The following is a 438,608-nucleotide window of genomic DNA, read 5'->3' on the forward strand; positions in this document are numbered from 1 at the left end:
GTGTGAGCTGTTTAATGGCATAACTGATATGTCGTCGCCAGTGACTTGGAAAGGTCTTGTTGCCTAGAAGCTTGGTGCTGTTGTGACTTTCAAAGTTGTGAAGAAAGCAGTCCTAGTCCTTGAGGTTGTCAGTAAATCTGCCCACAGCAGATGGCAGAGTTCTGACATCACTTCTGCAGCAAGATATCAATGACAAATACAGGTATACTCTGACACAACCAGCTTGGATATACCTTCTGTTGTGACTGGGTATCTGCAGAGGTTGCGTCCTCATCAATTGGTCATCCTGATCCAATTCATGTAGCACAGTGGAAACAGTCAATGGTATTCCCGTTCTCCTAGTTTTGTTAGGTGCATTCCAGATTGTAGCAGCATTAAAAGTGGCCTAGCAAACTGAAGCTTCAGCAAAAAGATATAACACTATAAGTATATAGAAATGCATTAGCGGAAAAATGCTCCAGGCCAATAGCAACTTTATTTGCTGATCCATTATGGTCCATTATGGAGCCTCATGCCTATTTTATATGGGGAGATGAGTGGCGGTGATGTAGGTTGATTCTTAGTTCTGAAAATTCCTTTCTTAGAGTTACAAAGCCAATGCGCAGCTTGGGCAGGACAAGCCCTTAATCCAACTCATAGCTTGCTCCGAAAACCAATTCAAATTCAATTTTAATCCAATTCATGGTCCCCACAAAAGAGACATACTAGATCCAAGCTGACAGGAGCAGATGTTACACCCGACTTCACGTTTGACCCATGTTTGTTCTTACCCAAATTGGCTCAGCACTCGCTTTAATAGTTATACAATGTTAATGAGGGTCACCTGCAGTACGGTGTCTCTGCATAGAATTCAAGGCTCATATTTATTATTTCTTTAAGTTCTTTAGATTATAAAACAAATAACATTTTGAAAATAATTATTTGCAAAGATATAGGACGGGATTCTCCGTCCCACCAGAGCCGTTTTCTGGTGCGGTGCGCCCCCGCCAGCAGTGGGATCTTCTATCCTGGCAGCCGACCTATGGGGTTTCCCACTGTGGGCACCCCCGCGACATTGGGAAATCCGCCAGGTGTGAGTGCGCTGCCGGAGAAGCGGAGGATCCTGCTGAGGGAGAATCCGGCCCATTTTTCTTGAACACCGATGGGAGTCGATGAGCAGCTCAAATTGTTTGTAGAGATCAATCTGCTCATTAATGAAATGCATAACTGCGTTGCGCTGAATAGCTGAGATGGTTCTTGATGATGCAGAAACAGAGCAATCATTAATAGAAGGTTTTGAGTAAACTGTGAACAGGAGACATCATGGGATTGATTTTCAACAGCCATTACCCCCATCCTGAAATCAGGAGACTGACAGAGATAAATCAAGTGGACAACGTTGGACAACTCTTTGATGCTCAAGGGCCGCCTGATTCGAGTTTCAAGCAGGACTTGAAATGAACACCCACCATTATTCTCACACCAAATCAGCCTGTTCAAATATACAGATGTAAGTCCTATGCCAGTTGTGGGAGTCCAGTTGCCATTTTCATGAACAAATGAAGGGAGGGCACACGCTTCACACTTGACCCAGTTGAACCAGATGGGAAATTTTACGAGAGCCACAAAACAACAGCAGACTGCTCCTGCCCCACTCTTGACCGTCTACTAAAAGGCTTGACTTACAGCCTGGCTCCAAGCAGGAGAAGGCCAACTTTGCAGCCTTCAGGTGCAGCACGGTGGCGCAGTGTGTTAGCCTGCAGCCTCACAGCGCCGAGGTCCCAGGTTCGTACCCGGCTCTGGGTCACTGTCTCTGTGGAGTTTGCACATTCTCCCCGTGTCTGCGTGGGTTTCGCCCCCACAACCCAAAGATGTGCAGGTTAGGTGGATTGGCCATGCTAAATTGCCCCTTAATTGGAAAAAATGAAATGGGTACTCTAAATTTATAAATACAAAACTTTGCAGCCTTCAAGAATGATTGACATGCAATGCAGCTCCCATTTGTCACTCTCATCTCACAGAACCATAAAATGATGTAAGCCTCCCCAGGTGGCTTATATTAACACTGCAATGAAGTTACTGTGTAAAGCCCCCTAGTCGCCATATACTGGCGCCTGTTCAGGTACACAGAGGGAGAATTCAGAATTATCAGCTGGTATGGAAATTGAATCCACATTGTTGGCCTTGTTCTGCATCGCAAACCAGCTGTCTAGCCCACTGAGCTAAACCAGCCCCTGTTATGAGTGATGTTATCTTATGAGTAGAGAGTAGAGATATGGTCCAGACTGTGTAAGTTTAAAATTGATGGTCCACCCAAGAGTTAGATGTTTTTTCTAATGTCATAAGACCGATTATCAGTCACTGATTATGCCAATATTCATTCAGCTGGCGCGGTGCTTTTAGAAAAATCAGGCTGAGGAATTCCAAGTGCAAAAACAGGAAAATCTGTCCAATTGTTGATAAGTATGACTGATATTGTGAGCAGTTCCCGTTGGTATTTATAGTCAAAAATGGCAAAGATGTAAGGTTGAAAAGACAAAATTGGGAATGATCTATTTAGATTGATGTATGGAGCAATCAGAATCTCATCATCTTCCAGGTAACCTTCATTGTTGTAGAGTTGTCTACATCGGAAGATCACAATGTAAGAAGTAATAGATTGATTGGTGTCCCAATGATAACTGTAATCAGGTAGCAGCAGTTTCAAAATTCCCTCGGGTCAGGATCTGTCAGAATATGTTAGTTGTTTGAACTACCTGTGTCATCTGCACTATCAGCAAATATAGGCATGGTCTCCCAGACACAACAAAAGTACAAAGGAGAACAACAGTGATTATTCCTGATTAATTCCCTTGAGATCCGAGGTAAAACTGCAGTTATTGAATGAGCTTGAGTAATGTACCCCTCTTAAATGCTGAATTATGTTAGTACTGACAGAATCCCAATGCCTTCAGGGACAGTAATGTTGCAATGTGCTACGCTATATCATTTTCACAAGTCTGTGTAATTGCCAGATGACTTGTACCATGTCTGAGACAGATACAGATATAATTGACATATTTTGTAAACACTAATAGCCATTAGGCATTCCCTCATGAGGAAAATAGTTATGATGAATTGATCCTGGCATTCTTTTCTCTATAGTCAGAAATCTCCTGATAGTTATTCATATCATAAAGATTAGTGTTTTACCCTTAGAGGCTAATTTACATAACAAAGCGAATCATGCCTAAAACAACTTTTCGTAGTCAATTAATTTTTTTTTGGACACCTTGCAAAATGGCGAAGGCCAAGGACAGGATTTCTGCTCCTGGGTTGGGTGCGTAGGGATGGGATAATTCCCAGTTCTGAAAACTTGACCTCTAAAAATGTGTCCAAACTTCCGATTTGCAGTCCAAGGCTTTGGCTATAAGAGGCGTCAGGGCTGGCAACCCCAGAGGTAGTGGCTGGTTGGAGACAGGCCCGGTGCAGGTCAGGCATCTCAAGTGCTGGTAAAAACGGGCCTTCAGAAAAGCCCATTTGAGAGGTAGGTCATCAATGGTGACGTTCATGTGCCTCGGGGAGGTGTCAATTTGGTGAGTGTCCAAACTGTAGATGAACGGATAGTCTTTCAGAGGCTTTCCCTATTGGAGAATTGTCATTGTTCCTCCTTAATCAAAGTGTCTACTGAACCACTGAAAACATGGTGTGGATTCTCAGGACACAGCCATGGTGATGGCATCGTGTTGTCACCATCACCTGGTGCAGATATTATGCAGTCATGTCGTTAGCTGCCAAGACTGTAAGTTGATGAATGGTGAACACTGTCCTGCTCATTATTTCATCCATTTGGCCCCTTGCTACTCATTTCTTAGCATGCACCAAGACTGTTGATCCTTGACCAGGACCCTCAGATGCACACTCATGACATAAGAGTGTGACATAAGAGGAGGGAAATCAGGAGAGCTGTCAGGGATCATGGAGCACAGCATATAACCTTAAGAGTCACAACCTAGAGAGACACGGCACCAAGCATTTTCTCCAGCAAACCTCACCAGTAATCACTGACGATGTGGTGAAAATGTTTAGTGGATGTAAGCACACAAAAGTGAATGAGAGCACTGTAATTTGAATGACTTATGATAGAATGTCACTCAGAGGAGACCTGGGAGAAGGAACGGGTTCAGCTGCCCACAGCTTCCTGGCCAGGACTACACGTTTTGGTGGAAGAGGCCCAGAAGAGGAGACCTTTAGCTGCCATGATGCTCTTGCAGCAACTACAAAGGCCTGGATTCAAACAGTAGCTGCGGTTAGCACAGCCAGGGACCATCAGTGCTCATGGATTCAGTGCAGGAAAAGGTTAAATGACCTGCTGCGTTGCAGCAGCTTGCATGAGAATCCAAGGAAGGGTCATATCTACATTCCGAAGCTAAGGTGTGAGATATGGCACATACTTCTGCTTTAGTGCTGAGGCCTATATAAGTAAACAGCTTATGTTGATGCACACAGAACACATGTGAATGAGCACTATATGCAGAGGCACAGCGAAGAGCAATATCCTTCAATGCACTATATATTGGGCAAGCATAAATTCATGTTGTCTTTGCAGTTGGAAAAGGGGGAGAGTACCACAGAGATGGCCTGGACTCATCTGTGTTCTTTTGCACAAAAACACCATCATAGCTGAATCATAGAATCTCTACAGTGCAGAAGGAGGCCATTCAGCCCATCGAGTCTGCTCTGGCACTTGGAAAGAGCACCCTACCCAGGCCCATGCTCCCCACTCTACCCCTGTAACCCAGTAACCCCACCAACCCTTTTGAATACTAAAGTGCAATTTAGTATGGCCAATCCACCTAGTTTGCACATCTTTGGACTGTGGGAGGAAGCCAGAGCACCCAGAGGAAACCTACACAGACAGAAATCTGCTTCTGCAAAATGAATGATTACCTCACTATTTTACAACACCTTAATTATAGCTTCAGCAGACATACTGGCAGGATGTATTTTAAACCAGGGATTTTATTTCTTACATTCATCACAATGGGCAACAAAACTGCCCCGTGAGACAAGGATCCCCAACCTCCCTTGGGTTAAGGGAAGATAGCCGCATTTCGCTCTATGTCACAGATGGGACTGTGAATAATACTTTGAAGTAAATTGCACAAGGATATACTACCTCTCTAATGGTTCTCCTGGTTATCCAAGAAATACGCCAAGTTTATACTAGTTCTTACCAGGTTTACTTTGCACATTTTGGGTTATACACTCATGGACTACCAAAATCTGATGAAAACATAGAACATACAGTCCAGAAGGAGGCCATTCAGCCCATAGAGTCTGCACCGACCCACTTAAACCCTCACTTCCACCCTATCCTCATAACCCAATAAACTCTCCTAAACCTTTTGACACTAAGGACAATTTATCATGGCCACTCCCCCAACCTGCACATCTTTGGACTGTAGGAGGAAAATGGAGCACCCGGTAGAAACCCACGCGCACACGGGGAGAATGTGTAGACTCGGCACAGACAGTGACCCAGCGGGGAATCGAACCTGGGACCCAGGTAGAGTGGACGCTTCAGATGATTTAAATGACCAGCTGCTTCTGCAAAATGAATGATTACCTCACTATTTTACAACACCTTAATTATAGCTTCAGCAGACATACTGCCTGGATGTATTTTAAACCAGGGATTTTATTTCTTACATTCATCACAATGGGCAACAAAAACTGCCCCGTGAGACAAGGATCCCCAACCTCCCTTGGGTTAAGGGAAGATAGCCGCATTTCTTTCTATGCCACAGATGGGACTGTGAATAATACTTTGAAGTAAATTGCACAAGAATATGCTACCTCTTTAAGGGTTCTCCTGGTTATCCAAAGAAATACGCCAGGTTTATACCAGTTCTTACAAGGTTTACTTTGCACGTTTTGGGTTATGTACTCATGGACGACCAAAACCCGACTAGAACATAGAACATAGAACATACAGTGCAGAAGGAGGCCATTTGGCATATCAAGTCCGAATGAGATGATTGAGATGATTTAAATGGCCAGCTGCTTCTGTAAAATGAAATGCCCCTCTCTCCATTCCCACACAGGCAAAAATGGGCAGGACTTGCACTTTCTGGGCAGTTCTGCTATTTTTGCCATGGCGGAGAAGCTCTCCATCATTCTGAAAATCTGGGTCATTTCCATGAAAGGTATTTCAGCTAATTAGCATGGCCACAACACAGACATTTTTGATTATCAGAGCCAGCAGCTGGTAGGCAGGACTGATGTGTAGCATTAATCATGTACAGTATTCATACTTCTCTGAGTAACTTCCCTTCCACTAAGTGGGAGCTGGTCTACAGGCTGTGGCGATTCTGCTCAGGGTGATATCTTCTGAAGCACATTATTTAGAGAAGGACAGGAGTAGGCCATTCATTCCCTCAAGCCCATTCTACTCTTCAATTAGAATATGTCCATCTGTACCCCAACTCTCATTTATCCACCTATGATTATGATTTATATTTCTTGATACCTTTACCTGATTAAAAAAAATCTGTTGATATAATTTGCTTATCCATTTTGTGATTTTCCTGGTTGTACTGACAACAGTGTTTGATCTATTAGTGAGGAAATAAAGCCATTTTCGACTCCAAAAGTCTTATATATTTTACAAAGGAGATGGGTGCACAACTGGGATATAAGGCAATGGCCCTTTTCTGTCCCTTTTTCAACCTGGCATCATCTTGTCAGCCAAGCAGGGAACATCTGAAGATAAAAGTAAATTTCTGCGGATGCCAGAATCTGAAATAACAACAGAAAATACTGGTCAATCTCAGCAGGTCTGGCAGCATCTGTGGAGAGAGAAGAAAGCTAACGTTTTGAGTCTGGATAAGGCTTTGTCAAATGTGGCCTGATGGATATAATATGGGCCTCTGCTCCTTTTTGTTTCCTTTGTGCCTGGGAAATTGCAGTAACCCTTATGAGACTGACGGGTACACCACAATTGATCTCCCTGTGGGACTCGTGGAATTCGAGCTCCTCCGCTAGTCGGTAGAGGCCCCCCAGCTGAGGCTCATAAAAATTCACCTTATAGAAGCCGGCCCGAACTGGGACCAGCGTGATTGGTTGTTCCAGTTGGGATCATTGAACTGCAAACTGCACTGAGGCCCTTGATTTTGTTCTTGAATTAAACTTTGTTTAAATTTACCTTCTCGGGCCATTTGAGCTTTTATACTGGCGATAAGGAAAACAATGGTTGCGATCCTGGACGTCCTGACTGCAGTGGAGTACCCCAGCACCAGAGTGAGGTCAGCAAGACTTTAAAAATGCCACTTTTGGAAGGCTAGAGGCCTTTGATGCAGGTGTCAAAGACTGGGCCCAGTAAACTGAACGGATGCTGTATTTCTGACAGGTAAATGGTATTGTTGGAGACGACAGACAAAGGTAACACTCCTGACCGTCTGCAGGTCCCCGACATTAAATGTAACCAAGACCCTCACCTATCCGGTGGCCCCAGACTCGAGAACCTTTAGCGAACCCATGGAAGTTGTCGTGAATCATTATGACCCTAAGCTATCGGTAATAATGCAGAGGTACAGAATCAATTCAGCCAAGGTGAACCTCTGGGGAATTGGTTACGGAATTTCTGAGGCACCTTCGCAAGTTGGCTGAATATTGGGGCTTCGGCCCATCCCTCCCTGCGATGTTGACGGAGTGTTGATGTGTGGCATTAATAATATGGCGACTCAAAGGATGATATTAGCAGAATTGGCCTTGGATCTGAAAAGGGCCATACAACTGTGCAGGTTTAGCTCACTTGGCTAGACAGCTGGTTTGTGAAGCAGGATTGTGAAGACCAGCAACATGGGTTCAATTCCCGTACCAGCTGAAGTTATTCATGAAGGCCTGCCTTCTCAACCTTGCCCCTGGCCTGAGGTGTGATGATCCTCAGGATAAATGACGATCAGTCACCTCTCTCCCTCAAAGGGGAAAGCAGCCTATGGTCATCTGTGACTATGTGCCTTTACCTTAAAAATGTCACTCTCCCATGAGAACATGGAAAACAGGTTCCTGGAGCTCCACGCTTCAATGGATTATGGCACACATAGCGTTAGCCACCACCCATTCCAACGAGCAGCACCCCCCCCCCCCCCCCCCCCCCCCCCCAAGGATAGGGCTTACATGACCCAGTCACCACCAGAACTATGTTGTGGTCAGACTTGATGGCCAAGGGCCACCACAGCAGAATGGGACTTCTCTCCAAAGGACAAGGAGTACCCACAGCACTACTGCACTTGTGGACCCAGGAGCTGCAGCAGTCGAGGCTACCAGAATCAACATCAAACATGTCGCCTTGGCCAGGTGACACAAGTACCCCAAGCCAGGGTTTTGCATATTTCCCCACCCTAAGGAAGATGACTTTATGCAGTTAAACTGCATCACAGCCGCCAAAGTAGCTCCAATAAAAATAATGGTCCAAGTTAACATTCACTCCTTGGACATGGAAATTGATACGGGGCTGCTGTTTCAATTATTGGACAACAAATGTTCCATAAGCTCCATTTGGGAATCCAGCACCTTGTCTAGAAGGATACCAAGGCCCTGATGGCAACACACACTGGGGAACCATTGACAATTATTGGGACCACATTGTCCCCGGTCAACCATGGAAAGCTGTCAGTCTGGCTATCACTGATAGAGGTACAAGGGCCAGGGCCCAGTCTCCTAGGCCGTGATTGGTTATAAAGACTCTGCCTGGATTGGCAACAAACGTTCCAGACGGGTACTGGCGGTTTTTACAAAGTCCTCGGACATTTTCCAAGAAGGCGTAAAAAAATAAAGGGGGCCAAAGCAAAATTCTAGGTTGACCCATAGTCCCAGCCCAAATATTTTAGGGCCTGTCCGGTCCCATACACACTGCTCACGAAAATGGGTGACAAATTGAGTCGGTTGGTAAACTTTGGAATCATATGCCCGGTCCAGTTCGCAGAGTGGGCAGCGCCAGTTAACCTGACGCTGCTGCCAGACAAGTCCATTCTCCTGTGTGGCAATGACAAAATTACAGTCAACAAGGCCTCCTGCTTGGACAAATACGCCATGCCATGCATAGAAGATTTATACGCAAAGTTGGCCGCGGGTCACTCATTCACGAGGCTGGACATGAGCTACGCATACTTCCAGTTGGAATTAGGCACGGCATCTAGAAACTACATCACCATCAACACCCACAGGAGGTTGTATGAGTACACCCGGCTTCCATCCGGGGTGTGGTAGGGTGTACGATTTTCCAGTGAGTAATGGAAATCTTCCGAGGGTTCCCCAGGGTGGAAGTCTACCTGGACGATGTACTCAGTACAGGAGCCACCAAGAATGAACACTGGACAACCTAGAAGAGACCCTCCAATGATTTTCCGGTGTGGGTAGTCGCCTGACGAGGGGCAAATGCTTCTTCCAGGCGAAAGAGGTGACGTACCTGGGATACTGCGTCGATAAGGGTGGGTTGCACCTGGTGGAGGAAAAAGGCCAGTGATCAAGGGAGCCACGGCACCTGAAAGCATGGCAGAGCTGAGTGTCTAGGATTCCTCAATTATTATGAAAGTTCATCCCAAACCTGGCTACCCATCTGGCGCCCCTGCATGAGATTTTAAAGAAGAACCGGAAATGGACATGGAAAACACTGCAAGTAGAAGCATTTGCCAGACTGAAGCGTCAACTATTGTCTTCCGAGCTGTTGATGCACTACGACCCATCAAAGCCACTCGTCGTCACATGTGGCACCTCTCAATTTTGCATTGAGGCAGTGCCGTCCCATTGGTGGGATGATGGGATGTATCGGCCAATAGCCTACTCATCCAGAACTCTGATGATGCAGGACGCTGCTTCACAGATTGAAAAGGAAGGACTGGCTGTGATTTCTGCAGTTAAGAAATTCCATCAGTACATCTATGGGCATCATGCTACAGTACTTACGATCCATAAGCCCTTACTTGATCTTTTTAAATAATAAAAATTATACTGCCAATAGCTTCGGCCAGGCTCAAATGGTGGGTATTACTGTTAGCGGCGTATGAATACTCTTTTGAATATTGTCAAGGTGCACAGATGTCCTCAGCCAACTCCTGCTGCCTGTTATCCCACCGTCCTTGCCAGTAGCGGGCAAAGTCGGTTTGGCATTAAACCTTATGGACATATTACCTATCATGGCTGCATGTGGACCTAAAAGGACCCTACATTGGTAAAATAACACCATGTCGTCCTACATGACAGACTATAAGGAAACTCCCAGAATTTCTGTGGGCCTATCTGACAAAACAGCAGTAGTTCAGCGTGGAAGATGACATTCTTCTGTGGGGAACCTACATGAACCATCTTACAGAACTTGCATAACAAATGCCCGGGTGTTTCCAACATGAAGATGCTTGCTGGGAGTTAGGCATGGTGGCTGAGGCTCGACCGCGACTTTGAGCAAATTGAACAGCAATCTGCGGCTTGCCAGGAGTACCTGTAACCCCCTCCATCGGCCTTGGGAGTGGCAAGGATGCCCTTGGGTACGTTTTCACACTGACGTCGCCAGGCCCTTCATGGGGCTCAATTTTTCTGCTTCTGATAGGGCAGCACGGTGGCATAGTGGTTAGCATAAATGCTTCACAGCTCCAGGGTCCCAGGTTCGATTCCCGGCTGGGTCACTGTCTGTGCGGAGTCTGCACGTCCTCCCCGTGTGTGCGTGAGTTTTCTCCGGGTGCTCCGGTTTCCTCCCACAGTCCAAAGATGTGCGGGTTAGGTGGATTGGCCATGCTAAATTGCCCGTAGTGTCCTAAAAAGTAAGGTTAAGGCGCGGGGGGGGGGGGGGGGGGTTGATTGGGTATAGGGTGGATACGTGGGTTTGAGTAGGGTGATCATTGCTCGGCACAACATCGAGGGCCGAAGGGCCTGTTCTGTGCTGTACTGTTCTATGTTCTATGATCGGAAGCCACTCAAAGTGGATAGACATCCACTGAACGTCTTGCACCACTTCTCCAGTTACCGTGGAGAAGTTGCACCAGTCCTTCAGCATCCACGGGATTCCAGAGGTGCTTCACACTAACAATGGTACCCCTTCACCAGCGTGGAATTTCAAGGGTTTATGCATACTGGTGAGGGGAAACATATCCAAACCGCCCTATATCACCCATCTTTGAACTGTCTGGCTGAATGGATAGTCCAGACGTTTAAACGGGGCATAAAGAAACAGACTACAAGTTTTGTTGAAACAAAGCTGGCACAGTTTCTATTTAATTACAGGATCACACCACGTATTATAACCTGGGTAGCGCCAGCAGAATTACTGATGGACCGACCACTCCGGACCCACCTAAGATTGACATTCCCAAACCTTGGTGGGAAGATGGGAAAGAAGTAGGAGCTCCAGAAGAGGTATCACCATCATCAAACGAGTGACAGAGGATTTAAACCAGGGGATACAGTCCACATTTGGAATTTTGGGGAGGGTGCCCAGTTGATCCCAGGGACCATAGTGGAGAGAACGGGGCCAGTCTCATGGATGGATAGGAATTGAAAACGGACCATGCTAAAGCTCATGGACTACCTCAAGGGTAGGGAGCCCTCCCCAGAGGTCCCTTTCCTCCCCCATCTGCTATCCTTTAGCCAAGAAGAACTTTCCACTAGGAACTTGTGCCCAGGCCAGCAGGACATAGAGAACTCAGCATCAGATATGAACATAGAATACTCAGTGCTCTCAGAAAACAATGCTGTCAGAGATGGACATCCGACAGGACTCCCTCGGCATTTGGTGAGGAAAAGGCACTCACTGATATGACATACGCCCCCCCCCCCCCCCCCCCCCCAATATGGCCCCACGGCTACTGAAGCTCAGCCACAGGCAAAACGGTTAAGGAGTCCCCCTCTGCAACCAGTTACAAGGCCTTCAGACTTAGGGGGAATTGAGGGATGTGATAAGCCTTATCTCCCTGCGGGACTCATGGAATATGAGCTCCTCCGCTAGTGAGTGGAGGCTCATCAGCTGGGGAAAAAAACACCTTATAAAAGTCGGCCAGGACTGGGACCAGCGTGATTGATAGTCAGAGTTTGGACCTTTGGGCTGTAAGCCGCATTGCGGCCCTTCCTTTCGTTGGTGAATTAAACTTTGTTTGAATTTACCTTCTCGGGCCTCCTGGGCTGTTATAGAAATGCTCTAAGGAAATTCTGCAAAGTCCTAAACCGTTCCTTTTGATGCACCACAAACTACAGGGGCTCCTTGCTGCATCTACAATACTATTTCCTTTGGCATTTGAACATGAATTTCACACAAGTATATTTGAGCTGAGGAGAATTCTGACAAATCGATATTTAAACCCAGGGTGAAGGAGGAAAGAGAGGGATAAGGAAGTTACCGAGAAATTGTGTAAAAATTTTTCAAATTTTCATTTGTATGTAGATGAACTGTGCATATCAACTGAGCCTCAGAACAGTGTCAATTGAATCATGACAGTCAGCGTTGGATTGTTGGGTTAAAAATTTAAACCAGCTTGTTTATTTGTAGTCTATCAGGAAACAGCAGATGGTCATTCGCATCGTAAGCAGCTACCATCAGAGAACTCCATTTTCTTCAACTTGCAGCAGGACAACACAACACGACTTCAAGTCACTCTTTTTCTCCCCCCTAAAGCCATTCTGTGGAGGAATAGTCAAACGATCCTCAACTGGTGCAGGAATTGTATTATTCCCTCTAACCTGGAAATGTTTGTACAATTGAGAACTGAAAGCCGTGTTTGAACTTGGCTGCTGAATACATACCATGAGTTGAAATAATTGCAGCACTTCCAGGGTTCTCCTTGCCATGATTTGTTCCGACTAGAAATGGCATGCACCAGGTACTTGCTTTCCCTGGGAATTTCTGAGGGGTCTACACAGTGGTTTGGTCTGCCAGGCCTGGGGTTTGCATGTTCCTGTCCTTGTGGAGCATTTGGGTGTTGGTACACTGAGGAAAACCAACAACAACTTATGTTTATGTAGCACCTTCAACAGAACAAAACATCGTAAGTGCTTCACAGAAGCGTGAGGAAAAAATTAGCAGAGCCAACTTAGGAGATATTTGGAGAACTGATCAGAAGCATAGTCAAAGAGTGCCTTCAAGGAGGAAAGTGAAGCAGGAAATTGAAGGCATCACCCCCCCCCCTCCCCCCCCATCCCCACCCTCACTAACAGTGAAGCCATTATAAGCCCAACCCAATGAATGATGAAGCAGGAGATTCCAGACCTGAATCATGACTTGAAACCTTTTGGATCCCCTCCTCCCTTCAAAAGGAGTCCTGGGAGTAATTCTAGCTTCTTTCTATTAGGGATTGTGCACTCGGTCCATTCTGACACATTTTGCAGGCGGTTTGGGTGGTAAGACACGCCCTCGGGTGGTGACAGTGGTGACCTGCCTGGAACATTTAAATGCAGTAGCCTTATCATGGCCGGAATTTTCTGCTCCCATTCCCATTGAGCGCATTTAGTGACAGAACGGAAACTATCATTCCAAGTGCAGCGCCACGTTTTATATCAGTGTGAACACATGACGTGATGTCCCCTCCACCCATTCAACGTTGGGAACCTAATTTGAATACATTGACATGGCATTATCAGGCCTGTACACTGAAAACCACACACCCACTCCCCGTCAAAACATGCATCCATGGTGCGATGCCCAAGTGGTCTCTGAAGGTGTGCACCTGGTGAGCAGACCTTCCAGGGGAGCTTAGATGAGTGTAGTGCTCAGGTGGGTGTAGGCTAGTGCTCAGGTAGTACCCTGACACTGCACATGCACTGCTCAGGCACCAGGCCCAGTCACTACCGGGGGTGCGGGGGGTGCGGGGGGAGGGGGGGGGGGGGAGGGGTGCAGTGCTGAGAGTGCCTGGACAGTGTCGAAGGTGCCAGAGGTTTCCAGAGTGAATTGGTTTCCTCTCTGTGCAATGGAGCAGTCTTTAAAAATGTTTCTAAGTTGCTGGTGGGATGGGCAAATCAGAGCAGCCCCCCTCCCTCCAGCGATCTGTCATGGGATCTGTCACTTGAAGTTTTTTTTCCAAGTCTCGGACGATGTGGCAGAGGAAGCCGCATAGTGGATAGCACAGTTGCTTCACAGCTCCAGGGTCCCAGGATCGATTCCCAGCTGGTCACTGTCTGTGCGGAGCCTGCACGTTCTTCCCATGTCTGCGTGGGTTTCCTCCGGGTGCTCCGGTTTCCTCCCACAGTCCATAGATGTGCGGGTTAGGTGGATTGGCCATGGTAAATTGCCCTTAGTGTCCAAAAAGGTTAGGTGTGGGTTACTGGGTTACGGGGATAGGGTAAATACATGGGCTTTAGTAGAGTGCTCTCTGTAAGGGCCGGTGCAGACACGATGGGCCGAATGGCCTCCTCCTGCATTGTAAATTCTATGATCTAGTCTATGATCTATGACTTGATGGTGTGCCCATGCATTTTCGGTCGCACGAGTTTCGGAGTTCTGCTTACCATTGTTTTTTATAAACTGAAGACAACAAACGCCTCAGGGTATCAAATTGGTAGGTGTTCACTCTGAATCCATTGGAATGTTTGGAGAGGAGATACAGAAGCAAGCACAAGAATGCTTGGAATCAGAAAAATAGCTTTTACTGCAACTTGTGCTTTTGGATAACTCTCCAACCTTATTTTAAACTGATTAAAATACGTATCTGACTTTTTTTTTGCTTAACTGTACTCTGTTCTGTATGACTGCTTCAATGGAATAGTCATTTTGAAACAGAATATTAAAATGTTAAGCACTGTGAATACTGTTCAGTTTGAAGAGCCTATTATTCAAAATGCGCCAGTTCTAGCGAAACTAAAGATGGCAGGTAATCTTCGGCAGCAATTGGAAAAGCTTTAACAGAAAGTAGAAAAATGACAAGATTGCATCAGGTTTCATTAAGCAGTCAAAAGATGTCAGAACCTCTCCAGTAATTACCTTTATGGACGGAGAGACTTTGAAAATACTTAATGGATTTCAGTTGCAAGCATTTTGAGGCAGATAAAAGGCACAAGATTATTCCAAGTAAGAAGGAACAATTTTGTGGTCATAAGCCGCGTGAAAGCTAAAAATAATTCTGTAAATCTCATATAAATGCGATGCAAAATGGCATGTTGGAAAGAAAGAATGTGCTCAGCTTAGATTTGGAAGCATAATGAGCACTGACCACTAACGACAGAGGGTTTATCAAATTTACAAAGTAAGGCACAATAGTCAAGTGCCACCATGTCTTCAAAGAAGATTCTCTGTATCTTTAAATTGATCCCAACACTTCCAAGGTTACCGTCCAAAGAATTACACCCAGCCACAAAGGTAGTTATCCCCAAAATATTATGGGTCACAACCCCAAGAGTTATACCAGAATTGGTGCTTTCTAGTGCTAACCCACTGGGATACTTGTACTAGTATGGGGCCATCACTGGAGCATGATAACCCCAAGGACTGCTCCAAACACCTGTTACTGCTACTACATAAGCAAATCATTACTTCTGCATAAGAATACATAATGAGACTTGGCTGAAAGTCCAGACGTCTATTACTCTATTGAAACAGCTGCACCCGAGGGCAAAGATTCTTGATTGACAGCTCTTCCTTTCTTTTTTTTTATAAATGTTTTTATTCAGTTTTCATATTTTATATTGAACAAATTACAAATTGTTAGGAGAGAGAAAAAAAAAAACAAACACGCAAAAATTAACATACATATTTACAGGTAAGCATCTTCGTAGTAGTAACTGCGCCCCCCCCCCCCCCCCCCCCCAACATGTTTATTTAGTTTGGTTTTGGGCCTTAGCTAGCCATCGAACCCCCGTAACAAACCTGTAGCCCCCCCCTCCCGCTACCTTCCCCCGACTATTCTTCCTCTTGTACATTGGCCACAAATAGGTCCCGGAACAGTTGCATGAATGGCTCCCACGTTCTGTGGAAGCCGTCGTCCGACCCTCGGATGGCAAATTTGATTTTCTCCATTTGGAGAGATTCCGAGAGGTCGGACAGCCAGTCCGCAGCTCTGGGCGGTGCTGCTGACCGCCAGCCAAACAGGATTCTACGGCGGGCGATCAGGGAGGCAAAGGCAAGGGCGTCCGCCCTCCTCCCCAGGAATAGATCTGGCTGTTCTGAAACCCCGAAGACCGCCACTATCGGGCATGGCTCCACCCTCACTCCCACCACTTTGGACATAACCTCGAAGAAGGCTGTCCAGTACTCCACGAGTCTGGGGCAAGACCAGAACATGTGGGCGTGGAGCTCTTCCTTTCTGATCTATCCTGTCAATTATATAATTTTATTTTACATAAGATGTAGAGGTTTCAAGTACTTGGAATCTCCTGCTACTGTTACCTTAAAGGGTCTGGATGATTGACACTTTTATTGAGCATTTAATTGTTTTAAAAGATTCTTTATAGACGCTATTGCTAACTATAGAGTTCAGTGGTACATAGCATATACCAGGTAAATGGGCATGGAAGTGCCATAGGTTAGCATGGAGAATATGAGGGGCCATAGGGAGTAAGTGGGTGGGGGGCATAAGGTTGGCATGGAGGATGAAACAAGCACCATAAATGATGAAGTCCCCTGTTCCTTTACACATAACCTATTTACCCAGCATTTTGGATGGATTGGGTCTCCAGAAATATCAAGTTTGTATAGGCTTGAAGATATGCAGTCTTTCTTGGTTTGTTACTACCCAAACCTAATAACTGAATGCTTAATAATATAGATGCAAGGAATCTTCTATACAATCAGAAATATATGTGCCTTAATGGTTTTAAATCTAACACTGGGCAGAGCGAGTTTGTATTTCATTATCACTTATAATATCACCCAAGAGGAACTGTTCATTAAAAGTAGCATTACGGTTAATATTAAAGTCACATCATTTAAATATAATAGGGACTAAGCTCCTTTTAGAAGGTGATTTCCTCTGTTTAACATGGCATAGAGCTATGTCTCGAGGGGCTAATAATAAAAAGAAATTGAGGAAATTAGCTTGTTGGTGCCTACATTTTAATAAGTCTTCCTTTCCAAACTGGCAACTTTACAAAACGATTAAGCTGGTCTACATTTCAGACAAATTTCTGGCTGGAACATTTTGTGATTGTGCGACATGTGGTTCTTGTAAGTACCTTTATCCCTAATGAACTATTAAGTAAATACAAAATTGTTAACACATCCGATCCCTGTGTATTATATGCAATACATGTTCATAAAACCTGGCACACCAAATGAACTGTTCTCTCATTGAGTAGAAATTGGCTATCGAGATGATTTTCACCCGGGATCACCAGGAGTGCAAGTGGCATGCTGGGAAAGAGGACAAGGGTCAAAATCTCATGAGAGCGAGATCTCGATTTCCAGCTTTCCCCGCCAATCACCGGTGACATAATGAGGTCCTCACCTGAATAAATTTTAACGATTGTTGGACTTTCTGCCACATATTCCCCCCCACATTGAGACTCCCCCCCCCCCCCCCCCCCCCCCCACCGATATGATGTCTCGTTCCCCTTAGATTGGATTGGATTTGATTTATTGTCACGTGCATCGAGGTACAGTGAAAAGTATTGTTTTGCGTACAGCTCAACAGATAATTCCATACATCAAGAAAATAGGGCAAACATAAATACACAATGTAAATAAATAGACACAGGCATTGGGTGAAGCAGACAAGTGTAGTACTGCTCAGTAGAGAAGATGTGTGAAGAGATCAGATCAGTCCATAAGAGGATCGTTTAGGAGTCTGGTAACAGCGGGGAAGGAGCTGTTTTTCAATCTGTTAGTCTGAGAATACAGAGTATCTTCTGCCCGATGGAAGATGTTGGAAGAGTGAATAAGCTGGCTGGGAGCAGTCTTTGATTGTGCTGCCCACCTTCCCAAGGCAGGGGGAGGTGTAGACAGAGTCAATGGATGGGAGGCGGGTTTGCATGATGGATTGGGTTGTGTTCACAACTCTCTGTTGTTTCTTATGGTCTTGGGCAGAGCAGTTACAATACCAGGCTGTGATGCAGCCAGATAGGATGCTTTCGATAGTGCACCTGTAAAAATTGGTAAGGGTCAGTGTGGATGCCAAATTTCCTTAGTCTCCTGAGGAAGTATAGGCGCTGTTGTGCTTTCTTGCTTTTAGCCTTGACATGGGTGGGCCAGAACAGATTGTTGGTGATGTGTACCCCTAGGAATTTGAAGCTGTCAACCATCTCCACCTCGGCCCCGTTGATGCAGACAGAGGGCGATACTTTGCTTCCTGAAGTCAATGACCAGCTCTTTAGTTTTGCTGACATTGAGGGAGAGATTGTTGTTGTTACACCACTCCACTAGGTTCTCTATCTCCCTCCTGTATACTGACTCATAGTTGTTCGAGATCCGACCCACTACGGTCGTGTCATCAGCAAACTTGGAGATGGAGTTGGAGCCAAATTTTGCCACAGAGTCGTGTGTGTCTAGGGAGTAACATAGGGGGCTAGGTATGCAGCCTTGCGAGGCCCCGGTATTGTGGACTATCATGGAGGAGGCGTGGTTGTTTATCCTTACTGATTGTGGTCTATGAATCAGAAAGTCGAGGATCCAAGTCCTAGGTTTTGGAGCTTTGATATGAGCCATGTGAAAGGGGGTGGGAGGGTGGGGAGGGGGGGGGGGGGTTGGGGTTGCCCTGGTGCTTGGGGAAGGGGTGGGGGATGTTCCCTTTATCCATTGGGGAAGGGCAAATATTTTGTTTAGTGCGGATCAGGTCCCGCCAATATTACGGGGTAATAGATGCCTGCAGCATTTTAAAAATTGAAGTACTGCATTATCTGATGAGATAAATCGGCTGTGAAGCCAGGGAGCTGCACACTGGTTTCCTCGTCAGAGCCAGTACTTAGAGTAAAGGGCTGAATGTCTCATCCTATGGGCCGAATCCAATGGCCACGCTGTGCTTGAGAAGCAGCGTGCATTGGGCTGCGTGGCCGATAAAAGCCGGAAGACCCCGCTTCTGGGATGTACCCGGCTCGCAATGCCCAGCAACATCCAATACGATCTTGCGAGATGTTTCGATGTAAATCCTGCCATTGGAGGTGGAATCCCTCTTGGCAAATCTGCATATTAGAGTCCCTCTCTAATATGCAGATCCCTGAGATAATCCAGTCTTTGGGATTCATCCCCTTCCTCTTGGAAACCTTGGGCGAGCGCAATTTCAGCACTGGTCCCTACAAACAGGGACCAGAAGGGACAGCATTCATCGAGGTTTCCCAGGGGATGGGAAGCCCCTGGCTGCATGCTCTTTGGGCAGGGTGGTGCCATGGCACTGGCACTGGCACTGGCAGGTTGGCACTGCCAAGGTGTCAAGCTGGCATTTTTTGCATGTGCGCAATCGGACTGGGGGTTCCCTGCATGGGTGTTAAAAATGGCGTCCCGATCTCTCGCTACACTGGGCAGTTACGGTGAGCGGAGCTCCCCAGTGTACAAAACGGGGCTATGTGTGGCCTCAGCCGTGCACTGCCCCTTATACAACACAACCTGCGGTGAAAAGCCATGGGCTGGATTCTCCGTCCCTCCGCGCCACATTCCAGCTTCACCTCGCCGGCCTGATGCTCCGTTACGCCGGCTGGTCAATGTGGTTTCCCATTGTGCGGCACCCCACGCCGTTGGGAAACCCCCAGTCTGCCGGAAAAATAGAGCATCCCGCCGGCAGAAAATCCAGCCCCATGTGTTTCTCGGCACTACGAGCACTGGGAAACACAAGGCTAAACGTGCTCGCTATGGGACTTTGTCCCCAATCAATTGAATTGACCCCTGTATGTGTAATTTTATGGGTGGAATTTTCCATTTCAGGACTAAGCCCCATGGCGGAAGTGGGAACAGGGACTGTTTTCTGCCGCAAAGGCCATTGGGAATTTACGACACATCGTGCTACCCCAGACTCATTAATTATACGGTTAGGGGTTTCCCAAAATTGTTCGCAGCAGGTCGGGTAGGATGGCGCACTTCCCGTGATCATATAATAATAATATAATAATAATCTTTATTAGTATCACAAGTAGGCTTAAATTAACACTGCAATGAAGTTACTGTGAAAATCCCCAAGTCGCCACACTCAGATGCCTGTTCGGGTACACTGAGGGCAAATTCAGCAGATCCAAATCACCTAACAGCACATCTTTCGGGACTTGTGGGAGGAAACCGGAGCATCCGGAGGAAACCCACGCAGACACGGAAAGAACATGCAGACTTCACACAGATAGTGTCCTAAGCTTAAATTGAACCCAGGTCCCCAGTGCTGTGAAGCAACAGTTCTAACCACAGTGCTACTGTACCGCCCCGTCTATGTGCCGTATTTAAAATTCATCTGGACAGCAACATACTCACCATGCTAATTATAGAGATGTCTAGAAGAGGCTGGGGCCCCAAGTTCAGCGACACCTCCCTGGGCATTCTCCTTGACCAAGCAGTGGTCAGAAGATAAGTTCTCTTTCCAGTGGCTGGGAGGATGAGGCCACGCAGGGGCATGAACTCTGCCTGGGGGGGATGCCTCCAGCAGAGGTCTGCTCTCCAATGCTGAAACAGGATGAATGACCTCATCTGTGCCACCAGGGTAAGTGAAACCCTCAGCTGCTCATGCTTACTTCAATGAGCGGCACAGGGTACATGCGCCACAGTGGAACCGTGATTTGGTGATGCCCCACACCCCAAGGCAGTACATCTGCTCTGGAGGTGGAGAGGGCAATGTGACCTCCACATAGAGAGCTCACAAGCTATCCAGAAAGGGCCATGGCATTGAGGGCACCAGCAAGTACCACAAATGAAATGCCACTCTGAACATTATCTTTCGTTGTGCATGGACTCTCAAGGATGGTTGGCCCCTAAACTTTGTGGACAGCCATTAGTGCAACAGTCACATGGCACACAATCTAGTGGGTTATTCGCAAGACCGGAAGCGTGAGAAAGATACATGAACCCAATTGTTCTCACCCACCCTGGTGTAAATAATAATCAGAGAGAGCGAGAGGAGATCAAAGGGCATCAGTCACAAGTTAAAGAACTGACCCACTTGGAAGAGCAGACAGCCCAGCTGGTAGAGATGGGGCAAGACCGACCCAAGGGAAATGGTGAGATTGGCTTGCGGCTTCCAGCCAGTAAGGATCCATGCGTGTCATAGCAACTTCAGGGTCAAGGGTGCCTCCTTGGGCACGGCCCAAAACAGAGGATGCCCTGTCCAACTCGAACACAAACCTGGGACGTGGACAACGCTGAGGAAGAACGTGCACCTGTAGAGATGCCTCAGCAGACACTGGCAACCCTCTGCCAACCCAGAGATACACTGCTAACCTCACTGAGTGTTAGTCATAATTTAGGAAGGATCTTGAAATATTCTGTCGACTGGCCGATATGAATGATGCACCCAAGAACATCTAGTTTAAATAATTTATTATGAAACAACTGTGATGTAAAGTTAACTGGAATAAATAAATTACTCGCATAAACTAAATACTATAGAGTTACTGAAAAATACATCTATCCACCAACACGACTTACACCCAACTCTCCAGGCACAGAGCCGCATGGTAAAGCTACACTGCTATGCTGCCACCTGCTGGTTGGAGGTTGTGTACAATTTTACATACAGAATGTCTTTATGCATATTATCACAGATCTCACAATTTGATGGTTACTGCAAGAGCAGTGGTGGTCGCAGCAGGCGGGAGCAGGGTTAGCCAAGCTCACTGGCGCTTGGAAAACTACTGCGGAAAATCTGCGATACCCGAGTCTGATGAAAGACATCTGGAATAGGCCATCCAAGAGATGCTGCTGAGGCAGCAAGAGATGGGGCGTGTCAGGCAGGGATAGGAGAGGTCCTCACAAGGGGAGGCAGAAAAGTCTACCTGGCCTGCTGTGTGATTAAGTGGTGACAGTTGGTGCATGTGTGGAGGTCTCCATGGCAATGGTGGCACACTCCATGGAGAACCTGGTCCAACAGATTCTGCTGGTGATGCACACAGACCTGCACTCCATCTCTGTAACTATGGGTGAGCTTCCGCAGTGCTATGCCAGAGGGGATGGGGTACCTTGACCTCCCTTAAAGTGCCCCTTCCTCTCAAGGATTTGGGCACCTTAAAGGGAGGAGGAGTGGCAGTTTGACCCCCTGGGATGTCCACTTGGACTCTCTGATGGGGTCCAGCCCTTTGCCTCATCCTGTTTGATTGCAAAGGGAGCAGCTGCCCCACAGCAGTGCAACCAAAGTTAGCCGGAGCCCTCCAGACTTCAGATCTCCACAGGATGGTTGCCAAGGTCTTCGAAAGCAACAGGGCCACCAGGTCAGCAGACTGCCTCCACCCTTGCTGCAGATGTCAGGGGAGCACTTGGAAAAAGTGTTATTGAGAGAAAAGTTAATACATTCTGAATTAATGAATGGCTGCATGGGTACACTATTATTTATAAACTTGTTACACTTTTTAAAATACAGTTCACTTGCACCACACTCGTGTCTGATATGGTTTATTTTCCATAGTCCTTAAGGCTTTGTGCACAAAATCCCAATACCCCTCCCCAACTATCCAATCCTCCGAGGGACACCCCATGTCCCCCAGAATCAAGCATTTACAGGGACACAAGGGTATTTGCTAGCACCCTTGCAAACCATATGCCAACAATCTCCTGTGCACGCTGAGCCTTTACCCTTCACAAGCTCATCTGTCTCAATGCCGTGGCATTGTCTGTCCTACAGGCTGAGATACCTCTTTAGTTGTCCAACTGAGATACCCTGTATTTCTCTCCACCCCGTATAACCCAACTCCTATGCAGCATCTTGAGATCTCTCCCATGAGGCTCTGCATAGGCATAGTTGCAGCTAGCATGGTGGAAGTAACATACGAGGTGCAGTCTATCACCTTTTCCCCCTCTGTCTGTCACCCACAAGCTCCCTTGTCCCCCTCATATCCATTGACCCCTCCCCGAGGAATACTTTTTGACCTCATCTCAATCCTCTCTCATCACCTTGCATCCCAAACAGGTAAATGTAGAAATCCCCTACCTTTACGAAAATTCCACCCCGTAACCAAAGGCATGCCACCCTCATCCTTCCAAACTGCCCAAATCCACATTGCTTTTCCCATCCCCTCCAATAGAGCTTGACACCTCTTCACCTGACGTTGTCCTCAATCTCCCACCTGGCAAGCTCCCACTGCCCCTTTTAATTGCCACCTGTCACTGGTCCTCCTACCACCGCTACCCTTAGATTGCCCCTCAGGAATCCACCATTGACCCCACTGACCCCTCCCTCTCAATCCCTTTTCCATTGGTAGCCCTGCATGACCACCCAGACCTTTGCACAAGCCCCCATGCTCCTTCACACCAGCATAGCCCCTTTCCCCCACCTCCCACAACCCAACGGCCCATTCCATCCTCATACTCTATACCAACTTACCCATTGCAAGACCCCAGTTGAATTTTTCGATATTCCGCTACCACCACCAACTTCTCCCATCCCCCTCTCGGCCTGCACACGCACCCAATCTCTTTATTCCTCTCCTCCCCATTTTTCACCGCACATCAGGACAGACACTGGCTGCTCAGCGATATGTCCTACAACCTTTCACCTGCAGCTTGATGATCTGATCCCTGAAACGACTTGGACCCTGAGTAAAGTTTTTTTTAAATTTAGTGTACCCAATCATTTTTCCAATTAAGGGGCAATTTAGCGTGGCCAATCCACCCAGCTTGCACGTTTTTGGGTTGTGGGGGCGAAACCCACGCAAACACGGGGAGAATGTGCAAACTCCACACGGACAGTGACCCAGAGCCGGGATCAAACCTGGGACCTCAGCGCCGTGAGGCCGCAGTGCTAACCCACTGTGCCACCGTGCTGCCCCCGACCCTGAGCAAAGTTGATGCACCGAGAACAGTCACCTCCTGGATGCTGCCACCCAGAGAAGGCCCATGTGGCTAATTCTCCATCCACTCAGCTCAGGTTGTGGTGTTCCAGGGTGTGGTCATGTGAAGCATCCATCTTTTTTTCATTTCTGCAAACTTCCCTAAGCATTCTTAAGCTGAGTGCCGACTTTCGCACGGCAAGTTCGTCCAGTAGTTTCCTGGACCGGGGTGATTCCCTGTTGGCGACTTGAACAACCGGGAGTGGAAATGATTCCAGCTGGCCTTTCACCTGCTTCTCATTAACAAGATAGAAATCAGTTTCACACCGGCCTCTGATGGGAAATGTGATCTGACCTGTCAGGCGGGAGCTGAAAATCCAACTGTCACTTTATGCTGGCGGGGAACTGATTTTTGAGTTCCTGCCACATTGTCCCGCCATTTCCGCCATTAAAGCTATAGCAGGAAATTCCACCCTATGATCCTGTAAATTATGCTGATTGATGTTAGTAAACTGTTACAGGTTTAGGGACTTACCTTGGATAGTCGTTAAGGTGCTAGTTAACCGTATAAATGGATAGAGTATCTTAATGTTTAAGAATGTGCCCTGATTGATCAGTATTTTGGGTGGCAGGGTGGCACAGTTAGCACTGCTTCCTCACAGCATCAGCGCCCTGGGTTCAATTCGGGTGACTATCTGTGTTTTCACTTCCTCCCCGTGTGTGCATGGGTTTCCTCCGGGTGCTCCAGTTTCCTCCCACAGTTCAAAGATGTGCAGGTTAGGTGGATTGACCATGATATATTGCCCTCAGTATCCAAAAAGGTTGGGTGGGATTACTGGGTTACGGCGATCGGGTGGAGGCATGGGTTTAAGTAGGGTGTGCTTTCCAAGGGCCAGTGAAGACTTGATGGGCTGAAAGGCCTCCTTCTGCAATGTAAATTCTATGATATGTGTAACACACAGACATAACGATAGAACCTCCTTGTGATCTGAAATGGAAAAAAGTGGGATTTTTTTTTCATACATATAATCCCCTCTTCAATCCTTTCAAAGGTGAACTAAAAAGCTCTTTGGTAAGTTGAGGCCTGATTTGAGTTGTTTGTCTGATTTATTTCCCAGCAAGTGAACATATAGAGTAACAATTATAATCAAATCCATTCAATCAGTACGCTTGTCTTTGAATATGAACACAGAACACAAAATGCTACAAACTCCCATATCAGAGATGCCCGTAAACCTTCCCCATGCAGATTAACGTTTGAAGATCTGGCCGTAAGTGAATGTTTCTGTCTCTGTCTTATGCTCAAATTATTTACAATCAGATCAGGAGACCAATGTCAATCTGTCAAATGAACAACAACAAGGAATGCCTGACACAATAGGCGTCAGGTACTTTTCAATTATTGAGACAAGCACAAAAGTCATAATTTAGGGCGCTTTGTTATTTAGTTCATTAGCATTGTAATTGGGCTGGAGGAGGAGTGGGGGAGGGGGGTGGTGGTGCTGGGTTTAGGGAGACGGAACAAAAAGTGAGTGTTCCGCTTGTTCCTGCCCCTGCCACATCAGGTCGGCGAGTCAAACATCAAACTCTCAATTAATCACCACCCAACAGATGGCCAATTAGAAGTAAAAAGGAGGCCTTCACACTCACTCGGGCATCTAAGATGGCACCTCAGGCAAAAGAGGGGTCCTGCATTAACAAGGGGTGAAATTCTCCATTTCACAGGCTAAGTGTTGATGCCGAGACTGAACCGTGAGTGTTCTACGTTGACCAAAGCAGTGCCGGTCACGGAGTGATTCAGATCCCGTTAATAGGCAAACACAGCACCACCTAGAACTTGCACAATTCCAATGCATGTCAACCCTCATCCCAGCCAAGGTGATGGCACTGGTTGTGCTGGAGCATGGCCATCCTATTGATAAGTCGGATGGGGCCAGAGGATACCTAGGGGGCACCTATACTACCTGTGACGCTGATGCACTATCAATTACGACGAGGCGAGAGTAGAGAGTAATCGAGGCTTTATTACGCAGAGATGTGTAGCTTCCCGCAGCGGCGCCGAAATAGCTGCAGCTCGGAGAGCACACACATTTATACTCCACCTACTGGGTGGAGCCAGCAGGCAGGGATCTACCCCTGTACCTGAAGTACAGGAGCCTTATCGTAATACACCTCATATGCGATATATATACAACAGTGGTGACTACCACATTCACCCCCTGGTAAAAAAAAGAGTCCAGCGGGCGTGAAGGAAGACTATTTACATGCATATGTTAACACTTTAGGAAAAGTTTGCAAATTCAGACAATCGAGCACCTTGACCCTTCGTTGCGAGCGCCGCAGTCCCGGTGGTGATGCAGGCGCGGTTCGGTCGCTGGTGACTCCGGGAGCGTGTCGACCTCATCTTCATCCCCGGGTGGGATCAAGGGGAGGACGGATCGTCCTGGAGCGGGGGTTGTGGTGAGGTGTGCTGGGGGGAGGAAGGGTGGCGTCAGGGCAGAGGGGGGGTGGTGTGGGGACCCAGCTGGCACCAGGTCCCTGAGGGAGACTGTGTCTTGGCGGCCGCCGGGATACGCCACGTAGGCGTACTGCGGGTTCGCATGGAGTAGCTGTACCCTCGGGTCCGCCTTGTGGAACCGCACGTGCTTGCGGAGGAGAACAGGTCCTGGAGCTGCCAGCCACGTTGGGAGCGAAACCCCTGGAGGTGGACCTCCTGGGGAAGACAAAGAGAGGCTCATGGGGAGTTTCATTAGTCGCAGTGCAAAGGAGCAACCAAATGGAGTGAAGGGCGTCGGGGAGAGGACCTCCTGCCAGTGGGAGGCCGGGAGATTCCTGGACCGTAGGACCAATTGGATGGTCTTCCAGACCGTCCCATTTTGCTGCCCCACCTGCCCACTTCCCCGGGGGTTGCAGCTGGTCGTCCTGCTCGAGGCGGTGCTCTTGCTGTGCAGGTACTGGCGCAGCTCATTGCTCATGAATGAGGATCCCCAGTCGCTGTTGACGTAGGCGATGAAATCGAACAGAGCGAAGGTGGTGTTGAGGGCTTTGATGACGGTGGCAGACATCATATCGGGACATGGGACGACGATGGGGAATCTGGAGTATTCGTCGACCACATTAAGAAAGTATGTGTTTCGGTCGGTGGAGGGGCCATTTGAAATCCACTCTGAGGCGTTCAAAGGGGCGGGAGGCCTTCACCAGACGCGCACGGTCTGGCCGGTAGAAGTGCGGTTTACACTCCGTGCAGACCTGGCAGTCTCTGGTGATAGCCCTGACTTCCCCGATGGAGTAGGGCAGATTGCAGGCCTTAATGAAGTGGTAAAAACAGATGACCCCTGGGTGACAGAGATCGTCGTGCAGGGTCTGGAGTCGGTCCACTTGTGCACTGGCACATGTACCTCAGGATAGGGCATCGGAGGGGCGATACAAAATCTCATAATTATAGGTGGAGAGCTCGATCCTCCACCTCAAGATCTTATCATTTTTGATCTTGCCCCATTGTGTGTTATTGAACATGAAGGCAACCACCCGTTGGTCAGTGAGGTGAGTGAATCTCCTGCCGGCCAGATAATGCCTCCAGTGTCGCACAGCTTCTACAATGGCTTGGACCTCCTTCTCGACGGAGGAGTGCCAAATTTCGGAGACATGGAGAGTGTGTGAAAAGAATGCCACGGGACTGCCTGCCTGGTTGAGGGTGGCGGCCAGAGTGATGTCTGATGCATCGCTCTCGACGTGGAAGGGGCGCGTCTCATCAGCCGCGTGCATCGCGGCCTTGGCGATGTCGGCCTTGATACGATTGAAGGCCTGGTGAGCCTCGGCTGTCAATGGGAAAACGGTGGAGTGGATGAGTGGGTGTGCCCTGTCCGCATAGTTAGGGACCCACGGGGCGTAGTACAAGAAGAACCCGAGGCATCATTTGAGGGCCTTGGGGCAGTGGGGAAGGGGAAGTTCCATGAGGGGGCACATGCGATCAGGGTGGGGACCTAGAACTCTATTTTGAATCACATAGTCGAACATGGCTAATCGGTTAGTGCTGAACATGCACTTCTCCTTGTTGTACGTTAGGTTAAGGAGTTTGGCGATGTGGAGAAATTTGGAAAGGTTAGCGTCGTGGTCCTGCTGATCATGGCTGCAGATGGTGATGTTATCCAGGTACGGGAAGGTGGCCCACAGTCCGTACCGGTCCATCTCCCGTTGGAAGACCTGGACCCCGTTAGTGACGCCGAAGGGAACCCGAAGGTAGTGGTAAAGGCGGCCGTCTGCTTCAAACGCGGTGTACGGGTGGTCCACCTTGTGAATGGGGAGCTGGTGGTCGGCATATTTCGTGTCCACTGTCGAGAATACCCGGTACTGTGCAATCTGATTGACCATATAAGATATGCGTGGGAGGGGGTACGCGTCGATGTGTACCGATTGATGGTCTGACTGTAGTCAATGGCCATCCTGTTTTGCTCCCCAGTTTTCACAGCTACCACTTGGGCTCTCCAGGGGTTGTTGCTGGCCTCGATGATACCTTCCCGTAGCAGCTGCTGGACCTCAGACCTGATGAAGGTCCTGTCCTGGGCTTTGTACCGTCTGCTCCTGGTGGTGGATGGTTTGCAATCCGGGGTGAGGTTTGCAAACAGAGAATGCAGGTCGACCTTAAGGGTCACGAGACCGCAGACAGTAAGGGGTGGTAGGTGCCCGCCAAATGTCAGCGTTAGACCTTGGAGGTTGCAATGGAAGCCCAGGCCGAGTAGCAAGGCAGCGCAGAGATTGGGGAGGAGGTCGAGCCGGAAGCCGCTGAACTCTACGCCCTGGATGGTGAGGGTAGTGCTGCAGTACACCCGGATCGCCATAGAGTGGGATCTGGAGGCCAAAGAGATTTTCTGGTTAATGGGGTGTACCATGAGGGAGCAGCGTCTTACCGTATCGGGATGAATGAAGCTCTCAGTGCTACCGGAATCCAGAAGGCATGATGTCTTGTGCCATCGACCTTCACTGTCGTCGACGCGCTCATGAGGTTGTACGGTCGGGACTGGACGATTGTGATGGAGGCGAGACGCGGCTGGTGTTGGAAGGCCCCTGGCTGGTTGGCGGCGGTTGCAGGCGATGAGCAGCCCGATGAGCTGCTTGACGAGCGGGGGTCCTGAGGCAGGGAAGATGGCGGCGCCCATGGGCCGCACGTGTTCTGAGGCAAGGAAGATGGTGGCTCCCACGGATTGCACGAGGTCCGAGGCGAGGAAGATGTCGGCGCCCACGGGTCACATGCAGGGACTATGGGTCTGGTTACAGCGGCGATCAAGCAGGCCTGGCCCACAGCAGCAAAGTGTCCTTTCTTCCCGCAGGCCTTGCAGAGCGCATTCCGCGCCGGTGTTTTGTCTGTCCGCAGAAGTAGCACTTGTGTCCCCTGGGGTTGGTTGGCTGCCGCGCGGTGCAGGCTTGGGTTTGGCTGGGGGCAATCGCTGGTGGTGTCCACAATAGGGTGTTCACTGGCGGGGTCCATGATGTCCAGGAGGGGGGGGGGGGGGGGGGGCGCCGTGCGGTCTGGGGCGTACGCCTGTACATTGCGTGAGGCGACTGTGAGTGAGATTGCGAGTTTCTCGGTCGCCGCGAGGTCGAGGGTAACCTCTTCTAAGAGGCACTGGCGGATGTAGGCCGACCCTATGCCCGTAACCAAAGCGTCCCTAATTGGGAGTTCAGAATGTTCAACGGCCAAAACGGCTGGCAATCGCAGTCCCTCGCTAAGGCGTGCAGAGCACGCCAGAAATCTTCTACAGACTCACCGTGGAGTTGATGCCGCATGGGCAGGAGATGCCTGGCATAGATTTTGTTGATCTGCTGAGTGTAGTTCTCCTTCAGTAGCGCCATGGCCTCAGCATAGGTAGGCGCGTTCTGGATGAGGGGAGAGATATCGGAGCTCAGCCGCGTATACAGGATCTGGAGCTTCTGTGCCTCTGAGGGTGGTTCTGTCGCAGATCCGATGTAGGCTTCGAAGCAAGCTAGCCAATGTGCGAAGGCCGACTTGGCGTTGTCTGCTTGAGGGTGCAGCTGCAGGCGATCAGGCTTGATGCGGGGATCCATCGTTGTAAAATCTCTGCGTAATAAATTGACGCACTATCAATTACAATGAGACAAGAGTAGAGAGTAATCAAGACTTTATTACACAGAGATGTGTAGCCTCCCGCAGCTGTTGCCAAAATGGCTGCAGTTTGACAGCCCACACATTTATACTCCGCCTACTGTGCGGAGCCAGCAGGCAGGGATCTATCCCCTTACCGTAATACACCTCATATGCGATATATATACAACAGTGGTGACCACAGATGCTAAGTTCCCAGTGGACAGTCAGCAGCAGAAATTGCCGTGCTCGGCCCGTTAATGATGTGCCAATGAAGTTTATTCTACACTTTGCATGCCCACGTGGGTGTGGGGCTTCTAATGCCCAATCGTGTTTAGCAATTCTGATGTCAGCCTACAGAGAATTCCCCCCCCCCTCCCCCCCCCCAGGAAGTCTTTCATCACCACCAATATAAAGGCTACCCATATTCCTTACGGCAGGCTCAAAACCGTGAATAAATGAAGTCAAAAAGCAGGCAAAAGCTGTCTCCTTCATTACCAGCCTCTGCTGCTACCGTGCAGCCATGGCACATTTGCATATCTGTTCCATGGGGAACACAGGGTTTGGTGAGAGGGAGGAATTGAAGGAAATCTATATTAGTAAGAAAATAGTGTTGGAGAAATTGATGGGACTGAAGACCTATAAATCCCCAGGGACTGATAATCTACAACCCAGAGTATTTAAGGAAGTGGTCTTAGAATTAGTGGATCCATTGGTTGTCATTTTCCAAACTCTGGAACAGTTCCTACAGATTGGTGTGTAGCTAATGTAACCCCACTATTTAAAAAGGGAGGAAGAGAGAAAACGGAATGAGAGATCATTCAGCTTGACGTCGGTCATGGGGAAAATGCTGGAGTCCATTCTCAAAATCTAATAGAAGAGCACCTGGAAACAGTGGCAGAATCGGACAGAGTTAGCATAGATTTTCGAAAGGGAAATTATGTTTGACATGTTAGCTAGAATTCTATGAGGATGTAACTACTAGAGTTGACGAAGAAGAGCCAGTTGATGCGGTTTATTTGGACTTTCAACAGCTTTTGGCAAAGTCCCACATAAGAGGTTACAGTGTAAAATTAAAGTGCATGGGATTAAGGCTAGTGTATTGAGATGGATAAAAAACTGGTTGGCAAAGAATAGGGGTAAATGGCTCTTTTTCCAAATGGCAGACAGTGACTAGTGAGGTACCACAGGAATCAGTGCTACAACCCCAGCAATTCACTATATACAGTAATGATTTAAATGAGGAAACTAAATGTAATGGACGTGATCTACTGCCCATGTTGTGCCTGTAAGGCAGCATGCGCAATCAGTAGATGCCGATAAATTCCTCTTCTGGGATCTACCCAGCTCTCCACGCCTCGCTAGATCTAACATGATCTCGCAAGATGTCGCAATCTGAATCCCATCCATTGTGAGTGGGTTAATTATTTTGCAAATCTGCATATTAGAATGAGGCATCTAGTCTCACTCTGATATAGTCTCCCCTGATCTACCCGAGTAGCACGGTAGCACAGGGTTTAGCACAATTGCTTCACAGCTCTAAGGTCCCAGGTTCGACTCCCGGCTTGGGTCACTGTCTGTGCGGCGTCTGCACGTTCTCCCCGTGTCTGCGTGGGTTTCCTCCGGGTGCTCCGGTTTTCTCCCACAGTCCAAAGATGTGCAGGTTAGGTGGATTGGCTGTGCCCTTAGTGTCCAAAAAGGACAGGTGGGGTTACTGGGTGACGGGGATAGGGTGGAGGTGTGGGTTTAAGTGGGGTGCTCTTCCCAAGGGCCAGTGCAGACCTGATGGGCCGAATGGCCTCCTTCTGCACTGTAAATTCTATGATTCTATGAGCCATTGGGATCTATCCCCTTCGCCTCAGAGACCATGGGTGGGCGCCATTTAGTGCTGGTCTCCACAAACTGGGGCCAGGCGGAACGGCACTCGCGGGGGGGGGGTCTCCCAGGGAATCGGAGGCCCCCACATGATTGGAAAGGTTGGAAACCTATGAGGAAAGGTTTAGAGGGACATAGGCCAAAAACAGGCAAATGGGGTTAGATGGGCTTTCTGGTTGGCATGGACCAGTTTGGGCTGAAGGGCCTGTCTCCGTGGCATATTTCTAAGAATATCTCCAAATTTGCAGATGGCGCAAAGCTGGGTGGGAGGGTGAGCTGTGAGAAGGATGCCGAGAGGATTCAATATGATTTGATCAAGTTGAGCAAGTGGGCAAATGCAAGGTAGATGCAGTATGATGTGGATAATTATGAGATTATCCACTTCGGTCGCAAAAAAAGGAAGACACATTATTATCGGAATGGCTATAAATTGAGAGAGGGAAATGTGTAATGAGACTTGGGTGTCTTTATACACCAGTCACTAAAAGCAAGCATTCAGCAGTGGGTAAAGGGGGCAAATGATATGTTGGCCTTCATTGCGAGAGGACTCTTATACAGGATCAGGGATGTCTTGCCTCATTTATACAGTGCCTTCACGCGGACGCACCTGGAATATTGTGTGCATTTTTGATCTCCTTATCTGAGGAAGGATGGTCTTGTGAAAGAGGGAATGCAGCAAAGGTTTACCATTCCTGGGATGGCAGGACTAACATATCAGGAGAGATTGAATCAGTTAGGTCTATACTCACTGGGAGTTAGAAGAAGGCTGGGGTGGAGAGGGGGGGGGGGGGGTGGGGGTCGGGGTTCTCATAGAAACCTATAAAATTCTAACAGGACTAAACAGGAAAGATGCAGGAAGAATGTTCCCGATGGTGGTGCAGTCCAGAACCAAGGGTCAGCCTGAGGATACCACAGAATACAGTTGAGGCCAACACACCAAGAAGGAGATAGATATAGATATTGGGGATTAAAAAGATCAAAGGAGATGGGAGAAAGCAAGAACAGGTTACTGAGTTGGGTGATTGGCCATGAATGGTGGAGCAGGATGGAAGGGACGATTGGGTTGCTCCTTGCACCTATTTTCTATGTTTCGTGTTTTTTGAAATGGAGAATGGGATTCCGATTTCACTGTCCATTCATTGTGTGCAATATTGGAGGCTAGTGCAATGATGACATATGGCTGACCGGATGTCATTCGTCATATTTTACTTGCGAATGTGGTGCCAGGGGTGGCCCACCCACCCGATTTGCATCCGTAAAGTCCACCCTATGTTTCGTCTGTTTTATTACTAAGCATGCATGAGCAAAGATTGTTTTAAAATAATAACAATATTAGTTAAATACTTTTCCAAACTCTCCACAGAAAGATATTCAAAATATTCCTCATGTGGTACATGTCAATGCTGAACATTTTTATAAGAATTTAAATTGTTATTTTATTAACAGATCAACTGAAAGATAATTTGATCAAATTATATTTATATTCTAATGTCATGGAGCGTAAATTTGAGTCACCAATGTCAAATTCATTTATTTTTCTTGTGCGGAACAAATAATCCATAAAAAAATCATCTGTAGAATATAGTTGCTCGATTTATTTTAACAACCTGTGCCTAACCCATAGTAATTTTTGCAGTGACTCACTGACATCTGGCAAATAGCAATGTGGGTATTAATATAACAACAAAAATGTTGTAAGTACTCAGCAGATCAAGCTGCATCCATGAATAGAGAAAAACACAATTAATGGTTAAAGTTTTCCCAGGCAAGGGTTTGAGTGTATAGTGTTTTGGGCCAGGATTTAGAAAACACCAAGGTATATCATGGAGTTCACCTGACCTCTAACTGTTTATTGATTTTGGCTACAATGAGCACAAGAGCCTACCTCTCAGGTGTTATTCAACAGAGTTCTTTGGCGCTTTTAATAAAAAAAAAACAAGCTTTATTCTAAGAATTTAGTTAACATTTGTATAACCACACACAGCAAGAATTTTTATCAACTACAAACATAAAGACCCCACACAGCTACAGTAATCTATGTATAACCCTTAATGAATTCCCTCTTAACTGTTCCACTTCAATAACAAATCCAAGTAAACCCAGAAACACTTTGGCAAAGGTGTGGCCCAGCACACGGCACTCTCACTGTGTTTAAGACTTGGTATTGATACTCTGTTCCCTTTTTCAAACAGCAGATTTGAATTCCTTCCAGAAAGGAATTATCTCTTTTAAGTTACCAAGCAGTCTGGAAACTGCTTTTAAAATGAAGATAGAGAGGTAGGCCAAGAAAACTTCTGTTCTTTGTCTGAGTCCACAGAAGCCAAATGTGAAAGCAAAACCAAAAAAAAACTCCCAGAGTCAAAGCCCAGCTCCACCCACACAATGACATCACTGAAGCCATGTGATAAGACAAAGGGCCATCCACATGACAATAGGGTGAGTTAAATCCCCTAATGGTGACATTGGGCCAAGGATCCCAACATGATGGAGCCCTCTTCCGGATTTCAATGAGTCAATATTGAAGGCAATTGTGGAACCCTCATTCAGCTGTCAGGTAAGGCATTTAAATATTGTAATAGTTACTTAACTGCAGTTCCAACTTAGCATTCTGGCTTTAACAGCCAGGGGAACCTTTTCCCCAACATGTAAGCAGCTCACCATGTTCAAGAAGAGCTTCTGAGTGAAACTGAAAAGCTGTGAAGACTTTTATCAATTACACTGAAGAGTGTAAGCCATGGTCAGGTGAGAGGCTGCTGTTCAAAGCAATTCTCTGTGAGAGTGCTATCGCTGCTTGATAGGGGATTGCCAACTTATTGGATGGCACTGCCACCATCTTGCCATTAATTCACCTTCAGCTTGTGTTTTGCCAGGGTCACAGATCCTGGCCACCTTGCAGCCTGATTTCATGGACAAAAACATGGTCAAAACTCAAGAGGTGAATGAGAGTGACAGCCATAAGTCATAGATAGAGTCAAGGAGTTTTACAACTCAGAAAGAGGCTCTTCGGCCCTTCATGTCCATGCTGACCAGTAAGCACCTACCTATTCTAATCCTATTTTCCAGCACTTGGTCCGTAGCCTTGTATGCAATGGCATTTCAAGTGCTGGTCTAAATACTTCTTAAACGTTGTGAGAGTTCCTGCCTCTGCTACCATTTCAGGAAGTGAGTTCCAGATTCCAACCACCCTCTGGGTGAGAAGGCTTTTCCTTACATCCCCTCTAAACATTACCTTGAATATTTGACACCTGGTTATTGATCCCTCCACTAAGGGGAAAAGTACCTTCCTGTCCACCCTAGTTATGTTCCTTATAATTTTATACATCTCAATCTGGTCCCCTCTCAGCCTTCTCTGCTCCAGGGAAAACAACCCAAGCTTGTCCACTGTCTCTTGATAGCTGAAACGATCCAGCCCAGGCAACATTCTAGGTGAATCTCCTTTGCACCCTCTCCAGTGCAATCACTTCCTTTCTATTGTGTGGTGATCAGAACTGCACACAATACTCCAGCTGGGGCCTAACCAGCATTTTATCCACCTCCAGCACAACCTCCCTGCTCTTATATTAAATGTCTCAGTTAATAAAGGCTAGAATCCCATAGGCCTTCTTAACAACTTTATCAACCTGCCCTGCTGTCTTCACAGATCTGTGAACATGTACACCAAGATCCTATTGATCCTCTGTTCTTCCTGTGATCCGACCATTCATTGTATATTCCCTTGCCCTGTTCGTCCTCCCAAAAGGCGTTACCTCACACTTTTCATAGTTAACTTCCATTTGTCACTCTTCTGCTCATCTAACCAGCCTGTTTATATTATCCTGTAATCTAAAACCTTGCTCCTCACTATTTACCACACCACCAATTTTTGTGTCATCTGCGAACTTACTTATTATACCTCCTATGTTCACATCCAGTACCCTTGACATTAAGGCAGCATTTGAATGAATGTGGCATCAAGGATCCTGAGCAAAACTTGAATCAATGGGAATGAGGGGGTTGAACTCTACCTCTCAAAAAGGAAGATGGGTTTGGTTGTTGGAAGTCAATCATCTCAGGACACCACTACGGGAGTTCACAGACCCAACCATCTACAGCTGCTTCCTTCCATCATAAGGCCAGAATTTAAAAAATGTATTTATTCATTTTGCGGTATATGAATGTTGCTGGCTGGGCCAGCATTTATTGTCCATCGCTTCGTTTCAGAAGGCATTTGAGAATCATGTCAACCATATTACTGTGGATCAGGAGTCACGTTGAAGTGGCAGATTTCTTTCTCTAAAAGACAGTGGTGAACCAGATGGGTTTTTACGATAATCGTTTTATGGTCATCATTAAACATCTTTTAAATTCCAGAATTTTATTGAATTCAAATTTCACCATCTGCCAAGATGGTATTTGAAGCCGGATCCCCAGCGAATTGCCCTGGCTCTCTCGATTATCAGTCCAGTGATAATACCACTCTGCCACCGCCTCTCGATCAGGATGTACGCTGACGATGGCACAATGTTCAGCACCATTCGCAACTCTTCAAATACTGCAGTAGTCCATGTGCAAATGTAGCAAATGCTGGATAATACCCAGAATTGGGCTGACAAGTATCAAGTAAAATTTCAGCCACACAAGTACCAGGCAATGAGTACCTCCAACATGAGAAAATTTGAACCCCGCCTTGACAGTCAATGGCATTCCATCACTGAATCCCCCACTGACAGCATCCTGGGAGTTACTATTGACCCAGACACTCAACTGGGTTAGCCAGGCAGTGGCACCGTGGTTAGCACCGCTGCCTCACAGAGCCAGTGACCCATGTTCAATTCCAGCTTTGGGTGATTGTGTCGAGTTTTCACATTCTCCCCACTCTGCATGGGTTTCCTCCGGGTGCTCCAGATTCCTCACACAGCCCAAAGATGTGCGGGTTAGGTGGATTGGCCATGCAATCTGTCCAAAGGTTAGGTGGGGTTCCAGGATACAGGGATAGGGCAGGGGGACGGATCTAGTTTCGAGTTCTCTCGCGGGTCGGTGCAGGCACGATGGATCAAGTGGCCTCTTTCTGCACTGCAGGCTTTTTATGATTCGAAGATGATTTAAATACTGTGGCTATAAGAACTATTCAGAAGTTAGGAATACTGCAACGAGGAACTCACCACCTGACTCCCCAAAGCCTGTCCAAACACAGGTTAGGAGTGCGATGGAATACTCTCAACTTGCCTGGATCATTTTTAGAAAAGAAAAGGACACCATTTGTGGAGGGTAACTATGAGACTTTATCATAGAATCCCTACAGTGCAGAAAAAGGCTATTTGGCCCATCGAGTCTGCACCAACCCTCTGACAGAGCACTCCAACCAGGCCCCCACCCTATCCCTGCAACCCCATGAACGCATATTCCTGGAACCTAAGGGGGAATTTAGCATGGCCAATCCACCTAACCTGCACATCTTCAGACTGTGGGAGGAAACTGAAGCACACGGAGGAAATCCATGCTGATTAGGGGAGAAAGTGCAAACTCCAAACAGGTGGTCACCTGAGGCTGGAATTGAACCCGGGTCCATGGCACTGTGAGGCAGCAGTCCTAACCACTGTGCCACCACGCCACCCATCACACAGGGTGGGATAAGGTCACAGGATGAGAGTGTTGGATATCCAATGGAGGATGTGAGGTGCCTGCAGAGAGGAATGAGGTGTGTTGACCTGAAACTTACAGTATAACACTGAGGAAATCAGTGTGTGGGTCAACTGAAAGTAAATGTAAATGTCGCCAAAATCCCAGAGGACCAGAGGCCACTTTCCCCTTTGAGAGTTGACTGGTAGTGATTTAACCTGACAGTCACCACACCTCTGGTGAGGGGCAAGGTTGAGATGCTCTTCATGAATCTTTTTTTTTTTTAAACACATTTTATTCAAACTTGTAACAAAGTAGGTTACAGCAAATAAACACCCCGGGAAACATTCTTCCCAATAACCAACTATACAGTTTGTACAGATTCCTCCTCTCCATGAGCTCCGGCATCTCTGAAACCCCAAATATTGCCATTAAAAGGTCCAGGTCCACCTCCTCCTTCACTATCCTGGCTAAGACCACAAACAGCCTCGCCCAGAATCTTCCCAATTTTTCACAACCCCAAAACATATGCGCATGATTTGCTAGCCCCCGCCCACACCTCTCACACTCATCTGCTACCCCCTGAAAGAACCCACTCATTCTCGCCCGAGTCATATGCATCCTGTGCACCACCTTAAACTGTATCAGGCTCATCCTTGCACAAGAGGAGGTCCTGTTTACCCTTCGCAGTGCCACACTCCATACTCCCCAATTGATCTCCACTCCCAAATCCCCTTCCCATTTCTCCTTGATCTTCACCACCCGCTCGCCTCCCTGCTCTCCTAGCCACTTATATATATATATCCCCAATTCTTCCTTCCCCTTCCACATCCAGAAGCAGCAGTCACTCCAGCAGGGTGTATGCCGGCAATCTAGGGAACCCCTTCCAGACCTTTAGTGCAAAGTTCCCAACCTGTAGATACCTGAACTCATTACCCGTCAGCAGGTCTACCCTCTCCCTTGGCTCCTCCAGACTGGCGAACCGTTCCTCCAAATACAAATCCCTCATCTTGACCAGCCCCACTTCCCTCGACCTCCTGTATACACTATCCATCCCGCCCGGCTCAAACCCATGATTCTCGCATAGCGGCGTTAGCACCGACATCCCTTCCACCCTAAAATGCCTCCTCAGCTATAACCTCAGTCGGTATGGGAATTGAACCCAAGCTGTTGGCATTACTCTGCATCACAAACCAGCCATCCAACCAACTGAGCTAACCGTCCCCCCACCCCCCCCACCCCTCACCTAAATTTGTTATGTCGTCAGTCACCTGTCATGCCCTCTTGAGGTCTTAGATCCACTTAGATGCACATGCACTGACCAAAATGTTCTATCCCCCCCTCCACACCCTCCCACCCACCATGTGGAAACCTGCAACAGGGCCAGTGAGCCATTGAAATCTCAGTTCGCACCAATGGGACAGGAAGATCCCAATGGTGTGAAAGGATGGAAAATTCTGAGTCTCCAAGTGGGAAGGATCACACTTCTGCTGTTGACTTCCTGTACTGCTTCCATAATTTACAAGTAAATAAAAAGGAGGAGAGTAGCTACAGTAAATGTTGATCCTATAGCTGTAGAGACAGGAAAATCAAAATGGAGGATGAGGAATGGTAGAGATATTGAACAAAGGTTTTTGCCTGTCCTCACAATAGAAAGCGCAAGTCAGATACCAGAAATAGACAGTAACATAGGGGCTAATGTGAGTGAGGAAATTACAATAATTATATCAGCAAAATATTGGAGACCAAGAGTCTAAAACTCAACAAATCATAGAATTTACAGTGCAGAATGAGGCCATTCGGCCCATCGAGTCTGCACCGGCTCTTGGAATGAGCACCCTACCCAAGGTCAACACCTCCACCCTATCCCCATAACCTAGTCACCCCACCCAACACTAAGGGCAATTTTGGACACTAAGGTCAATTTAGCATGGCCAATTCATCTAACCTGCACATCTTTGGACTGTGGGAGGAAACCGGAGCACCCAGAGGAAACCCACGCACACACGGGGAGGATGTGCAGACTCCGCACAGACAGTGACTCAAGCCGGAATCGAACCTGGGACCCTGGAGCTGTGAAGCAATTGTGCTATCCACAATGCTGCCGTGCTGACCTTTTGACTTCCATCGTAGCTGCAGAGGCTGTGAAACTACCAGTTATGATTTTCCAAAATTTCCTGGTTTCTGGAACAATCCCAGCAAATTGGAAGTTCACAAATGTAACATGGCTATTCAAGAAAGGAGCAAGAGTGCAATTAGGGAACTACAGGCTAATAAGCTTGACATCAGTCATCAGGAAAATGTGGAATCTTTTATTAAGGAAGTCTTTCGTATTAAAAATTTATATACATCAGTTCAAGAATTTCAGCATAAGTTTAACATGGCGGTAAATCTTTTAAGTCAGCTGAGTAAAAATATGAATCTATTATTGGTGTGAAGGACTGATCCAACCAACATAAGTGAAAGCTGTAAATGTTCAATAATTACCTGGTGTGTGTTCTTGCGAGTCACACTTGAACCGGGTCTTATACTGTGCCTGTAGATTTGAGTCAATACAACTGCAGTCATTTTTAATACCTTTCAGAATGTATTAGTTAAAGTGTGTCCAGATGCCAGTCCGATTGCATCAAGGCCATAGTACTGATGCATCATCCCTGCCAATTTGCAATATGTGCAAGAAACCTTAATTCCATCACATCGCTGTAGTGCATTATTCTGAAAGCACTAGAATAAGTGTAGTGGAAATTGTTTCACAGTTGCTTCTGGCACAAGTCAAGACACCCACTATATGAATATATTAATGATAATTGAAATGTCAGGTTAAAAGAGTGTTGCATGCAACTAACCTTCTAGAAAGTTCAAACGCCGCCCTGAAATGTTAACTTCTCACATAACGAAGGGTTCATCCTGAATGTGAGGTGATGCATTTTGGGAGGACTAACAAGGCAAGGGGATGCACAATGAACGGTAGGGTGCTAGGAGGTAAAGAAGACCAGAGGGATCTTGGGGCGCATGTCCAAAGACTCCTGAAGGCGGTAGGATAGGTAGGTGAGGTGGTTAAGAAGTCATGTGGGATGCTTGCCTTTATTAGCCAAGGAATAGAATATAGGAGCAGGGAGGTTGTGTTGGGTTTGTATACTCATTAGGCCACAGTTATTATGTGCAGCTCTGGTCACCACACTATGGGAGGGATGTGACTGCACTAGAAAGAGTGCAGAGGAGATTCATCAGGATGTTGTCTGGGCTGGAGCATTTCAGCTATGAAGAGAGGTTAGATAGGCTGGGCTTGGTTTCCTTAGAACAGAGAAGGCTGAGGGGGACCTGAGTGAGGTGTAGAAAATTATAAGGGGCATAGATGGGGTGGATAGTGTTAAATAAAATTTTAAAGAACAACCAGCATAGCAACAAATCTACACAATATTACTTTATTTTGTGCTTACAATAGTCATTGGGAGTGATCACTAGGATTTGCACAAAGTTGTTCAGTTACAGCTGTCTTTTGTACAGATCCATAAGAACATAAGAACTAGGAGCAGGACTAGGCCATCTGCCCCCTCAAACCTGCTCCGCCACTCAGGTCCACTTACACAGTGATGCACGATCAATTACACAAAGATGAAAGTTGAATACAATCAAGACTTTAATACACTAAGATGTGTGACCTCCTACAACCGCTGGCAAAATGGCTGCTGTACGGGGAGCACACATATTTATACTCCGCCTACTGGGCGGAGCCAGCAGGCCGGGAACTACCGGGTACCTGTAGTACAGGGCCTTACCACAAATTACCTAATATATACATCAGTGGTGACTACCACATTCACCCCCTGTTAAAATTGAGTCCGGCGAGGTGGTGGAGAACTATCTACAAGTACATGTTTTAAAATACAGAGAGAGAAAAAATTGAGCTCAGCAGGGTCGAGGAGAATTATACAGAAGGATGATGTTTCAAGAGTCCAGATCAAGTTACAGGTTCAGCCGGTCCGGAGCCTTGATCTTCTGCTGGGAGCGGCGTAGTGGCGGCGGCGATTCCGGTGTCGGTCTTGTCCTCGGTGACTCCGGGAGTGTGCCAAAATCCTCATCATCCTCGGGCGTGGGCTGGAGGAGGACGGATTGTCCTGGGGCAGGAGTTGCGGCTGGGTGCGCTGGGAAAGGGGAGGGTGGCGCCGGGCCGGAGAGGTGTGTGTATGTGTGGAACTGAGGGAGACAGTATCTTGGCGGCTGTCGGAGTACGCTACGTAGGCGTGCTCTGCGTTGGCGTGGAGTAGCTGTACTCTTTCAACCAACACGTCCGCCTTGTGGAGTCATATGTGCTTACGGAGGAGTACGGGTCCTGGAGCTGCAAGCCAAGTCGGGAGCAACACCCTGGAGGTGGACTTCCTGGGGAAGGCAAAGAGACGTTCATGGGGTGTTTCATTAGTTGCGGTGCACAGGAGCGACCAAGTGCAGTGCAGTGCTTCGGGGAGGACCTCCTGCCTGCGGGAGACCGGGAGATTTCTGGACTGTAGGGCCAGCTAGACGACCCTCCAGACCGTCCCATTCCCCCTCTCCAACTGCCTATTACCCCGGGAGTTATAGTTGGTTGTCCTGCTCGAGGTGATACCCTTGTTGACCAGGAACTGACACAGCTCATCACTCATGAATGAAGATCTCCTGTCGCTGTGGACGTAGGTGGGGAAGCCGAACAGAGCGAAGATGGTGTTGAGGGCTTTGATGATGGTGGCAGACGTCATATCAGGGCATGGGATGGCGAAGGGGAATCTGGAGTACTCATCGACCACACTGAGGAAGTACGTGTTACGGTCAGTGGAGGGGCCCTTTGAAGTCCACGCTGAGGTGTTCAAAGGGGCTGGAGGCCTTCACCAGGCACGCACGGTCCGGCCGGTAGAAGTGCGGTTTACACTCCGTGCAGACCTGGCAGTCTCTGGTGATTGCCCTGACTTTCTCGACGGAGTAGGGCAGATTGCGGGCCTTGATGAAGTGGTATAAACGTGTGACAAAGATTGTCATTCAGAGTCTGGAGTCGGTCCACCTGTGCGCTAGCACATGTACCTTGGGATAGGGCGTCGGGGGGCTCATTGAGCTTACCGGGGCGATACAAAATCTCATAATTGTAGGTGGAGTGCCCGATCCTCCACATCAAGATTTTATCGTTTTTGATCTTGCCCGGCTGTGTGTTGTTAAACATGAAAGCTACTGACTGTTGGTCAGTGAAGAGAGTGAATCACCTGCTGGCCAGGTAATGCTCCAATGCTGCACAGCTTCAACGATGGCTTGGGCCTCTTTTTCGACAGAGGAGTGCTGAATTTCGGAGGCACGAAGAGTTCGTGAAAAGAATGCCACGGGCCTGCCTGCCTGGTTGAGGGTGGCGGCTAGAGCGACGTCTGATGCGTCGCTCTCGACTTGAAATGGTAACGTCTCATCAACTGCATGCATCGCGGCCTTGGCGATGTCAGCCTTAATACGGTTGAAGGCCTGGTGAGCCTCGGCCGTTAGGAGAAAAAGAGTGGATTGGATGAGTGGGCGGGCCTTGTCCGCATAATTTGGGACCCACTGGGCGTAGTAACAAAAGAACCCCAGGCAACATTTGAGTGTCTTGGGGCAGTGGGGCATGGGGAGTTCCATGAAGGGCGCATGGGGTCGGGATCAGGCCCCAATAGTCCGTTCTGCACCACATAACCGAGGATGGCAAGCGGTTTGTGCTGAACACACAATTCTCCTTGCTGTAAGTTAGGTTGAGGAGAGTAGCGGTAGGAGAAATTTGGCAAGGTTGGCGTCATGGTCCTGCTGATCGTGGCCGCAGATGGTGACATTGTCAAGGTACGGGAAGGTGGCCTGCAGCCCGTACCGGTCAACCGTTTGGTCCATTTCCCATTGGAAAACCAAGACCCCATTGGTGACGCCAAAGGGAACACTGAGAAAGTGGTAGAGGCGGCCATCTGCCTCGAAGGCAGTGTATGGGCGGTCCGCCTTACGGATGGGGAGCTGGTGGTTGGCAAATTTTAGGTCCATAGTTGAGACGACCCGGCACTGTGCAATCTGATTGACCAAATCAGATATGCATGGGAGGGGGTACGCGTCGAGCTGCGTGTACCTATTGATGGTCTGGTTGTAGTCCACGACCATTCTGTGTTTCTCCCCAGTTTTCACCACTACCACTTGGGCTCTCCAGGGGCTGTTGCTGGCCTCGTTGATGCCTTCCCGTAGCAGTCGCTGGACTTCGGACCTGATGAAGGTCCTGTCCTGGGCGCTGTACCATCTGCTCCTGGTGGTGACGGGTTTGCAATCTGGGGTTAAGTTTGCAAATAGGGAAGGTGGGTCGACCTTTAGGGTCGCAACGCCGCACACAGTAAGGGGTGGTAGGGGCCCGCCGAATTTCAATGTTAGGCTCTGGAGGTTGCACTGGAAGTCCAGGCTGAGTAGTAAGGCAGCGCAGAGGTTGGGGAGGACGTAGAGGTGGAAGCCGGTATACTCCACGCCCTGGACAGTGAGAGTGGCTATGCAGTACCTCCGGATTGCCACGGAGTGGGACCCGGAGGCCAAGGAGATTCTCTGATTGGCGGGGTGTACCGCGAGGGAGTAGCGCCTTACTGCATCGGGATGAATGAAGCTCTCGGTGCTCCCAGATTCCAGCAGACAGGAGATCTCGTGCCCATCGATTTTCACGTTTGTAGAGGCGGTTGCTAGGTTGTGTGGGCGAGACTGGTCAATTGTGACCGAGGCGAGACGCGCCTGGTCATCGATGGTGGCCGACGATGGGATGCCCGGGAGGCATGGGTCCTGGTACGATGGCAGCGCCCACAGGCCGCACGTGCCATGGGGGAGACAAGATAGCAGCCCTTGATGCTCCTGGGGGGGACAAGATGGCGGCGCCCACGGGCTGCACATGGTGGGGGTTGAACAAGATGGCGGCGCCCACGGGCCGCACGTGGTCCGAGGAGGGGAAGATGGCCCACTGTCCATGTGTGGTCCGGGTAGGGGAAGATGGCGGCGCCCACTGGCTGTATGTTGGGGGGGGTTTGAACAATAGCGGCGACTGTGCAGGCCAGGCACACTGCAGCGAAATGCCCCTTCTTGCCGCAGGCCTTACAAAGGCCGCTCTGGGCCGGGCAGCGTTATCGGGGTTGTTTTGGCTGCCCACAGAAGTAACATCTGGGGTCCCCGGGGCTGGTTATTGGGCGCGCGGCACAGGCGAGGAGTTGGCTGAGTGTGGTCCCCCAATGGGGCGGCCGTCTGCGAAGTCCATGATCCGTAGGACGGGGCCGGGCAGCCGGGGTTGTAAGCCTGGATGTTGCACGAGGCGATCGTCAGTGAGAGCGCATGCTTTTTGGTTGCTGCGAGGTCGAGAGTGGCCCCTTCTAAAAGGCGCTGGCGGATGTAATCTGACTCTATCCCCGTAACAAAAGAGTCCCTCATAAGCAAGTTCGAGTGTTCCATGGCCGTGATGGCCTGAAAGTCACAGTCTCTGACTAGGGGGATTAGAGCACGCCAGAAATCTTCTACTGACCACCAGGGAGTTGACAACAAGTGGAGAGGATGTGTCTGGCGTAAAGCGTGTTAGTCCGCTGAGCATAGTTTTCTTTCAGTAGCGCCATGGCGTCGTTGTAGGTCGGCGCATCCTGGATAAACAGAAAGACGCTGGAGGTCAGCCTCGTGTAGAGGATCTGAATCTTCTGAGCTTCCGGAATTGGGTCTGATGTAAGCTTCGAAACAGGCTAGCCAATGTTCAAAGTCCTTTTTTGGCGTTGCCTGATTGCGGATCCAGCTGCAGGCGATCCGGCTTGATGCGGAGGTCTATCTTCTGAAAACTTTAGTGTATTAAATTGATGCACGATCAATTACACAAAGACAAGAGTTGAATGCAATCGAGGTTTTATTACACTAAGATGTGTGGCCTCCTACAGCAGCTTGCAAAATGGCTGCTGTACGGGGAGCACACATATTTATACTCCGCCTACTGGGCGGAGCCAGCAGGCAGGGAACTACCCCTGTACCTGTAGTACAGGGCCTTACCATAAATAACCTAATATATACATCAGTGGTGACTACCACGCACACCCACTCATCATAGCCCTTAATTCCAATCACATGAGTATACTTAATCATATGAGTGTATTCAAATCTATATGTAGGCTCATTTCTAAATTAATGGATGTCCTATACCCATGATTACTTACGTGGTCTTAGCTTTTTTCCTAGGACATTCCATTTTTCTTTTTTACCCTCAACTTTCATTTTTCCCCTCCTAGTCACACTGGGGCTCTCACTCTGTAACCCCTGCCAAGTCATGCTTACCCATATTTTCTGAGTTAACCCTTTTTTTAAATTCTATTTTCTCAATAGAAAGAAACTTTTCCTTTTAGTAGTGGGGTCAATAATGGGGCCATAGATTGAAGGTAAGGAGAAGGAGATTTAGAGAGGATTTGAGGTAAAACCTTTTCACCCAGAAGGTAGTGGGAATCTGGAACTCACAACATTTCAGAAGCATTTAGATGAGCACTTTAGATGAGCCACAGCATGCAAGGCTGCGGACCAAGTGCTGTAAAATGGGAGTAGAATAGATAGGTGCTTGATGGCCGGCACTGACATGTTGGGCCAAAGGGCCTCTTTCTGTGCTGTAAATCTCTATGGCTCTATGAACTGGAATTGATGATGTGACAAGAGTGAGAAAGAACAATAAAGACACCGATGAGAAAACTAAGGACATGTTACTCCAACAATTAGAAAATTATGACAGTAACGGCTCAGCACATCTTCATTCAGAGGTGAACATAACTCACTTTGATCAATGAGTTGGGAAAGCAGAGGCTTCAATTCATTGGCCTAGTTGTGCTGCCCAACCATTATGCAGTCAACGACAATGGGGTATTCTCGTCCCAGGTTCTCAGTCAGCAAAGAACTAAATGCAGAGCAATGCACTGTGCTATAGGACACCTGCTGTTAATATGCACCTTGAATAAGCCTTGAATCGGCCTCCACCAGTGACCACTTAATCTAAAAAGTGCACTTAAAGGGATGGTGTCAAGGTGTGTTACAGAAAGTAGCTCTCGTCAAACGAAAAGTATGTCTCCTGGCAACCACCTCACATGGCGCTTTCAGCAATTCAACAGCCACCAAGCAGCAGGCAGTTCTTGTTTCGAGACGCAAACCTGCCCAGCCTTCCCTTCCCTTGACATTTCAATCATCTCCACCCTCAGCTCCGACAATGGTTGCTAACGAGTTGTGATACCTTTTGAGCCCTTTGAAAGGCTTTCAGACATTTAATCATCCTATTGTGATACTTCAATTTAAGTGCCTTCATTCCTTTAAAATTCGCTTATCTGGAATTTTCTCCTTCCAGCACAAGTTTGTTTCTTATATCAGCTCAAATCTACATTTGAATCTGCGAGTGACTAGACAATGGGCTGACATAATTGAGATTAGTTAGTACATTATCATCCTGTCATAATTAGTATCATTTCTTAACTATTTAGATCTGACTCACACAAGTAGACTAAAATTAGCTCCAATGCCTTTACAAACCGCTCTTAGCATCCTAATGAGGTTTGATGTTATCACAGATATATTTAAGTGACATCAATCGTATGGGAAATTTTATTTTAAAGAATAGAAATGAATTTCATATTCAATAGCCTGGGAAGACTCTGGAGAATGACTTTCTTTCCCCCTTATTGGATGGCTGGGACCACTGGGCCAATTATACTCAGGCTAAATGAATTCCTGTGATGGAGTTTTGCTTATTGTAGCCTTTCACACCGTGTGAAGGTCTTTAGTCCAATTGCAGAAATTATTACGGCATTTTTACAAATTTGAGAAAATGTTATTTGCATGTTTTAAATATGATTTGTGGCTAGATATTTTAAGACACTTTTAGGCTGCTAATTTTAGATTCATTCCAAAGCATCCAGTTATGCTTGCAGTCTCACGGAGAGAGCCAACTGTTTGTATAATAACCTGTTGGCAATCATTACAGTTGATGCCTCTGCAGCATTTCGGCAACACCTGCTTCCTAGTTGAAGAGTTTGACAAAATAGTTTGGTTCTTCAGGAGCGTTGCGTAGAGTAAATTGTTGGAAGCATTCATTTATAGAACAGTACAGCACAGAACAGGCCCTTCAGCCCTCAATGTTGTGCCAAGCCATGATCACCCTACTCAAACCCACGTATCCACCCTATACCCATAACTCAACAACCCCCCCTTAACCTTACTTTTATTAGGACACTACGGGCAATTTAGCATGGCCAATCCACCTAACCCGCACATCTTTGGACTGTGGGAGGAAACCAGAGCACCCGGAGGAAACCCACGCACACAGGGGGAGGACGTGCAGACTCCACACAGACAGTGACCCAGCCAGGAATCGAACCTGGGACCCTGGAGCTGTGAAGCATTTATGCTAACCACCATGCTACCCTGCTGCCCCATGATGATGCTGATGTAACCGCTCCCCTTGAGGGGTAGAGCTGACTGGTGGTGATTTAACCTGATGATCATCACACCTCAGGCGAGGAGCAAGGTTGAGAAGGTGGGGCCTTCATGATAAGGGTGCCAGATCACATGGTTGAGAAGTAAGATAGACCTGGAAGGAGGAGAGGACCCGACCTGGTATAAAGGTCCAAATGTGTAAACACTTGCTGTAAGTCAAGAGTAATGGCTTTAAGAAATTGTGGACCGGAGCAGCATGTTTTGGGACAATCCCCAAACTTCCCGTCTAGATACCAACCGCACAATAAAACATTGGGCGGGATTTTCTCATTTTTTAACTGCTCAGACGGAAAAAGCGTCGTACCGCCCGCCGGTACCACTGCCAGCTCTTCCCACCATATTCTTTTTAAATAAATGTTTTTTATTGGGTTTTTGAACAAAGTATGTTTACTGTTATGTACACAGGATAAGAGACATATATATACACATATGTAGAAGAGAAGGGCACACCCAAACATACCAAAGAAAAGAAAATAGTAAATAATAAAAGAAATACAATAAAAAATAAAATAGAATAACTGGTAGGGTATTGTGCACCAGCTCAACTGCAGCAACTCTATACACCTGAAAAAATTATTTACAACACATAAGTGGGTGACGGTTGGTGGGGGGGAGGGGGGGGTGGAGACTGGGGAGGTGAATATACATTTGGGTGCCAGAGAAATAATTACAGTGGGCAATACTTGAATGGGTTTGGTGTTAGCGTTGTCGCTTGCTTCTCCTGGACGGATCTCGCTGCCGTTGCCGTCTCGCATTCACCTCCGCTTCTGCCGTTCCTCCCGTCCTTCGTCTTTATTCGCCTCGTTCCCTGCTCCTGGAGATGCCATGTTCGTTTTTGTATCCCGTGCCTTCCTTCCGGCTCTCATTTCCCTGCCTCCCCCCTACCTCCCTGGTTCTCCTCTCTTGTTCCCTGTCTCTTCCCTCTCCCTGCCCCCCCCCCCCCCCCTCTCCCCCCTCCTGTGATTCGCTAAACCGCTAAAAAGCTAAACCGCTTTTTTTGAGACGCAGGTTCCACAACGTCACACTGGCAGGGCGGATTCTTGATGAGCCCACCCCGCCAGCGAGAGCCCACCCCATCAGCAAGCCCAGCCTCCGAGTGGGGGACGCCCCTTTAAAAACAGCACCCCGGTCTAAAAAGATATATACATAAGAACTAGGAGCAGAAGTAGGCCATCTGGCCCCTCGGGCCTGCTCCGCCATTCAATGAGATCATGGCTGATCTTTTGTGGACTCAGCTCCACTTTCCGGTCTGAACACCATAACCCTTAATCCCTTTATTCTTCAAAACACTATCTATCTTTGTCTTAAAAACATTTAATGAAGGAGCCTCAACTGCTTCACTGCGCAAGGAATTCCAGAGATTCACAACCCCTTGGGTGAAGTTCGTCCTCAACTTAGTCCTAAATCTACTTCCCCTTATTTTGAGGCTATGCCCCCTAGTTCTGCTTTCACCCGCCAGTGGAAACAACCTGCCCGCATCTATCCTATCTATTCCCTTCATAATTTTATATGTTTCTATAAGATCACCCCTCATCCTTCTAAATTTCAACAAGTACAGTACCAGTCTACTCAACCTCTCCTCGTAATCCAACCCCTTCAGCTCTGGGATTAACCTACTGAATCTCCTCTGCACACCCTCCAGCGCCAGTACGTGCTACTTACCCCCAATGGACATGGGAACCCCCTCCCTCCTCCAGACCATCCATGGACACGGGGAAACCTCCCCCACATTCCCCCCCCCATTTCCAATGGACTTCCGCTACAGAAAGTCCCCTCCTGGCACTGCCTCTGGGGGGGGGGGGGGGGGGGGCAGTGCCATGGACAGTGCAAGCAGTGCTCAGTCACTGTCAGGGTCCCGGGTATGATTCTCTACCCTCTGGGGTCTGTGTTAATTGTGCACCCCTGATGGGTTCTCCTCACCAGGTCGCTGCTTGTCAGGACCTGTTGCAAACTTCACTGACAGTGGGGGGGGGGGGGGGGGGGGGGGGCAGCGGGGGAGGGGGGGGGGCGACGATGACCCTCATGTGGGGGGATAATTCAGCTGGAAATCCCGCTAATATATGGTAATAGATTTCCCGCCTTTCACAGCAGGAACATGGAACGTCATTGATGGGGTAGCAGGGACATTCAGAAGGGGAAATCCTGCCTGCATAAATGCCTTTTGGGGAATTCCGTTGGATCCTTTTCCCCCACCAGCTTTCCCGCCCACTGAAAACAGGGGTGGAGAATCCCAGCCACTGTTTTTGACTGATTTTAATTTTGTGCTCTTTGCATATGATTATAAATTCGTGAGGAGAGAACATTAATTTCCCAAGCTTCCAATTTTAGCCAAGAACAGGAGTCACAGAGAAGGGCTGGGTATTAAATCCATTCAAATGATTGGATGGAGGAGATAGCAGGGCTTCAGCAGTTGTGCTTGAGTAGTTTATATGGGCTGAGCATAGGGTTAACAACCCTTCAGCGTTGGCTCAGAGAATCCAGGAAATGAAGTTCAATCTCCAGGACACAGTTCGATGCAATCCTGGAGAGAAACCTTTGGAAGATATCTGTCATTTTCTTTGAACGTTTTTCTTCATTGGATATAAAAATATCAAAAATGGAAGATTAAAGGCTGTATGGCTGGCAGTCAAGCATTCATCCAGTTGGATAATGAGTGATTCTGATTTCCAGTTGGCGTAGGAAGGCAGATTTCTGTGGACGTGTTGGCTGAGTAATGACATGTTTGTGGGGAAAAGTCATGTGATGAAACCTCCAGGAATACATTTAGTCAGGGTTGGAAACTTTAGCAGAGCGATCTGCTTTTATTGCCACAATTAATGCACACCTCAGCAACCATCAAACATCAACATTTTCAGGCAGCTGAACCTGACAAATCTTCAATTGCATTCCCAGTTGAGACTGAGGAATCTTGTTTAAGTGAGTCATGTCAATACAATCCAAAGGTAGCTTTGGGGTTTGTTAACTTCTAACATAACGAAGCGTTCAGCCTGAATATGGACTGTAATTGTTGAACTGCCAAAGATGGTAAAGAACAGGAGAGGCGCAGACAAGAAACCTAAAGACAAAAATGTTTTTCTAATTATTTCAACAATTAGAAAAATATAACAGCCCCTTCATAGGTGAATATATGTGATTGAAGGCTAACCTTCTGTTTGCTTGAGCTGTTGGATATCTCCTCCCAATATGGGAAGCAAACATTATCACTTTGGAGTACACAAATAAGGCATTATGTTCAATAACCGAAGACATAACACTGAGTCATCGGTGATTCTGCACGCCTATAACGGTCTGCTGTGAGAAGCTACATTTCAAAGTCGGGATTCACCGTCTCGGGAAAGGCGATTGGGTGGAGAATCGGTCCTGAAGCTGAAATCGTGGCCGGCACCGGGTTCATGCCAAATCGCGATTCTCCGGTGCCTCGACAGCAGTGTCAATGCATTCCACACCACACATACAATAAACACCATTCGCATATCATTAGCCCCTAAAAGGGGTTCTGAACAGGGGCCGTGCAGCGTATCACAACAAGGGCAGTGCCAGCTGATGGTACCTCAGGCAGTGGGGATGGGCACTAGGGCCAAAGGCCCCCCTGGTGCTGGGCACCGCCAGGGCCATGGGTGGGGAAGTGAGGGGGAGGGACATGCGGGGCAGTGTCTGCAGTGCAAACCAGGGCCACCATGTAGCCCGCTGGACCTGGTTGGGCACTAGGGTAGTCACCATGCTAACTTGTCGGCCTTTCACTCCCTGCAGACAATGGATATTGGAATTCAACCAGGAATGGTGGACTTCCTCCTAGTCACCGTTGCCCTGGAGGATGTACTGAGACTGTATGAACTGGAGCTGTTCAAAGAGGTGGACCCTGCAGCAGTGGAGCCTGTCCCAGAAGAACAGGTGGAAGCTGGTTAGGATGGAGAGCCGGCTGCCCAATAGGACGAGGAGATGGGAAAAAGGCACCCATGAGGCATTGTGCACCGATGGCGCCTGTCATTCAAGGAACTGCCGAACCTGGAATGCCATCGAAGACTCCAGCTGAGCAGGGAGGGCAATGTGACAAATCTGCCAGGTCATGGTGCACCTGGCACCGCGAGGGAATGGGGGACAACATCCACTCCCGGTGGTCGTCAAGGTGACAGTCGCCCATAACCTTTGAGCCACGGGGTCCTTCCAGGTGCCGAGTGGCAACCTGATCTAGATCTCATAGAGTTTGGTGAATCATAGAAATGTCCAGTTGGCGCAATTATCAAGTTTGATGAGGACCGAGCCCACCAAGATGCCCGGGCAGCGAGGTTCGCCGCCATCGCCGAGATGCCCTGGGTCGAGTAGATTATTCACGGGATGCATGTTCCCCTACGAGCACCTGCCAATGACAGGCCGGTCTTTGCAAACCAAAAGGGGTTCCACTCAATGAACTTGCAGCTGGTGTGTGACTTTGAGATCCACATCATGCATGTCTGTGCCCAAAACCCAGGCAGCGTACATAATACTTTAATCGAGACGCACTCCCAGCTGGAGGGTTGGCTCCTGGCGACAGGGGTTATCCACTGCGGTCGTGGCTGATGATACCTATACGGAGGCCACAGAAAGACGTGGAGACCTGCTACAACGACACCCATGCAGCAACCATGGGCGTGATCAAGCGATGCTTCAGCATCCTGAAGATATGGTCCAGCTGCTTGGACCGCTCTGGAGGGGCCTTTCAGAAGGAGGGTCTCCCACATTGTGGTGGCATGCTGCATCCTCCACAACATCGCACAGCAGAGGAGCAACATGCTGGAGGAGGAGGATGAACGCCAGTACTTGTTCGATGAGGAGGTTGTGGAGGAGGATGTGGATGGGCTGGTCATGTGGCCCAGGCAGGCATGGGACGCCAGGGCCGTCGTGGACGGGCACTCTAATTGCCTCCAGGTTCACTGACTGGGGTCCTGGCCAGCGGAACGGACATCGCATCCTAGCTGCACTGCCCCCCCTTCCCCAGCTGACCACCCCCTGCAATGAACACCCTCCCTTGCAACCCCCTCATGAATCCTACCTGCCTTACTACGAGGTGAGGGCCCTGGGTTAGCAGTAACAGTGGGTCTGGTCCACGGGATGGACGGTAATGACGAGCCACTCTGCGATGAGCTCTGGTGCTCTGTACCTTTTGCCAATGTCTGACTTCCATCCACGGTAGCATTTTCCAGCATCCACCTGGGTGATCCCTGCATGTGATCTGGCCATTCCTTCACACAGGCTCAGCGAAATCCTGGCGTGGCGCAGGTGGGGACGTGGGGATGGGGCTCAGAAGCGGTGAGCCCTGGCTGTGCTGGGGCCAATTGCCCAAGCCCCCCCCCAAACCCCAAACCTCCACCCAGCAGCCTTCCATCATTCCTAGTGCCCACTCTGCAGCCAGCCTAGCCCACCCCTCACACCCTTCTGACAGAGCACCAAGGCAGATTGTAACGTAATGAACATGTGTTTATTGTGAATATATACAGGTCTTTGCCCTATCCCCTATTGCTATCTCATGTGCTGCACCCATAACATAGGGTACAGCCTATCTTATGATGCCTAACTACTGTTTACCTTTCTGTTCTTACGGGCCTTAATGCTATCTCCAGTTGGATTCCCTGGCAGTACATCAGGAATGGAGACGACCTGCTGAGATTTCCACCCTATGATCTCATAGAATTATAGAATTTACGGTGCAGAAGGCGGCCATTCGGCCCATCGAGTTTGCACCAGCGTTTGGAAAGAGCAACCTACTTAAGCCCACACATCCACCCCATCCCTGTGTCCCAGTAACTCGACCTAACATTTTTGGACACCAAGGGCAATTTATCATGGCCAATCCATCTAACCTACACATCTTTGGACTGTGGGAAGAAACCGGAGAACCCGGAGGAAACCCACGCAGACACAGGGAAAACGTGCAGGCTCCACACAGACAGCGACCGAAGCAGGGAATCGAACCCAGGTCTCTGGTGGTGCGAAGCAGCAGTGCTAACCACTGTGTTACCATGCCGCTCCCTTCGGCGGCCTACTTCTGTGGCGACCAAGTCTGGATGAGCTCAGCTGCTGTGGTTGTGTCCCAGGTAATGTGGTGCCGCCGTGTTCCACCTGCTGCCATGTGAAATGGCAGGGACAGGAAGGGGGAGTCCGAGGCGCTGCGGTGTTCCGGCACCTCCCCTGCGGCAGGCATCGGCATGGGCCCCATCACCTCGGGGTGCCCAATCGCCCTCAAGCTACTCAATGGCACAAGGGTGTGAGCGGAGCTAACCCCCGAGTCTCCACTGACGTTGCCAGACCTGGAGGCCTGCTCTCGTCGCGATTAGAATTCCATGCTGATGACCATGCAGCACAAGGAGTGGACTACCTCCCTCTGGGACTGCACCACATTACCCTGTGACTGTGCCACCACCTTCTGGGTCTCTGCCACATCAACCAATGACTGCGCCATCTCCCTCTGGGACCCTTTGTATCTGTGCCATGTCAGCCAGCGCCCAGCAATGCCACTGACGTTCTCAATCATGGCCACTGTGACTGGGCCAGGCACTGGGATGCCACTGCAATGCTCAGGTGGCTCTGATACATAGCTGCTTGTGAGAGGGCAGCCCTGACTTGGGCCTTGGCCACCACCTGCACAGAGAGCCCCAGGCCTTGGATATGTTGATCTTTGGCGGAAACCTTTGCCCCCAAGGCCTCCACCCTAAATGCCACCCATGCAGTGTCGGCCTGGGCGGACACATGGTCGGCACTATCTCCTGCCCTTGCAGGTGGTTGGATTCCTCCAATTGCACCTGAAAGCAGTGGTTGTTCGCTGACAACCCCTCATGCAGTCCCTGGCTCTGCAACTGCATCTCCACAATCGATGGGACTGTCCGTTCCAGAAGCCCAAAACCCTTCTGGACGGCAGCTAGTCCCTGTGCTCGGCCCGCCCACCGACCGTCCACCCCCTTGGGGGTGCCTACCGCCACCTGCGGTACTGCAGCACGTGGGTGGTACACAGGATTTCCCCAGGAGCCTCTTCACCATAATGCCCAACAGAGGTGAGTGTTTCTGGGATGGTGGAGGGCGGCGAGACAGTTTTTTTTTTTTAGAACAGTACAGCACAGAACAGGCCCTTCGGCCCTCGATGTTGTGCCGAGCAATGATCACCCTACTTTAAACCCACGTAACCCGTATACCCGTAACCCAACAATCCCCCCATTAACCTTACACTACGGGCAATTTAGCATGGCCAATCCACCTAACCCGCACATCTTTGGACTGTGGGAGGAAACCGGAGCACCCGGAGGAAACCCACGCACACACGGGGAGGACGTGCAGACTCCACACAGACAGTGACCCAGCCGGGAATCGAACCTGGGACCCTGGAGCTGTGAAGCATTAATGCTAACCACCATGCTACCGTGAGGCCCCTAGGCCGTTATGACGGAAACTCGGTATCTTCCCCGTACTCGAACTCACAGGAGGGGTGTCACATGATGTGGGTCAAGGACTCCTGTCACTGTACATGTCCTCACCCTCGCTGCTCCCCACTTGTGGTTTTGGTTGGGCCGGGTGGGCGGGACAGCAGAAGGGCCTACGCCCTCACCAGGGGCTCCTGCAAGACACAAGACAGGACGCATGATTGCATCCTGTGTCGGGGGAGAGTGGGGGTGGAGGAGGGTTTGTGGGGAGGTTGGTGGAGGGGCAATATGGGGGGATGGTGGTGGTGAAGGGAGTGCGGGTGGTGGGGGGATGACACAACTGCCATTGGGAACTGTAACTCAACGGGGTCTCACTTCCTCGCCCGATGCTGACCTCCTCTTCAGCATTTGCCGTCTTTCTGGGCCCACCGACCAAATGCAGTGCCCTCTGTTCTGTTGCAGTGAAGTCCCCTCCCTGTCGTGGCAATTTTGAGGGGGCGGCAGGGACAGTCCGACGCATACAACCCAGGGGTTGGGTAGCTGGTGGCTTCAGTAGCCAGGGCTACAGGTCATGGTGGCTGGTATGGGTGCTGGCATATGGTGCAGAGTGGGGGGTGGGGGGTTGGGGTTACGGGTATGTCGGACAGGGGTTGGTGCTGGGGACACAGTACCACCTACTCAATAAGGCCGCCCTGAGGAGGTTGGGCAGTTTTTTACAACACTGCTGACCGGTCCTGACAGTGCTGCCCACGGCGCTCATGACCTCTGCCACCTGCATCCAGGCATGGCAACAGCGGCGACTGTCAGCCTCGTTCCCACCCCTGGATGCAGGGTTGCCCGCCTCTTCTCCACGGCATCTAGCAGGGTCTCCAGTTCAGCACCGGTGAAATAGGGTGGTGCTCTCCCTGCTGCCATCTCTTTGGCTGGGATGATCTGCATGGGGAGTGCATTGTGTATATGTGGCTGCAGCTTGTCAGCCTCTGAATGTCAATCCCAAACCCGGCGAATCCGGCACTGTTACTCATTGGAATCAATCGTGTTCCACGTGGCGCCTCTGCTAGTCCCTGAATAGTCGGTGAATTAGTCCAGGTGCGGCGCCAATTTTCCTGTTGTAGAAGTCCACTAATCCTGCCCTGGCATCAACACTTGGTCTGAAGAACGGAGAATCTGGCCCAATGTAATTTGAAGTATAAATGTAGTTCAGTCCAAACAGACAAAAAAGGCATTGTCACTTTGCAACTTAAGGTTGAATAAAGAGTATTTGTTTGAACATCACTGTGGATTGACACAAATGCAAATCAAACCGAGGTGATGTGAGAATGACTGCCCTTAACTTCAACAAATCATCCAACCGAGTGTAGAATCAAGGAACCCCAGGAAAATTGAAGTCAATCTGAATCAAGGAGAAAATGCTCCACTGGTTGGAGTTATACTTACCAAAAAGGACAATGGTTGTGGTTATTGGAGGCCAATTATCTCAGGCCCTGAATATCACTACAGAAGTTCCTCAGGATAGTGACTGAGGTCCAACCATCTCCAACTGCTTCATAAATGGTCAGAAGTGGGAATATTACTTCAGACTGCACGTGGGACAAGACAGGGTTGCCCTCTCTCCCCACTGCTGTTCGCGCTGGGTGTAGAGCCGCTGGCAATTGCTCTGAGAGCTTCAAGGGACTGGAAAGGGCTGGTTCAGGGGAAGAGTGGAACATAAAGTCTCGTTATACGTGGATGACCTGTTGTTATACGTATCAGACCCAATGGCGGGGATGGACAGTATCATGGAAATCATGAGGGAATTTGGCTGGTTTTCAGGATATAATTTGAACATGGCTAAGAGCAAGTTGTTCGTAATTCAGGCGAGGGGGCAGGAGAGTAGGCTGAAGGGGTTGCCGTTCAGGCTGGTAGGAGAAAGCTTTAGATACTTGGGGATACAGGTGGCATGGGACTGGGGCAAGTTGCATAAGCGCAACCTGTCCCGACTGGTGGAACAAGTGAGGGAGGAGGTTCGGAGTTGATATGCGTTCCCGCTGTCACTAGCGGGGAGGGTGCAGACTGTTAAGATGACAATTCTCCCGAGATTCTTGTTCAGTGTGTCTCCCCATTTCCATCCCGAGGTCCTTCTTTAAGAGGCTGAATAAAATTATCCTGGGATTTGTCTGGGCGGGGAAGTCCTAAGTGGACAGAAAACCTGTCTCCTAATCAGTTCAAGATTCTGTTCTCTGCACCTTTGAAGGAAATTCAGCCCCTGGACTCTGAACAGTATTCCATGTGCAGCCTGATCAAGTTTCAACTGAGATTGCCTGATTTCTGATTAATGAAAGGGTTATGGGGATGATGTGTGTTAAAGGCATTGAAATGTCCAATCAGCCATGATTGTATTGAATGGCAGAGCAGGCTCAATGGGCTGAATGGTCTTCTCCTGTTCCTATGTTCTTTTGTTTCTATCCCTTACACTTCTACCCCATTCCATTTCTTTTCAAAGATATTTCTGTTTATCCATGCCAAAATATATTACCTCACAGCTATCCATGTCAAATTATATGTGTCGTGAATTGCCCAGTTTGTGGGTGGAATTATTCCATTTTTCTGCGGTATCACATTGGGCAAGAAAAATGTTGTCAAAGCCGCCAGCCTCAACAACAGCTTTATCTGCCTTATAATAATAATCTTTATTGTCATCAGCCACGACTGCAAAGGGTAACCCCTGTCGCCCAGCAATCAGCCCCTCAGCCGGAGGGGGGGGAGTCCCTCGAAAATGGTGGGGATGAAAGATTGCGCTAATACGTATGAATCATGTATACTGCCCGGATACCAGGCGCAGACGTGCAGGATCCTCATGCGGTGGTCACAGACCACCTGTACGTTCATGGAATAGGTCCTCTTCCTATTCCTGAACACGGCCCTGTTATCCGCAGGTGACCGCACGGCGACGTGCATCCCATCGATGGCCCGCTGGACCATGGGCATCCTGGCCACAGCAATGAAGCCCGCTGACCGGGCATCCTGGCTGGCCCGGTGCACAGGGAACTGGATGTAATGGTCCGCAATGGCATAAAGGGCGCCTGTTACTGCCCGGATGCAGCGGTGCACCAATGCCTGCGAGATGCCGGACAGGTCCCCACTCGGTGCCTGGAATGACCCCGTGGCCTAGAAGTTCAGGGCCACCATAACCTTGACGGCCATGGGGAGAGGGTGTCCTACCTCGGTGCCACGCGGTGTCAGGTGTGCCATCAGGTGGCAGATGTGTGCCACGGTTTCCCAGCTCATCCGGAGTCTCCTCGTGCATGCCTGGTCCGTGAGGGCCTGGTACGACAAGCTGGGCCGGAACACACGGAGCCTCTTCAGGTGTTTCCGTCGCCGTGGCACCACTACCACCTTCTCCTCCTCCTCATCCTGTCATGCAGGCGGCCCATCAGCCTAGCAGCTGCCACCTGCCTCCCTGCGGCACATTCCTCCCCAACTCCCCTCCCCCCCTCCCCGGCACGCACCCTCCCCAACCCACACCCCTCCCCCCCTCTCCTCCCTGGCACGCACCCTCATCAACCCACACCCCTCCTCCCCTCTCCTCCCCGGCACGCACCCTCCCCAACCCACACCCCTCCTCCCCTCTCCTCCCCGGCATGCACCCTTCCCAACTCCCCCCCTCTCCTCGCCGGCATGCACCCTCCCCAACCCACACCCCTCCCCCCCTCTCCTCCCCGGCATGCACACTTCCCAACTCCCCCCCTCTCCTCCCCAACTCCCCTCCCCCCCTCTCCGGCACGCACCCTCATCAACCCACCCCTCTCCTCCCCGGCACGCACCCTCCCCAACCCACACTCCTCCCCCCCTCTCCTCCCCGGCACGCACCCTCCCCAACCCACACCCCTCCCCCCCTCTCCTCCCCGGCATTCACCCTTCTCAACACCCCCCCTCTCCTGCCCGACACGCACCTTCTCCATCACTCGCCCCCCCCCCCTCCTCCCCCCCCGGCATGCACCCTCCCCAATCCTCCCCCCTCTCCTTCCCAGCATGCACCCTCCCAAATCCCCCCCCCCCCTCTCCTCCCCGGCACGCACCCTCCCCAAACCCTCCCCTCTCCTCCCCGGCAGGCACCCTCCCCAAACCGTCCCCTCGCCTCCTCTGCTCGCACCCTCTCCATCACACACCCTCCCCATCACACACCCTCCCCAACTTTCCCCTCTCCCCCCCCACGCCCCTCCACCCTCCCCCCCCCAGCTCGCACACTCCAACGGCTCCTGCGACCCCCACCACCATCTGCGGCCGTGCCGTCACTTCTCCGGCGGCCGCCCCACGCCGACCCCTACCTTCGTGCTGGCCGGCGTCAACCAGCATGACTCGTTGACGCCGTTAAAAAGGTGGTTTGATTTATGCCGGCGTGACCTGTGGTCACTTTGGTGGGACTTCAGACCATCCGGCCCGGAGAATTGGGGCGGCCCTGCGGCCCGTTGCGTCGCGCCGGTCCTCGACATTCTCCGAGGTGCGATGCGCGATTCACGGGATTTGTGGGGGGGCTGGAGAATATCGCGGGGCAGCCGGGCAGGATTTACGCCACCCCCCCCCCCCCGGTGATTCTCCGACCGGCCGGCGGGGTGCCGAATCCCGCCCAATATGTTTTAGATATGGGAGTGGTGCCAGTGAACTCTTGGAAATGTGAAGCTTTTTATACCTTTGGTATCTTTTTCCTGTACTGTATTACATTTTGTGTGATTTCTGAATTCCTTTTGAAGTGCATTTTGTATCAGTTCCTGGTAGGTGAGGTGAGAGTGACTGCTCTCGACATCAAGGCTGCATTTGAACAAGTGTGGCATCAAAGGAGACCCAGCAAAACGGAAATCAATGGGAATCAGGGGGAAAGCTCGTCACTGGCTGGAGTCATACCTTGTACAAGGGAAGATGGCTGGAATTCAATAATCACAGTCTCAGGACATTGCAGCAGGAGTTACTCAGGGCCTACTATGCGGCCCAAACCCCTTCAGCTACTGAATCAATGGCCTTATCTCAAAGAACAAAGAAAAGTACAGGAACAGGCCCTTCGGCCCTCCATAAGTGAGGATGTTTGCACAATGTTCGGCACCATTCACAGCTCTTCAGACACTGAAGCAGTCTGTAACCATATGTAATATTCATGATTAGGCTATGTCGTAGCAAGTTCCATTCATGCCACAAAAGTGCCAGACAATGACTATCTCCACAAGAGAGAATCCAATCATTTCCCCTTGACAATCAATGGCAGTGCCATTGCTGAATTTCCCACTGTGGACATCCTGCAAGGTTACCGTTGCCCAGAAACTAAAGTGGACCAGCCCTATAAATACTGTGGCTACAAGAGCAGGTCAGAGGCTGAAAGCTTTGAGTAGAGTAACTCACCTCATGACTCCCCATAACTTTGGAAATGCAATGAACAATGAAGAGGATGGTAACAGACTTCAGGAGCATATAGAAAGGCTGGTGAATTGAGAAGACAAATGGCAGATGAAGTTTAATGAAGGAAGTGCAAAGTGGCATATTTTGCTTGGAAAATGAGGAGACAAAAGGTACATTTTAAAGGTAGTGCACCAATAGAGAAACCTGGGAATGCATGCAATTAAATCTTTAAAAGTGGCAAATTGGGACAAGTTGATTCATGAAATCCTGGCTTCATACTGGACAAATAGAATATAAATGCAAGCATGTTATGCTCAACATTTATAAATCCCTGGATGTCAAGACCTTGGGGGAAGAAGGGATTTACTGGAATTTCACCAGGAATGATGAGCGTCAGTTATTTGGTGTGACCAGGCAGGAGAAAGCTCTCCTTAGGCAAGAGAACAATAAGAAGTCTTACAACACCAAGTTAACGTCCAACAGGTTTGTTTTGAATCACTAGTTTTCGGAGTGTAGCTCCTTCATCAAGTGAGTTACTGATCTCACCTGTGGCGCTTTAAGGCAATTGATTCATTGTGTCTGAAAAGTCATCATAGGTTAATCTCTTCAGCTTAGTCGCCCTGATGTGAAACCATGCTTGTGAGGACTGGATACCAGTAGCTCTCATTCATTAAGATGAATAGATGAATGCAGGGAGCTTGGAGGCAGATGATTCATATACGCAATCTGGGGGTGAAGGCTCCACATTGGGAGATTAAAAGTGGAAAATTCATGCTGCTTTTAACATTCTTGGGGAAAATTACTTCTCACAATTTTAAACAAAATCTCAACCAGAAATTCTTTTTTTTTTGTTTTCTGTTTATTAAATTTTTAGAGTACCCAATTCTTTTTTTCCAATTAAGGGGCAATTTTAGCATAGGCAATTCACCTATGCTGCACATCTTTGGGTTGTGGGGACGAGACCCACGCAGACACGGGGAGAATTTGTAAACTCCACACGGACAATAATCCCTGGCCGGAATCGAGCCCGCTCCTTGGTGCCGTGAAGCAGCAGTGTTAATCACTGCATCACCGTGCTGCCCAGTAATTCCTTTTGCATCTGAACCAGGAAGTGTTGCCTCATCTGCCCAAGCTGCCTTTCTCCTTTAAGCCTAATTGTTTTAAAAGCACGATTGTCATATTCACACCTTCAAGAAAAGTTGATTTGTGTATTCTTCCTGTAAAGCCAAATTCTTGCTAAATCCTCCAAATAGCACACAACAGGTTGAATCTTACCAGAAAATGGCAGTGTCAGTCCTGGCAAGAAAAATGGCAGGATTTCTCATGGAATCGAGCCTCTTAGAAAAAAAAGTGAGAGGCCGTAGTTAATGCCATCATGCTGGCGAGGCGGGGATCCTTACAGCTGGGAGCCAGCATCAAACAGGTTGGGGCACCATCTTTAAAGGGCGCCTCGACCTATGCTATAGCCAAACGGCATGCAGGCCACATCTCAAAGGTCTCAGAGCTTCCATATTCAAACACCCCCCCCCCCATGGGGTTGCCCTGGCACTGCCAGGTTGGCACTGCAATGTTGGCCCTCAGTGTCACAACGGCACTCCCGGGCATGATCCTCTACACCCCCGGGGCTATACATACCTCTGTGCCCCAGAGGGATCCCTTCGACTGCTTCACGCCTGGCCAGACTTGGCGTAATTAATGCCGGCATGACATCACGCCAGTGTCGGGTCAAGATTCTGTGAGGGAGGAAGTTCCGGACAGAGTGCTCACCAAAGACATCCGAACAGAGTGCTCACTAAAGACATGCTAATATCTTAAAATGAGAGTCCCTGGCTCATGCCACACGACTCCACTTGGGGGGACGGGGGACGGGGGAGGGGGGGGGGGGGCTGCAGTGAAAGAATCCAAAAGCCAATCATGGCAGAGAGAATCACGTTTCTCATTTTGCTCCAGAGTTTGAGCCCGCGCCGACTTTCTCATGGGTGGATAGAGAGGGTTCACAATCACCACAATATTTCATCCACAGAACACAAAAGTATATGTTTGATCTTTATTGAGTCAGCAATTAAAAGAAAATCAGCAATATTGTTCAGATTACAGTGTTCAAAATGTTACTTATCAATGAACTGCAACTAGAGCCTCTCTATTAGCATTTCCCACACAATAATGGTCTGTTACTTGATGAGACAGATAGCAAGATGTGAGATAGGTTCAATGAGCCTGACTTTTTCATCATTTACTTGGCTGAGCAGAAGAGGGGTTATACAACATTCTCCCAGGAGAGTTCAACAATTCAGTTCAAAATTGAAGGAATTAAATGTGGGCCTTACTGTCAAATAGTTGACAAATCTATTAACTTTCACAGGCACCGCAACCAAGCTAATGTTGTGCCTGAGGATATCACATGGGGACCTCTCAGAAAACATCGAATAGCGACTCCAGCAGGAACCCTGGCAGGTTTATTTTCTACCTCCCTAATTTGGAAAAAAGACAACTCATTTCCAGCTGCCAATTGTCATCATAGTCACATGGCACATAAGGAGGTCAACTGTGTCTTTTCCCAACTGAGAATAGCACAGATAAAAAATCAAAACCTTGGGCTTTATTATTCAATTCGGCAGCGCATGATGCAGATACCTACTGAGCTGGGCAAATGGGATATCGATACTAAAATCAATATCATTATTTTCAGTTAGTTTCTTTTACATTGGTGTGTTCAGAGAACATTTATTCTAAAGATGTTCACTCAACATCAGTTTTTGTTCAAATTAGTGAGATTACCATGGGAAGTAAGACTGTGGCCATACTCTTTGAATCCTCCTTGAACATGGCAGTAGTGTGAGAGACACTCATGTCAGAGGGTGGCATGGTGGCACAATGGTTAGCACTGCTTCCTCACAGCGGCAGGAATCCAGGTTCAATTCTGACCTTGGGTGACCGTCTGTGTGGAATTTGCACTTTCTCCCTGTGCCTGCGTGTGTTTCCTCCGGGTGCTCTGGTTTACTCCCACAGTCCAAAGATGTGTGGGTTTGGTGGATTGGTCATGATGAATTGCCCCTTAGTGTTCAAAAAGTTAGGTTGCGGGGTAGGGTAGGCCCATGGGCCTGGGTATAGTGCTCCTTAAGAGGGTTGGTGCAGACTCGATGGGCCAAATGGCCTCCTTCTGCACTGTAGTGATTCTATAATTCTATGAATTGGGATCGCAAGTGTTATACCCTGTTCAAACCAAGGGGAAGAAATAAACCTGGTAGCTAAAGGCCAGTTAGCCTAATGTCAATGGTGGGGAACTTTAAATATACCATATTTTGGGACAAAGTAAATTGTCACCAAGAAACATGGGTCAACAAATAATTGCCGCGGTAGACTTGGTAAAACAAATCAGATCTGAGAAACATAATTGAGTTTTTCTGTGACATAACATGGAGAGTGTATGAGGGAGGTAATTGGTGCTGTGTATATGGACTTCCAAAAAGTGTTTGGTAACGTACCAGATAATAGATTTAGGTAAAATTGAGGTCAATAGGATTAAAGGACAGTGGCATTATGGATACAAAATTGGCTAATATGGAGAAAGCGAGAATAAAGGGCAACAGTTAATAATCAGACTGAAGGGGCGTATACTATGGTGTTCTCTAGGGCTTTGTATTGAGGCAACTGCTCTTTTTGATACCCTGAACTTTAGAAGATAGGGAAATTATTCGACAGTATATTTCCTCAGCCGCCTAAATAAATCATATGCTGGGATTTTCCTGCCCTGCCCACCAGCGGGATTGTCCAGCCCGGCCACAGGTGGTACCCGTTGTGCGCACCCCAGTGGTGGGGTGGGGAAGCCACACAAAATGCTGTAGACATTGGTGATCGGAAGATCCCGCCAGCGGCTAATAGTGAGCTGCCTCTGCCGTCAAAAAACACGCAGCAGGAGAGCCATAAAAATCCTTCCCATCAAGTCATTTATGGCACAAGTGAAGGCCATTCGGTCCAAATGAATTATAGAATCTATGCTAGGCTGAATGGCACACAGTTTATGGAAAGAACAGGTCCAAAATTCTGTTTGTGTTTAATTATATTGTTGTACTTAAAGGGTTTTCATTAACTATTCTCTGATTTAAAACTATCGTGAAAAACAGTTCATAGTAATTGTAGTTTGATTAATTTATGGGAAATGGAAACTGAAATGTCAAAAATGTCTTTGAACCCCCTTTGTTCAAAAGATTTCTCGGCACCTTGAAACCCAGATGAGGTTTCATAATGCATCTTGAATTAGGACTCTCACAGTAATCCAAAGGAATGACAACCATGAATCAAAAATATTCTTCTTACGGTTTTACAATTCTCAGAAAATCGGAGGAAGAAAAATTGCATATATGTGTAAAGAGAAGAAGCAAGGGAGCGAGAGAGAGAGTGAGAGAGAAAGGAGAGAAAAAGAGAATACATTGATTCTATCAGCCTGAATTGGATGTGGTCCAGACATGACAGGGAAAACTTCGATCCTACCGCAACTTCTATCCAACGATGGTGGAAAGGTGATTACGTGTTTTAGTTACTAACTAATGAGAAGTGGAATTTACACACGAGGATTTTATTGCATTAGCATTTAAAGTGTAAGAGAAGTAGCAGATCAATAACAATAATGTGCATTTATGAAGTCTTAGGTTTTTTTAAAGTAACAGGGATTTAAAAACAAATCTAAGCCTGCTTTTTGGGGCCAAGACTTGCTGCTGCAGAAGTGGTCAAGGTTAAGGTCCAAGGATTGCTCAAGCCTTATCTACAAATTCATGAAGAACTGCCATTACTTGTCATGCCTGCACATGAATCTCACCGAAGGGAAGGATCCAAGGTTGGCCCTTCAATTCGACAATTGAAGCCAGCAGCAGCCATCAAGATGGTGCTAGGAGGGCATTTTTATCAAATTATTTGGTGACATCTGCTTGCTATGGGCGCACTGAAGGCCAGAGGGCAGCTCAATTTAGCACAGGGATTGTTCAACAAATATTAGGGCCACCTCTTAACATGCGCAGGGGCCTAATTCTTGTTTTAGTTATAGCAAATTATAAATGGGCCCAGAAGGTTGGGAAGAAAGTCAAGCCATCTCACGGTAAAACTGACAGCATAACAGTTGTTTTATACATATAAACAGATGCAGTATATCCCAATTTCAACTTTTGCCAGAGTTTGGAAGTTGCACGAGGAATTTTAGAGACATGCATTGAAATACAAAACCTTAATCTGTAATAATCACTCTCTTTGGGCGCGATTCTCCGCTCCCCACGCCGGGTGGGAGAATCGCGGGAGGGCCGGGAGAATCACGCCACACCGGCCCGGCACCCCCCGCGATTCTCCCACACCCCAAAATGGCGTGTCGTGTTTTGCGACACGCCGCTCGGATAATTTTTCCCGGCGACCGCCGATTCTCCAGCCTGGATAGGCCGAGCAGCCTGACGACCCTGACGGGTTCACACCGGCGGCAGCCACACCTGGTTGCTGCCGGCATGAACATCGTGCGACAGGTAAGTGTGGGGCCTGTGGGGGGTGGAGAGAGGATCGAGCACTATGGGCGTGCTCGTGAGGTGACTGGCCCGCGATCGGTGCCCACCGATCGTCGGGCCGCCGTCTCTAAGAGTCGCACTCTTTACCTCCGCCGCCCCGCAAGATCAAGCCGTCACGTCTTGCGGGGCAGTGGAGGGGAAGACGGAAATCGCGCAGGCGTGGGTTGGAGCCAGCCAACCTGCGCATGCGCGGCTGACGTCACTTAGGCGCCGCCGGCCGCGTCATTCTCAGCGCGCCGCTTTGACGCAAACTTCAAGGCCCGGCGGCCGAGTTTCTAGCAACGCCTCTCCTAGCCCCCCCCCCCCCTCCCCCCGGGGGGGGGGGGGGGGGGGAGAATAGGGGGCGAGGAGCGGCCTCTGATGCCAATGGGTGCTGTTGATGCTGGGTCAACTGAAATTGTCATGCCTGAGATTGATAGATTTTTTACCAGGTAAACATATCAAAGGATATGAATCAAGGGCAGGTAAATGGAGTACAGATCAGTCATGATCCAACTGAATGATGGAATGAGCTCTAGGGGTTGAATGGCCATGCTCATTCCTGTGTTCCCAAGCCTTAATCAGCTTCATGAGACAATATTGAAGAGCTAAGTAAATTGAGAAACTAAAAACAAAAAGTGTTGAAAAATCTCAGCTGGTCTGGCAACAACTGTGGAGAGAGAAACTGAGTTAACGTTTTGTGTCCAGTGTGACTCTTTGGGGTTCAAAATAAGAATCACATTGGACTTGAAAAGTCAACTCCATTTCTCTCTTATACCTGCTGAGTTGTCCCAGCACTTTATGTTCTTAATTCAGATCTCCAGCATCCGCAGTATTTTGCTTTGATTTAAGTAAATTAAGATCCCTTTCCCCCAATTTAAACTTCATGTAGTAATTTACCTTTTACTGGTTACCTGTTATATACTTCCCAATCTCAGGGTGACAACTAATGTTGCACCAGCATTTTAACATATCAATGTAATTTAAAAATTGTCACATTTTACATTAGAACTTTCTTTTCCTCTGCCAAAATTTATGAGTGAATTTTATTGAAGGTGCAATGAGTACTTCTTTATCTTAAGCATTCCTTTCCCATGGCTCTATGTAATCCAAGTCCAGGTGAGCGAAGATTTCTTCCTCAGTCTTAGCTTCAAGAAATACTTTCTGTAAAAGGGAAAAGAGAAGAATTTAATGAACAGAGGATCAGACGTTGCATGGCATGCTGCATCAGCCATGCAGACTGTTTTCTTTTCGATAATGGTTACAGTAAAAAACTGACAGATTTCTCTGGCTAATATGTACTTGGGGAGACTCTGGACGTGATTCAGCAGACTTGAGTTGAAGGGCTGGATTCTTGCACCCCGCCACAGGATGGCCACAGGTGGGACGAAGACCATGTAAATGTCCATTGACATCGGACGGGAATTTCCAGTCGCTGGGCTGTTGCGGCTGGAGAATCCCACCCAAAGTTTGAAGACAACGCGCGCCGAGAAAAATCCCACTATTCAACATCACGTTGCCATTCTTCTTTGACCTCGGAGACATTCTCTCCACTGAGGCCGCACAGAGGGATTTCCTGCTGGCGAGCCTGGGGTGGCAATTTGTCCGGCAACCCTGATCTTTCACCCCTCTTCAGGTCCCACTCCCATTTTGAACCCTGCCATCACCCCCAATTTTTAACCCCCCCCCCCCCTCACCCCACCCAACCTTGGGGAGTTCCCCGGGAACCCACCCTCATCCCCCTCTACCTGGCAAGGCTCCCCCATGCCCATTCCTTGGCAGTGACAACCTGGCACCCGGACACCCTGGCACTGATAGCCTGGCAACCTGGTATTGCCCGGGTTCCAGTGGGAGAGTCGGTGCCACCCTGCCCTCTCCCCGACCACCCGGGGATCTCCAATGCCTCCCCTCCCCCCCACCCCCCCCACCCCCGCCCAGATGCCGTTGCACCTGGTCCACATTTCTGTGGACCAGTACCAAATGGCACCCTGACAATGTTTCCCAAAAACGGCCGTTGAGTCCAGGGCACAGGGTGAATCCAGCGAATATATATTTAAATGAGCTGTGTGGCTCATTTAAATATGCTGATCCAGGTCACGCCTCGTGCGGGCAAGATCCAGATCGCAACATCTCGTGCAATTCTGTTGAACCTCATGAGACATTTTGAGCATCACAAATCTCACAAGTGGCTTCTCGCAAGATTCAACAGCTTCATCCCAACACCAAGTCATGCCCACTATCTGATCATTTATGTTAATTTGAATTTAATTGTTCATTAATGTTTATTTAATATTGGCTACATGATAGAGGGGCATTTGTGTGAAAATGCTTTTTCTCATCTCACATTTGCTTCTTTTGCGAATCATTTTGAATCTGTGCCCTCTCTTTTTGATCTTTTTGTGAGTAGGAACAGTTTCTCCCTATCAACTCTGTCCAGTCCCCTCATGATTTTGAACATCAAATCATCTCTTAGCCTTCTTATCTTCAAGGTAAATTGTTCCAACCTTTCCATTCTATCCTCATAACTGTTTCACATCCCTGGAACCATTCTGCACTTTCTCCAATGCGTTCACATCCTTCCTAAAGTGTGGCACCCAGAAATGTACACAATACTCCAGCTGAGATTGAAGGTCCGATTCAGTGGCCTTGCATACCTGACTTGGTGTTGAGATTAGGCCTTTGAATTTCACAAAAGGCCTTCATCAAGAATTGCAAAGTTCTAAACATCTTGCGGGATTCAACGGAATCTCACAGCGCATTGCAATCTGAATCTCGCTCTAGCTGGATGATATCCAGGCGCGTCTATTTAAATGACCCATTAGGCTTGCCCATTCCTGGCCTCACCCTGGTACTCCCCTGGAACATGGGCACCTTGGCACTGGCAGCTTGGCACAGCCACCATGGCATCCTGGCACTGACAGGGTTCCTGGGTGGCTCTGTCAGGATAGCAGGGCCAAGGTACTCTTGCGGGTTTCCCGAGCCAAGGGTTGGGCCTGGGGAGGCCTTGCCCATAAGAGAGGTGGTGAGGGAGCGCCTCAAAGTTCCAGGAAGAGGTAGGTTGAGTGAAGTGGGGGTCCTCAGGTTGAGTGGGGTGCTGAGAGGGGTAAAAAGGTCAGAACTGCCTTTAAAAATGGGGCCCAGATCCTTGAGTAGTCTTCCTGCAGTGGCAGGAAATTACTTAAAGTGCGATCTTGACAGGTAGTTCCTCGCCCAGGCAAAACAAAAATGGCAAATTGCTGTTGAATAGCGAAGACTTTAACTTGAGTCTGCTGAACCGTGTCCACAACTATTGTCTTGTAAGTTCAGCATAACCTTCTTGCACTTGTAATCTGCACCTCTATTAATGAAGCCCAGGATACTGTACGCTTTATTAAATGCTCCTTCCGCCTGTTGGGGGGCAGCAGGGTAGCATGGTGGTTAGCATAAATGCTTCACAGCTCCAGGGTCGCAGGTTCGATTCCCGGCTGGGTCACTGTCTGTGTGGAGTCTGCACGTCCTCCCCCTGTGTGCGTGGGTTTCCTCCGGGTGCTCCGGTTTCCTCCCACAGTCCAAAGATGTGCGGGTTAGGTGGATTGGCCATGCTAAATTGCCCGTAGTGTCCTAATAAAAGTAAGGTTAGGGGGGGGGGGGGGGTTGTTGGGTTACGGGTATAGGGTGGATACATGGGTTTGAGTAGGGTGATCATGGCTCGGCACAACATTGAGGGCCGAAGGGCCTGTTCTGTGCTGTACTGTTCTATGTTCTATGTTCTATGTTCTGCTCCCTCCAATGATCTATGTATATATACACCCAGGTCCATCTGCTTCTGCACCCCCTGAAGAATTGTACCCCTTTATTATATTGTCTTTCCATATTCTTCCTCCCAAAATGCATCAACTGACAATTCTCCACATTGAACTTCATCTGCTACCGTTCTTCCCTTTCCACCAACTTACCCATGTCCTTTTAAAGTTCTGCACTGTCTTACTCACAGTTTACAATACTTCCAAATGTGGTGTTATCCCCAAACTTTGAAATTTTCCCCTGCACACCATGATCCAGATCATTAAGATATATCAGGAAAAGCAAAGGTCCCATTACGGACATCTGGGAACCCCACTACAAACCTTTCCACAGTCCGAAAAATACTCATTGACCATTTCTCTCTGCTTCTTATTATTCAGTCAATTTTGAATCCATATTTCTACTGTCCCTTTTGTTCCATGAGCTTTAAGCTTTCTCACAAGTCTGTTGTGTGGCACTGTATTGAAAGCCTTCTGAAAGTCCATGTACAGGAGGACCCCATTCTGTGCTGTAACACTTCTGTGATTCCTTGTTTTGTAAAATTGGCCGTACCTACAGCAACCAAACTTGGTTGGTTTATTATTGAGTCAGCAGGATCAGAACATCCTCTACCTAGTGGAGGAGACAAGAAGGACACGATCTCCAGAGCAGAAGATGAGTTCTTCGATGATGAATTTGGAAAAGGAATATCACCAGTAAACTGTCAGGTTTTTAGTAACAGGGTATGCATTTCCATCCTTAAGTTTCTGTTTGAGACCATCATACTAAAGTGACACTCCAGCATTTGTATTACTAATAGTGTCCAAAAATAACTCATACTCATTATATCATCCAGATCCTTAAGATATACTGGAAGCTTCGTCTTTCGTTGACTGTTTTTTTCCCTCTATACTGATATTAATTATAGCCTTTAATGATAGGTATTGACACTCAAAGCAAAGCATAGTTATCAAGCCATTAAGTAAATGCAATAACATTTGCAGACTGCGGTATGTCATGTAACCAAACCTCGCATTAAAAGGCCCCCTGAAACCAAATATGTCACCTGACTGAATTTCCAGGATTGGCGGCACTTCAGTGAATCAGTTACTGTAAAGATTCCCGCCAAATCCCTCTCAGAATCTCTGAGTAATAGCCGGACATCATCATATAGCAGCATCATTGTCATCCAGCGGTGATGTGACTTCCTTGTTGAGTAAATCCTGAAACAAAGAGTTTAGCTGCTCTATTTTTGAACTAACTGCAGTCACCTTCTATCTCATCACCTTCTTATAATTCTCCTATCACAAGCAACTACACCGTCCTCGGAAAGTTCATTTTCCAAAGATGAACATCAGTGTCAGTTTTATTTTAAATCTCTCACTCATTACGGTCTCTGGGGAGGCAGAAGACTGAGAGAAAATGAGGATAAGTATTGTAACAGCCATGAGAGTCACGGGGTGTGGACTATCAGGTCCCCATGACTACAGATGAATATGAACTTCCCTGTTAAGGGGGGGTGGGGGGTGCAGGGTTTTACCTTAACAAATGAAGCCAACGGACATAAAACCCCGACCCAGATGTAAGTCGGGGCGGGAGGTCCTTCAGGGAGTCGAGTTGTATAGTGTAGCTATTTGTGTAATTAAAACTTTTGTTGCTTTCATCATCGCTTCCTTGTGGTGCTCTGTCTGGATCTAACGCTGCCGACGAGACTGGGACGGTGTTCACCAGCACAGAATTTGGAGCCATTTCGTGGACGAACAGGATTTGACAATCAGAGTGCAACAACGAACAAATCAAGTGAGAGCACATCAATCGTGAACAGCCTTCAAGAAAATGACGTCTTGGAGAAGTTGACTTCAGATGAGAAGCACTAAGAACTCAACGATACATCGGATCATCCAGAAGGGACTGATGTCACAAAGCTCAAAGATACATCAGATCACCCACAGGAACCTGAGATCATAAAGTGCAGCAAAACTTCAGATAATATAAAGGACTCTGATGGTAAAATGAATCAGACAAGCCAAAAGGAATGGGTCTTGAGCACACAAAAGTTACGATGGAACAACAGACTGTACACAAAGGTATGGCTGTGAAACTGAAGGACAACTGAATAGCACAGTCCAATGCAATGACAAGAAGAGTTTGAACACGCAGTCACACTTGGCAAGTAGACCACACAGTATGGAAAGCAATTCAGATGGCAACCGAGCAAGGTACTGCAGGGCAGTGTGTGAAAAACAGCTACCAGTCGAAGTAACATGGACAAATGCATGTGTAGGTAATACAAAGTTCATGCATGATAGCACCAATGCCAGGAAGGACAGGACACTGTTTAGACAAAAAAAAAGTCATTCCAACAAATTCAATAAGTTGGTATTTGCTCAAAGGCCAGAAACCAAACCGGTTTCTAAGGAAAAGGACACACAAAATCAACAACACAAGCACAGAAAAAAGACTAGGTCAAACAAAAAAAGTGGTTCAACTTGAAAATGAAATGAAATGAAAATCGCTTATTGTCACAAGTAGGCTTCAAATGAAGTTACTGTGAAAAGCCCCTAGTCGCCACATTCTGGCGCCTGTTCGGGGAGGCTGTTACGGGAATCGAACCGTGCTGCTGGCCTGCTTGGTCTGCTTTCAAAGCCAGCGATTTAGCCCTGTGCTAAACAGCCCCTTTGTTGAACAGCTGATCGATTTGAGCTGATAACTTGTTAGTTATGTACCACACCACCAGAGTGAAGACTGAGTACAGACTCAAATTGTGGACTGTAAAAGTTTTTTAAAAATTGTTAACTACTGTACAATATCAGTACCCAATTACATGTAACATACAATGCTCTTACTATACACATGTTTGTAGAACTCTCCAAACATCTTTGAAAAAAGGGGGATGCAATGATATGTATATTGACTGGGATGTAAAGAGTCAACAAGTTAATGATAATGCTTCTTACCACTAGAGGGAACCACGGAACAGTCATATATATCATGTGACCTCTGGGATTCTGGGAGTCACGAGAGAGCTGGATAAGATAGTGAGGCATGAGAGAGAGAGAGAGCAGTTGAACTTGAGAAAGTCTGCTAGTTAGAGATAGATTAGTTTAATACAGAAGCCTTCCACTTTAGGAATGTGATCGAATCTTAATTAGTAGTGTAATGAATTTATAGTTTTGTTTGTTAACAAAGCTTTGTGCTCTTTATTCAACACTATGCATCCGAGCCATCCAGGTAAAGCAAAATTGAGAACACAACATCTGGCCCATTTCCACTTCTGTTACAGGGCTATGCTGCACTCCACCATGGGGGTGGCACCATCAGAGTTGGTCATGGGGCGGCGCCTAAGCCTGAGCCTCATGTTTTCAGATATTGGCAGAAAGGTCCGCAGTGGGCAGGAACTGTCCGAATTGGATTCAGACAGGCATTTGCCCCTTCGAAGTTTTTTGCACGGTGACGGGGTGTAGGTCCAAATTTCCGGCGATGAAGTCATACGGGTTCCGGCATTGTACTTAAGCAGATGGGGCCGGTGTCTTACATGGTACAAACGCAGAGTCGAGAATCGAATCGGCTGGTGGATCACCTCCACAGCCGCACTCCAGCATTGGCTGATCCTTGCTTGGATGAACCGTTGCCCTTATTGCCACTTCCACCACCATTTTGCCACCAGAGCTGCCACCATAGGTGCAAAACCCCCAGGATGCTTAGACGCGGTGGACTCAGATTCTGACTCTGATATGCAGACGTAGCTACCTGCAGCTGCCGAGGATAAAGGCAAGATTACCGGTCCACCAGAGGTGGCACCGTTTAGGTGCTCGGCAGTCCCGCGTGCGCTACATGCCACCGAGACCTGCAGACACTGCCTGAGCGCCAACCCAGGGTGAAGAGGACCAGACCCCCCCCACCAAAGCCCATCATGGTGGACACCATCCTTCACTTTGGGGGGGAGGGGGGAGTGTGGTAACCCCACAAGAATCACGGGGTGATGACTGTTAGGTTCCCTGACCATGGATGACTATGAGCTTCCCTGTTAAGGGTGCGGGGCTTTCCCTGAACAAGGGAAGCCAAGTGGACATTGAAAACCCCGCCCCGGATGTGGGTCAGACGGGAGACCCTCCAGGAAGTGGAGTTGTATAGTGTAGTTGTTTGTGCAATTAAACTTTTGTTGCTTTCCTCATCGCTTCCTTGTGGACACTCTGTCTGGATTTAACAGTAAGAAAAATACTGTGCGGAGTCTGCACGTGCTCCCCGTGTGTGCGTGGGTTTCCTCTGGGTACTCCGGTTTCCTCCCACAATCCAAAGATGTGCAGGTTAGGTGGATTGACCATGCTAAATTGCCCTTAGTGCCAAAATTGGGTCGGATTACTCGGGTTATGGGGATATGGTGGAGGTGTGGGGTTGGGTGGGATGCTCTTTCCAAGAGCCGGTGCAGACTCGATGGGCCAAATGGCCTCCTTCTGCACTGTAAATTCTGTGAAAGGTCCCTGGTTTTCTATCAGTTTTAATGCCCATCCCACATCTCCAGCCACAATGATGGTTTACACAGATCCTTGGTTCTGAAGATAGGTAAGAGGCAGCTCACATTATCGGCTCACTCGCGTATCTCACAGCACCCTTCAATGGCTCCATGTTCTTATAAATACATTTCAAAAATTAAATATTAAAATACATTTTTGCAACTAATTTTTACCGACTTTTGACTCTCATATATCACGTGGATGGGTGGGCAGTTTGCCAGGCGTCGACTAATTATGGAAATCCAAGGTGATTCACCTTCTAATTTTCTTTCTATCCCAGGTGGAAGATCTTTGCCTTTGCTTGCCACATCGCAGATGGTACAGCTAATGTTTAGAACTTATCTTCTGATGAATTACAGAACAAAACCTGCATTTCAGAATTACGTGACACAGCATACTGATAAGTTAATGCGCTTTGCTACCTGTTGTTAAATTATTTTGCGTATAAATAGTACACTCCATGGCAAACTGGGGGATATAGACTTAGTTCCAAAAACCAACAAAATCTTAATGACGTATAAATGTTGCCAAACACAATTCATAAGGTCCCCTTGTCACGGAACAGTTCCAATAAATTTCCAGTCTCATTTCCAACCCTTAATTTTCTTGAAGTGTTACGCTCTAGAATTTGTATTACTAATAGCATCTAAAATGAACTCATACTCAGTGTATCATCCCAGAAGCTTGTGTGCCTTTAGTTGACTGTTTTTCTTCCCTCTATAAATCTGATATAAATCAAAATTTATTAAGTTGCCACTTCATCAGAGCACGCTAATGGGATGATACAGATTTAATGATGGCAGTCTTCACAACTCTTTATTTCTTGCTTAAATGGAAGAACAGATAATGAACAGTCTGCCTCCTTCTCACCTTGGTAGTCTATTTATTTATTCTAGGCTGGACTCATCCAAGATGAAAACACATTATCTGTCAGTCAATTTCAATAAATGCAGCATGATCTGGCGTCATGTCATTGCAATCCAACAGTTAGTCACACCCCAACTCAAAATTTGTTTTTCAGGGCTCCAAATAATTACATTTGAGGCTTGAAACATTATCATTATCTCTGCTTAGCAAAAAGCAGCTGCAAAATGTGATCCATGGCTTTTTGTGTGCATCCTGTTTGTCAAATTACCATTCATGATCAATAACTATAATAAGAGTAAAAAGTGCCAGTTGACGTTTTGCCAGTAAGTACATTAGCATTTTTTCTACGCTTTCCATTGTGGTAAATGAAACACTTATTGATGTCACCAATCTGTTACATTGTAACCTTGCAAAATGCTAAGAAATGGCTTTTTAATCTGACATTTTATTGTCAACTTGCTATCATGAATTCCATACACCAAACTTTATGCAAAACAATTTGCATATCACTAGGTCTTCCACTGGGCATCATGTCAATCACCCACAATCCCTGATTAAATATAATTTATTTCTTCATCCGAAATCGACAGTGTGGGTTTCAGTCTCAATTTTCACTTTGGTTCCTTAACTTTTCACTGGAAAACATCTTGAATATTTAGACTGCTCGTCCACTTTCATGATTTTGTACAAGCAATGGAACGGCAGGCAGGATTCATACATTCATATGGACATGAAACGGCTGCAGTTCAATGAAGACTTCAAATATTACACAAAAGCAAACTTCAAGCGGAGTTTTCATGACTGCTTGGACCTCATGCCGTCAGGAGAATGCTTAGATTTAATAAAAAAATAAAATCAGACAAGGGGCGAATCTTGTGCTGCAGTCTTGCTGAATAACTCCAAGGAGTAACTGATGAGGAAAATAAACGAATGGCTAAAATATTGGCCGCAAATTCTGAAGGTGAATCTTTAGAACGTTGGAATTGAAAGCCAAAGTCTGTGAACTAGAGTCAAAGCACAGGTGAGATAGCCCTGCGAGACAGCCGTGGCATCGCATGCTCTCCCCCCCCCCCCCCCCCCCCCCCCCCCCCCCCCCCCCCCCCCCGCTCCCCTACTCAGGCCACCAGTATCTCAAATACCAGCCAATGATGGCTTGCCTGAGATCAGATACCTAATAGCGTTGGACTGCTGAAGTAAGGAAAGCACTTCGGAGATACCTAGGAATCCCTACAGTGCAGAAGGAGGCCATTCGGCCCAAGGAGTCTGCACCGACCCTTTGAAAGAGCACTCCACCTAGGCCCACCCCACACCCTATCTCCTCAACCCTGTAAGCCCACCTAACCTTTGTATACTAAGGGGAAATTTGCCATGGTCAATCCACCTAACCTGCACATCTTTTGGACTGTGGAAGGAAACTGGAGTACCCAGAGGAAACCCATACAGACTCGGGGAGAATGTGAAAACTCCATATAGTCATCCAAGGTAGGAATTGAACCTGGGTCCCTGGCGCTGTGAGGTAGCAATGCTGACCACTGTACCACTATGCCGTCGCTGCCCCCAACCCCCCCACCACCAAAAATAAATACCATGAAAATGGACAAAGGCCAGTGTACTATTTCTAAAACAAAGCATGGAAGTTGTGTGTGCTGGACACCTGTAATTTTCTGTTTTCTGGTGTGTGTTAACAGCAGTGAGATTTCTTGCCACCAGCCGATGTATGCTCAGTAAATTAGTCCTCAGGTCAAACTCTCAAAAATCGGAACTGTGGTGATCTGTGAATCTGCTGGTATGTAAAGGGTTAACAACTGTATCATAGTGTTAGACAACCACTAGATGGCAGCACTAGATTTGTGTATATAAACTGAACTCAGAGGATCTTCCCTCTCTTCAAACCAGGAGTGACTAGACAGCAGAGTGTTAGAGAGATATAACTTAGTAGGCACGTACAGTTAAACACAGTGAATACTTCTTCTGATTTACTTTATCATCAGTTATAATTGTAGAGAGTGAACAAACTCATTAGTATTTATATTTGTTATTCATTAAATGTTATTTGTGTTAAATTGAAGACTAATAGTTTCATTGAACTACAACCATCAGACCATTCTGGGAGTAAGCAAAGAGTAACGACATATTACAATCATGTAATATAACATGGTACCAGGTTTTGGCTTCGAAAAAACTAGCTAGAGTGATTTAGTTGCATCAGTAACAGGAGAAATCCGTAGCAGCTATTCAACTGGAGAAGCATCGCAGCAAACAAATCCTTCGAAGACAACCGCCTTGATGGACCAAGCACAAGCTCCATGTCACCTCAAGATTACTGGTATTTTGAACTCTAATTGAAAAATGTTTAAACAACAATTTCAAGTATATTTGGAAGCTACAGATTTAACTACCGTGACTGATGCTAGAAAAACTGCATTGCTCTTATCAATGGTAGGACAGCATACAATCGAAATATATAACTCCTTTCAGTACTCTGCTGGTCAGGACAAAGCTAAATTTGATGTGATTTTCAGTAAATTCGACGATCACTGCAAGATCCAAACAAATGAGACATTTGAACGTTTTATTTTCTACAAGAGATTGCAAAAATCAGGGGAATCGTTTACAAGCTTTGTGACAGATTTAAAACTTCTAGCTCAGTCCTGTAACTTTGCAGCACTGCATGATTCGTTAATTCGTGACCAGATTGTATTCAGGATAAATGATGAGCACCTCAGAGAAAGGCTTTTGAGACAACAGGACTTAACGTTAGAAATAGCGATTGAAAGATGCCTAGCAAATCAGCAAAGCAAAAATCAATATCATGAGTATTATACCCGTGAAAAAGGCGCGAAAACCACCACGAGGTTGCGTGTGTAAAAATGGTGTCGCAATCGATGGCAGCCATCTGAAACCAAAGAGATGGCGAATACACGCATCCTTATGAAATTAGACGCATCACAGGGATTTTGGCAAATGCAATTCGCCGACTCGAGCAGACAACTCTACACATTTAACATGCCCTTTGGAAGATTTTGTTTCAATCGTATGCCGTTCGGTATCATATCTGCATCTGAGATATTCCACAGGATCATGGAACAAATGACGGAAGGAATTGAAAGTGTGAGGGTATACTTTGACAACATCATTATTTGGTCTACAACCAGAGAAGATCAAATTGCGCATCTAAAGCAAGTGTTTAAGCGCATCAACAAATATGGCCTCAAACTCAATCAATCAAAATATACTTTTGGACAGTCATCACTCAAATTTTTAGGAGATACCATTTATCAGCATGATGTGCAACCTGATGAGGAAAAAATTGCAGGTATTCAGAACATGAAGATACCAGAAGACAAAAAGGGTGTACTCAGATTTTTAGGCTTCATCAACTTTCTGGGCAAGTTCATTTCCAACTTGTCAGCAGGAACAACAGCTTTAAGAAACTTAATTAAAAAGTCTACACCTTTTGAATGGATAGAGAACCATCAGAAAGAGTGGTAAGATTTGAAAGCTCAACTCATGACAGCACCAATTCTCAATTTCTTCGATCCTAAAAGAGCAACCAAAATATCCACAGATGCAAGTCAGGATGGGATAGGCGCAGTTTTCTTACAAAGTGATGACAATTCATATTGGGTTTCTGTGGCATATGCTTCAAGAGCAATGACAGCGATGGAATGCAGATATGCCCAAATTGAGAAGGAATGTCCAGGTCTATTGACAGGAATACTCAAATTCCATGATTATGTCTATGGGTTTCCACCTTCACAGTTGAGACGGATCACAGGCCATTGGTCCACATTATCGACAAGGATCTCAATGATATGACGCCAAGACTTCAAAGGATAATGATGAAACTACAACGGTATGATTTCAACCTAATCTACACACCCGGGAAAGATTCAATTATTTTCGGATACTCTATCACGCTCCATCACGTCTGTCAGTCAACCATTTGAATTTATACGTGATGTCGAAGCTCAGGCGCAATCCTGTGCGGAAAACCTACCTGCATCAGATCAGAAGTTGAACTTAATCAAGACAGAAACAAAGAAGGACGCTAGTCATTCACCATCTTCAAAATGGGTGGCCGAAGGGGCGATGTCCTCAGTACAGAAACATTCAATCCGATTTGACAATCATAGATGGTCTACTTTTGAGACTCGACCGAATTGTAATTCCACAATGTCTTTGTTCCATTATACTTGAACAGATTCATGAGGGACACCTTTGGATTGAGAAGTGTAAACGACAAGCAAGACAGGCAGTCTACTGGCTGGGAATAAATAGGGACATTACTGACATGCAAGCAGACTCTGCAATAACACAAATTAGTTATTTCTCCTTGGGCCAAAGTAGGAATTGACCTATTTTATTCGACTGGTTGAGACTATGTTTTAATTATTGATTGCTACTATAATTTCCCAGCAGTTATGAAACTTCCAGATTTGACTTCAAAATCAGTTATTAAAGTATGCAAGGAAATGTTTTCAAGGCATGGAATACCTGACACCGTCATGTCGGACAATGGTCCATGCTTTGACAGTTTTGAATGGACCGAATTCTCAAAGAAGTACAACTTCACGCATGTGACATACATTCCTCACTACCCTCAGTCCAACTACAAAAGGTAGAGAAGGGTGTTCACATTGTCAAACAGTTAATCAATAAAGCTATTGATTCGGTGTTGAATATCCATCTTGCGTTGTTATCTTCTAGAGCGACACCACTATCTTCTGGACTCTCACCGGCTCAAATGTTGATGAATCGGGATCTCACAACTACTTTACCATCCATTCGACTGCAGAATCCAGATCACTTGCCAGTATTGAAGAAGATAGAAAAGCAATGTTCATGTCAACAGTCATATTACAACAGAAATGCATCTCAACTGGAACCACTCACTCCAGATGACCTTGTAAGAATACAAATTCTGGATGGAGGTTGGTCTGCTCCAGCAACAATCATAAGGCGAGCAGCTCCACGCTCCTACATACTGAAATCAGAGGAAGGCAGGATTCTACGCAGGAATAGGTGTGCATTACAGAAAATTCAACGACACCACCAAATTTTTCCCAATTCAAATCTCACAGAATCAATTTTTCATGACACTTTGAGACATACCATAAATACTGATGACATGCACAAGCCAATGATAACATTGCATTTACCACCTCGTCAGCCCAGAAGATCAAAAGACGACGAAGGAAGCCAAACTTCTGAACTTGCAATATATTGATTGTTGTGTATAGTCATTACTTGTTTTTGCTTTGTGTAGATATACATCTCATAATTTATTGTCATTTAGTTGTACAATTTTCTTTGGTACACAGAAAATATGCTAAAAAAGGGGGATGTAGCTTAGTAGGCACATGTAGTTAAACATAGTTAATACTCTTCTGATTTACTTCATCATCAGTTATAGTTGTGGAGAGTGAACAAACTCATTAGTATTTATATTCGTTATTCATAAAATGTTATTTGCTTTAAATTGAAGATGATAATTTAATTGAACTACAACCATCAAACCATTATGGGAGTAAGCAAAGAGTAACAACGTATTACAATCATGTAATATAACAGGAACTGACTTCTCGCTTGGATTAATTTTTTTCAGTTTCAGTATTCAGCACAAATGGATAGTAGAACAGGTAACAATTCTCCTACTTGAGTTCGACTCTCCTGCTAATCTTGCTATACTAACTCAGTCTAACTAACCAGTCTGTTCTAATCCATGGGTGGGTGTGATGCTTCTGATCTGCCCCTGTCTCTCTGAGTGTCGCCTGTGGAAAAGAGAAAGAGCATGTGTGCCCTGTCCTTTTATATGGGCTGCTCCCTTGTGGTAGTGTCACCTTCCCATTGGTCGTGTCCTATTCTAAGTGTTCATTAGCTGTATGCCTGCATGTCATGATGTCTCTGGTGCTCCCTCTAGTGTTTATTTAGTTCTAATGTATCTACATTAACCCCTTGTGTATTTGCAGCGATGCATATCACCACATGCCCCCTTTTTTTGTGTTACATATTTTCTATGCAGTGTTAAAGAAAATTGAACAAAATAGGTGGATAATTGATGACATGTACAAATCATGATGACAGTGATGATTATATAATACCAAATAATATGTATGAGTCCAAAGTTCATGAATTTATATGGTCGAGTGGCTTTCTTGTTTTGTTATTGAAATGTAGATGTTGACGTTGTCATTCCCTAATGAATGCCATCAGTGTCCTGGTGTTTAAGGAACCAAGAAGTCATCATGAGGTGTGCAAATGGTCAAATCACATCGTTGTCTGATTGGGACTCTTTTTTTTCGATGCTTGTGTTAGCGATGCAGTATGTCATCTGTGTTGTCCGACCTGGACTGTTTCTTGTGATTGCGATATTGATGCAGTATGTCATCTGCCTTGAAATCTGGTTTGCTTGTTCATAGTGGAGCAAACTCATCTGCCTTGAAATCTGGTTTGCTTGTTCATAGTGGAGCAAACTCATCTGCCTTGAAAGCTGGTTTGCTGTGGAGCAAATTTGAATCAGTGAGATTTACTGTCATGCCATGGTATGGTTGTACTCTTGTCAGTGTTAGGAGCTGTGCTGTTACATTGTCCTCCATTTGCAGAGTTGAACCATGTCGCACCAGTCGTTTTTCCAATGTTGTTGGTTTTGTCATGCTTGTTGTTGACGTTGGTGCCTTTGGTACACTTCTTGTTGTCTTTGTTGTTGTTTTCGTAGGTTTTGTTGTTGTTTGTTGTGCTCAATGACCACACCGAGTGGAGAATTCGAGTCCTTCACAAAGTTACTTGTGTCAGTGTCCTTTGTGGTATCTGCTGTTTCATTGAGCGTGCCATCTCTAATTCCTCAGCACTCCCCATCTGGAATCATGTCTGGTTCACAGGAATCATCTTCGGCTTGTCGATGCTCCCCACCTGGAGTCCTTTCTGGTTCACCTGAATCAGCTTTGGTTTCTTGACACTCCCCGTCCGGAGTCATTTCAGTTTCACTTGAATCATCTGAGGTGTCACTTGAATCATCTTAATGCTCCCCATCCGGAGTCAAAACGTTCAAGAATGCATTTTCTTGTGGAGAGGCTCGAGTGGATGAGGTTTGAATTAATGTTGTGTCACTGGAGTCACTAGTAACCTCACTTTGATCGTCGAATGCCTCTGTACATATTAGCTGAGGTCTGTCAGTCTCGCTGAGATGTCGCACATCTTATATGGGAATTGCGAAGCCTTGGTCACTTGTCGCACATACAGTGGGTAGACCTTCAGGCAAGGACTGCGCTGTGGAGTCTTGTGTTGCTTCCATTGTGGAGTCTGTCAAAGAGCTCGCTGTGGAGGCTTGCACCGCTCTCTCTGTGGAGTCTGTCATCGTTCCCTGTCAGGAGTCTTGCAGTGGTCTCGCTGTGGAGTCGATCTGTACGCTCTCAACGGAGTCGTGCAGTGGTCTCACTGTGGAGTCTTTCTGTGTTCTCTGTGTGGAGACATGCAGTGGTCTCGCTGTGGAGTCTATTATCACTTTCTGTGCGTGGTCGGAGACACTTCGTGGTGCGTTGAGCACTGGTGTGGCATCAGGCGGTTCTCTGTGGGCTTGTACCTCTCTCTGTCTCAGACGATGCTCGGCACAACATCGAGGGCTGAGGGGCCTGTTCTGTGCTGTACTGTTCTATGTTCTATGTTCTAAGTACTCCGGTGTACGGAAGTCAGAGTGTTGTTTATCTTTACTCAAATCGGATCAAGTGTATTAAAGCTATTGGGTGGGTTTCTCTGTCACGCCGCACCAGATTTCTGGTGTGGCGCGCCCCTGGAATTCTCCATCTTGCCAGCCGGCCAATGGGCTTTCTCATTGCGGGCCGCCCCACGCCGTCGGGAAATCCCCAGGCTGCCGGCGCAACGGGGAATCCCGACAGCAGAGAATCCAGACCATTCTCTTTTGTAACATGAAAACCTGGCTATGTATGCTTTCTGTCTCAACTTGTAAACAGTTAAACACTCACAGAATTGACAAATACACTTGAAAAAACCTGTTGTGGTCAAATAAGGGAGTCATTCAATCCCGCCTCACCTGATCATAATAGAAATTATTAAAGAAGTGTCTTTGAATGTCTGTCAAGCTTAGGAATCACTGACTGTGACTTTAAATATATTTAGAGGGAGAAAGCAAAACTGTTGACATTTTGCCAGGAAACACCAGGGCGCAAAAACAAATCCGTGGAAGTTCAGCTTGGCTCCTACTCTTAAAGACTGGAAATGGTTGAAAATAAAGGATTACTCAAAAAAATTTCCAGTAGTTCTAGTTTTGCCAAAGGATATGCTAAAGATACAGTATTACTGTCCTTACATTTCTACTTTCATCTTCTGAGTTTTGAAGAGATTTCAAAATCGATTTGACACAATGAAAAAACCTGCAACGTTTGGAAATGTTGAAGCAAATTTAGCACATATAGAGTTAAACAAAATTGTATTTTATTTTAGATTGGTGTCTGCAGAATCTGTCAGTTACAATATCACAGAATGGAAGACAGACATTCATTTACATAAACTTTGGGTCTCTCAAAGTGCACTGCAATCAATTAAGTACTTTTGAAGTGTGGTCACTGTTGTAATGCGATTGGAAAAGTTAAAGCCATCTATAAAATGTGACGAGGCACAAAGGTAACATTTCTCACTTCTGTATAATATGTGTATTATTCAGTCACAGGAATTACAAAGGAATTGAAAATATTCAGTTGCTGCCTCCTCAGAGAGATACTAAGCAGAGATAATCTTTGACCCTCATTTAACAAAAGCAGTAAGACACAATTCCATTGGGGCACACAAGATTCTGCTTCTAAAATAGACTGTCAGCACAAACAGAATAAAAGGTAATTTGCAATGCCCATGTAGAAGAGAAGGAGGTGGTTTGTGCAAAATGGGTATTTGAGATAAACAAGAATAACATCTTCATGAATGTTGTGTATTTTACAGCAATGACAGCACACAATCAGAGGGTGAGGACCAGGATACACAGTATAGATAGTGAAGTCCCATGTTGAAGCAGCTGTCCCACTATGAGGGACAAGCCAAGTCATGTGTCAGGAATAGGTGAAGGTGAGTTTGGAGACAAGTTGCTTCCATTCATGTTTTGCATTTCCTTCAGTGACTGAATTGCTTCATTGTCACAGGTGGGATTAACATTGTTCAGCAAGTGTGTAATGCACAAAAAGGTTGAAATTCAACCCTAATGGTGCAAAAGACAGGTGTGTTAGATTAACCACTCATTATACACCCCATCACAGTAAGAGATTCCCAAGAGCAAGTGTGACATTCCCCAGACAAAACCATGTGAACTGAGTGGATAAGTCCCAATTTCTGCAAGGTCAGGACAAGATAAAATTGACTCAACAGGTTTCTCTGGTTATGGCAGATCTACCGCGAGTTGAAAATCCAAGACCTTTGAATGTACCAGCATTAGTCCATGACCCTCACAAGACCCACAGCGACGACCCTATTGATCTCCTTATGAGGCTGGTGGAATACGAGCTCCCTTGCTAATGGGTGGTGGCCCATCAACTGGGGCTCATTAAATCAACCTTTAAAAGCCAGCACGGATTGGGACCGGCATGATTGGTTGTCCCGATTGGGACGTATGTGCTGTACGCAGTGTTGCCTTTACTTTTGGTTAGAAATAAACTTTTGTTTGAATCAACTTCTCGGGTTGCCTGAAACTTTTATACTGGCGATGAGGATAAACTATGATTGCAATCCAGATCACACTTCCATTCCTCAGTATGGGAGCAAAGTTGGAGAGCATTTAAAAAAGTTGCTTTTTGGAAGACCTTTGATGCAAGTGTGGAAGTTTGCGCCCAACATACTGAATGGATGTGGTATTTCCTCCAGACAAATGCTATTGGAGGTGACTGTGAAAGGTAATAATCGTGACCACCTGCAGAGCCCCAACTTTCAATGTGATCAAAGGTTTTACCAACACGGCAACCCCAGATTTAAAGACCTTTCATGAGCTTGTAACACTTGTCACAAACCATTGCGACCTCATACCCTCGGTGATCATGCAGAGGTACCGGTTCAACACGGCCTGAAGAATCTCTGGGGAAATCAGTCACAGAATTCCCGCTGTGCCTTCGCAAGCTGGTTGAGCATTGTGACTGTGGCCCGGAGATGTTGCGAGACCATCTAGTGTGTGGCATAAATAACATGGCGACTCAACAGAAATTGTTGACAGAACTGTCCTTCGATCTAAAAAGAGTCATAGGACAATCCCTCTCACGTGAAAACACGGAAAAGGGAATCCATGAACTCCAGAGTTCTATGGGCTTGGATGTATTTAGTGTTGGCTGCCCCCATTCTGGCGAGTAACCCCCCCCACCCGTCCCAAGAGCAGGGTCCATGAGACCCAATTGCCGCCTGAGCAAGATCATGGCCAAACCCATTGGCCAAGAACCACTGAAGCCCGACAAGCCATCTCCCCTGAGGTCCAGGAAGAAGACTCGCAACAGTGTTGCACTTGTGGCCACAGGAACCGTCGTGACTCGGAGCTCCAGAATCAATAGCGAATACGTCACCCAGGTCGAGTGGCACACTACCCCAAGCCAGGGATCTATATTTAGCCCAGCCCGATAAGGATGATTGTATGCAATTAAATTGCAATATGGCACCAAAAGTAGCCCAATCAAGATAACCATCAATGTGAATGGCCACCCCTTGGAGATGGAAATAATTACAAGGGCTGTTGTCTCAGTCATTGGAGAACAAACGTACCAGATAATTAATTTGAGGATTCAGCACCTGGGCCTAATGGACACTAAGGCACAACTGGCAATGTATACCAGAGAACTGTTAACAACTACTGGGATAATGATGACTCTGGTTACCTATGAACAATAGTTGTTTTGACTGCCACTGGTAGTGGTGCAGGGACCCGGACCAAGTCATCTGGGCAGCGACTGCTTACAGAGACTCCGCCTAGATAGGTAACAGACCTTTAGAATGGGTACAGGCGGATTGTATAAGGTCCTGGAAAAATACTTGGAAGTCTTCCAAGGCAGCTGAGGGAAGATAAAGGGGCCGCCCAGATGCCCAAATAAAGTATTTCAGGGTCCACCCAATCCCAGATGCCCTGCTGTCACAGGTAGATGATGAGTGGTGGATGAAGGTAGATTATTCGCCCAGTCCAATTCGCGCAGTAGGCAGCACCAGTGGACCCAGTGCTGAAGCCGGACAAGACCATCCGCTAGTGTGGCGACTATAAAATGACAGTCAACAAGGCCTCCTGTTTGGACGGTACCCATTGCCACGTGTGGAAGTACTATATGTCAAGTTGCCTGGGGCTATTCTTTCTCCTAGCTGGAAATGAGCCATAAGTACCTCCAGCTAGAATTAGATACAGAGTCCAGAAAATACGTAACCATTAACACCCACAGGGGATTGTATGAATACACTAGACTTCCGCTTGGAGTATCATCTGCGTGTGCCATTTGCCAGTTGTTTATGGAAAGCATCCTTCAAGGGCTCCCCACGGTGGCTGTCTGCCTGAATGACGTGCTGATGACAGGAACCTCTGAGAAGCACCACCTAGAAAACCTAGAAGAGGTCCTCCACCGATTCTCAGAAGTAGGTGTCCACCTGGAAAGGGGCAAGTGCATCTTCCAGACGAGAGAGAGGTAATATACCTCAAATACCGGGGTGACAAGGACGGGTTTCATCCAGTGGAAGAGAAAATCCGAGCTATTAAGCGAGCCCCAGCACCAGAGACCACAACAGAGCTAAGGTCATTCCAAGGGCTCATTAACTATTAAAGAAGATTTATTCCAAACCTGGCAACCATACTGCGAACCTCTACATGCACTTTTTAAAAAGCACCAGAAATGGGCATGGAAAGCGCCACAAGAAGCGGCGCCAAAGTAAAGTGCCAACTATTATCTTCCAAGTTACTGATATATTACAATCCATCTAAATCGCTCATAATTACGTGCGACACCTCCCCATAAATCATAGTGTTGCCCATTGGTGGGAAGATGGAACAGAGCGGCCGATAGCCTACTGATGAAGAACCTTGGCTGATGCAGAACACACGTACGCTCAAACTGAAAAGTAAGGACTGACCATGCCCTTCGCGGTTAAAACATTTCATCAGTAAGTTTATGGACTTCACTTGGCAATAATCACGGACCACAAGCCGTTACTCAGCCCTTTCAAAGATGAAAATGTGATACTACCGATAGCTTCGGCCAGAATCCAGCAATGGGCATTGCTGTTGGCGGCCATGAATACATTTTCAAGTATCGGCCTGGCGGGTAGATTGCACACACGGATGCACTTAACCGGCTTCCTCTGCCTATGCGGCCCTTGTCTCCACCAGTAGCAGACAAAGTTATGTTGCTACTTACATTTATGGACACATTATCGGTCAGAGCCTCACACATTTGTGTGTGGACTGAAAAGGACCTTACTTTGGCAAAATGTGCCACATTGTCCTGCACAGGGGACTTCAAGGGAATCTTTCTGAAGGACAGCGAGCATTCGCAACTAAGCAATATAAGCTTAGTGTAGAGATTGGCATCCCCATGTGGGGAGCCTACGTGGTCATCCCAAGGTCAAACAATGATTTTGAAAGACTGGCACAGTGGACATCCGGGGGTTTTCAAAATGAAGATGCTTGGCAGCTGCTACGTCTGGTGGCCAGGGCTTAATGCCGATAGTGAGAGGTTGGTGCAGCAGTGTGCAGCGTGTCAAGAATATCAAAAGCTCCCACCATCAGCCTTGCTCCACCCGTGGGAGTGGTCAGGTTGGTCTTGGGTGCGTTTACACGTCAACTTCGCTGGGCCCTTGCTGGAGTCAATGTTTCTGCTGTTAATCGATGCCCACTTAAAGTAGATGGATGTATGCCAAACACCGTCCACCACCTGGTGAGCCACTATAGAGAAGCTACGCCAGCCATTCAGCATTCATGGTATTCCAGTGGGCTTCTCACCAGTAGTGGTACCCCCTCCACTCGTGAGGACTTTCTAGGATTTATGCAGCTGATGGGGTAAAGCACAGCCGATCCATCCCGTATCACCCTTCTTTGAACAATCTGGCTGAGTGGGTGGTACAAACGGAAAAAACAAACTACGGGTCAGTTGAAATAAGATTGGCACATTGTTTAACTATTGGCCCACGCCACATATGACAACTGGATAACACCAGCAGAGTTACTGATGGGTTGCTGGCTCCAAACTCATGGAAGCTTAACATTTCCCAATCTTGGAGGGAAGGTGGAGAAGAGACAAGACCTCCAGAAGAGGCATAATAACCAGCGGAAACAGGAGAGAGGGTTCAAGTCAAGGGACACAGTATACGTCCGGACCTTTGGGAATGCCGCCCGGTGGATACCGGGGACGATAGTCGAGAAGACGGCGTACGTAAGCATGTTGACCATCTCAAAGGCAGGGAACCAGCACCAAAGGTAGTCCTGCCAGATGAATCAGTTCCTTTTCCCACTTATCATCCGTGAGCCAGGGAGCACAACTCTTTAAGGACCAGGGCACAGGTCTACACGAGATTGAAGACTCTGCATCAGATATGGAGATGGAATCCTCCATAATTTTGGATGACAGTATGGTCAGGGACAGACCTCCAACAGGACCACTCATTGAAACATAGAATCATAGAATTTACAGTGCTGAAGGAGGCCATTGGACTCATCGAGTCTGCACCGGCCCTTGGAAGGATAGTCCTACCTAAGCCCACACCTCCACCCTATCCCCGTAATCCAGTAACCCCACCTACCCTTTTTGGACACTAAGGGCAATTTAGCATGGCCAATCTACCTTAACTGCATATCATTGGACTGTGGGAGAAAACTGGAGCACCCGGAGGAAACCCACGCAGACATGGATCGAACGTACAGACTCCGCACAGACAGTGACCCAAGCAGCGAATCGAATCTGGGACCCTGGAGCTCTGAAACAACTGTGCTAATCACTGTGCTACCATGCTGCCGTCGGAGTAGAAATGATGCACTGGCCTGTTATACATCCACCGATGCTGCCCCACAGCAATGGGAAGCATAACCACAGGCAAAGCGGCAAAGGGACCTCCGGACTTCGGGGTATTAACATTCATGAGATCCTCAGGGACCGACCCAATTGATCTCCCAGTGGGGCTGGTGGAACATGAGCTTCCCCACTAATAGGTGGAGAGCTATCAGCTGGGGCTCATGAAATCAGTCCTTAAAAGCTGTCTCGAATTGGGAGCAGCATGATCGGTAGTCCCAGTTGGGGCTCGGGAGCTTTGGAAAATTAAAACCAATGCAAGTGACTAGACACTTCTTTTAAGATGAAGTCCATCATGACCTGAGCTCTTTCAGCTGCAGCTCCAACAACGTATTCAGTTCCACTTCTCTGGCTGCAGGAAGTTTCCTGAGTTCCTCCGTCCCTTCAATTTTCTGGTTTCTAGCTGTTTCTGCGATGTTACTTGTATCCTCTATACTGAAGATTGATCCAAAATACCTGTTCAATTCATCTGCTATTTTCTTGTTTTTCATTATCAATTCTCCAGACTCACTTTCAAAGGACAAACACTCTCTTTGTTAACTCTTTTCTTTATAAAATATAGCTTTTACTACCTGTTTTCATATTTATGGTTAGCTTTCTCTCGTACTCTAATTTTTCCCTCCTTATTAATCTTTTAGTCATCCTTTGCTGCTCCTTATATTTTGATTAACCTTCTTCACTGCCACCTGTCTTTGCACAACTATACACTTTTTCTTTACGTTTGATGTATCTTTAACCTTTTTGGTTAACCATGAACGGTGTGACCCTTGAACGTTTCCTTACTAGTTGGAATGAATCTATTCTGTGCACACCATAATATGTCCTTAAATATTTGCCACTGCATCTCTATTGACCTATCCCTTAACCTAATTTGGCAATTCATTTAAGCCAGCTCAGCTTTAGGGGCTGGTTTAGCTCACTGGGCTAAATCGCTGGCTTTTAAAGCAGACCAAGGCAGGCCAGCAGCACTGTTCAATTCCCGTACCAGCCTCCCCGGACAGGCGCCGGAATGTGGTGACTAGGGGCTTTTCACAGTAACTTCATTGAAGCCTACTCGTGACAATAAGCGATTTTCATTTTTTTTTTCATTTCATGCCCTCATAATTGCCCTTATTTAAGTTCAAACACATTGCCTCAGAACCACTCCTCTCTCACTCAAACATAATGTAAGATTCAATCATATTTTTGTCATTGCTACCTAGGGACTCCTTCACTATTAATTATTCACATCAGTTTGCACAACTGGGTCTAATACAGCCTGCACCCTGGTTGGCTCCAGAACATGCTGTTCTAGCAAACTATCGTAAAAACATTCAATTAACTCTTTATCTCTTTTATCTTTGCCCATCTAACTTTTCCAGTCTATCTGTAGATTAAAATCTCCCATGATTACTTGGCAAGCTCCAATTATTTCTAAGGAAGCCTTCACACAACTCCCACAAGTGACACTTTGCCATTACCATTTCTAATCTCTCCACAAAACCACTTCCACATTCAGGTTCCTGAACTTAGGCCAACCCTTTCTATTGTGCAAATATCATCATTCACTAACAGAGCCACCTCTCCACCTTTTCCTCGCTTCTTGTCTTTCCTAAATATCTTGTACTTTTCAATATTCAGATCCCAATGGAGTTCCTGCTGCAGTCATAGCTAATAAATCGTACTTATTTATTTCTATGTATGCTCTCAGTTAATCTCTTTTGTTTTGAATGCTACATGTATTCAGATACAGAGCTTTTGGTTTATCTATACTCTATTCCTTCCTGTCATGATCTGTTTTTTATTTCCTGTAATAATAGTTTTCTTTTTTACCTCGTCTCTGCTCTTTGATTTACCACATCTTCCCAAATATAATCCCTTGCACCCCACTATTTGTTTTTAAACCCTGCCTAATTCCTTAGTTATGCGGCTGGCAAGAACATCTGTCCCAGTAAGTTTCAGGTGTAGACCCTCCCGTATCCCACTTTCCCCAGTACTGGTACCAGTGCCTCATGAACTGGAATCCACTGCTCACACACCAGTATTTGAGCCATGCAGTCATCTCTCCAATCTGAATATCCCTATGCCAGTTTGCACGTAGCTCAGGTAACAGCAGAGATTATAACCTTTAAGACTCTGCTTCTTAATTTGGTGCCTAAGTACTCATACTGACTATTCAGACTATTTACATCACACTGTGGGCGGCACTGTTCCCAGTCGCATATTAACCCTCGTTATGTCAGATATCCCTGTACTACACCTCTAATGTATTGACAGTACAAACATTATCATTATGCTACCCCTTCTCCCCACCTCAAACCTCCGTTCTTACAGTTTCAAGTGGCCTGGAGGCTTGACAATTCTTCCAGATCTTGTTCTATTAATATCTGGAGGACTGATAGGCTCTGTTGATTTGGGAAAATGTTGTTAACTTGGAGATTGCATCGTATTTTGTCTTTTGGCGTCTTAAGAAGGTTCAGGGCGGCAGAAGCATCTTTGCTCAGAGGAGCAAAAGATTGGTTACGGATGGCATACATGACTTCAAATATCTGCTTGCCTCCATATCTTAATGGTTCTGGAATCATGTCTGTAACCGGGAAGTCAGATTCCTCCAGACCCATAGACTGGTGTGTCTGTCATTTGTAGCCAGAGGTCACTCAGTCACTGTTCCTTCTTCAGGAGCACTGGCTCCCATAACCGATTTCACATTAGTGAGCTTACCATTTACTGAAATGTCTGTGTCCCAGAAAGAAAATCCAGAATCTCCTCACCTAAGAAGCACGGTTGGCTCCCTTCATAGTGTAGGATCACAATCTCGTTAATCATCTTGGGATCTTTTCTCTGTTTGGGTGTCAAGCTTTGCATAGCTTTGTTGTTGCCTCTTCTGGTTTCATCTGATGGACCAGATAAATCAGTCGTAATGTGGATTATACTCAATATAAACTTTATTTAATACAACTTTATTTAAGACTTCAGTTCTGTGCTTATTTGAACAGTTGCATAAGTTTCAATAATACCACCGAATAGATAACTGGCCAAGCCTGCTCTGGAGTACGTACTCTTTCCTGATTTTCCAAGCTCAGGATCTCTTCTCGCAAATGTTGATCCCAGGATTATCGCTGCTGAACCTGGAAGCTTCTTCTTTTTATCCTTTACCACGAGGGCATCAGTTGTCCTTAGAGAGTCTTGTTTTCACTGTTATCAGTGAAGAATCCAGTGTACAAGTTGTTGTTCTGCCTTTTCCCACCCAACTCACTTCACTAGCTAGAGCTTTTCACACAGAAGTCTGTTAGCCTTTTACCATCATGCCTCATGCACAATGTTAGCCATTTCTCTGCCTCAGCAGCTGGCCAAAGTATCCTGTGCAGTTGCAATTAAAACTTTGTGCGAAGATTTCCGGACATTGGTCACGCCCATGAGGTCATTTGGTTCATCGCACTGACATGGTTGCCCACCCTATTATGGTTGATTTGGGATATTGCTCCCATTGGTCTGGGTACCTCTGCCCCTTTGCTGCTTTATTAGCTGGACAGTTAAGGGTTGTTCTATGCTATGATTTGCTTTTGTCGTGTATAATGAATTGGTGCTGCAGATGGATTTCCGGTTGCATGACAATTTAAATGGCCTTTTCAAGGATCCTTCCTTGGCCTGAAGCAAATCAGAAAGGGCATCATCTCTTGCTCTGACAGCAATTATGTCCCTTTTATAAGTTATGATTTCAGGCTACTGTAGTCACAGCCTTCAGCCACTCTGTACAGTTCATTAATAAAAGACTCAACTGATTTCCTGGCTGTTGGTCACATTTGTTGAACTTTGCTCTGTCTATGATTTTGTTTCTTCCCATATTAAAATATGCATCAAATGATTTTAAAATCTTGTTGAAGATAGTTGAGGATTTATTGCTTCCTTGCCTTGCAATAATTTTGTCAACTGAACCAACTTAATAAAGTAGTGTTTTCACTTGTTCAGCTTCTGTCTATTTGTCTAGTCCTGAAGCCATCATACAACTAAGGATCTCTTCCACCAAAGCTCCAAGTTTTGTGCTGTCTGGGCCTTGAATGAGTCCAAACAGGATGGGTAAAGTTCATTTTTTGATCCATGACTTCTTAAAAACGTTTTGTGGATACAACTTTAAATACTGTGCAGGTCAAAGGTGTTGTCACAAAGTAAGGGTTTTTTTTTATGAGTCTTCCAGTTGTCATTGTGTCTTGGGATGCTCCCGCTTTAGCAGTGGTCTCAACTGCTTTGTCTCCCATTTTGTGCAATAATTCACTTGATGGGCTATTCTGGGCTTGCACTTGACTGTTGGTGGATTTTAGAATGTTTTTGTGTCTCCTGGCATGGGCTTGGCTTTGTAAACCGTTAATTTTCTTCCTGATTTGCAATGGGCTCGGCGTCACGTGGTATGACATCAATTCTGAACTTGGACTGGCCATGGAAACAGGCTGCTCTTAGTCATAAAACAACTGAGAACATTATTAAGCTAGTTCCGGTCAAGAACTTCATTTTTATTCACTCAACCCTGCTGGGTCCTTTGACTCTGCACTCTGTGGGTATTCAAACTGAACCTCCATGAGATCTTGTGGAGTCTTCAGCTGCACAGCTAAATTTGTTTCTCTGCCCTCCGCTTCCGATTCTGCTGAGGAGCTTCTCTCAGGTGATCTCCCTTAGGGTCTTCACTTCAGGTGCTTTCAGTCCAGTCAGAATGCTGCTTTTTTAATTTTCCAGCTTTTGAATATCTGTTCCAGCTTCTTTGAGATTCTGGGCTTTTCCAAAAGCAGCCACCATATTGTATATTCCGTAGATCCAATGGAGAGGTTCTGAGCCTTGTGTTGCTAAATATTAAGTGCAAAATTGTACGGCCCAATTGCGGCGAGGATCGGGCCATAAAATGCGGTAAGCCATTCAACAGTCCTTCAGTGGGACCGGAAAATAGGTTGGGAGGGGCCGTAAAATTTCACCTGAAGTGTTTTTTTATAGCACGTAGCTATATACATGGATACAGGTTTTAGTCCAAGCTGAGATCTAACTCCATCCTGGCTTCTGTACAGGTCTCTTTACATTACACTGTGGGCGGTACTGCTCCCAGTCCTCATTAATCCTTGCCGTGCCAGATGCTCTTATGCTGCACCCACTGATCTGACACAAATCCACCAGGTTTCACCTGACATCCTCGCCACTTGGCCCAGAAATCTTCTGCCATTGGTGGCAGGCGGATGCCCTTTGGTGGCTATTAATTGGTCACTTAGGGGCTTCAAATGGCCCACGGGTAGCTGAGCATGCTGATACCTCCCCTTCTGCTGATAAAATGCTGGGTTCAGTGGGTAGGTGACAGACATAATGCCAGTGCTGCAGCCCTGTGCCTGATTTACACACACACACACCTTGCTTGTCAGTCAATCTTAAAAAGTAGCATCCCTTATACTGACTGGAACTGTGAAAAATAATCATTTCAAAATGGCACAAGAATATTACCGTTTTCTAAAAGTAATTTTTATGTCTACATCGTATTCAACTTCTTCAGCCTATTTCAGCATCACAACAAATCTTCCATTTCTCATAAATGATCAAATAGGTAACACTGATATGGCTACAGACACAAAAAGACTAATAATAACAATTCGATTTGATAGAAATTCAATGCTTTATGAGAAACAGAAAATAGCTGGCAAGGTTTAGCCTCATCCAGCAGATTTTTATTTGCAGCAGATTTTATTTTCTGTTAGCAACAGCTCATCCTTTATCCACTACACTATATAGAAATGCAACAATCTACAAGTTGTGCTTCACAGCTAATTAAACTGTTGAAAACTACAATCATACTTATGTGCAATGAGATAAAACGAAATTATGATAATCAGCCGACACCACAGCCCCTTCTCTCTCCTCTCTTCCCAGTCCATTTTACACATGCAGAAATGCCAGTCTCTTGGATGCAATCTCTGGGTATATTTGAATGCCTGCCCAGGAGGTGGGTTTAATGGCGGGTGGGGAGGAGCATTTAATGAGGCTGGAGGGTGGTGGATGGAGTCCCCACGCTTTCCCTACCTCAGTTCTGATTAAGTCCATGACAGGAAGTCTCGTGGACGGCCTACCTTATCCACGACCACTTAACGGCCTCAGGGCATTGCTGTTGGAATGGTAGGTGAGAGTCTTGCTATGCAGGAAGCACTAAAAGCAAACTTTTGTCAGGTTTGCTAATAGGCCTTCGGGGGCTGGAGTCCCTTTTTCAAAGGCCCTTGGTGTGGTGATATGCCTGTGAATAGTTTTGCTGCAACCTCCAACCAGCTGGTGGCATCAGTCATCGTTCACGTGACGTGATATTCTCGCCAGTTGGTATTAAGGCATATAACAGGACAGTCACACATAGGGTAGCTGCAGGAGCGTTCACAAAACTCACTTAGTAATTATAGTCTGTATAGTAATCTGTTTATTATCTTTCCATCAATAAATCATTGTTCTCGTTAAACAACTAGATGTGCTGTCAACATCATTGTAACAGCAAGGTCACAGAACACAACACGTGGCGCCTACAAAAGGGCCCCAGCATCAAGAAAGGGAGTGGGGGTGGGGAAGAGTGGCTCGCTGAAAGCAACCCTCCTGCCTGCATTGCCAAAACCTCTCCCTCATGACTCCCCCCCCCCCCCCCCCCCCCCCCACCACAATCACTCACCTGTGACTTGGACCCTGAGGTAATCATAGGCCTCATTAAAGTCCATTACTGGCAGCACCATCGTTTACCCTGTGGCACTGCCAATCAATGCACAGCTGTCAGCCTCTAATTGTCCGATAGTTCTTGAAGGGCAGGATTTCCAACTGCCAGGTCCTTGACCCCGGGCAAGGCCACTGAATGCCCAGATTCACCTCCATTCCTGTGATTGGCACTTACTTTGGTGAGACTTCCCCAGAAGGAGGTGACACGGGGCTCTCGCCAGCTCTCTAGCTGGTGAGCTAGACCTCAGTCACCTCCATTAAATGCCATTCTCTCTCACAGACATAAGGGGCAGATATTTCAACTTTTAACCCTGGCTAAAACAACGTTAAATGTTGTGGCTCTTCATTTGAGCCATGACATCAGAATCTTGCTTTTGTGATTTTTGACCAAACCAAGAGAGTAGTCAGGATCACACACCAAATCTGTCAAAGGAAGGATTTCTAGTTTAAGGAATCAGTGAATGGGTTATAAAAACTCACCAATCACAAGAATGAAAGTGACGCCTGGGTAGGCTGCTCCCTCCATCTTTCATTCTTCCTGAGTGTCCTGCTGTGACCTGAGGGACTGCAGTGAGGTGATCCTTCCTCATGACAGGAAGAAGGCGGCAACATCTTCAGCCAAGCCAGAGCGGATGAAAGAAGCTGAAGAAGTCTGCAGCAGGAGTGTCCTCCCTCCAACATGGAGACAGGAACCGAGGTTCAAGAATCTCAGGAGGGTGGGAATGGTGAGACTGAAGTGTCACCCAAAAGGAAAAACAGTTCACATCAGTATTCTTATTTCCCCATTTTTATGTTTTTTTCCCACCAGTCAAGAGCCAAGAATTCTTCTGCTCAGGACTCCACAAAACAATAAAACCTTGGAGCGACAAGCATTTCTCTCTTGCAAGGCACCTCCTCCCATCCCTTCTGAACAGCCAACCCTCATCCTCATTTTTAAAACATCTTACATATAGGCCTCACAGTCACCCACGCCCCCACATCAACAAATGATGTCCTCCCCTCCTCCCCACGCAATCCATTTCTCACACCCATGATTCTCTGCTCTCACTCCTTGCAGAAAGAGGAAGCACACACCCTCTGGGCGGAGGCAGAGATCCAGGGATGGGGGGTGGGGGTGAGCCTCCACAATTTCCAATGCGTGCAAACCTGCTCCACTGGAAAGGAGGTCTTGTTCCAGGAGGCTCAGCAACAAGCTGACATGAAAACCAGATCTTCCTGAGGTACTGTGGCCAGATTGGCAACCGTCTGAATTGTAGGCCTGACACAGAATTGCACACTTCAATTTTAACCACAGCCAACAGGCAGCAGCCAGGCCTGATGGGAATTTAAACAGGCCAAGTCAAAGACACTGGTCACAGACAGGCAGCCAGGGCATGTCTGGACTTGTCCTGCAAACGGAGATCAGAGATAATCGACCCAATTCAGATAAGGACGATTGTTGTGTATTCCCCAAATTTGGCCAGACTTTCAAGCACCTCGGGTTCCTACCGTTGCCTTACATGGGATAAGGTCACATGTTGACAATGCACCAGAAGATGGTCTCCTGTAGGAAGGGAGTAGTTCTTGGTATCCTGCAGAGTTGGAATCGGCATCTCTATTGGGTGTTGCGACCTCTGCCCAATGACCTCATTGGCTAACATCAGAGAATCTTCTGGAAGGGCGTGAAGGTGGGGATAAGAAGGGACATCTAGAGACCACCCCAGCAAAGACTCGACACAGAGACTATGGACAAGATTCAGCAGCGAACCAGAAACTGACGGACATGGCATGTGAGAACCACTGTTGAGGTGAGGACCCTGTGACGATAGAGACTCAGAGAATTAGACCCACTGCTCGATCGAGTTCATTGGCATGGGTAGTTATAGAAACTTGGGCAAATAAGATTAAGATAATTTGGAGATAGTAACTGTTTGTGAACATTTATTGAACTTGTCAATAAGTTTGGGTTGAATCGTAATCCTGTTTTTGTCCTTTGTTCATCTGGTAAATAAGGGCACCAGGGTAAAATGTTTTAATAATAAACTAGTTGAAGTGTCTGATAATTTACAGGCAACAGTACAGAAATGTCAATGCGGCTGATCCTCAGCCTGCGGACAATATGTTGGAGATCTCGCCTCCTTCCAATTGGATCTCTATGACCATCCCCTCTATCTGTGGAGTGGCATGCAGCTTGTGCTGTTGTCTTCTGCTACTGTGCCTGCTCCTGTTTGCCTAAGTTGCTCCCATATTGTGGCGAAGGCTGACTGCAAGGAAGAGCAGCTGAAAATGAGTGAAGTGCAGGACAGGTGAACTGACTCCGAAGAGGTTGGCAATCAGAGAAAGAGCGCACTGTTGAGAAAGTGCTGTGAGCAGCAGCCTGGGCGTGGGCATGGCTTCAGAATTATTTCTGAGACCACGAGTTCCCATCGGCTGACAGTGTACCCACCTGGGAATGTTACAGGAAGCAACCTCCTAATTGACGTTTGCATCCTCCACCAATTATAGCAGGCAGGTGGGTTCCTGAGGTTGCAAGCCTAGCCAGAATGCCTTGAGCCTTGAAAGGGCAGTGGCCCCACTGGCAGAGGTGGGCACTATCAATGTAGGAGGGGAATTGCAAGGTTGCCTCCATCTTGAGGTGCCGCCTGAAACCATCATTATGGATTGGCGAGCTCTCCATAGGGAATACTGCTGCCGCAGGCTCAGTCAGCCTGGTAGGGAGGACCTGAAACCCTGTCTGGTGCTGCCCCCCCCCCCCCTCCCTCCCCCCAGGAGGCCATTTCCAGACAATTGCCCCCTTCCCCCCCCTCCCCTCCCCAGGTTGACTAGAAACTCCAAATAGACCTCTGTAAGACCAATTAACTCCCCTCAATTGGCTAGCTGGTGCTTGCAGGAGAGGAGTAGCTCTTCCCACTTCCATCCTGCCTCTGGAAAAATGGTCTGTGTGAGGCAGGTGATGCTGAGAAACAGCTATTCGAGCTGATGGTGCTAATTTTCGCCCCCACCCACCCCCATAATCACCCCATGTAGGGGCTAAAGCTCAGCCCATGGATGTTACAATATATTTTACAATATTTCAAGCAGTGTGAAAGGAAATTACTGTACTCTATTGGATCATTTTAATAATGTTGTGTTTGGAAAAGCACATTATTAAAGGGAAGGGACTAATTTGTAAATTGGATGTTTTTATGGGTTAAATGATTAGTGACAGGTTATAAACAATAAGGGTTATGGCTGGACACCATGCATTAAAATTTCAAGCGTCCCAATTCATGTCTGATCAACAAACTAAAAAATGCGCAATTAGAGAGGTTAATTTCTCATTGCAATTCAGAATAATTAGTTTAATTAAAAGATGCCCTGAGCAAAATAAAAGTCTGTGCTCATGAAAAACTAATTTGCTTTTTCTTCACTATGCAGGTTATTACTGTGAATGTCATATTATTGTGCAGGAAAATGGAGAATTTACAATGACAATAAAGATTTCCTATTAAATGTTTCAAGATTTCATAATTTGATATTAATATAAAATGTACAATGGCAGACACGATTTCCCAACTGGTGTAAAATTCAATGAATTCATCTGTACCTAGTTACAGCTTCATAATAAATCACAGATAATATATTATGTGCTATTCATAAGAGTACATGTCTCCCTGAAATGTCATTATTGCAGCATGTAATTTCACTGCCAAGTAATAGCATAAGTATTATCCATTAAATCAATGTCCTGAGGCACAAAACCCATGTACAGGCATTACAAGAAAAGCTACAGATTATGTAATGAAACTCTCAATAATATTTCTAAATATGAATAAATCTGAGACGTTAAATATCATAAATCACCTATTCTTAGGGTTCCTGAGTAGTTTTTGGATTGCACACTTTTTCAGTCCTAAAGAGCACGCTAAATCAAAAACGCTGTTGATATGTAGTAACAAAGACATTTAGAAAAAAAAAGTACAACAAATTTAAGTCATACAACGTGTGCGTTTTTATTGCACATCTCGTACAACTGTAGAAATGGTATAATAATAATTAGAATAATCTTTGTTGTCACAAATAGGCTTACATTAACACTGCAATGAAGTTACTGTGAAAATCCCCTAGTTGCCACACTTTGTCGCCTGTTCGGATACACAGAGGGAGAATTCAGAATGTCCAAATTACCTTAACAGCACGTCTTTCGGGACTTGTGGGAGGAAACCGGAGCACCCGGAGGAAACCCACGCAGACACGGGGAGAATGTGCACACTTCGAACAGACATTGACCCAAGCCGGGTAGTTTTAAATTCATTGATAAAATTTGACCAGCTACATCCTCATTCTCTGTAACCGAATATTTATGACTTTTTATCAATTGTTGACTGATACGGTGGGGGTGATTTTCCTCAGGACTTTACCGCTAAAGAGCTTTTGAGGTGGCCAAGATGGTGTCTTGATCACTAACAACTGGTCAGCTTGCCTTCAGCACAAGTCACCATCTTGTGGTAAAGGTGGCAAAACGCACACTGGGAATGGCCACCCTGATGAGAGGTGAGGACCTGATGACCAATGAATGTGACCCCTAACACTCATTACAGAGGCTAAATGCCATTTTTCTGTCCAATGCTTTAAATGCTGATCTCTCTTAACAACGACCAGCTGAGCAGAAGGAAATTAGTTATTGCTGAGGATTTCTTAAGTTGCTTAAAGCCACAATCAGCTTTCACTGTTCACTTGCTGCTGGAGATACACTAGCTTTGATACTGTGTCCTGTGAGAGTACCTTTAAGAAATGAATGTTTATAAATGGGTGTGTATATAAATATCTGTAGCGAGAGTACCTTTAAGGAATGGGTATTTATTACTGCAGTGATGTCAGAGAGTGGGTGGAGCTGGGCTGTCTGTCAGCTTTTTACTTTCATTTTAGGCTGTTTGCTGTAGGGTGTGTTTTAGTCTCGTTTTTAGAGCTGAATAGCTGCCGTCACAGCAAGAAGGCGAATGAGTCTCTCTCTCTCTGTAATCTAACAACTGTAAATCGATCCTTTGGTGATTTAAAATTAATTACTGCTCTCAGTAGTAACTTCAACCTGATGTGCTTCTGTTGAAAGTTCTTTTTTTAAGTCTTATGGATGTTAAAAGGAAAGCTTAAAGGATTACTTAGTGTTGTATTCTTTGGGAGTTGTATTTGAATTAATGGTTGCTAAGATGTTCACTGTAAGTTTTAAAAAGGTTAACTTAAGTTCATAGAATAAACATTGTTTTGCTTTAAAAAATACTTTTCCATTTCTGCTGTGCCACACCTGTAGAGTGTTTGTTGTACCACACCTGTAGAGTGGGCCATTTGCTCCCCATACCACAATCTATTAAAAGTTGTGGGTCAGGTGAACTCCACGATACACTTTGGGGTTCTCTAAAGCCTGGCCCATAACAAACTGGGGGCTCGTCCAGGGTAAAAGTCTATCTATTGGATTGGCTTAGTGAACTTAAAGACAGTGAGGGGTGAGAATATTGTGGTTGCTTTTCAGGTGTGGTATTCCAGTTTAAGTGGGGAGTGTGTTGTGGACAATGGCTCTTTTAGAGGCTCAGACGTTTTTGGGGTGAAGACGGTCACACGCAGTACCTTACGGACAAAGACTAAAAGCAGATGGTTAGATTTGGTAAAAACATTGCAGTTAACATTATCTGACAAAATGCGAATAGATGAGGTAATTATGGCGATGGCTAAGCATTTAAATTTGCCTGAGATACAGTTTGACTCATTGGAAATGGCAAAAATTCAGTTACAAATTAAACAAATAGAACATGAGAAAGAATTAAAGCAGCTTGAATACGAAATAGAGACGATAAAGAAAGAGAAAGGGAGTAACAGATCAGGGAAAAAAGATAAAGAGAGAGAGTTTGAACTTCAGTATATGGCCATGAAACATGAGTCAGTTAAAATTGGCAGGCGTAAAGGGAAACGTACAGTTGGATGATAGTGATGAGGATAGTGAGAAAGAGCATCATAGTCGAGGGCTTGGTGGGGATCTATTTAAATATGTCCAAGCATTGCCAAGGTTTGATGAGAAGGAGGTAGAAGCCTTTTTCATTTCATTTGAGAAGGTAGCTAAACAAATGAAATGGCCACAGGACATGTGGGTATTACTGATTCAAATGAAGCTGATAGGTAGGGCTAGTGAAGTGTTTGCATCACTACCGAAGGAGGCATCTGGGACATATGAGGAGGTGAAAAAATCCACCTTAGGTGCATATGAACTAGTGCCTGAAGCCTACAGACAAAGGTTTAGAAATTTAAGGAAAGAACCTGGTCAAACATACATACAGTTTGAAAGGATCAAACAGAGTAATTTTGATAGGTGGATAAGGGCTTTGAAAATAGACCAAACGTATGAAGCTCTCAGAGAAATTATACTTTTGGAGGAGTTTAAAAGTTAAATTCCTGATGTAGTGAGAACTCATGTGGAAGAGCAGAGGGTTAAAACTGTGAGATTAGCAGCAGAAATGGCAGATGATTATGAATTAGTTCATAAATCAAAGCTTCTTTTCCAATCCCAGTTTCAGCCTGTGGGGAATAGAAACTATGGACATGAGAAATACTCAAGTGGTCAAGGTAAAGGTGATCTGATGGGAGATAAAAGGGAGAGTGTACCCAAGACTAAAAAAGAAATCCAGGAGGGTGGAAAAGAAATGAAAAATTTCAAATGTTTTCACTCTAATAAACTAGGCCATGTAAAGTCACAGAGTTGGTGGTTGAAGAAAAGCACTGGGAAGGCTGATGTGGTAAAACAGGATAAGACAGTGGGGTTCATTAAAGTGGTAAAGGAAGGCCCAAGTGAAATGAAGGAGGTGCAAAAGATTGTACAGCCTGATCAAGTGTCCGATCTCTCTAAAGAATTTACTTGTGTGGGCAAAGTTTACTCATGTGTATCAGGAGGAGCAGGTAAAGAAGTCACAATTTTAAGAGATACGGGAGCTAGTCAATCTTTAATGGTAAGAGATGAGGAGTTATGTAGTTTAGGAAGAATATTGCCAGTAAAGGTGGTAATATGTGGAATTCAGGGTGAGCGGAGTAGTGTTCCATTATATAAGGTAAGGTTGGAAAGTCCAGTAAAGAGTGGTGAAGTGGTAGTAGGAGTAATAGGGAAACTATCTTGTCCAGGAATACAGTTTATCATGGGTAATGATATAGCTGGATCACAGGTGGGAGTGATACCTACTGTGGTTGATAAGCCAGTGTAAAATCAGACAACTGAAGTGTTGAAGCACGAATATCCTGGGACTTTTCCGGATTGTGTCGTGACAAGGTCGCAAAGTCACAGGTTAAGACAAAAGGAGAAATCAAAGAGTGAAGATGAAGTTAACGTGCAATTATCAGAAATGATTTGTGATCAGATGGTTGAAAAAGAACAAGAACAGGTGGAGGATGAGGCGGATATTTTTAGTTCAGGAAAATTGGCGGTGTTACAACAGAAAGATGGAGAAATAAACCGGATGTATCAGAAAGCACACACGGAAGAGAAATCTGAATGCATACCAGTGTTATAACCGTAAAAGTAATGTCTTGATGAGAAAGTGGAGACCTGTACATATGCAGGCGGATGAAAAGTGAGCAGAAGTTCATTAAATAGTATTGCCGGTAGGCTATAGAAAGGAGGTGTTGTGAGTTGCACATGAGGTACCAGTGGGAGGTTATTTGAGAATAAGGAAAACTCAAGCTAAAATCCAGAAACATTTTTATTGGCCTGGACTACATAAAGATGTAGTTAAATTTTGTCAATCATGTCACACATGTCAAGTGATAGGGAAACCTCAAGCAGTGATAAAACCAGTGCCCTTAATACCCATTCGAGCATTTGAGGAACCTTTTACAAGTTTCCGAATTGATTGCGTAGGACCGCTTCCTAAAACAAAAAGTGGGAATCAATATCTTTTGACTATAATGGATGTGTCTACTAGGTTTCCAGAGGCCATTCCAGTACGTAATATTACAGCTAAACGGATTGTGGAGGAGTTACTTGAATTCTTTACTAGATATGGGCGAGCCACAGAAATACAATCGGGTCAAGGATCAAATTTTACCTCAAGGTTATTCAAAGAAGTTATGGATAGCTTAGGAATGAAACAATTTAAATCAACTGCGTACCATCCAGAATCACAGGGAGCATTAGAAAGGTGGCATTAGCCATTAAATACAATGTTGAGGGCTTATTGTCATGATTATCCAGAGGATTGGGATAAAGGAATTCAATTTGTACTGTTTGCAATTAGGGATGCCCCTAATGAGTCAACCAAATTCAGTCCTTTTGAACTAATTTTTGGTCATAAGGTAAGAGGACCACTTAAATTAAGGAAAAATTGATGAGTGAGAAATTGGAAATTACATTATTGCATTACGTGTCATATTTTAGGGAACGATTGAATAGATCACGTGAATTGGCTGTACATTTGAAAGTTGCACAAAATGTGATGAAACGGGGAGCAGACAAGAAATCCAAAGTTTGCAGTTTTTCCAGTGGAGATAAAGTTTTAGTGTTGTCACCAGTGGTAAGGTTTTGTGGACCTTATCAGATTGAAAGGAAATTAAGTGAGGTGAATTATATGGTAAAAACACCAGAGAGAAGGAAGACTCACTGAGTGTGTCATGTGAATATGCTTCAAAGGTACTTTGAAAGGAAAGGAGAGAAAAATGAGGTTTTAATGATTCTAACTCAAAGTGACAAACCAAATCCAGATGACTGTGAATTTAACATACCTCAAATTAAATTAGAAAATGAGGATGTTCTTAAAAATTGGAATAAATTGTTGATTTACCTGCCAAAGGAAAAACAAACTGCCCTGAAACAGTTATTGATAGCACATGGGCAAGTTTGTGGAGATAAATTGTGAAGTACTAAAATGGCTATTCATGATGTAGATGTGGGAAATGCTGTTCCAATCAAACAACTAGACTTAACCCTTTAAAATTGGCACAGGTTAACAAAGAGACTGAGAGTATGCTTAAAAATGGTATAATTGAAGTGGGTTGTAGCCAACGGAGCTCACCCATAGTTATGGTACCAAAACTGGATGGTACCCAAAGGTTGTGTGTGGACTATAGAAAGGTTAATGCAGTTACAAGAATGGACTCTTATCCTATACCACGTTTGTAGCATTGCATTCAGAAAGTGGGACAATCAGCTTTTATTTCCAAATTGGATTTACTTAAAGGTTACCGGCAGGTACCTTTATCTGAAAGGGCAAAGGAGATTTCAGCTTTTGTGACTCCAGATGGTATGTACCAATTCAAAGTTATGTCATTTGGCATGAAAAACGCCCCAGTCACATTTCAACGGTTAACTAACAAAGTTGTTTCAGGATTACTCAATTGTGCGGTATACATAGACGATCTGGTAATTTTCAGTCAGACATGGAAAGAACATTTAAAACATCTGATGGAGTTATTCGATCGACTTCAGGAGGCGGGTTTGGTGATAAACCTAGCCAAAAGTGAATTTGGAAAAGCCCAAGTCACTTTCCTTGGCCATACAATCATACAGGGTCGAATGGTCACACGGGATGTGAAACCAACAGTTATTGAGGAGTTTATAATACCCTCAAGACAAAGGGAAATAATGTGATTTCATGGCATGAGTGGATTTGACCGGACATTTGTGAAAAGTTTTTGTCGCGAGGTTGCTCCACTGATAGACTTGCTGAAGAAACGTCAAAAATTTCAGTGGACAGCGGGCTTTCAACAGGCATTTGACGGCCTGAAAGCTGCAATAACCAAAGCTCCCGTGTTGGAAAATTACAAGGGACTCTGTGATCAGATTGAACTAAAGTATCTGACTATGAAGAGAAATGCCGAGGCATAAAGAAATGGATGGATCATGCAACATCATTCCCTGCACATGGTGTTTATTATCCCCCCCCCCACCAAGGACCCTGACATTTGTCGGTATGATAAACAATGTTGACTCCCTTGAAGGCCCATATTGCTGAAGCTCTTCAGCATGAAAAAAGTCCAAAGTGTATGAAGCAGCTAGAACATGTGTGTAAAAATATATGTTGCCAGAGCAACTCGGATTCCTCAGGGGGCTGGTTGGCTCATTGGCTGCTTGGGCGGTGTGGATCAGATTGGTGTGAACAGCATTGGGGTGCAATCCATGTTCCGGCTAGGAAGGGGGATTCAGGACCTGCCACTGACAGCAAAGGACCCTGACCTGGTCCCAAATTGCAATGCAGCAGTTGACGAGGCTTTGCTTTCAAAATGGAAGCCATTGTACAGACCAAGGAAATCATTATTGTCCATCTCCTGCCCGGTGTAAAAATTGACCTCAGACTATGCTAACAATTATGGGAGGAATCTTGTACCCTACCCTATGGTGAGTTTGGTGGTGGGGTCGCACTTGGTCAGTCAGGAGGGTGGCAGGGGAGGATTCGACCGCCTTCCTGACTCCACCCTAATGACGTTCATGGTGGGAAAACCTGTGGACGGCCTTTCTGCCTCATCACCAATTGAGGTCCCTAAATCGGCAATTCACGCCTAATTGAGGGCTGCATTCCACCACCAGCAGTGTTAATCTCAGTCCCTCGTTCAAAGGCAGTCCTTGCCATGGACAGAGCTGACATCAGGAAGCAGGGGCCCACTAAGAGCCACTGCATGCCCTTGCTGACTCCCCCACCCCTTCCTCTTTCCAACCATCTCTCACTCCTGCCCTTGGGGTAGGTCTTTGATCCCACTGGACAGCCCAATGCTGGCCTGTTAAGTGCCTGAGTGGTAAGGGATATACCATTCCTTCCCAAAAAGAGGCAATGTGGGTGTCGCCTCCACAAGATTCTGCCCTATGTTTCAGAACCATTGTACTGGACTGCAGTTAGCAATTACAGGTGGGTTAGACACGCAATGTATGAGCTTCAACAATAGCATCATGGATTAAGTAATTTACATTTTGTGTATAAATATCAAGAAAACCTTTGTTAAATTACTTTAATGGATAGTTCTGATCGGCTAAAAAAGAAGAAAACTTTCTTGGAGGACAATAATCTTTTCTTAAAACAAACATGAGACAGATTAGGATAATGCCTTCAGTAGTCCTCTTGTAAGATGGTCTGGTGACGGCATCTAAATTAATGTGTGTGGATTGATTTTTCTTAAGACGTCATTAACATGTCAGAATTATAATCATTATACTGTCAGGTTTTATTTGATGCTGCTCAAAAAACGTTTTTCCAAATCCTTCCCTTTATCTCTATATGAAGGCAACGGACTAAATCTATCGACTAAAACATGTCAAAGCGTTATCCTATTTAATCATATATTTCTATTCTAAACAAACTAAACTGTTGCAAAAGGGGCAGAACGGTAGCATTGTGGATAGCACAATCGCTTCACAGCTCCAGGGTCCCAGGTTCGATTCCGGCTTGGGTCACTGTCTGTGCGGAGTCTGCACATCCTCCCCGTGTGTGCGTGGGTTTCCTCCGGGTGCTCCGGTTTCCTCCCACAGTCCAAAGATGTACAGGTTAGGTGGATTGGCCATGATAAATTTCCCTTAGTGTCCAAAATTGCCCTTAGTGTTGGGTGGGGTTACTGGGTTATGGGGATAGGGTGGAGGTGTTGACCTTGGGTAAGGTGTTCTTTCCAGGAGCCGGTGCAGACTCGATGGGCCGAATGGCCTCCTTCTGCACTGTAAATTCTATGTAAAAAACTAAACTTTGTAATTGCATCTGACACTGTGGTAATGTATTAAATGCTTCCTTTTTAAATATTCAGAAAATGGATTTGTGCATAAGACCACGAGGCATAAAAAATGACACCAAATGAATAGTGCTATTCTTTCCAGTAGCACCAGAAAAAACATATTTAGGGGTAAATTATGCTCCTGTGTGACATATTATCTGTTTTTTTTATGGACAACTGTTTTGTTTTCGAAGGAAATTTTGATGAAAGGGTGAAAGCAGGTGCAAAGTGGATGTTGTACAAATGAGACAAGCCCTGATTTAGCCCACAATTTTGAGGCTAATTGATGATTATCATGATTTGAACATGCCTAGAGCTGCTAAAATGGACAGCTGCATGTTCACCATTCAAATAATGATTAAGTGCAATTTTCATGGAGCAGTATCTGTAGTGTCCACACAGCTGCTTCTACTGAAAGTGTGAAGTAAACTGGCTGACAGATGTGGAAGATAGCAAGGAAGATGGCACTGTGCCGATCACTAATACTGTTGTAAGAGCAGCTGAGAGACTGATATCACTCATAACTTATAGTCTAGCATGTGGTGATATACCTATGGGCAATATCGTAAATAGATGATGTGCGACCTCCAACCAACAGGTGGCGGTACAGAAATACCATGCAGTCTCAAGACCACCTCCCTTTTAAGGGGAGACACATCCAGCTATGATCCGAAGATTGCAGAGGGTAGTAAGACATACAAGTCTATAGTCGGTGCTAGGTGCAGTTCCAGAGGAGCAATAAGGAGACTCCATGATAACGTGCTCTGCAACAGATTGCTATCTTACCACACGAGACTCAATAAAGATCTTGGTTTGGACAAGTCAAGATGTTTGATGGTTTCCTTTGCAAGACATAGAAGACCAAACACAACATAGCGTATAACACATGACCTCACAGTTACATATACTGGATATTAGTGGGCAACAGCCACTTTGGGTGGAAGTAACATCACAAGATGGTAGAGAGGGGGCAAGTTTATATACTAGTTCTACTGTCAAGAAGATCTTATAGGGCCAATGTTCAGAAGAAGGCTGATGGGTCTGTCTAAATGTTTGAAGGGTTGGAGTAGACCATCTCCACCTTGATGATGTGGAGCCTGGAATGCATTTTCTCCAGTGTGGAGAGGTTATCCAATTCCATGCAGAGCCCTGTGGAGCCCAACATCTTGCAGAATCTGAGATTGTAACCTCTGCTGCTGCCATGGAACATGCAACATCAAACAACTTCTCTGGAATGACCATGTGCTGTAGCGCAAAGCCAGGCAGCTGCCACAGTGGCTCTGGGTGTCTCAGTTGAAAGGGCCATGCAGTGGCTCTGTTGCCCAGAGATCTTCCCTCCAACAAATCACTGGGCTGGCTGAACAGATGCCCTAGGGTCATGGCATAGCAATTATGGAGCAGGAACCTACTGTCACCTCTCTTTCTCTGTCCCGATGGCAGCATTCCTGCTCTGTCTCCTACCACTCCGCCATTGCCCTTGCAGTTGCCTGTAAGGTTCCTTAGACTGCTTGAGCCCATGTTGAAATGGTGCAGACATGAGGTGGGATGACTAAGGCACTGAGCCTCGTGAGGGGGTTGCAGGCGGACATTGGAATTTCCCTCATCAGAGTCTCAGCAACATTTCACCTCTCCTGCTGCTGCCAATGGGGCTGTACTTCATAGAAGCACCAGAGTTGACAGGAGTACCTATTGGATAGCCATTAATGGGAATCGGCAGATTTTGTAAATATTAGTAAGTGACGTTGTTTGTCATGGTTTCGTTGTTTTTTCTGTACATATAGAGTGATTATGCTAAGAATTTTTATTAATCACCCTATATGTACAGCAAAAACAATGATAATAATCTTTATTGTCACAAGTAGGCTCACATTAACATGCAATAAACTTACTGCAAAAGCTCCCTCATCGCCACAACACATACACAGAGGGAGAATTCAGAATATCCTAATTACCTAGCAGCACATCTTTCGGGACTTCTGGGAGGAAACCGGAGCACCCGGAGGAAACCCACACAGACACAGGTTAAACGTACAGACAGTGTCCCAGGCTGGGAATCGAATCTGGGACCCTGGAGCTGTGAAGCAACAGTGCTACCCACTGTACTACCGTGCTGCCCACTATGGTAGTGGTGAAATTTGTGTACTTCCTATTTAGATTTAGAACAGTACAGCACAGAACAGGCCGTTCAGCCCTCGATGTTGTGCCGAGCAATGATCACCCTACTCAAACTCACGTATCTACCCTATACCCGTAACCCAACAACTCCCCCTTAACCTTACTTTTTAGGACACTACGGGCAATTTAGCATGGCCAATCCACCTAACCCGCACATCTTTGGACTGTGGGAGGAAACCGGGGCACCCGGAGGAAACCCAGGCAGACACAGGGGAGGACGTGCAGACTCCACACAGACAGTGACCCAGCCGGGAACCGAACCTGGGACCCTGGAGCTGTGAAGCATTGATGCTAACCACTATGCTACCATGCTGCCCATTTGTGCTAATGTGACCTTCATGAGAAAAGAGTTAAAAGGATTCAATACAGATCGTCGACCTATTGATACAAGTGACAGGCAATGACTATCTGCAACCTGAGATAATCTAACCATCTCCCCTTGATTGAGAAACAATTGAGAAACTGAGAGCCATATTGGTAAGTGAACTAATATTGGCAGTCCCTGATTTTTCCAAATACTTTAAACTGGCCATGGATGCCAGTGACTTGGAGGTAGAAGCAGTATTCCTACAGGATGAGAGGCAGGAATAGAGAGATGGTGGGTTACTTTTCAAAAAAACTAAGTCCGTTGAAAATAAATTCCTTCACATTGGGTGGGAAGCCTTAGCATTGCTACTAGCCCTTCAATATTTTGAAGTACTATCTGGCATGACAATAAACAAAGTTTTGTCTCTACGGACCATAATCCGCTTGCATTTATATAAAAATGCAAAACTCTGAACGCAAGATTGTTCCATTGGAGTTTATTCTTGCAACCTTTCGATGTTAAAATTCCTGGAAAGGATAATATTATTGCAGACATACTATCATGGGTTTAAATGTTGATAAATGGCGGAATTGTGGGAATTTAGGTGGGAAATGAAGGACGAATGGATGTGTGCTTTGTGTTTTGTGTCATGTAACTTGGTATGAAACGTCCTTGCAGTAACATTTCAACCCTCTGAAGGGGAGGTATGTTAAGGTCCTTCCTTTTGTCATGTGAGAGCACCTTTAAGAAATGGGTATTTATAAATGGGTGTGTATATAAACATCTTCAGTGAGAATACCTTTAAGAAATGGATGTTTATTACCCCAGTGATGTCAGAGAGTGGGTGGAGCTGGGCTGTCTGTCAGCTTTTTACTTTCGTTTTATGCATTTTGCTGCAGGGTGTATTTTAGTTTCGTTTTCAGAGCTGGATAGCTGCAGTCACAGCCAGAAGGTTTATGAATCTCTCACTCTAATCTAAAAACTGTAAATCGATCCTGGTGATTTGAAACTAATAACAGGAGTGGCTTTAACCTGATGTGCTTCTGGTAAACGGTGTTTTAAGACTTATGGATGTTAAAAGAAAAGCTTAAAGGATTACTTAGTGTTGTAGTCTCTGGGGGTTGTATTTGAATTAATGGTTGTTAAGATGTTCACTGTATGTTTTAAAAAGGTTAACTTGAGTTCATAGAATAAACATTGTTTTGCTTTAAAAAATACTTTTCCATTTCTGCTGTACCACACCTGTAGAGTGGGCCCTGTGCTCCCCATACCACAAGCTATTAAAAGTTGTGGGTCAGGTGAACTCCATGCTAAACTTTGGGGTTCTCTAAACCCTGGCCCATAACACTTTTGTTTCCATTTCTTTTGTTTCAGGTTATTATTTTTGGTCCGTGGACTCATAATTAGAATGTGCCTTTAAGCAGTGGACTTAAGCTGAGGCAACCTGCTAACCAGGACAGTCCACTCCAGGACTTGTTTTTGGAGAGGAGAATACTTGTTGGTGCCGAGGAAATCTTAAGAACCAGCTTTGGAGGAAGTTGGTTCAATTGGCTGGCTGGCAACCTGTGGGTTGGCCAGGCTGACAACAGTCAGTGACTGAGAGAGCTGGGCAGAAGTAATTAGACCTTAAACGAAGACGGAACACATCCTCTCTCTTTGCTGCGGTAAAGGACTGCTTTATTGTTCTAAAACCAGTGAGTGCCTGGCACATCATTACTATATAGTTGAAATGATCTTGAATCTATTAAGAAAGTAGACAGCCTTGCCAGAGAAACCCCCTCAAGCTTAGAAGGAAGAAGCATCAAAGTGAAATCTTGAGCACCCGAAAGACTTGAACTGAAAACCATCATAGTGCATCGGAGATTCTTTTACTTTATCATAATTTTTTCTTCCCTCTCCACCATCCTTTCCCTTTTATGGTGTGTGTTTGTGTTTGGAATGGGGTGAGTAGGAAAGGAGTGTTAGGCAGTCAGTTAGGTATGACGTGTTTCAATAGAGGGTTTTACATTACAAAAGGCCTTGATGAAATAAATAAACATTATTTCCCCTGCTGGAGAATTAATGATGAGAGATCTTCAATTTAAAATTATTACAATGCAATGAGGTAGGGAAATCTCTTGATGCTGGGCATTATTGCTGCGTGGAATGCTTTGGCACAGAGAGTAGTTAAGTATGAAACAACTGCATGTTTTATCGGAAAATTGAATAGTTAGTTGCAACAGAGAACGACACAGAGAGAGATAGCGGGTGGTAAAGTATGTTCGTCCCCTTACCTGTGGAAGGGTATACTTGCTATATAGAGAGTGCAGCGGAGGTTCACAAGACTGACTCCTGGGATGACAGGACTGTTCTATGATGAGAAATTTAGGAGACTGGGCCTGGATCCTTGAGAGCAGTGTTTCGTAAACTGGGTTCTACTGAAATCTGCGGGTCTGCGGGATTCATCCAGGGGTTCAGGGGTCCTGCGGTAAGTCCAATCATTTTAAGTTTAAAAAACATCCATGGCAGGAGAGGACTTAGCCGCAGGGGCTGAAGGAGGCAGAGGCCAAGGCTGAGAGGGGCTGGGACCCCGGTGGCCCAAGAAGGGAAATAGGCAAGGATTCCCGAGAGAGATGTTTGTGGTGAGTGTGTATGTGGGAGGTAAGTGATGTGTGTGCACATGAGAGAGATGAGTAATGTATGCGTGCGTGAGAGGTGAGTAGTGTGTGTGAGTGTGTGTGTGCAAGAAATCTGTGTGTGTGTGAGAAGTGAGTATGTGTGTGTAAGAGAGGTGTGTATGTGTGCTGTGGGGCAAGTATGTGTGTGGGAGAGAGGGGTGCCTGTGTGTGAGGGGGAGATGTGAGTGAGTGTGTGTGTGTGTATGTGTGTGTGTGTGTGTGTGTGTGAAGTGAGTGTGTGTGTATGGAGGGGCAAATGATGAGTGCGTGCGTGTGTGGGAGAGAGTCATGTGTGTGTTAGAAAGGTGTGTGTGTGTGTGTGTGGGAGATGTGTACGTGTGTGCATGTGCAGTATGTGTGTGAGAGGGTGCGTGTGTGTGTGTGTATTTGTGGGAAAGATGGACGTGTGGGGGAGGGTGTGTGTGGGGCAGAAGGGTGTGTGTGTGTTGGAGAAGGATGTGTGTGTGTGTGTTTCTAGGAAAGTGTGAGTGTCGGCGGGAGAGGGGTGTGTGTGCGGGAGAGGGGTGTGTGTATGTGTTGGAAAGTTGTGAGAGCATAAGTGTGTGTGGAAGAGGGTGTATGTCTGTATGTGTTTGTGGGAAAAGTGTTTGTGTGTGTGTGGGAGAGGGTGTGTGTGGAAGAGGTGTGTGTGTGTTTTGGTGGGAAAGGTGTGTTGTGTGTGGAAGAGGTGTGTGTGTTGGTGAGGGGTGTGTGTGTGTTTGTGGATGTGTGTACATGTGGGTGTATGGTAGAGGAGTATGTATATGTTTGGAGAGGTGTGCATGCATGTTTGTGGGAAAGGTGTGTATGTGTGGGAGAAGGTGTGTGTATGCGTGAGGGTGTGTGTGAGAGGGGTGTGTGTATGTGTTGGTGAGGGACTCACAGACACAATTCCCACAACACACATAGCCCTCTCCTCCCCCCCACCCCCCCCCCCCACACACATCATTCCCACAAACACACACACCCTGCTCCTCCCCGCGCACACACCATTCCCACAAATACCCACACCCTTCCACCCTTCTCCTCACCACACATACACCCACACACATCATTAAATTGATGCAGTAAGAATGTTTCCCCTCATTACTGAATCTAGATCCAGGCGGCTCATTACATTATTAAATGTTGTCAATAGAAATTTCACGAGCCGAGAGCTGATGCAAGTTCCACTGAGGCTTGAAAAATCTCTCGGCCTTTCTCAGGTTTCGGTAATGGATTGGCTGAGGGTGGGTTGGTATGGGAAGAAAATATACGGAATGCTTTCCTTCATTGGACGCAGGCACTCTTTCCCAGGGTGGAGAGGTCAGTCACCAGGGGGCATAGGTTTAAGGTCCGTGGGGAAACGTATTGAGGAGATGTGCGAGGCAGGTTTTTTAGGCAGAGTTTGGTGAGTACCTGGAACGCATTACCAGGGGAGGTTGTGGAAGCAAATACATTAACGGCGTTCAAAAGGCATCTTGACAAACACATGGATAGGATCCGTATAGAGTGATACGGCACATGGAAGTGCTGAGCGTTTTGACAAAGGTTGGTATCATGACTGGTATAGGCTTGGAGGGCCGAAGGGCCTGTTCCTGTATTGTTCTTTGTTTTTTGAAGTGAACTACCTCTTTAAAAACCAAATGGCTCCTTTTTTCCCATGGAGCACTCTGCTTTTCACCAGTGGATTGGAGGATCTGCCTGTGCAAGGCCGACTGCCCCAATCTATTAATGGTCTGCTCCTCGTCCAGTTTGAGAAGCAGCTTCACTGATGGTTCAGAGCTGCACTCCATCATACTTGCACTGGTGGAGTGAGGCTTCTGGGTTTCAAGTGCATGGTTCCACAATTAAACAACAAAATTGAGCCAAAACGTTGCAATTTAAAAATGCAGCCAAATGAATAGTGCATCTTTATGTAGATTCCCCACAAAACATTCCCAAGGAAAATTTGTTTTGACCCTCAACATCAACTGTGATATCTTTCCAGGATTCCTTAATACACCTTTGCTAACCTATTACTCCACTATAGCCTCAATATACCTTTACTAACCTATTACTCCACTATAGCCTCAATACACCTTTACTAACCTATCACTCCACTATAGCTTCAATACACCTTTACTAACCTATCACTCTTTAGCACACTTGGCTAAATCGCTGGCTTTTAAAGCAGACCAAGGCAGGCCAGCAGCACGGTTCAATACCCGTACCAGCCTCCCCAAACAGGCGCCGGAATGTGGCGACTAGGGGCTTTTCACAGTAACGTTCATTTCATAAGTGATTTTCATTTCATTTCAATAGACCTTTACTAACCTATCACTCCACTATAGCCTCAACCTTGAAAAGTCCAAGAGGAACTGAATGAAATTTTTCTTCTTCAGCTAATTTTTTTCCTTGGCATCATTGAAACTGTCAAGTAAAGTGTTTCTTTTGAAGCAGTCTTGTGAAATGGATCGTGGCTGCTGAAATTCACTTCACTTGCAATTTAGAGGAACATAGCTATCAGAGGAGAAACTGTCATCTCTTTCTTTGGGCTTTATTAACCTGCAGATGAAAGGGTGGTCTTTAAAGTACATTTTTATGACTTAAAGGATCGAGTGGTATCGTGTTTTAAAACACTCTCTTCTTACCTCTGGGATCTGAGCACAAATGGAGCCCAGCATGAATCAGATGAAAGTCTTTGCTTTCTAACAGTTGTTAAGGCCCCCAAGATAAATGAGTTTGGGCATTCTCAACTTACTCAGCTCCCAGCAGATCTTAGCCCAAAGCACAATACTGAGTTTAATTCAGAAGTAATTGGTATGAATTGAACTATTACACACTTCAATCTGGTAAGGGTGATTGGTGTGCAAAATAAAAATGGTGCAGTTAGGGGTAGTTTTAGAATTTCACTTCAACGCATATTGTTTGGAGCGGTGTAGAGGTATTTCCAAATTTTATATAATGCAGATTGTACTTGGGGAATAATAGCTCGAAAGTTTAATTCCCCAACACCCGCTTCATTAACTTGGAAAGCATACAAATTTAAAAATACATTAAACTTTAAAACTCTGAATTACCTAATCCCTCATGACAATATGAGGTTTTAATATTTCATACAACAAAGAACATTACAGCACAGGAACAGGCCCTTCAGCCCACCAAGCCTGCACCGATCCAGATTCCCTATTGCCCAGATAATTTGTATCCCTCCATTCTCTGCCCATTCATGTGTCTCAAGATACATGTTAAACGTTACTATCATGCCTGCCTCCACCACCTCCAATGGCAGTGCGTTCTAGGCACCCATCACACTCTGCACATCCCGCATATCTCCCCAAAACTTTCCCCCTCTCACCTTGAACATGTGCCCCCTTGTAATTGCGACTTCCACCCTGGGAAAAAGCTTCTGACTATTCACCCTGTCTATATCTCTCGTAATTTTGAAGACCTCAATCAGGTCTCCTCTCAGCCTCTGTCTTGCCAATGAAAACAATCCTGGTTTATTCAACCTCTCCTCTTAGCTAACATCTTCCAGACCAGGCAACATCCTGGTAAACCTTCTTTGCACTCTCTCCAAAGCATCCACCTCCTTCTGGTAGTGTATTGACCAGAACTGCATGCAATATTCCAAATGTACCCGAACCAAAGTTCTATGCAACTGTAACATGACCTCACAACTCTTGTACTCAATAGCCTGGCTGATGAAGGCAAGCATGTCATATGCCTTCTTGACCACCTTATCCGCCTGTATTGCCACTTTCATGGCGAAGGTGTTGGGAGGGTTTATGGAACGTATGGGAATGGCTGACCCATGGAGGTTTAAGAATACAGTGGGGGGGAGGGAGTACTCCTTCTTCACACACGTGTACAATGTGATTTTGAGAATTGATTTCTTTGTGGTGAGTTGAGCGGTGTTGATGGGGGTGGTAGAGTGGAGTATGCAGGAATCATGATTTTGGATCATGCTCCGCATTGGCTCACGTAAAGCTTAGTTCGGGGCAAGTGCAGAGGCTGGGAACAAGGCTGTATTTGGATGTTTTGGCAGATAACGGGTTTTGTGAAAGGTGCGGTCAGTAATTGGGGAGTATGTGGAGCTGAATCAGATGGGGGCGGTGTCGGCGGCCACGTTATCGGAGGTGTTGAGGGGTCCGAGGGAAGATTATCTTGATCAAGGAGCATAGGGATAGGAGGAGGAGGGAGGAGCATGGATGGTTCTTCGACGAGATAGTCGAGGTGGACAGGCGATACCCGGGGTCTGCCATTAAGTTGTTGGCGAAGAGGAAGAGATTGCAGGGGCAGTTCGATAGGTTGATGACGGGAAAGGTTGTGGGGCAGTTGCAGAGGGAGTGGGAAGTGCAATACGAATATCAAGAGAAGGCAAGTCATATGCTGGCCCACCAGCTGCGGTGGCAAGCTACGTCTCAGGAAATTCGAAGGGTGTGAGCAGAGAAGGGGGGAGGTAGTGTCAGAGCCGGCAAAGATAGGTGAGGTGTTCAGGGGGTACTATGAGAAGCTGTACAAGGTCGGGTAGGGTGGAGAGGAAGGGGATATCGGATGGTTTTTAGATGGGTTGGAGTTTCCAAGGTTGGAGGAAGAGACGAGGCAGGCATTGGAGGAGCCGCTGGGGCTGGGGGAGGTGATGAACAGCATTAGCTCCGTAGCATTGTAGATAGCACAATGGCTTCACAGCTCCAGGGTCCCAGGTTCGATTCCGGCTTGGGTCACTGTCTGTGCGGTGTCTGCACATCCTCCCCGTGTGTGCGTGGGTTTCCTCCGGGTGCTCCGGTTTCCTCCCACAGTCCAAAGATGTGCAGGTTAGGTGGATTGGCCATGATAAATTGCCCTTAGTGTCCAAAATTGCCCTTAGTGTTGGGTAGGGTTACTGGGTTATGGGGATAGGGTGGAGGTGTTGACCTTGGGTAGGGTGCTCTTTCCAGGAGCCGGTGCAGACTCGATGGGCCGAATGGCCTCCTTCTGCATTGTAAATTCTATGAATTCTATGATTAGGGGGGTGAAGTCAGGGAAGGCCCCAGGGCCTGATGACTTTCCAGAAGAATTTTAGAAGACGTTTGCAGAGTTGGCACCGCTTTTGTTGGGGATGTTTCGTGAGGCACTGGAGAAGGGGAAGCTGCCAGACACACTGCCACAGGCGTCGATCACGTTATTCCCAAAGAAGGGGAAGTATCTGTTTGAGTGTGGGTCGTATAGGCCCATTTTGTTGTTGAACACAGATGTATAAAGTTCTGGCTAAGTTAGTAGTGGAGAGGATGGAGGGCTGTGTGCCAGGATGCCAGAGATTATTGTCTCTATGGATGCAGAAAAGACTTTTTAAATCGGGTGGAGTGGAGGTATTTGTTTGAGATCATGGGTAGGTTTGGGTTTGGCCTAAAGTTTGTGGCATGGGTGCATTTGTTGTATGTAGCCCTGGGTGCAAGCGTTCTTACAAATGAGATGATGAGTTCATGGAGTTTTGGACTGCACAGGGAACAAGACAGGGGTGTTCAATTTTGCCGTTGTTGTTTGCGCTGGAGATAGAGCCCATTTAGTGCATCTTCTAGATGGTACTCACTGCTGTTAACGTGCGCCGGTGATAGAGGGAGTGAATGCTTGTGGAAGGAGTGGCAATCAAGTGGCTGCTTTGTTCTGCATGGTGTCGAGTGACACTTTGTAAAATTAATTTGGAGCACACAATTCTTTTTTTTCCCCAATTAAGGCACAATTTAGCACGACCAATTCACCTATCTTGCACATCTTTGGATTGTGAGGCGAGTTCCAGACAGACACAGGGAGAATGTGAAAGCTACACATAGACACTGACCCGAGGCCTGGACCAAACCTGGGTCCTTGGCACCATGAGGCAGCAGTGCTAACCACTGCGCCACCATGCTGCCCATGACATAACACTTTAAGGTGCCAAATCCCACACGTTAACGTTCCCGGCATTCACTGCACAGCATTCCGATATCAACTTGTCTTCCAGCTCCACTCATTCCTTCTCTCCAGGCACTCGAATGGTCAACACCCACAATTGTCCTCAGCCTATTGTCACCTTGCACACATACCTCACAGTTACCATCCACAAATGCTGTCTTTTCCTCTATCCACGTAAACCATTGCTAACTCTCATAACTCTGCTTTCTGTCCTCGTTGGAGAAGAGATTACGTAAACGTGACGAGAGGCAGGGACCCTTAGTGAGGAGGCAGGAGGTGCACTATGGTGGTTGGCAGGGGGAAAGGCAATGGAGAGCAATTGGCCCTCCAGTGACAGGCACCTGATGGCCACCAGCCATCTGTGCCCTCCCGGGAAGGAGATCCAACCTCCCCGAATAGGCGGTGGAATGTGGCGACTAGGGGCTTTTCACAGTAACTTCATTTGAAGCCTACTTGTGACAATAAGCGACTTTTATTTTCATTTTATTTTCATTACATTTCATTCTTTTTCCATGAGGCTGCAGATGTCAGCAGCAATCCGCCATGAAAACCTGAGCCTCCTGAGGCACTGATGCCCCATCGTGTCGAGAGAGCTGATTGTCGACCTGTCAAACCCATGTTGGGTTGGAGCTGGGACTCTGTGTCTATCCCTGCTGCCCTGTGGAGACACATGCAGCTGAGGAGAAGGAATCTGGTGTCGGTGTTGGTGCTGATAACAGGGATATGAAGCTGAAGGTGAAGTGTTTCCCAGGAAATTGGCAACTGCCTGTCAGGCAGTGGAAGCACACTCTACAGGAGGTGTGTTGTGAGTAGCAGCCCCTCACTGGGACAGGTCAGGAGGGGCACTCGTCACTGTGCACTCAACTCAATGACCTTGGCATATTGCACACAGTTCGGGAAACAGGTGTGTTGCCTTATAAAAAGCAAAATCTTTGGTTGAAACAGAAATTAATTGCTTATTTGAATATATAAATGCCTTACCAGACACTTTCAAGATGGTTCCCTGCTTGTGTACAAACCCACCCCAGAAGGGGATGGAATATTAGTAGATTTCCACTCCATCGTCAGTTTCAGGGAATTTAATTACCCGCCAGCACACAAACCACTTCCATTTCCCTGTAAAATTCTTCCCCAGGACAGCGAATTTGACAATCGTGCTCTTTTAAAAATAAAATTTCCCATAATGGGGCAATTTGGCTTGGCCAATCCACCTACCTTGCACATCTTTGGGCTGAGGGGGTAAGACCCAGTCAGACACAGGGAGAATGTGTAAACTCCACAGGGACAGTGATCCAGAGCCAGGATAGAACTCGGGTCCTCGGTGCCGTGAGGCAGCAGCGCTAGCCACTGAGCGACCGTGCCGCCCTTTGACAGACTTGTTTGAATCTTCCTCAGAGGAGGAAAATACATCAGGCCTGAAAACAAGAGGTGGCTTGGCTCAATGCTGCCTACTGTTCCTTCAGGGCATGGGAGCAAGTGGAGAGGAAACGGTGCATAAGGAATCTACCAAACGGCAACAGATACCAGGGAGAGATCCCAAAATGTGACGCTCCACAATGATGCCAGTCAATTTGTTTCACATTTACTGACTGTCTAGATGTAGTCTGTCTAGATCTAGCTTTCACATAACTTTACAGCTCTCTCGTGATCTCCTGATTACTTGTCTCTCAGCAGGGCACACATTGTAAGATGTAAAGTGCAGTCAGAGCTTCAAATATAAAATCATTGCAGTAAAATTGAAGTGTATGATGTACAGCCACTCACTGACACACAGCTTGACTTGCAGGTACATGTATGTCTCTGTAATGGCATCTACTTTTTTAATGGCAAATTAAGATAGCACAAGGCTAAAAAATACTATAAAAATCATGCTCTTAGTTACATGCCAGATATTAATGGCTTCCAACTATTACTCCTTCTAAATAAATATACTTTACTTCAGACTGCACAGAAGATCACTGATGCTTGGTTCGGTGTATCTAAAGGGCAAAAGCTATCCCTCAGGTATTGCAAATCCTTTGATGTCCTTGCAGGGTACCTTGGTGGCTTATATCTCTTGTAAAGACCTTCCTGAAAAACCCTTGGGGGATTCTGCTGGTTTCCCCAGTGTAGCTCCAAGAAAATAGCAAAAGCTCAGTTAGACCGTGTCTCATTCATTTCCAGAAGATTCCTCCCTGTCTTTTCGGAAATGTATGATATATGTCACTACATACTCAGCATTTTTAATATACAAGTTTGAAGACAAATTTAAAAAGATCTTTGAATGGAGGAAGGTAGTACAGGTGAACATAGTAAAAGATGTTTGCATGATGCTGTATCTTTTCAGCATTATAACACGTGTAAAGGAGACAGACAATAAATAGAACATAGAACAGTACAGCACAGAACAGGCCCCTCGGCCCTCGATGCTGTGCCGAGCAATGATCACCCCACTTAAACCCACGTAACCCGTAACCCAACAATCCCCCCATTAACCTTACACTACGGGCAATTTAGCACGGCCAATCCACCTAACCCGCACATCTTTGGACCGTGGGAGGAAACCAGAGCACCCGGAGGAAACCCACGCACACACGGGGAGGACGTGCAGACTCCACACAGACAGTGACCCAGCCGGGAATCGAACCTGGGACCCTGGAGCTGTGAAGCATTGATGCTAACCACCATGCTACCGTGAGGAGTGTGATGGGAGGAGTGTTGAAGTGAAAGGGAAAATAACAAAGTTTCTAAGTCAGGACTTTGAACTTTGGCATGGATATAAGAAGAGCTGTACCAGACTACCCGTCCATTTATCAACCTGTCCACCGACTGCAATGGAAAGGGAAATTGGGAGGGGTGCATCATGGGTGCTGATCAGCTTCAACTCGTTTCATGCCCTACCAATATTGACAGTTCTGCACTTAATGATTACCGTCCTCAAGTATTCACTGGGATGGAAAATGTTCTATTAATTTCCAATTATTATAGTGCAATGAATACCAGAATTTTGAAATCAATGTGGATTAAGTACCTAATCAGTGAAGTGAGATGGTCAAACAAAGCCACTGATAATACTGACAGTGTTGAAGAAAACGAGGGAGCAACCATACACTGAGATGGCGCCGGAGCGAGGCAACTCTCTGCGAGCTCTCCCTAACAGATCCACTTTTTACTTAACTTACAATTGTTCTAAGTTTAAAAATTTAATTCTAAGACTAACATTATTACTAACCTCTCTCTTTTATCTTTTGAAGCCTTTTGTCAGGCTTGAACATCCTCCGAGGCTAGTGAAGTCCTTTTGACCAGACCCAACCTGGCCTCCACGACCTGGAAGTGGATCAGGCCCAAACCGGAAGTGAAGCCCCGACCTCGATTTGGAGCAGACCTGGCCCTCGGAGCTCCCAATCTGGCCTAACAACTGATGCCAGCCCACAGATTACCCAGCCCAGTCCCCTGAGCTCCCAACCCGACCCCCGATGACAAGAACCGGCCCAACTGGACCCCGAGAGGCCCGCCCAGCGACCGGACCCGGAGAGGCCTGCCCAGCAACCTGACCTACCTGGAGATGAAAGAAAGAAAAATCCACGTGGAGGCCCAACCGGACCTACCTCAAGACCCGACCCCAGGAGCGCCCAAGGAGGGCACAGACCACAGGACCCAGCCCAACCTGCCTCAGGAAACCCCTGCCCACGACCCACAACCCCCGAAATGGCGGAGACCCCAAGCAAGGACCCGAACGCGCCTCAAGGTATTCCCATGCCCACAGACTGCCAGGACCCATCCAGATCGCAAACATGACCCCTCAGCAACCCCTCTACCTCAACCAGCGTCCGGGACCCTGCCAGACATGATCCCAAAAACGTAACCAGCCCCCTGGTCCCCGCCAGTGCCCTGAACCCTGCCAGACGCAACCACCTACCTTCCACAAGGTCAGACTTCTCCCATCAGATCCCAGGACCATCCAGCCCAGGGGTGGGCAAACTACGGCCCACGGGCCGCATGCGGCCTGCCAAAGGTCTTTATGCGGCCCACCAAGTCATTCAAAAAAAAAATTAAAAACAATTTTTTTTTAAAAAATTTTAATTTTTTTTTTAAGGTTAATGGGGGGGGGGCTGTTGGGTTACTTACTGGTTTAGGGTGGATACGTTGACTTGAGTAGGGTGATCATTGCTCGGCACAACGTCTGTGCTGTACTGTTCTATGTTCTATATGAGACGCCCAGAATCATAACCGGGTGAAGTAATTATTTTACTTAATATACTATGCGGCCCTTTAAAATTGTGAATTTCTGAATGTGGCCCTTTCACGGAAATATTTGCCCACCCCTGATCCAGCCACAGCCTCCGAACAAGGAAGCGAGGGAAACATGGTGGTCTGCGGGTAAGACTGAAGCAACGCGGTTTCAAGACCCCTCTCCCCAGCATACTCCTGGTAAATGTCCAAGCGAACAAAAACAAGTTGGATGAACTTAACGCCAGACTTACCTCTCAGAGGGAAGTAAGAGACTGCTGTGTGTTCTGTTTAACAGACAAGTGGCTTACCCCCGCCTCACCGGACTGTGCCATACAACCTGAAGGCTTCTCAATTCACCGCGCGGACCGCAATGCGTCATCAGGCAAACAAAGGGTGGAGGGGTTTGCCTCCTCGTTAACTCCTCCTGGTGCTTGGATGTGGCGACCCTGGCGACCTACTGCTCCCCGGACCTGGAATACCTGACCGTGAAATGTCGTCCATACTATCTTCCACGTGAGTTCACTTCAGCCATTATCACAGCGGTCTTCAACCCACCCCAGACAGAAGTGAGGAAGGCGCTGGACGAACTATACACAGTTATAAATAACTACGAAACAGAACACCCGGAGGCCTTGTTCATCGTGGCCGGAGACTTCAACTAGGCCAAGCTCAAGAGTGTACTGCCAAAATTCCACCAGCACATCTCCTGTCCCACCAGGGGCGACAACACTCTTGACCACTGCTGCTCAGAAATCAAGGGCGCCTACCGTTCCATCCCCCGACCAAACTTTGGGAAATCAGACCATAAGATAGTGCTCCTTAACCCGGCTTACAAGCAGAAACTCAAGCGGGAGAATCCAGCTAAGAAGGTCATGCAGTGCTGGTCCGAGGAAACAGAAGAGCTCTTACGTGACTGCTTAGGGAGAGTGGACTGGTCCATATTTAAGAAATCAGCGGCCAACTTAAATGAGTATACCATCACCGTCATAGACTTCATCAGCAAATGTGTGGATGACTGCATGCCAAAGAAAGCAGTACATACGTTCCCCAACCGGAAACCATGGCTCACTCACGAGATTGACTCCCTACTGAAGGACAGGTTTGAGACGTTCAAGTCAGACGACCCTGCCCTACACAAGAAATCCAGGTATGACCTCCGCAAAGCCATCCGAGATGACAAGAGAGAATATCAAACCAAGCTAGAGTCACAGATAGACTCGCGGCAGTTGTGGCAAGGACTAAACAACATAACGGGCTACAAAGCGAAGCCGAGCAGTATCTCTGGCGGCAGCGCACACTCCGGCAGCAGTGCACCCCTCCTCGATGAACACAATAAATTCTGTGCTTCGTTCGAGCAGGAAACCAACAATCCTCTGTAGAGTGCCCCAGCAGCCCATAACTCACCCATACCCACCATCACAGCTTCCGAAGTCAGATCGGCCTTCCTGAAAGTGAACCCTTGAAAGGTGATGTGCCTGGACAGGATCCCTGGTCGTTCACTCAGAGCCTGCGCAGACCAGCTGGCAGATGTATTCGCGGACATCTTTAACCTGTCCCTACTCCATTCCGAGGTCCCCACCTACTTCAAGAAGACCACCATCATACCGGTGCCAAAGAAGAACAAGGCAACGTGCCTCAATGACTACCGTCCGGTGGCCCTGACTTCAGTCGTAATGAAGTGCTTCAAGAGGTTGGTCATGAAGCGCATCACCTCCATACTCCCGGAATGCCTTGATCCACTGCAATTCGCATACCGCCGCAACCGGTCCACAGCAGATGCCATTTCCCTGACCCTACACTCATCCCGAGAGCATCTCGACAACAAGGACTCCTACATCAGACTCCTATTTCTTGATTACAGCTCTGCCTTCAACACCATAATCCCAGCCAAGCTCATGTTAAATCTCCAAAACCTAGGACTTGGCTCCCCACTCTGCAACTGAATCCTCGACTTTGTGACCCACAGACCACAATCAGTCAGAATGAACAACAACACCTCCTCCACAATAGTCTTCAATACCGGGGCTCTGCAAGGCTGCGTACTTAACCCCCTACTCTATTCCCTGTATACACACGACTGTGTGGCAAAATTTAGTTCTAACTCCATTTACAAATTTGCTGACGATACGACCATAGTGGGCCAGATCACGAATAATGACAAGTCAGAATACAGGAGGGAGGTAGAGAACCTAGTGGAGTGGTGCAGCGACAACAATCTCTCACTCAATGCCAGCAAAACTAAAGAGCTGGTCATTGACTTCAGGAAAGTACTGTACACACCCCTGTCAGCATCAACGGGGCCGAGGTGGAGATGGTTAGCAGTTTCAAATTCCTACGGGTCCACATCTCCAAAAATCTGTCCTGGTCAACCCACATCGAAGCTACCACCGAGAAAGCACAACAGCGCCTATACTTCCTCAGGAAACTAAGAAAATTCGGCATGTCCACATTAACTCTTACCAACTTTTACAGATGCACCATAGAAAGCATCCTATCTGGCTGCATCACAGCCTGGTATGGCACCTGCTCGGCTCAGGACCGCAAGAAACTTCAGAGAGTCGTGAACACAGCCCAGTCCATCACATGAACCTGCCTCCCATCCATTGATTCCATCTACACCTCCCGCTGCCGGGGGAAAGCGGGCAGCATAATCAAGGATCCCTCCCACCCGGCTTTCTCACTCTTCCAACTTCTTCCATCGGGCTGGAGATACAGAAGTCTGAGAACACGCATGAACAGACTCAAAAACAGGTTCTTCCCCACTGTTACCAGACTCCTAAATGACCCTCCTATGGATTGACCTCATTAACACTACACCAATAGATGCTTCACCCGATGCCGGTGTTATGTAGTTACAATGTATACCTTGTGTTGCCCTATTATGTATTTTATTTTATTCCCTTTTCTTTCCATGTACTTATTGATCTGTTTAGCTGCTTGCAGAAAAAATACTTTTCATTGTACCTCGGTACACGTGACAATAACCAAATCCAATCCAATCTAATATATGGCACTTGCTGCAGTGCCTCCAATTCATCAAAGGAGGAATGATTTCCAGAGCACTCAACCTTGTCTGTTCTATTTCATGAACTTCTGCTCACTACCTGTCCCCTCCCTCCCTAAACCATGAAAGGGTTTCCCTTGCCTTCACCTTTCACACCCACCACTCTCCACATTGAATAGATCATCTTCTGCTACCCGCAAAGTGATTCCAGCATCAAACATATCTTATCATCTCATTCTCATTTAGCAGAGCCCCAAACATGCAATCCAAGTGAAACACTGATTTCCTGTACTTCTTTCAATATTCAGTATGCTGTATACACTACTCACAATGTGGTTTCTCTTCACTGGGGAAACTGTTATTTATTGTAACCTATGCCTTTCTGTCTAGTATAGAACATAGAACAGTACAGCACAGAACAGGCCCTTCGGCCCTCGATGTTGTGCCGAGCCATGATCACCCTACTTAAACCCACGTAACCCGTATACCCGTAACCCAACAATCCCCCCATTAACCTTACACTACGGGCAATTTAGCATGGCCAATCCACCTAACCCGCACATCTTTGGACTGTGGGAGGAAACCGGAGCATCCGGAGGAAACCCACGCACACACGGGGAGGACGTGCAGACTCCACACAGACAGTGACCCAGCCGGGAATCGAACCTGGGACCCTGGAGCTGTGAAAGCATTGATGCTAACCACCATGCTACCGTGAGGCCCGTGTCACATGATTACATGGTGACATCACCAGAGGCACTTGGGAGATTTTCCTTCTTCCGTCGTAGGCTGTGAAGCAAGCAACACCTCTGAAATAAACTCTGACAACTGGTTAAGTAGTCCACAGAGTGGCAACCTAGTTATCCTTTGTTTATCCTGTAAGTAACCCCCCACAAACATAACAGTATAAAGACAAAGCTGGTGATGAGAATGTTATCCCAGTAGTTAGCCAGGATCATGGATGCATATGTAATTGGACGTTCATCCCACCGGTGGGATAGCACTGCTCTGATGCCATTAAGGGGAGGTGGGCAAGTTGTCTCGGCGGATCACAGTCCATCAATAGTTTAGATGACAATAATTGCCATTTTACTCGGGCGAATACTTCCTCCCGCAGGCCTTTCCATGCTCATTTTTTGACCTTCAAGAGTACGTGCAGGGCCGCCAACATGATAGTCACCATGTGCAGTCCACCTTATCAATGCGGTACCCAAGGTACATGGTTATCTTTGCCTGGAAGACGCATTTGGCCCTCTTCAGTCAGATGTCTGCTTTGGAGGATGTCTACCAAGTTGCCCAAGTGCTAGTTCTCAGAGGTTCGTGCAATGAGCACATCGACCCTGGTAAACACTTGGAGGATGTTTTCTATCACCTGTTGAAAGACTGCAGACACTGATGACACCCCGAAGGGAAGATGAGTGTACTAGTACAACCCGCCGTGGGCTGCTGAGATGCCACATCTAACTCCAACTGGAGGTAGGCATAGCTCATATTGAGTTTCATGAATGAGTGACCCCCAGCCAACTTTGCGTACAGATCTTTTAAGCGTGGGTCAAGTGAGAGGCCCTGTTTACTGTTATTTTATAATCGTCACACAGCCGGACAGACTTGTCTGGTTTCAGCACCAGGACCACTGGCCCTGCCCACTGCAAACTGGGCTGGGTATATAATGCCCAAGCTCTCTAGTCTTCTTAATTCATTGTCTACTCTTGTAGGCAGGACATCTGGGATCAGTCAGTATTTAGGCTCGGCGTCCAAGTCAACATGAATTTTTGCTCTGGCCTCCTTTATTTTTCCCAGGCCCTCCTGGAAAACCTCCGGACACTTTCCGAGGACTTTGTACAGGCTGTCAATACCCATCCATAAGATTTGTTACCAGTCCGGGGTAGTATTTGTCAGCAATCGTGGCCCGGAAGACTGGGTCCTGGTCCTTGCATCACTACCAATGGGAGCCTAACTGCCTGTTGCCTATGCGGGACTTGAAACATTAGCCGAATTGGGGCTACTTTGGGGCAGTAGTGCAATTTAGCTGTATCAGGTCTTCCTCCTCAGGAGGGGAAATGCACAATGTTCTGTTGACTTACCAAGACGCGTTAGAAATTCAGTCAGATTTCCGCAGGCTTTGTCTGGCCATATTGAACCTGTACTTGGGCATTATTACAGATGGCTTGGAGTTGTGGTGATTTGTGACAAGTTCCATGAGCTTGCTGAAGGATTCCGAGTCTGGGGCCGCTGGGTAGGGGAGGCTCTTAATTACGCTGAATGCAAGGGCCTCGTAGACCTTTAGGAATATTCAATCAGTTGTATATCGCATCCGTTTGGTGTACTAGGCCCAGTTTTCTATGCCTGTGTCAAACGCCCCCAGGCTCTCAAAAAGTAGCATTTTCAAAATCCTGCTGCCTTCTTACCCATGCTGGAGTATTTCAGTGTGGTCAGGACATCCAGAATCACAGTTTTCTTCCTCGCGACCAGTATAAAGGCTCAGGAGACCCGAGAAGGTAAGTTAAATATTTAACTGGTTAACATAAAGAAAAGGCCACAACACAGCTACAGCACAAAGGTCCCAATCAGGATTGCCAGAAGTGCCGATCCCAGTGCTGGCTGCTTTTGGCGGCCCTATCCACTACCGCGGCAATTTACATTCTACAAGTCCCACAGGGAGATTGGGCATCCATGGTTAAAAGCAGATTACTGCAGATGCTGGAATCTGAAACGGAAGAGAAAATGCTGGAAAATCTCAGCAGGTCTGGCAGCATCTGCAGGGAGAGAAAAGAGCTAACGTTTCGAGTCTGATGACTCGGTCAAAAACCCTTTTGACAAAGAGTCATTGGACTTGAAATGTTAGCTCTTGTCTCTCCCTACAGATGCTGCCAGACCTGCTGAGATTTTCCAGCATTTTCTCTTTCGATGTGCATCCATGGGTCTCGTGAGGGTTATTATAAACTGGTAACTGCAGTGCCAGGAAAAGATGGTGCTATGAGCCATTCGATGAGAATGTGGAATCATGGAGTTCCTATGAAGAGAGATTCCAGTTGCTGAAAATAGGATACTGGATGAAATTAAAGTAGCAACTTTCTTGAATGTAATAGGGCGGAAATCCTTCACCGTATTACAAAGCCTTGTCCATCCTGCAAAGTATGGTACAAAACCTTATGAAGAATTAATGAAGACACTACATAGAATTTACAGTGCAGAAGGATGCCATTCGGCCCATTGAGTGTGCACCAGCCCTTGGATAGAGCACCCTCCTAAACCCACGCCCCCACCCTATCCCCGTAACCCAGTAACCCCACTTAACCTTTTTGGACACTAAGGGAAATTTGGCATGGCCAATCCATCTAACCCGCACATCTTTGGACTGTGGGAGGAAACTGGAGGAAACCCATGCATGATGCGGGGAGAACGTGCAGACTCCGCAAAGACAGTGACCTAAGCCTGGAATTGAACCTAGGACCCTGGAGCTGTGAAACAACTGTGCTAACCACAGTGCTACCGTGCTGCCCTTGAAGAACATTAGTCACAGTACAAAATTCAGATTTCATTGATGCAGTCAAGAAAAGGGTGAAAATATTCCACAATTTGCAGCAGTACTCTGGAAACTGGCCAAGAATTGAGAGTTTGGATTTACTCTTGAGGACAGGCTGCGAGACAGAATTGTGTGTTAATTGAGAAATGAGACAATGCAGCGATGATTGTTCACAGAAAGCTCTCTAAAACTCAAACATGCTGTTGAAATAGCAGTGTCAATGGAGTAGGCAGCGGAAGAAGCTTCCAAATTGGAGCTGGTACCAAAATAAACAAGATGCATTCTGAGAAAAGAAGATCTCTCAACATGAAAGCATGCCATAGATGTACCCAAGTGGAACATTCTCCACAGGAATGGTGGTGTCAAGACAGCAAATTTCATAAGGGTGGCAAGAAAGGTCACATAAAGGGAAGGACAAATCCTCAAACCTCCAAGATAAATAAAAACAAGAATGCGCCCAAATCCACAAATAGAGCCTAAAGTATCACCGAAAGACAAGGGGCGGTATTTCCATCCCTCCAGCCCCATTTTCCAGCATGGTGCGACCCGGCCAATAGTGTGATTCTCTGTTCCTGCAGCTGGCCAATGGGGTTTCCCATTGTGACCACCCCCGCACCTTCGGGGCACCCCTGGGCGTAGGTGAGCTGCCAGCGAGGCGGAGGATCCCGCTGGCAGAGAATCCTGCAGAAGATGTCTACGGAGATCAAAGAACTAAAACTTGTTGTATTATTGGGGCAGCACGGTAGCATGGTGGTTAGCATAAATGCTTCACAGCTCCAGGGTCCCTGGTTCGATTCCCGGCTGGGTCACTGTCTGTGCGGAGTCTGCACGTCCTCCCCGTGTGTGCGTGGGTTTCCTCCGGGTGCTCCGGTTTCCTCCCACAGTCCAAAGATGTGCGGGTTAGGTGGATTGGCTATGCTAAATTGCCCGTAGTGTCCTAAAAAGTAAGGTTAGGGTGGGGGGGGGGGGGGGGAGTGGGGGGGGGGGGGGGGGTGGGGAGTGGGGGGGGGGGGGGGGGGGGTGGGGGGGTGGGGGGGGGGGGTTGTTGGGTTACGGGTATGGGGTGGATACGTGGGTTTGAGTAGGGTGATCATTGCTCGGCACAACATCGAGGGCCGAAGGGCCTGTTCTGTGCTGTACTGTTCTATATTCTATGTTCTATTGATGCAAGGTGTTGCACAATGATTTTGGGTCTATCTGAAACTCAATGGGAATTAAATCAAAATGGAGGTAGATACAGGAGCCACTGTATCTCTTATCTCTGACAAGTTATATCAACAAGCTCAAGAACGTACCATTAAAACAATCTGATATAATCTTGAGAACTTGCATGGAAGAGGTGGTTCAAGTGAAGGATATATCTTGGTGCAAGTCGAAGGCCTCCTCGAACAGGCGCCGGAATGTGGCGACTAGGGGCTTTTCACAGTAACTTCATTTGAAGCCTACTCGTGACAATAAGCGATTTTCACTTTCACTTTCAATATTATAATTTACCATTTCATGTGGGAAACGGAAGGCTTGCTGCACTTTTCGGAAGAGCATGGATGAACAAAATGAAACTAAATTGGCAAGCTGTAAACTAATTGGTTGAGGGATAGAACACATTACAGTAACTCTTAAATACAATTCAGGGGAAAGGACTGGTGTCAAGGCACACCTTAAGATAAAACGTGATATTACCAATAAATGCTTAAAGGCAAGAACTGTGCCATATGCTATAAAATCAAAATCGAAGTGGAACTTGATAACTGATCAAAGATAGAGTGATCAAGAGTGTGATGAGAGCTATTGGGCAACCATAATTGTTCCAGTTATCAAGCTGGATGACTCCATAAAAATCGGTGGTGACTATAAAATGACAATTAACCCAGTGTTGTGCACCAATCGGTATCATTTACCGTGCAGAAGGAGGCCATTCGGCCCATTGAGTCTGCACCGGCACTTGGAAAGAGCACTATTCTCCACCCTCCATCCCACCCCCATAACCCAGTAACCCGACCTAACCTTTAGGACACTAAGGGGCAATTTAGCATGGCCAAGCCCCCTAACCTGCACAGATTTGGACTGTGGGAGGAAAGCTGAACACTTGGGAGGAAGCCCATGCAGACATGGGGAGAAAGTGCAAACTCCTCAGAGTCACCCGAGGCCGGAATTGAACCCGGGACCCTGGAGCTGTGAGGCAGCAGAGCTAACCACTGTGCCACTGTCTGGATTGCCAGGTTCAACAACAGTTCAAGAAGATAAATTTGTCCCAAGCATACCGCCAGATGAAGGTCACACAACCTCTTCTAACACACAAATCACTGTTCAAGTACAAGTGCCCTCTATACGGAATAACGTCTTCACCAGCCTATTCCAAAAGTGCATGGACCAAATCTTTAGTGGCCTGAATGGGTGTTCAATGTTATTTGGACGACACTTTAATTACCGACAGGACTGAACAGGGGCACTTAAAGAATTTAGAAGACACATTGTGTGTCTTGTGTCATGGGAGCGTCCCTTTAAGAAAGGTTTGTGTCTTATCACATGGCTTCAGTGATGTCATTTTGTTGGTGGAGCTGGGCAGTGGCTGTGTGAAGTTTTGGCTTCACTTTCAGTTTTTGACTGCTGTGGACTACAGACAAGGAGAAAGAAGTGTTTTGGCCTGTCTCTCTCTATTTTCATTTTAATTATCTGTTCCAGTTAAAAAAAAAACATTGATTTAGTGACCTGCTTTGCTCACTTAAAAGATATAGTTTGCTTTCCAGAAGGGTTTAAACCTGCTAGTGAGATGGGGGTCAGAATCTCAGGAAAAGCCAGTCTTCTTCAACTGAGAATGCAGAATGCTGGGCCACGCCCTTGAAAAGGGGTTTTTGGTTTATGGGATTTTGTTTTTGAATTGGAACAGTTAAGGGGGAATTCATTAAGTGTTATACATTTATTACTGCAGCTGTGTGGGGTCTTTATGTTTGGAATTAATAAAAATACTTGCTGTTTGTGTGTGTGTATATATATATAAACAATGTGTTAACTAAGTTCTCAGAATAACGCTTATTTTGATTAAAGTATCCAGGTGACCGTTGAATTACACATAGAACAGTACAGCACAGAACAGGCCCTTCGGCCCTCGATGTTGTGCCGAGCAATGATCACCCTACTCAAACCCACGTATCCACCCTATACCCGTAACCCAACAACCCCCCCTTAGCCTTACTTTTTAGGACACTACGGGCAATTTATCATGGCCAATCCACCTAACCCGCACATCTTTGGACTGTGGGAGGAAACCGGAGCACCCGGAGGAAACCCACGCACACAGGGGGAGGACGTGCAGACTCCGCACAGACAGTGACCCAGCCGGGAATCGAACCTGGGGCCCTGGAGCTGTGAAGCATTTATGCTAACCACCATGCTACCCTGCTGCTGAAGGGAAATTCTTATGTTCATCCTAGCCAAATTCAACAGACAGGTTGTAGGTCAGCTGGACTTCATAATATACTTTGGAATTTCTAAGCCCTGTCCCATAACAAAATTGGGGGCTTGTGAGATAAAAGTCTCTCTTTCGTGATTGGGGTTGGCTTTGTGAATGTAAAGACAGTGAGGGGTGAGCATATTTGTGTTTGCTTTTCAGGTGTTGTATTCAAGTTTAATTAGGGAGTGTGTTGAGGACAATGGCTCGTTCAGAGGCTCCAAAGTTTTTGGGGGTGGAGAAGGTCACACGCAGTACCTTACAAATGGAGACAAAAAGAAGGCTTTTAGATTTGGCAACAACATTACAGTTAACATTGCCTGACAAAGTACAGAAAGAAGGGGTAATTGCAGCAGTAGCTGAATATTTAAAATTGCATGAGACACAGTCAGAATCACTGGAAATGGCAAGAATTCAATTACAGATAAATCAGCTTGAGCATGAAAAAGAATTAAAGGAGCTTGAATTCAAAATGAGGGAACAAGAAAGAATAGCCCTAGCAGAACAAAAAGAAAAGGAGAGACAGGAAAGGGAAAAAGAACAAATAGCCCGAGCAGAACAAAAAGTGAGAGAAAGTGAGGTACAGATCAGGGAAAAAGAAAAAGAGAGAGAGGAAAAAGAAAAAGAGAGAGACTTTGAACTTCAGAAACTGGCCATGAAATGTGAACGTTAGTTAAAATTACCGGAGGTAAAGAGAAACTTACAGGCTGAAGATAGTAATGAGGATAGTGAGAAAGAGCAAGAGCGCCATAGTCGAAGGCTTGGTGGGGATCTATTTAAATATGTCCAAGCATCTCCAAGGTTTGATGAGAAGGATGTAGAAGCCTTTTTCATTTCATTTGAGAAGGTGGCTAAACAAATGAAATGGCCACAGGACATGTGGATATTACTGATTCAAACAAAGTTGGTAGGTAGAGATGGTGAAGTGTTTGTATCACTATCAGAAGGGGTATGAGGAGGTGAAAAAATCCATCTTCAGTGCATATGAACTAGCGCCTGAAGCCTCCAGGCAAAGGTTCAGAAATTTAAGGAAAGCATTTGGTCAAACATACATGGAGTTTGAAAGGCTCCGACAGAGTAATTTTGATAGGTGGATAAAGGTTTTGAAAATAGACTAAACGTATGAAGCTCTCAGAGAAACTATGCTTTTGGAGGAGTTAAAAAATTCAATTCCTGATGTAGTGAGAACTCATGTGAAAGAGCAGAGGGTTAAAACTGCGAGATTAGCAGCTGAAATGGCAGGTGATTATGAATTAGTTCATAAATCAAAGTTTGATTTCCGACATCAATATCAGCCTGTGGGGGATAGAAACTGGGCAAAAGAGAAATATTCAAGTGGTAAAGGTAAAGGGGATCTGATGGGAGATCATAAGGATAGTGTCAGTAATCCCCCCCCCCCCCCCCACAAACATAATAGAAACTAAACATAGATTGGATAGCCACTTTGTGGAACACCTTCATTTGGTTGCAAGCATGACCCTAAGCTTCCGATCACTTGTCAAGTTAATTCTCCACCCCACTTCCACTCTGTTCTCTCTGCTGTCACCTCTTACATTGTTCCAAACAGGCTTAACAAACATGCAATGGACAAAATCTCAGATTTTCATTTGGGAATTTTCAGCCTTCCAGATTCCTATGGAGTTGAACTCTTTCAGACTGTAACTACAGCACCCATATAGTTTCATTCTTCTGTCCTCGTTTTCATATTTTTTTCTTGGATGGCAACTGTTCATGTTTCAGCCATTCTCCTCCAGACAGATCCTTTGCTTCTCAACTCGTCACATTACCATCTCCTTTTTCCCTGCACCACCATCCCTTTTCCAATTGAAACCCTCCTGCCTTCCACCTTTTCAAAGACCTTATGGCCGTTCTTGTGGTGGGATCTTCCGGTTCTGCAGGCGGTGAACCTCTACCACAGGTTTCCCAGCAGTGGGGGGAGGGAGGGGGGGGGGGGGGGGGGGGAGGAGGGTACATAGAATGGGAAACCAATGTGGGAGTCAGAAAATCCTGCCGCCGACAAATGGTGGGCTGCCTCTGTTGCCATGAAACACACCACTGCAAGTGGGGGGGGGTATATTTCAGAAAATCCCACCGCGGTAGCCGCCGATTTGATGCCAAAATCGCAATTCTCCATTACCTCGACAGTGGCGTAAATACGTTCCAGAACACACGTACAGTAAATACAGTTTGCATATCATTAGCGGGCCTGACCTTGTATTCTCTTGGGCCTCCGCGATGATCTGCCTCCGATGGGCCAAGTTCCCGATGATGCAGTTCACTTGTGCTTTTAAAAATCGTGAAGCCAGCGTTGTGGCTGCTGAAGGAGAGAGGGGCAACGGAAAAGTGTCCACCACCGCCATAGTTTGCTAACAACTGTGCCACTGACCCAGGGCTTCTGCCAGAGCGAGTTGTGGAGTATAGCCAGGATGTGGGCTGTGGGGTCGGGATGGACGGGCACGGAACACCATTGCCGCAGCCGGCAAAGCCGCCATGCAGCTGCACACACTGCTGACTGCCCACTGTGAACCTAGGGTTACAGGTCATATAGGTGTCCCCCTAAGTGCCCTTTGGCCCCAGCTGACCCATCAGCTGTGTGGATACACTCCAGCACAGCCTTTGCCATCTTGTTGGCTGGGATGAGTGTGTGTTGAGATTGTAATGTGTATATGCCTGTCAACCTCCCGAGTGGCAATCATGGACCCGGCAAATACCACACTGTTGCATTCCACATGGTGCCTATGCTAGCCTCTCCACAGTTGCTGAATTGATCCAGGTTCGGCGCCAGTATTGCTGTCGTGAAAGTCCACAAATGCTGAGTCAGCTTCAACACTTAGTTTCAAAAATGGAGAATCCCGCCCCTTATCTTTTGATCTTTTGTTCTTCGACTACAACAGAGACCTGCACCATTGCCAAATCTCTGTACTAGCTTAAAACCTGTTACATCTCTAACTCCTGTCAGTTCTGATGAAAGTTAATCCACCTGGACCATTCACTCATTCATTTTCTGTCTCCCCGGCAGTTGCTGTTATTGGAAACCTTACTTTAGGCCAGGCTGCTGTCTCAGCAGCTTCACAATAAATAGCACAGCACTACAAAGGAAGATCCTGTATGACAAACATAGAGGAAGTTGATAAGTTTACTTGGGTCTCCAGAAAACCTTTGACAAGGTCATTCACGTCCATTACTGATAAAAGTAAAATCCTTGGGTAACGAAGCAGAGCTGAATAAGAAACTGTGCAAGAAAAATAGTGGGAAGAGAACACGCATGAGAGATGTCATGTCATGCTAGAGAGAAGCTGAGTGGAATATCTTTCATATTTATGTGAATGACCTAGTGGGAGAAAATAAATGATATTGAAATAGAGAGTCCAGAAAGGACAGCTCACATTTTGCAGAAAATTTCAGACCTGTTGCAATTGGGAAGACAAATGCTGAACTAGAATTAATCGCCAAATATTACTCATTAGGGAGGAATGAGTCATATAAATATACAACTAAGTTAATAGAATGACTGTAGAGGGATTTAGAAATAGTTGGCACATCAATTTTGAAATTAAGGCAATGAGGAGTAACTATTATAAAAACAAATTATCCCCTTGTTGTGGTGGAGAGGCTTGAACATTCCATTGATTCTGAGAGCAATGCCGTCAGAAGTCTTAAACTCCTGGCAGGGTCACCGATGACGGTAAGGTCGGAGGGGAGGAACCAGACAAAGCAAAATACGAAACAAGTCCTCAATGCTGGATCAGGTGAAGATTTAGTATTAATGGCTGCAGCAGTAGTGGGACCCCCAGTCATCAAGGTTCCCTTGTCACTGGAACTGGACCTACCCTCTGACATGGACTGTGTGTCTGTTGATGTGCAACAGCATAGCCACGTTAAAATATGTCCTGCACTCTGGTCTACCCAGAGGCAACCAACACAACCCCCCCCCCCCCCCCCCCCCCCCCCACAAATAAACAGGCCCTGTGGCGATCGGTAAGAGATTATTTGGGCAGCACAGTAGCATAGTGGTTAGCGCAGTTGCTTCACAACTCCAGGGTCCCAGGTTCGATTCACAGCTTGGGTCACTGTCTGTGTGGAGTCTGCATGTTCTCCCCGTGTGTGCATGGGTTTCCTCCGGGTGCTCCGGTTTCCTCCCACAGCCCAAAAATTGCAGGTTAGGTGGATTGGCCATTCTAAATTGCCCTTAGTGTCCAAAAGGTTAGGTGGGGTTGCTGGGTTCCGGGGCCAAAGGGATAGGGTGGAGGCGTGGGGCTTAAGTAGCTCTTTCCAAGGGCTGGTGCAGACTCGATGGGCTGAATGGCCTCCTTCTGCACTGTAAATTCTATGGTTCGATGATAGGACAGGACCGTAAAATCTGGAAATCCCTAGCTGCAGACTAGCACATATGCGGTGGAGCTTGGCTCACTTGTGTCTTAAGAACAGGTAAGCATTTCAACAGCGTTCCTCATGACTGAGCAGCCCTCTTCAAGATCCATTTTGCTCACCCCACATGGGGAAAGGGCTAAAAAAGGTCCCCCTAAAATAGTCTGTTCCCAACCTGGCTGCAAAACCGAACCCAGCAGGCTCATCTAAATTGTGGTCAGAAAATCAAAGTTAAACGCAATTTTGTAACCATTTAAAAATTATTTTTTTAGAGTACCCAATTAATTTTTTCCAATTAAGGGGCAATTTAGCGTGTTCAATCCACCTAGCCTGCACATCTTTGGGTTGTGGGGACAAAACGCACGCAAACACGGAGAGAATGTGCAAATTCCACACGGACAGTGACCCAGAGCCGGGGTCAAACCTGGGACCTCGGCGACATGAGGCAGCAGTGCTACTCATTGTGCCACCGTGCTGTCTTTCTCAATTTTGTAACCTTCATGGACAATGAGCAAAACAATTGACTGGAACAGAGAACTGCCCTTGTTGCTCGTGAACTCAGGAACTTCAACATTGATGTTGCTGCCCTTTAAGAGACTCGAAGAGCGGGCGAAGGACAGCTGAGGGAAGATGGTGGCTGTGACATCTTTTACTGGAGAGGAAATCCGAGGATCAGCCCAGGATGCATGGAACTCGTCAGCGACTCTCAGAGCTTCTTGTCAGCATCAATGAGCACTTCATCATTCTCCAGCAACAAGTTGCCAAGATCCAGCAGTAAATGGTGATGAGAGCCTATGCCCCAACCCTTGATGCCAAAAATGAGTCCAAAGAAAGCTTCTACTCCACCCTGGACACCGTAATCTCAAACATGCCAAAGGAAGATAAGATCATCCTCCTTGGGAACTTCGATACCAGGGTTGGAAAGGACATCCAACTCAGGTAAGGAGCTATCGGAAAGGAAGGAGTTGGGAATTGCAACTTACACGGGGTCCTCCTGCTCACCAAATATGTCGAACATCAGCTTGTCATCCCTAGCACACTGCTCCACCAAAAAGACAAGTTCAAATCTTCTTGAAGACATGCACGATCAAAGCACTGGTACTTGATCAACTTCATCAACATCCAATTCAGAGTCCAAAAGAATGTCCTCATCACCAAAGCGATGACCAGTGCAGATGACTGTTGGACAGATCACTGGCTCATCCATTCCTCTATGTCCTTCAAACTCTTACCAGAAGCAGTGAAAAATGAAGAAATAGCTCAGAAAAAAAGATTGAAGGAGAGCTCATCAAGGGTAAAGCATAGATCTGAACATCCAACAATTTTTTCAGGGCGGCACAATGTTGGCACTGCTGCCTCACAGCGCCAGAGATTCAGGTTTGATTCTGGTCTTGGGTGACAGTCTGTGTGGAGTTTCCACATTCTGCCATGTCTGGGTGTGTTTCCTCCGGGTGCTCCGGACTCTTCCCAACGTCCAAAAATGTGCAGATTAGGTTCCTTGGCCATGCTAAATTGCCCCTTGGTGTCCAAAGATGTGCATGTCAGGTGGGGTTATGGAGATAGTGTGGGTGAGTGGGCCAAGGTAGGATGATCTTTCGGAGGCTGTGCAGAATCGATGGGCTGAATGGCCTCCTTCTGCACTGTAGAAAGATTCCATTCTAATGGAGGAAAATTGGAAAGAGCTGAAGACAGCCATCGCCTCACGCTGTAAAGAAACCATCGGCTACAAGACAAGGAAACACAAAGACTGGTTCAACAAGAACGATGACACCATCCAAGAGCTTATCAACAAGCCATCCTCCAAAACAAAATAACCAGCAAGGCAAAGAGAAGAGCTCAGCAATCAGCCAAGGCAGAGGTACAAAGAAGAACTAGGGGAATTAAGAACCAACGGTGGACTGAAAAAGCTGAGAAGCTGCAAATCATCACCAACAAGCACGACAGTCGGGGAACATTCAGTGCCACCAGGGCAATATATGGACTCAATACCCGAGGCCTCAAACAGATGCGGAGTAAGGATGGAACTGTCTTGAGGGACAGAGAAATATTTGGTCTGCGATGGAAAGAACACTTCAAAGAACTCCTAAACCATGATACAACCTTAGATGAGGACATGTTTGAGGAAATCCCCCAACTCCCCATCAAAGATGATCTTGGACTCCCACCGAGTATGGACAAAGTCGAAGTAGGTCTCTTCTGAGCAAGGATGTCCCAGTCATTGCATTTCTTGAAGTAAGCCTAAAGGATGTCTTGGAAGTGCTTCCTTTGTCCTCCTTTTGTTTACGAGCCTTCCTTGAGCTGGGCAAAGAGAATTTGCTTTGGCAGTCAGGACTGACAACCTGAGCACAAGGCTGGCCCAGCGGAGTTGTTTTCAGATGACCATGGCTTCAAAGCTGCCATTAAATACATGAATCATGGAAAAGCTACAGGAGTGGATAGGATCCCAGTGGAGATTTTCAAACTTGGAGGAGAAGAAATCACCCATCATCTCCATCAGCTGTTCCTGAATATCTGGGTCAGAGATGAAATTCCTGCCAGCCTCAGGGCCGCCATCATTGCCACCATCTTCAAGCATAGAGGCAAACGGCCTGTGGGAACTACCAAAGAATCTCCCTACTTTGGGAAGATCATCGCCTGAATTCTGGTTTGACCACCTTCTCCCAGTCTCTGAAGAAATCCTTCCAGCAATCCAGTGTGGCTTCCAACCAAACCATGGAACAGCGGATATGATTCTCACTGCTCAGCAGCTTCCAAGAGAAATTCCAGAAGCAAAATCAATCACTCTACATGGCCTTCATCGATCTGACCACGGCTTTTGACCCAGTCATTTGGGAAGTGCTGTGGAAGACCTTGTCAAAGGCTGGCTGTCCAGAGAAATTATTCACTATTCTCTGACTCCTCCACCATAAGATATCAGCGACAGTCCTCATCGGTGGAAATAAGACAGAAACGTTCAAGATCAATATTGGTGTCAAGAAGGGATGTGTTCTCACCCCCACCTTTTCTCCATCTTCATTGCCACCATCCTTCACCTTGTCAAGAACGAGTAGCAGCCCAATGGAGTGGACATCATCAACAGAATGGATGAAAGACTTTCCACCCTCAGCCAATGGGAAGCCAAGAAGAAAATGACACTGACATCTCTGATGGAACTTCAGTATGGGGATAACATCGCCATCTCCACCCTCTCAGAAGAGGATCTTCAAGCCATGCGGAAGCAAACCAAAGACTTGGTCTCAGCCTCAACCTCAAGAAGACTCAATTCCTTTACAAACCCGTTCCAGGGCAAGATCCGGTCTCTTCCTCCATCAAGATCAACGTAGAAACCTACCAAACATGGAACATTTCCCCTACCTGGGGAGCCACCTCTAATCTGAGGCGAACATAGTTATGGAGATCCAACATCATATCCAATCTACGACCGCTTCCTTTGGATGCCGACGGACAAGAGACTTTGACAACTGTGACATCAATGCTCACACCGAGATTCTTGTCTACAAGACAGTCATCCTCCCTACTCTTCAAAAACTTGAATCATGTATAGAAGCCACCTCAAGTACCTGAAGAGGTACCATCAACGCTGTCTGAGACGGATTCTTTGCATCAGCTGGGAGGACAGGCAGAGTAACATCAATGTCCTTGAGGGAGTCAAGAGCACCAGCATCAAAGCCATGGTCTCCTGAAAACAACTCCGCTGGGCCAGCCTTGTGCTCAGGTTGTCAGTCCTGACTGCCAAAGCAAATTTTCTTTGTTCAGCTCAAGGAAGGCTCGCAAACAAAAGGAGGACAAAGGAAGCACTTCAAAGACATCCTTTAGGCTTACCTCAAGAAATGCAATGACTGGGAGACACTTGCTCAGAAGATACCTACTTAGACGAGCCTCCTGATTGAAGGGACACCCGACGGCAAGAAGAGGCCTGATAAAGGAGTCTGAGAAAGGAACACTAGTGATCTAGAGTACAACGACTGATCCTACCTCCCATAAACACCTTCCAAGTGTGCAGTCGAAGATGCGGCTCTAGGATCAGGCTCATCAGCCATGCAAGGATCCACTGAACCGTATGAAGTCACAGAGAGCCCACACCGATTTGTATCAAAGAAACTTAGGAATATTTACAAGGCTATAATACACAGCTCCCGATAGTGTCCAACCAGGTCATAATGGTATGCGCCAGACTGGTCGACCATATATACAACATAGATCGAGTTTCCCCTGCCCCTTTAACTAGGGAGCTTGCACTCTGCAAGGGACAAGGGGAGGACAATCATTCCCATCCTGTAAGTCCCATGTGGTGGAAGGAACCCTTAAAGGCCGTGGACAAGGAGGATGAAGAGGAGGATGCTGGATTCTCTTTGGTGCAGTTGGAGCATCGTGTAGTCGAGGCACCAGGTCTGGTGTCGTAGACAGCGAAGGGGAACGCCATTTCTTACAGAAATGCCGGGGCGGACGGTTGGCTGGTGGCAGCTGCACAGTGGAATCTGCACTAGAGTCTTCAGAAGCCTGTGTTTCCACATTGGAATACAAAGAGATGACATCCCGAATGTAGGTGTCAAGACAGCCTCGGGATGCCACAATGGGATCATCCGATATCGGATCAGGGCGAACCAGGTCAGGTTGTAATAAGAACCATTACAAAGGAGCAGTCTCCATGACCAAAGGTGATCCAGATGCCGTTCCATCAGTTGTCCGCGAACTTGAACCTGCTAGAAACCTCCCATCCAATAGAAGATAGTCCCTGTGCGCCATCAGCGAAGTTGCAGATAAATACCGTGTCACCAGGTGTGAATTGCCAGGGTGGTTGTCATTGAACAGGGCACGCCCTTGCAGCTCCTGGTTACACTGATATCGGGAAACAGCACAAGGTGGGTGCGAAGACGTCTGCCCATGGGCATCTTAGCCGGGGCAACCCTATTCACCACATTTGGTGTGGTCCAATAAGAGAATAGGAAATGAGCCAGCCTTGTATCCATTGAACCCGAAGTCTGCTTCTGGAACCCCTGTTTAAACATCTGCACGGCTTGCTCTGCCAACCTGTTCGACAACAGGTGGTACGAGGAAGTACGTACATGTCAAATCCTGTTGGTCTTCAGGAACGCCAATCACATGTGAAGGAAGCACCATTGTCCGTGAGGATGTCAGGACTGCCATGCGCCAAGAAAGCGATACGCAGCCACTTAACGGTCGCACAGTGGGCGATTGCCGTCATTTTGTGGACCTCTAACCACTTGGAATGAGCATCTATTAAAAGAAGAAACGTCGAGCCCAGGAATGGACTCGCAAGGTCCACGTACACTTGAGCCCAAGGGCAACCTGACCACTTCCAGGGGTAAAAGGGCACGATGAAGGAAGCTTCTGGTGCTCCTGACAGACCGAACACTGCTGAGCCATCATCTCGATGTCGGGATCCAAACCCGGCGACATCTTCGTTTTGGACGCCCTGGGTGCATATTTTGAATGTCTTTCAAGATGATCGCTTGACCCTTGGCCGGAATACAACCTGTGTGCCCCACAGTAGAACACAACGTTCCACACTCAATTCAGACAACTTTGAGAAGAAGGCCCGTAAGTTTCTCGGCAGCTGTCGATGTTGGCTACTATATACCGCACCTTGGCAAGAATAGGGTCCATCTGCATCCAGTCGTGGACATGCGATGCAGCGGCCAGCAGGGAGTCCATGAAATTCAACGCGGCAACCACTTTGTCCAACTGGGGAGGGTGGGGAAGCATTGGCTGGCAAGGGTAGATGGCTCAACACTTCGGTATGTGCAATATGGGTACCCAACCGAATGTGTACTCATAAGCAGCCAGCAACAGGGTTCAGCACTGGGTTCGTGCAGAGGCAATGGGTGGAATTGCCTTGTCCTCATAAAAAAGACCTAACAAGGTATTACACTCCTGTATCATCCTTTATTACACTTCTTTGTATGTTTTGATATACTACCGAGTGTAATATGTGTTACTCAAACCTTGGTTGCTGATGAGGTTTCCTGAATCTCAATGAAGAAGACTCAAACTTGTCCAGTAGTAACAAAAGGTTTATTGAGTAACTATAACAATAATTGCGTGAGTTCTTTACTTTAACATTGATACTAGTGATAAGGTTAACTAGATCTGAATACAGTAACTATGCTTAACTACACTAACCATCTGAGCTAATTTATATGCCTGTCTTGGTCACAGTGCATCCAAAAGAGAGAGAGAGAGAGAGGCACAATGCAGTTGCTTTTATACCCCTGTTGGTCCGGCCCTCTAGTGATCATCTGGTGCTACTGATTATACATGAACCTATTATGTACATGCACATACAGAGATCACTACAGGTGTATGCTCTGTAACAACAAAGAAATGGCTGCCATAGACGTATTGATTAAACTTTTTCACCCCGAAGACAACGGTCATAACCTCCTTCTCAATTGCACGTTTTTACATTCAGCCACTGCCAGTGTATGAGAGCCAAAAGCGATGGGCCGCTCCCGGCCATCCGATGGGCCAAGACGGCCCCAATTCCACAAGATGATGCGTCACATTTGCTGATCAAAGGTTTGGCTGGATTATGGTGAGTTAGCACTCGGAGGACGACAATCATCTTTTTCACATGCAGAAAAGACACTTTCTGGACAGTGCTCCAACCAGGCCAGGTGTTTCTTAAGGAGCAAATGCAAAGGAGCCAGCATGGCTGCGAGGTTCGGGACAAATTTCCCGTCATAATTAACCAACCCAAAAAACGAACAAAGTTCTGTGGCGTCCTTCGGGGCGGAGCCATCCCGATGGCCGCACTTTCTCAGCAACTCTGTGGAAGCCGTCCCAGACCATCCAGTACCCTAAGTAGACCACCTCCTTCATGTGGAACACACTTCGCATGGCGCAGGCTGATGCCATATCCTGAGAAGGACTGCCTCAAGGTTCTCCCAATGTTCCTGGTTGGTAGTCCCGGAGATCGGTACGTCATCCAAATACACTGTGATGCACAGTAAGTCCTGCACAATATTTTCTATGACTCGCTGGAAAATTGCACATGCCGATGACACCCCAAAAGGCAGCTGTGTGTATTTGTAGAGACCCATGTGCATATTTATTGTAACGTACTTGCCGGAGGACTTGTCAATTTCGAGCTGCAGATGCACATTACTCATATCTAGCTTCATGAACGAGCATCTACCAAGAGAGAAGACACTCATTCCCACCCTGTGCGGCGGGTTATGACAGAACACAGTAACTCAGAGTTTCTTAGGTGGACCATTATACCCGATACGAGTGATTGCCAAAGAACCAAATAACATTTTGGGGAAAATAGCTCACATAATATGGTATCAATCTACAATCTTCTGCTCTGGCCTTGCAATGCACTGATCAGTTGTTATGATGAAAATATCAGCCAGATGAGCAACAGTTTTCAAATAAGCTGGCCAGTCCCAATGTATATATTGCAACACCTCCCCATACGCCACCACCCTTACCCCATCAATGTTAACTATATTAATTGTGTACAAGTTTTGGGCATTAACTAAGGATTCATCGGACACCCACAGACCAAAATTGTGGTTGCCTCTTTAGGAGGTGCACGGTTGTAATGTGTAACTCCATACAAAAATACAGAAGTATGTAAAGATTGGCTCCAGTTCTATCCTTCACCAGCTGGCTTTCTGGAATAGAATATGATGGCAGAGGATGATTACGTAAATGTGAGGTTTCAAAACTAAAACATAAATTCAGGCAGAAAACTACAATCCTTGCATCCTAGCAACCATTGTGAAAAATGGCGGAACAAAATAAGCGTAAATTGACAGGATGGTGGTGTTTTGAAAGTCTTGTTGAGAGAGTGCGTGTTGATCCGTATCACCCATGACTGAGTGTGTGAGATTTGTGAAGTGGATTGTTGCTCGAGTACATGATGCCATGTTGAGAGTTTGATAATGGAGGAAGCTGAGAGAGAACTTACCCTGATGGAGCAGATACAATCATTCATCTATTTCCTGCACTGAATGGCGCTTTCAGGGTAGGTGGTAGGTGCGCCGATCTCATGGACAATGACCTCCCAGGCCAGAGAGATGAGGCTCATGAGCTTTCTCTCGGATTCCTTGAATAAGCGTCTCGAGGGAGCTGGTGGTAAAAACTGTGCTTCCTTCTTCATGCAACTACTTGCCTTTTCCCACTGGGTTCCAGACATGTCGCACAGTCTGGTGAAGATGGGCTGGAGAGAGTGATATGAGTGTACTGGAGTGCGCCCGTACCCTCAAAACCATTAGCTGAGAGGAGGCGGACCAATCAGTTGTCAGGTGAAACGGATGAGCATACGTTTGTGCATAGTTAATGAGGTTCCAAATGCAGAATCTGGTGCAGGATCAGTTAGCAGGAAAGGAGCCGCTGGAGCCGTCCATCGCCGTATTTAGGAAGAATTCTGCCCAATATTTCTTTCCTCAAGGTCTCTATACTGTAAATATTTATTTTCTTGATCCCTGCCTTTACCATCTGAATATGGAGGGGAGGCATCGTAAAATCTCATTTCATATTGAATGTGTGCAAATAAATTAACCCTTTGACTTCATCCTATCTCGTTTACTGTGGGGTTATTGATGGAAAATTGGATCACACCAACATCAAGGGGTTGGGAAATAGAGTACCATTTATAAAGAGAGAAAGAAATAACAGCTTCCTGTTAACGGGCAGGTGATGAGAGGAGGAATTAGTGCTGTTTAAATTAACTCCTTCCTGTCCGTGACATTTCTAAAAGATGCAAGCGTGCTTGATGTAGAGTATACATGGTTAATAGATGAGATTAGCGAGAAGTGTGAAATCTGTAGAATATCAGAATTCTATTGTAAACCTTGCATTGTCACATGACCCTAGTTACCATGGACCCAAAGATATGGGACAGAGACAGAACTATTTTAATTCTATGTAGTATAGACCTCTTACATTAACACAATGTAAGGACTAATGTGTTATTAGAGATAAAATGGCGGGGAAATGTTAGTCGATCAACGACACTCCTCACCAGCTAGCTTTGAAACCTGCTGTAAGTTAACACCCTCCCTATTGTAAAACGGGTTAATTGCCGTCAGTCAGTCAGTTGTCATGTGACTTGTTCCCACAAACTGTTTAGGAAAGCCAAATTCTTGCCTCAATGCAAGTTTCTTTTTTAAATTTAGAGTACCCAATTAATTTTTTCCAATTAAGGGGCAATTTAGCGTGGCCAATCCACCTAGCTTGCACATTTTTGGGTTGTGGGGGCGAAACCCACGCAAACACGGGGAGAATGTGCAAACTCCACACGGACAGTGACCCAGAGCCGGGATCGAATCTGGGACCTCGGCGCCATGAGGCCGCAATGCCAACCCACTGCGCCACCGTGCTTCCCTCTCACTGCAACAGTTTACTAGGATCTCGCGCCACTTCTATTAGCTGTTACTTTACAGATCTAAATTCATTCAATAGACTAGACATTAAATAGGAATTATTTTATTTTTATAAGCACTTATGCGTATCATTTATCCAGAAAAAATGTTGAACGATTATGACCTGGCTTGAATCTCCTTAAAACGCATCCGAGTCAACTAAAAATGTTATTTTCTGTGTTTGATTGTACCTTTTTTTTGTCATATAGACCATGGTTATCCAGCATCATGTTTTTCTCATGGTGGGTATATCTTCTCAAGTCTCGTTCAAACTGCTGAATAAATATAAAAAAGGAACAGAAGTTACTTAAACACATTAAGACGGAAGCTTGCAATTGACCAAAATGTTGATCCGAGGAAATCTTCAAATTGTTTCTCTGGTTGGTCAACACCAAGGATTGGCAGGACAATGTATAACATGGTGTGTGTCCACAAGTAGGCACTGAATAAGCACAGAGGGAAAATTTGCTGTATCAGCGTGGAGGGAGACAAAATAAGGAGCAAGTCACTCTGAATCTCCCATATGAAGCATTTTAGCTGTTCAGGAAGTGGAAATAGTCAGTCACACCCCTGAAGTGATAGTCAGGGATCTGACACAAACTCCACTCTAAACTCTGAAGTGGCAATCAATGAAATCAGTGAGAATTTTTATTCTCCCGCCCCATCATTATTTGAAAGCCCACAAAAAGTGAAAAAGATGTAAATCAGGTATAAGTAAAAAAAAGAGAAAGTCGCCATCGTCCCAGAATACCATACGCTGCTTTCCCCTTTGAGGGGGAGAGCTGACTAGTGGTGCTTTAACCTGAGGATCACCACACCTCAGATGAGGGGCAAGGTTGAGAAGGCGGGGCCTCAATGAATAACCTCAGGTGACACTGGGTTTTTAATGACCATGTGATTACTAAAATTTGAACCATACAAATGACTCTGAAAAGATAATTTTATAATCCCAAGGCTGGACTTTGCACAGCCTGTCAGAAATTTTATGTCAGGGTGTGAGGCCAATTAATTGCCACTTAAAGGTCTCATTGCACCCCTGCTCATATTTTTATCATGCTGAGGTGTGTCCTACGCCACACAGGAAGCACTCCTCCCCCCAGTCAACTAGGCCATTCTCCTCTTTAACCTTTCCTTCCATCTCTTGAACCCGAATGTCCACCCACCTCAGTCCCCTCACCAGACTGGGTTCCTCAGTGTGGTGACTGGCTGCAGTCCCAGCAATGGCTACAGAGCTGCCAGCCATCTAATTAGCCAACAGCTAAAGCAGACCTTCCTACCGAGATATGGGCAGAATTCTCGCCAGATGTCTGGCTAGGCCAAGTGTTAAATTGCTGTGGGGCAACCATTGACATGAAGATGGGCTCCCCCTACCTCCCACTCAACATGTCAAATCCAACCTGTGGAATGCTGTTAATGATTAATTAGCATCCATAGAATCCCCACAGTACAGAAGGAGTCCATTCAGCCCATTGGGTCTGCACCGACCCTCTGAAAGAGCACCCTATCTAGTACTACTCCCCTACCCTATCCCCGTAACCCCACCTAGGGGCAATTGAGCATAGCCAATCGCCCTAATCTGCACATCTTTGGACTGTGGGAGGAAGCCAGAGCATCCAGAGGAAATGCATGGAGAGAAGGGAAGAATTTGCAAACACCACAGTCACCAGAGGTCGGAATCGAACCTCGTTCTCTGGCGCTGTCATAGTCTGGTGTGCTCTAACCCAATCATTCTGGGCTATCATGCTGCGATATACTTGTCTGCTCTAACCTAATTATCCTGGAATATTGCATTCTGAGAGCAGTGGAGGCTGGGTTACTGGATATTTTTAAGACTGAATTAGTTAGATTCTTGATTGATGATGGAGTCAAAGGGTACAGCGTGTTGACGGGAACTTGGAGTTCAAGCCACAATCAGATCAGCCGTGATCTTATCAAATGGCGCAGCAGGCTTGAAGGGCTGAAAGGCCTACTCCTGCTCCTAATTAGTACATTCATATGTTCATATGGGAATGTGGTGGAGATTCAATTGTGGCTTTCAAAAGAGAATTGGACAAGCAACTTGAAGAGAAAATTTGTAAAGCAACCAAAACATTGGGGGAGTGTGACGAGCCGTGTTGATCTTACAGGGGTGTGACTGGTGGAATGGCCTGTGCCTGTGCTGTAACTATTTTGTATTATTCTATTTCTAAAAGTGATTTATTTTATTGCTTTTTTATTTTCCATTTAAGTGTCTTAAGAATCTTTAATGTGGTTGCTTACTTGGGCGGCCTTGTGATATCACTGCAGCTCCATGCTGTAGATGCCCAACAAAACGTGCAGGTTAGGTGGATTGACCATGATAAATTGCCCTTAGTGACCGAAAAGGTCAGGAGGGATTATTGGGTTACGGGGATAGGGTGGAAGTGAGGGTCTAAGTGGGTCGGTGCAGACTCGATGGGCCGAATGGCCTCCTTCTGCACTGTATGTTCTATGTTCTAAAAGTCATTGCTCCCAGTTGCAGGAACACTGCACAGAAATGGAGCTGAAATTCTCATCGGAGACACTGCTACATTTCTTAGTGTGGCTTATTTTGAGGTCAATGGTGAACAGCCATTGTCTCCAGGTCATTAACCGAGAATTTTGTTTTGTTCAGTCGTGAGAAGATCTGCCATCTTTATTTTAATATGACTTACATCATCCCAGTAGGTCATGAAAACAAACAAAATCTAATTTGTCAATGATTTTTGAAACTGTTGCATTTTGAATGGCATGTCCCATATAATTTGGAGCTGGCCCATCATGCTGAGACAAATAATTGTTGCAAACTACACAATAAAACACTATTTGACAAGAAAAGTGGCAATTATGTTAGACACTATGAAGATCCAGGATGCCCGAGAAGGTAAGTAAGTGGAAGTTTATTCGGGTCAATGGAAACGGCGTACACACAATACGTCCTGACCGGGACTACCAAAACGCTGGTCCCCTTCTGGGCAAGCTTTTACAGAACAAAGTAACAAGCCCAGCTGGGCGATTCTCCAGCCACCAATAGGGAAGCTCGTATTCCACAAGTCCCACGGGGAGATCGGTGTGCGCCTTGTGAAGGTTATTACACTCATCCCTACGCCCGTCCCGTCCGTAAATTTCCCTCCAGTGGCCAGCGGAGGAGGCCTTCTTTGCCACTTCACAAGTGGCTGCTCCTTTGCCGGCGGTGATGCTGGGTCAGGGAGTGTGTATCAAGCTGTCAATCACATTCCTGTACCGGCCTCCTCTAACAGGCGCCGGAATATGGCGACTAGGGGCTTTCACAGTAACTTAATTGAAGCCTACTTGTGACAATAAGCGATTATGATTATTACCTTTGATAGAGGGTCACTGCGGAGGCATAGCTCCGGTTGTGGCGTTGTCTGTAAGTGCTGATGCTCCCGTGTCCATGTCCATGACGGGTTGTATCAAGAGAGCCTGTATTCTGTTACCTCATGCCCTTTTTGAACTTTTGAACCACCGGTTCTGCCAAATAATTCAAAGACCCGTGCTAGGGAACAGTCTCGTTGTGCCTTACCACCTTGGCATGCATAAATGATTAGAATTCCTCATTCGTGAACGGGGTCCCGTTGTCTGTGACCAGACCTTCTGGTATCTTGTGGGTGTTCAATTTACCATCAATTCCAGGTCACCACACATAGCTCCTTGCGAACACCTTCATCTTCAAGTTCCTGGCGTGTCCACCATTCAGTTACTGTAAGATCACACGTCGACCCGGTTGCGGACAATCACGTAAGCTCCCCATAGGAGGACACCATCCTCCACATTGAGCTCCTGCCGTGCAGGATGATGTAGTGTAGTTCTGCCAACATGGGACCATTCAGGATCTGCGCAGCTGCCATGGGCAGAGTGTCCATAAAGTTCAGCGTTGCCAAGACTTTGTCCATTACTGGTGGAGAGGGAATCGGCTCAGGGTGTCTGCATTTTCTATCTGAATACCCAGGTGATGCTGAAACATGTATTTGTAAGCTGCTAATAACAATGTCCAGCACTGGATATGGGCTGAGAGTATGGGAGGAATCCCCTTTTCCTCTTCAAATTGGCCTAGCAGGAGCTTATGGTCAGTGATGATATAGATAGGGCACCGTTAGACATACAGATGGAGGGGCAGCATGATGGAGCAATGGGTTAGCCCTGCAGCCTCATGGCGGCGAGGTCCCAGGTTTGATTCCGGCTCTGGGTCACTCTCCATGTGGAGTTTGCACATTCTCCCCGTGTTTGCGTGGGTTTCGCGCCCACAATCCAAAGATGTGCAGGCTAGATGGATTGGCCATGCTAAATTGCCTCTTAATTGGAAAAAATTAATTGGATACACTAAGTTTTTTTTTAAAAATCAAAAAAAAGGCATAGGGATGGAATTATTTTACCGTGTATATCACAACCAATCCTTCTGTCTCTTGTAACAGCAGCATTCCGCATCGGCCAGCGTCCTAGATGCATATTCTATTGGGTGTTCGGTGCCATCATCCCACCGATGGTACAATACTGTTCTAATGCCATACAGGAAGGTATCGCATGTGAGGACAAGTGGCCTTGAACGGTCGTAATGTGTCAAAATCTGGGAGAATGGCTGCTGCCTCTTCGACATGGTAAACGCTTTATCCTGTGGCGCACCACAGACCCATTTATGGTTCTTTTTACGTTGACCCAGAGGTCCATCCTAAATACGACCAGTCCCCAACAGCTTGCTCACAAAAGGTAGAAACCGGATTGTGAGACAGCGTGTGTAGGGGTGCCAACAGAGTGACTACGTTTACAATAAATTTCCCACAGTAATTTCTCACGAGCCCCAAAAACAACCTCAGTTCAGTGGTGCTTTCTGGTCGGGGCTCCCTTTATGGTCTGAACGTTTTCCTCTACTCGATATAAGCCATCCTTATGCACACAGTTTCCCAGATACCTGAACGACTTCACCTAAAACGGACACTTCCCTCTCTGGATGCCCGTTTTGGAGAATCCCTTCCAAATTGTGGGCAGCACGGTAGCACAGTAGTTAGTACTGTTGCTTCACAGCTCCAGGGTCCCAAGTTTGATTCCTGGCTTGAGTCACTGTCTGTGTGGAGTCTGCATGTTTTCCCCGTGTCTGCGTGGGTTTCCTCTGGGTGCTCCGGTTTTCCTCCCACAGTCCAAAGATGTGCAGGTTAGGTGGTTTGGCCATGCTAAATTGCCCTTAGTGTCCAAAAAGGTTAGGTGGGGTTACTGGGTTCCGGGGATAGGGTGGATAAGTGGGGTGCACTTTTCAAGGGCCAGTGCAGACCTGATGGGCCGAGTGGCCTCCTTCTGCACTGTAAATTCTATGAGTAAACTACGAGTTGTCCAGGTGTTTTTTCTCATTGGCTCCTAAATGCATCTGTGATCCAGGTATACCGTTTCTTTGGCCAATCCCGAGAGGATTCCTTCCATTACTCTTTGAAAGATCGTGCATGTGCATGAAGCTCCAAAAGGAAGCTAACTTTACTTGTACAGACCCCTGTAGGTATTGATGGTAATGTACTTCCATGATTCTGCGTCTAGCTCTCGTTGGAAATAGGCATGGCTCATGTCCACCTTCATGACCGAGTGCCCCTCCCCGCTCGCTTCGCATACAGGTCTTTTACACGTGGCATGGGCTACAGGTCCAGATGGGAGGCCCTGTTCACTGCCAATTTATAATCACTGCAGAGGCAAACCAACTTAGTGTTTGTAGCCAATCATGGTCAAATAGGTTGGGTCCCAGCCCTTATACACTATCAGTGGAAGCCTGACTGTCTGCTGCCTGTCGGTAACTGGGGCCATGGTGGTCCCTATGATGTTCAACAGCTCCATTGACTTAAAGTTTAATCTGAATCAGAGCTATTTTAGGGACAGTGATGCAATTCAGCTGCATCAGGTCACCTTCCTCAGACTGGGCCACATGCAAGGCCCTGGCTCTGGATAACCTTGTCATCTTCCCAGGGCAGTGTGTCCCTTGCCACTTCTGGTGGCCTAGTTGCCGTGCATTCTGCAACCTCTGTTTCGTTATGCTTTTGATGTAGCATAAGCTGCTTCCTTGATGTGCACTCTGACAAAGGAAGGTTCAGACTTGGAGATAGCTTTAACACATTTATTAAACTGTTAACAATTCTCCTACTTGGATTTGACTCTCCTGTTAATCCTGCTATAGCTACTCAGACTGACTAACCTGTCTGCTACAATCCACATGGTGGGTGTGATGTGTTTCAATCAACCCTGTCTGTACTCACTAAGTGTCTCCACTGGAGGCTTGTGTCACTCCCTCTGTGGAGTCTTGCAGCGTTCCCTGTGTGGAATCGTGCGTTGGTCTTGCTGTGGAGACTGTCATCACTTATTGTTCATGCAAGGACTGTGCTCTGGAGTCTTGCGTTGCTTCTATCATGGAGTCTGTCCATGAGCTCACTGGGGAGGCTTGGACTCTTCGTGGTGCTTGGACCACTCTCTGTGTAGAGTCAGGGACTCTTCGTGGTGCATGGCCCACTCTCTGTGGGGCAGCAGGCTGCTCTCTGTGGGCCTTTACTGCTCTCTGTCTCTTGGTGTCAGGCCGCAGCATAATCCTGCATTCACAAGTTGGGAGTCATATATGCTGGGCTGAGGATTCCCCAATCCGAAGAACTCATCGTCGGGGTCTTCACGGTACAACACCTCTGGTTGCAGTTTGGATTTGGTACTGGGGTAGCCATCTCCCAAGATTAAATCTTCGTCTGAGTCATTGTCTACAAAAAACATATTATCTTCTTGCGTGGTGCTAACCGCTTGTTGCAGGATTCTGCGGAGGTTACTTTCAGCTACTGGTCGAATTTCAGGTATTGTGCTGTCGTTCCAGGTGAAAGAATCCTGTTTTGAGGCTTTAAATTTTTTTTCTTGTTTTGGGATATTTCCCCTTTAAGTGGGTGTGGTCCGGGGCCTCTGAAGTAAAAAAGCTTGTGACGTAGAGCATAGGAAGCGATAGTGCATGCGCGCAAATGGACCTTCCCGTTGTGTGCACTCTTCGCGCAACTGTACATGTGCAGCTCCTTTTCCAAGATGGCTGCAAATCAAAACTGCCATTTTCTGCAATTAAAAGCCTACCTTCGCCTCATGGTCAGTGCTGGCGCCTCTTTTCCTCTTTTTCTTGTATGTTCCTCGCAGAATTCTTGGAATTTCTCCGGGACGGCCTGGAAGTCGCTCTTGTTTTGCCCCTTTGAGTATTTGAAGGTCTGGAAGATTTCAGCTGCTCTTGGACCCGCGATGGTAAGTATAATTTTTATTATCCCTGCATCCGCCACGCCATCTAGGTCGGACGCTACCAGGTAGATCTCAAATCTCTGCCTGAACGCACGGCAGTTTGCACTGAGATTGCCATGGTACCTGAGGTGCTGTGGAACCGGAATCATTAACATCATGCCTGGGTGCTGTGGCAAGTTGTCACAAATTTATTGAGTTGAGCTATAGGGATTCAACAGGTCACTCCTTGGTACCATGTTTTGTTATGCTTTGACGTAGCATAAGCTGTTTCCTTGATGTGCACTCTGACAAAGGAAGATTCAGACTTGGAGATAGCTTTAACACATTTATTAAACTGTCAACAATTCTCCGACTTGGATTTGACTCTCCTGTTAATCCTGCTATAGCTACTCAGGCTGACTAACCAGTCTGCTACAATCCATATGGTGGGTGTGATGTGGTCTGTACTCACTAAGTGTCTCCACTGGAAAGAGAAAGATAATGTGTGCTGTGTCCTTTTTTATGGGTAGCTCCCTTGTGGTAGTGTCACCTCTATGTGTGTCTTGACTGCCCATTGGTCGTGTCCTATCTTACTGACCTATTGGTTGAATGTCTGTGTGTCATGATGTCTCTAGTGCTCCCTCTAGTGTTTATCTAGTCTACGTGTATTTACAGTGTATATCACCACAACCTCAAGAATGGTAATTGCGCTGGTGTTCCCTGCCAACCTCTAAAGAGGTGTCACGCTAGTCTGTGGTGCTCCTTAGCTATTGAGTCTGGATGCGACATTGTGTACTTGGTTGCTGCTTTGGTTGCGATCAGATTGTGCGAGCATTGTCCTGAGAGGGCGCTGAACTTCTGTAAAGCGGCTGACCAGCGTTATGGACACTATAGTCAATGGAACTCTGGAGCTCCTGAACCATCTTCTTAGCTTTGTCATGTGACTTGGTGAGTTCAATGTCTCTTTTCATGTCTAAGGTTGGCTCTGCCAATAACTTCCTCGGAGTTGCCGCATTGTTGATCCCATACACCAGTCTCAGAGGAAGATGAACCTAACTCACAATGTTCTGCCTCTACCAGCATTTGGAGCCATGTCAGAAAGTCTGTCACTGATTCCCCAGAATGCGCACAGCGATATTAAACAGATACCTTTGTATCATCACTAACCGTTTTTGGTTGTAATGATTCACCACTAATTCCACATGTTCATCAAAGGACTTTGAGTCCGGGGCTGCTGGGTAAGTGGGACTCTTGATTATGGCAAAGGTTGAGGCCCCGCAGATGGTCAGAAGGATTACCTTCCGTCAGTCCTCTCCACTTATGCCATTTGCCTGGAAGAAATACTGCGTTCGCTCAGCATATTGGGTCCAATCTGCCAGGCCTGCATCAAAGGCCACTAATTTCCCAAAGAGCAGCATTTTCAAAACTCCTCCGATCTCGTTCCTGTGCAACAATATTCCAATGTGACTGGGACACCCGGAATCGCAATCGTTGTTTTTTCCTTGTTGCCAGTATGAAGACCCAGGCGGCCTGAGAAGTAGTTAAATGGAAGTTTATTTGGACCAAAGAAAATGACCACTATGGCGGCATGCACAGAATAAGTCCAAGCTGACTTTTACAGAGCAAGATAACGAGCCCCAGCTGTGCGGATGTCCACTCACAAGTGGAGAAACTCGTATTCCAAGTGTTCCACGGGGAGATTGATTAGTATATTATTAGTATATTATTAGTAATAAAGATTATTACAACGCAAAAATGCCTAGGCCAAAACTTTCCGGTTGTTCACACTGGTGGAATCTTCCACTCCTGCCAATGCCGCACCTCTGCGAGGGGTTTCTCAGCAGCGAGGAGTGGATTCAATGGTGAACCGTAGAGACAACAGCGGAACCAGAAGATCCCACCACTGGCCAATAGTGGGTTGCCTCCCTCTGCAGCGAAACACATGATGGGTTGTGTGGTAAATCCCACCAGCATTTATTCCCTGAAACACCCTTAAAATGAATGGGTTGAACTTTCCACTGAATTGTAGAGAAGTTTGAAATACGTTAAACATTCAGAGCATATGTGATTTCAGGGTTTGCTGTCTCTTAGGTAAAAGTAACACCTTCGATGCATTTAGTAATATTTCAAGGAAATTGTTGAATTAAACCCCCGATGGGCTCAATTGAAACTAGTTAAGCTTCCTACGGAGCAGTGTGAGCACATTTATGAATATTTTGGATGAAGTTCTTGGAATGGGCAGAAAGAGAATCTTTCAAAAGCTCTGACTGCAATTAGAAGTTCAAACTGCAGCAGATGTTACAGATAAGGTAGCACAACAACAGAGTGCGGCAAAACACAACTGGAACCAGAACAGATGTCTCATTAAATCGGGGCTGGTACTTAGTCAGAAATCAGGGAGTTTTGGAAAATTTGAATTGGCTTACCAACAGGCAAGTGACAGATTGCACTTTTGCAAAGGAATGCTCCAGTAACCCTGCTTCAAGTGGCGACTAGGGGCTTTTAACAGTAACTTCATTTGAAGCCTGTTTGTGACAATAAGCGATTTTCATTTCATTTCATTTCAGCAAACGGTGACTAAATCTGCATTTAAACCTCCAAATACACGAGACACAATAGCAGGATTAGCTGTGCATGGATAAGTGTTCATACATACAATACTATATGAAACATTGCTGCTATTATGTCCAGTACATTTGGACAGATGCCAAATACCATGAAACTATTTTGCCCTTGCTATTAATTTTGCTTAAATGCGAGCAACTCTTGTGCTAATTGCTGTGGTTATAATTTTGTACAAAATTGATAGTTTGCCTTCGCCTCTTGTGGCAGTAAATACAGCTTGGACATTTGACCATTGACTTTCAGTCCCACCATTGGGTGGATAAAATGATAGAAGAAGAACATACTTAAGGTGTTTCCTTCCTTTGTTTGGCTATTTTTGTTTGGCTATTTTTTAAAAAAGTATTTTTATAGGAATTTTAAATTTTTACAAAAATTGCTTCAAAACAAACCGAAAAAGAGGACAACCAGTCATAGGTATCAATGTTCAACACGTCCAGCATAGCACAGTAGTCGCCACAAAAATGGGAACAAATAAGATTGGATGAATCAGGGACAAAATCCCCAGTATGGGCAGGATTTACCCACCAACCCGCCACGTGTTTTTTGGCGAGGAGGCGGCCCGCCAATAGTATCTACCGGTCCCGCCGTTGTCAACGGGCTTCCCATTGACTACACTCCTCGTCACCAGGAAACCTGTGCATGGGACCGGAATATCCCGCCCGCATGAACAGCCGGTAGACCCCGCCCCATATTCCCTTCACGGATATAGAAACCGGCTGCACCAAAACAGGATACAGACAACATCACAGACCTACATCACACCCAGAGCTTCAAAACAAAATGACAGAAGGAAGCAAACAATATCCCGATAACCCCAGGACTAAAAGGGAAACGGGCTAACACTCACAAGGCAAATTAAACTCTTCTCCAGGCCCAGGCCAGAACAGATAGAGTGTAATATAACTGCAGAATGACATGGAGAGGACTGGGAACCACCAACAATCCATTCCAGCCAAACAAATCCCAGTCGTCAACAGGATAACACGCAATCTGCCTGAGACTGAAAAAGAAAAGGGCACTAAATTGATTAAAAAAAAGTAGATTAGCTCACACTGGGGGGAACCTTCCTCAAACTTAATCAGGACAGAACTAATCGCACCAACCCAAAACCTCCACCACCCCTCTTCCCACTCCAGCTCTTTTCATCATCTCCCCCCCCCCCCCCCCCCCCCCCCCCAGGACACATTGGGATAAAGATACTTTGCACAAATCATGAATTCAATGTCCAGTATAACATGATATAAAATTATAAAATCAGGATAACCAGCAGTGCAGGACATCGCACCTGAATTATTCACTTGCCTATAAACAAATAAATTGACAACATCAACAGGCAGCAACATAATTATTAGGAAGAAAAGTCTAGGATTACAATGAGATGTGAGGCAGTTATCAGAGTAAAGACCTTTCCACTGGTGCACGAAGAAAGCAGAAATCAAAGATTAGACAGGATCAAAGAAAGTGAGCACTCTTCAGGATCTTTGAAGGATTCCAACGATCGAAGACAAAACCTCAATGCTTCCTGCATGCCGTCTCACCTAAACCCAAGTGGTCAACAACTATCAGGAAGGGGAAATATCCAGCCAACTTGGCCATCCCCAACCCCTCTTGACCGACATCAAGAACAGGATAACATTGGACCAGGGGACAGGATGCCAACCCACACCCAGGCCTCAGAGACAGGATTAAATGTGCTCACTCAATCCACCAAGGACAATATTCTCTCCATTACAAGAACCTCCTCACGCGCCTCCACTGCCCCCAAGAAAACTCAATGCAACTCTTGAAATCGGGTTTTGACAACCTGCATCATGTGCACAGCAAGCTCCCAGAAACAGAAATATTCAATTGACCAGGCAATCTGTTTTAGCAATGTTGATTGATGGGATTAACATTGGATGGGCATGGGGAGAATCCCCATGCTCTGCTTGGAAATATTGCCATTGGATATTTTGCACCCACTTGAGAAAGCAGACTGGGCCTCAGTTTAAAATTTTGTCCAAAAATGACATCTCCAACTGCACCCCTAAGTATTTAATAAAGCAACAATAATGACCTTTAAAGTCTGAAAACTTTTTATTCTGGCATAATAATATCCAGGTCGTTTTTCAGATCTGCTTCTTCTTTGCAGGTGTTGTCTTGCTGTGAAACCAGCAGAGTGAGAGCAGATCCTGGGAATTACCTTGGCCAATGTTTGCTTCAACAAAAACAGTTAGGAGCTGGTCAGCCTCAATCTGAGGCCAACACAAACTGCGGACTTGATGCAGAGAATCATATATTCACTGTCTATTCCTAGAACTGAGCCTTTGACTGACCTTATGTATTTACTGTACAGTGATAGCTGCATGGAATATGATGCTTGACATTCTGACAGAAGTAGATATTACTGTTATCCAACGTGTTGTAACCCAAGTTAAGGACTCCACACGTAGCCAGACAGACAGGATACAACTAGGTTTATTCCACTACTCCTCAATACGATACTCTCCACTCCCCCTCAGGTGCCTTTTCTCCAACTTGTTCCCAGGCCGGGGTTTATATCCTCTGAGGGATCCTCCAATTGGATGAAGCTCTGCCCCTAATCACCTGGGGAGCTCGTATTCCAATCCAATACAATGCAGATGCAAACCTCTTTGGGGGTCGTAACACGAAGATTCATAACTTTCTATTTTCAGATTTATGCCTTTGTTCCTTAAAAATACATTTAAAATTAAAAAAATTATTTTGCTATTTTACATTAGTGACTGTAGCTATATAAAGAGTTAATATTTATTTCCCAGATTACCCAGGCATATAAATCTGGAAACAGAAGATTCTATCCCGCCCATCCAGCCAAACTGAATTCTGCATAATTAGAGATCTGCAGCTGCCTGTACCTCCTGCTACAGAAGCTTCATTGACACCAGAGAGGTAGGTGCCTGGAACAGTGCATTAGGAATTTAACATTAAAATAAGCAACTCCACACCTCAGAATTTTCAAAGAACCTTTTTTCTGTTTCTCACCTACAGCATGTAAAACACAACTACCTTAATATTGTGCAAATTAATGCCAGAAATTATGTAGGAATATTTGATGGGACTGTTCTTTGTGACCTGAAAGTGAGAAAATATTGTGAAAAGAAAGAATCAGTGAAAAAAAAGGTAAACACAAATCTATTCAATTTAGATACAGGGGGGAGGGAGAAAAGATGTAATCCCGATGTTGTGTGGGTTAGTAGTGCAACCACCACCCTGCTCCAAGAATGCAAACCCTGCACATTTAGGTATGTAGACAGACCCAAGTGCACGTGGTGCTGAATTCGCAGCTCCGCAGGAAATAATTTGTTGATTTGAGTTCACACTTCAAGTTTATGTTATTGTCATTACTTCCCCCAGAATTATTGTAATTATGCAGATTTGTCCACCAAAAATGTATCTTCCTGCAGTCTTTTGCAACACTCTTCAATTACTGAGTGCCCATTTAGAGAGGCCAGTGGGAAACCTCCATGTTATTCTTTGTCGAACAATACTTTTTAAGGCAAGGTTGGCTGACTTGTGATATTTGAATTCTTCATGTTATTTATGCAAAACTAAACTTTGAGTAGAATGGATAATACAATCATTTTTTTCTTCTGATTGTTGCTGTTTGCTATATTCACCATTCCTTTTGTTTCACACCTCCATACTGTATTCTTGTTGACATCAGTTGAAATTTAGCTTGGTACTGTAATGTTCTCTGTATGCAGGGATGGGAGGCCTTTGTAGTTGAAGTGATCAGAGAACTTATGGCTTTGTAAATGAACAAAACTGTTTATTGTTTGGGTTTCTATGATATCTACTAAGATTACTGTTGGATATGATGGCTAAATACAAACAACTATGATTAACTATTATTAATTACTGTTGACTCAGGAGCTGCTCGATATGCGACTGCACTCTGTGCTTGCTGTCCAGGTTCTGTCTCTGTGCTGTCCAGGTTCTCTGTGTCACATGTGGGTGTCTTCCCGTGACATTCTCCTCTCACCAACACCACCTGTGGTCGGATGCTAGAATGCATCCTGTCTCACCATGTGGGTGTCTTCCAGTGACGTTCTCCTGTCGCCACGCCACCTGTGGTCGGAGGCTACAATATCCTGTCTCACCATGTGGGTGTCTTCCAGTGACGTTCTCCTGTCGCCACGCCACATGTGGTCGGATGCTAGAATGCACCCTGTCTCACCATGTGGGTGTCTTCCAGTGACGTTCTCCTGTCGCCACGCCACCTGTGGTCAGATGGTCGAATACTAATCTATACATACAGGCATGAATGTTTACATATGGTTTGGTTATTATATTATATACATAGATGATCGTTAATAATAATAATCTTTATTGTCACAGGTAGGCTTACATTAACATTGCAATGTAGTTGCTGTGAAAAGCCCCTAGTCGCCACATTACGGCGCCTGTTCGGGTACACGGAGGGAGAATTCAGAATGTCCAATTCACCTAACAAGCATGTCTTTTGGGACTTGTGGGAGGAAACCGGAGAACCCAGAGGAAACCCACACCAGCATAAGGAGAACATGCAGACCCTGCACAGACAGTGACCCAAGCGGGAATCGAACCTGAGACGCTGGCGCTGTGAGGCGACAGTGCTGTCCACTTTGCTTCCCACGTAGGTCACATATCATCACATCCTTCTCTTTTTCAAAATGATTGTTAAATCATTGACATGCACATCTAAACTATTTACAGATAAATGAATTTTAAATGGGTCAAATTGAATGTATGCAAATGTTAAATGTCCATCATTTAAAAAAGTCTGTATCAGTCTCTTGGCTGATTCTGCTGTTTCACCTCCTTCTATGTATAGGGTGTTCCTTGTCTTGAGCTTGTGGTGTTTAAATATCTTACCGGCTTTTGCTGCCAGCACAACTTCCTGATTAGGTTTTGAAGGAAGTGGATCCATTTTATTTGGCTTCAGGGATTTCCTTGCTATACCAGGGCTCACTATTGTGCTGTTCAATATCGGCTGGTGTCTACGTGCTACAAGTCATCTCAGCGTTTTGCTGCTTCATGATTAGCTTATTGTTTTCTATGATTCTTTTGTTTTGGTTTAATAGTTCCTGCCCTGTTGAGATGTGCGTTGCATTGTGATTATTATCTCATTTGACTCACAGTTTTGTTCACTGTGTTGGTGCACGCTCTCAAGGCAACCGTGTCTTCTAGGCCCACCATGCTTTTGGTAGCATCTTGAAAGCGTTTGTTTATGAGCAGAGCTGCGGTCTGAGCTTTGGATTTGTTCTCTGGAATCTGTTGTGTCTTTTCATCTATGGCTGCTGTGTGCGCCATCTGTATGCAGTCGGTGTCTGTGTCTTGAATTTCTGTATCAGCGATTGCATAGTCGCCGAGCAACTTGTCGAGTAGGGCAGCACGGTAGCATGGTGGTTAGCATAAATGCTTCACAGCTCCAGGGTCCCAGGTTCGATTCCCGGCTGGGTCACTGTCTGTGCGGAGTCTGCACGTCCTCCCCGTGTGTGCGTGGGTTTCCTCCGGGTGCTCCGGTTTCCTCCCACAGTCCAAAGATGTGTGGGTTAGGTGGATTGGCCATGCTAAATTGCCCGTAGTGTAGTAAAAAGTAAGGTTGGCGGGGGGGTTGTTGGGTTACGGGTATAGGGTGGATACGTGGGTTTGAGTAGGGTGATCATGGCTCGGCACAACATCGAGGGCGAAGGGCCTGTTCTGTGCTATACTGTTCTATGTTAAATCGGCGTCTTGGTCGTATAGTTGTGGACTGGTTGTAGTGCCTCACATGCTGTCATGCCTAGCAGTGATCTCTTATCCACCTCAACAACCACAAATTCCACCAAATATTATTTGTTGTTAACTTCTATTTGCAGAGTGTATTTTCCAAGCATCTTAATTTGTGCATCATGTCTCATTGTCTGGCTGAATGTGTGACTGAATGCACATTTTCTTGAGGTCTGCCTCGTTTATTAAATTTGCTCTGGCACCAGTGTCCATTTTGATGAATGTGCTAGTTTGATTTATCATTTGCTGAATTGTCCAATTGTCTACCTGGCCGGTTCCCATTTATCTCGTAGAATCATTCCACGTCTTCCTCGATGATATCGCTGAAGAATTCATCTTTATCGGCATCTGTTGCACTAGTGTCCTCATATCGCCTATTCCGTTCGGCATTTTGCAATGTAGAAGCGTTGTTTCTCGTTTCATTTTCGCAGTTGATGTTCCTCAGCACCTATGTTTGCTCCATGGACTAGCATTGCTGGGAAAATGGTTGCGCTTTCAGCATCTGGCACACGTTTTGCCATATGCAGGGCATGTACGCGGGCTGTGCGTTCTGCCGCACAAAGCGACGTATTCCGACGGTCTTTTAAAATGACTGCCCCCACGATGACCATGTTGGGTGTTTTGCTGCTGGCGTCGGTCTCGGTTTTTCATTTTGCGCCACTTCCCTGTGTTTGGATTTCCATGAGTTGTTGCAAAGCAACTTCGCTGTACTTGCATATCTGTATTGCATCGAATAAAGTCAAATCTCCTTCGCGCAACAATCGTTCGCGTAACGTGCCGCTTTTAAGTCCATAAACAATTTGGTCCTTGATGAAAGAATCCTGCAGGTCTGCAAAATTGCAGAATTGCGCTTTAAGACGCAAGTCTGTTACAAAAGAGTCGAATGCTTCGCCCGATTTTTGTAACCGCATACGAAAGACATATCACCCAAACATTACATTTTTCTTCGGATGGCAGTTGTCATCGAAATACTTGATTATTTTTGATTATTTTATCATAGCTTTTCCTGTTGTCTTCGAAGGCAAACTGGAACGTGTTATATAAGTTAATTGCCTGGGGACCAGCTACAGTCATCAGTAAGGCTACTTTCCTCTGATCTGAGCCTCCACCTAAAATTTAAATTGTTGTTTAAGAGCATGCCAGTTGACATCAACGTTACCAGTCATGAGGAGTGGGCTGGGAGTCTTTAGTGTTTCCATCTCGCTTCACCTGGTCGTCCCGAGTTTCGCAGCCGATCTTTTTCTTGTCCTTTTCGATTTTTCTTGCCTTTTCTACTTTTTCCTAACTGCACCCATTTGACATTCACTCCGTGGTACCATGTAATGTTCTCTGTATGCAAGGATGGTGAGGTCTTTGTAGTTGGTGATCAGAGAACATACGGCTTTGTAAATGAACAAAACTGTTTATTAATTAACTAAAACACTCAAGGGTTTCTATGATATCTAGAAGATTATAGTTGAATACGACGGCTAAATACAAACAACTATGATTAATTATTATTAATTACTGTTGACTTGGGAGCTGCTCAAGGGCAGCACAGTAGCACAAGTGGCTAGCACTGTTGCTTCACAGCACCAGGGTCTCAGGTTCGATTCCCTGCTGAGTCACTGTCTGTGAGGAGTCTGCACGTTCTCCCCGTGTCTGCGTGGGTTTCCTCCGGGTGCTCCGGTTTCCTCCCACAGTCCAAAGATGTGCAGGTTAGGCGGATTGGCCATGATAAATTGCTCTTAGTGTCCAAAACGGTTAGGAGGGGTTATTGGGTTACGGGGATAGGGTGGAAGTGAGGGCTTAAGTGGGTCAGTGTAGACTTGATGGCCGTTGAATATTTCTGGCTACATTGAATATTTCTGATCAACAGGAACTCTTATAGGGCAATGATGTCATGTCAATACAACACTCAGGTCTATCTCTGGAAAAGGCATAAAAGATGTTGCAAAAAGAGCACTTTTTACAACAGTAAGGAGGTGGTGAAGGCCGAATGGCCTCCTTCTGCACTGTATGTTCTATGGTCTATATGCGACTGCACTCTGTGCTTGCTGTCCAGGTTCAGTCTCTGTGCTGTCCAGGTTCTCTGTGTCACATATGGGTGTCTTCCAGTGATGTTCCCCTGTCGCCACATCACCTGTGGTCGGATACTAGAATGCGTCCTGTCTCACTATGTGGCTGTCTTCCAGTAATGTTCTCCTGTCATCACGCCACGTGTGATCGGATGTTAGAATACTAATCTATATTTACAGGCACAAATGTTTACATACAATTTGGTTATTATATCATATACATAAGCGATTTTCATTTCCTATTTCCTAGGGCTTCCAAATATTACCCTGGGTCAAATGCAAGAAGAGCAATCCCAGAAAAGGAAAGGCAACCTTCTGGCAATTTCAGTCACAATCTTAACATCAGTGATCACTGAGTTGCGCATTTTTAAAAACGTGTTCATGGGATGTGCCTGTCCAATCTAATTAGCCTGGACTCCTAACAACACTGAAGAAGCTCAAATCCATCTCAGACTAAACCTCCCACTTGATCAGGTACCCGATCCATGTTAAGAATTCATTTCCTCCACCACAAACATACCAGCAGCAGTGTGTTCCTCCTACAAGATCTACCGCAGCAACTCACCAACTCTTTGACAGTACTTTCCAAAGTCATGCACTCTATCACCTAGGAAGACAAAGGCAGCAGATGCTTAGAAAGACCACCAAATGTATATTCCCCTCCAAGTTGCACACCATCAGATTTGGGACTCGCTTCACTGTCACTGAATCAGAAATTGGAAATTCCTGTCATCACCATGGGTGTACCTGCATCATATGGACTGCAGTTGTTCAAGAAGGCAGCTTAATAAAATCATCTCAATTAGGTACAGACCACAAATACTAGTGTTGCCACATCCAAGGAACAATTTTTAAAAAAGCTGTGGTGGGCTTTCACTTCATGGTTTAAACAATGAACAAGGAACCACAGAATCTCTTGAGTGCAGAAGGATGCCATTCAGCCCATTAAGTCTGCACTGACCTTCAAAAGAGCACTCTACCTAGGTCCACTCTGCCACCCAACCCCGTAACCCTGCACATTGATCATGGTCAACCCACCTAACCTACACTTCTTTGGAAACAAACGGGCAATTTAGCACGGCCAATCCATTGAACTGCACATCTTTGGACTTGGACGGAAACCGAACCGGATGAAGTCCATGCAGACACGGGGAGAAAGCGCAAACCCCAAACAGGCAGTCACCTAAGGCTGGAATCGAATCCGGGTCCCTGGTGCTGTGAGACAGCAGTGTTAGCCTCTGTGCCCCCTTGATACTTTGTTGAATATTTCTGGCTCCATTGAATATTTCTGATTGACAGGAACTCTTATAGGGCAATAATGTCATGTCAATACAACACTTAGGTCTATCTCTGGAAAAGGCATAAAAAATGTTGCACAAAAAGCACTTTTTACAACAGTAAGGAGGTGGTGATTTGGCTAGATGCTTGCCAGGCAGACCTCTGATTACGAAGATTGATCGTCCATATGGCTATCTCTTGCAACATTATTGGCATGCTGCTCATATCACAGTATTTATGAAACTAATTTTAGATTATGTGTATTGATGAACTTCAATCTGTCTTGGAAAATACAACAAAAGGTTGCAGAACCTGCGTGCCCTTTGTAACTTTTCTTAAATATCAAGGAAGCAATCACGTACATATAGGGCAAGATCTTCGGGCTGTTCGTGCCGACGGGATCTTCCGGTCTGCGAGTGTGGAGTGGATTCAGTTGGAAATCCAATTGACAGCAGAAGATCCTGCTGCCGGTCAGCAGCGGGCCACACCTCACCGCCAAGAAATATGCCACGGGGAGGCCAGAGAATCTCACTGATAGACTCCAGGATTGAGATTATACTCCACAGAATATTCACCCCCTGATCTATTGACTAGAATTTGGTCTGGAGACCAGGGCCGGGATTCTGACCCCCTCTCCCCACGTCGTGTTTTCTGGTGGCGGAGGCAGATCACCGTTGGCCGTCGGAGGGGTTTTCCAGTCCCGCCGATGTCAATGGTCATTTTTATTGCTCGCTGGCTGCACATTAAGAGGTCCCATCAGCAGTAAAATCCCAACCTAAATATTGGGATCAGAGATGAGGGATAGTTTTGCCATTGCAGTGAAAGTCATCATTAGATTAAACTATGTAACACTTTATAATTTATTTTAAACCACTGCTGGTAATATTTTCCAGATCAGTCAGTATTTGGTTCTGTGATGCCTCAAAACAGTTGGAGCCTCCAATAAGCCAGCAGCAAAAGGCTCCCTAACACTTGTACAAGATGCCTGAGCTCCCTGAAATGCATTGATTCCTTTAAAAATATTCTTTTATTCTCCTCCTTTTTCACATTTTCTCCCAAATTTTCACCCAACAATAAACAATCATCAGTAACGAATGTAATGTCAATCCCCATATCAATAACAACAATCCCATTCTCCCGCCAACCCCAAAACATTGTCCGCATGTTAACATAAACAAATGACAAAAAGGAATCCGGAATCACCCATAGTCACCCTGAAATGCATTGATGACACCCATTTAGCCACCTGAGCTTCTAACAACATGTATGAATCACAATGGGCACCGTTTCTTTATGGACCAAAAGGTCTTTAAATAAATACAAATAAAAATCAGGAAAGATGTTAAACAGGCTGCTGATTCGCTATCAACCAATTTACATGGGGGTTTTGTGGCTCACGACGTAACACCCCTGTCTCTAAGATAGAAACTTTGGGTTCAAATCCCACTCCAGAACTTGTTGGCCATGGAACAAGCATTCATGATACAGTTTGAACAAATTGGTTATGTTATGGGCCAGGGTTTAGAAAACTCCAAAGTATATCATGGAGTTCACCTGAACCACGACGCTTAATAGATTTTGGTTATGAGGAGCACAAGGGTCCACTCTCCAGGCGTTATGCAATAGAGACTTTAAGTATTTTTAAAACAAACAATGTTTATTTTATGAGCCCAGTTAACGTTTTATAAACACAGTAAACATCTTATCAACTACCAACACATGTAACCTCACAGATACAATACTCTACAGGTAACCCTTAATACCTTTCCCAGCAACATCCATAAGTTGAACCCATTTAACAAAGACAGCAGGTTTAAATTTGCCCCAGAAACAGGTATTACTTTGAAATCATCAAGTGATCTGGAGACATTCTTTAGATTGCAGAGAGAGATCATGACACATCTGCTTGCTTTGAATACAGCTCTCCAACTCTGAAAACAAAATCAAAAACACAATGCAGCTCCCAGCTCAAAATGAAAGTGAAAGACAGAAAGACAACCCAACTCCACCCACACACTGACATCACTGCAGCTATTTGATACACGCATTTCGTAAAAATACATCCACCTGACAGTTATCAGCCTGATAAGCCTTCCAAAACTTTCCAACACTTGCCCACTATTGCCTAAAGGGGAAATAGTGTGCACGGAAATACAAAACAAACCCATTTTATATTTTTTACAAAACATCAAGATTTATCATTAACTTGCAGGATAAATTTCAAATATATGGGAGTGACAAATTTGGTGCAGGCTCGAAATCTGGTGAGAAGCAAAAAGAGAGATTCCCTCCGGCATGATCAGGTATCAGATTCCAAACCCTCTGCCCCACCCCCTACCTCCACCCCCCCGATGGAGTAGTGAGAATCGCGCCAAGGGAGCTCAGAAATCTCTTTTTAATACCATGTCATTAGCAAGCACTCTCTACAGACCTTCCTCCCTCACGGAATCCTGCCCCTGCACCACGTCCTGTCGGCGTCATTGACAGCAAGTCTGGCCAGCATGAGACAGTCAAGGGATCCTCCAAGGACACAGAGGTAAATATAGCCACTGAGCGGGTAGAGGGACATGCCCAGGCATGGCACTGGCATAGATTGGTACTTCCAGGTGCCAACCGACAGTGCCAACATGGCAGAACCAACCTGTGCCAAGGGGCAGTGCTGGAGCAGGATCCTACTGGAAGCTCCATGGGTGGTGGTGCGTATATGCGTGGTGGGCAGGGAGAGCAGACATGAGTGGGGGGAATCTGCCAGCGATGACTGTCGGGAGAGGGGGGTTTGTGGATCTGCTGGTGATGACTTTTGCGAGGGCTGGTGGGTGACCTGCTGGCGAAGACTGTTGGGGGGAGGGGCCTGCTGGGCTGACTGTTAGCAGGTGGGGGCGGGGAGAGGTCGGTAGAGAGACCCCGAGGTGTGGCTTGCTATTTTAAAAAATACTTTTGCCTGTTCAAAAACCCACAGAGAACAATTTACAAGTAACATTTCTTGTCTTTTTTTAAATGTAGTTTCTTGTTAATCACAAATTATTTTAACTTTTCTCAGTTGCGAGGACACAGGATTTTAAAATCTCTATGTTCTAAAATGTGTGAAGTTATGGCTTACTTTGCTCACCTTGACATTCATTTTAAGATTGCAACTGTTAACAGTTACTGCTTGTCTGATATCTTTGATTTCTGTTGATCCTCAGTGCCTGAGGTCACAGCAAGTCTTTAAAATCTTCTTGGCACATTGAAGAATTCATCTGACATTGGTTATTTTTAAAGAACTAAAATGAATCCCATTTTCCCCTTTGTGTGATATGGAATGCTTTGAAGCCGATAATGATGTGCTTGCACCAGGTGGCAAAGAGGAGGAATCACTGCAATGAGTCTACCTTATATCAGCATTGTGTGACGGGAGGTGCTTTAATTTGATATAATGAGCCTTTCCTGTGTATTCCAAGCGAAAGTAGGGAATGGGGAGCTGATTAAAACTTATACCTAGCTAACTACTTTAATATGCTCGTGGGCATCCAACCTAACAAGACAGACAGCAACATTCATTACAAGTGTCAGCAAACGTATAGATTGGCTCTTAAATAAATTATAGTTTTGTTAAATAGCTGATGAATTTTGTCTTCACACACTTAACATTTAATCTCCTGACATTGTAAGAAGTACCATCCTGAAGATCAGAATGGAAACTCGGTTTAGATGTTTCTGATGCTGTGACCGTTTTGTCTTATTTTTTCCAAGCCATTTGTTCAGCGCATTCAATAAATGTAGACCACTAGTGTATAAGGATCACAAAGACTGAAAGGCATAGCATAGGAATGTATACACTATGTCATCACTCAAGGTCTATGAGTCCCAAAGCAATCAAGGACCTGAACATGTTGTACTTCATCTCTTGACCATCTGTTATGTCGTCTTACAGGTACCTTCTCCTTTGTTGCCTTTGCAAATTAAAAGTGAGCCAAAAATAGGGATGTCAAGGTGAGCTGACTGGACAATCTGTGTACCTGGCACAAGTCCCAACTTTCACAGCAATCATCAAATTCATTGAACTACCTCTTTAAGTCCTTTCTGCTTTTAGACAAAAGGACCCAATTGGCAGTTTCTGGAATATCTGCGAGGAGGAACTCAGCTATTAGTGGAGACTCAATCTAAACAGCCACTGGAGTTTCCTTAAGTGCCTCAGACATTCCCAGGTTGCAGTTCAACATCATATGTAACCAAAAGTTTCTCATGCACTTAAAAACAACATTTTGTATATTGGTCAACTGATTGAGAATGAAGAGAGGAACAGAGAAAGCAAAGAGGCACAGAATAAATATTTTTGCAATAATATGGAAAAAGAAAAGTGCAGATAGAATCAATGTGACATCATTGAAACATTTTTAAAGGGAGGCTGAATAGATTTCAAAGCGAAAGATATCTGAAGAATGAATTCAGATAGATGGTAAAAACAAACAGAAAGAGATCGAGGGAGAGAAAGGAGTAAGCGAGAGGGAGATTGCTGAGAAGGGGCGAAATTCTCCGACCCCCAGCAGGGTCGGAGAATCGCCTGGGGGCGCCGAAAATCCCACCCCCGCCGTGGCAGAGATTCTCCGCCACCCGGGAAGTGGCGGGGGCAGGAATCTCGCCACTCCGATCGGAGAGGCCCCTGCGGCGATTCTTCGGCCTGGATGGGCCGAAGTACCGCCGCTGGGAGGCCTCTCCCGCCGCCGAGGTTTAAACCACCTCTGGAACGGCGGGCTCAGCGGTGCAAGCGGGCCCCCGGGGTCCTGGGGGGGGGGCGGGGGGGGGCGGGGGGCGATCGAACCCCAGGGGGTGCCCCCACAGTGGCCTGGCCCGTGATCGGGGCACCCCGCTCAGAGTCCGGGCCAGTGCCCTGGCTGCACTAGTTTCTTCCGCGTCCGCCATGGCCTCCACCATGGCGGACGCGGAAGAGAACCCCACATCGCGCATGCGCGGACCGGTGAAAGCCTTTCGGCCAGCCCCGCTGCCGGGGGCGCCGGTTCTTTGCGCCGGTCTTCTGGTGGCAACCGCTCCGGCGCGGGGCTCGCCCCCAAAGGTGGGGAGAATTCCCCACCTTTGGGGAGGCGCGACCCCTGAGTGGTTGGCGCCACTCTCCTACTCCGGGACCCTCTGTCACGCCGGGTAGGGGAGAATCCCACCCAAGACATTCAAACAGAGAGTAAACTGATGCAGACAGAGAGTTGCAAGGATAGTGTGGAAAGACCAAAGTGTAGATTAAGAATTAAAATGAGCAACATTGGCTCGGAAAATTAGAAAAATAAGCAAGAAAGATACAAACTGTAATTTCCTTTATACATGATGGGCTGAATTCTCCGAAAGTCCGCAGCGAAACCGCAAAACGCGATCGGCCGGAGAATCAGCTCTGATGCCGGCGATTCCCGATTCTCCAAACCCCTCAACACGAGGAATCACGGCGCTCGATGGCCAATTCTCCAGGGCTATAGTGAAGTCCCGACGGCGTGGTTCTAACCACGTATAAAAATTTGTTAGCTGCTGCGGCAGTGGGAGGAGATAAGGGTTGGCATAGGGGGATCGCGGGCTCCAGAAGGGGACACTGCCATGGCTACTGCAGGGGTGGAGAGGGTGGGGGGAGGCCTGCTGGGTCCGGGGAGGGTCGATGAAGGGGGGGGGGGGAACAGGCTGAGCAACCGTGGACCCCCAGCCATGACAGGGTGCTGCCCACGCAATGGACGTCATTACGGCGGCCATGTTGATGGGCATCCACCCCCAGGCGCTGGGTCAGCACAGGCTTCACGGCCGTATGGGTGGGTGCGGCCCCCTCCCCGTCCACCCTACACAACCGGCGGCACCCACCGGGGAGAGACACAGGGCCACACCCTCGGCAGCCCCCAGTGAGGGCAGTGCCATCAAACGGTGGCCCTGACAGCCGGGACGGGCGGCAGGAGCGGGGGCACCAACAGGGCGGGGGTGGGGTGCATGCGTGGCTGGGGCGCACACTGTCAACCGTGGCAACCATGTAGCCCATGGCACCTGGTTGGGCGTGGGTGTATGCGCCATGATTACATTTTGTGTCCCCTCACCCCCTGCATATCATATTTGGGCACCACCCAGCGATGTTGGCCGCCGTGACGGGGGCCGCTGACCTACATGCAGCCCTGTGGGAGCGTGAGCACATGCAGCACAGAGGGGAGGTGGCAAACACAGCAGAGGGGTGGGATGCAGAGGGGCAGGTGGCAGGCGCTCAGGCTGGAGGGCCGCCTGCCCGAGGAAGAGAAGGAGGAACAAAACGAGGAGGAGCAACAGGATGAGGATGAGGGGGAGGAGGGGAAGGAGGAGGTGGTGCCAAGGAGGCGCCTGATGAGACCCCGCATGTACCGACGTCACATGCGCTTTCAGGAACTCCCAGACCGGGCATGCAGGAGGAGACTGCGGATAAGCCAGCAAACCGTCGCTCACATTTGACACATGATGGCACACCTGGCACCGCGAGGGGCTGGGAGGGGACACTCGATACCGGTGGCCATCAAGGTGATGGTTGCATTCAATTTCTACGCCACGGGGTCATTGCAGTCGCTGAGTGGGGACCTGTGTCTGATGGCGCCTATATGGAGGCCACAGAGCGATGCGGAGAACCACGACACTGAGGCCTTTGTGCGAGCAGGGGTGTGGTGGAGAGGTGCTTTGGGGTCCTGAAGATGCGCTTCAGGTGCCTGGACCGCTCTGGAGGGGCCCTCCAGCACGAGTCAAGGAGGGTCGGCTGCATCGTCATGCCCATGGTAACACCTTGCACCTGGGTGGTTCCTGCATGTGAGCTGGACACTCCATCATATGGCCTGCCATTTCGCTGGGGACGGGGTGATGGGGACGTCCGGCAGGGGCAGTTTGGGGGCCCACCCGGAGCACCCACTGGGGTTTGGTCTTCCATCACCTGTCACATATGTGTTTAATGTGAACAATTATATACATGTGCCCTAGCCCCTATAACTGAACTGTGCCCTGCACCCGTGGCAACTTACTTAAGTGCCTATCTTTCTGGCCCTATCACCGTACCCACGTGGTTCCCCAGATGGCACAGTAAGAGTGGAGGTGGACTGCTGTGAGCCCTGCCCTGCGACTAGGGCCCCTGTTGATGTACGTTTCATGGGCCTGGATGGGCCAGGCTGCTCCTTGGGCGTCCCGGCTGGGTGGTGCCGCCCTGTTCTGCCTGCTGCCCATCAGATGCATCAGGGACAGGAGGGGGGGACGCCCGAGGTGCTGCGGAGATCCGTGACCTCCCCTGCAGGATTCATCGGCACGGGCCCCAGCAACTCCTCCTCCCTTGGGGTGTCCAATGGCCCCCTGGCTTCTCCATGGAATGGAGGTGCGATCGGAGCCATCCCCCGACGCCCCCCGACACCTGACGCTGCCAATCCTCTCTGGTATCAACCAGGGTCTGTATGTTAGCAGCCATAGAGCTCAGGGAGTGGCCCATCCCTGACTGGGATTGTGACACCTCCCTCTGGGATTGTGACACCTCCCTCTGGGACTGTGCCACCCCCCACTGGGACTGTGCCAATTCCCTCTGGGACTGTGCCATCTCCCTCTGGGTCTGTGCGACATTGGCCAGCACCTGGGCAATGGCGCAAATGCTCTCAGCAATGGCCTGCTGAGCAATCTGCAGCTGGCTCTGGCACATGGCTGACTGTGAGTGGGCAGCCATGTCCTGGGCCACGACCCATGCCAGATAGCCCCTGGCCTTGTAGAACCTCAGGGTAAATTCCAACAGGTTTGTTTCAAATCACTAGCTTTCAGAGCACTGCTCCTACCTCAGGTAAATGAAGGTATGTTCCAGAAACACATATATAGACAAAGTCAAAGATGCAAGACAATGCTTTGAATGCGAGCATTTGCAGGTAATTGAATCTTTACAGATCCAGAGATAGGAGTATCTCCAGGTTAAAGAGGTGTGAATTGTCTCAAGCCAGGACAGTTGGTAGGATTTTGCGAGCCCAGGCCAGATGGTGGGGATGAATGTAAAGCAACATGAATCCAAGGTCCCGGTTGAGGCCGTACTCATGTGTGCGGAACTTGGCTATAAGTTTCTGCTCGGCGATTTTGCGTTGTCACGCATCCTGAAGGCCACCTTGGAGAACGCTTACCCGGAGATCAGAGGCTGAATGCCCTTGACTGCTGAAGTGTTCCCCGACTGGAAGGGAGCATTCCTGCCTGACGATTGTCGCGCGATGTCCATTCATCCGTTGTCACAGCATCTGCATGGTCTCGCCAATGTAGCACGCTTCGGGACATCCTTTCCTGCAGCGTATGAGGTAGACAACATTGGCCAAGTCGCACAAGTATGTACAGCATACCTGGTGTGTGGTGTTCTCACGTGTAATGGTGGTACCCATGTCGATGATCTGGCATGTCTTGCAGAGATTGCCATGGCAGGGTTGTTTGGTGTCATGGTCGCTGTTCTGAAGGCTGGGTAATTTGCTGCAAACAATGGTTTGTTTGAGGTTGAGCGGTTGTTTGAAGGCAAGTAGTGGGGGTGTGGGGATGACCTTGGCAAGATGTTTATCTTCATAAATGACGTGTTGAAGGCAGGGAAGAAGATGTTGTAGTTTCTCCGCTCCAGGGAAGTACTGGGTGATGAAGGGTACTCTGTCGGTTGTGTTTGTCTTATGAGGAGGTTGATGTGTTTTTTTGCTGTGGCACGTTGGAACTGTCGATCGATGAGTCGAGCGCAATATCCCGTTCATATGACGGCATCTTTCAGCGTCTGTAGATGTCTGTTATGCTCCTCCTCGTCTGAGCAGACCCTGTGTATACGGAGGGCTTGTCCATAGGGGATGGCTTCTTTAATGTGTTTAGGGTGGAAGCTGGAGAAGTGGAGCATCGTGAGGTTATCCGTGGGCTTGCGGTAAAGCAAAGTGCTGAGGTGACCGTCCTTGATGGAGATGAGTGTGTCCAAGAATGCAACCGATTTTGGAGCAGACTCACCATCAGACTCACCATGGGGGCGGGGGGCGCCGGATGGGCCAGGACCATCACCGGCTAGCCCTGCAAGACACATGACAGCATGTTTGCTTAGACAGACAGGGGTGAGGCGTTATGTGGTGAGAGCATGGGGTGAGGGGGGTGGGGTGAGGGGGTGGAGTGAAGGGGTGGGTGGGCGGGTGGGGTGAGGAGGTGGGGGTTGGCGCACATGTGTTGTGAGGGGCAGCAACCAGACAGGGGGGTCTCACTTGGTGGCGCACCTCCAATCTCGGCATCGGCAACCTCCCACACCTCGGGTCCGCCAACGACGTCCAGTGCCCTCTGCTCAGGCACGGTGAGGGGACACAGTTCTGGCGCTCCCCCTCTGGTTTTCTCCTGCTCCCTACGGTTATGCGCGGACGTCTCCTGTGGGGGGGGGGGGGGGGGACACAAGCAGCAAGAGTGTTAGACGGTCCGACGCATGCAGCTCAGGGGGTGGGTCTATGATGGCATCAGTGCACAGGGCACCCGGCCATTGTGGCTGGCATGGGTGGGTGCAGCCATGTGGGTCAGAGTGGGGGTGGCACAGTCCCCCTGGGGGGGGGGGGTCACATGTGTGTGGAGGATAGGGGGGTTGGTGCCAGGGGCACAGTGCTGGGTACTCACCCTGGCTGGCCTGAGTAGGGAGTGCAGCTTCCTCCTGCATTGATCAGCTGTCCTCGCCATTGGGCTGACTGCACTGATGCCTCGCCTACCTCTACCCACGCACGGCGAATGATGGCGCCTGGTGTCCTGCGGCCGGGCCCAGGGCACAAAACCACCCTCCTCTCCTCCATGGCGTCTGGGAGGGTGTCCAGTTTGCTGCTCGTCTGGTGGCCATCTTGCCTGCAACGGCTGTGTGATAGGGAAGAATGGTTTTCAGCTGCCGCAGCGTCGTGTCAATGACGCAACCCGCGTATTAGCGGCCAATCAGCAACCGCTCCCTCGGCGCTTCACGTTGCACCCGTGCTGGCCGCTTGGGGGCTGCTGAATCGATGCACCTGGGGGCCCGATGTCGCCGTCATGAAACGCAATGGTTTTTATAACGGCGTCAACGCTTAGCCCCATTATCGGGGAATCCCGCCCCATATTTATAAAATATTTTCCCAACTTCCATTTTTTCTGAATTCTCCACATCCTGCACATATACCTGTTCAGACTGGATGCAGGTGACACATTCCCAGGGGTCAAACTTGTTACTCCATTACTTACCATTTGGGTATGTTGCGGGCAATCCTGAAAAGCAGTGATCTTTTCTGATTTTTAGAGGGGGTCATTTTAACGCTACCCACCTGGTGGAAACTGGGTAGTGAAGTTAAAGATGTTATGTTCCTGCACACATTCTAAAATTTACAAGGTTAACCTTCTGGGATTTTGATTCAGGTTAGGCACTTGCCTAATTCAAGAAGAGGTCTTAAAAATGTATGTAAATTCTGCTTCTATTATGGCAATTGTTCCCCAATACAATTTTAACTGAGTTCTTAGTTGTCTTGACATTTCCATCGACATAGGCCGGTGTGTAGCAGGTTTAAAGAGGCCCACGCTCTCCCGTCCCAGACACAAGAACCTCCTGAACCTTCTCCCTGTCACTTATCTTGCATTCTATTTTCCTCTTCTGAATTAAAGCCTTTGTCCTCCTTTGCTGAATGTTAAATTTCTCAGAGTCCTCAGGCTCCCTGTCACTTATCTAAAGGAGGTGTAGCCACCTGGGGTGGCCACTGCCCAACACAAAATGGAAGATTACAAAGAATGCAGGGAAAATGGACATGTTGCAAAAGCAAGCAGCTTTCAAAAGCACTTGTGTGTTCTGACTGCTGCAGAAACCAGACAGCACTGTGAAAGAAAACAAGGTAGCATACTAATGAGGTGATACTGGGTGATTCCCAGGTACAATGGAAACAAGTTAACTCAAATTGCTACAGTGAATAGAAGGCCAGACTTCTCGGCGCCAAGAGAAGTGCAAAACAATAAGCCCCAAGAACCGCCCAGTGATCGAGGGACTGCCCCGTTCTTGGGGAAATTCAAATCAATCGATTGGGAAGAGACCCAATCGATTGCGAGTGTATAGAGGGTCCGGCCAGGTGGGCGCGAGACCTTGGGAGAGGTATAAGACAGAGACCCCGACCCCAGCTCTCTCTCTCTGCCAGCCTCTCCTTGACCAGCCAGCCCTCCCAGCAGAACACCGTTGCAGCAGAAGACCTTGAGAAGGAGAGGCCTGGACAGCAGCCGCCATCACGTAAGTGTCATACAACGCACGCTACGAGAGTACACTCCTGACCCCCTTTAGTCCATAACTACTGGAAGCCTGCGGACCCAGTGCAGAGCAAGAGACCATTGATCCCTGATCCAGCAGTTCCCTTATCCAGATAAGTATTGGCCTGTTAGTGGTAGGATTAGCCTAGTCTTGTAGTTCTATATGCATGATTAGAAGATAACTGTATATAATAAACGTGTCTTGTTTGAACTTATTGGTGTATGGAGTTATTGCTTTGAACTTGAACTTGAAACTTGTGGCGGTATCTTAACGATAAAGCTAAGGAACGAAACAGAGCCAAATTGAGTGTAAGGCACACTCACCCAGAACGAGCAGCAGAGGGAAGGCAGCTCTTTGCTTATCTGTGAAAGCTCTTGGAGTTGAAACTGAACCAGCAGCTATTAGGTGAGATCTCACAGTTAAACTCACTGTGGCTTCACATTGGGCTGGAAGTTATTTGGTTTCCTGCAGGAGACCTGCTCCATTTTAAAATTCACCAATAGTTTATCATGCACTATGAGCAAGTGCGTGTTGTCTACTCAGAATCTGCTCACAGTGGTACAGATGAGACTAGTAACTCCCAACGTGTGGAAATATTGGCCAATCCTGTGACCTTGGAGCATTTATTTGTGCAAATAAGTTGCGAAGGCAAGCCAGTAAGAAGTTGATGAAGACCAATAGCTGTCTGATGTCACTGATTTTAGGAGAGCAATGTAGCCCAAATTGCAACGTCTACAGTAGAGAAACATCATCTTCACGAAAAAAATTTTGGGGGAAAGAAGAGATTATTTGTAAATTGCACTAGACAGTATGCACATCCGGCGCCGCAAACTGAAATCTTGATTGCAAGATGCAGGAGTGCTTGATAAAGAATACGGCCAACTTATTAGTAAGTTACGGCTCAGTGACATTTCTATAAAATATGGAAAGACACCGGCCGGGATTCTCCAATCCTGCAGCCAAGTTCTGATGCCGGTGTGAAAAGCGGCGCGAGCCACTCTGGCGTCAACGGGCCTCAAGTGGCAGGTATCCATCCCTTCTGAGGGGGCTAGTATGGCGGCGGAGTGGTGTCCGCTGCTCCAGCACTCAAAATCCGGGGCGCCACGACCGGCGCAAGTCCACGCATGTGCCCCATGGCCGGAGCGAGTTTGCGCATGCGCACCAGTGCCGGCACGTGTTCGCGCATGCGCACCACGGCCGGTGCGAGTTCGCGCATGCGCATGAATTCGAGTCTCCGCGCCAGCTCCTGGGCAGTATATCTTGTGTTGCCCTATTATGTATTCTCATGTATTTTCTTGTATTTACTTGAATTTTGTTTAATTCCCTTTTCTTCCATGTACTGAATGATCTGTTGAGCTGCTTGCAGAAAAATACTTTTCACTGTACCTCGGTACACGTGACAATAAACAAATCCAATCCAATATGGTGGAGCCCTATAGGGGCCAGGCGTGGAGGAACATAGGCCCCAACGGAACTAGCCCGCCCGCCGATCGGTAGGCACCGATCGCGGACCAGGCCACTGTGCAGCCCCCCCCCCCCCCCCCCCTGGAGTCGGATCCCCCCCACCCCCCCACTAGGACGGCCCCCGCAGACAGAACTCCGAGATCCCACCGGGTGGGACCATACATAACCCACGCCGGCGGGACTCGGCCGGCTACGGCGGGCACTCGTCCTGTCGAATCACCGGGGTGCCGCTTTCAACGGCCGCCCGAAAATCGGCGCCGGAGAATCGGCAAGCCAGCATTGGGGCGGTGTGGCGCGATTCTCGCGCCCCCCCAGCGATTCTCCGACCCGGCGCGGGATCAGAGAATCCCGGCCACCATGTCTAGTTGAGAGTTTGTCACTAGCCAGGGAAATTAACAGCACAGTGGCAATGGGACAAAAATACAGGTTTTTTTTGTTACACTGTATACAGTGACCAGATTTAAAAAATAAATAAATTTTGAGTTCCCAATTCTTTTTCTCCAATTAAGGGGCAATTTAGTGTGGCCAATCCACCTAACCTACACATCTTTGGGTTGTGGGGGCGAAAGCCATGCAAACACCGGGAGAATGTGCAAACTCCAGACAGACAGTGACCCAGAGCCGGGATCGAACCTGGGACCTCGGCATCCCGGGTGGCCCCCTCTCCTGCCTCCCAGGAGAACACCTCGGTGAGAGCTCCGAGGAAGACACGATCAAAGCATTACAGCTGTCATCCCCACCTTCCACCAGCGTAAATACAGGAAGCGTGGTGGGAAATGTTAGTGGTCAGGCTTCTGGGGCACAATCTGGTAGGCACCACATTGCTGCTGATGTACACCAGGTGTAGGCAGGAACCCCCAGGCGAGACAGCAGTCGGACATCAGCTGGATCCCATCACCCAGCTGGATCCCAGCCTGATGCTGAGCTTGTGGAACTGGCTATCCTGGAGCTAATGGAGGTGTAAGTGAGCGGCCAGGACATTCAGAGGGAGATGTCAGCGACACTCCAGCAGGTCCATAGCCGCTTGGAGGAGTCCCAGAGGCTATGAGTGCAGGATATGTCGCCGACAATGCATGGCACTGAGGCCAACACTGCTAGGGTGGTGACGCAGTGGAGTACCTGGTGCACAACTTCGGCACCATTAGTGAAGGTGTACAATGCGTTGCACAGTCGGTAACGGCCATGGCTGAGGGTCTCGGTAGACTGCCCAACTCGATGAGGACTTGACCCAGTAGCAGGCTGATTTTGATGAGGTTCTGAGGCACGTGTCCCGCTCTCAGACGGGAATAGTTGAAGTGCTGCAGAGCTTGTCCCAGTCGCAGATCAGCATTGCCCCAGTCACTGAGGAGCATCGCCAAGGCTGTTGACACGATGGTGTAGACATCGGGGAACTGTCAGGGCTGGCAGAGGCAGATGATGCAGGGACAGCCGGGGCTTGAACCAGCTCCCCTCACCATCCCAAGATGAAACCCAGGTTCCTATGGACACTGAGCGGGAGGAGGGGGTGCCGGTGCAACCCAGACCCATTGCATGGAGTGGAGACGGTGGCCAAAAGCTGCCCCGAGTTCCACCCCTCTGATGAGGCCGCGTCTCACAGCCAGGACACAGGAAAGGGTGACAGAGCTGTCCATGTGCCACCGGCAAGTGAGCCGGGGCCCTCCGGCCCAGTGTTCCCAGAGGACGCCCGGCAGGGGTACCGAAGGCCACGGGACAGGGTAAGCAGCTGGCTGCCTCCACATCTGATGTGCATCCTGGGAAGACACCTAGACGTAGTGGTAGAGCTGGGAGGACCAAGCACATCAAGGATCACTGAAGACTTCGGGGGGGAGGTGGGACAAGGTGGTGGAGAGTAGGTAGGGGGTAAGTGGGGGGGTGGGTGGAAGGGGCGGCACCATCGGGAGACCAGGGAATTGTTACACACAATGAACACCTTTGTGCACAAATAGTATGATGCCTCTGTCACTTTTTTCCATAAAACGGGCCTACCTCCGAACCCTTGGCCCATCACTCGAGGCACATCCTGTCCCCGTGGCACACACCCACCCTCGGCCATGGCCATGCCTTCAGAGCTTTTCCCATCCCCTGGGTGTCTGGATATTTGCTGCTGCAGGTGTGTTGTTGCCTCCCGCAGTGTCCAAGCTCAGTGTCCAGGCATCAAGCTGTGATTGGGATGCTACTCAATGATTTGCACATGCTAAATGGCCCACCCACCCACAGGAATCCACTTGGGTTGTGAGAAGTGCTCACTTAACTACGATTGCCAATTCCCTATTAGCAATAGCCTTCAGCTGCATGGCCAGAGGCCTCGGCAGTCGGTGGGGGTTATAGGTGGTCAGTGGGGCAGATGGGCAGGGACAAGGGCTGCCCTCAGAACGGATGCACACGACCCAGGGGTTGGCATGGTGGTGCCATGCGCGGTTGCTCCCCAGTTGCTCCGTCCGTGTGCCGCCCCCCCCCCCCACTCTCCCATGGTGGCCCACCCCTGCGGAGGGTCCCCCACTGCCAGCTGAGAGTTCCCCACCCCTGCCAAGCACTGGCGTGGCAAGCCCAGCACCTCTGGGCTCTTTGCCAGTGAGCAAAGGTGGCTGCTCCTCCTCGACTCTCCACAGAAGCTCTCCACCAGGTTCACGTTTTGGCGCCAGCGTGAGCACTTGCTGGAGAGGCCGCTGAATCATGAGAGGCCGTTGGATATGGGGTGGCTCCCATAATTGTACGGAAATAGAGTTTAAGTGGTGATAATTGGTTTCTCACCACGCTACGGCAAAATCCCGATTTTGCAAATGGGAGCGGGCTGGTTGCATCGCAAACTGTTTGGTGTCTGGCCCAGTTCTTGTTTTTGGCCTCTCCCACTATTCACCTGCCTAGTTTTGCTTGAGTGAGAGCGTAACGAGGCCGGAGAATGGCTCCCAAGGTCATGGAGAAATGGGTTATTTCTATAACTTAGTAAGGTGTGCGAATCATTTAAAGTAGTGTAAATAAACTAGCTTTGTTGAAACACATAGCTTGATGTTCTTTATCAGCACTCGGACTTTTGGCCATCTTGAGGGCCTCAACAGAGAACATCACAAGGGTTACAGTCCACACAAGGTGGTGTTTGGCAGGAATCGGAAGTGGTCCTATGAGATGCTCCACCTGCTCTAGAAGAAACTAACTCTACATTTTCTGCTCATGTGAATGCCTTGCACATAAGCAGAAAGTATTTAATTAAAGCTGAGGTTTCTGAGAAGTTTATGCACTGCGTAAGGCCATCAGAAGCAGAGTTTAGACTGAGAGACCTGGTACATTACAAAGTAGATGTTGAGAAAAGAATGGAAAGGCCCTGACAAATTGATAGCAGTGAAGGAAAAGTAGTAACTGCACAACACTGGAATCAAACTGTTGTTCATTCATTGAGTCTAGTTGGCACTCACTATAGATTTGAAACAAGATATAGAACATAGAACATACAGTGCAGAAGGAGGCCATTCTGACCACACAGTCCTTATGGAGACAAAGACCTGTTGTTATATTGAGGATATAAACTGTGTTGTGTGGCTCTTCCTCTGTGCTAAATGGGATAAATTTTGAACACATTTAGCAACTCAAAATTGGGCATCAATGAGGTGCTATCGGGCATCAGCAGCAGCAGAACTGTACTCAAGCACAATTGGTACCCCATGGCCAGCCATATCAATATGGCCCCCCATTACCATGACCATCAAACCAGGGGGACAACCCTGGTTGAATGAAAATTGCAGAGGGCATGCCAGGAGCAGCACCAGGCATATTGAAATATGAGAGAACCAAGTGAACCCACAACCAATGGATCAGATCTCAGCTCTGCAGTCCTGGCCTATCCAGTCGTGAATGGTGATGGACAATTAAACATCGAACTGGAGGAGGAGGTTCCACAAACGTTCCCATCCTCAATTTTGCGGAGCCCAGCGCATTAGGATTAAAAAAGCTGAAGAATTTGCAACAATCTTCAGGAAGAAGTGCCAAGTGGATAATGCATCTTGGCCTCCTCAGGGTTCCCAGCATCACAGATGCCAGTCTTCAGTAATTCGCTCCACATGATATCCAGAAATGGCTGAATGCATTGAATACTGCAAAGGCTATGTGACCTGATAATGTCCCCGCAACAGTACTGACGACCTGTGCAACAAAACTAGCTGCGCCCTTAGCCAATCTATTCCAGTAGTTACAAAACTGGCATTGACCCAGCAATGTGGAAAACTGCCCAGTCATGTTCTGGCCACAAAAGGCAGAACAAAAAGCAGTGAGCATTGCTGCCTCATAGTGCCAGAGTCCCGGGGTTCCAGCCTTGGGTGATTGTCTGTGTGGAGTTTACACCTGTCTATGTGGGTTTTCCCTTGTCTATGTGGGGTTCCTCCAGGTGCTCCAGTTTCCTCTCACAGTCCAAAGGTGTGCCGGTTAGGTGGATTGGCCATGATTTTTAAAAATTGCCACTTAGCACCTAAAGATGTGAAGGTTAGGTGGGTTTGCGGGGATAGGGTGGAGGATTGGGCCTAGGTAGGGTGCTCTTTCAGAGGCTCGGTGCAGACGTGAAGGGCTGAATGGCCTCCTAGGGATTCTATGAAATACAACCTGGCCAATTATTGACACATCAGTCTACTCAGTCATCAGGAAAGTGATGGAAAGTGTCATCAACAGTGCTATAAAGTGGTACTCAGCAATACCCTGCTCACTAACAGTTTGGGTTCTACCAGTGCCACTTTGCTCCACTACAGCCTTCTTCAAATATGGACAAAAGAACTGAACTTATGAGGTGCGAGACCTTGATATCAAGGTAGCATTTGGGAGAATGTGGCATCAAGGAGCCCCAGCAAAACTGGAGTCAATGAGAATCATGGAGAAAACTTTCCACTGGTTGATTGCAGTCATATTTAGTACAAGGGAAGATGATTGAAAGTCAATCATCTGAGTGCACGGGTTACTCAGGACCCATCATCAAGCCCAACCACCTTCACGTTCTGCATTGATTGACCTATTCTCCATCATAAGGTCAGAAATGGGGATGTTCATAGATGATCAGCAGCATTTGCAACTCCTTCAGATACTGAAACAGTCAAAGAACAAAAAGAACAAAGAACAAAGAAAAGTACAGCACAGGAACAGGCCCTTCGGCCCTCCAAGCCCGTGCCGACCATGCTGCCCGACTAAACTCCAATCTTCTACATTTCCTAGGTCCGTATCACTCTATTCCCATCCTATTCATGTATTTGTCAAGATGCCCTTAAATGTCACTATCATCCCTGCTTCCACCACCTCCTCCGACAGCAAGTTCCAGGCACCCACTACCCTCTGTGTAAAAAACTTGCCTCGTACATCTACTCTCAACTTTGCCCCTCGCACCTTAAACCTATGCCCCATGGTAATTGACCCCTCTACCCTGGGGAAAAGCCTCTGACAATCCACTCTGTCTATGTCCCTCATAATTTTGTAGACCTCTATCAGGTCGCCCCTCAACCTCCATCGAACCAGTCATTTGCTCAGTTGCAGCAAGACCTGGACAATATTCTGGCTTGGGCTGTTAAGTGGCAAATAACATTCATGCCACACAAGTGTCAGGCAGTGACCATCTACAAAAGAAAATTCAACCATCTCCCCTTGACATTCAGTTACATTACCATTGCTAAATCTACCACTGGTCAATCCCCTACCAGCAATATCAAAAGGTTCCCAACTACAAGGCGCAAGTCAGGAATATGATGGAATACCCTCCGCTTGCCTGAATAGAGTGCAGTTCCAATGATACCCAAGAAGCTCTGAACCACCCAAGGCAAAACCATCTGATTAGCACCACATTCATATTCACTGCCTCCACCAGAGACACACATTGATAGCAGAGTGTACCACCGACACAACACACTGCAGCAACTCATCAAGCCTCCTTCAACAGCACTTCCCAAACCCACAATCTTTACCACCAGCAGATGTATAGGAACACCACCACCTGAAAGATTCAATCCAAGCCACACATCATCCTGACTTTTGAACTGTATCAACTACAAGATGCACTATGCAAACTCATCAAGGCTCCTCAGCCAGCACCTTCCAAACCCATGACCTCTACCATTTAGAAGGACCAGGGCAGCAGTCACATGGGAACACCACCACCTGGAAGTTCCCCTCTAATACACTCATCATCCTGACTTGGAAATATATCCTGTTCCTTCAATGTCGTTGGGTCAAAATCATGGAACTCCCTTCGAAACAGCATTGTGGGTCTTCCTACAAAACAGGGACTGCATTGGTTCAACAAGGCAACACATTGTTGCCATCTCAAGGGCAGTTAGGGATAGGCAATAAATGTTGGCCTAGCGAGCAATGCCCACATCACCTGAATTAATTTTAGAAAATTGCCATGTCTCTAAGACATGAAAGGGATCATAAAACTGTTATAACAAACTTTACATTTTGCTTATTTTAAAAATAAACTTTGCTGTACCAAAAGATGGCTGCTGCAAGTCATATGATTCACATGTTGGCTATAGTTACTGGAAATTTTCAACAGCAATTACAGGGTACCATCTTCAGCTTCTCCATCAATGACCTTCCTTCCATCATAAAGTCAACCCTTATCCTTATGAAATGTTAAACTTCTCACTGTGAGGACACAATCATCAAAATCTAGGAGTGTTCACTGCCATAAGGTAAGGCCTACACCCTCATTCGGGAGGAATCAATCAGCAGATTGGGCAGCAGCTCTCCAGTCCATCCAGGTACAGCACTGCCATGGCTGGAAGAGGCACTGCAGGGAACTAACTCCTGTGATCTGGAGGACAGGTAAGTACGAGCAGCCCCAGGGTGGTGAGGGTAAGAAACATCTGGGGGTTGTAAAGAGGACATTTGCGGTCTTGGGCAATAGGCCGGGAGTGGGGGAGGGAAGTCTGGATATCACCGGACCTTGATGGGAAGGCCTTTCCCACCCAAGATCAAATCCTTGAACTGGGAGGGCCCATAAGTTGCAACTTAAGGGCCGTAATGCGGCAAGGGCAGGTTTGCGTATGAGGCCCTGCTCATCCCAGCATAAAATCAAAGCCAGATAAGGGCAGGTGGAAAACTACAGATAATTCAATCAATGCCATTTCCCACTCCCCGCCTTCTGGGCCAAGGACCAGCCAATAACCTGTCTCCTCAGCCTGGTCCTATGACACAGGGGAAGCCATTGCAACTCACACTACCCTTAGTTCCTGAGGTGAACAATAGATTTTGACCAGAGGCATAGAAACTGCTTGTTAGCCTACAACTATCTCATTAATGGACAACATTGCATGACCTAAGCTTCTGGCTTTTGTAAATTTTTAATACTACATTTCCAGACTCAAATCATGTTCTGCAGACATCAAAGCAGGACTCCAGGCTGATCATCAGTCTGAATCAAGTCTAAGCCTCCTCGAATATTGTTTCTCCGGAAAATTCCTGCCATTCCCTGTTGAGCAGGCCACGCCCCTGGTTACCAACCTCCGTCTCACTGCATCACTCAACTTTCAAAGAATTCTGCTAAATCCTGCTTCTGTTCGCTGAACTGTAACTCCTCTTTCTGGAATCTGGCAATCATGTGAACTAATATCCCTGTGAGTGGTGCTTTTCCTTTTTATTCACCATTGTAAAAATCCCTCTTTTCCTATTTTATTTTTCTTTGTATGTAGTAATCACCAAAATAGTTTTCCGCAAAAATTGACATCAGATACAGAGGGTTTGGGAAACATGCCACAGCCTTTTTCAAAACTTAAAACTTCTCCTTCTTATGAACAGTTGGTGAGGAAATAAATGAGTTCAGTTTTGCCTACCCTGAACAATTCCCATGACCTATTCCTGGTTTAAAAAGCCTAAGTAAACAGTTTCAGAAAAATAAGGGCCGGGATTCTTCGATCCCGCGCCAGGTCGGAGAATCGCCGAGGGGGGGGGGGACGTGAATTCCGCCATGCCACTCCGACGTCGGGCCGCCGATTCTCCGGCCAATCACGCCGGCGCGATCAGCGTGGCATCGGTTGGAAGCCGTTGAAAGCTCCCCCCCCCGCCGACGATTCTCCACGCTCAACGGGCGTGATTTACATATGGTTCTACCCGGCGGGACCTCGGTGCTCTGGCTGCGTGGGCCGTCCTAGTGGGGGGGCGGGGGAGCCGACTCGGTGTGGGGGGGGGTGGGGGGGGGCTCCACGGTGGCCAGGCCCGCGATCGGGAGCAACCGATCGGTGGGCGGGCTCATACCGAGGGAGGGGGAGCGTTTGTTCCTCCGCGGCGGGTCCCTGTAGGACTCCGCCATGTTTCCCGGGGACCGAAGCGGAGCTGGCCGTGGCGCGCATGCACAGACCTGCGCTGGCCGTGGCGCGCATGGGCGGACATTCGCCTGCAGTGGCGTGCGCATGCACGGATTCACGCTGGCCGTGGGGCAGCGGTTTTCGGCGCTGGAGAAGCAGACAGCACTCCGACTCCATTCTAGCCCCGTAGGAAGGGGTGAATGCCAGGGCCTGGAGGCCCATTGACACCGGCGTCACTCATGCCGGTTTTTGGAAGGTCTAATGCAGTTAGGGAATATACAGTGAATGGTAGAACCCTCAAGAATATTGACAGTCAGAGAAATCAAGATGTACAGGTCCACAGGTCACTGAAAGGGGGAACACAGGTGGAGAAGGAGTCAAGAAGGCATACGACATGCTTGCCCTCATTGGCTGGGGCATTGAGTATAAAAGTGGGCAAGTCATGTTGCAGCTATATAGAACCTTAGTTAGGCCACACTTGGAGTATAGTGTTCAATTCTGGTATCCACACTACCAGAAGGATGTGGAGGCTTTAGAGAGGGTGCAGAAGAGGTTTACCAGGATATTGCCTGGTATGGAGGGCATTAACTATGAGGGGAGGTTGAATAAACTCTGTTTGTTCTCACTGGAAGAACGGAGGTTGAGGGGCAATCTGATAGAGGTCTACAAAATTATGAGGAGCATAGACAGAGTGGATAGTCAGAGGCTTTTTCCCAGGGTAGAGGGGTCAATTACTAGGGTGCATAGGTTTAAGGTGCGAGGGGCAAGGTTTAGAGGAGATATATGAGGCAAATTTTTTACACAGGGGGTCGTGGGTGCCTGGAACCCGCTGCTGGAGGAGGTGGTCAAAGCAGGGACGATAGTGACGTTTAAGGGGCATCTTGACAAATACATGAATAGGATGGGAATAGAGGGATACGGACCCAGGAAGTGTAGGATTTTAGTTTAGACGGGCAGCATGGTCGGCAAGGGTTGGAGGGCCGAAGGGTCTGTTCCTGTACTGTACTTTTCTTTGTTCTTTGACACTCACTTTATTTTGTATAATTTAAAACCTTGAGGGCAAGATTGTTAAAAACCACGTCATCTCCTCCTAACACACGTTATCCGCTGAGATTCACGCACACACAGAAATCTAATGATGTCATTTGCTTCACCCAGTCTGCCAGAAAGCTTTAATTGGCAATGGGCAAAATGGTGGCAATTTGATTGACAGGCACAGAGATAAATACATAGGAGCAGGAGCAGGCCATGTGGCCTTTCGAGCCTGCTCTGCTATTTATCACGATCATGGCTGATCATCCAACTCAATAGCCTAATTCTGCTTTCTCCCCATAACATAGAACATAGAACATAGAACATTACAGCGCAGTACGGGCCCTTCGGCCCTCGATGTTGCGTCGACCTGTGAAACCATCTGAAGCCTATCTGACCTACACTATTCCATTTATATAACCTTTGATCCTATCTGCCCAAATGCTATATCTCGCCACCTCGTGAATATATTCAATGTTTTAGCATCAACTACCTCCTGTTGTAATGAATTGCACAGGCTCACCTCTCTTTGAGTGAATAAATTTCTCCTCATCTCTGTCCGAAATGGTTTACTCTGAATCCTCAGACTGTGACCTCTGGTTCTGGACACACCCACCATTGGAAAGATCTTCCCTGCGTCTAACCTGTCTAGTCCTGTTAGAATTTTATAAGTCTCGATGAAATCCCCCCTCATTCTTTTGAACTCCAGCAAGAAAAATCTCAACCTAGTCAATCTCTCCTCATATGACAGTCCCGCCATCCCTGGAATCAGTCTGGTAAACCTTCTCTGCACTCCCTTGAGAGCAAGAACATCCTTCCTCAGCGAAGGAGACCACAATTGCACACAATATTACAGGTGTGCCCTCACCAAGGCTCTGTATAATTGCAGCAACACATCGCTGCTCCTGTACTCGAAACCTCTCGCAATGAAGGTCAACATAACATTAGCCTTCTTTGGCGCCTGCTGCACCTGCATGCTTACTTTAAGCGACTGGTGCACAAGGACACCCAGGTCCCGCTGCACACTCCCCTCTCCCCATTTACAATCATTCAGATAGTAATCTGCCTTCCTGTTTTTCCTTCCAAAGTGAATAACCTCACATTTACCAAATTACACTGCATCTGCCATTGATTTGCCCACTCACCCAACCTGTCCAGATCATGCTGTTGGATCTCTGCATCCTCATCACAGTTCACCCTTCCACCCCTTGCTATCATCTGCAAACTTTGAGATGTTACATGTTGTTCCCTCATCCAAAAATCATGAATATATATTGTGAATAGCTGGGATACCAGCACCGATTCTGTGGCACCCCACTAGTTACTACTGCCTGCCAATTTGAAAAGGACCCATTAATTTCTACTCTTTGTTTCCTCTCTGCCAACCAGTTTTCTGTCCACCTCAATACACTTCCCCCAATCCCATGCACTTTAATTTTGCACAATAATCTCTTATGCGGGACTTTGTCAAATGCCTTCTGAAAGTCCAGATATACCATATCGACTGGCTCCACCTTGTCCTGGTTACATCTTCAAAGAATTCCAACAGATTGGTCAAGCATGATTTTCCCTTCATAAATCCATGCTGACTCTGACTGATCCTGCCACTGCTTCGTAAATGTTCCGCTATAAAGTCCTTGATAATAGATTCAACAATTTCCCTCACTATCGATGGTAGGCTTACTGGTCTATAATTTCCTGTTTTCTCTTTACCTCCATTTTTGAATATTGGAGTGACATTAGCTACCCTCCAATCTGTAGGGACTGTTCCAGAGTCTATAGAATCCTGGAAGATGACCACCAATGCATCCACTATTTCCAGAGCCACCTCCTTAAGCACTCTGGGATGCAGATTCTCAGGCCCTGGGGATTTATCCGCCTTCAATCACATCAGTTTTCCCAGCACCATTTCTCTACTAATGTTGATCTCCCTCAGTTCTTCCCTCTCACTCAATCTTTCATTCTCCAACATTGCTGGTCTCAGATTTGTGTCCTTTTTTGTGAAGACAGAACCAAAGTATTTTTTCAAATGCTCAGCCATTTCTTTGTCCCTTATTATACATTCCCCTGTTTCTGTCTGTAGGGGGCCTACATTTGTCTTTACCAATCTCTTTCTCTTCACACATCTATAGAAAATCTTAGTGTCAGTCTTTATGTTCCCTGCAAGCTTACTTTCATACTGTATTTTCCCCTTCTTAATCAATACCTACATCCTTCTTTGCTGACCGATAGCCAGGCGTGGATGTCACCAAGCTCCCCAGTTTGGCCTCAGTCATTAGTTTGTCCTGAACAATGATTTTAGAAAAGCACTGAGGTGGATGGCCTCACCATGTGTTCATGGGGCAGGGGGCGTTTGTGAGTGAGGTACACCCTTCCACCCGTGCCCTGCTGACAGGTGAATTTGAGCCTCAGAGGTGAACTTCACTCTGGGATGGACGATGCCGAAGGTAGGCCTCGGGGGTGGAGCGTGAGAGAGAGAGGCTGAGGCTTCTCCACAAATAGGATGAAGAGAGGAGGAACATTCAAGTAACCTGAGCTGTGTTTCCTTAGATACGTCAAGTGCTCCTTGTTTATTTATGGACACTGTTCTCTGGAATTGCTTAACAGAGTAAAACTGTAGAAATGCCATGTACAGCATTGGCAACAAGCACAGCCATTTAAGTGTCAGCCAAATGAACCTTTGGGATTTATTTTATTTAGTGCCGATGAGAGAAGGAAGCACTTCCATTTATATAGCATCTTTCACAACCACTGAACATCACACAGCACTTTAAAGCCAATGCAGCATTTTAGGGTGTAGTCACTGCTATAATGCAGAAAACATGGGAAGCCAATTTGCAATCATCTAGCTGCCAAAAACAATAATCTCATCATGACTAAATAATTTGTTTGTGTGATGTTGATGGGGATAAATATTGACCAGGTCACCAGAGATAATTCCCCTTTGAATTTTTGCCATGAGATCCACCCAAGCAGACAGATGGGACACATCGAAAAGATGGCACTTCCAACAGTCCAGTGCTCCCTCAGTACTGCATTGGAGTGTCAGCTTTGGGTTTTTTTCTGCTCAAGCCCTGGAGTGGGATTGGAGTCCAGAATCTTTGTGATTCAAAGGCTTCACTCAATGGGTTGTGAATCTTTGGAATTCTCCTATCTCAGTGGATTTTGGATGCTCCATCGTTGAATATATTTAAGGCTGGGGTAATCAGATTATTTGGTAGCAAGGGATATGGGTTGTAGGCAGGAAAGAAGTGTTGAAGCCTCAAACCTGTCCTGATCTGACTGAATGCTGGAGCAGGCTTGACGAGCCATATGGCCTATCCGTGCTCCCATTTCTTATGTTCCTATGTTTACCAATTGATCCACAGCTGACGCTGGAGCCTGGGAGTTCGACAGATGTGGCTGTGGCTGGCTGCATTGCAATTATTCGCAACAAATTATTCGATGTGACTATCTGCCCTAAATGGATTTTCGCTGGAGTTTCAATCCATATCTAGCTGTCAGAAAATACCGATTTACAAGGGATTGCTACTTTTATAAATTTGTCATTGTTCTGGCACTCTGAAAATGTAATTTACTCTGGTGTTGGGAGTTTGAACCAGGTGAGCTGGAAAGGTGGAAATGGCACTGAGAAAAGATACATTTCATTAGCCATTAATGCATTTATTGACTGTGATGTGAGAAAGCTTGGGTCCTATTCGTTAAAGACAATTTCCAAAGAGAGAGAGATATCTATTCCACCACTTACAGGCTCTTAATACAATTTGAAAAAAGTTCCACTCACTCTTGATCCAGTCCATCCTAAGAGTGCATAGGCGAACTGCTGAGCAGGCACAACAACCAGATCCACACGGATAGCCTTCCAATCTTTAATCTTGGTATTCACTTCAGGTTCTGCCTCCTTATTGGTTGGCCTCACCGCGGACACGGAGGGCACACTGAGGACTCTGTTGTTGACAAGTGCTTTGTTTAATTTTAGAATTAGAAAGCACTTTTGAAAATGATCCATGGCATCATATTGTTTGCTCGGTAGTTTTCTTTTTTCCAATGTGGCCTCCATAAAATCGCTGTGCAGAAGCAAACCCTGAGAAAGGGGGAAATTATTTGTGAAAGAATTATTGACCAAAATCACAAGCAGAGTTGTCCAACGTAGAATTGTCAAATTTACAAAATAGTGCATCGCACACACCAAGAAAGTTATACCCGTTCATGACCTTCAGTTCAACATTTTTATAGCATCTGTCAAGCCACTGAAACTCAATTTTTTCCTTCATACTTGTGACAGTTCACATGTTATTTGACAAAATAGTAAAAAAAAAGAAATGGTTTTGTAAAAGCATCCCAAGTGACATATCTCATCTTCCACAGAGAAGGCCAGAGCTGCAGTATCAAGTCACCCTAATTGCTAATGCTAAATCCTTTCAAGATGTTAGTTCTTATGACAAGGTTACGATGCAAAAGTCAACCTGTGCTTCCTTCAATTTATCATTGGTTCGCAGGCCGCCAGAGGACCGTCACACTCTGAGCTGACTGCAAAAGGCAGCTGAACAAAAATGAGAGTACCATAGTTATATTTCTGCAGGTGAGATACAAAAGTAAAAAGGGACTATTCCATAACTTTATTGTAATATGTTTGTACTAATTACATAACTAAACGTGAAAAATCGTGAGAGAATAGTATGGTGGAAATTAATGCAAGATATGAATATCTTGATCATAGGGAAATAGTGCGGAGTTGCAGTTAGAGTTTGTTTTTCCTCATAATTTTGCTACCGTATTAGGGCATTGATGAGACCACAGCCAGAAAACAGTGCACATTGTTAGGTTTCCTTATTAAAGAAAGAACTAAAGTTTGTGATAAGCAGTTCAGAGAAGGTTCACTCAACTGACTCCTGGATGAGGGGATTATCCTGTGAGGAAAGGTTGCACATGTTAGACCGATATATATTGGAGTTTAGAAGATTGAGATGTGATCTTACTGAGATTTAGAAGATCCTGAGGGAACTTGACAGGATAGATGCTGAAAGCATTTTTCCCTTGTGGGAGAGACTAGGGGTGGAATTCTCCTATCCCGCGCGGCATCGGGAAGGCCGTCGTGAACTCGGCCGAGTTTCACGACGGCCTCGGAGGCCGCTCCTCGCACCCTATTGACCCCCCCCCCCAGGGGGCTATGAGCGGCGCTCCGTAAATCTTGGCCACCGCGCCTAAGTGACTTTAAGACAGAAATGAGGTTGGTGTGGTTACGGGGATATGGTGTAGGGTGGAGGTATGGGCTAAGGTAGGGTGCTGTTTCCAAGGGCCAGTGCAGACTCGATGGGCCGAATGGTCTCCTTCTGCACTGTAAATCCTATGATTCTATGATTCTATAACAGCCAGAGGAAGAGAGAGTTTGTATTTGCAGGACTAACTGGCTTCCCTCATGCTCAGGGCATGAAAAATTGCTGAAAGTAATCACCCACGCACCAGGTTTTCCAGCACATTAGGCGCACAGGAAAAGTTTCCATGCCATCTGTGTTCAACTGGTCAAAGAACAAAGGACAATGCAAATCTGCTCTAAATTCACTGGCAACTAATGATGCATTCAGCCGTTCAACAGCACAGTTAGAATTGGGCAAAGAAATCATTGAATGAGTAGGCCGCACAAAGTTGGTTTGATTCTTGCATCGCAATTACTGGTTTAGGATTAATCACTCATTGCAGTCACCGTTGTTTGGAATCTAGAGAAGTAACATGCCAAAATTATGTAGAATCTGTCACCAAATGATCAACTTATGGGGTGGAATTTAATAGGAGTGATGTGGGTCCTGTCCATGGATTGCAGAACTGTGGGGTCCTGTGTTGTCATTCCATGAGAGGCTTGGTGATATTCTGAGGTAATCGGGCACTTAGCTGGGCAGCATCAGGCCTCCTAGTGTGGCAGAGATCCTGCCACCGAGAACTGCTGGCCAATCAAAGACTGGCAGCTCTGCAGTACGGGGAACGGAAGCCACTGCCAATATTGCACTGGGGTCCACACAGATGATCAGCAGTGGATCCCCAGGCAGAGATGAGTGTGTGCAGGATGGGAGCCACAGGGAGCAGGACATTGGCTGGGAATCGGGGGAAGGGGGGGGGGGGGCGTGAGGAGCAACATCAGCAAGGGCAGAGATGTGGCGTCCTGCAGGCTCCCTGCTTTCCGATGCCATAGGCACCTCGATAGGGCACAAATACCTGAGAGAACAAGGGAGTACCCTCTCCCAGAAGGCCACAGGCAAACTCAACAGCCAGGAATAATAAGTACCCCCACCTGCTGGCGGTTGAATACCAGTGGCTGTGGGATGATCTCCTTACAGTAAGACCACCTAAAGCCTTCCCATTCTGGACATCATCGGAGGGAGATGGCAAGGCATTGGCATCTCCACCCCACATATTCCCGCCTGATCACACAGTCCATCCCCGACCGCCAAGCGCCCTTGCAGGGGAGAGCATTAAATTCCATCCATAGATTTCTTTCATGAAAAATAGTTTACTAATTCTACTACACCTCAAAAAGGTTGGTGCAAGGCTGATGATGATGTTCCTTATGTTTGTACAGGCCCAAAAGTTTGTCACATTACCTAAACCTTTGGTTGACCCACCAGGAATTCTGCTATGCACTGGTTTCCTTGTGTGTCAGTAAATTGCATGGGAAAACTACCCGTGTGATTCCTGGGAGGTAAAATAACTAAGCCTCTGTAATATCCCGCAAGGGACCTACCGAATGCTTGTTTACCCCGTACTCCTTTCCCAGTGTATATAAGGTCAGCCAGTAAGGCACCGCAGAGGCGAACCTGGTCGGGGTGTACCAGGAAGTGTACATATCTCGCCAGCCCCCCCCCCCCCCCACTAACAAGGTCGAGTAGCATTTAAGCTGCACTTGCTCAGCCAACCCAAGATTCGGGGCTGCTGACCTGGAGAGGCTGCTAGACGCAGTGAAGGCCAGGAGAGATGTTCTGTTCCCCTGAGGGTGCAGGAGGGTTAGCCATAGACAGCCAGTACTGCCTGGAACGAGGTGGCGGAGGCTGTGAACATCAGGAATATGAACAGGAGCCTGGCTTTCAGTGCAGGAAGAAGTGAGTAGACATCATAGTGCCCTCCCACCCCCTGAGACCTCTCAACCACCCACAGAAGCATCAACCCCCCGCCCCCCTTCAACACCCCCAACTCTACCTCCAACCCACCCTTTAACTCCCCCAACTCCTCCTTCACATTCCCCTCCCACCACTGTGACCCACGCATGTGGCTAATGATGCCCTCTCTGTGTCTCCTGAGGAAAAGTTCTCCCCCAATCACCGGGAGAGGGCCCAGGCTGGCAGTGCCGTGCCGGACATATGAATCCTCACCTTGTTCGAGGAGCGGACCCTGGAGGCGACTGGTATGGCTGAGGACAAAGTGGTCATCAACGCGGAGGCTGGCAGACACTGCAGGGATGAGGAACCACTGGGCCCGACCCGGAGAATCTGTCAAATGTGAGTTGTTATTGCCTTACTGACTGACCCATCCCTCCACTGACCACATATCCATTCTACCGCAGGAGATACCAGCATCACTCCAGAGATCCATAGCCGCTTCGAAGAGTCACATGGCTACGGGCGCAGGAGATGTCACCGTCAATGTGTGATGCCGAGGCCAAAACTGCTAGGTTGGGGACCGTAGTGGAGAGCCTGGTGCACGACATTGGCACCATTAGTGAAGGTATCCAAGGTGTCGCGCTTCGATGACGGCTGAGGGTCTCAACAGAATGGATGCCGCGCTGGGGGATGTCACACAGTGCCAGGTTGACCTTGATGAGGTTCTGTGGGACATGTCCCTCTCTCAGATGGGCAGGGCTGAGGCGCTGAGAGCATGTCCCAGTCACTGAGGAGCATCGCCGAAGATGTCGACACGATGGTTCAGATCATGGAGAACTGACAGGGCTGGCAAAGCCAGATGATGCCGGGGCAGCCGGGGCTCAAACCTGCATCATCTCCGTCCCAAGGCCCTATGAGCAGGACCCATCACATGGAGTAGTGAGAGTGGCCACCAACTCCCCTGAGGTCCACCCCTCTGATGAGGTTGCATCTCGCAGCCAGCATACGGGACAGGGCGGCACGGCTGTGCATGTGTCGCCAAGAAGTGAGCCAGGGCCCTCCGGCCTCAGAGCTTCCAGATGACTTCCACCAGGAACGTCAAAGGCCATGGGACAAGGCAAGCAGGCGTCTGGCTCCACCTCTGATGTCCATCCTGTGGACACACCTCGACATAGTGGTAGAGCTAGGAGAGCAAAGCACATCGAGATCGAGGATCACTGAGGGGAGGGGGGTGTGGAATGGAGCTTTAGTGGCGATAATTGGTTTCTCGCCACGCTAAGGCAAGTACCCAATTTCGCCTACGGGAATGGGCCAGCTGCATCGCAAACTGATTGGCATCTGGTACGGTTCTCGTTTTTGGCCTCTCCCAGTTTCTTTGTCCAACCTTTTGGTTCATATTTTTACTCAGTGTAGACTCCTCATATCCCTATTAAAGCTTCTTTTCTTGGACCAGCAGACGGAATCACTTAGAAACTCACCACCAACTTGGCTGTTTCAGTTAGATTCAAGTGTTCAACTCAAAATCTTTATGTATTCTTTACAATAATACCCCTCATAAAGCTGTTCCAACTGGAATCTAATATACAAACATTCCAGATGCTCTGGTTGATTTTTGGCAAATTTTTAGCTTGCAGTGGTTCTTCCTTTTCCATTACTTGTTGCCATTAGTACAAAGTAAATGGCGTGCGGAGGATAATGTGAATTTGCACGGTCATTGCTACAACCCGATAACTTCTCATCGGAGACATCTACCTGAATGTCCAGTTTTCTGACTGTTTTATGAAGAAGGTCTTCATGCTTTCCTTCCTTGAGGCAGCTTATCAGAAAGTCCACATCATGGCCCTTCACTTTACCTCTGTAATAACAAAAATACCAAAGATAGGAACTGTGAGTAATTCAGCTATGTGATTCTTATACAAATTATCTTCAAAAATGGCCAGAAAGCTCTGCCCCCACACGATGCGAGGAAGGAGGCGGGTGGGCCTACGAATTTGGCGGTCACAACATCCTGGGCTAGTGCGTGGCCAATTCCAGCCCCACTTGACCCGGAGTCATAACACAGAGGAAATCACAGATGAAAGGGACTGGTTTCGCACAGTGGGCTAAACAACTGGCTTGTAATGAAGAACGAGTAGGCAGCGCTAGTTCAATTCCCATACTGGCCTCCCCGAACAGGCACCGGAATGTGGCGACTAGGGGCTTTTCACAGTAACTTTATTGAAACCTACTTGTGACAATAAGCGATTATTATTATTAAAGTTACTTAAATATCCAATGGGCGTGATTCTCCCAAAAGGGAACAAGGTCCCCTAGCGAGTGTGTTTAGCCGCATGTTTCCTGGCACTCGCAGTGCAGAGGGAACCCGCGGCCGAGACTGCACATAGCCCCGTTTTGTATAGTGGGGAGATCTGCTCGTTGGATCTCACCAAAGTAGTGAAAGACCGGGTCGCCATTTGTAAATGGTGTCCCGATCTCCGAACCCCCTCGCCCCAGCCCAAACGCACTACGGGAAGGTCTCCGGCCCTGCCCCCCAAACACAGTAGGGTGGAACAGTAGCACAGTGGTTCGCACTGTGGCTTCACAGCTCCAGGTTTGATTCCCGGCTTGGGTCATTGTGTGGAATCTGCACGTTCTCCCTGCGTCTGCGTGTATTTCCTCTGGGAGCTCCGGTTTCCTCCCACAATCCAAAAAGATGTGCAGGTTAAGTGGATTGGCCATGCTAAATTGCCCTTGGTGTCCAAAAGAAAAATGTTAGGTGGGGTTATTGGGTTCTGGGGATAGGGTGGAGGTGTGGGCTGGTGGGGTGCTCTTTCCAAGGGTCGGTGCAGACTCGATGGGCCGAATAGCCTCCTTCAGCACTGGGATTCTATGATCTATTAACCATAGCCGGCACCCACGGCTGATCACACACGCGCAAAAGGTACCAGCTTGGCAGTGCCTACCTGGCAGTGCCCATGCCATCTGGCAGTGCCACCTGGACACGTTGGCAGTGCCAGGCTGGTACACATGTGGCACTGCCAAGGTATATAGATGGCACCAGCAGTGCCAGGGCACAACCTTGTCGAAAGGGCATGCAGCTGGGGCCTTTGATCCATTGGAAGACTCCGACAAGTAACGTTCCATCTAGTCCCCATTGTGGCAAAGGGGATGAATCCCAAAGCCTCAGATATCATGAGAATCTGCACATTAGAGTGAAGCTAGCTGTCTCGTTCTAATATGCAGATTTCCCCAAAAAAATGATCCCGCCCACGATTGCCGGGATTTATATCGCAACGTCTCACGAGATCCCGTCAGATCTCTCAAGGCATGGCGGGCTGGGTTGATCCCAGCAGCTGGGTCTCCCGGATTCCATCCGCGCCACAGCGACTTGCTTTTCCGGTGCAGTGTGGCTGTTGGATCCTGGTCCGATGTCTATGGTTTGATCCCGAATAAATGCAACTAGCAGGTTTGTAACTTTTAACATAATTAACCGTTTATTATTTCACAGTAATTAGTAGTAAATAGGCAACAATACAACTGGTTAACTACTATATAATTCCCTAACCACCCCCCCCCCCCCCCCGCCCCTTTGTAATATATATGTAATATATACACACAGGCAACATAGAGGGAAAGGATGGTGGAGAGGCCTTCAGTTGGATATCATGGGCAGGATTCTCTCACCACGGGCCGGGCCGGAGAATCACCAGGACGGGCATGAATCATGCCACGCCGCCTCGATGCTGGTCCGCCGATTCTCCGAACATCGGGGCCCCACCGGCGATTCTTGGCCTGGGTTGGGCCGAGCGGCCACGCAAAAAAAGCCGAGTCCCGCCAACGCCGTTCACACCTGCTCTTACCCGGCGGGACATCAGCATGGATGCATCACGAGGGCCTCTGCTGTGGTCTGGCCCGCAATCAGGGCCTACCGATCAGCGGGCCGGCCTCACAGGCTGGGGGCCACTTTTGTTCCATGCTGGCCCCTGTAGCCCTACGGCATGTTGCGTCAGGGCCGGCGCTTTGCGCGCATTGGCGCCAGACCCACTGCGCATGTGCAGACCAGCAGCGCCCATCTGACGCCGGGGATCGGCAGCTGGAGCGGCGTGGACTGCTCCAGTGCCGTGCTGGTCCCCTGTAGGGGTCAGAATTGCTGCTCCTGAGGCCGTGTTGGTGCCATCGAGAAACGCAACGGCGTTTACAACGGCATCAACATCTAGCCTCAGGATTAGAAAATCCCACCCTATATTTTCCTTCAGCTTGTACTGGTCTTCGTTGTAGACTCACAGAGTCATGCAGCCAGCAGCCGAGAGACTGAAGCCTCATTTCCATTGCAATCTTCCCTGCCACAGGTGACCTGCTGTGTGGTCTCCATGTCAGTTAGCGGGGGAGGGTGTGTTTGGGGATGGGGTGCAGGTCGAACAAGGGCATCGACACGGGGGTGTGGCCACTGACAGCAATCTCCTCCTGCCCTTGTTGCCAATGCTCATATAGCTCACCTCCCCATGATCCCACCCCACAAGACCCCCTGCCCAAAGCACTTACCTTTCTCCTGTGGGTCATGTCAAGATCCTGTGACTTGGTTGGAGTCTGGGAGGTGGGGTGGGGAGTGTTGTTCCAGCAGGAGAAGCCTTGGACTCCTCTGTGGCAAGCCAAATGTACGAGTTGCCTGCCTCTGATTGGCCAGCAGCTCTTCGCAGGCATCTTACAGGGTCCTCAGACTGGAGGAAGGCCTGCCGCTGCCCATTTAACTGCCTGATGGGAGAAAATATAGCAGCGGGCTTTCGTGCTCAGAGCCAGCATAAGTGTCTTGCCACTTGGTTGGAATTTCCACCCAGTGAATGCATGATGAAATCATTCTAAATTATTCTTCTGCTCCAGATAATATCCTGGATTATTCAAGAGCGACTGAGCCATGAACCATAGCTATGAATTTATTATGAGGCAGGGCAAGGTGACAGGCCCCAAGGTTACCTCAACCTGAACAGGAACCGAGCCTCATGCAATTGCCCTTTTTCTGATGGTCATTGCCAGGCACTTGTGTTGCAAATAGCACTTGTCACTTATCAGCCCAAACCTAAATGTTGCCCAGGTCTTACTGCATATGGGCACCGAATGGGGAACAGCGAACATCCCCACTTCCGCCTTATTTTCTGCTGGATTTAAACTCACTAATATGTGAAAACTAAAAGGTAAGATTCTACCTTTCACCCTAACTGAATACAATCTCGACATTACAATTGATATTGCGTAATATTGCCTGACATGAATCTAATTCTGTTATCTCTTAAAGCATTAGCCATACCAAAATACATTGGCTGGGATTCTCTCAGCCCTCGCTGGGGCGGCCTCGCGCAATCGCGGTCCGCCGAATTGGTGCCATTGGCGCCGGCGCATTTGGCGCCTGTCGGGGGCCACTCTACACGGCCCCTCTCCCCGGCGATTCTCCACCCGGGATGGGCCGAGCGACCGCACAAAAACTCCGAGTCCCACCGGCGCCGTCCACGTGTAGTCTCACCGGCAGGACCTCAGCATTCATGCATCCGGGAGTGGCCTAGTGGGAGGGGGAGGGAGATCCGAGCACGGGGGAGGGGCTTTCCGCTGTGGACTGGCCCGCGATCGGGGTCTACCGATCGGCGGCCCGACCTTTCGGGCTGGGGGCCTCTTTTGCTCCGCACCGGCCCCTGTAGCCCTACGCCATATTGCGTTCGGGCCAGCGTGGAGAAGGGAGCCACTGCGCCCATTTGAGGCCGATATCGGTGTGTTGTTAACCACTAATGTATATACTGTATATATAGATTTACGGTAAGGCCCCTGTACTATAGGTACGGGCTAGATCCCTGCCTGCTGGCTCCACCCAGTAGGCGGAGTATAAATATGTGTGCTCCCCGTACAGCAGCCATTTCGTCAGCTGCTGTAGGAGGCCACACATCTCTGTGTAATAAAGCCTCGATTACATTCTACTCTCGTCTCGTCGTAATTGATAGTGCATCACTTTATTACACAGAGATTTTTCAGAGATGGACCTCCACATCAAGCCGGATCACCTGCAGCTGCATCTTCAAGCAGACAACGCCAAAAAGGACTTGGAATATTGGCTAGCCTGTTTTGAAGCTTACGTCAGGTCTGCGCCAGACTCAATCCCAGAAGCACAGAAGCTCCAGATTCTGTACACGCGGCTGAGCTCCAACATTTTTCCCCTCGTCCAAGACGCGCCAACCTACACAAAAGCCATGACGCTACTGAAGGAAAATTACGCTCAGCAGACCAACAAAATCTATGTCAGGCATTTCCTATCCACGTGGCGCCAACTTCCCGGTGAGTCTGTGGAAGATTTCTGGTGTGCCTGCTCGCCCGAGTTAGGGACTGCGGCTGCCAGGCCGTTTCGGCCACTGAACACTCGAACCTGCTGATGAGAGACGCGTTCGTTACGGGCATAGGATACTACAGGTACGGGGGTAGATCACTGCCTGCTGGCTCCACCCAGTAGGGGGAGTATAAATATGGGTGCTCCCCGTACCGCAGCCATTTCGTCAGCTGCTGTAGGAGGCCACACATCTCTGTGTAATAAAGCCTCGATTACATTCTACTCTCGTCTCGTCGTAATTGATAGCGCATCAATCAGCAGCTGGAGTGACGTGGGTCACTCCAGTGTCATGCTGGCCAGTGTCAGAACCGCTGCTCCTGAGGGCATGTTGACGCCGTCGTGAAACGCGACGGAGTTTACGATGGCGCAAACACTTAGCCTCAGGATCACAGAATCCCACCCACTGGAGATTAACAAGCTCTACTACCTGCTTCTACTATTGTCACAACACTGAAATAATTATATGATAGAACACTGCAGACTTTTGTTTCATACTACCTGGTACTGATAAGAAAAGCATCATTGAGAGAGAAACAAAATGAATATCATCGTCAACTGTTTCTCTATCTTTCAAAGATTTTGAAATAAAATTACTTTACTTGGACTTTCTGTTGAATGCATATCACTTGAAGTAACTGTCTTTATTATTTTGGACTCATATTTTTGGCAATTGATAAATGTATTTATTTAACTAAAAAATGCCAAAGTGTTAAACCGGCCATTCAACCCAACAGGCCTAGGCTGACACTTATGCTCCACACCAGCTTCCTCTCAAACCTCTTAATCCCCATCAATATGTTCTTCTATTCTTCTCAGCCCCTCATGTGTTTATCTGACTTCCCCCTAAATGCACCAATGCTATTTACCTCGCATACTCCGACTTCTACCTTGCTGTAATGGCTGGAATCTCTTTCGTGGTATAAAATGAATTTTTAGCGAATGATTTTGATCATCGTCAACTGAAAACAGCTCAATCAGATTCAGTTGGAATATTAATTGTATGTCAGAGATCAAAGCGAGCACAATGTCCAACCATCTTTATAAATATAAGTTTGCTTTATTTTTAATTAACTGGTAAGGCCAACAATTATTGCCTATTCCTAGTTGCCCTTCAGAAGGTGGTGGTGGGTTGCCATCTGAAGCGCTGCAGTCTTTGAGGTGTAAGTACACCCACTGTACTGTTAGGAATGGCGTTCCAGTATGTTGCCCCAGCGACAGTGAAGGAATGGCGATAAATTTCCAAGTCAGGAAACTTGGAGGGGAACCTCCAGGTGATGGGGTTCCCAGCTCTTGTCATTCTAGATGGTAGTGGTCATGGGTTTGGAAGGTGTGCTGTCTAAGGAACCTTGGTGAGTCACTGCAGTGCATCTTGTAGATGGCAGACACGGCTGCCAGTGTTCATCGGTGGTGGATGGTTTTAATGTTTGTGGAAGGTGGAACAATCAAGCGGGCTGCTTTGTCCTGGATGGTGTCAAGCTTCTTCAGTGGTGTTGGAGCTGCACTCATCCAGGCAAAGTGGAGAGTATTCCATTACACTCCTGACCTGTGCCTTGTAGATGGTGGACATGCTTTGGAGGGTCAGGAAGTGAGTTACTCGCTGTAGGATTCCTAGCCTTTGAGTTGCCCTGGTAACCACAGTATTAATATGGCTAATACAGTTCAGTTTCAGATCATAGAGATTTTGCATGTCAATGAAGTTTTTGCCAATAATGAAGAGTGAGGTAATGTGCCCAATTCACATGTTTTTCCAGGGCTGCATCTGTAATTTTAACAGCAGTCTCTGCTTTGCTATTTGATCGAGGAGCTGGAAACATAACTCAGAACATTGCACAAAATGTTGCAATTCTCTCCAGTGAAGTACAGTCACTTGTCTGAAAAAGGTTATTTAGAATACCAGAGGCATGGAAAATGAGCTTTCACGTTAACTATGACATCTCTGTCCCCTACTTAAAAAGTTAAAGACAATTAGCTATTTCAAACAATTCAGAGTAAGCAGGTTCTAATAGTTATCACTCATTTATCCCTCAGTGCCTTTCTGGTAGCTGTTGGTTAATAAGTGGTTCCCTTTGCTCCTTGACCTGTAGCTGTTGGCATACATCGCGGGCATGATTTTCCTTCTAGGCTGCATATCAGACATCAGGCATGTTTCTAAGTCCCCAAACCCTGAAGGGGAGCAGTCATAGCCCCAGGTTTTCATGGAGTCAGACTGATAATTGGTTCGCAATGGGTTCATTGGCCAATTAGTGGCAAGTGGGGAGGATGCAGTGGAGGAGGCAGGGGAGGAGGTGGTGATGTGAGAAATGGAGGCAGGACTGTGTGTGCCCGTTTAAACTTACAGCAGCAGCTATTACTGCGGATTCTGTTTCATTGCATTACCTGTCAGTAGAAAGATGCCTCAGGAATGTGGCAGAGGACGTGAATACTCGGGCAGGGCCTGTCAATTTGTCAAACCAGGCCTGGAGATCTTCCTTGGAGCTAGCAGGGAGGAGAGAGAGGTCCTTTTCCCGGAGAGTGATAAAAGGTCACCCACCCAAGCCAAGCAGTCCTGGATAGAGGACATTGATACAGTCAGCAGAAAATGTGTGGTCCACAGAAACTGGGTCCAAGAGAGGAGACGTTTCAATTATCTGATTCACGGTGGCAAGATGTGTGCTACCCCCAACCCGCAATACCAATCTCTGGGTATTCAATCTCCAACAGAAACTGCAGCTGCGGATTCTCAGGGTGAATACTGCTCCTGAACATGGCAGGAATGTGTGCCCAGAGCACTTACTGACCTATCACAGAGGCTCCGAAACATGGTGCTGCTGAGGACCTGCTAGCATTGAGATGTGCAGTTTCTATTAACTAGAATGGAGAAAATGAATGTTTGGCTGGAAAGATGGTGCAGAACAGGGTGTGTTGGATTCCTGAAACAGTAGGCCATGATCTGGGGATGATAGGACCTGTGCAGACTGGACGGGTTGCATCTAAATGGAGCCATGACCAATTTCCCTGCGAGGTGATTTGCCAATGTTTTGGGGAGAGTTCAAACTGACTTGGCAGGGGTATGGCAACCAGGAGGTAATGGTAGAGAGGAATACCAAGGTGCACATAACACTGAGAGGGACAGTGCTTTTGTTAATCGTTAATTGGGCAAATCCGGGTTAATTAAGGAAAGCCAGTAAGGCGTTGGTAAGGGAAAATAGTGTTCAACTAATTTGCTTGTGTTTTTCAATGAGGTAATAATCAGGGTTGATGAGAGTGATCCTAATGATGTGGCATACATGAACGCCTGGAACGCATTTAATTAAGTGCCACATAACAGACGTCTGAGCAAACTTAGAGTTCATAAAATAAAAGGGACAGTAACAACACACTTAATGACATTAGTCAAGTGACAGGAAACAGGGTAGTGATTAATGGTTGGTTTATGGGAAGTTTCTCATGGATCACTGTAAGGACCCCTGACCTTCCTGATATATATTTATGATCCCAGGCATTGGTGTTCAGGGCACAATTTCCAAGTTTGCAGATGATACAAAACTTGGAAGTATTTTGAACTGTGAGGGGGATAGTGTAGAACAGTAAAAGGACACAGAAAGGCTAATGGACTGGGCAGACACGTGGCAAATTAAATTTAATACAGTGACGTGAAATTATTCATTTCATTAGGAAGGACATGGAGAGAGTATAAAATAAAGAGTGTAATTCTAAAGCATTGAGGGGAAAAGGGGCCTGGCTGTATATGTGCATAAATAATTGAAGATGGCAGAAGAATTTTGAGAGAGTGGTTTGTAAAACATATGGCGTCGTGGGCTTTATAAATAGGGGCATGGAGTGCAAAAGCGAGGATGTTATGTTAAACCCGTACAACATACTGGTTTGGTCTCAACTGGAATATTACATTCAGTTCTGGGCACCACACTTTAGGACAGATATGAATTCATTGGAGATGGTGCAGGAAAGATTCAGGAGAATGGTTACTTCAGCAGGAACTTCAGATAGGTGGATAGATTGGAGAAATTGGGATTGTTTTTCCTTGGAGAAGATCAAGTTGAGAGGAGATTTGATAGAGATATTTGAAATCAGATGGTGTCCGGACAGAGTAGATAGGAAGAACTGCTCCCATTGGTGGAAGGATCGAGAACGAGAGGATACAGAAATAAGGTAATTGGCAAAAGAAGCAATGACAACATGAGGAAAAATATTTCTCATGCAACAAGTGGCTAGGATCTGAAATGTACTGCTTGATAGTCTGCTGGAGATGTGCTGAATTGAGGACTTCAAGAGGCAATTGGATTATTATCTGCAAAGGAAGAAAATGCAGGGCCAGAGGGAGAAGGCGGGGGAGTGGGGGAGGGGGTGGGGTTGCATTAGGATTACTCCGTTATGGAGACAGCATAGATAGAACGGATCAAATAGCCTTCATCTGTGCTGATAACCATATTATGATTCTATGACAGACATAGCCATGATCAGCAAGGCACAAATGCACAGTCTAAGGGGTCACAGGATAGGAGGTTCTACTTAGACCAGCAGTAACAGATGTGCACCTACATGTCGGTGCTCCGTGAGGCAATGTGGGATCATGGATTATGAATGCAGGAACCCATGCAGCTTATGTGTGCCACAGTGGCTCAGGGTTTTGAACACATGAGATCCACTATTGGGAATGTTTGCCACCCTCAATGGCAGCCATAGGCAGCATATGTTCTCATGCAAGACACACTATCGGCCATTGCCAGTTCGTGGCACTGATGGTGTAGGGATGTTTGGCGGGATTGCAAGATGTTCCCCAACTGGTAGCTCTCTCTGCCTATCGTGAGCACCTGCCAAGGACTGTGGTGGTCACAGAGGAGGGTGAGGATGCAAGCCTCAACTGATAGACCAGTTTTGTACCAGGGTCCAGTAATGGATACTGTCCCTACAATAATGTTGGTGCAGCAGCCTCCTTAAGTGCTCCCACTGGTACCTCCACAATGAGGATGACTGTCACTTGCATCTCAGCCACAAATCGAGACAAGTGAACAGGCTGCCTCCACCACCTCAGTGGCCACAAGGGGAGCACTACGAGAAGTGGCTAAGAGCGGAGGCCACCGTATTGGGCAGAGCACTGTGTGGATTACTAATGTTTCTTTCACTTGCAGCTCTGCACATTTTGTCTTTTCAAGCAATATTTTGTTATGATCCCCATAGGGGAACCATAAACGAAAATAACCAAGTTTACCAAAGGGCTCCCAGCTGAAGAAATTACCAACAAGACTTCACTATTTTGATCCAAGCAAGTTTTCGATAGTTTCCTATTCTTGCAACTAAACATTCCCAAGTTATCTGTTAAAATAATCATCACCAAGGAGAGTTATAAATACCAGATTTAAAAAAAATTAGAAACACATTTAGATAGCTATTTCATAAAAATTGATCTTGAGAAAAAAATGTGTTGAATCGATCAAGGTTGGGAGCTGCAGGAGTTCTTATTGAGCTTCATGTGGCTCTGGAGATGTAAGGTGCTGACGTCTGCCCTCAGTCAATTCATTCTCAGATAGGTGTACTCATTTATATTGCAGGGCACTAACTTTGATATATCAGTAGCCATCACTTCCTGTCATCATTTCGATCGTACCTGATCAAAATATCAGTAGGAAATATTTCCTTGCCTTTCTTGTTGATAACATTAATTTATGCTTTGTTGCAGTAATTCTATTCCCTAGAACATTTTAGGTTAGTTTCTTGTATTATCTTTCGAGCGGTTTCCTGACTAATGCATTTGCAAACTCTCAATACTTTCCAAATGGCGTTGAAAGGGCAGCTAATGGACTATCTAATGAAACATATCAAAACCCATCCCTTGCAGTCACAATACTGAATATTTTTGTTTTTGCTAGTGAAGGCAGAACATCACGTATGGTTTGCAGTGTGTAATGATTACATTTAAGTGTTCTGATGCAGATTCGCATCAACACAAAAGAGCACTTTATCTGCCCCTTTCAATAGCAATACTATTGGGGCACTTTCACTCAGCTCATTAACAGTAAGTTCTTTGACAACTCGGGGCAACTTGCTGACTGAAGATATATTGCTCAATTAGCTTCAGGAAATGTCAGAAATTTCACTAAGTTTTATTTTCATCCTCCAGATCCCCAGTTTTTGTAGAAGAATGAAAAAAGGTGAGGGCAGAGATAATAATGCTGCAAACTATTTGGAGGAGCGTGCTTGATGGGTCGAATGTCTTTTTCTCATTTTACATGTTGTTACTTCAGTTGTTAGAATGTAAAGCATAATCAGCTACTCTGAATGGAATAGACAGAAACCTATCAGCATAGAGAATATACACCATTATATCTCCTTACATACAAGGACAAAGAAACTGACAAAATGGACCAGTCACATCAAATAATTATTAGCAGAATTTCTGCTTAGAAATGTTACAAAACACAGCTCTCTTGTCACAAAACAGACTGACAAGCCAGTCAGCCTGCAAACACTGCAGACAAGCACTCAATGACAAATCAAACAGATACTGGGACACAAGAGTGCATAAATCATAAGCAAAAATAACTTTGAAGCTATTATATTCAGCTCTTGATGCGGCATTCAGCACACTCAATGAAAAACAGCAGAATCACAAATTAGAGGCACTAACATATAACAAACCTAGAAACCTGACTTCGACTTCCACCCACACAAAATACAAAAACATTCAACAAAAATCAATGCATAGATTTACACCTTTTAAAAAATATATATATTCTGCAGGCTGAAATAGGAGCTACCCATCTCTAAAGTAAGCAAAGCCACCATAGCCCCAGATGACCATAGGCTGCTTTCAAGGTTGCGAAGGTGGGGCCTCAGCCGGTACAGGAATTGAAACCCCCTGCTGTTAAACTTGGTCTACACCACAAACCACCTGTCCAGCCAACTGAATTAAACTAGCCCCCGGTATTTATAACTACAAGCCAAACAGTTAGCAACAAAGGAGTCACAATTCATAGTCTGGATAATTTTAGGGAAGATAATGCACAACCTGCCAATGTATTATAACTCAAAATGGAAATAAATAGATCACCAACTTTTTTTCTTTTCACACAAATACAAGAATGAACAGAAAGAAAATCTCCAAAAATCAGTTTCCTTGTCTTGTTTGAAAAGATATTCCACAATACATCAAACACTTACAATTCCTAGCAACAGAACAGGGAGAATTCTATAAACCCTATGGCCCCAGGGTCTAGGCCTCTTCTGCTTGGCAAACACCACACGCACCACAAAAACCCACTGAGTTGATATACTTATGTCTAATGTCCTTCCGTGAGTGTCAACTATGTCTCCACATTCATCCACATTATATCAATTATTGTCAATTATGCATTCCATGAAGCAGTGAAACGTACAGGTCCTGTTGAGGTAAGTAGTGTATACAACTAATGTTGATGAATGGACAAACGTCTCCTGTTTATTTCATTGATTGTATGTAAAGAAAATAGGACATAGTATCATTTACAATATGGAAGTAAGCCATCAGTCCAACGAGGCGATGCTGGCTCTGCATGGAAAAATCCAGCCAGCCCCATTTCCTCCACACTATCCTGTCAACCTCAAAAAATTATAGAATCCCGACAGTGCAGAAGGAGGCCAGTCTGCACTGACCCTCTGAAAGAGAATTCTACGCCCACTCCCCCGCACTATCCCGTAATCCCATAACCTTATCTTCACATCCCTGGACACCAACGGGCAATTTTGTTTAGCATGGCCAATCCACCTACCCTGCACATCTTTGGACTGTGGGAGGAAACCAATGCAGACACAGTGAGAACATGCAAACTCCACACAGCCAGTCACCCAAGGCCGAAAGAGAACCTACGTCCCTGGTGCTGTGAGGCAGCAATGCTAACCACTATGCCACCTTACCACAAGTTTATTTCATTCAAGTGGCCATTAAATTTTTTTCTGAAATCATTGATCATCTCTGATTCCATCATCCCCTTGGGCAGCACATTCTATGCCATCACCTCTCATTGCATAAAAATGTTCTTCCTTTTATTCCCCCTGCGCCTCTTGCAAAAGAACCCTGGGTTGAGATCATTCAGAGCACGTGTAAGACGGAGACTTGTGCTGCATGGTCAGAGGTGACTAAAGAGGTTAGCGGTGTAGATGTGTTGAGGCAGACCTAGTCCCAATGCCACAAAATATTAAATGACCTCATGAAGTCGGCAAAGGTGAGTATGGCATCTGTATGAGCAATATTGTTCCAGTGTGATACAGGCCCAGAAAGCGAATGTTGTAGGTATTAAAGATTAGCTGCTCATCCAAAGTTGCATGTATCCACAAGTGCACAGCTGTCCTAAACCATGCCATTGTGCACGGCTTGCAGTTAAGAATTGAAATGTTTGGTAGTTGGCAGGGTGACCTTCTGATACCTGAACGTAGGCTTGAGTTGGGCACGTGCTGATCTGATAATGGGGTTGAGACATGACGTGACAGTTTGAGATCGTTCATAAAACCGTTGTGTAAAATCTTTTCAGGAAAAATTAACCCACAGTATCCAAGAGCGAGCTTTTACATTCGATGGTGTAGCTCAGTTAGATGTCCTGACACCTCATGAGGAGCAAGTGCTGGCCTGATCAAGATTACATGTATCTCAGCAAGAGTCTCCAGGTGTGGCCGGCCCTCAAGGCCTAAACCACTCAGAGGACACCCACCGAGGACACTCGGCACAAGGGATGTGGCAGATCAGACACCAGAAAACTGCATCGAAGCACTCAGAAATGTTTTTGTACATACTCACATTAGTCACGAATAGAAACACAAGGCTGACATCTCTCTTAAAGTATGTTGGTTTGCCTTTGAAGGCTTATGAATAAACTCAGAACTTGCATTCCCTTATGTTTATGTTATTTTTGATAGCTATGGCTATGTGACAAGTGGCTGAAGGTGGAGGTATGATATCAAACGTTGAAGGAGGACTGGAATAGTTGGGGATCGATGGAGAAGAATTGTATGTTAGGACTTCAGGACTTGCTCATTGCAACTGCGAGATAGAACATAGAACATAGAACAGTACAGCACAGAACAGGCCCTTCGGCCCTCAATGTTGTGCTGAGCCATGATCACCCTACTCAAACCCACGTATCCACCCTATACCCATAACCTAACAACCCCCCCCTTAACCTTACTTTTTATTAGGACACTACGGGCAATTTAGCATGGCCAATCCACCTAACCCGCACATCTTTGGACTGTGGGAGGAAACCGGAGCACCCGGAGGAAACCCACACACACAGGGGGAGGACGTGCAGACTCCACACAGACAGTGACCCAGCCGGGAATCAAACCTGGGACCCTGGAGCTGTGAAGCATTTATGCTAACCACCATGCTACCCTGCTGCCCCCTAGTAATTCTAGTAATATGAGGGACATATTACTAGAAACATCTTATGTAGGCAAGGCTAGAGGATGTACAGAAACTGTTGGCATGTCAAGGCGCCCCTGGTGTCATGGCCATACTCCCGGTCCCAAAAAGGGACATTCTCTGCAGTATTGCCGTGTTCCCTGGCCGTATCCTCGCCATTGCCCTCAGAGGATTGGTCTCTTTCTGGTCTGAGGTCACCTTCCATCTGTGTCCTCTTTGTACGGCGATGTTGTGGAACACACGGCAGACTATGACCATCAGGGACACGTATGAGAGGGAGTACTGCAATGCACCTCCGGAACATTCCAGACATCAGAAGCACATTTTGAGGAGGTCATGGCCCTGGTGCTGGTACAGCTCTCTTTGTACCTCCTCTCTTCCTGGGATCCGAGCATCCTGGGACCCTGACGGGTATCACGAGTCATCTCTTGAGAGGTTAGCCCTTATCACCCAGAAGCCATCCATCCAACACATCCAGGCTGGTGAAAAGGTCAGGAATACTCAAAATCCTGAGACTATAAGCATTGTGGCTGCCTCAACTATACCTGAGAGTTGACACTCTTCATCCCTGGGTTATGGGTAGTAGAATAGTTTCCAAAGACCCCTCTCAAAGAGGGCAGAAACCTGAAGAGAAAATGCCCCAAATTCAACTCTGCCCAGTGAAATGAGCATTCCCTGCAATCAAAAGTTTTGGAACTGAAAAGCTGAAACTCTGCTCCCAGCTAAAGTTTAAAAATCCATCCAAACAACCTTTCCTGAAAAAAAAAACAGGTTACCTGACGTGAATCTCACCTTGAAGGCGTATTATTGCCTTCTGCCTATGTTATTTCAGTCAGATTGTTCATTGCCTCAATATTTGAATAACATAGGCAGGTCAAAAAGATATTAACTGAAACCAGCGTGATGATATCAAGAATGGAGCCTGGTGCCATCACGCCGCATAATACCCTACATGAAGCGCCAGATGCTCCCGATTATGGAGCATTTTATTCAGCCACTTAAATCTGTCCTAGTACAATCAGCTAATGGGCACAAATTTTCCTTGTCTATCTTATCCAAAACTGATATAAATATAGTCCATGTGTGAGATTATGTTCAACAAGAGCAGCATGGTAGCACACAGTGGTTAGCACTGTTGCTTCACAGTGACAGGGGCACGGGTTTGATTCCCAACTTGGGTCACTCTGTAGAATCTGCACATTCTCCCTGTGTCTGCACGGGTTTCCTCCGGGAGCTCCGGTTTCCTCCCACAAGTCCTGAAAGACGTGCTGTTAGGTGAATTGGACATTCTGAATTCTCCCTCAGTGTACCCGAACAGGCGCCGGAGTGTGGCGATTTTCACAGTAACTTCATTGCAGTGTTAATGCAAGCCTACTTGTGACACTAATAAAGATTATTATGATAAAAGATATTGGTAACACTTCGCCAGCTTTTTGGACAAAATTTCTTTCCTTCTCTCCCAGAGGTCTTGACTCCTGTTGACCTTTTTTCCAGGATATAGACGCAACTAGATCAATTCCGTTTCAACCCTAATGGCAGTTAAGGAAGTCTTAATAAAAGTCAAATTGAAATTCCAGAGAAGTAATCACCTGCTTCGACATCTCAAAGATATAACTGGAGTATTTAATATTTGTAGAAGAAAGGAGAAATACTGTATATATTTAAAAGCTATCTGTAAAGATACACCTCAGTTCTCAGAGTGAAAGGGGAAAAATTGGATAAGGCCAAAAACGAGCAGATCTTGTGATGTGTGATTAATCCATGTATGTCCTGCTTGCTCATTTACACAAGTATAGTATGTACCCACAGTCTTTGTGGAGACAAAGTTCCATCTTCGCACTAAGGATACCCTCCATCGTGTTGTGTTGCACTACCACCATGCTGAATGGGATAGATTTCAAACAGATCTAGCAACTCAAAACTGGACATCCGTGAGGCACTGTGGGCCATCAGCTAGCTACACCAGAATAGTATACAATCACAATCTGTAACCACATGGCCTGGCATATTCTCCCACCCTAGTATTACTATCAAGCCAGGGCATCGACGCTTGTGCAATGAAGTTGCAGGAGGGCATGCCAGGAGCAGCGCTAGGCATACCTAAAAATGAGGTGTCAACCTGGTGAAACTGCAACACAGGTCTACTTGTTTGTCAAAGATCATAAGCAGCATGCCAACAACAAAGCTGAGCAGTCCCACAACCAATGAATCAGATCTAAACTCTGCAGTCCTGTCACATCCAATCGTGAATAAAAGTGGACAATTAAACAACTCACTGGAGGAAGGGGCTCCACAAATATCCCCATCCTCAATGATCGAGCTCAGCACATCAGTGCAAGAAACAAGGCTGAATCATTCGCAACAATCTTCAGTCAGAAATGCCGAGTGAATGATCCATCTCAGCCTCACCCTGCTGTCCCCAGCAGACAGATGCCAGTCTTCAGCCAATTCAATTCGCTCCACTTGATATCAAGAAACGGCTGAAGGCACTGGATACTGCAAAGGCTATGGGGCCTGACAACGTACTGAAGACTTGAGCTCCAAAAAGTTTCCAATTTTTTTGACTTCCCATGTCGGTGCAACATCGTGGGCCGAAGGGCCTGTACTGTGCTGTATCGTTCTATGTTCTATGTTCCTAGCCAGGCTGTTCCAGTACAGAGACAACACTGGCATCTACCTGGCAAAGTGGGAAAATGCCCAGGTATGTCCTGTTCAAATAAGCAGGAGAAATCAACCCAGCCAACTGATGTCCTATCAGCCTACTCTAATCATCAGTAAAGTGATGGAAGGGGTCATCCACAGTACACTCAAGCAGCAATAACTCAACAAAAGCCTGCTCACTGATGCTCAGTTTGGGTTCCATCAGGGTCATTCAACCCCTGACCTCATTACAGCCTTAGTCCAAAAGAGCTGAGTTCAAGAGAAGAGGGTGAGAGGTGAGTGACTGCCCTTGACATCATGGCAGCATTTGACCAAGTGTGGCATCAAGGTGCCCTCGCAAAATTGGAGTCTATGTTAATCAGGGGAAAACGCTCCATTGTTTGAAGTCATACCTGACACAAGGGAAGATGTTTTTTGGTTGTTGGAGGTCAATCATCTCAGTCCCAGGGCATCACTTCGGGAGTTCATCAGACTAGTGTTATAGGACCAGTTATTTTCAGCTTCGTCATCAATGACCATCCGTCCATCATAAGGTCAGAAATGAGGATGCTTGCTGCTGATTGCACAATGTTCAGCACCATTTGTGACTCTCAGGTCCTGAAGCAGTCTATGCTCAAATACAGCAAGACCTGGACAACATTCAGGTTTCGACTGATAAATAACAAGTAACAATCATACCACACAAATTCATCTCCAATTACCACCTTCAATAATAAAGAATCTAACCTCCTCCCCCTGAAATTCATGGATTTCACATTGCTGAATACCCCATTATCAACATCCTGATAGTTACCATTGACAAAGAACTGAACTAGACTAGCCATATAAATACTGTGACCACAAGAGCAGGTCAGAGATTGGGAATTCTGCAGAGAATAACTCACTTCTTCACTCCCCAAAGTCATTCCACAATCTACAAGGCACAAATCAGGAGTGCAATGGGGTATTCTCTACTTTCCTGGATGAGTATAGTTCGAATAATACTGAAGAAGCTCAACACCTTCCAGGGCAGCAGTTGCATGATAACACCATCAGCTCCAAGTTCCCCTTTGTTACACCTTTGAGTTTGTCTCAAAGAGAAAATGTATGGAGGTGCCCACACTCTGGATTTTTACAAACACAATGCGATGTTTTATTTTGGGATGTTGCTCGTACAATCTAACAGGGAGAAGTGAAGCCTTTGCAAACACTCTCTGCTACAGGTTATGTGATGCTTCACCAGCAGCGATGTATTCTCTGACATATAACACTCCTCCCGCTTTACTTGTTTTGTACAACAGCTACAATTTAACATTTAAAGAACAGACACAATTAGGCATTATCTCTATGCATGTATATATATTACAATAATAATAATCTTTATTGTCACAAGTAGGCTTACATTGCAATGAAGTTACTGTGAAAAGCCCTTTGTCGCCACATTCCGGCGCCTGGTCGGGTACACAGGGAGACTTCAGAGTGTCCAAATTACCTAACAGCATGTCTTTCTGGACTAGTGGAGGAAACTGGAGCACTCGGAGGAAACCCACACAGACACAGGGAGAAGGTGCAGACTCCGCACAGACAGTGACCCAGCTGGGAATCGAACCTGGGACCCTGGCACTGTGAAGCCACAGTGCTAACCACTGTGCTACCGTGCTGCCCATATTTACACAACTCAATACGACAGTCTATAAGGTGGGCATCTATTCCTTTTGGGTTGTATTCAACATTGTAACCTGACTACTCGTAAACTTGGAAGTGTCCTCTTTTCCTTCAGTAGGTGGTACTCCCTGGGATGTTACTCCAGTGTCCATCTTTATAGGTATTGGGACGTCCTCAGAAACATAATTCGTACTTCTCTCGGTTCCAAAGTATCGCTGGCTAAATTTTCCATTGGAAAAACCTGTTGAGAAGTTTCAGCAATTTCACTTCATGAAGCTGGGAGCTGGTCAGTATGACATCGCCAAACTCCTTCATCATCCATCTGTATAGGTATGATATTGGACCTGCAGGTATCCACCCATTTCTCGCTGATGGTGTAGCTTCTGGCTAGCACTCTCTCTCCTTGACTGAATATTCGTTTTATAGAGTTTTGTTCTCTCTGAGCAATCTGCGCTCATTGTTGTCATTTGACAATCTCAGAAGTATCTGGTGATAGTAACAAATTACACTGTGTTCGCAGTTTGCTCCTGAGCAGCAGAATTGCTGGTGAACTCTGTTGTGTATGTGGTGTTCTGGTAAGACATTATGAATTTGTTTATTCTTCTTGCCCATGGAGCTGGGTCCTCCGATGCTCTGATGGAATGTTTCAATGGTTGAACGAAAGAATTGGCCAACCCATTGGTTGCAGGTTGGTACAGAGCTGACTTGATGTGGTGTATACCATTTCCCTTCAGGTAGTCCTCGAAATCCTGTGAATATTTTGTCTAGCTTCTTAATGGTTTGTTTCATGATCACGAGTTCTGGCCACTTTGAGTGTGCATCCACAATCACTAGGAACATATGGCCCTCCAGTGGACCAGCATAATCTGTGTGTATTCTGTGCCACGTCTGTGTTAGCCAGTCCCACAGATGTAATGGTTGTAGCAGTGGAGTGTTTCTTAGTTTTGCATAGGATTGACATTACTCCAATTTCTCTTTGATTTGGGCATCTAACTCTGGCCACGAAAATAACTGCGTGCCAGCTCCTCTATCCTCACCACACCAAGATGTCCCTCATGCAGTTGGTCAAGGACTTTACTACGCAAGCATAGTGAAATCATCATTTGGATTGCCTGTAATAAAACTTTATTCCGAACTGTCAACTCAAGTCTTTCTCTGATGTAGGGTTTGAGGTCTGGACCTTCCCTATGAACGTCTGACAGCATTCCTTTTTGGACCATTACCATCACCTTCCCGATCACTGGATCAGTTCTTGCACACCTCTCTGCTTGAAAGAAGTCGCAGGTACATTATCCACGGTGGCAAATACAGGATGTTGACAAAATGTTCTTCTGAGTCGTGCTTGACTTGTAATGCCAATTTTGAAAAAGCATCAGCATTTGCATGCTTCTCTGACTTGTGATATTGAATATCGTATGTGTGGGCCGGCAATACCAAAGACCATCCTTGTAACCTATTATCTGCTAAAGAGGAATACCTCTATAGGGCCCAAAGATTAATCTATCAAAAGAGTAAAATTACATCCATAAAGCTAATGGTGGAACCATCTTATCCTGATGCTCAAACCCTCTTTTTCTGGATGAACATTATTAGTTTCTCGCTAGTGAGAGTTTGTGAAGCAAATGCTATTGGTCGTTCCTCTGAAGCATTTTGTGCGACACTACTGCACCAACCCCATAGGGTGACCAATCGCAAGCAAGTTGTAACATGAGCGTGGGATTGTAGTGAACAAACAACTTGGACTTCTGTAAGGCATCATTTAATTCATTGTATACACTTTTGCATTCTTCTGACCACTCCCACACCTGTTGGCACATGACAAAATGTTTAAAGGCTTCAATCATGTTGCTAAATTCGGCACAAATTTAGCAATTTAATTGATTAATCCTACAAACGATCCAGGTTGTATCACATTTTTTAGGGCGTGGCGATTCTAAGATTGTTGTCATCTTCTTTGGCTCCTTGCTTAAGTTATCTTTATCGATTCACTTGTAGCAAGTAGTTCAATGGTGTGGCCCAGATAATTTATAGGTATCTTGAAAAAGTCGCACTTTTTCTTTTTAACTCTGAGATTATGGTTTTGCAGACGTTTCAGAGTGGCTTTGAAGTTCTTCAAGTGTCCCTGTTCAGTCAAACTGGTGATGTAAAAGTAATCTAAATAACAATGCATCCCATTTCGTACACTTTGAATTTGATCCATGGACCTCTGAAAAAGAGCAGGGGCAATGCTATTCCAAAAGGAAGTCTTCTGTAACAAAATAGACCTTTGTGTATCATGATAGTGAGTAATGGCTGTGATTTTGCACGCACATTCATTTGTAAATATGTCTGTGATAAATCAATTCGACTGAATTTCTGTCCTCCGGAGAATCCAGCAAACAAATCTCAATCAGCAGCAGTGGATGGTGATCTGCACATTATACCGGGTTAATAGTGGTTTTAAAATCTCCACATATTCTCATTGAGCCATCGTGTTTCAATACAGGAATTGTTGGTGTTGCCTATTCACTTGTAGGAAGTAGTTCAATGACCTCTGTTTGAACTAGCCTTTCTAGTTTTTCATCGACTTTTGGCCTGATGACATACGGTACTGTTGTAGCTTTGAGACATTTTGGTGTACTGTTTGGTTTCATTTTTAGTTGCACTTCAACTCCAGTCATACTTCTCCAGGAGTTGTAGCTTGTTCTGGGACGTCATTAGTTGATTTACTGCTCCTCGGTTGAGTTTCAACTTTGTCAACCTTGCTCTACCAAATAAAGAAGGAAAATTTCCATGGAAACATGAAGAGACAACTCTATCGCCTGTCCATTGACTTCTACTTACACCATAATGCATTCTTTTAACGGCACAACATCTTTTTGCGGTTTTAAAGGCAGATATCATAGAATTTACAGTGCAGAAGGAGGCCATTCGGCTCATCGAGTCTGCACCGGCTCTTGGAAAGAGCACCCTACCCAAGGTCAACACCTCCACCTTATCCCCATAACCCAGTAACCCCACCCAACACTAAGGGCAATTTTGGGCACTAAGGGCAATTTATCATGGCCAATCCACCTAACCTGCACATCTTTGGACTGTGGGAGGAAACCGGAGCACCCGGAGGAAACCCACGCACACACGGGGAGGATGTGCAGACTCCGCACAGACAGTGACCCAAGCCGGGAATTGAACCTGGACCCTGGAGCTGTGAAGCAATTGTGCTATCCACAATGCTACCATGCTGCCCACTTTTTGATGTTAAATTGTCTCACAAATTAATGATGCAGCTGCACCCGTATCCACTTTCACCTCAATTTGACCATTACGTTTTGGATATGCCCAGCAACGACAAGAGCATTTTCCCCGGGTATGTCATCTTCTGAGTGGTCTTGGACTTTGTTTACTAATTTATCAACAGGACTAGTCTATTTAGATGTGTCTTTTTTCTTGTATACATTGATGTCGATGAAGTTTTCTGAACTCAACATGCCTTGACAATATGACCCTGCTTGCCACAATGCCTGCATTTATTTTTTCTACTCTAGCATTCCCCTACCTACTATCCAACCTGTCTGCATTGATGACATGGTTGCCTCTTGAAGCCTTATTTCTTGTTTTGTTAATCCTCACTCCAGCCCCTATCTGTGAAGCTTCTTTTGAAATGAAATGCACTTATTGTCCCCAGTCACCACATTCCGGTGCCTGTTCGGGGAGGCTGCTACGTGAATTGAACCCACGCTGCTGGTCTGCCTTGGTCTGCCTTACAAGCCAGCTATTTAGCCCACTGTGCTAAACCAGCCCCTACTAGCTTTCATTGCTAGCTCCATAGAAATAGCAACTTCCCGGCAGCTTTGAGAATTAAATCGCACACATCAAGCAGCTTCCTTCGAATAGTTTCACTGCAGAGTGCACAAACCAGCCTATTCTAAAGAGTATCATCAAGTGTTGCACCAAATTTGCAATATTTAGCTAACCCTGTTCAAGTTGCTGTGAATTGTGAAATGCTTTTGCCTTCTTCCTGATGGCAGGAGTGGAAATGAAATCTCACTGCAATTAATAATGGTCTAGGTGAGAAATGCCCTTCTAAATTCCTCATTAGCTCGATGTGGGATTTATCTCCCGGTTTTGCTGGCTGAACTAAATTTTGTGTCAGCATAAACGTTTTACTCCCTTCAGGTTACGACCTTCAGGTTCTCCGCCATTTGATTGGAATCTTTACTGATATGAGTTCCAAGTCTCACAGTCTTCATCAAATGCATACATGGTGCCCTTTTTCCCTGCCATTTTGGATCCTGGCTCCTAGCATCTATATGTCAACCAACTTCCTCCCTTCCAATTGTCATGGTACAAACAATCCCCTATCCACACTGGCTGGGATTTATTTTCCCTGTGGTTGACTTTTTTCCGAGGAGCAGTTGGAAGATTTCTGAATGCCCATTCCGGCTCAGTTTAGTTTTGCCATGTGTATGGTCTCTGCAATCCAAAGTCTACCTTTTCAATGGCAAGCAAGTTTTTGAACTGTCGTTCTTCTTTACACACGCTTGTCCATTAATTTTTTAAAACCTTCAGCACCTGTGACTTATTTCGCCTGACACATATATGTGTGAGTCCAGTCCGAGAATCTTTCTATGCTCTCGATGCCGTCTCCACTCATTTAGTTTTTCTTCCAGCAATTCCATGCCTCAATCCTTGTCGCCAGTGTTCTATTTTGTTATATATTTGAGTTTGAGAAAGATATGGAGGTGCCACACTCTGGATTCTTACAAACACAATGAAATGTTTTATTTAGGGATGTTGTTCATACAATCTAAAATGCAGAACTACACAAACCCACACAAACACTCCCTACTGACGTCACTACAGATCATGTGATGCTTCACCAGCAGGGATGTATTCTCTGATACACATCACCCTCCAAACCACACACCATCCTGACTTGGAAGTCTATCATTGTTCCTTCTGTGTTGCTCAGTTAAATTTCTGGAACTCCGTCCTGAGCAGAACTTGGCTAATACCTACACCAAATGGACTGCAGTGGTTCAAGAAGGCAACTCACTGCAACATTCTCAAGGGAAATTAGGGATGGACAACAACAATTCTGGCCTAGCCAATGCTACCTAGATCCTGTGAAAGAATAAAAAAAAACAGATCTTTGGAAAAAAGTTGCTCAGATGTCAGCTCCCCTGAGGGTGAGTTCAAAAATGAGTTCTGCTGCAGAGTCAGAAAGGAAGTTAAATGGTTCAATGTACAGAAAGAGGTTGATGGGCATGTACAATTAAATACTTGATGCATTGGAAGTCTTTACAGAAGTCTTGTGTCCACTGTCCAGGAGCATGGCAGTAATTTGGCTCAGGGTTTTGCACAAAGCTTGGAGCCGGTCCTTTTCAGTGTGGTAATGGTGACCAGCTCCATTTCCAAATTTGGACCCAAACATGATGTCCACTGCCTCAGCTTCCATTGCAACACAAGCATAAGCCACCCTCTATCTGAGTGCTGCAGTGGAAACTCAGACGGAACTCATGCAAGCCCAGCTTGTTTCCACACAAGCACAGCTTGGTGCCAGACAATCTCACACCATGGCTGCATATATCAGTGCTCAAAGTATCCCACACGATCCATCAATTTCTTCTCCAAAGGTTGACTAGGATTGCTGAGGTGCTGTGCTGGGAGAGTGACAGTGGCACCCTGAAGCATGAAGCTGGTGTCCACCGTTAAAATGGCATGATTAGCCTTCCCACTACTGCCACCCCACTAGTACCTTTGATGTTGCCTCTCTGCCAGTGAACCCAGCCTGCTCAGGTGGTGCTGTCTGGATTTAAACTACCTACAGCTGGAGCTGCTTGGGCATCAAGCCTTTGTTTCATTTAGGCTTCGCTACTCCAATCCTCTCCTGGCTAGCCACCTGCACTTGGTAAATTTGAGTCCATCACACCTATGCCCACAAGCATGCAGTGGTTCCCACCTGAGCAATGCCCGGATTTAAAATTTTCAACCTTGTTTTCACTCATTGACCCCCCCCCCCCCCCCCCCCCCCCCCCCCCCCCCCCCCACTCTCCATCTCTGTACTCTCCTCTAGCTCTACAACCCTCTGAGATATTTGAATTAATTTAATTCAGACCCCTTGGACAATCCTGTTTTAATTGCTCCATCACTGGTAGCTGTGCCTTTAGCTGCCGGGCTATTAAGCTCCGGAATTTCCTCCATAAATCATTGGTCTCTTTACATCTCTTGCCTCCATTAAGAACTCCTTGAAACCTTTGTGAGTAAGCATTTTCCCTAATATCCTGCATGGCTTATTGTGGCATTTTGTGCATCAAACCTCTGCAGAGCACATTGGAATGTTTTATTACATGGAATGGAATATTGTATGGTTTGTTTGATAAATTTGGTTTGGAATGGTTATTTTGTAGTGATTTTTACTTTAAAATTGTGACCAAGAGGACACTGAAATAGAGGGAAGGAAAAGTGCTGAACTGTGACTGAAAGAGTAAAGTGGGGTGTGTTCATTGGTATCATAAGTGGATGAGTGAATCACGGACAGCTCAGGCAGAAATGGGATATGTTGGTTCCCTCCTCCTTTCCTCTTCTCCCTCTTCCTGTCCGCAAATCAATGAGGGTGCAGTCAATGCCACCTAGCACCATGGTGAAGTCCACTATCCTGGCAAAGCCATGGGCAGGCTCTCTGGTCATGGTGAACACAACAGCTGGAATTTTCAAGCCCTTTCCGCCAGCTGGATCTCTCAGTCACCCCCCGGTGGTAGAGGGTGCAGGGCACGCAAAACCCCATAAACATCGGCAGAACCAGAAGGTCCTGTCGCTGGCCAATAACAGGCCACCTCCACCACCAGTAAATATCCCACGGGGGTACCAGAAATTTCTGCTTACCGTGCTCCCGTTTTCTGACTTAAAAAGCACCAGTCACCTCCCTTAAACAGCAGTCTACAGAAAACTGCAAGATGTTAGAGATATTGCCCATTCCAGCATGGAATCTCCCAGACAAGGTACAGTCCGAGGGAGATGGCACCTATGACTGCGATCAAGTGGCCTGATCAGAGCTCTTAAAACCAGAACGTACAGCATCACTCCCTTTCAACTTCACCAACTTTAAACAAAATTCATGGATTACATTTCCAGAGTAGGTAGAAATCAATTGTGTTGTTCTCTGCCTTGCTCCACCCAGATGACTTCGCTGCGTAATGTTGATCAGAGAACGAGTCTTGTAAACCAACAAAACAGTTTTATTAAACACTACTAACTGGATTTGACACTTATGCCTCAGAAATAAACAATTGATTGATCACACATAAACTATATTCACTATACTCATCTACATCTAACTCACTAACACAATAAACTACTCTCTTGCTCTCTCAATATCTTCAGTCCTTCTAGTTAGCTCCTGCTCCTACCACCTACTCCAACCTCTGTCCCACAAGGCTCTGCATTATCCCTTATATACTTCTGAGACTAGCTCCTCTAGTAGCTCTCTGTGTACAATTTATTAACCATTACTTTACGGCATGTATAATAATATTTTTTCTTTTATTCTTATGTGATGCAGTATAACCCATATACTCATTGTCCTGTACTATCTTTAATCACTATGTCAGACAGCAACCCTATATCTCTCTAAACCCTATCTATACACTAAAGATAGATAATAAGAAACATACACAACATCAGAGTTATGTCGGTTACATACATTTGAAGAATTAACAATATTCTTTTACGTTTATAAACTTTTTACTGTTTAGAATTTCTGAGTGTGGATCAGTCCTCGCTGTGTTATGTTACAATCCCAAGTTATCAGTCCAAGCAATTAAAAGTTCTATTGGTCTGAACCATTATTTGTGTTGACTCGGTTTCTTTCTGTGCCTTTGATGTCGCTTTCGTGCTTTCCCGGCCCTCAAAACCTGCTTGCCGTTTGATCTGACTGCAAGATCACATGTTGTTCTGTGTGCAACAAGCACACGACCCGACCATCATCATCAGTGTCCTCAGAATCCTCTGAGTTCCTCTTGAACTCTCGACATTCCACAAACTCTTCAACTTCCCAGAAGCTTGCCTATTGGCTGTGCTTCCATGTGACCTGTTCACTGGTGCACTTTGCTTATCTGCCTTCATACAGTGCAGCTGAGATCCGTCAGTTCCACTTTCACTCTGCACAACTGGAGTGCTCCTCATGATCACTACATCACTAGACGCAAGTGATTGACGTAGATTTTCCCAGTCTTCTTTTTTGTTGCTCATCACACTTTGTTTCCTCACTGTTGTCTTTTCTATGACACACATTGCTCAGACTCTCATGGTCTTCTCCTTCTTGCTCTTTGAATAAACTTGATAGACTTTCCCAATTTACTTATTCTTCTCCCGTTGACGTATTTGTTGAATATACTCTTCGGACCAGATCCAATGCTGTACAAGCTTGCACACCTACTACCGATGTCTGCTCATGGTTTACCACCTCGAAGACTGGAGGCATTTCCATTTTTACATGTCTCACCAGAAGATGACATGTACCTTCCGTGATGACCATGTTCCCATTGTAGTCCAGCAGTCGACACCTAGACTTCCCAATGGTTGGCGTTTCATAAGCTTTCAACGAAGACTTCCATAAAACCATATTCACTTAGGCACCTGTACCTATCCTATATAGTGTAGCTATGCCATTCAGATCAAGATCTATAGTCCATTTTTTACTTATTTGCTTCTGGAGAAGCATAGTGGATTCTTCATCTAAATCCCTTGCAGCAACCTCATTGACTGTTGTTATCAGGAATGTATCCTCTTCATCAAACTACTCGTGTTCACTGTCTTCATTTGAGTTACTGTACTTTTTTCTTCTCTTTGGATACTTCTGATCTTCTGAACAGTAAGACTTCCAAAATTTGTTTCCAGGAACAACTTGTGAAAACTATGCTGCAAAGTGATCTAACCCGTTGCAGTTCCTGCACTGTCTGCCCAGCACCGGACATTTTTGTCACAATTGCACAGTTCCGCAGCGTGTGCACGTCATGACGCTTGTGACATCATCGTCAAAATGGCAGGCTCCGGTGCACGCAGTTTGCTAAGCTGCGACACAACATCAATGGTGTCGGCTACATTTCCCATCTTCACGCCCTTTTCAGTTGCTAGAAACTCAGCATATTCGGTCAATGCCTGCTCACTAGCCTTGCACATATTTATAACCTCTTGCAATGATAACAACGGGTTTCTAAGCATTTTCTCATGCAGACGCTCATTTTGTATTCCAAACACTATCTGATCTCATATCATGGAATCAGATGCGGAGGCAAAATTGCATGACCGCGCCCTCAATTCTAATGTCATAATGAACACATCTACTGACTCTCCCCTATATTGCAGCCATTTCCTGAACATATAAGATAGTCAGAGGGTTAGATAGGGTGGACAGTGAGAGCCTTTTTCCTCGGATGGTGATGACCAACACGAGGGGACATAGCTTTAAATTGAGGGGTGAGAGATATAGGACAGATGTCAGAGGCAGTTTCTTTACTCAGAGAGTAGTAGGGGTGTGGAACGCTCTGCCTGCAACAGTAGTAGACTCGCCAACTTTAAGGGCATTTAAGTGGTCACTGGATAGACATATGGATGAAAATGGAATAGTGTAGGTCAGATAGGCTTCAGATGGTTTCACAGGTCGGCGCAACATCGAGGGCCGAAGGGCCCGTACTGCGCTGTAGTGTTCTATGTTCTATGTTCTATATACCGATCATACGTTTCATTTACCTGCGTTTTGCAGTGCGCATCAAACGTTTGCAAAATTATATTGTTATGGGCCAGGGTTTAGAGAACCCCAAAGTATATCATGGAGTTCACCTGACCCACAACTTTTAATAGATTGTGGTATGGGGAGCACAGGGCCCACTCTGCAGGAGTGGTACTTCAGAAATGGACAAGTATTTTTTAAAACAGCAAAACAATGTTTATTCTATGAACTCAAGTTAACCTTTCTAAAACAAACAATGAACACCTTAGCAACCAGTAAATCAAATACACCCCACCAAAGAATACAACACTAAGTAATCTGTAAGCTGTCCTTTTAACACCCAGAAGACTTAAGAAATCTTTAAACAGAAGCACATCAGGGTTTACATTCACTACTGAAAATATTTATAATTCTGAATTCACCAAATGATTCAGAGATAGTCTTTCATGGCAGAGAGCTCAACAGTACAGCTGCTTTGTCTGACTTCAGCTGCAACACACTGAACACGAAACCAAAAAGACACAGGCACACCCAAGCGTTTCTCAAAGTGAAACTAAAAAGCAGAACCAGAGCTCAGCTCCACCCACACTCTGACATCACTGCAGTAACATGAGCAGCCAAACATTTTTTAAGCAACATTCTCATGACAATACTTTACTTTATTTTGTCCTCATCCGAATTGCATTCAAACGAGTTATACAGCTCTGGAGCTTGTGTTCCAACCAGATTTAAGAGGAGAGCTATTTTTCTTGAATCTGAAGAATTTTCGAGTTCAGAGGCAGAGAGAAAAACTTCAACTGCAGTTCGAAGAATGCCCAGTTTTTACACAGTTTACCGTCTGTTGTGAGATGATCCAGTTTCTGCAGACTCTCCATCTTGCTTCACGGATTTCTCTCAGATGTAGAGGCTTGATTGCTTCGTTCAATTTTTTTTCGTTTACGGTGCCCGCTCTAATCTACCTATTCTAGGGACAAACGCCTGGTACCATGTGTTTGTCTCTGCCTTGCTCTATCCGGATGGCTTCGATGTGTTGTGTTGATCAGAGAACGAGTCTTGTACACCAACAAAACTATTTTATTGAGCACTACTAACTGGATTCAACATTTATCCCCAAGAAGCAAACAGTTGATTGATCACACATAAACTAAACTCACTATACTCATCTACATCTAACTCGCTAACATAATAAACTACTCTCTTGCTCTCTTACTACTCCAAACCTCTGTCCCACAAGGCTCTGCATTATTCCTTATATACTTCTGAGACTAGCGTCCTTCAGAGATTCAATTTATTATAATTTATGTGTACAATTTATTAACCTTTACTTTACTGGCATGTGTATATCAATCATCAAATAACCTGAAAGACTTTCATGATCCCATTATTAGCACTGGTGAAAAATAAAGTCATAGATTTTCACATAACAACTAGAGGCCAATTGGCCGATCGTGCCTGCGCCAGCCATCAAGCACCTATCTATTCTCATCCAATTTTCCAGCACGTGGTCTGTAGCTTTCCTGCTGCTGAGCAGGAAGTGTTCAACTATATACGTACCGAAGAAAGACTTAGCTAGCGCATTGAGGTGAAAAATGGCAGCACTGGCATCAAACCAGCATTACACACTGACTGACATCACAATCTGCTGACTACTAGGGGCTTTTCACAGTGACTTCATTGAAGCCTACTTGTGAAAATAAGCGATTATCATTATTATTATGTGTACTTCCAATTTACAATCCCAATTCCTAAAATTGGCACTAAAATGCTAATACCACATCAAGGTGGCATCGAACATTGACTGTACTGTTGGCAAATTACTTGTAAAGTTGTCCATCATAAACATATTACTATATGATAGCATTGGTTTTTTTTTGTGCTTGTTCATCTTTCTGAAATAAATTGATATTTTAACCTCCAAACAAGGTCAAGTATGACACTGTATTATCTTCAAGGACCAAGTGGGACCTTATGAAGACATAAATCCAATACTAAAAGCAATTACAAGGCAGCATTTGCTGTCAGTGTCCTGGGTGCATCACAGAAAGCTTAGCTAAATCTCAAGGCAAAGTTAGACAGTCTTGACTGTAAAGGGAGTTGGGACACATGGGAGAGCTGAATAAGCTGGGATAAGGAGGCAGATGACTCAGACTTCATGGGTTCTGCTATGAATAAAGAATGCTTGATTAACATCACACCTCCTTTCAGGCCCTATTAGTGGAGCATACCACTTATATTACTGCATGGCAGCAGCATGAAATGGCTGTCTTCACCTGTTGCTCAAATTTGTGAGTAACCTTGCGCTTCCAGAAAAATTTGAGCTGGGTGGCTATTTTCAGGACCGAATGTGGGGGTCTTAGGCCCTATCATGTGTTGTACGATATACAGGGAGCAATGATCCGATCAGGGTAGCCGTTATCCCACAGGTTAGCTTTAATGCTCCCAATTTTAACACCAAGCCTGCACAGTGAGCGAATGGGCTGGGCCAAATTTCAGAGGTTGCCAATAAGGCCAATCCTATAGCGCATAGAACTGCAGGAATCCCAATTTGTGCAATAACCAATGAACGCATGCTTGCAATTGACAGTAGCAGAGAATCTAAAGGCAGATTTCTCAATTAGTACATCGAGGAAATTGTGTTCATTTGACTGCTCCAATTCAAAGTTGAGTTTGAGTGCAGGATGTAACCCATTGAGTTATGCAAAGAAATGTTGCAGGCAGCTATGGAATCAAATATAGCAAATGTATCATCTACATATCAGAAATATGCACAGGGTGACTATGTGAAGTTTGCACTTTTTTCCCCGTGGCTGCGTGGGTTTCTTCCGGGTGTTCCGGTTTACTCACACAGTCCAAAGGTGTGCAGATTAAGTGGATTGAACATAATAAATTGCCCCTTAGTGTCCAAAGTTGTGTAGGTTAGTAGGGGTTATGGGGATGGGGTGGGGGAGTGGGTCTGGGTAGGATGCTTTTTCAGAGGGTCAGTGCAGACTCAATGGGCCGAAAGGCCTCCTTCTGCACTGTATGCATTCTATGGTTATAGAACATAGAACAGTACAGCACAGAACAGGCCCTTCGGCCCTCAATGTTGTGCCGAGCCATGATCACCCTACTCAAACCCACGTATCCACCCTATACCCGTAACCCAACAACCCCCCCTTAACCTTACTTTTTTTATTAACACTCTACGGGCAATTTAGCATGGCCAATCCACCTAACCCGCACATCTTTGGACTGTGGGAGGAAACCGGAGCACCCGGAGGAAACCCACGCACACAGGGGGAGGACGTGCAGACTCCACACAGACAGTGACCCAGCCGGGAATCGAACCTGGGACCCTGGAGCTGTGAAGCATTTATGCTAACCACCATGCTACCCTGCTGTGAATGTTAGAATGTTAGATGTAATTTAATCAAAGATGTGTTTCTTGTGAAAACTGACAAAGATGTTTGTGAGAGCTTGACCTAGAGGGGATCCCACGGCAACACCATCTATTTGGAATACTGGGTGTCATTAAAACTGAACTCAACTTCACGAGTTGCTGAGCTCATAAATTCAATGAATACAGATTCAGACAATGGCGGTGCATTCCAGATTCCCATAATATAATGATGCAGTGCAAATATCCATGGCTTCTTTGAGAGGTGCATTAGGGAGGCGAGCAATGTTGAATCAGCACATGGACATGGCATTGCTATAGATATTGTTATGAACAACATATCATTTTTATGTTAAATATAAATATTTATGTGTTAAGAAAGGAAAAATGCTTCTAGTTTCATCTAGGTTTTGTGTGAACCTTGGTGCAGATATCTGGATGGATTCCTGACTAAAGGTCAAGTTGTTTGGGTCTGTTTGTACATATACAATTTTAATTCAATCTTTCCAACCTTCTTTCCTGTATAATATAGTTTTTTTATTCTTTAATAAATATTTTATTATTTGTGTTAAAAGTTCAATAGCAGGCTCCTGTGAATTTGTTCAGTAACCTTCCTCTTTGTTTTTTAAAATAAAGGGCTAGGATCTTAAGTATGCAAGATAGGTGGATTGACCACCTCTTTGGGTTGTGGGGGTGAGCCCCATGTGGACACGGGGAGGATGTGCAAACTCAACACGGATAGTGACACAGGGCCGGGGTCGAACCCGGGTCCTCAGCACTGTGAGGCAGCAGCGCTCCACCATGCCACCCGCGCATTAGTGAACTAGATGAGGTTTTATGACAATGGTTTAATGGTCCTCTTTAGACTTTTACTTCCAGATTATTACTGAATTCAAACGTCACCATCTGCCAGGGTGGGAATAGAACTCTGGGCCTCTGGCTCACTAGTCCAGTGACGCTAACACTATGCCACTGTCTCCCCGTAAACTTAATCTCAGGACAGCTTGAAAGGAACATCTGTGGTTTTCATTTCTTGTGTGACAGGCTGAGAAATGTGACACTGCCTACTCGGAGTTCTTTCCATAGGTTCCAGCTATGTCTCTGACATAAGGCTAATCTTAAGATCATAAATAGGGACAGAAATAGGCCATTTTGCCCATCGGGCTTGCTCCGCCATTCAATAAGTTTGTGACTCCCTTGTCGATCAAAAAGCTGTCTGAATAAGATCACCTCGTATTCCAATGAGCACAGGCCAAATCTGTTCAAACTTTGCTCACAAGACAACCCTGTCACCCCAGAAATCAGTCCAGTGAATCATTCCTAAATCAATGCAAATGAAGTGCATGGACTGTACACAGAACAATACTTTTCACTGTACCTCGGTACAAACAAAGAACAAAGAACAATACAGCACAGGATCAGGCCCCGTTGGCCTTCCAAGCCTGCAGCGATCACATGTCCTATCTAGAAGAACTGCCCGTATCCTTCTATACCCCATCTGTTCATGTGCAATTCTAGATGAGTCTTAAAGGTCGCTAATGTATCTGCCTCAATCACCTCACTTGGCAGTGCATTCCAGGCCACCACCACCCTTTGTGTAAAAACTTCCCCTGCATATCTCCACTGAACCTTTCCCTCCTCAACTTGAATTTTTTAAAGTTCACCTCAGTGCCAAGAGGCTCTTGCACCGAGCAGCAGCCAGTTATCACACATTCAGTATTCAGGCGGCATCTGGAGGCAGCGCCTGAATAGGTGCACCTGGGGAAATATGTTCAAATGAAGTCAATGCGGTCATTATTGTTGTTAAATAACTATTAATTTTGTTTTGAATATGTTACTCGGTGAGATCATTAAGACCCCATGAGATGGCATGTGATTTCTGTTTCTGGAGTCAGAAAGATTGAGGATCGTATATGAAATATTGTGGCGATGTGATGAAATTCTAAAGTGCCACTTTAATCTGAAGGGAACGCTCTCCTAATAATCTCTCTGCACAGGCAGCTGATGTGGAAGAATCTTCTGTGAGCCAATTCACCTGAAGCTGTAACCATCTCAGATGGCCATCTGCAAAGGACCATGGGAATAATGGCCAACCCAGGACTCATACAGACTCAGAGCTTGTGTGTGTATTTGCAACCCAGATAGCTAGACGCTCGTTTGCATTCTAATGGCCCATTTCCCCAGAACAAAAGAACTGTACTCAGGTAACTGATGCAGATAGACTAAGCAACGCCACTTCCTTTGCTCAGGGAGCCCAAACAGCCAAGGTCAATGACTGCTAAGGACATGCCCAGCCATCAAGGCACCCGCCCCTTTATTGGCCAAAATCGAAGGCAGTGATCGAAGCCTGTCGAATTATTGGGTCCAAGTTAAGGACCACCCCAAAGTGCACAAAATCCCAGAGGGATAAGAAGAAACACAGCCATGTGCTCGGTCTCTCTTGGATCCGGCCTATGCCAACCCAAGTGCAGCATAACGACCAGACAGACAAGTTCAAGACCAACGATCGCTACCAGACGGATGAGCCCAGCAGAAACAGAGCCACTTCTTCCACCCAGCCACGCAAGATCCGGACATAGGCCTTGTCCATCTGCATAGAGCCGGTTGCCCTGAAGTTAAGTATAGGTTATTGTAGTTGTTAGGTTAGTTTAACTTGTAGTGTTTTGTGTTGCATGTCGAAGTAATCCTTGTGTGTAAATAAACCATCTATGAATTGACTAACTGGTTGTGTGCTATCGATCGATATCCGGTAAAGCCTTGTGGTGGTATCACTTGATACCTGGTGACTCTAAAGATCATCACTATTAAAAAGAGCAACAAGGCTCAGCACCAAGTTCCTCTGTGAGGGGCTCACCTCTTCCTGCCATTTCATGCCCAGTGCTTCTGAATTATTAGATTGTGACAATCTGCAAGCAGTGCAAGGGACCTGTTTGGAAGAGACCAATAACTTTTAAAAGGAGACATATTTCCAAGTGGCTGAGACAAGGGGTAACACGACAAGACTTTGCATTGTGAGATTTTTACTGTAACAAACAAACTAAAATCAACATCAACTAAACATTACTTAGTAGGCAACTAATATACTAATCTATGGAAAATATATTCCTTGTTAACTTCTTGGCACAAACAAAAGCCCCATGATAGTTTTATACATTACACCGCACTTTTCTCAGAGCTGTAGTCTTGCGATTGAAGTCTAAAGCTCCTCTTAGTTTTAACTGTTTTCCGCTTCACTAAGGTGAATATTCCACTGCCTTCTCCATGACCAGTCTTTTTTTATTAGTTCATGGAATGTGAGCTTTGCTGAAAAGTCTAGCAATTATTGCTCATCCTGAAATGTCCTTATGAAACTAGTGATGAGCCATCTTTTTGAACCAGTGCAATACATGTGTAGGTCTGCCCGCAGACTGTTTGGGAGGGAGTTGGGATGTGTGACTTGGAGGGGTATTTTCAGGTAGTGGTATTCCCAGATGCTTGCTACCATTGTTCTTCCAAAGGAGCCTTGGTGAGTTGCTGCAGTAATGGATGTGTAAGGGGTGTTGTGGCAATATTCAGCATGACCATCATGTCCACCTGCTTCCACTCCTTTCTGAGAATGATCCTTGAGGACCCCCTCTCCCACACATAAGTCCCCTCCTGCCCACCTGCATCACTAATGCTTCCAGCACCGTATTCATCACTATAGGTCCCTGTTGTTCACTTTGCAATAACATTCATTACAGTAATCTTTTTGCGCAGCTTCCTTTTAAAGTACAACCTCCCTTTAAGAAGAACGACTGGAATATCATGTGATAACAATACTGTGCAAACAATACTGCCGGGCCTAGGGGCTACACTCAGTGTTCAGGAGCAGAAAGCAGTGTGGCAATGCTAAAGTCATTCATTGTGGAATACAAAGCTTCAGTTCCAACCACTTCAATCTGAATGGATGCGGGCATGTTGTGAATTGTGCCCCAGCACCCAAAAAACAGGGCTAACCAACTTGATTAAAATGATTCAATAGCCCATGCCAGCCAGGTGATTGGGCGATTATGCTGATGTGACTTCTTTAAATAGAATCATAAAATCTACAGGGCAGAATGAGGCCATTCGGTCCATTAAGTCTGCACCAGCCCTTGGAAAGATCACTCTACTTATGCCCACGCCTCCACCCTATCCCCATAACCCAACCTGACCTTTTGAACACTAAGGGGCAATTTAGCACGGCCAATCCACCTAACCTGCACATCTTTGGATTGTGGGAGGAAACCCACAAAGACACGCGGAGAAAGTGCAGACTCCACACAGACATTCACCCGAGGCTGGAATTGAACCTGGGAACCTGGAGCTGTGAGGCAGCAGTGCTAACCACTGTACCACCGTGCCACTTTAAGCTCAAGGAGGAATGTTGCAAATGGAACTCCTACTGGAAGGAGATGCAGTTACCAGTTTAATTTGCAGCTCTACTGTCCAATGCCCAAATTTGGAAAGTATCAGGCATTGAGATAATGGCTCCTGACAGAAACAAAGGACAGGTAAGCACTTGGCCTTATTCAGTTCCAAAGACATTGTGAGAGAGTAAGGTATTGAGGGAACAAATCATTTTACCATAAAGTTGGTCAGGATTAAAGGAACAACTGCCTAGAAAAAATTAGATTAAGTTTAATGAGGCATAGATCCGTTCTGATACGAGGCAGGTTGCTAAATTAACTGGAGGTAAAATGAGATTAATGATAAATATTGTTCACTTTTGGCCAAAAAATCAAAACAACTTGATGTGTCTTTAGTCAGTCTATGTTTTGGAAGATTAACAAAACCATATTCAGAATTATGGTATCAGTTCATATAATAAGAGGTTTTTTATTTTTATAGTTCCTTGGATCATACTATTATAGTGAAGATAAAGTCCTGATAGTAAGGGGCATGGTATCCACTTGCCATTGTCATTGAACCTGGGAGAGTGACTAGCTCTGCAACAAGCTGACAATGCAAAATGATGTGAAAAATGGTTCTAGCTGTGAGCTTGGAAATGCTTCCATCTGTACTATCCTCTTGGCTTCCCCACCAAGGATACTAAAGTAAGAAAACAGCTCTGCCCTCCAAGTGCAAGAGCAATGTTTATAAATGAAAATAATTTATGGAGTTCTGTAGCCTGTCCAACACACTGAATGTTTTCATTGATTTAGGCTCACCTTGGTAGTTCCTTTCCTTGCACTAACCGTCTAAAGTGGCTTTTTTCATTTCTTGGTATAAAGAGTTTTCCAGGAGTTCATCATTCTTACTTGCAATAATGTAGATCATTTATTCTCTAATCTCTCCCTGGCGACACTATCCAGGTTTTATTCCTTCTGCTGAATTTCACGAAGAAGCAATAGAGAATCATAATTCTGTTCGGGTTGATTTTCTTTTCACAGTCGTTCATATCAGGTGAGTTTGATGCATCTTCGTAAGATGACACTCACTTGCTACCTGATTCCTTTATTGGGACTTAAGAGCTTGGCACTTCACGGCAATGTAACCTTGCCCTGACAGATTTTGTCATTCCATCAGTCCTCACCACACTATATCAAACTCCTAGTCATGGAACTTGTTCATTCTCTGCCCTTGAGGCATGATTCCAATGCAACAGTTGGTCAATAAAAGGCTGCATTGTGGTAGCATATTTTATTGAAAGTCATTACGGCACAGAAGGAGGCCATATGCAGCAAGACCTGGGCAACATTCAGACTTGGATTCATAAGTGGCAAATAACATGCGCACTGTACAGGTGCCAGGCAGTGACCATTTTCAACAAAAGTGAATCTACCCATCTCCCATTGACAGTCAATGGCATTATCATCACTGAATCAATCCCCACTATCAACATCCTCGGGCTTACCATTGACTAGAAATTGAACTGAATAATCCATGTAAATACTGTGGCTACAAGAGGAGGTCAGAGTATCAGAATTGTGAGGTAAATAGCTCTCCTCCTGACTCCCTAAAGCTATTCCACCACTGTAGTCCACAAGGCACATGTCAGGAGTGGGGAATATTCCCCATATGGCTGGAGGAATGCAGCTCCAACAACACTCAAGAAGTTCAGTGTCAGCCAGCTCAAAGCAGCCCGCTTGATTGGCACCACATTCCAATAACTTGAACATTCATTCCCTCCACCATCAACACATAATAGAAGGAGCGTGTGTGATATACCGTGCACTGCAGCAACTCAACAATGCTCCTTCAATAACACTTTCCAACCCAGAAACCTCTACCACCAAGGATAAAGGCAGCAGATACAGGGGAACACCACCACCTGCAAGTTTCCATCCTTACTTGGAACTATATGATGTTCCTTCATTGTCACTGGATCAAAATCCTGGAACTCCTTTCCTCACAGCACTATGGGTATTCCGTCACCAGATTGATTGCAGCCATTCAGGAAGGTGGCTTACTATTGCCTTCTCAAAGGTAATTAAGGATGGGCACCAAATGGTGGCTTTGCTACCGATGCCCACATCCCAAGAATAAAGATAATTGACACTGAATCCATCTCGGCTCTCACTAGAGCAATCCCATCAGTCCCATTCTCATACTTAGCCCTGCAAGCCTGCTTCCTCACAAACATCTACCCAAATTCCTCTTGAAATCATCATCTCTGTCTTGTTCTTGTAATTATATAGGTCTTTAAGCTTATTGACTGTGCAAGACATGATCAGGAACTAGGTAAAGATATTATGGGTTTATTTATTAAGACTAGGCACACAAGAATAGTTCTACATCGTGTGGTGACACTAGGGGCCAGGTACTAGAGGCGCAGTATTTCCGATACTTGCTCCTCCACTTTCAGGATTATGTCATCCCTCACTCAACATGGCCGCCGAGTACAGTAGGCCATACACAAAATAGCCACCTCCAATCCCAGAAAGAACTGGTGAACTTCAAACAGAATGTGTCCACATCAATCTTGGAGATGAGGTTCAGCTGCAAACCCTTTGATAGGGTATATAAGCAGGTCACTAAGTAATAGTAAAGGGTGGAAGTAAAGAGGACACTGGATTCCTGTGGATTCCTGTGTGAATTACTCGCTGTGTGCTTTGTGGCTTACAAAGGGGAAGTTTGGGAAATTGGAGGGAATTAACTTAGAAGGCACCAAACCCAGAGCGAGGACCGAGACAATTGGGGAGGAGGAAGATTGAATTGCCGGAACTGGAGGTAAGGGAATGGTGGGGCGAATTAGGACTGCCAGTTGGAGGACCCAAACCTTAACCCAGGCAAATGATTGACGGAGAGTCAAACAAACCAATCACATCTCTAACCCTCCCTTATTTTGCTGAAAATAAGCAGGTACTACATAGAATTAAGAAGAGGGGAGAAATCGAGGTGGAGCAGCTGTTGTTAGACATGTCTCACCAAAACACTGTGCTGGACCTCGCATACATAAATTTACTCGGGGGACACCTTGGCATACAGAAGACTAAGGAACGGCTGTTGAACAGGTTTTACTGGACAGGAGTACACAGGAGTATGGAATAGTTTTGCAGAACCTGAAGAAAAATCAAGACCAGTACCCCCAGCCAGATTACCAAGTCTACACATTCCACTTCCCATTATAGACATCCCCTCTGAATGTATCAGAATTGATCTAGTAGGGCCCCGAATCACATCAGCCAAGGGATACCAATACATCTTAGTGATGGTCGATTATGCCACGAGATATCCTGAAGCCATCCCACTTCATACATTTGCAATCAACAATATAGTTTTTAAAATTCATTTACGGGATGTGGGCGTCGCTGGTTAGGTCAGCATTTATTGCCCATCCCTAGTTGCCTATCAAAAGGTGGTTATGAGCTGCCTTCTTTAACTGCTGCAGTCCGTGGGTTGTAGGTACACTCACAGTGCTGTTACGAGGGAGTTCCAGGATTTTGACCCAGTGACAGTGAAGGAATGGCATTATATTTCCAAGTCAGGGTGGTGAGTGACTTGGAGGGCACCTCCAGGTGGTGGGGTTCCCAGACTTCTACTGCCCTTGTCCTTCTAGACGGTAGTCATTGTAGGCTTGAAGGTGTTGCCGAAGGAACCTTGGCGAATTTCTGCTGTGCATCTTGTAGATGGAATACACTGCTGCCACTGTTTGTCGGTGGTGGAGGGATTAAATGTTTGTGGAAGGGGTAGCAATACAGCGGACTGCTTTGTCCAGGACGGTACGAGCTTTTTGAATGTTGTTGGAGCTGCACTCATCCAGGCAAGTGGAAGGTAGTCAATTACACTCCTGACTTGTGTCTTGTAAATGGTGAGTGTTTTCTTTTGGGGGGTGGGGGTGTCAGGAGGTGAGTTATTTTCTGTAGGATTCCTAGCCTTTGACCTGCTCTGATAGCCACAGTATTAATATGGCTATTCCAGTTCAGTTTCTGATCAATGGAATCTCCCAGGATGATTTGGGGAAATTCAGCGATGGCAATGCCATTGAATGTCAAGGGACGGTGGTTAGATCCTCTCTTGTAGGAGATGGTCATTGCTTGGCAGTAGTGTGGCGCAAATGTTACATGCTACTCATCAGCCAAGCCTGGATATTGTCCAGGTCCTGCCGCATTTGGACATGGACTGCTTCTTCATCTGAGGAGTCACGAATGGTGCTGAACTTTGTGCAGTTATGTGTGACTAATTCTGACCTTATGATGGAAGGGAGGTCATCGATGAAGCAACTGAATATGGTTGGGCCTAGACACTATCCTGAGGAACTCCTGCAGTGATGTCCTTGAGTTGGAATGGTTGACCTCTAACCACCTTCCTTTGTGCCAGATAGGACTCCAACCAGTTAAGAGTTTTCCCCCTACTTCCCATTTACTCTAGTTTAGCTTGAACTCCTTGATGCCACACTTGGCCAAAGCTGCCTTGATGTCAAAGACACTCACTCTCACATTCAGGTGGCATTCAGCTCCTTTGTCCATGTTTGAACCAAGGCTGTAATGAGGTCTGGAACTGAGTGACCCTGCGGAACCCAAACTGAGTGTCCAAGAGCAGATTATTGCTGAATAAGTGCCTCTTGATAGCACTGTCAATGGCTCCTTCCATCACTTTGCTGATGATGGAGAGTAGACTGATAGGGCAGTAATTGGTTGAGTTGGATTTGTCCTGTTTCTTGTGTGCAGGACATACCAGAGCAATTTTCCACATTGGCGGGTAGATGCCAGTGTTGTAGATATACTGGAACGGCTTGGCTAGTGGTGTGACACGTTCTCGAGAACATGTCTTCAGTACTATTGCCGGAATATTGTCAGGGCCCATTGTCTTTGCAGTATCCAGTGCCTTCAGCTGTTTCTTGATATCATGTGGAGTGAATTGTATTAGATGAAAACTAGCACCTGTGATGCTGAGGACCTCTGCACGTGAATTTGTCCATTTTCCCCCCGCCGAGTAGGTCGACCAAAGGAGATCCTAACAGACCAGGGAAATCCATTCCTGTCTCGGATAATGAAAGAAGTGTGTTGTCTCTTTAGAATCCAGCAGTAAGGACTCTATATATCATCCACAGACGGATGACCTAGTGGGAAGATTTGGTAAAACCTTGAAACAGATGTTAAGGGAGCCATGGAAAAGAATGGGATAAGCTATTAGCATTTTTAGTATTTACCACAGGTGAAGTTCCTCAGGCTTCTACAGGTTTCTTGCCATTTAAGCTTCTATATTCCAGAAGATCACAAGATCTATTGCACATCAGGAGGGTCAGCCATGTCCTCATCGCACAGTCATTGAACACATGGATCAAATGAGAACATGGATAAATGTGATCCTTCCAATAATGAACATTTGGACAAAGCCCAGGTAGTCCATACCAGAGTTTACAACAGAGGTACCATAACACAAGAATTCCAGATGGGAGATCGTGTTCACGTTCCACACAAGGTGGAAGGGAACCTATGAAGTCCTTGAGAAGATAGGTCCACTTACCTACAAAATAAAACAACCAGATTGCAGAAAACCTGAGCAGACTTAGCACACACATTTGCTGAAAAAACTGAATGTAAGAGAGGCCTTATTAAGAGCCTCCCTGAACCATGATCCACTGGAGGAGAATTGCATGACAGAAGTACCACTGGAGGATTTGACCCCACAACAGACACAAAAGGTGTGTGAATTCTTGTCGCCAAATAAGGATGTGCTCCCTCGGATCCAGGGAAGATCGGCGTTAGTATAACACAAAATTATGACCCAGCCATGACATAAGGTGAGACTCCATCCTTATCGAATGCTGAAACCCAATGAGTAGTCTTCAGGCAGTAAATCCAGGAAATGCTGGAAATGGGAATCATCGAGGTGTCTCAGACTGACTGGGCCAGTCTGATAGTCGTTGTACTAAAATCCGATGGGTCTCTTTGGGTTGCTAATGCTTTTTGCCAACTCAATGCCATCTCCCTCTTTGAGCATACCACATGTCCTGGGTCGATGAATTCATTGACCAGTGAGGTACCTCTGGGTTCATCAGCATCCTGGATTTAACAAAAGGGTAATGGCAGGTACTCCTGGCAAAGGAGGCAAGGAAGAAAACTGCCTTTGCGAACACTGATGGCCTATACCAACACCCCATGCTGCCCTTTGGTTTGTATGGGGCTCCTATCACTTTCCAGAGACTGTTGGACCAGATCCTATGTCGCCATTGCCAGTTTTCCGCTGGTATCTTGGATGGTATGGTCATCCATAGTGTGACTAGGGAGCAATATATGCAGCACCTGAAGCAGGTGGTTGATGCCTAAGGGATACAAGACTGACTGCTAAATATAAGAAGTGTTGGCAGCACGGTGGCACAGTGGGTTAGCCTTGTAGTCTCACGGCGCCGAGGTCCCAGTTTCGATCCTGGCTCTGGGTCACTGTCTATGTGGAGTTTGCACATTCTCCCATGTTTGCGTGGGTTTCGGTCCCACAGCCCAAAGATGTGCAGGGTAGGTGGATTGGCTACTCTAAATTGCCCCTTAATTGGAAAAAATGAATTGGGTACACTAAATTTATTTAATAAATCTAAGTGTCATCTCGGGGTAAGTGGGGAAACTACTTAGGATGTACCATTGGGAGGGGATTAATTATACCACAGGGGGAAAAAGAAGAAGCTATAAGGGACTGGCCCATCCCACTCACAAAAAAACACATCCGGGCATTTCTTAGTTGGTTGGTTATATAATTCACACAAGGTGGAAGGGAACCTATATATAATTCATCCCCAACTTTGCATCCATGGCCACTCCTTTGCCGGATTTGACAAGAGTTACATTTCCGGACTAGATTCAATGGCCAGAGACAATTGAGAAAGCCTTTCAGGCCTTAAGGATACACTGTGTACTCACCCTGACCTTCGTTCTGATTAAGCTACAAATGGATGCATCGGACACAGGTTTGGGGCCGATATTGTCACAGGAGTTTGATGGAAATAAATATCCACTCTTATACTTTAGGCTAAAATTGTTACTTGCTGGAAAATATTATGCCCAATTGAAAAAGAAGCTTTGGCCATCAAGTGGGCATTTGAGTCACTGAAATACTATTTGATTGGGAGGTATTTTCTTATTTTTCCATATCATGCAACCTAGACATTTTTGAAGATGAGGTTTAACTGCAAATCCTCAGAGAGACGATTCAAATAGATCACAGAGCGATAGTAATGACAGAAGCCTTAAAGTGGAAGTAAGGGAGATGTTGGGTTCCTGTGTGAATTACTTGACCATGTATTTTGTGAGTTATGATGAGTACTGGACAATGAGCCTTCTTTGAAACTTTACGACAGACTGTATGAGAACGTTTATCGTCAACTTGAGCAGTGTTTCCATTCATACAACCACGAACTTGGCTGTGTGCCTTCCCGTGTGTTAAACAATAAATTGTTTATTGATTTGACTTGGTCTTCTGGTTGCTTACATTGTGTCTCTAAACCTCACATCTTTTCGTTGCCAGATCCCTTGCAACATCACAATACGTGTAAAGCTTGAAGGTATCAGAACTGTGCGTGTGCTCTGCTCAAAGCAAAAGTGAAACTAAGACTGGATCACGTTGCATGTTTCCCTTCTCAGGATGTCATGCTAATATCCCTTAGATGCATTACAACAGTCTCTACTTCCACCAGTGAGCTCCAGGTCATTGCCACCTGCTACACTACATAAAACACTTCTACCTCACATTCACCCCTCTATTTCTGTTCCAAAAACTTAAATCTGCGGCCCTTAGTCTTTATATTATCAGTTCATGGGAGCAACATATATTTGTCTACCATATCTAAACCTGTCATAATCATGTATTCTCCCTTTAAATCTCCCTTCAACCTGCTTTTCTCTAAGGAGAACCCAACTTTTCCAACCTAACCTTGTCCCCCATCATAGAGTCATAGAATTTTACAGCACAGAAAGAGGACATTCAGTCCATTGCATCAGTTCCAACCATCAAGCACCTAACTATTCTAATCCCATTTCCCAGCATGGTCCGTAAACTTGTATGCAATGGCATTTCTATCCCCAGAACCGTTCTGCAAAATCTCCTTTGCACCATCTCAAAGACCTTCATATCGTTCCAATATTCTACTTGTTTTTAGAATGTTTTTAGAAAAGTACTCTTACATGACTGAGTGCCTATGGAAACAAATACAACCTTCTTCATCTCATCTCGTTAACAAATGCAAGCAGAATTACCAAAGCTAGCATTTCATTGTCTGTTCTAACGCCTGATGTTGGGAACGCATGCAGCCTCATACTGGACAATTGTGCAATTCAGAGTATGTTGTAGAACACTGAACCATAAGGTTACGTGAGGCTAAGTTGGATCTTCATTGCAAAAAAAAAGTATAACCTACAATTTCAGGTCAGAAATTAAGGAGTGTTACCTTGTTCAGCAAATTATATCTTAAGTCATAAAGTATGCCATGGGTGGGCAGCTGTCTATGGAAAGATAACTATTTATGTTTGCAACTGAGATTACTGAGGGTCTGGTGTGCCAAAGTGATTTGGAGGAAGACAAACAATCCTGGGTTTTCTCCTGTATTATCAACTACTTATGTTGAAAAATCCCACTCAAGTTTGATAAGATTAGGCCAGATTATGCTTTGTTGCTCATAAATTACATTAAACCCAAAAACCTTCCTGAAAACATTCATTCTCTTCTACGGCTAAAAGCTAAAGAGCACTTACCTGGACACTGTTGCACATGGACCTCTATGATATGATTTACATATCCCAATGCCACCTTCATGCCAATTTATGTCTCGCACTAATCCCCATTGGTCCTCATAACCCCATGCCAATTGATGCCACTACTCATCCCATGAACACTCATTCTCCCATGTCAGTTCATGCCCCAAGTCCACTCCCACTTGCTCCTCATACAACCTATGCCAGCTCACATCACGCACCCATTCCCTATGGCACTTCATACACACCCATGCCACTTTAAGCCCTCGCACCCAAATACCACCATTGGCAAACATCAAGAGCCAAGTGGAGATGAAAAAATCTTCCAACAATCTAATAAAGCTCTCATTCTTATACATTTTATAGAGAAAGAAAAAAGTCCCATTCACAAAACCCATTCAGTTTTTAAATCCCAAGTGGCTAGTATCTCATTAAAAAAACTTCTATTCAGATTCCACAAAGAAATGTAATCCTTTAATAGCCTCTGAAGTTGTTAGTCAAATGGTGAATTCAAATCCCTGTTGAGATAATGGTAGATTTAGAAATTCAGCCGAAAATCCATAATGTCATCACACTTACTGTTGAAAAAATATGAAAAAACTCTGCTGAAACTGCACGATCATATGCAACTTTGTTTTCTAACCTGCACCAGATGGCCTGTCAATCAAAGAAGTCCAGCAGAGGTTGTTTTTTTAACTCTCAATGGCAGCTGCAGTCTGTTGATTTTTTTAAGTTTAAAGAGGATGGAATTTTTAAAAACTTGATTAAAAAGTCAGTTGTACAGACCTTATTTCATCAAGAGCATTTATGTCAAATCAATAGGTTGGTGAGTCCGACACAGCAGGGTTAAGATATTTGTAACAAGATATTTGGGGTCGGTTTAAACTGAACACTGAGCTCAAAGGACCATTCTATGTTCTGCTTTCCCTCCTGTGTTAATCACGCTCTGCTCCCTTCCTCCTGTTAGCAACAGTGAGATCTGTCAGAAATGGTGTGGGATCTCTGCATCCAGGTCCAATCTGCATTTTAAAGGTTCATAGTGTCTTTCCAACTTGGCAAAAATTCAGTTCTTATTGTCTTAAGTTACAGTCTGAGAAAACGTTGTAACTGGGGATGAGGTTTTGTTTGTCATTTTATATCTGGTTTCAGGAGCAGCTCGTGAGACACTTTGCTGCTCAGTTAGCTAATTAGTCTCAGACCATAGCAATTAATCACATTTGATGTACTGGTCATTGGAGATTCAAAGGTGAAGGAAAAGCTGCTTTAGAAGCACTTGTGACACTGACAGCTTCAAAAAGAACTGCAAATTCACCGTGGGAAGGTGAGGACAAGTATTTTTGACAATGATGTAAATAGATAGAAAAAAGGCTTGGAGAGGGGATAAGGAAAATAAATAAATAAAGTTCTTACGTCTTTGGCAAAAGCTGCATATTCAAATTGTGAAGTAGGGGAACAATGAGGGCAATATTGGAAAGCCCAAAAACAGACACAAGAGTTGGTAATTTATAATGAACTGGGTCCGTTTCTTCCTGTGCAAGTAACGCATGCCTGCTCATTATTCTGATTGCAATATGCAGTCCAACACCAAAGACATAGTTACGTAGCTACATGTTACAGCAGGGATGGGATGGAAGTGAGGGAAGCTTAGCTACTGTGAAGCCAGCACCACTGAAAGCCAGTCACACTGATGATGATGAATCAACAGTTCAGATAGTGGCACAATATGTACTTTAGACAGTAACTGGTTTCGCTCACTTGGCGAGACAGCTGGTTCGTGATGCAGAGCAAAGCCAGCAGCGCAGAATCAATTCCTGTGTCAGCTGAGGTTATTCATGAAGGTCCCACCTTCTCAACCTTGCCTCTCGCCTGAGGTGTGGTGATCCTCAGGTAAAATCACCACCAGTCAGTTCTCCCCCTCAAAGGGGAAAGCAGCTTGTGGTCATCTGGGACTATGGCAACTTAACCTTTACCTCGAGGAAGGGTCTGCATGTGGTGAGTTACTGAGCACGAGTGGTCTGCAACCAGGGCAGGGTGATAACACATTCCAGTTTACCAGCGACCAAGGTCGAACATGATTTCACAGGATGTTCATGGAGTGGTTTACAGAAAAAAGCTGATGGATATGCACATACATTAGTTTGGTGCATTTGTATGTCAGAAAGCCGATAGTTACTGTTAAGGAAGATGGAGGAGTCCAGTGCCAACTTGTGTAAGGCTTTGTATAGAGCTTGCAACCCATCCTTTTCAGTGAAGAAAGGGTGCACAACCTCACTTATGGACCTACGCACAATGCAACGTTTGATATCCAATGTCTCAGCTTTCATTGCAACACCAACAGAGCTACTCAACATCAGAGTCTTGCAGTGGAAGCTCAGACTGAAGTCATACAGACTCAGCCTACTGCCACCTTGGCTGCAGATATCAATGTGCAAAGGGATTTGAAGGCTCTCACTAATCCAGACTCTGCCCTCTGACACATTATAGAATTGCTGAGGAAGTTGCAGTAACTTTGTGGAGCACGTGCTATTGTTGCCTTCTGTCTTCCTCCTCCTCCTTAGCTGCTCTCTGGGGCATTGGGCTGTGGCATCACAATGATGAGCTTTTTCATGATACAAAAGACCACCAGAATTTGTGACAGCCACTCTGGTGAATACTGCAGATTCCTCCAGAGTTGGCCAGGCAGTTAAAAAATCACTGGTCTCCTCATGTCATTTTGTATGGGGCATGGTTCTTGATGTATGCATGTGGTCCAACATGCCCATGGGTTGTGCACTGATGGCTTGAGATGGGTGGTCAGTGAATTGCCGATTTCACTCACTGGCCATGCTCTGAGTTCTTATAGTACCTCAAATGCTGATTGTATAGCGGAATACACAAAATGAAGGCATCATGACAGATGCCAAGGTACCGGACATTGATATACACGATGTGCTGAGTATGCTTGCTGATATACAAGCTGCACATTAAGGCAGCAGAATTTCTTCTGCTTGGCAGTACATTTCTGAATTACGGTCAGTGACATCCTGCACTATTGGTAGCCTTGTTAAGCCATTCTGCCTGCGTCTCTCTGGCCATCATCTTTTGACCAGACACTTTACAGTCTTCCGGATAACCATTACAGATCATAATCCCTGCCCTCTTTTATATTGGATGCCAACTGTTGGTGATGATTTTACCTTCCCTCCTCCAGACAGACATTAATGTTTTTACTTGTCCGAATACCATTTCTCCTTTCGTCATTTAAATCTCTCCTGCCTTCCACCCAATCAAGGTCTTCCCCTTGGTTCTTTACACCCTTTCCTCCCCTCCAATTTCCTGCCTGGTTTTAAAACTGTTATGACTCGGAGCCGTCCCAGCTCTGACACAGGATCATCAACTTGAAACAACTTGTTTCTCTCCACAGATGCTGCCAGACATTGCCGAGTATTCCAGGCATCTGTATTGCCTATGTGTCTTTTAGAGCTCTGCGATGTGAAACATTTTTGCCTGTGTGAGATACCCTCAATTACGACACAGGAGAGAAGATAGGTAATTCAAAGGCTTTAATCATCTGAGAACTGAACAGCAGCCGAGAAGTGTGCTCATCACATGCTGCCGAGTGAGCCTCATCTTATATACCGTTTCCTGGGGGCGGAGCCAGAGGCGGAGTCCCCCAGGGTTCCAAGCCCGGTCTTAAAGGACCAATGCATTAAAGGTAAGGTACCGTTACAGCAGCTACTGATACCATTCATCACACTGTGACTGTCATGTGATTCACTATCCCAGTGCGAATTTGTTGTATGGTAGCATGGACAAACAGGTTTAGAGTCTTGGGCTTGAAGGGGCGAATGGCCTCCTCCTGCTTCGATTTTCTATGTATGTTGTGTAACTGTGGTATGTATGTGAAATGTGTGTCTCAGTTTCACAAAGCACTCGAGTTAAGACATTATGAAAATGTATTTATATTGTTAGGGAAAGAAAAAAATCAGTACAGAAGAGGTTAAAACAAAAAATGAAACAACAAGCTTAGCTCTTGAGCACTGACTGCCCTTTCCAGACACAATTTATTGTAGTAGGAGACAACTCATCTATAGTGTAGATTAATGACCTTGTTTACTTCCTTCCAAAGCACTATCAAAAGATTATTCAATTGAAAGTCCAAAGATAGAGTAGAAGCCATTGTAAGACAGATGTGTCCAGCAATATCTGCAGTAAAGTGGGCATTCCACTGCAATTTATAGCAGAAGCTGGAGCACTTTTAATTCTGGCAGGAGTGTAGAGTTTGTTCACTTCCAGAGCTAATGCTTAAAAAGAAAGGGTTCGAACTATACATTACTGCAACGCATTGTTCAAAAACATCTCAAAACAGTTTGCGTACAGTTAATTCATTGTAAAGTGGATTCAGTAGCATTCGTTATGTTTTTATTGCTCCTCCTTGAGGAAGAAATGGCAGCCAGTAGACACAGAGAAATCCTGACTTGTTTGGGATTGTTAATGTCCGCCTGAATCAATGGAACGGGCAGGTGGAACCGCTTCTGTTTCACCTCAGACAGAACCTGTGACATGGCACACCCTGGAAATATCGCAATGGGCATCGGCAACAAGGATGTGTTCAAGTCTGGAATGGTTTCACATACAATCATAGAATTCCTACAGTACAGAAGAAGGCTGTTCAGCCCATCCAGTCTTCACTGACCCCCTGAAAGAGGCAATCCCTAGGCTCACTCCCCACCCTATCCCCATAACCCATAACCCCATCTAACCTACACATCTTTGGACAGTAAGGGCCAATCCTTTAGCATGGCTAATCCACCTAACTTGCATATCTTTAGATTATGGGAAGAAACTGGAGCACCTGGAGGAAACCCACGTAGACAATGTGCTAACTCCGCACTGTCACCCAAGGCTGGAATTGAACCTGGGTCCCTGGCACTGTGAAGCAGCAGTGCTAACCAGTGTGTGCTACCCTGCTATATCTCCACTGCAATCTAACACATCAGCAAAATGCTCACAAGTAAAGTTAATATGCTGTTGCAAATTAATTAGGGGCAGCACGATAGCACAAGTGGATAGCACTGTGGCTTCACAGCACCAGGGTCCCTGGTTTGATTCCCTGCTGGGTCACTGTCTGTGCGGAGTCTGCACATTCTCCCCGTGTCTGCGTGGGTTTCCTCCGGGTGCTCCGGTTTCCTCCACAGTCCAAAAATGTGCAGGTTAGGTGGATTGACCATGCAAAATTGCCCTTAGTGTGCAAAATGTCAGGATGGGTAGGAGGGGTTATTGGGTTACGGGGAAAGTGAACCTGTAACATTTCCTGTTCGTCAGTTAAGTAAGTAACAACTGCAACATTTATTTACATATAACTACAATGCAGGTGCTCGCAGCCTCGTGGCTGTCTTTTTGTCTGTCGTCATTTCGATGAGACTGAAGAAAATTCATGTCCCATTTCATCAGGGCATGGGGTAAACCAATGCAGAAAATACACCTCCGAAATCTGGGTGGAAAACGTGATTATCCTAATTTTAGAAGTTCACCTTAAGACAATCTGATTGTGTCACAAAGGTTCAGCTACCTAAGCGGGATCAAGACTTCCTTAGACACAGAAAAGTATACTACGCCTTGTTCTTTCCAACGTCTCTGGGGAGTAAATTTAAAAGTGAGAGGCACCTTCACCTCCTGCTGTCCCTTTGTGTTTCATTAAAACAATTTGCTTTCTGTGATTGTGGACACATCCTGACAGAAGTTGAAATCCCCATTTTTTAATTCCCAGAGGTGAGAAACTCCCATTGCCTTATGCTGCTTTAAGGTGGGGAATGGTGAATATGCGGAGGAACTCCTCTTTGAATCCAGATGCTGATGATCATAGTTTCAGGTTAACCTGCCCCATGCAATTCCAACATCATCTTCTTGCATCCTCCATTCGTGTTTTGTTTTTCATCCTTGCCGTTTCGCAATGGGCTTTTTTAAAAAAAATGGACCGGAACGAGGAATGGAATGATTTGTTTCTCGGAGTTTGGTTTGAAATAGGAGAAGGAGTGGGAAGGGAATGTGGATCCTGCTTGAACCTGTTAACCTGAGAAACCTGTAACTGGGAAAAATGACCAGATCCTTTTTGCTAAAGGCCATCGTAGGGTTGAGCAATGATCTTGGCAGATCATCCCATAAAGGGGACAAACACCACAGAACCCTTAAAGCATTTCTTGACCTGAATGATAAGGTTGCAGCTTACGGGAACATAGGATCAGGGGCAGGCCATTTAGCCTCTTGAGCCTGTTCCACTGCTATTCAATGAGGTAATGACTGATCTGTGACCTAACTCCATATGCCTACCATTGCCTATACCACTTGAAACCTTCGGTTGACAAAAATCTATCAATTTCAGCATTGTTGTGCATTTTCTCTTTAAAATGCTTGTTACTCTGACTCTGTTCCAATTAGGGCAATCAGTGAATTTACCTTCTTTCTATATTGTCTATGTCCAAATGCTTAGAGTCGCCCGGTATTGAATGATACCACCACAAGTTTTAACCGGCTATTGATCAAAGCGCCAAACACCAGTTAGTTAGTTCAAGGTCAAGGGTATTTTATTTACAGTGAATCATGCAACATAAACACTTAACCTATAGTTAACTACACCTATTACTAAGACAACTTGTTCTTAACTTCGGGCACCCGGTTTAGGTCAGGAAACAGTGGCTGCTGTTCAATTCTGGATCTCTTGGGTTTAAAGGGGTAACTTGCTGCTCGGCTGGGTTCATCCTTCTGGTATTGTGCGTTGAACTCGAACTTGCTTCTGGTCTTGCTGCAATTGGCGATGGCTGTGAGCGGAGTACCAAGGCCAAAAGAGGGCAAATATATGGTAAACTCTTCCTTTATACTTAGGGGCTTTCGCGCTCTTTTGGGTGGTCCTTCGATTTGGGCCTTACTAATTGGGTGATCCCTGATTACTCCGTTCCATTCCTTAGCCAATAAGTGGGTGGGGATCTGGATGACTGGACATGTCTTAAGCGGTCATTGACCCTGTTGTTTGTGTTTCCCTTGGACAGGGAGTGGCGTCAAAATGTCTGGGACTGTCCCGGTAGCTGGAGTACTAGTCCTTTGTGTTGGGGGAGATGGGCCATCACCTGCTAATCGGCCTGATTAACATGCTAATGGGACGGGGTTTTGATACCGTCTGGACTTTGCTGACGAATATGCATTTCAGGCTCAGAACCTGCCTGACTCTTAGCTTGTCCATTTTACCCATCACTCTTGCGAGTTGCTCTGTGCTTAGTTGGAAGTGGCCATGTCAGATGGCTACAGCGTCAAAATTTGAAAATGATGGAGCATTAATTATAGTTTGTGAAAGAGAGTTCCAAATATTTCCCATGCCTTATGTGCAGAAGTATTTTCTAACCACATCTGAAAATCTTTAGATTTGGGGAGTTTCGCTCCATCAGTTTTGCTTAATATCTTCACAAATTCTAAATTCCAGGGCAAACGACACTCATTTTTGTAGTCTTGCTTCATAATTTAACTGTTGGAATCCAGATACTATTCTAGTAAACCAACACTACACTCCCTTCAAGGCCTATGTTTCAGCTATGATCTAACCATGACTTTGTGCAGCTATAGGATAGCTTCATCTAGTTTGGATTTTGATCATCTAATATAAAGGCCATCATTCCATTAGCTTTTTTGATTATTTTCTGTACTTAACATTTTAATGATCTACATACCTGGATGTCCAAGTCTATTTGGACCACTACTGTTTCACCTTTTCACCATTTAGAAAGTCCTCTCTTCACATTTTCTTATATTGAGGTGCATTTTTCAGTTTTGTCCATTCTCTGAAACAGTTTCTAACTCTTTGTAATTTTGTACTTGCATCTACATGGCTGACAATGCCATCTATCTTTCTGTTATCAGCAAACTTGAATATGAGGCTTTCTATACCATGGTCTAAGTCATTAATAAATACAGTAAATAACTGAGGGCCAATACAGATTCCTATGCGACACCACTAGTCACATCTTGCGTTATCCCAACTCTGTCTCTTGCCGTTCACCCGATTTCCAGCAGCTTCAATTTGAGTTAATATCCTATTAGGAAGGATTTTGTTGAATACTTTCTGAAAACCCATATCTAAAACATTAGTGGCATTCCCTTGTCAACTAATTATTTGTCTAGAATTATTAAATATCCTTGGGTGCAAAGTATTCAGAAAAGATAGGAAAGAAGGAGGGATGGAAGTATTAGTTAAGGAGAGCATTACGGTGATGGAGAAAAAGGATGTCCCAGAGAGTTCAAATCAATTTGGCTAGAGCTAAGGAGCAAAAACAGTGCAATTACATTGCTCAGTGCAGTTTATCGACTGCCAACTAGTGAGAAGGATGTAGAAGAACAAATCTGTCGGGAAATTATAGAAAGATGCAAGCATTATAAGGTAGTTTCAATGGGCAACTCTAATTACTTGAATGCAGATTGGGACAGTGGTAGTGTAAAGGGTCGAGAGGGGCAAAGGTTTCGAGATGGTGTTCAGGAAAACTTTCTACAGCAGTATGTGTCCCGTTCAACAAGAAAGGATGCATTCACTGTTGGACCTGGTTCTTGGAAATGAAGTGGGCCAAGTAGATCAAGTGTCAGCGGCTGAATATTTAGGAGACAGTTACCATGGTATTGTAAGGTTTAGGATGATGTTAAAAAAGGATGCAGGAAATCCAGAGTCAAAATAATTAACTGGGGGGAGAATTGACTTAAATAGAGCAAGAATGGAGCTGGGCTAGTTAAACTGGAACAAAAACTGTATCTAAACAATGGGCTACCTTTAAAATGAAATTGGTCTGTGGTGGCCTGGCAGTGATGAGGCAGAGGCTCTTCATGTGAACAAACAGAATTTATTGGTGACAGAAACAATGGTACAGAGGCCACTGGTGTCGTTGTCCTAGAGCAGACTGGAGCTGGATGTACTGACAGACTGGGGTGCCAGACTGGCAGTGCCAAAGTGCCAGGTGGCATTTTGCCCAGGCCGGGGATCAGGCCTGGGAGTGCCCTGCCTTTGTGATGTAGAGTGCGGGGGCTCCAGGACCCCCCAACAGGTGAGTTGGGGCATTGGGGGAGGGTCCGCAGGTCGGGGCACCATCCACTCGTCAGAGCTCCTCAGTACAGGAAATGTGGGTGAGTGTGCCCTCGGCAGGCCGTTCCCCGTCGTGACCCTCCCAAAAAAAGAGTGCCGTTAGATAGTGGAGTCATTCCCCTCAGTTCCTGCTCAGAACATACTCTGTTTTTTATTGTTAGATGACGCCTACACCTTTACTACATAACTCCCCGATGCATTCTGTCCAGGAGGAGATTCCACACTCTGGGATGATCACCCGCTCTCGGTCTCCATTGATCCCTGGAACCAGATGAGCCTCCTCGACTCTCATGTCTTAAAGAGTCAGGCACCTCAATCTACCATAGCCTGGAAACAGTCAAGGTATAATTCCCTTAAAAGGGAAAAGTATGGCAAACAAATCCACAACTCCCTGGATGAAAAAGGAGATAGAAATTAAGATAAGGAAGAAATAGTGTGCTTATGACAGGTGTCAGGTGGAAACTACGGTTGAGTACCAAGAGGAATACAGAATGTTCAGAGAGGAGGTGAAAAAGCACATTAGAGAAGCAAAGAGGGATTTGAGAAAAGACTGGCAGACAACATAAAGGGAAATCCCAAAGCTTTCTATGGGCATGTAAATAAAAAAATGGTGCAAAAAGGAGTAGGGCTGATTATGAACCGAAGAGGTAATTTACGGAGGAACATAGGAAGAGGAGTAGGCCGTTCAGCCCCTCAAACCTATTCCACCATTTAATAAGATCATGGCTGATCTGTGGCCTTACTCCATATACCTGCCTTTGGTCCATATTCCTTAATATCTTTACTTAACAATAATCTATCTGTCACAGACTTAAATTAACAATTGATCTAGCTTCAACTGTTGTTTGTTGGAGAGAGTTCCAAACCTCTTCCACCTTTTGAGTGAAGAATGCTTCCTAACATTTCTCCTGAACAATCTATCCCTAATTGTTAGACTATGCCCCCTAGTTTTAGAATCTCCAATCAGTGGAAATAGTTTATCTTTATCTACTGTCTTTCCCTGTTAATATCTTGAATACCAATCAGGTCACCCCTTAACCTTCCAAATTCTAGCATAAACAGGCTCAATTTGTATAATTTATCTTTGTAACTTAACCCCTGTAGTTCAGGTACCATTTTTATAAACCCACGTTGCACTCCCACCTAAGGTGTGGTGCCCTGAACTCACAGTACTCTAAGTGAAATCTAACCAGGATTTTGTACAGCTGCAGCATAACTTCATAAAATCATCGAATTTACAGTGCAGAATGAGGCCATTCAGTCCATTGAGTCTGCACTATTCCTTGGAAAGAGCACCCTAATTAAGCTCACACCTTTACCCTATCCCCACACCTCCACCCTATCCCTGTAACCCCACCTAACCTTTTTTGGACACTAAGGGCAATTTAGCATAGCCAATCCACCTAACCTGCACATCTTTGGACTGTGGGAGGAAACCAGAGCACCCGGAGAAATCCCACACAGACACGGGGAGAACGTGCAGATTCCACTCAATGACCCAAGCCGGGAATTGAACCTGGGATCCTGGTGCTGTGAAGCAACTGTGCTAACCAGTGTGCTACCGTGCTCTGACTTAATACTCCAGTCTTCTAGATATAAAGGCTGGCGTTCCATTAGTCTCTTTGACTATTTTCTGCACTTGCTCATGGTATTTTAAGGATCTGTGCACCTGAACCCCCAAATCTCTTTGGACATCCACTGTATTTAACCTCTTTCCATTTAGAAAGTACTCTGCTCCAATCTTATTTTGTCCAAAATGGATAACCTTATACATGCTTACATTGACTTCCAGCTAATTCCAAAGATGTACAAGTTAGGTGCATTGGCCATGCTAAACTGCCCCTTAGTGTCCAAGGTTGGGTGGAATTATGAAGATGGGGTGGGGAAGTGAAAGTTGACAGGGCACTGGGACAGGGGACGTGCTAGTGGACTGGGCAATTTTAAAAGTTACGCCCTTGTTCAAAAACGGTTGTGAGGATAGGCCCTGCAATTTCAGGGAATTTAGCAACAGTGGTGGACAAACATCTAGAAACAATTATTTGGGATAGAATGAGTAGTCACATGGAAAAATGTGGGCTGATTAGGAAGAGCCAGCATGGAGCCAGCAAGATTCCTTAGACAGCACCTTCCAAACCCACGACTGCTACCATTTAGAAGGACAGGAGTAGCAGATACCTGGGAACCCCAATACCTGAAGGTTCCCTTGCAAGTCACTCACCACCCTGATGTGAAAATATATCCCTTCGCTGTTGCTGGGGCTAAATCCTGGAACTCCCTCCCTAACAGCACTGTGGGTGTGCCTACACCTTAGGGACTGCAGTGGTTCAAGAAGACAGCTCACCACCATCTTCTGAAGAGCAACTAGGGATGGGAAATAAATACTGGCCTAACCAGTAATGCCCATAACCAGTAAGGAGAAATCATGTTTAACTAAATTGCTGGAGGTTTATGAGGAGGTAACAGAAAAGGTTGATGAGAGTAATGTTTGGTACATTGCCAAACAACAGACTTGGGAGAAATGTTATAACTCATGGAATAAAAGGGACAGTAGAAATGTGGATACAAAACTGGCTGAATAATAGGAAGCAAAGAGTAATGGTCAATGGATAACTTTTGGGATGAAGGAAGGTTTGTAGTGGTGTTACCCAGGTGTCAGTATTCATAGATCATAGAATTTACCGTGCTGAAGGCCCATCGAGTCAACACCGGCCCTTGAAAGAGCACCCTACCCAAGCCCACACCTCCACCCTATCCTCAGTAACCCCAGGCATTCTTTTTGGACACTAAGGGCAATTTAGCATGGCCAATCCACCTAACCCACACATCTTTGGACTGTGGGAGGAAACCGGAGCACCCGGACGAAACCCACGCAGACACGGGGAGAACGTGCAGACTCGGCACAGACAGTGACCCAAGCCGGGAATCGAACATGGGACCTGGAGCTGTGCAGCAACTGTGCTAACCACTATGCTATCGTGCTGCCCAAGGTATTGGGGCACTTGCTTTTCCTGATATATATTAATGATCTAGACCTTGGTGTGCAGTGGACAATTTCAAAGGTTGCAGATGACACAAAACTTGGGAAGTATTATAAACTGTGAAAAGGCACTGTCGAACTTCAAAAGTATATAGACATGTTGGTGAAGTTAGCAGACATGTGGCAGAGAAGTGTGAGGTGGGTGCATTTTGTTAGGAAGAACATGGACAGACACTGTAAAATGAGCAGTAAAATTCTTAAGGCGGTGCAGAAGCAGAGGGACCTGGGTGTGCATGTGTATAGCTCATTGAAGGTGGCAGGACAGGTGGAGAGAGAAATTAATAAAGCAGATGGTATCCTGGGTTTTATAAATAGGGGCATAAGGTACAGGAGCAAGGAGGTTATGCTGAACTTATACATGACGCTTGTTAGACCTCAGCTGGAATATTGTGTACAGTTCTGGGCACCACAGCACCACACTATAGGAAAGATACGAACACATTGGAAAGATTGCAGAAGGGATTTACAAGAATGGTTCCAGGGATGAAAAACGTCAGTTATAAGGATAGACTGGAAAGGTTGGGAAATCTCCTTGGAGAGAAGGCTCAGGGGAGGTTTGAGGTTTAAAATCAGGGGACCAAGCAGAGTAGTTAGGGAGAATCTGTTCCCGCGCACAAAAAGATCAAGAATGAGAAGGCGCAGATTCAAAGTGATTTGTCAAAGAAGCAATGTGATGTGAGAAAAAACTTATTAACAATGAGTGGTTGGGGTCTGAAATACACAGCCTGGAAGTATGGTGGAGGCAGATACAATTGAGGCATTCAAGAGGACATTAGATGACTATTTGTGTAGAAGCAAAGTGCTGGGGTACAGGTAAAATGCAGGGGATTGGCGCTAAATCATGATGCTCATTTGGAGAGCCAATGCAGAAACGATGGACCAAGTGGCTGCCTTCTGCACCGTAACAATTCTGTGATTCTATGAATGATAGAATGATTGCACCTCTCCAAAAAAATCAATCAGTTTTGTCCTTTTATACCTTTATGCTGGCTCTTGCTAGTCAGTTGGGATTCTTAAAGATGTTCAGCTTCTGTATCCTTAATTATAGACCCTAGTCATTTCCCAACAGCAGATGCTAGACTATCTGGTCCATAATTCCCTGGTTTTCCTCTCACCTTTCTTCAGTAGCAGAGTAATATGCTCAATTTTGCAATCCAAATAAAAAGTTCCCAAAGGGAATTGTGCAACATTATAGTTTAGGTCTTGTCAATGTTTTCATTCACATCTTTTAAAACGCTGGAGTGACAAAGCTATATTTATCTTAGAAGGTAAATTTTACTCATCTCAAAGTCTAATTAATTTACTCTGATCAAAGTTGAAATTGTACTATTAAAAGTTAAGTTAGACAAGTACAAAACAGATCTTTACAGCAACAACTTTTAAAACATCTTCTATTACTATCTGACTCGTGAAAGGATAACATTATTGCACTAATATCCTATGTAACATAGGAGATTCTTCAGAGCTGACATCTATATAAATGTAGGAAAAATTGTACCAAAAGTAATAGGAAAAGAAGAGGAGTATTTAATGTTATTTGTTCAACTCAGGCTTTTTAAAGTTGAAGTAGGTCAGTTGAAACGTACAAATTTGTCAGTGTTACACATTATAACATCAGCCACATATAATCGCTTTGGACTTATAATAACCTGAAGTCCCAAACAATTACCAGTTGTTCAAATTGAACAGACTAACTCTAGAATCTCATTCTCTGAGGAAGCAGAGTAAATCAAGCTCAGTTAACTAGTTGCTGGTTTGTTAACACTATAAACCTTGAACGGGATTCTCTTTCCTGCTGCACCCATTTTCTGCTGTGGCGCACCCCCACCGATAGTGGAATCCTCCCTCCTGCAGCCAGCCAATGGGGTTTCCCATTGTGGGCACCCCCACGCCGTTGGGAAATCTGCAGGCGTGAGTGCGCTGCCAGCGAAATGGGCGGTCCCGCTGACGGAGAATCTAGCTGCTTGAATTTAGAAATCAATATGGACCAAGTTCAGTTTATCCTTGCTCCAATGAGCTGAGAGTTTCTGCGCCATGATTTTTGGATTAGGATCAGTTAGGTATCCTCCCTTTGTCTTATGATGCCTCACCTCCCCAGCATCCAAAATGCTCTCATCCGCCCCTTTTACCCACAGGCCAAGCAGAATAGGCCGCCATAATGTAGAGCACTTCACATGCCAATGCTGCATTTTGAACCAGCAGTGCATGACTGGCACAATTAACTGATTGCATGAACACAATCATTGATGCCAAGGCGTACTCGAGATTAGGACACAGTGTTACAGCACCCTGGCTAGTATGTGGTCAATTTCAGCTCCACTTGACCTGGAGTCGCAACACAGTTGAAATTAACTCTTGATTTAAAAAATAGCCAAAATCTTTGGTCTTTGGCTGACCAATAACTACAATCACCAGGTTTGTAAATTGAAACACAAATAACTTCTATTATTAACAGTAACTATAATTAAATAGGCAACAAATACAACTGGTTAAATATTCTCTAATTTCTGACACCCTGCTCTTTAACTCGTTCCACCCTCTACACATGCACAAAACAAATACTAGGGGAAAGAGGGGTGTAAAAACATACTAAAACTAAAAAGATAAAAGTCTTAGATACATGACTTCCAGTTAGATCTTTCTTCAGTCTAAGCCTCCAGTTGGATGTCTTTGCTTTAAGTCTTCAATGGTTTTCACTGTAGACTCATCAGGGTCTTGACAAATGGAAATGAAAGCTGTTATCCTTTACCTCGATAAGACTTCTCTGCAGACTCAGAAACAGCAGGTAGGAAACATTTGGGAGAAAGATACAGGAAGAAAGATCAACACACAGCCTCTCCCCTCAGTATCCTGGAGCTTTCTGCTGGCTTATCTGAAAACACCCCATCTGGCAGGACCCAATCGCTGTCTGGTGTTGAGCAGAATGCGGTCCTTGGCCAATCCATTGGCCACCAGCCAACCAATTGAACCAAATCCCTCCAAACTCCAAAGCCATAAGGTCTGAGTTCTTCAATTCAAAACCTAAATCTTCGTAGCACAGTTGTACTATCTTGAAACTTTTAAGTTCCTCACTTCCCCTGCTTGACTTAAAGGTATATCTCCATTAAAGATCCATGGACCAAAATTGATTCCGACAAAGTAAAATAAATAGAAAGTAAGGGAATTACATTGGCAGTCGAAATACAAGGGTAGCACGGTAGCATAGTGGTTAGCACAATTGCTTCACAGCTCCAGGGTCCCAGGTTCGATTCCCGGCTTGGTTCACTGTCTGTGCCGAGTCTGCACGTTCTCCCGGTGTCTGTGTGGGTTTCCTCAGGGTGCTCTGGTTTCGTCCCACAGTCCAAAGATGTGCAGGTTAGCTGGATTGGTCATGCTAAATTGCCCTTAGTGTCCAAAATTGCCCTTAGTGTTGGGTGGGGTACTGGGTTATAGGGATAGGGTGGATGTGTGGGCTTGGGTAGGGTGATCTTTCAAAGAGCTGGTGCAGACTTGATGGGCCAAAATGGCCTCTTTCTGCACTGTAAATTCTATGTCTATGTCTATGTCATTTCCTTACCTAACACAGAATATGAATACAACTGATCATAAGACCAGAAGACATAGGAGCAGAATTAGGTCACTCGGCCCATCAAGTCTGCCCCGCAATTCAATCATGGCTGATATTTTTCTCATCCCCATTCTCCTGCCTTCTCCCCATAACCCCTGATCCTCTTATTAATCTAGAGCCTATCTATCTCTGTCTTAAAAACACTCAGTGATTTGGTTTCCACAGCCTTCTATGGCGAAGGGTTCCACAGATTCACCACCCTCTGGCTGAAGAAATTCCTCCTCATCTCTGTTTTAAAGGATCATCTGTTTAGTCTGAGATTGTGTCCTCGGGTTCAAGTTTTTCCTACAAGTGTAAATATCTTCTCCACGTCCACTCTATCCTCAACCATTCCTCATACGACAAGCTCTTCATTCCAAGGATCATTCTTGTGAACCTCCTCTGGACCCTTTCCAAGGCCAGCACGTCCTTCCTTAGATATGGTAGGAATGAAGAACTGCTTCCCAGGTACGTGACAACTTTTGACATCCACCTAAATTCAATTTACATAGAAACATGTCTTTCAGGTGCACAGAATCAAACAGCATCCAAGTCTTTGCAAGGCAGTCGGTGCACAGAGTGTTTGGATTGGAGACCTGCCCATTTTTATTGAAGCTGTTTTTGGAGCACAATGAAGAGGTAAATTGGCTCTATTACTTCCATGTTTAAAAATATATATTTTTAAATATTTCTACTTGCCATAGATGTTGATGAACAAGTGAATCTTTGAAGCCTCTAAGAACTCCTCCAAAAACGTGGGTTGACTTATATACTGAGTATAAAAGCTGGCATGGTCAGCATTTTGAAATGTCATCAACAACCAATGCAAAGAGTGGGTGTATCTGAACCTCTGCACATCTTTGCAACACACCTTGTATTGCCTGCTTGATCCCTTGCACCAGGTTACAAAGCACTGGTAAATAAAACATCCAATTGTGTGGTGGCAAATTGAGGCCGACTACTAATATGAGGACAGCATGACATGGCTGGAAAGGAGGATTGTCTTATAAACTGGAGAATATGCAAAAACATGATTTTTGGAGTTGTCTTATATGCCGGGTCGACTTATATGCAATGAATTACAATACTGTTTGAGAGAAAGAACCACTTATCAATACTAATGCTCTCACACTGAAAAATGTCCGTTGCTGTGTAGAATTGTATTTTTTGCCCCAAGGACTGGTGTTCCAATCTACTCCAAAGTCAGGCAATAATATTCTCCTTTTTCTGACAACTGCAAGGTCCCTAAGTGAAATCAATTTGAAAAGTCTACATCTATTTCTTAACGGGTGTGAATTCCCCGTAAAAGCTGCCCATATTTCAGCACTAATTGGCCATCTTATTCAGAAAGCATGCAAGGATGCCTGACCTGGGGAATGGAAATGAAAGCTGTTATCCTTTACCTCGATAAGCACAAAATTTCACCCAAAATTTAAAGCCTAGGGAAAATCAGATTGGTTCCAGCTGAGAAGCACTCTCTGATACATTTTTTATTGCAACTCCAGCATCACTGCACTGTGCTCTGAGCGAGATGTGAAAATTACAGTGTAACACCAGATTTGGGGCCCCATTTGACTCCAGAGGGAGCTATGTGTGATTCCAGGAGTGAAGAGTCTCACAATGTTTGGGGTTAATGCCACACTATGTCTAATTTCAATGCAATATCCAATTAGTGCCAGAGTACAAGAATACTCCTTGAACTTTCTTGGGTTTCTTGCAAACATACACAGAGGGCTGAATTCTCCGCAAGGCCCGACGCTGTTGTGAAACCCGGAGAGGTTCACGACGGCGTCGGAGGCCTCTCCCGGCCCCCTATTCTCTCCTCCCCGGGGGGTAGGAGGGCCATACCGGGAAACTCGGCCGCCAGGCCTTGTCCCTGGCTTCAAGGCCCGGCGCATCAAGAATGACGCGGCGGCAGCGCCTAATGACGTCAGCCGCGCATAAGCGGGTTGGGCAGCTCAAACCCGCGCATGCGCGGTTGCCGTCTTTCCCCTCAGCCGCAAGACGTGGTGGCTTGATCTTGTGGGGCGGCGGAGGGGAAAGAGTGCGTCCCCTTGAGACGCCGGCCCCTCCCGTGCACGGTCGTGGTGCTCGATCCCCGATCCGCCCCCCCACAGGCCCACACTTACCTGGCAAGCCATGTTCACGACGGCAGTGACCAGATGTGGTTGCCGCCGTCGTGAACAGGTCGGGAACGGCAGGCCACTCGGCCCATTCGGGCCGGAGAATCGCCACGGCGGCCCGTGTTTCTCCGAGCGCCGTGTTGCAAAACCAGACACGCCATTTTGGGGGGGTGGGAGAATAGCGGGAGGTGCGGGAGCGGACCTCCCGCTATTCTCCCACCTATCGTGGTTGCAGAGAATCGCGCCCAGAGTTTGGTGAAATATAGAGGGAGTGTAACTGCTTCTGTGCATGCTCTCAACACATATTAAAATGGATGGTCTGAGGTCTTTTGGTAGATACAAGAATTGTAGGGGTTGATTCTCACTCTTCTGTGCCAACTGCACAATGAATAGGAAAAATGGTTGAGGACACTTTGAACTTAAAGAAAAAGGAAGCACAGTAATGTGGTGTTCTTTGTGTTGCTTATTTCAGGATGGTTGGCGTAGTGTTCACAAAGACCACAAAATAGCTTTAACTTAAACAAAGCTATAAATTTATTAACACTACTAACTTGGATTTGATACGTACTCCTAAAGAATACACAATTGATTAATAAGATCCAAACTACACTCATCTACAGCTAATCTTACTACTGGTTTAAACTATGAACTGCACTCACACTATCTGTACTTCTGACTCTCACAAGCTAATTGCTCTACCCACTCTCCCACAAGGCTTAGCATCACTTCCTTATATAGTCGTAAATATAGCTCCTTCTAGTGGCTACTCTCGACACTTCATTAGCCCTTACAGTTCTGATAATACCACAAGTAATTGTCAGTGGGGTAATTTTGACTTAAGCAGGATTGAAGGTGATTCAGCCACACATTATACCATTCTCCCAACTTTCTTTTGCATTGACCTCATTTACAGTCCATGGGCTGGATTCTCCCCTACCCGGCGTGACGGAGGGTGCCGGCGTAGGGGAGTGGCGCCAACCACTCAGGGGTCGCGCCTCCCCAAAGGTGGGGAATTCTCCCCACCTTTGGGGGCCAGCCCCACGCCGGAGCAGTTTGCACCAGAAGACTGGCGCAAACACCCGGCGCCGTCGGAAGCGGGGCTGGCCGAAAGGCTTTCGGCGGTCGGCGCATGCGCCGGCAGTGACGTCAGCGGCAGCTGGCCGCTGACGTCACTGCCGGCGCATGCGCGATGCGGGGTTCTCCTCCGCGTCCGCCATGGAGGAGGCTGTGGCGGCGCGGAAAGAGAAAGAGTGCCCCCATGGCACTGCCCCGCAGAGTGAGCGGGGGGCCCCGATCGCGGGCCAGGCCTCCGTGGGGGCACCCCCCCGGGTCCGTTCGCCCCCCGCCCCCCCAGGACCCCGGGGGCCCGCTCGCGCCGCTGAGCCCGCCGTTCCAGAGGTGGTTTAAACCTCGGCGGCGGGAGAAGGCCTCCCAGCGGCGGGACTTCGGCCCATGCGGGCCGGAGATTTAAGGTAATTTTTTTAAAAAATGAAATCCCGCCGGCGCCAGCTGTTTTCACAGGCTGCCGGCGGGATTTGCACAACGCCGGTTTATGACTGGCGGGAGAATTGAAAAACCTGCGGGAGCGGAAATAACGCCGCTTCCCGCCTATTCTCCAACCCTGCGTGGGGTCGGAGAATTTCGCCCCATGATTGAACAGGCAAACATTCATGGGAAAAGTGCATCAGTTGTAAAGTCATGCAGAAGCATTAGCATTGAACAGTTTTATACTGCTGGAGGCACTACAAGCAAAGCAGCTATAATATTATTTTTTAACCTCAATGCTTTATCACAAATTAGAATTTGGTATTAACCAAGCTTGGCGTTGAGAAAAATTTTAGAACAAATATTTATGTTGTGCAGGCCACTGAAGCAAGGACAGAAGCCCCGCTGCATGGCCACAGCTTCTGTGATAGCTGTGCAAAAATGAAAATGTGACCAGGATCTGTAAATATTAAATGCTGTCTATTCTGTACATGACACAACAAATTAGCATGTAGGTAGAACAAATATTTAGGAAAGAAAATAGAATGTTGGTCTTTATTGCTAGGGGCGTGGAGTATAAAAGTAGGGAAGTCTTGCTCTAATTGTGTAGTTAATGAAACTGCTGTCATGCCTAGTACAGGCAAGTGTGTATGTGCGGTGGTGTGTATGCGTGTGTGAGTATGTGTGGTGGTGTGTGTGCGTATGTGAGTATGTGCGGTGGTGTGAGTGTGTGTGTGTGTGTTAATGTGTGCAAGCGATGAAGTTCCCTCTGTGCATTCAGGGCTGTTTTATTGGTGATAAAGGCTACCCCAAAATGCGTGGCTAATGACACCTGTTCGGGACCACAGATGAGGGATACAAGGTGGCATTCTGCAGCAGGATCTTTAACTGAGCAGACCATTGGCATGTTGAAGATGTGTCTCAGATGTCTGGACCAATCAGGCAGTGCTCACCAATATTCTCCACAGAGGGTGTCCCATATCATTATGGATTGCCGTGCCCTACACAACCTGGCACTGCAGAGGGGAAATGAGTTGTCACATGGAGAGACGGACGAGCGGCACATCTCCTCAAATGAGGAGGATGCAAAAAGTGATGACGTGGAAGAGAGAAAGAATGATGATGCCCCACAGAAAGAGGTAATTGCTCAGGCAAAACATGACGGACGTGCCCATGAGACCCGTGTAGTAACAAGATTCCAGGGCAATGAAGGTTAAACTAGTTCTTATGAGGAAATTCCACCTGTCCCTTCAATGCAGGGTTGACATTAAAACCTTTTTTTCAATCCTCAACATCTCGTGAAAAGATAAATATCAGAATGAGTCGGGAGTGTGTTCTTTCAGCGGGTCGATGCAGATTCTGCACTGTAGGGATTCTATGATCCTATGATAATCGTGCATCACAATGGTGTTCATTGTCAAGCTTGTTTTACGCACAACAATGTACACAACAGTTTAAATAGGATTGTGAAATTCAGGATGAACTTCCCATTGTAGTTAATTAACCCTAAGAATGATCTAGACTGTGTTACATTCATTGGTCATGGAGCCTCCATTATAGCCGCCATATTCCTGAGTGCCTTGTGTGAACCCTTGCTATCGACCACATGGCTCAGGAACATAGAAACCAGGTCTTCATAGATCATAGAATTTACAGTGCGGAAGGAGGTCATTCGGCCCATCGAGTCTGCACCGGCTCCTGGAAAGAGCACCCTACCCAAGGTCAACACCTCCACCCTATCCCCATAACCCAGTAACCCCACCCAACACATTTTGGACGCTAAGGGCAATTTAGCATGGCCAATCCACCTATCTTTGGACTGTTGGAGGAAACCGGATACCCAGAGGAAACCCATGCTCAGACGGGGAGGCTGTGCAGACTTCGCACAGACAGTGACCCAAGCCAGAATCGAACCTGGGACCTGGAGCTGTGAAGCAATTGTGCTATCCACAATGCTACCGTGCTGCCCTTAGTGACTCAGATCTCAGATTTCAAAAGAACAATGATTAGTGAGAACATAAGACATAGGAACAGAAGCAGGCCATTTGGCCCGTCAAGCCTAAACTTTCATTCAATAAATAACGGCTGATCTGATTTGGGCCTTAACTCCAATTTTTTTGCCTGACTCCCACTCTCTGAGAGAAGAAATTCATCTGTATCTCCATCTTAAAGTGAATATCCATTATTTTCAAACCTAGTTCTAGATCCTTCACAAGGGGAATTGTCCTCTCAATATCTGTCCTGTCGGGCCCCCTCAGAATCTTCTATTCTGCAATAAGATCAGCTCTCTTGCTTGTAAACTCCAATGCAGGCCCAACCTATTCAACCTTTTGTCATAACATAATATTTTATCCCATGAGTCTACCAGTGAACCTTCTCCTTCCTTAAGTAAGAAAATCAAAACTGAAGGAAGTCCTCCAGGTACAGATTTACTAACCATGTCCAGTTTCAGCAAGACATCCATCCTTCTAAATTCCATTCCCCTTGCAATAAAAACTATCATTTAATTTGGCTTCCTAATTACTTGCTGTGCCTGCATGCCATGTGCAAGGACACCCAGATCTCTCTTTTTTTGCAAGATTCTGCGGTCTCTCACCATTTTAAGTAATATTCTGCTTTTCAATTCTGCCAAATGTGGATAATCTCACATTATACATCTGCCCATTTTTTGCCCACTCAATGAACCCATCTAAAACTCACTGCTGACTCTGTAACCTTGCAATAATTTGCTTTCCTATCTGTCATCATCATCGGAAAACATGGCTAGATTACAGGCAGTCACTACATCCAAATTATTAATATGCATTATAAATTGTTAAGGCCCCAGCACTGATCCATGTGACACTCCAGTAGTTACAATTTGCCAATCTGAAAATGACCCATTTATGACAACTCTTTGTTTCCTGTTTGTTGGCCAATCCTCTATGCGTGTTATTATATTACACCAAATGAGTTTTAGATGCATTAATTGAGTGGGCAAAATTTGGGCAGATTGTATAATATGAGAAAATGTGAGGTTATCCATATTGATAGAATTGAAAAGCAGAATATTACTTAAAATGGAGAGAGACCACAAGAGCTCTTATCTTGTGTAATAATCTTTGGTATAACCCACATTAGGATCATGGGGAAACCATTGTTGATCTCCCCACGAACTTTCCAGATAGGGAGCGGAGGCCACCCAATTGGAGCTTATTTCAGACTTACACAAAAACAGGGTCTGGAATGGTTAGTTCTCCCAGCAAGGACTGGAGTGGGTGCGAGTTACTGCCATTAGCAGAATATTGTATATACTTCAATAAATCTCTGTTCTACTACTGCTAGCTTCCTCAAGTTACTAAAATCTTTAATGTAGCATTTCATTGAATGGCTTTTGGAAATCCAAATACACTACATCTAATTGCTTTCCCCTTTAGTTACCCAGCTTGCTGTATGAACATTGACTTGTTTACACACATAGGCTTGGGATGATGGACATCTGAAAGGAGTCTACTACCCACATCTGTAACATATTCTAGGACATTTTCCATGGCTTGAAGAACATCCTGAACAAAGAAACAGCTTGGGAGATTTTTGTGGTATCAAGAAAACAGGAACAACTTCTCAGGGTACTGATAGTTTCTGGCAGCTCACACAGCTCCAGTTGCTACTTTGAACGGAAGACCATCACAGGGTTAATCAAACACTGAGCAGCAGCTCTTTTGAACCTGCCTCCAACACCATAGTGCTGGATGTCATGGACATTGATATCACAATTTCCTTGGATAATGGTATTAAGCCTAAGAGCCCCTTCCAATTCCCACACACTGGGAAGTTTCAGACATGGATCTAGTACCTCTTGCCACTGTAAGAGAAAGGCTATTAAAAGCTGCTTCCCTAAGACTTAAAAATAAAATCTCCTGGGGAACCAACTCAGCCATCCATCTCAAAATCTCATCTCATTCAGGAGGAACCTCATATTAGAAGATTAGGAGCATGAGCAAATAAATTAGCTGACACACAGGATGTTAAGAAGAGGTTGTAGATAGCGGGATTAAAATTACTGGAACATTTTGAAGAAATGGTGTTATGCAAATTAATATGACTTGTGCACACAACATTTTGATTTCCCTTCCTTAATGCTTTCAACTTTTGGGCAGAAGAAATGTAGACTTCTAGCTTATGGAAGATGTTGGCAGGAGTACGTTACAGTGAGGCAGGGTATGTTACTGTGAGAGGCGTGAGAACATGAGGATCAGGAGTAGGCCATTCAGTCCATCGAGCCTGCTCCACCATTCAATTAGATCATGGCTGATCATCCACCTCAACGTCTCTTTCCTGCACTATCTCCAATTCTCTTGGTGTCATTAGTCACCATATATCTATGAATTCCTGTCATGAACCTGTTCAATAACTGAGTTTTCACAGCCCTCTGGGGTAGAGAATTACAAAGATTCACCTCGCTGGTTGAAAAAAATCCTCCTGGCAGAGGAATCCCCCTCATGGACTCCTTACGAAGAAGGGTCATACGGACTCTCCACAAGTGCTGCCAGACATGGTGAGCTTATCCAGCATTTGCTGTCCTTATTTCAGTTTTCCAAAATCCAGAGTATTTTGCTTTTATATTATTGCAGGAAGCCATATTGTTGAAGAGCAGCATCTGATGTGGTCCTACTAATATTGTAGCACAAGCAAACCATAAGTTCATAAGGAAAGTTGGGGATGTGAAACAGCATTTGGCCTATCAAAACTCATCCCTCTAGTTCTCCAACTCTCCAATCACAATCTTGATAAACCAGGTTATTTTTGGTCGTAATATTCTGCCCGGAAGACATTCGATTTGGAGTCAGGGCAGGAAATGGAAAACCAATCCAACCCTCCTCTGGAGGGAAGAGGAAAACCCAAGCTTTAAAATCAACAAAACTAGAAGCTAACAGTCAGCCAATAAAAAGTGTACGATGGCAAAAAAAATCAGTTATGGAAGTAGAAGATGCTGAAAGGAGGGGGTAGAATTTCTGGACTTAGTGGCGACAGCAAGTGCAGATGCCACTTTAAGAGGCGGATTTATGTTCCTGCTTTCAAAATCTCACCATTCTTGTCTGTACTCCAGTGGTAATGCAACTCATGCTGGGAGCTCACTAAGATAAGTAAATTTGGTGGTTAACAGAAGACCCGCTCGGGCAGAATTTAATGCCCACGGGAGGGAGCTGGGAGGCGAGCCGATGTAAAGACTGGAAGGTGTGGTTGGTGTGCCCTTTGCCTTCCAATCACCCGCAAATTAATTCAGGAACAGGCACAGGGAAGATTGAGGTCAACATTCCTGTCTTAAATCAATTGAGGCCCTGAAGTGGCCAATTATGGACCATGCAATGGTGCCATCCTTGGAAGTAAGGGGAGGGGAGAGTGCGGCTCATACCTCATGGGTATGTCACCGGGTATACCCTGGCAGCCTGCCGGCAGGCTTGGGGGACTCTCCCGATTGGGCAGCCTTCACATCAGTGAGAGCCCTGCCAGAGGCAACAGCAACCTCTGCTGGAAACCTCACCTCTGCCCTCCATATCAAACTCCAACCAGCCCATCCCTCACCAGAGGCTATCTGATAGGCCCTGGCAAGTCCATAAGTCATAGGAGCAAAAGTAGGTAATTCGGCCCATCGTGTCTGATGGCCATTCAGTGAGATCATAATTGACCTGATACGATAACCCTCAACTCCATTTTTCTGCCTTATCCTCATAACCCTTGATTCCCTTACAGATGAAAAATCTGTCTATCTCAGCCTTAAATATTCTTAATGACAGCCTCTACAGCCCTCTGTGGTAAAAAATTCTACAGATTCACTACCCTCTGAGAGAAGAAATTCCTCCTCTTAAATTGCCGACCTGTGAGTCTGTCTCACTTACCTCTCATTCAGGCCACCAGCGCTGTCCCTGATCCCGAACCTACTGCAGTTCCAGCAGTAGCCACCATTCCCCATGGCACTGCCAGAGCTGAAGGGAGTGGCTAACCATCTAAGTGGCAAGCAGCACCTGGATGTGGGATCTTTACCTCCGTAGGCTGCGGAAACCCGACAGAAAGCAGGTAAATAGCTGATTGGAATTTAATTCCACTATGTCTCCTGGTGCAAACCACTGGGCTAGTGCATGGTCAATTCCAGGCTCACTTGACACAGAGTCACAACACAATTGAAATTAATAAATAATTTTTACAAAAACACATGACGTCTTTGGTCCTTGGCTGTCCAATAACTATAGTCATCATGTTTGTAAATTTAAACACAATTAATTTTATTAATAATAACTAATTATATATGTAGCTAATACAACAGGGTTAACTATTATCCAATTGCTAATCTCCCACCTACCACCCTCTATAAACACACGATAGACAAACACAGAGGGGAGAAGAGGGGTACAAAAATATTTATGAAAGTAAAAAGATACGGCATTTGTTTCAGATGCCTCTCTTATAGCACCTTCCTTCAATTTAGGCTTTCAGTTCAAGGTTCTCACTGTGGATTCATTCAGGTCTCTGTACAGTTATGCAACACCTCTGAAGGAAACACGATGGAGAGGGACAGCAGCTTCTTTCCTCTGAGTGTCCAGGAATACAAATGCTTCCCCTGGCTCTCTGAAAATCATACCTCTCAGGGAGGACCAGATCATCGTCTGCTACTGGGCAGAATACAGCCTTTTGGCCAATTCATTGGCCACCGGCCAACCAATCGAATTGTGTCCCACCGATCTCTTGGGTGCAGAAACGTTTGAGTTCTGCTATTCAAAGCTAGCATAGTGTTCTCTTTTAAAGATAGCACAGTGGCACAGTGGTTAGCACTGCTGCCTCACAGCGCCAGGGACCCGCGTCCAATTTTGACCTCAGGTGACTGTGTGGAGTTTGCACATTCTTCTTGTGTCTGCGTGGGTTTCCTCCGGGTGCTCCAGTTTCCTCCCACAGTCCAAAGATGTGGAGGTTAGTTAGATTGGCCATGCTAAATTGCCCCTAGTTAGTGTTACAGGGTTAGGTTGGGGGATTGGTCTTAGTGCAAGTTTATGGTACATACCTCTCCATTCACCTGAGGAAGGAGCAGTGCTCCGAAAGTTAGTGTTTGAAACAAACCTGTTGGACTTTAACCTGGTGTTGTAAGACTTCTTACTGTGCTCACCCCAGTCCAACGCCGGCATCTCCACATCATGATTTAAAATAAGATGACATTAAACACCACTGAATCATTTACTACTTTTATCATTGTACACAAAACTTTTAAAATGTATTTTGTGCCTAACAAAAAACAAGTTTAATTTGAACAGCCTTTCTCATGGTTGCAAATTGAGACAACCAAAGGGACTCGACAATGTTATTATTTTGATCTGGGAGATCAGTTTTGCTGGCGAGGCCATCTCCCACAGTGATGGTTTTTTAAACTGGTGGTAAAGATCACTGAAATTTGATTTGCACTCAATGTAATTTTTGCTGAGCGTTCCTCAATCTTTCGTGCTGATCAACCAATCTCGGGCAAAGAGAAGAAACCCTTCAGCCAACACGTGTACTCGTGGTCCGCATCTTTCTACAAGTTAATATTTGAAAACTGATACGCATGCTGCTTTCCCGATTAAATTACATTCCTTCGCATGAGGTAGAATGCCTCTAGAAATTGGAGCCGATTTGTTTTGGAGCCGAGTTGGAATTTTGAGCCCACAATGTGCCACCATCATGTCATTTGATTCGTCTAAACCTGGAATAAATTGTGGTTGATTTGTGCTCTACTAACGTTCAAGATGTTCAGTTTCAAGACAATTGTGTAAATCCAGCATGTTCATTTATTCTGTTTCTACTTCCTAAACTTCATGTGCACGCACCATGTCAGCGACAGCCATGTCCTCCAAATATAAACTTTCAGAATATCATTATTTATAACATAATTCACACTAATTAAAAAGTTTGTATGATAGCAGATGGATATGTTCGGGATAATACACTGATGAAAGAGCTCCATCTGCTACAGTAGGCACCTTTACCCCAAGAAGCAAATATGTAAGCAATGGTGCATTCACAATTATCTTACAGAATGTGAAAAGGTAATTTTTGCCTGTTCGTATGAAGAGCAATTTTTTTGCAGCAATGGGGAAATTTGTAATACGTCACATGTATTTCTAAACAAATTTCTGATAACAAGTCTCATGTGAAGATAAAAACAAACTAAAAATAGTCACTACATTAACATTGAAGAAAACAGAAGGTAGTGAAACACTGGCAAGAAAATTCAGCAAAATAAAAAGGGACATAATATGGGTAAAGAAGAAAATTAAATAAAGATAAAATGGATCCAGCACAGAGAGCAAAAGATTCACAGGAACAAACAGCAAATGTGCACATAGATAGAAACAACCGTATAGTCCAAATATCCCGGGCGGGATTCACTAATCCCGCGGCAAAGTGTCCATGCAGTCGTAAATGCCGTCGTGTTTCACGACGGCGTGAATGGGCCGACCCCATGAATAATTCTGGCCTCGACAGGAGGCCAGCACGGCACTGGAGTGGTTCACGCTGCTCCAGCGGCTAATCCCGGGCGTGAACTGTGCGGCACAAGATCCGTGCGGAGAATCGCGTGCTGGTGTCGGGGCGGCATGGCGCAATTCGCGCCGGTCGAGGGGTTCTCCAGCCCCGGGCTTGGAGAATCCCGCCCCCCATGTCCCACCTGCAGGTTCAATGGCAGGAGGGAGGGGGGTGGGGGTGGGGGGAGAATTTGGAAGGAGTGCAAAAAATCAGTTTCATGCCAGCATGAATTTCCTGAGCGATCTGGAATGGTGGATCAGGAAAGCTGCTGAAGGCCAGTGGGACCAGAATCTTCCACCAACACCCGATTCCCTTGCACTGCCAAGGCTTCGCACGCCAGGGGAAAACACAATGTGGTGTGCAGATGTCAGGTCTCACTTGAACATTGCCTGGAGACTGCTAAAATTCAGGATGGAGGCTTCCAGCAATTCCTGGTCCCTGGAACACCACAGCAGTAGGTTGGGGAAACATCTACAGATGATGTTCCAGGTTCAGTGTCCTGGAAGGGGTCCATCTTCCAGAATCTTCATTTTCTTTCTTCAATAGTGGGTGAGTGATGTTGGGCACCTTTAAATATGGTGCCCAGACACAATAGCAAACTACACACCATGAGGCCTGCCCTGTCACGGCATAATTAATGAGGTCGGGGCCGAACGATATGGCGTGTTTTCCCACCAGATGGAAAATTCCACCCATTGATTGTATTTTAAATATATTTGTTGCACTTTTGTGTCCTTTTCAATTGTAACTTCCCATGTCCAAACTAATGATGGAAATACTTATGTAAACTCAACACTCGCTTGCTTAATCTAGTCCTGGGTTGCAAAATCTGGCAAGTCTTTTCCAAAGTTTCTCAGAATACATTTTGAAAATTGATTTATCCATCACTTTTTCCAAGTAACTAAAATTTCAAATGTGTAAAATAACGATATAGCGAAAATCAGAAATTACATATTACAATGACATACAGACATACAATTACATATACTGCAATAATATGATTCAATTTATAGGCGGGATTTTCCCACACCCCCGTGACGTTTTGCACGTTCTCCTCGTGCCTGCGTGGGCTTCCTCCGGGTGCTCCGGTTTCCTCCCACTTGTCTAGAAAGACATGCTGTTAGTTAATTTGGACATTCTGAACTCCCCCTCTGTGTACCCGAACAGGTGCCGGAATGTGGCGACTAGGGGATTTTCACTGTTACTTCATTTCAGTATTAATGTAAGCCTGCTTGTGACAATAAAGATGCCGCCGTCGTTAAACGGTCCAGCGTTTACGACGGCGTCAACACTTAGCCCCAGGATCGGAGGATCCCGCCCCCTTTCTCTCTTTAGCTTCAAACGATTTTCAAAACCATTTGAAGAAAACCTGAAGGCTAAATTCCAAAACCACGTAGGATTTCAGAAGAGAACAGCACGGCCTTGTGTTTCTGTGTGTGAGAGAGAGAGCAAAAGCGACAGCGATTGCACACCCACTGTATTTTGTGTTTTAAAAACATGAAGAAATGAATGAGAGGCTGATGCCAAAAAAACTGAGTGGATGAGGGTGGTCGGGGTGGACCAGGAGCAAATGTATGAGGAAGAGGATTTTTCTTTGTGTAATGTTACTTCGATTGTCAAAACAAAAACAACAGCTAAAAGCTAGCTAATTACCTCACTTGCGCTTTATCGACAATAATGATCTATGCTAATGGATTATACCTACGAGACAAAGATGCTAATTTCAAACATCTACAAGCCACAAATCAAAAGACAGGCATTTTTTTTCCTCATCCTAATTTACAATTTATTTATGTTAATTTTTACTTGACAGCCCTTAATGTCTGTACTTGGAGTTGATACTCCTGAATTTCCTCGGGCCTGTCAGCGGGAAATGGGCAGAGATCCTGGAGAAAAACTACAAGAAACTGATTAAAAGCCAACTTGAGCCTACCTTGCCAAATTCTCTTTAAGGAAATAAAATAGGAAAGGAGACTTAGAACGGGGGTGGGGGGAGGGGGGGGGTGGGTTTGGGTGCGGGGGTGCGTGCAGGGGTGATGGTGGTGTGGGAATTAAATTGATTTAAATTGAAGAGGACCTTCAGTTTTTGGAGATAAAATTGTTATCTACAACTGGCACCTCAAACTGGGGCATGGGCAGTGTTGCCTGTGATAGTCAAGGTCCCTGTCATACTTGCCATCGGTTCCTTGCAGGCTGCAACAGGTGACATTGGCAGTATACCACATTTCAGATTAAAATGGTGTCTTACGGACGTCACCAAAAGGCTCTCTGCACCAAGAGAAACACTTACTCTATTGCTGAAGAAAAGTAAGATGAGAAAGCATGAGGTTTTGGCTAAGTTGGCTGACGTCCCGATAGCGCAAGGTGCCATTGATTAAATGTTCATACCTTGTGTCCTCCACATCACCAATCACAAGGGATTCCATTCCCTCAATGTACAACTGGTTTAGGATAGCAGGCAGGATATCATACAGGTCTATATCCATTATCCTGGCAGCAGTCTGTAGCCACCTGGGGTGGCCACTGCCCAACACAAAATGGAAAATTGCAAGGAATGCAGGGAGAATGGACATGTTGTAAAGCAAGCAGCTTGCAAAGCGATTGTATATTGGGACGGCTGCAGAAACCAGTTTTGACTGTTGCTGAAACCAGACAGTACTGTGAAAAGAAACCAGTTAACATACTAATGAGGCGATACCGGGCGATCCCCAGATACAATGGAAACAAGTTAAACACAGATCAATACATTCAATGAAAGGCCAGACCCTTTGGCGCCAGAGAAGCCCAAAACAATAAGTCCCAAGAACCGCCCCAGCGACCGAGGAACTGCCCCATGATTGGGGGGTTCAAACATATCGATTGGGGAGAGACCCAATCGATTCCAAGCAGGTAAGGGAGTCCGCCCAAAGGGGCGCGGATCCCCTGGTACCTATAAAAGGTAGGTCCCACACATGGTTCAGTCTCCTGCTCCAGCCTTCGGACAGCAGCCACCAACAAGTAAGTGCCTCCCAACGACCGCTACCAGAGATAGGCACTCCTGACCCCCTTTTTAATTGATACCAACCTGAATTCTGCAGACCAGAGCAGAGCAAGAGGCCTTGTTCCCTGACCCAGAAGTTCCTTCGAGATAAGTATTAGTTATTTAGCGGTAGGAATAACTTTAATCCTTTTAGCGTGTGCATGGATAGTTATTATAATTGTATTATAATAAACTCAGTTGTTTGGACTTACTAATTGGTGTACGGTTTTATTGCTTTGAACTTCACCTTGAAGCTTGTGGCGGTGTCTTAATGACACCTGACGACTCCAGAGCTTAGAACAGAAACAGAGCCAAATTAAGTGTTAAGCACACTCACCCCAGAAGTCACGACAAGTCAGAACTCTTTCAATCCATGCTAGTTCTCTTTACCACCTTTATTAGAACCAGATCTCTAAATCAGCTATTGGGCAGCAAAGGATATCCCTTCCATACATGGCTCATGATTCCAGTTAGGAACCTGTGTAATGTTGCACAGAAGGCCTACAATGCGTGCAAAGGTGCCAAAGGCATCCAGCTAACAAGTAGGATACTCAGGTTATTCTTCCACTGCCTAGACCACTCTGGGAAGAACTTTGCAGCAAAGAGAAAAGTGGGTTTTGAAAATTGAGGAAAATAATTCTGCCACCAGCCCGTTGTTGATGAGCATCCTCGTAACTGTTACATTCTTCTCTTTGACAGAGGCATACCACTCACAGAAGAATAACTGGTGAAACAATAATGTGGGTTCTTTATTTCAAGATAAGACGGGATAATGTTAGCGCTAACTGGAAAGATAATGCTAGGATATAGAGATAGTTAAGTAAATCGTATTTTGTGGGTGTTAGGAATATGGGGCGCGATTCTCCGCAAATCCGGCGTGCCATGAAGGCTGGCGTGAAACTGGCCGTGTTTCACGCCAGCCTCGGAGCTCCGTCCCGGAACCTGATTCTCCCCCCCGGGTGGGGCTAGTATTGGGGCCCGGGGAATCACGGCGACGTGGAGTTAGCGAACGTTGCTAACTCCGCCCGCCAAGAGTTACGGCGGCACTTTGCGGCCGTTTTCACGAACGCTGAAAGCAGGTGTGATCGCGGCCGTGAAAACGGCCGTAAACTCCGCGGTATTCGGCCCATCGGCCTGCGGAGAATCGCTGTTCGCCGTAAAAAACGGCGAGCAGCGATTCGTGTCGGGGGCGGCCGGAGGGGGGGGGGGACGGGGAGAATAGCGGGAAGGCCCTCCCGCTATTCTCCGACCCGTCGTGGGCAGCGGGGAATCGCGCCCAAGGTATTGCTTTAAACACAGTCTGCGGGATTCTCCGTCGGCAGGATCTTCCGCTTTGCTGGCAGCACCCCCATGCCCACGGGTTTCCCAATGGTGTGAGGGTGGCCACAATGGGAAAGCCCATTAGTCGGCTGCAGGAAAAGAGAATTCCTCTGCCAGCGGGGTGCGCCGCACCGAAAAACAGGTCTGGCGGAACGGAGAATCCCATTCAGTGTATGAAAAATTTGGGCTGTTGCCTAGTAACAGCCACAAGGGAACAGAGAACAGTTTGAGGTTCAATCAGTGCTTACACTTTGCGGTGCAAGAAGCTGGTTTTGACACGGCAGAGATGGCTCACCATCGGCTGCTGGCGGGACCTTCAGGTCCTGCCGAAATCAATGACAATTTGCATATCTTGCCCAATCTGTCGCCGGGGAAACTGTGGCAGTGGTCGACGTTTGAGGGAATGGCTGGACAATTCCATCCCAAGTCTCTCTCTCTCGAGCAGGACATGGGATGAGATTTTCTGGCCTCCCCGGGAGCGGGAGGCAGCCCGCCGTTGGGCAGCTGCGGGATCTTCCAGTCCCATCACCGCCAATGGGATTTCTCATTGAATTCCCCCCACGTTGCTGGGAAATCTGCAGTGGGGGGTTCACCATCGGTGGGACCATAACATCCCACTACCATGAGCAGCCAGGAGATCTCACCCATGACGGGAGACTGCAGAATTCAGGGCCCAAACCAAAAACAGAATGGCAACAAAAGCAGGGAGAGGAACAGAAGGAAGTTCCAAACATTCTCGTCAAAGGGAAAGAACAAGAATCTGGAAAAGGTCCTGTGAATTAAAGTTAAGAGTGAGAAGCAGAAGCTTCAAGTTAAAAGACAGGGCTGCAGACCTGGGATGATGTGGGCTTATGAGAAGCCAGCGATCCAAGGAGATCCAATGATTTGTGACTCCTTACTATGAGCATGCAAAGCTGTGGTATTCTGTTGCTGGGTATCTGAGAGATTTTGTGGAAGATGAAGTTTAGATACCATGGGAGAGGAACATCAGAAGGCAAGGTTCTAACTCTGGAGATAGATCCCCGGTGAAGACATCCAAGAGAAAGCATCATTTGGGAGAAGATACCAAAGCATATTCTTTGAGAGTGGAGATTAGAAACCCTCATGTGAAAGATAGAGTTCCAGTGAGACCTGTGGGCTCACAGTGTGACAAGTGTCTGGGGGGAATTAATAAGAGCATAAGACCATAAGGCACAGGAGCATAATTAGGCCACTCAGCCCATCGAGTCTGCTCCGCCATTCAATCATGGCTGATATTTTCTCATCCACACTCTCCTGCCTTCTCCCCATAACCCCAGATCCCCTTATTAATCAAGAACCTATCTATCTCTGTCTTAAAGACACTCAGTGATTTGGCCTCCACAGCCTTCTGCGGCAAAGAGTTCCACAGATTCACCACCTTCTGGCTGAAGAAATTCCTCCTCATCTCTGTTTTAAAGGATCGTCCCTTTAGTCTGAGATGGTGTCCTCTGGTTCTAGTTTCTCCTACAAGTGGAAACATCCTCTCCACATCCACGTTTTCCAGGCCTCGCAGTATCCTGAAGTTTCAATAAGATCCCCCCTTATCCTTCTAAACTCCAACAAGTACAGCCCCAGAGTCTTCAACTGTTCCCCATATGACAAGTTCTTCATTCCAGGGATCATTCTTGTGAACCTCCTCTGGACTCTTTCCAAGGCCAGCACATTCTTCCTTAGATACGGAGCCCAAAACTGCTCACAATACTCCAAATTGGGTCTGACCAGAGCCTTATACAGCCTCAGAAGTACCTCCTTGATCTTGTATTCTAGCCCTCTTGACATGAATGCTAACATTGTATTTGCCTTCTTAACTGCCAACTGAACCTGCACGTTAACCTTAAGAGAATCATAAACAAGGACTTACAAGTCCCTTTGTGCGTCTGATTTCCTAAGCATTTCCCCACTTAGAAAATAGTCTGTGCCTAAATTCTTCCTTCCAAAGTGCATAACCTCACACTTTTCCATATTGTATTTAATTTGCCACTTCATTGCCCACTCTCCTATCTTGTCCAAATCCTTCTGCAGCCCATTTGCTTCCTCAATACTACCTGTCTCTCTACATATCTTTGTATCATCTGCAAACTTAGCAACAGTGCCTTCAGTTCCTTCTTCCAGATCATTAATGTATATTGTGAAAAGTTGTGGTCCCAGCACAGACCCCTGAGGCACACCACTAGTCACCAGCTGCCATCCTGAAAAAGACACCTTTATCCTCTGAGATACCCTCAATTACGACACAGGAGAGAAGATTGGTAATTCAAAGGCTTTAATTACCAGAGAACTGGACAGCTGTCGAGAAGTGTGGTCACAGCATGCTGCCCAGTGAGCATCATCTTATATACCGTTTCCTGGGGGCGGAGCCAGAGGCGGAGTCCCCCAGGGTTCCAAGCCCGGTCTTAAAGGGCCAATGTATTAAAGGCAAGGTACAGATACAGCAGTTACCGATACCATTCATCACATCCTCACTCTCTGCCTTCTGCCAGTCAGCCAATCCTCTATCCATGCCAGGATCTTACCCTTAACACCATGGGCTCTTAACTTATTTAACAGTCTTCTATACGGCAACTTGTCAAAGGCCTTCTGGAATTCTAAATAAATCACGTCCACTGGTTCTCCTTTGCCTAACTTCCTTGTTACCTCCTAAAAGAACGCGAACAGATTTGTCAGACACGACCTCCCTTTGACAAAGCCGTGCTGACTTGGTCCTATTTTACCATGCACTTCCAAGTACTTTGCGATCTCATCTTTAATAACAGACTCTAAAATCTTACCAATGACCGAAGTCAAGCTAACCGGCCTATAATTTCCCATCTTCTGCCTCCCTCCCTTCTTAAACAGGGGTGTTACATTAGCCACTTTCCAGTCTTCTAGGATCCTTCCTGCCTCCAGTGATTCCTGAAAGATCATCACCAATGCCTCCACAATTTCCTCAGCTATCTCTTTTGCGAGAAATCCACAGAAGTTGTATTGGGTAGCTTCTACCACTTGGTTCCATAGTGTGGTGTATCTGACCACAGTTTGCCTGTTGGTTTACAAGGACTTTGTACTTACTGAGAGCATTAGAGTATGAGTTAGATTTTGTAACTTGTGTGATCTTTACGAATCTGTAGATATCTGTAAATCTATAGTTGGGGTAACGGTGTAATGTACTACAGTGCATCTTTTCTAATCTAATAAATGTTTTATTATTTTATTAAAAGTACATAGCAGTCTCTGTGACTCTTCAATTGCCACCTTCCAGTATCTAAACAAAAAATAAAAGTTCTATCAAGCCACCCTGGGATCTGACTTGTCCAGTAATAACATCAGATGGGATTGTAACACTAAATCTGGGGCTGGAATCTCCATCCCATCACGCCAGATTTCTGGTTCAGCATGCCGGTGGGATGTTCTGTTTCGCCGGTTGGTCAATGGGGTTTCCCAACCCCCGGGCTGCCAACAAAACGGAGCATCCCGACAGCAGAGAATCCAGCCCCTAATCGCTACTGCTGCTGCTTGGAGACTGAATACAAGTCATGGGACGAACACATCACAACTTGTTGAGGTGAAAGTGATTGTTAGCAGGATAAGGTACACCTCCTTAAAGGTAAATCTACTTCATATCATAACATCCCCTTTTTTTACTAAACTAAAGGTTTACCTTTTAAAGAATCAAACTCTTTGCATGACAGCAAAAAGAAAATAACATTATTGTCTGAATAAACCATTCTGCAAAAGTGATAAATTTGAAAATCTCTGAAACAGTTTGCTTGTTTGTCCAGACTTAGTTATGATGATATATGCTGGAGGGTATTTTAATATTTTCAGAATTCTGGTTAGGGGTGCTCTGTTGGTGTTGCGTCAGGGTGGCGCTTCCAGGTTGGCACTGCCAGGTTGGCACTACAGTCGGCTGTGCCAGAGGGCACTTTCCGGGCATATCCCACTCCCTTGGGGCTATACTTACCTTTGCTCCCTCGGCAAGTTACCCTTGACAGTTTCATGTTTTGCTGAAGCTGTTGTAAACCTCACCAAATGACGTCACATCAGTGATGGGAATGCAGGGAAGCCCTTTAAATACACTTACATTTATTTCAAGGTATTTAAATGAGGTTCCTGCACTTTCTAGGCAGGAACATTTTAGAACGAGATCTCGCCGCCAAGATTCTCGTCCCCACGGTCTGGCGGGATTTTCCACCGGCAACACCATTTTCGCCCACCGCAAACGGTGGCTGAAAATCGCCCACTAGTGAGTAGGATTTGTACTGTGCTGCAGAATTACTTACAAATTATTATTTCACTTGTACGCCAGTTGCTCTGCTGCATGTGAAGTGTTTACAAACATCACAAAAGGCTTCCACCATAGAACATAAAATGCAGAAGGAGGCCATTCAGCCCATCGAGTCTGCACCGACGCACTTAAGCCCTCACTTCCACCCTATCCCCATAACCCTATAACCCCTCCTAAACCTTTGATCACTAAGGGAAATTTATCATGGCCAGTCCACCTAACCTGCACGTCTTTGGACTGTGGGAGGAAACCGGAGCACCTGGAGGAAACCCACACAGACACGGGGAGAACATGCAAATTCCGCACAGACAGCGACCCAGTCGGAATAGAACCTGGGACCCTGGCACTGTAAAGCCACAGTGCTATCCACTTGTGCTACCGTGCTGCCCAAAAGGAAGCTAACAATAATAATCACTTATTGTCACAAGTAGGCTTCAATGACGTTACTATGAAAAGCCCCTTGTCGCCACAGTCCGGCAAGGCCGGTACGGGAATTGAACCCACGTTGCTGGCCTTGTTCTGCATTACAAGCCAGCTGTTTAGCCCACTGTGCTAAACCAGCCCCGATCAAGTCACTACATGTACACGTGTGGCCTGTTGAAGTCATTAAGCTGCTTGCTTTTTCAGATAATTTCTCTCCAAACAAATTCCACTTTCAGTAAACACATTCTTCAGCCTTTTCCTGCTAATAAGTTCTCTCACTACAATGTCAAGTTTATGCTGCCTGAAATGGCACTTACATCTTAGTGTTGTTTAATTTCAATCAGTGTAAGTTAATTTGGAACTTATTAAAAGGTCAAATGGTTACGTTTTGGTGGTAAACCTTTAATTTGCATGATTCTAACTAATGCCCGATTGAATAGATTAATTTACTCCCGGCAGTAAATGAAAACTCAAAAACGTCAGTAAATCAATCAACATTTGAATGGAGTGTGCATAATTGCTCTGCAGTTACTTTCCAAATACATTCAATAGACCATGCACTACTTATCAGCTTCCTCATTTGCTGAATTAAATATTTTAAGTTACAACAATACAGTAAAACTTCACGCAGCAATAAGGAGCAAAAACAAATCTTGGTGCTGTAGCAGACTTCGGCGTTTTTATCATTTTATTTTGTGAGGGTGAATGTCATTTTTAAGGCATTTCTCTTCACGTCCCCTTTCAATACTACATGCCTCCTTCTTGCTGGAACAGCAGTGAGATTATGTGGCCTCAGATCTCTGTCAACATTGCCCTCAAACTAGACTGACTTGCTCTCCCTTCTGAAGTGACTGTCTGGCCTCTTGATTAACTGCTGTCCCGAGCAGCAATGCTGAGAGCCAGGCCCAGCGTGTGAGAGATTCATAGTTGCAAACGTGAATTCTACTGCCCTTCTGCCAGGAGGTATTTTTAGACTTCATTAAGCGCTATTGCAATATACAATTCGGGATATCATTTCACAGTGCACACATTTTTAAAGAGAGAAAGGCTCTGTAGTTCACAGCAGCACTTACATAGTTGCTAGCACAGCATAACATATTCCCTGTTGTCTCTATCATGAATTCAGAAAGATAACAATTACTTCATATTTTATCTGACGTCTCTGATGCTGTGCTCACAAATCAAGCATATATGTTTCTCGTCACTCCATTTGAACATCATGGAAACAACAGGCTGCATACTTCGTACTATTTTTTTTTCCTCAGCCACCAAAGTAAAAATTGAATGGATTTCTAAAAGTTGCTTGGAAGAACAAAAATCTGGGCATGCTTTTCTTCAAGATTGATGTTCTTGCATATTTGCTGGCAAATGAACAGTTTCAACAGACAATGCATTTACCTTCTATCTCTAAACACTGTGACAAATTTCCACAATGTCCTCAATTGTGCCAAAGTTTTCTAATGTCGTAATTCACTTTGACAAAGGGAAGGGATTTGTGTTGTTTATGCTACAATGTCCTGCTTGAATTTACAAACGAAAACGTGGCTCATTATCAATAAACCAGGAATCCACATTTAAAATCCAGCCATGCTCCACGATACTGAGTAGCATCAATATGCAGAATTGCAGTTGAGGTGTTCCACACGCATCCTAACGTTTCTGTTAAGTTGCTATTGACCTTTGAATGATAATAAGCCACTTTCCCATTGCAAAGTCATGGTATTAAAAATTTACAATGAAACTTTTTGTTTTGAATATTATTAAAGTCTTGGGCATTCCAGAAATTTTAACCAAAAGACAAAATATTGCAGATGCTGAAAATCTGAAAGCGATGAATAAATGCTGGGGAACACTCAGCTGGTCAGGCAGTGTCTGTGGAGAGCAAAAGAGTTCATGTTTCAGGCCAATGACCTTTCATCAGAACTGCAAGCAGATCAATGTAATTCTGGATTCTGAGACCTCAACCAGTTCTGATGAAATGTAATTGACCTAAAGTGTCAACTGTTTCTCTCTTCAGAGATGCTGCCTGACCTGTTGAGTCTTTTCCAGTGTTTTTTTTTTGTTTCTATTCCAGAACCCGGGCCCACATTTTCACTAAGTCGGATGTGCTCCGCGCCTTGATCAAATGACCTCAGAACCCCGCCTCTGTAAGTCTCACCTCCGAAAACAGCCTTTGCGCCAGCGTGGCAGGAGAGGACGGGGGGCAATATGTATTTCACAAAGTCAGAAAAACATTTTAAACGGCAGCTGCTATGACTTAGAAACACCACTTGTGGACTTCAGACATCTGAGAAAAAGGTCTAATCCTGCTGGAGTTCTTTGTAGAGGTCAGGGTACCCTTTTGGAGAGCTTAGGTAACATTTTGGAGAGGACAAATTATCCTTTTAAGATTGCTAACATCAGATGTTAATGTGAGTAAACGGTGGATAAACTCTGTGGAGGTGTTAAGACATTTCAATCTCCTGCCCTGCTAACCCCTAAGAAGTGTGTTGCATGGTGCTCTAATAAGACGTTTTTACCAGCAGCTATTGGAACTTGTATTGCATTTAGACTTTGGTAATAAACTCACAAATCTCTTAATGTCTGTGGGCCAGATTTTCAAGGTTGAGATAGATATCAAGCGGCAGGAATTTTCTCAATCCTGCAATTCCGTTTATATCCTGGGGTGTTACACCTGTCCTCGTTTCCTGTTGGGGAGATTGACATGGGCTGGAGACAGGTCTGTCACCTCAGGAGGAAGGCCTGAGTTGGCAACAGAGGTGGGTGGATGATGTGGCTGGGAGGTTAGAAGGACCTCTTCCATTTACTTGGACATCAACCCAGGCCTTCTGACCCTAAATAAAATAAAAATACTTAAAAACTCTGCAATAGATCACTATAAAACCAAATGTCTGGCCATCTATCCAGTCTGCTTCTGTTGATACAGTTGCCAGAATGCCGCATTATGAATGCTTGGTTGAGTTCCAGGAATGACCAATGCATTCAGCTGCTGGGAAGGTATTTACACAATTGAAAATGAGATGAAAAGGCGGTTTACTTAATTGACCATTTTATTACCTTGTCAAAACCTGATCTTTTTGGGCAGCACGATGGCTCAGTGGTTAACACTAGTCTTATGGTGCCGAGATCCCAGTTTCAGTCCTGGCTCTGGGTCACTGCCCATGTAGAGTTTGCACATTCTCCCCGTGTTTGTGTGGGTTTCGTCCCCACAACACAAAGATGTGCAAGGTAGATGGATTGAACATGTTAAATTGCCCCTTAATTGGAAAAAATGAATTGGGCACTCGAAATTTATTTTTAAAATGATCTTTTTCTGAAGTGGGATTTCAATACCTATATATTTCTTTTGGATGTGAATGAAGGGTTCTTCAGTCGGCCTTTCACCATCCGTGTTTGATAGACAGTGTTATGAGAAGATAAGGAGAAATGTTTTCTCAAGGGAATGTTGAATTCATTTTGATTTCTGATTCCCGACAAGGGTTCCACCATGGATCATGGAGGATTGATGAAGCAAGTCTCCTGCAAAGGCTGACCTGACTCCATCAACATTTCAATGGGTTCTATAATGTCCACCGACTCAATAGGGCCAGTAAGGTAGCAAGTGCAGCATGCAGGCTCGTCACCTGCACCCTTATCCCATACCAGTCAATATTGCCTTGATGGCAATCCGGTCCCATTCAACATTTTTACAAGCCTCTGATTGGACATGGACAGAGGCATGAAAATTTGGCCAAGAAAGTTACTTTTTAACCAGAAAGTTAATGGCCCAAAGTTTGCAGTGTACAGATTGTGAAATCGTCAGCGTTCGCCATCATTACAAAACTGACAGCAACACCTGGCGTTCACACATGTTCAGTTAAAAATGAAGATTATAAGTTTCTGTCGATGATAACCCTGTTCATCAACAGAGTGCACTGTTGAAATATGCCACATATGGCAATCTTTAGAAATTATTACTCTGATCAGAACTTTCCCTAATATCACTGTCAAAAAAAAACAAAACAGTTTTGCCTTGTTAATGATGTGCCTATATTTTTAACAGAATACTGAGCTCAGAATCACTGCTGCACTGCCTCACTCACTATCCCTGAAATATTAATATTATATTTGTATTATGCTAAATGTTTAATATCGGCCGGGATTCCTCGTTGTGAGTTCCCCTCGCTGCAGCTGCTAGCGAGGACGGAGATTTTAACGCTCAGCCAAATCTCCCATTCACTGCAGCAGGAAGGGAGAATCCCGCCCATAGTTAAAATATTTTTAAAGCCTGTTTTCGATATTTCAGCTTCCAATGTGTGCGTCCCAAACTTTATTTTGCTCCCTGCAAACTATATCAAACAAAAGAGGGATAACTAGTTCATTTTGATTCCTGATTTGTTGCGCCAGAATTCTTCAATGTGATTGGCTACTTATCCTGCTTGATGACATAATTGCTCTCGGAGTCCTGAGAATCTCCTTGATTTAATGCCAGATTCAAATTCACATCGGGAAAGGTGAAATCCCTGTCACAGAGCGAGATCGCTAGATCTTTGAGGGTAACTTTCTTAAACTTCAGCAACAAGCACCATAAAATCTGGACCAATAATTTGATGATGAAATTCGTCAAAAGCTATATATGTCTGGGCTGTTGAAAGGGAATTGTACTAAAGTACATAGTTTTGTAGAGCTGATTAATGCACATCGAGGCAGTCAATTAAACTGACCCGAGTATGAATATTAACAATTCGAGGGTGACAGATATGTAATGTTGCCACGGTCCCAGAGGATCATAGGCTGCTCTCCCCTTTGAGAGCTGACTGGTGATTTGACCTGAGGGTCACCACATCCCAGGCAAGAGGCAAGGTTGAGAAGGCGGGGATTTCAGGAATAACCTCAGCCGGTACGGGTTTTAAACCTGTGTTGTTGTGGTTGCTCCGCATCACAAACCAGTCTTCCAGCCAAATGAGCTAACTGACCCACCAGACCCTAACCCGACCCCCCAGACAGATATTTAAACCTTGGGGTAATTTACCGGACCCGTCCCAGAATCGGAGCGGGACGCAGCCAATAGATCTTGACGGTTGTTACGTCTCGCGTTATCTAATAAGAACTTGTGAGACAACACGACCTGGATCCCGCCAACAATGGGGCAGCCCCAGACTCGCATAGCTGAAAGATCTTTAAAGCTCACTTAGCTATGCAGCCACCGGATCGAATGGCCTCCTGGCATCCATCAGCCTTGCCAAGGAGACCCCAGCCGGATGCAGTTCAGTACTGGTCCCCACAAACGGGGACCAGGTGGAACAGCACTTGGGAGGGTCTCCCAGTCGATCAGCAGCCCTCGGATGGTTGGCCTCTGCTGCCACCCTGGAAAATGCTGGTGTGGAACTAGTGCAACGACACTCTTTTATGTCAAAATAACCCTTTGTGTGTCACGATTGTCAAGAGGTGTTGTGAATCTGGTTCCACGTTCATATGTAGAAAACCTTGACTGAGGTCAATTTCTGGTAAAGTAAAGTTGCCGTGGTCCCAGATGACCATTGGCTGTTTTCCCCTGTCTGAGAGAGAGCTGACTGGTGATAATTTAACCTGAGATCACCACACCTCAGGCGAGGGGCAGGATTGAGAAGGCGGGGCCTTCATGAATAACCTCAGCCAGTACAAGAATTGATCCCAAGTTGTTGCCGTTACTCCGGATCATAAACCAGCTATCCAGCCAAATGAGCTAACCGACCCCAGACAGAGATGTAAACCTTGTGCGCGATTAACCGGCCAAATCCCACCAGAATTGGAGCGCAGCATGGCCAGAAGATCCCGGGAGAGGCCTCTCCCAGGATTCGCGATGGTCATTACGCCTCGTACAATCTGAAGAGACATCGCGATCTGGATTCCGCTCACATTGCGACGGACCCAGACTCGCGTAGCTAAAATAGCTTAAAGGCTAACCTAGCTATGCTGCCACCTGTCGACAGACCATCAGGCATCTACTGACCTCGCCGAGGACACCACAGCTGGACGCCATTCAGTACTGGGCCCCACAAACAGGGACCAGGCAGAACAGCAGTTGGGGGATTATCGCAGGCAATCGGAGATCCCCAGGTGGTTGGCCTCTTTCCAAGCTGGTGCCCTGTCACTGCTGACGCCCCCCAGGCACCTTGACATTGCCAAGCTGGCACCCTGGCAGTGCCATCCAGGTGCCACCCTGGCAGTGCCAGGAGCCCAGATGGTACTGGAAGGCTGGCAGGGGCACTGCAAGGATGCCAGGCTGGCAGTGCCAAGGTGCCAAGCTGGCATTTTGCCCAGTCTGCAGATTGGGCCGGGGGGAGGGTACCCTGCCAATATTTGGTGGGGTGTGGGGGAGCTCAAGGACCTCCCCCAACAGGTGAGTTTGGATGTTGGGGCGGCTCCGGGAGTAGCGTCATCGTGGCGTCACTTCCTGCATGGAGGAGCTCCCCTTCTTGGATCTTCTCAGTGCAGGATATATGGCTCAGTGCACCCTCAGCAGGGCGTTCGCTGCCGTGGGCTAAAAATAACCCAGAGTGCCGTTAGATAGCGGGGTCATTCACGGCACCACAGTGATACCCGATTCCTGCCCACAACAGACTCTGTTTTTTTCTAGTTAAATCGTGCCCCTTATTTCCTTGCAAATGTTACCTTTTACAAAATAGTCACTGATGTAATAAATTTTCCTTCTAATTTTGCAGCTTGTCATAATTTTACTCTTTTCCAGATAGTGTTTTCAGTCTGTCGGCACAAATGTATGATTCCATGGCGATCGATCACGCATTTCCTACTTGGCATATTTTACTATCAGCCATGGTTAACTAATGCTATTTTCACATGAGTCAGAAGGTTATAGGTTCAAGTTCCACTCCAGGGACCTAAACAATATTTAGGCTGTCAGCCCAAGCAGTATTGAGTGTTGAGTGCTAATTGTATATTAACTGTGTTTTATTATCTGCAGGTAGCAGCTTTAACTAGTCCTATAAAGAGAAACAGACTGAAACTATGGTAGTGAGGTGAGGAATTGCATCTCTGTAAGTGAAAGCTTGTAAAAATATGTGAAGACAATCTCCGGTTCTATCCTTCACCACCTGGCTACTTACGCTAGAACTTCTGTTGCCAATGACTTTTTTGATGAAATGTTAAAATTAGGACCCATTACCCTCCCCGATGGATGTAAATAGAAATCCCACAACACAATTTCAAAATAAAGCAGAGGAGTTCTCTTTGGTGTTGTGACCAATTTTAATCCCTCAAGCAACATTACTAAAAAGTAATTACCTGGCCATTGCCACATTGTCGTTTGTGTGAGTTTGCTGTACACAAAATTGGTTTCCATGTCTTCCTCCACCTCAACTTCACTGACTTTTCCTCAATAAAGTGCGTAATTGCTAGATGGTGTTTAGGAGTTCCTGAGTTTGCGAATGGAGCTGTATAAGTGAAAGTCTTTCCTTTTTCTTTCTTTATGCTCTTGATTTCAAGCATTCAATTCAACTTTTCTGCTTATAAGTGATAAAGCACAGGGTCAGAGCACACAATTCCCTGATATGAGTGATTTCTTGATACATAGAAATATCGAAAATAAGAGCAGAAGGAGGCCATTTGGCCCTTCGAACCTGCTCCGCCATTCATTATGATTGTGGCTGATCATCCAACTCAATAGCCTTCCCCCAATATCCTTTGATTCCTTTCGCTCCAAGTGCTATATCTAACTGCTTCTTGAAAACATAAAGGGTGTGATTTAACGAAATCGGAACAAAGTCAGAAAGCAAGTGCGTTTAGCCACGTGGTTCCTGGTGCTCGCAGTGCCAAGAAACACAACGCTACCGAACAACACTCAGGTTAGATGTTATCCTCAGCACAACACTGCAGCCAATCACAGTTAGAGCACACTCACTATAAAGACAGAGGGCATCAGTTTTCCCGCTCATTCGGGATGCAGCCTCTCAGAAGGACAGAGCTCACAGCTTGCAGCAGAGATCTTCACCATGCGCTGAGTGCATAGACTGGTTAGGATAGGCTTAGGTCTTTAGTTTAATCTAACATAGTGTCGACCCACAGTGAAAGTATGTTCAACAGTTTCTAGCTAAATAAAATGGTGTTGTACTATTTCAAGTGTTGGTAGCCTGTATGTGTTACTGCTGAGGTAAACGCAGTCTCCACGGATCCAGAGTACCCAACACTTCAGCGTTGTCACTGGAATTATAATCCAAAGGTCCAAGTTAATAGTCTGCTGACTGGTTCAAATTCCACCACAGTTGGTGGAATTTAAATTCAATTAATAAAATGTTGAATTGAAAGCTAGTCCCAGTAATAGTGACCACAAAACTGTCACCAATTGCTGTAAAACCCCATCTGGTTCACTAAGTTCCTTTGTAAAGAAAATCTGCCGTCCTTAATTGGTCTGGCCTGCATTTGATTCCTGATCCACAACAATATCAATGGCTCCGAACCAGCCTCTACAATGTCCGAGTAAGTCATTCAGTTCAAGGGTCGTTAGGCTTCGGTCCTGCCAGTGATGCCCACACATCTTCAAAGAATAAGAAAAATTACGGGTGCCTGATTTCAACTGTACACAAATGGATGGGCTCTGAATTATTTAAAATCTTGTTACAATTAACAGTAACAAGTGACTTATAATGAACAAGGGTGAAATTCTCTGCCTTGCCATGCCGCAAACGTGAACTGTGAGTGGGTGAAGAATCGGGCGTCCGGCCAAAATCGAAGTCTGCGCCCGGCGCAAATTTGGCTGCAATGCTCCTGTCCCTCCCTGGTGGCGATATGGAGATTAGCACCAGGGGCGGCATGCAAAACCAGCATTTGCATGCACTTAAATGTGATTAGCGGATTGGACACAGTATGCTCTGTCCTTTCACAATGTCCCGCTCTTCTCAGGTGGACATCTTGCGGGCATGAATTACTACAAGAATTTACAAACGTGGACTGAGCGCCATGGCTGCGGAGAGGGAGGCGAACAAAACACAAAAATACCATTGACAACTGTCGGGTTTGTTGGGGTATGGCTGCCGGGGCAGTCGAGGTAGTGACTTGGCTCCATGTCTGCGGATTTGGGGTGGCCCCCTCGGGATTGTAGTGATCCTTACTTGGGTATGTACAGAAGGGGCTGATGGGTAATGGAAAGACCACCAGGGGGGCAGCACTGGCATGTGAGACGCCGACGCCCCTCCCCCCCTCTTTGGCTGATGTGACTGTGAGGAGAACAGGAACAGAAATTTAGCTCAGGGTTGCCAGTGTGGTCAGGCCTAGTTGCAGAGCATAGCAAAGTTGCAACCTTTTTACGAGGCAGTTCTTTAAGTAAGAGCTCACGCAGTTATTTAAGTTGTGTTGCTCAATAAACCTTCCATCAAACTTCTGGATGACTTCTAGCCTTTTTCCAGAGCGTCTACTGTAACTGAGTTGAGTAACACAGATTACCATCTCTACAGGTAACAAAACAGGGATCAGGGTGGCCTGGCTCAGATGACCATTGCTGTAGTCTGCCTTTTAAACAGACCCCTTTGGTGCTATTTACAGGCTCCTGGCTGCTCACACTGCGGAGTCCTGCCTGTGTCCTTTAAATGCTCAGAAAGGCTCTGGTAATCTGGGAGCCCACCCAGGCCGCTACTCTGGACATCCTCGTACTCCAGCTGTATCATCAAGGGCGAAGCTCAATCTGGGGCCCCCCAGGTATTGGCACTCCTCAGAAGCATTGCCCCATTGCAGAGGAAACAGGGGATCAGGTGAGCTCACCCCAACCAGAGGACACCTGCACTGTGGCCTTTGGAACCTTCTCTTGTTAGACATAGACATAGAATTTACAGTGCAGAAGGAGGCCATTCAGCCCATCGAGTCTGCACTGGCTCTTGGAAAGAGCACCCCACTTAAGCCCACACCGGTAACCCAGCAACTCCACCCAACCCTTTGGGCACTAAGGGCAATTTAGCATGGCCAATCCACCTAACCTGCACGTCTTTGGACTATGGGAGGAAACCGGAGCACCCGGAGGAAACCCACGCAGACACGGGGAGAACGTGCAGACTCCACACAGACAGTGACCCAAGTCGGGAATTGAACCTGGGACCCTGGAGCTGTGAAGCGATAGTGCTACACATTGTGCTACCGTGTGCTACTCTGACCCTCTCAGGGCAGAGGACTCACTAGTGACCCCCACCCCTCCGGATCACCAGCTATATCCGCCTGATGAGACTGGCAGTGCTGAGTGCCTCTGCCACCACCTCCCAGGCAGTATCTAGGTGGGCAGGCCTGAGTCTGTGGCCCGCTGCTCCTCACTGGCAGGAAGCTATGGGTCAACCACAGACCCCCAAACCCGGGGGGGGGGGGGGGGGGGGGGGAGCAGGTGGCAGGTCTTCTGTGAGCCATCTCGGTGGTTGTAGTGAGTGTGTGGTAAGTGGAGTGCTTAAAAGCAGCTGCAGATGCCAGGCTCGTTGGCACTAACTCCAGCCCCAGTAGGTTAGGACACCTGGAATGAGACAGTGGTTCTGAGGAGTGCTGAAAACTGGTGGGCTTCTGGTTAGGATGCCTGCTGGGCCAGGAATATCTTGGAATTCGCACCAGCACCGCTTGGGCCATTAGCATGTCCTGAATTGCTCCACAAATAGCGCCCTCAATGCGAACATGAACCACATGTAATTTGGCCCTGGCATCATAGGGCTACGTTCTGCGATTCCTGAAGCATATTTCCCGATAGGACGGAGAATCAGGCATCAGGAATAAATCGCCCAACGTGATGTTCCAATCCCCCACTGGTGCCGGGATCGAGGTTCATGGCCACACACCAGCGGGAGGATGTAAATAAATGCAAATGGGTTTTAATGACCTATTTGCATCCATTTAATGGGCCCGGCACCCTATTCTCCGGCCCTTCATGATTCTCCACCCCCCCCCCCCCCCCCCCACCCCCCCACTGGGCTTGGAATCATGTGAGTCTGGCTCGCCTCTGGTATTTACCAGCATCGCCCTGACATGGTGGATCTCGTGATGGGCCAAGGGGGTAACCCCTGAGGGGCTTTGACAAAGAATTATCCAGATTCAAAACGTTAAGGGCTGGTTTAGCACAGTGGACTAAACAGCTGGCTTGTAACGCAGAACAAGGCCAGCAGCGTGGGTTCAATTCCCGTACCGGCCTCCCCGAACAGGCGCCGGAATGTGCCGACTCGGTGCTTTTTACAACAACTTCACTGAAGCCTCCTTGTGACAATAAGTGATAGTTTTTGTTCGCTCCCTTTTCTCTCCACAGGCGCTGTCAGACCTTCTGAGATTTTCCAGTATTTTCTGTTTTTCTTTAAACCCGAAGGGGAGTTGCCCCCAAAGTCCATCCGAGGGCCACCCTCTGCCCCCAAAATGTACTACCTGCCTGCCTCTCATCTACCAGAACAGCCCTCCCCACGCCCTCAGGAACCCATGTAGAGGGGGACCACCCTGCGGAATAAAAGGCAATGTTCCTTGAGATGGAATTTTTTCTCGTAGATGTTTGTACCTTGCTCAGCAGCGAATATTTGTGAGGCGATTTGATACTGACCGCACACAACCGAAATCAGTCAGATGATTAATGGTACAGAGAGAGCATGGTAGTTAAGGGTGTCTATCACTCTTACTGGCTGTGAATGAGCAATGGTGTCTTCATTTGTTTTAGTCAGCAATGTTGGGCATTAAACCTGTTTAGTAGTCTCTGGTTTAACCTGCCTCCAGAATGTCTGCACCACCTTCTTATGGCCTTTCTATTCCCACTCTCCTAGGAGTTCATTCTCTCGTTCCCTCACTTCCAGAGGTTAAATGTTCATGGATGCCAAAGAAAGTCTGGGAGCGGCTCAACTTCCCCCTCCACACCCACCTCCCACCTCCCACCTCCCACCTCCCACCCCCTCCGCCAATGAGATTACAGCTACTTCACACATTCTGGCTGATTTTATACGATTCCAGAATCCCCTCAAGCCCTTGCTGCCTTATTCAGCTGTAGCATCTTTAATTAGATCATTGTCTTCACTCCCAGTGGTGATAATGTAATGAGCCATAGTTTTACCCTTGTAAACCCACGGTGAATACTAAATGAGAGACACGCCAAGAAAAAGAAGCAGATCAGGAACTGGAATACAAAGGCACAGAGTGATGTGAATCGCAACCAACTCCCATTTTTAATACAGTCGATAGAGTGCTGATGAGGCCGAGAGGTTTGACAGCCATCACAACTCTTGCTTCTCCTTGGACCTGATTTTCAAGCACCATTAGGGTTGAGAACAGAGGCAAGTGATCACCAAAAATAGCATCGTCGGCCTGAATGCTGGTTCCTAGGTTCCATCCTGCCCCCTACCTGCCATTTTCCTGGTTGCGGGAGGAGGGTAGTGTGATTACCCACCCACATATGGCAAACAGCCGGCTGTAATAATTGCCAGCCTATTAAGGCCTGTCATTGTAGGCCGACTGGGGTTTTCCATTTGGCCTTCAGATTCTCTGGCGGAAGCCAGTTGAACAGCCAGGTGGTGTCCCACTCCCTGTGGCAGGTCAGGGAGCAAGGCTGACATAGAGGTCCTTGCTGCCTGCCTGGGTACACAATCAGTCACAGTCAGGTGTCCCACAATGGCCCCTATAGTGAGTAACATAAAGCCACTTTTAATTTAATCTTTAAAAAACATTGGACAGAGGGCCAGTTTGAAACACCCTCATCATCACTTACCTTCCAGCGTATCCTGCAGCTGCAGTCAAGCTTTAAGACCTCAGATTGACTCTCTAGGTGTGGGAATCCGCCCACCTTCCTTAATTGGACAGTAAGTCTAGCTTTGGCCATAACCGTCCGCTCTATGGAAAATCACAATGAGTGATTCTTTCCCACACGTTGCGGACCACTATCTGAGCTCAGCACTGGAGTTCAGAAGCCCTCAGGAAAGATTTAGCCCAGGTTTTCCATTGCTAATCAGCCAAGAGAAGCACACCCACTGAGACTGGACGCTATCTCCTTGACAATGTAGGAAGCAATGATCATGAGCTTCTGCTGCCAAGTGTCAGTTTCCATGGTCAAGCCAGATACCATTCAGAAATGTTTTGAGTGGGGCTATAGAAATTTATCATTTTAATGATATTGAAACCTTCTCTTGTGGAGCCCCACTTAGGATCCCTGGGGAAGAGTAATGTAAGAAAACAAGAAAAAATTAGCGACATTAATGATATTGAAAGAAATGTGATGAATAATATTACAGAAGCTGTTTAAAGACACTCTGGGTTACACAGGATCCCGTGAATGAGAACTGACGCTAATGTATCTTGGTTGAATGCATGGATGACCAGTGTTGCCCTGTTCTATTTGCAGCTACATTCTCTCAGTCAGTGTCTGTGTCATACTCTGGCCTTGACTTCAGGAGTGGAGTTTTGCCTAGACAATGGGATAAGCACCATCCCCCTCCGTAGGATTGGAAAGCTGGTGGTAGTCCCATGTTGCTTCCCCCTGGAATGCTGAATGCTATTTAAGTGGAATCTGTCACTTATCTTGTCAGTATCAAGCCTCCTGCCTGATCAATAACCCAATCAGGTAAAAATCCTGTCCCAAAGGCTGCCAGCCAATGAGAGGCTAGCAGCACTCCATTGTCAGTTGCGCCACTGGACTCAGTAGGTGGTGCCGCCAATAATCATGGCCAGATTCCTGCAGACAGCATGGTGGCACGGTGGCATAGTGGTTAGCACTGCTGCCTCACAGGACCAAGGACCTGGGTTCAATTCCAGCCTTGGGTGATTGTGTGTGGAGATTGCACATTTCCCCCATGTCTACGTGGGTTCCTCTCGATGCACTGTGGGAATTCTATGATTCTTAGGAAAGTAGGCAATAAGAAGGTTGCCCAAGGAGTGGGTCTCCTGCAAGGGGAGAGGGGGGTTCAGATGCAAGGACAGGGGCATGGCTTTCGGCAGACCCTGCATCTACCAGATGTTGGCTCCCTTGATTCAACACTAAGTGCCTGTCAATGAGGACCATCTCACCATAAGACACGGCAGCAATTTGCTGAGTTGTCTTCGAAAGCCATACTGAATCATGCGGGTTCCATTAAATCCCTGAGCCACCATTAATCCTGGTGGGCTCAAGGGTAATTATGTATTTGCAGCTACATTCTCTCAGTCAGTGTCTGTGTCATAAATGAGCCTGACTGACATTCCGCCCACTGCCAGTCGGTAGGATTCTCACATCAGATCCTTCCCAACCCAATCCCCAACATTAAATTCAGTAGTTTTCCAGCCATTTATAATGGGATGGAAGTACTCCCCCCCCCCCCCCCCCCAGAAACCAGCACCCCCCCCCCCCCCCCCCCCCCCCGGAAAACAGCAGCCCCCCCCAATTCTCCCACATCATGCTCGCTCCAACTGGTTCCAATAAATTCCACCAAATTCCACCCCAGGTCTCTAGATAGAAAAATGATTTTCCTTGAGGACTGTGAAGACTTATGAGGTGTTCCTGATGTTCTCAGTCATTTGAAATATTGGTATGCACAATAATGATCCTCGTAGTTTCATGTGCCTTGTTACAAACGTCCCTCTGCCTCTGGCTGTGTTTTCAGCCAGATATCATTAGCTAGGATTGACCAGGTTACTTTGAATCCTGGTGCTGATATTACGCTGTATAAAATTGTCTGCAGGAAAACAGTGTACCCCAGCATTTTGAAATCAGCATCTGTAACCTCTTATTGTGAAAAAGAAGAAAATCTACTCATAAATTTTGAATGGCATTGACATGCATTTGAGCAATATTTTTACAACAGGTTCACTTCGTTGATCAGCTTGAGCCAATGGGCGGGATTCTCTGACCCCCCCCCCCCCCGGCTGGGTTGGAGAATCCCATGGGGGGGCGGCGTGATCCCCGCCCCGCCGCTCCACCGCCGGCTGCCGTATTCTCCAGCGCCGGTTTTCAGGTGGGGGAGGGGATCACACAGCGCCAATGGGGGGCCATTGGCAGCGGCCCCCCCCATCAATTCTCTGGGCCCCAATGGGCCGAGTGGCTGTCCGTTTTCGGCCAGACCCACCGGCGTGAAAGGGACATGGTCTCACACGGCGAGACCTGGCTTGTAGGCTGGCTGGTGCGGTCGCCGGGGGTGGTGCGGGGGGGGGGATCCGGCCCCGGGGGGAGGGCACAGTTGCCCGACCCGCAATCAGGACCCACTTTAGGGCTCCGCCATGGTCGGCGCGGAGAAGACACTCCCTACGAATGCGCAGGAATACGCCAGCCAGTCTGCACATGAGCTAACTCGCGCTGGCCCTGTGACGCGGCACCAACCCCTCCGGCGCCGGCCCAGACCCCAGAAGTGCGGAGGATTCCGCAACTTCCGGTTGGCCCGATGCCGGAGTGGTTCACGCCATTCTTGGCGTCGGGCCAATTCGCCGATTGCGGGAGAATCCCGCCCAGTATCTTTGCAGTAACAGGATGTCATGGGCTGGATTCTCCGATTCTGGGGCTATGTGCGCACAGCAGAGAAAATGGCGTAAAACGGCCACCGATTCCCCGTTTTGCTGGGGGATAGCGTGCCGGCAGTGTAGAGCACTCGGCTCCAGCTGCCGATACAATCCGGAGAGTGGCCGCGCATGTGCACGCCGGCGGCCTGCAGCGGCCGATCTGTGCTACATGGCGGAGGACGGGGCATCAGGGGGCGGGCCTCAGGCAATGTCCTGAGGAGTCGATACGTGGCGCTTTGGAGGGGGTGGAGCATCGCGAAAGCGGCGCCGCCCCCGGTTTGGCCGGGAACTGTGATTCTCCAGCTGATCGCTGAACGCGATTTCGGCAATGCCTTTTTTAAACCTTTTCAAATGATATTGGTTCAGATTTTATTCGGCCAACAGGTTACCGGGTAGAGAACCACGGGAACCACGGTCAGGCGCTCAACGGGATCAAAACCATTCAGGCAATTAGGTAGCCACCATTTGGTCTTCCCCAAGGTTGCGGATCCCAGTGGAATCCTCCATGCCAAGAACTGCCAATCAGAAGCAGCTGCCCAATGCCACCAGTGCCAGCAGGAGCAGTGACAGGTGTTGACAACGTGCCCTCCAGAGGCCCAGGAACATCCTAGAATCCCAGACCAAGGTGAACAAAGCGGAGATGGGGATTGTAGCGTGGCGGTCGTAGGCGGGAGCCAGGGAGGTTGGGGGCAACGGTGGGGTGGTGGGGGGTGGCTCTCAGTGTGTGTCCCTCTTTCCAATGTTAGGTCCCTCAACCAGGCACAGAGGGCGCGATTCTCCCAAAACGGGAGAAATCGTAAGGCTGGCGTCAAACCCGGGCGGGTTTGACGCCAGCGCGCCCCTTCCCGACCGGGAACCGATTCTGGTCCCCGGTCGGGGCTAGCAGCCCGACGCCGCAAGCTCCGGCATCATGGGCTTAACGAATTTCGTTAAGCCCGCTTGCCGGAGTTAGCGCCGGCTGACGCGTCATATGACGTCAGCCGCGCATGCGCGGATTGGAAGACTCCAACCCGCGCATGCGCGGATGACGTCATCGCGTATTTGCGCGAAACCCACGCATGCGCGGGCCGGGATGCCCCTCAGCCGCCCCGCGAATGGATACTGCGGGGTGGCGGAAGGACAAATAGTGCGCGGGCATCGGGCCCGCTGCCCGCGATCGGTGCCCACTGATCGCAGGCCCATGGCACCCTTGGCACGGCCGTGGTACTGCCGTGCCAATCGGTGCCATGGTTATAAAAAGCGAGTTGTTCCCGCCGTTTTTACGAACGGCCAGACCAGGTCTGTTTGCCGTTCGTAAAAACAGCGTAAAGGGCTGGGACTTCGGCCCATCGAACAGCTGTGAATCGCTGCCGGCCGTAAAAAAACGGCGGCAGCGATTCGTGTCGGGAGTTGGGCGGCGGGAGAATAGCGGGAGGGCGGGAAAAATGTCGGGAAGGCCCTCCCGCTATTCTCCGACCCGTTGTGGGGGTCGGAGAATTTCGCCCAGAATGTCTCAGCACAAGGGATAGCCCAGGAAAATGCTGGAAAATCTGGCAGGCCATTGAGGGATGAAGGAAAGCACTGTGGTGTCCCTGTTGCACTGTTAAATTGTTAAATTGTAGTGAGCTCAGGTCTAATAGGTGTCAATTGGCTCATGAGTGAGCTTAATTGTTATCCTGCTGCCCTATAGGAATTGCACATCAGCCCCTTAATCAGGGTTAGGTTTTTGCCCCTGCCAGGAGACTAATGCAAGATTTTTCCCATTATTAAGAAAGCCATGCCATTATGTTTCAGTGCAATTAGTGTAATGCAATGGGCTGCATTAAATCAGCCCAATTATTTGAATGTTAATTGTATTTTAAGGAACATATGTAATCAGTAGCAGGAACAGAGACTGTAAAGTCATTACCTTGTGTTCTCAATGTAGTCATGTATCCTGGAAGCTATTTTACCAAAATAGCAAAAATAGTAGTATTGTGATAAAACTATTAATGTTGTGTACAAAATTTATGAACACAGTATTCACTGTTTGTTTCCCTTTTCTCTGACTTTATATTACGCCACCCCACAGCCACCTGTTGGGGGTCTTATCTTGTTTAATATGGGTATCAGGGGTTATGGGGAGAAGGCAGGAGAATGGGAATGAGAAACATATCAGCCATGATTGAGTGGTGGAAGAGACTCGATGGGCTGCTGCTCCTATGTCTTACTGCCATATGGGTGGCCTGAACAAGCAGAGAGTGGGACTCCACCCCTGAGTGAGAGGAAGCACCGCCCTGAAGAGCTGTCAGCCAGGCAGATGGCCTGCAGTTTCAGCAGTCCCAGCAGTGCCAGAACTCAGTAGTGGACGCTACTGGGACTGCAAGGAAGCCTACCGGGATGGAAGATGGACACGGACCAAGCTTAATCCTGGTCTTTTAGAACAGGGAGGGATCAGGCATCCTAGAGAGGGAGCGAGGATGATGGAGTGTTGGCTTTGGAGGCCAGTCAGGGAGGCACAAAATGGGAGGCATGGTCTTCAAGGAAGTGCTCCCGATACGTACATGGCACATTCCAAATGCTGTATGCCCTCTTCCTTCCTGGCTTTTCACCAACTTTGGCGACATAAACAGCCTTTTCAGCTGGGCATGCCTGCCACTACCCAGTATATTATCACAGTGGAAACGGATTGAGGGCCTTAACTGGGTAACAATTGGTGACTTAAGGGCTCACTCAGCCTCAGGGCAGGTGGGCATGTGGGCACCTTGCCCACCCTCATATTATGGGGAATGAGTCAGGAGTTGGTCGGAGGATGGAGAGCGAGCGACCCAACATATTTTATGTGGAACCCACCGTTCCAAATCTTGCCCTTGCCAGATTTCCAGCAGGGTCTGTAAATTCCAGCACTTTGTCATTCGGGAGAGTAAAGGAGGCCTGTAGGTCATGAAAGTAAAGATAACGTTGGTATTTAAACTAAAGCCTTTTACTCTGTCATATAGTTTTGTAACATTTAATATGTCACCGGCATAAAAGTAGAGTTCCCTGAATACTCTTGTGAGTAGATACTTGACATGGTCATCTCTTCTCTCACAAGAGAATGGCATTGCTAGTTAATAACTCCTTTCAGCAAGGTACCAGTCGTGACAGGATATCTGGTACATTTGTCCAATATTTCAGCTGCTTCAATTGTTGGTCATTTTATTTATGAGTTTTGCAAATATAGGTGAAATCTTTCTAACCTATAATTAATAGTGAAAAATTCAATAAAATACATTAAATAATGATGTCTTGGTCAGTTTACATAATGACACTTGAATGCTGCATCAAAATGGTTGTGGTTGACATGAATCTTTTAAATAATTTACAATTTTAGAAACCAGCAATGTAAGATACAATATTGAGTCTCTCGGAGTCTAAAGTGTTGCATTATTCACATCGCAGGATTCAGTTTACCTGATGTCTCAAAACAACAACCCAGCCAAACTTTGTTCATTAGAAGATTGTCAAGTTCAAAAAACATATAAAATTATTAGCCAAGTTCCATGTAATGTGCTCATGATTACACGAATAAACAAATTATTTATTGTATGAACTTTTATATTTTGATCAGTGTCAGGCGCTTGCTATGAAAATGTGAATATACTTTCCTCCTGCAAAATGTGAACAATCCTGTCATATGCTATAAATTATACAAGAACAATTGATTTCTGAAGCATCCTTGGAAATTGTGGTGAATCACAGTAGCGTAATTCACACTGTATTACACATGTTGTACTATGTCTCTGTAGGCTCAGCACACGCGCAGTTGCGCTGCTCTGCCACTAAGGGGAGATGCACTGGGAGCGTACGGGAGTTTGTACTGGGCTCCACCCTTGGCTCCACCCACGGCTCCTCCCCCTAACCAGAAGTATAAAGGTTGATGCTGAGAGCCTGCCTGCCAGTTCATCTGGAGTTCATCTTGTCACAGGCAGGCTCTGTTGTAAGACGATTAAAACCACTGTTCGCTTCTAACCACGTGTCGCGTGAATTGATGGTCTCATCAGAAATAATCTAGTTTTATTTTGTGAGCTTAGTAATATCTGAAACATAAATATTTACTCTATACATGGGCGACACGGTGCCACAGTGGTTAGCACTGCTGCATCATGCCGCCGAGGGCCCAGGTTTGATCCCGGCCCCAAGTCACTGTCCGTGTGGAGTTGGCACATTCTCCCCATTTCTGCGTTGGTCTCACCCCCACAACCCAAAGATGCACAGGGCATGTGGATTGGCCATGCTAAATTGTCCCTTAATTGGAAAAATTTATAAAAATACAATGTATTATATAAGCTGGTATAGCTACATAATTAAAGCCTTATGGCGAGCATGCAACTATCTGCCCTTGAAAAGCATCACACCTCATAAATATCACACTTCAAAGCATTTTACATCCAAAAGTTAATGATTGGCTGAAAATATCAGCCCTGAAGTTGACGATCAGGTATCCATCTAAAACAATCTGAACAGATCCAAAAGACAAAGAACGAAACAGAAACATCGCAAAAAAAAAACAAAGTGATCATAGCCCTAACCTTTTCTCAAAGTTTTTATTGGACTATAGTGTCTCACTGCTGTGGTAATGTCTCATCGATGAGGAGCTTGAGATTTGTATGGTCAAACATAAACCGTTTATTGTTAGTCGTTAATTATTTACAGATCCTATGTTACTGCCTTGCATGCTGCTGCTACCATACAGGTTGGCTGCTTATAAAGAATCTTCTAACCTTGCTCTGCTAAGTATCTGTACATTACAATTGCATGCACACAATATCACAGCATCCCCTTTTCTTATCTACAGAAAATATTCCTCCCTTCACACCAGAGTATTATAATGCAATCTTTACTTGCTATCTCCTTTCCCACCATCTCAAGTATCTAGCTTAATGAATTCAGATAGTCTTGTGTCCTGACTGTTCTTCCACATTTTGATCATGATTGGTACTCTGTGTTTCTGCTACTTGTTCATCTCCATTAGGTTTGTTTTCTGCTCTCCTTCAAGTTGCATTTCTCTTTGTTAACAGCCTACCAGCTTTTGACACTGTGGGTTTGTCCTAGTCCTTCTGACAGGTATGTGAACTCTGTTTACTCAAAGAGTGGACTTGAATTTTCCTTTTCCATGGTGCCCTCCATGTGTTAGCTGGGCATCTATGTTACACGAATGGAACCTTCATTTCCACCTGCGTCAAAATCTCAGCCAAACATTTCTTTGCTGTTTTATTTTGAAACTGTTTTGCAAGCTTACGAATCTTTTCATTCAGCTTAATTTTTCTCAGTGCATCTGAGACATCCAGTGCTTTTTCCTCTACTAGGGTTTTGGCCAAGGGAGGCATCATGGCCGGTACAGGCTTGGAGGGCCGAAGGGCCTGTTCCCGTGCAGTATTGTTCTTTGCTCTTAGTGCTTTGCGATTCAGGGTTAGATTATAGTTTCTGATTTTATTTCTGTCTTCTCATTCTCTGTCTGCAGCTGGGAAAGTTATTTGACTTTTCCTTTCAATGTCTCCTCTTTTCCATTCAACTGCTTCTTCTGTCTGTTTCTTGAAGCTTTTGGCTTCCTCCTGGAGTATGCAACATTGTTGAGTCTGCTCTGCCCACTGGTTCTTTAGTGTGCGCAGAGTGCAAACTCATTTCGCTTCTCTTCGTAATCTTCCAGAGAAATAAACCTTGACAAAGGGATTCTTATAGGACATGGAGGTCTTTACAAATGTTTCTGTTTGCATTGCGAAGCTTATTTGCTTCATCTTCAGATTTCCTGCAATTCAACCAAAAGTTTCCTCGAGTTTCTTCCATTCTGCTGTTTAAAACCGTCTTAATTTCTTCACATTGCTGAATGGTCACACACGTTGTGCATTCAATCTCCAAAGGCAATCAACGTTTCTTTCAACTGTTTATTTTCTTGTTGATCTCTTGCCACTCACTCTGGACTTCAGTGTATTGTTTTGTTCTAATGCAGCTTTTTCTGAAGTCATTTTCAACATCCTTTGTAGCTCCTCATGTATTTTCATGGCTAAATATTGATTCTTTAAAGGAACTTTCAGAGTCACAACTTCTTTTTGTGTCTTTTTGGCCTGCTGATTTGCCTGGCTGTTTGCCCAACTCCTGCTTTGATTTGTCAACTATGGCCTTGAGGATCATTATTTCTTCTTTGTACCTTTCTGTCATCTCAGGAATTTGTTTGTTCAGTTCTCAAACAGTTTGGCTCCCTTACTCTGGGTTCTTTCATTGTCCTTTCTCTGGGGTCCCTCGTTCCTCTTGGCGTGTTATTTGGATTGTGCTAGTCCACTCTTGTGAGATTCTTTGAACTTTTTGCTTTGGGAGATTTGGCATTCATTCGGGATCCTCGCAATTGTGGGCCATGTCTTAAAACTTTTTATTTCAAGTTCCAAAATAGCAGCAGTTCTTTTCTGGGGGATTAATAATTCTGTTTTTTCTTTTTACCTCTGTAAGTGTTTTTGCTCTTTGTGAACGCCCCACACTTTGTAAGTTTTGGCGGGCTCATGGTCAACTGAGGCCCTTTCCATGTTGGTTTTAAGATTAAGTCTGCACTTTGCCAAAGATGGAGAGTTTGTTAAAGAGGGAGCTGAACACAGTTGCTCTGAAAGCTTTGGGATACGCAGGGGGTGGGTGTATTAGCTAAGGGCAGAGTTATGAGACGGATTCAGGAATAGTTTTTGTCAAAATCAATTATAAAAGCCAGGTTAATGCAAATAAAAAAAGATTAAGTCTGCAGGCCTCAGAGGTTCAAACAAATGAAGATCTGTATTAGAAGATGTTCAACACTACAGACTGCTGTGTTACACTGCCCATTTGCCCGCTCAAATGACTGACTTGATCTTAAAGTGCCCCTGTTCCATTGCAAAGCTGCTTGTGAGGAAACACAAGAAATACCATGAATATACAGCATTTTAATCCCTCTTTAAATCAAAGATCCCCGACACAATAAACCACCTAAAATTTACATTAATCATCAACAACAGTCAATACGTCAGATATTCCAGAGGCATTTGTTCTCTGTGTGGTTGCCGTCAGACCTCGGCGTCTGCCTTTTAGTGCTTGCTGCAACCTCTGGTGTCTTTAACTTGGTTTGAATGACATTCATGATTGCCTTCACCGGAGCTGACGTAATGCTCTGAGGTTGATTGAGTGTCTGGTTCTCAGCTGAGCTGCTGATTTCCCCCCAATTGGTTTGGTTAATGTCAAGTTCTCGGGAAGGCCCAGGTCGCCTCTTGGCATAGCATATTTTGAATTCTCTTTCAGCTCCGTCTCTGCCAGATTGGTTCTTGTCATCAAATGTTGATCCACATGACTCCTCCATATTATATCATCTCGGGTTTGTACGGTGTGGGAGACCGGTCCTGTCCGTGCTAAAATGGTTGCAGAAATCCACCTTTTTACTTGTGATATCGTTCCTTCCCAGAACCTTTTGGCCTTCGTGAAAAACAAGACGTTTTGCCTTGTTCTCCCACCATAAGATGTGATCCTGCTGCTTTTTCTCGACAATTTATTTTGTCTTGGGGGGCTTTTAGAAAATCAAATGCTGTGTGTAGCTGATGTCAAACCATTAGCAATGCCGGAAAACCTGGGTTGTTGAGTGCACAGTATTCCTGTATATGAGCAGGAATTAGTTTAAGCGTTTAGATAATGAATCTTGTTCTCTAGTTACTAATGTTACACCGTCTGTATAAAACATTCTGCCAGCCCATTAGTGGCAGGTTGATAAGGAGCGGGTCGGATGTGTTGAATTCCGTTCTCCTTCCAGTAGTGTACGAACTCTTGCAAAATTAACTGCGGCTCATTATCGCTCACAAGATTTTCGGGGTAACCAAATCTGTTGACAATTTCATCAAACCTCTCAATTGTTTTCTCCGCTGACATTGTCTTCATGATGACTACTTCAGGCCACTTCGAGTAAGCATCAACCAGAATTGGAAACATGTCCTTCAAATGGTCCGGTTAATCAACATGCACTCATTGCCAGGCCTCTTCTGGTCATTCCCATAGGTGTAATGGGGCTAATGGTGGCAGGTTCCACACTTTTGTGCAAGACGGACATATTTCTGCCTTCTCCTCAATTTTTGGCATTTAACTTAGGAATTTTGCTTCCAAAGTCTTTCCTCGAAACAACATGTCCATGATGTCTTAGAGTACTGGATCACTTCTGGCATGCTCCGTAAGTTGTCCTGCGGTTGCAGGAGTGTTATCTACTTGCTCGAAGTAGAAAATATTTCCATGCTTATCGATGAACGATTTGAAGGCTTGATTGATGATACTTGATCGTGTATGTGTGTGCCCACCTCTGCATTCTGCTCATTGCCATTGATAGAATTGATGGGCGGCAGAGTGGCACAGTGGTGAGCACTGCTGTCACATAGCGCCAGCGACCCGGGTTCAATTCCAACCTTGGGTGACTGTCATTGTAGAGTTTGTATGTTCTTCCCATGACTGCGTGGTTTTCCAAAGGTGCTCCGGTTTCCTCCCACAGCCCAAAGATGTGCAGGATAGGTGGAGTGGCCATGCTAAAGTCTCCAAAGGTTAGGTAGGATTGCGGAGATGGGGTGGGGAGTGGGCCGAACAGGTGCTGTTTCAGAGGGTCGGTGCAGACTCGATGGGCCGAATGGCCTCCATCAGCATTGTAGGGATTCTATGAATCTCGGTATGAGTTCCAAGAATCACTGTTAATGGACGATGATGCATCAATAAAATGAATTTGCTCCCATACAGGAATTGATAGAACCAGTTTATTCCAAAAATTATTCCTAGGGTTTCTTTCACTATCTGTGTATAATTGCTTTCGGCTTTATTCTGGCTCCTGGACGCAAAGGCTATCAGCTTCTCTTCACCTGTGGGCATTATGCAAGAAACCACCACCCCAACCCAATAAAGTGATGTCAGTTGCAGAGGTAAATCTGAATCAAAATGTGTCAGAACTTCTGACTTGAGTAGCACTTCTTTGGCTTGTACGAATGCTCTTTCACAATGATCCACCCATGTCCACTTTTTATTTTGACACAGTAAATTGTGTAAGAGTTTTAGATTCTCATCAAATGCTCCCACAGCGCCAAATTCTCCTGCCAGTTTTCACTATGGGAAGGATTTGCGTGCGCATGATGCGCCATGAATGTTTAGCACCACCTTGCTTCATTTTCCCCCAAAACGAGGCAAACCTGAGCTCAGCCTATTTCCCTTTTGTGTTACATCATCCCCCAGCTCTCAGTTTGTTGTATGATTCTTGCTGCTCCCAGTGGTCCCAGTGCTGTTACAGATCATTTCCGGCAGAGCTTCTCTCCAAGGTTGTTTTCTTCGGATTCTTTGATTATTTTATGGTTCCTCCGTTGGCTGCAGCCTTTGTTTGGCTCCCCTGTTGCTGGCTTTCATATAGCGATAATTTCAATCATATATTTTTCTTTTCAGGTGCCCACAAATGTTGTTCGACTCTTTGATTTTCAGGCTGCTATGTTACACTGCCTGTTTGCCCGCGCAAACGGCCGATGTCCTTGTGGTGAATTATATGCCATCGTAATTCACACTGTATTCCCTTGCATGTATTGTGTCCTTATGGGCTCTGTATATGAGCCGTTGCGCGGCTCTGCCCATAGGGGGAGATGAGGAGTTTGTACTGGGCTCCACCCTTGGCTCCACCCATGGCTCCTCCCACTAACCGGAAGTATAAAGCACTGCAGCCGTAAGCCTGCTCTCAGTTCCTCTGGTCGCAGGCTGGCTTAGTTGTAAGACTATTAAAACCACAGTTTACTTCCAATCACGTGTCTAGTAAATTGATGGTCACATCAATTTAATAGTCTTAGAAAACTTGAAGAAAACTACTATGGAATCAGCCCTCAAACCTGACCAACTAGAACTCGACCCGCAGGCTGCAGAGGCGAAATAAATCTTTCTACACTGGCTCAGATGTTTCAAGGCCTACCTGGCTGACTCAAGCACTTCAGAAACTACGGAGGAGTGAGCCATCGTATCTCTACGCAACTTAACTGTACTACCTCGTATACGAAGGCCCTGGCCATGCTCGACCGCATGTACGTGCGGCCCATCATCGAGGTCTACGCGCACCATATTTTCATGACCCGCCGCTAGCGCCCCGCGGAGTCGCTGGAAGACTTTCTGCACGATTTAAAAGCCCTAGCTCGGGACTGCAATTTTCAGGCTGTATCAGCCGCCCAGCATATGGAACTCGCAGTCCGTGATGTATACGTGGCAGGGCTCAGGTCCAACTATGTGTGCCAATGGTTGCTTGAGAAAGGGGCCCAGAACTTGGAGGACACTGTAGAGTTAGCTACAACCATGGAGGTCTCGTTCCGCAGCCTCACCTCGTTCCCCGCAGACAAAGCGACCCCATCATGGGCCCCCGACCAGCGACTGCCCCAGGCCTGCGCTGTGCGGCCACCCAACCACTATGCAGCACCAGCGTGCCATTTTTGTGGGCAGCCCCAACACACACGGCAGCACTGCCCGGCCCGCAACACGACCTGCAGCAGCTGCGGTCGCAAAGGACACTATGCCCGGGTATGCCTAGCGAAGAAAACGCCAAACTCTCCCGTGGCCCAGAGCACTTGATTCCCAAACTCACAGGCCCGCAGGCCCCGTAATGCTGCGTCTTGTATGCCGACTCCGCCCCCACCCGACATGTGTGACTCATGGGGGCTGCCATCTTGGCAACCCTCCTCTATGTGGCCGGCCACGTGCGACTCATGGGGGCCGCCATCTTGAACGCATCTTCCTCGCCGCCCGCCACATGCGATCCACGGGGGCGGCCATCTTGGGCTCCATCCTCTCCAACCTCTGAAACTCATCTCGAAGACTACGACCTCAGCGGACAGTCATCACTGGGCCACTCCAGCACAGCTGATCGAGCCGCCGACTACCCGCAACTCAGCGCGGTCACGTTGGACCAGTCGCGTCCGAAACACCTCCGGAACTCTGTGATGACTGTTAAAATCAACGGGTACAGGACACCGTGCCTCTTCGACTCCAGGTGCACCGAGAGCTTCGTACACCCTGAACTGGTAAGACGCTGTTCGCTCCCTATCTTCCCTGCACGGAAAACTATCTCCCTCGCCTCGGGCTCACACTCTGTTCGTGACCCTAACGATTCAAGGCGCTGGCTATTCTAATTTCCAGCTGTACGTACTCCCCGAACTCTGCGCCCCACTCTTACTGGGACTCGACTTCCAGTGCAACCTCAAAAGCCTCACACTCAGCTTCGGCGGACCCCTACCTCCACTCACTATCTGCAGTCTAGCGACGCTAAAAATAGACCCCCCTCCACTCTTCGCTAACCTCACTCCGGACTGCAAACCCATAGCCACTCGCAGCAGGCGGTATAGCCTGCAGGACAGGGTGTTTATCAGAACCGAGGTCCAGAGGCTCCTACGTGAGGGGGTCATAGAGGCCAGTAACAGTCCCTGGAGAGCTCAGGTGGTGTTCGTCAAGACCGGGGAAAAATTCCGAATGGTACTGGACTATAGCCAAACCATTAACTGGTTTACACTCCTCGATGCGTACCTCCTCCTCAGGATTTCAGACATGGTGAATCAGATCGCCCAGTACCGTATCGTCTCCACGGTTGATCTGAAGTCTGCATACCACCAGCTCCCAAATCGCCCGGAGGACCGCCACTACACAGCGTTCGAGGCAGATGGCCACCTCTTCCATTTCCTCCGGGTTCACTTTGGCGTCACGAATGGGGTCTCGGTGTTCCAACGAGCAATGGACCGAATGATGGACCAGTACGGGCTGCGGGCCATGTTTCCGTACTTGGATAACGTCACCATCTGCGGCCATGATCAGCAGGACCACGATGCCAACCTCCATCGATTTCTCCAGACTGCCCAGAAACCTAACCTCACGTATAACACGGAGAAATGCGTTTTACGCACGACCAGACTAGCCATCCTCACCCGGACCGTATGCGCCTGAAAGCTATCCACAATGACCAATGCCACCCGGGGGTCACCCGGCTCGCCCACTATGTCAAAGCCCGAAATCTGCCTTTCTCCACCGAGGAGGTAAAAGCCATCACCAGGGATTGCCCGATCTGCGCAGAGCGCAAACCGCACTTCTATAGACCAGATAAGGCCCACGTGGTAAAGGCATCCCGGCCCTTTGAACGCCTGAGCATCGATTTTAAAGAGCCACTCCCCTCGACCAATCGGAATGTGTACTTTCTGAACGTCATCGATGAGTTCTCCCGCTTCCCGTTTGCTATCCCGTGCCCCGATATGACCTCCCACACAGTCATCAGAGCTCTGCACAGTATCTTCACCCTGTTCAGTTTCCCCAGCTACGTACACAGCGACAGGGGTTCGTCCTTTATGAGCGGTGAGCTGCGTCAGTACCTGCTCGACAAGGGCATCGCCTTGAGCAGGACTACCAGCTATAACCCCAGGGGGAACGGGCAGGTGGAGAGGGAGAACGCAATGGTCTGGAAGACCGTCCTACTGACCCTCCGGTCCAGGAATCTCCCGACCTCCCATTGGCAGGAGGTCCTCCCCGACGCGCTCCATGCTATTAGGTCCCTCCTATGCACCGCCACCAACCAGACCCCTCACGAACAGCTATTTGTTTTTTTTAGGGGCACTACCATGGGGGTTTTGCTCCCAGCTTGGTTGAAGACACCGAGCCCGGTTCTCCTCCGGAAGCACGGCTGGGCGCACAAAACTGATCCGCTCGTAGAAAGAGTGCTCCTACTCCATTCGAACCCCCAATACGCTTTCATCGAATACCCTGACGGCCGTCAGGACACTGTTTCCTTCCGGGACCTGGCGCCTGCAGGATCCAACTCCACCACCACTACCGCCGTGGTAACCCCCACGCTACACCCCACCCAACCCTCTGCGACCTGTGCCCCCGCACCTATAGGTTGACCACCCATGCTCCGCGCCCCGCGCCTATAGGTTTCCTGCGCTCCCCGTCGCCCGTCGCACCGGTCAGGTACGAAGCTCGGACCGAATCACCCCTGGAGTCCACCATCGTGCCCTCACCGACCGCCTCCACCCAGCCACCAGAAGAGGCTGTAACCCCGGTGCTCCACCGATCCCAAAGGACGACTCGGCCACCGGACCGGCTCAATTTGTAGACCCGTCACCCCAGCCGGACTTGATTTTTTTTACAGGGGGTGAATGTGGTGAATTATATGCCATCGTAATTCACACTGTATTGCCTTGCATGTATTGTGTCCTTGTGGGCTCTGTCTGTGAGCCATTGCACGGCTCTGCCCATAGGGGGAGATGAGGAGTCTGTACCGGGCTCCACCCTTGGCTCCGCCCATGTCTCCTCCCACTAGCTGGAAGTATAAAGCACTGCAGCCGTAAGCCTGCTCTCAGTTCCACTGGTCGCAGGCTGGTTTAGTTGTAAGACTATTAAAACCACAGTTTACTTCCAATCACGTGTCTAGTGAATTGGTGGTCACATCAGTCCTCCGATGAGTCAAGTCATTGGTCTCTTAAAGTGCCCCTGTTCCACTGCAAGGCTGGTAGTGAGGAAAGTCTAGAAATACCATGAATACGCAACACTTTTTTCTAAACGTAAAGCAATAGCACTTTTCTCCTCTGCACAGCCTCTCCTTTGTTTTTTTTCAGGTACCTTTCTTTTTTCTCTTAGCCGCTTCTTCTTTACTTCGCAATGATTCCTCTCGCCCTGCCTGCCCTTTTTTTCACAGGTTTTCTAACTCGCAGCTGTCTTCAAGTTTCTCTATAGATACACTGAGCCATGGCACTGCCGCCTGTTCTATAATGCGAGTACAGCTTCTGTTTTCATTCTTCCTGCTCACCGTCTCGTGAACTATCCAGTGTTCTTCACACTGTGTCACTCAGTGTCTGGCAGCTTTTGTAGTTTTGCTCGCCGTCCTGTGATCTAATTAAATGTCTTAACTCAGCATCACTCAGGGCCTTTCAATTTTTGTAGTTGTGCTCACCCATCTTCATGATCTGACCACTTTACACTCCCTCTGGTGGATTCCTCAACATCTAAGTCTTGTAGCGAAGCTTCTTCAACGTTGTCTTTAATTTTTCTTCTTAGGCACACTTCTTAGTCCACTTCAGCTGCCTTGAGATCATACTCTAGGTTAATTGTTTAAAATGCAACCCTGTATGTCACTGCTGACCACCATTTTGTACAATGAATCCTAACACTGCCAACCATGTTGTCATATGTGTTGGTCTGCTGCCACCCATATGAAAAATGAAATGAAATGAAAATCGCTTATTGTCATTATTTTGTACTATGATGATAGCCCTGATCTCCTAATTCCTGCCAATGATATTGTACCCACTGTGTCTCGTTGCCAAGGTGGTGTATCAGTGATGAGGAACTTGAGATTTGTTTATTTAAACATGAACCTTTTATTGTAAGTCTTTAACGATTTACAGATGCCAGGTTAAAGTCTTGCATGATGTCATTACCGCGCAGGTTGGCTGCTTCCAGAGAATACTCGCTAAGTCTATAACCACATGACTCTATACATCATATCGTGGGTGGTGCTATTCTCTAGTCCCGTGTTAACCCTTGCTTTGCCGAGCACCTTTACATTACAATGGCATGCACACACTATCACGAAAGTTGCCATTCGCAAACTAACAAGTACTGGACCACCAGCCTCAAATTGTTCAGGTAACTTTACACTATTTCAGCTGCCGTGCTTCTTTTTCGCCCTGGTCATTCTCCAAAGCTGGAAACAATATTTATGAAAGAATCATATAAAAATTAAATAGGTTTTACTCACCTTTTAAAGCCCCCAGTTAAAGTCACACTGGCGTCAGGTGTGCATTCTTGGACAATATTTTCTATAATTTGACCGACAGCATCTGCCTCTGGTCTCGTTACAGCACTGTTGATGTCTTCATAATACAAAAAGCCTAAGGAGAGGAAAGTTTCATTAAGCACTTTGATGTGTGGCTGCATCCTAAGAGTTAAACCAGCTGGATAAAGTTGGAAGTTGAAAATGTCGGCCCTTTCATTTTACACCTGGAATAGCTATTTTTTTTATAGATCACAACAGAGAAGATGCATTCATGCAAATGCCCAGTGAAGCAGACCTGCCACTTAAGTTTGAAAGTATTGATTTATAAATGGACAAAGATCCCTAAAAATTCCTGGTTTTATCTGCAAACCTAGAAATTAATGTCCAGACATGTGTTAAAATCATTGTCAGTCAGCCTTGGAAGAGATCGTGTTCATGCCAGTAATAGATTCATTCATCTTCTCAAGGACAATTGGGGAAGGGCAACAAATGCTGGCCTAGCCAGCAAAGCCCACAAACCGTAAAAATGAATTTAAATAACATACTATAATGGACTACTTTCAAAGAAACATAAGGGTTTAGTTTTGACCAATTTCGTCCTGGTTGAGTATGGTGACGTCGCAACTGCAGAGGGCGCACTTTCGCACATGTATTTGTGTCTGTGACATCAAAGCCAGGACTGCAGAACTCTGATTATGAAAATGAAGCAGATCTGGAGAAAGGTTGAAGCAGATTTGTGGATTTGTCTCGGGATTGGGATGTCACGTTAGTCCCAGTAAAAGCATCCTAAATGTCAGCCAGTAAACTCTGTTTCCCAGGTTACACTTTGCTGTATTTTGTTTCCCAGAAGGCAAACATGTTCTTACATGTGCTTACGCTACAATTTCCTCTGCTAGAATTTAGCAAAAGCTGATTGTGGTGTGGAAGAATTTGAGATTGCCATGCGTTTAGCCAGATGTGTTATTTTGGTAGCCTAAAATAATAGATCTGATGGAACCATCAATTCAGCGAACACGTGTAGTTGGATCTGAACAGAGGCTTTAATACACTTACAATGGAGCCAGCCTATTCGTCGTTGAACTTCAGGTGAAATGGCAGGCTGGCTCTAAGGCACTGATCTTTATACATCGGTCCCAGGGGAGGAGTCCTGGGCGGAGCCAAAGGAGGAGCTCAGTACAAACTCTCGCGTACTCCCAGAGCGACTCCCCCTGGTGGTCGGATAGTGCAACTGTACTTACAATGGGTAGATAACGAACATAAATACATGGAGTGATATTGGCAACTGTATATAGTGTGAATCACATTCACCGCATTCACCCCCTGTTAAAAAAATCAAGTCCGGCGGGGGTGATGGCTCAAAGAGTCAGTCTGTCCGGTGGACGAATTGTCCGTTTTGATCTGCGGAGCACCAGGGTTGCAGCCTCTTGCGGTGGCCGGGCGGGGGTCGAGGTCTGAGGTACGGTTGCCGGCTCTGGGGCGAGTCTTGTCCGAGCCTCATACACCTCTTGGTCGAATGGAGACTGGGGGCGCGGGGGGCGGGCTGGTGCTGGCGCTCGGGACTGGTGGGGTTAGCTCGCAGAATCGGGGGCGCAAGGGGGCAGCCGCATAGGGAACGGGGAAAGGAGTTCCTCGGTGGGGGTGGATGGGGGGCTGGTTCCAGCGGGTGCCAGGTCCCGGAGGGATACTGTGTCCTGGCGACCATCCGGGAACTCAACAAATGCGCACTGTGGGTTAGAATGAAGCAGGCGCACCTTTTCAACAATGGGGTCGGTCTTGTGCGCCCTAACGTGTTTCCTTAGGAGAACCGGGCCTGGCGTCCTCAGCCACGCCGGAAGTGAGACCCCTGTGGTAGTGCCCCTGGAAAAAATGAAGAGCCGCTCATGGGGGGTTTGGTTGGTAGCTGTACACAGGGGGGATCTAATTGCGTGGAGCGCGTCAGGGAGGATTTCCTGCCATTGGGAAACTTGGAGCTTCCTGGACCTGAGGGTCAGTAGGACGGTCTTCCAGACCGTCGCGTTCTCCCTCTCCACCTGTCCGTTCCACCTGGGGTTGTAACTGGTAGTCCTGCTCGAGGCGATGCCCTTGTCGAGCAGGTACTGACGCAGCTCGTCACTCATAAAGGACGCACCCCGGTCGCTGTGCACGTAGCTGGGGAAACCGAACAGGGTGAAGACACTATGCAGGGTCCTAATGACTGTGTGGGAGGTCATATCGGGGCATGGGATGGCGAAGAGGAATCGGGAGAACTCGTCAATAATGTTAAGGAAGTAAATGTTTTTGTTAGTAGAGTGGCCCTTTGAAATCGATCGCAAGGCGTTCAAAGGGCCTAGAAGCCTTGACCAGGTGGGCCCTATCTGGTCTACAGAAGTGCGGTTTGCACTCCGCACAGATCGGGCAGTCCCGGATGACCGCTTTTACCTCCTCGTTGGAGAAAGGCAGGTTTCGGGCTCTGATGTAGTGGGCGAGCCGGGTGACCCCTGGGTGGCAGAGGTCATCGTGGAGGGCTTTTAGGCGGCTGATTTGCGCGCTGGCGCATTTCCCACGGGATAGGGCATCCGAGGGCTCGTTGAGCTTCCCCGGTCGATATTTGATATCGTAATTGTAGGTGGAGAGTTCAATCCTCCACCGAAGAATTTTGTCATTTTTAATTTTGCCCCTTTGCGAGTTGTCGAACATGAAGGCGACCGACCGTTGGTCAGTAATGAGGGTGAACCTCCTACCTGCGAGGTAGTGCCTCCAGTGTCGGACAGCCTCCACGATGGCTTGTGCTTCCTTCTCGACTGAGGAGTGTCTGAGTTCTGAAGCGGATAGGATACGGGAGAAAAATGCAACGGGCCGCCCTGCTTGGTTTAAAGTGGCTGCTAGCACTACCTCTGAGATGTCGCTGTCAACCTGAAAGGGAGTGGATTCATCCACCGCCTGCATGGCTGCTTTGGCGATGTCGTCCCTGATGCAGCTGAAGGCTTGGCGCACCTCAGCAGACAGGGGAAATAGTGTGGCCTTGAAGAGTGGGCGGGCTTTGTCCGCATATTGGGGGACCCACTGGGCGTAGTACGAAAAGAGCGCCAAGCACCGTTTGAGGGCCTTGCGGTCATGGGGGAGGGGGAGTTCTAAGAGGGGGCATGCGATACGGGTCTGGGCCCAAGACTCCGTTCTCCACGATGTAGCTGAGGATGGTTAGTCTGCTTGTGCAGAATACGCATTTCTCCTTGTTATATGTAAGGTTTCATTTTTGGTCCGTCTGGAGAAAACGGTGGAGGTTGGCGTCGTGGTCCTGTTGGTCATGGCCGCAGATGGTAACATTATCCAGATATGGAAACGTGGCCCGCAGCCCATACTGGTCTACCATTCGGTCCATTGCTCTTTGGAACACCGAAACCCCGTTAGTGACGCCGAAGGGAATCCGGAGGAAATGGAAGAGGCGGCCATCGGCCTCGAACGCCGTGTAGTGGCGGTCCTCCGGGCGGATTGGGAGCTGGTGGTATGCAGACTTCAGATCCACCGTGGAAAATACCCGATATTGGGCGATCTGGTTTACCATGTCTGCGATTCTGGGGAAGGGATACGCGTCTAGGAGCGTAAAGCGATTGATGGTCTGGCTATAATCGACGACCATGCGGAATTTTTCCCCGGTCTTGACGACCACAACCTGAGCTCTCCAGGGACTGTTACTGGCCTCTATGATCCCCTCACTGAGCAGCCTTCGGACCTCCGTTCTGATAAATACCCTATCCTGCAGGCTGACCCGCCTGCTGTGGGTGGCTACCGGTTTGCAATCCGGGGTGAGGTTGGCGAAGAGAGGAGGGGGGGCGATGCGCAGCGTGGCTAGGCTGCAGATAGTGAGTGGGGGCAAGGACCCGCCGAAGTTGAGAACTCTTGAGATTACATTGGAAATCCAAGCCTAAGAGGAGTGGCGCGCAGAGGTCGGGCAAGACATACAGTTTAAATTTGGAATAGCTAGCGCCTCGAATCGTTAGCGTTGCTGTAGTGCGTGGATTTGGATGGAACGAGAGCCCGAAGCGAGGGCGATAGTTTGGTTGACGGGATAAATAGGGAGGGAACAGCGTCTTACCAGCTCTGGGTGTATGAAGCTCTCTGTGCTCCCGGAGTCGAAGAGGCATGACGTGTTGTACCCGTTGATCTGGACCTCCGTCATCGAATTTCTCAGATGCTTGGGGCGAGATTGGTCGAGGGTGACCGTGTTGAGTTGCGGGCCTTGTTGAGTCCAATTCTTCCGATCGGGCGTCCTGTCGAGTAGATGCCGCTGCGTTCTGGCGAGCTTGATGCAGGAACACTGCGCTGAGTTGCGGGCCATGTGGTGACTGCCCGGGGAGGTCGTACTACTCCGATGAGCTGTTTGAGTCTGGGGATGCAGCTAGGGCCCGTGGATCGCACATGGAGAGTGGTGATGAAGATGGCGTCCAAGATGGCGGCCCCCATGAATCGCACGTGGGCGGCCGGATGGTGGAGGTTAGCCAAGATGGCGGCCCCATAGATCGCACGTGGCGGGAGGGGGCGGAGCCTGAGCATAAGCCGCAGCGTTTCTAGCCCCGCGGGCCTGCTGGTGCTGAGGGCGATGTTTTTGGACTGTTGGGGTGTTGAGGGCTGGGGCCCTTCTGCCGAGGCACACTTTAGCATAGTGGCTTTTCTTCCCGCAGCTGCTGCAGGTCGCGGATCGGGCTGAGCAGTGCTGCCGCAGGTGCTGGCTTTGTCCACAGAAGTGGCAGGCTGGAGCAGTTGAATAACTGGTTTGGGGAGCTGAGGCTGGGGGATCTGAGTAATTAGCTGGAGCAGCTGGATAGTTTGAGTAGTTGACTGGGACAGTAGGACCGGCTGTGGCAGCACGATAGCTGGGGGGCCTTGCGGCACAGGCTTGGGAGTCCTCAGGTCGGGGGCCCATGCGGGGTTAGCGGGGTCCGCGGGAAGCGAGTTGAGGCTGCGGAAGGAAACTTCCATCGTGATAGCAGCCTCTACGGTAGTCTCTAAGCCCTGGGCCCCATTTTCTAATAGTCTCTGGCGTACATAGCTAGATCGAAGGCCTGCTACAAAAACATCCCGCATAGCAAGCTCCCTATTTTCGGCCGCGGTTACGGCCTGGTAATTGCAGTCATTTGAGAGATTGTTCAACTCGCGTGCAAATTCAGCTAAAGTTTCAGTAGGCCGTTGTCGGTGAGTTGTGAGCACATGGCGGGCAAAGACCTCGTTCATGGGCCTAATATACATTTTGTCCAAAATCGCCAGCACAGCGGTGTAGGAACCGGCTGAATTTAATTGTGTAGAAATTCGGTGGCTTACCCTCGCGTGCAGTAGGCTGAGCTTTTGTTCCTCCGTAGTTTCAGCGGTGCTGATTTCGGCCAGATATGCCTTAAAACATTTCAGCCAGTGGCAGAAGGTTTATTTCGCCTCTGCATCCTGCGGATCGAGTTCTAGATGTCCTGGTTTTAGTGCAGATTCCATGCTTTACTTCGGCAGCTTCTTAAGTGTATTAAATTGATGGAACCATCAATTCAGCGAACACATGTAGTTGGATCTGAACTGAGGCTTTAATACACTTACAAGAGAGCCAGCCTATTCGTCGTTGAACTTCAGGTGAAATGGCAGGCTGGCTCTAAGGCACTGATCTTTATACATCGGTCCCAGGGGGAGGAGTCCTGGGCGGAGCCAAGGGAGGAGCCCAGTACAAACTCTCGCGTACTCCCAGAGCGACTCCCCCTGGTGGTCGGAGAGTGCAACTGCACTTACAATGGGTAGATAATGAACATATATACATGGAGTGATATTGACAACTGTATATAGTGTGAATCACATTCACCACAAGATCGTTACTGCTGCCAAATAGACTGCAGTTCATAACAGGAGCACTACACTGCAAGGATTCAAGGATGACCAGTGAGGATTCAGAGCAATGAAGGAAGAGACTAGTGGCGAAAGGTCGCATCAGGGAGCATAGCTGAGCAAAGGACGTTAGCAAATGCACAGGCACAAACCAGTACTGGCACTGGCTGATGGAGGCACACCAATGGTTTCAACAGTGAGTGGAACTATGCATGTGCCAGTAGACGCAGTGCAAGTTGAGCCTGCATGTGTAACTGTTCTTGGTGCCTGGTCAATATGCATCAGGAGTTACAGTGCTTCTTCCAAACATCACTGCCTAATTGTATACAGCAAGTATAATCTAGACTGCATGTGTTAGGCAGTGTTGTTTCATGTGCCATCCTATTCTTCCCAGATAACAAAGGCAAAAGACTAAAAATGCTTTTTACTTTACAGCAAAGCTTGACCTCTGGCTCTTATGTTAAAGGGTGGTATTAGTCCATCTCAATAAACACATCTACTAGTAATAATTTTGATGTCTACTGGAATCCTAGGCTCTAAAAATCCATAAACCAGTGAGCCCAATAATTTCCTGTCTCTTTATGGGGCATGTGGAACATTCCTTGTTCCAGTCCTACTCTGGCCCCATCCCACAACTATTTTATCGGTACATCGATGACTTTATCGATGCCGCTTCATGTTCCCATCTGGACCTAGAAAAATGAATTAATTTTGCTCTTATCACATTCATATGATCCATCTCCGACATTTCCCTCCCCTTCCTTGACCTTTCTATTTCAATTTCTGGGGATAGGCTGTACACTAGTATAGATTATAAACCCACTGACTCCCACCGCTACCTCAACTGCAGCTCTTCACACCCCACATCCTGTAAGGACTCCATCCCATTGCCCCAGGTCCTTGGCCTTCGCTTCCGATTATGCCACTTTCCAAAACGGTGTTGCTGACGTCTTCATTCTTCTTTTCTCGTGGTTTCCCACCCACTGAGGTCGGCAGGGCTCTCAACCGTGTCCAACCCCTCACTCACATCTCTGCTCTCACCCCTTCCCATCCCTCCCAAAGCAGGATAGGATCCCCCTTGTCCTCAGTTTTCACCCCAACGGCCTCCGCAATTCAAAGAATAATCCTCCCCCAGTTCTGCCAACTCCAGCACGATGCCACCACCAAACACATTTTCCCCTCATTGCCCCAGTTAGAATTTAACAGGGACCATTCTCTCTGGGATACCCTGGTCCACTCCCAATCCAGTCACAACATTCCACGCTCCCCCCCACACCCACAACAGTATAAATGTGACCCTATTTCTAGTTCTCCCCAGTCCTGACAACGAGTTATCCAGACTCGAAAGGTTAGCTCCACACTCTCTCCACAGATGCTGTCAAACCTGCTGAGATTGCCCAGCATTTTCTGTTTTGGTTTCAAACTCCAACATCCACAGTAATTAGCTTTTATCCCAATAATTATACTATGATCACTCAGATTGGAACCTTCACAGCTGATCCCAGCAGACATTGAGGTAAACTTACTTTAAGCTCCATTAAATTTGTACATAGGCCACTGAGAGCACAGTTCAGGTAATTACGAGGTCAGGAAGGCTAGGCGATCATACAGAGGAATGCAGGGTTCCTGTTCCTACCCCTGAAAGAAAAGGAAGATTCCACTCCCACATAGCACCATTTAAAAATAAAAAGGAGATAAATTTGGGGTAGGGTACAGTCCTTGAATCCTGTCTGGACCTCCAAGTGACCCTCACAGCCCACCAATCATCAGGGTGATACGCAAAATCTAACTACAACCATGCACTGTACCTCTGAGGTTGTGAATTATGGTAACTTGGACATAAAACCAGGTTCTGCCATATATTTCCCAGGCACAAGGCATGGAGCTACATTGATGCACCTTCTGTTTTACCATTTCCTGGTGACAGGAAAGGCCCCAGACAACAAGGAAAAGTAAAAGCCACATATTCTATGGGTGCAGGAATATTGCTGTTTCTGGATGCCAATCCGAATACCTGGAAGCTCACAGCTATTGCTGTTGCTGAAAGCTTCTGAACAGTAACAGCAGTTGATTTATTTTTACACTATTTCCAGACAGGAGCCTCTTCCAAGGATAAGGGTTGCTCCTGGGATAGGTAAGGGCATTAAGATGAACCAAACCTGAACAAATAGTAAGGTTCAGGCCAGGTCAGGCAGATTATGCTTTGGGTCGTTAGCTGGCACTCGGGTGGACTGAGGGGATGGATCAGGCCACCAATTTCCATAGGTAGCTTTGCTCTTTAAGGGGGAGAGCTGACTGGTGGCAATTTAACTTGAGGATCACCACACCTCAGGTGGGGGGCAAGGTTGAGAAGGGCCTTCCTGGATAAACCTAAGCCAGCCAATGCAGGAATTGAACCCCCACAGCTAGCCTTGCTCTACATTACAAACTAGCAGTCCAGCCAACTAAGCTAAACCAGCGCTCACTACATATTAGACCTTGTTTCAGTGTATATCAACTGTTTCACTTGCCTCTGGATTTAAATCAATAGGGTTCTACCCATACCCATTGCCCCAGCTCTTGTGCCCTGTATGATCCCTTTGATTTCAGGCAATTTCTTAATTGCAGGCTGTATCCACCAGTTATTGGATGGAGCCTCTTTGCCCAAAACAACCATTTAGTCATTAAGCTGTTTGACTTTATTGTGATAATAAAGGCCAGTTCTATCCCTATCTCTTCCTCTATCCCTTGAATTTCTAGTACATAAACAAAAATATATCACTTCCTATAGGGGGGCCATGTGACTCTGGTTATAACATTACACCCTGCATTGTCTGTTTCACGTCTCTTGACTGTAACCAACGTCTAACTTGATTTCTCAGGTCTCTGTTACTAATCCCACTATTGGTCAGAAGCAAAATCATTTCAGCTGTTCTCGATTGAAACAAAAATGGTGCAAATAATAAACATCGATGAGCAGAATCAGTCATTTGAGTCTGACATGGCTCTGTAGTAATCACTTCTTTAAATGCATAGGGAACTGCTAACATTTCAGTTACTATTAATCACGTGTTGGTGGTGCGGTAGAGTTCACGAAGGGAATCCCGAGTTGTTGTGGCAACATACACTTTCAAAGTTTGACCAGTTTTTCACTTTTATTACAATTTTCATGTTGTAGTCTGGAGCTGCAGATAATGATGATCGAGGCTAAAATGTTCTTTCCATCACATGGCTGACCAGGAATCTCTCCAGCTCTTACCTCCTGCCATTGGTGTATGATGGCAGAATTTACACATTGATGATCTATCTGTTTGGCTGCATCAAGAACAAACCTTCCTTCTCCATCAAGTCCTGGGGGTGTTACCACAGACTCGAACGTGGAGGCAGGGGTGCTACCCACTGTGCCGAAAACTTTCATCAGTCCTATACCTCACTGTAATGTTCCCTCTATGCTGCAAAGGTATTGCACATGCCGTCCATAATCTGCCTGTTCTTAAGGTGCTGCACAGGTATTGTCCCAGAATTAAATTTAAAGGTATGAATATGAAGAGGCCGCACGGGATGAAAAATATATTTCGAGAGGGCATTGCTCATCAAAATATCTCAGAAAATGTTTCTAACAATGGTTTTATTTTGATTCTGCCAGTAAGAGTTTCTGTTATACTGAGAATTTTGCTATTGCAATTACCATTGCAATTATAACTATTCAAATATATTAACATAAGAACCAGGAGAAGGAGTAGGTGATTCAGCCTCTTGAGCCTGCGTCGCCATTCAATGCAACCATGGCTGATCTCAGGCACGATCGAACAAAAACGGTTCGAAGTGGGTTTTGCTGGGAGTTTCTCCCTGGTTCTGTCAGCGAGTTCCCCACTGCTACCTAACCACACTTAGGGCACGGTTTAATGGCTGTGCCGCGCTTGTGCGAGAGACTGTGTGTAGGCGTATCATGTCGCAGATGGGAGTTATTGCTTGGCATCCCAATCAGAGCGTGAGGTCTAGACACTTTGCCTGAACACTGGAGGACTCAACATCACAGATGCAACAGCTAGCATCTGAATAGTCAGCGGCTGGGCCACAGCACTGGGGACACTCCTGCGACCAGAGGGTGGTGTGTGCAACAGTAGGGAACCAGCGCCTGGTTCAGGTAACGTTATGAGCAGGTGTCTGGGGTACAGGGTCCGGTACCCAGGGGCCCCCGCTTTGGCCAGGGGTGGGTAGGCAGGGCAGATTAGATGGCACCCTGAGGGTTGGCAGGAGATGTGAGGGAAGGGGTAGCATGGGTACTGGAGGGTCCCAGGGTGGAAGCCACCACTGGTTGTCTGTCTCTTACCCTTTCCAATTCTTTCCAGATATTACACGAAATGGATGATATCTTGGGACCTGCGAAAGCTGCCCTCGCTATGCTGCTGGCAGGCCAGGCGACCAGAAGCCAGAGAAAACAACAGCAAAGCATTTATAGAGGCTCGAGGTGAAGGCCCATGTGCAGGGCTCCGCCCCACACCCTGGACCCGACCGCACATCAGGCCAGGAAAGGAACAAGAGAGGGCCCAAGGTGTACCGGCATCGCTGGTCTTTCAAACAGATGACGGAGGGCGTGTGCCGCAGAAGGCTTGGCACCATGTGGAGGAGAAGAATACCTGCTCCCAGTGGCTGTCAAGTTCACCACAGCCTGAAACTTTTACACCGCTGGGTTGTTCGCGGGCTCGTGCGGCAACTCACAAGCCACAACCCACAAGTGCATCCATGAAGTAACGGATGCGTTGTTTGCCCAGGCACTAACTATATAGACTTTGACCTGGACCAAGGCAAACAAGATGCCCAAGCAACAGGATTCTCCACCATCACCGGGATGCCCCAGGTCCAGTGGGTAATAGATGGCATGCATAGGCAGCATGGTGGTGAACTGGTTAGCACTGCTGCCTCATGGCACTGAGAATCGGGGGTCGGTCCCGGCTCCAGGTCACTGTCCGTGTGGAGATTTTATATTTTCCCTGTATGTGTGGGTCTCACTCCCACAACCCAAAGATGTGCAGGGTCGGTGGATTGGCCTCACTAAAATGCTCTTTAATTGGAATTTTGTTTTAAAAAGTAGATAGCGTGCACCGGGGCTCAGGGAGGTTCCACTCCCTGAATATTCAAAATGTGTGCAACCATCACCTCTGGATCAAGCACCTATGTGCACACTTCCCAGGGAGTGTGTATGATACTACATCCTGGGGCAGTCGGAAATCCTCAGCCCCTTCGAGGACCACCCCAGAATGGCTGGTTGGCTCTTGGCGAATATGGGGTACCCACTTACACCTGGCTAATGACACCAATATGGAGGCTGGTGATCGATGCAGAGACCCAATACAACGTGAGCCCATGCGGCCACATAAAGGACAGGCAGCAGCTGCGAGGGTCTGGCATGCCCAGAGGACCAGGGAGGCCCTCATCTTTGCCTGCTTCTCATAGGATATGGTTTCATCCGTCATCTCACCCCTCCCACCCTGCTTCCCACCCATCGTCCCACCACACCCGTTCCCAATATTCCCCATCCCACACCTGGCCTACATTACTCACGCCCCCACCCATCATTCGCCCCGCTCCATGCCCATTCCCATCCCCCCCAACCATAATATTCCACCCTGCCAGGTGATCACTCTAGGGTGATCAGCCTGTGTCAGCGCTGTCTACTACTTTTATAATATTCCTCTAGCTATCAAGACCAAAATTTCATTTACCTTCCTCATTACCTGCTGCACCTGGCTGCAGCTGTAACTGGTTTTCTGCGATTCATGTACGAGGACACCCAGACCCCTCTGCACCGAAGCACTCTGAAGTTTCTCTCCATTCAGATAATAAGTTGCCTTTCCATTTTTCTGACCAAAATACATAGCCTCACACTTCTCAAAGTTAAACTCCATCTGCCAAATTTTGGTCCACTCACCCAACCTATCCATTTGTAAATTTCTTATTTTCTCATTGAAGCTTACAATAGCTTATAATCATTACTGTTTTATGTTATTTACATCAGTTTATTTTTCTTTGGGAATGACATATGAAGAATGGAGTTCATCAAAATTTTAGAAAGCCTGCAATTTTCTTCAAATATTGACTCACTTGGTCCAATTTTAACTCTATGCAGGAGGACAGATTTTGAATCAGTTAAATTCTTGCTCACTTATATTGAATACTCAAGATGAAAAGCAAGGGGCTAGATACTCCGATTCCGGGGCTATGTCCCCACGCCATTGTAAAAACTGTGGCCTTCATGCCATAAAACCTATTCAAAGCCCTGCAGGGGGCTAGCAGGGACCCGTGGGGAAGCTGGCATCTTTAGCTGCAGATACCCGCACTTCCGGGTCAGAGGCCTCACATGCGCACGGCGGCAGCCTCCAGCGGCCGTGCCGTACTCCATGGCGGATTCAGACCGCGGAGTTGGACCTCCCAAATATTGCCCCCGATCGGCTGCGCCCATCCCGGAATGTCCGCCCAATAATTGTCGGGGCCTGTATGAGGCCCCCCCATGCCCGGACGTGATTTCGGCGTCGGGGTGCGGAGAATCTAGCCCAAATGTCCCAGTAAATGACATTCTCATTTTAACTAATGGTGCATGATTGAGTTTGGAAAGGATATTATTCTAATTTAATACAATAGCTGTATCATTTAATCTATTGCCATACACAGCAAAATGTGTCAAACACGTTTTGTACGCTACAAATGTAGAGAGAAATTCAGCAATTTAAAGATTTTACCACCACATTAATTCAGACAGAACAGGCAGATTCTCCCAATTAGGCCGATTGTCCCAATGGGGAAGGGGGTGGGGTGGTGGTGGGAGGGAGGGGTAGGGCGGTAGATTCACTCACATCCCCGAGACCACCTCAACCCTGACCCCGGTTTCCCAGGTGGAGGTCATTTTAAAAACGGGATTTCAAGCACCGAGTGGGAGCCCAGCAATACAATGGAGGAATATCATGGCAGTACTGCATTGGGTACATCATGGAATTACCCAAAGAGGGAACAAAGAACACTAAGGACAAAACAAAACTTTTTTTGGAAGCCTCTGAGAATTCCAAAACCTGCACAAATGAAAGTTTGAGGCAGAAGAGGAAAGAGTGGAGGCCTTTACTGAGCCCTCTTTTCTCACTAGAATAAATCTGGAGTCTTCTTGCCTCTATACCAGCCTAATCCCATCCTTCCACTCGGAAATTCTGTTGAGCTACAGTAGGGTTGATGACAGAAAAGTGGGTTTGGAACTGAAGGTCCACCAACCTGTACTTTTAATGGACTAGGAGGTAAGGATTGGTCAGTAATAATCCTGGCCATAGATGGGGGGAGGGAAAATAAGATCAGGTGATGGGAGACGCTGTGGCAATTTTGGACAAGATCATGGAGGAAAGCCCAACCCAATGTACATCAATGCCCCAAAAGATTAATTACGTGAATGCATATCCCAAACCACTTTACTTTTGCTTTATAATGTAATGTGTATCCTTGCAGAGCATGGATGTAATGAGAAAATCAAGGTAAACAGAATTATAAGAGTGCAGACATTGACCGTTATGTTATTATTGCACAGATTAATTGAACAATGCACAGTTCCAAACATTACCTGCCTTCTGCATTTTGGTAAATTTCAAATCCTTGGCTGCTTTTACTTCTTCTAATGTCCGAAACCCTTGTCCATACCATTTATCCGCAGTCTTCAATCCCACACCAAAGACACTGGTAAAAAGCTGGAGTAAAAGAAATTACATTAGCAGGACACAGATACTCCGCCGTGGGTTCTGATTTCGGCACATATTCATTGTTCCTGTTTCAACATTGCTTGAAACAAAATAATTCAAATTATTATAGGGGACAATAAAACTGGAACATTTTTTCTGACAGGATTTACTAACTTGAAAAAGTAGCTCTTACAATCCTGTTAATGCCCCCTTCTAAACTAAATTCCAAGGTTTCTATAGACTTACATATAAATTAATCAGCTTCAATAACTCATCAAGATTCTTCAGCTAGCATCTTCCAAACCCAAGTCCACTGCCATCTTAAAGGACATGAATCCTCTCCAAGCCGTGCTCCAACTGACTTGGAAATGTATCGCCGTTCCTCCACTGTCGCTGGGGCAAAGTCTTGCAACTTCCTCCCTACCAGCGATGTGTGTGTACCTACAGCACATGGACTGCAGCGGTCAAAGAAGGCAGCTCACCACCACCTTCTCAACAGTAATTAGGGATGGGTAATAAATGCTGGCCTAGCCAGAAATGCCTACATCCTCTGAGCGAAAATTTAAAAAAATAAGCTCATGTTATGGACGGGGAGGGGTTAATTTAAACGGCAATAATTTAATCTCTCGCCACCCGTCCATAAACAGGAAGTTATTTTGAATTTTTTCCCTCTCCAGAAGCAGTGGTATATTTCCCAACCCCTTGTTTTTTTTTTGCATGATCCAAATTTCTGTTTGTAGCCCTACAGCAAACACAAGACAGGATAAACTCAAAGGGTTAATTTATTAGCGCATTGTCAAAATGCAGGAGGACGGTCACAATGTGGCCTCCTTTTCCTCCAATGTTGCACCAACACTCAAATAGTAAAGAGGGGGTAGAGAAAAATAGAATTTACAGTACAAAAACACAAGACAGGATAAATTCAAAGGGTTAATTTATTAGCACATAGTCAAAATGCAGGAGGACGGTCACAATGTGGCCTCCTTTTCCTCCAATGTTGCATCAACACTCAAATAGTAAAGAGAGGGGTCGAGAAAAATTGAATTTACAGTACAGAAACCGCAGAGAAAATAAATATTGGTTCACGTGGGTTCCAGAGTCAAGAACCAAAGTCCAATGAGGTCTTCCTTCCTGGAAATCAACAGGTTGAAAACCAATGCTGTACAATTCACTTTTCTGGTGGTTTTGGCTTCAGAAGATGAGATGGGCATGCATCAGTCTTGTAGGCTCTAGCACAGAGCTTTCAACAGAAACAGTGTAAATGGGGGCCAGGTGTCCAACCTGAGCTGAGCTTTATGTGTGTGTGGATTCTAGTCTCATGTTAAAGATCAGGCAGAGCTCTTCAGTTCAGCGAGGCAATATTATCTGATCAAGAAGTCAGAAGCCTATGTAACATGACCAGCCCCCCCCCCCCCCCCCCAACTCTCCACAAGGTCTTCAACAAAGGATTTACCTCCATCACCTAGAATTCAGCTGAATCACACAGACTTTCAAATATCCCAGTCATTATGAGTTGAAAGAAACATTGGAATGGCCTTCATCTTATAGATCCTCAGTCTCCTGCTGGGTTGTCAAATGCAAATGGCCCTTTATATAGCTCGCTATATATCGTTGGGCTATGCAGTCCACAAGGGATCATTAGTGGCTCCTCAGAGATAGTGAGGTGCACGTTTTCCCCAAACTGCAAAAGGATTTCTTCTGTTCTCAGATCACAGACAGATATAGGTTCAACCATTTTAAGGATTTTGTTCAACCAAGGTCCAGTTTTAACCTTAGAAGTAGTAATGAGTATATATTTAATAAGGACACGGGGAGTCCACACCGAGTAAAATAAGAAATTACGTTTATTTATAAGAATGAAATGTACACGGCCCAGTAGATCCCTACTCCGTTCTCCTCTGGTTGGTGTCTTATTGACCGATCTTGCATACAGTGATCAACAAAATATTCCGTCCCTAGTGGGGGAGCTCGTACTCTGCAAGAAGCATGGGGGAGATGAGCATTCCCATCCCATAGATCCCGTACGGGTATTATAATATATGTGTAGTTTTTTTAATAAAAACGAACAGTGTGAGGTCTTAGTCCATCACAGTCCTCACAAATTCTCCTGGCCTCAGGGGAAATGTAAATTATTTCCTTTTTTTTTCATGTGGCCTTATGAAAGAAAAACACAAAGTGAAGAAGCAATCATTGACTCATTCCTACTGTCAGATCAGACATACAGCTAGCAGGGGCAATGCTGCATTACCCGCTGCATTTAGTTTTAGGTTTAAATCTAGGTTAGTGCATCTGCAAGGACACTGTCCGTCCCTGAGGCATGTGTTTAGGTAAACTGGGAAGATTCAAAATTTGTCTGTAGGGGGAAGTCTATTCAGATTAAAGTTGTGAATTTCTCTGTTCGGAATCAGATATAAGCAAGGCCACTGTTTTCAGAACTCTGTGTGTGTCCAAATCCTCATCACATATCTTCTAAAGGGCCTGGGGTATTACAGGGTGGTTAGCACTCTGGGGGTGAGTAATGGTCAAGCAGCTCTGGGCTATCTACAGGGTGATGCTGGGTTTCTCAAACTGTCTGTCCCAGTGTGTGCCAGTTCTTTTGGTCAAAAGGCTTAGCTGTTTCCTGTCCATCTTGGTAACTTGTGGGTTTAGTTGTTCCGGCACAAGCACTATGGTTGGGCTGGTGTTCAGGAGATTGGCATTCTTTAGTGAAGTCTGGTTCAGTGTCTGGATCAGGCGTGAGCACAACAAGGGCATTCCAGTCACTGTTGTTAGGCACTAATTGTTGACACTGCAAGAGGCATGTAAGCTTCTCCTGAACCTGGGCCAAGGTTTCAGGGTCCAGATGAAAGGAACACCGCATTCTGGAATGGGTCTCTCCTGCATCTATATCCAGTGGAATGGGATATTGTACATTACACTATCTGAATTTCCCATACTCTGACTATTAAATTTTCTGACTCTTACACACTCTGTCGTATGTACCGAGTTACAGTGAAAAATATTGTCCTGTGTACAGACCAGGCAGATCGTTCCATACATGAAAAAACGTAGGACATACGATAAATATACAAATGTAAATACAGACACAGACATTGAGTGAAGCATACAGAGAACAGTGCTATTACACACCGTGTCTATTACATACTTTGACCATTACACACCCTCCTGGCTGTTACAAACTCTGAATATTACGCTTTCAGACTGTTACACACTGGCCATTGTACTCTCTGGCTGTTACACACTCTGACTATTAGACACCATGGGCTGAATTCTCCGTTTTGCCGGCAGCCCAGGTGTTTCCCGATTGTGTGGGGCTGCCTCACAATGGGAAACCCCATTTACCAGCTGGCGAAACGAAGAATCCTGACGGTGTGCCGCACTAGAAATCCAATACGGCAGGTACGTAGAAACTCGCCCCCTATTTTTTACACATTCTGACTCCTACACGCTCTTACTGTTACACACTCTGACTGTTACACACTCTGACCGTTACACACTCTGACCGTTACACACTCTGATCATTACACACTCTGATCATTACACACTCTGATCATTACACACTCTGACTGTTACACACTCTGACCAGTATACTCTCTGACTGTAACACACTGACCATTACACACTCTGACCATTATACACATTGACCATTACAAACCCTCTCTGTTACACACTCTGACCATTACACATGCTGTTTGTTACACGCTTAGACCGTTACACAAAACAAAGATGACAATCTCAGCACATCTGACAGCATCTGTGGAGAGAAAAGGGAGCTGAAATTTCAAGTCTGGATGACTCTTTGTCCAAAGCTAAAGAGAACTGGAAATGAGGTCAGATCTATAATGTAACGGGGAGAGGCATGGAGCGGGGGGGCTGAATAGGGGGCCAGTGATAGGTGGAGACTGACAAAGATGTCACGGACAGAAGACAAAAGGACTGTAAATGGGGGTGATTAAGGCTAAGAAGGATGCTGATAGTGGCACATGAAGAGATTAGAATCTGTGAATAGCAGAACAAAGTTGAACAGTGTGTCAAAGGGCAACTAGGAACAGTTGGCTCAAGTGGAGTGGGGGCAAATGAAAATAAATTGATAGAAATAAAAATGGGGTGAAAGTGTTCACAGTCTGAAGTTGTTGAACTCATGACTGGTATTGGAGGGCCGAAGGGCCTGTTCCTGTATTGTACTGTTCTTTGTTCTTTGTAACTCAATGATAAGTCTAGAAGGCTGCAATGTCCCTAATCAGAAGATGAGGTGCTGTTCTTCCAGTTTGCGCTGGTTCAAGGTTTCAGATTCCAGCATCCACAGTAATTTGCTTTTATCTGACCATTACACACTGCATCTGTTAGACACTCTGATCATTACACCATCTGACTATTGCACACTCTGACCATTATACAGCCTGCCTGTTACACACTCTGATCATTATAGCTCTCCAACTGTTACACGTTCCTGACCATTATTCATTTTCATTGAAATCAGCATAAGGCTGGCAATGAACTTGTCAAAGTTGAAAATTTCCCTACGGATTTCTGCACTACTGTATTTCTGCCCACGACTGTGTGTCAAAATTTGGCTCCAACTCCATCTACAAGTTTGCTGATGACACAACTGTCGTGGGTCAGATCTTGAACAATGATGAGTCAGAGTAAAGGAGAAGGATAGAGAGCCTAGTGGTGTGATGTAATGACAACAATCTCTCCCTCAATGACAGCAAAACTAAGGATCTGGTCATTGACTTCAGGAAGCAAAGTATTGTGCACACCCTGTATCCACCAGTGAAGCCGAGATGGAGATATCTGGAAGCTTCAAAATTCCTAGGTGTGCATATCACCAAAAATCTGTCCTGGTCCACCCACATCGGCGTTATTACCAAGAAAGCACAACAGCGCCTATACTTCCTCAGGGAACTAAGTAAATTCGGCATGTCCACATTGACTCTTACCAATTTTTTTAGATGCACCACAGCCTGGTCTGGCAACTGCTCTGCCCAAGACCTGAAGAAACTATAGAGTCGTGACCACAGCCCAGTCCAGCATGCCTCACATCCATTGACTCTGTTTGCACCTTCCGCTGCCTTGGGAAAGCGGGCCAGCACAAGCAAAGAACCCTCCCGCCTGGGTTATTTCTCTTCAAACATCTTCCATCGGGCAGGAGATACAAAAGTCTGAGAACACACACAAACAAGTTCAAAAACAGCTTCTTCCCCGCTGTTTCCACACTCAGTATGCTTCACCCGATGCCTATGTCTATGTATTTACATTGTGTATCTATGGTATGTCCTATGTTTATTCATGGGTGGAACGATCTGTCGGGATTGTAGACAGAACATTCCTTTTCACTGTACCTCGATACATGTGATAAGAAATCAAATCCAATCCAATCCACAACCCTTAAACTCTTTGGACCGGATTGTACAATCACCTACTGCCTTTGCTTACCTTTCTCGCTTTGTACTTCTCATCGCATAACAAACTCTCAACTTTTGAGCAAACACCATCTTCCAGAATTTCCTGTATGCAAACATGAAATAGATTACAATATGTAGCCATCTATAAAGCCCTGTTAATTATAAAAATTTTGCCCACATTTTAATAATTTGTCCCATTTGGAAAAATACTCGAGCTGGTGGCTTGGAAAGAGGGATATACTTCTGGGATTAAATTGTCAAAGAAAGGGGTGGTAATTGTGGTCATGCAACACTTCATATAAATTCCAAATAAACCATTCGTTGGATTACACAATCCAGACAGGGAGATGAAGTTAAGATGGAGGTCGACCATCATATAATTAAATCATGGAACAGCTGGGGCAGATGAACTGCCTACTCTTGCCTTCATGTTTCATCATTGTAACTTCGGCAAAAATGTGAGGTACTCTCTTATTCCACCGAACCTCCACCAAAGCTAAAGCATTGAAGCCCCGAGAAATGTTCGGCATTGTTTTTCATGTAATGCATGTTTCCCGATTTATGTGCGGAGGGAGAAATGCATATTTACATGGAAAGATTTAGTAAAAATCCAGTCAACTCCATTCATGCATTTGTGATAAATGTAGGAAATGTTTATATAGATTGTATTATTTTTGTTGGAACAATGTTATTATAAACCCAGGGTAAGGTATCCAGATTCTGTGTCTACCAAAGCTGCAATTAAGATGTCGTAGAAGGTGATGTCAAGAATAATTTCAGCCATTTACGTGTTTACAGAGTGATGCTAAATGCAACTTTGACAATCTTTTGACAACTTTGACAAATCCAGCTTTGACAAGGGGTCATCTTGACTGGAATCGTTAGCTCTTTCTCTCCCTACAGATGCTGCCAGACCTGCTGAGATTTTTCAGCATTTTCTCTTCGGATGCTAAATGCAACATTGTTGTGATTGCTGGAGATTCCCTGGAGTGTAGGTAATTTATGGCAGAGTGGTATTTGGTCCTAGCTAAGCAGGTCATGGAACATAGTGGGATACAGATGATGCAATGAATGGGAGAAGCCAGTTCTGCAGCAAGCAGCTTTTTTAGTGTGGCAAAGACAGAAGGATTTTCAGACTGTTCCTGAAAGGGTCTGGTCTCGCTCTACTTTTCTAAAAGCAAATTTCGACACAGTAGTACAAGTATCCCTATATGTGTTAACTTTATTTATAAGTAGCTTTTGATCTATAATGGGCTTTGCTTGAGAGATGATATAAGATAGTAGTTAAAGTCTTTCCCTTTTTTTAGAACTCTTTAACTGTTAGAATCATAGAATCCCTACAGTGCAGAAGGAGGCCATTCAGCCCATCAATGTCTGCACCAACCCGCTGAAAGAGCATCCTACCTAGACCCAATCCCCCATTGTATCCCCGCAACCTCAACTAGGGGCAATTTAACCTGTCCATTCCACATGACCTGCACATCTTTGAACTGTGGGAGGAATCCAGAGCATCTAGAGGAAACCCACACAAACACAGGAAGAATGTGCAAACTCAACACAGGCAGTCACCCAAGATCAGAATCGAACCCGGGTTCCTGGTGCTGTGAGGTAGCAGTGCGAATCATAGTGCGACCATGCCACCCTGTAGAGCTATTTTTCTGTGATGTTAATGTGATTAATACTGTGTTAATAAGAAAAATTATTTTAATATAAAGGATCCTAATTTGTCAGAGGAATCATTTCTGGGGTGAAATACCCTTTGATCACAGTTTTAAAAAATTAAAAATCTTTGGAGTCTTGTCTGGTTTCTTAACATAAATTGAGAACTCGGGCGGGATTCTCCGACTCCCGGGTCGGCGAATCGCCCGGGGCCGGCGTCAATCCCGCCCCTGCCATGTCCCGAATTCTCCACCCCCCGAGATTCTGCAGGGGCGGGAATCGCGCCACACCGGTCGGCGGGCCCCCCCGCGGCGATTCTCTGGCCCGCGATGGGCCGAAGTCCCGCCGCTGACAGGCCTCTCCCGCCGGCGTGGATTAAACCAACTACCTAATCGGCAGGATTGGCGGCGGGGCGGGCTCCGGGGTCCTGGGGGAGGCAGGGCGATCTGACCCCAGGGGGTGCCCCCACTGTGGCCTGGCCCGCAATCGGGGCCCACCGATCGGCGGTGGGCCAGTGCCATGGGGCACTCTTTTTCTTCCACCTTCGCCATGGCTGAGGCGGAAGAGACCCCCTCCTCTGCACATGTGCCGGTATGACATCAGCAGCTTGCTGACACTCCGGCGCATGCGTGGACTTACGCCGGCCGGTGAAGTCCTTTCAGCCCCGGCTGGCGTGGCGCCAAAGGCCGTTCACGCCAGCCGGCGGAGTGGGAACCACTCCAGCGCGGGCCTAGCCCCTCAATGTGAGGGCTTGGCCCCTAAAGGTGCGGAGAATTCTGCACCTTTGGGGCAGCCGACACCGGAGTGGTTCACGCCACTCCAACACGCCGGGACCCCCCGCCCCGCCGGGTAGGGGAGAATCCCGGCCCTGGTCCGGCATCGTTACACATCTGACTGTAAGAAAGACATAGGGCGGGATTGTCCATTTATGAGACTAAGTGTTGATGCCAATGTAGAATCTGCGGACTTTTATGACAGAAAAGCCACACCACACCTGGACCGACTCTGCGACCGTTGAGGAGCTAGCACAGTGTTGCGTGGAACACAATCGATTCCAATGAAAAACGGTGCATGATCAACGCTCAGGTGGCTGACAAACTGCAGCCACACATACACATTATACTCCCCACAACCACTCAATTCTGGATTTGGTGATGTTTAATGAGGCAGACTTGATATGGGAACTTCAGGTGAAGGAACCTTTAGGGAGCAGTGACCACAATATGATAGAATTTACCCTGCAGTTTGTGAGGGAGAAGCTGCAATCAGATGTAACGGTATTTCAATTAAATAAGGGTAACTACAAAGACATGAGGGACAAGCTGCCAGAGTTGATTGAAAAAGGAACCTAGCAGGGAAGACAGTGGAACAGCAAAGGCAGGAGTGTTTTGGGGCTATTCGGGAGGCACAACAGACATTCATCCCAAAGAGGAGGAAACATGCTAAGGGGAGAACAAGGCATCCGTGGCTGATGAGGGAAGTCAAGGACAGCATAAAAGCTAAGGAAAAAGCATACAAAGTTGTGAGGATTAGTGGGAAACCAGAGGATTGGGAAGCCTTTTAAAACGAGAAGAGGACAACTAAAAAAGCAAAAAGGGGGGAGAAGATGAAGTATGAGTGCAAGCTAGTTAGTAATATAAAGGAAGATAGGAAGACTTTTTTTCAATATCATGGTAAGAGAGAGGCAAAAATAGACACTGGACCACTAGAAAATGTGGCTGAAGATGTCATAATAGGAAACAAAGAAATGGCAGATGAACTGAATAGTTACTTTGCATCAGTCTTCACGGTGGAAGACACCAGTTGGATGCCAGAGCTCCAGGAGAACCAGGGAGCAGAGGTGAGTGCAGTGACCATTACTAAGGAGAAGCTTCTGGGGAAACTGAAAGGTCTGCAGGTGGATGGATGACCTGGACCGTATGGACTACACCGCAGGGTTCTAAAAGAGATAGCTAAGGAGATTGTGGAGGCATTAGTGATGATCTTTCAGGAATCACTGGAGGCAGGAAAGGTTTCAGAGGACTGGAAAGTGGCTAATGTAGCATCCCTGTTTAAGAAGGGAGTGAGGCAGAAGATGGGAAATTATAGGCCGGTTAGCCTGATTTCGGTCATTGGTAAGATTTTAGAGTCCATTATTGAAGATGAGCTCACGGAATACTTGGAAGTGCATGATAAAATAGGTGTGAGGCTATTCGTGGCTTCGTCAAGGGGAGGTCATGTCTGACAAATCTGTTAGAGTTCTTTGAAGAAGGAAGTTAGACAAAGGAGAACCAGTGGACGTGATTTATTTAGATTTCCAGAAGGCCTTTGAAAAGTGCTGCATAGGAGACTGTTAAATAAGTTAAGAGCCCATGGTATTAAGGGTAAGATCCTGGCATGGATAGAGGATCTGGCAAAGAGTGAGGATAAAGGGGTATTTTTCACAATGGCAGCCGATGACTAGTGGTGTACCTCAGGGGTCGGTGCTGGGACCACAAAATTTCACAATATACATTAATAAGCTGGGGGAAGGAACTGAAGGCACTGTTGTTAAGTTTGCAGATGATACAAAAATCTGTAGAGGGGCAGGTAGTATTGATGAAGCCGACGGGCTGCAGAAGGACTTGGACAGGCTAGGGGAATGGGCAAAGAAGTGGCAGATGGAATACAATGTGGAAAATTGTGAGGTTATGCACTTTGGAAGGAGAAATGGAGGCATAGGCTATTTTCTAAATGGGAAGATGCTTAAAAAATCAGAAGCACAAAGGGACTTGGGAGTCCTTGTTCATGATTCTCTTAAGGTTAACGTGCAGGTTCAGTCGGCAGTTAGGAAGGCAAATGCAATGTTAGCATTCATGTCAAGAGGGCTACAATACAAGACCAGGAATGTACTTTTGAGGCTATATAAGGCTCTGGTGAAACCCCATTTGGAGTATTGTGAGCAGTTTTGGGTCCCGTATCTAAGGAATGATGTGCTGGCCTTGGAAAGGGTCCAGAGGAGGTTCACAAGAATGATCCCTGGAATGAAGAGCTTGTCGTATGAGGAATGGTTGAGGACTCTGGGACTGTACTCTTTGGAGTTTAGGAGGATGAGGGGGGATCTTATTGAAACTTACAGGATACTGCGTGCCCTGGATAGAGTGGTCGTGGAGATGATGTTTCCACTTGTCGGAAAAACTAGAAGCAGAGGACACCATCTCAGACTAAAGGGACGATCGTTTAAAACAGAGATGAGGAGGAATTTCTTCAGCCAGAGGGTGGTGAATCTGTGGAACTCTTTGCCGCAGAAGGCTGTGGAGGCCAAGTCACCGAGTATCTTTAAGACAGAGATAGATAGGTTTTTGATCAATAAGGGGATCAGGGGTTATGGGGAAATGGCAGGAGAATGGGGATCAGAAAAATATCAGCCATGATTGAATGGCGGAGCAGACTCAATGGACCGAGTGCCCTAATTCTGCTCCGATGTCTTATGGCCATCCCAGCCAAAATAATGGCACTGTTTGTGCTGCAGCGCATCCACACAGCTGATGAGTCAGGTGAGGCCAGAGGGCACCCATGGGGGTGGAATGGAGGGACACCTGTACGACCCGTGGCACTAGGTTTAAAGTGCGCTGTTAGTAGTGTGCGCAGCAAGGGCAGCACGGTGGTACAGTGGTTAGCATTGCTGCCTATGGCGCTGAGGACCCGGGTTCGAATCCCGGCCCTGGGTCACTGTCCGTGTGGAGTTTGCACGTTCTCCCTGTGTCTGCATGGGTTTCACTCCCTGTGTCTGCGTGGGTTTCACCCCCACAACCCAAAGATGTGCAGGGTAGGTGGATTGGCCATGCTAAATTGCCCCTTAATTGGAAAAAATAATTGGCTACTCTAAATTTAAAAAAAAAGTAGTATGCGCAGCTGCATGGCTGCTTTGCCAGCTGCGGCAATGTTGTTCCATGCCCGACCGTCCTGATCCCACAGCCCATCTCCTGGCCAGCCCTCACTACCCCCCCCCCCCCCCCCCCCCCCCCCCCGGCCCTGGCAGAAATCCCCTCCCTGGCAGCAGCACAACTGTCAGCAACTATGGCGATGTTGGACACTTTCCATGCCCATCTCTCTTCCTCAACAGCCGCCATGCCAGTTTCATGATTTTTAAAAGCACAAGTGAACCATGCCATCAGAACTCGGAGGCAGAGAATTGCGCAGGCCGCGGAGAATACCGGGTCAGGCCCGCTAATGATATGCAAACCGTGACTACTGTACGTACGTTCCGAAACGCAGTGACATTGCTGTTGAGGTGCTGGAACATTGCGATTTGGCTTCAAATCAGCATCAATTCTCCGCCCAATCGCCTTTTCCAATTTCGGCGTCATCTAACGGAGAGTCTTGTCCAATATATACAACAGATATTCTCAGAAATGCCTGTCATCACTTTGGAATATCTTTCTCATAGTCTTGTACCTCAATTATGGCTTTTGTCTGTTCTCCGAAACAGGGTAGTCCTTCCAGGTTTGCCATTCTACTTATTGTGTAAGGAAGGGATTTTAACAAGGATGTCGCTCTTGAAAATGCCACAAAGGCACCATCATTTTCATTGAACTCAAAGTTTTCCGCCAACATGTCCAAAGCATCCTGCAAAGAAAATAACAAGTCTTAGAACATTAGCAATGCTACTATGCAAAATATGAAATCACAGAGAGTGCATGCAGCGTACCATAACCAGTAATAGCTTTTTGGTGTGAGCTGACATTGATTTTTCTCAGGATCTATCATTTTCCTCAAAACAGCTGAGCTTTTGAGGTGAGGAATTGGTCACATTAGCACTCTATTTCTGGTGCTACAAACTTCCTTAGAGCTGCAAAATTGGTGTCTGTGGTGTGCATGCACACTTTTCAAGCACACTGTGCTGGATGCCATATTGGCGATGGTATTAGCCCTCACACTGTGAACACTCGTCGGAAACATACAGAGTAAGCAGATCATGATGTTAAACAACACGCAATACTTATTTCTGATGGTCATTTTGGAGCTCAGTGCTCCAGTTAACACCTTCCCTTAACACCACACAGTTGGACATGCATTCAACAGCATTACCCCCCCCCCCCCCCCCCCCCCCAACCCCCCCAACCACCACCACCACCCACTCATATCATTCTTTAAAGGCCGCCTCCTGCACTGTAAATTCTTGATTCTGTGGTGAATTACTTACAGGTCTCTTGCTGGTTGATATTTCATGGTTGTTGCTTTGATTCTACAAGTGTTTGGTGCTTTGTCTAGTTAAAGTGAAAGATCCTCCAGGAAATGGTGTGGCAGGTATTGAAGGAGTTTTAGCTGCCTGCAAGGCATCTGCTCAAATCGGTTGTCGCCAGTCGTGGGTGCACCAGTAGGATTTCCCTCAGAACACATCATGACATGGAGAACAAAGAGAGCATAAACAAGGCAGGAAATTATGCTGGAAGAGGAGTGAGAAAGAAAGGGAAGAGACACTCTCCGCGAGAAACCATATCCATCCCGGATGTTTAGAGCGCCGTTTTCCTGTCTCAATCTCAGTAAGGAACAATGATTGATAGAGATGATGGGTATGTGGTAAGGGAGTGTGGTCATATGACCAGCATCGGAGACTAGTGGTGTAGTTGGTAGGATATGGCAAAAATATTCTAAGCTATACGATCCTTAGTAATGATTTCTGTAAAACTATCATGTGCATTAGAAGTTGTAAATGTTTAATTTATGTAATAGGAGTAACCGTCAAAAGAAAAGGACTTAATAGATGTCATTCTCCAACTCCGCACTTGTCAAAAGTCAATCCTGTTCACTGGCAGGACACAGCAAGCTGCATTTACATAGCATCTTCTAATGTTGCAAAACCTCCCCAGGCTCATCGCAGAAGCATTCTCAAACACAATTTGCCGACAAGCCATATCAGACAATATTAGGGCAGGTGACCAAAGGTTTCATCAAAGATGCAGGTTTTAAGGAGGACAGAGAGGTGGAGAGAATGAGGGAAGTCATTCCAGAGCCTAGTGCATCGGCAGCTGAAGGAACATCTGTCACTGGTGCAACAATTAAAATCAGGGATGCACAAGAGGCCAGAGTTGGAGAAGCTCAAAGATCTCAAAGAATTGTACAGGAGCAGGAGTTTTTAAAGAGAAGATATTGTGAGGACCTGGAGAGACTTGAAAACGAGGATGAGAAATTTAAATTTGAGGTATTGCTATTTTGGGCAGCACTAAGTGTCAGGAAACATAGTGGTAATCGGTGAACAGAACCTGATATGGATATGGATTAGGATATGTAGAGCAGAGATTGGGATGAGTTTCAATCAGTAAAGTTTTATCTCTTCAAATTATCTATTCCATGACTGTGTTAAACAACACTAAAGCAGCCTTCTTTAAATTTGAAATGCGAAGCAATTTACAATATGAATCTGACCTTTTGAAATATTGATTTTTAGACTTGGATTTCAACCATTCATGTGAAGCTAAATATAATGTTCCTGGATCAAACACCAATTTGTTCCTAATTCAGTCAGTATCACTGTGTCTTGGGCAATATGTGCACGCCTCATTTATATGCACTGATTTCTTCATCTTAATCTGTTCAGGCAATGTATGTTTAAATGACAGTGTTTTTTAAAATACTCTTTCACAGACTGCGGGGACCATTCACAAGGCCAGTATTTATCTCTGTTCTTAATTGCCCTTGAGAAGGTGGTGGTGACCCACTTTCTTGAACTGCTGCAGTCCCTGTGGCGTAGGAACACCCACTGTGCTGTTAGGGAGGCAGTTCCATGACTTTGACTCAGGGACAGTGAAGGAACGGTGAAATAGTTTCAAGTCAGGGCAAGTGTGACTTGGAGGGGAACTTGAAAGTGGCATTGTTCCCTTATTACTGCCCCTGTTCTTCTGGGTGGTAATGCTCGTGGGTTTTGAAGGTGCCGTCGAAGGAGCCTTGATCAATTACTGCAGTGCATGTTGCGGATTATACACACTGCTGCCACTGTGCGTTGGTGGTGGAGGGAGTGATTATTTAAGGCAGAGGACAGAGCCCAGGAGTCCACATGGTGCCAGGTCCTGAGGGCTAGGGGAAGCATGGGCTCAGTACCATAAATAGAGTTTCTTGTCATCCAGACTGAGGAGCCAGCGCCGCAAAGAATTCAGAACTGTCAGCCTATCAATTGCAATATTTTTTAATGACCTGTCTTTCAGGCCAGTTTCATTGACAGTTGCTGAGTTGCTGCTTCTGATCTTCGGGCAGCTTCATGGTTCCAATTTTTTTTTGTAAAGCCTACCAGAAAACCACAACGTTTTCCAAAGGTCAGCAGCAGTTCCTAATTGCAGCAACAGTCACAAGAGTGCTATTGGTTAAAAATACGGTCAAAACATAAGTGAAATTCCCCAAATCATTTTTAAACAATTAGGTTCTGTGGAGGTGGGAGGTTGGGGGTGTGGGGGAGAGTCACTCTTCAGGTTTATTACCACAAAATTAAATACTGTTACACGTCTCACAGTTTCTTTTTGAATTTAAACCAGAATATAAATATCATTCTCAATTTTCATTGTCATTCCCCTTCCCTCCGAAGCTGTTACACAAGTGATGTTGCACACTGCGGATTTACAGCCTATCCCCACAAGTTTCATAAGACGTTGAATTGTATTTGTACTAAATAAACGTGGAAATGTTATTTAAAATGGACAAGATTAAAGTCAATGAAAGGACTCTTGAGAATCAAGCACCATGTAAAACAGGAGCGGGATTCTCCGACCCTCCGCGCTGAAATCTCGTTTGGCGCAAGCCCGGAGGATTACCCAAAATAGGCTCCCACGTCAGCACGCGATTCTCCGGCAACCGGAGAATCGGCGCCATTCGCACGCAATCGACACTGCACCAGTCGGGGGCTTGTGGAAAAGGCCCCCCCCGGCGAATCTCCGCGTTCGACAGGCCGAGTGCCCGCCGAGTCCTGGCAGCGTGGTACGTGGTTCCACCTGGTGGAAACTTGGAGTCGCGGCTGATGTGGGCGTTATGGTGGGGAGGGGCATGGGAATCGGACACCAGGGGGGAGAGGGTCTTGAGGACGGGCACGCCCGCCAACGGGGGATACTGATTGGCGGGCCACCGCGATCCGGGAGCGACCTATCTTCCTCCGCACGGGCACGCTGTGTGGCTTTGCCATGTCGGCTACACCCGCGCCGAGGTGGGCTGCCGCGCGGACCCACTTGCAGTCACCGTGCGCCTGCGCGATTGCGCAGTCTGTCCAGCAGGGCCCCGACGGTAGCCAGAGCTGTAGGACGCACGCCGGGGGCCTGCTAGCCCCCTGGAGAACGGGGAATCACCCCGGACTTTCGAGGAAAAAGTCCGGAATGATTCTTGCCCTTTTCCGGCGGGTGTGGGGACTGAATCCTCCAAAGGGAGAATCCCACTCCAGGTTACAGATTCACCACAAGCTCCTTATGCACTGACAATTTCAGTTGCCCCCAGACATGCGTGCACCAGCAGAGGTTCCCTTGGAATACACTGTGACATGGAGAACATAGAGAGGATAAACAAGGAAGGAAATTCTGCTCTCAGCCTGCTCTCAGTAAACTTCCATTAGCAACAAAATAAACAGAATACCAGCCATGACTTATTGTGTTTGTACAATAATTATAGATGACAAAGGCCATCTAGCCCAGCCTATCTCATCCATCCAGTATTTGATGTGAATATTAATGTTAGGAGCAGGGCTTACGGCCTTTCGAGCCTGCTGCACCATTTGGTAACATTGACAGCATTATAACAGAGACTGCAACTCAAAAGTATTTAATTGGCTGTGAAACAATTTGGGACAACATGAAAGGTGGTCTATAAATGTAGGTTTTGTGTTTCTTTTGTGGAATCTGTATGGAGTCGGGGAGTTATTGTTGCAATGATAAACTTGGAGGCTGATTCTCTGAGGATGATTAATCACAGACGTTAGGAAAGTGATTCCAAAGGAATCACTATATTTACAAAACAATTCAACTCTGGAGCTAATACAACCTTACCATTCTGACTTCTCTGGTGCCAATCCACAATATCCCATAAATAGCATTTGCTGCTTTTAAGCTACATACATTCTACCCAGGATTTACCAATCAGAAATGTACCAGCAGCTCAGGAAAAAATGTAAATTGAATTGTTGCTCTAAGTCTTACAGAGTAGAAAGGTGCATGGTACAAAATTCATTATGGTCTTAACACAAGAATTAGATTGTTTCCCTTCAGCCCAGAAACTGTCTTACAAATTGTGTTGTACACTGTGAATTTACAGCCTATCCTCACACATGGGACGTGATTTAACTAAATGGGAAACAAAGTCCCATAGCGAGCGCACTTAGCCGCAGGTTTCCTGGTGCTCACATTGCCAAGAAACACAATACTTTCAAACGGCACTCCAGTGAGGTAGGGATCCTCAGCAGGGACCACGTGGCCGAGGCCGCACATAGCCCCCTTATTTTCAGTGAGGAACTCCGCTTGCCACTTCTAAATGGCATCCCGATCTCTGGAGCCCCCGGCATGACCCCAAGCCTGAACTCACTATGAGGGGGACCCTGGGCCCCCCAACATCCGTGCAGGGCATCCTCGGCCTGATTACTGCCGTGTAAAAAATGGCAGCATGGCAGTACCAACCTGGTACCTTGGCAGTGCCACCTGGGCAAATTGGTAATGCCAGGCTGACACCCAGGTAGCACTGCCAGGATGCCAGGCTGGCAGTTCCTGGGTGTCCAGATGATACCAGCTGTTCCAGGCTACCACCCTGCCCAAAGGGCATGCAGCTGGGGGCTTCCAATCCCCGAGGAGGCTGCCACGAGTACCGTTCCATCTGGTCCCCATTTGTGGAGACGCATACTGAATGGTCCTCAATAATGGTCTCCAAGGCGATGGAGATGAATCCCAAAGCCTTGGGTGCCTTGAGAAACTGCAAATTAGAGTGAGGTTCCCTGTCGCATAATTGCTAAAAGGTGATCCCGCCCACAATGAGTGGGTTTTACATCGCAACGTCTCACGTGAGTACTCATGAGGACTTGCGAGCAGGTGGATCTCGAGCGGGGTCTCCCAGCTTCTATCAGCCATATTACCCCATATTCTGGGCACATCATGGCCGGTCAATCACACCCATGATGCTGCACATTTATATGAAATAATTGTGCAAATAGAATTTTTTTAAATCTAAGAAACAGGCAAATTAAGTGGAAAATTGCAATTATTGAATAAGAACCACCAGAAGCAGCGAAGAAGTATGAAAGCAAAATTCTGAGAGGAATCATTTCTAGAAACACTTACGTCAGAGGATTGGGTTTCTATAAAGGCCCTTTGTGGCAAAAGCCTTTCTGCTGATTCTCTGAGATTTGAATAGGTTGTTTTTGTGAAAGTTACTTTAGTAAGGCACGGGGAGTCAACAGCGAGTTGAAGTAAAAACATTTATTTCACAACAATATTATCTACATGAGACCTGGTTACACTTCACCGGGTCAGCTCTACACTGGCTGACCTTTGACACCTGTTCTGGTAAACTATCACGCCCATAGCGGAGGAGCTCGCAATCCCAATGGGCACGAGGAATTAATCATCCCCAGCTGGATGTGTCCCGTTCCGCTTGTTAGTTATGGGAGAGTCCTCACCAACCCCCGCCCCAGGACATTTTAGCCCCACAGTGTGAGACCATCTTCTGCTCAATGTTAAATAGACTGGTGCAATGTTGAATGAACCTTTTCGTTCTGTAAACAATCTCCCAAAGGCAAATGTGGATGCAGTTCCCAGACTTTGCAAAGGTAATAAAACAGCCAATTTCCCTTGTATGAAATAATTATATTGAATGATATCATACACCAAGGCAGGGGAAGTTTTCCACCTCTCCTACAGATTGGAAAAGATCTTGCACAGTTTATCTGGGTGACAAGTGTTGGATTATTCCCACAAATATTTATTTACTGTCACCATGTCTGTATGGTGCAATGTAAAGAACATGTTAATGAGGGCTGAGGCAGTTACCAAAGTCAATGTTATCGTCTGGACTGTGTTACAAAAAGATTAATGGGATATTTTCAACTTATCAATCTTGCATGATGCTGTTAAAATAAAATTAGTACGCCTGTCTTGTTACTATAGGGCGCACACAAACTAACACTATTATATAACTGTTGCTCTTAATATTAATGACCATTGCTGCATATATGTTGGAAGAATTTGTAACTAGATGTTCACAATGTGTGTCATAATTTTACTCGGACCTATCTGCTGGTAGATGGTGAATTGATTGGTGAATCTTTAAAGGGGAAAAATATCATGCATGAGTGAGTGGGAGGGAGAGAGTGGGTTGGGGAGGGGGGTGCATAGCCATGGGGTGGGTGGTTGATAAGGGGCCCTGAAACAGGAGAATTATCAGGGCCCATCTACAATCTAGTTGTAGATGGGGTGCCAATCAATGGACTGCTTTGATCTGGATGGTGCTGAGTTTCTTGGGTGTTGTCGGAGATGCACTCACCCAGGCAAGTGGAGATTATTTCATTACACTCCTGCCCTGTGTCTTGTAAATGGTGGTCATGCTTTGGGGAGTCAGGAGGTGACTTACTCACCACAGGATTTACAGCTTCTGACCTGCTCTTTGAACATAGAACATACAGTGCAGAAGGAGGTCATTCGGCCCATTGAGTCTGCACCGACCCACTTAAGCCCTCACTTCCATCCTATCCCCGTAACCCAATAACCCCATCTAACCTTTTTTGGTCACTAAGGGCAATTTATCGTGGCCAATCCACCTAACCTGCATGTCTTTGGACTGTGGGAGGAAACCGGAGCACCCGGAGGAAGCCCACGCAGACACGGGGAGAACGTGCAGACTCCGCTCAGAGAGTGTCCCAGCGGGGAATCGAACCTGGGACCCTGGTGCTGTGAAGCCACAGTGCCAACCACGTCTGCTAGCGTGCTGCCCACTTGTAGCCACAGTATTTATATGGCTGGTCCAATTCAGTTTGTAGTCAATGGAAGAGTCCAGGATATTGATAGTAGGGATTCAGTGATGGTAATGTCAGTGAATGTCAAGGGTGATAGCTAGATTCTCTCCTGTTGGAGATGGTCATTACCTGTCACCTGTGTGGCATAAATGTTACTTGTGACTTGTCAGCCTAAACTTGGATAGTGTCCAGGTCTTGCTTCAGTATCTGACGAGTCATGAATGGGTCTAAACATTGTGCAATCATCAACGACCATCCCACTTTTGACAATATTATGGAAGGAAAGTCATTGACGGAGCAGCTGAAGTTGGTTGGGCCGAGGACACTATCTTGAGGAACTCTTGCAGTGATGGCTCAGGGCTCAGGTGATTGGTCTCCACCAACTCCAAACATCTTCTTTAGCCCAGGTATGACTCCAACCAGTGGCTTGTTTTCACCCTGATTTCCATTGATTCCACTTTTGTTAGTGCTCCTTGATGCCACACTCAGTCAAATGAGGCCTTGTCGTCAAAGGCACTCTCTCATCTCACCCCTCGAGTTCAGCTCTTTTATTTGTTACATAATTTATATTTAATAAAAACAAAAATTCATGCCCGGGATAGCTTTTTAAAGCTGCAAAAATAAACAAAATTATAATTAAGTATGTTGTTGTTCCAAATGGTCTAATTAGCCTTCCTACTTTCCTCAGGTTAGGTGCCGAGACAGGTTTTTCAGTGATGTTCCCATGACTATATGATACTCAGGGTGGAATGAAACTTGCGAAGGCAAGACCGGGATTGAAATCCGGAAGGTTTTCGTCAGGTCGACAGGCTAACGTATTCTCACCTCTGGCTTATCTTACTGGCAGCAGTGGGTTGCTAATTAAGTGGTCAGATTGAGGGTATTGCCAGGATCCTGGTGGATGCAACACAGCAGACAAAACCTGGCAGGTCACTGGAGGCTGCCTCCCCAGATCCCAGCTGAAGAGCAGAGGGCCAGTGAGGCCTCATCTATTCATCACAACCCTCTTCGCACCCCCATCCCTCCACCACAGGTCCTTCCTGCAACTGCAGGGCCAACCTTTGGAGGGTGTCTCCCCTTTCCCAGTGGGGTTTCCAACATGGCATCTCTTCAGGCCCCCCCCAATAGCCCAGCAGGGTGCCTGTTCTGCCTGCTTTTATTAAGTGGACAATGCTCCCTGAGATGGCCTGTCATTTATATTTCCAGGGGACATGGCTATTGCTGGCAAGGCCTGCATTCTTCGCCCAATCCTAATTGCCCTTGAACTGAGGCCCACTTGCTAGATCATTTCAGAGGGCAGTTAAGAGTCAACATTTACTGTTGAGCTGGATTTACATGTAGGCCAGAGCAGGTAATGATGGCAGATTTCCTTCCTTAAGTGGAGAAGATGGATTTATACAACAATCGATAATTACTGATTGTAGCTTTTAATTCCAGATATTTTTTTAATGCCTGAATTTAAAATTCACCGACTGCTGCGTTGGAATTATAACCACATCACCAAAGCATTAGCCTGGATCTGTGCATTACTAGGCCAGTGGCATTACCACATCTCTGACTAATTAACCTGTTAATTATCTGCCTCCGGTAAGGTTGCGTAGGGGGTAGGTATTACCAGCAGGATCAGGGCGAACATATGATCCCAATCTCAGAAAACCTCCAATGGTGATATTATTCCTCTCACTGGGCAGAATCATCTCTTTTGTAGGATGAGCTGAAAGAAGGGTAATTTCCGCTCGGAGGTGAGATATCAGTAAATATGCATCTATGAGGAGCCGAATCTTGCAGCAGGGGCCGACAGGGCATCATGTCCCAAATCTAACCCGGGGATTGGAGGGGGGGAATCAATGTCATAGCGCCATATTCAAAGGGCAACAGTAATGTCACAGAGGGTCCAACGTGTGGCCTCACGATTCAGCCATGCCTCCCTGCAGGTTCTCCTCCAGGCCATCTAGGGAAGGAAGGATGTCCTGTTTCCCAGGGATGATAGCAGGAGACCCTCCAGTCTGTTGGCCTGGTGGATGTCACAGCGGAGGATAGCACCTGAGGGACCCAGAAAAGAACCTTGTCCCAGTACCATTAAAGGATCAACAGGGTAAGTGGCACCATCTACTCACTGCAAGGTGACATTCATAAGGACATCAGGGTAGCGTAACTGTATGAATTTGGGCGGATGTCACACAGGAGTTTGGGTTGCAGATGGGACATGTGCACTGAATGTGTGACAGCCACGTCATGCTGCCAATGTTCTATCCATTGCAGAACATCCTGCTTGTTAATTAGTTACTGGGAAGTGTTCAGGAGTTGCCATTGGCATGCACAGATGTTGAACAATGCAGGTCAACTTCTATCTACTGTGGGGTTCTGGCAGATGAGCACCTGATTGCCTCCATGAAATGGTGGCAGTCACCTTGGAGGTGCAGATACAACAAACTGCACAGTGGCATATGCACTGGAAATGCACTGGGACCTCCCTACATCACTCAAGCCGTGAGTGGAGTGCAGCAGTGGTGGAGAGAGAGGGAGATGAGCTAAACCCAACCTCTCTGCCGATGTCCTTCCTCCTTAAGGAGTCAGAGAGGTATCATTGCATAACGATAGGGACGAGGGGCACCAGCCATGCACCCCAGGGACTCCATCCTGCTTATCTTCTTGTTCATCCTGCCAAAATGAACAATTTCACATTTTCCAACATTATACTCCATTTTCTCCCTCACTTAGGGCGCGATTCTCCGCTGCCCACGACGGGTCGGAGAATAGCGGGAGGGCGTCCCCGACATTTTTCACGCTCTCCTGCTATTCTCCCCCCCCCCCCGTACGGCCGCCTTTACGGCAGCAAACACACCTGCTTGCTGCCGTCGTAAAAACAGCCGCAACATGCCCGTTTTGGGCATCCAGGGCCCCGATTGGCACGGCATACCGTAACGGACGCACTCTTTCTCCCTCCGCCGCCCCGCAGGATCAGTCCGTAGGGCGGCCAAGGGAGATGATTGCCCCGCGCATGCGCGGGTTGGAGCCGTCCAATCCATGCATGCGCGGCTGACGTCATCGTGCGCGTCAGCCGGCGTGACGCTTGGCGCGTGGACCTAGTGACGGTCGCTAAGCCCGCGATGCCATGCTTCACGGGGCCCCGCTGCTAGCCCCGCCCGGGGGGATCGGGTCCCGGGAGGGGGCGCGGAGGCTACAGTGAAACATGGCCAGTTTCACTGCAGCCTTTACGACTCGCCGCATTTGCGGAGAATCGCGCCCTTAACCTTTCTTTATCACTTTATGCCCCCTTCGTATGCCCCCTTCATAACTTACACACCAAATATATTTGTGTCATCAGTAAATTTAGCAACCATACCTTCTGTCCCTTCCTCCAAATCATTTATATAAATTGTAAAATCTTGAGACCCAGCAGGTCCCTGTGGCACACCATCATTATATCTTTCCAGCCTGAAAGTGACCCATTTATGCTTACTCTATGTTTCCTATTAGCCAGCCAATCTTCCATCCACACCAATATGTTACCTCCTACATAAGCTTTTGTTTTGCACAATAGTTGTTGATGTGGCAGCTGATCAAAGGCCTTATGGAACTCTAAGTACAGTACATCCATTGGTTCCCCTTTATCCACAGCACATGTTATTTCTGCAAACAATACTCCAATAAATTGCTTAAAAATGATTTCCCTCTCAGAAAACCATGCTGACTCTGCCTGATTATCTTGAATTTATCTAAGTGCCCTGCTTTAATGTATTTAATAATATCTTCTGATATTTTCCCTATAGCAGATGTTAAGCTAACTTGTCTGTAGTTCCCTGCTGTCTGTCTCACTTCCATTCACTATTTTCCAATCTAATCGAACATTCCACCAATCTCGGAAATTTCGACAAATTTAAATCAACGCATCAACTATCTCACAAGCCAATTCATTAAGACCCTGGGTCTTGTCAGCCCACCGCTACAGCCATTTTCTCTGTACCACTTCTCTGATGATTATAATTTTATTGAGTTCCTCCGTCCCTTCCATTTCCTGATTTACACCTGTTTCTAGGATGTTACTATAGTGAAGGCTAATGCAAAATACTTGTCAATTCATCTGCCATCTCTTACTTTCCATGATTAATTTCCCTGGCTCACTTTCTATAGGACCAAAGCACACTTTGTTAATTCTCTTTTTTTAAATCTCTGTCGTATATCATTATTATCTGTCTTTATATTTCTGGCTAGCTTTCACTTATATTCTAATTTTTCCCTTCTTATTAATATTTTAGTCATTCTTTGCTGTTTTAAATATTCTGTCCTATCCTCTGAACCACCACCCATCAGTGCACAAATATATGCTTTTCTTTAAGGCTGATACTATCTTTAACTTCTTTATGTAACCACGGATGGTGGGGCCTCTCCTTGGAATTTTTATTTCTCATTGGAATCTGTCCTGAGTATTCTGAAATATCCACTTAAATGTCTGCCATTGCATCTCTATTAACCTATCCCTTTCCCTGATTTGCCAATATACTTTAGTTGATGTGCTTTCATCCCCTCATAATTGCCATTAGTTAATTTTAAAATAACAGTCTTAGACCCAATCTTCTCTCCCTCAAACTGAATGTAAAATGTAAACATTTTATGATTGCTGCTACCTGGGACTAGCTTCAATATGAGGTCATTAATGAATCCTATCTCATTGCACTCTCCCAGGTCCAGTGTAGTTTGCTCTCTGGTTGGTGCCAGAACATGCTGTTCTGAGAAACAATCGAGAAAACATTCTATAATTCCTCATTTAGACTTGCCCATCTAACTTTTCCAATCTATATATCGATTAAAATCATCCATGATTATCGCCATACATTCTGCGTTCCCATTATATTTTCCCTTATAGCCTATTGTGTGATTACTGTTGAAGAGCCAGTACACCTCTCCTAAAAGTGACTTTTTGCCTTCATCATCATCTTCCACATCCTTCTACATTCTTCTACATCCTGGTTTCCTGAACTTGGGTCACCCTGTTCTATTGTGCTAATACCATCATTAGTTAGAGCCACCCCTCCAATTTTTCTTCACTTCCTGTTCTTCCAAAATATTATGAACCCTTCAATATTCAGGTCCCAATCTGTGTCATCCAACAGCCATGTCTCTGTAATGGTTATCGTGATCATACTTATTTATTTCTATTTGCGCTATCAGTTCTAATTTGTTTTCAATGATACATACATTCAGATACAGAGCCTTTAGTTTTGTCCTTTTATCATTTTTGTAACTTTGTGCCTTGCCTGCTGGTTTACCTTTAGATCTGTACTCTCTGTCATTTCCTTTCATGCTTATGCTGCCAACCTGTCCTGGACAGCTTGGCTTCCGTCCCCCGGCACCTCCCACCCTTCCCCACTGACTCTGCCTCGCTTGTCTGGCCTCCACTCCATCCTATCCCAATGACCCTCCCTCCCCTGGCTGCCTCTGAGCAACATAGGCTAACATTTATGGGTGGTTACCAAGAAGGACAAAGCAGTGGTTACTCACCCCAAAGTTCAGGAAGACATCTACCTCGCCAGGTGCACACCACCTACACATTGCAAATCCAAATACACAAATTTCTCGCTCAAAGATTTAATTGGGAGGGGGTGACCTATTTCAGGCCTTTCAATGAGTATGCATGACATGCAAATGCAAACAAAAGGGCTCAAGCGTTGGGAAGCCTGACACACCTTTAAAGTTTAGAGAATTTAATAACAGACATTTATCCTGCCACAGGGAAGTTGCACTTTGACCTCCCATGCTGTACAGTTCCCCCTTCAGCCTTTCTTCCTGCTCCAGGCAGGCCCGGAAGATTCCCCCCACTGTCTTAGAATTTGAGCCAGATTGGAGAAAAATGAAAAATGAACAACTGTAGTTTTCATCTGTCAAATTGCAATGATTCTTCTACTGAAATATGAAGAACATTCCTCCTGTCTTTATCCTCTTTTGTTTGAACAAATGGGGAATTGATCTTTCCAGAAATGCATGCAGTTTTGTATGGCCGATAATGGTAGGATAGATTACAGGTAGTTTACAGAAATAAGTTGTCCTGCCTGTGGTCCTCTGCTCTTTTCAGCATAGTATCTTGCTCCCTCGTTAAAACAACAATTTGTCATTCTGGCAATAAGCTAGTTATTTTAATAATCATTTTTCCACTGATATTAAAGCCTGACATGGTGAACAACACTAGAGTAAATAATAGGCAGGATCGTTTGATCTAACAGCAGGCAACTATAAAGCAAACGTTTATTTTTCAATCCAACCCTATTGCCGTATAAGCACACAGCTGGGGTCCTGGATTATTGGAGTCACAACTCCAGCTGTGTCCAGAATGAAAACATTTGTTTCGAAATATTTTCAAAGTAATAAGATAAATTATTGAATGTAGGTGTTTTTTCTTCACAAATACATTTTGCAGTATATATACAATCTTCGTGGTGCAATGATTTGCGTGTTTGTTCCAGAACAATTACCTCATGGGACACATTAACCTGCTTTGACATAGACAACCATGAATAACACCTCAGGTCTCAATTGCATCGATACCTATGGCAGTCTTGAGGGAAGTATTGTGATTTAATTCTCTGTAACCAATATGTAGCCTTGTGCAGTCTTCTTAATACAGAATTTCTGTCAGGCTCGCGCAACAGCACATGGGCTTAACCAAATGCCATGCCAATAAATATTGTGCAGCCTTTTTGTATATGTTTCTAAGATTTTGATTTAGATATTCCTACTGTATGGGGTGGATGGTACAGTGACACAGTGGTTAACACTGCCTCACACTGCTAGCGACCTGGGTTCAATTCCGGCCTGGGGTCTGCCTGTGCCGAGTTTGCACGTTACCTTCATGTCTACGTAGGTTTTTGCAGGGTGCTCCAGTTTCCTCCGTGCCAATGTACAGGTTAGGTGGATTAGTTACTCTAAATTGCCCCTTAGTTTGCTGTGTGTGTATGAGTGTGAGGGTGGCTATGCTTGATGTGGTATAATGCCCCTCAAGCTATAATATGGCCCTCAGGCGATAGACTGGTGACCTGTTCCAGAAATAATTAGCTACAGAAACAGACAAAAGTCTGACCTATGCATAGTCAGGGTGTGAAAAGGTTGGGAGAGAGACTGTAAGGGATACCAGTTCCCAAATTAATTTTTTAGCCTTAAGCTATGAATACACTCTACCCCTTCCTGAGAAAATACTGCTCCTTTTTTAAATCTTGGCCATTTCTCAGTGGCACCATCTCTTAGGGATCTTCATTAGATAGAAGCTCTGTCATCAGTCTGATTCATATTAATTGTGTCACGAGTTTCCTTATTGTCTCTAACATTTGTCTCTGAATTCATACAGAACCTTTAATGGGCTCAGCATATCCCAAAGCACTTCACAGATAATGAAATTTGTCAGATATATAGCCATTGTTGCAACGTAGGACACATGGCAGCCAACAGCAAGGTCCCACAAACATCAAATTAATAATGACTATAAAATCTGCTTTTTAGTAATGTTGAACAAAGGATACATATTGCCCAGGAAACTGAAGAGAACTTCCTTGCTCTTTTTTTCTTGTAACAGTGCCTTCGGATAATTTGCATCCACCTGAGAGAACAGGTTTAATGCCTGATTGATAAGACAACATTTTCACCAGTGCAGCACTCCCTCAGTACTGCACTGAAATATCAGTCCAGGTTATGTTCTCAAGTCTCTGGAGTGAGAATTGAGTAGCGAGCCTTCTTAATCGGAGGTGTGAGTGGTTCTCCATCGAGCACTTTAATGCTTTATTTTCCTCAGGAGAATTCTATGGGTCTTCTTTCACCTTTGGCTTGTATGAAGGATTATTTTTTTCAATTCTATGTCAGTTACATATTTCTAGGTAAGGCAGCTGTTCCTTCACTTCCACGTCTGTAGAAGCATGGAGCAATTAGATTGTGTGAAGGTACCTCTTCCCAACTGAATCTTCCCAAAGTTACCACTAACATATGTTAATTGTGGCAGCACGGTGGCCTAGTGGTTAGCACAACCGCCTCACGGCGCTGAGGTCCCAGGTTCGATCCCGGCTCTGGGTCACTGTCCGTGTGGAGTTTGCATATTCTCCCCGTGTCTGCGTGGGTTTCGCCCCCACAACCCAAAAATGTGCAGAGTAGGTGAATTGGCCACGCTAAATTGCCCCTTAATTGGAAAAAATAATTGGGTAATCTAAATTTATTTTTTTTTTAAAAGAAAAAAACATATGTTAATTGTTGAATCCACGCTAAGCAGAACACATAGATGATAGTAGAAATTACGAACAAGGTTTATTTCAATATAATTCTAATACTCCTCCACTCTCCTAGGGTGATCTCCTTCCCTGACCTGCACCTAGTCTGGGGCTTTTATTTAGCTGGGGCTCTTCTTGTAGAGGGAAAGCTCATTCCGGGGAGATCATGGAAAATCATATTGTCCTGACCCCAGGATCTCCATTGGAGTTACAACATCAATGTATGCCACAACACTCAAGGTAATGGGCCATAGATTTAGAGTATATGTTTTGTCGGTGCAGGCTTGATAGGCCAAAGGGTCTCTTCTATTGAGTATGATTCCATGATTCTATTGGATAGAGTTTATAGCACAGAAACAGGTGGTTCAGCCCAACAAATTCACACCTGTGTCAATGCTCCGCCCTTCATCTAACTATTCATCAATTCCATAATATCTCATACGGGAGCTATGGGGTGGGAATGCTTGTCTTCCCCGTGCTCCTTGCAGAAGGGGTCTACTGGGAAGTGAATATATATATATATATATTCTTATATATGTCCTTATTAAAAATTCCATTCTCCCAAACCACCATCACCACTTCTAACTTCACCTAACCTGTCATCATCCACTCCACCAACAACACCACTGACCATCACTGCCCCCCACCATTACCACTCCCCACCATCACTGCCCATCATCACCAATCCCTATCATCACCGACTCCACCATCACTGCTCCCCACCATTACCACTCCCCACCATCACCAATCCCTGTCATCACTGACTCCACCATCACTGCTCCCCACCATTACCACTCCCCACCATCACTGCCCATCATCACCAATCCCTATCATCACCGACTCCACCATCGCTGCTCCGCACCATTACCACTCCCCACTATCACTGCCCATCATCACCAATCCCTGTCATCACTGACTCCACCATCACTGCTCCGCACCATTACCACTCCCCACCATCACTGCCCCTGACATCACTGACCTGCCATTGATTTTACTTGACCCAAGCCCTGTCTTTTCGCCAGGGACCCTATAACAACCGGTTACAAGATATAGTGAGATGATCTGCAATAACATCATTTGCATCTACCATTGCAAATTATTCATGTTTAACAAGCGCTTGATTATATGACAAGTTTGAGAAACATTATGTAAGATGTGTATTCACTCTTAAACTAAACCAAGGTATTGTTCCCCTTTATTTTAATATGATTGAAATATAAGTTTTGCATTTACATGTAAGGGCAGCATGGTAGCACAAGTGGATAGCACTGTGGCTTCACACTGCCAGGGTCCCAGGTTTCATTCCCCGCTTGGTCACTGTCTATGCAGAGTCTGCACCTACTCCCCGTTTCTGCATGTGTTTCCTCTGGGTGCTCTGGTTTCCTCCCACAGTCGAAAGACATGCAGGTTAGGTGGATTGGCCATGATAAATTGCCCTCAGTATCCAAAGAAGGTTAGGAGGGGTTATTGGGTTACGGGGATAGGGTGGAAGTGAGGGCTTAAATGGGTCGGTGCAGACTCGATGGGCCGAATGGCCTCCTTCTGCACTATATGTTCTATGTTCTATGTACACGACAACTACAGTGTTCACTCGATGTGAAAACAAAGACAGCTAATATTTGATCCGGTAATTGCTTGCCATATTTTATAACTGCAGGATCTTATTGCACCTTTTCTTGGAATGTGTAAATGGTACTAAATGTATCCTGAAATGTAACCCAGCATGCAGCTTACACAGAAAAAAAAAGGAAATAAATAACAAAGTGTTGTGAGTTTTTCTTCTATATTGAAGCATGTTACATCTGGGAGTGCCAAAACATTACATCTTACCCTCTACATTTGATAGAAAAAAGAATATATTCAAGACGCTAATTGCAGTAACCTTTCTCAATTTGCATGTGATTTACGAGTGCGAAAAGACAAGAGAGGTCATCTTTCCACAGTGGGCCAGGGGGCCATCCAGACACACGCTGTGAAGGGAATGGGAGCAGGTGGCCAGGAAAGTCAATTCCAAAGGGTCCAGCCCCAAGGACCTGGCTGCAACAAGGTCATTGATCCCACATGACTGGTCAAGGGCAGTGGATGCATGTTCAAATGTCATCTCTTTTTCACAGCACCACCAACCTCACACACTGCTCAATGCACCGCACCCCCATCTCTCACCTATCTGCAATCGAGGCTAACATTCAGATACCCAGCCTCACCCTCACACACTTAGCACAGCTCCAAACCTCACCCCCACATCTTGCAGCTTCCACTTGCTTCCGACTATCCAGCAATGACAGGCATATCGTTCAAATACATGGCAGCACACTAATTGCCATTATTCCCTTACTCTGGCAGCACAAACTGGCATAGGGTGGTACAGTGGCATGGTGGTTAGCACTGCTGCCTAACAGCACGAAGGGCATGGGTTCAATTCCAGCCTTGGGTGATTGTCTGCGTGGAGTTTGCATATTCTCCCCGTGTCTGGATGGGTTTCTTCTGGGTGCTCCAATTTCCTAACACTATCCAAAATATGTAGGTTAGGTGGGGTTACAGGGATAGGGTGGGAGAGTGGGCCTAAGTAGGGTGCTATTTTAGAGGGTCAGTGCAGATTTGATAGGCCGAATGGCCTCCTTCTGCACTGCAGGGATTCTATAGACTCTTCTATGGATAATAGGATGCTGCAAGAGAACATCTAGCAGTCAGGCAAAGCTGTTTTGCATTACTGGATCATCAGTGACTAAGACCGCAGAAACTGGCATCACCGTGAACTCCCAGGATGTCAATAGGTTCCGGACTTACCTCTCAAATTCCACTTCACCCTCATCCTGTTATCTGACATGAAATACATACCAGAGCTGGTGTGACCAAGAACTGCCTGCTTTGCACCGCACTCCTTCCCCTCACTCCAACCACCTCCTTCTGTATTTCACAACCCAAGAACTTGGTGCCAGGCCAGCCATTTTAGCCTGACCATGGAGGGTGCAAACACAAGCAAACATCACATCACATCAAGGGGTCACATCACTTGCCCTGGCACTTGCAGCCGTTAAGTCAGATGCTGGCATTGTGTGAATGGTAGAGAGTAACTTAAGGCGGGGCAGCATTGGTGAGTCATCAGATACAAGCGACCTTCACCCAGACCAGTGGAAAAGATAACACTTGTGTTAGCTCGGAGCTCCCAAGGGCGAGGCCACAGATTAATTCAGTTGCAGAGGACTCAGATGAAGAGTTTAGTGGTGTGGTATATAGAAGAATGCTGATGATGAGCATGCAGACGGAGATGCTTGCTGCACTGGCAAGCTTACTGTCACCTTCAAGGAGCATGGAGAACATAGAGCATAGAACATAGAGTGCAGAAGGAGGCCATTCGGCCCATCGAGTCTGCACCGATCCACTTAAACTTAACCGACCCACTTAAGTTTAACTCCAACTAAGCGCTGGGCTTGTTGTAGAGTTTGGAATCCATCCTTTCCAGTGTAGGATCATTAGTTAGTTCTTTCTATGGATTACCACCTTGACATGGTGGAGAGGCTTGTTCACTCTGCCATTCCCTAAACTGTAGGGAGCAAGTTGCTCCTGGTGGCATTGCCCATTGTGTCAAGGTCAGATGGAGGTTCTAGACAAAGTGTTGTCCAGGAAGTCCTCAATGGCAGAAAGAAAACTGCACATCTCGTTGACTGAGAGGGTGAAAGAAGGATGCAGCAGCAAGTGATCTGGAGATATGGAGACCCATGGCAGAAACTCGCAACCCTTAGTGAACACCTCAAATCAAGGAAAACTGACTTAAAGCTTGCTGCTGTGCAGGATCAGTCAGCCACCATCATGGCTGTGGATACCAGGGCTCATAGAGGTATTCAGGCTACTACAATAGTCCAGCAATCTGTTCTCCAATGGGTTACTAAGATGCCACTCAGGTCGGGTAGCAGTACCTCCATGGCACACCAACCTACTGTTGTCTCTCAAGATTATCAATTCAGGCGCCCACCACTGTCACTCCTCCAGTTCCCTTGCTGTTGCCTGACTCCAACCACCCTTGCCAAGATGGAGTAGTCCACAGCTGAGCCTTCAAGGCGCATTGTCGCTCAAGGTCCTCTGCAAGGTTATTTTCAGTTCTTCCAGTCAAAGCTCAGCAACCTTTCACCAGCCATGATGGAGCCACTGGCGTAGCACTATTTGGGAGCACGAGAACAGGAAAAGGCAGCCACAGGTTAGGCATTAAGGGAATGCGCAAGGCAAATAGTTCAGTTTGTTATGTATTATTGGAAATATTATTGGATAGAATTGCTATAGAAAGGTTTTTGGGGCTGTGATGGTTCATAGCACAGGGGTGGAGAGGGGAGCAATTGTGGAGCAATGATCTGGGAATAAAGTTTTAGGGAAGCTGGAGTCTGATTAACCACTAACAGACAGCCGATTCAGAGTACTGGGATAGAACATAGAATGATACAGCGCAGTACAGGCCCTTCGGCCCACGATGTTGCACCGACATGGGAAGTCAAAAACTAAAGGCCATCTAACCTACACTATGCCATTATCATCCATATGCTTATCCAATAAACTTTTAAATACCCTCAATGTTGGCGAGTTCACTACTGTTGCAGGTAGGGCATTCCACGGCCTCACCACTCTTTGCGTAAAAAACCTACCTCTGCCGTCTGTCCTATATCTATTACCCCTCAATTTAAGGCTATATCCCCTCGTGCTAGCCACCTCCATCTGCGGGAGAAGGCTCTCACTGTCCACCCTATCTAACCCTCTGATCATTTTGTATGCCTCTATTAAGTCACCTCTTAACCACCTTCTCTCTAACGTAAACAACCTCAAGTCCATCAGCCTTTCCTCATAAGATTTTCCCTCCATACCAGGCAACATCCTGGTAAATCTCCTCTGCACCCGTTCCAAAGCTTCCACGTCCTTCCTATAATGAGGCGACCAGAACTGTACGCAATACTCCAAATGCGGCCGTACCAGAGCTTTGTACAGCTGCAACATGACCTCATGGCTCCAGAACTCAATCCCTCTACCAATAAAGGCCAACACACCATAGCCCTTCTTCACAACCCTATCAACCTGGGTGGCAACTTTCAGGGATCTATGTACATGGACACCGAGATCCCTCTGCTCATCCACACTACCAAGAATTTTACCATTAGCCAAATAGTCCGCATTCCTGTTATTCTTTCCAAAGTGAATCACCTCACACTTCTCTACATTAAACTCCATTTGCCACCTCTGAGCCCAGCTCTGCAGCTTATCTATGTCCCTCTGTAACCTGCAACATCCTTCCACACTGTCTACAACTCCACCGACTTTAGTGTCGTCTGCAAATTTACTCACCCAACCTTCTGTGCCCTCCTCTAGGTCATTTATAAAAATGACAAACAGCAACGGCCCCAGAACAGATCCTTGTGGTACGCCACTCGTAACTGAACTCCATTCTGAACATTTGCCATCAACCACCACCCTCTGTCTTCTTTCAACTAGCCAATTTCTGATCCACATCTCTAAATCACCCTCAATCCCCAGCCTCCGTATTTTCTGCAATAGACGACCATGGGGAACCTTATCAAACGCTTTACTGAAATCCATATACACCACATCAACTGCTCTACCCTCGTCTACCTGTTCAGTCACCTTCTCAAAGAACTCGATAAGGTTTGTGAGGCATGACCTACCCTTCACAAAACCATGCTGACTATCCCTAATCATATTATTCCTATCTAGATGATTATAAATCGTATCTCTTATAATCCTCTCCAAGACTTTACCCACAATGGATGTTGAATATATCCTTCCTTCTCCTGAAGTTCATGCCAAAGGCGACAATTCTCATAACTTCCTGGTCATACAGCCTGTGGCAAACTACCACGGATTTGAAGACACATTCGGATGAGCATTGGAGAGTTTCCCCAACACCGTCTCCCCTCCCCCCCAACTTGCTGCCACCGCCTCACACTGCCCCAGTGGTCCAGGCAGTGAAAACCATGCCTAAAAATGCCAATGTTTTGTGCCACAACATTCCTAATAGCAGCATTTTTCCCATAGTCGGTTAGCGGAGAGAATTTGGTGAGCTATGTGTAAAACGGGTAATAACCAGTCTCAGGTTCATTGTGATGGTTTCAATGTGATAAGGACAGCTGACTAACTCAGGATGAGAGCATTGTGGATGCTGATCAGACAGCGGGCTTTCACCCGATTCATTGCAAACACAACTGCTCATTCAGGAGGTGAAACCGCTTGTGGCTCTGCTTCATCTCCTCATTGATATATGACTCCCGCAAAGCCACCATTGCACAGGCAGTGGATCCCTCCACCATTGGGAATCCAGCTACACTGGCAAAAACACATACTCACGCCAGCTGCTTCACTCTGATAGGGCGAAGGCAATGAATTTCCTACTCTTCGGTGATGTCCTTGATGCAGGGATGCATGGCAAACTGTGAGGTGGTGACAATGTCACTGGCTTCAGCCTGGAAAGATCCTGAAGTGTAGAAAGTGAGGGTGATGGTGATCTTCACAACCACTGGTAGCAACACCCTCACCATGCTCCACAGCTGAAGGTCTAGGTGGTAACAGTGACACAGTTTAGTGACCGCCCCCTAATGAAGCATAACCACCACAGCCAACCTCCTGGCTGTGATGAAGGTAGGAGAAATGCTCGCCGAATACACAAGGCAAATTTTATTGTGGGCCATCCTCCTCTTACCTCTGTACATAGCTTTCCCTTTCTGCTGCATCTAGTTCACGTCCATGTCATTCTGCAGCTTGAGGGGGCCTATGACTACGACTCCATTAGATACTGCAAACACGCATTCGGGCTCCACTGACCTCCTTGGAGAAATCCCTGAGCACTCCCACTTTTCAGAACCCATGCCTCCACTCACTGTGCAGCAGAAAAAGTCACCAGTCTGGATCTTTTTAGTGCAGGAAGTTCCCGATGCAGTTGAACTGATGTTCGACTGAATGTTTTTAACAAAGGTCCAAAATGACGACTTGTGCACTGAGTCAGCATTACATGGCAATTGACATCATGATCTTCCACATCTGCATGCTTCCCTCACCCATTCTAGCACCCACATAAGGATGGTGCACCACGGGGGCTGTGCCAGGAGCGAATTGGCTGCCATTTTTGCGGCTCTGAATTCCCTTATACCACTTTTGTGACTTTGTTTCCCATTTGTTTACCAACGGGAGTGAGTGGAAAGTTCCTGCGATCTGTGTGAGCATTTCTGTATATTGCTGCAGCATAGTGACTTAATCTTTCATTTAGTGATAATCTCGGGCAGGATTCTCCCCTACCCGGCAGGGTGGGCGGTCCCGGCGCCAAGGAGTGGTGTGAACCACTCCAGCGTTCGGCCGCCCGGAAGGTGAGGAATCTCTGCACCTTCAGGGGCTAGGCCGGCGCTGGCGGAGTTGGCGCCGCGCCAACCGGAGCGAAAGGGGCTTGATGCCGCGCCAACCAGTACCGAAGGGCATACGCCCGCCGGAGGGAAAGAGTGCCCCCGCGGTACAGGCCCGCCTGCGGATCGGTGGGCCCCGGTCACGGGCCAGGCCATCGTGGAAGGCATCCTCCGGGGCCAGATCCCCCCGCCCCCCCTCCCTTCCTGAGGACCCTGAAGGCTGCCCGCAGAGCCAGTTTCCGCCGGTAAGTACCAGGTCTAATTTACGCCGGCGGGACCGGCCAAAAATGGGTGGCCGCTCGGATCATCGTAGGCCGGAGAATTGCCGGGGGGGCCAGCGGCCGCCGACCGGCGCGGCGTGATTCCCGCCTCCGCCAAAACTGCGGCCCGGGAGAATTGGGCAGCCGGTGGGCGCGGTATTAATGCCGCCCCCAGTGATTCTCCTGCCCGGCTGGGGGTCGGAGAATCCTGCCCCACATCTCTGCAAACAGTTATGACAGAATCTAGTGCAACAAATTGTCACCTACATCGGCGATGACACCATTAATTGGAACAAGTTTCATCTGCAGATAAAGCTGCTTTTAAAATTAATTTTGATTGTATCTTACTATTCAAACAATAAACTTCATTCAGCAGGCGACATTGGGATTTTACACTGCTACATGAATGTTAATGTTAATTCCACATTTTGTCACATTTGGGTTGGTGCAAGTGGAGAAATGGACAAAATTGGCACTGTATATAAACAGCCTTTTAGACTATCATAAAATTAATGAGCAGATTTTGTGTGGCTATGTCACAGTGAGTCAATTCTGTAGCAGCAGGAATGCTATACCATACAACACAGAACGTATTTGAATAGATTACTAAAGGGTCATCTCCCTGGAACATTAATTCTTTATCTCATTCACAGATGCTGCCTAACCTACTGAGTATTTACAGCATCTTCTGATCATAGAATCATAGAATTTACAGTGCAGAAGGAAGCCATTCGGCCCATCGGGTCTGCACCGGCCCTTGGAAAGAGCACCCTATGCCTGCACCCTAACCCCGTAACCTTTTGGAAACCAAGGGACTTTAGCATGGCAAATCCACCTAACCTGCACATCTTTGGACTGTGGGAGGAAACCGGAGCACCTGGAGGAAACCCACGCAGACACAGGGAGAAAGTGCAAACTCCGCACAATCACCCGAGGCTGGAATTGAACCTGGGACCCTGAAGCTGTGAGGCAGCAGGGCAAACCACTGTGCTACCATGCCGCCCACGGTGATGTTATGATATAGTTCAGTGTTTCCTAAACTTGTCCAGCCACAAAATCCTAAGTGACTTCTCAAGTGCCTCAGGGAACCCCAGGCATTCGCATAATGTAAGCACACCTTTTTTCCACAAAATAGAGGCAAACATAGAAATCAAACGTAAACAAGTATTTTCTAGCTACATCAATGCATGTGTTAGGAATCAGGAAGAGGCACATAGTCACAAATACATTCACGAGCTACATGTTAACCCCTGAGCACGCCACCCTCCCATGACCTCTTAACATTAACCACTGGGAGTAGGACCCATTTGAGCAGTAGGGAATCTAAAACGTTGTCTTATTAAAAAAATTAGTACTGACCTTCAGTCATTTTTAATGGGAGGAATGTCCGTAGCCGCCACTCCGAGTGCCCGCCGGGTGGAAACATGAGTGAACCACGTCGGCGGGAACTCGGCCCATTGTTAGCGGAGAATCGCCGCGGGGTCCTCTTTCAATGGCTCCCGACCGGCACCGCGTCAACCGTGCATGATTGGCGGCGATTCTCCGGTCTCCGGAGAATTGCGGGAAGGCATTGGACCCGATCGCGGGTCTGACGCTACATTCTCCACCCCCACGCGAAGGCTCGGAGAGTCCCAGCCCAAATATTTATACTGGAATCTAGTGCTGCCATCTCATGGTTTCTTACACTATGATGTAGTCATTAACCCTTTATATATCTTCATATACACATATCACTATATGCCTCTCTCTCTCACACACACACACACTTGCCTCTCCCTCACATACACAAACACACACATCCCCCTTTCACACAAATATCACCTCCCTCTCTCTCACACACATGTATGTCTCCCTCTGGCACACACACATCTCCCCCTCACATAGACTCACCTTTCTCACACACATTCATCCACCCACCCCTCCAGGGCGGACCCTGGACTTCGCTCAGCTCCAAGGCCCATAGTTGATGATCCTCCACTCCAAGGCTCATACTGGATGACCCCGCCACACCAAGGTTTGCTCTGGGCATGCTAAGGTTCGCTCTGGGCCCACCCCCCCACCCCCCACGCTTAGGCGCACATGCTCCCAGTTCCGAGGCTCTCTCTTCCCATTACTCTGCTGTCCACACTTGTACACAGAAGTTGGCTTCTCTAGAATCCAGCCTCTGACTAGAAAAAAAGCTCTGCAGCACTTTACACATTTTTCAAATGTACCTGTCTTGCAAACGGACCCCGAGAAGACTCTCACAGACCCCCTGTGTTCCATCGACCCCATTTGGGAACGCCAGACATAGTTAATCTACTTACAGAGAATGCTGAAATGCTGACACATGGGTACTTTGCGACAATGCAGAGAGTAATTCTCCATCCAACTGCCTGATTCACAACAACTCATCTTTGCATTAAAGGTTCTCTCTCCCTTCATTTTTGCCCTTAATTCCTTTATCCCCTCTCCATTCAGCCTTGGCAAAGACTGTGGTGAGATGAGATATCTTTTCATTCTGTCTAAAAGCTTACAGATTCTTCTCTCCTCTTATTTGGTATTCCATTTTAATTGCCCCACACTTCAAATTCCACACACAAAATGTGTCACCTACCACAAGTGTCTACTCTAATCAGTTTAAGTTGCACTTGAATTTTTATGTAATTATTCAATATAGCCGAGATCAGAAAATTCACACTTGACCATTCAGATGGGATTAGCCCAAGTTTAAAACCATTCCAAATGAATTTGGATGTAAAAATGAAATTCAGCACTTATTTCTTTTTATTAATTTTCTTTCTCACTTTCTCCATGCCTGGCACACATTTATTACATTATGATTTCTGGATCATTCCATCTTGCTCTCTTTTGGTCTGATCTGTGTGATCTCTCCTCATTCGCTCTGTCACGCTCAATGCCAAGAGGAAACCCTCCTCGGCCACCCATGTCTGGAAGCAACTAGTTTGTCCACAAGCCATTAAGTCACCAACAATCTACCTCATCACCAGGCTGTTCATTGCAGACTACTGAAAAATTAATCAAGTTTGGAAAACCACCCAAAATATGTAGAAATGCAGCAAATGTCAGAAGAAATAAAGCAACAACTAAACTTTGAATGTTGCTTGTGGGGGAGGGGGGTGGGGGGGTGGGGTGGGGGGGGGGGGGGTGGGCTCCTTCATGCAGTTCGACATGGTGTTCAGCAGTACAAAGTTAAAAGAGGTCAATGGCTGGACACTGGAGCTCCAATATGGAGTGATGTCCGTGTTGCACACTGATGACATAATCTGCCTGTTCTACATGCTGCAGGTAGTCGTTGGGTGGCTGCACGCAAACCCTTTTACAAATATGGTATCCACTGCACTTCTCATTGTAGTGCGCACAATCACCATGGGTGCCATTTTGGTATTTATGAGGTCTTGCCGTCCCCAGAAAGTGATTGCTGCAGAGCTCAATTTCTCCTGCAGGTTGAACAAGGAATGGGGCATTTTGGAGACCTTTGGGATTACGACGCTCTTTGTGGATATAATTCTTTATCCATGATATACCTTCGACCTTATTGAGTATCAGTTCACTAAAAAGATACCAAAGTCCCAAAATTCTTCCACAGGCTGGTTACACATGTGAAAGACAAAAATAAACCAAAATAAAAAGCTTTACCGTGAATATCTTGTTTCTGTTATTGACAGTTGATCTTCTCTGACATGCATACTGAGAAATAGTGACCACTGGTGAAGCTAATGGCAGATTTGATTGAAGAATCTTTCGCTCCTAAGGAAAGAAATGGAGTATAATCATTGCTGGTTCTTGTTGGGCCTGCTTGAGTTATCTGGTCTGTCAAAGAAACACATGATATTGTCAGTAATTACAGATTAAAGATTGGTTAACTCAACGAAAATGGCTGAGATGTCTATTTATTGTTTTCTGCTTAGTACAAAAGTTAAAGAAGAGTATTTGTAATAAAGAAATAAGACATTTCGTGTCGGGTGGATTGTACAATCTTGTCATAGTTATCATAGTTGTCAGAACCCATTGTTATTGGTTATGATTTCATCCTATCTTCACCAATTCCAGATAAAAGGCAACTGAAGACTGGAATTTTAACTTGCATAATTTGTAAAAAAAAAAGACTGCATAAAGAGTTGAAGGAATATTGTTGGACTCGATGTAGGAAATGTCACATTGCATCGTTCACAGCAAGTCAGCTTTTATAAGAACAAAGGCATCATTAGGACAAAATATTATTTGGGGGCACTGATTTAACACCACTGGGGATAGCATTGAAATTTGGGAGCACTGGAAGGCAATTCGGAGTAAAAGGTTTACTGGTTTGAAATCTCAGGGTCTGGCGGCAGTTTTAAGTGGATGCCAGGATTCCTGGAGCGCTGTGCTGGAAGCTCTTGGAAGCACCTAATGGTAGTTGGATAGAACCGCGAGCATTTGTTTCAGGGTCCGTGCATTCTGTCTAGGTTTTTGTGACTGCTGAGAGAATTCTCGGAATTGGTAGAAGTCCAGGGAAAGGAACAAAAGAAACTGGTGCGAAGATTGGGTGAAGGCTGGGGATGGAATCTGGCAATAATGGTTGGATCTTACAGGTTGACGATGTAGTGCTCAGCAGCAGAGGAACAAGCAGCAGAGACCCATGAACAGGGTACTGAGTTATTGAGATCTACATCCTCACCCACCTACAACAGGCCAATGTCCAATTTGGAGAAATATAGAGGTCAGTTCGCTACTATTTCTGTCAAAAGGTGGGCCTTTGCATGTTGGACTTTCGGGATGATCGAAACCTACAAATACAGGAAGGTTCATTCAGTGGCGGACTGGCCAGGGTGTCAGCTTGCCCGATGGCAAGTGGGCCCCTGATGAAGTGGGCCCCCTATATCAAATAAAAATGCAATAACGGAACAAACACAGACAACTGTTTTAGTAATAAAAAGGAATAAGAAAAATAAGAGACACAAATAAGCAGTGCATGAAAAAGAACAAAGCAGGGGGGATAGTGGAAGGATGTGGAATAGGGGGGCCCGGGTCGGGCATAATTAAGGAAATTCCATGTTTTCAGCAAGAGTGTGTGAATTTAAAGATAAAGTTACAATTCGTGATTTGAGATGGTCGGCAACTTCAAAGGATATCAAGCAGTAGTCTTGGTTCAGCCGGTACATCGGTCCGGGGCCCGGAGAGCCAAGAAGGGGCCCGTGAATCTCTGAAGGGCCCTTAAAAATTATAATTAATTAGATAAATAAATCTCCAACTTCTTTCCTGAGATTTGTATTCTAACTTAATAAAATATAATTGTTTTTAAAAAAAGCAATACCAAATAAAAATGCAATAAAGAAACAAACAAATAATCACTCAGTGTATGAAGGAACAAAGCAGTGTTAAACAAATGTGAAAAGGAGTGGATGGGGGGGGGGGGGGGGGCTGGTTCACCCGGGTAGGGCATAGTTTGAAATCCACGTTTTCAGCAAGAGTGTGTGAAATAAAGTTACAGTTCGTGATTTGAGATGGTCGGCAACTTGAAAGGATATCAAGTAGTACATAGGGTCGTGAGGTCACCGAAAAGGAGAAGCTGTACCTTTGACCGTGAATCATGAGGTCAAAGATATTGAAGTGATAAGCCATGATCGGTAAACTCAAAGGGTTGCAACTTGTAACACTACACTGGTATCAAACTGGACATTTTAACTTTGGTCATGGGACCATTCTTAATGTCTTACTATAGTCGGACCAAACTTCTAAGTTTCAACAGTTGTCTCAGTTGCTTGCTGGTGTGAACATGGGACAGTGGATTGTCTCCTCTTCTGAAGCTGCATAGGCCACAGTAGTATTGACTAATGAACATAGCCTATTGAAGTGTAAGTAAGTTATTTTATATTTTTTTATCAAGTAGGGGTTTATCTGGCGTTCCTTCAAGTTATTCTTGCAATCATCAATATTCATTTTTCCCAATGTGGGCTATTTTTAATTAAGTTTTTATTTCAGGAATATTACCCCTACCAGCATGGAAAAGAAAAAGCATAAATCTGGGTCACTAAAACGCAAAGAACAAAAAGAAGCAGAAAGGAAGGAATCAGCCAAGCGATGCAGGCCTATTACAGACTTTATAATACCACAAGGACAATCCACATCAATATCCAGTTCTGCAACAAATAATCAAGAAGCAAGAAACAATGCTCATGGTGATGATGCAATGACATGCGAGTTAGAAGAACAGAGAAGAGCTACTTTGAATGTAGAGACAAATACAAGTGCATCCATTATTAATGAACGCAGGCCCAATATTTCTTCTGGCTTCCTTGTTCCGGTATCTGTACTGCCTGTAGTTGCAACATCTGAACACATAGCTTCAACTAGTGACAGGGAATCAGATATTCCTTCAAGCATAAATGACTTGGTTTCTGAAGCACATCCTGTAAATGAACCTACGGAAGAAAATGAAAGATCAATTACTGGAATCTTCCAATATCCATCACGAGCAAAGCTAAAACAGATTTTTGCTGAACATCCACTTCAGCCACTTGATGATCTGCCATTTGATGCTCGTTTGTATGAGAGGAAAATTATGAATGACTCAGTCCCAAGAAAATGGCTAACATATAACAAAGAAAATAGATGCTTATATTGTTCATACTGCTTAGCCTTTGAGTTTCCCAACACTTGTAATACATCACCCTTTGTACGTGGCTTTTGTGACTACAGGCATATTAGCCAGAGCTTGACTTTACATGAATCGACAATACATGTCAGAAATGCTCAGCAATATGGCAGTGTGGTTAATGATGGCACCTTAGATACATTTTTTGCAGCATCACTAATTAAAAGGAAAGAAGAAGTATTGAAGCAGAGAAGTATTGTCATGAGGATTAGAGACATCATAAAGATGTTAGGCAAGCAAGCACTTCCTTTTCGAGGTCACAGAAATGAATCGGCCTACACTCTGGATAATGAGGTTCTGAATCATGGCAATTTTTTAGCTACAGTGCAGTTGATGGCAAAATATGACCCATTATGGCAGCTCACGTTTCTGCAGTGCAAAACAAGTCTAAAAAAAGAATCAAACGATTAGAGCAACAAGGAAAGGCTCAAAGTAAAGGCCGTGGTGGACTTGTTACATACCTGAGTAAAACAACTATAAACATGTTAATCAAAATTATGAAGAATATGATACAAGAAAGAATTAGTCATGAAGTTTCTCAAGCAAAATATTATTCAATTCAGGTTGATTCAACACAAGATAATTCATCCATCGATCAGTTTAGCATTATTATTCGGTATGTGCTTAAAGGTATTATCTGTGAGCGACTACTTTCAGTTGTGCCAAGTAATGATGGTACAGGACAGGGACTTTTTGATCTATTGATTGAAACATTACAGCATCTTAAAATTGACCCCCAAAAATGTTTATCTGATAGCACAGGTGGCGCTGCAAGCTACCATGACCAGTATAATGGTTTACAAAGTAAAATTGCTGATGTGGCTGTTCAACATGTTCATATATGGTGCTATGGCCATGTCTTGAATTTGGTGATAACTGAAACAACAAAATGTTGTGTGCCCGCAGTTTCCTTTTTCAATTTGCTCCAGAATATAGCAACTTTTGTGAAAGCATCATACAAGAGAATGGCTGTATGGATAGAAGTTGTTGGAAAACATCTAGGACAAGAAAAAATGAAATGATTAAAGCTAATTGGTGAGACCAGATGGTCAGGAAAATCCAATGCAGCAACAACTATATTTGGACGTCTTGATGATGCCGCTGCCAGTACTTTCGTAAATCTATTGACATGCTTATCAATGATACAAGATTCAGAAAAGTTTGATGCAAAACAAAACATGAAGCAAATGTTTTACTTCAAAGTCTTCTAAAGTTTGAAACCATATTGACAGCATTTACTTACTTGTATATATTTGAAACTACAACCCCGTTACAAGTTATCTACAGACAAGTGGTTTAGATATGTTTACTGCATGGAGTTTGGTAGATCCAGCTACAACAAAGTTGAAGGAACAGACAAGAACATTTGATAACGTTCACAGCAAGGCTTTGGAATTTGTAAATAAATGTAATGACAGGATTTCACAGATGAATATGGATGAAAATCAAACATTGGAAATTGATGCATTGGAAACAGCATTGCCAGTTAAGAGGCAGAGGAAGAAGAAAAGAAAGCCAGATGAGCTTATTGATGATGAAAGAAATTCCTCAGATTCTCTAGCTAATTTTCGAGTAAATGTGTTTAACCTAATAATGGATCGCATTGTCCAGTCACTAGAATCACGCTTTGTACAACACAAACAGTTGTATAAATATTTGTCCTGCTTGGACCCAGCAAAGTTTAAAACTATTGCAGAGAAGGGCCTTGAAGATGAAGCATTGGAAGGTATTATTAAGCTGTTTCCACAAATCAGCAAAGATCAAGTAATATTGGAATTGTTTTCTTTTGCTTCAAACTTTGATGTATTAAAGCTATTGCTTAATGATGGTGAGAATATGGATTCCAGTTGCAACAATTGTAAAATTTGCAGCACTTGCCCATCGTGTGTACTAAAAATTCTGACATCCAACAGACAAGGCATATGATAACCTTTATGAACGTTATAAAGTCATCTGCACACTATCAGTTACTCAAGTCCAATGTGAAAGGACATTTTCAAAGCTAAAGATCATAAAGACAAGGTTAAGAAATTCGCTGTCTGAGGAGAATTTGGAATCATACATGTTGCTATCCATTGAAAAGGAATTGTTAGATGAATTGGATGCAGAAGCAATTATTGGCTGATTCGCACAATCATCTAGCGAACACAAATGATTGCTCTTAATATAGTGGACTGCATGCAATGCCCTATTGTGCTTTTGAACTATCTGTTAATGCGTAAATTGTGCAGTAAACTATTTAAAAATATCAACCAATTACTTAAAATTTAAAAAAATAAATAAAAAATTCAATTATAACATTCTGTATTTACATTTGGCATCTACTGCCAGTAAAATGAACAGTACATGTACACTGTAATTACTAAGAAATACACATTTTTTCCACAAACATTTTAATTGTACCCTTTTTTCCATATGTATTTTTTGAAAATTTTATTTATTTGTTATGAAAATTAAATGATAGCATTGTAGTTGTGGGTGGGCCCCCTTTGTCTCCTAGCAACCAATATTTTTAGACCCAGTCCGCCACTGGGTTCATTGCCATTTCAAGTGTTTCCTTTAATTCTAAAGCACTTTAGGATGCCCTGAGGACACAAGATGCACTATATAAGCACAAGTTGATCTTCGTAACAAGTGTACCCAAATTGTGGAGAAGCCACACAGCTACATTGTATCATCAGACTAAAACCGACTGATTTATGCTGATGGGGAAGAAAAATTACTAAACCTAGAACGACGCTGCAACTTTAAAATTCCTCCCTGAAAGGTAGGGGGCGCTAGCAATGGCAGCATTCATCATTCAACCCTAATTGCCCTTGAGAAAGATTGACACAGCAAGCGTGGTCCTTTACACTAGCTGTTTCAAAGCAATAATAATTCTGAGCTCGTAATCAGTTCTCATTAGTAACATTCAACTTAAATCTATCGTGGAAAGGGTTTTATGAGAAATGAATGACCTTAATAGACGCTGGTCATATAATGGCATAGTTAAATAGACAATGGAGGAACACGCCTGGCTATTAGTCTCTCTTTATTTTTCTAATCCAAACTGGTAAAAAAGAAAAAAGCACCTTCACACTGAATCAACAATATCAAAGTGGTTTCCCATGGTATCACGGTAACGTCTGAGCTGCTGAAATGCCGTGGTGCTTAATGAATTAAATGCCAAACAACACCTCAGTTGGATTTTCCATATCAAATTAATGCTTGGTAACATATAAACAGATAGCTGGTTGGCCTGCCAAGCAAAGCACTTGGCATGCAGCCTGCTAATAGGATATGACTTTGACATCATCTTCTAGAAATACAGTTTCATACAGTTCAAAGTTATGAAAATAATTAGAGTTTTAGAGTTGTCAGAGTTGAAAGCCATAGAACCAGAAGTGGAGATTTTGATGCTCGGTTGTCCTTGTTCAGTGTAATAAAGGCATGCCGCATGCCCACTTTGTGTTACCTGGTAACAATGTGTGCAGCCTGCCCTGTGCTTTTCATTGGTAGTAACCATCAGCAGGGGGCACAATATTGTTACGTCCAAGTTATACATAACCTGCACCTCAGAAAGGCTAATTACAGCTGCTGGAGGTGTTGCGATGATAGGGAATAGTGTTGTGCAAGGTACAATAATGGCTGACAATGAGAGAAAGCGTGCACAAAGGTTTTACAACTGCACTGTACGCCTTGATGGAGGAGGTGGAAGAGAGATGTCCTACATCCACAGAGGGGGCAGGGTTCCCTCCAGAAGGCAGTAGGAATAGATCAATTCCCCAGTGTTTGTCACAAGGACCTGAATGCAGTGCGACAAAAAGCTTAATGGCATCACAGAAGTGATTAAGGTCAGTGAATATGTCTTCAAGTGCCAGATCCTACCAAATGCACTACTAATCTCAGACCTGCTCAATTCATCCCTCAGCCCACCACACAAGTACCAAACTCACTTTCAGTCAGAACTCTGACGTCTTACGGCCAGGGTTTAGAGAACAGCAAAGTATATCATGGAGTTCACCTGACCAACAACTTTTAATAGATTTTGGTCATGGGGAGCACGAAGGCCCACTTTACAGGTATGATGCAACAGAGAACTAAAAGTATTTTAAAACAAAATCAATGTTTATTCTATGAATCCAGTTAACATTTTATAAACACACAGTAAACAGTTTATCAACTACCAACCCTGATAACCCCCCCCCCCAAAAGATACAGTACTCTATAGATAACCCTTAATAACTTTCCAAACAACATCCATAAGTCAAAAAACTTCACAGACAGTAAGTTTGCATTCCTTATAGAAACAGGTATTACTTTGAAATCATCAAATGATCTGGAGACATTCTTTAGATTGCAGAGAGAGAGATCAATCCACACATCTGCTTAGTTTGAAAGCAGCTCTCCAACTGACAGCAAAACTAAACACAGAACCAAAAACAGCTCCCAGCTCAAAGCGAAAGTAAAAAGCAGAGCAGAGCTCAGCTCCACCCATACAATGACATCACTGCAGCCACTTAACAAGACAAACATTTCTTAAAGTGACATTCACATGACAGACGTAACATTCATATGCTTTCACCTCATCCCCATGTACTTAGCCCTGTTTCAAGACTCATGCCTACATCTCACAGCTTGCACATGCTGCCAGCTATTCCACCATGAAAGCCACACAATACCCAAACATAATCCACCGCATTCACTCTTACACTCCCCTCTCTCTTGCAGTAGAGGATGGAAAATGTCCAGAGGCAGCAGAAGCTAATTGGAGGGAGAGAGGTGCACATGAATGTTCTAACTCCCAAGGAGGAGACAGTGCTGACCATTATGGAAAGTGCCATTGTTGAGGCTTTGGCCAACAATCTGGCTAAATCGATTGAATGTGAGTGTTCTCATAATAACCTCATAATAAAGTAGTTGGTAGGAAGAATAAGGGAGATGAATATTAGTTAAATGGAGAAAGCCTACAGAAAGCTGCAGAACAGAGGGATTTTGTGGCCCTCATGTATAAATCACAAAAGACTAGTATGCAAGTTCAGCAGGTAATACGGTTGGCAAGTGGAATGTTGACCATTATTTCAAAGGCAATAGATATAAAAATAGGGAAGAAGAACAGAGGAAGGTGGAAAAACTCAACATGTCTGCTAGCATCTATCAGGAGAGAAACAAAAGAAACTGCAACAAAAAATAGCAAGTTTAAGAACAAACAACAGATGGCCTGGTGGGGGAGGGGGTGTTGTGCATTGAGGCAGTACATGTGTGGGGTATTGTTTTAAAAAGAAAAGAAAAGAGTGGAGGGTTTAAGATGGAGGAGGAAAGTCAAAATCTAATGTTGCCGAACTCTTTGGGGGCGATTCTCCAATATTGGGCCCACGTGTTCACACCGTCGTGAACGCCATCGCGTTTCACGAGCGCGCGAACCGGGCCCGGTTATGTACGATTCTGGCCCCCACAGGGGGCCAGCACAGCGCTGGAGCAGTTCACGCCGCTCCAGCCTCCTCTCGCAGTGCCAAATGGGCGCTGCACCAATCCACGCATGCGCAGTTGGGCCAGCTCCATCCTGCGCGCATCCTGACTTCTTTAGCGCGCTGACCCCGACTCAAGATGGAGTCGGTGTTCAGGGGCTGGTCGCGGCAGAAAGTAGGTCCGGGGTGGGGAGAGGCTGGTCCGACAATCGGTGGGCCCGATCGTGGGCCAGACCCCATCGGAGGACCCCCTGGTGAAGGAGCCCCTCTCCCCCCCCCCCCCCACAGGCCGCCCCCCCGACCTTTCCCGCAGTGTTCCCGCCGGCAGCGACCATTGTGAATGGCGCCGGCGAGAGTCTGTCATATCAGAGCGGTCGCTCGGCCCATTCAGGCTGGAGAATCGGCGGTCCAGCTGATTCCAGCGGCCGACGCCGCGCCAAACGTGCTGACGCAAATGCCGCCAATTCTCCGCACCTCAGAGAATCACGCACCGGTGCGGGGCATCGTGGCGTGGTTGCCGCGATTCACCAGCCCGGCGTGGGGCTCGGAGAATCGCCCCTAATGTTGAGTCCCGCGGGTTGTAATGTGTCCAACCAGAAGATGAGATGCTGCGCCTCCAGTTTGCGTAGGGCTTCACTGGAGCATTGCGGCAGGCCAAGGACGGACATGTGGACAATGGAGCTAGGTGCTGAGTTAAAATGGCATGCAACAGGAAGCTGAGCAAAGGTGTTCCACAAAGTGGTCGTCCAGTCTGCATTTAGTCTCCCCTATGTGGAGGGGATCACATTGGGAGCAAAGAATACAATAAACCAGTTGAAGGAAGTGCGCTTCAGAAAAAGAGTGCCCCCATGGCACAGGCCCGCCCGCCGATCAGTGGGCCCCGATCGCGGGCCAGGCCACCATGGGGGCACCCCTGGGATCAGATCGCCCCCCCCCCCAGGACCCCGGCGCCCGCCCGCGCCACCAATCCCGCCAGTCAGGTAGGTGGTTTAATCCACGCCGGCGGGAGAGGGTTGAAAGCGGCGGGACTTCGGCCCATTGCAGGCCGGAGAATCGCCGCAGGTGGCCCGCCGATCGGCGCGGCGCGATTCCCGCCCCCACCAAATCTCTGGTGGCGGGGAATTCGAGACACAGCTGGGGCGGGATTGACTGCAGAAGAAAACAAAACAACATTTGAAAATGAAATGAATGAAAATGAAAATGAAAATTGCTTATTGTCATGAGCAGGCTTCAATGAAGTTGCTGTGAAAAGCCCCTAGTCGCCACATTCCAGTGCCTGTTCGGGGAGGCTGGTACAGGTCATTTCTGTAGACTTTTGAAGCTTGACAACACCAAAAATATTTAGACTTGTAACAACTGCCATCAGAAATAAATCAGAACTAACTTTTGAATGGTCAATATTCCCTTTAAATAATATTGGTTGGCGTTCCTTTATGCTACTTAACATTATCTTCAGTTGTGCAAGATTAAGAAAGGACAGAAACTGTAGCATGGAGCTACAAAATGAAAGTGCTGGAGCCTTAAGAGGATCCATTTCACCCCATAAATGGGTGCTGCTGAACCCAATTTTGCCACCTACAATCTAGCGTTCCAAAAGGAGGTTAGTGCAGAGCTATTGAATGCACTGATCGTGATACCAAAATTCCTGAGATTCTGGGACATTCCCAGGTGGATTGAAGGGTAACAAATGTAATAGCATCGTTGAAGAAAGGAGGGCAAGAAAGAACAAGGAAACTATAGATCGATTAGTCACATGAACTGGGATAAAAGATTACTGGAGTCTTAACCGAGGCAACATTTCACTTACAGGCCATTTTACACATAGAAATGAAACACCAAAATCCCTTTTCTGTGAGGATAATGGGATCCATTATGTGGGTGTATCAAATCTGAGTAGAAAGATAAATATAGAATGTGTAATCAGAAACAGAATAGATCTTCAGTTCCATTGCAACATTCTAAACGTTCTCAAGTTATTCACAATCAGACGGTCAGAGTTCTTCCTCAGGTGCCAATCAAATCTGAAATAGTAAGTAATAAGTCCGACTCCTCCTGCACCAACAAGAAGAAAATGGGTTACTGCTGAACAGTAAGATAATCAGTCACAACTTTAACGTAAATTTGGAATTTAAACATTTTTTATTCATTTACATTTTAACCAGCTGGTATCATATTTCCAAATTGGGTCCTATCTCTAAATTGTTCTACATTATTTTATTATTGAGCCCAAGGATAAGCAGGTCATCCAAGGCCGGACGTATGACTGGAAACGTCTGTTGGGACGTAACAGCAGTCCTTAGCCACTGACCTATGTTTGAATTACATGGGAAGTTTAAACTGCTGATCGTCAATTTTCCTGCTCTTGCACGTACTTGAAAATGTTGAAAAATATACAAATTGAAACCTAGGGTGGAATTCTCCCAAACCTCCACCGATGTATTCGATGGTGGGTGTGGTGGGAGAATATTTCATGCCGGTGTTAATTTACAACAGGATTTTCTGCTGGCGCTCACCATAGCGGGGCAGAAAACCCACCAGAGGTCGGCATGAACCTCTTTGCACCCCATTACTGGGATGCAGACGAAAGCCCCACCACCTCCGACACCAGATTCTCCGCAATGCCGGCGGGAAAAACCACTGGCACGAATCACATTCAGAACAATGTGGCTTACAGATGTCAGGACTCACGTAAACAATGTTTGGGGCTGCCTCCGGAGTTCCGGTGTTCCGGATGGAGGCCGCTCGCAACCTTAGACCCGGCAACATCACAACAGTGGGTTGAAGGAGTGGGTGGGTCGGGAAGGGGGTGAGCATCTGCTGGACCTTCTCGATTAGGTGCCCTGGAAATGCGCCATCTTCCAGCCTTAGAATGTTCCTGGAGATCCACCTTTGTTTTTAAGGAGGTCCATTTCCAGTTACAGACTGCTACCGGAGATGTATCTTCATCTTCAGGAGGTCCATCGTCTTTCTTCAATCGTAGGTCAGTGATGTTGGACAACTTTTCAATTTGACGCTCAAACACTTTGGTGGACTACATATCCTTCCCTTCCACTGACTACGGCGTAAAATACCCGGGTGCAAAATTAGTGAGATCAAGGCCGGAAGATTTGGTGTGTTTTCCCACCGACATCTAAAGTAGGAAATGCTCCTAATTCCGGCCCCCGCCACAGCACTTAGTCTGAAAATGGGAGATTTCCACCCCTCATCTAACTCCTGGGTAATGCCTGAACTGACTGCCCAATCACTCACACTGACCACCCCACATTCCAACCTGACTACCTTTCCTGACCTGACCCGATTGCCCCCAGACACATTTTCCACCTCATCCACCTGCCACCCTACCCACCTGCCACACCACCCACCTGCCACCTCACCTCACTGACCTCACCTACCTACTCACCCTGCTTTCCTGCCCATTCACTCACGTATCAACTCACCCATTCACTGACAGTCAAACGTGACCTTTAAACTTATCCATATGGAGCTAGTGCCGTACAACGTTGGCGTGTATTGTCTTCCTCTTTGACTCTACAGCACTATGATAAAGCTCTCCAAAGGAAGAACAGCTCCATATTTCTGGGAAAACAGGGCACAGAAGACCCAGCATGAAATGCAGAGCAGCGTCAAGGTGGGTGTAATTTCAAGCGGAGTGGCAATCTGCCGATGATTGCCGCTCCTTGGAAAACCTGGGCCTATAATGTTTTAGTTTGCTTTAGTTCGGCATATTTTTTGAAACTCTGGTGCATCCTTCACTACTTTCATTATATTTAAAGTATGATACGGCTGTCTCCTGATGCACGGCACCAGATGGTTTATGCTGTGAGGTAGATTAGATTTGATGCCAGTTGTCTGGAATATATTTTTAGCATGATGACAGGCTGCCACTTTGAAATCGGATGTCAGTTTACTACTTTTTCAATGTGCTGATTTCAGAAAAAGGTATCGACAACTCTCCAAAAAATTGCTAATCATATTTCAGATTGCACGTTTGATTTTCCACGTGGCAGAAGGTTCCAGAAAATGGCAGCACCAAGATGCAATCTTCACCTCCAATTTTGTAATATGATCAATTTAAAACAACAGCATAATATGTTGCAGGATTGACAATCAGTATATTTGGGCTTTTTTTAAAGTTCGTGGGATGTGGGCATCGCTGGCTGGGCCAGCATTTATTGTCCATCCCTAATTGCCCTTGAACTGAGTGGCTTGCTAGCCCATTTTAGAGGGCATTTAAAAGTCAACAACATTGCTGTGGATCTAGAGTCACATGTAAGCCAGGCCAGGTAAGGATGACAGATTTCCTTCCACACAGGACATTAATGAACCAGGTGGGATTTTATGTCAATCAACATGTTTTCATCATCAGACTTTTAATTCCAGATTTTTCTTATTGAATGAAGATTTTAACACCTGCTGAGGTGGGATTCGAACCCAGGTCTTAAAGAATTACCCTGGGTCTCTAGTCCAGTGGCAACTATGCAACTGCTTATTACTTCAAACATTTAAAATCCTGAGGGGTTTTGACTGGGTGGATATGGAATTTATGTTTTCTCTTGTGGAAGAATCTGGAACAAGGGGGTGACTGTTTAAAAATAAGGAGTCGCCATTTAAAATGGAGATGAAGTGAAATGCTTTCTCTCAGAGGGTCGTGAGTCTTTGGAACCCTCTTCCTGAGAAGGTGGTGGAAGCAGAGTCTGAATATTTTTAAGGCAGAGGTATTTTTAAATATATTTTTAAGGCAGGTGGGCTGACCCTCCTGCTCGTTCTTTTCATTAGCTGCAACAACAAAAAAGAGAAGCTGGATAAATGCCAGACCATAATGTGGTCTATACAGCTCTGCTGTGTGTTATGCAATTATGGCAGCTTAGACAGTGCCTGTAATTGGATTTGATAAATTCAATGGCATGGCTTTCAACCCTTTTAGTGCTCCCGATTATTGAGAAACTTCAAAATACAGGAATAAAATTATTTTCATTTTGGCGTAATGCTTTGAATTTTAATTTGTGCTTGAGACATTATGATATTTAACTCATTTGGTCGTCAAGTTACTGACTGGCAACATTAACGCCTTGACACTGACCAAATCTTTCACTGTCTCCATAATTTGGAACCCATTAGGAAAAGTAGTGTAGCGTGCTCTGGTGTCTGCACCTTCAGCTGAACGTTTTAGCAGAAAGGTAAAACACTCCGGCTGATTTTCCTCACTCCTAATCTGCTGAGCATCAATCAGTGAAAGTGAGGCTATTTTCATGTATACTGTTCAGTTCGAGTGACAGTAACTTTAGTCATAAAATTTGTTTATATATAACATACCTCTATTTGTGAGTGGAATTATTTCTGGAGTGAAGTATCCTTTCCTCACAAGTCTTACAAATCAAATAAAATATTGGGGTTTCTGTCTGGTACCCTAGCACCTGTTGGGGTCTGGTCCAGGACCATAATACTTGTCTTGCATAAACTTGATTACCTTGCTGAGACATGCAGCCAATCTAATGCATATTCAGTGCTGAACTGCTCATCACAGTCAAATAGGCAGGCTCTGTATGCATGTTGCCTAACTTGCATTGAACAGGAGTGGTGTTCCCATTGGGCTGTACAAATTTGTACCCTCATGTAAACAAGGGGGCTTGGGCAGGTGTAGATAGAGATATAAGGCAGTGATATGGGGCGGGATTCTCCCCGACCCGGCGGGGCGGGGGGTCCCGGCGTAGCGGAGTGGCGCCAACCACTCCGGCGTCGTACCTCCCCAAAGGTGTGGAATTCTCCGCACCTTTAGGGGCTAGGCCCGTGCCAGAGTGTTTGACGCCACGCCGACTGGCACCAAAACCGGCGCCAACGACCTTTGACGCCCGCCGGCCGGAGTCGAAGCTGGCCGAAAGGCCTTCGCCAGTTTACGAATGCGCTGGTGCGTCAGTGACCGCTGACATCGCCATCGGCACATGCGTGGTAGGGAGGGTCTTTTCCGCCTCCGCCATGGTGGAGGCCGTGGCGGCGGTGGAAGAAAAAGAGTGCCCCCACGGCACTGGCCCGCCCGCCGATCGGTGGGCCCCGATCGCGGGCCAGGCCACCATGGGGGCACCCCCCGGGGTTCGATCGCCCCGCGCCCCCCCCCCCCCCCCCCCCAGGACATCAGGGGCCTGCTCGCGCCGCCAGTCCCGCCTCCACCATAGGTGGTTGAAACCACGTCGGCGGGAGAGGCCTGACAGCGGCGGGACTTCGGCCCATCGCGGGCCGGAGAATCGCTGCGGGGGGCACGCCGATCGGCGCAGTGCGATTCCCGCTCCTGCCGATTCCTGGGTGGCGGAGAATTCCGGCCACGGCGGGGGCGGAATTTATGCCAGCCCCGGGAGATTCTCCGGAATTCTCCGCACCTTTAGGGGCTAGGCCTGTGCCGGAGTGGTTGCCGCCACGCCGACTGACGCCTGCCGGCCGGCGTCGGGGCTGGCCGAAAGGCCTTTGCCGGTGCGCGCATGCGCCGGTGCATCAGTGGCCGCTGACGTCACCACCGGCGCATGCGCGGTAGGGGGGTCTCTTCCGCCTCCGTCATGGTGGAGGCCGTGGCAGAAGAAAAAGAGTGCCCCCATGGCACTGGCCCGCCCACCGATCAGTGGGCCCGGCCACCGTGGGGGCACCCCCCGGGGTATGATCGCCCCCCCCAGAACTCAGGGGCCCACTCGCGCCGCCAATCCCGCCGCCACCAGAGGTGGTTGAAACCATGTCGGGGGGAGAGGCCTGTCAGCGGCGGGACTTTGACCCATCGTGGGCCGGAGAATCGCTATGGTGGTGCATGCCATTCCTGCTCCCGCCGATTCCCGGGTGGCAGAGAATTCCGGCCATGGCAGGGGCAGGATTTACCGGCCCCGGGTGATTCTTCGACCCTGCAGAGGTCAGAGAATTCCGCCCCAGAGATTGCCTGATCTGTGATCTTTTTAATGCATTTATGGGATGTGAGATTTATTGCCCATCCCTCATTGCCCTTCAGCTGAGTGGTCTAGAGGGACCATGTAAGGATTTCCTTCCCTAAAGGTTTTTCCAACAATTATTCTAGATTTTATTGGATTCAAATTTTACTACCTTCCATGGTGGGATTTGAACTTAGATCCCCAGAGCATTAGATATCTGGATTACTAGCCCATTGACAATACCACTATGTGATTCCCACATTGACTAAGCTATATGAGATAGTAAGTTTAAGGGTGTGAATGTGAATATGAGTTGGTGAATTTATATGGAGGAATATGGAGGGAGAGTTTAAAGGAGGTTAGAACAGCAGGAAACACGGAGGAGAGAACATATAATAGATTGAAGTGACGGTTGACATCATCGAGGATGGGACGTTGCTCAGTTCAGAGGTCGAGGCATAAAAACGCTGCCGTTGCACTCCCCAGTTTCCTGCAAAAATAAAAGTTGATTTGTTTACCTACTGGGGGCTAACAGGGACCCGGGGAGCTTCCTGCGGCTACATGTCCCCTAACATCCATTGCGGATGCGCATCCGAACCCTGGCGGCCTCCAGCGGCCGTTCTGAGCGCCATGGCAGAATCGGACCACGGACCAACACCAACAAACTAGGCCCCCTGATCAGCCACGTGCCTGAGGATTCTTCCGGCCCGATCACTGCCCCAGCCGCCCATAAAGACCCCCCCCCCCTCAGTGCCTGATCCCCCCCCTCCCCCGCAGACTGAGTCCGCGGCCGTCACGCGAGAGTTCCGACCGGCCATATCACATTAGTTCCACGCTATCAGGAAATCGGCCGGTCAGGAGCGGACATGCGCTGGGCGGGCTCCTGGTCATGGCACTAGCCCCCCAGCCGCGCTCAGTAATTCACAAAAACACCGATTTTCAGGTCCCAGAGATTCACGAACAGGCCCGATTTTGGCGCAAAAGTTGATTCTCCATCCGCACGCCAAATCCAGTCCACGGAAAGGCAGTTTGAGCTGATCCACCACACAGCAAACAGGATCAGGACTGGGAAGAGAGGAGATTGGCAAGAATAGCTCCAGTCAACACGCAAAGCAGGAAGGTTGGTGTGAAAGTCGAATGCGTTAACTGGCATTTTTGTTCATTAGGAGTGCCTCAATCGGCCCTTCGGAAGATGAAAATGAAAAAAATTAAAATCGCTTATTGTCACAAGTAGGCTTCAAATGAAGTTACTGTGAAAAGCCCCTAATCGCCACATTCCGGCACCTGTTCGGGAAGGCTGATACAGGAATTGAACTGTGCTGCTGGCCTGCCTTAGTCTGCTTTCAAAGCCAGCAATTTAGCCCTGTGCTAAACAGCCCCTAATGCCAAGAGAGGCACAGATGTATCTATGATTGCCCAATATGGAGTTGAACCTGGGACTGTGGCAGGACAATAGGATGGTGAGGAGTGTCAATGGGTTGGCATAGGAATCTGGGAGGATAGAGTACCCAAGTGCGGAGAAATAAAAGGAGGCATGGAGATAAGAGAGAGAAGTATAGGAGGGATAAAGAAAAGAGAATTAGAAAAGTGGGAGAAAAAAGTGAAAATACAGATGATTGACTTATAAGGCAGCAACCAAAGTGTGCAAGCAAAAGGAAAAATGGAGAACACCAGTTACTTAGAGTTGAAATAAAGTAAGAAAGCTCTGGAAACATAGGTTGCGGTTCTCCGAGAAATTTCTAAATATGCTAGCGAGCGGGAATTTCCGTGTGTTTCCTGCCGCTCGGGCCAGTGAGGCCGGCAATGCTATTCAACATTAATTGGTCCACTCAACGAGACCTCACGGGCTTCTCGCCCCAAATGACAGTGAGCTGTCAGGCACACTCCTCGGGAAGCTTGCTCACACACGTGCATTATCTTCATCCGGTGGCCGTAGATGAGTTGTACGTTCAGGGAGTGTGAAGTGCTCAATTAACCACGATTGCCAATTCTCTAGAGGCTGTAGCCTTCAGCTGCACAACCAGAGGCCTCTGCAGTCAGTGGGGGTTATGGGTGGTCAGTGGGGTAGACGGGCAGGGACAAGGGTTGCCCCCGGAAGGGGTACACATGATCCAGAGGTTGGCATGGCGGTGCTACAAGCGGTTGCACCCCAATTGCCCCCAAAGCTCCCCACCCACCCTCCCATGGCAGCCCACCCTTGCGGAAGGCCCCGCCAAGCACTGGAATGGCAAGCCCAGCACCTCCGGGCTCTTTGCCTGTGAGCAGAGATGGCTACTCACCTCCTCAGCTCCCCACAGAAGCCCTTCTGCCAGATTCATGTTTTTCCAAAGCAGTACTAATTGGAGCCAATGTGAGCATTTGCTGGGGGGGCTGCTGAATGGTGGGAGGCTGTTGGATAAGGGTTGGCTCTCGTTAATTGTATGGAAATGGAGCTTAAGTTATGATAATTGGTTTCTCGCCACGCAAGGCGAGATCCCAATTTTGCTACGGGTGCGGGCCGGTTGCATCGCAAACTGTTTGGCACCTGCCGCGGATCGTGTTTTTGGCGTCTCCTGTTATTCACCGGCCTCCTTTAGTTTGAGAAAGAATCATGTTTCAAGTCCAATATAATTCTTATTCAGAGCAGCAATTATTAGGATTTATATATTCTGCTAGTAAATGGAAAATAGAGAGGGGACAATAGGAGGGAATTCAGGGTTAAAGTCGTAGGTCCTGAAATGGAATAAAGTTACCATAGGCAGGGTAGTATCAGCATGGAAAATTGATGAATTATTGTTCAGGTTTGGAGACAGGAGTAGTGGATGAGTGATGCCCATAAGTTATTTGAAGGGTTGAGTATTGGAGAACATACATGTCAAAGTTAATTTTCAGTGCCGGAGTGCTTTCTTAGAAGTGAAGATTTATCACATAGTCAAAAGGATTAACACAAGGATGAACATCCCCTAACCTTTTCCTTTACTGTGCTCACCCCAGTCTAACACCAGCATCGCCACATCATAGGTTGGTTAAGTTCAGCAACTTCAAACATATGTTTGTCAATGATGAGTCTCTTGATCAAATAGCATTATCACAGTGGATCAGGAGAAGCAAGACCTCTCAGGGAGCAGTTTCCCGATTTATACTGTTTTTTTAAATTAGAGTACCCAATTATTTTTTTCCAATTAAGGGGCAATTTAGCGTGGCCAATCCACCAACTCTGCACATTTTTGGGTTGTGGGGGCGAAACCCACGCAGAAACGGGGAGAATGTGCAAACTCCACACGGACAGTGACCCAGAGCCGGGATCGAACCTGGGACCTCAGCGCCGTGAGGCAGCTGTGCTAATCACTAGGCCACCGTGCTGCCCTGCGATTTATACTGTTAACTGGCAATGTCCAGATGCACTGCCCAATTTAGACATTAATGCATTGTTAACTTCATTGTTACTTTTACTGCAAAATACAATCTGAAAGTTTGCATGTGTAATTTGAATCCTAAAATTAGAGTCAAGCTTTTAACTCTCTCCAATATTTTTCTTATTTTAGAAAACTAATATTTTTACAATGCAACATTAAATCAAAATTTTGTAACCGTGACATATTAAATGTACTGAGCAGAACCATAAAGTTGAGATTACATAATATAGGTGGGAAATCCTGCCCCATGTTCAATTTGAAGGATAACAAAATTGTGCCAGGACTATCCTCCATTTCATACCAAACTGGCTCAGTTGACCAAGTGGGCCAGATAGGTCGTATGAGGCAGATAAATATATTCTTTATCAAAGTGCTAGTGCTTATCAAAATATTGTTTTACCTTGCATGATGACAAATAGAGCTAGGTTTTAACAATATTGCTCAAACTGAGTTTCCATTTCTGCCAAGCAAGTTGATATTTAGCCTCTATTTTGTACACCCTCGAGTACTTCAAGAACAGACTGGGAGGCCTGGCTGTAGCACAACCAAAGTCAACCTATCACTTCCTCTAGTCGGCTGCAAAAATATACCTTAAATCCCATGTTACATCAGCATAAATGTATTGACGATTGACTGGGTTAAAATCCTGAAATTAAAATACTCCACAGCACTGTGGGTGTACCTACAAGACATGGACTGAAGCGGTTCAGAAGACATTTCACCTTTACCTTCTCAAAGGCAATTAGGGATTGCAATAACTGCTGGCCTAACCTGCGATGCCAACATCAGAAGAATGAAATGTTTTTAAATTCCCACAGAAAGCTGCCCTTACGGCCTCTCTGAATGAGATTTCTAATTTAATGCAAGTGTGTATAAAATTCTAGGACATTGCTTTGTGGAACTGTGCCTACTGGGAACTGGGTCAAGACCAGCCAAGATAATTTCAACACCGTGTGTACAGTTAACCAAGAGATAAACTTTCCATTTATCTGAGATGGATGGAATTACAGCCTTCAGGTGTGAATCTCATTCCCAATGTAATTTAATACGTTTAACAAATCTTCACGGCAAATATTTGTGTGATTGAGTTTGGTTTAAGGGTTTAAAACCAAATTAGTTTGAGCAGATGTGGTGATAACCACTGTAGATATGCATACTTGCAGTAGGGGGATATATGGCTGTACCTATAATATAGGTTCCTCCGGTAAGCCCCTGCCGGCTAGCTCTGCCCACAGGGAGCTTGTGTATAAATATGCGTGTGAGTCACTCAGACTCTAGTCTTCAGTTGCAGCCGGAAGAATAGCATCACACAGCAATAAAGCCTCTATTGTACTTGTCTCTCGACTTTGAGTATAATTGTTAGCGCCACAATTCATTGCTGTGTGATTTTCCATTCACCATGGACATCAGAATCAAGCCTGACCGTCTGCAGCTGGATCCGCAGATGCCTCACGCCAGAAAAGACTTTGTTCACTGGCTTGCAGTCTTCAAGGCCTACATCTCTGCAGCGGACCCTCCCCCGACAGAGGCTCAGAAAAAGCAACTCCTGTACTCCAGACTTAGCTCCAGTGTCATTCCGCTAATTCGAGATGCGACTGACTACACCACAGCTATGGACCTGCTCAAGGAGAACTATACACAGTCGGCGAACACCCTGTTTGCGAGGCATCAACTCTCTACTCACGTCCAGCAGCCGGGTGAGTCGATTGAGGACTTCTGGAGGGCCCTTATACCTCTGGCACGAGACTGCGACTGCCGGGCCCTGACAGCCATGGAACACTCTGACTTACTCATGCACGATGCCTTTGTTACAGGCATTGCATCGGACCCCATCTGGCAACGACTGCTGGAAGGGGTCGCCCCCGACCTCGCGGCCACAAAGGCTCTGGTGCTTTCCATGACGGCCGCCTCCCGTAGTGCGCGATGTTACTCGGCTAGCCGCTCGGCCCACCCGTCCTACCCCTCGTGGACCCCGCAAACGGCCCCCCCCCCCCCAGCAGCCACCCCCGCGCACTATGCCTGCGCTGCTCACCGCACCGCGCTCCCTGGGGGTCCCCACTTTTACTTCTGCGGTCAGCAGAAGCACCCCCGCCAGCGCTGCCGGCCCGCACCACAACCTGCAAAGCTTGTGGCAAGAAAGGCCACTTTGCAGCGGTGTGTCAGTCCCGGATGGTTACCGCTATCGCGCCCCCGGTCCCCTCGCCTCAGCTGCTCGCTCAATGGGCCGCGCCGTCTGCTTCCCCTGACCCCACGTGCGATCAGTGGGCGCCATCATCTTTCGCCGCCCCGCCACGTGCGCTCCATGGGCGCCGCCATCTTCATCCACCACCACCATGTGCATTCCATGGGCGCCGCCATTTTGTCCCGACCCCACAACGTGTCATCCATGGGTGCCGCCATTTTATCCACAGGTACTCCAGATGCCGCCATTTTGTCCTCCCCGGGACAGGGCCACGGGACACGGGTCGCTACCGCTCCTCGTCGGACTCATCTGACTCGACCGGCGATCGCCCGCTACTCGCCTCCGTAACGCTCAACCAGTCGCGTCCTCGCAACCTGGCACCCTCTTCCACATCGGTGCTGGTCAACGGCCACGTGACCTCCTGCCTCATCGACTCCGGTAGCACCGAGAGCTTCGTTCACCCGGACACGGTAAGGCGCTATTCCTTTGCAGTCCATCCCGCCAACCGGCAGATCTCTCTCGCCTCCGGGTCCCACTCTGTCCCGATCCGGGGTTTCTGCCTGGTTAAACTTACTGTACAGGGCATGGAATTTGACCGTTTCCGTCTGTACATTCTCCCCAACCTCACTCTTACTAGGCCTGGATTTCCAGTGCAATCTCCAGAGCCTCACCCTCAAATTCAGCGGACGCCTACCTCCCCTCACCGTTTGCGGCCTCGCGACCCTCAAGGTCGAGCCTCCCTCACTCTTTGCCAATCTGACCGCAGGCTGCAAGCCCGTTGCCACCAGGAGCAGACGGTACAGCACCCAGGACAAGGCCTTCATCAGGTCCGAGGTCCAGCGGCTGCTTCGGGAGGGTATCATCGAGGCCAGCAACAGCCCTTGGAGAGCCCAGGTGGTAGTGGTTAAGACCGGGGAGAAGCACAGGATGGTCGTGGACTACAGCCAGACCATCAACCGGTACACGCAGCTCGACGCGTACACCCTCCTGATATGGTCAATCAGATTGCACAGTACCGGGTCTTCTCTACTATTGACCTGAAATCCGCCTACCACCAGCTCCCCATCCGTAAATCGGACCGTCCCTACACTGCCTTCAAGGCAGACGGTCGTCTGTACCAATTTCTTAGGGTTCTCTTCGGCGTCACGAATGGAGTCTCGGTATTTCAACGAGAAATGGACCGAATGGTTGACCGGTACGGACTGCAGGCCACCTTCCCGTACCTCGACACTGTCCCATCTGCGGCCATGACCAGCAGGACCACGATGCCAACCTTTCTAAATTCCTCCACACCGCATCTCTCCTTAATCTCACGTACAACAAGGAGAAGTGTTTATTCAGCACAGACCGCTTAGCCATCCTCGGCTACGTAGTCCAAAACGGACTACTGGGGCCCGACCCCAACCGCATGCGCCCCCTCATGGAGCTCCCCTTCCCCCACTGACCCAAGGCCCTCAAACGCTGCCTTGGATTCTTTTCTTATTACGCCCAGTGGGTCCCACAATACGCAGACAAGGCCCGCCCACTTATCCAGTCCACACATTTTCCCTCACGGCCGCGGCACAACAGGCCTCCACCCGCATTCGATCTGACATAGCCAGGGCCGGGATGCACGCAGTAGACGAGACATAGCCTTTCCAAGTAGAAAGCGACGCTTCAGATGTCGCACTTGCCGCCACGCTGAATCAGGCAGGCAGACCCATGGCATTCTTTTCACGCACCCTCTACGCCTCCGAAAATCGGCATTCCTCTGTTGAAAAGGAGGCCCAGGCAATCGTTGAAGCGGTGCGGCACTGGAGGTATTACCTGGCCGGCAGGAGGTTCACTCTCCTCACTGACCAACGGTCGGTAGCCTTCATGTTCAACAACACGCAGCGGGGCAAGATCAAGAATGACAAAATCTTGCAGTAGAGAATCGAGCTCTCCACCTTTAACTACGAGATCTTGTATCGCCCGGCAAGCTCAACGAGCCCCCAGACGCCCTCTCCCGAGGTACATGTGGCAGCGCACAAGTGAACCAGCTCCGAGCCTTGCATCCGGGGGTCACTCGCTTGTACCATCTAATCAAAGCCCGCAATCTGCCCTACTCCATCGAGGAAGTGCGGACAGTCACCCGAGACTGCCAGATCTGTGCCGAGTGCAAGCCGCAACTTCTACCGGCCAGATCGCGCGCACCTGGTGAAAGCGTCCCGCCCCTTTGAACGCCTCAGCGTGGACTTCAAAGGGCCCCTCCCCTCTACCGACCACAACACCTACATCCTTAGTGTGGCGATGAATTTTCTAGGTTCCCCTTCGCCATCCTATGCCCGGATATGACGTCTGCCACCATCATCAAGGCCCTGGATTCCATTTTCGTCCTGTTCGGTTTCCCCGACTACATCCACAGTGACAGGGGATCCTCGTTCATGAGCGATGAGCTGCGTCATTTCCTGCTCAGCAGAGGTATCGCCTCCAGCAGGACGACCAGCTACAACCCCCAGGGAAACGGGCAGGTGGAGAGGGAGAACGGGATGGTATGGAGGGCAGTCCAGCTGGCTCTATGGTCCAGGAACCTCCCAGCCGCTCGCTGGCAGCAGGTCCTCCCTGACGCGCTCCATTCCATTCGGTCGCTACTGTGCACCGCAACTAACAGTACACCCCATGAACGTGTTTTTGCCTTCCCTAGGAAGTCTACATCGGGGTGTCACTCCCGACGTGACTCACGACTCCGGGCCCAGTCCTTCTCCGTAAGCATGTCCGGCACCACAAGGCGGAAACCCTGGTGGACAAAGTGCGCCTTCTCCACGCCAACCCTCAGTATGCCTATGTGGAGTTCCCCGACGGCCGCCAGGACACAGTCTCACTCCGGGACCTGGCTCCCTCAGGTGCCAATCCCATGCCCACGCCCCTTTTTCCCCCTGCGCCACCCTCCTTTTCCCCGGCGCCCCCTTATTCGTCCCCACCAGGTACATCCCTCGTCCCCCTGCCCACATTGGAGGGCACGGAAGATTTTGGCTCGCTGTCAGAGTCATGCCGCCAGCAGCCAGCACCAACACCGCCAGCACCTGCACCGATGTCGCCACCACAGCTACGCTGATCACAGCGGAACATTCGACCGCCGGTTCGGCTCAACCTGTGACCTGCTGACCGGATGGACTCTTGGTTTTCTTTGTTTGGACCATTTTGTAAATATTTCATCCTTTGTATCATAGTTACACATCACCCCCGCCGGACTCACTTTTACAGGGGGTGAATGTGGTGATAACCACTGTAGATATGCATACTTGCAGTAGGGGGATGTATGGCTGTACCTGTAATACAGGTTCCTCCGGTAAGCCCCTGCCGGCTAGCTCCGCCCACAGGGAGCTTGTGTATAAATATGCGTGTGAGTCACTCAGACTCTAGTCTTCAGTTGCAGCCGGAGGAATAGCATCATACAGCAATAAAGCCTCTATTGTACTTGTCTCTCGTCTTTGAGTATAATTGTTAGCGCCACAACAGATCTAATAGCAAAGATGAAAGGCTGCAGGCATTGAATGTATGTGCTGAAGCCAGGAGACACAAAATGGTGGACTTCGCAACTTGTACATGATGACAATCTGGCTTTTTTTGATTCATTCACAGGATGCGGTCATCATTCACAAGGCCAGCATTTTGTGCCCATTTCTTATTACCCCTGAGAAAGTGGTGGTGAGCTGCCTCCTTGAACCACTGCAGACCTTATGGTGTAGGTTCACCCACAGAGCAGATTGGAACTGAGATGCAGGATTTTGACCCAGTGACAATGAAGGACCAATTATACATTTTCAAGTCAGGATGGTTTGTGACTTGGAGGAGAACTTGAAGATGGCATTTGGCTTATTCCCAACACCATTTATTGGGCTGGTTGTCAATCATCAAGAGACTGCATAATGTCTCCAGCAGACACTAACATCCGAAGGAGCGAGGATGAATAGCCAGTTTTAAGGAGAGGTCAGAAACTGGGGATACTGGAAATCAGAAAATAAAACAAACAGTTGAAAACACTCTGCATTATCAAGCAGCATCTATGGAGAGATGAAACCAGAACTAACATTTGAGTTCAAGAAGCCTCCATCTAGAACCCTTAAACTCTGATTGTGATTCACTTTCAACAAAGTAACACAGGCAGGATAGAAACAGCTCCTTAGAATTTGCATACCTAGGGCACTCTTAAATAGAATAGAATAGGATCTCCACAGTGCAGAAGGAGGCCATTCAGCCCATCGAGTCTGCACCAACCTTCTAAAAGAGCATTCAATCCCCCGTAACTTCACTTAGGGACAATTTAGCATGGCCAATCCACCTAACATGCACATTCTTGTACTCTAGGAGGAAACCGGAGCACCCAGAGGAAACCAAAGCAGACACAGGGAGAGCGTACAAACTCCGCACAGACAGTCAGATGAGGGTGGAATCGAACCCGGGTCTCTGGTGTTGTGAGGCAGCAGTGCTAACCACTGTGCCACACACTGTGACCTCAAGGTAAAGCTCGTTTTTTCTAGTTGTAAGTAATCTGAAAAAAGCAAATGTCAAAAACGCACAAACAGCCCAAGAAAGGGACAGAGAGCAGTAGTTATTTCCATGTTTACAATGAGACAAATGATTTGAAGTAAGTAATTGGGTTTCCCTCTGGCTATTACTCTATATGTTTACTCGCTGTCTGTGAAATAATACAGTTTATTAATTTACACCCACTGTCACCTCAGCAAATTTTCAAGTCCGCCATCAATAAGATTTGTAAAATACACGTGATGTTAATGTGAAAGGCACAATATTCAGTTTAGAAGTAGAAAAGCTTACGTTAAATCTTGGTCATTACCAGCACCCTAAAACATTTTCTCTTAAAACATCTGACAGGAGTATTTAACTCCTCTGTGGACAATATCAAAAGAAGACCTTGAACTTGGAATTCAGAGATATTTTTCTCTTTGTTGATCTGCCACGCAAAGCAGATGAGTTCCCAACTGAAAGACAGTGGCTAATTTATTGTAGTATATGAAGGTCACTATGAAAGGCTACCGGGAAACAGCAGGAGAGGGGAACTAGTTCAGTTGCTTTTGCAAAGGATGCACAGGTTGAATAGCCTCCTCCTTTGTATTAATTATTCTATGATTATATGGTTTTATCAATTATTCAGCTGTTTTTTTCTGTCATTTGCTGTATCTACTTCTTCAAAACCTCTGCCAATCCTTTCTTGCTTCTCGACTCAGCGGAATCCAAGTCGAAGTGAACTATACAGTAGAAAGGTGAGTCTGATTGTTAAGACATCTACAAGGGTGTGATCTAAATAAAACCACAAGAACTGCCAGCATGTAAGCCTGATTTCTGTGCCTGTGCCAGGAACAATGTGGCAACTGCAGCTGTACCTCCACTTTGTATTGATCCAACACCTCAATATACTAGCAGTGATGGTTTGCATAGTACCTGTTCTGAACCTCTCGCTCACCAGAATTACTGGGTTGAATTCTCCAGGCCTTCCCACCCTAGTGGGATCTTCCAGTCCTGCCATTGACGCCTTCCACTTCAGGGTCCCATCAACTTTGATGTGACTGGATGATCCCGTTTACAACCGACGGTAAGGCCTTGCCTTCCCTAGGAGAAACCCCGCCAGAAGCGTTTTGTGGGGGGGCTGGAGAATTTTGCCCAACTCCTTTCATGATTTGATGAATTGACAACTTTAATCTTCATTTAGATTGAACAATTTAAATTGGCAAAGGTAGCTTTGAGGGTCAGTTCAGAGAATGTGTTTGGGACCAACTGTTGGTCTGAAGTTTAACATGGAAACAGAAGATGGTTGCTTAAAGGTAAAGGAGGAGATCAGAAGTCAATCTTTACTCATTGTTAGATTTATTCACAAAGTAAGACAGTATAAATGAAGAGCTCCCTATCACTACAACCAGCATCAGTAAATGCCTCTTTATACTCCTTTGAAAGTGCAAAGTAACCAATTGCCTCAAAAACAACTCCTTAATGGGCTACTGCAGCAAAAGCAAACACTTTAATGGAAACTTGATAAATATCATTCTGGAAGGAGATGATGCGTTGCAACCCCAATGGTTCCCACCAGTCATGGAAGCTCTCAAGAGTACCAGCAGACCCCACATGCTCCTTCTCCAGAGACACCCAGGTCCAGATGTAGCCATTGAAGAGGGGAAGATAGTCCAGATGAATGACTCCCTCAAAATTATCTCTTCATACTCTTTTCAGTAAACTAAAACCAAATAAACATACTATCTAGATGATACCCCCTTAAGCTAATAATAATAATTAACTAATAATCAACTCATTGTAGCAAAAACATTACAGAAAACCAATCAAATTAAATTAAATAATGTTCCTGGGGTTGATGATGCACTCCAGTCCCTTAGGCGTCTATTGGTCATGGAGGCCTCAAGCGTAATGGTGGACTCACATGTTCCCTCCCACCTGGGTGTGAACACAGACACAAAAGAGGAGTAGACTGCTAACCTGTTGGTTGATAATGCTTACTGACTCACAAATTGCACTCATTGAAGAATCTAACTATTTCAGTGTCGAGCCTATGTTTGTTAACCATCGTGTCATTAAATCATAAATGTTGCTCTTGTGTCAGATTTGTGGCATTTGCACCCACTATAGTAACACGCCTATGGAAACACAAATATTTTTAACTTTTCCAATTAAACCGCTTCCCTGGCTGCTTGATCTGTTAATTAGCATATCCTTTATAAAGGTGAGTTTAGCTCAGTGGGCTAGGCAGCTGGTTTGTAATGCAGAACAAGGCCAGCAGTGAGGGTTCAATTCCTGTATCAGCTTACCTGAACAGGAATCTGGCGACTAGGCTTTTCATAGTAACTTCATACTTGTGACAATAAAAGATTATATCATATCTCTTTATACTCTGCTAATAAAGTGAATATTCAAAAATTAACAAATCAAAGAAAGCAGAGCCAGCTCCTGGTGGGGCACTGCAACAAAAAATAAAAACTTCAAAGGAAACTTAGAATATCAAATTAAAATGGAATTCCCAGGGCTCCCCAGCCCTCGCGGTGCCCACAAGTTGTGGAAGGCCTGAAGCAATGCAAGTGGACGCCATGTGCTCCCCCTCCAGATCCAACCCGATGTCTATCATTTTATACTCTTTTATTGTGTAAACCAAAAATCAATATATTAAAAAAAAATGAGAGGGGGTGGGTCACTGTAGCAAAACTAAAAATGTCAAAGGAAACCGAACTAACTGAACCAAAATGTCATTCCCGTGGTGATGATGCAATCCAACCTTCATGGCGTCCACCAGTCATGGAAGGTTTGAAGCGTACTGGTGGACACAGTGTGCTCCTTCTCCAAGGGCACCCCGCCATGAATATAGCCACAGCACAGGAGCAGACGGTCAGGTCGGATGACCCCTTCAACCACCCACTGCCTGGACCTGTTAAAGGCCACCTTGGCCAGGCCCAGAAGCAGGGTTTATCTCTCTGTATTCTTTTAATAAAATCAATTATAAATAAATTAAACAAAAATGATAGGGGTGACAGCCCCTGGCGGGACACTGCAACAAAACTAAAATGCCAAAAGGAAACCTACCTGATTAAACTGAAATGCCATCCCCGGGCGGGGGGTGATGATGCACCTCAGCCCCTGTGGGGCCCACCACCCGCGGAAGGTGTAAAGTGACGCTGGTCGTGTGCTCCCTCTCTAGGGCCACCGGGACACAAACGTGGCCATGGTTTTATGTCTTTATACTTTTTAAAAAATGAAACTAAAATCACTAAATTAAACACAAATGAGAGGGATGACAGCCCCGGTGGGATCCTTTATTTATAACATTTTTCTCTCCTCCCACTCAACTCAGTGTCCCAATTGGCCCCTATTTAGACTCTTCTGATAAAACCAATCATCAGTAAATTAAACAAATGAAGGCTGTGACAGCCCCTGGTGGGACACTGCAACTAAAATAGAACGTCAAAGGGAAACTTAACTAATGAAGTAAAAATGTCATTCCTGGTGGGTGATGCATCCCACCCTCTCTGGAGCGCAGTCGTGGAAGCCTGAAGTGTACTGGTGGACACCACATGTTCCCTCTATCACCCATTAAGTACCCCCTATCTGAATGCACTTAACCTTAATTTACACCATTAACAGTTTCCCCTTTTATCCTATTTTTTGAGAAAGGCTTCATAAATGATATTCCCTGAAATAATTTCCAAACTTCTCAAAAAGAAAGAATTGATTTTCCATTTTCTTTATAAAGCATTGTATTGCAAAGTCTCACACATCCCGTGGACCTGCTGATAACCTGTTTCCTGGGTCTTAGAAGGAGTGTCAGCAGAGATGGCAGATGCATCTTTCAGAATTTCCCTGGGTATGATTCAACAGACAAAAGTTAAAGTCCGTTGAATGACGCATGTAGCGCAGTGTTTTGGTTCCTGTCATGGGCAACCTGGCACCTGGGCACCTTGGCACTGCCAGCATGGCGCTCTGGCAGTGCCTCGGCCAGCTTGGCAGTGTGACTTGGGCAGGATGGCACTGCCAGGGTGCCAGGCAGGCAGTGCCAAGATGCCAGACTGGATGTGCCAAGATGCCCAGGTGCCGGGGGAGTGCCAGGGTGCCACCCTGCCCAGTGCCCAATCACCCAGGGCCTCAACTCCCCACCAAGAAATTCCAAGGTGCCATCATAACTAGTTCATGACTTTGTGACCCACTACCAAATGGTGCCCAGTTGAGGCCTCATTAGGGAGACTGGTGAATCTCCCACGGGTGAATTGGGTGAGTGCAGTACTGGCAGTACTGGCAGCCCATGGTCGCGCCTCTGGGAACATGACCTGCCTCCTCCCTCTCCCTCAGCAAGTCATGGTGCCTATTTTCAGATTTTTAAAACCACAAATGAATCTCGCCGGCGGTAATTCCTCCTGGCAGAGGCGGAGCATTGCGGGTGCCCCAGAGAATACTGGGTCGGGCCCATTAATGATAAGTCAATGGCATTTGCTGTACGTACGGAGTAGAATGGATTCGCACTGCTGTCGAGGCACCGGAGCATGGCATTCTGTTGGGCGCATGGCACCAGCAAGGATTTTCAGCTTACGCATGATTCTCCGCCCAAACGTGATTCTGGCATTGCTGGACAGAGAATCCCACCCAAAGTGTTTATTGGAAACTAATAAGGGTCTCTAATATAGGTGTTAACACTCTGGCTCCCAGGCTCACTCTGACCAGAACCCCATTCCCCAGGACCCACACTGATCCATCATTGGTCGGAGTTCACACGCTCCCATACGATAGGTCCCGAGCCAGTCACATGGATCATGAGGGCATGCCCCATAAAGTGGCCGCGCTAACACATCTCTCCTCTCTTAAGGCCCTCAATTAACATATGTAGAAACAGGCCACATACAATAATTATATACAATATAAGTCTAAGGAATACAAAGAAAGAGAGTCCAAACAGTCCATCAGAGCGTTAATCTATCTGGAGATTTCCTGGGTCTCGTAGACCATCTTAATCCCCTAACAGGCTCCTCCAACTTGGAGTTTCTGATGCCACCACTCTAAGCAGAATGTTCCTGAGGGTCAACCAACCTCACAGCGTTATTCCCTTCTGTAGTTTGTTCCTGGATCAATGATGGGCCTCCCTAAGATCTCTCGATCGCTTGAGAACTGACTCTACCACCAGAGCGCTTTTGCTGGCTGCCGGCTCCAATAGTTCCAAGATTGGGTTGTGGTTCCCCCGCTTCTTACGTGGCCTAAGTATTTCCTTACTTTCTTGCCACCCAAGTCCACTACATGCGAAACTGGCCCCAATTGAACATGATCTGGCCTGGTAGCCATAATGGACCAGAGGCAAAGTCTCTGAGAAGGACCAGGTCACCTACGGGGAAATGTCTGTCCCTTTTTCACGAAGTTTATTGTCCGAGAGGCTTCTCGCACCTCCATCCTCCTCATCAAATTTGGGAAGACCAAGTCCAACCAGGTCCTTAAACGACGGTCCATCAGTCATTCTGCTGATGTGACGGCCATTACACGACAAAAGAAAATTGGCTAACCTATGACATAATGGCCAACTGGACTGCTTCTTCATAGCAGCCTTGGAAGTTTGTACAGTTCTCTCCGCTATCCTGTTTGAGGCAGGGTGATAAGGGGCTGTCGTGGTATGGCAAATTTCATTCATTCTAATAAAGTGGTGAAAGTCCTCACCAGTGCAAAGGATGCCATTGTCCAACACTATCATTCGGAGAGGCCGTGTGTAGCCAACACCCACCCCATGGCCTCTACTGATGTTGCCAAAGTCGTTGTTCCCAACACTAGAGCCTCCAACTACTTTGAATGGACGTCGTCGAAATAAGGAACATCTTGTCCATGGAAGAACCAGTGAAGTCCACATGTCCCTCGTCCATGACTGTCCCTGCCACTCCTGTGTCGTGTAATGGCCGTCACATCAGCAGAATGACTGATGGACCGTCGTTTAAGGACCTGGTTGGACTTGGTCTTCCCAAATTTGATGAGGAGGATGGAGGTGCGAGAAGCCTCTCGGACAATAAACTTCGTGAAAAAGGGACAGACATTTCCCCGTAGGTGACCTGGGTGGCAGTGTCTGCTGTGTCTGACAAGGGTCACACTGGCACATCATGGGCGGGATTCTCCTATCTGAAGGCAGACTGTTGACGCCACCGTAAAAACTGGAGAGTTTAACGACGGCGTCATCGGACCGCTATGTGTAGCAATCCTCTACCCTACAGGGGTCCAGCACAGCACTGGAGGGACCCACGCTGCTCCAGCTGCCGATATCGGCATCAAATGGGCACCGCGGGTCTGCGCATGCGCGTTGCGACCGGCACAAATCATGTGCACAGTGACCGGCGCTTATACGCGTATGCGCAATAGCGTCCTTCTCCGCGCCAGCCCCGACGCAACATGCGTAGGGCTGCAGGGGCCGGTGTGGAACAAAAGAGGCCCCCACCACGAGAGGCCAGGCCGCCGATCGGTAGGCCCCGATCGCGGGCCAGGCCATGGTGGAGGCCCCCCCCCTCCAAACCAGGCTACTCCAGACAGGATGGATGCCGAGGTCCCATCGGGTGAGACCAGATGTGAACCGAGCCAGCGTGTCTCGGGCTTTTTTGAGCGGCCACATGACCCATCCCGGGCGGAGAATCGCCCGGGGGGGGGGGCATAGAGCGGCCCCCGACTAGCGCGTCGCTGACCGTGCTGGCGTGAATTGCGCCCAGCCCAGCGATTCTCCAACCCAACGTGGGCTGAGAGAATCCCGCCGCATATATTCAATGTCCTTGTCTATGCCAGGCCACCAGATGTTGCAACAAGTCAGCATTTTAATTTTTGTTTGGCCTGGATGGGCACTCTGTAATTCTTGCAACAAGGGCTGTGTTCCGTTGTGTCTAAATCTTTATGTGGCTGGCCAAAGCTGGAAGTGTGTGCTAATAAATGTTCACGGCTAAGACAATTTCTTGAAATACCAGCAGCGGTGCCAGGTTCTTTGGAAGTGGAGCCAACTAAATGCATCAATATTAAAAATCTGTGCAGCTGGTCTATGTGAAAGATGCCGTGATAGTCCAACAGCAACAAGGCCACCATTGTATTCCGGCAGAGACAATGGATGATACTGACTTTTCTTCACATAGGAGCACCAGCAGGAGCTTGTGGTTCATTATTATTGTAAAACGTCAATCGTAAACCGACTGGTGAAATTTCATGACATCGTAGATGACGGCAAGGCCTTTCTTCTCAATTTGCACGTATTTACTCTCAGCATCAGAAAGCGTTCTAGATGCAAAGACAATTCTCCATTGTATGGAATAGATCTGTCCATTTCCCATATGGCGAAGTAACGCAGGTCAACGTGATGGGTTTCCCCAGGTCAAAATGAACTGTCAACTTAAAGATTGCAAGACCTGTTTAACTTGTTGGAAGGTTTGCTCCTGTTGCTTCTTCCAAAGCCATTGCTGGTGTTTCCTCAAGGGGCAAATGCAGTGGCACCAATGTTGTTGCGGGATTTGGAATAAAACAACCATAATAGGGCAACACGGTAGCACAAGTGGATATCACTGTGGTTTCACAGCGCCAGGGTCCCAGGTTCGATTCCCTGCCACGTCACTGTCTGTGCGGAGTCTGCTCTTTCTCCCCGCGTCTGCGTGAGTTTCCTCTGGGTGCTCCGGTTTCCTCCCACAGTCCAAAAACATGCAGGTTGGGTGGATTGGCCATGATAAATCTGCCCTTCGTGACAAAAAAGGTTAGGATGGGTTATTGGGTTACAGGGATAGGGTGGAAGTGAGGGCTTAAGTGGGTCGGTGCAGACTTGATGGGCTGAATGGCCACCTTCTGCACTGTATGTTCTATGTACTAATAGTTTACCACCCCTACGAAACACTTTAATTCGGCCACGTTCTTGGGTGCCGGGGTTTCTCTAATGGCTCTTACCTTATCTCCAAGTGCGTTGTAGGACCTTTGAGTCTACTTTGAAACCTAGTTAAGAGCCCTCACGAGCTTGGAAAGTGCACTTCTCATGTTTGTGTGGGATTCCCGCGTCTCTGAATCTTCTCAATATCTTATGTTCTCCTCATGTGATGTTCCTGCTTTTAGGATGTCATCCTTTGGGATGCATTCAAGGAGATTCTCCATTGTGCAGTGGAATATCGCACAGGCATGAGAGATGCAAAAAGGTAATATGGTGCATTGAAACACGCCTTTATGCATGTTCCTTGTTGTGAATATTTGGGAATCTTATCCAGTTCTAGTTGCAAGTACATATGACAGAGGTCGGGTATGCAGAATCCCACCAGTGTCTAAGATTTAAAAAATATCCAACCAGTTCAAATTGATTTGATGCATCCATTAGGCCCCATTACCCCATGTTGGGGCAACATCAAGCTTGGTCGTTCGACAATGATCAGAGGTAACTGGGAATCTTGTTGCTGATATGACACTGGAGCCGTCGTTGTTGCAAAAATGTTTCGGGTCTCCCCCTGATATGTCGCCAACTTGGCTGTTGCCTCACTCAAGTCCAAAGTCAGAATACCTCCTTGAAGAAATTTTAACATTTGTTCACCCACAACTGTGGCAGGCACCCCAGTGTAGACCTCCACCTTTAGTGGTCATCTATTTACTATGAGGACTATCTCAATAGGGGCTGTATTGTTTACTCTGTATGTTTGAGGTTCTTCATTTGAATTCCTCTCCACTTTGTTTACTGGTGCAGTGGTTTGCTATTCTTTTTATTAAATTACCACATTCTGGCAGGGTAACATGCCTTGATATGGCCCAAACTTTTGCACTAAAGACAAATAAACTCCCTGCAGTGGTACAATTCCTGGGGGTGGTCTTCCCTCACTGACCACAGTCACCTTGACTCCTGGGCTGGTGGCCCAATTTTTATCCTGGCCACTGATTACAATCCTGTTCATAGGACTGTGGCTGATCTCCCTCTGTGCCTGCTGACCTGATTGCATGCCTTGTAGCCATACCACCCCACAACTGGTTCATCTCACTCTTTTGCATGGTTTGAAGCTCTGACGCATCCCTTTCAGCACACTCGGTCGCTTGGGCAATCTCAAACACCCTATCTAAGGTAATCTTCATTAGAGCCAGAAGCTTCTTATGCACGCTTATCGACCACGCAGCATGTCACCCAGTGCGACACCAAACTGGCAATGCTCAGCCATTTGCCTAAGTCTCACAACTAATGTAGAGATAGTCTCTCCTGGGTCCCTGACAGCCAAATTGAACTTGTATCGCTGCAGTATGATTGAGGGTAATGCTCCCTGATCAGCTTCACCAACTGGTCAAATGGCTTCATGAATATAGAGGGGACATCAACTTTCTTATAAGGATGTAGGTTGTAGGTTGTTGGCCAAAACTGTTAATAGGATAACTTTCTAGCTTCCGGTGTGCACCATGGAGTAAGTGGTCACACACAAGGCAGCTCCTGCCCAAGGTATACAGAAAAGAGCTCTTTTTTAATCAATACAGGGTGGAAATTTGATGAAAAGGCGTAGGTGAATGTTGGAGAAGTACTTTCCCCCAGGAATGGTATGTTTCTTGGTTACCAGACCCGCAGAAACAGTGAAAGATTTGGCTGAAGCTGCAGCAAAGACAAAAGCCTTTTCCAGCATGCAGGCGGGGGAAGGGCAAGCTTAAAGGCCTCAAGCTGACTTGAGGGCCTTTATGAAAGCTGAATTCTAGCAGCAGAGGGAACAACTGCGAAAAGATCTCACCAAGGCCATTGAAGAAGCGGTGACGGCTGACTTCCGGTGACGGCGGGTGGGAGGCAGCCGTACGTTGGAGGGCTTCCGTTCGGGAACGGCATTGTCGGGGATTGACGCCCGGTCCTAGGGGCAGCGAAGGCGGTGAAGGCCAGGAGAAAGCACAGGGAATGGATATGTCGAGGTCCAATAAGAAAACGGCTGTGAAAACAGCTGAAAGTTCGTCGGGGAGTAGAAAGGTCACCGTGGGGTCACCAAGGAAAATGGAGGCTGGAGCACCAGGGGAGGCCGCATTGCTTATGGTTGAAGAAATAACTAAGGTAATGGCTGCGGAATTCGAAAGGCAGTTTACAAAATACATGGAGACAATGAGGAAGGAGATGAGGGAGGTTTTGAGTCTGCTGGTGGAGGAGGCAATTTCCCCGGTGATGACGGCATTGGCGAGCGCAGTGGCGGAGGTGCGGGAGCAAGGGGAGGCGCTGAAGGAAGTGGAGGAGACATTATTGCAGCATGGTGATCAACTTACGTTGATGGGGAAGGAGATGCGGAAGGTGTGGGAGATCAACAAGTGCCTGCGAGGAAAATTGGAAGACCTGGAAAACAGATCCAGGCGACAGAATTTGAGGATTGTCGGGCTGTCTGAAGGAGTTGAAGGGCCGAGACTGACTGAGTATTTTGTTGCGATGCTGGCAAAACTATTGGGGGAGGGGGAGGATTCCTCCTGATATGAACTGGATCGGGCTCATCGGTCGTGGAGGCCTGTACCAAAGGCGAGTGAGCCGCCAAGGGTAGTGACTCTGTGCTTCCGTAGGTACAGTGTGAAGGAGAAAGTCCTGTGCTGGGCCAAGCAGAAGCGGGTGGTGCAGTGGGCTGGAGCTGGTATACGTGTATACCAGGACTTTACGGTGGAGCTGGCGAGGAGGAGGGCTGCTTTCAACCCGGTGAAGAGGGCACTGTACATTAGCAAGGTGCAGTGCGGCATTGTATATCCAGCGAAGCTGAGGGTGACTTACAACCTCAAGGCCTTTAATTTGGAATGGCGGAGGCAACGGAGGAGTTTGCAAAGGCAGAAGGACTGTGGCTGAACTGAGAAATTGAGAAATGGCCATGTGCCGATGTAACCTCATGACTGTATTTTCTTTTTTTTTGTTTGTTTGCTTCACTGCGTGCGGGTGTATTGGCTAAAGGAGCTGATGTTGTATATATTTGGACAAGGGAAGTAATGGGACTTTCACTCAAAGTGAGGGCTCTTTGGGGTGTAGGTGGATATCCGGGGTTTGTGTGCTAAAAGGGGATTTTTGGGCTTTCCTAGGGTCGGACAAGGGGGAAAGGGACCCGGGCGGGGGCCTCCACGCTGTCTGGTCTAAGCCAGCCAGTGAACAGGAGTGAGGTGGGGGGAGGGGGCAGCGGCCATCGGAGCCTGGCAGAACAGGTCCGAGTGGTCTAGCCGGGGTGGAAAGCCGGGGTGGAACCGAGGTTGGGGGAAGGAGTTTTACAAGAGGCAGTGGACAGGAGGAGTTGTGGAGGAGTGGGGGGGGGGGTTACAACTCTTGGGTATCATGTACGGCACTCTTTCAGCGGTTGGACAGCGTTGAGTGTGTGTGTGGGGGGGGGGGGGGGGGGGGTGCAGTGGACTCTATGGTGACCATGGGCGGTCCCGGACTCCTTTTTTCTTTTTCTCCTTTGTTTTTTGTTTCCACCGTGGGAGGGTTTGTTTTATTGGATGCATATATTAACAGGTGGGCCATTGTTTGGGGTGGTGGGAGGATGGATCATTGGTATTGTTAAGGGGATTGATTTTGTATTTGTTATCGTTTACTGTCTGTGGGTGGGGTGTAAATTTTGAAGGAAAATGTGAAAATGGAGAATAAAAACATTTATAAAAAAAAAATAGGATAACTTTCTGTTTATCCTCCCCCATTATTTCATTTGCCTTGAAGAATAACGGAGCCGCTCAGTATACTGGCTCCAGTCTTCGGCGCCCTGATCGAATGGGTCTAACTTCCCAACCATGGGTATTTTTCGCTCACTGTTCGCTGGTATCATGAATGCTTTCTGACTCCATGTTCCTCTTGGAGGCTTTCCTTTCCCCGCTCGAATTCAACGACTTGGGGCATGCAATCGATCCAGTTTATATAGTCGCCTATGTGGTGGCTCGAGCCAATACCAGGTAAACGGTAGTAATGAAGAACAAAGTGTTCATTGGCAACTAACAAGAGTAACATATATACATTTGCACTGAGTCTCCAATATTAATGTTTACACTATGGCTCCCGGGTTCACTCTGACCAGAAACCCGCTGCCCTGGACTCGCGCTGATCCCTCATTGGTTGGCATTCACGTGCTGCTGCATGATAGGCTCCAAGTCTGTCACATGAACCACGAAGGCACGCCTCTTAAAGGGGCCGCGCTACCACAGTAATCATACACGTTTCTGTACATCACAAATTTGCATGTTAGATATGGGAAGTAAAATTTACCTGCAGTCTATGCTGTTCCTCTATATCCACAGGCTTGCCAGCAGCCATGCTATCTGTGAACCAGGAGATATCGAGCACCTTAAGCTTGTCTGCATTTGACAGCTTCTGGTTTTGAATCCAGTCCCAAATTTCATTCCAAGAATTGTTCTCTGCCACGACATGTGTGACTGAATCACTGTCGAAAGGAAAGGGTGGCAATTAGAATATTATCTTTTATTTAGTGATCTTCAGTAAATGGCATTACAACATCTGTGCAAGTCATTATTGTAAAAACTAAGTTAATTACTGGAGTGAAAGTAACTGAAACATCACAACCACTAAAAATAGCTCCCCCAAAGTCTGCACTCTGCACACAAGTCATGATTTTAATTAAGGTCTAATCGTGTTATGCTATATCGGCAGAAAGTGATTGGGTAATATTACAATTTAACTCTCAGCAAAGCTCCAAAATACCAGCAATTGACTTTCTAAAAGGAATTATTCAAATTAGGTACACATATGCAGAGTCAAATCAACTTGTGAGGGAACTAATTACTTGGGGAAATGCAGAAAAACGGAATGCCAAGATTAAGGATTGCAAAATTTGATAAACTTACTTTCTTGTAGATCGAGCTGAACTTGATTTGCACACCACAATTTAATTTTAGTCATTCAAACACTATCAGGCAGGAAACAGAATAGAGCGTTTATTTTCAGCCTTCACTTGTATGTATATAACCCAAATTACTATTACTGGTGCAGACTATACTTGTTTTTCCATTTGCATGATAATCATAGCTCAGCTCCCTTCACATTTCTCATTAAATTAAAAGTCTGTTTCCATCCTTCCTGCTGCTCTTTCTTTCTCATTCACTTTGACTTGTCATCACTCAATCTCTCTGTTCATCTCAAAACTCTCTTTAATGTTCTTCACTCTCTCCCAACTAAATATTACACATTTTGATTACTTTCCCCCAGATGTCAATGTGCTTTATATTTTCCATGAAATATGCCACTCTTTGTTTCCTCGGTCGATGTCTATTTCAAATCTAAACACAATGCATGGGACTATTAAATAACAGCACAAGATTGACGCTATGAAGGCAAAGTAAATCTGCTAAGATGATTCCTAAAGATGAATAATATAAGAATGCCAGAGATCCAAGAGACAGGTGACTGGATAACACTACCATGAATAGTTTTACCAAAGATAATTACAGAATCAAGTGAATATTCCACATCAGTTCCCAGAGGTATGAAAAATATGTTGTGCGCATATGCTTACCACTCCTAACCTACAAATGTTAGTGCTTCTCACATGCTGACCCAGATCTCCCGAGCTCCAGATTGTCAGAAGATGTACATCAGGACGCTGTAGAAGTCCTGACGTGAGACCTATATGGGAATTGCCTGAGATGTTTTAACATCTGATGAGCAATTGCCAAACACTCCGGAACCTTCTACAAATGTCTCCAACTCTGAGTTAGAGTCGGAAACGTGGGACAGATCCATGGTGCTTAGATGGATAGTTACCCAGGCAATGTTAGAAAGTTTAAAACCTGGCTTAACCCTGGGTAACCCCCCCCCCCCCATTCAATTACCCCACTCCCTGACAACCCAATTCCCTCTCAATTGATGGACTACATCCCCGACCTTATTCTCCAAAAGCAGACTTAAAATTCCATTGGAGGTTTGTCTTGGCATGTTCAAATGTCCAGAAACTAAACAACTTGCAGTACAAGGATGGAGAATTTTCTGGTCCCCCCAGCCACATGTTTCTCTGTGCTGCACCATTCATTGCTGGTGGGATTCTTCCTTCCTGCTGCTTGTCAATAGGATTTCCCACTGTAGCTACACCCCGCTGCTGAGAAACCCAGGCGGGGTTGCGCTCCCAGTGGAAAAAGAGAGTCCCAACAGCCGGAGAATTCCATCCCAGTTGTTTCAGGTGACTTGTGGCAGCCATCTCAGGCGAGTGACTTTATTTGCTTTTTAAAATGTTCTTTTAAAGAAGTTCAATATATATGTGACCAGGCAATTAAATTTACACCTGCACACGTCACATTATCATGACAATAAATACAAATCTGCTTCTAATCATTATGTAGAAATTAAAACAAAAGATATGCACACGAGAAATGCATTCAATACTGGAATAATATTACTAATCATACTGACAGCATTGTGGCTTCCCAGCTACAGTACCATGGAATTTTAGTGGTTTGCAGCACAGAAGGGGACCATTTGGCACATCGTATCTGTGTTAGATTTGTGCTAGAACTATCCACATAAGGAAAATTAAATGCTGCATTTATTTTCATGTACAGCTAGCAAGTCGGGCTCCCTGTTGACAGCACAATCTCGAAAAATCAGTCCTTTAATAACAAGTAAAAATAGAATTTGTCTATCTCGGTAATTAAATGCTCTAACTCCCCAGTTTCACAGCATTTAAAGCCACCAGGCCTGAAAAATGTCAAGAAGCCATACCTATAAAATGTTTCAAATACAGAGGGCAAATAAATTATGATTTGTGTCTGTTAAATTTGCAGGAATCCAATGAACTGAGTGTGAATGAATCTCAAGTCGCAACGCACAAGTGAAGAACAAGTAAACATAAAAACACTTATTTCGTCAAAGCTCCCATTTATAAAAAAATTTAACCAGCTAATCAAACAGCTTGTTCCAATCTCTTCATCAAACAATTATTTTGAGCCAACATGCGAACATATGAACAAGGAGCAGGAATAGGCCATTCGGCCCCTTGAGTCTGATCTGCCATTCAATAAGATCACAGCTGATCTGATACTAAGCTCAAACCTGCATGTCGAGTAACCCTGATAACCTATCGTCCCCTTGCCAAGAATATATTCACCTCTGCCTTATAAATATTCAAAGACTCCGATTCCTTTCCAGGAAGAAAGTTCCAAAGATTCACGCCCCTCTGAGGGAAATGTTTTCACTTCATTTCTGTTCTAAATTGGCAACTCCCTTTAAACAGTGACCTAACCAACTTGACAAATTTAAAATATACAATTCATAATATGACTGTGCTTATATGCCTGTGAATAATATTGTATGTAGTTAGCAATACGACTTCCAACCAGCTGGTGGCATAAGACATCGGTCATGTAACATCAAACTCTCACCATTGGTAATAAGGCGTACAACAGTACAGCCACACATAGGATAGTTTCAGGACAGTTCACAAAACTCAAATAGTAACTTAGTCTTTATAGTATTCTGTTTGTTATCTTTCCACTTGTTCATCAATGAAACATCATTCTAGTTAAGTCACCAGTAGTTATGTGTGCATGATTGCAATGGCAAAATCACATAATACAACATGGTACCAGGGGTATGGAACATTCAAAGGTCACAGCAGGAAAGACGAAGTGAAACTGGCCGAAGAACAAAAAAGAGAAGGGGCGGGATTCTACAATAGCTGACGCCAAAATCGCGTGATCGGCCTGAGAATCCACGTTTACCCCGGAATTGGGGGCGGTCCTGTTTTTGCAATACTTCGCCCCATCAAAAACGGCGTACTTGCCAGATGCCGTATCGACAGCCTCAGGGCGTCATCTGAGGCCCTCCCCGATACTCCACCCCTGATGGGGACGCTCGCGTGTGCTCACACCGTTCGGCGACATCGCGTGGCAGCTGTGGACTGTGTCTACTGTCACCACAGTCGGGGAGGGAGTCGTTTCCGCTGGCAGGGCGGGCTTCGGCGGGGACTGAGGGGACTGGTGGGGATGATCCGGGAGTGGCGTAGGGGTTACAGGGGGGCAGTTATTGGCAGGCCAAGTCCGCAGGCCATGTTGTATGGTGCGGCCGCCACAGGCTGCCGCAGGTAAAGCCTCCCACCGGGCAGAAGATCGGTGCAGGGGCAGCGGCGACTTTCTGGTCGTAAGACAGACAGATCCTGCGGACATAGCCATATGATCAGAGAATCCAGCCCAAGATTCCTCCACCGACCTGGTGAACTACTTATATTGGTGACTCAACGCACCGATGATGAGTACTATGATGATATCTACGAATAACATGAATACGATGAAGTAACTAAATGCTCCGAGGGTGAACCAGAGGAGGACGACTATGAAACACAATAAGGTTGTTTCACGGGAGTGATGGTAAGATGAATGAGGAAGCCTGTGAAGCCCCATTCTCAGAGGCTGGAGTCTGTTTACGTCATGCAATTCAGGCGAAGGAAGTGGTCTACCTGGGTTATTGGGTGGACCGCGAAGGTTTGTACCCCGTCGCAGAGAAGGTGCACGCAATTCAATAGGCCCCGCCCCGACTGACGTTTCACATCTTCATTCTTTTCTCGGCCTCGTGAACTATTATGGGAAGTTCCTCCCCAATCTAGCAGCTACGCTGGCCCTGTTGCACATTCTGTTGAAGAAGAATCACACCTGGGTTTGGGGTCAGCCACAAGAAACCGCTTTCCGGTAGGTGAAACAACAATTGTCGGCATCCAGGTTACTAACCCACTATGATCCTGAAAAGCATTGTGTGATGCATCCCCATATAAATTGGGGCTGTCCTGTCCCATTAGATGGAGAATGGAGCCAAGCGGCTGATAGCTTTCGCCTCCCGCACATTGACTGCAGCGGAAAAGAAGTACGCGCAGATGGGGAAGGAGGACCAGGTGGTGGTCTTTGCGGTGAACCGTTACTGGGGGAATCCTTGTTAGATTATTTTCCTCCGCTTAGTAATATGCTTAAATTCAGCGGGTAGCCGCGTCTGATCTGAGGTCATATGTCTATGGCCGCCACTTCACTATCGTGACTGATCATAAGCCACTACTTGGACCTTTCCGAGACGATAAACCAATTCTACCCATTGTTTTTGCACGGATCCAGCGCTGGGTTTTGCTGCTCGCTGCCTACAAGTACTCTCTCGAGCATTACCAGGGACCCAGATAGTGAATGCCGATGCACTGAGCCAATTGCCTTTGTCGACCGGCCCCATGTCGACTCCCACGACCGGTGAGGTGGTTGAACCCAAAATTTTATGGACTCGTTGCCTGTCACGGCATCGCATATCCGTGAGTGGACCCAGATGGATCCAGTCCTGTCAAAGGTTTGGCACAGAGTCCACTATGGTTTAGGGGCTGGTTTAGCTCACTGGGCTAAATCGCTGGCTTTTAAAGCAGACTAAGCAGGCCAGCAGCACTGTTCGATTCCCTTACCAGCCTCCCTGGACAGGCACCGGAATGTGGCGACTAGGGACTTTTCACAGTAACTTAATTGAAACCTACTCGTGACAATAGCGATTTTCATTTCATTTTTTCATTTCATGGTGGGTAGCATAGGCAGCTGCCAGGCGAGTTGCGGGAATTTTCCTCCAAGTTGTCAGAATTTAGCGTGGAAGACGGTATCCTCTTGTGGGGGACGGGTGTGGTCATCCCTGAAAAAGGACAGTAGCTGATACTAAAGGACTTGCACAATGGGCATCCGGGTGTGACCAAAATGAAAATGTTGGCCCGGAGTTATGTCAGGCGGCCAGGCATCAATGCTAAGATTGAGAAGGTGGCCCAAAACTGCTCCATTTGCCAGGAGCATCAGAAGCTTCTACCAGCCGCATCCCTACATCACTGGGAATGGCCAGGGCGGCCTTGGGCGCGCTTGTATGCGGATTTTGCCAGCCCTTTTCAAGGATCCATGTTCCTTTTATTAATCGATGCCCAGTCTAAATGGCTAGAGGTGCATAAGATGTTAGGCACAACATCCTGCGCGTTTGTCTTTCAGTACGCATGGCCTCCCTGAGGTGCTGCTCACGGACAATGACACTCCTCTCACAAGTGAGGAGTTTGTAAGGTTCGTGAAGATGAACGGCATACACCATATCCGCACTGCTTCATATCACCCGGCTTCCAAACAGGCCCTAAAGAAACAGTCTTCTGGGTCTATGGACACTAGACTGGCTCGGTTTTTATTTTCCAACAGGACCACTCCACATGCGGTGACTGCGGTAGCTCCCGCGGAACTCCTAATGGGCCGGAGATTTCGCACCTGCCTTAGCATGGATTTTCCGGACATTGCCGCAAAAGTACACCACACTCAACAACAGCAGGGCATGGCTTCTCTCGGCATCGGCCAATTCAAAAGTTTGCGCCGGGTGACCCGGTGTTCATTCGAAATTTTGCTGGTAGTGCCCAGTGCGTCCCTGGCGTTATCTTTCAATGAACGGCCCTATCTCTTACCAGGTGCAAGCCCTGGGTCGTCTCCAGCGCAAACATTTAGACTATGCTCAGTCCAGAAGGCTGCCTCGTCCACAGATTCCCTGCCCCCGGAGCTCACATTTACAGCCACAGAGACCAGACACAGTGGAGATTCGCACTCAAAGCCTGCGCGGGTCGTTGCAGAACCACGTAGAAAATTGGACGCCGAGATGACGGAGGTTTTGGACTCCGACTCCGAGATGGAGACACAGGACGCCTCTGTGAGGGAATCCTCGATCGGCACTGTAAACATTCCCACCCTCCACCATCGCTGCAAAGTTGCAGCTGTGTACACCATCTACAAGATGGCACCTCAGCGAATCAACAAGACCCCACAGCAGCATCTTCCAGCACATCACTGCAGCAGTTTCTCAGGATTGTTTCCTTGTTCGAACCACCTTCAGCTGCTTCAACAATGACCTTCCTCTCATCATAACATCAGAAGTGGGATGTTTGCTGATTATTTCACAATATTAAGCACCATTTGTGACTCATCAGACACAAAAGCATCAAGACATTGGGCTAACAGGTGGCAAGTGACATTCACACCACACAATTGCTAGGAAATAACCATCTCCAACAAGAGATAATCTAACCAGCTGCCCCCCCCCCCCCTTATCATTCAATGGCATTACCATCGCTGAATCCCCCACGATCAACATCCTAGGGGTTACCATTGACCAGAAACTTAACTGGATTAGCTCTATAAATGATGTGGCTACAAGAGCAGGACAGAGGTTAGGAATCCCATTGTGAGTAACAAACTCCGGACTCCCCAAAGCCTGTACATCATCAACAAGGTAGAAGTCAGGAATATGATTGAATACCTTCTCCTTGCCTGGATGAGTGCAGCTCCAACAGCATTCAAAAAGCTTGACACTATCCAGAAAAAAGCAGCCCGTTTGGTTAGCATCTCATCCACAAACATTCACTCGCTCCACCACCAACGGCTAATAGCATCAGTGTGTAAGTGTGTACCATCTACAAGATGGTCTGGAGGAACTCACCAAGCCTCCTTAGACAGCCCCAAGCCCATGACCACTACCCCCAAGTAGGATCAGGAAAACAGACACATGGGATTTCCCCTCCAAGCCACTCATCATCCTAACTTGGAAACATGTCTCTGTTCCTTCATTGTTGCTGGGTCAAACTCCTGGAACTCCCTTTCTAACAGTACAGTGGGTGTATCTACACCACAGGGACTGCAGAAATTCAAGAAGGCAGCTTACACAATCTCCTCAAGGCAATGCCAGCCTGGCCAATGAAGCCCACATCCCCTGAATTAATTTTTGTTAAATCTGTTTCTATTACCTAGAATGAAAATGGCTGCAGACGCACCTGCAAGTTCCCTTTCAAGTCACAGGCCCTCCTAAATTGAAACTATATCACCACAGCTTCACTGTCGCTGGGTCAAAATCCGAGAACACCCTCCATAACAGTACTGTGGGAGTATGGCTCATGATTGCTGGCTCCCCAGTTCCACTTCTCCACTCCATCCCCGTCACCCCGCAGATTTATTTCCTTCAAGTGTACATTCAACTTCCTTTTGAAATCATTGATTATTTTCATTTATTCCACCGTCAGGGGCAGTGAGTTCCAGGTATTTACTACTTGCTATGTAAAGAAGTTCTTCCTCACATTTCCCCCTTTGGATCTCTTGTCCAAAATCTTAAATCAGTGTCCTCTAGTCCTTGTGTTATCAGCTAATAGAAATAATTTTTCCCCCTGTCTACCTTATCCAGATTTCTCATAATCTGGTACCTTTCCATCAAATCTCCTCTGAATCTCCTTTGCTCCAAGGAAAAGAACCTCAGCTTTTACAAATTAACCATATAACAAATCTCACCCCAATTTCTGGAACCATTTTGGTCAATCTCTTCCGCACCCACTCCAGGCAGCTCAATTTCTTCTTAAACTATAGTAACCAAAAATGGAAGCAATACTCCAATTGGGGCCTATCCATAGCTTCATAAAGGTTCAGTATAAATTTTCCCTTTTGTACTCAATGGGGCAAGCATTCATCAGGGACTGGGAAAATCCGACCTGCATAATTTCTAAGCTCAGAAACTGAACACCCACCCCTTCACACACCATTTCTGCATTTGCACACAAGGATCAGGTTCACAGTGCAACTTGTGACAGAGAGGCCAAGGGGTGTGCGTGCAGAGCCGGGTCAGTTAGAAGGCCTGCCTTGATTCTGCAACACAGCAGCCAAGCACCCAACATTGCTTAAAAAAAACCCTGAATCTCACCTCTCATCGCCCTCATACGATCACTCACTTCCATGAAAGCTCATGCATCCTCAGACCTCTCATGGCACTTCCATAACAATCATGTATACGAACATACTGAACAAGGAGCAGGAATAGGTCATTCAGTTCCTCAATCCCACTGTGCCATTTAATAATATCATAACCTCAAATCTGCACCACACTTTCCTGGATAACACATCACTCCCTTTCCTAGCATGAATCCATCCACCTCTGCCTTTAAAATATTTAAAGACTCTGCTTCCACCACCTTTTCAGGGAGAGTTCCAAAGACCCACAACCCGCTGAGAGAAAAATTCACCTCACTTCCATTTTAAATGGGTGCCATTATTTTTAAACAGTGATCCCTCATTCTAGATTCTTCCTCAAGAGAAAACATCCTTTCCACACCATCCTGTTAAGACCCATCAAGATCGTATGTTTCAATCAAATTGCCTCTTACTCTTTTAAAATCCAGTGGATGCAAGCCTAGCCTGTCCAAACTACCCTCATAAAACAATCCATCCATTCCAGTTATTAGTCTGGTAAACCTTTTCTCACTGCTTACATAAAATGACCAATGCTGTACACAGCTCTCCAAATGTGGTCTCACTAGTGCAACTGAAGCATAACCGACCTACTTTTAGATTAAATTCTCCTCGCGATAAATATTAACGTTCTATTAGCTTTCCTAATTACTTGCTGTACCTGCATTCTAGCCGTTGTGATTCATACATTGAGGATGCCCCTTTCCCTCTGCATCTCAAGAGTTCTGCAATCTCTCATCATTTAGATAATGTGCTTATTTTATCTTCCTGCCGAAATGGACAATTTCACATTTTTCCACATTATATTTCATGTGCGAAATCTTTGCCCATCTACTTAACCTATCTATATCTTTTTGCGTGCTCTTTATGTCCTCTTCACTACTTAATTTCCTACCCATCTTTGTCATCAGTAAATGTGGCAACTATCCCTTCAATCCTTTCATCCAAGTCATTTATCATAAATCTTAAACAGTTAAAGGCCCAGCACTGATCCATGTGGTTTCACTAATGTCCTACACAATGTAACCACTTGTTACATTTTGCCAATCTGAAAAAGACACATTTATGCCTACTCACTGCTTCCTGTTAGCCAGCCAATCTACTGTCAGTGCCAATATGTTACCCCCTATAACACAAGCTTTTATTTTCTGTAATAACCCTTGATTTGGCAATTTATAAAATGCCTTCTGTAAATCTCAGTACAGTACATCCGTTGGTTCCCCTTTATCCACAGCACATGTTACTTCTTCAAAGAACTCCAATAAGTTAGTTAAACATGACTACCTTTCACAAGGCCATGTTGACTCTGCCTATCCAAGTGCCCTGCTAGAACACCTTAAATAACAGTTTCTCACATTTTTCCTACGACAGATATTAAGCTAACTGGTCTGTAGTTTCCTGTTTTCTATCCCCCTCCCTTTTCGAATAATGGAGTTACATTTGCTATCTTCCAATCTAATGGGACCTTACCAAAGTCTAGAAAATTTTGGAAAATTAAAACCAATGCACTAACTATCTGACGAGACACTTCTTTTAAGACCCTAGGATGAAGTTTATCAGGATCTGGGCTCTTGTCAGCCCGCAACGCCAACAATTTACTCAATTCCACTTCTCTGGTGACTGTAATTTTCTTGTGTTCCTCCCTCCCTTTCATTCCCTGATTTCTGGCTGCTCTTAGGATGTTAGTTGTATCCTCTATCATGAAGACAGATGCAAAATACCTGTTCAATTCATCTGCCATCTTGTTTTTCATTATCAATTCTTGAGACTAACTTTCCATGGGACCAATGCTCACTTTATTAACTCCTTTCTTTTTAAAATATTTTTAAAAACTCTTACTGCATGTTTTTATATTTCTGGCGAACTTTCTCTCCTTATGAAACTTTTAGTCATCCTTTGCTGTTATATTCTGTTCAATCTTCTGCTCTGCCATCTGCCTTTGCGCAATTATATACTTTGGTACTATCTTTAATCTTTCTGGTTAACCATGGATGGTGGGTCCATGATTGGACGTTTTCTTTCTCATTGGATGTATCTATTCTGTGAATTCTGAAATATCCGAGGAGTTCAACGGAAGGTGAGCATCCAGCAGAGGGCAGCAGAGCAGAGCTTCTGATTGGCTGTTCCGGGGAGATTTGCATACGTGCAGTGCGGTCAGCGTAAGTTGAAGGTGGTTTGTGAAGGGGCTGTTCTCGAGTGACAGCTTTACCCGAAACACTACTTACGTAGTGTCTCCCACCCATCCTCCTCCTCTAACCAAAAAAAAAGCTCTGTCTGTTGGATTGCTAAACTAACAAGCTTTTTATTTTTTTATTTTTCAGTTGTTGGGAAGTTAGTCCAGTGGGAATGGAGGCTAGGGCAGTTGAATGTTCCTCCTGCAGAATGTGGGAGGAAAGGGTCACCTCTAGTATCCCTTCTGACTACATCTGCGGGAAGTGCACCCAACTCCAGCTCCTCGAGAGCCGCATTAGGGACCTGGAGCTGGAGCTGGATGAACTTCGGATCATTCGGGAGGCGGAGGAGGTTATTGAGAGGAGTTATAGGGAGGTAGTCACACCTCAGGTAAAAGAAGAAAGTAGATGGGTTACCGTCAGGGGAGGGAGAGGGAACCGGCAGGCAGTGCAGGGATCCCCTGTGGTCGTTCCCCTCTATAACAAGTATACCGTTTTGGATACTGTTGCGGGGGACGACTTACCAGGGGTAAGCAATAGGGCGCAGGTCTCTGGCACAGAGTCTGTCCCTGTTGCTCAGACGGGAAGGGAGAAGAGGAACAGAGCACTTGTCATTGGGGACTCCATAGTTAGAGGAACAGACAGGAGGTTCTGTGGGAACGAAAGAGACTCACGGTTGGTATGTTGCCTCCCAGGTGCCAGGGTTCGTGATGTCTCTGATCGTGTTTTTGGGATCCTTAAGGGGGAGGGGGAGCAGCCCCAAGTCGTGGTCCACATAGGTACCAACGACATAGGTAGGAAGAGAGATGGGGATTTGAGACAGAAATTCAGGGAGCTAGGGTGGAAGCTGAGAGCTAGAACAAACAGAGTTGTTATCTCTGGGTTGTTACCCGTGCCACGTGCTAGCGAAGTGAGAAATAAGGAGAGAGAGGAGTTGAACACGTGGCTACAGGGATGGTGCAGGAGGGAGGGTTTTGGTTTCCTGGATAATTGGGGCTCATTCTGGGGTAGGTGGGACCTCTACAAACAGGATGGTCTTCACCTGAACCAGAGGGGTACCAATATCCTGGGGGGGAGATTTGCTAGTGCTCTTCGGGGGGGTTTAAACTAATTCAGCAGGGGGATGGGAACCTAAATTGTAGTCCCAGTGTACAGGATGTTGAGAGTAGTGAGGTCAGGGATAGGGTTAAAAGTTCGAAAGAGGGCACCGGCAAGCAGGACACTGGTTTGAAGTGTGTCTACTTCAACGCCAGGAGCATCCGGAATAAGGTGGGTGAGCTTGCAGCATGGGTTGGTACCTGGGATCTCGATGTTGTGGCGATTTCGGAGACATGGGTAGAGCAGGGACAGGAATGGTTGTTGCAGGTTCCAGGATTTAGATGTTTCTGTAAGAACAGAGAAGATGGTAAAAGAGGGGGGGGTGTGGCATTGTTAATCAAGGAAAGTATTACGGCGGTAGAAAGGACGCTTGAGGACTCGTCTACTGAGGCAGTATGGGCCGAGGTTAGGAACAGTAGAGGAGAGGTCACCCTGTTGGGAGTTGTCTATAGACCTCCGAATAGTCCCAGAGATGTCGAGGAAAGGATTGCAAAGATGATTCTTGACAGGAGCGAGAGTAACAGGGTAGTTGTTATGGGGGACTTTAACTTTCCAAATATTGACTGGAAATACTATAGTTCGAGTACTATAGATGGGTCAGTTTTTGTGCAGTGTGTGCAGGAGGGTTTTCTGACACAGTATGTAGACAGACCAACAAGGGGCGAGGCCACATTGGATTTGGTACTGGGTAATGAACCCGGCCAGGTGTTAGATTTAGATGTAGGTGAGCACTTTGGTGATAGTGATCACAACTCGGTTATGTTTACTTTAGCAATGGGCAGGGATAGGTATGTACCGCAAGGCAAGAATTATAGCTGGGGGAAAGGCAATTATGATGCTATTCGGCAAGATTTAGGAGGTATAGGATGGGGAAGGAAACTGCAGGGGATGGGTACAATCGAAATGTGGAGCTTTTTCAAGGAACAGCTACTGCGTGTCCTTGATAAGTATGTACCTGTCAGGCAGGGAGGAAGTTGTCGAGCAAGGGAGCCGTGGTTTACTAAGGAAGTTGAAGCACTTGTCAAGAGGAAGAAGAAGGCTTATGTTAGGATGAGGCATGAAGGCTCAGTTAGGGCACTTGAGAGTTACAAGTTAGCCAGGAAGGACCTAAAGGGAGAGTTAAGAAGAGCGAGGAGAGGACACGAAAAGTCGTTGGCGGATAGGATCAAGGAAAACCCTAAGGCTTTCTATAGGTATATCAGGAACAAAAGAATGACTCGAGTAAGATTAGGGCCAATCAAGGATAGTAGTGGAAAGTTGTGTGTGGAATCAGAGGAGATAGGGGAAGCATTAAATGGATATTTTTCGTCAGTGTTTACACTGGAGAAAGACAATGTTGTCGAGAACACTCAGGTTCAGTCGACCAGGCTAGATGGAATTGAGGTTCAAAAGGAGGAGGTGTTAGCAATTTTAGAAAATGTCAAAATAGATAAGTCCCCTGGGCCAGATGGGATTTATCCTAGGATTCTCTGGGAAGCCAGGGAGGAGATTGCAGAGCCTTTGTCCTTGATATTTATGTCGTCTTTGTCGACAGGAATAGTGCCGGAAGACTGGAGGATAGCAAATGTTGTCCCCTTGTTCAAGAAGGGGAGTAGAGACAACCCTGGTAATTATAGACCTGTGAGCCTTACTTCGGTTGTGGGTAAAATGTTGGAAAAGGTTATAAGAGATAGGGTTTATAATCATCTTGAAAAGAACAAGTTGATTAGCGATACTCAACACGGTTTTGTGAAGGGTAGGTCATGTCTCACAAACCTTATTGAGTTTTTTGAGAAGGTGACCAAACAGGTGGATCAGGGTAAAGCTGTTGATGTGGTGTATATGGATTTCAGTAAGGCGTTTGATAAGGTTCCCCACGGTAGGCTATTGCAGAAAATAAGGAAGTATGGAATTGAAGGTGATTTAGCGGTTTGGATCAGTAATTGGCTAGCTGAAAGAAGACAGAGGGTGGTGGTTGATGGCAAATGTTCATCCTGGAGTTCAGTTACTAGTGGTGTACCGCAAGGATCTGTTTTGGGGCCACTGCTGTTTGTCATTTTTATAAATGACCTGGAAGAGGGTGTAGAAGGATGGGTTAGTAAATTTGCAGATGACACGAAGGTCGGTGGAGTTGTGGATAGTGCTGAAGGATGTTATAGGATACAGAGGGACATAGATAAGCTGCAGAGCTGGGCTGAGAGGTGGCAGATGGAGTTTAATGCGGAAAAGTGTGAGGTGGTTCACTTTGGAAGGAGTAACAGGAATGCAGAGTACTGGGCTAATGGCAAGATTCTTGGTAGTGTAGATGAACAGAGAGATCTCGGCATCCAGGTACATAAATCCTTGAAAGTTGCCACCCAGGTTAATAGGGCTGTTAAGAAGGCATATGGTGTGCTAGCCTTTATAAGCAGGGGGATTGAGTTTCGGAACCACAAGGTCATGCTGCAGCTGTACATAACTCTGGTGCGGCCACACCTGGAGTACTGCGTGCAGTTCTGGTCACCACATTATAGGAAGGATGTGGAAGCTTTGGAAAGGGTTCAGAGGAGATTTACTAGGATGTTGCCTGGTATGGAGGGAAGGTCTTACGAGGAAAGGCTCAGGGAATTGAGGTTGTTTTCGTTAGAGAGGAGAAGGCTGAGAGGTGACTTAATAGAGACATATAAGATAGTCAGAGGGTTAGATAGGGTGGACAGTGAGAGTCTTTTTCCTCGGATGGTGATGACCAACACGAGGGGACATAGCTTTAAATTGAGGGGTGAGAGATATAGGACAGATGTCAGAGGCAGTTTCTTTACTCAGAGAGTAGTAGGGGTGTGGAACGCCCTGCCTGCAACAGTAGTAGACTCGCCAACTTTAAGGGCATTTAAGTGGTCACTGGATAGACATATGGATGAAAATGGAATAGTGTAGGTCAGATAGGCTTCAGATGGTTTCACAGGTCGGCGCAACATCGAGGGCCGAAGGGCCCGTACTGCGCTGTAGTGTTCTATGTTCTATGTTCTATCTCCTTAAATGTTTGCTACTCATCTCTATTGAACCATCCCTTAACCTAATTTTCCAATTCACTTTAGCCAGATCAGTCTTAACGCCCACATAATTGCCCTTATTTAAGTTTTAAAAAATAGAGTGTAAGTTTCCGTTTTTGAGAATAAGTGTTGCTGCGGGCAATTCTGGCGGCGCATAATGATGCGCCTCGGTCGTTACCCAGGAGGTCAGCATAGCCGTGACCGTCCGTGAAGCGTCATCCAGTGCAGGAATCTGATGAATGGTCTCATCTGTTCTGCCTCTGAGAGGAAAGATGGTGTACTTCATTGAGCCATCCCTGGGGCAGAGCGCCTGGGGGTTGGCTTGGACTCCTCGAATAAGGGTCTCAAGGATGCTGTTTTTACCACAGAATATGCGAGGGAGCCAATACCGTTGATAAGTTTGGTAAAAAATGTCAATAGTGGTCTACCATCCCTAAAAATGATTTGAATTCAGTTATGTTTGTCGGGGCAAATGCAATCGCCATTACCTTGTCTTCCACAGGGTGTAATCCAGGTAAGTCACCTCAGTAGCTTGAAAGGTGCATTCTCCTTCTGAAGGTGAACTCCAGCCTCATGAAATCTCTTTAACTCCTCTTCTAAGTTTGCTAAATTCTCAGCCTCTGCGGTTCCAGTGATGAGGACATCATCAAGGTATACTGCAACCCGCAGGTAGCCCCTGTAGCAGACTTTCCATTGTCCTTTGGAATATTGCACATGCCAAAGACACACCAAAAGGCAGGTGTGTGTACTGAATAGGGCTTTGTGTGCGTTTATCGTGGACATCCTCCCAGGAAGCATCATCTAATTCGAGTTGCTGGCACAAGTGACTCATATCCTGCTTTGTGTAAGATTGACCTCCTGCCAGCTTTGCATGCAGATCTTCAACTCTGTGAATTGGATGTTTATCAGCTTGGCGGCCTGATCAAATGTTAAATTATAATCACCGCATATGCAGAAGGTCTTGACCGATTTCAACATGAGATATATAGGTGCTGCCCATTCTGAGAACAGAACTGGTTGGATAATGCCTAGTCCTTTCAATCTTAGTTTAACTAAGTATCCAATTTCTCTCATAAGGCATATGGTACCTGTCTTTCCTGAAAGAATTGTGGAATCACCTCTGGATTCACATATATCTTAGCTTGAAGATCTTTGATTTTGCCTAATTCATCATAGAAGCCATTCTCGTATTTTCTTACCAGTTCGGGCAGTCTCTGTTCTGTATTTATATTGAGTCTTAATAGCTGCTATAAGCACTATATTAATAAAAAGTCAAGTCGCCATAGTCCCAGATGAGCACAGACTGCTTTCTCCTTTGAAGGAGAGAGCTGACTGGTGGTGATTTAACCCTAGGATCACCACACCTCAAGTGAGGGGCAAGGTTGAGAATAACCTGAGCCTGTATGGGAATTGAACCTGCGCTGTTGGCCTTGCTCTGCAACACAAACTAGTTGTCAAGCCAACTGAGCTGAACCAACCCCTGTATTAATATATGCATATCGTCACCGTAAGTGATATCACATGTTGCTAGTGAGGGGAAGCTGCCAGAGTGAAGAAGCAATCTGCAGTAAGCACACCTTGTAAATAAAGCTGTTAATTTTTGACCCTCCGTGCCTCCTTGCATTGGTTCTCCACAATACACAACACAAATACTGGCAATGAGGACTTCAAACGGCGCTAGTTTGCCACCAGGATTTTTTTTCTTAATTAACGAAAGTTGGGAAAGAAGACTTAGAAGAAATGCTCCCACATGTGCTCTGGACACATCGGGTGAGGCGGACGTGTGTAACGATCCACTGCAGAGCAATTACAAAGCTGAAGTGTTTTTTAAAAAGAGGCTGAAGCTCGAGTTGTTGCCTTGTATAAATGGAAACAGTAATGTAGCTGCTGAGTGTTCATACAGGCGAACTGCGTGGCATACGACTGCGTCGTTCATATGACTGCGTGGCAAAATTTGGTTCCAACAAGGACTCCTACATCAAACTCCTAATTATTGACTACAGCTCTGCCTTCAACACCATAATCCCAGCCAAGCTCATATCAAAGCTCCAAAACCTAGGACTTGGCTCCTCACTCTGCAACTGGATCCTCAACTTTCTGACCCACAGACCACAATCAATAAGAATGAACAACAACATCTCCTCCACAATAGTCCTCAATACCGGGGCCCCGCAAGGCTGTGTACTTAGCCCCTTACTCTACTCCCTGTACACACACGACTGCGTGGCAAAATTTGGTTCCAACTCCATCTACAAGTTTGCTGATGATATGACCATAGTGGGCCAGATCTCGAATAATGACGAGTCAGAATACAGGAGGGAGATAGAGAACCTAGTGGAGTGGTGCAACGACAACAATCTCTCCCCCAATGCCAGCAAAACTAAAGAGCTGGTCATTCACTTCAGGAAGCAAAGTACTGTACACACCCCTGTCAGCATCAACGGGGCCGAGGTGGATATGGTTAGCAGTTTCAAATTCCTAGGGGTACACATGTCCAAAAATCTGTCCTGGTCCACCCACGTTGATGCTACCACCAAGAAAGCACAACAGCGCCTATACTTCCTCAGGAAACTAAGGAAATTCGGCATGTCCACATTAACTCTTACCAACTTTTACAGATGCACCATAGAAAGCATCTTATCTGGCTGCATCACAGCCTGGTATGGCAACTGCTCAGCCCAGGACCGCAAGGAACTTCAGAGAGTCGTGAACACCGCCCAGTCCATCACACGAACCTGCCTCTCAATCATTGACTCCATCTACACCTCCTGCTGCCTGGGGAAAGCGGGTAGCATAATCAAGGATCCCTCCCACCCGGCTTACTCATTCTTCTAACGTCTTCCATTGGGCAGGAGATACAGAACTCTGAGAACACGCACAAACAGACTCAAAAACAGCTTCTTCCCCGCTGTTACCAGACTCCTAAATGACCCTCTTATGGACTGATCTTATTAACACTACACCCCTATATGCTTCATCTGATGCCGGCGCTTATGTAGTTACATTATGTACCTTCTGTTGCTCTATTATGTATTTTCTTTTATTTCCTTTTCATTTCATGTACCTAATGATCTGTTGAGCTGCTCGCAGAAAAATACTTTTCACTGTACATCGGTACACTTGACAATAAACAAATCCAATCCAATCCAACCTCTGTTACGAATAAAATGGTGCGATTTTTCCATACCGGGGGACCCTTGGACGATAATAATAATAATGTTTATTATTGTCACTAGCAGAGTGGTTAGCGCTGCTGCCTCACGGCTCTGAGATCGCAGATTCAATCCCGGTCCTGGGTCACTGTCCATGGGGAGTTTGCACATTCTGTCCGTGTCTGCCTGGGTTTTGCCCACGCAACCCAACGGTGTGCAGGGTAGGTAGGTTGGCCACGCTAAATTGCCCCTTAATTGGAAAAATGAACTGGATACTCTAAATCTATGAAAAAAACGATAATCTTTATTAGTGTCACAAGTAGGCTTACATTAACACTGCAGTGAAGTTACTGTGAAAATCCCATAGTCGCCACATTCCAGCACCTGTTCGGGTATACTGAGGTAGAATTCGGAAAGTCCAAATTACCTAACAGCACGTCCTTTGGGACTTGTGGGAGGAAACTGGAGCACCCGGAGGAAACCCACGCAGACACGGGGAGAACGTGCAGACTCCGCACAGTCAGTGGCTCAAGCCTGAGTCGAACCTGGGACCCCGGAGCCATGAAGCAACAGTGATAGCCACTGTGCTACACCTGGTTGTCAACTTTACACATAGGTGGTATTTGAAATATATAGGTTGCTTAATTGGAATATACAGGCAGATTTCAGAAACTAAGTTAAGATGTTGAAACAACTATAAAGCTATCTTTGTTGCTAATGTGTTTATTTTGTGTTCAAATTAAAGTTTGTTTTAATATAAAAGGTATCTACTGGTCAGTGGTTTCACTATTGTGGTTTAGTAACATTTCCTCAGTTTTACCAAATGCAAGTAGTTGGGTTCTACTCTGGGATCTGAACCAAAAATTAGGGTTCACATCCGGACCCACGACAATGGTGAATGAATGGAATTTGTTTGACCGCTGATGAATGGCAATGATTGTTAACCCATGACTCCCCTTCATTGATGGGATGGCAGAAATAATGCAGCTGTGCCATCTCCACTGTAGCCTTCATTCTCCAAGACTGCATTCCTGTATTACACTGTGAAGCTTTTCAAACTCTTATGTAAGGCTATTGAGCTTTAAAAGCTCCAGACAGACACAGGTGTGTGGAACCAGGAAGATGGAGACCTCGGGACTCCCCAACCCCAACCTTTGTACAGAACAGTGACAATGACACAGGAAGGTCCATGGGTCCAGCAGCATGGTACTGTACATGAAGACCAGCTTGGCATGGAGATGGAGGGCAGAAGTGAGTCTGCCCTGGCAAAGTGGTGAACAGCACATCAGGAGCAGTGCAGCACTTTGGCAGAAAGGCTTGTTTGAACTCAGCTCTAAGTCTCTTGCGAACTGAGGACTGCCTTGTGCATACCACTCTTTAGCAATTGCATTTTAAATGGACATAATTTCACGTTGGCGTGATGCAAGGCCTGACGGGCTGCCAGTGGGCAACTGCTTCAATGGGCATTCATGAGATGAAAATGAATGCAAATAACTCTCACACCACCAGTCAGAGTAAAAATAGAACTGTCATTAATATCCGCCACTGGAATAAACTCATTATGATTTTTAACACGGCGGGTTTCCGTGTTTTTTGGCTCCTACTAGATTCTGTGCTCCCATCCACCACCAAATCTGCCAACGGTGGGATGAGAGAACTTCGCCCATAGTCCTAGATCCCCCCCTCTCTCTCTCAATCTGAATATAAAATTCAATTATATTATGGGGTCGCCGAAGGGTGCCTTCACTACGAGGTCATTAATTACTCCCATCTCATTCCGCAGTACCAGGCCAAGAATCGCCTACTCTCTGGTTGGCTCCTGAACCTGCTGTTGTAAGAAAACACCATGAAAACAATTAACTCCTCATCCAGGCTACATTTGCCCTTTTGACTTTTCCAGTCTACAGTAGGATTCAAATCTCCCATAATTTGCATCATACCTTCCTGACAAGCTCCAATTATTTCTTCCTTTATGTTCCACCCAACCTTTTGGTTAATCTAAAGGAGCCAGTGCAAGACTCATTCAAGTCACTTCTTGCCGTTGCCATTTCTCATCTCAACCAAAGTATTTCCACATTCTGGTTTCCTAACATAAGTCTTCTCTCTCTATTGTGCTAATACAATTACTAACTAACAGAGCCACCCCTCCACCTTTTCCTCACTTCCTGTCTTTCCTAAATATCCTGTACCCTTCAATATTCAGGTCCAAATGCATATCTTCCTTCAGCCAAGTCTCTCAACTGGCTACCAAATCATACTTATTTCTTGCCATGTGCAATTCATCTGTTTTGTTTTGAATGTCACATTAATTCAAATACAGTGCTTTTAGTTTTATCCTTTTATTGCAGGAGAGAATATCTTTTTTGAAGAGAATTTCCAATGCATTATACAGATTTGGCCACTGGAAAAGCATTAGTATGCATGTGAAAAATTACATAATGCTGGTAAACGTAAGGGTTAAGTTACTTTTTAAAGGACTGATCCCTTGATGAATCATTGCAGTACAATACAGCAACTAGTAATTACATTTGAAAGTGTGAAAATATTTTACACTTCCCTTTCTGAATGTTCCCAACTCCTCAGCAGACTTTACATTTTTTTCACAAACTCTTAAACCTGGTGTGCATTTAATGGGCTACCAAAACCCAGCACACCAAAGGAAAATGGCGTGCAGGATGAAATCCCATTTTCATCCCCCATTTAATGTGGAAAGATTCACCTCCACGGGTTGGTGAGTGGTTTGCACACTGGGCATTCTTGACCCACAAAATGGCTAGAGGAAAATAGCACAGGGTTGGGATTGTAAAGGAAAATCATATTTCCTCCACAAAAACCTAAGTGTGACAATTTGCATCCTGAAATGCGCCAAGGTGCCATAAGCTTTGTTAGCCACTCTCTTAATATGGCTTTCCACTTTCAAAGATCAATGCACATTCACCCTCTAGTCCATTTGTTTCTGCACACTTTAGAACTGTGCCATGAAGTCTCCATTGTTTCCCTCTAACCCAGGCATTGTCAAACACGGGGGTGCGACCCACGGGTGGGTCGTGAGCAAATGTTGGGAGGGTCGCGGAGCCATCCTTTACGGTGCTCCCGATCGCACAAATCCACGCGCATCAGCCAGCTTTTAATAATGTGGGCTGCGAGCAGCCTTCAAAATGGTCATGAACACATAAAACTTTTTTGGTTGCACTGCGCATGCGTGCCCGATCGTTGCTGCACATGTGCAAAACTATGCGGCTGCATTTTGTTTTATATGGTCGCAGCCCTTTTTTTTCAAGTTCGGGGGGTGAAAGAGACGATTGGGGCCAAAGGGACGCAAAACCATTTTCTCCATTTTTGTCAGCAACAAACAAGGAAAGAGGAAATGGTGGGTCGCACAGGTCGGTCGGTGTGGGCCGTAACGGTCGGCTGGTGTAGGTCGCAAAGGTCAGCCATCGTGGGTCGCGAAGGTCGGCCAGCGTGGGTCGCAAAACCATCTGGCGTGGGTCGCAAAGTCGTCTGGCGTGGGTCGCAAAGGTCGGCCTGGTTGGGTCCCGAAGGTTGGCCGGTTGGTAAAAATGGGTCCCCGGAAAAAAAGTTTGAAAAACTCTGCTCTAACCCTTCTGCTAAAAAGCTTCACCTCACACTTCTCTGTATCAAATTCTATCTACCAATTGTCTGCCCATTCTTCCAGCCTTTCTGCATCATATTGCAGGTAATTTGTATCACCTTCACTGTTTGTAGTTCCTCCAAGTTTTGTATCATGGGCAAATTTTGAAATTCGGCTCTGTATTCCAAGATCAAAATCATTTATATACAGCACAAATAGCAGTTGTCCGAGAACTGGCCCATGAGGAACTATCACCCTCCAGTTCAAAAATGAACCATCTACCACAACTCACTGACTTATCTCATTAAGATAATTCTTTACCCCATTGGGCACTGACCCTTTTATTCCATGAGCCTCAATTTTGTTAACCAGCCTTTTATGTGGTAATTTGTCGCGTCGTTTGTTAATATCCAGATAAACAACATCCATCGGATTCCCTCAATCTCCTTTGTTACTTCAGCAAAAGATTAATTTAGATTAGTCGAGCATGGTTTGACTTTTACAATCCATGTTGAGTCTCTTAAATTAACTCAAACCTCTCCTAATGCCTGTTGAATTTTTCTATGATTATTGCTTCTAAAACATTCCCCACTGTTGATGTTGAAGTAGTGGTATTGTCGCTGGACTAGTATTCCAGAGATTCAGAGTAATGGTCTGGGAATCCGGGTTCAAATCCCGCCATGGCAGATGGTGAAATTTGAATTTTATAAAATAAATCTGGAATTAGGAGTCTAAAGTTGGGGTGGGATTCTCCGATCCTCTGCCGAGTCGGAGAATCGCCGGGGGCCGGCGTCAATCCCGCCCCCACCGTGTCCCGAAGTCACCGGCACCAGAGATTCGGCAGGGGCGGGAATCGCGCCGCGCTGGTCGGCGCCCCCCCCCCAACCCCCCCCCGGTGATTCTCCGGCCCGTGATGGATCGAAGTCCCTCCGCTGTCATGCCTCTCCCGCCGGCGTGGATCAAACCACCTACCTTACCGGCGGGACCAGGCAGCACGGGTGGGCTCCGGGGTCCTGGGGGGGGCGCGGGGCGATCTGGCCCTAAGGGGGTGCCCGCACGGTGGCCTGGCCCGCGATCGGGGCCCACCGATCGGCGGGCGGGCCTGTGCCGTGGGGGCACTCTTTTCCTTCTGCCTTCGCCATAGTCTTCACCACGGTGGAGGCGTAAGTGACCCCCTCCCCTGCGCATGCGGGGATGACGTCAGCAGCCGCTGACGCTCCGGCAAATGTGCGGACTTCCACCAGCCGGTGAAGTCCCTTCGGCCCTGGCTGGCGTGGCGCCAAAGGCCGTTCAGACCAGCCGGTGAGGCGCCAGCCACTCCGGCAGGGTCCTAGCCTCTCAATGTTAGGGCTTGGCTCCTAAAGGTGTGGAGACTTCCACATCTTTGGGGCAGCCGGCGCTGGAGTGGTTCACGCCACTCCATCACGCCGGGACCCCCCGCTCGGCCGGGTAGGGGAGAATCCCGGCCCTGGTCATTAAACCATTGCTGATTGTTGTAAAAACACATCTGGTTCACTAATGTCCTTTTGGGAAGGAAATCTTCACCTTACCCGGTCTGGTCTACATGTGACTCCAGATCCACAGCAATGTGTTTGATTCTTAAATGCTCTCAGGAATGGGCAATAAATGCTGGCTCAGCCAGTGATGCCCACATCCCATGAATGAATAAAACAAAACAGCATTTCCTTTTGAGGACTGACCTTAAATCCTTCCTTGAATAAGGGTGTCACATTTGCCTCTCTTCAATCCTGTGGTACATCCCCTGATGCTGGGAAGAGTGGTAAATTATGGAAATTCCTTCTACTATCGCAACCTCAACTTTAGCAACCTGGGACTTTAGTCACCCAGACAAGGTGACTTATCTACTCTCAGCATAGTCAGCCTTTCCAGCGCCTCGTCCCTCTCAATTTTCATCCAACCATTGCTTCCACTATCTCCACTTCTACCGATATAATGTCAGATTCCTCTTCCTTAGTAAATCCTGATAGCATTCTAGCCCTGCAACCTCTAAATATCTTACACCTTCTTTGTCCAAAACTGGACACATTCCAACTCTTACTACCTGCTTACTATTTACATGCCAGTAGAAGATTTTTGTGTCCCTATTTATGTTGACTGCCATTCTATTCTCTTATTATCTCCTTGCCAGTTTTACTTTCTCTTCACCTTCCCTCGAAACCCATTGTATGTGACATGTTTCTCACCTGACATGCATCACACAATCTCTTTTTGTCCCATCATAATCTCCATCTCCCTTGTCATCCAAGGTGGCCTGTTATTGGTTCCCGTATCTTTCTCCCTTGCTCGTATATACCTGGCTTATACCTTTGGTTATATGCCATCTGCCACCTTCTTGCCCATTCACCTTACCAGCCTATATTTCTTTGTATCCTATTTACCTGCTCCTCACATCTTACATTCCTACCGAGCTTTGTGTTATCAGCTAACTTGGGTCACTGATATAGATTGTAAATACCTAACCTTTACAACATTGCAATGACCCTATCCCTAACCCACCTGCATTCTGAAAATGATTGGTCTATTGCTGCTCTCCGTTTTCTGTCTCTTAACCAATCCACAATCCATGCTAATATATTACCCCATTCCCATGAGCCACCTTATTTTGTTGCAGCAGTGTTATTAATGGCAGATATAATCAATGCCAGGTGTCAAAAGGTAATGATATTGTATTCTGTCACCACTAATATTTCTCAGCTTTCTGGTCATTCCAAATATATAAACTATTACTTCTTTTAAACTGAAATAACAGTCACAATGTCATAATATTCAGTCCACTTTTGCCCCACATATTTTAAAAGTCACAAATTGATGCAAGTAATTGCGTAACGGATTTTTGATTTTAATTTCTTCCTTGTTTGATTACCTTGATGCCAGATGGTAAACTTTACAGTAAGAAAAATAATAATTTCAGTTTGAAATAACACTTCATGTGTAAAATTACAGTTTGAAATTTCATAGTGCTTCTTCCTGTGGTTTTATTTGGAGAAAAATAATTTACAATTATTAAGCCCTATCTTCCTGTCACATACACCATAACTATACCACTGGGGATTTTGACATCTGGCCTGATCCATCATTTCTACGTTACATGTTCATGTCTGTGGTTGCATTTGGCACAAATACAGCATTGTGGCAACATTCTAAACTGTATTACAAGAGTAGAAAAAGGCACCAAATAACTGAAAGCGTTTCTTTCCTGGATTGAAACCAAATCATGCCTGCTTAGCTGATATCACGCTAACTGATCTCGTGATCATACTGACCACGTTTGAGATGATTACATTTTTTATTACTGTCTGCAAAGCAAAGTCAAACTGAACTGGCACTCTTTTGTACATTTTCATTCATGCATTCAGAGCGTAATAACTTTTTGGAAGTAAATCTAGAGACAGTTAATTTTCCAGATAAATTATAATAACTCTCTTTTGAAAAGGGGGTAGATACCTGAGAGCAAATGATTCCCTAATCTAATCAAATGATTTGCAATCTGTGAGCAAAACACTTCTGGTTGTACTTTGTAAACACCATTACATTCCATAGGCTATTTAATATTTATAGAACTAGAGCACTGGATCATATACAAAACCATAATTGACAAAACTTTAAACTCTAGTCATGCTTAACCAGATACAAATCGCTTCCTGCTGTACATTTAGATAGATTTTCCGAATGTCAGCTGAAAAAAGGTTGCAATCTTTAGAAATCCAACAGATTAATTTTTTTTTGTTGTGTTACCTATTTGTCTCCTCTTACATCATCTCTGGAAAATACATCAAGAACATTTTAGGTAAGTTAATACATCAATCAGATTGCAGAATAATATACCTCAGGACATCATCGACTCTGAATCCTTTCTTACGTGCTAAATCCATCAGAAACATCCTTCTGCTTGATCCCATTTTTCTTTCAACAATAAATATGATAAGATTTTGAAATCTAACTTCATGTTTACTGTGTGAGCTGGAGACTTCCGTCACTTTCTGCCTTTTTCTTTTTGGTATGATTCCCAATCCTCCCAGTTTTTCTGCTGAGCTCATTGTTTAGGGTAGCTTTAATGTTAAAGTTACACTATCTGTCCTCAAGTGCACCCAGGCTCTGTCACCTGCACTTGCTCAGCACTCAGTTAAACGTCTCTCAGTGATGTCACCCCCCCACTTGGCTTTCTTCGCAAACACTGTAAACCAATTAAAAAATGGGGTCACTGAGGTTCTGCACAAGTACCAAAGTTTGTTTATTTTAACCCTTAGGGGAGTGCAATGCCATTGTCCACACCACAAAAATACAGCAAAGTCCTTACATTTCCATTCTCTTCATTCAATATCTTTTTCATACAAATATTTGTATAATCTTGTTTCATAACATGCAGAACGTCAACAAGACAACAAGGATTCAAATTTTTCTCAATTCTTTTCCCTCTTTCTCTTGAATACAATTTACACATCGTATATGTTTTGATTATCCATGTGCCCACCTCCATCTATTCTGAAACAAATTGTTGGGGATTTTGTCAACATTATGCTGTTCCTAATGTCTGAACCAGAAATGTGCGGCACTTCCGCTTTCTTGCTTTTTCCCATGCAATTCCAATTAAAACTTAAAGTGACAGCGTGTGTGCATGCAGTGGGGAAGACTTTCAATTGTAAATCACGCCATCAGTTGACAATGCAACTGTTACACGTGGGCTATAAAAGTTCAACCTGATCAAACAGGGAAGCTCTAAATCATGGCCAAAACCTTTCTACCCAACTTCATTGCCACTAACATAAGACTTGAGAGCACAAAGGTATTTTTTTTAATTCAATCTCACTTGGAAATATTTCCCATTCCATTGGTTTCACTTTATTATATGCGCTTCATTGTATTTGTTGGGGCTAGTGTAGTGAGGCAGCTCAATGTACTGGCATGCTCTTGGTTGTCACGCATTGATGATGTTAAGGACATTTCCTTTATTGTGGAAGAAACAATGTTGTGTTTTTTGTGCACTCTTTATTGAGTGTCCATTTTAGTGTCCAGCGCTGTACTCGATACTCTGTGCGATATGGTTGAACTTGCCGGCTCAGCTGACCCTTCCTCCTAGTCATGCAAAGGACATTGTCCAAGATCCCTCTCAGCGAGCACAATTGAAATGTTGCAGGTGAACTCAAAGCCCTGTAAGGCACTGACCCCAATCCATATTACCTCATCCTCGTTGGTCCTGACCCTCAATGCAAGCTGTCATTCTCCTGCTTTCCTCCCTCGTGTCGCAGAATTCAACATGGAAAAACGTTGACCTTACACAACTGCACAAAGCCAACTGATGCATGCCACCTTTAAACAAATGTGAACCAGATGCTTCAAGATTCTCGTGTGCTGCTGACTTTAGCTTGAAGGTAATAGGTAATGAAAAATATTTCACGCTCATTGTATGTAAATGTATTACAAGCATGAACTACCCCAGAGGCTGCTTAGAGGCTTGAACATGGCCCAATACACTGCTGACTTTCTGCTTTTCAGCCCGCCATCAGAGAGATCAAAATCTAGCATTCCACCTAATTAAGTCCATCTCAGTAAATCAGCCAGCAATGCCATGGAGTTGTCCTCACTGCCAGGAATGGATGAGATCCAAGCTCTGCTCAGTGCCCTGTGTGGTGTCAGAGCTGGACATCTCCATGCTCCTGGAGAGTGGCAAGAGGCTCTCTGGGAAGCATGCCATTGCCCCTAGAATCTTGGTGTGCATGGTCATCGGCATTCTCCTGTATGATGTGCTGTGAAAATCTTCATCTGAGTGTCCTGCAGCAAAATCCATCTGCAACCATCCCTCTGGTGAGCTGACAGACACGCCAGCCTTTCCCCCTGGCCTAGCGGCAGCATACTCCCTCATCCCAAAACAACTCTAGCCTCATACGTTTGCAGAGTACAAGTATCTGGGCCAGTGAGTGATGACACTTCCTCAGCACTGACAAGAGTTGTTGCTGCTCTTCCTTGTGGCTTTGTTTATAGGTTTAAGGTGGAAGGGGCAATGTTTAGAGGAGATGTACGAGGTAAGTTTTTTACACAGAGGGTAGTGGGTGCCTGAAATCCGCTGCTGGCGGAGTTGGTGGAAGCAGGGACAATAGTAACGTTTAAGGGGCATCTTGACAAATACATGAATAGGATGGGAATAGAGCGATATGGACCCCGGAAATGTAGAAGATTTTAGTTTAGACGGGCAGCATGGTCGACGCAGGCTTGGAGGGCCAAAGGGCCTGTTCCTGTGCTGTACTTTTCTTTGTTCTTTGTTGAGGATGTCCAGATGACATGACTTGGGTACCTGAAAGAATACAAGAAAAAGGAATGGATTGGGGTGAGGAAAAGCTTGGTGGGGAGGGAAGATCCATTATCACACCATCTAAAGCTTCCATTTGATGCCGCACATCAGGTTGCAGGTGAGGAGAGAGTTCAGAAAATAGATGGTGAGTCACTTCCCTTTGTTCTGGCAGGATTTGTAATGTCTGGTTCCATGGCCCTCTGGATCAGTTTAGCTCAGTTGGCTGGACAGCTGGTTCGTGATGCAGAGCGAGGCCAGCAGCGCGGGTTCAATTTCCAAACCAGCTGAGGTTATTCATGAAGGCCTGCCTTCTGAACCTTACTTCTCGCCTGAGGTGTGGTGATCCTCAGGTTAAATCACCACCAGTCAGCTCTCTCTCTCAAAGGGGAAAGCAGCCTATTGTCATCTGGGACTATGGCGACTTTACTTACCTCATTAAGGAGGGAAATTTGCTACGGCTCTTGGGGGTTTAAACTAATTTGTCAGGGGGATGGGAAAACGAGCTACAGTCCAGAAGCCAGTGTTGAGAGTAGTGAGGTACTGAGGAGGGTATCAAGGTCGCAGGAGTGTACCGGCAGACAGAAAGGTGGCTTGAAGTGTGTCTACTTCAATGCAAGGAGCATCCGGAATAAGATAGGTGAACTTGGAGCGTGGATTGGTACCTGGGACTATGATGTTGTGGCCATTACGGAGACATGGTTAGAACAGGGACAGGAATGCTTGTTCGAAGTTCCGGGGTATAGATGTTTCAGTAAGAGTAGGGAAGGTGGTAAAAGAGGTGAAGGAGTAGCATTGTTAATCAAGGATAGTTTAACAGCTGCAGAAATGCAGTTTGAAGGGGATCTGCCGAAGTTAGAATTAGGAAAGGAGCGGTCACGTTATTAGGAGTTTTCTATAGGCCCCCAAGTAGTAATAGAGATGTGGAGGAAGAAATTGCAAAACAGATTATGGATAGGTGTGGAGGTCTCAGGGTAGTTGTCATGGGTGACTTTAACTTTCCAAATATTGGTTTGAACCTCTATAGGTTGAACAGTTCGAATGGGGCAGTTTTTCTACAGTGTGTGCAGGAGGGTTTCCTGACACAATATGTGGATAGGCCGAAAGAGGGGGGGCCACATTGGATTTGGTACTGGGTAATGAACCGGGCCAAGTGTTAGATTTGTTTGTGGGAGAGCACTTTGGAGATAGTGACCATAATTCGGTGTCTTTCACTATTGCAATGGAGAGGGATAGGGCCATACGGCAGGGCAAGGTTTATAATTGGGGATGGGGTAATTATGATGTGATTAGGCAAGAATTAGGGAGCATAAGATAGGAACAGAAACTGTCAGGGAAAGGCACAAATGAAAAGCGGAGCTTGTTCAAGGAACACATACTGCATGTCCTTGATAGATATGTCCCTGTCAGGCAGGGAGGAAATGGCCGTGTGAGGGAACCATGGTTCACAAAAGAGGTTGAATGGGAGCACAAGATGGGAACAGAAACTGTCAGGGAAAGGCACAAATGAAAAGTGGAGCTTGTTCAAGGAACAAATACTGCATGTCCTTGATAGATATGTCCCTGTCAGGCAGGGAGGAAATGGCCGTGTGAGGCACCCATGGTTCACAAAAGAGGTTGAATGTCTTGTCAAGAGGAAAAAGGAAGCGTATGTAAGGATACGAAAACAAGGTTCAGTTGGGTCGCTTGAGGGTTACAAGGTAGCAAGGGATGAGCTAAAAAAAAAGGGCTTAGGAGAGCTAGGAGAGGGCATGAGAAGTCCTTGGCGGGTCGGATCAAGGAAAACCGCTTACTCTTATGTGAGAAATAAAAGAATGACCAGGGTGAGGTTAGGGCCGGTCAAGGACAGTAGTGGGAACTTGTGCATGGAGTCAGAAGAAATAGGAGAGGCATTGTATGAATAGATTTAGGGCAGCACGGTAGCATGGTGGTTAGCATCAATGCTTCACAGCTCCAGGGTCCCAGGTTCGATTCCGCGCCGGACCGGAGAATCGCGGCAATCGCACCACGACGCACCGATGCCGGCGCGCGATTCTCCGAGGTGCGGAGAATCGGTTCCATTTGTGCCAGCGCGTTTGATACGGTGACAGCCCCGGGCCTCTGGAATCGGCGGGGCCACCGATTTTCTGGCTTGGATGGGCCGAGCGGCCGCACGGATACAACAGAAACGCCGGTGTCGTTCACCCCGGTAGCTGCCGGCGGGAACTCTGCGCGAAGGGTTGGGGGACGGCCTGTGGGGCAGGGAAAAGCTCTCCTTCACCGGGGAGCCTCCGATGGGATCTGGCCTGCGATCAGGGCCGACCGATCGGCGGGCTGGCCTCTCCCCCACTGGGCCTACATTGCTGCGCGGCTGGCGCAAACACTTGGGCTCCATTTGGGAGAATCGCCCCCGTAATATTATGAACTTTCAGTCAATACTTTAAAATATTGAACAGAAACAAGCTATTAAAATGGGTTGCTGCAAATCATGTGATCTTTGACATTTCAACTACAGACAGCGTCAAGACTGGTAATACAGAATTATGTTATACATAGGCAAGGGTACATCACGCAAAATTAGCACATCTCATTGTTTTAGGATGGGCTAATACAGAAAGGCTATGAAGATCCTAGACTGCCTGGCTCCATATTTCACACTTGTCAAAATGGAAGATCAAAGACGCTGTCAACTTGCCATTGCATTACAATGGCCTCCCTCATCCAAACTATACTGGGTGGGCCTCAGAAGTGTTAACACAGCAGGAACATGATCAATGTTACTGAATCCGTTAAAAAAAACACAGGTCTTTGATTATAGGGGGATAGAAATTGTAAATCAGAGACTAAATTAACTGTAATCTGCAAAAGTGCACTATTTTTACCTGTATCCAATTGTTCTGTTTGTGTGTGCTCACGTGAGAATTTGTGAGTAATGTTGCATTAATTCAGGGGTGTGTGAGAATAAATAAGCTCCTTTATTTTACACTGACAAAAGCTTACTGCTGAATTGTTTAAATAGAATATACACTACACATTCTGTGTAAGAAGATACACACCTCTTTCCATATAACCCATTATGGTCAGTAAGAGAGAAAATACATTCTGTCTGTCACACTTGTTTTCAGGATCATTCATTCTCCCCTTCGAGTCTAAGGATGGCTTCAACCATTATTGTAGTCACTGTTCTGAAGACAGTCACTGGTCCCAGAATACAAATAAATCAAATGGCATCTATTGTCCTGCTGAATGAGTTAAAGACATGCCGTTGGGAGGACACGGCTCTTACATTTGATGGCTTAAACAAGTCAGTATTTTAAATATTAATATATTTACTCTCCTTTGATCCAATTCAACTTGATTGATAACTCCTTCATCTCAGAAATCAGCCTCGTGAATCTCCTCCGAAATGCTTCAAATGCTATTACGTTCAGTTAAGTAACATTTGCAAAATGGGAAGCAGTACTCAACGTGTGGTCTCACCAATGCCCTCTACAACTGTAGCTGTATACTCCATCCCCCTTACAATAAATGCCAACATTTGGGTGTGTTCCTAATTACTTGCTTTCACGGCATGCTGTATCTTAGTGATTCATGTAGCAGGACACCGAGTTGCCTCTGTGCTTCAGCATTCTGCAGTCTCTTTCTATTTAATGTTCTGGTTTTCTAGTCTTCCTGCCAAATTGGACAACCTCACATCTTTCCACATTGTACTCCACCTGCCAAGTTCTGCCCACTAACTTAACCTATCTACATTCTTTTTCTACAGGCTCTTTGCATTCGCCTCACAAGCACAAGTTGCTTTCCTACCTACCTTTATATTGTGAGCAAATATGACTACAATACCGACAGACCCTTTATCCAAGTCTTTAATATAGATTGTATGATGGGCCCCCACCACTTAGTGGGGAGCACATACTCCACGTGGCTCTGGGGAGATTAATAGGGTCATTCCCAGGGGTCTGGTGAGGGTTACAACAATATTTATCCCCCTACTGAGGGACAAAGTCTTACATAACATGTGATATTTCAATAAAGTAGGTTACAGCCACAAAGGTCCTATGACCTTTGAGGTTCACCAGGATGTTGCCTGGTATGGAGGGTGCTAGCTATGAAGAAAGGTTGAGTAGATTAGGATTGTTTTTGTTGGAAAGATGGAGGTAGAGGGGGGACCTGATTGAGCTCTACAAAATTATGAGAGGTATGGCCAGGGTGGATAGCAACAAGCTTTTCCCAAGAGTGGGGGTGTCAGTTACAAGGGGTCACAATTCCAAAGTGAGAGAGGGAAAGTTTAAGGGAGATGTGCGTGGAAAGTTTTTTACGCAGAGGGTGGTGGGTGCCTGGAATGCTTTACCAGCGGAGGTGGTAGAGGCAGGCACGATAGCATCATTTGAGAAGCATCTAGACAGGTATATGAATGGGCGGGAACAGAGGGAAGTAGACCTTGGAAAATAGAAGACAGGTTTAGATAAAGGATCTGGATCGGCGCAGGCTGGGAGGGCCGAAGGGCCTGTTCCTGTGCTGTAATTTTCTTTGTTCTTTGTTCTTTGACACAGTGGCTGTATCTGTGCCTCTGGGCCAGAAGCTGTGGACTGTAGTCCCTGGCAGGACTTGTTGGCTATGGAAGGAATGTTCATTATGTAGTCCAATGAGCTGATATTCAGCCTGTGAATGCTTTCATCCCTTCCCCATTACTACCCAATTGGAGGGGGAAAAAGTGTGAAAAATCAGGAAGGGTTCTTAGCTCACTCTCTGAGTCTAATACAAATTATCCAGATAACACTGGGGAAAGACAGAAGAACAGAGGTCTGTTCACAGGAGTGGCCAATGAACCAAGCCCATACCATGACTCAAATGTCCAAATGGAATTCCGGCAGACAATAAATATTTGATCTAACTTACATTGATAAATAAAGTAATCTTCTTTTCTTGATGATAATGCCTTTTAGCTTTCACTGTTTTTTTTTTGGTAACACTTATCAATCATCAATAAAATTATTGACTGAAATTTCCAGTCTGGGAGCCAAGCTAGAAGTTAGATAAGAAATACCATTCAATGTTGCACCCATTTTTCTGGTGTCAAATATCCTCACAATCTAATGCAAATATGCCAGAACTTAAAAATAGTGATGAATCAACATTAGAGATGTTGTAATATAGGAACAGAGCTGAGGCCAGTTAACCCCTTGAGCCTGACTATAGTTGATCTGCAACCTAACTCCACAAACCTGTCTTTCCCCTGGGACTTTATAGCTCTGAAGCATTTCTAACCTTTCCCCGTGTATCCATCAAAATATCATCCTGTCAATGATATTTTAATGATCTCTTTGGGAGTACTTGGACTCCCAAATTTCTTTGGATCCCCACTATTCCTATCATTAGATCATTTAGACATAATTCTGTTCTATCCCTTTTAATTCCAAAGTGAATGACCTCATATTTACTTACATTAAAAATGCATTTGCAACGGTTTACCTATTCACTTAATCTATTAATATATATTGATAATGTTATGCTTCCATTTGAGACATCATTAGTCACTAGAGTATTTACTCTTTATCTCTACTCTCTGTCTCCTACTCTCAATCAATTTTCTAACAGGTCAATAATTTGTCTTCATTTCCACGAGCTCCTGGTTTAGCTAACGCCTGTTATCCTAACCAACTACGTCCTTTACCCATTGTTCCAGTATAACTACAGCACTGGATTCTACCTAGTAAAGAGGGAAAATTAACCAGCTATGTACTGTTCACAAAAATCAGGACAAATCTAATCTGCCCAATGAATGCCCCATCAATCTACTCTCAATCATCAGTTAAGTGGTGGGAGGTGCCATCGACAGTGTTATCATGCTGCGTGTACTCACCAACAACCTGGTTAGCAGATTTCACCAGGATCACACAGCACCAGACCAAATATGGACAAAATAACTCAATTCTGGAAGTCAGTTGAATGTAACTCCCTTGATATCAAGGCAGTGTTTGACCAAGTGAAGCATTAGGGTAGAGATTGATCATTGGCTAAAGTCATACCAAGCAGTTTGGAGGTCTTGGGGCATAGTGGTAACATCTCTATCTCTGGAGCAGAAGCTCTGGTTTCAAGTCCAATGCCAGGGCTTGTTTGCCATGAAATGAGCATTCATAACACGGTTCAACAGCTTGATAATCAGCTCGGAAATACTTCCGCCACTTCCCCACCATTCTCCAAAGGGGAAAATGTGTGCGAAGATATGTTAAAAAAAGAAAAACCCAGCAAACAGGAAGATGGTTGTGGTTGGTGGAGGTCAATCATCTCAGTTGCACAACATTGATGTCGAAGTTCATCGGGGCAGTGATCTAGGCCCAACCATCTTCAGTTGCTTTACCAATGACCTTTCTTTCATCATAAAGTCAGAAGTGAGGATGTTCGCTGATGATTGCACAATGATCAGTTTTGTTTGTGTAATATCCTGACAGACAGGTGACCACCAGATGTATTAACAAATGAACAATTTATTAAAGTAAGAAATTAAATGCAGAGAGTCAGATAAAAGCTGGCAAGTTACAAGATTTCAAACTCCTAACTAACTGGCAATCTGCGCTGCACCCCCAGGATTCGCGCGCTCCAGCCACATTGGCTGACGGGGTCACATGACCCTCGGTGGACATGCCCTCCCCCTTTTAGGGGCAATCGATCACATTTCTACCCCTTTAAGTCTCAGATTAGCATTCTAAAATAACAAAGGAGCTATTTACAAAAATGAACAACAAGTGGCTCTCAAAAAAGCCTCTTATAGAATCAGTCTGTCAGAAGACTTCTTGAGCGCGATTCCCCGATCCCCACGCCAGGGGGGAGAATCACAGGAGTGCCGGGTGATTCACACCACGCCGCCCTGGCAGCCGCACGCGTTTCTCCCACCCCTCCCAAAATGGCGTGTCGCGTTTTGCGACAGGCTGCTCGGAGAATCGCCACTCCGGTCGAGCGGCGATTCTCCGGCATAGATGGGCCGAGTGGCCTGCCTAATCCGACCGGTTCACGCCGGCGCCAACCACACCTGGTCGCTGCCGGCATAAACAGCGCGCGACCGTTGCATGTGGGGCCTGTGGGGGGCGGAGGGAGGATCGAGCACCAGGGGGGTGCTCAGGAGGGGTCTGGCCCGCGATCGGTGCCCTCCGCTGCCCCGCAAGATCAATCCCCCATGTCTTACGGGGCAGCGGAGGGGATGACGGCAACTGCGCATGCGCGGGTGACGTCATTTAGGCGCCGCCGCCGCGTCATTCAGGCGGCGCCGCTTTGATGTGGGCGTCAAGGCCCGGCGTGCAAGATTGACGCGCCGCTGCTCCTAGCCCCCTGGGGGTGGGAGAATAGAGGGCGAGGAGCGGTCTCCGACGCCCGAGTGAAACACTCCGGTTTTCACTCCGGCGTCAGCACTTTGTCTCCCTTTGGGAGAATCGCACCCCTTAATCTTTTGAGAGCGACACAACTTAATGATGGGTGTTTAAGCAGTAGAGGTGACTGGTGTTTGACCCTTAACAGACTGACTCTGGATTTACAAAGGTGTATCCACACAAGTACTTTCATCAGTTTCCCCTGAACAATGCTGGGTTCATCCTCGTAGAAGTTCGCTGGAGCATTATTTTCAGCCACATCCATCTCACTGATGAGTCTACAAGGGTCAGGTCGTCCCATTAGTTCAGTGTGTGGTCTCTCATCCTGAAGATGTCCTGCTGTTTTTTAAACCTCCTCCCTTGAACCTCTACCTCATAATTCACTGAACCTGTTTTGGCCATGATCGTTGCCAGGACCCAATTTGGCTACCACCAAAATTCTTCATCAGAACTAAATGACTCCCCTCACAAATGTTGTTTCAACTTTCTTTGAATCATGGTGTTTTCTCTGTTCTATTCGTTCAGTGCCCACCCTCCCCAGCAAATTTGGAAAATAAGGTCCAATTGCATTCTAATGCGTCCGCCCATTAGCAGCGCAGCGGGTGTCGCCCCTGCGGTGGCTTCTAATGGTAGATGAGTGGGAATCGGGTCACTCTGAATTGCAAAGGGTCTGGTGACTGCATTTGCATGGCAGCCTTGAATGTGCAGACGGCTCTCTCAGCCAGTCCATTTGAAACAGGGTGGGAGGAAGAAGTTTGAATATGCTGAATGCCATTGGTCCTCATAAAATGTTGGAATTCTTCACCTTTAAAAGCAGCTCTATTATCTGAGACCAGAATCTCAGTCAACCCATGGGTGGTGAATGTCTGTCGCAATTTTTCTACCATTGCTGATGAGGTCATGAACTTCATTTTGTGTATTTCCAACCATTTGGAGTGAGTATCAACGATAAGTAAGAACATGGACCCCATAAATGGAACAGCGAAGTCAATGTGTAGTCCCACCCAGGGGTGGCCTGACCACTCCCAAGGTGCATAAGGTTAGCAGGTGGCAGGTGTTGCTGCATTTGCCACTGGTCATGTTGTTTGACCAGACCCTCTATGTCGACGTCCATCCCAGGTCACCACACGTAACTGCATGCAGGAGGAATCTTCATTTGTTTCATCTCACGATGTTCACAGTGTAGCTCCTGTGGGGGTAAGGATCGATCACCCTAGCTCCCCACAATAATGTACCATCTTCGCAGCTTAATCATCTTTTCTTATCTGAAAGGACCATAGCAATTCAGACTTGTTATCGTAATGCCAGCCATGAAGGATTATATTCTTGACTTAAGATCATAAGCATCCTTTTGGGTTTAAAGTTTAACCTGCCTCACCGACGCTGAAAATGTATCGAGGAAGTGCAGAGCCAGAAGGATCTCCTGTAGTACAGGTGGAGGTGGTATACTCTGAGGTAGGGGAAGACTGCTCAAAGCATCCGCATCCAAAATGTGGCTGCCTGGCTTATATTGAATTGTGCACTCCTCGGCTGCTAACAGTGGAGCCCAGTGTTAGACCCTAGCTTGAGCTAATGTGGGTGTGGGGGGGGGGGGGGGGGGGGGCTGGTGGTGGCCTTATCTTTCCTAAATAATCTCAGCAGTGATTTATGGCCGGTAAAGACTGAAATGCCACACATCGATGTATTGGTGGAACATCTTGACTCTGAATATTATGCCGTTCCCAACTTTTCAATATGTGAATACACTTGTGAAACGTAGACAATCAGCGCGATTCTCCGCCCCCCACGCCGGGTGGGACAATAGAGGGAGGGCCTCCTGTCGTTTTTCACACCCTCCCGCTATTCTGCCCCCCCCCACGCCTGACCCACGCCACGAATCGCCGCTCGCCGTTTTTTACGGTGAGCGGCGATTCTCCGAGGCCGATGGGAACAGCGGCCGGGCCTTCACGCCCGTTTCAACATGGCAGCAAACACACCTGCTCGCTGCCGTCGTGAAACGGGCACCAGATGCCTATTTGGGGCATCTGGGGGCCCGATTGGCACGGCAGTACCACGGCCGTGCCAAGGGGGGCATAGGCCCGCAATCGGTGCCCACCGATCGCGGGCTGTGCGTCCGTAACGGACGCACTCTTTTCCCTCCGCCGCCCCGCAAGATCAAGCCGCCACGTCTTGCGGGGTGACTGAGGGAAAAGACGGCAACTGCGCATGCGGGTTGGCGTTGTCCAACCTGCGCATGCGCGTCCGACGTCATTGGCCGCGTCAGCCGGCGTGACGCTTGACGTGCGGCCTTGGCGACCGTCGTCAAGGCCGCGCCGCCGTGATGCACGGGGCCGCGCTCCTAGCCCCGCCCGGGGGGGGGGAGAATCGGCCCAGAAAGTGGGCGTGAAGGCTGCCGTGGGTCACGGCCTGTCCCACGGCAGCCTTTACGATTCTCCGTATTTGCGGAGAATCTCGCCCTCAGCCTTTCGGCATTATCTTTCAGCTTATGGACCAAAACTGCACGTATTCCATAAAGGGACGCGTCACAGATAAGGATGATCTCTTTTGCTGGTTCAAAGTGGACTATGAGACTGGATGATTGTAAAGCTAATTTAACTTTTTCAAAGGCTTCTTCCTGATGCTCTTTCCAATACCACCTCTTGTGCTTCTTGAGTAAAGTGTGTAAGGATGCCAACAATATAGAAAGATTGGGAGTAATCTACCATAACAGTTTACCATTTCTAAAAACAATTTCAATTCTGACATAATTTTGGGGATCAGAGCTTTTTTAATCTCCTCGATCTTCTCCTCCATAGGATGCAGCCCTTTGGAGTCTACACTGAATCCTAAGTATGCCACTTCCAGAGCTTGGAATGTAAACTTTCCTCACTTCATCCTTACTCTAGCCTTCTTAAATGTTTTAAAAATGTCTTTGAGATTTGTGGGGTACTGCTCTTCAGACGCTCCTGTGATTAGCAAATCATCTAGGTAGACAATCATCTTGGGTAGGTCCTGTAGTAAACTTTCCATCGAGCACTGGAATATCACACAGGCAGCTGAAACTTTGAAGGGTCACCGGGTGTATTAGTACAAGCCTTTGTTGGTGTTTATGGTAACAAATTCTCTGGAAGTTTCATCCAACTCTAATTGTTGGTGCGTTTGATTCATATCAGGTTTTGTGTAAGTTTTTTTAAAACTTATTTAATTTAAAAAAAATAAATTTACAGTACCCAATTCATTTTTTCCAATTAAGAGGCAATTTAGCATGGCCACTCCACCTACCAACACATCTTTTGGGTCGTGGGGGCAAAACCCACGAAAATTCCTTTGATAGTCAACACTGATGCCATTAAAATGACTGCTGCAGTGAGGCCATAGGATCTACTTCAAACCCATAATCAGAAGACCAATGAAGATATTTAGTGGAAACTGCTTTCAGAAGCCAGCCGTCTGTTTGTAGTTTATGCTGGACTTCTTGGGTTTTGCTCAGCAATCAGTATCAAGTTAGTAGGTCCATGCGTTATCTGGCAGGGGGACAGCATGTAATTTCTTTTTTTTTTAACTTTAGAGTACCCAATTCATTTTTCCAATTAAGGGGCAATTTAGCGTGGCCAATCCACCTACCCTGCACATCTTTGGATCGTGGGGGTGAAACCCACGCAGACACGGGGAGAATCTGCAAACTCCACACGGCCAGTGACCCAGGGCCGGGATTGAACCTGGGACTTTGGCACCGTGAGGCAGCAGTGAAGTTTTATGTAAGTTAAAACTCTTGCTAATTTAGTCAAGAAATCACCAATTCTTGGTATTGGGTACTGGTCCAGCTAGACTTCCTGATTCACAGTTAGTTTGTAGCCGCCACAAATTGTGATGGTTCCATCTGGCTTCACCAGTGGCACAACTGAATAGGGGACGGGTTGAGCTTTGAAAAACTTGGGCATGGCCTCCAGATCCACATAAATCTTTGCTTTAAAGCCCTGTATCTTGCCTAACTCATTTTGGAAAACCTCCTGATAATTTATTTAGATGTCGTGAAAGCCTCCTTCATTAATTTGAAAGATCGCCAACCAATTTAGTTTAGCAGAGTCAGTCCCGGCCCATCAGACCTGGTGCCTGATTCAGAAAGAAAGTTCCCAATGGTGGGGGAATCCAGAACTAGGGGTCATAGTTTGAGGATAAGGGATAAACCTTTTGGTACTCAGATGAGGAGAAATTCCTTCGCCCAGAGGTGGTCAATCTGTGGAATTCATTACCACAGAAAATAGTTGAGGCCAAAACATTGTGTAGTTTCAAGAATGAATTAGATATAGCTCTTTGGGCTAAAGGGATCAAGGTATCTGGATGGTGAGCAGGATCAGGGTACTGAACTTGATGATCAGCCATGATCAATGGAGGAGCAGGTTCAAAGGGTCAAATTACATAGAATTACATAGAATTTACAGTGCAGAAGGAGGCCATTCGGCCCATCGAGTCTGCACCGGCTCTTGGAAAGAGCACCCTACCCCCTATACAAGGTCAACACCTCCACCCTATCCCCATTACCCAGTAACCCCACCCAACACTAAGGGCAATTTTGGATACTAAGGGCAATTTATCATGGCCAATCCACCTAACCCGCACATCTTTGGACTGTGGGAGGAAACCGGAGCACCCGGAGGAAACCCACGCACACACGGGGAGGATGTGCAGACTCCGCACAGACAGTGACCCAAGCCGGAATCGAACCTGGGACCCTGGAGCTGTGAAGCGATTGTGCTATCCACAAGGCTACCGTACTGCCCCTGATCTCCTCCTGCTTCTATTTTCTATGTATGTTTCTATGTATGACTCCCTAAGGCCTGTTCACTATCCACAAGACACAAGTCAAGAATGTGATAGAATGCACTCCACTTATCTACATAGTTAGAGTTCAACTCTAACAGCACATAAGAAGCTCTACACAATCTAGGACAAGGCTGCTTGTTTGATTGGCAGCCCATCCATTATCTGAAACAATCACTCCTGCCACTACCAGTGCACAATGGTAGTTTGTGTTAGGAAAGAGTTAATGTTCCCCAGTGCTTCAGTTAGAATTGGAGCTTTAATTGTTTAATAGACCACACTTACTGTTTGATCGAATGCATATATAGGGGATATAGATGGATCCTGTGCTGGTGACAGGGTGACAGGGTTAAGGTTGTGAACCTGGGAGGTTCTAATTAAGAATCCACATGCAAACGACAGATGCATGAAGGTTATTGGTCGTTGTAGTAAGACAGAGGTGCCTTTCAGTAGCAGCCTCTGTGACTGAGCAGTCCTTTTCAGGATGCCCTCTACTCACACCAAATGGGGAGTGAGGTAGAAGGATTTGTTTATGCCAAAGATCTAAGCGATGTTGGTATCACGCAACCTATGCAGGGCTGGACAGTTCGCAGACTTGTTCAACTGGTGATCAACATTCAGCTAGGACTAAGATATCACAAGACCCAAATGTCAAAGAGGATGAAGGTCAATATCTCAACTGTAAAGCAACCTGACTGAAGATAGATCACAACTAATTTGGAAAAGCTTCACACATTCAATTTAATTCCAGAACCGTGGGATCAAATGAAGTCAGCTATCCATGATCCCTGTGTCCAGACTTTTATGTTTTAACATTATGGACAACAGTACTGGTTTGTTGAAGGCTGAAGTATATGACCTACTGGAACAAAAAATGTCAGCATTCAGAGCCTGGCATAACAACTCAAGGTACAGGTCAGGGTGGTAGTATTCCCACGGCTCAATGATGATGCGCAAAGACAAATCCAAAAGA

General features: G+C 46.3%; 1 protein-coding gene across 2 annotated transcripts; it reads right to left on the reverse strand.

The window, feature by feature from the left end:
- Positions 1-66,604: 66,604 nt before the first annotated feature.
- On the reverse strand, positions 66,605-423,286 carry dntt (deoxynucleotidyltransferase, terminal). 2 transcript variants are annotated; one of them, XM_038822282.1, is made up of 11 exons: positions 423,035-423,286; positions 397,673-397,847; positions 360,083-360,193; positions 333,040-333,210; positions 326,996-327,067; positions 321,442-321,565; positions 308,010-308,142; positions 196,456-196,558; positions 191,400-191,699; positions 146,864-146,944; positions 66,605-67,316 (listed from the first exon to the last, which is right to left on the reverse strand). In XM_038822282.1, the coding sequence occupies exons 1-11, from the start codon at positions 423,244-423,246 to the stop codon at positions 67,230-67,232; spliced, it is 1,569 nt and encodes a 522-aa protein (XP_038678210.1). In that variant the 5' UTR covers positions 423,247-423,286; the 3' UTR covers positions 66,605-67,229. The 2 variants fall into 2 exon arrangements, with proteins under 2 accessions (XP_038678210.1, XP_038678209.1); XM_038822281.1 differs by having other exon boundaries at positions 146,864-146,947.
- Positions 423,287-438,608: the final 15,322 nt, after the last annotated feature.

Source organism: Scyliorhinus canicula, chromosome 16 (genome assembly GCF_902713615.1).
Source record: "Scyliorhinus canicula chromosome 16, sScyCan1.1, whole genome shotgun sequence".
In the NCBI taxonomy this organism is placed as follows: Eukaryota; Metazoa; Chordata; class Chondrichthyes; order Carcharhiniformes; family Scyliorhinidae; genus Scyliorhinus; species Scyliorhinus canicula.

Bases quoted from the DNA above. Each gene is read 5' to 3' on its own strand.
- dntt (XM_038822281.1), bottom strand. From the start codon at position 423,246: ATGAGCTCAGCAGAAAAACTGGGAGGATTGGGAATCATACCAAAAAGA. The intron at 360,194-397,672 runs GTAAATTTTACT...TTCTTTCCTTAG, and splicing joins AGGAACAGCATAGACTGCAG to GAGCGAAAGATTCTTCAATC. The intron at 308,143-321,441 runs GTAATGTTTGGA...TCCTCTCCTTAG, and splicing joins TACCAAAATGCAGAAGGCAG to GCTTTTTGTATTATGAAGAC.